The sequence below is a fragment of the Nymphalis io genome, chromosome 9 (genome assembly GCF_905147045.1).
Source record: "Nymphalis io chromosome 9, ilAglIoxx1.1, whole genome shotgun sequence".
NCBI lineage: Eukaryota > Metazoa > Arthropoda > Insecta > Lepidoptera > Nymphalidae > Nymphalis > Nymphalis io.
The window spans coordinates 5,847,240-6,320,187 of record NC_065896.1 but is presented as its reverse complement, the minus strand read 5'-3'; the positions used below and the strand labels follow the sequence as shown (position 1 = coordinate 6,320,187).

Below are 472,948 nucleotides of genomic sequence, written 5' to 3'. Positions count from 1 at the left end.
GAAGATGCGTTATATCGACACAATCCCGTAGACTCTCTGAACTGGTCTTGAAGCTTACACTGCGGTGAAAAAAAAGCGAACGGGTAAGTTTTTTTAAATAATTCAAAGTAGATATATAGTACATATCTAGACACGCGGTAGCGTGTCTAGCCAAGTTCAAGCTAACAGAACTGGCGAGCAGCACCGTGTTACACGAACCATTTGGAGCCACTTTTGACCCCCTCATAACTCAAAAACTATTTCTCATAAACATGTGAAATTTGGCTAATACATTGAGACTTGCGAGATATATGTGTGCTTTAAATTTCATAAACACACCTCATACGGTTATTTAAATATTAACGCTCAAAAATAGTCATTTTTATCACTGACTGACCTATAGATCAAATTCTAGCCCAGTTCCAGATGACTTAGAAAGTTCAAATTTGGCATCCAGATAAGTTGGGTTGGGTTTTTTTATAATTTTATTATAATTTTTCAGTTAGTTGATTCTATTAGAAACACTTTCTTATAGTGCCTAAGTAAGTCTTAACTAAGTCAGATGTTAGGCTTCAATATATTATCCTAAGTTATAAGAAGAAACGATATTTTAAGTTGTTATAAAATATTTAATGTTGTTTTAAATAAATTTTAGGACTGACTATTGAACTTGGCTATCATTTCACATTTATGTTTTTGATGGCATATTTTAATGATTCGTCTGCTTTCTTCTTTCAGTTAAAATTTTACTTAAGAACGATGTCAACGTGACACTAGAACATATGACATTAGAAATTCAACTAATGGCCTCTCATGTGCGTGAACATCTCATGATGAAAAATCGTGTCATAATAAATAATTTCATACTTTAAGCAATTTTACACAATAACACCGCTTGAGTAATACATACATATTATTAAATTTAATTGACATAATAACTTCAACACTTACTTAGAGAAATTCTTATTTAAATGAGATGATAATGATAAATAAGACTCATTAAAAATCGGAATATTCAAAAATATTGAGTAATATACACAAAACATATGTCTACACTACTTGTTTTCAACCTTTTTTTTTTCAAATTCCTATGAAACTACCCTTGAAAGAAAACCAATCGAATAAAAAAGGAGTTATCAAAATCCGTTTACAATTGGTGAAGCTAATGAGGAAAACATACAAATAAAAAATAAGGCCAAATTGATAACTTCTTTCCTTTCGCATTTAGCTAAAATACCTACTATAAAAATCAATATTTAAAATTCATATTATTAATTCAAATGAATGCGTATTTTTTGTCTACCGTGAAACAAGAGTTTTATGACGGTACAAAATTCAATGTAGATAATTGTTTATAATGAATATTTACTTTTTTATATACTCATAATAGTTTAATATGTTGGAAAAGTGTTATCCAAATAAACTTTACTCGATAAGGTTTCTTAGAATTCTGAACTCTGAAATATCTTTAGCTTATTTTGATCTTTAATATAATAATTATTTGATTTCTTATATATTATGGTAATGTAATGTAATGTTAGTAATGTATTTGCTTATAAATCTGTACGAATATTTTAAATGCGAAAGTAACTCTGTGTATCTGTCTGTTTCGTTTTCAGGGCAGGCATGGCTTCATCTGCAAAGCAAGCAGACGAAGCCATGAAAACTAGTAGCGAAAACGTGTAGATCGTGACAATTGGAGTGTTAAGGAGGGGACTATGTCCTGTAGTGGATTGATATGAGCTAAAATTATATACACACATAAAGCTATCGCGTGAAAATAGTCAAAGGGTATTAGTAGGATATATATTAGTCTATTTTTAAAGTACAAAATAATGAAGGTCATTTGTAAATTTATCCGGTGTCATAATAAAAAGTTTACTAATGACAACATTTGGAAATTATTCCTTCATCTGTGACGCTGTCATGGCCGAAAAGAAGAGGCGGCGGCGAGGCGTAAATATTCGCGTTAAAAATAAGATGTTAAATTGTGATAATGGAAATGGTTTGGTTACTCAACTTATACATAAGTTTATATAAACAATCTGTAACAACATATTTGCTTAGGTTTGGTAAAGTTAAAACTTGGCACGATAAATAAGCTGGCTTAATTGGTCTCTAGCTTTAATCTATCTAGGTAACTTCCATCAAACGCTTAAGTCGAAGCTTAACATTAGATTTTTTTTTTATATTCGCCGGGAGGTCAAATGACTCTACTCCATCTGATGGTAAGTGGTAGTAGAGTCCAAACGCGACGACGGCCAGTACAGACGGGAAAAACGTTCTGCACTAGCCGCCTTCGACTTGCCGGCACGCAAGATGCCTCTTCACGCCTCGTTTGAAGGAACCCGGGTTGTAAGAGGAGGGGAACACGTGAGCTGGTAAGGAATTCCATTTATTGGAAGTGCGACAAAGAAAGGAGTTGCCAAATTTCTTTGTTCGCGATGGAATTGATATCACAGTTAGCACACAGGGAAGCAGGAATTAGAGAGAATAATTCCTCAGAGCACTCGCCGTGATACAGTCGATATAAAGCGCTCAGTGCTGCTATCTCACGACGCAATTGTAAAGGTTCAACCAAGGGTGTTTGTGACCTTTACGTCGCCAATAATGCGTGCAGAGGCACGTCGCTGCAACCGCTCCAAGGCCTCCTGTAGGTACTTAGCGGAGCCATCCCAAAGGTGCGAGCAATATTCTACGCAAGACCGTACCTGTGTTTTGTACAGCAGGCACAGTTGTTGTGGCGTGAAAAAATGCCGCACCTTGTTCAGAACTCCGAGTTTCCGTGAAGATGTTTTTATAACAGCCTCGATGTAATCCCTTGGACTAAGGTCGCAGCGAACGTCAATCCCCAGCATGGCGATTTTGCTTTGTATCACCAGCGGAGTACCACAGAGGGAGGGAGGGAAGAGAGGAAAATGCTGACTTTTTCGCTGTGAGAGCGCATACCTGTGTTTTCTTGGCATTAAACTCAACAAGATTATCATTAAGATAACAAGTTTATTATTAGATTATTATATATTAAATAATGCATACGTACAATAAGTACGGTTTTAAGTTCGTAAACATTAAAGTTTCTTTTATTAAACGTAACTATATCTTTTTGTATGCATATATATGAATACAAAATTAATACAGCAATCTTTTTTTAAATTTTGTCATGTAGCAAATGATAAAAAGTTAACATATTATTATTATTCTTATATTTATATAATACATGTTCTGGCGCCTAACATATACGGCTGGCGATCCCAAGGTCCTACGTACGTACGGCTCTACCCGGGATTTGAACGTAGACCTTGGGATCGCCAGCCATATATGTTATGTTGTGTGTATGTATAACATCTTAGTTCCCAAGATTGGTGGTGCATTGGTGATGTATGTGATGGGTAACATTTCTTACAATGCCAATGTCTATGGGCGTTATTAACCACTTATCATCAGGAGGCCCATATGCTCGTCCGCCTTCCTATTCTATAAAAAAAAACGTACATGTGTGCACTATAATCTCCTGCACAGGTACCTAGTCTCCGTCGAAAATGGCTACCATGGCCGGTTAGAAGGACATCATCATCATTAAAAGCAGCATTTAAGTTAATATTCTATTCTAACATCTTTACATTTGTTTCAATAATTGTTCATTTCAAACTTTACGGTTATTTTACTTTTCAACGAGTTGAAATACGATCCACATTAAGTTTGTCCTCTTGTTATTCTGTAATAATATAAATAATACTGTCTTAAATATGTTATATCTGCTAAAATTTAAGAATAAAAAATTATAACGTAAGTATAGTATAATAAGTATTCTCTAAGAAAAGATTGCAATCGTATTACTGTTAATTTATAAAAAATTCATTCGTAAGGCTCGAAGAGATCACGATTATTTTTATTTATTGTATAACATGCTTATAGGCTGAAATATTTGGCGAGGTGCCAAGACAGTGACTTTGATGGTGGGAGAAAAACCGTGTCTGTCTGTCCACCCGAGGCTTCTCTACGCTTGAACCGTATTGACCTACAGAATAACTGTAGGTCAATATTACTCAAGCACAAAGCCTACCATGAAATATTTTAAAAATGTTTATGTTGACTCTTGTAGTAAAAACAGTAATAAGGACCCTTATGTATATTAAAACGTATACATACTATATATATGTAAAAAAGTATAATTTAAATGTTAAAATAATATTTTATTTTCAGTAGCGTGATGTAATAAAGTAATAAATTTGACTTGAATTGGTCAATCTTTAGGTGAGCACATTTAAACAAGCAAACAAACAAAATCTACAGCTTTATAATTTTAGTCTAGTTTATAATCACTTATATCTAATTTGATAATTGTTTAGGTATTTTTTAAATTCATTTATTTGTAAAAACCATTTATAAATGTTTATTTTGATTCTTGACATCCATAAGCCTTGTCAGCTTGTTTGGGTGTAGCTTAAACATAGACAAACTAACTTAATATATAATGAAAACAAACACACATCAAAAATAATAAAAAAAAGTAAAACACTGACATACTCTCACTAAACAAAGCAAAACAAAGCTTGTTTAATATTATAAATATGTATGAACGTACATACTTACAATATTAAATATTATTAATATTTTTGACGAGCCGTTTGGCGTGGTTGGTAGATACTTGCTTTTCACGCCGAAGGTTATGGGTTCGATTGCCACCCAGTAAAGACATTTGTGTGCATGAACATGTCTGTTTGTCCTGAGTCTGGGTGTAATTATCTATATAAGTATGTATTTACAAAAGAAAAGTAGTATATGTAGTATATCAGTTGTCTGGTTTCCATAGCACAAGCTTTGTATAAGCTTAATTTGGGATCAGATGGCCGTGTGTGAAAAATGTCCCTGGTATTATTATATTATTAATATTATCATAATATATTAGGTATTAAGATTATACTGATACCTAGTATAGTTTTATATATGTTATATCGAGAAATAGTTTTTTTAAATGATTTGATAAGAACGTATTTCATTTTTACAAAAGTCATTGTTAGTATAATCTTTTTTTTTTGTTTTTCGCCGTTTCTCGTTAAAGTATTTATACCGATAAATATTAATGTAATATTGTTTTTAAGGCTCTTGAAAACCCTTTTTTTATTTTATTTTTAAATTAATCTATATTTTGCATTTATATAAATGTATGTGTGTGTTAACATAATATACGGATAGGTATTAATGTGTTCGAACGAGACAATACACCTTGCAGAGGCGTGTTTGTTTCGTTTTAAGAGATTAAGACTTTAATTAAAAGAGACTCAGGAATTTTCTAAGTAGTATTATACGACATCTAAGAAAGATTAATTTACAAAATTGTAATAAATAATATACATATATTTACTCTAATCTTTTATATTCCTGTCTGTTTTTTGATTTTAAAGTAATTTTTTTGTTAACTGCCTAGAGTTGATTCAATTTAACAAAAAACAAATAATTGCTTGGTTTTAAACACTAAAGTTGTCTTTTATTTTATTTGGAATAAATAAATTATAATATGTATATGCTTTAAAAGAGAATCAGATTAAACAATAGACGTCACACAACTCTGTTACCTGGATGCAAGAATCTAGAATCGTTGACATTATTATAGGAGGCAAAGAAAATATTCTTACTGTGCGTATACATATAATATTATCAGGCTTTATAGCGAAACTACTTATACATTAAACTTTAATTCACATAAGACACAACGTAGCTACTGATGTAAACAAGATTAAGACTTACGCGCAAACAGAAACTATGCGTACGAAGCTGGTATCAAAAGCTAGTTAAAAAGAATCATGAATAATTCTTGTAGGGTGGGTTCTTATATCGTTGTTTGTCAACGTTATTTTGCCTAAGGTTGTGCTCATATTGCCAATACTTGCTGACGATGTTTTAATATAATTATAGAGCAATATATATTTTAATCTTTTAAGTGAAAACTAGACCTGTAAACATGTTTTAACTTTAAGTTGAACTCTATTACTTTAACATTAATCATCTAGTGCTCAGTGATTAAAAAATATCACGAGAAAAGTTGCATGTATTGGACGACGCATGTTTATAAGTTTATCTATTACATGTTTATTTACTAACATGCACTGGAACCGTTCGATGGAATAAACACCAAACCTCCATAAATACCTTACCCAGCCGGTTAGAATCTATAGCGTGTTATTTTTTTTCTATATTTAACAAATTTTTGGAGCAACCTTTTAAGATCTAAATATATTGAGATATTGGATTTTTGCAGGCTAGTTTTTTGACTAAGTGTGTTGATAAAATTCAACGAATTCAACTGCTGTTTACTCGTAACTACACCGGGTTTAACGCAAACATATGTTATTTTTACTTGTACTAACGAAATCTGGCACATTGAAACCTACTTTTTATTGAAGCTGTAAGCCGGTCTTTGAATTTTAAGTCATAAACCTATGAACATATATCGCTTTTAATTTTGCTACTTGTTGAGAACTTTTTTTAATGTACGGTTGGAAAATTAAAGGGAGAGTTTTGCGTTTTGAAGGCATGTTGATTGCATTTTCAAACTTCACTTTCAATGACACTCCATTCGTCGGACTTTGCCGGAATATATTTCACCTAAAATTCCTACATAGAAAACAACCTATTTTTTTCTTTTAATTATGAATTTGATTAAATTACTGCTTAGTGTATGTACGTTAAGATTATGCACGTCTTCTTGGTTTCACAAAGTACTTAATGAATAATAAAAAATAATAAATGAAAAAAAAAACTGCTTTTTGGGTTAATTGAATAAAAGTGTTTTAATTAAGAAGAAAGATAATTTCTCTACAGAGATTGTATTCATGGACTAATTAACCCGTCAAATATTTAATCTCCAATATTGAAATAGCTCTAGTTGAATAAAGCAATGTTGCAAGTAAAAGTATAAAATCGTCAAAAATTACGAACGTTTTCAATAATACCTAATATAATGATTCGTGAACGAGGTGATTGAGTTCGAGGCTGTGTTAGAAATAAATAAATAAATTTAAACTAATATTATTTTTTATTAAATTAGTCTATAAATAGTTAAAACTATTGACTTGGTCGTAGGTGCAAACCCGTCTGGTTCTGGAATATGTATATTCTACCGACAAACAGTAATACTTAGTATTTTTCTGTTCCGGTTTGAACGGTGAGTGAGCCAGTGAGACTACAGGCACAATTGACATAACATTTTAGTTCCTAAGGTTGGTGGCGCATTGGCAATGTAATGTATAGTAATATGTCAACCAGTGGCAATGTCTATTAGTGGTGATAACTATTTACCGTCTGGTGGACCATTCTCAGTTTGTCGACCTATTATAAACAAAAGAAAACTTAAACGATTTGCGAATATCAAAGAAGTTAATTAAATATTTTTTTACTGGTCGAATTCTAAAATACGAGTAAATCCTATTTTATTGAATAAAAAAAATATTTTTTGTTAATTGCTTACAGAAAATTCATTTAGAACTGGGTTTGATACATCGCTGCATTATTACTAAGCGACTAAACTTTTACTATATGTTCTGTCACCAATCGTTGGGATATTAAGGGTAGGAAAATATAAAAAGCACTGTTTTTAACTAAGCCGAGGTAGTACAGTGGTTAGAGCACTTGAATTTTACCCGAAAAATGCGGATTTACGCCAATAGAAGTAATACTGAGATTTTATTGATTATAATTTTTTTTTATATAATCGGAAGGACGAGCATATAGGCCACCTGATGGTAATTGGTCACCAACGCCCATAGACATTGGCATTGTAAGAAATGTTAACCATCGCTTACATCGCCAATGCGCCACCAACCTTGGGAACTAAGATGATATGTCCCTTGTCAACAAACTTGTCCGTAATTACACTGACTCACTCACCCTTCAAACCGGAATACAACAATACCAAGTATTGCTGTTTTGCGGTATAATATCTGATAAGTGGGTGGTACCTACCCAGACGAGCTTGCACAAAGCTCAACCACCAGTTAAAATTTATTTCATGCTCAGCTATGAAGGAAACATCGTGAGGGTAACTGCAGGTATCGGGTAAAATTCTGCCACATATTCTGGATATATACTAAACCAATAATTGAGCAGCGTGGTGAAATAAGCTCCAAACGGAGACCTTAGATCAGCAGTGTAACACTAAAAAGATACCCCTTTTTTACTCTATATAACATCAATTATTGGCACAAACTTTAATTCCTCTTAAGACTAATGTTATAAATGTAAAAGTGATTAACAATAATTCATATCAAATATATCTTATCATTTTATAGACTAGAATACTTTTTCTGTGCGATGCCCTGGAATACCTAGGTTCAAGGCTTTGGGAGCTGTTCAACGAATGTCTGCGCAGCGGGCAGTTTCCGAAGCCTTAGAAGCAAGGGAAGTTGGTGCTTTTGCCAAAGGAGGGGCGGGCACCAAGCTCCTCTTCGGCATATAGGCCGATAGTGCTGCTGAACGAGACGGGCAAATTGTTTGAGAAGATTCTCGCAGCTCGTCTCGTTCAACACCTCGACGAGGCCGGTCCGGGTCTCTCGAAGGCTCAGTTCGGGTTCAGGGCGGGCCGTTCAACGATCGACGCCTTGAACGCCCTGAAGACCACGGAAACAGTGGCCCAGGGGCAAGTGGTCCTGGCGGTGTCGTTAGACGTTGCAAACGCCTTTAACAATCTCCCATTCGAGACGATCAGGGAGGCACTCCGATACCAAGGGGTGCCGATCTATCTGAGGAGACTGTTGGAGGCGTACCTCCAGGACAGGGAGGTCGTATGGGCAGGAGGCGACGGGCAGTTGGTCCGGCGTCGGGTAGGCTGCGGCGTTCCACAGGGGTTGGTCCTCGACCCAATTCTGTGGAACGTCGGTTTTGATTGGCTTCTGAAGGCACCCGTCCTTCCCGGTATGGAGGTGTTCTGTTACGCGGACGATACCCTCATTACCGCGACGGGGCGGGACTTTGGGGAGGCGGCCCGCCTGGCCGAAGTTGGAACAACTTTGACCGTGGACCGAATGGAAATGCTGGGCCTGAGAGTCTCCATATCCAAAATGGAGGCTCTCCTCTTCCACGGTCCACGGAGAGGCCCCCCTCCGGGGGGGCGAGTATCACCGTCCACGGGACGGTAATCAAGGTGCAGGCCCAGATGAAGTATCTGGGCTTGATCCTGGACGGGCGATGGAGCTTCAGACAGCACTTCGTGCAATTCGAAGCTCATCAACAAAGCTGCCGCCTTGGGTCACCTCCTACCCAACGTGGGAGGACCGGGATCGCTATGTCGGCACCTCTATGCTGGCGTAGTGAGGTCGATGGCACTGTATGGTGCCCCGATATGGGTCGATGGGCTCACTGCTCACAACCGGGCTCTCCTGCGGACGCCGCAGAGGGTCATAGCGGTAAGAGCGATAAGAGGGTATCGTACGGTGTCTTGGACAGCGGTGACGCTCCTCGCGGGCGATCCGCCCTGGGAACTCCAGGCGGAGGTGCTCGCAGAGGTGTACCGCTTCCGGGTCGAGGCGAGAGACCGCGGCGACCGTCCAGGGTCGGCGGATGTCTATTTATTTATTTATTTATTTATTTAAGATTCACCAGTGGTAAATACACCAACACGTACAAAGGTATACAAATTTAATACAACTTAAAACTAAATGCATTACCTATTAAGGTGAATACCACTTGCAATGTCGGGCGGATCAGGGCTCTAGCCCAGCAAGCCCTGATAGCCCGATGGGAGGAAGATCTGAGGTCAACCACAGCGGGCCTGGCGACAGTGGAGGCGGTACGTCCCCACTTAAGTCGCTGGGTCAAAAGAAAACGAGGCACGCTCTCGTTTAGGTTAACGCAGGTACTTACCGGACACGGCTGCTTCGGTAAGTACCTGCACAAGATAGCACGGCGGGTAATATCACCTTCCTGCCAGTGTGGTGCGCCAACCGACACGGCGCAACACACCCTGACGGAGTGTGCCGCGTGGGGGCCCCAGAGGCTTTCTCTGGCGGCAGTTATCGGCGGAGACCTCTCCTTGCCGAGCATCATCAACGCGATGCTCGGAAGCGATGAGTGTTAGTCGGAAATGGTCTCCTTCTGTGAAAATGTAATGTCGCAGAAGGAGGCCACGGAAAGAAAGCGGGAAGAGGACGCCGCTGCAAACCTGCTCCGCCGAAGAAAACTGGGGAGAAGAATGAGGCGCTATGCGCACCTTCTCCCTCTGCCGCAATAGGCGTCGCTCGGACTAGGGGGTTCTCAGTACCCTGCTAATACCCATAGAGAATGGAGGCCTGCATACGCAGGTGACCCGTCAGAGCGTCGCGGTAGCATGCGCAAGCGATCCCGTGGCGCTCCTCGTTATGACGGAAAGGGTACCGCTGGTTTTTTAGTGGGTATTCCGTTGTTCGGGGTGCACTCGGCGGCTCGGACATCGGCGAGCCCCACATACCCCCCCACTGTTCCCGTGGGGAAAACGCGTAATGCGTATTTGAAGCGTAAAAAAAAAGACTAGAATACTTTGAATATATTGTTCTATATTAATTCTTTTGCAAAAATGACGCTGGTGCGTATTTATTATTTTATTTAAGATCGGATAGATTTTATTTTAATATACATTAAACATAAGATATAAAAAAAATGTATATATTTTAAAAACATTTATCTAATTAAAGTAAATGTAAAGTAAATAAATACTCTGAACATTATATATAATATAATATAATATAATATAATATAATATAATATAATATAATATAATATAATATAATATAATATAATATAATATAATATAATATAATATAATATAATATAATATAATATAATATAATAGATTTGGTCACCATCAAAAGCTGTAACGGTATAGACTATAGTGCTTAGAATACGTCAATCTTAACCAAAGATTAGCGGCTTAAACACGGGCAAGCACAACTGAAATTTCATGTGCATAATTCATCTCGTGTATCAGATCACAATCCGTTACATGTGTCACCAATCAGAAATGGAGCAGCGTGGTGGAAAAAGGAAATGAATAATAATTAATTTCACCCCACAAGGAGAGAACATTGCATACATTTACAGGTTGTTGCTTTACCTTTTTTTATTGTAATCTATAATACGTGCGGTATAGAAACAGTTAAAGTTAATTAGTAAGGATGTTATTCACCATTCGTAAAATCAGTCAAGTTTGACCACAATTATATTACCAGCCGTTGAACGACTTGGCACAGATCCCAGCCGGGTGTAACTTTATTGTCGGGATTGGAACTTTGACTGTCTGGTCCTCGAGGCAATTTTCAACTAGCTGTGGTTCAAAAGCGCAGTCGTTGTACAAAAGTCATATAAGAAAATTGTTACATAATGTACCTTAATTTTTTAATTTTGTTTTAAGTGTATAGGCTACATTTTTGTTTGTTATTTCTTTAATCTACGAGGCTTTACGCGATTCGTCTTAGACTAACAAAGAAACCCATATGCTTAATATATATATATATATATAATTTTATAACTTTTTTAATGCTTGTCAGGCACTATTTATAGTTATTAAAATAATAATTATTGTACTTATTATGCATTTAAGTGTTCTCATAACGCAAGTGTTATCATATTGATTCTATTTATTTTAAATTCAAATACCTTATTTATTAGATTTTTAATTTAAATTTTTACGGTGTTTAAGAACAAAGTATGATTTTAAACCATAGTAATAAGAAATGCCGACGGTAACAGAGCGTCTCGTGGAAGATAATTAGCGAACTCTGAACGAGCCGCGCCGCTCCATCATTCTGGCAATCCTCATTAAAGCAGTTTGAACTAAATAGTCTACTACTACTTTAACTCCTAAATTTTAATTAATATTGTTGTTCACATGTCGGTACATTAATTGATTGTTCTATTTAATTAAATTCCAGCCTAACAAAATAAGTGAAATACACAAAGAATAAAACTACACAAAAAATATACAATACATCAATGTTTTATTAAAATTTAATGGTAACAATTTTGTTAAATGTAAAAAAAATATTTCTGTTAAAAAAATTTTTGAATAAAAACATTTGTATAGTTTTTATTTTCATAGAAATTAATTTCAGTCATTGAATCTATATATTTTTTTTGTTCCGAAATACATGAATAAATTCAAAATTTCACCAAAGATAAACATAAATCTCTCATTAATATATATATATTAATATATGTACATATATATATATATATTACATTAATGAGAGATTTATATATATATACAACCCTCTCTCTCATTAATGGAATATAATGAATAAAAAGATGTAACAGCGAATCAGGTCAGAAATTGTAAGGGCTTATTGTATCGAGAAACATTCCATTTGTATTGTCGTTATTTCTCGTCTGTATCAACTCGTATCTCCGAGAGATAATAAATAATATTCAAGGTTTTCATTTGATAATCGACGATGTAAAAGTTACGTTGCGTAACATCGATTTTAATGGAAGTTCTAAGATAAGCTGAAAAAAACAATATTTTACATTTCGATGAATTTTACATTTAACATTTTTCACTGATATTTAATATTTTTATGAATACAGTACTCTTTAATTTATGATTATAATAATATAATTTACATAAAAAAATTAATATTTTTTTGGTTGCTTTTAAATTTATTATTGGTAAACTAATACATTATTATAGAGGATTTAATATAAGAGGAACTAAAACGACAAGCGTATATATATGCACGTAACTTCCCGTGATTTTGTTACTAGATATTTTACTTTTAACTTGAAACTTAGACGGCGTATTTAAACAATAGCTTGCCTAAGCACCCTAGTCTAAGTTTCAAATAAGAAATCAACTAGTTATTCGGCCCCTCAATGAGTATTAGGGGTCTAATTAACGCCCTGAATATTTTATCGTTACTGGCGAGAAAAGCTCTCTCCCTTTAGTCGTTAAATAAGGCAGTGCGCTAGATATTACGCTCACTGGCGCCTGAATGCATGTTACATGAATACAGAACTTATATATTATTAAATGATATAAAACGCTGCAATTAAATTATCAGGTTCACAATATATGAGAGAAAAATACTATATACGTACCGTACGACTTTCTTTTTTTCAAATACGATAATATTGACGAGCCGGTTGGCGTGGGTTGGTAGATACTTGCCTTTCACGTCGAAGGTTGTGGGTTCGATTCCCACCCAGGACAGACATTGCATGAACATGTCTGTTTGTGCCGAGTCTGGGTGTAATTATCTATAAAAGTATATATTTACAAACAAAAGTAGTATATGTAATATATCAGTTGTCTGGTTTCCATAGCACAGACTCTGCTTAATTTGGGATTCGATGGCCGTGTGTGAATAATGTCCCAAGATATTATTATTATATCAATTAATTATTTAGATAAAAATATAGTATCAAAATTGATTTCAATTACTGATAATAAGTGCAAATACATAATTAGTAAGCTTTAATAATATTTATATATATTTTAGAAAGACGCTCTTAGAAATGGGCAACCACGCATCAGCATAGACGCTGAGTGCAAGAAGACCCATTATTTACACCGTCAATGCTCTGCCAATTATAGAATTTAAGATGCTATATCATTATTGGTCTTGTAATAACGCTTGCTCACGCACCCTTTAAACGAACATATCAAGAAACAGAAAAATATACGTTATGGATGTTTGGAGATAGAATTAATCCCAGCCAGGTCTAAAAAAAGCCTTGAAATGTATTCCTTAGATATTTAACATATTTATTATTTCGTACATAATACTACTATTTAAATTTGTAACTACACTTGCTTAAAATTTCCATTGCTTATTGATTTGACACAACCACTCTGATACTGATACGTACACAGTCAAGTTGCAATAACAAAAACTATCCGAAATCTACATTTATTTGTGGAATAGATAGATTTGCAACTTCTTACTCAATAAAGAAGTTTGTAGATAAGGAGATTCAAACAATCCTGTCGATCTCTCTCGTTCCATTCGTTTCGTTTCGTTCAATAAAGTTGTCCTACTAAAACCACGAAATCATAAAAAATGTCTTCACTTTCAGAAAACACTATTTTTAGTTGAACAAATTTATTTAACGCGGTATATGTGAAATATTTTACTTTAGAAAAAAATTCTATTTATTACAATTTTAGCTATACAAATACGCGTTATATACATTTATTTATTTAAAGTAATATGATATACGGTATTATATTTATGAATCTATGATCTTTGATTGCACCTACGTGCCATTTTTAATTGAATCTAACCAGTTATAGTGCAAAAATGTGTGGATAAATACACGTCCACTTTCTATTCCCTCACTCTCATAATCCAAAACGACGGTAATCTGACACGACTGGCTAGACTTCAGTCCAACAGCTTTAAGTACCTTCCGAAGCACGAGCCATTTTTTATTAATATTGTAAAAGTTAAACCAGCAAAATGTCGCCTAGAATGATAAAGTGTTCATACGTACAATGGATATTCCGTAAAATCATTGAGATACATACTACTCGTCTTTAAAGCTAAGTTTTTGTATATGTATAATTATTCCAACATCAAAATAGCCACACCAACCATTTTCTCTCCGTCTTTGACAACAGCAAATATTTAAGTATAGTAAAGTAAACATAAAAGTTAAAACAACTTTAGTTTTTATGTCTATCTAGTTAAAGAGATAATAAAACTTGTAATCAAATTGTAAGTTAAATACATTATCTTTATTTTCTAAAATTAAAATAATTTTATTCTTTAAGCTATTTTAGTCAAAATATATGTATAAGTATAGTTTTACTTTAAAAGCGTTATAAACATAAATATATGATTTTGTAATAATTAATAAATACATGAATATATTAAAACAATTTTATAAGCTAACATTAAATAGTAATAACAAGGTTCAATCAAGATCGCTGACGTATGTATTGTATAAATAAAAAGGAACAGAACTGCTTTTGATTTTCATACTGTTGTCTTTTGATACGGTAATATATTCTCTGCCTCTGATTTGGAAATATAAACAACCATTCAATATTTCACATCTTACAAGAACGCGCTTAGGTTTGTGTGATGATGAATTAATAATTTATTACATGGATAAAGATTATGAGGAGGATAACATTGATTATTATGTTCGATATAAGTGAAGATTAATTTAATTCAGTTGAAGGAATCAGTTTTCTTTGGCAGATGTCTTGCGTGTATAATATACCAATCGTAATGGTGTTCGGTTGAATAGTATAATTATAGATTATGGGAAACATTGCCGTCTAATGTTGAATAACTACAAAGTGGCTAGTACAAAAATCTACTCAATAATTAAATACATGTGTGTGCCAATTTTTTTCATAATCGGTCAAACGGTGTCGCGTCTGTTAATTTCAAACAAAAACCAATATCATATCTTCAAATTTTAATATATCATACCACAATTTTTACCATACAAATTGAATGTATTCAACTCTAGTACATAATCTCATTATTGTCGTGTCATCCATCTAAGCACGACCTTATTTATATTATCAATCGTTGAATAGCCGACAGCGTTGGGCATGATTCCAACGGCGGCTAAATTATCGTTGTCAAAACAGGAACTCAGACAGTATTTTTCACGAGATCTTTTGTGGCTCTATATGATTCAAACGCATTCACTATGATGAACTATCCAGCGAGCAGCCACACCACATGTCATGTTTGATGAAGCCTATACTAACTATTCAACATTACATTTCAGTACATTAAGCAGCTGTAAAATATCTGCTTGTTATTATTTGAATACACTTCTAATTTTTTTTATGTTATGTTATATAATGAACGCGTTGTATATAAAATATTTTTAATAACTTAGTTTGAAACGGTGTTTTAGGAATGAATTGCAACAGACAGTTTCATATTATTTATTAATAACTTTTATTTACTACCCCTTTAGGAATCAAGTCTCGTACCTTTAAAATATTTAAAGGCTGGATTTACTATGTCTCTGACTAATAAGAGTTAGTAAGTTTTAAAAAAATACAAAATGTTTTTGATTTTAAACTAAAATAATCTAGATTAAAGAAGTGGCGAAGTAATAAATATATTTATACTTCGCCACTAAACTTTATCCAATATTTCACCCTCAAACTCTACTACTTACTCTACTCTATTTAAAAGACACAGTGCTGCCACCAAAATAAAAATATAATTAGACAGAAAATATGTCCTTGACTATATAATCCGTAGCCCGGGCTTACTTTTTTAGGCTCTTAAAACATAGAATTTTAATTTACATGACAAATTGTATCTATCTTGGGTTATTTCTTTAACTTCAATTGACAAACATATTTTTGTATTCCGAATGATTTATTTTCGTATTTAATTAACTGGAACTAATTTAAAATAACAATGTCTCCATCTAGATTTATTGAAAAAATTGAAAATATCACACGACATGTTAAAGGAAAATTATATACGTTTAACAACATAATTAATTACAATTAATCATTGGTTGACAGAGCCGAGAGGTACAATGCGCGTCATGACGCTTTTATTGGGCGCAATTTTAATTAGAGTATTAACGAAACGTGCAGACAGAGTGCAAGAGGGTACAAACGGGGTGCGTCGGGAGCGGAGGCGGCGGCGGCGCGAGCGAGCGGTGTGGGGGCGCGCGGGTGCAGGTGCACCTGGGCGGCGGCCGGCGCCCGGCAGCCCACGTGCCCGGGCCGGCAGCGCTCCAGCCTCCGCTCAGCCTCAGTCGCTCGCGAGCCGTCGCCAAAGAGCTGCTCTCGGCCGCGCCTCCGCAAGCCGCCAGCTGCCCGCCGCACCAAACGCGACAGGTGGCGCACAGCGGCGCCGACGCCCGTCGCCTGCGCGCTCAGCTCGCTCCGGCCCAGTCTATACGCCCGGCTCTTGCATGAAAGTTTAATACTGGGTTTGTTTAGAAATTACCGTGCAGTGACACATTTGTTTCGAGTTCCATTTTACTATAATTAAGAGTTTATGAGTGCATGTTGCTGGTTGGTTCAATTTGAAAATGGTACCGTACATTTAAAGGATTTGAAAATATTACGTCCGATTTAATTCTGTAAGTATTCAAGTTAATTCATTTTATTTCTACAGAAATGTGTGTTCATTAAAATTCACGAACACTTTAAAGGAGCGTCCTGTCCGGTTTAGCTAGCTCTACTTTATTTACAGGACTTTAAATGTAAAGCGAATGGATGAATACTCATTACTTTTATCATTTTATTTTATTTATATAATAATTTGGAAATATACAGTACTATAGAAAATATAAGTTATTTAAAATAAAAGCTTTTAAATATCTTAAACTTAAGCCAAATCAGTTCTCCGTTATAAATTAAATATTTCACAGGGTATAACTTATATGAACACTGAATTATTATAGTAGTTACGCAATTAATTAAAATTATGGTTCTACAATAGAAAGGTAAAACACAAACTTAAAAGTAAGAAACCTCTTTGTTAGTAAATGCTTAACAAGACGTGTTATAATTGAATATTAAATACATTAAAATTGAATATTAAATACAAACAAAATATTAAATATTACATATTAAACGAAAACAAAATAAACGTAATTTAAATATTAAATGACAATAATTTGAATACATTTATAAAATAGAGTAATGTAATAGGACGGAATTATACTAGTATATGAAATTATAAGCTGGCATGTATAAAATAGATTTCATTATGATAGACGCTTATAATAAAATATTTCTATTGTAATTATTTCACTACAAACACTTAATACTCATAGTTTGTAGTATAACGTCTTTGATCTATAAATATGTTGCAAGGTGTAAGTATTAAGATTCACGAAGCTTGAATAATGTATGTTTAAGAATACAAAAAAGATAACATAATGATTTATTTCTCTGAAGCATATACATAAGTTCAAATATTACAAGTCATGCAATTTTCATTTCTCTTACTTCGGTTGTAAGCGATCTTTATTCTCGGATTCTTAAAGAGTATATAAGGATATTTCTATATTCTAAAGTAATAAAATATAATTGACATGTCAAACACTTGTCTCGTTTTTTCTTATTATATATATATTTAAAAATTGTATAATATCTCTATGTTATTATTTTATTTAAAGATACATTTGGAATTCACTGAAAACTTGCTGTATTTGCGCGTATTCAACTTAACTTTGATTACAGAAAAAACAAAAAATAAAGTAACTAGAACAACTGATTGTTACTCTACTCGAACGTATAATAAAAATACAAAAAACATGCATCGAACCAAATGATTTATTCTACATACATAACGGAATTGTACAATAGATGTCATTAGCGATTCATAATCTTAGCCAAAGATAAAATATAAGAGCGAACATCGTCCTCATTTTGTTCTTGAAACCCTAACATCATTAGTTCGCGAAATAAATTAACGCAATTAATAATCTAAATGTGCAGCCATTTTTAAAGGACTTATACATTCCAACAATTTTCTCTCATATTTTTCGTTTTTCATTTGATTAAATTGTGCGGCCTCGTTAAGTGACGCACCATCATCATCATCTACATTCCAACAAAATGAACGTTGTGCTCATTTTTTGCATATTATTTTGATTTTCAACGCTTTTTATCATTTCAGTATGATAAAAACATGAAATCGCCTAAGGCATGTGGTGTTCATAGTTTTGTTCGGAAGAGGATTTTCATGTGAAATGAGAGAACTTTAAATACTGAAATATTTTTATAAATACTTTTTTTTCACATTTAATAAAATATTAACATTTTGATACAATTATATACAGTAGATTATTTAAAAAATGTAAATAATTATTATTGACCATATTTTTTTTTATTAATTTGTTACCTATGCTACCATGCCTAGCTATATGTAATAGTCCTGCCATTATAATACTTATATATCACTAAACTAAATATATCACCAATAACTGCCTTTTATTTTAAAGACAACATAATTTTCAGTGGTCGTACTTTAATTTGGAATTCAACATTTTTTAACCTGTTGAGGTGCGAAAACCAGATGAAATTTGTTTAACATATTGTTACACATAAAAAAAAATATAACAATCTTATTTCTTTCAGAGTTCAAGAACCAGAGTTGTTTTCGAGCTTTGTAAAGTAGTTTTAGGAACATGAAATATAAATAACATTTGCATATTAAATTACTGAATTAATGTTCATAAATAATCATTTTGTAATATGAAGAGCATATACGACAATCAAGATTTCCTCTCACGTCATGGTCTTATCTCTATCAAATGGATCTTCAAGTCTATTATGTAGTCGATTATTTTCTCTAGGGCTTTGATAGTACGATAAAGTTTTCAATAGTATAATATAACTTCACTGCATTTATATATATATATATATATATATATATATATATATATATATATATAAAAACTATTCAATCTTAACCTCAATTCAAGTTTAAAATGATAATTTTAATTTAAAATCGTATATTTTTATTTATAGCTTTATTTTACCCGTACAAAGCCACTAAGGGTTTCCTGGCTTTGGACGAGTAAAATAAAGCTACATAAATCGCTAATATTGAACGACTTGGAAATTTCTTGGGCGTAGGCGGCACATCTCACTATAGTTTCATTACAATTACACACTTTCATGAACATATAAGCATTCATTTTTTTTGATATAGATGTATACTCCTCGCTATTATCTTCGTCATTACGGTTATTCAATAAGTAATTCGTTTTCCTTACGAATGGTAGAATTGTCTACGAGGCGTATAACAAAAACGAATCGTAAGTTTTGAAAATCGCATGTTTATTATTCATAGGACGACTTTAACGTTTCGTTACTCATAAGCATATCTCAAAAACTATCGGTTACTGATGTACGTTAACCGTTCGTTAACTATGGCAACCTAGTATTCATTATGCTTATCATACGTATGTGTAAGACTACTTACGAAGACTTTGTAATATATATTAACTTGGGATGGGACTTTGTGCAAACTTCTCGGGTTCGGTACAAACCATTTATCAGTTATTCTACTGTTAAAGTATAAGTACTATATATTGCTTTTCGCGATGAAGGGTGAGTGAGTCGATTTTATTAATATTAGACACAGCGAAGTATCTTTATAATATGAATTATTTATAAATATGTCAAAAGTGACCATTAGATTAGGCTTAATTTTACGGTTACGTCTGTCTTCTTTCAAAAAAGATTAAAATGGATACGATATAAATATCTCTAATATTTTGTATTCATTATAAATACGTTTTTACATGAAAAATATTGCAACATGATATATTCATTTTCAAATCTGATATTAACAAAAAAATGTGTTTAGCTCAAGCAATACTTAATCTGAGTAAACAAACAGTTTTGAAGATAAAACGAATAAAAATAAAACACTTTTATTTTTGCGTATATATTTTTACCGTACCATTTTAAAAAGCATTTCAAAGGCAGCTTGAAAATAAATTAAACTTCAAATACGTTTTTACTATGGAATAACATATTTCTATCATTGGCTGTCTGCCCATCGCTGCGACGAACATGACCAAACATTTGTGCCCGGAAACTTACCATGATGATGCGGAACATGGTGTAAAGCTTTTGTTGTGGAAGTATTTTTGGCACTGTCGATTTTACTATATGAAGAAATTTATTATAGCTGTTTTATAGTTAGATATTGTATACAGTATTACTTCGTATAAGGAAAATATTTAATTTAGTAGCAAAGGTATTTTAATGGTACAGTTTTGGTACATGTCACTAAAAATATTTTACACCTAATATTTGTCTATTTATGAGAAAGGGATACTTACATTTACCGATGGGATTGCAATAAGCCACAACCACAGATAGATCAGGCGCAGGCTTAATGTGCTTTTCATGGCTCGGAAAATGCTAATATATTTTAATTAACTAGCTGCGGGATCAACCTCAAGATCAACAACTTTAGTTATTAGACCACGGTGGCGTTTGAGTTTTTCGCCATTGACTGCCTATATATATTTTATTAAGTTCTGTCTTTGGAGATGTGTTATTATAAAAGTATCATTACAAGCATTGAATATGATGCTAAACAACTTTACTAAAGTTAATCATATAATCTCGCATGCAGCAAAGCATGTTTTAAGTAAATCATAAATGTTTATGAGAAAATGCAGTCGAGCGTAGCATCTTTCCGAGATAATTATAAAAAAAGCATAAAAACTACCGAGTTAGTTTGCGCGTTTTGTAATAAGCCACAATTTCCCCATTGTTTTATCATGAAGCCAGTATTAAAGAGTTTCAAAACACTCCAAAGTCCTTGTGTTTTATCATTTTTATCTTGTTCAGTCAAATTAGAAATCAAAAATGAAAACACGAATACTACAAATTGGATATTAAATTATTAATTAAAATAACTTCTCGTTTATATGAAAATGTCTTTCTGTCAAAACAAAATCATCAACATTTTAACCAACAACATATATAAACATAAGATAATTTTATTGTATTTGAGATCTAATTTACTACGAAAACGTTGAATAATTAATAAGTTTAGAAACAGTTAATGAAAACAAACGACTCTTCAGAAGTGGATCTAGGAACGTCATCATGATGTTTAAAACAATCAACTAAAACATGTCTTTTAATTCAATAGTTTTTGATATTGTGTTAATTTCCTTATTAATAATTTGTCACTCAACTATTTTTTTATCTATATTTTTTTATTAATTTTTGCCTTCAGATAATAAAGAAACCTTTTTCATAAGACATTAGTCATCCGCCTATACTAACGTTCATCTCATGTACAATCTATCTTCTCAAAAGGAGAGAAAGCCTTGGGCTAGTATGTACAGGCTATTATTAACTACTATCCTGTTTATTTAGGAAGTATCTTTATATACTTAGTCCTAATAAGTCCCTTCTAGACTTATCAAATTGAAACTTCCCACAGTTGTAATCTGCCCTTAGGACAGAATCTACATTTTCATTTGTCTACAACAAATGTAAATTAATGAAAAATATCCTTCAAAAAAATGTTACTTAAATAAAGGATGAGAAATTTATTCGACCGCAGTCCTATTTTCTGTTTTTCGGGCGTACGCAAATTTGGTATTTTATACTCATACGAGTTATCAGAGAGAGTTTTGTTAGTTAAACAAAAATTAATTACAGATTTAATATAAATTCATTGTATTTGATTTGAAGTAACGAATTTATTACAAATATAATAATTTGATTATTATTTTAATTGTAAATTTAGGCATAACATAATGAAATTTAGAAGGCAATAGTTTTGCCTATTACTTCTAAATTTTATTTACGTGGTTTGAGTTATTCACTTTTTGTGTATTTAAATACACAGTTTGTTTTTCCTTTTTGTTAGATTCTCTTTCTGTTACTTTTTCGTTTAATTATGAGAGTATTACTCACAGATGTATTTGGTTTTTTTTCGTTTGTATCGCCTATTTCGCCGACTTTTTGCTGATTGCCACGCTGTGCTGATAATAATTATTCGCATTTTGGGTTATAATTGTAAGGTCTATGACATCAATTGTCATTTGTATGCTACGGTAATCATAGGATGGAAAGATATACGGTCTTGATTACATTTGCAGGATGGAAATCATTGCAATATGACATTTGTACTAAATTGTATAAATTAGTAACGAGCATACTATAATTTTATGACGTAACCAAGTAAATATTTAAAATCAAAACCAACTAAAGTAACTTAACTGCAAATCCTAGAGACAACGATGTTTATCAGTGCGCTAAGCATTAGATTAATGAAGAAGTCATCAGACACAACGACACAGAAATCGTAAAGTTCTGAGGTATTTAGATTTATTACTTCACTTTCCTTTTTTCTTTAAACGAATGTCTGTATTTTTTTTAAATTGCAGTAGCATCTTCTAAATTAGTTCCGTATAGCGAGGCAGATCTAAACAGAACAATGTTGAGTAGAGTTGCATTTGCTCCGTCGATTGTGTTGCAACAGGGCGTACTGTTGACAAAACACACCACACAATGGGTCACGATTCTCGACGAAATAATATATTCCAAGCTCTCGAGTCCGGCTCAAGATCTGCTGTTTCATTCATCATGCACGCCTAAATATTCAGTTTACTCGTATCCCTGAAGAAACTTTTTAAATTCCTACATCTGTAAGCTTCGCATACAACCAGCATCTCTTGAAAGTTTTCGCGAAATGTTTCTTTTTATTTAGTTGCACTGATTCACTTCTATGCTAATACATTTATTTTTATTTAATTCACTTGAAGCATTTTAACTTCTATAAAAGGCTTTATTTTATTACGTAAACTCGGTTGTTAAGTCATCAAACCATAAAAACTTTAAACCATTGTTATTTTTTATGCGTTTACTTCATAGCGTGTTATAGCCGTTATTCAATAATATAATTTGGAAGTACGGCCTTAATTAAACATTGTTTAGCGGCTGTTTTGTTAAACAATGATTTATTTCTTTCTGTCATTATTGGTTTGACATTTAAAAGAAGAGGCCACAGCGTTGCTTAGCTAACTATTGCTAATAAGTAAGGCTATCACATTTTAGTAGATACCGATTTAAGCAGTATACTTGTGCATAGAAAACCTTTTAAATAAAACTACATAGACGACCTATATAAATAGGATACAAATTGAATCCTCGTTGGTCTAGTGACGTAAATTCGTTGGTCCTGCGCATGAACACTGTCCGGTCGTGTCGGCTGCCGGCCTATCAGATTATGAGCGTGAGGGAATAGACAGAATCTATATTCTGCATCTGTGTTTGCGCACACAATTAAGTACTGTAATATATACTGCGCACTTGGCTAATCTCTTTTCTTCTCTATTTTCTCTTACACATCTATAATATTAAGTGTGCTTATGTAATTTTTACATTGCACATGGTCGGAGCTTATTGACTAATATAATAATAATATATCTACTATATAACTAGTATGAATATAATCTACTAATCGAATATCACTATTCCAATTTCCAAATTAAAATTATAATTGTTAATAATCTATTTATTTATTTAGTCCAACTATAATTATAGTAAACTCGATACAACACTGAATATTTTTTGAATATCTCTGTTCGTTTTTGAAAGCACGCTAATGCGAAAGAAGTGTTTTTTATGGATTTCGCAATATTACTTTAAATATATATGATTAAAATAAACAAAACTTTTAAGCCCGGAAAAGCATTCGAAAGAATATGAACAATATTACAAATGAAAATGATACTGTTTTTTTAAGCTTGGTGTTTGTTTTATATCTTTTTTAATTATAATCAGCTGGATTATTATTATTCGTCACACTTAATATAATACCTGAGAATATTTTAATTTTGAATCAATTTACATTATATAAAGTAAAACAGTAAATAGGCTCTCAAGTGGCAGAGAGCAATTTGTTCTTGTGAAAACCTAATGAAAGGAAATTGAGAGGCGAACAATGGTGGAAAGCGCATACAATATTTAAGACCTAATAAATATAAAACATCGCCTACAAAAGCTTGTACTTTTGCAGTTTTACCAAAATAGAACAAGCAAGTTTAACTGCATATATCTATAACATAAATCAAAGAACTATATCAAAAATTTCGATTAAACTAAACAAGTGTAAAAACGAAGTGTATAAACTAAAACAAGAACTTTTCTACTTTTACGGCATTTATGAAATTTTTAAGGTACCGATAGTGAATGTTACTATTGGCTAAGATCCTAAGTATTATGAAAATCAACAGTCTTAACGCATCGTTTCGAAGCGTTACTTTTTTATACATTAAGCTCATAAAGTATGATGGAGATTTTATGGATCACACTATGTTGGTACAATGTATATGTTTTATTTGTTACTAATCCCTCGTGGAGAAGCATTATAGAAAAGCTCCAAAGGGGATTTTGTCCACACAATAAAATCTTATTGTTGTGAGGGATATTTTCATTAGATACCATTTAATTAATTATTCGGCAATGTCTTACTGACTTTACCTTTATATAATGTTTATATTTGTTTTTTGTTATAATATCATTTCAAGTAGTCAAAAAGTTTAAGAGATTATGTAATTAATGACGATTTATTTATTTTATTGTGAACAAGCGACCTATTTTTTCCAGGTCTCATTATAAATAATTCAAAGCATCGTAATATACTCAAATTGAATATGATCTAGCTACGCTGTTTTACATTTAGATTTTTCTTATTTAAATATAATAAAACAGTACGCAACAGTTTATGGTTGAGATGTGTTCAAAGCATAATTATGAAAAAAATAATAAAGACACGCTTTCAATATTATGGTATATTTATTTACATCGTTTTGACTGCCTTTTTAGTCCGGTGGCAAGATATAAAACCGCAGACCCGGAGGTCCTGGGTTCAAATTCCAAGTCAGGCCTATGAAAAGTTATGGTTTTTCTGTCGAAAGTTCTCAGTAGTAGCCTATATTTTAGAATTTCGAAGAGTGGACACTCTCGTGCCTCGGAAAACAAGTTAAGCCGTTGGTCCTGTACCTGAACTCTTTGCGGTCGTGTCGGATTGCCATCCCTACGGATTTTGAGAGTTAGGAATAGTAATAGTAATAGTTTGAACATAGAGTGCAGCTGTGTTTGCGCACACACTAGTTGTTACGAGAATCAAGTAACAGAGAAAAAGGAAATTGAACTATTCAATATGCACATTAATAAAATATGTTTCTTGATAAAAAAATCCACCATATTGTTTATTGCCTTGCATTTAAGTAAGTTACAAATTGATTTTACTCTATGACTTACATATTTACTTTTACAGTAATGTATAGAAAAATATATGCGATAAATTTTGATACAATTGATCAAAATAGAATTAAAATTCTCATACCGAAATTCACAATTCACATTTTACAGTAAAATCTCAGAATATAAAAGTATCATTCCAATCATTTATTTTAAAATCTTTTTGACAAAAATATCACGGTCGCTCAGACATATAGTTGGAATAGTTCGCTTCACTTCGAAATAAAAATTGTTCCAGAAAATCATAAAACAAAAAACTTATACAAAATCCGTTGAGTACTTTTTCAGGTCAAGAGTAGAGTGTCATTAGTATTGAAAAGCTTTATTGAACTACAACAAAAAAAAATTACGTAAAATCAAAAATAGATAGGTTTATTAAGTTTACTGTGTATTTGAAATAGAAACTTTTTACGCAGATTTATTTTTCCATGTTACTCTATGAAACTGTTTGTTCTATAACTACTGTTTATTTATCTCTTGGGATTGTGAATATGTCGTCTATAAATTGGAGTCAATGGTTATGAGGTAGTGAGAGCGTGACATCTATTGTTACTTTCTACCCTCGGCTATTCATCATAACGTCGCGATGTTTCTTATTCTTGTGTTTTATTCGTTTTTATCGCAAAACAAAAGCAGCTCATCACACAATCACCTTCAATGTAGACGTCATTATGCTAATGTTGATTAACGACGCTCTAATGTTATTTGTCGTTGCTATAACGATGTCTGGTTAAATGGCAATCACGATCGAGGGCCTGATTTATACTCAGTATCTTTTAATGTGACTTCGTAAAAGGTACGACTTTATTGTAACTCATTTCTGCTCTTCCTGAGAAAATGATTGTTTTTATGAATATAATTTCTTAAAACGTGTCTAGAATTCTTAAAAATGCACCACTTAATAACCATTATCACACGTTTCTTTAAGCTAATATTTATATTTTTACTTCAATCAATATATAAATACAATATAATTAATAAAGTTAACATTTGTAAAAAAGTACATTATCAATAAATATAGCAATTCTTTTGTTTGTTACAAGAAAAATAAATTTTGACTAAATAAAAAAAGCTGTATCATGTATCAAATGAACGGAAATAAATTATTATAACTATTACTATTTCTTTCCTTATGATAAAAAAAAAACAGGAAATATTTGCTTAATCTAAATGTTAAAGGATATTTTGAAACATTGATTAATTTTCGCGATTTCATCTCAATCGAAATAGAAAGCCACTAAATCATAATATATGTAGGTATGTAAACGTGACCCTTATCACTAATCCTTTGCTATTCTATACTCCAACGCCTTACATTCCTCGGGAGCCATCTCACATAGACAGTTCAACTGTTCAGTAACGATCATTAAATATGGACCACCTGTTATGCTTTGTTTTCCAGGCACTATTTTCATTAGGCGTGTGCTTATAAATGAAATAAACAAAACTTTGCCGGTGGCAATTTTCAATGTTGAAATAAATTTACACGTACCTTAAGTTCGTATTATTAAGTTTGCATTTCAATAATTTGTCATAATTTCACGAAGGACTTTAAATTATTTAATATTTCAAAAATAATTTTTAAATAATTATTATATAATATGCTACTGAGACTTTATTGAAATTAAAAACACAATGATTTTTAATAGCCCAACCCGGGTTTGTGTGGTTCATGTCCCACGGACCGAATAAACAAAGCACTTCAGCAATTACAAATGTACTAATTTATCATCTAGAGTTAATAATATTTATGGACTCAAATCTAATTCCTACTCCACTTACAAGCATTCATACCAATGTACAATTGTGGTCACTAATCAATTAGAGAAAACCACATTCATTACATATATATATATATAATTGAGCTAACCAAACATATCGTCTAATATGTATTATGTATTCTTATGCCAAATACCAATAGCACATTGCTTGCATTTATAAATCACAATATAATTTTTAGTTTAATAGGAAAATAACATAAGCTTAGAGGAAGGTTACGAGTGCCATGTAAAAAAATTAATAAAAAGTAATTAAGAACTATAATATTTGAAGTATTCAAATATTTTAAAAATAGCTTTTACTTAAAAATAACATAAAATACCTAATAATAACTTTCTATTTGAATTTAAATGGAATCAATCCTAATTTCTTTTTAATAATATAAGTCATGAAAATCAGTTCAAACTCGATAACAACAAAAATATACAATAAACAAAACAAATGTCAAAGCTCAAGTGTATTTGTAAAAAAAAGGCCGAATTGATAACCTTTTTTTTTAGATTGACTAAAAATATAATCATGTAACCTTTAATACCCTTATTTCTACCTTTTCCTATAAAAGGGAGGGGAGGCTTTAGCCCACTGTCACTGTGGGACATTCACAGACTGTTACTAAAACTTCATGATGTTAAATTATAATATAATAATAATAAGTGGAATTCAGCTTGTGACGAAAATCCCTCAAATCTGCCATTTTAATGTACATAATGTGTATTTAAATAATAACACAAAGTATTTAAAAAAAAAAAGTATTTATAAAGTTACCTAATATAAAAAAAAAACTAAAATAAAAAAAATGGTTTTGGTAACTAGCAAATAGTATTATACTTATTAACCGTTACTTATTACCGTATTAACTTAAAAAGAGGCAGTTATTTTGAACATATCAATGTATTAATAATTATGTGATTAATCCAAAGCTTGTTGGAGCTCAACTATAAAAGCACGAACTAAAGCTCATCTCATTTGTTTAATCCCTGAAATGTATTTCATCTTAATTTCAAAATAATGAGCAATAAATTCCAGATTAACTTCGCAAACATATTCAAAATACACGTACATACATTAGCAATATTTTTAACTTGGCTTGTGATTGACTAAGTCCAGATAAGCGTGCTAGTAATAAAAAAAAGTGACCGTCACGTGACACGCGGTACAATTGAATCAGTTAAAATGATAAAAAAAATAGTCAACCGTTGGTCACCTTACGTTCGGGGCATTACGGCCAGTGTTGCAAAAAAACGAGGCGCACCATTGTCTTTCCGACAAGTGCAAATAATATAGATCTCTGGAAGATCTCAGGTAGAGAGCGGTCCGCAACGTATCATGAATGTGGTGCAAACGAACATACAGCGATGTACACCTTGCAAGTGTGCCCCGCTTGGGGGGGAGCATGACAGATGCTAGACGCAGCTGTAGGCTCAGACTTATCTTTGCCAGCCATGGTAAAATCCATGGTCAGCAACGAAAAATCAAGGAAGGCGATGCGACTTCTGCGAGATCGTGGTTAAGCAGAAGGAAGTAGCAAATCGAGAAAGAACAACGATCTGGTATCTTCAATGCGCCGCAGGGCGCAGATGGCGCCGACGACGATGACGGGCTAACTATCTGCCCCCATAAATTTAGACTTTTGGGCAAGGGATGCAGGTAAACCGTTGCCAGGAAAAAAAAGCCCCGAGGTAGGACAGCATGCCGAGTGTTCCTGGCATGTAATCTGAGGAGTACGTTAAAAATTAGAAAGGGCTTAAGATACGAAATAGAGACGAAGTGGATACCGCTTGTTTTTTTTAGTTTGTATTCTAGCCTTTCATCGCCGGTGAGTCCCACATACCCCCTCACCTCATGTGGGGGAAACGCGTAAAAGCGTTAAATTCTTACCATTCTGTATTCGGCTAAACGAAACCTCTACATCGAAATCGAATACCTTGTGTAAATTAAAGCAAATTGCTGGACTATCAACATGATGAATCCATGTTTTTTAGTAAAAGGGCTTTAGACTGAAAGCTACTCATTCAATTAATGTAAATAAATACTACCCTATAGCTGTATAAGAAATATAGTGTTTTCAGAAATGTAATGTTTAAATAAATTTGATGTACTTAAAAGATATTTAATTAGATGTAGAATTAAATAAATAAATCGATAGCAAGTCGAATTAAATGTGTTTTTAATTAACTAAAGTTATATCAATCAGGTAAAACCATTAATAAAATTAATAACACATGGAATAAAAAGTAGAAATATATTATAAAATTGTATCTATGACATTATATTTAATGTATATATTTCATTAGTATATTAAAAATAAATAATGATAGCCATTGAATATAAAAAAACAAGGACTCTTTATACATCACATAACTAAATCTATGCATGAATAATCATTTAGCTGCAATCTCTCCATCAAATGCATGTTTTATCTCGATGCTTTGCCGTCAGCCTCTTTGAATCAAGGTTTCAATCCAATGAGAACCCCAAACTGTAGAAGCAATACCATTACGTAAAAGTAAGACGCAAATTAATGAAAGGCTTTAATTAATTTAAATTAATCTTCTGACAATAATATTAATTAACAAAATTTTGCACAATCGATATAGATAATGAAATTGTAAAGTGATATAATGTTTTAGCATCGAATGACAGATATATTCAGATATGGGAAGAGAGATCACTTGACAAGTTGCGGACTGTTACAATATATATAAACCTTATCTATACCCATTTGAATGTCAAGTCGAGACGCTAATAAAATATCAGGTTTAACCTTAAGTTACCGTTTTGTCTTACTTTGATATGAAATATAATAGCTATAATATTTGCCGAGAATAGTCATCAGATATACCAGATATATCAGATAGACCAATAAATGAAACGCGACAGGTACCTTACCTGTCGCGTTTCATTTATTGGTATTAATTATCAAAAGCATAAATGGTATTATTTATCAAAAGTAAATTTATGTAGGGTGCTCGGGGAAAAAGGTAAATAATAATCTATACATATAATGTATGTGTGTATTACTGTTAGGGGTACTAACAACAGTAAGAGCTGTCATTTCTCCGTCCATCTGATTGTCTGTCTATCTATCTTTATACAAATATTAATATTTTAATACTAATAATAATTATTTTAACATTTGATACTTAAATATAATATTATATATATGATATAATATAATATTATATAATGTTTATTTTGAATAAAGCTATAATTTTCAGTAACACGTCAGTCTAATTCGAAACCGACAAGATTTGCGCTTTATGATTTTTTTTATTTTATGTTTATGTTGTTTGAAGAGACTTGAAGGACTTTGTATTTTGATTTTAATTTTAATATATCTTTTATATATCTTAAATACAACTTGTATGCGGTATTACATTTATATATTTTAAGCATATTGAAATTTGTTTACATCCTTTAAAAGTGCATTTAAACCAGTACAGAGTAACTCAGCAGAGTATTTGGTTTGGCTTACATTAAACTGAGTAAAACTTCGTTACTCTGTATAATTGTTCACAATAATTCAATAGTTCATATCAGTAGTGCATATAGGTTATCTGTACAAAAAGAGGTTAACAATATTTGCCACCAGTATTGGTAATACTTAAGTAAAAGCTTCTGATTATGTGAGTGAATTAGAGTTATCAATTATGTGAAATGTAACATGGAGCAAATTAAGCAAAGTTAATCAATATAATAATTACTTCAAAATGGTAATATACTTTTTGGTTTCAGTCAAAATGCGCCTCTCAGACGTCCAATGTAACGTAAAGAAAATAATTATTGAATGTGAACAAAGGTGGGTTAATAAGAAGGATCTTTGGGCAATAAATTCGGGGAGTCCATTGCTTAGATATCGTAGGGTCTTCGAGATTAAACCGCGTGTCATTTGTCCCACGTAGTCATAAAAAAAATGCAGCATGCGCAGAGTTCATTACAAATGAATAACCGCCAGCGGGGTCGCGGATGAATGTGAAAACGTCCCCACCACTTGCGGCGCGAAGGAACCCTGTGGTGGATTTAGCCGGTAGGAGTTCGACATAACCTTCCATCATATCCGCGATGGAAAGTATCCATGAGGATATCCAAAAAAAAGATACACAGTAACTTTATTATACATTTAATATTTTTTTATAAAAACAATCTGATTATAATAAATATTTCAGTCTGGTTACTAAAATTGTAAGAAAATTATATTAAAGATGTCTTTATGTCCGATTTCGGCCAATCTAAAGAAAGATTAGCCAAAGAAAGATGTGTTAGTGTGTGCGCAAACGCCTGTATTCCCTCACTCCCTCATAATCTGATGGGACGACAATTCGACACGACCGTGAGAGTTCAAGCGCACCACTAACGGCTTTAACACTTTCAACTTCAGACTCCGGGCTACTACTGACAATTTTCAATAGAAAAACCAAATAACTTGTTGCTCGACCTGGGGTTTGAACCCAGGAACTCGAGTTCTGCGGTCTTATATCTAGCCATTGGACCAACGAGACATTGAATTACATTACAATATTAAAATATGGTAACGTTTGTTTTTTTATACTTGTTGTAGGTCGCGGTAGCAAGGATTCATCAGGTGTGGGGTCTGCGGCATGTGGCGGCGATGACGCGGCGTGCAGCGCGCGGCATGCCCTGCTGACATGGCACCCAGCCGCTCCGCCCTCCTTACGCTGGCAGCTCTCACAGCACTCGCCGGTACCGAATAGATTTTTGTAATTAACCTTTTCAAATTACATGAAAAGGATATTTTAGTATAGCAGGCAGGCAGTATGTGGGTTTGCAATAACGTTGCAACACGCATTGTCATAAAACAAGCCGTTCCATGCAAATGACTCTGGCAGCTTTTCGCCACGTTTACCACAGTATGTTTTATAGGCTAGTGTTTGTATTAGCTTTAACAAACAATAGTTGACTTCTAACTAATAACGTATCATGTCATATTGGAAAATAAAATAGAAACGAGAGAAGTAATTAATAATAATATACTACATCATCTTAGAGATATATCTTTACATTTTAACTCGTGTTTTCAATTAACAAGCGTCTGTTCGTCTTTATTAAAAATATTTTAGTAATTAAGAGTTTCGTAGCGTTATTTGTATACATTTTATTAGGAATTTTGGCACCTATTTTATCTTTAAAATTTTTAATATATCCGAATATAAAATTACTAAAATAAAACGAAATAATGTATCCCTTACAGACTAATTTTTGTATGTGGTATGTGATTTGATTTTTTATTTGTTTAAATTATTCCAAGCTTATTGAATTCAAATTGGGCGGAATTCTGATTTAAATTGCATTTTTCTCCAAATCATTACTCAATTAATTCAGTACCGACCTAACGAATTATTGAACGAATCCGGCCACTGTTTTAAGCTTGCTCTTCGATTTTTGCGCTTTCAGCATAAAAAACCGACAGCCTTCACTTGAAAAATTGGCAGTAATTTATCAATCAGTTTCTTTCCCTATCAGATATTTGACAATCCGCTTACCCTACCAATCCAAGTACCTTTGGTTCGTTTACAAATACTGTGTAAAAAAATAATGAGCTTGTTGTAATAAAATTATGAATTTATATGTCAAATAATAATCAATAATATAAGTATATGGTTAGCATAAACACATGAAGGACACTTCTAAGTGAAATGATCTAAACAGTAATTTATGTGCAAAATCTTTATCGTAAAAGAAGATATAGAAGTACCATCAAGTCGTAGCATAAATGCGTATAAGATTAACTGACTGCAACTGCACACATTTTAAAACAAACTAGCTCATAATAATAGTTACATACTTACATAAATATACTACGAACCGAGCAAAGATGTGCTTCACTGGATTGGGTCATTCGTGTGCAGATATTATTTTAAAGCGACTGCGCTCTCATAAAACTCAGAAAATCTTGTTGAATATATAAGGATAAGTAAATATTTGTTCATCATAGTCTCAAGCGTAGTAGCTACGACAAATGTTCGAACCAGATAAAAATGAAAATAAGACTAGAATTAATTTGTCTGCTTATTACAGACACGTTGATACTTTAAAATACCATATAATTTATTCTTATAAATTCATATACAACTTACAAATATAAGCTTTTGTCACCCGTTTAACTAGATGTAAATAATATTATGAATATAAATATTTTTTTTTGCTAATAATTAATACCATTTATCCCATGTTCTAATCTATGATATAACAAATTATTTTACAAATTTTATTAACATCCTACACGAGGTTGGTTAGGACAGTCTTTAACAAACATCCAAACACAAGCGTTCCGTGTAGTACAAAAACATTCAAGCAATATCATGGACTACGGCAAACTGATATCATGTTACTGCTACCATTCAACCTCGGACCTACTGTTAATTTCTAATTATTGCATTAAAATTAATGTCTACTATAAATATATAATAGTATGTATCGGCAGTTGATGTCATACTTTATATATATATACATTTTTAAGCTTATCACGCCTCAGACTTATACCTATATTCACCAAAATCACCCTATTTCTTTTAACGTCTGAAAAAATCCAGACGGTAAAAAAGCATACGAGTACTATTACCGCCAGCTCGTAGGTGGCTAATATTTTACATGGAAGGCAGAAGTAAATATAGACTAAAAGCTTTAAATTATAATATTTTATCGTATCCTATTAAGAAAATGATGACGACTCTCAATATCGTACGTTTGATTCGTTCATTTTAAATTTTGTTTTTTTTTTTTGTACTCAAGGTGATGTCGCATTTATTTTGGTCTGTCACGGAGTCTTGTTTTTCATATACATAGTTTTCTTAAAATAATTATTAAAGCTTTGTTCATGGCAAATATAAACAAAATTAATATATTAGAGAAGAAATATTTACCTTTACATACTATAAATATATTCAATTAAAAACAACTTTTATACAAATAATGGTCACGTCGAAAGGTTTCAAGAATGCTCGTAGCGTTACTCCTCTAAATCGCAATTTTTATTCTCACAGCGAATAATAAACCAACCCTCCTGTCTCCAGTGGTAGCAATAAAACAGGGTGTTAAATATTTTACAATTTTATTTTCACTACACAAGGTTCGTTTATTGCTAGCTACACAATCTGCCTGCAGTCTGATTACCTAGATTTTACTAAGCAATGACATAGAAAGAAGTATTACATCTGTAACATGCCAAGTGATCTCATCTCTCCGTCCGTACTTTAAGCCCGTAAGCACGCTTAGCGCTTTTTTAGGTATTATCTCAAATATCTTTTTATATTTCCAGGGTGATAATCCAAGCTGCTTAAAATAAACGGAAATTTGTTTTTACGAAAAAATGTTTAAAATGACTACGTCATTTATTATAATAACAATAATTATAGCAAAAAGCTAAAGAAGCTCAAGATACAATTTATTACTACTGTGACGTAATTTGTAAAGACATTCTAAACATCTACAAATCTTACGTTCCAAGTTTTCTTATATCTGTTATAATTTGCCTGCGATTTTCACAGACGCGACGGGTTAGATAATTTTCTCTATGACTACTACGTAACATGAACATATTAAATTATATATTTGTAGCTTATACCTGACCTGAAACTATAAGTTATCGTAATGTGAAAGTTCCTTATTAGTCGAATTAGTACTTTTTACGTCGATTCAGTATGATAAACAAACAATCAAAAAAAGCATGTACATCGAATAATAAAGAATATTTTTATTTTATTTTGGTCCAATCCATATAATTGAAACAGTGGATCCAGACGACCCATCATCATCGACTCGGCTCATTTATTATACAAATTAATACATAGTAGAGAGAAAACATCGTAAACTTAAAAACTAGAATAATAAAGTGACGATTAATTACAGTAAGAATAAGATCATACTTATTTGAAAAATAGCTTTTTTATTAATTGGCTTCAAAGATAATACAATTTAGGTATATAATATCCTGGTATCAACAAAAAACAACAGTTTTTGTAAATTCGTAATATTTATTACATTACAATAATTATTTACAAATCATAATTATTATTATTTTATTTATAATATATATAACCTACATAATATTTCATTCGTATAGCTTAATGTATATTCATGAAGATGAGGCTTGGAAGCAAAATAACATTAATTAAAAAATTCCGACTTGATTCTTAGGTCCTGAATTTAAGCCGAGGGTCAGGCCAATATAATATTTGGTTTTTCTGACACAAAATTCTCAGTAGAAACACGAGATTTGGAGGTTCGCATTATTAACAATTCCGTACCTCAAAAAGCTCCTAAATCCGTTATTCCGCATATCCGGATATAAAATATTAGGATTGGCTGCCGTGACCGAAATCGCTCATCTTTATATATATATATTTTTAATTGTAATCGTTTCAAGATAAGAATACGTTCAAGTTAAATATAATTTGTTTGTTAATAAACCAATTGAGATACAGATATATAAGATAACTACTGGTTTTATTAGACAGAATTTGTTATTATATGAATGAATTGACGATAAGACTGGAGCAAAAAGATATTAAGAATAGATCCAAAATAAAAGAGTATCATCTCAGTCGATGTCCACAAACATACATTTCATTATGAAAATGTATAAAATAACATCGTTTTCATTCTACTGTACTACCTACGTTTAAAATTGAAGATGCAGTACACAATGTATGAACGTAAACGTTGTACATACTGACGACTCGAAGTCCAAAATCAATATGATTTTATGAAAGAAAATCTGCCTCATTGCAGAAATATTGAACGTAGAGCTATTTTATTAAGACTTAAATGTCGCTTGCGAACCAATATCGATGGTTAGATTTGATTGCATTCCATTTACATAAGCGACAAACGATGTACCTACCGTACAAATAGCCTAGGCCACTTCAGAAACTAACGAAGCATTGGATATTACCAACTGGATTCTGTAAATTGTCACCGAAAACTAACATTCGAAATTAATGGATATTGGAAATGACGAACCGATTTGCAATTTACCTCCAATCGATTTGGTTTGATTTTTATTATTAACCAATGTGATTTACCCGCAAAACATTTCAAATTAAAAATAATTTTATAAAAAAAATGTAATTGGGATATAAAAGTTTACATGCTAATTGCCGCTTAATGTTTTGCGAAGTTCTAATGAGGAAACTTTTTTAATAGCGTTCATAAAGTACAATTTAAAAAATATATATTTTTATAAACACCGTTTCAAATAAAATAAACACAAATTATTACTTACGAATCAGGTAATTATAGAGTAGTTTAATATACATATATTCCTAGTAGACCTTTCTTTATATAGCTAGAATTGATTGTAACAAATGGATTATATAAACAATCTAATAAAAAAGAATTAAGTATTATGTAATACGGATAATGATTCAATAATTTGGGTCATCATTATACACTGCAACTTCTCAATAGCTAGTAAGTTCCTGGAGTTTCTACTATATTGGTGATTTTACGATTACCACTTACTTAGAATTAGAATATTTATGCTACAATTTCAATATATTTTACATGTAACAATTGACATATACAAAGTTCATGTTAAATGAATATTAATAATTAAAGCATGTTTTCACGAAGGATATATAAATGTAGAAAATTGTTACGCTTGATATGACTTATGAAAACGTAACTACTCTACTACTTATCGTCAGTTACTTGTCGGTTCTTTTTGGTGAAACCTACATGCCGAACTCATGGTAGTTTTGAATTTAATTTACTTTTAAATGATAGTTAAACAGTGCTCGTAAGAATATCTTCGCATAAAGTATATTTTTTATTTTATTATTAACATATATAAACAGGAAAATCTTATATTATTGAAGGATTACATTCTAGTAGGTACATTCAGCACAACACAAAGGTGATCATATTACTCGGTTTCAGAAATCAGCGACTCTCGTTTAATCTGCGGCGACAAGATTGCTTTGGAAATTTGTGCTTTGTTCCGTTCTCGGAACCGGAAGTTTTTTAATTTACACATTTCCATCGTTAAGATATTTTTATGATGTGTACACATATTATATGTTTAAATTAGTAAAACTATATAAAATATAATATCATAGTAAAACATGTAAGTATACAATATATATATTTTAAAAAAGTTTTTAATTTTTCTAATAAAATTCGAACCGAAAAATAGAATTTTTATCTTACCTACTTAACCTTATTAATGTTAGTCGATTAATTTCGTTGTTTCTATTCCATAAAATAAAGGCTTGAACCTACAATTGTAGTCCTATTTTTCAAATGATTTTTTGCAAATATAAACAATATATATAAATCTAAAGAACGTTCAAGAATTGAGATGACAGGCAAATGTCATAATATGAAATATTATGCCTTATTCCGTCTTTGGTCAACATCTGTTTTAAAATTTAAATTGTTCAGTATGAATAAAAGTAAAGTGGTTGTCTAAAGCGTCGAAGTAGTCAAGAGGTGGGAAGCGCAGTGGCTGACCCTCCCATCGTTTTGTTTCAAACCATGCACTAAAATCCGAAAGCTTTAAAGTGCTGAATTTTACAAACGCTTTTAAGAGAAAAGTTAAAAGTTTGAAAATTAAAAAATACAAACTATTTTTTTTTCCTTATCCTTCCTTAAAAAGAATATTATTAGTTAATTAAGATTTAAATTCGAATCGACAATGAATAATCACGGGACCACATTTAGTTTCTTTTAAAATATGAACACCAACCTCAATTGAATATTCAGCGACACAAAACAACCAAATTATAACGATAGCGTTCATATACATGTCTAACTCTTGCCTTCCATACAATATTTTGTAACGATGGCCCCAACTATATTGTAAATGCAAAAGTAACACACTTTTTGTTAGTTTTTTTTATTTTTACTTGATAAACTCTTCTTTTTCTTTTACACAACAACAGAAGAACTGATAGATAAGACGTGAGTTTTTGTATTGAATTGTAAAGAGATTATGGACCAGAAAGTGATATGTCACTTTGGTAATTTCTATTGCCGTAAAATGCCAGGATTTGAGGAATAATTCTATAAATGTTTTCTTTATTTGCTACTAAATGATTTCAATAAAATTCGTTACAAAGTTTCTAAGATTCACATAACTGATGGGATGCTTTTTATCGTGCATTTCCTAGAAAATAGATAGCTATTTAGCATAATACTGTTAGATTCACTTCACAATGAATGGTGGATGGTGAAAATTGTGATTGAGTGATATAATTAGTGCTTTGTTTATGTATATGTTGTTTGCCCATCTAGGTAGGTACCAATCACTCGTACCATATTCTACCTCCAAACAACAATACTTGGTATTGTTGTGTTTCAGTTTGAGCTAGTGTTAATCCGGGGACAAGTGACATAACGTCTTAGTTTCCAAGGTTAATTAGGTGGTGGTGACCAATTACCAACAAGTGCCCATTTACCAAAAGAACATGCACACTTCAATGCTGTAGAAGTTCAAGTTAAATTATTTTTAACTTTGAAACCCTTATACTGTTTAGTTGATAATTTAAATTTCCACTTCTCTCATGTTTTTTGTTTTATTATTATTAGTTTGTTCTGTTCTAATTATGTTTTACTTATAAGTGAAAACATAATTGATATGTGTGCTAACATTAATATCATAGTTTTAAGAATTAATGTACTATGTATGTATGTTTCCCAAAGAAATAAAAAAAAATAATAATAATAATCCACTTTTTGACAGATGGTGCCAGTAAGAGTGGTAACGCAATATTTCGTTTATCGATTCAATTATTGTCCCAGCACTGTGTGCAATGTAACAATATTCATTACACGAGTTGATAATATTTATCTTCTTTGGTTTTGTAAAATCTGATACATTTACGGTATTGTAAAAGTCATGAATAAGGTAATAAAATATGATAAGGCAATTTACATATTTCTTTTATTATTTTTAAAATTAACATTTACGTTATGTGGAATAGTGACTTTCTGAGTTAAATGTCAAAAACCGACTAACCTGCTGTTAAGAGTACATAGTAGTTAATTTCTGTAAAATGTGCTCGGAATTTAATAAGTCATAACTCACGGGTACGCGCGGCGGAAACGCGCAGGTTGACTAATAATAATAATAATATACTAGAAATACTTGTAACATATATTGCTTTAAACTTTTCTCCATCGACTATTTATCCCTTATATATTGGACATCTTTTTATCAATTACAAACTGTTGTGACGATTCATTTCATGAATTTAATAACGGTGAAAATATAGGTAGATACAACTTTATATTAAATAGGAAATATATGCTTTTATGAGTTTAACAGCGCACTTTATCCGATAGGAAAATGCAGACAGCATTTTTATTTCAAATGTTCCAGAAATTAATTAATGGTAAAATGTTTTATTTCATAAATAAATATTTATTTTATTCAACATTTTTGTTCGTATAAAGTTATATGAAAAACGATTGAACATCTGCACAAACATTTTCTAGCATACTACATAATCCAATGCAACAAAGCTTTGTCGACGCAGTAGATTTCCTCGTCCTATTTTTACAGTAAAGAAATCGCCTCTCTTAAAAATTCGTTTAATTTCGTTCATGTCATAAAAGCAACAAATACCGCCAACGTCAAAGCCAGCGTGTAAGGGATGAAATTTTTAGCTTAATTAACTTTCCCGAGAAATAGTGAGGGATTTTTTATGCTTTGAGTAATAGCTATTCAAGTATAAAAACAATTAAGGTACCTATTTAGCGGCTTAATGCTTCAAATGAAATGTAATTTAATATCATGCTATGTAATACCCGTCAAAGATGTTCTATATTACTTTTCAGAGAAATTTTACTACCATTTTGTGATTTAATCATTGTTTTGTTATTATATATTAGCAAATAAGGTTTCATTGATAAAATTATAATCTTATTACAATATTTCTATACCTAATAAAGTTAATAGAAATGTGGCTATAAAGTTTTGTTGAAAAAACTAGTCTGTTGAAATACAAACTAACAATTCGTCACAGAATAAACATCGACATAGTAAAAAATATTTATGAGGCAGTTTTATTGTGGGGCCGCAGGGTGTTGTGTGTGCGCGCCGCAAGGCAGCGTGCAGGGCGGCGCGCAGGTGCCGGCCGTGTCGCACTCCACCGCGCCGCCCGCCGGCGTTGGCGGCGTCCGCAGGTACGCTCACCACCAACACTCACCCTCTGTGTGTACACCGCACAAATAGAATCCTTCCAAGAACTTGAGGATGTGTTTCCGCTATGTTACAACGTACGTCTGGTACAGAGTATAGACGTTGTTAACCATAGTACTGTTTCCGAAGTAGTTTATATCCCCTGAGATTGCAACTTGAAAAATAATAGGGAGCGACCAAACTCCGATACCATATTAACTTCATATTAGCTATATTAATGGAATATGGTATCGGAGTTTGTAGATCAGTAATAATGAAATATTAGCAATTATTTATATATAGCAATTTACTTTTATTTCTAATCTCATAAAGGATCAAAATCGACCATTCTAATGATGGAATTATATATCAGATGAATTACAACTATAAAATCAACCTAAAACATTTTTTTACTTAATATATTATTACAACGTAGCATAATGTCCACTATAATCCATATAAATTACTTAGGGAGCTGAGAATTTATGGGGTAAGCTAAAGGAGGTTTCTATAATATAGCTCTATTTAATGACTGGCTTACAACCGACACTCGCGGGAGAATAATAAGTATTATGTTAAATATAACAAAATGAAACAATGTTATTTGAAGTTATGTTATAAAATATTACTAAAGAGACTTTAAGAGTTATTTACCCTTAGGTAAATAACTCTTAAAATATTATTTAGATGAAAAAGCGTGGACTTAGTTAGTATTTGTTGATTTTCATGTACGATAAATAATAATAAGATAATTGTATATTATTAATAATCTATAACCTATTCCAACCACAAAGATCTCGAATAATCTATTATATTAATAATGGATTAATGAAAAAAGGAGTTATGAAGTCGGCTAAGTTGCTATCAAAACCATGAAAGTTAAATTAATGTGGATATAAGTAGTTAAATGGAATAGTGTAGTATTAATAAATAAGGATATATTAATTAAGAATTGTTTGTTTGTTCAGTTTGTAATACAGCAGAGATATTAGCAAATCTCATGGAATACGCAAATTTAAGGTTTATCTTCACCCTTTCTTCGATTAGAATATTAAATGTATATGTAACTTTGTGAAAAGATAAACTACAGAGTTTCTTGCCGGTTCTTCTACGTTGAATCTACATTTCAAAGCGGAAGCTTTACATTTCACTTTGATTTTGAATACTTAATTAAAAATTATGATAACGGAAACACTTTCTCAGACGTTCCAGTCCTCTTATCAATAACTCTAAGTAATGTGTGTTTTCTGTCTAGTTAACTGTGTGTCGATTCAGAGTGACGTAAGTTAGTGTTATTATGAGTACAAATAAAGTCTAACTCTATTAATTTTAATCAAAACATTAGATTACATTTTTGACGATTTTTTTTTTTTTGAAATTTCACAGAATAAGCAAAACAAAGTCACAATAAACTTTTTGTTGCACATCACTCCTAGTGAGTTAAAACATTAAAAGTTCATTGTGGATGTAAATATGTAAGTTATGTTTTATATTATATGTTATCATCCGCAACGAAACGGCTCCGACGAGATAATGTAAGTAATTTATTACATTGACCAATACATTTACCATAATCTCTGTAATAATGAGTACCAGAATGCAGATAAGAGTTCTAGAAGAATTCTTGTAAATCATCGATTGTTACCGATGGTTGATGTAAGCATAGATCCACTGCATGGTAACAACATACGTAACTGCACGTTTGATTTGTAGTTTAACGCAAGTAGGTATGAGGCAGTCAGTGCATACTACATACATACAGAATTACTTAAATATATTTACTTGTATATCAAACTTAAGGCGCCCCATGACTTCAATAGTATTTAGTATTACAACTTCAATTGATAAATTGTAAGAAACACTTTTTAAGAAGTGGAAATTAAAATTTTAAGTCCTGCGAAATTGAATTGTTTGTTTAACTTTATTTGTAATATAATATCGAAACTATGTTTGTATATACTCGTAAAAATATTTTATTGAACTAAACTGCATTTTATTCTATTCCTTTAATGAAGCTTGTATATGATTCCAAATGTTTCGCGCATTAATTTAAAGTAACAGAAAGTTAGCTTTAGATATTCGCAAAGTTCACGGTAGTTTATAGCATTCGCATGAACACATGTTTACATACGCTAGGCATCCTGCACGAATCGCAATTGAAATATCCTTAAAAACGGGAATGCTAACAATTCAATTTCGCTTTTTTTTGCTTCTATCAGTAAAAACTCCAATTTGTATGGTCTGATAGCTTCACCGGTGAAGTATTTGGCTTTACTCCAGCCGCCAAAGGCTGGCAGTTTTATTGTGTAATTACCAAAGATTATTGCGAATTCGTCACACGTACCATACAGATTAAAGTTTAATACAGATAAAGATCACTTGATGCGATATCTTTATATGTTCCATTACGTTTGAGTATATGTGCTTGAATATATATGTATTTGTACGCAGATTCAGTCAGTATTCCAGAGGGCGAGGCTATCGCGACTGGCGCACCCGAGGCGATCCCACGCTCATCAATTCACTCTGGCGCAGCCGGCAACCATTAGGCATTCGGAAGCAGCTCGGTATGGCTTAAGGCAATATTTGTCTTATACACAAAACTTTATTTCAATACCACGTACAATTTATCAAGTACTTTTGTATATATATATATATATATATATATATATTAACAAAAGTATAAAATACATATATATATATATCCGTATTATATATATATATGTATTTTATTGTTGCTAATTACCGTCATGTTCAGTCCTCCTTCTGCATCTGCTCTATTTTAAACCTGATGTTTTGTTAGTCATCCATATAAGAAAAACATACACATACAAGTTTTGAGCACAAAAGAAGTTGGACTCAAATTTGTTGACTATTTGGTGATGACGGTTAAGATGCAACAAAACAATAGTTAGACCGTATGATACAATCAATGTTTACACGGCTACTTTATTCACTTACATATGATAGTTAAAGTGCTTTTAGTTTATGAAATCTATAACTACATTTATTAACACGTTAATTTACTAAGCATTTTGTGCCTTATTTATGCTTTCATCGTACAGGAAACGCGGAGGTATACATAGTACTAGCGTTGCTGATAGGAGTGGTGACAGTTGTGGTAGGGTGTTGGCTATCGGACAACTGCTGGTCACCGGAGCCGGAAGACGTGCTGGCGGGCGGCTGACCCGTAGCGGCGGGCGCTTGCACGCACGTGTAGCGCCCGCCTTCCGCGGCGGACCGCGAGAGCCCGTCCGGTGCGGGATCGCTGTCGCCGGTGCTGCCACCGCCAGCGCCGCCCGCCGCGCGGGCTCCCGCCTTCTTGCACGCCGCGCGACACCTCTGCCGCGGCGCCTGTTTGCGTCTACCCTGTGACACAAGGCGGCCACCTCCCTTTTGACCGCATCCTTCACGTAGCTCTTGCCGGCATGAAAAAATTAATGGGAATCATATTCCAACTATAGCAAACGGCAGAGTGTGCTACATTGAGTAAGCGCTACGGACGTTTAAATACAATTATTACACGTGTGAAGATTTTTCTGGGTACAGAATATTGACAAGGTGCGAATTAACTTTCGATGAACCATATGAGCTTCGTTTAATATTTCGATATATTCATATTGTGTACGTAACTACGTAGGTAGCCACGTGTGTTTAAAAGTGTATTAGCATGCAAAGATAAATAAGATTAGCGAGGAATGGTGAATTTAACATATTCTTGTGTCATTGTGGATCTCATGACAGATCTCTCTCGTCGTAGATTACGCTTCTAGCGGTCGCTCTGATTTTAATCACTAAACGTTTACCACTTTACTATTACTTCTAAATGGATGTGCCTTGAAATGCTTTCCACGATTCGACTTGTAGTATAGAACGTTTTTGAACCCTTTAGAAGGAATTTCTTCTCTCTGTTTGTATGGAAGTTCCCGTATGATAAGTGCAATACACATCATTACCGTGCCTTTACCGTTCTATAGACTTTGTAAGGGACGTAATTAACAATAGGTTTAAAATATGCATTCTCAAAAGGAAGGCCATACCATCCCAATTTTATTTTCATATATTTGAATATCCTTCTTTATTAGTTCGTATAACATTAAGACGCAATTATAATTTCCTCGTAGTAAGAAGAAAGTGAGTTAGGACCAAAGTCTTTCTCAAATGAGCGTCAATTGGTTAAAATTTTATAAATAAATCATCGTAATAGTATAGTATTAAAATTGTGAGACAACGACATGGTTACAATTAATATAGAATTTTGATAAATTTTTGGCTGTTTGTAAATACCTACCTTTACAAAGGAATTGTAAACATGCATTGTAAAATCCGTATTACGATTTAAATAATACCATCAGTTTGAGAACATTTGATGGATTTGATATAGTAAAAGCGATTGAAAAGATCGAATGTGTAGTTTACCTTTATTTTTCTCGGTAATAATAAAAATAAAATATATACTATTATTTATTTGAAAGTTGATATAACAAGGCTAGCTCAATGCAGTTGAAATGATTACAGCTTTTAACAAAACTTTTATTTTATTCTCAGTTTTTCATGCAGCTAAACTTATCAAATTAATTTTTGTTTATGTTTAATTTATAATAATCATTGAATAATTGACTGCTTCTCTGTCAGAAATTTTAGATTAAACTAAAAAGAAAGACAAAATATAATTATGATAATTTGGTAGTCTATCCCAGTTTTAAATCGTACAAAATAACACTTTGCTTATTCTCTTAGCTCCACTGTGTCTTTTTCGAGTACCTGTGATTTTTATCATATAATATGATGTTTTAATAATCAATCCCGTACAATTGTTTTATAACGAAGTTGTCGTTTATCTTTCTTACTAGACAAAAGAGAGGTCATGCACTAACACAGTATCCCTTATTTCATTCATGTCTTTATTTTTATTTAATCACAGCAACACTTCATGAATATTTTTTCAGTTCTTAAAAACAGGCACAGAAAACACAAAATCTTAGTTGGCAACGAATTGACAGTTTAAGTAATAATTCATATTTCGTACAGTGCCAATATTTATAGACAGACAAGACCATTTACCATTAGGTAGGCGATTTTAACTTCTGCCTTCATGTGATATATATATTATGTACGTGTATATAAGTTCTAACATACTATCTCAGTCACTTATTTAATATATTTTATGATGATAGTTCAAATAGTAACAAAAAGTAAATACTATTTGGTTTATATATTATTAAAATCTTCTAAAAATATATAATTCTTGTAAAAAATGTCAGAAATTTAACTCTGTTCTGCGCTGATAGAGGTACTCTGCAAGCTGCAAAATGATATAGGGCTGAGACATAATTAATGGTATTAGCAGACTAGTGATGTCAAAAACTAGTTCCTAGTTAAACCTAATACACTATAAAAATTATCATATGGATATACAAGTATAAGATATATAAACTTTATTGTGAATGTAACATGCATTATATTGAAGTTACTTTCACGTCTCATGCATTAGTGCTAATTGTTATATTATATTATATTTTCTATTTCATTCTACAATTGCATAATTTTATATTTAGATTATGTTCCAGAATAAAAACAAAAAGCTGTAGTTATTTTTTTCTTTAAAAAATAATTTAAATACCTACTACATCAATGTCTTTCGTAATGTCTATATGAATAGTCAGTTTTGATTTTATACATCATACTCCCGGAATCAGAAAAATAGTTTTCTCCTATCGTTCTTACTGTTTCTGATTATTTGAATACACATCATAAAAATAAATAAGTGTTCTGAACTAGGTCTACACATAACAATAAAATATTGTATGTAAGTATGAATTCAGTTCAAAATAACATAACATTGTATTGATTTACTCTTAATGTATGTATGTAATGTATCAAATAGATTACTTTCTAATGTTCAATAAAATTTAAGCTACATATTTAAAGATTTTATTGGATGATAATTTATGTAAAAAATAGTTAAGCATCTCTGAATAAACCATCGCCATAATGATTCGGTTACATTTACCTATTCGCAGCGCAAATACGGGAAATGTAAACCGCTTGCTCTATAGTGATGCGAATGTGCACACCTGCCGTTATAAAGTGTATGTTCCTAGACAATAATCCAATGCTGATGGTAGTTGAGATAGTTTCAAAGCGAAGCTTACGAGTTATGACAATCATTACAGTTCAAGGAGTACTAAACGGCGAAAGTTACATAAAAAAAAACGATTTTATGAATGTTTTTTGAAATCTTTTTTTAATGTTTTATATGATATAACAAAATATGCGTTGCTTTACAATTCTAGATGTTTAATATAAGTTTTATTATGCCTTTTGATATAAATCAGATGACCATATTTATATATTTTAATATATAGTATTGTAATAACCATACAATTTAGACGAGTACCTTTGTAAAAATAATTTGTTTCGTAATTTTTATTATTATTTAATTCTAAGATTGTAAACATAACCAATTTTATCTGTACGTAGAAATATTGTTTATTATGCTTCTAAAGTTATGACTATCACCCTCAGTTATGACCACGCCAAACATGCTATTTGGATACTATATTTATTGTTAATTTTTCTCTTTAAGGTTTTAAACCGATTAATTAAATTCTTTAATAAACCATAATTACACTTAAACGATATTAGGACATAATAGAAAATCAAGTTTATTTTTTATTTAATCCTTAAGTGAGTAATTAAAAACAGAGATTTTATTAAATATTAATGAAAACAGTTATGTTTATTTATTCAGTATATTTTTTTAACATTTTAGTCATTTGGGCGACCGACTATGAACGACTCACCTGCACATCGCGCACGGGTAGCTTACACTTGGAAGGCAGATGGTAAAACTTCTCAACGAAGAGCATTACTACAAAATAGATCATTAATAATGCAAACCATCTTTGTTTTTTAGCCTTCACAAGTGTTATCACTAAACTACCCAATAAATTGAATTAGAGAGAGAGAGATAGAACTATTAATCACATAAAAATCCATAACATATTTAGTACTTTAAATTAATATTGGGTGTCCACGTTTGTCAGTATGTTTGACGTTGTATGTCGAATATTCGTGTAGTACGTAAGAAAACCGACTGAATAGTCAACATTTTTTATGAATTGTATAGATAAGTTAGGCAGTAGATAATTGTATCTTTAGGAAAGCAATTTACTCGTCGATTAGTGATTTAAGATTAATATTTTATTGTCTGTGCCTGCTCATTACACTCTATTTGGTTTATAGATTTAGTATATAGTCAAAATTATTCACATCTTGTATGTATTAACATAAATTATTTCAATGTATTGTTTATATTTAAGGTTTAGGAAGCGAATTTAAGATTCGATAAATACATTTATTTTAAAGAACTGAATGAATGTAGTAATTTTAAGCATTTCTTTTACATAATTATATGCATTTGTTCTCTTTGATTCATTATCAGAAGTTTAAATAATAGAATAATGTGTATGTATTTGATAATCGTCTATGTTATAATATGTATGAATATGTGGTGCACTGTAACAAGATACGATCGTGTTGTGTGAATATTGTAAATATTTGATGAACCACTTCCAGCGTGTTTGTTCATGTCTGGCGATTGGCTAGCTTGCCTGAATTAGGAATTGAGAGAATTAAGCTCAAGATAATACTTAATGTACATGACGTAACGTTATTGATTAATATTATGTCATTTGTCACAAATAATTCGAATAAATGTAATACTTTAAAATGAGTGTATTTACTTTTCATTTGCTAACAAATGGGTTCCTATGAAAAGCTGAATGGGACTTCAGAAAGTAAACTGTTGCTATAGAAAGAAATAGGCCGTGGTGCGCTCCGCTGTGGAAAGGTGACACAGAAAGGCTTTCCATTTGACTCGTGTATACCTACATAATAGATTTTCTATACTCAACTGCATTTAATAAAGGCTCGCCGCATAGCTGAAAACAATGAAGCTTTATTGTTATGACATAAATGTACAGACATAAATGCGACCTTAAATATAATGTAATATGCTTGTATATCGTCAATTAAAAATTAATACTAGAAAAAAAGCCGCATATTCTAGTGGATAGTGCACGTGCATCTTACTCACTCACTGGTTCAAATTTGAGTAAGCTCCACTCAGTTTTTATGCTTTGCTAATTTGTGTTTTTGATTTATCTTGTGTTCGGTGGTGAAGGAGACTTCTTAATAAGTATATGCAAGCTGCATGTATTGATAATTCTGCTACAGATATATTGACTAATTCGACTGAAACAGCGTGGTAGAATAAGGTCTAAACTTTCTCCTTAAAATAGAGGAGGCTTTTGCATTGTTGTGAGTCGACATTTATAAAGTGTGATTTTACCTACCTACTATTTGACTTCATATCATAAAAAGAAAATAAATAAAGACAGAAAAATCTATAATATTTTTGAAACATCCTCATAATAAGATTTTTTTATACTTAGCACCAAAAATATAAAAGTTGTGACTAGTAAGTGTCCAATCATATCTCCAATATTATATGCAAATCGAAATCACTGTTAGCTGTTTTTTTAGGGTTCCATTCCTTTAAAGGAAAAAAGGAACCCTTGCAATATCACTTCGTTGCCCTTCTGTCTATCTGTCTGTCCGTCAAGACACTATTTCTCAGGAACACGTAGAGGAATACTAAGGCCAAATACTGAGGTCTGCGGTGCCTTGAAACTGTGAAAAAATCAAAACTACGCAATTAAAAGATATAACGGTTTATGTCACATTGCCCATAAACTCGCAAAAGGAACCAAAACCTAGAGGGTACTTCCCGTTGACCTAGAATTACGAAATTTGACAAGAAGCAAATCTTATCTTTAAAAATCCGAATATCGTAAATTTTGTTGCTTAAAAAGATATGTTAAAAATAATTAAGGAATTTAATTTTTACGAAAAAAATAAAGAAAACCTATGATAAGACTAAATCCTAAAATAACTTGTCTATCTTTCAGTATGGTGCTACGGAACCCTCAGTGCGCGAGTCCGACTCGCACTTGCCCGGTTTTTTTAGCTAAAAACAATGTCAAAAGGTCTTCGTAAACCGTTGAAGAACGTGCCATTTTCGAAGGCTTGTTGTTCAAAAACTCATTAATTTTGATATCAAAGCTTTGGTAGCCCTCCGACAAACGTAGGCCATCAAGGAGCCAAACTCCTCGACGTTGAGATGTTGCTCTTTATTTTACTTTGTGTTGTGGTACAATTCTCATAAGTTGCAATTATAAATATAAATGTTCTTTGTCGCCGCAAAACACGTTACAAATATTGTATAAATACGTATCATTGTATTCGATAAAAAGTTAACTCTAAAAAATTTAAACTGGTAATAAAAAAATCTTATTTACATCATTACTTATAACAATTAAGTTAAAATATATATTAAATGAGTTCATTAATAAAAAAATATGTGTATAGAATGAATACATAAATGATATATCTAGAGAGTACTAACCTCTATATATATATATATTTTTATTATACGAACACGTCTTTTACTCAATTTAGTTAAATAAATAAAATTAACTACAGATATTTTAATACATACTGCGTTTGGTCAACCGATTTATTTATGGAGCCTAAAGCTTAAAAGGAGAGTTAAGTAAACACCTTCTCATTAGCAGGACAATCTTGTCATATAAAAGGACAGCATAAACATAGAAACAACACACCAGAAATAAACGAGCGCTTTCAAAAGCCAAGCTTGTGCCCTAATTGGATATAAAAAACACTTGACGGGCTTGACATTTTTCGAATGACTTCAATATGGAGTTATTGAAATATTAATTACTGTTATGTTATGACGTCGGAATTCCACACTTAAACCAATACTCAAACAATTTATATAAAAACAAACAAAAAGCCACTTTGTCCACGTCGAATAAGTCATTTTTGGAACTCGTGAATCTTAATCAAAGTTTATGGGTTCAAACCCAGGCTAGCATCGAGCACTGAGCTATCATATCCTCGATTTGTGCTTAAAAACTTGTACTCATCAATGAAGGATATTATTGTGAAGATATCGAATTGATTGAATTTGAGAATTGGAAGAATGCAATTCTCCCCACAATGATAAAATTTTGCTTCATGTGTATCCACCAATCCGTAGGAAAGCAACATGGTGGAATAAGCTGCAAGCCTTCTCCTCAAGTGGAGAGAATGCCTTTGACCAACGGTTAATATGCTGTTACTGCGCCTTTATGACTGTAAAACATAAAATATTAGCTTATTATATTCGTCATCGATAATGTATAATATTATAGATAGAAATTTAGACGGATACTCTATGATATAAAATGTTAAAATGTAGAATAAAAAAAATGGCAAAAAAAATTTTCTTACTTCAATATTTCTGTATATTCTTAAATAGATATCATTATGTATCTATTTTTTTTTAAACTAATCGGACTAACCAAATCTTAGAAACTACATTATTTAATAAAAATATTAAAAATTGTATAGATAATATATTTTAATACAATTAAGCCACCATTTTTGATGCGTGCCCAACACGATAACAAAAATAACGTTCCATTCACTACTATCAAAGGTAAAAGGGCTGACACGAAGGTCTACTCTAGACCGTAGCGACTCAATATAAAGACCTGAACCGATGAGCTATAAACATGATAGAGCCTTTTATAACTTGAACTGAATGTCACGTAGCATTTGTTCCCACAAAGGAAAACTGATAGATATTATTAAAAGTTTATTACTAAAGCTACAAGCTCACTAACATACGCACTGACGATTATACATATACATGAATAATAATATTTAGGTATTTATTACCTAAGGAACCGAACTTCGCTTGGCTCTAGTAATTATTTATATATATTTGGCTCTAATAATTAAATATTATATATAAAATTATATTAAATATTTAAATAATATAATTTTTTTTGGAAAATAAATGCCTTTAATCAGCAAAAAAAATATGAGAATCGCTTATTTAATATTATAAGATAATAACTAAAAACCATTAACTACTTAAATATTATTTCTAAGCAAATCTTGTGACGATATTTTTAACGACAACATATAAAACGCATAATAATAAATAGATATGAGTAATTACTTGTCTAAATGTGCTAAAAAGTGAAAAATAACACAATTGGGCTTTTTATGAAAAGGCAGGTTAAGGTTATTTGTATAAACTGAAGTCGATTAACACTTAAATAATTTTAAACTTTAGTCTAAATTATAAAATACAACTGTTTTAATTTTTGAAAATGCTAAAAATGAATATGTTATTAACTTTCAAAAGGATTAATGCTGTGTCGCTATTGATTTGAAATAAAGTTATAAGGAAATCGGCTCCATTACTACACAAAGCTTGATAAATAAACATATCGAAATTAGTAATCAGATACGTGAGTTAAAATAGTATCACTTCTTTAATTTTTACTTGTTAGGTTCAAACGTTAGGCTTAAAAATTTCATGATATAAATAAATAATTTTAATTTTATTGACGCATTATTTGAACACTATACATAACGTACTACGTATCACCTATATTTATATATTCTTATATAACATCGATTTCAAAATACAGACAAAATATTCAAAATGGCATATCTTTACTGCTTATTAAATTAGTAAGGTTGCTTTTTACCAGTAGACCCTGGCACAGCAAGAAGTTTAAGCTTCCCCTTACACCGACAGTCCGCCGCAAATCTTGAGATCTAAGATAAGAAAGGACATAATTCATTGCGTACAGCTCACATATCAAACTAAAACACAGCAAAATTGATGTATGACAGGAAAACGCCTAGTTGTTGGTAAAAACCCTATACCGGTATAAACTACTACAGATTTTATTGCATCGGAAACCTCTGGCAAAAACCTGATTGGCACACAAACAACCACTACATAAGCTTTTTTTATATAGAATAGGAAGGCGGACGAGCATATGGGCCACCTGATGGTAAGTGGTCACCAACACCCATAGAAATTGGCATTGTAAGAAATGTTTACCATCGCTCACATCACCAATGCGCCACCAACCTTGAGAACTAAGATGTTATGTCCCTTGTGCCTGTAATTACTCACCTTTCAAACTTTCATTTGCTCACTCACCCTTCAAACCGGAACACAACAATACCAAGTACTGCTGTTTTGCGGTAGAATATTTGATGAATGGGTGGTACCTACGCAGACGACCTTGCACAAAGCTGTTCAATCTGATGCTATATTTTTGATAAGTGGTTTTATTTTTGTTTTTAATAATAAAAATAAAGATTTATTGTATATATAGAACAAATAAATAACATTTTAATATACGTAAAGAAATAATATTATGACAAAATTTCTTCGATTAACAATACTACAGCAGTATTGTAGTAGTAACATTTTTAATAAATATCAATGAAATGTCTTAGTACGTTTCCTCGGAAAATCTTACATTGTAAATATTTCGGTTATTCGATCACTGCATAATTATTTTAAATAAAAAAAAGGATAGTTGCCAGTCAAAGACTAATGAATTAACATATACTGTTGCGTATAATTTCATCACGGTAAAACACATAATATTTCCTTCGGGAATATCCATTGCGTTACTTCTCGCGCTATTGCGAACTTTCGACTATAGATCAATATGATAGTTATTCAACACCAAACAAACAATGTCTCTTAGCAATAAAAATAGTTGTCATATAGAATTTGGAGTTTTATAAAAAAAAAGAATGCATTTATACGCAAGACAAAATCAAACATAATCTAATACAGTAAACATTAATAAATATTGCTTCCGTACAGTTTATGTATTAGCATCTAGTCTGTTACACACTGAAAATCATCACACATAAAATTTAAATTAAAGAATGTGTTATGAAGAAAGATCTAGTAGACTAAAATACCTGTCGATCCTTTTATCTGTAAACAAAAAACAAAGAATAGAACAAATGTTAAAAATCACTGAAATCGAGTAAGTTTGCGGGCTGGGTACATTTATTATACAGTGGAAATGCTTGTGGAATACATCGTCTGACCGATGAGGTGAAACGCAACTTGCTACGAAGCACTTTGTCGTTTTAAGCTTGGTTATAAATACTTTGTCTTTCGTTTAGATCCATAGCTTAATAGCAGTTAAACTTATTATTCACAAAATGTAATGAGAAATATATGTACAAATATTTTGTCTCTTAATCGTGAAGCACATTATTATCAACCGAGTAAAAGTACTGTATTTAAATTAAAATACATTAGTAGCACAAACATATTTTGAAGAATAAATACATTCTAAATATTTGTAGCGTTACCCCGAGTAGAGCAGTATAATAAAAGTAAGTAATCGAGCAATATTAATCTTACATTACGAATAAATGCGTGAGTATCTTTTCATATAAGTTGGTAAATAAAATTTCGCTTTAGCTTTGAATTTAAAGTATTCCAAAATACAATAGCATCATAAAGATCATTTATCATCAGACAAAATTATATATTAAATAGAGATTATGTGAACCTTGGCATAACATAGCTACGAAACTTTGTGATATTTTATTCCAAACAAGACGGTTATACTCAATAAAACTGAATATAAATTATTTATCTAATAAATAATCAAGCATATCAATCAGCAATTTTAGACAACAATTAACTTTTAAAAAATTATTAGCAGTAACCTAATTTAGATCGAACTTGCAACGTTGCAAAATAAAGTGATTCTTCTAATGCGAAGAAAATCTAATCGTTATTTTAGTTAAGCACTAAATTGTAAGTTTTCCTGGGCTCGAATTTTGTGCAAATACCGGCAAATGAGTATTAATGAAACGTTCATAGAAATTAAACCTAGTTTGAGATTAAAACTTTGGCTTCTCCATTTGTCTTTATTTCAAGTTAAAGCTGAAATGTATGAAAGTACTTAAAACATTGATCATGTTAAATTGGCTGACGGTTATTAGTGAATTATAATAATGAATCTTTATATAATAAGATATATGAATAAGAATAATACATAAGATAAGAAAACAGAAAATAAATCGCCTAAAATTTTGTAGAAAAACATTCTGCGCTATTTAAGTATCATTTACGTATCTAATCCCCATATGGGGTTACATAAAGTGTAGATCTTTAAGAGATTAAAATTGTTTTCAAAAGCCTTTGCTTTCCGTATTTTATTTTACAGTGTGATATTTTCGATGTTTTTATTTGTTTTTTTAACTGTTCACTAAATACTTAAAAATGTACAAATAACTAACAAGCCGAGATGGCCCTGTGGTAAGAACGCGTGAATCTTAACCAATGATCGTGGGTTCAAACCCGGGCAAGCACCACTGAATTTTCATGTGCTTAATTTGTGATTATAATTCATCTCGTTTTTACGGTGAAGGAAAACATCGTAAGGAAACCTGCATGTGTCTAATTTCACTGAAATTCTGCCACAAGTGAATTCTACCAACCCGCATTGGAGCAGCGTGGTGGAATAAGCTCCAAACCTTCTCCTCAAAAAGAGGAGAGGAGGCCTTTAGCCCAGCAGTGGGACATTCACAGGCTGTTACGGATTACGGTACAAATAACTTACACGTAGAATAACTAACCAAGTGATTTATAAAAACTTTCGAAATAAATTAAAAAATAATATTAGGTCCTTACATATGAAACTGGCATTTTATACTCGAGGAATATAAAGTATTTTTTTGTAAAATATATTTAATTAATTAAATTATGCACCGTTGTTATCTATTTACTTTTGCCATCTCGTCGGTAGTTCATTGATCTCTTTACTAAAAAAACCATGGGGGCGAGAACCAATAAACTCTTTGAAGGCGGTTTGGACTGCCGCATCGGAGTTGATTTTTTTTCCTTGTAAGAAGTTGTCCAAATTCCGGAAAAAATGGTAATCTGTTGGAGCAAGGTCCGGGGAACACGGTGGATGTCGCAGACATTCCAACTGTAGCTCATCTAACTTAGTGGTTGTTTGTTGTACAGTGTGTCTTGCGTTGTCGTGAAGCAGCAGTGGCCTAAAGCGATTGACCAATCTCGGTTGTTTAGCAGCTAGTTCTTCCTTCATGATTTGCAGTTGCTGACAAAAGATATCTGCCGTAATCGTTTGGCCAGATTTTAGAAAGCTGTATTCACTACAGCTTTCTAAAGGACCTAATATTTTTACATTACTTTAAATGATAGATGTCTACTACTTAGACAACACTATCATTTAATTATAAAATTATAATAGTTCATTGGTATGACCATTTACAACATAATTTCTATAATAGAAACAAATGAAAAGAAAACGTAATATTAAAATTATACTCAGTTATTATTATTATTATTTGATCCTGACATTTATCAGATATTTAACAATGTTTGACAAAATGATAAAAGTTTATTTAGCCTTTGATGTAAAGTAAGAGTAATTGCTGATACAAAATCCCTTGAAAGGCTCGCCGTCGCTTCAAGCAAATTACGAAAATCTCCGTACATTACACACATATTTCAGTTTTGTAACGTTATAAAAATAAAATTTCGCTATCATTATGACCGAAATATCCATTTTTTCGCTTATCTTGCATATTTCTTGCCTAGCCTACCTAAAGTTCCTGATACGGCCTCCTCGTGACTTCTCAGAAAACAATAAATATTCATGCGTCCTGATTCTTTAGTAGCAAGCAACTCACTTGATATTTACAAAAGTCACTAAGAATAAAAAAGTTGCTTAAAATTTGTTTGTCTCGTTTAAATCTTGTTAATCTATTTAAAGAAGGATTACTACATTATTAGGGTGTTTTGGACATAGACTAGATAGATAAGACCTCGTCTATATAGGGTTAACTTTATAGAGTTTTTCTGAACAGAAATCCAGAAACGCGGTTAAATGCAGAAATGGTTAAATGATGCAAATATTTATTTTACTAGGAAGGCCGTTTAAAAAATTATTTCTTCTTATATTTAAAAATTAGCTACTTCTAGCAAACTATCTCAGCTTCGCATGGATAGAATAAGAGTCTACATATAACGTTTATTTTGAAGAACAAACAGAAAAAAAGCGAGGATTCGGGTACCCTGGCTTTGGGTTAACGTGAAACCTGAAAACAGACTATGAATGTGAATACATAATGTGTACCTTGAATATTGGATGATAATTTTGTTTGTCATGAGACTTGTTTTTTTTATTTTAAGAAGGCTAAATTCTTATCGATATGAAAATTTTCTACAATTTTGCCATGATTCCAAGTGATCGTGACTTTACAATAATAGTTTTATTATTGATCTGTATACTTTATTTAATTTGATTACATTGAGAATATTTTTAAAATGCAAATATTATTTTTGATCGATTTTTTTAGTTTTACTCGTTTTGAAGATCAATAGTGACATCGCATGTACTTAAATTTACGTTCGCACATGTATATACATGCCATAACTAACTTATTCATTGAAATTATATATACAATAGTTATTTTCAATTTTAATTAACTGATTTAATTTAATATAATATAAAAAAAAGATTAAAAATATTCACTCTTTTTCTTTTTCAAGTTTTTGAAAAATTTCATACTCCTATAATCTTTAGCACAAAATGATATATATTTTTAAACACTAAATCTATTTACTAATTATTCTATTGCCAAATATCAATATCGCATTGCTTTCTAATATGAAGGGTGACTGAGCCAGTATAATTATAGGCACAAGGGACATAACAACAGATCTCATGGTTAGCAGCGCATTAGTAATTTATGGTATAGCTTATGCCTTTCGCAGTCCCAATACATTTGTGTATATGAGATGACCTCTTATTGCCAGGTAGTCCAGTTGCTGTCTTATATATAAGGAAAAACACGTAAGTAGTAACTTTATTTCTATTACAAATTTTTACTTATTAAAATTACAAAATGACAAATTCATTGCCGCTGCTATCTTAGTATAACATAGTAAAATTGCTACGTATATTTTAAAGCTACAGTAACCCTACCTTGAAAAGAATTTATTTAATTCCTTAAAGGTAGTAAAGTTCCTTCTACGTAAATATGTAAAACCACGCCACTAAATTTAAAAGGGTTCCTCATAAATCGTCGTTTTTTACGTTAATTCATTTTTGAGTATGTGTATAATATATATTTAAATAATTGTTATTTTGTGTTAAAATATTTTATGATGCAACATATAGAAAACATACTATATGTAACATTATTTAGGCTTCACGTATTACTTAAATTATCATTAATCCAAAATATAAATTTATACACTGTTTTTTCGTACACAAAATTAACGTAAGCTTTTAGAGCAAAGTGATAACGAGGATCACGTATCCGTCTCTACTTTAATAAATTTTCATGTGACACGAAATGTTTTACTAAGTGACCTAGTTTTTATTCTCGTCTCATAAAATTCCCATAGATATGGACTCGAAGTTGCAGTTATGAATATTCATATTTAAGAAAATTAGACACGTACATTCTCTATTATATTATCTTTCTCTAAGTTATTGCCTCGACTTTACACGTCTGTATAAACAACAGATTCTACCCTAAATCATTTTATTATTTATTATTGTACTTGCTTCTTACAATAATAATTATTAAGCAATTAGCTTTAAATAACTTTTAACTAAATCCTTTGCATAAGGATTAATTCTAGATCTTTATTTATTTTTTATATACATTAATGATCTCCTTTTTTATGTTAACAGTATTTGTGGTAAAGTATTGTTTGCGCATATATCATTACTTTTTAGAGATAACACCAAAATAATTAATTATGACGATGTTAAAAATAAATTATCGTCGATACATAAATAGGCTAATATCAATTAATTTATTTTTAAACGCCAAAAAGTATTTTTAACTTTACTTACTAAAAGACTTTAGATGCAATTCTCAATGGTAATATCTTAGTGTCATCTTCAGTTTCAGACTCAGCTCCGTTGAATACTTGTTTTAGGAAGGATAGACAAAAAACTGACATTGATACTGCTTGAATCGAATTTCGGTATGGTCATTGTTTTATGTCTTAGCGTATATTACTAAAACTATATTCATTTTATTATTAATTATTTGACTTCTTCAAAATTCTATTCGGCCTATCATAATTATTAGGCGTATTTTTAGGCGTCACAAAATATTAATAAACATTTTGTTTAACCACGATAATGCTGATTATTTTGTTAGAAAAAGTTAAACTATAATTGAATAGTGAAAATAATCTATTTATACTATATTTCTAATTTGCATGAAGCAAATATCCGACTTCCAAAGCCAATCCTTTCGAGGATAGCTATTCTATTCCTTAGTAAAATCTTGTTGATACTTTTCATTTATAAATGAATAAATCTAAAGCCTATGTCCAATTTTATGTATATATTTAATACTGAAACCGATATTGCCCAGTGGTCAGAAGACACACACACACCAGAAGTTTCAATCTGGACAAGCCCTGCAGTAGTCCTTTTACAGGCTGTCAATTATAATTAAATACTATTATGGTATGATATTGTATGGTATTAAATACTATTATGGTACTATTATAGTTAATGGTAAAATAATACAAATCAAAAAATAATATAATATCGTTTTTATTATCTATAATATATAATCTTATTGAAAATTATAATTTATTATATTTATTATTTAGATTTTGTAACTTAAGATTTAAAAATACCTTCAGAATTTTATCGTAGAATAATAAAGATTACTTGAATTCAATGCTCTACAACAGGTTAATGAGAAAAGAAGGAACTTAAAACAGTTAAGATCTGAAAATATCAAGTTTATTTCATTTGAATATACACTTGCACCCCAATCAATTAACACAGCAAGAGTTTTATAGATTAACTTTTCACACATACCTTAAAACACCTTTTGTTCCACCTCTATACAATAGCAAGTATAAGCCACTTAATAAAACTCGGCGGAAATCTTTTAGCTAAAATTCATAAAGCTGTGGGTGCCTATTGCCGGCTCACGGTGTAAGTAACGTCTGGCTGGAAAGATGCCAAGATTTGCAAGAGAGACGGAAAAAGTGCAAATTCTTTATTCAGTTTGAGGTCTCGGTAAGTAAGTATTGGTTTTGTATTAAAAATCTATGTCATGTTTTTTTTAATTGAATTACAATTTCTGTTTTATACAAAGACTGAAAACAAAAAGTATTAGATAGGAAGGAATTTTCATACAGAGCTAAAGTTGCATATTTATGACAATATTATATATTAAAGTGGTCATTTTTTATGTTGTGTTTATGACATTATAGTATTGCGACCAAAAATAATGTAAAAAAAGTATGTTTATTATTTGTTGTTTGTTGCAAAAGTTAAAAATGGATTTATTTACGAATAACAAACTGTCGGAAACCTAATACTGTTTTGTCTTGCCAAATTTTCTGTCCGCACGCAATGTTGACATTTCTTTGTTTTGGTCCCATTGAAAAATATAATAGGACTTTGCGCTTCTCATTACTGAGATATCTTCTCTCATTTCGTTCCAACACACCTGCAGGTTTATTTTTCCCTCGAGCTCACTGTAAACGATAAATATTTAAGCGCCCTGATTCTTTGCGCGAAACACACTACGCGAGTACGGGTACAAAATCGAGAGTTGTTTTAAATTTAATATATTCAAAGGTAAAACATTTATGAACTTCCTTACCCACATTTTAAACTTCTAAGGAAACGTAGCTAGAAAACTAAAGATTATTTTTAATAGTTTAAGTCTCATAGATCGATCCTCTACTATATAATTTAATATAAATGGTTCCTCAACTTTGCTGACTAGGTATATAAGATGTCAACAATAATTTAAAGCAAACCATTATACAAACTTTTTTAAATTGACCTTTTTGATAAATATTTTTTTTAAATAATTCACAAAAATTAAAATAAGATGATTAATTCATTTGCCTGTTAGTAATACGACCTACAAATAATTTATTAAATGTCTTTCTTTAGATTAAGCCGTCGAATAAATTATTAGATTATGTATGTATGTTTTTTTAACTTCAATTTAAAAAAATATTCATATTAAATAAATGTCCTAAAAGCAAAAAATATATGAATATTTGCAATTACTAAGACTTCAAACAAAAATCGTCATCTAAAAAAAAATTATCTTAAAAAATTTGTAAATTGAATGGGATCCAGCGAGTAACAGGAATATATATATATATATATATATATATATATATATATTAACCGAATTTCATATTCATATAATTAATTTATTATTTCTTATATTAATTATATTTTAATCTATAATTTACAATAAACAATAGTTCACTCGATCAGTAATTATTTTTTACATTAAAAAAATATCAAACATACGGAGTTTAGATGCTAGACGTTAAATTGAGACAAGCCAGGTATCAACATTTCCAATCGATCAGAATTGGGCTGTCGTCCCTATCAGCGAGTGACTGATCGCTGACAGTTAAGTGAGCAAGCGCAGACAGCTTAAAAACTCTAGACATTTTAAGTAGTGTTGTGTAATCAATCAAATTGTAAAAAATTATTTATATTGTTATTTTTTTCAATGGCGTGTATCTGAAGTGTCGTTATTACTAAGTAATTAAAATTCGAAATTAATAAATATATAAAATGCTCAGGTCAATTTATTTTCTACTGGCCAGTTTGATTTTATACAGAAAACAATTTATTTTATTCTAAAAAATATAGTAACGACTTTTTAAACAGCTTCTGATGTATTCAGTTTGGTCCTTTGGGGCCATATAGCAAACGTCCAAGACACACGCACGCCCGGAGCATTCTAAAGGCCAATATATGGCAATATAGAATGCTGATTACATCAAGAGACCTAGCCGTGCCAGCAACTGTGTTGTTTCTACGTAGCGTGCAATTCGTACGATGATAATAAAAAATATATTACACATTCGATAAATAAAAATTTATAACTAACATTACAAAGATAATCAAAGTGACCTATTTCGCGAGTCCTATCATAATAAAAATATTATTATATTTATACATTTTGAAATTAGCACCGTTTCCATAGCATAGCGGAGCTTGAAACGGGAAACAAGTACTTTAAATCTCAATAAGGAACAGAAACAAATAACTTAAAGTTTTCTGGAAATTGCCACTTGTCTTGCTAACTGTAAGTATGTTAATGTCAATCGATTTATCTTCTAAATTCATGACGAGTCTTTTACGGTTATTTTCATGTAGCTATAACCGTTAAGGCATCCTTGCTGTGCCATCTCAAATTTCCTGTATTTATGGAAATTTTAACTACTACTACTACTATCTTCAAGAGCCGTTCCGTCCGTGAGGTCACCAACCCAAGTGTCAGATAACGGTAAAAGTCTTCATAAATAAAGGGCTCCAGACCCTTCAAGGTATAATTCAATTCAATAATAATAATAATGTCCTCCAGACCAATTTCGAGAGATCTCAATCTTAAGAGAGATTAGCCAACTGTGCTGAATATATTATAGTGCACAAGTGTGTTTGCAAACACAGGTGCACTCTATTCCCTAGCCATCTATTCCTAACCTGTAGAGACGGCAATCCGACACGACCGGAAAGAGTTCAGAAGCAGGACCAATGACTTTACGTGCTTTTCGAAACACGGGAGTGTACACACTTCCAAATTCCAGACTCGAGCTGCTACTGCGAATTTTCTGACAGAAACTCCCAATAACTTTTTATTGGCCCGACCTAGGAATTGAACCCAGGACCTCCGGGTCTGCGGCCTTCCATCTACCAACCACTGAACCAACGAGGCAGTCAGAGCAAATAAAAATACATTTCAATAATCATCATTTATAGCTTAGGCCGTATTTTATGATTCACGGGACTTTTTACAGTCCAAACATTGCAATACATCAGGTGTGGTGAACATCATAAATTAATTTATGGATAAGCTTTCTCATATTACTATTTTAAGTTATATTTTAATTTTGTGAGAAGTTTTAAGTAAAAGTCTCCTCCGCTCAAAATTTTTATAACTCTGTTTCTAATCAATACGTATTTCTGATTGCATTTGCTATGTTATTCTAAGACCATTAAAATAATAAGGATAAAAGTACATTAAATTTATTTAAAGATATAAAGGAGCGACCATCTGCTCACCTGGTGGTAGGATGCTAACATCCGCCTGGCTTGTTACCACCGTACGCATGGTGAAAAACTCGTGAAGTGGCTTGCAGCCGCGTTTCGAGGTCAGCCAGCGTACAGCCAGAGCCCGAGCGAGTATTGCCGCGATGGGTGTTGGTCCGGTTGGAGACGGCTGTTGAACCAATGCCGGGGGAAACTGTATTGACCTGCCGGTCAGGGAGACCCGAAGAAACGGCTGTTCCGCTGGCCGCCCGTGGCATAGTACAGGGGCCCGAGCGTGCCTAACCAGCTCGTGAGGCTGCCCCACCAGGCCACGCATAATCTCGGGGTGGACCGTCGTGCCGGTTGGTGACCGGTAGGTGGGGTCCCGGCGGCCACTTCCGGGGGGGTTCGGGGGCCCTTCCGTCCGGCGGGTCAGTGTATTTTTCCTTTTGGCAACCACTTGGGGAAACACGCCTCCACACTTTGCCCATCCCTATCGTGGCAATACATCGCTCGCTTCACGTCTCTTTTCCATTTAATTTCTCCCAAATGGCGCAACAAAAAAGAAATAACGGTCGTACAGCGGTGCTCACCCCCACCATACCCTCGCTGTTTGAGGTCGAGTTCTCTAACATCCGAGGACTCCACACTAACCTCAACGCTGTCCACCACCATCTTGAGACAGCACGGCCAGCAATGTTGTTTCTCACGGAGACACAAATACTCCGTCCTGCCGATACCAGCTACCTTAATTATCCCGGCTACACGCTTGAAGAATCCTTCAAAGCGAAAGCCGGAGTATGCTTGTTCGTCAGGACGGATGTTTGCTGTCACCGACTGCGCTGCTTGGAGGACCCCTCCTTCTCCATGTTGGTGGTACGTGTGGACCTGGTTCGTCAGAGCCGAGTCTACGTGTGCCTCTACAGATCCCACAATGGTGACTTGGAGACAAGCCGACTATTTGACCATCTTAGTCGGGTGGCAGATGCTGCGCAAGAGCAATTTCCTAACGCGGAATTGGTGTTTTTGGGGGACTTTAATGCTCACCACGAATCCTGGTTGAAATCCCTCAAAACTGACCATGCTGGAAGGACTGCTCATGCTTTTGCTCTCACACATGACTTGACCCAACTGGTTGATCAGCCCACCAGGATCCCAGACATTGATGGGCAAGCACCTTCTCTACTGGACCTTCTGCTGACTTCTCACCCGGTGGAATATCAGGTTGTGGTTCAGGCTCCTCTTGGCTCTTCGGATCACAGCCTTATTTCTACCAGAGTGCCACAGGCCAAGCTGCCGCCACTAGCGGTATGCAAACGTCGCGTTTGGCACTATAAGTCGGCGGATTGGGACGGTATGCGCGATTACTATGCGTCGGTCCCTTGGAAGGAACGTTGCTTCAGTGGGAATGACCCGACAGCTAGTGCCGCTGCTGTTGCTGGCGAGATCATGCTGGGAATGGAATACTACATTCCTAGCTCAGATCTCGTCAGTAGGAGTACGCGTAACCGTTGGTTCACTCGTGAATGTGCCGATGCTGTATCAGCTAAGCAGGCGGCATATCGCAAGTGGATCAACGGCTGCATTAGCGGGGCATCTAACATTGACTCACTGAAAGCAAACTATAATAAAAATTCCAAGTCCTGTAGAAAGGCATACACGAGAGCGGATGCACAGCGCATTGTACAGATTGGTCATGACCTTGTTTCGCATCCTAGGGGCTCCCGTAGCTTCTGGCGTCTGACCAAGTCTGTGCAAAACAATTTCTGCCAACCTTCGCTGCCACCGCTCAGAAATCCGGACGGATCGCTAGCTCACAGTCCGCAAGAGCAAGCTGATCTCCTGGCTAAACTCTTTGCCGACAATTCCGTCATCGATGATTGTAGTGCACTGCCACCTACAATACCTGCATGTGGCCATACGATGCCTGACATTAAAATCAGGCAACGTGATGTGCGTGCGGAGCTGCAATCACTTGATGTACGGAAAGCTAGCGGTCCCGATGGAATACCAGCCATAGTGCTGAAGAAGTGCGCAGCGGAGCTGTCTCCTGTGTTAACGCGCCTGTTCCAACTTTCTCTCTCTTCGGGAAGTGTGCCGGAGGCTTGGAGAAGAGCTAATGTGCAAGCGGTTCCCAAAAAAGGGGATCGGTCTGACCCGGCAAATTATCGGCCAATAGCTATCACCTCAGTACTTTGTAAGGTGATGGAACGGATTTTAAACAACCAACTGATCCATTACCTAGAAGATCACTGTCTAATTAATGATCGTCAGTACGGTTTTCGACCAAAACGGTCCACAGGTGATCTTCTAGCGTACGTAACACACCTCTGGGGTGAAGCTATCGACAAGCATGGAGAATCGTTGGCTGTCAGCCTCGATATCTCCAAGGCTTTCGACATGGTCTGGCACAGAAGTCTTCTCTCCAAGCTACCGGCATATGGTCTGCCTGCTCAGCTATGCACCTGGATTGCCAGCTTCCTACACAAGCGTAGCCTTCGTGTTTTAGTAGATGGTTGCGCTTCACAATTCTATGTAGTGAATGCTGGGGTCCCCCAGGGATCTGTGCTATCTCCCACACTCTTTCTTTTGCATATCAATGATATGCTCTCCCTTGGGAACATACATTGCTATGCAGATGATAGTACAGTGCATGGTGGATACCACGGACGCGCAGTGGCTGGGCGGGCGGAAACTGAGGAGAGGCGGGAGAATCTTGTCATTGAACTCGATAGGACGTTAGATCTCATCGCCAAATGGGGCTCTGATAATCTTGTTGAGTTTAATGCCAAGAAAACACAGGTATGCGCTCTCACGGCGAAAAAGTCAACATTTTCCCCTCTTCCCTCCCTCTGTGGTACTCCGCTGGTGATGCAAAGCAAAATCGCCATGCTGGGGATTGACGTTCGCTGCGACCTTAGTCCAAGGGATTACATCGAGGCTGTTATAAAAACAGCTTCACGGAAACTCGGAGTTCTGAACAAGGTGCGGCGCTTTTTCACGCTACAACAACTGTGCCTGCTGTACAAAACACAGGTACGGTCTTGCGTGGAATATTGCTCGCACCTTTGGGATGGCTCCGCTAAGTACCTACTTGAGGCCTTGGACCGGTTGCAGCGACGTGCCGTACGCATTATTGGCGACGTAAAGGTCACAAACACCCTTGAACCTTTACAATTGCGTCGTGAGATAGCAGCACTGAGCGCTTTCTATCGACTGTATCACGGCGAGTGCTCTGAGGAATTATTCTCTCTAATTCCTGCTTCCCCCTTCCTTCTTAAGTCCACGCGGGCTGGTTCTCGATGTCACCGCCTAACTGTGACATCAATTCCATCGCGAACAAAGAAATTTGGCAACTCCTTTCTTTGTCGCACTTCCAAAAAATGGAATTCCTTACCAGCTCACGTATTCCCCTCCTCTTACAACCCGGGTTCCTTCAAACGAGGCGTGAAGAGGCATCTTGCGGGCCGGCAAGGCGAAGGCAGCTAGTGCAGAACGTTTTTCCCGTCTGTACTGGCCGTCGTCGCGTTTGGACTCTACTACCACTTACCATCAGGTGGAGTAGAGTCATTTGCCCTCCCGGCGATATAAAAAAAAAAAAAAAAAAAAAAAAGGATGAATTTTAAACTAAGGTGTAGGTACCTGTTGGAATAGTTAATATTATTTACTCGATTTGTATCGGATTGCCGTCCCATCGGATTATTAGAGTAATAGGATAGAACATAACAGAACAGAATATTCATTTGCGAATAAGCGTTGTAATAATTTTAGTTCCATAATTACTATAAATTTCCTGATACTAATTATAACAATATATTTAGGTACTTAATTTTAAATAACGTTATTAAAAATATCTATAAGTTTAAAATTTTCAAGAGAGTTTCGAAACTCGTACTGAGTTACCTCGTATTAAGAGTGCCTTAATCGAGTGTGACCTGTTTACGCACTCAATGGGGCACTTAACATTACAATATCTTCTGTGAAATTTCAAATTGCAAAATCAATATACAGTTACGATCTCTATTTTAAATCTTTTTAAATTAGATAAATTTATCAGTAATTTTTGTTCAACAAAGACGGTTATGTTGCAATAATATATTATAATCACAATTGCTTACTATTGAATCAAATAAAAAATAAAAATTTTAATGATATTGAAAATTATTCTTGATGTACTCTATCAAATTTATATTAAAGGGAGGTCACAACCACAATTCCGAACAAAAAATTTTCTTTTGTCTAAAAGGTTTTTAGTGAGGCCTTTTTCAAGACATCCTTTTATTAAAATCACATTTTTATATTTACAAATTACTGCTTTAAAAAAGAATAATTAATTACTTCAACTATCATAAAAAATGTTGGATCTATTAAATTAGTTCAAATGAAATTCCATACAATTATGTCGTCAGTTCATATCACGTTTGTGCATAAACCATTCTTTGTACGACTGGATAAAACAATGGAAGTCAGGTGCTTTAAATGATACACAGCGCCCTCAAAGATGCATATAAAGCTGAATTCATTTATTTGCGAATGCAGTTTTGTAAGGGCGGATGACTACAGAGCATAGAGCTATAAGTAAACGACTTTTAACGTGCAATTAAAGCATTGAGTAGATTTATAAAATTTTATTTTAATTTTACGACAATGAGATTATAGTCCTGTCAAATACTATTACCTCATCACGACTAAGACACAAATGATCGTAAGCATATAAACTACGGGTTCTAAATAAATAGAATGTAAGAATTTATAAATATACTCTATGATATTTAGCTTGATTGGTTCAGTATACTATTTTCTATAAGTCCCAAAAACTGACGTCATAATATCATTTCAAAAGTGTCATGATTGTACCCATGTCGAGTTGATACTATTTTTCTCGTAATAACAATAAAACGCAAGCGTTTTATTTCAGGCGGGTCAGTGTATTTTTCCTTTTGGCAACCACTTGGGGAAACACGCCTCCACACTTTGCCCATCCCTATCGTGGCAATACATCGCTCGCTTCACGTCTCTTTTCCATTTAATTTCTCCCAAATGGCGCAACAAAAAAGAAATAACGGTCGTACAGCGGTGCTCACCCCCACCATACCCTCGCTGTTTGAGGTCGAGTTCTCTAACATCCGAGGACTCCACACTAACCTCAACGCTGTCCACCACCATCTTGAGACAGCACGGCCAGCAATGTTGTTTCTCACGGAGACACAAATACTCCGTCCTGCCGATACCAGCTACCTTAATTATCCCGGCTACACGCTTGAAGAATCCTTCAAAGCGAAAGCCGGAGTATGCTTGTTCGTCAGGACGGATGTTTGCTGTCACCGACTGCGCTGCTTGGAGGACCCCTCCTTCTCCATGTTGGTGGTACGTGTGGACCTGGTTCGTCAGAGCCGAGTCTACGTGTGCCTCTACAGATCCCACAATGGTGACTTGGAGACAAGCCGACTATTTGACCATCTTAGTCGGGTGGCAGATGCTGCGCAAGAGCAATTTCCTAACGCGGAATTGGTGTTTTTGGGGGACTTTAATGCTCACCACGAATCCTGGTTGAAATCCCTCAAAACTGACCATGCTGGAAGGACTGCTCATGCTTTTGCTCTCACACATGACTTGACCCAACTGGTTGATCAGCCCACCAGGATCCCAGACATTGATGGGCAAGCACCTTCTCTACTGGACCTTCTGCTGACTTCTCACCCGGTGGAATATCAGGTTGTGGTTCAGGCTCCTCTTGGCTCTTCGGATCACAGCCTTATTTCTACCAGAGTGCCACAGGCCAAGCTGCCGCCACTAGCGGTATGCAAACGTCGCGTTTGGCACTATAAGTCGGCGGATTGGGACGGTATGCGCGATTACTATGCGTCGGTCCCTTGGAAGGAACGTTGCTTCAGTGGGAATGACCCGACAGCTAGTGCCGCTGCTGTTGCTGGCGAGATCATGCTGGGAATGGAATACTACATTCCTAGCTCAGATCTCGTCAGTAGGAGTACGCGTAACCGTTGGTTCACTCGTGAATGTGCCGATGCTGTATCAGCTAAGCAGGCGGCATATCGCAAGTGGATCAACGGCTGCATTAGCGGGGCATCTAACATTGACTCACTGAAAGCAAACTATAATAAAAATTCCAAGTCCTGTAGAAAGGCATACACGAGAGCGGATGCACAGCGCATTGTACAGATTGGTCATGACCTTGTTTCGCATCCTAGGGGCTCCCGTAGCTTCTGGCGTCTGACCAAGTCTGTGCAAAACAATTTCTGCCAACCTTCGCTGCCACCGCTCAGAAATCCGGACGGATCGCTAGCTCACAGTCCGCAAGAGCAAGCTGATCTCCTGGCTAAACTCTTTGCCGACAATTCCGTCATCGATGATTGTAGTGCACTGCCACCTACAATACCTGCATGTGGCCATACGATGCCTGACATTAAAATCAGGCAACGTGATGTGCGTGCGGAGCTGCAATCACTTGATGTACGGAAAGCTAGCGGTCCCGATGGAATACCAGCCATAGTGCTGAAGAAGTGCGCAGCGGAGCTGTCTCCTGTGTTAACGCGCCTGTTCCAACTTTCTCTCTCTTCGGGAAGTGTGCCGGAGGCTTGGAGAAGAGCTAATGTGCAAGCGGTTCCCAAAAAAGGGGATCGGTCTGACCCGGCAAATTATCGGCCAATAGCTATCACCTCAGTACTTTGTAAGGTGATGGAACGGATTTTAAACAACCAACTGATCCATTACCTAGAAGATCACTGTCTAATTAATGATCGTCAGTACGGTTTTCGACCAAAACGGTCCACAGGTGATCTTCTAGCGTACGTAACACACCTCTGGGGTGAAGCTATCGACAAGCATGGAGAATCGTTGGCTGTCAGCCTCGATATCTCCAAGGCTTTCGACATGGTCTGGCACAGAAGTCTTCTCTCCAAGCTACCGGCATATGGTCTGCCTGCTCAGCTATGCACCTGGATTGCCAGCTTCCTACACAAGCGTAGCCTTCGTGTTTTAGTAGATGGTTGCGCTTCACAATTCTATGTAGTGAATGCTGGGGTCCCCCAGGGATCTGTGCTATCTCCCACACTCTTTCTTTTGCATATCAATGATATGCTCTCCCTTGGGAACATACATTGCTATGCAGATGATAGTACAGTGCATGGTGGATACCACGGACGCGCAGTGGCTGGGCGGGCGGAAACTGAGGAGAGGCGGGAGAATCTTGTCATTGAACTCGATAGGACGTTAGATCTCATCGCCAAATGGGGCTCTGATAATCTTGTTGAGTTTAATGCCAAGAAAACACAGGTATGCGCTCTCACGGCGAAAAAGTCAACATTTTCCCCTCTTCCCTCCCTCTGTGGTACTCCGCTGGTGATGCAAAGCAAAATCGCCATGCTGGGGATTGACGTTCGCTGCGACCTTAGTCCAAGGGATTACATCGAGGCTGTTATAAAAACAGCTTCACGGAAACTCGGAGTTCTGAACAAGGTGCGGCGCTTTTTCACGCTACAACAACTGTGCCTGCTGTACAAAACACAGGTACGGTCTTGCGTGGAATATTGCTCGCACCTTTGGGATGGCTCCGCTAAGTACCTACTTGAGGCCTTGGACCGGTTGCAGCGACGTGCCGTACGCATTATTGGCGACGTAAAGGTCACAAACACCCTTGAACCTTTACAATTGCGTCGTGAGATAGCAGCACTGAGCGCTTTCTATCGACTGTATCACGGCGAGTGCTCTGAGGAATTATTCTCTCTAATTCCTGCTTCCCCCTTCCTTCTTAAGTCCACGCGGGCTGGTTCTCGATGTCACCGCCTAACTGTGACATCAATTCCATCGCGAACAAAGAAATTTGGCAACTCCTTTCTTTGTCGCACTTCCAAAAAATGGAATTCCTTACCAGCTCACGTATTCCCCTCCTCTTACAACCCGGGTTCCTTCAAACGAGGCGTGAAGAGGCATCTTGCGGGCCGGCAAGGCGAAGGCAGCTAGTGCAGAACGTTTTTCCCGTCTGTACTGGCCGTCGTCGCGTTTGGACTCTACTACCACTTACCATCAGGTGGAGTAGAGTCATTTGCCCTCCCGGCGATATAAAAAATAAAAAAAAAAAAAAAAAAAAAAAAAAGGATGAATTTTAAACTAAGGTGTAGGTACCTGTTGGAATAGTTAATATTATTTACTCGATTTGTATCGGATTGCCGTCCCATCGGATTATTAGAGTAATAGGATAGAACATAACAGAACAGAATATTCATTTGCGAATAAGCGTTGTAATAATTTTAGTTCCATAATTACTATAAATTTCCTGATACTAATTATAACAATATATTTAGGTACTTAATTTTAAATAACGTTATTAAAAATATCTATAAGTTTAAAATTTTCAAGAGAGTTTCGAAACTCGTACTGAGTTACCTCGTATTAAGAGTGCCTTAATCGAGTGTGACCTGTTTACGCACTCAATGGGGCACTTAACATTACAATATCTTCTGTGAAATTTCAAATTGCAAAATCAATATACAGTTACGATCTCTATTTTAAATCTTTTTAAATTAGATAAATTTATCAGTAATTTTTGTTCAACAAAGACGGTTATGTTGCAATAATATATTATAATCACAATTGCTTACTATTGAATCAAATAAAAAATAAAAATTTTAATGATATTGAAAATTATTCTTGATGTACTCTATCAAATTTATATTAAAGGGAGGTCACAACCACAATTCCGAACAAAAAATTTTCTTTTGTCTAAAAGGTTTTTAGTGAGGCCTTTTTCAAGACATCCTTTTATTAAAATCACATTTTTATATTTACAAATTACTGCTTTAAAAAAGAATAATTAATTACTTCAACTATCATAAAAAATGTTGGATCTATTAAATTAGTTCAAATGAAATTCCATACAATTATGTCGTCAGTTCATATCACGTTTGTGCATAAACCATTCTTTGTACGACTGGATAAAACAATGGAAGTCAGGTGCTTTAAATGATACACAGCGCCCTCAAAGATGCATATAAAGCTGAATTCATTTATTTGCGAATGCAGTTTTGTAAGGGCGGATGACTACAGAGCATAGAGCTATAAGTAAACGACTTTTAACGTGCAATTAAAGCATTGAGTAGATTTATAAAATTTTATTTTAATTTTACGACAATGAGATTATAGTCCTGTCAAATACTATTACCTCATCACGACTAAGACACAAATGATCGTAAGCATATAAACTACGGGTTCTAAATAAATAGAATGTAAGAATTTATAAATATACTCTATGATATTTAGCTTGATTGGTTCAGTATACTATTTTCTATAAGTCCCAAAAACTGACGTCATAATATCATTTCAAAAGTGTCATGATTGTACCCATGTCGAGTTGATACTATTTTTCTCGTAATAACAATAAAACGCAAGCGTTTTCCAAAAAAAAAACTTAGAGCAGCACTAGATTATTTGTAAATATAATTAATTATCCAGATTTTATCTCAATAACCTATAATATTAAAAATTAATAAAAAAATGTAAAGATTAGAAAACTTTTCGCGATTTTTTTTCTATAGAGAAAATGTTATTCTTCGGAAATATTACTTCAAATAAAAGATTAACAATTTTACTCTATACTCCAAATAAATCCTTAACAAATCCTTAGATCGCGATAAAAAAATAACAATGTATATGAATAGAAATTCTAAGAAATGTATTTCTACCAATCTACAGTCGCACAACGGACTTGTATTTATCTCATTCGACCTAAAAAAGGTTTTCAAGCTTTGAAATATTTACGAGCTTGTACTTACTATTAATTTAGCCATGATGAAAGGTAAAAGATCTAAATCGGTATATCCTAAGCCATATCAGGCTATAAAAATGAAATAAATCGATAAGCTATAAATATACTGACCGAGGGAACCTTTTATAGCAGCAAAAGAATGTCACGTAACACTCATTCGGAAACTTCCAACACTATTAAAAGTTCATCTAGCTGTTATAAGCACTATCGTAAAAGTTTAAATAGATCAAGCAAAACTTATTAAAATAAATAAGATTATTAATATGAAACTAGTAATAAACCATTTCAATATTTACCTTAACTTTTGTTTTTCAAAATATAATAAACTCAAAAAAAAGACTTCTCGTGTGACTCTCTTTTAATAATCCTTTCCAGTATTCGATACTCCGCATGTAAAGTTTTAAATACAACCTCGCTAAGATCGTGGTAGTTTTCAGGTTAGCTAAATTCATTATTCAGTACAGTACAGTAGTAGTAGCAAGTAAAATTCATCGCTCGGTCGACGGCGCGCTACACTGCGCTTGCGGTAGAGACATTACAGCCTATGTGATTCATGGCTCACCTCACTCGTACATATGAACTGCTACAGACTATTAAATATTTAAACGAAACAACAACTTTTATTTCACACTTCAATCTTTTTTAACATCCAAACAAAAAGTATAAATATTGATTGAGCTCTTTCGGGCTAAAATCCATATAGAAGATTACCTTATATAGTCACATACAAACAAAATGGTATACGATGAACTGGAATACCGCCAAGAATTTTAAGGAGGATAACAAAATGAAGATTCTATTATACAGAACAAATTTAGTAATCACCACTTCTAATATTTTATTAACATTAATGTATGATATTTTACTAAGTGGCTTTGTGCAAGCCCGTCTGGGTGCATATGAGTGGGTGGCACTCATCAAATATTCTACCACTAAACAACATTATTTAGTATTATTACGTTCCGATATAAATGATGAGTGAGCCAGTGTAATTATAGGTATAAGGGACATAACATATTCGTTCCCAAGGTTGGTGGCGCAATGGCAATGTAAGGAGTGGGTGTTAATGTTTCTTACATCACCAATGTCTGTAGGTGGTGCCGACCACTTTACATCAGGTGGCTCATTTCTATCCACCTATATATAACACTAAAAAAATATTATTATTTTATTTATATATAATTTCATATTGAATTTGAAACAAAATTTTCAACGTCTGTAATGGTAAATTAGCTGTACTCTTTTTTACATCAAATATTGATGCTTTTTTTACTGCGGAATTATTTGCATTATATAAAATATATACAAAGAAAAATTATTGTACAAATCGTGACCGCATGGAATGGTGGCAAGAATGCTAGCAGCATTTCTCCTATGAATCGCAATTCCGATCCTCTGAGCGAAAAATGAACCAGCCCTCCTGCCACCCGTAGAGGCAATAAGACGAGGTGTTTTATTTATAGTGAAAGGTTTTGCACTAATACTAAATGATTCAAGCGTTTCAACTGTAAATAAAACAAAAATATAATTTCGAATAAGAGGCAAATATTTGCAAAGTTTGTTCGCTTCAACTTTTTCCGCAGCGGCTCCAGCTTTTTAAATTGTTGCCCTGATATAAGACGGAGTAAATACGTAAACACATGTTGCGTTCCAGGGGGACTGTCTTCATTCCCTGGGAACCAGTGTCAGTCTATCACAGAGCTCAATAAGAGCAGGATCGTCAATGGTGACAAGTCCGTTTTCGAAAATTTCGATTTGAAATTCTATTATTTATCGAATATAACTATACTATTTCTATCAATAGTATCTAAACATTATATACAACACATAGCGACATATCAACAATGTACTAAAATGTAACTGGATGGCGTCATGCCAAATAGATGATTAATAAGCAATTTGCCTTAAACTCGCTTTATCGGTTTTCGTCACATTTCTAATTACCGTTTTACCAGATATAGGTAGTTTTTTTTTAAAATAATAATGGATATGATCTATTTAGTAAATCAAACATATAACTCAATTAATTTTTACGTTCAATTATTAATTATGCTCATTACTCACGTAATATAATTAAGGTAGTTTTCACCACCACAATAAAATGTATAGTATACTGGCCATTGATTACGGTAAGACAAGAATAAGAGCAGCTACTACTCGTTTACAACGCCACAAATAATTATATATATTATAAAACACAACTCAACAAATAACTATTGAAAATTGATTACCTCGTTGGTCTAGTGGCTACATGTAAGGCCGCAGACACGAAGGTCATGGGTTTAAAACCCAGGTCGGACGAATACAAATTATTGAGTTTTTCTGACAAAAATTGGTAGCAGCCCGAAGTCTGGAAGTTAGAAGTGTGTACACTCCCGTGTCTCGGAAAGCACAAAAAGCCGTTGAGCTTGCGCCTGAATTCTTTCCGGTTGTGTCGTATTACCATCCCATCACATTATGAGAGTAAGTGAATAGAAAGTCTAGCTGAGTTTGCGCACGCACTTGTGCACAAACGCAGTTTGCTTATCTCCCTTGAGATTGGCCGCCGTGGCCGACTTCGGTCTGGAGGACATCATTAGTATTATCATTAATTATTTAAACACAAATAACTAATGTACATTATCAACAATATTATTTTGTAATAAAGCAATTAAATGCAATCACAAGATAAAAAATAAGTTGGAGCCTTAACTTATATACAGTCATATTAGATTAAAAAATAATCCTATTTTGTAATTGGAGTTCAATTCAAGCAATAATGGTCAACGGCTTATAATAACAGATAACGGAAAATATTTTTTTTTATTTGAATAATCAATCTCATACAAAATAAACCCTTAACTCATTTGTTACTAAATAATAACAAATATAAACGCTTGTATGTAAATCTTAAAAAAAAATCTACTTAACTTATAACTTGCAACAATGCTATAGATAAATATAGATTTTGCAATAAATGATTAATTTTCCTAAGATGTAGGGTACGCGAATCCCTCGAAACTTCCGCTCGAACTGTTAGTGCGTGTAATGTTTCTTATACTTAAATATGTATAAACCTAGCTTTAATATTTGAAAGGGTTAGGTATTCATAAATGAGTAATATTTTCTCACAATTTTAAGTGATTTATATTGACGTATACGGGTACGGCTACCCTTATAACGCAGATCCAGTATGAAGTAACTGCCTCGTTGGCTTGATGTAAAGCCGCAGACGCGGAGGGCTTGGGTTCAATTCCCAGGTCGGACCAATAAAAAAAAATTATTGGGTTTTCTGTCAGAAAATTCTCAGTAGCAGCCCGGAATCTGGAAGTAGATGAAAAAAATAAAAAATAAATAAATGTAAGAGTCAATCAATGTCCCACTGCCGAGCGTGGGTCTCCTCTCCTCTTGAGGTTTTAAGGTTATTCTACCACGCTGCTACAATGTGCGTAAATACACATGTGGTATCATTTCATCTAACACATGCAGGTTTTTCCACAATATTTTCCTTTACCACCGAGCTATCTTAACCGCAGCCGCGTTGGCTCAGTGGCTAGAACACGAAAAACGGACAAACATCAATAAGTTTTCACTTGCTCTATAAACAAACTCATGTACCTTATAATAACTTCTTCTCAGTTGACTAGTTCTTTAAAATTCGCTTAAGAGGACATTATTATACTTACAATAACAGCCTGTTAATGTCCCACTGCTGGGCTGAGGCCTCCTCTCCCTTTTGAGGAGAAGGTTTAGAGCTTAATCCATCATGCTGCTCCAATGCGGGTTGGTAGAATACGCAAGTGACATAATTTCAATGAAATTAGACACATGCAGGTTTCCTCACGATGTTTTCCTTCACCGTCAAGCACGAGATGAATTATAATCACAAATGTGATTATTATACTTAAATGTAATTAATTCAACGTTTATTTTATCTACTTTATTTTTTAGTTATTGTTTTTATACTTTGATTTCTTAAAACCTATTAATTGTTTAGAAATTGTCTATGTTTAAATTATTTTATGTGAATATTTTTATGTATATAATTTAACCGTTTTTTTTGCGGCTTCGTCCGCGTATTGGGGGATTGGCAGTTGTGAGGTATATAAAGCCTATGTCCTTTCGTGAGGCTTAAATTTTATCAAAACGGGTTTAATAGTTTAGACTAAAATGCGCAATAGACAGACAGACAAGTGTTACTTTTGTTTTTATATTAGTACATATCGTATTTATAGTAAATGCAATTTAAACTTTAAGTATATTAAGTAATAAACATTTTCTTTGTCGATTCAAATAAATAAAGTAAGGTATAGCTTGACGAAGTGTTTAATTGTGAATAAAGCAAATATAAATCAGGAACATATTATTCAGCCTGTATATGCAAAAAAAGTCGAAAACCAAGCGTGATTGCAAATCTTTTAAATCCTTCTTGACACCGTTATCCCTACACTGTTCTGAACCGAAATAAATCCCTTTTTTTACGTAAGCCGTATACTCATTCGATAAACGATTTAGGCTGTATTACAGATTACTTGGATTTGAAAGTAAAATTGCGTCCTACAATCGTGGAAATCTTAGAGAAATGTTTGATTACTAATAAAGGGTTATAAAAAATATTTATTGATCATTCAATTCAAAAATCAATGAACGTTACAGGATAATAATTTCGATGTTATATCTATAGAATAAATTGAAGTAGATGGAGCTTGTCCAGTGAATGTCGACAAACGGAATAATTAATCTGTCATGAGGTGTCGGCGCTCACTGCAGCGGCTCGCACTTACTCGTATCCAACACTGAGAGCCTCGTGTCATTATCATTTACCGTACTTAAACCAAAATTCTTAATTAAAACGAACCAAATATGTTTATTTTTGACAAATATTTGTCAGTAACCGGTGTCGAGACAGAAAGAAATATGTATGTAGTATTAAACTTAAAATAAAAAAATAATCTTTATCTTCCTATTTTAGTTAGATTTTAGAAACATTTCATAAACAATGAATTAAAATAGTGGAATGACATACATTTTAAACAGCCTGTTTCATACAGTTTTCCATGTCGTACGTTTATCGTCACTGCTGTTTAGGTAGCGTAAAGTTACTTAGCCCGTAATATTCCTCAATAAGTGGGCTATCACAAAAAAAGTTTTAAAACAGACTAGTTCTTTCAAATTCAACCATACACACTCTCCGGTTTTATTATATCCACATAATCAGACATAAATTAATAATGAAATAAAGTCGTCAATACTAGTTGTATTATTGATAAATTAATTTAAATATCAGTATTCTAATTTTAAAAGAGGCGACGCATACTCAAGAATAGAATGGCGCTAACGCAATTTGGCTCAATTAAATGCAAGCCTTTGCACAAAACACAAAGCTAGTTAAGAAAAAGCTCGTACTGCGACTACATTTTTAGACTTGCATTATCTAAAATCAAAAATATACTCTATTCAAGAAGGCTATTAGAATCACTTTCGAAAGCAGTTCGGAATTTCGATTCTACCAAGAAAAACCGCTACATATTTTCATCAGTCATATAAATGTAATAATCATACACAATAAAATGTATATATCCGGTATGGAATGAGACGTTTTTTATATAAATTAGGATGGTGGGTAAGTGATCATCACCACCCTTAGACATTTCTGCTGTAAGAAATATTAATCATTTCTTACATAGTTAATCAAATTTTCATTATAGAATCCAACGTAAATACCATTAACAATAATTATATAGTAAAATCTAGAATAAACTAGACCATATTTAATTAATATAATACATACTTATATTCTTAGTAATTGTTATTAACTAACAATATAATCATTTAGTTGACATGTACATATACAAAACCATAATATAGAAGACGTCATATCTGTTTTTTGGTGACGTCATGAATATTATACACTCGGAACACTCCTACGAGTATGCATATATACTGCTCACATATACAAACAATATGCAAACTTTGTAAGTATATAAGGCGGTTTGACGTTATTATCTATGTGTACATGGTTAAAGATACGGTTTATTTTTATTTATCTCATTGCCTTGCAGTTTCTTTTTGATATCATTTTATCCGGTAAACGTGGTATGAATAGTATGCCGAGAGATTTAATTATTTTTTATGAAGCAAATATTTTTAAATAGTTCCTCTACATATCACTGTATGCAAATAATTAATACCAACATGGTACAAGTGAAGTGCCGCCATTAGTTTCCTTCATTTCTAAGCTAGGGCGTAGTCAGATAAAATATTTGTAAGCACATGATATAAGCATATTCATAAGCATATCTATGGATATTAGTATGTATTTTTGACTTTCTTTAGAAAACCAAAATTATTTCATCTGATGGGCAATTTTATACTGGACATTGGACAATAGAATTGTAATGAAACATAAATTTTCGTATAGATATAAGCGTGAATTTATAGTTAATATACCTATTATGCTAAAACTACTAAACTAAGACGAAAGTTATATATATCCTTACGTATTCTGAAAATAAATGTGAAAATAATTACACTTAGATCAGGCCAAACGGAAGAAGTGATGATTTACATACCTAATTTTTCTCACGCTACATTCATTAAAAACCACAATATCTTTTGACCCGACAAGGGGATTGAAGAAAGAACGTCGGGATCTGCAGCCGCTACGCCTATAACTATAATAATATAAAAATTATGTGAGCGCAACGGTACTCACGAGAATCGATGTGTGAATAACAAATCTTACGCAGACGTTATCTGACGCTTGAAATCTTACAGTTACTCATCTGACGCTCGAAGTCTCAGTTTGCCCCTATCGTGTACCGTGCGCTAAGATGTTAACATATCAATAATCAACTTACTTATAATGCACATATAGTGCCTATTGCTTGTTGAAAACATAGTAAATCAATTATCTAGTATATATTCAAAATTAAATTCATAACATTTCGAATAATTTTACAGTATCAATAAGAGGTTCGCTTTGTTATGCTAATGAAGTACTACGTCAGAGACGTAACTTCCATAATAAAGTAAAAATCAGATAACAGCACCACTCTATGGAGGGTTGCCAATACTTCAATATTTTTCTGAGATAAGCAGATTTTCAATCACTAACGTGTTTCATAACGAAAGTGTAGTATGTAAGTTTAAAGCGCATATGTATCTATTACTTTGAACATGTACTATATTATGAAAATATATATCTAATTAATCATATAATCATAATATATATTAGTCCATGTGAATTATACTTACTGTTGTCATTATATCAATTTGCATAATTATATTGTTAATTTGATAAGTCTTTAGTACTTTATAAAAATATGATAAGAAAAGTAAATTTATGATTAAAAAAAAGCGCAAATACCTTTACATTTTATCAAAGCAGTATTTATGTTTAATATAATCTTAAATAATTAGCAAATATGTAAGTATAATAATTTTTACTATTTTTTTCAATTTATGTCAATATTCGGTATCTATGTTGCAACGCCACGCATAATAATAAATGAATAATAATTATCTTTGTAATATTGATCAAAATATCAATAATTGTAACTAACCACAAAAAATATATGTTATATGAATAATAACATTTTATAATTATATATATTTTATAACGTAATTCATTATAGTAGGTCATTCTCTGAAGACGCTCATGATCTGAGCGCTAAATGAGTAACGCCAATCAATTGATACATGTATATATACCATTAACTTAATGCAAATCGTGGCACAATATTTTTGCTCTTTTTTTCGCACAAATTGTGAGCTATTTTAATTTTTATTTCTTGCCGTCGGAATAGATCCCAAATACTGATAAAATACATCAGTAATTTTTTGTTACTAGATTTAAGACTGATAACTTTATAAAGTCCTAAGAATTGAAGACCCAATTTATTACTTGACCATTGAATATCTCTAAATAACTTAAAATCGAATTATATGTGCTGTTCTTGTATTAACTAGATTTGTAATTTTTATAGCTCAATCTTTTATGTGTCGTAGGTATATTTTGGTTTCGTCTTCTTTTCTAGTGAGTTGTTAAATAACCCGTGTGAGCATTTTTCCCAAAAAGCAGTTGACGAGGAGAATGATCGGGGCTTTAGAGGTAACTCTATTAAAACATAGTTGCAATTTACCCTATTTATGGTAACTTGACTCTAACTCAATTACCTATCATAATTTTGGTATATGTTAGGAATATGAGAAGCCGAGATGGCCTAGTGGTAAGAACGCGTGAATCTTAACCGATGATCGTGGGTTCAAACCCGGGCAAGCACCACTGAATTTTCATATGCTTAATTTGTGTTTATAATTCATCTCGTGCTTAACGGTGAAGGAAAACATCGTGAGGAAACCTGCATGTGTCTAATTTCATTGAAATTCTGCCACATGTGTATTCTACCAACCCTCATTGGAGCAGCGTGGTGGAATAAGCTCCAAACCTTCTCCTCAAAAGGGAGAGGAGGCCTTAGCCCAGCAGTGGGACATTAACAGGCTGTTACTGTTGTTGTACTGTAGGAATATGTGAAACATTAAAAAGTATAAAATTTCTATGGTTTCATATTAATATTTTTGATTAGTTAGTAGTAACGCCACAAGTCTTCGTGTGAGTAGGGTCTACGCTGGATACCTCGTTCGTAATTAACACGTGAATAGTGAATTTATAAGATTTATTAATGTATAAGACAAAAAACATATCGTTATATATTGTTATATTACATCAAATGTTGCTTAACTGAAACCAGTCGAAAACCTTTTCCAATTTAAATATTGATAACAAAACTGAGACTTACTCGTTTTGATATGTTCTTGAACCAAAATATAATTATTTTTACAAAATTTGCTCTTAACTATCATGCCTCATGCATGCATGTTTAATTAGGTATAGATTAAATTACGTATGTGTACGTGTGGCTCAACTGCACGAGTTATTATTTTGTATTGAAGTCATAAATATATTCACGATTTTTTTAAATTAAAATCTGTAGATATGCCACCAACATTGATGGTGTTGAACGAATAGATTTCAATGTAATTTTTTTTTTTTTATAGAATAGGAAGGCGGACGAGCATATGGGCCACCTGATGCTAAGTGGTCACCAACGCTCTTAGACATTAGCATTGTAAGAAATGTCAACCATCGCTTACATATCCAATGCGCCACCAACCTTGGGAACTAAGATTTTATGTCCCTTGTGCCTGTAATTAAACTGGCTCACTCACCCTTCAAACCGGAACACAACAATACCAAGTATTGCTGTTTAGCGGTAGAATATCTGATGAGTGGGTGGTACCTACCCAGACGAGCTTGCACAAAGCCCTACCACCAGTAGTAATCAATGTATACGATTGTTTCAGATATTATAATTATTAGATATATTTTATATACTGATAGGAATGAAATGATAAATATTCATTTTTGTCATTCGTATACTAAACTAGCTGACAAATTAAAGTCTTACGGACTTAAATTGAATTAATAATATGGAATAATGCTATGGAGCCATTATCAGGATTAAATATGCTCAATTATCTCCTCTTTAATGATGACAAATCCAGTTCTTGAAATCGCACAGTAGTGTCAAGATACGAGAGGAATAAGAAATAAAGCTACGAAAGTCCGACGGCTAGACTATCAAGTTGACGTACATACTTAACGTAGTTAGGAGGGTTCGATTTTACAGTGATACTATATAGAGTAGTTTAACCTCACCGTTCTTAATAATATTACCAAGATATTCTATAGACCGTTTGAGTAATTTACACTTCGAAACTATTAATGAAAAGCCAGCGTCAGTTAGACTTTCAAGTACTAATTTCAGCCGCGTAAGACCTTCTTGTTCAGTTGCGGATGGATTAAGCGCATCATCAATATAAACTAGAACTGGTTTTTCTTTTAATCAATTTGTCACCAAGAGCTTTTTTCAATGTTCGTTGATTACATAAAACAAAGGGTATAATCTCATATCTCGTAGAGCCAAGTTCGTTTTATTGGTCATAGGATCTTTGAAGTATCTGTTTTTAACTTAAACGTAACAGCGTAATGATTTACTTTGCATTTAATTCTATTGATATTTTGTCGGCCAACCGTCTGGGTGATACATTACTGTGACACATACCCCGTAACACACTTCATGTCGGTATTTTTCCAGCGAGAAAATATCAGAAAATCGAGTAATATTTGCATATTATTTGATACTATTACATAAGAATCTCTTATATATAATATCAGAGAACTCTCCACTTCTATGTTTTTTGACTTATTTTCATTACTTCATATTCAAGTTTAAGCAATATTTTTTTTATTTACGCGTGTTTTTACAAACGTCATTTAAAAGAAATATTTTACCTACGCTATGTAACTCGGAGTTTAATGTTTGAAAGCTGTTTGTTTGTTAGGTTTTCTTAATAAAAAAGAAACCCTTACATTGTTGTTCACATCTGCTATTCTTTTCATTTCCACAATTTAAAGTGAATTTGCGTAAAAAAATATAAGTAGATAATGCTTTTAAAAGGGTTTTATTTATTTTTTTCAACTCGTAAAATATGTGTTTTTAATTCGACTCTCATGCAAAATAAAATTACTAAAAAAGTATGACGATTTGCTTAAATCGTAATATGTATATTGACTGCCTCGTTGGTCTAGTGGCTTGATGTAAGGCCGCAGACCCGGAGGTCCTGGCTTCAATTCCCAGGTCGGGCCAAAAGTTATTGGGTTTTTCTATCAGAAAATTCTCAATAGCAGCCGGAGTCTGGAAGTTGGAAGTGTATACACTCCCGTGCCTCGGAAAGCACGTAAAGCCGCTGGTCCTGCGCTTGAACTCTTTCCAGTCGTGTCTGATTGTCGTCCCATCGGATTATGAGAGATAGGGAATAGAGAGTGCACCTGTGTGTTTGCGCACAAACTTGTGCACTATAATATCTCCTGCGTAGTACTCTCTAGAGATTGGCCGCCAAGGCCGAAATCGGTCTGGAAAAAAAGACCAGTAAAAGGAAAGTATATAAAAAATGAGTTTATGGGGTACAATTTTTTTTATTTCGTCTTCGATTAAGGAATCATCTGAATATGACACAAACATGCTTTAAGTACTTTTTTATAATCAATAATGAGGTACAATATTAATATACTTGTATATTTTTATAATATATAATTATAGTAGTTTCAATACAAAAATAAAAGTATAACTACTATTCACATCAGAGAGAACTAAATAAAAAAATAAAATAGCAGTATAACAAAACAAAGATAATGAATGAAAAGTACGATCTACTTTTGGTCGGAAACCGACGCGACGTGTCCAACGTTCCGTTTTTAGCGCACTTTGTTTGTAAAATGTTAAGCGAATCGCTAAATGAAAGATAGTTTTTGTTATGTTTAATTTGAAATCCGTCGACAAGAAATATCTCAATAATAAATATTAAATAATAATCAGGCTAACTTATAATGTGGTACATACATATAAGTTTTCACCTACAAAGAAACAGCAACGATTGTTGGTAACAAAGTCAATACCTATACAGGTTTAGACAAAAGATTGATATTTATTTTCGTAACGTTGTTATTATCAGATTTTAAGATTACATCTTAATCATTTTTATTTGATTAAATGTTGAGATAAAAAAACCTTGACATTACAGGTTCTAGTAGTAGTAGTAGTAGTTCTAGACACTTGTGTCGTCTACATGTACATAACATGTAACGTGTACATGTTTTAGAACTTATTTTTATGTAGATTATTACAGTTACATTTGTATGTAAGTGAAGTTATTTGCATAAAGAGTTTAAAGATCCAGTAAGCTACTGAAACTCAAAAACAATATTATTTTATGCAATGAAAATATTTGCATTGAGATTCTGTGTTATAATTAAAATTCTTTGCTACAAACTTACAATTTACCAAAGAATAGTTTACGTAGTTTTGTTATTAACAATGGAGAAACTAAACCAAATCAGAATTATAATTCAACGTATAAATAGCATTAATTAATGTATACCTATATCTATAAAATTTATCGAAAAGTAAAACTATAAACGGTAGCTAATGCACAAGAGACCTGTAGTTTCTTATTAAGACGTTGGGTTGCAACTTGTAGCTACTTGATAAGTACGTGACTGAAGTTATATTAACACAGACGAAGTGATATCTTTTGTCATTTCACATTTGCGTTCCCTTGCACAGATTAATTTTTTTGACCATCTGTATGCGTTATATCTATAACTAATACATATACAGTATTCATTTTGAGACAATCTTGTCTTTAATTTTTGAGTATTAACTAAAAACTTTTTTTTCACGCAGTAGAAACTGTAAAAAAGGTACCCTCCCTTGGGGGGGACCGGGTTATGTGGAATTCTTACCCACTAAAACCACTGCGATGGCCATCCTCGGCATGGATCGGAGAGACTGCGGGATCGAGTTGATACAACGACCCCCCCTGTGCTGTGCTCCGCTCGTGACTTGGTGGTGCTCTCCTTAGGGCGCGAAGGTGGTTTCGCCCCCCCCCCCACACTCCTTGCTAGTGCGAACGGCATGGTGAGGCCATCACGGCTACCGTCCTCTTCAGGGTCGCTTGAAATAAAGCATGCAAGGCCCCAGTTACACACCACCCTAGGGGTTACACCCCATCTTTTAAGACGACGCTGACATCGTCTTCACCGAGCAGGATCGGCCCTTTCCCGTTCCCGCTCCACCGTCTCCTTCTGAACCATGACAGGCTCACAGAAGGAGACTACGACCCTTAACGACAATTCTCCGCGTACCATCGCTGACACGATTACTCGCAGAAGAGAGGTCTTGTCCAACATCACGGACCTCCCTTTCCGCACTCCACGCGGGGCACACCTCCAACGTATGCTGAGCGGTGTCCCGGTTTACGCCACACTGGTGGCACATTGCCGTCGATTCGCGTCCGATCTTACAGGTATTCTCCAAAACAGCCGTGACCGGTTATTACCTGCGTAAATCGGAAGGGGACTCGTCGCTTTCGTCTTATCCAGGCTTCGAGGGCTGGCAGGATCACTCCAACGGCACGTTGCAGAGACGGTCATGCCACGTCGCAAGAGCCCTCCAGTGTTCCTGCCGCTTCCACGCCACGAGCGCGCGCGGAAGGGGCGCGCTTTCACTGATCTAACGGAGGATGCGGATCTGTTGATAGACCCTCGCGTCCACATCCACCAGAATGCTCAAGGGCGGAAAGCGAGCTAGGACGGTTGCCGCCTCATTAACCTAAAACCTAACCTAACCTATGTTGACATTTCTATTAATATTTATAAGTTGGATAAACTATTTTATCTAGTACTGTACAGTGAATATAGAGATACATTTTCAAGACAGCCTTATTGTGTTCTGCCGAAGAAACACGCAAAATCAGTTATCCTAACTTATTTAAAAAATTGCAACACTCCACATATGGTATTAGTATATCAACTTTTTCAATTAAACTAATTAATCCTATAGGTCACATATAACCTCACTACATTTTTATTACCCCAAACCCGCATGCTCTACGATTATTTATTTTTATTTCTGTATTTGAGTTTATTTCTCCATTCTATTTTCATTAATTATCTTATATTATTAAATAATGTTTATTATTTTGTCTAAACCTAAAGTGATAATAATAAAGTTAGGCTTTGTTTTTTTAGAAACAATTTAATATAAAAAATTACGATATTGAGTGTCATTTTATTAAATAGGCCTTACACTCCGTTTAAGAATTACACAACCTAAAATGTTTGTAGATCTCATCTTTTAAGTTCACGCTTACGTATTAAGTATAATCAATAAACAACTATCTTCTAACGAAATCATATGTAAATATATTCTACGCTACGTAGATCAATGAAGAAGGTGTAGGTCTAAATACGCTAAGAAAATCTTAAGATTGCAATTTATACTCTGTTCTAACAAACAATGTTTTATTCAAAAGAGTAGACTTGCCTTTGTAAACAAGTCCAAATAACAAATAAATTATTGTACGGATAAGGTAATCGGAGCGAACTTATATATTAGGTACATACCCACATATACTGCAGGTACGTATATTTTATTCAATAGTACATTGCACAAAAACCATAGAATTTTATTAGATTATAAATATTACATTGAATAGATGTATCTACTTGAACAGCACTTATAACATGCTAAACCTTTGAAAATAAATCGGCTTTGAACTCTGAAATAATATATAGAATTTTTAACAGGTTTTATTTTTTTAGACTTCGATTTCACACAGATTGAGCGGCGCAATGCATGTAGGCATTTGTAACGCTTTCATAATTTGTCTACAGTACTTCAAAGCGTTATAGTTATATTTTATAAGCAACAACTACAGTTTTTTTAGTTATTTTAATTGCTATACATGCCAAAGATGAAATTATCGAACATAAAATATAAAATTGCGTCAAGATTTTGAAGTAATAAAACGTTCGTATAATATGAATATGGCTGTAGACATCTATTCGTAAGTAATATTCACTGGATGCATTTGCGTTTTTTACTCGTAGCAATACCTTTGTTATATAATTCTCTGGGATTTCCGCTTTATTCTGCTAAGATAATTACTTTAAACAAAGAAACCTTTTAACATCGAACGTATATTATAAATACATATATGTATATGAATATACATTAATAAACCAACAATTATGCGAGCCATACCTGTAAATTATTGTTTTCCAGTTGTGAATCTAATACTTATCTAATTATATGTTGACATAGACCGTTATGTTTCATCAAGTAATTAAATGTATATTTATTTATACAGTGCAGTTTATTTTTTGTATTTCTATATTAAAATATTCAGCTCATAAGTGCAAAACCGGAAAAGGCTCCACTAAAAGTTGCGGCTCTACGTTGTACTAAATTTATTCCGGCTGAATTTAACTACAAAGCGTCGAGTTGGTTAAATGCCAGACTTTCAAAACTTGGGTTTTAATGTTAAACGCATAACATTATTATCTTTAACACTTTAAGATATGCAATAATCGGAAACTTCACTTATTACTCACAAAAAAGATAGTTTTGCTTCATGAATGCACACTGACTCGATTTGTGTTTAAAAATATAATATTTAGTATGTTTTTTAAAGAATCGTCACAACGAGGGATACCTACCCTAATTTATGCTGTAAATAAAACTAACCAGTTATCCTTACTTACTTACTTATATACCAATTATAATTAACAGATGTTCCAGGTGCTGGTCTTGGCCACATGTTTACCACATTCTACATACTAACATTGATATAGTAAAAATTACTAGGAGGAATGCCAATTTTATTATTTAGAATATAGAGTTTTTCACGAAATATTTTGGGCGCAATACATCTGAGCAAAACCCATAAAGTTTATAGGCGCATGTAAACTTACATTTTATTATTTTATGTCACATATGATCAACAACTAGAACCGAAATGGTATCAAGCGTAATTTAACCAAATAGTCTCTTAAATGGTCTGAGCGTTCTGACAAAAAAACTGTTAACTGGAAAAAAGTACATGATTTCTCTTTATACGAATTCTCTTTATAATTCGATACGAATTCTCTTTATAAGAATATTCGAATCGAGTTGTCATAGAAACCTTCAAGAAAGAAGCGTACTCATTCCCTAAAGACCAGCAACGCATCTGCAAGCCCTCGGGTGTTGCAGGTGTCCATGGGCGGTGGTAGTCACTTTCTATCAGCCTTCTGCACGTTTGCCCCTCTTACATAAAAAAAATGTACGATTAGCCGTTACGGTGTATCTAACGGCTGACCAAATTAGTCTTTGTTTAATATAGAAGCGTTAAACTAACTTATTAATTGTCATAAATCTACCGCCGGTTCGGAAATAAACACCTCAGACCTGAGAAGAACCGGCGAAAGAAACTCAGCGGGTTCTATTTCATTGCGTACTGAGATTTAGACAATGCTATTAATGTATGTATGATACTGTGTTATGTACAACAACTGAAGAAAGTTTTCCATAGCACAGTGGGTTTAGGTTGTTTGCTGTGCTGGGAAAAGTTTTACCCGAGACCGTTTCTCCCGCGGGTTGTTTTCGGCTTCATGTACTCGTACGTAGGACGATCAGCAACTGATGGGAGGAATGTAGAATTTATAATACTTTCACAAACACACATCCAATTAAGACATTTAAAAATACAGATTATCTATCTGTTTATTGCAGTTTCAACTGTTACACCATCGTACAATGTACACAATTTTGTTAAATTTTAAATATAATTAAATTATCAAGTATGTTGTTTATGTTATTCATAATTGCATAAAAAAATTTTTATGTTAAATGTATACAGAATACAGACATTGTCATGTAAGTGATATCACTACTATAATAACACATATAAAATTACACAACCCGTTAAATTTATTTTTCAAGTAGAGGCGTAGGTACCTACACATTATTCCCTATGTCTTTTAGGGCAACATAAAATAAGGATATCGTTTCACTGAGTAAAAGCCATACGTTGTTCTATAGCTAGTTATATACGTTAAATAAATTAAATACGTTAATGCAGAATGAAAAATATTAATCTTATTTTTATGTATCTTACAATCTATTCATATTAAATTTACAATAAATTTATACATACAGAACTCTAACTAGAACACTTTATGTTAAGATTTTAAAACTAATAAAAATATGATTATTACTTTTAGGATATACAAATAAATAATATGTTATTTATTATCTAGTAATAATCATCAATCAATCCGTTAGTTTTTCATGATATTATTACCTATCTATTATAATTGGTCGATTTGTTGTTCTTAAACATAGATTACTAGATACTGGTTGATTATACATTATTATACTGGTTACGTCTATCTAATATATGTATATCTAATTAGTGCAGTGATACTTGCGAAGCAGGGTGCGTCGCTATCGGTGGTGGCAGACGCGTTCTTTAATGTTTCTCATGACAATATAGAAAGAATGAAAATTACAGAAATTATTATCATTAATTATTATACATTAAACACTATTAACAAAGTCTGCCATATAAGCAATTAAAATAGAAACCACCTTTTAAAAAAGAAAAAACAGCTTAGCTACTTCCTCTCTTCTGTTTGTCAACCGATTTAATTTTTATTTGCTTGTTAGCTATAGAAGAACATTAGAGTATTAAAAAAATGGAAATAAGAGGAGAAAAAATGTTAGAATCACGCAATTTCATATATATTTTCCTCAAATTTTCAATGCCGAAATGGCCGACACTACTAGTTTATACACAAACTAGTTATGAATTACTTTATTTTACTAATTTTAGGCTATCTTGAACGCTACGGTAACCAAATTGGTGTGTCAATGTCACTTTCAAATTTTTTTGTAATTGACATTTACAACCACATTTTGTATAATTTACAACTTACTGTTCTGTTTTTTGTGACATAACCTTATTACATTGGATTTTAAACAAATAACTTATAATTTTTGAAAGGTAGTAAGGTTTTTGATACAATGAAAAGCAACACAGTAATTGCCATTAAGGCTCGGCAAAAGAAAATCACTCCAATTAAAACCGAAAAATTAAAATCTAAAAGCAGTAAAAAAAATTTAAAACAAAAAGTTTCTAAATCGCCAAGTAAGGTGACTACAACACCTAAAACTGCAGTGAAGAAGAAAATCAAATACATGGTACCATCTAAAGTAGTTACAGAAGGTCTCGTTACAGCATGCTTGAATGCCTTGGAAAAATTAACCACACTTGGTAATAAAAAAAACACAATTTTTGGCGATGAAACTCAAATATTTATGGAAATTCGGTGTATCAAAATATTAAAGTCTAAAGGCAATGTGAAATTGTGAGTATTTGCATTTTAATTGATGTGAATAAAATAAATAAACAGTGTAAACTACTTGTAACGCCACTCAATTTAACGACTAAATCCCTAAAAAGTCTGAATCAATTGGCTTTGTTTAGCCGATTAGCTTATTTTCCATACATTGATACAATCTATGTATGTAATAGATACATATATAATACAATAAAATATAATATAAAGACAACAATACATCACTATTAAGCAGTAAACAGTACTTTCTAGGATGCCCATAATAAACTCAACTCAAAAAACATTGTTATCTGGTTTAAAATTAATGTTTGTTGTTTGTAAATATTATACTTGATCAGTGATATTAAAATACATAGTAAAATAATATAGATTTTTTTTCTACAAAATGCACAGCCCCATCAGTGTTGTTATATAGAGCTTACACTGTATATAATAAAATATATATAGTTATTATATATTTTTTCTTTTCTTACTTATCAATTACAAAAATTAGTATGAAATATTGCATAACTTGAATCCTGATGTGAAGCATTTCACTTGTTTAAATTGTTAACATGATATTTTTAGCATACTACCTAATAGCACAGTGGCATCTACTGGTGAAGTATGTTTGATAACACCGGACATGAAGAAAGGAAAGAAAGTAGACCATGAACCTACCGTTGATCACTGGGAAGAAATTTTAAGGGAGGCTGGGGTAACAGCTGTAAGTAGGACTCTCAGTAATCCATTTGTTGCCCTACTTACTATATCCTATTTCAATCAATGAATGAGTACTGTTCTTGATTAATTTACCTATATTTATAATACAACACTATTCCACCTAAATACTTATGACCACATTAAGTTTCGATTACAACTTTTCAAAATGCAGTTATTATATTAATGCCCTTAGAGAGATTATGAAAGATTACTCAAGATCTCAAAGAATGATATTATCATATCAATTTTCTGTCAATTGCTTATTTGTTTTTACTCCTGTTGTGGTTGGAAGGCTATTGAAGATTGTTTTTAAAATATTTAAATTGATATTAATATACTAACACATCTTTACTGATTTCTCTTGAACAAAGAAAAGATGAAAATATTACCCAGCATTTTAGTTTCATTGAGATTTTTCACTTATGTTTTAACTTGAAAAATAATTATCTATATTCAGTATTTTTTTTATCATTTTTTAACTTTATATCAAAAATCCATGTCTCAATTTTTGTTTTCAGATTAAAACTGTATTACCTATGAGGCAATTGCGAGTTGAATATGACCAATATGAGTTAAAGAGAAGACTATTAACACAGCATGACTTTATAATGGTTGATACCAGAGTACTTAATCATGTGTCACATGTCCTTGGAAAGATGTTTTTTAAGAAACATAACATGTTAATACCTGTCAAAATAAATGAAAAAAAAGATATTAAAAAAAACATTGATGTTGGACTACGAACTGTTATGTTAAGATTGAATGAAGGGCAAACATCAACAATCCTGGTAGGAAACACTGCAATGCAACAAAGTCTCATTAATGAGAACATATTGGCAATAACCAGACAATTAAAAGACAAGTTTCCTGGAGGCGAAAATAACATAAGATCCTTATCAATAAAATTACCACTATCCTTATCAGTTCCACTATATCTTACCTTAAGTAAGTTTTGTCCCAATATTTATTACATAACACAGTTTTTTAAGTAAATCATGTATTATATATTTGAATTTTATAAATTATAGGACCTTCAGGTTCAGTCAAAACCATTAAAATCAAACGAACAAAACCGAAGAATTATAAGGACTATGAGGATGAACTAACGACCCACATAGGATGTACTGTACGAGTAGCACCAGATGGAACTGTACACTTAAAAAGAAAATTAAATGAAACAGAAGTCAGGTATACCCAATAAATGTTAAAATATCTGATATAAAAGTTTATTCATATTTTACTTAAAGTATAGAAACAGTAAACTAAATTTATATTATGGTTATTCGTGTAGTTTATGCATTTAGTACCGCTTTTGTGTATTTCTGATTAGCTATAGATTGACTGAAGCTTTTTGGTGAGGTAATATCTTACTGGCTGCCTTTAATACCAACAACAATGTTGATCAATATATTTTTAATTAACTTAAAAATATGTTTATCTATTATATACTTACTAAATGCTTATGTTTTACAGTGACATTGAAGAGCAAGAAAACAGTGAAAATGAAGACATAGATGGTGAAGACAAAAATGATTAACAATAATATTGTAAAATATATTTGTTCATTTATTAAATATATTATGTGAAATTAACTTTGCTCTTGATTTACATTTGAAACATTATACCAATTTTATATGAAAAAAGCAATAAATCCATAATGGAATTTACAACAAAAATGTTTAATTATTGTTTCTAATCTATTGTATAGAAATATCTTAAGCTGATGTGGAAACAACAGTCACTTGCATTTTTGTAGGCCAAACCTTTTTAAATCTCTTGAAATTTTTCAATCCATTCTCTGTTGATTGTACCTGAATAGGTTCTCGTTTAACAATCAAATCCTTTATTACTATAAGACTTGTGGAACCTAAATCAATGTTACCAAATTTGTCATCTAATTCTGTTACCAATTCTTTTTTTATATATTTATAACATGGAGTATTAGAACTGATCAGCATTAGTTCCTTTAGCTTTGATCCTCTTAAAGCAGATATATCAAATCTATCATCAATACTTTTTGGAGTCTTAGATATAGTTGTATGAGTATGTGAAGTATCTTGGACAGGATCAGAATCACTATTGGAGGGTTTATCTAAAGCAGTTTTTTTGTTTTCTTTATTAACAAAATTGAAAATATCCTCTTCTTCATTATCAGTACTATGTTTTCTTTTCATAGGTTTCGACAAGTTCAGCTTCTTTTTCAAACTGTTTTCACCTATGTTCTTGACATTATCATTTTTAACAAAATTAAACACATCATCTTCATCAGTAATATTTGCAATAGCAATTTTCTTAGATGGATTTTCCAAATCTTTAAATTCATTTTGTCTTTTCTTAGAATTGCTAAGACTTAATTTACTAAAGTTATCTGTTGCCAACTTTTTAGGAAGATTTCTTGTACTAGTGCTATTATCGTCTTCACTCAACTTTCTTTTAGAACTATTATTAGTGTTATCACTATTAAATGCTAAAGAATGATTATTGATAGGTGTTAAACTTTCATCAATTAACAAATTTTCTTTCTTGCACATATTATCAGAAGAGTCCTGTGATTCTGGAGCAAGTATGTTGCTGTTATTTTTATGACAAGGCACTTGTTTTATAACTTCTGAGGAGAAATTAAAACTTGGATTACAGTATTTACTTGTTGAACAATATAATATAGCAAGACCTATTTCAGCATCAGCCACAACCCTCTTCCCTTTGCTTTTAAGATATTCAATAATATCATTTATTTGATCTCTTTGAGCCTGAGTATCTTGGCTCTGAGAAGAAAAAGTATACTGAATAACAATAACACCTTCATCACATAGAGCAGATTTTGTCATTTTTGATTCACTTAACAATAAGGCATTTGCAGAACTTTTTGTTAGCACTAATTTGTATAATTCCAACTGTCTTCTTGAGAAGAAAATTACTTTCTTACCAGCAAATAATGATCTTCTCTCGTTATTTGGAAGAAAAGATACATTTTCTTTATTGAGAGTAGATTCTAATATTTGAGGTATGAAATTACTTGGTATCGGTAATGGGGTATTATTATTGACTGCATCAACACACTTATTCCAGTAATCAATAGTTACTATGTGTGAGTTTTGCACTAATGCCAAAACCACCTTTATTGTCAATGTTATTGCAGGCATTGTTAAATATTCACAAGTTTCGTCCCACTCATTTTTAACGATTCCACCTACTGAAGCAAGAATGTTTTTAAGACTTTGAAGATTTTCTCCTTTCAGTGTTGATGTACATGTTATAAAGTTAATCTGTTGAACCTTCCAAACACAACTCATTTTACCAAATTTAATAACATCGTTACAATTTAATTTTATCATCTTGTTATGTTCAATTTTGTCAGAGTTATTAACAAAAGTACCATATTTTGAGCCCAAGTCCTTTAAATACAAAACGCCTTCAGAAATCAAAATTGTTGCATGTTTTCTACTAATAGAAGGGTCGTCTGTTATTGCAAAATTACAGTTTTGTCCATCAAGGCTTCTGCCTACTGTAACATTTTTTCCCGATAATACAAATATTATTCTTTTATCATTCTCTGAGGTTAAATGCCACATTTTTGAACCACTGATATAAAACACAAACTAACACTTAATTTAAAGAACAATATAGGTATTCATTTGACACATACTTCTGATATAAATATAATTTGTAAATCCACTAATTAGTAATTAGTGGAATTTGGACTGTTAATGTTATTCAAAACAATTTTTTGCCCAATATTTGGCTATTCCAAAGAGCCAAAGATTACTAATCCCTCTCTTTTTCTATTATTATAATCGTAGACAGAGAAACAAATAGATCAAGGGGCCGTGAAACCGCGATTGAGACAGAGATAGTTTGTATGTGAGTATAATGTTGCCATAGCCATGCCATACATATGTATAATGTATTTAATGTTTTCAACATTATATAAATCTATTAAAAAGATCCAACTGTGATAGTTGTACGTATTTGTTACTATCATTAATTGTAATATTGAACACAAATTAAATGAATTTAAATATAATTATAAGAAAATAGATTTTTCGATAGGAACATATTTTTTATCACTAGTTTTGTAGCAATATGGAGTTAAGTAACAGATTGAATTTTGCCATTTTGTAACAATAAATTTCTGCTCAATTTTTTGTTTATTAAACATAGACTAGTCTTTTCATTTTTTTTTTATAACATTATGAAGATACCAAATTAAAAATGTCGGTGCTGACGATTGGATTGTTTCTTATAGAAATAATTGCCATTTAAGATTGTAAGTATCAAAACCGATATTTTTTCAATAGCAACATCGACCATGTAGTCAAAAACGTTACTATGACAACGATAAAAATAAACAAATTATAATATGAAGATGTTTGTGAATTGAACTAGATATTTTATTTTTAATTTACAAAATATAATTACTATACATATAACATTGCAATCTTAATAATTTGTGTGTATAGCAGAAAAAATACATAAGCTATAGTAATAAATGAAAAAAATAAATTATATATAAGTAAGATCTAGAAACCAAGTGAAATTTAATAAAGATGACATTGTATATAGACACAAAACTAAACTTTACCGATAGTAATGTAGTAACTACATTAAGTTCTTGGCATCCTTCTCTATCATTATTGGCTGTTGGATCTTACAACCAAGAAAAAGGAGGAGTTGCAACAATTTTTAATGATAATGTAAGTTATACAATATATTAAGTAATTATTCTGGACAAAAAAGTTAAATTAATAAATGAACATAATTTACAGGGACTTGCTTTAGAAGGTTGTGATTGGCCAGTACTTTTTTCAAATCAAGTAACTGCCTTAGCTTGGCATCCTATCAGAAAACTATTAGTAGTAGGTTGGGATGGAGGAGAACTGTATATCTGGCTAGAATACTCTTGGGCTCGATTAGAAGCTCCTCATAATGCTGCATTAACTGCCGTTAGATTCAGTTCTGGCGGTGGCAGATTACTTGCATCAGATGCAGCTGGCTCCCTTTCAGGATGGCAATCTGGTTCAGGTGCTCCTTTAACAGCTTTCCACCATCAGCTTGGAGATGTCATTACACATGTCAAATTTTGTACACCTAATCAAACTTCTGAATCCTCAATAAGAGGTTTAGCACGAGCAGCTGTTGCAGGAGATGAAAATGCTTTAGATGCTCTCGCTGCCTGGAGGCCTCGTACCACGGCTAAGATAAGAGAAGGCTTGCAACCTGACAATCATGCCTGTTATGCAGCTCAAGATAATGGAGTCATTTTATTTATTGACCATGCAGGAGCATGTTCGGAAGTCTTAAATGCCCCAGGTGTCATTGTGTTTATAGATATAATAAACGGCATTTATCTTCTCATTGCTTGGGAGACAGGTGGTGCTCTTAGTTTGTCCAGATTTATAATATCCAATGATGGATCACTGACCACAGATACTCATGTACGAATGACTGCAAGAAATGGTCAATGCATAGTACTAGCTGGTAATTTTTGTGTTGCTGTAATCACTGGTGATAATTTAATTAGAGTATGGGATAGTGAAACTGGAGATAATGATGTCTTACCCAATGAAGGTGATGAAACTCAAGCAGGAGATATATTCACCAGCATCAGTTACTGTAGTCTAAGTGACACATTATGTTGTGGCACATCTCAAGGAAATATTTATCTCTGGAGACGGGATCACAGAAACAAGTGGAAGTTAATAAGTAGTACCTCAGTTAAGGGTACAGTAAAAGAAGTAACATGGGGCTCGGAAGGACTGATGAATCCATTGTTATATGTAAACTGTATAACAAATGCATTTATTCTTCGTGAGCAACATGTATGCTGGGGCTATACCAACAACATTTGGATGGTACAGAAGTCTGCTCATGAAATAGCTGTTACTGAAAGTTCAAACATAACAAGTATTAATACATCAATAACAATAAAAGCATTTGCATTTAGGGACAACTATGTAGTGTTAGGTGATGGGAATGATGTACAAGTATGTGTAAAATTATTTTTACTTTTATTTAATTATGTTTTTAATAAATTATCGTTATTAATTTATTCCATATATTAAAGGTATGGATGCGCAGTAAGGATAAAGAGAAAGGGATGTTTACATTAATTCGAACATTTGCATGGAAAACAGATATTTTAATACTTTTCAATGAAATAATAGTTGGTGTTGTAAGGTCACACATTGAGTGCTACAGTGTTTCTGGTACTAAGATTGGAATTCTTCCTTGTACTGAAAGCGAGGGTGAACCTATTGTGGTAACAAATACTAATAAATTTATAATAATTGCTACAATGGATGGAACATTAAAATTGGCTGAAATTACTAAGAAGGGCTTTAGAATGCCTTATCCATCGAAAAACTGTTATCAGGTGATTGAAGATTTTGGGGAAATTATGAGATCTTCAGTGAATGCTTCCGGTCATTATATTTGCTTAAGTATAGCTAATGCTGGCTTAGCACCTGATCCAAAAATTTATTTGTGGGATGTTGCAAATGATGTTATAACAACAACACTTCTAGCTGATTCAAAATCAACTCCATATCAAAGTGTGCCTATCGCGATATTATGGGATAATAATGACCCCAGACTCGTCGCTGTTCATATGCGTTCTTCAGAATTTGATCACATACATCTATTTTTTTGTCATGAAAGTAAATTGTTTGAATATAAAAATTGGTGTTCACGCCCGGAAGAATACTTTGCTATGGATTTTATAATGTGTTCTGTATTTTCGCCTTATGTAGTAATCTTAACACAGCAAAATATTAAGAGATTATTAATGCATGAATTCGAAGAAGCTCCTGACTTGGAACCCAATAATATAAAACAAGTCCTTAATTTTCTTTTTTACATGACTACTGAGCATTTAGAAAAGGCTGTTGTAATTGGGGCCAATATTTCGGGAAACAAAAATTCAGTAGTTTGGGAAAGCTTAGCTAAGGTTTGTGTATCTCTTAAACGAGCAGATGTTGGTGCGGTTTGTTTAAGCAAAATGGATAATATAAAAGGAGCTTTAATGATGCGCAAAGCGTTGAACGACGATACTATGGATAATACTTCAAAAGTAGGAGTATTAGCTGTTAACTTGGGTATGATTGAAGAAGCCGAACATTTTTTCCGTGAATCGCAGAGACCAGACCTTGTCACGCGTTTGAAATCGGCGAAAGAAGGAGGATTTAATGAAATTATTAATGGAGAAACAGAGAGTGAAAATGTCCTTCTTGTAAAAAGTGCACAACATAAACTTGCTAAAGTGTTGTGGGCGAATGGTGAAACCGGGCCATCGCTGAAACTATTTGAGAGTGCAGGGACGTTGGTGCCTCACGTCCCGAGGATGCTTATCGCACAGGGTCAGGCTTCGGTACTTGCGCAGTATGTTGTCAATTCAAACGACTCTGATTTGATAACATGGTGGGGTCATTATCTCGAAAGTATTGGTGATCTTGATGGAGCGCTAGACGCATATGCACGGGCAAATGATTTTGGCGAACAAACTAGATTATTGTGTCATATGGATAGAATAGATGAAGCGGAAAAAATATGTCAAAAAAACTCCTCATCTTTGTATCAAATGGCACGTTATTTAGAGATGAAAGCTAATGAAACAGAAAGTGCTGTTAAGGTAATATTTTCTTTAAAAGTTTCGTTGTATGTATTTTTAATATTTAATATTTTATTCTTATTAAATAATACTTAGATAAGAGAATATATAACTATACCCGAAACACAAACCCCACCCAAAACACACATTAATCACAATTTTAATGATACTTGCGCCGCACGATTGCGCGAACAAGCAATAGTTTTTAAAACTTCTATATGATTGATCAAATTTGTAATTTCAATATATGTAAATTATCCACATTATAGTGATTCTATTTACTTGTATCAAATTTGCAGTTGTACATAAAATGTGGCGCTATATCGTCTGCCATACGAGTAGCAACCGAAGCAAGCGCGTGGAACCTTGTATGGCGGGCGGGCAACTCATCACCTAGACATGCTCTCTATGCCGCTTCTATTCTAGAAAATGCTGGTCAAAACGAACAGGCTATAACTTTGTACCAAAAAGCAGGTTGTTCAATTTAATTTTTGTTTATGTAATTTTATCATTAAATATTGTATTAAATATTTGTTTGATCAATATCAGGTTATTTATCATTTGAATCTGCGAGATATTTGTTTTTAATTTTATACAGAGACTAACCTCCTCGACCTTTTTGGTGTAATCTTAATTATAATAATTAATGACGTTAGCGACATATTTCCACTCAGAGAAACCTTACATGGCCTTAAAGTTGGCTTTAAGTTGCGGGGACACAAACGCAATGGTAGCCGCCGTGGAGTCGATAGGAGATCGAGTAGATCCGGAATTGGCTCACACTCTCGCAGCACATCTACGAGAAGCTGATCATCATTCACACGCCGCAGCTTTACTCGCTACAGCGGGAAAGGTAAACCTTCTAGTGTCGTTACCTAAGTTTCAGTGATTACGACCATTCTTTTGTACTGCAGATAATTTTATCTCAAGACATATATGTAATTGGTATATGTAGAATCCAATTGTATGCATATAGTTTATTTACATTCAATACTTTCTGCTGGTGGTAGATAGTGGATGCCTTTTGGGGAAACTATTTGTATAAAAGTTACCTTAATTTTGTATTTTTTTCATTGTTACCTTGTAACCATTATTTCCATTTAGCGGTAGAATCACAATAAAGGACTACTCTAAATTCGATTTTTCTCTTGTGTGTTTGTGTTATGTTTTCCTATAAGATAACTTTATAAATATAACTTATTTCTAATATCATTAAAACAAATATTTTCATATATTTGCTAAAGCAGACGACGTAACTTCCCCAGTACGAAGAAGCGTTGGACATAGTGGAGCAGTCATCGACGCCGCTGTCTGCAGAGCTAGGTGCGCGGCTAGCGGCGCCAGCCGGCACGCGCGGGCGGGATGCGCTGCTGCGGAGACTGGCCGACGTGCTCGGCACGCGCGGCCTCTACCACCAGGCCGCCAAGCGCCTCGCGCAGATAGGGGACAAGGTGGCGGGCTCTATACCAAGCCTCGACTGTTTCCACCTTATAGTGTGATGTTTTATATTGCCTACTCGTTCACGTTAAAATATAAAACATTTCATACTATACTCGGTGCGCTAAAATTTCACAGTCGTAAGAAATTTCCGATGTAATTAAGTGAAGACATAATTAAGTGCTTGCTTCACTAATATAAAGGAGGTTTTCACTTCTTTGTCTATCAAGTTAAACTTAAAGAATAAACTTTTTGTCTTAAAACTCCGAAATGTACAGTCAAAAATATAATTCATATACGTCAATTAATGCTTAGGTATTTCAAACAAGACAACGACGCTAAGGCAACATCTCAAAAAGTACATAGTTCTAACGCCTAATCGAACTATTAGAAAATTCCATTCCGGAGCCGCTCGCGGGAGACTAACGGCTGAGAGGCGTGTGGCAGGCGGGCGCGCTGCGCTGGCTGCTGCGCGCGGGCGACGCGGAGCGCATCGCGACGTTCGCGGCGGCGTCGCGCGACCGCGCCACGCAGCTCACGGCGGCCGACTTCCTGCGGCGCCGCGCGCCCTGGCGCTCGCGCCCCGACCTCGCGCGCCACGTGCTGCACTTCTACACGCGCGCCCGGGCCTACGGGAAACTGGCCGCTTTTTATGCGGAGTGCGCCAAGATGGAAATCGACGATTACGAGGTTCGTGCTATACTTTTCCAGTGACCGATCCCCGGTTTGTGACGTTGTGAGTCGACGACTTCAGATTACTTTTTACATTTTCAGAACTATGAAAAAGCGTTAGAAGCTTTAAAGGAGGCGACGCGATGTATTGCAAAATCTTCAGATCCAGAAATGGGTATGACTTTAATAAATTATGACATTTAATGCACAAGAAAGTCGCATACGAGTATATTTTATTGATATAATTATATATTTTTCAGGCACTCAAATGGTAGCAATTCAAGAACAAAGTACATTTGTTAAACGTTTCATTGAAATAAGGAACTCACTAGGAAGTGGAGATATAAATACAGGTGCTCACGTATAAACTATTTTAAATGATTATTTTGAATCTAAACTTATATAATTAAAGTAGTAGCTGGGCTATGCTACTTACTATATTAGCTAAAACCGGAATTTCCAAAATACTAGACTTTGGCAGTGTATTCTATAAATTAATATAAGTGCTCCACGGCTTATAACACAACAGTAGAGTCGGTATTGATATTCAACAGTATTTTTTTTATTATGATGGTAAGTGGTCACCAACGCCCATAGACATTGGCATTGTAAGAAATTTTAACCATTGCTTACATCGCCAATGCGCAGGTAGTAAGGTACGTAGTAACGGCGTATGTTCTGCCTTACAAAAGATTAATGAGAGTTTAATTTGGCATGCTTGCAGTAGAGATAGATGAGTATCTTTTCGCCATCTTCGAAATGGTATCAAAAAATCAATTTTTCGACTTTGCGCTGGGTGGGGCCGAGAATCTCCTTTTAGCCACAAGCAATTTGTGCTCTTCTTTTTATTTTAACGTCCAGGCTTCGTAGTCTTATTAATTATCATTATATAATAAAATAAATAATTTTTAAAGTTAATTCTATTTATTTTCTAATAATATTATTATCAGTATTCATATGTACATTTGTTTTTCCGACTCTACACATATCGAAAAAAAAAATACCAATACCGAATAACAAGGTTTCAAACGGTGCTTTCGTAACCGTATTTTAAAATAAAGATAGTAAAATAATTTATCAATAATACGACAAATCATTTTGGAAAATCCAGCTAATCATTTATATTAATTATTATTAATAATTCTAGGTATAACTAATGGACAAAATTTGATACGCGATATAAGTGGACGTCCAGGACTCATAACAGAAGAAAGTATTCTTAAATTACTTTTGCAACATTCCGCCGATCATCCAGACGCAGAGAGTAAGACGGCTTATTGTTTCATTTTATCCGATAACTTACCACTAGTTTTTTTATTTTTTTCATTGATTTCTTTTTTATATTTACACTGCATTGAAATAAATAAAAATGTTCAAAAGTATAAATGTATTTCAGGATTAGAAATGCAACTGAAGTCTTTGCAAAAACCATTACAGGAAGATAATCCTTCAAACGATTCGCCTGACCAGAGTGTCGAAGAAGTAATTTAAACATGGCAATAAAATTGTATATTTTAAGCCTGCGCAGCAATTATAAAGTGAACACAAATAAGTCGTTAATAGTTTTATTTGTACTTATCAAATATTCATAATAAATGTTGCCAAGCAACATTATGTTAGCAAAATGTAAGATTATTATACGACATTAAAAGATTTTTTTTTAAATAAAGTCTACAGACCTTATTAGTTGTAGATTACTTCAATATAAATAATTAAACAATATAAATATTACTAACTAACATATTGTCTCTCTAACCCCATCCTATTTAAAGAAATACTTCTTTATTTTAATTTTTAATATGATGATTTCGGCCATATTCCCCCTATTCCCTCACTCTCATAATCCGATGGAACGGCAATCCGACACGGCCGATAAGACTTCAGATACAGGACCAATGGCTTTACGTGCTTTCCGAGGCATGGGAGGATGGCGAGGTATGGTACTTATACACACTTCCACTCCAGGCTGCTACTGAAAATCTTTGACAGTAAAGCTCTATAACTTTTGCATATATAATAACTATACTCTATAAAAATAAATACAATTGAAGTGTCTGTCCGTGATATTAAAATAACTGCCTTTTTAAAGTTAATATGGCTTTTTGCGAGATAACAAAAACATATATCATATACATTGAAATTACTGAATTATATCGTAAAATCGGTTCAGTCTATTAATAGTTAAAGTTCACGTACGTATATTTGTTGTTATAATATATGTTGCGGCCATAAGTCCATAGATGGCGGTGTGCTAAATACGTCAATTTCTGAATCGTGGTGTCCAAATTTCCGAAGTAGAGTGACCATCTGCCATATTAGGATTCGGGTTAATTTGCGTTATCTTTGTTTTATCGTCGTTTCGCGTAGACAGAGCTATTTTATTTATATATTATATTATTTTTATTTTATTAGTTTCTCTGTCTACGTCGTTTCGTATGATTGTTTTAAGTTTTTCATTAATTTCATTATTGCATTGATAATATTGAATACTTTGAACTTTGTGTTTTTGCTTAAGGCTGCAATTATTAACTCGGTTCGGTTGCATTTTTTTTTTATAATTTAGTTTATAGATTATTACTTTTTTATTTTTATGGTTACCAATTCCTTAGTTGTAGGGTTTAGTAAGTTTTGCATTAAATTGCTTAATTTTATTCTTATTTATAGTTTAATCAGAGAAAAGAAGGTTTTGTTATTTTTTCTAAAACTTTTGAGTACATCTTTTATTTTTATCATTAGTTATAAGGTAATCTTTTAATTTTATGTCTTCATTTATAGATAACTTTTATAAATTATCGTAGACAGAAATATAAAAATTATTATTTGTATTAAAATAACATTAGTTTCTCTGTCTACGTAAATTACGGATTTTTAAAGTTAGCATTAAATTGTGTAATTTTAACCTTCTTTATAGTGTTACTATATTAGAAGGGTTGTGAATTTTTTCTATTACTTGCTGCTGCTTTACCCATGGCAACAACATGTAGCATGTTCACGTGTAAATCACGCCAATTATATCGTTGTCCTAGCAAATAGAAATACTACAACTAATATAGTATATAAGGAGACATTACAGTAATTCAGTAAATTCATTTATTTTAATTACTAGATTAATAACAATCACACTCATATCATAAATACGAAATGTTGTGTATTATGAATATTTGTTGCTTACTCACGCTTTATCACAGGTATATGACATAATTTGGCCATTTTATTTCGTTTTAACTGGATTTCTGATTATGACGTGGGTGAAGCTAGTGAATTGCTAGTATTATAATAATATGCTTCCATTAATAATATAAAGCTTGCATATAATTATAGTATATTTCTTATTTTAAATATACATCTATTTCGATATTAGGAGGTTCTTATTTCTGACCTATTTTTTAAATACAATTAAAGTTATCCTCAAAAAGACGAACCCACCTCTCTTGTACATCCAAAGCTCTCTGTTGCATTTTTTTATTTTCAGAAAGTATGTATTTAATTATTTTTTCAACAATTCTAATTTTTCAATAAATTAAAAAAAATACATGAGCGTTGTCAATAATAGTTTTTATTGAAATTATTTAAACAAACTTATATGAGACTTACCAACTTTTAAAGACATATTTACAACAACACTGAGCAAAGACCCATACATTCCAAATAACACCCAGAAATTCTAGGCATTGTTAAACAAATTGACAGTCCATGCTTCACAATATCCTTAAATCAGACTTTGGTAAATTGGGCAATTACAATATGTAATCATCAATCACATCTGATTTGAACAGATTTGAGAGTCATCACACTGTTAGTTATTATGTACTCTGTGCACTCAGCAGCCACATGTATTTAAGTCAAACATCATTTGTCAATGTTGATAATTGATATTGACATTCCTAAATCTTATTTCGTTGAGGTTATAATCGAGATCTTATTACACATGTGTTTTTAAATATTTTTAAGAAAATGGTGCGACATAATAATCAGTTACCTAACAATCTTACGCAACTACAGAATTTGATAAAAAGAGATCCTGATTCTTACAAAGATGAATTTCGACAACAACTTGCACACTTTGAAACAACACTTGAGATATTTAACTTGAATCCAACTCAGTATAACAAAAAATTAGATGAACAAGCTATGTTTTTAGCGCAAGTGACGCAGTGTTATCAAGCTGAGATGAAAACTTTTCCTCAAAAAATCGTAGACATCCTAAAAACGCATAATACAGTAATGCATAGTGACATGAGATTATCATTGTGCAAATGCTTGATATTGATTAGAAATAAGAATTTTATTTCAGCTTTCGATTTGCTAGAATTGTTTTTTTCATTAATTAAATGTCAAGACAAACATTTAAGAGAATACCTAAAGACACATATAATAACTGACATCAAGAATATGAATATGAAACATAAAGATATGAAGTTGAATTCAACTCTTCAAAATTTTATTTTTTCAATGTTGCGTGAGTCGAATGCAAAAATGTCAAAACTAGCTATTGATATATTGATAGAACTTTATCATAAGAATATCTGGAATGACCATAAAACTGTAAACATTATTGCTGATGTAGGATGTTTTACTAAAGTCACTAAGGTAATGGTTGCTTCCTTAAAATTTTTCTTGAGCCGAGAGGAAGAAGAAAAACCTGAATCGGATAGTGATGATGAAGTGGATCCTCGAGATACAATGATTGCGAACAAGTTTAACAAGAAAACAAGGAAAAGAGATAAAATGGTAGATAAAGTTAAGAAAATAGCTAAGAAAATAAAAAAAAGAAAAGAAAAGGCACCAATATTTAATTTCTCTGCCCTCCACCTTATCAACAATCCACAGGGTTTTGCTGAAAAATTATTTAAGCAAATAGAGTCTTCCAATGAGAGGTTTGAAGTTAAACTAATGACTTTAGATGTGATATCAAGGTTAATTGGCTTGCACAATCTTTTTTTGTTCAATTACTATCCGTTTATTGCAAGATTATTAATGCCACATCAAAGAGAAGTTACCCGAATTTTACAATTTGCAGCTCAATCTGCACATGAATTAGTTCCACCAGAGGTAATCGAACCCATTATGAAAGCAATTGCTAATAACTTTATTACAGAAAGAAATTCAACCGATGTAATGGCAGTTGGATTGAATGCTGTCAGAGAAATTTGTGCTCGTTGTCCCTTAGCTATTGGAGAAGATCTTTTAAGGGATCTGGTTCAATATAAGACTTATAAAGAAAAATCTGTTATGATGGCTGCTAGATCTCTGATTCAATTATATAGGCAATCTATGCCTGGCCTTTTACACAAAAGAGATAGAGGTAGACCATCAGAGGCTTCAATAGAACTAAAAACAAAAAAATATGGAGAGGTAGAAATAAAAGATTATATACCGGGATCTGAAGTCTTATTAGAGAAAGAAGAAATAAAGGAAAAGAAAGGTAGAAAGAAGACTAAAAATAAAACAGAAGACTCTGATGATGATTGGATTGATGTTGCATCATCAGACTCAGAAATAAATATAACAACAGATAGTGAAGATGAAAACTTTGAAGATGAAGAAATAGAAGAAGAAGAAGAAAGTGATGAAGAGAATAATGAAGCTGAGGATGAAAAACAACAGACTGAAACTGATAACACAAACGAAAATGACAGTCAAATTACAAATGAAAGTATTAAATCCAGAAAAACCTTGAAAGCAAAAAAGAGTTCTTCTAAACCCAACGTAGAAGATAAAATTAAAGTTGCCAGAGAAGTTGCCATGGACAAAATTTTCACTGACGAAGATTTTAAAAGAATTGAGACGGCCCAGCTTAAAAAATGTGTCAGTGGTGTTAAGCGTAACCGAAGCATTGTGGAAGAAGAAGATGAATCAACAGAGTTAGTTCAGCTTTCTGCAATTGAAAATATACACAAAAAAAGAAAGCATGATAAAAACGCAAGGCTAGAATCAGTTTTAAAAGGAAGAGAAGAGAGAGAAAAATATGGTTATAGAGACCGCAGAAAGAATGCAAACTGCTCAAAAACTAACAGAGAAAAGAAGAAGACAAAATCTTATCAAATGGTCAAACACAAGGCAAGAGGAAAAATTAAGAGGTCATTTAAAGAAAAACAAATAGCATTCAGGAATTATTTAATCAAACAAAAAAAAATGCGTTAAGAAAATATAAATTTATATTTTATTTAATTATCTTTATATTGAAAAAAAATTGTAAACTTCAAAAAGATCATAAAAGAAAATTAAAACATTACTAATGTGTTCTGTTGCATGTCATAAAGCCAAAATGTTAGCAAACATGTTTCCACCTTTCACATACATCTAATATGAGAATTTTTAAACATTAAATATAGGTTTAATTTATCATCATTTTCCTTAATGAGAAATGCCTATAAATACTTAATATTTTTTAACTAAGTTAACAAATTTTTTATAGTTAATTTTTTAAACTAAAGCATCTAAGATTAAAGTTTTTAAATACTTCATTTGAATAAAATATTAGATAGTTTTTATTATTTTAAACATGTGTAAAAGAATAATATACCATATTATAATCGAAATTCGTTATGTTTACGTACAATGCTATATACTTGCTTTCAATTTATCTAAAGACAGTTAAAAATAAAATTACCAAAAACTAGGTTGCATGTAAGAACAGCCTTTTCCAAGAGGAAGACTTATTCATTTTAAAAAATATACATGTCAAATTGGTAATGACATTGTGAGTTGTGCTTGTGACATATGCCATACTGCGATCAGCCATTGTATCAAATGAATAAGTGATCGTAATTATTTTGTAACAAACAATTATTTGTATCACCAAATATAGTCTTATTATATTTCGTCCAAAATGTTAAAACCAAAAGCATTAACTCAAGTATTGAGCCAGGCAAATACGGGGGGCGTCGAAAATACATTGTAAATATTATACTTTTTATTACAATACGAATTCTAACAATATAAAAATATGTGATTGTGATTCAACTTTCAGATTATTAAATCATCAGGGTGCATTATTAGCCTATTCTGGATACAATGATAAAGATGCAAGGGTTACCGCTGCTATTGCTAGTAATGTTTGGTCTGCGTATGAAAAACATGGTAGAAATGTCTTCAAAGAAGACAAGTTACATTTGATTTTAGTTGATTGCTTAAATGGTAAAATAGCAGTAACGCAAGTTGCTAACCTGCTTTTATGTCTATATGCCAAAGAATCTGTAGGTTTTGGTATTTTAAAAGAGAAAATAAATGCAATTGCTCAATATTTGGAAGGACCTTTAAAGCAAGTTGCTAGTTCACAATAATAAAATGTTATATATTCTTCTGTTTTTCTATACTGAAAAAGAAACATTTTTAAGCAAATTTAAATAAGACCTTGAAAATTGTATTTAAAACTAAGAGCCATCAGATTTTACTAAAAGATTGTATATATTGTCATTAAACATCTTAAGTATGTATTGGGCTTTGCAAATATAAGCATTAATTTTAAGTCTTGTATTATGTATTGTTACTAAGTGTCTAGATCTTTATTAAAATATTCTTAATTAAATTATATTGAAAGTAAGATTTTCTCCTGAATCCTCATAAATTAACCCTTTCATCCATAATTTTATGATAATAGAATATTGTGCAAAAAAGAAAATATTGTTTTAAAAATGTTATATATTATTTGGTACAACTGTTTAACTTGTAGATGTACATTTAGATTTTTTTATAACATTTTTTATATTAAAGTGATATGCCACACGGTAGGAGATTTAAGTTAGATTTGTCCTGCATATTTACTAATGTAGCATCATTCTTGATTTATGTAATTTTTTTCTGATGTTTCATATTCAATATTAACAAAGAAAGTATTTTTAATCCCAACACAAAAAGAGGGGTATCATAAGTTGTTATGTATATTTCTGGCTTCGCAGCTCTTAAAAAGATGAATCACTTAATTTAGAATGTTCTTAATTGTCATTAAAGAAAACCAGTTCCAGCCACCAGCCCAAGCTGGTAGTAAACACAAAATGTATGTAATGTCAAGTAAATCTTACTGTCACGAGTCAAATATAAGGTGGCTTTACTTGGCGGTAGGGTTTTGTGCTCGACTGGATAGATATCACTCTCATCAAATATTCTTCTGCCAAACATAAATATTGATTAGCAATTGAGCAGTATGGTTTAAAAGATGAGTGAGCTAGTACACACAAGGGACGACGTCTTAATTCCCAAGGTTAGTGGTAGTTCTAACGGTGCCAATGTATATAAGCCACTGTGGTAACCACTTATCAGGTCATTTTATAAAAGTAATAAAAATTTAGTCTAAGTGAGAATCGCATTCACGATATTATTTTTGCTGGCGATGGGATTATTTTCGACACAATGTGCAATACACATTGTACTTACTTCTTTTAATGACTTATTTTATTCTTGATTAAAATATTATTGTTTATAAAGAAATATGTGCCTTTGTTTATCTATTAATGATCCGATTATATAGTTTGTACACTTGCATGAAAGTTTTATAGTACCCTGTGGCCATCAAATGCCAACAGGTGGCGCGCTAGTCGCATCGAATAATTTATAGTTAACAAAGAGTCGTCTGACTGAATCAAGTTTCCGTTTAAAAGTGTTGTGAGGCCAATTTTTCGAAGTACAAATGTTGAATTTGATCGCACATTTTTTTAATTTTTTTTTTCTTCATTGTAAGCAACTAATTATGAAATAGTGTAAAAAATTTGTAAGTGTTATGTGATTGTAATTCCATTATTAATACTAAAATAAGACTTCGCTCACCTTGATTTTACAATTTGTGGTAAATTAACTAACTTGGTAATTACAACTGAAATTTAATACGTATGCTTATACATATTGGTAATATGTTAATCCACTATTATTGTAGTTACTTACGTCCAACTAGTTCTTCATAGAAACGGTGCCGCTTTAGTTATATCCATCTATATATACGCCTGGGGCGACCAATTGTCATCGTCTATTAACTTTAGATATTTTTTTCCTAAGGATTATAATAAAGCAATATGGTTTTAATTTTGAATAGGTGAGGTCTGTTCCTTTTATTATCTTTTTAGTATTACAAAATATTATCCATTATTTTTCTTGCAGTATAGGGTTAAAAATAAAGACCTTTAAAATAAACGAAATTAAACAAATATAGGATTATATTCAGAGAAACATTCAAAATCCAACATAACAAACTTTGGAATAATCTCCAATAGTTTGTGTACAAGCTGTGTAATCGCCTTACATGGGGTTCTAGATGGATAATAATCAGTAATCAACTAAGTCTATAATCCCATTTGTTCTAATTTATTACGTTCGGCACGTAATCTAAACCACTATGATTCTATGTTCGTCTCAAAATACCTCAAAACCTTGTTAATAAATTAGCGCAACTGACACACATTGTTAAAATAAAAATGAAGCATTTTTGTAACGACGCAGAATATCAAAAGAATTCGTATCACACAAACCATGTCTTACATAATGTGAAATAAGTTACTTTAAGTTGTAAAAGAAAATTAAAAAGGGTATAAATTAATTGGTATCATCGCAAATCACTAAAATCTTAAAATGTCTAAGGCATCTTTACGAAAACTTACTGTATTTTTCTTAATTTATTACATCATATATATACATAATTTCGACATAATCATTTATTGATAACGTAACATTTCTGGTCAAGTAAAAAAATTAAATAGTAACATACAAGTTCCGATGATAGGGCTTTTAGCCAGAATTAACAATATGGGCTAATGTTACATCTATTATGTGCATGAATATGTACATTCAAAGACAACACCGCCAACTTATTATCTATTCCGTTTTGTTATTAATTGATGTCTCCTTGAATGTACATGATTTGGTGATTCGGCAACAATTTATAAACATTTTTAGATTACATTATTATATAGACTTCAAATTTGATAAAAAGCGTAAATCTACACATGATTTTAATTTCTAAGCGGTAAGTTCCGCTATTTACAAGCTTTCCTAAAATATCATTTGTTGATACAAACTTGAAACAGTGAGTTAATTAGTATGTTACTCGTAACTCAATAACTTAAAAGGAAAGGTGATGTATTAGAAATTTATGAAATGATACAACAAATAAAACTGTTAATAATTTGATAAAAAGTACTTATAATAATCATTACATACATATTTATTATTAAATTATCTATGATTTTTGAAAGAATCAGAAAATTAAGATTATAAAATTATTCAAGTACAGACTTGAAAGAAGCTACAAAGAGATTATAATAAGATCGATAGTAGTATTATTTTATTGAATTGTGTCACTGTGACAGATTTAGAAATTATTTATTTTTCAATTGTGGCATATGTGTTATCTTTAAAATTCCGTTCAATCATATATATCATTCCATTTTTTATTTGTTAGGATTCCCATACAAAGCGTAACACAGTCACATTAAAATTTTATATAAAAATCTATTGAACCACGTCACGTAATCTTATTAGTCTAAGTAATAATATTTTATATTTATTAAAAATGTTAAACTTTGCCGAACACCAATTGTTAAAATAGCGGCATTTGCAATGAAACAGTTGGCACAGCCAGCAGGCAGCTTACTATGTTATATAAGTAAAACCAGCCAGTTGCACACTAAATTTATATAAAAATTTAATAATCAGGACTAACTAAACATTGAGAATTCCAACAAACACTTTCTCAACACTGGATATGCTCAGAAATTATAATAAATTACGAAATATAACACACTCCCATTTTTTGTCTACAAGCAATCTTTTTATTTTCATAAACGGTAATTGTGAATACCATAGTTGAAAATGCTTTGCATAATGCAATGTATGTGAATAAAATAAATATAATAACTAGTACTAAGCTTTAATAGTTTTGCTAGCAGGACTATTGCGTGACCATATTATTATCATTACTATAAAATGGTTTCAACCATTAATCAATATGTAGAAAGCTGTAAAAGAAGTCAAATATTGGTGTTATGATGTAGATAGGTATATAAGGCTATTTATTTCAAGTATCCACCCAATAGTAAAATACACTTTTATATACTTTTTGCCCATATGATAAATACATTATTTCTTCTATTTTTAATAAATATAATATTAGCTCTGTCACTTGTAACCCCGCAACTTGTATCATATTAAATTATGTATAAATTATATTTTTCATAAACAAAACGGCACTTCCGTATAAAAATATAATATATGTTCACAATTCCCACTGGACTGTGAGATTTATGAATTTAGGCTAATATACTATTGCATATTTAAATTATGAACGAAAATTAATACTTCGCCTACAACCTTCATATTTTTAATGTATTTTATTACACAAAATGTGAGAAGCATGTTTAAAAATATCGTTTTGTCCCAAGTCCAGTGTTTGATGGCAACAAATTAGTCCAGAGCTCGTACCGCGGCAAGTAGCAAATCGTAGAGCGTAATACTATAAATTGTATTTTACTGGGTGCGCGTGTATGGCTGGCGGGAATAAGGCTCAGTTGTATATCTTGATGGCCTTTTCGAGGTAGTTGACGCGCGAGCGCTTCGGTGTCTTGTTGATATGCTCGAGGCCGAGCCACGGCCGTCCTGTCGCATCTGGAAGAGATAGATCTTTATTAAATTATAGCGCGAGTTCCAATATCAAGGAATTTCATTCATTATCACATATTTTTTCTTTTTGAATTTTGTAGGATTTTGTTTAAAAAAAATACTTACTTGCATTGCTGTTTGGTCTGAAATCGAATATGTTAATCGTCGCTGCTTCACTTATATAGTTAGGTCTGCCATTTGTTACTATAGCGAAATTGTACTGAAATAAATAAAACATAATTTAGCATTTTCCACTTGATGGTCTTGAAGGAAAAATTACAAGCTAGTTATTACTAGTATCGCGCATGTTCGAACACCGACCATTTTTTGACGATCTAAGTTTTTTTTCTGTTCGCTTTTATCATATCAAGCAAAAAATAAGCTCTAGAAACATACAGTGATTTTTTATGCTTATTTATTAGTAATTTCAACTGGTTCTTATTAAACTAAAGTATGGGTTCATGTTAAGTGGGTCCAATAGAATGTTAGTTTTTTTTTTCAAAACATTCTTAACAGCAGCAGAAATTGGATCGACGCATCGTGTCTGCGCGCATACTTTTACACTTAATATCTCCCGAATAGAAATTCGAGTTAGAGTTTTGCTTATAATTAATTAAAATATAGATAGACGCAACAATCCTAACCTTTTCCCACTCCTTATCTGGTATGTCGAGCTTATTCTGGAGACGATCTTTGAGCGCTTGGAAAGGCTCGTGGTGCTTGACGCGGGTGTAGAATGGGATACCGAATGTCGCGTAAACTTGCTTATGAAAGTGTGCGCAAGGCACTAATATCTCATCCTCCTGAAAAATAAATACTTTTTTTAAATATTTATGATTGGTAAATACATTGGGACCTTTGCGAACTAAGATGTTATCTTTTGAGCCTTTAGTTATACTGGCTCACCTACCAAACCTTTAAAAACCTTGGTTCACTTTTGAAGATTGTATAAAATGGAAAATTAGGGCTTTTAAAGAAAATATTTATAAAACCTAATCAAATACAGTGCATACCTGTAGATTGACCTCATCCCGCGGAATTTCTTCTATTCTATACAATCTGGGTGGTGATATGGTCACCTGGTCCAACGTCAACTCCGGGTCTGGACCAGGTAATACTTTGTGACATGAAACTTCCACAATTCGTAATCTGGAATTATTTTAATACTTTAAATGAACATGAACCTACATTTTCGTCCTTTTAGAAAAATCCTACTGAGTTTATATAAACCAATTTTTTTTTTAAGTAGATAGGAAGGTGGTCATGTGCACCACCCAATGGTAAGTGGTCACTACAGTCCGTAAACAATGGTGCTATAAATAAATAATTAAACCATTACATAGGTCGCTAATGCGCCACCTACTTTGATAACAAAAATGTTGTCCCTTGTGCCAGTAATTAATTACACAGGCTCACTTACCTTTTGTATTGATGCATTATTAGATACATTTAGTACAAGTTTAATTTTACAATATATTCCATTTTTTACTATTAAAAAGTATTCTGCAAAAATATATAAAACAAAATACCTTCCAGAACCCTCTGGAGACATTTCTACAACTTTAGCTGCCTCTTCTAAAATGTCTGCTACTTTTCCACCTTTGTTAGGATATAAAATTAATTCTTTATCTTCTTTGTAATTTGGACCAACCTAAAATTTTAATAAAAAATATTTATTCTACACATTTAAAATAACAAATTCCATTTACTCAATTAAGCATTCAAATTGTAATAAACCTTCAAAATTAAATCTATTTATTTAAAAAAGTAAATTTCACTGATATAAAACAATTTCGAATACAGTAATATTCATTATTTATACAAAATGTCAAATAATAACTTACCCATAAACATTTAAACTGTTTCTTGTTGTCTAATTCATTAACTTTAATAGATAAAATCTGGTAAAATAATTTCTTAGGGCACTTTGGTTTACAGTACACTAGCAAATCCTTAAGTATTCCATCATAAGAGTATCTGAGAGGCAGTCCTGGAGTATCTTTGTAACTGCAACAAGTAAAGACAAATAATTTTATTCATAATGCTAGTGTTCAAAGTAATTAATGAAATAGTTAAAGACTTAAGTATTTACTTTTGACATTTAAAGAACTGTATTAAGAAGGGATCCACATTAAGACGTTGCCCGACTGCCCGCGCCATTTGGTCGTAACGCATTTGCATTGACAGTTCCATTGTAAATCTGTAAATATTGTAAAACACGTTAATATTGCTATTATATCGAAGATATTTTTGTAGATAATATTTTTATAATTAATTATTATTGGTTTCTCAAACGGACAAGGTCGGCACTACCTTGCGAAGTGCAATGAAATAAATAATCCGTAATCCGTAACAGCCTGTGAATGTCCCACTGCTGGGCTAAAGGCCTCCTCTCCTCTTTTTGAGGAGAAGGTTTGGAGCTTATTCCACCACGCTGCTCCAATGCGGGTTGGTGGAATACACATGTGGCAGAATTTCAGTGAAATTAGACACATGCAGGTTTCCTCACGATGTTTTCCTTCACCGTAAAGCACGAGATGAATTATAATCGCAAATTAAGCACATGAAAATTCATTGGTGCTTGCCCGGGTTTGAACCCACGATCATCGGTTAGGATTCCCGCGTTCTTACCACTGGGCCATCTCGGCTGTTAGACTGAAATAATAATCTAAATACATATTTCAAAGATCACAAAAAAAGACAAATGCCCAAAAGTAGCGCACAGGAACGTGAAGTTCGCGGAGTGCTACGCAGATAATTTAATATGCAGTATCCAGAGTAAGCGGGACCTTGCGCTGCTCGACTTTACTAGAGTTTAAAATCATAACATCGAAGTTTAATTTTCAAGACAGACAGTTATGTATAATGCAGACTAACCCGGGATCGTTGGGGACCGACTTGTCGACGAATTGAACCTCGACCTTGTAGAAGATGTACTTGAAGTAGTCTTGGCACGTAGGCAGCTCCAGCTCTTCGTGCCGATTATCGGCGCGTTCGAATACAATGATGTCGCCGTCCATCAGCTCGTCCAATACCTGGCCGCGTGCACACGACTCAACCCGAGCGACGGCCGCGCGGTGCGTACGACCACCGCGCGGGCACACGCACGTGACCACGAGATGTGTGCGACCACCGCTCGGGCACGCGTGTGACCGCGAGGTGCGTGCGACCGCCACTCGGGTACGTGACCGCGCCGGAGAGTACGGCAGGGTCACGTGTTTAACATTTACACGGTACCAGAAAAGTATAAATAGAAAAAATAAAATGCTTTTATCCTCTGGCTACCAAGACATAACAATCAAACTTGGATACTATAAATTATGATCTTCTTTACTAAATTTAAAAATTATTTACTAACTTAATTGTAAATAAGTATTCTTGATGGTATGAACCCACCCAAAGTTGTTTAAAATTACTCTGATAATTATTTTATTCCAATTATTATGGTATAAATGATTCAGGAGATTAAGTCAAATTAAATCAGTACTTACTAGTACTATTTGTTATAACAAATAAGTTAATTTCTAAACAAACAAATTGCACATTTTAAGAACAAGACTTAATGCTGCACAAAAATTTAACATTTCTGTTTACACATAATGTAAAAATAAATGTATTGATTTTTATCAACAATTCAATTTTATTACATTCAATTTCATTTCAACGAAATGAATGCAAGTTATGTCCATTGTACCATAATAGTTGAAACAAAATGTTGATTTGAAATCAGTATTTTAACTAATGCTAAATTTGAACTTGAGATAAGAGTTTTCAAATATTTACCATACCTCCAGCATCTGGTTTGGCATGCTAAAATAAATTAATTCTAACAACAATTAATATAAGCTAATACAAAATGTTGCCATTTTAAACTAAAAATTATCAATGGAATTATAACCTTTAATTTATATGGCGATTTAATACTCAAGATATTTATTGCAAAATTTACATTTACTTTGTAAATTATTTATCAATGATGAAATAAGTATTTGCAACTGTTACAGAAATATATATAAATGTATATTTTAACTAATATTATTTAACAATATTAATATTACCAAAATATCATTGAATCTAAATATCTACATATTATGTAATGAATAAATCCTTAAAACTAGTAAAGTTTGCCAGAGTAAAACTGATAAATAATACCTTTTCGAGAGGGTCATTGTAATTATTAATCTTCTCTACGAAGTCTGGTTTGATTTCTTCATAGAGAACGAGAGGCGTGTCGGGTGGGAAGCCTATTAAAATATAAATAAAAATTGAGTACACAAATACACATTTTATACACTTATTTTTAGCATTTCATTAGAATAATCAAATATCATTAAATAATAAATTGCTTATCGATATTTATAAAATTTTCGTCTTAAACCATTAAACAACCAATGTTGTGATTCGTTATTACAAAACATTTTATTATTTTAATATTAGAAAATATCATTTATGATATATTTACCAGCACGTTTATTGAGTATTGGTATGAGGTCGGCCGGCTTGCTCGCTATGGGTAAATAGTGGTGACCGCAGTAATGTATACGCTTTTGCTTAGGATCGTAGAACTTGAAAAAGAGGACCACGTCGTTCTCTTTATCGAAGGGCGGGAGAGCACTGAAGCCAGAGTCAGGGGGTAACATTTCCAAGAAAATGTTCCATGGATTCATATTTTCGGATATATCTGCTATAGACTTGCTTTGGTCATTGACTAGGTCAAGACATGTTGGTCTACAAGTCTGAAAGGTAATTAACATTACATATATTAAGTAAAAGATTAATTTAAACTTATTTCAAATTAACATAAAGTACCGAGTTGAAAGTTGTACATATGTAAGTCTCTTCAAATTTTGATTTTCATCCATACATAAATTATATTATTAGTATTAAAAATTACCTGGTTAGAACGAGCACTAAATGGCCAGGGACGTAAATGTTTCAATGGATAACGGAAGTTTTCAGCTAACGTCTCCATAAGTTCGGCGACGGTCGCCTGTTTCCGTACTCTGAACACGCGGTAATGCGCACGTTCGGGATCGTACAGGTCGTTGCCCTGGTGGCCGTCGAACGCCTCTTCGAGTACGACGTTCACGTTCATGTAAAGATGCGCCTCGTTGCGCTCCTTGCGACGTATCTATGGAGTTTAAATTATATTTAATTAAAAAATTCCCTAAATTAAAAGTTCAATTTTATTTCTATTACTTAGTATCTGGTTACATACAGTTTCAATTCTTTTTTCCTCTGCAAGTCGTTCACTGAGTTCTGTCGGTATATCAGCTTGGGTTACTTCTTGTAGAACAGTCTTTAACTGAGAATCTCTGGAATAATAAAGTAAAATTAAATATCTCCATTTGTAATACATTTTTAGAATTAAAAGATGCATTAATAACATGGTGCACTTTAACTGTAGATCTATTGAGTATGAAAATTAAAAACATCAAAACAAAACAATGCAAAGCATATACAAGCTAATCTCATGTTAGTGTACACTACCATTTTACCATGAAAATTTTTAGGTAAAGGTAGAAGATAAAACACACAAATTGATACCTAATCCTACGTTTATATTCTAATAGTGAATTTTCTGTGAAAAGGTTAGAAGAATCATTGCATGCTTTAATTCAATGTATATACTATTTAACAGCATATTGTTAGTGAGTCATTCTTTACTAAAATCTATATTGTGTTTTACATACATACATATTACTTAATGATTAGTATTGAAATTACAATACAGATAAACACCATAGTGTCAGTTTAAAAACATTTTTATAAGCAAAACAGTTAATAATTGCCATTTAGCAAATAATATATCCATAGATTTTATAACTCACAAATACACATTTCATTAATGTGCACAAATTAGGACAACATCACATATTACTTATAGGTAGCATAGTTCGTAGCTCACCTAATATAAACCAACATGTAAGCATTGGTGCAGTGGCGGACGGTAAGAGCCATGTCCTCGTCGTGGCCGCCGTAGTTGTACTCGATGGCCTCCTGCTTCGTGCAGCGCGACACTACGTCGTCGTCGAACTTGCACCACTGTAACGCAACAATTCCTGTTCTTAATGTTTTCATGACGTGTATTCTATTTTTTATCAACTATTACTCTTTAGTTTTGTTTATAAAACAATTCAATATTTACGTGATAATAATGACTGGTATCCAACATAGATCATACTATTCAATGATATTAAGATGAAACCATAGACAATGTACTACTTTTTAAAGATTTGACATATTCCTAGGATATATATTCATTACGCTTTTACGCCGTGTTCGTACGTATATATAGCACTTGGAGGCGAATAAACTATATGCAGACTGTAATATCTTCATCTATTATCTCATTAATGGCATTTTGGATTGTCCAAAACTACTGAATGAACTACAGAATGCTTACGCTTGAACAGGCGTAAATTGTTTAAAACTAAAGCTTCAAAATCGAACCTAGGACATAGTTCAACTATAAATAGAATTATAAAGACTTATAATTGCGTAGACATGGACAAGAGTGTAAACATCTTTACCAACAATATACTTAAATTTAAAAGGTCCATAATGCCATTAAAAAGTAATACTTAATTATCCATATTAGTTATCATTATTATTTTCATTTTAGTTTATTAATTTTTTATTCATTGTTTTTTTTTTTTTTTGTAACTTAAAATTTTGATTTGTCTTTTATTTGTTTTTTTTTTGTGCTGTAATGTATATGTTGCCTTATTGTTCATGCAGTTATCACCTGTAATTGAGATACCACTTCTTTTATTTTTTATTTTATGAACTATTTGCTATCATGTATCTGTGTGTACTTTGTTGGTGATCTAATAAATAAATAAATAAATATTTGTAAAAAGAGCAGATGGTTCGGAAAAATACCACCATTTTAAACTTTTTTACTTGTAATTAATAAACGGTGCTTATCTAAAAAAAATATTATTTTATAAAATAAGGTAAATAAAATTTTTAGTTTTGTATATTAGTATATACGTATTTATAGTTTTTAACAAACGAGAATAGCAAAATTTTGCAATATTATGAATGCTTATATGCACATGTTAATATTTATTGTATAGAAACAGAGTCGGTGTTTTACAAAATATCTCCCAAAGATATATATTTTTTTTTATAGATTAGGAAGGCGGACGAGCATATTTGCCACCAGATAGTAAAAGGTCACCAACGGCCATAGACAAGGCATTGTAAGAAATGTTAACCATCGCTTACATCACCAATACGCCACCAACCATGGGAACTAAGATATTATGTCCCTTGTCCCTGTAATTACACTGGCTCACTCACCCTTCAAACCGGAACACAACAATACCAAGTACTGCTGTTTTGCGATAGAACATCTGATGAGTGGGTGGTACCTACCCGGACGAGCTTGCACAAAGCTCTACCACCAGATTTTTTTTCTAATTTTCATAGTGGGTGGACCTTACCTTTCCGTCCCCCTTGGGGTTGATGAACACAACGTAGTGCCCGCCGTGGTTGTCGCCCGAGTGTACGAGCACGGCGTGCAGCGTGTAGTCGGCCGGTGTCTCCGGCTTCTCCTGCAGGTATGCGTCCAGGTTGATGTGCTCGTAGAATTCGAACCTGGAGATATATGGTTTATATTTCTACACTCATTTTAACACATTCAATATGTCACATGCTTTTTTATCCCGTGTAATACTTTTTATTTACTGACGAATATACGTAGTGTGCGCAGTGTAATTGAATATTATTTGTTTACAATATTGTTTGTACTGTATGCGGTTGTATTATTGTATTATTATTTAGTGCCCTAGTACCAAAGTTGTATGCTAATAAGTTGTATTCATGTGTTATGGAATTTTTAAATCTTTTTGTTGTACAATAAAATTCTTTAATATATTCTAGCTATCTTCTATGCTTTGTTAAATATTATTTAAGTTATCACTTGTGTCCTATCATCAAAATCTCGTTTGAAATTTAATAATTATTATTTAGTAAATCTAACCAGAAATGGGTTAGGCACCAATGGCTTAAGGTGATTTTCGAGGCTAACTTCGAAACTCTTCTGAATTTCGTATTATAAGCTTTATGACCTCTGTTCAAAAAGGCAACTTAAACGAGTTAAGTCACCAGGTGTAATTATTCAATTAATTATTATTTAACATACCTATCATTAAATTTGACGGAGCTGTCAGTGATGGGATCGTACTGGAAGCGCATGAGGTGCAGGTGTAGCACGGGTGGGAACGACGCGAATATTACTCCCTTTTCCGCTTCTTGCAAGCCATGCTCGCCGGCGTCGTATTTGTTCTCGCCGTCCAACGTCTCCGTGCTTATATAGTCTTTGAACGATTCGTCGACTGGTGAGGTAAAATTACACATGTATTGCTCATGCACGCAGACAGTAACACAACAAAACACACTCTTTGTTTTGAGCTATAATTCCAAGGAGTTGTAAGTTTCTTAAAAAATGAATAAATACAGAAGTTCAAAATTAAAGAAAAGGAAAGGCTTATTCTTCTTATAATTCTAATAACTAGAGAATATAATATAACAAAATATAATAACTCCTCCAACCGATATATTTTTCTGATCACACATTTAGTGATTGGAAAATGAATTAAAAGGAAAATGGTTCATGAATAAGAATATCTTCTAGCTTCATAGTTTAATAATTCAAATATATGAAATAGTAAAATAATATAAATACTTAATTTTCATACTCACTGTTCTTCTTTCCCTTTATATTAAGTTGAATGTCATAGAACGTTTCGACTCTCGTACTAGACACATTGACATTTTTGCACTTGATGTAAGAAGTCATTTTACCTTCAAACAGACGCGGCACGGTGCCTTCAACACACGTACCTTTCATCTTACTCTCAAGTTTATCTAAAAGAACCTGATAAATAAACGACAAAACCGTTATTACATTGTACATGTTAATTTTCGACTAAAATTAAACATTAATTATTTTTTAATATTTACCCTTAAAAATTCTTGGACATCATGTTGCATAAATGAATCTAGGGTCTCCCATCCAAAACTCTTTGTAAGTTTCTTTGTGCCTACAGGTTTATCAGAGAACTGTAACTCGTAGAATACTCTCTGCAGAGCCAATGCGACAGATCTGAATAATACAAAATATATATAGATATATATATTACAGCATAATCTATTAATAGTTAAGATATAAAATAAAAAATATATGCTGTAGCTGCACCTAAGGATAACTGGCAACAATTATCCAAAATGTATAAATATTGCGAAAGATTGCATAAACAGAATTGCCAAACATTCTAGTGAAAACCATTATATTTACATAAAATTTATTATTATTAACTCCTGAGAAATTCCATCATTGACCAATGGATAACCTTCTTAATGGATATTAGCAAACCGCACATGAGATACTATACTGCACAAACACAGGTATACTCATGATTTCTTCACTCTTTATCAAATGAGATGGCAATCCCATTTGACAGAACAGAGAGTGTAAACACTGCTAACTTCCAAACTTAAGGTTGCTAATATAATTTCTTAAAGATAAACATTAACAATCTATTGACCCAACTCAGAATTTTTACATTAACCCTAATAAACTAACAACTAAGTCATCTTTTATTATATAAATGCTCTTTATATACCTGGTACTATCATCTGATTCTGTGGGCATTTTGTAGACAGCCTTTCTCAACTGGTTTGTAAAGTACAGGGTTTGTAACAAAGAATTCATATAACAAGTTGCACCTTGGTTTTTCAAACCTGAAATATAAAAATTTATATAAATTACCTCTCATTTATTAAGTACTTTTATTTTATATGATAATCAACTGAATATTTCTTCACTTCATTTCTATAACTTTGCTTCTTCATAATACATGGCTTGATTAGCATCAATTCAACATTGTATGTAGTACTTAAACAAATATTAAACTTGGATCTACTTTCAGGTGTGACTATGACATCACCACTCTTTGTATAAACTAATAATAAAACTTTTATGCTAAAAAGCCTTTGTTAGCCCACTGATGTACTCATTAATCAAATATTAGAATAATTATAATATTTTGTTGACTTCAAATACAGCAATACATTGCAATACTGCATTTCGGTTTGAAGGTTGAGTTATCCAGTGTAATTATCACACACTTCAGACCCAAAGGCTATAATGTTAGGTCCATACATATGAAAGTGGCGTATTGTACGGGAGGAACTGACTGACTGACTTTATAAGTCAATTTTTTTTTGTAAAATATATTTAATTTATCAAAGTATGCAACGTATCTATGCACTTTTGCCATCTCATAGGTAATTCATTGATGCCTTTACTAAAAAAACCGTAGGGGCGAGAATCAATAAACTCTTTGAAGGCGGTTTGGACTGCCGCATCGGAGTTGAATTTATTTCCTTGTAAGAAGTTGTCCAAATTCCGGAAAAAATGGTAATCTGTTGGAGCAAGATCCGGGGAGCATGGTGGATGTCGCAGACATTCTAATTGTAGCTCATCTAACTTAGTGGTTGTTTGTTGTGCAGTGTGTGGTCTTGCGTTGTCGTGAAGCAGCAGTGACCTAGAGCCGATTGAACAACTCAGTTGTTTAGCAGCTAGTTCTTCCTATGGTAGTATGGTTTGCAGCTGCTGACAATAGATATCTGCCGTAATCGTTTGGCTAGATTTTAGAAAGCTGTAGTGAACGACACCGGCGCTAGTCCACCAAACACTCATAAGTAACTTTTTCTAAGTCAATTTTCACAAACTGCGACGAGCGCTTCCAATTATTGTACAGTACCCCTTTTCATCACAAGTAATGATTCGATTTAAAATCCCTTCTGTGTCGGTTGAGCGAAGTAATTCAGCAGTCGACGCGTATTTGCAAGTTCGATTCACTCAATTCATGAGGTACAAAATGTTCAAGTTTTTTCACTTTCCCGATTTGCTTCAAGTGGATTAATACAGTTTTATCACTTACCCCAAAGCCTGCAGCTATCTCTGAAGTGCTTTGTGATGGATCCCCTTCCACATTAGCCTTTAATTTTAAAGTCCACGGGGTTGGTCGAAATTTCCAGAACGAAAACGTTGAAACCAAAAACGTACCGTGCTTTCTTTTGCGACACCAGCGCCGTACACATCCTTAATCCTTCGAGCTGTTTCTGCAGCACTGGTGCCACGGTAGAACTCGTACTTGTAAATATACCGATATTTCATGTTTTCCATTGTGCGGTAATAAGCGACGCCAAAGAAAAAAATAACGAGAAAAAAACAAATGAATGACTGTTTTCAAAACTCAAATGTACCAGCTAAATGAATTTATAAATTTGAATTTGGAATTCTTAACCAAAGAGGAGATATTTCAGATCAAAGTGGTCAGTACGCCAAAACGCTAATTTCATATGTAAGGACCTAATATATTAGTTCCAATTGTTTGTGTTATGAACTAATTTCCTTCCCTTAAAAAAACGTATATTTCATTTATAAATGAAATGTTATATACAAATTACATGATACCTACCAACATAACCCGTGTGCTTCTTAGAATCCCATGAAACTCCATGGGGTGCCTCCGCAGTGACATGAACTTCTAAAGTAACTGAATCATCTTTGACATAGCCTTTTTCAGGGTCTAACACATCACTCCAGGACATAAAGTGAGAGAACCCCCAGTCATTTTCCTTACTGTAAAAGTATGTAAATATTTATCAATTGTTTTAAATTTTCAACAATCATAAATAAACTAACTTTCTTACAAACCTATAAAACAAATGCTGAATTTTTCTATAAAATGGTTCAGCTTCTGGTTTATGAGAGATGAGTCTAAGCTCAGCCATAGCATAGCAAGACCAGCTTGATGACTCACTTTCCCCATTGCATTGTAGAAAGAAGCCCAGTGACTTCTGTGTTTGACGGTCAGGAGAGGGTGCTTGACGTGGCATAACCATGATCTTCCATGGTAGGTTGCGAACATAACATGGTGGAGATAGTACAGAGTCCTTGAGGTTTCTGAAGTTAGGGACTGTGAATCGGAAAGTAGCTTCTGATCTTGCTTCATCATCCTCCATCTCAGCGTCTAAACACGCCAACTGTACATATAAATAAAGAACATTTTTAAAATCATAATTAATCTTTAGTAACTTATTTGAATATCAAAAAGTTAATATAAAATACAAGCTTAACTTAACTTAAAAACAATTGTTTTTTTTTTAATTAAATTGACTTTACAATGTTTTTAAAAAAATTTCTTTTAGATCACAGCAATGATCATTAAGCTAAATGGTAAACGATAAACTCACAGGCATGTCAGATGATGAAGTTTCTTGATTCTTCATAACATCATTCATCTCTACACCTCCATTGGGTCCTTTCATTAAATCTTTTAACCAAATCTTATCTTCAGTAGCATCTACAGTTTCAACTGAAACAATTTTCCTCTCCATTCATTTATTGTTCTAATTCAATTTATTCTTAAAATATGGTATCTTGGTAATTGAAAAAAAAGTTAGTTGGATTTTTTTATATTTTTTCAAATAGAAGAAGGATTACTAGATAATGCATCTATTGTTTCAATGACAGTAATTTTGAAATTTTCAGACAAATTGACAACTGCTGTCATTATCTCCTTTTTAAAAGGCTGGCACTTTTTATAACTAAAATGATGAAGTTGTTAATGGTAAAATTAGTGTATAATTTAATATTTTACACATATTTTTGCTTTAAATATGATGACTCTTAATGCAAAAATTGAAACAACAATTTTCAAATATAATAATTGTAAAGAAATACAGTCTGATTAAACATTTTCATTCACATATTATTCAAATAATATAATAATCAAAACATATCTTACAAGATTCTAAATTGCTATGGATTACCATTTTACTAATTTATTAATAATAACTTTCCCTATAATGTTGTTCAGAAGATGAAATGCTGTTTCTTGTTTATCCAAATGTCAAATCAATAATAACATAAAAAGAGATATCTAGTTGTTGTATTTATTCCTATTTAATATAAACTTATTTGTCTAGTATTAATAAATTTATTTATTAGAGAATATAACAACTTGTATATAAAATAATTACATTACATATTATTTTACTCTTACTAAAATATAATAAGGGCCCAATATTATATTCTTATTAAAAATGAAACACTAATCATTAATATAAACAAAAAAGATAGACATAAACATGTGACTAATGATACCATTTCATTATCAAGGTTTTATTATCTATATAGTACTCAAGTATAATGTAAGAATAAAAGTTCTTTAAAAAATTATATTACTTTATTTTTGAGGGTATCTTCAATCTTTATGTCTACGCTAATTATTTATTTATATAATGAATGAATCCCTAGAATAAATTTAAAATTGATAATATGTTTTATTACATCCAGAAAGTAATCGGCATTATATATTTTATGTAATTTGTTAATGGGAATAACAATTATTTAACTACTTCAGACAGAGGGCTAAAATATTGATGTCTTATGTGAAGAACACTTTTTATAGCAATGTTTGATGTAATATATATATAAATGTTTTCAGTATTCATATTTGCCGAACCATATATAAACTGGTTTGATGATGTTAAAACCAGTTATGATTACTGTAAGTTTTGTTTGTAAAATATATAAGTGGTATACTTATTGAAGACACCAGATATGTAGAAAAAGTTTGAACTAATATATATTATTTTTAGTTTTTGAATAATGTCAATATTATTTGTTTCACATTATTAATGAAGTCAAATGTAGTTGGTATCATTGTGGTTTTTTTAAAGATATTTAACATTTTTAATATATCTTGTCCATCTTATAAACAAGTAAATGGCAAAACAAAGCATTCTAAAATTAGAATTGAACAACTTGCACTTTTTGGACAAAGAACCACTTTAAACTTATTCTAAAACATATGACAGCCTTGCATCTTGTAGAATACTTATATAATTATTGTAACACTTCTAAAATCAAAATTAAGCACAAAGAAATAAGATACATAATGAATTAAAATTGAGGTTAAGCACTTAAATATCAAAATGAGAAATTATGATATACACCTAATGAAACTAAATACTTGATGACACCATGTCATAACAAATAAGCCAATTAGGAAGAGTTTCATGTCAAAGAATACAACATTACCTATCATTGAAGTGTAGTAAGTATTTGAAGGTTTATATTAACTAACAATTCGATTTTCTTGAAATGCCATTAAACACCTTACCTTCTTGTGTTTCCATCTCTTCGACTTGGTTCACATTAGGGTCGTGCTGCTGCCTGTCAGGTGCAGGCGTGTGATTCATGTTAGCCGGGCGCGCCACCGGGGACTGTCGCCCACAACTTTTTGAGATTTCCTAAATCAATTGCTCATTTAAGCAAATAATTACTTGCACGAATCATATATCCATCTAGTGCACTTTACCTACCTTTAATGCTTGGGGATTACTCCCTTTGGGCTTACTAAATATTCGCTGAACGAATTTCAACGGACCTTTCTCATCGACTCGAACACCCTGCGCACTCGGGCTTTTATTTTTCTTAGAAGATAAGATGTTAATTTTCAAAGAGTGTTTACTAGCGGCGCGGCCGATGTCTGCGAATTTCAACACAAGAGCTCGACAGCAGTGAACGCTAATAGCACATTCCTAATCTTACAATCATTGCCAGAATTACGTTATCAACGTGATATTGCGGCGAAGTACAAAAACCTACTATCGTTTCCGACTTATTATATATTTTCGCAAAAATAAACAAAATGGTGGATGTCTAATTTAATTTCTGGCTTCGAATGTGTGGCCCGGTTTGATCGACGAATGCACCATTTTATCATTCTCTCACATTCACTGTAGTGATGCCCACAAAAAGTTACGATTTTAGAAAACCGATTTATTATAGATAGATAGAAAATATTAGAGACTGCAACCAAATATTAGTAAAAAAGAGTAAATAATCAACAATAAATAAATGTGTTTAAAATATATTTGGTTTGATATTTAATGATAAATTATGTGAAACGCATTAATTAAATTTATTTTTAGATAGTGTCCTTAATTTGCTTTACGTGTATTGATTTCTAGAACAATAAATACATTTATTGTTACTTATTAATGAGAAGTATACCGTTAACAATATTTATTGATGTAGGTAATAAAATTACGTCATTCGTCTCCCTCCTTTTAAAAAAATTATATAGATACCAAGAGTGTAAAATACTACATTTCTGTTTACCTTATATTTTAGTGACAGATTCCTTAAGCCGCATTTACACATTCGCGCCTGTGACAAGACAAATATCTAAACGATTCGTTTGTCAATCGCCTTGTTTTTCATTTCACCGCTCGTGACGTTCGTTCGTTCGCTCGTACGTTGCGTTTTTTTGGACTCAAGTCAATAGCGTGGAGACTAGTGAGGAAAACTACTGTTTACACATGCGCTTTCTCGTTAATTTCGTAATAACAAAATGGAGTGGACCAAAATTAAAGTTGATATTGATCTTTTTAGAATCATTTGGAATCCAAAGCATGCTCATAATAATAATAATAAACAGAAAGTTTTCGATGCTTGGACCAGTATTTCAGAATTAATAATAGATAACAAAGCATTATGGCAATGATCTACGTAGTCTATTTTACTTCTGGGTAATGTAGCTTTCTAACAGTGAAAAAAATATTTAAATCGGTAAAATGATAACAAGATAATAATTGTTGTCCACCATTGTTGGTGGCAACACTTTCTTTCAATATTTTTTGTAGCATCGCTAAATAATTATTATAATGATTTTGCCAATGAAATGCTAAAGCCGCTAATGACATGGTCCATTTTGTTAAGTTAAAATAGAAATTAATACACGCGAATGTGTAAGCGGTCATTCCCGTCAGCAATCGGCATAAAGCCACATGAATCTGTTCTTCATACATTGTCTGGTGGCGAGATGAATCATGATGTGTAAATGCATATTATAATTTTTATGATATTTTAAAAAGCGTGAATATTTTTACTATTATTCTGATGTAATAAATACTTATTACATTATAACAATTAAATGAATTTATTTAATTTTTTATTATATGATAGTACAATTTAATTATTGTTTTCATTGCCATTTCATTCGACCATCATGCAAAAGAACACCTGATTAAGTTTTGAAATAATGCGATTCAGGATTTTTTTGTTTTATTGATAATATTTTTTTCACAGATCATCATTTATGTGAAGTTTAAAAAATGGGGAGACCTATAATCCTGCCCTGCAAAAGATAAAAGTTTATGGTAACATATAGTATAAAATCTAAATGTAAATCGTTTAATTTTTGCAAAAAGTGTGTGCTGAAGATTGTGCTTAGTTACTACTATCACTAAATACACTTAAAAGCATTAACAATAACTCTATTATTATAATGGTTATTGACTATTAAATTTTTATTAAAACCCTTAAATGAAAATGTAATAGTCAATAACCATTTTAATTTCTTAAAATTGTTATGGACACTGTAAATGTTGCGTTTTTTAGGAAGCCTTTGTTTTTGTACACACATTTTCATATGTGTCACAAATTGTGATAGTATGATGTCACTGTCGATATTAGTGCGATGTCACAATTCTTATTTCGAAGCAGAGTGTAAGCAGCCAAGTCACTAAAAAAATTGTCAAGTTTTATATTATAATGTCATTTGCTCAGCTAGCGTAGATACAAATAATGAAAGAAAAAAAAATGTCATTTGTCAAATTCAAATGTTTTTGTTATATTTGTAATTTTGTAGATGAAAATTGTAGGGAATCGGGAATGTATTAAGTAATTAATTGAATATATTAAGGAATAGAAGTTTTTAATTTATAGTACTTTCATATTATAATATTTCTAACATTAAATTGTGTACAACTGGTACTTTTATATTATAAGGCATGAAACCTAGAATTTGAATGTATTGAATTAATACTAAATAAAATGTTTCCTACTAATCATAAAACAATATTTGTATTAGACCATACACCTTATTTTGGGATATCATCTGACAATCCAATTGACTTTGATGTTGCTAAAAGCAGAGGTCCTGGATATGTCCCACTTCCACCAGTTTGTAAATCTTTATGGACATGTAGTGTCGAGGCGGCTGTGGAATATTGTCGCATTGTCTGGGATCTTTTTCCTGAAGGAAAACTGGTACTATTGATACAGTAATTAACTTTAAACTTAAAAGCAAGAAAAATAAACATAAATAGTTTATTTAAAATTTAAATGTATTTTAAATTTTAAGCTATAATTCACTTTGTTATTATTCCAGGTGAGATTTGTTGTAAGTGACACCTCTGCTCATATTTTAAATACATGGGTCACCACACAACAAAATATAACACATGTAAGTTAATAATATTAATATAATTTCATAAATTATAATTACAAAAATTCATGTCTATAATATTTTACAATTCAAAAGTTTCAGATTATTACTAAAAAAAGGATTTTTCTTACGTTCAGAAATATATGATAGTGTTTTTTGAAATATAAATAACATTATACATAATTTCCAAAATTATATATGAGTAAATAAGATAAAAGAGGTAATATATATAATTGTAATTTAACATGTTTTGTTAGATTCTCAATGGACTATGCCTTGTGGGTCCAGTACGTCGTGGAGCTGGTGGTGATGTTGTTGGATTGTGTGCAGCTATTGAAGGCTTGGCCGAACCATCCCCAACACAAGCTACTCGTCCTCCTCCGGAAAGGCATTTTCAGAATCGGTAAATTCTTAAAAAACCAATTTTCTAATAATAAATTTCTGAAAATTTCTACTTTATTTGTAAATGAAAATAAAATCTTTATACAATATATTATATTAAATGATAAATTATAAATGAATGAAATGTTACCAACATTCAACATCTAGTTCATTTTAAAAAGTTGTGCAATCACCCTTATATTATTTCATTTTCATGTATAGTTATGTATAATTGTAACAACTGCTGATGCAAAATAAATAAATTAATTAATCAATCATCATGTTTATTGCAGTGGTCGAATTATATGTATAACAAGTGCAAGAGATGATAGTTCACTCAGAAGTCTTGCAGAAATTGCTCTTAATACACTAGTACAACAAAACAAAAAGGCTTCAACTTCACAGCCTCCAACTACAGCAGATGCATCAACAGGCAGTCAGTATGTATGTTTTATATACTTTATGTAAATGTGATATTTATTATATAAATATAAGATCCTTCAGACCGATTTCGACCACGGCAATATATTCTTTTAAATTTATTTTCAGTTCTTTAACTTTATTCTCAAGATACATCTTTCTTTTATTGTTTACAGAAATTTAGTTGTACACTATTGCCATTTAGTAATAATCAATGTTACTCCTGAAAAAGCAGACACAATGGTCAATAATCAGCCAGCAACTGAGGTAAGTTTTAAAATTATCTTTTGAATAATTATAATTTCTTAATATATTTTTATACTACTGACGATTTCAGATGGGAGGTGGTCTAATGAGTGTTGAAGTGATCGTTTGTCGTGCAAGTGCCTTAGCAAATTTATTAGGACGACTGGTTCTTCCACACTACAAACTAGCAATAACAACTGTCACTGGCATCCCTATGAAGGTAATATTATTTTTGTAAATTACAAGAGTAACTTGAATTAAACTTTTATTCTTATATTTTTAATAATACATAAATCATTACATAAGAACTATTTACATTGAGGATTTAAATATGTATGTGTATACAAATCATAATTAAAAGTATCTATTGTAATATTAATCTTGTAATACTACTTCTGCATAAATCCATACAATCCATGTCAACAATACTTAATAACTATTACAATAATATATTTTATATAAAAGCTTGCAATAATTGTCTTTAATGACCAATATTATTATTTATTACTATTATTAAATTTAAATTATTAATTTCTTCTTTTTTTTTTAAATCTTGTAATTGATTTAATTAATAACTAATTGTGTTATTAGTTACTTAATTTTAAATAGCTGACTTGTTTCGAAGGATATAAAAATCTCTTTGATCTAATTTGAAATATTACAGGAGGAACAAAATGCAAGTTCTAGTGCCAATTACGACGTAGAAATTATTCACTCGGCTGAGGCCCATGCAGGCTTAAGAGCAACACAGACGGCACAGGAGGCTACTGAGTCTGTATGTTCTTAGCTCAAATAATATTTCATTGAATCCCTACATTTATAGAGGAATTTATTAACGTTGCAATTATTAACGCACCAAACACTTTCGTTATATACAGTCATGGCCAGCTGATTAGGGGCAATAGTTCTATGTGAGTAAATATTTACTTTAAGTCTATATTACGAGTGTATCTGTAGAGCTTTGATGCTTATTTTGATACCTAAATGAAAGCACAATTAACCCTGAATAAAGCTGGAAATGAAAACAAGGCGTTGTCAACAAGATAGCTTTTTTTTCAAGGGTTAACAAAAACTTTAAATTAAATACTATTTGAAATCATGGACAGCTAATTTATTAAATCACCAATTTATCTTTATTGTAAATGAGAATTTAATTAAACTATACTCTAAGATCATTTTAGTAACCCGTGTGGTTACCTCTGTTGGATATAACCATTTGGCATCGACGGGCCATGGATGCTATTAAATTCCTGCAAGTATATGCAGAAATGTTGTTTCCAGCCTCTTGAAACTTGTTGTAGAGCTGGTGTATTGTTCCGGAACGTTAAGTTGCAACATTTTTCTTTACTTCAAACCATATGCTTTATGGGGTTTAAATCTGGGCTTTTTGCGGACAACTCAAGTACCGTCACAAACACTTTCATAAAAAATGCTTTGTTAGTTATACTGGTCTTAGGTCCAATTTCCAAATTTCTTAGCGAATGCTAATCTCTAGTAGTCTAGCAAAAATGCTATTACCTGGATCTGTCCCAAAAACTTTGCTTCATATCAAAACGGAACCCTTAAACGTTTTTTTCTTGACCATTAAGACTACGATCTTCTTGAGGTGTTTTTTTTCTTGACCTTTTCTTTCTAGGAAAACTTTCGAGTCGTATTACGCGTCTTGAAGTATTGAACTGCATTATAAACCATAGTCTGAATAATAAAGATGATATGATGATCTTCCGATACGGCCATTTACTTTCATTTCGTATAGTAGCATGGCAGCTTTTGCTTTTACCTATTTTAAGTCAAGAAATAATTCAAGACAAAAAATTCAAGAATGATGCCAAAATGAAGTAGCACGAGAAGAAAAAAGTTATTATTATTAAAAATTTTGAATTTATTATGCAAATGTGATAATGTCCTTAATAAGATGGCCAGAAAAAAAAACGCAGTACGTAAGCAGCAAAAAGTTAATCCTTGTTTAAATGGGTTAACTGGAATTTATTTTGTAAACATTTTCTATTAATACAAGGGAACTTAATAATAAGCATAAAAGTAAAGTAAGCATGTTCAAAGCTTTACGGATATACTTGAAATGTAGACTTAAAGAAAATATTTACTCACATAGAACTATTGTCCCTAATTAGTTGGCCACAACTGTATATGAATGAATTTTATTTGCATAAATTATATGTTAAAATTATTATTCTTTTATATCCTTAATAAATATTTACTAATACAATTCAAAGATTGTGTATCTGTATGCTAATTTTATTTACTTGCTTTACTTTAGTTTTAGATATTCATTACGTTTGTAGGTAATTAATATCTAACCTCTAATCTAAACATACTTAATCCCTATCTAATTCAGTGTATTATAACAGAAATCTAGCAAAAAATATTATAATAGATAAAAATTCTTCTACTAATTAAACAATGGCTGAGCAATGTTCTTACATTGCTCAGCCATTGTTTGCGCATTAATGGATGAGTGAACTTGTAGGTAGTGCTGCGCTGGTGGACGCCGCGGGGCGCGGAGGGCGGCGCGGGCGGCTGCAACGGGCCGCTGTGGCGCGTCACGCCGGCAGACGTCGCGTCCCGCCCCTCCGCCTGCCTCGTCAACTTTTTGCTCAACGGACGCTCCGTCACACTCGAAGTGCCCAGGTGAGACACGTGGGCCACTCCAGTATACAACATTAAATGATGGAAATTACCTGCGCAGGAGATGTAATAGAGCAAGTGTGTGTGCGCAAACAGAGCACAAAAGTCGAGTGTTAATATTTACATATTGATAGGGGAACCCTGAGTTTTCAGCATTGGTATCTGCATCAATTTAGGATATAATTAACTTTTTTTTAGTCACATAAAAAATAATAGCAGATTGTAGCAAACAAATATAATTGTATCGGAGGTAGCATATTCCAATTACAGAAGTATTTACAAATTCCAAGCTCTGCTGTATTATGCACTACAAACAGTAAGAAATGTTTATGCTGAGTAATATATTTTTATTTACCTATAATACTTAATTTAATTTTACTTTCAAAGTTCCCATAACAACTTCACCGACACAGAGCGCCCTTTTACACGAAGCTCTAATGTATACCATAGTTTATTTTTGATCTCGACCATGATGTCATGTCTCTTCCTGCCGTTAGAATAGGTTACAAGAGGGTGGTATACATTTTAAATTCAAAGCTTATATTTCGGATGTGTATCTATGTAGCTAATATGAAGCGTGTGTGTCCAGGAAGGGCGGCGGGCGGTCGGCGTCGCACGTGCTGGCGGCGCAGGGCGGCGAGCTGTGGATCGGCGCGCTGGGCGGCCGCACGCCCTACGACGACCCGCCCGCGCTGTCCGAGGGCGCCGGCGGCCGCGTCACCGACTACAGGTGACGCCTTTGCCCATATGCATAAAATCTTACTTTAACCGACTACGCAGGGTATAATCCGCCCGAGATCAGCGATTTGCGACCTTTTGTTGACAATCTCTGCTGGTTGTTAATGGTTTGTCTTACTGCATTATTATAGAAATTTATGATTGTGCGTTTTTTTTAATGATTAGACTAATTATGAGTGAGAACTGTCATTTTCGATACATACTGACAAAGTTCCATCCCATTCTGATAGCGCGTCCATTATAAATGTTTTAGCAAACTTTGTATGTTCAACTGATCGCGCATATTTTAGAAGCGTCTTGATCGTCCGCTGTTTATCGGCTATGACATCGAACTAAATTTAATATCTTCACCTTGTTCAAGAAGTGCATGTGGCGTGCGACCGTCTCGTCGGATCGTATTTTCTGAACATCACATCATCACATAAAATAGAAATATTTATTTATATATTTTTTTTATTTTCCTCAAAACAGCCAGGTAGACTGTCATTGGGTAATCTGATGATATGCGGTAACCACTGCCCAAAACCAACCTCACTGTAAGAAATATTTATTATCCCTTACATCGCCAATGGGCCAACAAAATGGAGACAGCTATGGCGTAGCTATCGTAGGGGCCCTATAACCTCAGCTTTGAAAAGAAAAAAAGAAAGCAGGCGTGAGCACAACAACACAGAACTCCTGATTTAAGATTTTTAGCACATGCGCCAAGAGTCCTCGATAAGCATGTGTGGTTTTTTATAGTTATTTCAGTTATTTGGTAGTTTGGATGAGTCCTGGGTTCAATTCCCAGGTCGGGCCAATAAAAAGTTATTGGGTTTTTCTGTCAGAAAATTGTCAGTAGCAGCCCGGAGTCTGGAAGTTTGTACACTCCCGTGCCTCGGAAAGGACGTAATACGCGCCTGAACTTTTCCGGTCATATCAGACTGCCGTCCCATCGGATTATGAGAGTTAGGGAATAGAGAGTACACTTGTTTGCGCATACACTTGTGCACTATAATAACTCCTGCGTAGTTGGCTAATCTCCCTTGAGATTGGTCGTCGTGGCCGAAATCGGTCTGGAGGACATTATCTTATTATGAATTAATATTGATTTTATAACAATATTAGTATATGATTACCAACGAACTTTACTCTCTACTGCGTCATTACCAAACAAGCTGTATTGTGGTTGTTGACCTTCCTGTAATCTTTACTAAACATTGACAAGCAATGTAGGAAAATCTCAGTAAGTCTTCCGAATTTCCAAAATTGTTTTTTTCTCTTTATTGATCTCATCTGTATAATAAATATTCTTTATTGTCATGTGCGCCGTTGTTTATTTATTCTCATTTTCTTCTATTAAACACATAGAGATCCTACCCCTCATAGAGACGAGGTATGGATTTAGCCTACTAGGGATAAGTTGAACTCACTGTTTCCTATTCTTGTTCCTATCTATAATTTTGAAGGCCAATATAAGTTCAAGCTACGCGGAAAGAGAGGATAAGGGCCCGATTCTTTTTTTATGCACCGGGGCCTTTGTCCACCTAGCTACGCCACTGTATGGAGAACTGAGATGTTATGGCCTTTGTGCCTGCAGGTACACTTCTAATTGGGACAGATCAATAATAAGTATCGCTGTTTGGTGGTGAAAAAAAGCTGAGATGGCCTAGTGATTAGAACGCGTGAATCTTAACCGATGATCGTGGGTTCAAACCCGGGCAAGCACCACTGAATTTTCATGTGCTTAATTTGTGCTTATAATTCATCTTGTGCCTACTATTAAAATACTTCTAGCTGTCTACGTCTTATTAAATAATAAATAATTTAATAGTAGAAATTTGGCCAAAAATATTTTCTTGTTTCGTACGTGTCACATCACAATTATTCCGGTTTTACTTTTCAAACTTAAATCTAAGTTTTTTTGTGCATCCAATAAATTAAGCAATTCAAGAGAATAAAACGGGCTATTCGTAATAAATATTTTTCATAGTACGTATACACAAACTGTTATTTCATTTCAGAATTAAAGAGTTCGGAGCATTAATGCAACAGAACAAATTACACCCATTGCGTGGTGCAGGCGCCAATGCCCGATCGCGTGCCCGACTTCAACGGCATACTACGTATTGGCCGCTAACAATATCGTCTACGCTTATATTCAATTTGGGTTCTGTGAGTTATTTTATTTGTATAAAATTACATACTGACTACTCAATAACAGTAACTGTGTAATCTTTAATATTTACCTAGGTAATGGAACCATTGACGCGTTTGGTAGTCCAGGAATCGCTTACCGAAGACGAAGTAGACTCATGCCGTGGGGTACTACTCTCCCTTCTCGGTATGGAGTCGCGTCACGAGTTCCCATCCGCTCAACTACCTTCTAACTTAAGGTAAATTATTAGGTTTTCATTTGTTATATAACCGTCTGATTTTTTAATATATGCTAGCCATTTACAGAATATTAAAATTTTGTAAAAAGAAAAGTGTTTGTATTATAATCAAAACTTTGTTGACGGGATATATTTTGTCGCGGCAGAGGAAAGTCGTCGGGTCGTCGCGAGGAGCAATGGCGTCAAGTGTGGGGTGAACTCGAAGCTCTGATCCGCGCGCATTCCGCCTCCCCCGCACACCGCGCCCTGTTGCGCACCCTGCTGGAATGCCGGTCGCACAACAACCATGGCGCGGAAGGTAAGTTCCAGTTGTCATAACTATAATTATTATCGAGTCAAATAAAACAGTAGACTCAATTGTTGGGACATTTAAAACCACTTATACTCTTGCGCTTCATCATATCTCGTAAAATTATTTCTATATAGATTCTATAGAATCAACTGTTTTTGTCAAATGATGATGGTCAGGTCTGTTCGTGCATAGTGAAGAGTAAATATGTATCTTCAAGGCAAAGACACTCTCTCTCTCTCACTTAGACTGCATCGCTGTGATTGTAGTTAAGTAAGCCAATTCTAATATAAAATCATTATGCTAAGGGTTTCTATTTCTCGTATAAATGTGCGTAATTAATGTAATAAAAATCATGTACCATATCCTAAGTACAACATAAACCATTGTTCAGTTTCTTACTGCACCGTTTCGAATGTCTTTGTATTGTTAACAATTGCAAATTACTTCATTTCATTGTATCAACATATTTCTTAATTACAAATAAAATTTGTGTAATAATGTATTAATACACAAATTATTTACATTACAATATAACTATATTTATTAAGAATAATTAGTTACTATATTATAATATAAGGATTAATTAGTTGCGTCAAACTTCTAAATAAGAAGAATAATTGTATTTTTTTTTTATATGCCCCGGGATGGCAAATGACTCTACTCCACCTGATGGTAAGTGGTAGTAGAGTCCAAACGCGACGACGGCCAGTAAAGTCGGTTTATTTTAATTTAATTTTTTATTCATTTTATTTTAATTAGGCGCGGCGCTTGTGTTTCTGTAACGTCGATTGACTTAAGCGGTCAAACGGTTAAAATACACTAAATATCTTTAAAATATTTTTACTGAACTAGCCAGATAAATAGATCATATACGATAAAAACAAGCATGATTTTTTATGAAGCTAAGGGTAAATGTAACAATAAAATTGTTAGTGTATTTTTTGTCCATTTATTTTTAATTAATTGTCTCAATAATAATTATTATTGAATAATTTTGTCGTAATTCCCTATTCATATCTCATACCTTGTGATCTTTTATGGTCAAATTGCCAAAATTTCTGTTTGTGAACCAATTATTTGTTCTGTCATTATTTTATAATTTATAAGGAAATTTTTAATTATTTTTTTATAAAACTATACAAATATGTAATAAGTTATGAATATTAATTATTATTTATTAGAACAACATATGTGTAAGTGATATTCATTTTATTCTTTATAATGTTAGATGTAACATTGAATTATCATATATCTTCTGTAAATTTTTAGGCGATTCATCTCGAGCAACAGTTATAAGGGCCACGACAGATTCGCCGCTGTCGCCAGTAGGCGCTGGTAACGGAAATGGCAGTAGCGATGTGTGGGCGCCACGGAATGTTCTTGATGCACTACTCGGGGCACCGCGCCCACCGCGACGACCGGACTTTGCCGGTCGTATGGCAGCTGGCAATCGGGTTGCCACGCTTTATCCACATTTGCAGCAAGATGTGGAAGCGCCACATTGATTTTAAAAGAATTTCAAATTATTACAAACAATTAGTGCTACTCACTAAAATGTCATTTGTGTGATGTTTTAAGTTGCATGATTGACATGCAGTGTCATCAATTGACTGTTATAATGTGTAAAAGAAAGTATCTTTTTTAATAACAATAAAAAAAAATTACAAGAAGTGTTTTATTATGTGTTTTTGTCTTATCATTAAATATTTACAATCGAGTTAAGGGAAGAAATTAAAAAGGCAACATTATAAAATTAATATTTTATATTTGTTCAATAAAAACTACATTGTGGGCCCGTGTGCCCGGCGCCCGGGTAACACGACCTTTGTATTATCTTGTTGCATATAAACTCTGCGGGCAGACTGTGTCATAAGGCAATGGAGTGAGTGTGACGGCCTGTCGGCGTCGTCAAGGCATCTGGTCCGGATCCTGCGGCGACGATCCCGGCTCCCTCCCGGCCCTCGCCGCCCTACTCGTTACGATTATTGGAATGTCACGCGGGATGCGTACTTTCGAACGTTAATATTCTTACAAACGAAACCTAACACTAGGCCTCGTCGCCAGTCGCTCCGAAAATACACTCACATCATATTGTACAATCTCACTCTCTAGGAGCGCCCGGTGCGAGCCCGTCTAAACGCATCCGAAACTTCAATACCCTATAAAACTTACAAAATCGACCGGTACTCTTAAAACTTAACGCTAATTTAAAAATTAAACGGAATTCAAAAATAAATTACCTAGGTACAATATTTTAGTCTAAAAGCTATTTATAGGCGCGCGAGGGTCGCTCGGTGGGGTTGCGCGGGTGTCAGTGCGTAGCTTCCCGCAGCTTCTTGGCGACTGGTGGCACCGCGTCTAACGAATCGCCCAGAGAGTTCTCTTCCGCTGAACTCGCCTCTTCTATTTGTCTGTAGTAACAAAATAGTATGAAACTGCTATTCATTATTGTACTTCTTGATTATGTAATACTAATCAAAGACATATTAAGAAAGTGTGGCGTGAGAACTGACATTTATGATTTTGAAAGTTATTATTATTTAATTAATATTTGTAACAAATAAATCCAACAATATTATTTAGGGATACATGATATGTTTATCCTAAATATTTCATTTTGCCAATAGGTTGATAATTTATGATAGTATATTTTCTAAAAAATGGATACCATACCTTTTCGCTCGGGGCGTACTGAGTGCGGAGTCAGAGTTATCGGAAGGCGAGGCAGGAGTGGCGGGTGACGCTCCTTTTGCGTCCAAAGAGTCTTCTGTGCATGACGTTGTGTCGTCGTTCACTGATTCTCCGCCTAGTTTGCCTGCATATACGAAAGTTTTTTTTAAATATCACAAGCGTTATGCATTACAATTGAACATACCATTCAACAATAACAAGTAATATTTATATGTCTCTAAAACATACGTTGTTAATACAATGTTCAAGTATGCCAAAGGCATACATATTTTATGATTACAACAGAATTTATTAAGCGTATTTAGTTTGCACTTATTTTGTGTTGATATTTTTTATATATTGAGTTGTTTAAAATATATATTCTGATATGCGCTTCTAAGTTTGAAATATATTGGTCAATAATATTTATTTTGTAAATTAAACAATCAGTTACTAATTCTGAAGGCAATTAATAAATAATACTTTACTCACCATTACCATTTGTGGATGGTGCTTCAAGATTACTTTCATCACTGGGTAGTGGTGATTCTCCATTTGTGGGTACAGTGAGATTGGGCTTCTTACCCAGTAACTCGGGTTGCAGATCCGAAACTATGTTGTGTGTCCATAATGCAAGTTCAACCATATGTGGGGACCACTTTTTTCCGCAGCCATTTTGTTCCTGAAAATTATTACTTTTATGTCTTATTTTTTTGGTAATATTGATTAATCTGATTTTATACTTGAATCTATTTTTACATTTGAGTTCCTATATTATAATTTAGAAATTATAAAAAGCACATGAGCAATTTTATATAAAAAAAAAAAAACAAAATAACTTAATAAACTTACCTTATTTAATCTATCACAGACATTTCTAATATGTTTAACAAAATTGAGGTATTCCTTGGCAGTGTAATCGCTCCCTTCCATTTCTGGAATTGCTTGTATACATTCGTCAGCCATGAATGGTGCAATTTCTGGGCTTGCCGCCGCGAGGAGTGCAGATGCTGTTGCTGTACCCACTCCCTTGAGATTACTGAGGGCTGTCATTGCTGATTCAATGTTTGGCAGTTTTCGAAAAGCTTTCTTTGTCTCTTGCATCACCGCTCTTGGCGTATTTACTTTTATCAGATATGATAATTGTGGGTAAAATCTTCCTCTCTAAAAATTAATAATTTGAGAAATTTAATGTATAGAAATAAAAAATAAATAAAAGAAGTTAATATACCATAATTGCTCTTTACTTATATATAAAACATGGTGAAATTGGTTTTATTATTGCGTAAAAGAAAATATCAATATTTTAGGAAGCAGAGTTCTTAAATCGTATTTGTGAAAAATTTAGTTTTTTATTTTAAATTAGATAAAAAGATAAAAGCTGATAATACTTACGGCTTGCTTCCATTTCATGAGTTGCACCAGCTCCTCGTGCAACATATGCGCTTCTTTGCCTCTCGACTTGATTTTCTTTGGTAATTCATTCTGGTACCTTTAAATTAAAAAAACCTTTTAATTCTAAAACAAATAATTTTTACTAAACAAGTATAACAACTCCAAAATTATTTAAAATAAAAACAAAACCCTAAATGTCACTTGTACTATTAAACATCTGTTAATATTTTAGATATAACATAATATTTTTCTAATGTGTGATATATATTCTAAATTTTATTCATTATGAAAATATGAGACCAAATACTTTGAAAGTCTATGTTTATTAAAGTTTAGCTTAGAAGTTGAAATGTTTTGTTCCTTTAACAGCTACACAAAAAACGAACAGTTAAAGAATTTATTTATCAGTGGTTATTTTCGTCTATTTTTGAAAAAAAAAATTAGGGTACGTAAGCCTTATAAAGGTTCAATGGTTTAAAATTTTTTTGGGAATCCGGAAAATATGCCATGAATAAATATACTGTTACTTGAAAAAAATGTTGGGTTAAGTAGCAACATGATGACTCATTTCACTTAAAATCAAGGATTTTTAAGATAAAAGTAAATGTTACAAAGATACATGTATAATCTAAATACTCTGGCTTCATTTTTGACTACGACAGTAGCCTAATATAGTTAAAATTGTTGACTAAATATTATTACGAAGTTAAATGGCAAGTCACCATTTTGAACGGATGTGAGTTGTATTCAACAAAGCATTGTATTACTTAGGTAGTTAAAAATACAATAACGTTGTATGTGCATTATTAAGCTTTTTATTTAATAAAGTAATCTCAGGAATAAGTGAGTGAACGCTGTTAAGCAAGTACATAATAAATGCATTTTTACGAGCGATGATACGTAAAGGACAGCCACCATTTTATAACGCTTAAGCGCGCCGATATTTTCCCCCACACTGGCTTCAGGAAAAACGATAGTGTCAATTTGACATCGATCCCACGTGACGCAGTGATTTTAATGAGCCGTCCGCGGACTAGAGATGCAGTCCGCGAGGGAGGTAGCTATCAAATCAGTTTGCACGGATACACACACAATACAAGTTCATTGACACGCCACGGCCGCATTTTCTCCTCTGAAAGACGTTCGCACTTACCAATTGTCCAATTTTATGAGTTCTTCAGGTTTCTTCGTTTTCTGTTCTGCTTTCAATTTAATAGCTTGAGGGTATAACTTTAAAACACTGTCAAATTGTTTCGCATCTGCCTCCAGAAAGAAAGTAGACGTGTCTTTCGCGGTAGCCATTGTGAACGTTCTAAATGTACAACACTCTGCTCTGCGTACCTATTTAGTTAACTATAGCGCCGAACTCGACGCGGCGGCAGCACCTGGCCAACTGGGCGCCCTCTCCCCACTCGCCGCCATCTTGTTGACTGAACCTCGTTGTGACGTTCGATATTATTACTAACTACTATGTATGTTGATTACTGCCCTATTTTTATAAAACCAAGTTTTGTAGACATATTTATCATAATATATATTTCAATAATATTCAATTTACGACGACTTATCTACTTTATTATAAAGATTTTCTTTGTTTGAGTGAAATAAAAAAAATATACTTACTCATCATAGCAAGGTTATATCGGACACACTTTACAACATGGCGTTGTATCGAAATTAGGTCTTCGTGGAAAAGATCGTAATGCAGAAACTTAGATTTCATTTAGGAGACACACAATAAGATTGATTTTATAAAGCGAATGTTACAAATTTTCACAAAATAAACACCAAAGTTCACAATAATGTTAGTCACGTCGACCTCGGCGCACTATCAATTTCCTTAAACGTGACGCAACACACGACACCGTTCTACCGAAACGACTTTGGTAAACACGCATATTTTCCGTTGCAATGCAGTACACACTGAGCTCGGAGTAGTCATGAAGTAGTAACTAGCCGTGTACATAAGGCATTTAGGTAGTACGACGTACATATCACCGGGGTGGAACGTCACCACACCAATCGGCTTTGTTGTTTTGATAGATCGCCACGTGTTTTGCTCCCTCTTTTTAATTTTTGTTTAGGTATATATGTTTTATCGAGATTAACTGCTAAGCGACCGTAAAACGTAGTTGCTATATTTATTACCATTACATACCTATTGCGACACGCTTCTTAATGTTCTATTTTACATTAAATAAATACTTGTCAAAAAAAATGTTCTTGCTGTAGTTCATTATGTTAATATATTTTACTTCAAATTATATGAAAAACACAGTCCTGATTTGTCTAGTCTTACCTACGCCTACCTTTCCTGGATTTTCGTAAAATTATTATGTTTTGAAATAAATCCGTGTTTTCCAAAAATATATTTGAATATGATATAGTATTCGTCACAGTAAAATATTATTCTTTTATGCATTAACGAATGTCACAACAAATTTTATGTTTGTGATATCAAAAATATAAATATTACATTCATAATCTATATAACTATAGAACTTACATCACTGAATTTTATTTTCAAAGTGATTTATTAATGATATTATATCGTGTAATATTAGTCAGAAGTATAGTCATAGTCCGTATTTGTCGCTCTGGTAGGCTCAGTTTAGAAGCTTATTCCACCACGCTATTCAAGGCCGGGATGGTGGATATACCCACGACCTTTTTTAATACCCTTACCTGCCTAAAACATATAGGTACATATATAAAAAACCATAAGAACCGCTATATATTTTGATGCTTTAAGCTTATTATATAAAAAGAAATATGAAATACCGTTGTTTAAATTAGTTAATTAGGAGTTTTTTTTTATGATTTATAAATATCTTAGATTCCTCCATATCGAATCGTCGGTCGTATAAAAAATAATTAAGAACGATTCATGTGCTTATAAACGAAAACGGTTCGAAGCAACCCCTGCTGGCCCTTTACGATTAACGAAGTGTCAGTTCCATAGGTAGGTAAGGGGTGCGCAACTGCGCGCTAACGGACAAAGATACTACGATACAAAAACAGATGCCAACAGAAATATAGTATCGAGGGTTGATGCAAAAAGTACGAAGGGTCGAATGGTTCGAGCGGTTGCTCGGGTATGGTGTTGAATTTTTTTGTATGGATTCCTTCGATCTGCAACAAATATTTTAGTTGTTTTGAGTTTAAATATCGTTATATACGATTTTCTTTCGTTCTTATTTTTATCCAAACAGCTGTGAATTAATTTAAATCAAATATCCCATATATTATATGGGTTAAGGTATTTTAACAAACAATACATTTACAGTATATTTTTTTTTTATATAGGTTAAATATATAATAATATTTATTAACCATACTACTAAAACAAACTAATATACTTTATAACACTTTTAAACTAATGTTACTAAGGAGTGTAGCTAACTGTAGATTAGTTTTAGTAATCCTTATTATGATAAATAATATATTAATTTTAAACGTTTTTTGTTGATAAATATTGCCTTTTACACTTTGTATTTGACTCAGTAGTTTGAGAAATATTACGAGATATTTAAAATAAAACGCGTAAAAAAATACGCGGAGCGTATTGTACGTAACCTTAGCATTTAGCACAGTCCTAATATGTACGTCGGTTAGCAAATGTTTATATCTTTGCTAAAAAATAATATAAAAAATAATATAGTAAATTCCCTTTTTTGGGATTAAATAGTTATATTTCGTAAATTTAATTATAATTTTTTGCGTTAATCGTAATAAAAAAATAAAGATACTTCTATTTCTCTCCTGTACGTAAAATGAAAATTCTTTAACAATCTGGCCATCATAGAAGATTTAGTTTTTTAAATTAATCACATTTTTTTATAATTTATTGTTATGTGAAAGACTGTTGGCTAATTATTTGAAAAAAATATATATATTGTCGCATTAGATATTCTATTTTTTAGATTTAAGGTTGGCACCACCCACCACAGGTTGGTATTTTAATGGTAAGAGATAGTATAATTACAAACACAATAGGACATAACATCTTAGCTTAGAGCCGAGGTGGTCCAATGGCGTAAGCCCGGACAAACACCTATTTATGTAATAGAATCTATGTAATGTGCTTAATTTGTATTTATAATTCCTCACGTTCTAGGCGGTGAAGAAAAATATCACTAGGAATCCTGCATTTGTCCGAAATCTTTCACGTGTATATCTGCCAACACAATGTGGGTTTGGTGCAGCATGGTGGAGTAAGCTCCAATGCTTTTTCCAGAAAGTTATACCTCCTATATCTTAGTTTCATTGGTTGGTGTAAGAAATGATATAATATTTTTTTATGCCAGCTCTAAAATTACGGCGCGAAAGTCCGTGAAAGCCGTGAAATTGATGGATTCGCGTTAGTGCTTCGCGGCGTTCTCCGGTCGGGTGTCGATTTTCTAGTCTCATGACAAAAGGGTTCGCTCTGCATTCAACGTGCCATCTGCACGAAAAATATAGCATTTTACACCAGGAGCGAATCGCGGCCACGATTCATGGGCGAGTACCATTGTAGGAACGTAGGTGACCACTTATTATTTGCTTAAAAATATTGACATAAAAAGTAGATATCTCTGCAGGGCGGCCAATAGGAAGTTGATAATGTGGGCAGACCAAACCGCATTCGCATACGCATGTTTTTTAATCGAAAATATTCCTTTTTATAGTTGGTACCTATCTATAATCCAAATGGAATATTAAGTTATCCGAATGGTTTTCGCCTTATTAATATTCGCTTAGTAATAAAAACATCGCATTGGGAATTAAAATTGTTTCCACTTTTTGCTCCAAGGTCAGTGAGTCGACTCGCAAATATTACTTAACTATAAAGTATAAGCACACTGTAACAAGAAGCTTGTGAATATGACAAACATAACTTTAGGATTTTTTTAAAGTCAATCTTTTCTCGTTTACGTAAAAGCTAAAATACAATGACATATAATTTTTGATCGTTAGCAAGCCCGCCTGGAGTTTCGCTCAGTATACAAAATAAAAGATATTTTAGGATTCCCGTACGTTCAGGTAATTTATATAGAATCCCTTGAAGTGTGATTTTGGCTTCAGTCCATCCGTTTGTTTGTATTTGTCTCATTGTTTGCGAGCCTTGTTATAAAGAAAAAACATTCTTAGTAATTATATGTATATTTTTATATGTACAAAGTACCTACTTAAAAACAATTGCATTGTTTAATTTTTCGTCCTTTTCTTCAGGGACTTTTATTTATTTCTTTGTCTCTACTATAAAATAGAAAAAAAGTAGTAATAATAATAAAATCTAGATCGATTTCGGACACGGCGGCCTATCTCAAGAGAGATTAGCCAACTGCGGTCTTAGGCGATATTATAGAGAACAAGTGTGTGCGGATAAACACAGCTGCACTCTCTATTCCAACTAACTCTCATAATCCGATGGGACGGCAATCCGACACGACCGGAAAGAGGTCAGGCGCAGGACCAACGGCTTTACGTGCTTTCCGAGGCACGGGAATTCCAGACTCCGGGTTGCTATAAAGAATTTGCCAGAAAATCCCAATAACGTTTTATTGTCCCGACTTTGGAATTGAACCCAGGACTTCCGGGTTTGTGGCATTACTAGCCACTGGACCAACGAGGTAGTCTATGAAAAAAGTCAGATAAAATAATATGTATTTTAAAGATATTTTAGACGAATTGGGAGGAGGAAAGACAGGGTCGTTGCGTCATAAACAGTTTTATGTTTTTCAACGATTTGGCTGTAAGTGTAAAGCTATATATACTTTGAACATGACGGTAAACATTTTATTGTCACTCTTTTACCTTGGGATGTCAGTTCCTATAAGAAAGATTAGTTTTTTTTTTAATGAGAACTTGTTATGCGTGACAATAACCTATCCATCGATTTGACGGCTAAAAGAAACTTTTTGTACCTTTGTTTTTAAATTTTATTGTTCATTGTTATAAATAATATTTGTAATAAAATATTTCCTAATTTTGGAATTAAATATTTTTTTTATAGTTACAAATTTATTCAGTTTCTAAGAAATTTTTGAGTGGAACAAAATTTACGTAAAGGTAAATAATGGTTTGGCAATTCAATTTAATTGTTTAGACACAGAGTTAAGATAGATCTTTCAATTAGCAAATATTTAATATGCTATCGGTCAACGGTGCTTTATTTATTTTTTTAAGAATAGGAAGGCGGATGAGCACAAGTGTATGGTAGTAGATGGTAAGTGGTTACCAACACCCATAGACATTGGCATTGTAAGAAATGTTAACCATCGCTTACATCACCAATGCGCCGCCAACCTTGGTAGCAAAGATTTTTTTTTTATATTCGCCGGGAGGGCAAATGACTCTACTCCACCTGATGGTAAGTGGTAGTAGAGTCCAAACAGGATGGCCACGGCGACGACGGTCAGTACAGACGGGAAAAACGTTCTGCACTAGCCGCCTTCGCCTTGCCGGCCCGCAAGATGCCTCTTCACGCCTCGTTTGAAGGAACCCGGGTTGTAAGAGGAGGGGAACACGTGAGCTGGTAAGGAATTCCATTTTTTGGAAGTGCGACAAAGAAAGATGTTATATCCCTTGTGCCTATAATTATACTGGCTCACTTACCCTTCAAACCGGAACACAATAATACCAAGTACTTGGGTGGTATCTACCCAGACGAGCTCACAAAGCTCTACCACCAGTAAAATTTAGTATGCTCATATAAATATTACAGTTGTTACTTTTTTATCGATTATTTACCAATATTCAATTAACGCTATTAACTCAGAATGCATGTCAATGTAATCTAACCTTAAGTGAGGGTGAGGGCGTCGGACCATATTTAATAAGCAAGTGGACTTACTAGATAATTTATGTTTATCTCATATACTAGCCAAATAGTGTAACATTTGTGCGTCTAATCAAAATGTAATCATTTGTATGCACATCAGGATCATGGATGTCTCTCGGCTATTTTAAAAGTTAATTCTCGGTATTGTAACATGGTACGGAATCCTCGGTGAGCAATTTTAATTCGCATTAATCAGACGGTCGGTTTTAATTTTAAAGGCTAGCAACTTGATCATCTATTATACCAAGCTCGTACCTAACTAATCGTAAGTCTGTTAAGTAGATAAAATTTTCGACGGCTTAAACCGAGTTGTATTTATAACAGTTTGGGCAAAATCATGTTTTTATTGAAATTGCTTCAGCAGTTACTTTGTTATAATAATATATTCTAATATATAAAAATCTTGTACACGGTGTTTGTGGTCGAACTCCTCCGAAACGGTTTGACAAATTTTTATAAAATTTGTTATGTATATTTTCGCGGTATGAGAATAGGTCGTAAAGTATATTTTATACCGCTAGCTGATAAGGGTGTCCCAATCCAGATTTTTTATTTCTATTTTTTAGTAATTTTTTTATTTATATTTTATTTTGATTTAGCATCAAAAAATATATATAACCTCAAATTTTCACCCTCCTAGCTTATCCCATTCTGTAATCACGATTTTAGATTTTTCACTTTATATGAACAATTTTATTTATTTAATTTTATAATTACCTTCAGTGAACCTCATCGAACTTTCGTCTACATCATTCAAGAGAAGCGGCGCGTCATTTTGACATTTAAAAATTTGCAAACTATTTAACGATTTATATAATTGATAAGAAATATAAACGTGTTTTATGATATTGAAAAGGTTGGTAAAATACTAAAAGATCAAATACATTATCGGTATACCGTTTTTATCAGTAAATACAACAATTTGGTCTATTTGTGTGTGTTACAGTGAAAAATGCTAGCAAGACGCAAGTGGGTCAATTTGGGCCGTCTAACTACTAAAGTATCAAGCATGCGTAATAATAGAGTAGAAAGAATAGACGAACAAATCCATCAAAAAAACGAAAATATAAGTGTGAGCATGCCACCATTGAACGATTTGCTAATCGGCACGTATCCAGTAGCAAGGCTGTTTTCGCACACGAAAAAATATCATAAAGGACTTCGTTCCTCCTCGGCTCTCTTCTTCCCTAACCGTATTTTTTTTGTTATTGTTTTAATTTACACGGGACTTATTGTGTCTAAAAATATATTACTTTTTTCACTGTACATTTAACTTTTAATCAAACAATTAATATGTCCATTACATTAATGAAATACATTGAATTGAGAAAATAAATGGTTGGTGTTTTTTTGTTTTTATCGGCGGTTATCGACTACAGCGCTTCTTTTCTGTCATAGATCCCATCCCCACACACTTACAATAAATTCGTTACTTTTTATTAAAAATTCAAAATATTCAGTATATAAAATTTATATGGCAGAACAACGTTTTCCGGGTCAGGCAGTTATATTATAAATGTTTACATAATTGCTCAGTTACATATGTTGGCCTACTTCCTGATGAGTTTAGATCAAATTAGTTTACATTGTATCTATATCAAAATGAATAACATATCAATATCAAATGTTTATTCAGATAAAATTTCACTTTACAATTTGGATTAGTAATTTCAAACCGTAGACAGAGAAACTAATAGACGCAATGACGATTTCCTTCTCACTTACACAAGAAAGAGAACGAAAACTACGTTACAAATGGTTTAGACAGAGATAGAATTATAAAATCTTTTGTCCCTTATCGCGTAACCAATTTTGGTGTTTGTTTCGCTACTTAAGTGTTTGTTTCGCTACTTAAGTAGCGAAACAAACTTGACAGTTGGTGCATTCATTGTGTTTTTTGTTCAATTTTCGCTTATTTTTATATTGGAAAACGATTCTAATTCAGTGAAAAGGCCGAGAAACAATCCTTACATAATATCGAAGGTTATACAATGGTGCATTGTCGTATTATTTTATGTAAGTACGACGCGTAAGTACGACTATTTTATCCCTAAATATAGTTTTTCGGTGATGTTTATTTATGCTATAGCATTTCTAATTTTTATCATTCATAACCTATAATTATTTATCAAGTAAGTGCTGTCAGCGTCAGCTAAAAAAATGTCCCGATTTTCGATAAAAAATATTGACTCGTCGACAATGTAAACACACACACATATGTATGTTGACGAGTCAATATTTTTTATCGAATATCGGGACATTTTTTTAGCTGACGCTGGCAGCACTTAATATATATATATATATATATATATATATATATATATAAGATAAATATGATACATGTTCAAACTTACATTAATTCAATATGGTATTATTTTATTTTTTATTTAGTTTTTAAGATATTGGATAGCCTTGAAAATGAATGTTGTATCATTAATAAAAAAGTATAATATAGAATTAAAATAATTAGGGATTAAAAAAAAACCAAAATAGAGACGGAGGCTACCATTTATTCAAATTTTCAGATGTTTGATAGAGTTCTGTCGCAAAGATAAGATTCCAATAGATCTAAAAGTCACGAATAATGACGATATAATTTATTGATGCGGACATTTCTGTGAACATTTTAAGAACTACGATTTAGTAATCCATTCATTTGATATACCGCTAAATACATGTCATCGCCTTGCCTACAGAACATCTACTTTCTCTGTCATTTATATTATAGGCTAGACTAGAACAACAAGGCAATAAATAACTGAGGTTTCCAGCTAATTATATCAAGAGAAATATAATACTATATTATTAACACTAAAATATATAAGTTGTTCTCATTTCGGGCTTTACTGATTTTAGTACTGATGGCATTGCGGCTACGGTAAAGCTACAGGTATGAAGTGTGTTGTATATTTAGTGCAGTAGTGCACTGTATTTTATTTTAAAATGCTTTTATTTACAGATATATCTTATTAAATATTCAATCAAATAGTACGGTCGTCTTTATATATGTGCTCGTACATTGGCGTTGTAAGAAGCATAATAATTGTTAGAACACTGCTTGCAAGGTCCCTAAGGCATTCAGATGTTCGGTCGATTGTATCGACTTACCTGCTTTTCAAATTTGAACATAGCTTTTGACTGAATTCAGGTACTTTGATTAATATGATGTTTGGTAGAATAACTGAGTGAGTCAGTGGGTGGTACCTACCTGCAGAAGTTTGTTCAAAGTTCCTGTCTAGTTAGTCGATATTTGATAGCAATGAATTATTATACAGATTAAGTTTCGTTCCACCATTTCTCTTTATTGTTTGCTGAAAGCAATGACGAAAAGTTCCACAAAATGCTTGAAAAGGATATGGCGAAAGCTGTATGAAACTATTATCATTTTTTTAAGGTATCTATCCTACCACACCTAGAAATCAAAACGCGACTTTCTTCTTCTATTGCTACTATAATAATAATAAGTAATAATAAAAATACTATAATAATTTCTATATCCTATTATAATAATTATTATTTATCCTGAATGGAAATCAACGAATGTTAAATTTTTTGCGAGTGCTCATTTTGATAAGCAGCAGACTAAAGTTTTTTTTTTTTTTTTTATAGAATAGGAAGGTGGACGAGCATATGGGCCACCTAATGGTAAGTGGTCACCAAACGCCCATAGACATTGGCATTCTAAGACATGTCAACCATCGCTTATAGCCAATGCGCCACCAACCTTGGGAACTAAGATTTTATGTTCCTTGTGTCTGTAATTACACTGGCTCACTCACCCTTCAAACCGGAACACAACAATATCAAGTATTGCTGTTTTGCGGTAGAATATCTGATGAGTGGGTGGTACCTACCCAGACGAGCTTGCACAAAGCCCTACCACCAGTTAAGGGTCTCGGACTTCGAGCGATTTCAATAACAAAAACTGAGAGGCTAAACCACTGGCATCACATTCTCTAGAAACGAAATGAAATTAAGAAAATTTTTTACTAGGAACATTGTGTTATTGCACTTATGAAAATGCCAATCGTATAAAAATGTGTTCTCCAAATCACATATTAAAAAAAATGACGAGACGTTATCACGCTCGGCTTTCGGTGCGACAGTAGATACTAATGGTAATAAGAAAATGAGTTTTAATTACTTAACTCAATAAAACACATACTATGTCATACAAGAAATCCATCCAAATTGATATTATTGAAATTCCTAGTATCTATTCCCTTAGCATTTAATTCGAAATACTAATAATTTAGTCGTTATTTCAACATGGGTTGGAATTAATTAAACGTATAAAACATTTTTACACGTCACACCATAAAAATGCGTTGTCAACGAAACTGAATCTACGCGCTAAATTTCAACTTCGAAATAATGCAAGTTTATTGAAAGCTCGTAAAAATAATATTCATTGTATATGAATTTATAAATGGTATACATATATTTTCATTGAACTGACCACGTTAAAGATGAAACTCTGATCCGTTAGTAATGTGATCGTCATTTGTTGATCATAATTATGAAGATGATAATAATATAGGTACTTATATGTAAATGGTTATTTTATTTAATAATTATGTCTTACATGCTATGAACAAAAAAATGTCAAACTTGTAATTTTGACTTTTCTGAAGAAATAATAATATTTGTTGTATGTTTTATATTTTAATGAAACTCCTAATTTTTTTTTATGAAGGCAGACGATCATATATTTATATTGGTAAGTGGTTGTCTACGCCAGTATACAATGGGACTATAAGAGATTAGGAATAAAAATCGTTTCTAATACCGTCAATACGTCACTAATGTTAGCGACTCACTCGCTGTTTAAAACGGAACAAAACAATACACAAAGTACAAAATATTGACAGACGGGCCTAAACACACCGATAACTGTATGAATAACGTTAAAATTGTATGTATGGAATACGTACAAAACAAAGCGAAATAAAAAACTCTTGGTTGAGATTTGATATGCATTTAATAACGTCTTCGATGCTTCTTTATTATTCGTTATTACAATAATTGGTATTATCATTATTGTATTCAAGAAATGATGATGAAAAAATTATGTATGCATATGAATTTACATACGCACACATGTTAATCGTTAATATAAAAGTAAAGATATTTAACCAAAATTAAAATAAATTTTAGGATATCAAGAATTTACTAAGATAGGTAATTGTCGTGTAGTTTAATAAATTCAAAGTAAAGTAAATATTCTACTGCTGGCCTCCTTACAATTTTAGAGGAAAAGCTTTGGAGCTTATTTCACCATTCTGCTCTTATGAGGTTTCGCTTATAAAAATTAAAGTTGTTTGACCCTAAATTGTATTTTCCATTACTGAAATATATCTAGAGCTTTTTACCGCTGGGGAATTGTATTTTTTTGTTTAAATGTTCAGTCTACATGATGCATACAGTGCAAGTGACGCGCCCCATCTGGCGATATTATAAAAGCCCTATTGGCTATATACTTGTAAACAAGTTAATATATCGTAGTTGTGTATGCAAAAGGTAAAACAATACAAATATAGTATTGTTACGACATCCTTAGCAGTTAAAAGAGCAGGAAGAATAACGAGCAAGCTTATTGTTGAGGGCCTTATTGAGATCGATTTTTTGTTTTGTTATCTGTTTTATATATAAATTACGTTGACTATAGTCATACTTATCGTAACGACTGCTTTTTGTTCTTGTTGCTATATGTATTAAGTCATTGTTTATTCAACTCTACATTATTTACGTATTAATTGTCACTAAGTTAAGTGTCATAGACCCAACTCACGCGTAGTCTTATCTTGACTTTCATAAGTATTGATAGGTCATACTTATGAAAGTTATTGGCATCAGATCATAGACTATTTACTACTTTTTAAAGATTTGACATATTCCTATTAGCTTTTAGTTTATTACATTACCTTTTAGTTTTCGTTATTTAGTTTGCTGAAATGACGATCAATAGAAAGAAGTCCTGTTCAAATACTTATATGTAACATTCGTAAATATAAAAAATAAGTATATGACGATCCTAAGAATTAATGAATGAATATAAAATAAAATTACTTATATAAAAATTTCGTTAACATCACACTAGCACACGATTTGTTGACTTGAACGATATCAATGAAAGTTTTACGGGAGTTCTCTTCAATGAAATGACGTCAACGAATTGTAGGCGGTTGTACTATATAGTACAATTGTACATATAGATAATTGAGGTCTTTCTTTTGGCGTCGGATATTCTACGGTGCTTGAATAGAATAGTCACAAGTCGGTAGCGATGTGAGTCGGACGCCAGCTGCTGTCCGCTTCTTGTCTTCGCGCTCTTTCGCGCCGCGAGCGGCTGACGACTGCGAATTTGGGACAAGCACGAGTACCTTGCACCCTTTCTGACTCGCTCGTAATCGTATCAGCCATCCTCTTCAGAATTTTCACTCTAATCGTGATATAATAATATAGCTGTCATTGATGTAATCAGTTCAATGTTTACATTGCGCCTGTATCAAGCTATGAAAATTCATAACGTTCTCATAAATCTGTCGTTACGGTGATTGAGTTAGTGTTTTACAAAGGTAGGTAACTAACAATCAATTTTATACAATATATAAATTGACCAAGAACACTTATCTACATTTTTATTTGCATTTTTTTAAATTTTTTGTTTTTGTTGTTAAGTTTTTAGGCTGTCAATTTTTAATTAATTTGAAAATTTATTGTCTGTATATTTTATAGATTGGAATATTATGAGAATTTTTTCAAATGATATCGTAAGTTAGCACACAATTTGAGCGTTGTTATAGACCAACTTATTTGTAACTTTATTATTACAAAGTTATGAAATCAAGTATAACAAGCTGATTTCAAAGGGTCAATAAACGTTTTACGAACCGTAATGCGGCATTTGTCGATAGACATTGACCGCCGGCATAAATATCATAATATTATAGTAGGATGTTTTCGATTCGATTCCAGACCAAATATGCGATTTTTTTTACAACTTCCTGTTCCTTACATATGTATTAAAATGCATACTCATGAATTATTTATAAAAGAGAACTGTGTCAAAATGATAAGTTAGACAGAAAGATATCTTTAAACTCTTAACAAATATCTTGGAAATATTTTAATAAAGTTGGCTTATTTCGCTGAAAATATTTGTATTCTAAGTAAATAAGTCGAAGCTAGGAAAAGAAGTAGTTCAGGATAAACAATGTACTTAGGTATATTAGGTATATTAGGTATAAAAAATTAATTGTTCGTATTTTATGCGTTCGTGCATCGTTCGTCCGGTTCAGTTGAAAATGTATGCAGTTGTTGGCTCGTGCATGAAGGTTAAGTACCATCTCAACATGGTGGTCTTTCCAGAGGCACGTAAATTGATGGTGCTCTCAATGTAGAGCACCAAATAAGGATATGGCGATTTTTTAATTCTATAGGAGTTGTTGGACTTTCGCAATGGTTAACCTTGCCTGACATGTAATTCTTTTCAGGACAACACACGACATACCATTATCTGACACTGGTTTTTTTAATGGATTACGTGATCGACAATTCGTATGTCCTTAAAGTTTAATATTATCCAGCTCGCCAAGAATTATTATCATTTAAGTTTAGACGAAAGTAAAAATAAGTTCCGATTGACTCGATATTTAAAAATCAATATGTTGACAAACTTTACGTCGCTCATCACGAAATTATGGGCTATTCAACGGTATCACAAGTTGTAATAATAATTGGCTATAACGGTCAATATTATTATAATGCTTATATAATGTGATTATGCATTTCTGTTTCGAAGAATGCATTTATTCGAAAGAGTTTGTTTAACCAAGTGTATTAATAGACACAATAAACAGCCTCCAAAAACAGAACAAATAACGTTATGCCGAGTTTTATTCTTGAATTAATATTTATATATTAATTCCAACGATCTATATCATATTATTATGAGTTACACAACAATATGTAAAATAGTAAAAACACATCGACCATAATTGCATGCACCAACTACATGTAGGTACATACTAAATATACAACAGTCTAATACTATAGTTTTTAACAAATTAGAATAAATAAAATTAAAACTCTCGCAATTTACTATTTGTATAGCACAATTTCGCTATTTTAAATTGAAAAGTATTTTTAGTACGTTCAATTAGCGATAATTTAGAATGGGTACATAGTACAATAAAATACGCGCGCATCGTCATTTTTATTCGTCGCGTCCATGTACAAACATTACTTGCAATTCTTACAAAATTCATTTTCGGAATTTAAAATATAACGAAGTGAATTCATATAAAATAAATAGTGGTTTTTTTTTCTAATTCATCAATGTTGGTATGTCAACAATGTTATTTTTAATTATTTATTTATAGTTGCTATTTATTGAACAACTTAATAGATGATTATCATCTTTATGATTACAAAGTTTTGACTGTATGAAAAACGATTTCCTTGAAGACGAATTAATTCGCGGTTAACCAATATGGCGGTAAAGATAAATAAATAAAAATTTCGTTTTTATTTCACTTGCCAAAATTATCCTTGTTTAACTAAAAGTATTTGATCTCAAAGAAATTTATTTTCTATAAAGTTTGTAATTTATAAAATAAATATTTTCGATACAATTTTTGTCTATATTTAATATATTTTTTTAGAGATTATTTTCGGATACAATACTTGATCGAGGCACTAACGTACAATTGTTATAATATCTAAAATAAAGATATAAAAGAATTTACGAGTAACAAAGATAAGACAAATTCAAATTAACACACAACCTACTCATATGCCGATATGACGAAATAATGTAACGATGTTGATAAAAAAATATTAACCTAGTTGCTACTATTCCAATTTTCTCCTCTTCTAATACGGTCGTAATATTAACATGTCTCAGCTACCTCGAGTCGGAGTAATATTCAAAATTTGGCATTCTTCCAGAATATTCAGGGTTTAAGATATTATAGGAGCGGGCCAAATCTCTGAATATATTTTTTATCGGGTCCCAGTTATAAATCGTCAATAATTATTTTATACTTGCTTTAGTAACGTTTTCTTAACATAATTGCCTTTATATTTTTTATCTCACCTAAATAATTAACAGTTTATGCTCAACAAGAAAACCTTTTGCTATTTTAATATAGCCACATAAATGCACGCATAAATAATATCTTATAACAAGTTATTTTATCTAAATCCTCCAATTAAACTACTTGAATCAAATTTATCATAGTTGGACTCGGTAAGTGATGTTAAAAGCTTATATACTAAAGTGACATGTTATAAGCCTTAAACAATGAGATAATAAAACTATTTTTTCTTTTAATTTAATGGTAAATGTAAACTATTCAAATGTATAAAACTATTAAAAACAATTTAATTAATTGTCAGATCATAATGTTATTTATGAACTTAAAACGCATAATTAAATATTGTCTTGCCTCATTTAAAAGTAACGGAGGGTGTACGGGATGGCTCGAAGAATGGAATTATTACTATTGATCGACAGATTTTGCCAATGCACTTAACATGATAAATCATGCTATCGATTGTCTCCAACTTAATTCAATACTGCTGGATTGCTTTTTTATAATCGCGGTTGACACACATAAACAATATAGAGATTAAGTTTACTGGTGGTAGGGCTTTGTGCAAGCTCGTCTGGGTAGGTACCACCCACTCATCAGATATTCTACCGCAAAACAGCAATACTTGATATTGTTGTGTTCCGGTTTGAAGGGTGAGTGAGCCAGTGTAATTACAGGCACAAGGGACATAAAATCTTAGTTCCCAAGGTTGGTGGCGCATTGGATATGTAAGTGATGGTTGACATTTCTTACAATGCCAATGTCTAAGAGCGTTGGTGACCACTTACCATCAGGTGGCCCATATGCTCGTCCGCCTTCCTATTCTATAAAAAAAAAAAAAAATGTTTTTATATATACTTAGAAAATATATACCTAATCTATACTAATACTATATAATGAATATGGGTATTACTTATATATTTTATGATACTCATAAAATTAATTGTTATTGTTTTTTTAAAACGGTTTATATAAATCATGATATTATAAATCTAATATGCTTGTTGATTTTTATTAAATATACAACGAAATTTGTTTTAAATATCCAAGCAATAATTACTATAATTATTTTTATGACGTACCTATTTACCGTTTACTCATAATATGTATATAATTAGATGAGATTTCGAATATTGGGAATAAGCCCATGGTTTTATAAATTACAGGAAATATTGTGAAATATATTCTTAATTTCCATAAAAAAGTTAAAACTTTAAAAATATGTTAACGTGTTTTATAAAACACATTACACATTCTACCATTAGATATTGAATCGGTTCCAATATACTGATAAAATATATCAACGCAATGCATTCTTTATCGGTGACTACTTCTAATCAATAGTTGATTCTCAAAGTATTATATATTGATGTTAAGCGTGGTAACGATTCATGGACATTGGACTCGGTCGACTGTGGACTTTGAAAGAGCATTATTATGCGAAGACATTTATTTACCGCGAACGAATTGTTACGACGGTAATAATAATATAGTCTTCTATGTTGTAGTGTCAAAGTAGTAAATAATTTACTAAAGAAACTGACTAAAATATTAACTAATAATTTACTAAAAAAAAAAAGAAAAAAAAAAAAAGCCGAGATGGCCTAGTGGTAAGAACGCGTGAATCTTAACCGATGATCGTGGGTTCAAACCCGGGCAAGCACCACTGAATTTTCATGTGCTTAATTTGTGTTTATAATTCATCTCGTGCTTAACGGTGAAGGAAAACATCGTGAGGAAACCTGCATGTGTTTAATTTCATTGAAATTCTGCCACATGTGTATTCTACCAACCTGCATTGGAGCAGGGTGGTGGAATAAGCTCCAAACCTTCTCCTCAAAAGGGAGAGGAGGCCTTAGCCCAGCAGTGGGACATTAACAGGCTGTTACTGTAAAGAAACTGAGTCGGCTTCTTTAGACCATGTATTGTTCGGTATACCTCATTTTTTATAAACTTTAAAATAACTTATCTACCTAAGGATTGTAACTACTTAATCGCTATTACGTCATAAAATGTTAACAGGAAATGTGGATATTGTGGTAGAGCACAGATACTTGGAAAAATTGCAGGTGTTTGCGTTTAATGGAGTATTGACAACATGTTGTACCTATGTGTGGAAATTGATCAAGCAACCTTAGTTTTAGCTCACAGCTAGGATATGGATATTGCTTGTTTTATTCAATTGTATTTATTGACATTAAGTAATGCTCTTAAAAATAGCGAATTATTTATCACTTAAAAGACGCACCTATATCAATTTAAAGCAACTATGCTGTTTACGTTATGCTTAATTTATTAAGCCGCACTCCGCAGTAATTAATTGTAATCGCATTGAATGTTATAATAGGATTTGGAACGGATACTATCAACTCCATTATTTACTAAAGCACTAAACATGCTACTACAATGCAACTAGTTACTGCATTAGCATGAAATGTTCCCGTAGAATGGAAGCCATTGTTAAAGAAATTGTATAGAAGAAAACGTCAGCGTTTTCTCAGTTTAATTGTTTGCTCATGAGCTATTTTCGTATATGACAGAAGTTTTTAACAAACAAAATTATTTTTTGTATTTACATTACATTATTTTCATATTAAAAATGTATTTAAACAAACATAGCTTACCATAGTTTGAAAGTAATTGAATGTCTGTCTGTTGAAGAGAGGGGTTATAGGGTTATCGATGAAGTCGCCTTGACTTTTACTTATCAATACATATGTGATGGTTCATATATGTATGTTACGCAACTCGAATCAATATATCCGATCATGCAAACCATCAGTATTAAATAGAGTTTCGAATAATGTATACACCTTTTTTTTACTTTTACTTCGTTGAAGATAAGAAACTGCTTATCTTCGCATATATGAATGTATAGTTTTAAATGTAGGTTTTCTTTGTACAAACATTTATGCTCTTTTTATCAAACCTGGTTTGCTGGAGGTCGTAGCAAGTACAACCATTTGGTTATTCTGTAAGAACAAACTCGAAATGTACCGTAGTAAACGGTCCTGAAATGCCAGAAAGTGATGTGCGAGATTGACCACAATAATTAAAATATTTCAATAAAACACGCAACAAAATAGTATATCGCCATAAGTTGGTTGTAAAGATTTTACGGGTGAGTAATGAAGTCATTTCTTACAGAATAGCACTGCCAAGTATTAAGCAATACAAATAATATAATGAGTTAAATATTTCCTAATCTCTACGTTTTAACATGGTTTTGAGCAAAACTATTTTTTTTGTTGATTGTTATTATGAAATGAAAGCGATGATGGTGATGATGATGTCTTTGTGTTAAAAATAAAGACCTTTTTTATTTATAGGTATTATGGATACTGGAGAGGTTGTAGTAAGGTGATAAATAATCAAAATGCCCGTGCTTCGTAACGCTGATCACCCCGCCTCTCAAACTACAGACTCCATAGCAGCTCGCTATGGTGTTGCTGTGCTTGGGGCATGGGCCGCGGAGACAGGTTAGGAAAAACTAATTTATACATGATTTGTTTGTTAATCTTATGTATGTATAAATATAATAACACAGTATTTCTCTTTATTGTTTTGACGTTTTGGTAATTTGATTTATTTATATTATTTGTTATAATATGTACAGGATGGTATCTCAAATGTACATCATTAAAATATGTTTCTTAGTACTCTTTTTTAAAAATGTAATATAAATAGTATACATACTATATTTCAACGTTCTTAAACTTATCTTTAGGAGAGTAGGACTTAGGGGCTCTTGAATGTTACCAGGCAACTAAGCCAGGTACATATTCCAAACAAGTTAATACCTTCTTTAAAATAAGTAAGTAGTTCTCACACTTGGCTTTAAGTCTTTACCGTTGTCCACATTTAATCCGACGCTCTCAGATGTGCTTAAGACCGTCTTTCATAAGTTGTCAGTATTTTTTTAGCTTTAATTGTAATTAAATTATAACAGCGTTAAGAAAGAACATAGTTAATACTTTAACTTATAATTATTAAGTATACTTCGGACATTATCTTAGTAATATTACATATTATTTATAATAAAAAGTTTTAAAAAGAACTGATAATACACAAATGGTAATTTATTGTAATAACGCATTTAATCAATTTAACGTAATTTATTTATTACTTTTTTAGCTACATATCCGTTCGACTTAACCAAGACAAGGTTACAAATACAGTCCGAGGTAGCCGCAGCCAAGCATGGATACACGGTAAACAATATAATTAACTTTTTTTTTTTTTATTGATAGACTTTTAATTGACTTTTGTCACGTTTCTATCAACAAAGAGATTATTATTATGTTGAAATAGGTGTTCGTTACCAATTAAAAGTTGCCAAAGATATATTTTTTAATAATTGATAATCTATCATCATGTAATATCATATAATCTTTATATCATATGGTATAGTTGATCTCACTAATCTCAGAAACTAGTTTTATTAAAATAAAAATCTTTGCGTTAGTTAGTTATAGGTTTCTGACCGATTTCGGTAATTCGGTGTTCTTAAACTGAGGCGTACTCTTTATTCCTTCACTTTCGTAATCCGACAGGACGGCTATCCTACACTACCTGAGAGATTTAAGGCGCAGGAATAACGCAATTTAAATATTTCTGATTTTATTGACTGAAAAACCCATTAATTTTTAATTGGCACGACCTGGATTTTGATCTTAAAACCTTGGAATCATCATAAGCTAGCTACTAGACCAACGAGTGCGGAAGGTTATAGGCTATATAATGTTACACTATGACCTTTAGGAGCGGAGGGGTAATTATAAACATCAACTTATCTAGAAAACTCGTTAATAAAGCGATTGAAATTATATGTTCATCAATTTCAATCGTTAATTAATTATATTAATAAATAGTTCATTTAAATATTCGTAAACTGTAATTGTCTGTGGAACGGATTAAAATATATAGTTACTATTTCGTTAAATAAATTAAGCGGATTAAAGCTAATATAATGAATTTACAAACATTTAAAATGCCTATCATAGTTGGAGAATCACGGAATGATAAAAACAGCTGTTGGCATTGCGAAGCAGGAAGGTATTTCAAAACTATGGAGTGGGCTCATGCCAATGTTCCAACGTCACGCAATTTACTCAGGCAGTCGGTTGATTATTTACGAACACTTCCGCAATGCATTTAAAGACACCAATGGGAAGGTCTCCCTGGGAGCTGCTTCAATGGGTAAGTGAAAATAATATAAGAGTACATAAATATTAACCAAGATGGTAAGAACCTGCGAATCTAATCTGAAGATTGCGGTTAATCCAACCAAGCGTCACAGAATAGTCATGTACTTCATTCATGTTTATAATTCACTTCGTGCGCAGCGGTAAAAGAAAAAATCGCGAGGAAGGCTGCATGTGTCGATTGACAATCTGTCACGTTCACGAATTCGCATTGAAGCAGCATGGTGGAGTAAGCTTCAAAACCTTCTCCTCAAAACGAGAAGGCTAAGCCTAGCTGAGGGACATTTTAAAGCTGTTACTTTTTTCCTTTTACATAAACATTAATGGTAAAGTATCACGTCCTTTTATTTATTTTCGTTACGACGCATTTGTGTTTATACTTTACATATTTAACAGTTTTAAATATTGTTGTTACATATTTATAAAGTAACTTGTAGATTACTTTGTTGTTTGGTTGTACTACTTTATAAAATGTAAAGTCGACGATATGATAATTTTAAACTAATATTTATTTTTAACAGTTTTGAACTGTTTCTAAGCGTTTATCTTTAAAAATATAACTAAAACTATATTTAAAATAATAAAATGCATAAAAACGAAAGTATTAGTAGTAGTAAAGTAGGTATTTAAATTCTTATCATTATTAGATAAGATGTACAGTCTGTTGACCCGATTTCGCGAAGGACGTTCTAATATATTATCTATGCACGTGGAACGTCTAGTCATCTAGACTAGTGACTATTGACTGCAATGAATCATTATTCCTAAAAATAATTCCTCGAAAAAAAAAAACGTAAACAAGTTTAAGTTTAATATTAAACTAAGTAGTGTATAAAATCCATTCATGTTTTAAAAACATCACTTATTGATGTTTTTTTTAAATAACTGATACATTTTTATCACATCTACACTTGAATTTTTTTGGGGCATCAACAACACTTCTTCCAATTATAAAATTAGATAGTGAAGTGGTAGTCACAAGTTCGCCAAACATTCAACAGCTTATAGCTTTAATTGACAACTAGAACTATACATTGGACTGTCACATTAAAGGGCCCATAATGTCATCACTGATAGTTTTTTAAATATATTTTTTCCGAAACAGGGAATCATTTACTAATAATTCAGTTTTAGTCGTACCTTATTGAGTGTGATGTATAAGTAATGTGACTGAAGTTCTGCAGGCGGTCTGGTGGCAGGATCTCTGGCACAATTGATAGCATCACCAACGGATCTGGTGAAAGTGCAAATGCAAGCGGAAGGTCGTCGGGTACTGCAAGGAAAGCCGCGGCGTTTCGCCAATTGTAGGCAGGCTTATACGATGCTGTATTCAGAGGCTGGCATTTTGGGTTTTTGGAGAGGTTAGTTGCTCGATAGTTATTAAAACTATTTTCCTGCACATCTTAAGGCTGAAATTTTTAAGTGAGATAATGGACGCACAGGAAATGGAATATTATTATGCAACAACTTACACTAATTTCTATGTACCTACATATTAAATAGGCTAATAACGTAATAAATGTATTATTATTATTTCAAAATCTTAAATCAGGCTTTTCTCATGTGTCACTTGAAAATTGAAGTCAAAATAAAATCAATAGTTGTAGGAAACACAATATTTATCCAAGTGAACATATTTAAAAACAGGTGCAATACCGAACGTGCAACGCGCTGCACTTGTGAATATGGGTGACTTGGTCGCTTACGACTACAGCAAGCAGTTTCTAATACGTGAGTTCGGAATGGCGGACAACGCACTCGTGCACGCCGCAGCCGCCTTCGCCGCTGGCTTCGTGGCCGCCGTGATGGGCACACCCGCCGACGTGCTTAAAACACGTCTTATGAACCAGCCGGTGGGACCGGATGGAAGGTATTTCTAGTACATCTGCCTTTTTGTAAAGAATTCAAATGGGTTAATATTATATAACTACACAATTTAAAGAACATTTTATTTTAGAAGGTTATTACTATTTTTGATATTATATCTATAAATCTTAGAGGTCGTGACTAATTTTGGGACGTACATATATATGTATATTGATTTATGAGGATTTTTAGGAAAAAGTTAAATTATTGATTGTTTTTAAGAATCGAAAATTATGGTATCGTAAATTGTGCATTTATTTAATATAAATAACAACTTAAAAAATTGTCCAAAGAGGAAGGGAACGTGGACAAAAGATAATCATAGTGAAAAGTCGACTTAACTTTTATAATCATTATAGCTTCTTTTTCTAATATTTCTTCATTAATCAAGTGAAACCCCATTGTTTTTTGATTTTAGTATGGTTTCACACAAGTCTAAGTACCACCCAACGAACGCATACTTACATTTTATCTAGCCGTAGATCGGGCGACCTACATTTATGAAATCGATATTCATGTGAGCTTCGACTCTATTAATTTATCACCCATGGTAAAATCGCGCGCATATGGTATTTATATATGTTTTGGTCAATATTTACTTTATTTAGAACGATTCTACATATTTAGTAGGTTATATAAGTATGAAAACATTGTTGTGAATTATATGTATTTATTTCAAAGAAAATAATTGCTAATTAAATCCAGTTATCTTCTATATGTAGTTTTTTAAAGTATATAACGTGTCTAATATTTAAAAATCATTGTAACAATACAATATTGAATTTTTACTCTAAAAAAAGCCGAGATGGCCTAGTGCTTAGAACGCGTGAATCTTAACCGACGATCGTGGGTTCAAACCCGGGCAAGCACCACTGAATTTTCATGTGCTTAATTTGTGATTATAATTCAATTCGTACTTGACGGTGAAGGAAAACATTGTGAGGAAACCTGCATATGTCTAATTTCATTGAAATTATGCCACATGTGTATTCTACCAACCAGCATTGGAGCAGCGTGGTGGAATAAGCTCCAAACCTTCTACTCAAAAGGGAGAGGAGGTCTTAGCCCAGCAGTGGGACATTAACAGGCTGTTACTGTACTGTACTCTTTTTACACATTTCGTATCCTTATTACTTCGCGTTCTAAGACGCGTGAATCTTAACCGACGATCGTGGGTTCAAACCCGGGCAAGCACCACTGAATTTTCATGTGCTTAATTTGTGATTATAATTCAATTCGTACTTGACGGTGAAGGAAAACATTGTGAGGAAACCTGCATATGTCTAATTTCATTGAAATTATGCCACATGTGTATTCTACCAACCAGCATTGGAGCAGCGTGGTGGAATAAGCTCCAAACCTTCTACTCAAAAGGGAGAGGAGGTCTTAGCCCAGCAGTGGGACATTAACAGGCTGTTACTGTACTGTACTCTTTTTACACATTTCGTATCCTTATTACTTATTTTGCAAATTGGCAATTTGATTTCGCTTATTGGTTGACACAGAATTTCAAGAAACCCTTCAATATTTAAAGCCTTTTTTTGTTTTAACTTTGTAAAAACAAAAAAGAAATCAACTTCAACGAAATATTACAATAAAAAACTTAATTAAGTACTTGATGTTAGACGTAGATAAATCATATAACTTATATAGATATAAGGTATTTGTTTGCAACAAAAAAGTCTGGTCAGAAAGCTACGTAATGACGACAGTATTATATATATAATAATAGATATTTAAAAAAATATATATCTGTTGCGCTAATTATCTGGAAATAGATAACGCAGGCAGATGAAAGATTCTCGCAAGTTGAGATGTTAGGTTAATCTGTCGCATTTCTTTAAATGCAAGTCATTTACGTAAATACTTTATCAAATTGGTAACAAAAAATGGTATTGTAAACAATAAAGATAAGGCCCTATAGACACGATAAAATTTCTTGATATCTCATTCAATAATTACCTAACCGAAATGAGACTCGACTTATTAACAGCCTTCGGAATGAACGTAGTTGACATAAAACAATATAATTGTAAAAAGAAAACATGAGAGAAAATGCATGATTATGGTACAAACACTTCCTAGTACAAACCAAAAACAACGACTGGAAAGCTACTACGAAAATAAACCTTTTTTTAAATGTCAGCTGTCATTCTAAAGAGTTGCTCTGCGCGAGGGCATTAAATGTGGCTATAAGTTTTGTCGACTCCCTTGGGATCCCTTTTATTATACATTGGGAACCCTTCTATTATTAAAAAAATATTGTTGTGAGAATAATCTCCGCATGAACGAGTACTTTCTGATAATATAATTGTTTTTTTTTTTATGATGTACAATTTTTTATTATACTCGTAAACTATACTTTTATAATGAAATCGTATTCTTTCGCCGATTTTGTGCAACCGCTAGCAAAATATTATAAGTACATATGTAATGTGAATAATAAACCAATAAATGTAACTAAAAAATATTCAACGGCATACTTATATTAGATCAGTCATTTCTATTAAAAAAAAAAAACCTACTTCGAATTTTTATACCAAAATGAATCCTTTTTCCAAATAGCGCAGATACACGCCAGAAAAGAAAAATAGATTCGTTCGAACTTTGTAATAACAGTTGGCACAGTATATTGCGGAAACAAGAAAACGGTGTAGGGTGTGCGATATATAATATATTCTATTGATTAGGTATCAAAGGAAATATGATTGTGATGATATAATACTATTTGTGTACGCTACAATATTTTTAAAAATCACAATATTGTAATTCATATTATATTTTTCATCTGTTTCGCAATATCAATAATTATTAGTGCAATATTTTCATTTATTACAAAAATGCAAAGAATTGGTCATATAAAAGAAATAGATAATAGTCCGACGTATTTTGACGTAACTTTAATCGGTACGTACCAATGCAGTAAGTAGGTTGGTGCGTTCAAAGCGCGGTCGAGGTCAAACAACGGGGTCAAAGTCGGGACCCGCGCACGCTCAATGTAACTCCTTTCCCTTTCGTTTCAAATATTCCTGATCTACCGTATCATCATCACCGTACAAACGATTTCGGATAAAATATATAATAACATACGATAAATGTTACTACGACTGTGAGTAGCAATTACTCATATAAATTATACATAGGTTCAAAGAACGGTGTTTTAAATACATGAAATATATTAATATATCAAGAAGTACGTTAAGTCAGACTGCGATTTTATAATTGTGTGTGAATACTATGAGAATTTCAACAAAGGTTTTCCTTGTAGTCTCAAACATAATACGGACTTGCTTATGCTTTAACGCCACATCTGTCTGACAGGCGCGGATTCAGAGTGAGGTCATTATTGTCGTGTATAATTATATTCATATATTTTTAAATAGTTTATGAGCGTATATTATGGGTTATAGGAATAGAGACAATTAATTAATAAACGTAATAATTATCTATGTGATTATCTTAGATGATATATTTGACACAACGCCAGAGGGCTAAAATATCGTTCACAATACCATTTAGTGGAGTATCACAAACGTTTAAGATATAAGCGAAGTCCTTTCATTCTCTTAAAAGTAATCATGAAATATCGTAACATAACATATAATAGTTCTTAATATTGTGTAAACAATTTATCGAAACCGAATATAAGCTTCCAGACTGCCTAGTGCAAATTTATTCTCCCAGGTCGCTTGTGTAGTGTTGAGAAATTATAATATTAAATAATATATATAATTATTTATTTATCGAAATTCAAAAGCGTCCGTAAATACTCAAATCCTCACAATTTATCTCTCTAGACAGAAAGTATTTGTTTTTGATATAAATGTTACATATTGTTAGTAATAACATTAAACAAAGCTTTATCACTCAAGAGATGTTTACCCTTTTGCTTTGAAACACTCAATGGGTTATTATATGTATAATATAAAAGTTCATCTAATTAAATAGTTAATATATGATACAATAGAGTGCAAATTCATTTATCAGAATTTGTGTTGCATTAGTTTTTAGTTTAGTTTACTTTTAAAATCACCAATGGAGCCAAAAGTAAGTTTTGCTCTAGCTCGGTAAACTATTTTTGTCTAAATTATAGTCTTAAATAATTATTATGCGTTATTCTTACCTACTTTTCATTTTATTTCAGAGGCACACTTTATCGTGGGATGATTGATTGTCTACAGCAGTCTGTGAAAAATGAAGGAATATTCTCACTGTACAAAGGTTTTCTTCCGCTTTGGATGCGGCTCGGTCCTTGGGCTTTAATCAACTGGGTAGCGTTTGAAAACATCATGCTTGCAATCGGAGGCCATACGTTTTAAATACCAAAAATTGTAAAGCTTGAATTTATATGGGGTTTGTGTAATTGTTACCAATTAGGAAGCTACGATGCTTATAAATGCAAATAATATTTAAAAAAAACATTTATAAATTGTTAATTTATTTTTAAAATAAAATTATAACCAATTAAAAAAGACAGTTATTTTAGGTGTTAGGTAAATTTTAATTTTTGTTCTTAAAGGTATCAAGTTACTTATTTATTTAGAAACATTTTTGGCGGAATATTTGACTACAACAATTATTCAATGACGACTCGAAAAATGAATCTTCTATAAAACGGGGACCAGACATGCGATACCAAATGTAACTGTCACTTTAAGCATCCGCATTCCGCGTATAGTTAAGGCGGGCCTTACTTTCTTAACTTTTCTTCATGTATCGTTATTTCAAAAAGCAAAGTAATATTAACTATAATAAAAAGGTAATAATATAAAGCAGAAAATAAAGCGCATTGTGTTCTTATGGCATCGAATATTACACATAGGTAATATTTTATAATATTTAACTTGCTTGACGTGCAAATATTTCATATTCTTATGTGTTTAAAAATTAAGTAAATGTTTGTCCCTACACACAAGGAAAGTATATATCACAGTGGCACATCGGCGATATATTATATACTACGAACAAGACTTAATTAAATATAAAAATAATAAAAAACAATATTTCACAAATTTACTGTAATTTATCATAAAAATAATTTGTAATAAAAATGTTTGTTTAAATAACATAATGGCCAATGTATTTTTTTAATTACAATTTTATGTATGGCAAGTTATATAGCAATATATTATGTAATGTGTTGCATTATCCAAATTATCCATAAAAAAATAATATATTACATTATATTAAAACGTGTGTACCTGGTTTAATGTTATTGTTATAAAGATCTGCACAACGCGAATGATAAATATTTCTTGACATAGTACAAGTTTTGTACGGGAAAAGCTTATACAAATGAGTATAAGAATGTAGTTAAATTGTTGGTTGCTATAATATGTAATAAAAATGTGATGTTATTCGTAGTATTTCATAGAAATATTAAATTATTTATTGTTAAAAAAAAAAAAAACTGTTTTATTTTTTTCGAACTGGGTTATTCAAACATATATTAAAATAAATGTATTGTAAATATGTTTCTCATATTGTTATTTTCTTACAATTTTGAGAGACAATGTTTTTGTATCACCTTAAGTGAAAACTTCGAGATATCTACAAGTGGGCTACATAAACGTGCATGTGATTGCCAATTGATTTGATTGATTGAAGCCAATTAATTGCTGGTTCAAAACAGCTATTGACGTCATCTTCAAATGATTAATTTGTATTAAATTTACATATCTCAATGTTGAATAAAAATTGTAAAAAAATATTAAAACAAAGTGACATGTGCTACTTTAAAAAAAAATTTGTCACTATCGAACCTGCGACTTTTACGGTGGACCGTTAACAATTGCGCTATAGACGCTTTTTAAATTCCAATACAAACTTCATTTATTATAAATTTCATAAACAAATTTAACTTATGATTACCAAAAAAGAATATGCGTCTTGAAAAGTTACTCAATATTGGGAAGATTAATTAATTAAATAAAAAAAGGGAAATTTAAGGGAAGTAAAACTCGGAATGTACAATATTAAATTTATTAGTAAAAAATATTATACATCTTCCACAATATTGGAGAATCATAACTTAACTATTTTAAATATTTGATTATTATAGATTAGCACTTCCATTTCAATATTAAGACATGCCTTCATACTCTACGTCACGGCGAGAAGCACAGTGATCGTGAACTTCACATGTGCGTTGCGATAAAAAACTTATTCTATAATACACACAGTTAAATGCTTCGCTCAAAGTTACATTCCGTTAAAATTTATCAATATTAGGGATATTGCGTCATATCGTCGATGAATTACGTCACGATTATAAGTAAAAAATTTTTATTAGGTTTCGATAAATATAGCAATTTTTCGGTTACAATAACAAAAATAAATATCTAAATTGAATTAACGAGCACTCGAGTTTAATTTCAAATTCTTGACTATATCGTTAAACGCTAACTAAGTACACTGAGACGCGCGCCTCGGCGGAGGTGCGGGCTGCGTGTCGACACGTGCGACGTGTGACGAACGAACGCCGTCGACCGCTATCAGTGTCTGTAGCCTTACAACTACACCGTCCTTACAATATTTTAGATTAAACGTATTGAATTATACGCATAACTTTTTACGAATTAATTTGTAAAACACTAAAACGGGTAACGAATTCCATTCAAATAAACACATCAAAAGCATTTTGTTATAAGCACAATTTAATATTTAAAAAATACATGGATAGTATATATTGATCTAAAACACCTCGCTGTACATTCGTCCAATCAACCAAATATCGTCAATATAAAAACGATTACAGGCACACTATACGCGTTCACCGTTTTGTGCGCAACACAAATCCGAGCCTACTTCTAGGAGCACTAAGCTTTAGAGGACGCTACCATTTATATGGATATCTTATAATATGTCTACCGTACCAGATTATATACTTGTATTGGTTACGAAATTATAAAAAACCAAACAAACTTAAAACTATGACTTAACTAACAAATAAAATGGTAAATATTTAAAAAATGAGCATTATAACTAACAAGGGATAAATAATGTTCATACTTTAAAAATCACATTAATTTGAAATCTATTATAAGGGAATATTAGCGATAGCGATGTCGATATCAGATTTGATCCCTTAATATATTTATTACTAAGCATATATTAAAAAAAAAACATCTAAAATAACATTCTGGCACGTTCAATCGGACGAAACACACGTTCATCCGGCAATTTGTCACGATTAGTAAAGGAAATAAATTCGTCACAATAATGAGGGAACAATGGGAAAGTAACGGGGAAGTTTTGTACTGGTAAAACAAAGTTCGCGATCGAGCCGCGAGCGGTCCGAGCCGAATAACGTGTTTATTCAAACCGTAATATCAAAATAGCTGTATGACAAAAAGCACCATAAAACACTCGAAACTTAGACCCATTGTGTCGGCAACTCGACAGCGTGCCTCGGTTCCTGGCGCAGGAGAATGGTTCACCTGCTGTGGGTTCGTGCGGGGGTTGGTGGAGCGTGAGGGGGAGTGCGAGTGGGGTGCGCGGGGGGCGAGGGGTCGCAGGAGGGATGGCTCGCGTCGGTCGAGCGGAGGCAAGCTGGCGGGCACTATGAGTGATAGGCGGTCACGTACGACGCCGGGAACAGCCCACGACGGTGTGCTATCTCACCCTGGAACATTGAACAAAATTATATAATTTATATATTATAGAGGCGAGAGCACGCGCACACACATAATAGTTTTCTATCCTTAAAGAACAAGATCTGATTATGCATTACATTTATACTGTACAGTGTTCGCTCAATCGACGAAAATTTGACGAAAAAAATATATGTATTATGACTAAGAATGTTTCAAAATATTACAACACATCAATAGTAACCACAAACAGAGGAGAAAAAGTTAATGAACTGTTTTGTATTTCCCTATTCATACATAGATAATCCATACATACATACATACATACATAGATATAGAATAGGAAGGCGGACGAGCATATGGGCCACCTGATGGTAAGTGGTCACCAAACGCCCTTAGACATTGGCATTGTAAGAAATGTCAACCATCGCTTACATAGCCAATGCGCCACCAACCTTGGGAACTAAGATTTTATATCCCTTGTGCCTGTAATTACACTGGCTCACTCACCCTTCAAACCGGAACACAACAATATCAAGTACTGCTGTTTTGCGGTAGAATATCTGATGAGTGGGTGGTACCTACCCAGACGAGCTTGCACAAAGCCCTACCACCAGTATAGATAATACCTAATTAAGGTATAATGAAACACGTTACGGCTCATCACGGCGCCGTCTAGTGACAAAATACCTAACGCGCCATTCAATTAATATATTTCCAGGCAATCCGAGTGTCATCGTGTTTCATTTGACCTTTCACAAAAACAAACGTTATGTATATATATGGAGATCTTAATTAAATTGTTTTGTTGACATTGATTCATTTGTTGGCATAGGCGTAGGCGGACGAGCATATGGGCCACCTGATGGTAAATGGTCACCAAACGCCCTTAGACATTGGCATTGTAAGAAATGTCATACATATTTACTTACAGATATTTTAGGTATAGGTAAGTAAATATAATAACTAAAAACTATTTTCAGGGTTTGAAATTCTCTCGGGATATTGTAAGTGTTGTCTTGCTTCCAACAATATTGTTAAGTTTTAAGAGTTTTTAATATTCCATGTTACTTGTAAACCCTTCTGGGTAGGTAACGGCCACTCAACAGATATTCTACCGCAAAACAGCAGTACTTAAGAGTGTTCCGATTTGAAGGGTGAGTGAGCCAGTGTAAATACAGGCACGAGACACATAACATCTTAGTTTCCAAGGTTGGTGCTGCATTGGCAATGAAAGGGATGATGATATTTTTTACAATCTCAAGTCTATGAGCGGTGATGAACACTTACTTACCATGAGGTAGGTGGCCCTATTCTATAAAAAAAAATACGAATTGCAACGCGGCTAAAACCATGGAGAACTGCTACCACTTAATAAAACGGCAACCATTTTTACTTCAAACAGAGGTCACTAGAAACTACCAAGATACAATTCATAGAATTATATATTTTCAGATTATACTTTATCTATTGAATTAATTTTCTTTATTAGTAGTAATACATGATGAATATTAACACACCTGCCACCAGTGCTGGTCGGAGCGGTCAGTGACCGTGATGACGTCACCGCGCCTGAACTCCAGCTCGCCCGCCTCTTGTGGAGTGAAGTCGTACAGAGCTTGGACCAGCATCTGTAAATGTTAAACGTACAATCTTAATTAATATTACCTTAAATGTCTTTTTCAATATTTTAATATCAATGTTGGTATATTAAAAAAAAATACAAAAGATTATTTTTCTTTTTTTTTTCTATTTATGATCGTTTATATATTTTTTATATTATTTATATTATTTGTTTGCAAAATAAATAATTTTCGCATTTGAAATAACGAAATAACACAGATAATAAATACTCTTGAAAAGAATTTGTAATTTATTAAAAGGACACCTTACAAATGATATTAAAATTTAATTTTGATGAAATTGAATTAAATAACTACCTTATATAATAAAAGCAATCATATTATGGGTTATAAAAGTAACTGTTATTATAATAAAGATAATTAAAGAAAATAATATAATTTATATATTTTGTTAACACTTTTATTTGAATATTAAGTTAGTCTATGATTGGTATATACTATGTAACACTATTTTTACTCATTATGAAAATGCATTTCTTAGTATATAACGTTGAACTTCCTAATAAATAAATAATAGTCCTTATTTGAATAATTCTCATGAAATCGTAGAAACGATTAAGTGTTTACATTTTACTTATTAATTTAATCATTTATAGCACCTTTGCGTTGCGTATAATTACATCCTCGGTAAATAATAGAATAAATTGGTAATTCAAACTATCATTAATGTCTCACCGTGATTTGTCATAGCTACAAAGTAAATAAGACATTACCGGCCTTACTTAAAAACGTTGTTAAACGGTTTTTTTTAAACACTTTTCTCTCTTTCTGTCATGATTGATTTGACATTCGAGGGAAGAATACAGAATTGTTTTACTAATAAGTAAATGTTTAGGAAAAACAACATTTATACATAAAACCGTAAGTATTTTGAGCATGTAACACACGTTAATAATTCGATTCACTTGTGTTACATTAAGCGAGATTGAATCGGAGTTAAAATTTTAGCTATGCGTAAATTTTAAAAATCGAACTCGTACTATAAAATACTTTCTCCATTATTTAATTTATATTCTTAGTATTTAAATTTTCGAATAAAATATATAACGATAACCGTTACGTTTTAAATTTAGAACTTTATAACATATAATTAATGATATATAAAAAAAATAATGCATCATCTCGGAAACCGCGAGACTACGTGATCTCTGCAACAATTGCTATAAATAGAGACACACATGATCGGACAATTTGTATTCGATCGCCGCTGTTCTTGGTTTACTACGACTATTGCTCAGTAACTAGTAGATTATAGATATACATGCCTACACTCTGACCGAGTTATTTTTGTTTCTTTATCAGGGTCATGCCACAATATTTACACGCTCCGTTATCACGCTAATGTATTGAACCAGGGAAAATCGACCGCCAAGTCCTTTTCAGAATTTTTAGAATTAACACATCGCTGGCTGTTTTGTAATGAGGTATAGCATTTTTGTATCTTCACATTAAAATATAACTTATAAATGTGTTTTAATAACAATTAAAATTAAATTAGTGTCAACTGTACTATATTCAATTTAGTATATTCCTACAACTTCGCTGTGTTAAGTTTTGCATGTTCATATAGAAGTAGCGATGCGACTCGCTTTCATTTAATTCGAATATTGTTTAATATAATATTTAAATATTTGTTTCGATCTTAGTAGTATTAATACTTCACAGTATTAAAAATGGCTTCATATGTAATATACTCCAATAGATAGAACACTTTGTGTAAATAATATAGATGAATTATATTATAGAACGTTTTATATAAACGGACGGGACATATAATTTTAGTTGATTGTCCATTAAAAGACTAATGGAATTAGTCCGGCGGTTCTTGAAGAGCACATGGTCTCATAGAATTTTAGACTAGAGCTAAAATTGTAATTGTTTGTCGCATTTTAGATTAGGTTAGCGCCCAGCGGGTAGGTGTGGCTGACATAATGAATCAACTATTCCGATTGAACATAATTAAGCTAGGACGGCGAATATCACCCGTGAGCTTCAAGGAAACACTTATAACATGTTAGAAAGAGATAATCACAAATTTCTCGATATTATCTTAAGAATGTCTAAACTATTGATTTTTAAACATTTTTAAATAAATTTCGTAATATAACTTTATCCAATAATGCCAATCCAGTAAACCTATTCATAGAAATATATAAACCTTAAATTCATAATTTTTAAAATAAAAGATGTCATTTCATTGGACAATGGATTTTATAACAAAGTCACTAAATAATTAACAAAATTTTTACAGAATGCGACAGATAAACAAAAACCACTTTTATATATATATAAAGCTAGTAGTGTTGTATATTGCAGTTATTTTAAGTTCAGTGTTTACGGTGTCGATCCGCTTCGAGCATTTTTTCTCACAACCGTCATAAGACAATATACGGAAATTCCGATTAATAAACATCCTACCAGACTATAATATTATAGAGGTATATTCATTATAAATTCACGTAATAAATACTAATTCGATTGATAAGAAACTTTTACGTCATTACTGCTTGGTCATAGACAAGAACGTATACATTTTTATAATGTATATTATAATTGTATTACTACTTCGCCAACCACTAACTCAAAGTTAGCGACATCCGACTCGCTCGCTAGCTTCTCTCGTTTTCCTAAATGAAGTAAGAAAACAAGAAAATATTTCGAAGACAAGACAAATCTCCCTCTAATATATCTATTAAACGCATAGTTCAAATTGTTATTTTTTCACAAACCCACGTGTTAGTGTAGTAGGTAAGTATAGCTGTAATAAATTAAAATGAATTACATTCATTCATTCATCATTGTAAATATGTCTCTTATATAACCAGGGAATTGTGAAATTATGGAAAAGTCTAAGGGTATTGTGAAAGATTCATTATAAACTTAGTTTATCACTTGCTAACATTAAAATAAGTTTTTCATTTTTGGAATTAAAACTACTACAAACGTAGTCAAAAATTTATTTCAAGTAAAAAGATAACCTCTCAACGCCTAGAACGTTTTAGCTTCGCAAATTTTAGTATAGATATTCTTCAGATAATAATTTAAAGATAGTAATTTATTTTACTTGATAAAAAATATACCTAGTGGTATTTTTAAAATTCTTTGACAAATATAATAACCCGTTTTATTACATACATTATTGGACCGTATTTTATTAAATAATATTATTATTAACATTTAGTTTCTGCTTTGACATAAATATAGACGTCAAAATGACAATATTATCGTTTATTTATTTAGTTAAGTATTTAGTATATTATTGATATCAATCATTGTAGTTTTATTTTATTTTATTTGAAATGATAATAGTTTATATATATATATATACTGACGTATACTTAAATCAACATGACCACACTTTTGAACACAAAAAATTAATATTTCTTACTGAAAAAAATCGATTTTATGAAAACTTCGCGCTCCTAACCCACGCGGCGGAAATCGTAAATACAATAAATTATAGCTCACCTCTTCAGGCACAACATCTCGAAGTTTAACATCTTGAAGGCGGCTGACGGATGCCGTACGATGATAATCGACCAGTTCGTTCAACGAGTTAAATTTCACCACCCATAGAAAAAACTTGCTAGATGCGTCACGCAGAACCTTGAAATGTTGCACTCCGTCCGGACATCTGTGGAGGGGTAATATGTTAGTTTAAAAGAATTGTTTTTATAACCATTGATACAAAATTTAAAAACTTATCAAAATGTATTATTTATGATCATAGATTAAATAAAAATAAATATTTTTTATTCAATATTTAGTTTTATGCAGACCTTTATTGTACCCGTGCAAAGCCTGGTCGGGTAGCTAGTCGTAGATAAATATTAAACGACAAGTCTTTCTAACGAGATATATTTTAGAAATTGTGTTCAATATAGAAATATTTATATATAATTTATGTAAATCATATAATCGTATAATCATGAATATTCAGTTCCTTTTATTAAACAAGTTAATTACAATATAAAATATTTTTCGAACGGTCTTATATGTTTATTCATATTAACACAAATATTTTAATTTTTTTTAGCTAACATAGTTCATTGTAAGGTTGCAAATAAAAACGGTCTAAACCACAGTATTCTTAACTGTAGATACGAACGACAGACCGATGAGCGAAAATAGATTATCCAGCTTGATTTGTTAGAATGCAGATCTAAAATAATAACGTTAAAACGTCGCTTTGTACTCGGCAACACCCACAAGAGTTATTGGAATGCCTTGTACATAGAGTATGTTACGAAGTACCTAAAGATAAATTCTTATCGTCTAATTTTTCTTCGTACGCTATTATATCAAAACCTTACTATTATTATGAACACGAATATTTGAACTGCGATTTGGTCGGTATCTTGCTTTCGGATCGATGTCAATTTTTCCATAGTTATAATTCATAGACAGGAGAAGGAGAGTCGGTCTCTTTTTATGCCAAAACAATAAAATGAACCCACATAAAAGCAAGTTCTTGATAGAAGAGCACTAAGTGTGTGAATCTTATTTAAACGATTTATGTGTTTTACGGTAAATTACAAGTAAGCTGTATACCACATGGTTTCCCTAGATTGTGGGCAGTTGTCCTCGACGTGATGTATTCATTGCTATATTCAAATAAACCAACTTTATCATTTATTTTCTGACGCATAATTTGGTGTACAATGTAAGAAACGATTAATATTTCCTACATCGCCAATGTCTATAAACGGTGGTGATCACTTCCCATCAGGTAGCCCATTTGGTGGCCCAAAAAGGTTAATAAAGTTCCCGTGTTTTTTTTTATTTACTCAAACATAAAACAAGTGTGGCCACCTCAATGTTAAACAAAGCATGAACATGGCAGGTGAAAGTATTTTTTGACATCTGTCCTCGTATCTATTGAACGTTTTTTTTTTATATAAAAAAATAGAAGGCCTCAATATAAATCGAGCAAAATTACGTATGAATCAGCAATAGACGAAAACTGGTTTCAGCTCTCACGTAGGTTGATTCACGCAGCGCGATACAGAACGGGTTAATGGTGTACCGAGAAAATTGTATGAAAATATTCACTAGAGAAATAATATAATAGAGAATGCCATATAATATAATCTCACATTATATTTCTACATATATATTTCTTGGCTGAGAGTTTCTTGGAGAAATTCTTGGACCACGTATCAGTTACGTCAAAGAGTCAAATATATAAAAAAAAAAACTACTAATAAAATATGATAATGTTTTTAGGAGAAAGGCATTTAAAGTAGGCAGAAGATTTAAATTTTTTCGAGAGTATGTATAATATTTCTTTGTATTGAAAATAACGTAAACGCATCTTCGATCGATCAAATATCAGGAAATTATATGGAATGTTTTTGTTTTTTTTCATATAAAATATATAACAAACCATGAAACCACTGATCCAGATTACCGTTTCAAAATAACTTAATTGATTTTAATTAATTAAAACAGGTCATCACAAAATTGGATTATTCATGATTGGGATATAACATTGTCCTCCTCCTATGCGAAATTAGTCACGTTAATTTGAAATGGTTCGTTGTTATTATTCGCAAACTAATAATGTATTATTATATAATTTTTAACTTCAATCGATTATTTCGTTTATAAGATTTATACCTACATACAACCACATTTGGGGTTCAATCCTTCAGCATTTCATTACTAATCTTTAAAATTGATCTAATTGTAAGCTAAATTTGCATCTCTAACGACTTCCGAATTTAATAATGATTTATGTCTATGAAATGTTAAATTTTCAATTTAAAAAAATTTATGTCATAATATTGTCTCGTTTTATAATTTCAATGATTAAATTGTTATACATGTTCTACATATTATCTATTTCTTTAGATGAAACATTATTAAATACCCGTCAGTAATATTATAGTGACTCAAATATATATTAATTAACTGTCGCGTCCAGACTTGACGAAACACGGTTTGTGCCATAAAAAGGTTTAGGTTTCTACTAGCGTTATGTTACTATATATACTTTATAACTAGGAGTTATGAATTTGGCAGTGTTGTACTCCCTTGCTTTGGAAAGCGAGCCAGCAATAATACCGGAGTTGATCCTCCTGATCCCTCTCCGAAAGTGTCAGGTTGTAGTCTCATAAGACTATGCAATTGGTTAGTCTTCATTGATAGGCCGTCGTGGTGCAATTCAGTCATCAAGGCTTCAAAGCCAAACTTATTGAGCATCAAAATAATAAACGCAACTCTCTTTTTTAAAAAGCAAACAAAACACTAAGTAAAAGTAATTCACTTTCAATTAAATCTCTTCCTAAACAAGAACAATTTGCTCAATCCCTGCTAATCTGGCTTTCGCCCTGGACATAGTACGGTTACTGCCCTTATAAAAGTTACTGATGACATTCGATGGGGTATGGACAATATGCAACTCACCATTATGACTTTGTTGCATTTCAGCAATGCTTTTAATAGTGTTGATTTTGATGTCCTATTTAGTCTGCTGCGTTCTCTTAACGTATCTCCTGCAGTCATTGACTTGTTTAACAGTTACTTTCGTGGTCGTCGGCAGCGTATTCGCACTGATGATACTTACTCATCATGGCGCGATATTTCTGCTGGCGTACCGCAGGGCGGCGTGTTGTCTCCGTTACTCTTCTCTATTTTCATCAATTCGATTACTCATAACCTATCCTCTCTCTACCACATGTATGCAGACGATGTCCAGATTTACACCCAGTCGACTTTGAAGAATCTTCCGTTGGCTATCGCAAGGATGAATAACGACCTCAATACCATTCTTGAGTGGAGTAAATCTTTTGGTCTTAATGTTAATCCTAGCAAATCTCAAGCCATAATAATTGGCAGCCGGAAACAATTATCAAAAGTTGACTGGTCTTCCTTGCCATTAATAATGTTTGACAATATTGTCATCCCTTATTGCGATTGTGTTAAAAACTTGGGAGTTTTCCTTGATAACACTCTTAGCTGGACTCGCCATGTAAATGAGATCACCAGGAAGGTGTTTGTTGCGCTGAGGTCTTTTCGTCGTCTCCGACATTTTCTTCCAATTCCTACTAAAATTATGCTCGCACAGACTCTACTCCTTCCTATCCTTGATTATGCTGACGCAAGCTTTGTTGACTTAATCGAAGACGAATTAACTAAGCTTGAGAGACTTCAAAATACATTTATTCGGTTTATATTTGGATTACGCAAATATGACCACATTTCACAATTTCGTTCTCGTGTTAATTGGTCACCCATTCGACTTCGCCGGAATATGCACATCCTGTCTATTCTGTACTGCGTGTTGTTTCACCCTTATACTCCCCCTTACTTGAAGGAGAAATTTTTACTTTTAGGAAATCCTGGAGAAGTAGTTCGTTCTGTGAAGAGATGGATTTTAAAAGTGCCCGAACATAAATCATCATTTTATAGTAATTCTTTTACAATTCAAGCTATTAAACTCTGGAACGATCTTCCTATAAATATTCGGGAGGCCAAATCTATAAATATTTTTAAAAAACTTGTGAAGATCACTTTTTGTCTCATATGCCTTATCATTAGTCATCTGCTTTTCTTTTTTCTTTTTTGTTATGTTTGAGGACTTATCGTTTTATTCGTTGTTGCTGTATATAGTATGTATTTATATTATATACTTATAATTTTGTATGTACTGATAATATAATGTATTTTATATTTACATTTAATAATTGGTTTTGTTTTAATTAAATATTAATATTATTTTATTCATACCACCACCTACCCCATATCCTATCTGTAATTACTTACACTCGGTTACCTGGAAGAGATCGCTATGTAGCGATAAGGTCGCCATAATTGTACATTTATTTAGGCAATATACATGTTTTGTATTTATCTCTTTGTGGTGTGATGTACAATAAAAGTATTAAAGTAAGTAAGTAAAAAGCATTATTAGGAAATAAATTGCAATAAATAAGTGTGAGTCACGTATTGAAGAACGAGTGTAATTTTTTTATTAAGTAATTTAACCGCCAATAGAATTGTTGAGTGAGACAGCGAACTGCAGGAGAAAGATAAGGTTGATCACCCTATTTCTAAATTAATAGTCACAACGATATACAAGATTTTCTTTATTATAATTGTTTATATGAACGTAGTTTATACATATATTATAAAACTGCAATAGGTCAGTGTTTTTTATGTGATTTTTATTTACAAAAAGCAAGTATTAGTACGAATATCCTTTTTTTTTAAAATACGATGCTTTTCGGGTAAGCAAAAACCATTCAATGAATTCTAATAAAAGTCGGTAAGGTAGCTTAGACGTTGGGTCAACATATAAAACACTCATAATCTGGGAATTGAATAGGTTCCCGAGGGAGGTTATACCGTATTCCCAAATCCTTTATCCATAAAAACGTGTGCAAATAAGTATCGAGCAGAGTAAAAGTACACCTTATTAATTTTAAATAAAACGCTATATAATTAACAACTACGATTTAATATATGTGAAAAGTCAACAACTGAACTACATGACTGTATTTTCGAAAGTTTACTTTTAATTATTTTAGGATTGTACAAATTTGTATGAGTTGAAAAGTAATGTTATCCTAACTAATATCATAAATGCGAAAGTCAGTTTGATGTTTGTTAGACTTGCACATCTTAACTACTCAACCTACCATCATAATATTTTCATTGCATAAACAATGTCAGTGGTATAGAAGACAAACACCTGCCGCCACTATTCGAAAATAGTGGATTATATAAGGTTCAAAGGTTTACAACATTACCGCAGATATAATTTCAGGCAAATAGGAGGATAGCATCTTACTAAGTTATTAATTTGTACATATAATAAAAATGATGATGAATCATCACAATATGTGATTTTTATAAATATAAATTGTGGGTACATCGTTTCGCCACACAAAACAGGCAATCAGTTTATTCATCCATCATATGGAAACAACATGATCGATTTTAATGAAATTGTCAAAAATATTCAACAACTTTTCAACTGTTTACATACATATATTAAAACAGGAATTTAGTCTCAGATTGTATATTCATACAAATCATAACAATTTATTCATATGTAAAATGTACAGTACAGTAACAGCCTGTTAATGTCCCACTGCTGGGCTAAGTCCTCCTGTCCCTTTTTGAGGAGTAGGTAAATTTAAAATTTAAAGTTATAAACTGATATCTAATACTTTTAATTTAAAAATATTATTTCCTTCATAAGTTAAAATTATAGTAAATATTAAACTACAACACATACGAGTAATACATAGAACTGGCATAATATTTACAGTTCCTATAATATTAATTGTATTTACTGACACAATGGGCATAATTACTAATAACATAATAAGCAGATTATTGAGAAAAAATTCTCTAAATATCTATTTTAATGGACAGTGACTACTTTTCATTAGCATGGAGCTAACTTTATCATTTATTTGCTTGAGTTTTTCTACTAATACATATACTTCAGTAATTGATGACCTCTTGACCAATTTCAGCCATGGTGGGCATTTTCAAGAGACATTAACCAACTGCTCAGGACATATCAGACATATACATAGCACAAGTTTGACTTGACTTCATTCTCTGAATCTGATAGGACCTTTGGATCTACTGCCTTATAGGCTAGACCAATGAGGTAGTTAAGTAAAATATGTATCATATATATATATATAGAATCTCTTTACTTTACTTTCTTTAGAATTAGATATACGATCACAAACTTAAGTATATAATTGTTACACACTGCTATGATATATATCATTTGTTATTGTGCTACAATTATACTATTAACAGTTCTAGGAAATCTTTACATTGTTTTATATTACACACACTATTGATGACTGAATATGAACACAGTGATAAAAATATTGTAGAAAAAATGATATGATAAAATATGTTTATATCTAAATAATTGATGTAAAAATAAAATAAATCTACATGAATATTAAGAGTGGACTTTATTTTCTATATTAAAATCAAACAAATTTAATTTTTGTTTAAATTTGCTAACCCAATTTTTATTTATTTTTTTCTACTTTTATATTATACTTGTATAAAAATTCTATGACATGAGTACATTAAAATTTCTAAATTAATTTTACTGCAAAACAGATCATCATGGCTAAAGTTTAATAGAAAATATTCTGATATTATACATAATTTTAAAGAACAAATGTCTTAGAATTTTGTCAAATTGTTTTCATAAGAATTACAATTAAATTAAAGTATTCATAATAAGTAAAACTTACTTCACTGATAAGGAGAAGTCACCAGGGCTAGATTCACTGATCCTTATGAGAAAACCACCTTCTGGTTTATTTGCTAACAGTTTTTCGGCATCTGCTCTTGTGATTCTACCATAATACCAACTGTAATAGAATAATTAATGCTGATATCTATCATAGTTATGATATATGGTTACACTTTTATTAAAATTAAGTATATATCTAGCAATTTGATTTTAAATTTAAGCATATCATGACTTTCATGTTCTTTTAAGTATTTTATTTGCATTTGATAAAGTTAATTTAAAATAATGTAAACTAATGACACAGTTTTACAATTTGTGAAAATTACATTAAAAACAGGAAAATATGTTTTTAAACTAAATGGTAACCTGAACTGACATTTGTTACAATTTTCGTTCTTTAAATACTTGAACTCTAATAACGTGTATAAAATTAAGGCTTACCTATGACTTTTCATTTGAATATAGTTACTAGGTATAAGACCTTCTTTGCCATCCAATTCAGCCCTATACCAATTCATATCGTCCTCCATGTTAAGTATCTGCAATAACAAAAATTCTAGAAGGAACCTGTCACCAATGAGAATAAAATTTGTTCAAATTGGAATCGGCTAACCAGACACTTACTTTAAGGACTTGGTTCTTCTTAAAACTGAGTTCATCATCAGCAGTTGCAGTGAAATCGTGTTTTGCTACAGCCTCCATGTTCAAATTAGGCACTTCACTCTAATGTCACTGATCACCGAAATAACTCACAAAGTATGCAAATTTATAATAGCACTTATGGTCAAGAAAGTAAAGTAATCATAATGCATGTATTGTTTATTAAAAAAGTATAAAAACTATTTTTAGTACGTGCAAATAAGTGAAACTATTTTATCCGTACTCGAGCTACACATAAGTCATTCACAATTTCACACACATTTCTATGCATATAATTTCTGGTGCTGCCAATGTCAACAAATATATGTATTTTTTTTTAAATAAAATTGATTGTAACTTTTAAATAAATTATTGCTAAATATTATTGTTAGTTTAAAGTGAGGACTATAATTTTGGTCAAAATATTTATCCTAAGATAAATGAAAAAAAAAACTAGGCTTAAATTACAAGAGTTCAATTTTAATAGTAGATAGCCGTAGACAATATACCGCCTTTGAAAGAACTAAAATTTGGTGTTGTTAGTAGTTATATTAGAAGGTGTAATAATGTAGCGCATTTAAAAATATTGTTCATATTGATAAAAAATAATGCAAAAATAATGCTCAATTTTTATTAAGCTTCAATATTGATTATTTAAAAAGTATAAATATATATGCAGCTCATCTCGACTTAACATAGATTAAATAAGATTTTTAAGCTATGTTTTTTTTTTAAATAATGATTTAGTAATATTGTAATACAATAAAAATCAAGCCAAACGCCTTTACTTCTGTGTTAATAGATGTTATTGTATACCTTTAGTATTTTTCATGTACATAAATAACTTGCTATATTATATCTTAAAGTGTTGGTATAAATTAAAATTATAATGTGTATACGGATATTATCGTTTATTTCTCAATTTTTTTTAGGGATTTTTTAAGGATCATTAGTTAGAACTGTTAGGTGGTCAATTGGATTAAATACATATTATATAAAGCTGATACTGTACAATACTCGGATTGAATGTTATTATCACTTTTACTTTACCCAGAGATCCCGTTATCAAAGGAGCTATTTGAAAAAAATAATGAAGAAGCGTAAAATTATTTTATAATACTTAACGATATTGTTATTATTAGTAAGATGATCCGAAAAAAACTTAAGCGTTTCGAGCTGGCAGCACTGAAAGCTTAGTTCGGGTTCTGTCAAATTTGACAGGTCTTTTATGTCCAATTGACTCCCAGTGGCATTACACGCGTAAGTTGTAATTTTTAATTTCGATGTATTATTATAATCATTCATGTTTATTGTTAAAGTAAAGAACTAATGAAAAGCTCTTCACAAGTTCTAGTGAAAATGTAATAAATTTTTAAATTTACTGTCGTAACTAAATATCGTCGAAACTGCGGCTTCGTACAAGTTTCAATGTTATCACTTATTTTACAGGTTTAGTCGTTACTCTAATAAACGCAACGATGTCGGGAGGATTAGACGTGTTGGCCCTCAACGAGGAAGATGTCACCAAAATGTTGGCGGCAACCACCCATCTTGGGTCTGAGAATGTCAACTTTCAGGTTAGTTTACATTTCTTTTGGTAGGTACACAATAAATTCAACATCATATTAAATATACTGTGATGATAATAGAATCCGTTCCATTTTATTACTGAACATTATGTTGAACTATTCTCCCAACTGACGCATTAATACTGTTTATCTGTTTAGACATCCAAACTTCGATTAGTGAAACTTCTATTATGTTTTTAGATGGAAACTTACGTGTACAAGCGTCGAGCTGATGGTACTCACGTGATCAACTTGCGTCGCACCTGGGAGAAGCTCGTCTTAGCTGCACGTGCTGTTGTTGCTATTGAGAACCCAGCTGACGTGTTCGTTATCTCTTCACGTCCTTTTGGTCAACGTGCCGTGCTTAAATTCGCCGCACACACAGGCGCTACTCCTATCGCTGGAAGATTCACACCTGGTGCATTCACTAACCAGGTCAGTAATTATTAAATAAGTTATCATTGTCGTCAATAGGCAATTTTCTATAAGCCGCCTAGTGATGTAAAGGCCACAGGTTTGTGACTATTGTCTCCACTCCTAATGCAAGCTTTATGCTTAGTTGGAGGAGTAAATAGGAAATAGGAATGGGATTATTAGTAATTTCTTACAAATGGGCATTGCTGGTGATTTAAATGAATATTCAAACAAAATTAGGCATTTCAAATAATTTAAATATAATGATGATAAATTTAACTAAGGAACCACTGACTGCATTACAATGCAGTTTGATTATATTCATTTCTGATTAATTGAAAAACTTAAAATAACAAAATTTCGTGTTTGTTAAATAGTATATAAATGAGAAGGACTTTTTCAGATTCAAGCTGCATTCAGAGAGCCACGTCTCTTGATTGTTCTGGACCCTGCACAAGATCACCAACCCATCACTGAGGCTTCCTATGTCAACATTCCAGTAATTGCTCTCTGCAATACTGATTCACCACTCAGATTTGTTGACATTGCTATTCCATGCAACACCAAGGTAATTAATCATATCATATATCTATCATATATATAAATTCATTTATGTTAAGAAAAATTAGAAGCAATTAAATTTGTTTTTATGTTTCCTTAACAGTTTATTTTGTATTATATTGAACAAAACATACAGCTATAAGAGAATTGTAAAAAAAATTATAATGTTTCAGTCCTCTCATTCCATTGGGCTTATGTGGTGGTTACTTGCACGTGAAGTTCTCCGCCTGAGAGGTGTTCTTGCACGTGATCAGCGTTGGGATGTTGTAGTTGACCTGTTCTTCTACAGAGATCCCGAAGAAAGTGAGAAGGAAGAGCAACAAGCCAAAGAACAGGTAACAGGTTTTAGATTTACGTACATTATTACTATTTGGTGTATATATACATAATAAGAAACAGGTAAAAGTTACTTAAATTTGATTGCAGTTTTTTTGTCTTTATAGAAAATAGACCTATATTAAATGTAAATCATTATTTGATATGTAATACTACTAATACTAATTATATTGTTTATTTTAATAAAAAACGCCTGGCTTATCAGAGAATTTTTTACAAATTTATGTCAATTTCAGGCTGTTGTTGCTACCAAGCCTGATGTGCCTGCTCCTGTACACGAGGAATGGAATGAGCCAGAAGTTCCAGTCCCATCTTGGACCGAAGATGCCGCACCAGCTGCCACTGCCGCTGCAGCTACTACAGCGGCTGCTGCTGCTGCTACTACCTTCGGTGCCCCTGCTGCTCAGGAAGATTGGGCTACTCAGGTATATTGATTACTCTTTATCATCACAAGTCAAGATATGTAAGAGACTTTGTTTAATCTTTTTTTTTCAGAGATGGAAATAAGTTGAAAAAAAATTAACTTAATACTATTTGTGTTTTAAAAACAATTTAAAATACTTTCCAACATAAAATGAATTTTTTTTTAAACTAAGCAATTATTAATTAATACTGGATGATATTTGCTAAAATGTTTCAATTTTTTACTGTATTAATAAATATGTATTTTTAGGTCCAAGAAGAGTGGGGAACAACTGTGGCTGCACCTGTTCCTACCGCAACCCCATCGTGGGGAGGTTCCTCTCAAGACTGGAGCGCTACATAAACAGTGGGCTTCAAATGATCATTCAATTATATACTTCAAAATCTGATAATCTAGTATTATTTTTCACATTCTCTGGTGTCTTATACAAACCCTATCTGCATCAACTTTATAATAATGCATAATATGTGGTTTTATCTTGGTTTTATATGATTATTGTGTTTTAAGTTGATATTTTTATCGCCTTTTTTAAACAAAGAATTTTTAAGAAACAATTATACAGGAAATGCTTTCTTTAATAGTTGGATATTTCTTTCGATGAACTTTATCGATAGCAGCGAGTAGATATGGACATCTTTTGTGAAAATGCTTTTTTTGCAAAAATAAGCTTATATTAACCTTATCTACAAGTCTATTAAAGATATTTTTTTTTTAAGTAATTAAAATTATCTGGTACGTAAATAAAAATATCTACACGCATTTTAAAAAACGCCGCAGTAGAAACACATTTGAATTTCTCCGCCTTTATTCGGAATATGCATAGATTATTAAAACGCAAAGACATCAGTCACTTGCGCGTACGGCTTCGCTGGTATGGCGGGTACGCGGTTAATTTATCGCAATTTTTGTTAAAATTATATTGTTTTTAGCATTACATTTATGTATCCTTAAAATGTTAGCTTCTGTCAAGGTACCTAACATAATTTTTACAAAAATATTAAACAGTAGCGTAGGAGAATCAATAACAGTTGACGACGCAAAATTCAAAGAATAACTTATTCGTACTTCATCGTTAACGTGTTGATCTCTTTTTTGACTATAAAAAGTATCTTAAAAGTGATAATAATTGTTGAGTAATAAGATTTTTTGAATAGCCCATTTATCAAAAAAGGTATAACCTTTTTTTATAAATGCTATTAACCATAATGCTACAACCAATAGGAGCTAAGCATCAATAAAAAATGTTTATGCATCAAAAGAAACAGAGAAAATGTATTCTTTTTGAAATATTTGCCTAAACGGTTAAAGTTAAGCAATAATAACGTATGCCAGAATTGTTTTTCTTAAAAAGTTAAAAAAGCGTCCACGATATATGTGTATGATACACAAGGAATGTTATATTATATGTGATTTTGCTAAATTTATATGAAGTGGTTTTTTAAATAGTTAGTTAATCATAAGTACTTATTTTTTAAATACAAATTTACCTTTCTGTTTTAAAAGGATACAATTTCTTGTGAATGTATCGTTTGTAGTCATTATAAATAAAGTCATTATAAATGTCTGTCTCTGTAGACATTAAAAATATGTAGGAATAGATTTAAGGGAAATCTGTTTTTCTCATGGCCAATTATATGTTGTTCTGTCTGAAAACCAATAAAAACTAATATCCCACGAAAATAAAACTAAAAATGTTTTTATTACTGAAATACTATAAGTTCGCTTTTAGTGATTTCTTTAAGTTATATGTGGGGAACCGCGGGCACAGCTCCTTCCCAATAAAATATTTAACCGAGTGATTAAAAATAGCCTCTTATTCTGTAAATTTCAAAGCTGATTATAAGATATTATTTCTTCTGAAATTATTTTTTTATTTGTGTGTTAGCATTATAGTAAAAAAATGATATTCTTTGATAGTTGATCTAGTATAATTTACTTAAAAATAGATTTGATTATTATATATGCATTATTATTAAAACAAAACATTGGCGTGGCTTAGGAAATGAAATGAGTTTAACTGAGAGACGTAGATGAAGTTATGTGAAATGTTATATGAAAAGTCATTTACTTTTCATAGACGGCTACAAAATTTAGTCTATAAATTTGGAATACTGTTTTTATGTCGCTTATATTACTTTAAATATCTTTAAAAAATAATGCTGGAGGTTATTACCTTAATTTATTAAATATTTTAATTAGAATGAGCGCTACTTTGATTACAACTGATAAACGGATGTCAGGCAGATGTCTTATTTCAAGAAAAAATGCTGCATATACCAATTTTATTGGTATTTTGCAGCAACTGAGAAAAATATAATTTTATTTATTTTATCAAAATATTCAGTACTCTGTATTTAGTACGAATTATCGGTTAACAATCGGCGAGGATATCGAGTGGGTAATAATATACATATAGAAAAGTCACATGCACTGTTCATATCTTGTTCTGAGGGTTATATATTTTTTTAAATCGGCTTCTGACCGAATTGTCTTAGCATTCTTTTTGTGGTTCGCTAAAAAGAGTCATCTCAACAGATATTCTGCAAAACAGCAATACTTCGTATTGTTGTGTTCCGGTTTGAAGGATGAGTAAGCCAGTGTAATTACAGGCACATAGGACATAACATCTTAGTTCCCAAGGTTGGTGCCGCATTGGAGATTTAAGCGATGGTAAACATTTCTTACAACGTCAATGTCTGTGGGCATTCGTGACCACTTACCATCAGGTAGCCCATATGCTCGTCCGCCTATCTATACTATAAAAAAAAGCGGGAGTCGTGTGGGTAGTACTGGCGGATAGCTCGATACTGATTGTAGTATCCATTTATCATCTCAAATCTTAATTTTAACGAATCGACTTCAGTCTTTGTCATCGTCGTGCTGTCTATTCCGACTTCTCACGGGCATGGCTTAAAATATGTGAAACCCAGCAATAGTGTTATATTTTTTTAGTTACTATATAGATGATTATGTTCTGAAGTGATCATGTCATGAACGATTAACCTGACAGCAGCAACAATCCGACACGATCGGGGAGAGTTCAGGTATAGGATCAACAGCTGTCCCTGCAGTCTGTAGCACTTTAGTATAAGTCCTGCGATCTTCATCAAAATCCAATAATTTTAATTGGCTCCACTCATGATTTGTGTACTTGATTGTTTGCCAGCAATTTAACGAAATGATTAAAATCAATTTGAAACTTGTTAAAAATAATAACACGAAATAATATTAATTTACATAAAAGTTGTTTAAAGGATCATAATAAGTCAGTTTTTTTCAAGGAATTTGAAACTAGACTAGCAAATAATTTCTTTCTAAACTTTGCTTTATTAAATGCACATTTTGAAAAATTGAGCAATTTATAAATAATAATTACTATATAATTATAAATAATCAGTGTTTTACCAACAAGTTACAATCATTTAACTCATCATTAGATCATATTAAGTTCGTTACAAAAGGTGGCCGAATCCGTAACCGAAGTCGGACATTACTAGCTCGGTAATATTGTAATTGCTATAAGTAATTATTAAGTGAAGGTTAATTTTTCATATGTCATTATAGTTTTTTACTAACTTTAAAGCAAATATATAAAGGTTTTTTGAATATTTTCCTAAATGCTATTTCACTTCAAACTCCGTTAAAGAAGCAAATCTCTATTAGGTACCGCAATTCCGAATTTTCTTTTGAATTGGTTCAAAGGTCTGTTACAACTTATAACCTATACAAAATAAATAGGTTTAAATTTTTATTTTCATATAAAAGAAACAAATTTATTTCCTCTTTAAATAGCTTTATTTTTAAATAGTTTACTACTCATAAAGGCGGATTCTGTATATACAAGTATATTTCATATTTCCTTGGTTAGACAAAACCCTGAAAACAATCTGTTGAAACGGAACGTTTCTATTGTTTAAATTAAAGTATTGTTTTGCCGGTTTATTGTATTCGTAGATTCCGTAAGCTGCTTTCATCCACGTACCGTCACCTAAAATGCCCTGAAAATACGAGGCTTATGGATTTCAGATAGTCTCTTAATGATTAAAGTTATAATTAGTAGTAGTAATATAATGAAAGCAATTCACTTCACTCACAAAAACTATAAAATGTTTCGGTGCACTTAGAGCAGTATCCGGCCGAATGTGTTCAACGCTCAATTTATTAATCGCCAAACTTTTCGGCATTTCTATTATGATTTCGCCATAAGATCCTCTAAAAAGATATATAAAAAAATTTACACACATATAAAAATTTTGTATCTTACAAACATGGCACAATTCATACAAGCATATGAAAAATGACTATATTTAAAATTAATTTAATGATAGTATAGTCAGTTAAACAATTTTAATTTTAAACAAGTTATTAAAACATCCCTTATTAAAGTAGCGAAGTCTTTAAGTTACAATATTACTGTCCGTCTCATCCAATGCCATCGGCAGCGATAATGTGAGTCGTACTATGATCATTCCTCTTCTTGATATTATCGCTCCCGTGATCACACATATTCTAAATGAATTGTCTCTTGCTGTATATTTCCTGAAGCTTGGAAGAGCGCTAATGTTATACCTCTTCCAAAGAAAGCTAATCCTGTTTCCTTTTCTGATTTTCGTCCTATCTCTATTTTACCTTTCCTTTCGAAAGTTCTTGAAAAACTAATTCACTTTCAATTAAATATCTTCCTAAACAAGAACAATTTGCTCAATCCCTGCCAATCTGGCTTTCGCCCTGGACATAGTACGCTTACTGCCCTTATAAAAGTTACTGAAGACATTCGATGGGGTATGGACAATAAGCAACTTACCATTATGACTTTGTTGGATTTCAGCAATGCTTTTAATAGTGTTGATTTTGATGTCCTACTTAGTCTGCTGCGTTCTCTTAACGTATCTCCTGCAGTCATTGACTTGTTTAACAGTTACTTTCGTGGTCGTCGGCAGCGTATTCGCACTGATGATACTTACTCATCATGGCGCGATATTTCTGCTGGCGTACCGCAGGGCGGCGTGTTGTCTCCGTTACTCTTCTCTATTTTCATCAATTCGATTACTCATAACCTATCCTCTCTCTACCACATGTATGCAGACGATGTCCAGATTTACACCCAGTCGACTTTGGAGAATCTTCCGTTGGCTATCGCAAGGATGAATAACGACCTCAATACCATTCTTGAGTGGAGTAAATCTTTTGGTATAATGTTAATCCTAGCAAATCTCAAGCCATAATAATTGGCAACCGGAAACAATTATCAAAAGTTGACTGGTCTTCCTTGCCATTAATAATGTTTGACAATATTGTCATCCCTTATTGCGATTGTGTTAAAAACTTGGGAGTTTTCCTTGAAAATACTCTTAGCTGGACTCGCCATGTAAATGAGATCAGCAGGAAGGTGTTTGTTGCGCTGAGGTCTTTGCGTCATCTTCGACATTTTCTTCCAATTATTACTAAAATTATGCTCGCACAGACTCTACTCCTTCCTATCCTTGATTATGCTGACGCAAGCTTTGTTGACTTAATCGAAGACGAATTAACTAAGCTTGAGAGACTTCAAAATACATTGATTCGGTTTATATTTGGATTACGCAAATATGACCACATTTCACAATTTCGTTCTCGTCTTAATTGGTCACCCATTCGACTTCGCCGGAATATGCACATCCTGTCTATTCTGTACTGCGTGTTGTTTCACCCTTATACTCCCCCTTACTTGAAGGAGAAATTTTTATTTTTAGGAAATCCTGGAGAAGTAGTTCGTTCTGTGAAGAGATGGATTTTAAAGGTGCCCGAACATAAATCATCATTTTATAATAATTCTTTTACAATTCAGGCTATTAAACTCTGGAACGATCTTCCTATAAATATTCGGGAGGCCAAATCTATAAATATTTTTAAAAAACTTGTGAAGATCACTTTTTGTCTCATATGCCTTATCACCAATAATTTCTTTTATTTTAGTATTTCATGTATTAGTCATCTGCTTTTTTTTTTCTTCTTTATTGTTTGAGGACTTATCGTTTTATTCGTTGTTGCTGTATATACTATGTATTTATATCATATACTTATAATTTTGTATGTACTGTATATAATGTATTTTATATTTACATTTAATAATTGGTTTTGTTTTAATTAAATATTAATATTATTTTATTCATACCACCACCTACCCCATATCCTATCTGTAATTACTTACACTCGGTTACCTGGAAGAGATCGCTGTGTAGCGATAAGGTCGCCGTAATTGTACATTTATTTAGGCAATATACATGTTTTGTATTTTTCTCTTTGTGGTGTGATGTACAATAAAGTATGAAAAAAAAAATATTACACAATACACCATTCATTCACCTAAAGGGCCAACAGTCTGAAGGTGTCGGTCTTTGACGTTTCAATACAGTATCCGGTGGTGGAGCAGTACGCCATATTGGCAGGATACCCCATAGGGCTATATTTCCACCCCATTCCGTCGTGTTTTCACCAGCCATCGCGAAGGTGCATTCTAAGTGTCCTGCTTCTGTTTGTTCTTGTACAAATTCTGTAATCAGGTTCGATTGGTGTTATAGTTGAGATACTTATTAAGTTTAGTAATTGAATACATTGGTAATTTATAATTGGTCATGTTTGATTATATACTTCTTTTAAAATCCTTGAAAGTGGAGTACAATGAATTCTTATTGATGTCTCTAACTTTATTTATTTGTACTGCTTTATTAAAAAAAGTAATATAATAAAATATAATTAAATTATCTCGATAGACTTGGATAAGTAAACAGTTAGGTACCTACGTATTATTTTAATACCATCTGTGTATTTTACGACCACTTATGAAAGTTATTTCAGTAAAACTACTACAGCTCGGAAAAATTTATTCCAGACAACATTACTATAATATAATTTATAATTGTTCTGTATTTGATTTTCGTTGATATATATTTGTTGATTGTAAACATTTACCTATACCAAATAGTAATAACGTTGAACATTAATATAATATGGACGGGAATAAATAAAAAATACAAGATTGTTTTATGTACCTACGCGTCTTGTTTATAGATGGGTTGGCATATAAATGTAACTTAAATAAGTCCTTATATAAATAATAAATAAGATGTCTAGTGTATCTAAGAGGGATGAACACTTTATAAATAATTGTATTCTTTGAATTTCTCACACTTTTCTATTTCGACAAATGATTGACAGTGTGTTTTAATTAAAATGGAAGTGTAAATACAAACCCGTATTTATATTCCTTATGCTTAAAGTTGTTTCTCGATGCCGTAGAGCCCTGTAAAAGTATATATACTAAAAGTTTTTTATAATTTAAGTTTCAATTGTTTATTTGAAAATGAAGTCTATCATACTTGTATTTATATATTTGTACTTATACTTGTATTTATTGTTATTCACCATTTTGAACACCAAAAGTCATCGAAAAAAAGATGAGATAGGCCTAAGTTTTAAAAAGGACAATAAATGATTCAGAAGAAAATATAATTTGAAAAAAGGGTTTATAAATTACAGGAAATTCCTTAAAAACTGAAAAAATCATTCTGGTAAATAAATAAACGGTAGCTTGGACATGTGGGGGAGACATTTAAAGCCAAATATATTGTACATATATATTATACTATACATTATTTTTAAATGTTTGTGGTGTAGGACTTTGTGCAAAAAAAAGGACTTTGTTCAAGCTCGTTTTAGGTACCACTCATTCGTCAGATATTCTACCGCTAAATAGCAATACATACAGTTGGTATTATTCTGTGCACGTTTGATGTGTGAGAAGGCCGGTGTTACTACAGGCACAAGGTACATAACAAGTTTACAAGGTTAGTGGCACATTGGGCCATGAACTAATTAGTGCTTGCTCGGATTAGAATCAAATTTTTTGGTTAAGATTTATCTTTTCTTAATACTAAGCTATTTGGGTTTAAAAATATTTTTCATTTCCATCCAAATTCCACGAACCAATGACGTTATACTACATACGATTTAAATATAACTATGAACTACACTAAAAATATATATCTGATTGTGTAGATGGTAGAAATAACGATGAGATTATTTATAGGGGTGGTCAGGTATTAAAGTTATTCTAAACAAAACAATAGAGCGCTGTTTACGATTATTTCCAGTGAATACCTCAATGCCTGCTCAGCTCGCTTTAATGCCAGAGCTAAATGCTTCATTCTATGACAGCACTCTTCGGTCACTGGTGTTGAATCCATGCCCACTGAGTAATATATTATGATATTAATTTATACGCTTTATCAACTTGGGTAATGAGGATAAGAGAAGCAACAGTGCGTTTGTATACAGAGAAGAAATCAATTATTAGCGTTCGTATAATATTGATTTATACCTACTCTTGATTATCCAGCTTGATCGTGAGTCTAATTCGGCATTTAAAAAAAGTGTACAAATTTATGCGACTATATTAACACTTACGGCCTTATTTATAAACGTTGTTTAGTGGGTTAACTATGATATGTCTTTCTAATGCCACATCAATAATGTCAGAATGATCAAAGTTATTCTTTAACTAATGAGATACATTTATAAGTTAGGCATTTAATTGTTAATTTTAGACGATTAAATTATATATTATACTTTTAAAATGACGATCTACATAAGCTGGTCTTATCTACACTTGAATTTTTAAGCTCTTGTATTATTGTACAGGTTATGCTTGAATAAAGTTAGGAACTCTTATGAACATTTTTGAAATAATATTGAAAACTTTCAAATGGTTTTCACAGAGTTTAAATTTGTGGAAGGCTAAGAAAGCATCGGTAATTTCATAACATTCTTAAAATCGTTATGAACTCGGATTTTTGAGAAATACCTACTCTTAATATAAGAACGTTAAAAATATTCAACATTCTTACACATTCGAATATAAATTATATTCGAATCTAATAAAAAAACATGTCGGCTTCAGAACAAAGATTGTGCAAGTTTTTTTTTGAATTTTTTTTGTTTCTTTAATAGTATTCTAACCAAAATATTTTTTTAACATGATATGATGATATGATAAGTTGGACTTTAGTTAAGAAAAATAATTTAGTCGGTCTTTATTTATGTTTTCAAGGCTACACCATTTTTTATTTAAGAATATAATGTGATAAATTATTAGAAAAACATTAATTATCACAAGTACAATTAATTGCACAATTTTCACATTTTGTATGAATGTGGAATGTATTGTTGTATCATACCGCCTATGTATTATACATACATATGTAATAAGTTATTGTTAAAAATAAATTTAAAAAAGATGAAGTTGTAATTTTAAGCTATATATAAGTAACGCTTACGATAACAGATAGATCTAGTTGCCGGTAGATTCTTTATTATTAAATCCATCTTAGCCAACATTTCGTTAGGCTTCAAGTATTGACCTAAAATCACAATTATTATTATTTTCTTTGAATACTTTTTCTTACTGAATATAATATTTGCTACGACATATTATTTACTTTTAGGTGATTATTATCTACTTTCTAGCAGAGAGTATTACTGCAGAAAGTGAATCAATGTTGTTTATACTTTGCTTCACTCGAGTCTGAACTATTTCCGCTCGTATCGGACTGCTGTCACGTCAGATTATAAGAGTTAGGGAATAGAGTGCATCTGTGTTTGCGCACACACATAAGTACAATAGCGTAGTTGACTAGTCTCTTAACTGATCGGGAGAATTGTCTCCGTGATGAAAAGCTTTTAAGAAATACTTATAAGCTAAAGAATCTTAATGTTTCAAGGGCGGGTCAATTAAAAATACTCACTAATAATACTTATAATGACTAAAAACAAAAGAAGTAAGATAGTTCTGCTTTTGGAGCGTTTGGCTGCAATCTTTTTATTTTTCAATGTTTTACTTTTAGCTTCATCGGTACCGATATTTCCAACATTTTCATCATTCAGATATTCCCAGATGTTATCACGTGCGGTATAGAAAGATTTTATATTGTGAGCAGGAATAACTTTCCGCGGTTTTCGCCTTTCGTAAACTTTTCCTGTGAAAATTTTGGCAAATGGACTATGGTTACCTGAGAGCTGTAATTTACTTAGCGTCCGAGGGATTTTGCTTAATTAATGCCCCAAAGTTATAACTTCGTTCCAGTTATTTAGCACGTACTACCTCAAAGACACACATTGTATTTAGCTGGTAGACAAGTGGATTATCAAATGAAATTATAACATTCAGTTTTGTAAGAATATAATCATATTTTATTATTATTATAGGCTTCGTTAACAATCATTTAATGATACTAGAATGTCTAATATTTACATCAATCATAAAATTTATGAAACGATATAATTATTAAACTTATTGCATACTTTTCCAACTCACATTTGAGTGGCGTGGTGGAATAAGCTCCAAATATTCATCTCAAAAGGAAGTCTTTGCCCGGGAAAGTTTTAGAACATAGTAATGAAAATATAATTTTTATTATACAAAAATGATGAATATCTGAATTCTTCCATTGCCTATTAAGACCTATTCTACTATATTCTATATATATAACTAAGATAAGTATATAAATTGTAAAGAAAGTAACAACATATTCGCAAAATCAAAAGTGCTGCGTTTTCGCCTATTTAGCTATTTCTATCTGGCAGCATGATTTAATTAGTTGTATTTCACGTAGTTGCAGTTCCACGACAGCAATGAGGCTTCGGGCTCATTTAATATTTTGTACTCTCTCGTCATTGCAGGTGGCAGTACGCTCCAATTGCATTATGCAAGCTATTTGGTTTTTAGGTCGCTCAAATTAGGGACGGACATAGTCATAACAACCGTGAAATATATTTATATCAATTAAAACCGAATGAGCTGTATTTTTTTAAAGCGCCTTAAATGTTTTTTTTTTAGTTTTTACTATTTTGGAATTATTGGGAACGTGTGCTCAATACTATAAATACTATTCACTATTCAAGCAGGCTTACAAGAGGTAGTTGCAATAATATAATATAACAACAATTAATTGTATTATATTTAAATAAACGGAAAAAATATTCATAAATGCTTGTTTGCAAAAAAAAAAAAAAAATGTTTGCTCGATAACTAATTTAATAACTAAGTATTAATAATATAACATGAAACTAAGAGTCCGCTAATGTACTGCATGGCTAAGGCCTTTTCGAAATAAATTATAAAAACAAATTAAGTTCGTGAAAATTCAGCGATGGTAAGTTCTTGCCCGGGCTTGAACCCATAATTTTTGATTAAGATTAACGTATTGTTAACCTTCCTTTTTAGAGTATATTTATAAAACAAATGCGTTTCCTAACGATATTTTCTTCAACTCCAGCTGAAAATGAACTATATTATATATAAATAGAAGTTAAGCATTTGAAAAGTCAGTGATGCTTACTCATAATTGAACCCGCGATCATCATATAAGACTGTTATATCCACTTGTTCGTTTTAGTTCTGTATTTCTGTATTTTAATAAAGTTTTCGTCGGTATAAACAGATACATTTTAATAAAATTTATGCCTAAACTGAGATATGACATACCCATATCTCTCTTTAAATAACTAAGGACGAAGTTACGAGTAGTAATTCAAAAAACATTTATTAAAGTTTGTAATTTAAAAGGGCGATTATGTTCCATTTTAGAATTTTTATTGAGGCTTTAAAATCTCTGCTTAAAATTTAAAGTAGAAGTACTTTAAAGCGCTAATTATAAAATACATAAGCGATTCCATCGTATTAAGATGTGAACATTCTAGTAAATACCTATTATTCGAATAAGAATGTTTTTGTACCAAAATACATTTAATATTTTGTTGAATATACGCATGACGCATACACTGCTGAATTATGTATTATACAAGGCATAAAGTATGGACGAATACTAGTTTAGCAGTCGAACAACTCATGAAATATTCTTAGCCTTAGGTTGTTTATTTAGTGGAATTGCAAATAAGTTACTGGGTCACCGTGATGCTGACCAGGCACTACTTTGCTTCTAAATAATTTGTAGGTCAATGTGATGTCATATTCAAAAGATATATTTTATTACGTACCTAGAATAACATTTTATTTGAAATAGCTGCTTAAAATGTTTACTCTTTATTGATATGGAATCGCTAATTTTAGCTTAATTTAACGTTTAATAATTTTATATTACATGGATGTAACTATGATCTTATATAATAGGAAAAACTAACCTGAAGAACACCATGGCGGCACAACGTTTTTTTCGGATGTATAACTACTATAACTATCTTGGCATTTTTTATAATAACATTTCGTATCCAAAACCATTTGTAACCTGCCCAATATAGTAAGCAAATATTCGATATAGTTTAATTACTAAAAAATATTTTTCCCGCGTATATGTATTTCTTAAACGGGCATAGACCAAACATCTCTGTTTTTTTATTTTTCTGCACCAGCACACATATATAATTCCTTATATAAAATTAATATTTATTACTTAATTAAAAATAACAATTGGGTATCAATAATAATACCCATTTTATTTCTTCTAAGTTAAAAATAAATTGTTGTTTAGCGTAATTTAACATTAGACAATAATATGCAAAATGGCCGATAATTTTATGTTCTAAATTCAAATTTTGCAGTAAAACATTACTTTATTTGGCATGTGTTGGGAAATTCTATTTAAAACGAAAATTAGACTGTAACTGTTATACCGTGTTTTCATTTATTGGGTCATGATCTCAAAACCAATAAACCGATTGATTCATACCGTTATATAAATTACACGGGCGTAGTTTTTAGTTGTACTTCATCAAACAATGAAATTTCAATTTTAAGTCGAACGTTTTAAATGAGATGAAGTGTCCGAACCGGAACAGTTTATTTCGTCATGTTCGCAGTTGTTGTTCTTTTTTATGCTGTGACAAAGACAGCTGCTCATGATCAAGCTTTGAGCACAGTGACACCACAGTCACCACCCATACCATTTTTAGATTTATTTACAAGTGCCTCAAATTACTATACGGAACCAATTCGAAAAACTTATTCCGATTCTGGCTACCATACGTCATGTCCAAAGTCAGATACGCTAGCATCATTCGCTAGTATTTTAGGTAGTGCGGCAAAAATAATGTTATCAGCGGCTGTTATTGCTCTAATGAAATTACTAGCAGGCAAACTATTCCTATTTCCTCTGACACTGATGGTGCTCGCAAAAATGGGTTTGAAAGCCTTGTTACTATGGCCTGTGATATCGAAAATGATGAAATATTTAAAAAGGAAAAAGAAGAAAAATAAATCTCGAATGATCATGGACTGCTCGGAGAGACTAGCGTGTGTAATACAAAGATCATCAAATAGCGGCTGGGGCAGTAATTTCGGTGCGGCTGTGACGTTCTCTATAATCGATGACGTAGACGAGGACGGTTTCATCGCTAAAACACTTTTAAGCATTCTCGCTGGGGACAAGGTCGCGGAATGTATGTCAATGGACTGCAACTCTGGAGGCGACATAAGCTGACGTAGCGCAGTGATTATTAACTAAGGCTGACACGCTACTTGCTTTAGACATTTTTAATTTATATATTGCAAGTATGTTTGACAGCTCAACAGTTCTGTTTAACATTGTAATGACGGTATTTTTTAGGACATTAAATTTAACTAGATTCTTTAATTATTTACATTACAATTATAAACTTAAGAAACATAAAACGGTAAAAGAAGTCCTATTTTCCATTAAATAAATGCTTTGATATTAACTTAAAACCCTAAAATTTTACTATGATATATAATTATACAAATATAATAATACAAAGATAAAGTAAAGTGTTGAAGCATTTTTAAATTAAACCTTCAAAGTTATTTCAATATATATATTTTATAGTTATGTAGGTCATATTAATTTGTCATAGGTATGTTTGAATTTATTTCGCATTTATTTCACGACTTTCATTAAATAATACAATACAGAGCTAAATTGTTCTTTAGATAATAATTAATATTGAAATGTGTTTGTTAGAAGTTGTCGTGATGTACTGTTATTTGTGTTCATACTCCACTACAGGAGAGTCGGTGATGTCCTACTCGCCTTTTGAATTCCGAAGTGTGCCAAACGATATCAGAGCCAATACATTATCGTTTCCAAATTCAAATATTTCACCGCATTCGAATCATGTGACTCGGCAACAGATAATTCACACCAGCCCGATGCAATCACAGCCAGTGCCAAATGTACAAAAAACCCAAACGAAAAATTCAGATTTCTCTTTTAACGACTTTTTCTATGCGATGAATGGATTACCGGAACAACATAATTTACAACCAAAGTATGGAGCTTCTGTAAATCAACAAAATATTACTTCTCTTAACGATCATCCGAGACGAAAGCATCATTTTTGGATAACTAAGCCGTTTCAAGAACCAGCGTCGATAAATGTGACGCCTACGACGATTGAACCTCAGCCAACAAACAAGGCTTCATCTAAATTAAATCTGATGGAGTCGGTAACAACGAAGATGTCAAGTAAAATGAGCGGTCTAATGGAATTAGTGTTCGCTTTACTCGGGTCTGGTTCAAATAATTTAATTATGAAAGGATTCAAAGATGTCGTTATAAATGGTATCGTAAAACCTCTGATTGTAGCGAAGGGTGGAATTAAAACACTTGTAAGTAAAATGTCGGTTCCGTTCATATCATTATTATTGATAAATTTTGAAATTTTAGCCACTGTTTGGTGGTTATGGGATGACTGCTCTGACATGCAGCCTTCACAACCTTCGCAGCAGTATTCGTCACTACCAAATAGTTATAATAAGAATTCGACGTTAAGATGATTGATTATTATAATCTTAATTTTCGCCCAGTTTTCTAGATTATTGTATTATATTATAATATTAATGAATTAGATAATAATATCTTACGATTTATGTTTAAAAATTTATTTAGCGGTATAGTAAGTATTTAATTAAATTTAAAATTATTCTTATAAGGTGATAACATGAATAGAGCAAATAAGTGTTAATATTTTAATAAAAAATGAGTTTTTAATATATTTTTTTTATTCCTAACATTTTTTTAATTATAAACATTATAACACTTTATAGCTGTCGTCACCTCACCCATGACCCATGTTGTCACAAAGTACATAAATAAAAATCTTAATATTTATAACGTTAACAATTAAATACTATACTAATAAAAGTCATATTTTAATTCATACTTATAACAGCTTAATTAAATTTTCTTAACATTTTAATTAAGTGACAGGCACTTTCATTTGTTATAATGTTTTCTTCAGCTCTGTATTTTTCCATCACATGGGAGTGAGAGTTTTCATTATATTAACAAAAAAAAAATGTATTGCGAGACGTTTGTTTTTTTTATGTTGTTTTCTATATAATATTACAGTTTCGCTTCAAAGCGAAGGAAATAAAGTGTGAACTGACGTAAGTTATGTCTCAATGAGATAAAGCCAAATTGAGCCAACTGAGGGAAAATCCTTTATTAGAAGAATGAGCAAAGAAAATGGATAAAGCGAAAACGTTGTGTGAAATTGATATCAAATTTAAGCAGACTAGCTATAGTAAAATATCACCAAATATATAGAATATTTTTATTTATGTGTTAAATAAATATTTAATTATAACTTTTCTATTATAAAGATAACTTATTGGTTATTTTTGTTGTTATATTTATTCGAGGCATGCAAAATTTACTAACTAATATGCAATTTTAGCAATATAAAATGTTTACTGGAATATGAACGAAACAAACATAAATAAAATATTTGCAAACTATTAAATTTGATTAAAATCCCAGTTAGAACTTACGAGAAAAAAAATAGTGTTGCTGAACGTTTAAAACATCAACAGAGGTTTTAGTTGTTTTATTCAATTAAATTGAGTTGTTGAATACGACATGAGCTCAATTATATCTATTCTTGCTTTAAATCAACCTATCAATTTATAACAATTTTATTAATATCAAACCAAAAAAGCATGATTTTTAAAACAAAATAAAAGTTACGAAAATCCTTTTATAAATTATTTGTGTAATTCCCCACTATCGTGTTACACACACGGTTCTCGAAGCTTCTGCCTCATAAATAGCGGTGAATCTCAAAGGAGACTGGCCTATAAGATAAGATATGTCTTATATATCATGGCATACAAATACAGGTACATTCTCTGTTCCCTCACTCTCTTAATCTAACGGGACGGTTATTTATTTTATTAAATACTTTATTGCACAACATTTAAATAACAAATGACATAATAAAAAATAAAACAATTAATCAAACAACAAATGGTGGGAAAATGTGGTTTTATCGTTTACAGCTTTCATACACAGGCTATTCGATAAGATTGAAGAGAGTTTAGGTCTAGAAAACTTAACTTAACATGCTTACAATACGCTAATATAAATGCTTTGAATGCGTTAATGCTTGTTATATCCACTGTATATGATAAACTATATCAATTTAATAAATCTATTCTTCAGCTGTTTGGTTGGCGTTCATCCTAACAATCTTTACCTATACTAATCTAGTAGAAGCATACTATATCAATGGGATAGGTGCTAATGGTATTTAGATATTGTAATAAAACAAACGTCGAAAACAATTTGTAACAAAAAATCAGAGGTGGGCATCAGAATAATTGATTAGTTTAGGTTTAATTAACGTAAGAAAAATAAAATTGTTTTATTTAAAAAATAAGTCCTTAGTGCAACAACGTACGTTTATTACGTTTTAAACACTTTTTTCGCAAAGTTTCGAAATAAGACAAGAAGAACATTTATATAAAGCATTAAATTAGAACAAATAAATGTTGGAGTATATGAATAAGAATTTTTGAATTGTGTAAAAAATATATATTTTTTAACGCATTACTAATCTTTCTACAAAAACTTCTATTTTATAGTTCCCACAGTAACGTTGGTTAAAAGTATAGCTATAAATATAGCTATAAAGTTTAGCTATAGTACCAAATTTAACATAAAAATAATACAAAATTCACGGTCCATTTACAGAATTATGAATTAATTATAATATATATTATAACAAGATGGTCTAGTGGTTAGAACGCTTGAATCATAAAGTATGATCGTGGGTTCAAAACTGGGCAAGCACCACTGAATTTTCATGTGCTTAATTTGTATTTATAATTCATCTCGTGCTTGACGGTGAAGGAAAACATCGTAAGGAAATCTGCATGTGTTTAATTTCATTGAAATTATGCCACATGTGTATTCTACCAACACGCATTGGAGCAGCGTGGTGGAATAAGCTCCAAACCTTCTCCTCAAAAGGGAGAGGAGGCCTTAGCCCAGCAGTAGGACATTAACAGGCTGTTACTTTATATATTATAGACTCATTAACCGTCAGTATAGAAAGGTTGTTAAATAAACTAAACTTATCATGGTGACGTTTCGTTTCACACCTTTGTGTATACTTAAAATACAATTCAATAGTAAAATATAAATGTCGCGTGTATATGACGTATATCATCGTATACACATATTACATCCGCCATTATTCGCATATTCCTTATAGCAATGGCTTCCATTTTCATTCTTTGGAGTGACAAAGGAAGCTTATCTTTATTCTGTTCTTTTCTTTTTAACCTGAAGGAGAGAGGCTAAATTTTCTTTTTCTTTAGTACCTTATTACATTTTTTTCTACCCTTTCTCGAGTTAAAAAAAAAAAATTGTTAATTATCTAATTTATGCTTCATTACTGTTTTTCATTTGTATGATGTCATATTTTAAAATAAAATATTGTTTTATAATAAAACAAAGAGGTTTTACTATATTATACAATCTGTAAATTAAGAAAAAAACCGTATTGCAAGAAGAGATCTAACCATAACATTCTATACTACAGATTTATTATTAATATATAATAATAGACTTTGCTGACAATAGAGGGAACATAATGAGATTGGAAGACAGGTGTCTACATTCGTTTGAATGTGCTCTATTATACTAATTGGGTAATAGTCTTGAAGATTAGTATCATGTGTGGTATCAATTTAATTCCTAAGAGTGAGATAAATATTACTCAAAATATATAAACGAAGTTGTTTTCATTTTCTATTATAAAATTATTTACGACATAAATGATTAAACAAAAATTTATAGTTATATAATAATTATTTGATTATAAATTGAATAATGAATAATATTTGTGTATACTTTTAGTCTTTTTTTTTAAATAAAGGCAACCTCAATGTCAAATTGGGGCTCTCTCGAAATGAAATCGTTTAAAAAAAGAAAAACCTGGAGAACGTTCATTAATCGTATTTATATTTCATTAAGTTATACAAGTTTTGTATCAAGTTGAAGAACGAGAAAAAAATGGGAAGGCGCTGGATTCTGAGCGTTAAAAGTTGACCCCTTTAAAGAATAAAAATCACATTTCGAATGTAACTCTGTCTATCTGTTACGCCTTGATGGCTATACCACTGAACTGATTTGATGAAATTTGGTATGAAACAAGTTTGAGCCCCAAGGAAGGAAAAAGTTACTTTAAATAATACTTAATACTAGGTAACTCACGATGTTTTCTTTCACCGCCGCCCAAACGCAAATTAAGTATATAAAATCTCAGTGATGCTTGCTTGGGTTAGAACCCGTGATCATCATAATGAAAACGTTCTAACGACTAGAACATCTCGGCTCTTTGTATATAAAGTTAAAATATATTACATGTACGAATAAACTGACTTAATATATTACATAAATACGAGAAAAAGAAGGACACTTATTACAAACAAATAATTATACAATAAATAAAGCCTCTGCTTTATTTATTTTATATTATAAGACAAAAAAAATGTTACTTTACTTAACCCTCGTACTTCGTTAATTATTATGTGTGCGGTTTTTGGCGTATGCCTTTATGTCGGTGAAAGTCTTCAACATCTCTATGAAACGCTTTTTTTCCAGGAATACTTTCCTTTACTTGAATATTAAATAAATGACATTATTTTACTACTGTTTCATCTATTAAATTATAAATCTAATATTTACATAATGATTTAGAAGTCACTCACCTCTTGAGGAGGAGGTTTGGTACTTATTCCATCACGCTGCTCCAGTGCACGATGGATATGTCAAAATTTTCGAATTCATCATATGTAGATTTTCAAATAATGTTTTTCCTTCACCCATGATTTAGATATAGATGAATTATTAAAATTCCAGTGCTAACTCATTCTGTGGTTAAGATTCACGTGTTCGAGCCACTGGGACATACAAAAGAAAAATGTTTATTTTAAATGGTTCCTAAAAAATTAGTAGTATTTATTTGCATAAGAATTATTTCAATTGTTAACTTTTAAATAAGTATATAGAAATCAATTTACAAATCATGTTTCCGTCGAATGAATGCAGACAGCATTTTTCCATTGCATTTTTTAAGATAGATAACGTATAAAGTCCTTGTTTTAATCGAGTAAAAATTGTGAGCGAGATAACTGGTTCACATATTACGTTCATTAACTCTTATTTAATTGTCCTATTCCGGCTGCAGCGCCCGAGCCGAACGTCATTGTTTGATAACTTTATGTAAAATTAGATTGTCCACAGGAGATAAAAAGGAATTTAACACTGAACCGTACCAAAAGGCAAGCTGTCTATATATGGATAGTGTTTGAATTTATATGATCTGACTTATATGTAAATTATTGGTAGATCATATGAATTCTTCTAATATATAGTATATAACTAGCGCAAATTCACGACCTATAAATATAAGATGACTTTCTATAAATACATGTGAAACTCTATAACATAATACATGTTGTCCACCAATCTGCATTGGAGCAGCGTGGTGAAATAATTACCTAAACCTTTTCCTCAAAGGGGGAATAGGTCTCAGCCCAGCTGTGGGATATTCACAGGTTTATAAATAAATAAATAACAAGCACCATCCGCATTTATAACCACATAAATTATTTTTATAATAAATATATTTGTGCACTGAGAATCTTTTAATGTTCTTTGTCAGCTAAGGTCGTAGTAAATCTTGCAAATGGGGTTTCTCCATTCAATTGGGGTAAATTTCAGTATAATAACACGAGTAGGTACTAGGAGCGTGCGTGATTGAACCAAACCCTGTTAGGGTTTTACAAGCCTCGGGGGATGTTCCATTTGGCATTGATTCTCTACCAAAAATGTATCATTATAAGAAGGATTATACCTAAGCCGACCTAATATTTTACCCTTTCTTTTTTGTATATTAATTATTATTGTATATAATATATCTAACGAAAATTATTTTATCAAATAATTGACAAACCTTAAACAGTTTTAGTGTTTTTTAAAATGCTTAAAAACGTCAAACGACGACGGCGTTTAATTAGGCGTTCGATGGAGAAATATAATTAGGAAAAAAAATTCAATAACATTTTTAAATTAAATTATTAACTGTCTATTGTCGTTACGGAATACGGAGAAGCATCTGCAAGAAACGCTTTCTATCGATTATTATACGTTATTATACGTATAACTTTTAAAAAAACAACGAACTAATTCCGCGTGTTTTTTATTTTTTTATCAATTAAATTTTTTGTATATAGCAAAAATGGCAAAATTAAATATTGCTTTGCATCTTTCGAAAACATTAAAGTTTTGAGTTGTTTAGTTAACGCACGACGATGCATATAAATTTTTAGGTTTACATGGGGTTAAATGAGTTTGAATATTTTTTTTATTGATTTGACTGATTGATAGGACTTACATTAAAAACCTATTGTACTTGGCTAAAGTTTTTAAGTATACAAATAATTAATTTTGTGCAATTCTACACAAGATTTTGCAAAGTCGAAACATTTGTGTGCACAATATATATATTTTTATCCATTTTCTTGATTCTTAGCATAAACTGCAATACAAATAATTACACGTGTAATTCAACATTTTCTTAAATTCTTAAATATTTTCCAAAAGAAAACTGTAATAAGTCTAAAAAATTGTTATTTTTAAAATCCAGTTTTATTCAGCGTAATTTGTATTCTTCATCACATTTTAAGGTCGAATTTGAAAGTATCAGTATTTGTACGCCCTAGCCCATTTTTACCTGAAAGCGGATGCCATCAGCGGATATGTATCAGGGTAGTCACCCTTTTAATAAATCTAATGTTGGACTTCCATTACAAGTAGAGGCAAGAACTTAAAGCCGACATTTTGTGCAGACCTATCAGTACACAGAACTGGTGATTTTAACAATCGCTTAAAAGAGATACATACATACAGTCAATCTACATTATCTCTGACTGAATGTTAAGCTATTATCACTTCTGAATGAAGATTCTACTGATAAGTACTTACGGGAAATTCAATAGCTCCTCTTTTTATAAGATGTATTCAATATTATAAGCTGAGATGGCCCAGTGGTAAGAACGCGTGAATCTTAACCGATGATCGTGGTTTCTAACCCGGGCAAGCACCACTGAATTTTCGTGTACTTAATTTAGGATTATAATTCTTCGCGTGCTTGACGGTGAAGGAAAACATCGTGAGGAAACCTGCATGTGTCTAATTTCACTGAAATTCTGCCACATGTGTATTTCACCAACCCGCATTGGAGTAGCGTGGTGGAATAAGCTCCAAAACCTTCTCCTTAAAAAGGGAGAGGAGGCCTTAGCCCAGCAGTGGGACATTCACAAACTGTTACTGGTACTGGTACTGATTCAATGGCAAAACTATGGCTTTCTGTTAATCACAATTATACGTAGGTACTGATACAGTCTGAAATACCATGAGCGTGCTTAGAAGATGAATGTTCTCTTTTGCCTTGAAGATACCTGGATTATAATGAGGAATACCCGAAAGCTGAAAAATATTTCATACCTTGGCTGTGCGCATATCGAATCAGGAAGCAAACCGCTTCGTTCGAATGACTGGAAGGTCATGAGGTACGGATGTATGTGTCTACTCGGCACCGGTTATTCGATGGTAGATAGGTAAAATTCGTACTAAGTCATGTACCTCTTAAAAAAAATCCGTAGAAGACTGTCAGGCATGGTACAACGAATCGATGTTTTAAGCAGTGTTTCAACCTAAAGTTTGGCTGAGCCATCCCACAGGTGACTGCAGTACTCCATGTGTGAACGGACCCGAGTTTGATTTAAAGTGCAAAGCTGTTCAGGTGTGAAGTACCGCTTTACTTTATTTAGAATGAAATACGTTTTTAAATCGATTTCAAATATTTTGTTAGATTGATTTTTTCATTTTTTTTTATTTTTACTACAAATCAGCTGAACGATTTTGCTGATTATTTTTTCAGTTCTTAATTATGTAATTACGTTTTTTTATAGAATAGGGTAAAACGCGTCTACGTGTCGAATGAGCCCAGTCAATGTCATGCTAATATAATTCTTGGTTCGCGAAATAATCGAGGCGAAACATAATTCCGGACGTACATACGATCATACGTACATACACACTGACAGACAACTCCATAAAAAAGTTAGATTTGGATTTTGTTGATCTTGAACCGAGAAGATAGGCACATATTGGGTATTCACAAGCCTCAGTACTTCAAATTCCTCTGCGAAGTTAATAACAAAGTGTTTTAGATAATTATATTTTAATTACATTAAAAAAAACAAGTGATAACTAAATAAGTATTTTACTTTTCCACAGAACCTATATAGTAATTTTTGTATTGCAAACGAACATCCTTACAAATATGAGTTAAGCTATCAATAAGATCAGATTAATAAGTCTTATAAAATTTCTTATTTTATAGTTTAAATGCGCAAATTTCAAGTTCAAGTAACGAAGAATGTTTTTTTTTTTTTTATAGAATAGGAAGGTGGACGAGCATATGGGTCACCTGATGGTAAGTGGTCACCAAACGCCCTTAGACATTGGCATTGTAAGAAATGTCAACCATCGCTTATAGCCAATGCGCCACCAACCTTGGGAACTAAGATTTTATGTCCCTTGTGCCTGTAATTACACTGGCTCACTCACCCTTCAAACCGGAACACAACAATATCAAGTATTGCTGTTTTGCGGTAGAATATCTGATGAGTGGGTGGTACCTACCCAGACGAGCTTGCACAAAGCCCTACCACCAGTAGTTTAACAATAATAAATATTTAAATTCACATTGTTATTGAACAAAACAAAATGGAGCAATATTGTTTTTGTGAGTAATTATTCAAAAAATTTAAATAATTATGTTTTACACCCATTCAACGCTCTTTGAAAATTAGTTTTTGAAAGTCAACTTTTTTGTGGATGTCTACAAAGCATACCAAGTCACAGACTTCATAAATTTCGAGTCTGCAGTGTTTATACGTTACCAAACTTTGAATTGCTTTGACTTTTTGGGCTCCATATTTAGAAATTATTTTTCATGATAAATTTATTTTGGAAATATTTTAAACACTTTAAAGATTATACTAAAGGATGATTCAGTGAGGTTTATGTAATTTTTCTGTTTATATGAAATTGAATTTTTGTCCTTTGATACTTCAGCAAATTATTTCAACAGTCGAATTTAGAAAAACTAAAATCAACATATTTAAAGGAATTTTTGTTTTTAGAAGGATCCTGAACATTAACGTCAGAAACCTGTGCAAATTATGTTATTAATAAAGTGGGGGTACTTTTATTTACAAATGAAAAGCGCTGTCAATTAACAAAACAGCGTTACCTTGGTGGCAGACGCAATCTTTATTGTTTCTTAGAGCACAATTTTATTACTTTTAATAATAATATCTGCCTTGCTAAGTAAAAGAAATGCTGTACAATAACTGATGAATTTGTATAACTCAGGCTTGAACAAAGCGCTACAAGTACGTAAAGTACTTCCATCTTTTGTTTTCATTTTAGGGTTGAAATTTGACCGTTCATGATTGACCATTCAAAAAGGCATTTACACATTACGGTATGTACTAATAAGCTTTTTGTAATAATATTAAGATTAATAATAAATATTATTATTATTAAAAATTATATATCCTGGGACATTATTCACGCATGGCCTTCTGATCCCAAACTAAACAGAGCCTGTACTATGGAAAGCAGACAACTGATATACTACATATGCTACTTTTCTTTTGTAAAAACATATTTATATAGATAATTACACCCAGACTCAAGACAAACAGACATGTTCATGCACACAAATGTCTGTCCTGGGTGGGAATCGTACCTACAACCTTCGGCGTGAAAGGCAAGTATCTACCACCCACTTCTACCGGGCCCGCCTTTTACAAATTTACAAAAACAATTTTCTACTAGAGAGTGGCCTTCAAATGCCTAAATGTTACTTGTAGTACAAAAGTAACATATTTCAAAATTAAAATATTCTTTATTCAAGTTGACTGCTATAAGCAGTTTTGAATCGTCAGGTTACAGAATTAAATTAAATGTAAATTTCTAAGTTGGTAAGGATATACTCTTGACATCTGCTGTGGATGGGTTTTCATATTGAAATCCTTAGAGGGTTTTCCTGTATTTTAATCCTAGAGTTTTTATCTTTGGCACCCTTCTAGGGATAGCTCCTGTAAAATGAACTCGATAAATATTAAATTAATATTGAAAGCGTAGCGAAATAGGATAGTGAATTTTATGTAAAACAAATACTAAAAACAAAAACTTGGAACACAACATTGTAAAATTAAGAACCATTGTATTAAGTAAGAATAGCTAGAGCTAAATAGTAAAATAATTCAAATGAATTTGATGTGGACATCACCCGGGATTAAAAAGTACATTAAATCTGATAAACTTTACGAATTTTAGTATTGTATATGTTTAGCCTACATGAAATCATACTTTAATACATAGGTACTATAAAAATGACGTGGTTATATAAAATCAACAGCCACTTTGTTGCTAAAAGAAAGACTAACATTTTTAATAATAGTATCATAGGAACTCCATAAAAAATACTGCGTGCACGCATTATGCTGTTGACAATATTAATCCAATTAGGTTTTTTAAAGATGTTTAGTTTATACCTGTTTACTTGATTTTCATATGTTGTCTCCATTATCGAGGTTTCATTAGAGAGTGAGATGGTATGGATATGTGAATCTGAACTTATCTGCACATGTACGTAACGTACGTAAACCATAGCTTTTAGGCAAGTTTATAATGTAGAGATCAGTTTTATTAAGGGACATGATACTTACAAATTGCTATAAAAGTAATTGCTTAAACATGATCGAGACATATACATATGTATATCTCAATATGATAATATATCATATAGGCATTATTGAGATACATACTAACATATTTCGTTTTTCTAATGGTGAACAGTGAAGACAGACGCGAGTTGGCGGCACGGCGCAGTTCGCGCAGCCGCGGCGTCAATACGCGCACCGGTCTGACGTCGCCGCGGGCTGTGGACACGCGCACTCGCGTCCTTGCTGCTGTCGTTCGGTCACAGAGCGCTTCGGGACGCATGTTCCTCGTCCTCTTAGTGACATTACTGACGACCTCTATATCTGTGACGTGATATCTTGATTAATCGTTTTGTCTTTTGTGAAATGGACATATATCAATAAACAGTTTTGTGTTTAAAAGGAGTTCCAAATGTAAATCTAGTGAAAACAAACATCGTAAAGTGACATTAGCGCAGGCGCGCTTCTCGCGGACATGACGAAAGCGGCCATCTTGCTCGAGGACGCAGTTTCGCCTCGCCCAAGTGTACGAGTCTAAACGAAACCTCGCAAACAGGATATTTAGGAAAGGAAGATGCGTCGCGGCATCGCCTTAGCGGTGGGAGCTTCCTGAGGCTGCACCGCTTCGCCGCTATTGATCCGGCGGGGCGCGATGGCGATCTCGGAGTGAATGCGGATATCGGGTCTGTGTCGCAGTTTCTGCGTGCTAGTGGAGCGCCAGTTAAGTGAGCGTGCTAAACAGGTCACCCGGTATGTGAAACATCGCGATATCTACAGAAGGGCGCGCGGGCGGCGGCGGGTCCGGTTGACCGCGCGCCATGGGCGAGGAGTACGCGCGCTCCCCTTGCGAGCGCTTCCCGGCTGTGGGCGCGTTCAGCGTGGCGCCGCCGGAAAGGCTCAGCCCGCCGCCGCCCGCGCCAATACCGGATCGGTTTTCGGCGTCGCCGCGGCGGGTGCGTCGGAGTGCAGAAGTCGAGCGTGCACGAAGACCTCGATATGTGCCGCCTGCGGCTCACGTACCCGTCGAACGGTACGTGCCGCGACCTCCGGTCCCAGTGCGTCCACCACCACCTGTGTACTGTGGATTGGCGTGCAGGCCTCCTCCACCAGCAACACGCAAATGTTGCGGTCCCACATGCCGCGAGGACATAGCTGGGTCGCCACCTCCTCGTTACGTGGATTATGTAGGAGCCGCGGCCGCACGCCGTCTAGCTTGCACGCCACCGCCTCCTCCTCCTCCAGCTCTCCAGCTTCCTTGCGAGCAACAAGAACCACCGTGTTGTGTGCAAGCTCGTCGCCGGCCTCAGCCTCCACATGATTGGTAAGTGATATTTTAACCTTATAAAATTAATAATACGGTAAATCTAAAGGCTACACTCAAATCAACTTCAAATTGTAGTGAACATCGAATCAAAACATCATCTCTTCTAAAAATTTCAGTGTTTAATGAAAACATGTTGTTGCCTTGAAATGGTTGAGATAAAAGGGTTTAACGACGTGATGCCTGCCAAAAGGCGAGTATTGTAATTGCCTAATATTTTGTGGGTGGAATTGATAACGTTTGATTGATGACGGCATGGTCGTTGGGTTAACGATGGCTACGTCGTAGTCGGATTTCAAAAATCTTTTAGTATGAATATTTGTTGTTAGACAAACATGAAGAACGTACTGATATATGTAATTCATAATTGAGATCATAAATGAAAGGTTGTAAACCTTAAGCGAAACCGAAATGTACGTACAGATTCTATAAAACATTATTTTTAATCGATAGTATTGATAGAATATATTTTAAAAATATCAGAATATCAGAATTGGTCATTGAACAGAACTCTTAATTAATGCATGAATTAAGAAATTCGTCAAGCTGAATCATAATGATAATTATCATTTATCAATATAACTATAGCATGTTATATTATTATACATATATGGTTATTTATTTCTTATATAAGTATATGTATATATATGCATGTTTTTATGTGTTTGTATGTTGGTTTGTTACATATTTTTATTAAGTTTATAAGTATTCAATAAATTTTAAATATAAGTTGTTCGCACACTATGCCCGATTAATGTTTCTAGCTAAGAAAACAAAAAATATATTTCTTTTTATAGAGGTTGCCTGGAAGAGATCACTGTAAGTGATAAGGCCACCTTTGTATACTATATGTACCTACTTCTTGTTCTTTTATATGTTTGTAGATTGTGTACAATAGAGGATAAATAAATAATAAAACATTAATAAAGCATTTATGGATTAAACAAGCTCCATTAATGTACCTTTTACCATAAAAATGCAGTAAAAATAGTGAAAATAATAAAAGTGAAGTGCTTTGTGTTTTTTTCTAGTGATTGGTAAGATACGCTTCGCGTTCGAAGAATGTATCAGTATTTTAATTAAATTAAAAAGGTAAATAAACTATTTTTGTATTAAACACTAAAAAATACATTTTATAACAAACAATAATATATTTTAAATGGTATCATGTGTCATAATATTGTGACTTTTAACGTTTTAGTTTTTTGGATAAGTATTTCTTGTATGTTTACGACGTTATCGAATATAGAATTGATGGTTGATTATAAAATATGCAAATATAAATAACATTATTACGTATTAGACAGGAAGAAAATGTAGATTATCAATCATATTATGGTCGTTGGTAACGATTATTACTGTTAGATGTTGAATTTTTTATCACTAACCATCGCTCTTATCACACGTATTATTAAACGAAGATAAGCGTTGGGTGTGTCAGTTATGTTTTGAGTGTAACAAATGTAGTTTTATGAATTTAAAAATGTTAAAAATTTACTATAGTTAATGATGATCATATTACGTGTAACTTTCAAATAGATGTGATTGATAGAAACTAAAATAAACAAGTGATGCGCGTTTCTGTCTTCAGTGCGAGTATATTCATGAAATAGGTTATGTCTGAAAAGTGAGTTGATACTTTGTTTATATTTTAAATGTATTTAACATGAGCTAAAATAGGTACAATAGGCATATAATTATAATCGTTAGATTAAATATAATTACTAGTATATACTCTTTTTTATATTATGAGACAAATAGAATAATCGTATGTGTATTAATTCAATATGACACTCTTCTCAAGAAATGTTGTCAAAATATTATTTTCATAAAACTTTAAAATGTTAAAGTTGTGAGACAGTTTAGAAGTTTTATTTTAACTTTGAATAAGTTATTTTAAAAGTTGCAAGATGGAATAATTTATAAAGAGTTTATATACATTCTCAGTGGTTGTCAGTTTAACTTTCCGAAAAAAAAATATTTTAGTGAAAATCTTTTATTATAACATATAATGATAAGTTTTTTAGAGCAATATATCCATTCTAAAACATTTTATTGCAATAGTGGTACTATAAAGTTCCAATTGCAAGATAATGCTTACATTTTATGTAATTAATTAATTTATTTGTATTTATAATATTAAATTATAATAATTTCTTTAATAACTTATACATTAAAAAAACACAGGAACAACTAAGTAATTACTATTAAAAGGTATTTAATACAAACATCGCTGATTATTTGATGATTTAATACAAACATCGCTGATTATTGATCGCTGTATTTTCCCAATTATATATAAAATTTACGATTTTTTTTTATGAAGTTGAACTTACATTGAACCAGCGAGAAATACTTTTGAAGAAAGTCCACATACAACTTAATCAATTAATTCACCTTAATTAATGCTTACATTATGTAGAATTTTTACCTATAGAGGTTTAAACAATTTATTTTATATGGCGGTATATTATTTTGTTAATTTCTATAAACATATATTATTACTTAATAATATTTATGTATATAAAGTATTTTATGGTATTTGTAAAATAATTTTACTTTTATCGATCATCACCTATTTATATATAGATTTTATATTTTAATTACAAGTTGAAAATTATGGTTATGTTTTTCGCGAATGTTCCATTGACCACGTGACTATTATTATAGAATGCGTAGAATATTTTACAATAATCAAGGGCTATTAAAATTGTTTATGTTGTATATAATACTTTCTTGCACTAACCAAACCATAAATAATATAATATATAAATAGCGATAAAATATTATAAAAAAAATATTTTTAGGTAACGTTATTTGAAGGTGTTTATATATGTTGGGGTTTCTAATAGATTATTCATAAAAAAGTTTTATAACAATTCGATAAAATTCTCACTAACTACTTCCAAGTCTGACTAATGACTGACTTTTGACGAGTTAATTTAGAAATTAAGTGACAATCATTATATTAATGATTTTGTTTTATTTTGATTAGATAAGGACAAAATAAAAGAGAGTGCGGGAAAAAGAAATAATATGTAAACAGAAATATAGTTACTATTCGTATTTTCGTATTTAATACAAGTTAGTTACGAAATTTGCTACAACGTGTTGCGTGGAGGAATTGTAAACGTAACGACTTTAACTTTTTAACAAACTGTTTCTCAATAATTGTTTCCTAAAAAATTAGAATATAACAAAAACTACATTTTTATATAGAGCTATTGTATACAAGTTATTTAATATGCAAGCTCTATATAAAAAAAAGTAGCCACGATTGGCTAGTCGTAAAATGTAAGAGAAATAACTCTAAGTAAGGAAGCAAGGTGCGTGATTTATTGATAGCGTTAGTGAAAAAGTAGCTGAAGCAAAACAAGCGAATAAGGAAGATAAATGAATTACTTTCATAAAGCCTATTGTACGATGTCTAGGTATTAAGGCGCCTTTTAGTTTCGGTCAATTACCTTAAAGGTTGGTTCGCGAAATATTTCAGTAAAAACTGACTGAGATTACATAATGTAATGTGAGCTTAGTGCTGTTTTGTTTCAAATAATCATCATCTACGAATTAATTTCATTCACGGTGGCTAATCTAAACGGACACTCGCCAGTTGCGCAGGAGAAGGTTAGCCAACATACCCGGAGAGAGTTCAGGTACAGGACGCTTTTACGTGCTTTCTGAGGCATGGGAGTGTAAATTCTACAAACTATCAAATTTCGGGCTGCTACTGAGACAGAATAATCAAGTCACCTTTTATTAGTCAGTATCAGGATTTAAAACCACGATCTCTGGGTCATCAGCTCTAACTAAGCCAACAAGGCAAACAAATAATTATTGTTTATTGCCATCATTGGTGACTGTTTGTAGTAGTCAAAGCTATCTGGTTTGCTTCTGCTTGAGACAAATGTTTGAAATTGCTATACGGGTGTTTGTCGTCGCCTCGGTGTTTTTATTTGAGTTGCGTGTTTCTGACATCTGGCATAGTCTGTACTAATGAAGTCTCGTTGACTGTGATGTCTAACTATTTATAATGTGTAACGTAACCACATACATACATAATATCATACATATTCTATCTCTGAACGAGTGATAGTGTCAAAAACGAATATTGTTTTGATTCTTTTTTTTTAATAGTATTATTTGTTTTATAAGCTATCGTCGTTATAAATTTGTAGAACACGAGCCATTTGTTTTTTAATATGGCGTTAAAGACGTGCAACGACGACGCTATATGGCTTTAGTCATGTCACTGACATGACTAAATGACAATGACATGACATTTTAATTTTTTATTATCGCAATATTTGCAAAATTATTCGACAAATGGTATGGTTATCGCACGCACGCTTGAAAACGTAATTGATTTTATGAAACTCGGCAAGTAATTGTTCAATTAATCTTAGTAAGAATGTTTCAATTATAGGCAGACATATTTTACGTCACTACAATAACGTTTCAAATACCATTTACTTCTCGATTTAATGTTTCTCAATATTATTATTCAAATGACTTGTGTGTAATAATATTCTATAATGTAAATAAATGAACAACTTCTTAGTATTAATAATTGCCTAAAATGCGGTTGGATACGCAAGAATGGATTCAATCAAAATTTAGATAAAAAATAATTTAAGTTACACATGTATAAAATAATTTCTGCAACTCTAATTAAACCGCTATCCGTAAGAAGTTGATTCTATTGATACCTTTGTATTGTATCTTAATTATTTATGTAATAAAAGGAATCTACTTGTGATATTTCTAGTTCTTAAGACTTGTAATTCCAGAGGGAAAGCAACCTACTCAAAAACTCATTACACATCCGTTCAGTGTCGAAAGTCGTGTACTCAAAATATACGTTCATAATAGACGCTTATATAGCATGAGAAATGTATTTCTAAAGTTTTAAACATATGGACTATGATGACTATTATGCTAAAACATATGGACTCTCTAGTCCTGTACTTTCATTTTACAATTACATAGATTAGGTTGCAATCATCGTTCGTTGCATTAGATGCGTAAGGTGGGGGCCTCGCGTGTCTTATTTCAGACGCCCCAGAGATGGACGGCAGCCGGGATGGCCTCGCGCTGCCGTACGCACTAGCACTACAGTGCGGGGGGGGGCGAAATTACCTTCGCCTCCTGAGGAGAGCTCCGCCAAGCTACGATCGGAGCAAAGCACGGGAGAGGCTGCGGATGCGTTATATCAACACGATCCCATAGCCTCTTCTATCCGTGCCGAGGACGGCTATCGCAGTGGTTTTAGTGGGCAAGAATCCCACATAACCCAGATCCTCCCCCCCATAGGAGCTAGGTACCTTCCTGAAGGTTTCTATTGCGTGAAAAAAAAGGTGCAATCACCTAATTCATATGACTTTCGAAATACACGGTTACATACGTTACATTCATATATGTAACTTGTCATTATACAGGAATTGATTAATCTTAATTAATTTTAATTTTTAATTGTTCTTTAAAGTGTCAATAGCGCAATGGTCCGCCTAGCGATATAAATGTCGCAGGTTTGATCCTAACCCTCGGGCTATTGTCCTCCCCATTCCTTACATAAGCTTTACGCTTAATTGGAGGGGTAAATAGGAATGTTAGTTATTTACTTACAAACAGAATTCCTACTATTCTTTTTTTTTAAAGTGACTTGGAAATATTGCTAGACATGTTTAAATATGGTTGTTGTATTTTAAACCGAGAATTAGTTATTATTTTGTTAAAACTGGCTTATACTGGGTATTTTATTACCTTCATAATTATCCGATATCTTTTGGATGCCACGTATTGTACTTTGATGATGGTTCTACATCAGAAAACTCCAACAACTGTACAAATTTTCAACATAATTGGAATTACAATGCGTGGACGCATAGAATACGGACAAAAAGTATTGATTTTTATAAACAAGGCTACTCGTCCTTCGTACGGGAAAAATTTGGGTTTTCCTATTCGTAGAACATTTAACTCAAAACTAAAATAATAAAAAAGCAAACAAAAGATAACTTATTAGTACAATATGTTTTAAATTTTTGAGCGTGTTAATATCGAAAAAGTTTGATTAAATTATTATATTTGATTTAATAAGCTGCCGGACGATATGAAACGTGAAATATAACCTATATAATTAAATGTACTCATTGAACTACTGCTACTTTTAAAATTTAGTTAACATATCTGTTATTTTAATACTTAATATTTTATATTTAATACTTAATATAGTATTTGTCTTTAATTGAGGTAATTTATATTGATTTAAATGACTCGAGCAATAATAATGTTTACTTTAAGTTGTAGAACCCTCGGGACGAGGTGCAGGTCACTTCTACGAGTGTACTTAGAGATTAATTGAATGAGATTAAGAGAGATTAGGACCTCGAAATTGAACAAAGGTCGTTGCTTAGCGACATAATTTGAACAAGCTTAAGTTTATTTTCAATGTAGCTGTTGCCTTGGGTTTTGTTTAGCTTTATTATTTGATAGATAATAAAAATAATTATGACAACTGCATATGATATATGCCGCTGCAGTAGCGGCATTTATATCTTATTTTTTAATTTAGATTTCGTATTATATAATAATAATATGACAATTTATAATTGTATTGTACTTTGAAGATGGTTCAACATCAGAAATTTCCAACAAGTGTACAAATTTTCAACAAGCAATTAATAATAATTTTCACAGCATCGATTGCTGCTGATAAAATAAACGCAAAAAATATATTTAAATACCTATTATATTTGACTTTTGCAAACAAAACTACTTACATTTTTTTTGTCATGGGAAGTTCTACAACAAATTTTAAATTAGGCTCTTTTTGTATTGATAAAAAAAAGAGTAAACTATGCATCATCTAAAAATAAATAAAAAAGTTAATTGGAAAAGTGTATGCGACATAACTAGGTTAATGTAAATCAGCATTGTGAAATAGTGAAGGTTTAAAAAAAATACAATAATAAATACTTGAAAGAAAACTTTAATTAGTGTTCTTTTGGGATCGTCCTCTGTCAGCGAACATTAGAAAAGGTCAAAAGGGTTGAACGAGGCCTCTTCGTTCATTTTATAAGGAAAAGTGATGCAGACAAAAATTGTTTCTTTATCATTTTAATTAGATATTAGATACAATTTATTATTAAATTGAGTCAAACTCAAAGATCCCATGCATATTAAAAAAGTTTAAGATAGCAAGTATCAAAAAAAATTATTTTACTCAATAGCCTATTATGTAATTAATGCAATAAAATCGATAAGTCTCATTTTTAGAGGTACACAGTACAAAAGCTATGTTATCATAAAAGCATGAAAGTTAGAAATCTTGCCAGAGGCAAACACGCTCAATGCACTGCAGTATCTAGGTAGCTTCATTAGTATGCAGTAGGCATCATTATATTGCACTCTAATTTTGCTGACCATTGCTGCGTTCCTCTGCAAAGTTGCTCCGAGGTTTTCGAGTTTGAAAAGTTCAACTATATGCCATAAATAGTATAATTTAAATTCAATCGTATATCCAATTCTTATAGGTACTAGTTACATCTATCAATAATACCCCATTATATACAGGATGGCGTTCAAAGCAAATTGTAATCCTGAAATTTTGCTTGAGATGCTGTTCGGATATATATATAGTCCTCCTCATCGATTTCGATGACGGCGACCCTAGAAATTAATTGTTATTTCTGGCATGAGCCCTAATGTGGCTCGCTAGACCAAATTTGGTTTTAAAAACCCTACGACACGTGTTACAATACAGTTGACCCGCAGAGTTGTATGTATATGTGCAGGATGGCTTATGTCTCTCTTTTCTTAACTGCATGCCGGCACATTAAACTAAAAAAACTCTGGCAAATTATAAAAAGATACACCAATGGCACGGAAAATCCCTCTATGGAGATTAGAAAGATTAAATAAATAAACAAAGTATGTAGTATCTTACTACCATTGTTTTATTTCTCATTACATCTCGTAATCTCTGATGTTATCTGAAACCTTTGACTCAGAGATTTAAAATTATTATTGTTTTCACTGATGGATTCTAATATAGTATCGGAGTGATATTTTGACAAAAAAAAAAAAACCATAATATAATGACAATTTTTCGATATGCAGGTCTAGGAACTCTAAATATAATTTAACATAAATTGTCAATTTTCTATTTCACAGCTGACATGAGTGGAGTAAAAAAGACTTTAAAATTTCGTAAAAATTGTTGATGAATATTTCTTATTAAAACAGAATTCATTGTGTCATTCAGAAATATATTTCAGTACGTATATTGGTTGTATTTACATTCCAGGCTATTATTTATTGTTATATATAAATATAAAATCTATAAGGTAATAAAAGTGATTGCTTTGTTTGTTTTCATCAGATTAATAAATCAATTTCGATACTTCGTTTGAAATGTACTCGTATGTTTAACTTCCTTGTGAAATGTATTTTATTACGAAAGATATTAAATTTGTATTCCACTTACTACTAGTGTAGTTAGTATAACTTTTTTCATTCGAAAAATTCCAAGTATGATCAATCTAGTGGTTTGAACAGTTGGTTCGTTGAACAATTATGTATTTATATAATAATTGGCACAATTATTTAAAAGTATTTACTGAATTTACAATCTTTGGTCGATTTCAAACTAAATTAGTTTCCTCTGGAGCAACTTTCAATTTACACGATGAGTATACAGAATTAAGAATCTTATAATGATTATAAATGTATGCATAAATAAGGTATATTATATAGATTTTCATACAGGAAACATGAATTTAAATTTTATGATCACTATATGTATATGATTTATGGAAAATGGCAACAACTGAGTTCCTTGCCGCTTCTTCTGGGAAGACTTTACGTTCTGAACTGATGGCAGGTTTACATGAAAGTTAACCTTGATAAATGGCGATTCGAAAGTGCTCGAATAAAGTATTATTATAATATTGTTTTTGATTTTGCGTGTAAGATATTCTTTATGTAGGCCCGTTTTTCCATATCTAGAAAAAGAAAATTACTATAGTTACTGATTTCATTTGGTGGTAGGGATTTGTGGAAGCAAATTTGGGTAGGTACCACCCGTAAATCATATATTGTACCGCCAAGCAGCAATATATAGTATCGCTGTATTCCAGTTTGAAGGCTACCAAGGTTAGTGACGCATTCGCGATACAACTGGTTTATGTCAATAGGCAGTGGTGACCACCTAACATCAAGTGGCCGCCCATTAGCCTGTCTGGCTACCAACTAAAACATTAAAAAAAAGTTTTAAAGGTTACTCTTGGAAGGTCGAAAGTTGTTACAGTCTTTGAGAGTTAAACTACTTTAATATAATGTTTTATTTATTTATTTAAATGAGGTACATATGCTGTTATTCTAATTCTATGGATATATTTTAATACATTTTAGTAATGCCGTATTGAGTTATTTATTGTAGTTGTGTTGTATAAAAGGAGATTTAATTACAGAAAGGGGTTTTTTAACGGCGAGACTAATATATGCTTTGACCATTAACATTAAATTGCCTTTATTTTATTTATTTGTGCGCAGTATGTAATTTGCATGAGAAAAGGATTCGGTAGACTTAAACGATCTTTTTTTATAATTATGCTCAATAAAGAGTATACTTTAGCGCTGGTCTGTGATTAGGATAGCGGGTACGATAGTACGATAGTACGATAGCGGGTAGAATACGAGATAGTTTTTTAGTCCAACATAGGGTAAAAAATACATTTGTATTTTTTACCTTTCTGTTTGATGAGGTAATGGATGGATGGACCCTGGATGTCTGTAGTTAATCGCCATTACAGTATTCAAAAATGCATAATATCGGCTGATCTTGGACGGGGCGAGGTTTAGATATAAATCACACTAGCTGATATGTTAGTAACATTGTTCGAACGTTAACATGTTCTTAACGAAAGTGTCATTATAATCTTAAGTAGAGTTAAAATACTTTTCTTATATTTTAATTTACGAACTGCACAAAAAAGTCTTTAAGCTGCTAAAGAGCAAAGAAGCAATGCTAACACTGACTTTGATGTCTGTGTTCGACATTTGTTCGGATTAAAAATTAGTATAAAATAACAGCCCACTTTTTCTGAGAAAGCATACTTTGTAACTAGAGTACGAAAAATGTTCTTATTTTTCTTCAGTATTAGTTTCAGTTCTTTTGCCAGATTCTTGCCAGTCGTAACTTTTTAATTTATGTATTTTTTTATTTAAATCCATATTTTTTATGTAAGGCGTTTAATGTTGAGGAAGATACACATCCACGAAAGATATAGAAGCGTTTGAAATAAAATTTGGAAATGTGTTGCCGTTATGGGATAAATGATTAAGGCTCGGTAGTGCTTTTCACAGAAATTTATTTACTCAATAACTACTGAAAGTACGGTATCAAGCAACGCAATATAGGAATACTGAAAAAAAAGCAATGATAAATAAGTTTGACGTATTATTTTTTCAAGTTTTTCAGTGTTATCAGAAATCGATACTTAATATTCAATCATTTATTGCATTATACAAAAATGTACATAAGTAGTAAGGTTATAATAATAAGATCATTATGGACCATGTCGTTTTAGGCAAATATATTGAAAATTCATCGTGGTGTTACCCGTGCTAAGCGTTACTGTTTTGTCGGCGTTGGTTGTAACATGATGTTATATATATACATAGTCTATGACCATTCTGAATATATGAGGTACGTATTTGTGAATACGCCAAATATTCTGTTAAACAACTCAGCTTAGCGTGTTGCTAACAAGTTATTGCCATTACATATGTTAACAAAAAATTAATGATTGCAAATAAGAACTAAAACCCTTTTGCTCATTTATGATAAGAGCCATCCAGTAGACATATTATTAAACTATCGGTTTCATAAATATTGAAAGTTATTATGTATTTAGAAAAGCAGCGATACTTAACTAACGTTTATTTTATTGTATCACTAGTTAGTGACAATTTAATGGAACGGAGCTGTATAGCAATAAAAATGACAGTAATTTTTGTACAATCAGTGTGTATTTTCTAAATTATTTATATCTGTTTTATCGTATTAACTATTAAATTACATTTTGAAAATTACGCCCAGTATTAAATTTTTACATTTATATATATGTATATATATAATTTATATGAAGTTAATTTCTTTACCAACGCTCCTTAACATTTCTCGTAATCAACGTTTACCTAGAACGGGATATCGGTTCGAATAAAAAAGGTCGTTCAATTGATTAATTTTCCACTTCAGAAACTTGAACAATTCAGTTTTAATTGTGATTTCATTTGGATTCGTTCATGTTTTTTTATTCGATTCGATTGAGATTTTTTTTATTGTCTAGGGAGCAATATAACTATAATTCACTGGTGGTAGAGCTTTGTGCAAGCTCGTCTGGGTAGATACCACCCACTCATCAGATATTCTACCGCAAAACAGCAGTACTTGGTATTGTTGTGTTCCGGTTTGAAGAGTAAGTGAGCCAGTGTAATTACAGGCACAAGGGACATAACATCTTAGTTCCCACGGTTGGTGGTGCATTGCTGATGTAAGCGATGGTTAACATTGCTTGCAATGCCAATGTCTATGGGCGTTGGTGACCACTTATGCTCGTCCGCCTTCCTATTCTATATAAAAAAAAAATTGCTAAAAATTCCGATATTATTATTCTTTAAGAAATAGTGTAAATTTAATGAGTCAATTCTCCTGGGAAAATTACATACTACTCCTGGGAAAGTGAACTGCACAGGAAATATTATAGGACACAAATTCATTTCATATTTCGATGGGACATCTATCCATCACGATCGGAGATCAGGTGTTGGCCAATGGCTTTGCATGCTTTTTGAGGTACGTCAATGTATCAATGCCGGTTTCCTATCTACTGGTTATAACATTTTATTAGCCGAATCTGAGATTTGATCACAAGGTTTTGGGATTCACAGTCGTACAACTTAGCTACTAGAACATTGAGGCGGATTATATAAGTTAAATGTCGTTCACCCTCTCATTTCACTTAAAATATAAAATAAAAGATATAGCTTAATTATTCATAAAATATGCGAGGAATATAAAAAAAATATGGCTGAGACGGGACTAATGGCAGAAGTGAAACATCGAAATTGTTGTAGTTATTGAATAAATTCTTATTAAATAAAACACATAAATAAATCTGTCTGTAAATAAATATATATGCTTTGGTGACCATTTGTCATCAAGAGGCTTATTATAAAATAAATAAGAGCATAAAATCTGCCATATGAGCGAAATATATAGAAATTTTCTTCAATTTATATGTATAATATCATTGAAAATTATATATTATTATATTAATCAGTAATTATTAGAATAAATATTTTACTTACATGTCACTACGGAAGTAATAAATAAATACATGAGTTTTATCTTTTAAAAATGTTTTTAAAATGAATTTAAAATGTACTCGTATTATTTCTATCTCAAAAATTCTGCTAATGCAGTATATACCGTAAAATTGTCTTACTTTATGTCACTTGTCAATACGTAGGTTAGTACTTTGTCAATGGTTGGGATGGCGTGTAAAAATTTATAGGAATGGACATTAAAATTTTTGCGCATGCGTAGAACGGGGCAAATGAATACACCGAATTTCTTTCCTTTTGAACATCATCCTTATAAGAAATAATAATGTTTTACTTTAGATGGCCAATTAGAAAAATATTTTTACAACTCAACTCTTATCTGAATACCTTGTCTAGTTGGCTTTAAGAAAAAACTAAATATTTCTTTAGATTTTAATTTGGACTTAAGTTTTTTGTTACAATACTTCTATCACACATACTTTGCACATAATATTATTTACACATATACTTTTATTAGTTATTATTAAAAAAATAACTAATACAAACTGACTTACGTATTGACAACTTAAGCATAGTTTCTTTTGCTATAAACATTGTACTAAATAATATGAAATATATTTATAGTTGTGTATCGAAGATAAATGTAGTAAACAAAACATGGTGAATGGGAAATAGGCGGTCCCAATTTGGTTAGCGGTTGATTCATTTCAATTTGTATTTATTGTTCCCATTATATATAGCGGCGACACAATTCGTATTCGGTTGCATAAATTATATTTGCGTTCTATCAGCCAAAATGACAATTAAAGGCTTATATATAGCTTATATATTAAAAACGAGTAATTGGGTTTATGTACCGTAAGTGGTGTCCTCCTGACCAATTTCGGACACGGCAGCCCATTTCAAGAGAGAGTGCAACTACGTAAGACATAGTATAGTGCACACGTGAGTGCGGCAAACACACTCTATTTTTTCATTTTCATAAATCGACGGGACAGCAATCCGACGCGAGCGGAAAGAGTTCAGGCGCAGGGCCAACGGCTTTACGTTCTTTCCGTGTTTTCCGTGGCACGGGAGTGTACTAACTACTAACTTCTAAACTCCGACATGCTACTGAGAGTTTTCGACGGAAGAATCTAATAACTTTTTATTGATTACGACCTGGGGTTTGAACCCGGGACCTTGGGATCTACAGCTTCATATTTTGCCACTAGAGCAACATGGCAGTAAATTGTATGGTATTTTTAAAAGATATTTTATTTGAAGTTTATTCTTAATAGCATAGTTAATAATAGTAATATCCTTATATAGTCCCTGGGTTCATTATTTCATTGAGCTTTTTGCTTTTAAATCATTATTAATGATTTATCATATCATGTTTTTATGACGTTTTGTTACTCATTTTATTAACGATACAAAAATAATAGTTATATCTTCTAATGACCGTTGCATAACATGAGAATACTTATATTATACGGATTTTTCATCATCAATAATTTTTTCACTCGAAACAAAAAAAAAGCAAACAAGCGTTTATTATTGAGGTAGGTAAATATGTAACAAACTGATATGACGTATTAAATTAAGAAACAACTTAAATGAGTGTAAGTATTACAGAAATACGTGGTAAAAAAAAATTTGTTTAAATGATAAATTTACACACTCGTCACTATAAAAAAAGTATTGCTTTTCTGTTGCGTTGTGGGTGGGTAGGTTATTGTGAAATAATTTGACTTCTTGCTGTTTTACAATTCATTCGTGTTCTACGATAAAAAAAAAATATCATGTAAAAATTTAATATTTCTGTGGAAATTCTGACACAAATGTAGATTTACCAACCCGCAACGCATTGAACTGCGAATTTTTTATATGAAAAGGCAATTGGGACGTCCAAAGTGAGAGTAACATATTAAAAAAAAGATGGTTAAGTTAAGTTTAAAAATCGTGAATATTATACATCCATTTGGAATCGTAAACAACAGGCTGGAAACGATAAGAAGCGCAGTTCCAGTAATGCAACACTAATGACGTTAGGAGCGAGTTCTAATGACCTGTACGAACATTCTTTAATAATATGTTTTCCTCTTAAATGCTTTAAAATATCGTCTAAGTCTCATTGTAGCTAAATACGCACGTATTATTCTTGCTATCGTTGTGAATATTGAAATACATAGCGGAAGTTTGAAGACAAACTAAGAACACTGAATAATAAGAACCTGTGCTTACTGAAACTAAAGCGATTATATTAAGTAAAATACTATCTTCAAAGTTCGTTGCATTAATATGGAATTTTCGCCTCATACTGCTTAATATAACTGTTGAACTTTATGTATGTGTTTGTTGTACTACTGTATAACACTACAAAACAACTATTCTACTATTACAAATTTACATTAAGCATTAATAATAAATCGAGAATCTGTGATACAACATCTGTAATGTAATGATTTCGTTTAATTTTCACTTGTTTTTTTTTAAATTATATTTACACGTCAGTTATAAATGAAGATACATGTTTGGTCTTTAAATTTGACATCATAAGTGTACAATGTTTTCAATTCATTCTTACCACCTTTCCATGATTTTTTATATAAATGTTTTTATTTTATGATATACTTATTGGAGTCCTCAATTTAAATAGTTGCTTAAATGATAATTCCTTTAAAAAACAATAGAGCATAATCAGTACTCGTAAAAAAAATCTTTTTTACTTATACAATGATTAAAAGACACAAATAATAAAATAAGACTGTCAAAAATATTATTTTAAAAAGGAATTGAAATGGTTTCCAAATACATTTAAGAAAATGGAATCAACTTTCATTATTTCATTTAAGCGTAACGTTAATTTAATTAAATGAACTATTAAGATATCCTTTTATATTTAAACTTTTTACAGATTTAAAAAGACGTATTAATAAAAGACGAAATAAATAGTTCATTCACAGACGTTTCTTTGCTTTGTAATTTTAAGATTGTAACTATTGCTTTTCTGCAATTCTGCATCGATTTCGTCGAAATGAATGAACGTCGAACTTTTAAAAACATGAGAATTTTTGATATAATGAACTTTCTTTTGAAGGGAATAAGAATTAATAAATTTTCTACTCTGTGAGTACTGGGGTACGAATTGAGAACGCCAGTCGACCCAGTTGCCCGCTGCAACCTCAATGTGCCGTTACAACCTATCTTATTTAATCAGGATATTGACGCAATAATCTAAAGTTCAAGAATGAAAGAAGTGTATTTTTGCCTGTATATATTTTTTTTAAATGTTAGGAAAATTTGATTCCTGAGGATCATGGCAGTCAAAGGATCTTAGATGTTTTTCCTCATGCACATTAGTCAATACAATTACGTACTTATACTAGCTCACACGCCTTTTAAGCGGGAACACAGGAACAAAAATATTTCCGCTTGGCGCTAGCTTAATTGGTGAGTGGTTATCCAATAAAACGAGCCTAATGCCAAAACAAAAAGACCTATTTCACTACTCTACCATCGTGGACGAGTCATTTGTGCTATGAAAGATTTGAAATAATTCACTTGTGTATAAATGCATTATCCAAGATAAAAAATGCGAATTTTTAAAATAATTAAATTAATAAAATAAACATTTTTTTCTTCATTATCAATAACCTTGTTTTAGCAAACAGATAATAATTGATCTAATTAAATTAATGTGATGCGCTTTAATTAAATAGTTATTTAGATTGCATATAATGTAACAGTTCATTTAGTTTGGTCGAATTAGGATTAAAATTATAATATATTTAAGGGTGAAGGGGCGGAGCTTATTTTTTTTTTTTTTTTATATGTCCGGGATGGCAAATGACTCTACTCCACCTGATGGTAAGTGGTAGTAGAGTCCAAACGCGACGACGGCCAGTACAGTCGGGAAGAATGTTCTGTACTAGCCGTCACCGCCTTGCCGGCCCGCAAGATGCCTCTTCACGCCTCGTTTGAAGGAACCCGGGTTGTAAGAGGAAGTTGGAATTCCTTACCAGCTCACGTGTTCCCCACACGTGAGCTGGTAAGGAATTCCATTTTTTGGTAGTGCGACAAAGAAAGGAGTTGCCAAATTTCTTTGTGCGCGATGGAATTGATGTCACAGTTAGGCTGTGACATCGAGAACCAGCTCGCGTGGACTTAAGAAGGAAGGGGGAAGCAGGAATTAGAGAGAATAATTCCTCAGAGCACTCGCCGTGATACAGTCGATAGAAAGGTTCAAGGGTGTTTGTGACCTTTACGTCGCCAATAATGCGTACTGCACGTCGCTGCAACCGGTCCAAGGCCTCCAGTAGGTACTTAGCAGAGCCATCCCAAAGGTGCGAGCAATATTCAACGCAAGACCGTACCTGTGTTTTGTATAACAGGCACAGTTGTTGTGGCGTGAAAAAACGCCGCACCTTGTTCAGAAATCCGAGTTTTCGTGAAGCTGTTTTTATAATAGCCTCGATGTAATCCCTTGGACTAAGGTCGCAGCGAACGTCCATCCCCAGCATGGCAATTTTGCTTTGTATCATCAGCGGTATGCCACAGAGGGAGGGATGAGGGTAAAATGGTAACTTTTTCGCTGTGAGAGCGCATACCTGTGTTTTCTTGGCATTAAACTCAACAACAGCACAGATCCCTGGGGGACCCTAGCATTCACTACATAGAATTGTGAAGCGCAACCATCTACTAAAACACGAAGGCTACGCTTGTGTAGGAAGCTGGCAATCCAGGTGCATAGCTGAGCAGGCAGACCATATGCCGGTAGCTTGGAGAGAAGACTTCTGTGCCAGACCCTATCGAAAGCCTTGGAGATATCGAGGCTGACAGCCAACGATTCTCCATACTTGTCGATAGCTTCACCCCAGAGGTGTGTTACGTACGCTAGAAGATCACCTGTGGACCGTTTTGGTCGAAACCCGTACTGACGATCATTTATTAGACAGTGATCTTCTAGGTAATGGATCAGTTAGTTGTTTAGAATCCGTTCCGTCACCTTACAAAGTACTGAGGTGATAGCTACTGGTCGATAATTTGCCGGGTCAAACCGATCCCCTTTTTTGGGAACCGCTTGCACATTAGCTCTTTTCCAAGCCTCCGGCACACATCCCGAAGAGAGAGAAAGTTGGAACAGGCGCGTTAACACAGGAGACAGCTCCGCCGCGCACTTTTTCAGCACAATGGCTGGTATTCCATCAGGACCACTAGCTTTCCGTATATCAAGTGATTGCAGCTCCGCACGCACATCACGTTGCCTGATTTTGATGTCAGGCATCGTGTGGCCACATGAAGGTATTGTTGGTGGCTGCGCACTACAATCATCGATCACAGAGTTGTCGGCAAAGAGTTTAGCCAGGAGGTCGGCTTTCTCCTGCGGACTGTGAGCTAGCGATCCGTCCGGATTTTTGAGCGGTGGCAGCGAAGGTTGGCAGAAATTGTTTTGCACAGACTTGGTCAGACGCCAGAAGCTACGGGAGCCCCTAGGATGCGAAATAAGGTCATGACCAATCTGTACAATGCGCTGTGCATCCGCTCTCGTGTATGCCTTCCTACAGGACTTGGAATTTTTATTATAGTTTGCTTTCAGTGAGTCAATGTTAGATGCCCCGCTAATGCAGCCGTTGATCCACGCGCGATATGCCGCCTGCTTAGATGATACAGCGTCCACTACACTGCTCTAATGCGGGTAGGCGAATACACATGTGGCAGTTTTCTTTTACCGTTGATAACGGAATGAATTATTACTAAAAAATGCATATTTCTAACCATCGCGACTCTATTAGACGACCGATCCGATTAAAATGTAATTTCTCTAAATTATAATGTTTCAATGAACAAATATACTTTATAATTATATTTTGAGATATAGTTAAGTATATAGATATAGGTGTGTCATAATAATTTATTTCTTCATTTGAATTACCAACAGAAATAATAATATATCATTAAATAGATAATCATAAAAAATATTATTAAATGAACGAGTAATAAAAGAGGCTATAATTTATAACTGTGGAGATTTATACATTACTAGTGTTTGACCGCGGCTTCGCCCGCATTTTAGATAGGCGGGGAGATGTTGACGTTGGGGGTAGCGGTTGTTACAAAAAAGTACCCTATGTCCTTCATCGAAGTTCAAGCTTGCTTCATACCAAATTTCGTCAAAACTCACTTGTTTCAGTGTTCTAGACGTGAATGCGTAACAGCCAGAAAGAGGTACTTTCATATACATCAGAGTTGCATTTATAAGATTAATAAATATAGATGTAACGTTAGGGGAGATAGATAGTTATTTATATATTTAATGCCAGGTTTACTTGGTGGTAAAGCTTAGTGCAGGCCCAAGTTGGTACCACCCACTTGTCAGATATTCTGCCGTTAAGCAGCAATACTTAGTATTGTTGCGTTCTGGTTTGAAGGGTGAATGAGCCAGTGTAACTACAGGCACCATTGGTGGTGCATTGGCTATGTAAGGAATGGTTATTATTTCTTATCTCGACAATTACTATGGGCGGCGATGACCACTTACCATCAGATGGGCCTACTTTTTTTTTGCTTTTCCGCCAACCTATAACATAATAAAAGGTATTGAAATAACTTTTAAAGTAATCGCTATTTTAGAATGAAAGTTTATTCTTAAAGATTGAATACTTTTTGCATTTAAGGGGTTTTAAAGGCTATCTCCACCTCAATCGTGATAGGAACCGTTTAGCGAAGTCTTGTCTTGGCGTGCGCTCAACCAACTTGGCAAAGAAATTCGTTTCGAATTAAATACTTTTTTAAATCATTTATTCTCTTTAAAATTTAAAGTATAAAGGGATGTTTTTAACGTTTTCTCTTTTTAAAAAGGATCTGTCCAGAGTCCGGACATACGTAGCAGTATAAATGCCAAGATTTTAATGCTTTTGTACGATTTTATTCGATCCGGCTTCACACGACCACCATTACGGTTTTGACGGTATAATGTTGTTCTAATGTGTATGTTATAAGTCATTTGTATCTCCAGTATTTGTTGGGCGAGTTAATGAAATGTCTTCTGTCAATCGCTTGTTTGAGTTGTCATTGCTTCGTTGCATTTGTAGTTGTTATCATTACAATAAAATATACTAAGGAATTTTTTAGATATATTTTCTTATAGTATTTTAAAGAGGTACAAGTAATGTGTTTATAGAATACGTTCCATAACATATGAGATTTCAAACTAAAAAAAAAAAAACTCAAGATGTACGTTGAGAAATTAAAAAGTCTTCTCGAATAATATTTTCACTCATAAAATTGAAATTTTCACACTAGGAAAACCAATAGTTTGCAGATTGCTATTTTTATTGGCTGTTTGAATTACTATTGATGTATTATAATTTAAAATGTATAATTTACGATATATGTAGCGTGAATCATGAATTATCAATGTAATACTATTAAAAAAAAGATTAACCGAAAATAATTTGGCCGTCACAGCACGCCCAGCAGAAACTATATAGTTATTGTAATCATTTATAAAAGTTACAGAGATCAACTTTTTTAATTGACTTTTTTTATTTATTATATATAATAATGAAATATTTGCTGCGTTTGCAATACTTATACTCAGACGCAGGAGCAACTAAGTATATGTTTATAAAATATATACACCAGGTACATGCCTCCCGCGGAGATAGCGTATAAGCGTGCACGGCAAACACCATTGGTCCTACAACCAATAACCACCCAGTACCACCACCACCAGTAGATGTTTCACATCAATAAAGTCAAAAGTATTGGATTAATTAGATCCAAGCATATGCTTGGATCTAATTAGCATTATATTATTACTATATAGTAATAATATAATGCTAATGGGTAAAGATTTTCGCAAGCAGGAATCTACAAGGCTTTTGAAATTTAAAAAAAAGAACTGATTAGGTAATCATTGCACATTTGTATCTGGTTACGGCTTTGAGTAATGCGACCAAACTCTTTGTTAATGGCAAGACCATCCTGATTTCAAACAGAATGTTACATAACTGTCCCAACAGAAAACTTAATACGCTTTATATAAAGCTATACAGATGCACGCTCTACTAATCACGCAAGAATATTTCATGTTGTAACTAAGAAATGCTCACTACCCGTATGCGATGCTGTGCCTGAACTAAAACGAGTGCCCCACTTTGAACTGAAAGAAACCAGATCACGTAAGATATGAGACATGAACTCTAAGATTGCTTAGCACGAGATTACTTTAATCGTTAAAAATCTACAGATTAATACGTGAATCGGAAATCGCAGTATATTTCATTCTTTTTTTAAAATTAAATACTGTTTAATTTTGTATAAAATGTATGGTATGGTATGATATCTATTTGCGTTAAATAGTTCATTTATTAAGAAATGTCATAATAGACTATATACTATTCTAGACTATAGATGGAGCAGCTAACTTATTATAAAAGGACAGGCATGAAATTAGGATCAATTTAAACCTCCTTTACCATATAGGTTTGCGTTAAAAATGTTTGATTTTCGATTCCATGACAAAACAGTATACACAGAACTACTAAGAACTCAACTTAAGTCGTGACTGATAAATAAATCATATTGGGTCGTATTCGTGTTTAGAGAGTGATCTTGGAATTAAACCAAGTCGCTAACTTTGGGCATAACAATTAAGTATCTACATTTGTTTATGACTATCGGTAGCGTCAACGTACAATACAAAGTACAAACAATGTTAAATATTCAGTGTAGTGTTCATCAATAATTTCACATAAGTGAAAATTGTATTAACAATAATTTTATATAATTCGCGGTTCTGAAACGCGTGTTAATGTTTCTGTGACAGTTGCTATATACAAAATCAACTACTTCCATAATGTAGATGACATTTTCAAACTATGCTGTTACGACGTTTGAAATTTTCTCGATACAGATATTATTAAAAAAATAATTAATTATTAGATATGTTATTCAACTCGCTTAGGTTTAACACATAAAATTTAATCTGAAGTAGAATAATTGTTAGAAGGGGTACACTTTATTTTCTATTGATTTTAACTCATTGACCTAATTAATGAGAATAGTTGCGTTAACTATTTAACCAGAGATATGTCGATCAAACTCGCTCGTGTTTCATCATGACAAACTATGTAGCTTGTTTTATGAATATAATATAGAGTATTTATAATCTGCGGTAGTATTGAGTTTAGTTATCGTATAATTGGTTTCTAATAATTTACATATTAACATTATCAATATATATTAATTATTTGATGTACGTTACTTGAAAAATATTATAATATTAAATTATTAATTAATATATAATTATAATAATATGAATTGCATTCGTGATTTAAAAACGTCGCTAGAACATCGATTTATCAGAATCTTTGATATATTTACATTAAGAACCATTTTTCTTTATCAAAGAGTATTAGAAGGAGGATAGAATTGGAAATGAAACCGGTAACTAATCTCGCTAATGTATTGTCTCAGGTTTCTAATTCTTCGGAACCCTTCGTTCGTTCTGATAATTAAAAACTGAACAAAATCAATTTTAAAAAGGCTTAAAACCCAATTTTATAAAGGGTTATTTATTAAATTCTACCTTAAAACACTTACGCTAAATATTTAAAAAGTGTTACCGATTATAAAGATGTGTAGCTCCGTTTCAATTTGTTCTATTTATAAATAAAATTACTTAAAACGTTTATTGACATTTACTTGGAAACAGTTTTATCTGCGAGAGGTATAAAACAAAATACACAATGAGTTTTGCCTTCACTTAAAGTCGCGCTCGATTTTCGATCACGTACAACTAAAATCGAGTTCGTCTAAACCTCTTCGTAGTTTGATCTTGTAGTTTTAGATGAATTGCTTCGGGACATTACGCTCTGTCTCTTGAATTTCTTTCTCTGCTTTTGAGCACGACGCTGAAAGGATGTCTAAAATGTTCCAAGTAGAATCTGCCTTTTAAATCATAAATTATATAATACATATTATTATACAAGTAGTTTTTATAGCACTTATATCTTTTTATCGGTTAAAATGTAACGTACATAATTTCAAATATAATACAGGGAAGTCTACATTAGAATTAATGCGCATATATAAGGATATGTAAGTATATTGGTGTATTTCGTTGTAATTTGTTTAAATTTTATATTAATAAATTAAAGCCTTTGAGCTATAATGTTGTAGATAATATAGTTATGACAGCAAAGATAAGAAACATCCATGCACTTCTCAAACAAGCCTCGCGCTTCAATCACAAGCCGGTAACCGCATTACGACGCCGCTAATTGTGATCCCGTTCCGAAGGAGGGTATCGGCATCTTCGCTATCGATCGTTCTCATTTCCTCTGAATCCGTCTCAATCGTTTCTTACCACCCGTTTTTACATTGAAGTGTGAGTTCTCTCACTTGTCGCCTTTAAGCCTACAAAGGCCGCATTCGCTCGGGTGCAAGAGATTTCCGTCGTAGGGTTGAAAGGGACAAAAGTAGGTCGAATAGCGATACAAATAACTCCCCCATGTCGCTTTCACTTCGTCCACTGTTCGGGATAAACTCTAATTTTATTGCGTTTCGTTCGAAGAGTCTTTTTCTTATGATTGGTCCCTTGATACGATTGAACCAAGTAGTTTTATTTAATTATTTACTATTGTTGTTTTTATAAAAGGTTTCCGTCCGTTTGATTCACCAGAAATTATGTTTGTCTGACTGTAATTTATCAGAAATTCATCAGATATAGTTTTTGGGTGCGATCACATATTACTCAATATGATTGTGAGGTTTTCCTTTTGTCTTCTCATTAGAATTTACACTCGTAAACTAATTCAGATTTAAATTTAATTTTAACATATAAGATGTTACGAATTAACTTTTTTAGATTGTTATACTTAGAATACCTCACGCTTTACTTATGTTTTAATTGTAAGAAGAATTGATACTTTAAATTTTTATTTTAGGCTTAAATTGAGAAATGGTTTAAATTGGCCTGAAATTTAACAAAACGAAACCATTTTGTGTGCAAATTGTATTTAGTGCTTATTCCATCTCGCTGTTCCAATGCGAACACCCATACACACAATACACATTTGGAAAATTTTGTCTGACATATATTTCTCACAACGCTTTACGTACGACTTACGTACGACGTAAATGTATATGAATATATGTTTCACTATTATATGTGTATATAATGTTGCATACAACTGGGCCACGTTTTAGTTTAAAAAAAAAGAGATATTGACAAAAAAGAGGAAATTTAGCATATCGAAGCTGACTTTTTGCGTTGCACATGTAATGTCACGCCGTAAAAATGAAATATGTTTCCTTTTCATAACTGTAGATGCTATTAAATTTATACGAGTGACTATGACTATTCCGATGGTCCATATAACACTGTAACGACTTCCTTTAATGTGTCCACTCACATTTGCTACATTGTAATTTAACGTAAAACATAAAAGCAATTGAACAAATGTTGCGTGAAAGAACTGGTGTACCTTTTATTAAATTACTTCTTTCCTGTTTATATGGATAATTTTATTTAAAATCAAAATGTAGTTTAGTCAAGTATTTGTGATTCTATATGTTTAAAAGGGAAACTATCGGTTCAAGAGAGAAGTTTTTTACGGCAAAATTGACAGGGAAATAAGTTGTTACTCTTTTTTACTAAATATTTATTTAATTTAGTTGATATATACGAGAAAATTGGCTGTTTGATTGAAAGTGGTCATCATCGCCCATAGACACTAGCAATATAAGAAATATAAGCGACTATATACATCATCATGTCGCCACCAGCTTTGAGAATGTAAAATGATATATCCTTTGTGCCTATAATTTGGCGTAATAGTCATGGACTTACCATTCAAATAGTTGAGCGTTACAATCAGTGTGTTACATATATTATTTATATTATCACACTTTAATAATTAACTAATAAATATTAATACATTTACTTTTGGTAATTATTCTATTAGGTGCTATTAAATATAAAATTGTCATTATACGTATTAGTATCTGATTCCGTGAAAATAAAATCTTATATTTATAGCAAATAATGAAATATCTTAACTTCTGATACACAAAATAATGATAAATTGCATCGTGAGCATGTGATTTGTAGTATTCAACTTCATAATTTTGTTTTAATTAGTATTACATAGATACTTATAACTTGTAGCAAAAAAATGGTTTCAAGAGATACATTAATCGGTCACAAATCCACGGCTGACATTTTAATAGACGTCACTCGAATCATTTGACGCATAATTATTTTCATTTCGTAACCCAGTTTCAGAACGTGACCGAGGACCATTCTATGTAGATTTTTGTCGCGCCCGAAATTGATATTTTGTGATAATTAATTTTCTTGTCTCTCCTTATCTTAAATAATTTATATTCTTTGCTGCGGAGCATTTTGTGATTATTTTTTCTTCTTACTTAAAGGTCAACAATCGTTGATGTTAATAGGATTGCTGTTTAATTTCTTTAGATCACGACAGGAATACCGTCTGGATCGAGATGGTTCAGTGGATAAACACGGATTGTAACAAAAAAATTAAGTTTAGGTTTGTACAACTCTTTCTGGATTTTTCAAGTAGACACTAAATGCTTTTCATATCTCGTATTGAATTATCTTTTGATATAGGAGATATTAGAAGTGGTCCAAATTGCAAAATTACCTCAAGTTTCCGATCCCACGAAGCATAAAAAAACATCCAAATTTTATTCAAGTCAATACGTTCAAATCTTAAGCTGAAACAAACTATTTACATAAATATAAATATTGCTGAAATAAAATATAATAAGGCATATTGCTCAATACAAGATCATATAAATGATAAAAAGCATAGAATCAGGATTTCTTCAAGCAAGATATCGAAAACTAGACAAACACTTGGATTTTTTTAAATTTAATTTTACAAAACCTATGACATAGATTACTATATCGATCATGAAACCACCTAAAATATAAAAGATTCTTGACACTTAAATTCAATTATTAGTAATTTAAAAGATATTCAAATTTTATAGCATATAGTTTTATATAGTAGTTATTTGATATCCATTTTCGTGCAAGAAACGAATATTTTTTATATTCTTTTTAGGTTGTATTTTATACATCCGGATGAAACAGATACGCCGTTCAGCTTTAACATACCATTGACTTCGTTCAAAGAGATTTACTATCTCTTTAGAGCTCACAAAAAAAAACGTGCTGAAAATTCAATGAACAATGCACAAGCGTAATGACATATGCAAGGTACGGGGGGAGGAAATAGGGCGTTAGTTCTTGTACCGACAATGCAAAGTAATGTATGTGTTTGTGCCAACTCGGAAAGACATATTCTATTCATTTTATTGTTTTTATTTTTTATTGCACCGTTGTCTAGATGGAAATATAAATTATACTGAAAAGAACATAAGAAGGGATAGAGAGTCTGCTTTGCTTATCATTGGTAACGCATTGTAACAATGCTTTTTTTAAATTATCTAACATAACATACTTCTAAAAAAGTATAGATTTATAAAGAGAAATTTAATCTTTCTTTGACTATCGTGTCGGCTATTATGTACCAATGTATATTCGAGTATATGTATGCTTGTATATAATAAAAATCTCAGTTCACGTTTATTTATTTAAAACCATTGAATAAATGTTAAAAGTTATTTACGTGAAAAACATTTAATACGAAAAATAATATATCTATTAGTTTATTTTTGAAATTATTTCTTTTTTAAATATAGAAAGGCAGATAATCAAATTTAAACCTTTGGTTACCTTTACCTTATGCGGTAATTATACTGGGTTACTCAATTTTTATACACAGCGATACAGATAATAAATTTTTGACGGTAGAATATTTGCTACGTAGGGGTACCCCACCCAGATATACCTACCATCCAATAAATATCATATGTATAGTATATTAATGTCATAATAAAAAGTGTAGAAAAAACTTATACTCTTCTATAATAATTGTTGGAAATTTATTCATTAGAACATAAGTTTTAAGCGAACAAAACAAAGAATCGGACAATTGTAACGAGCGATATCGCATTCATTAAATAAAATTAATTTTTAAATTATTGATAAAACATGTAGAAGAGGCAACAAGTGGATTGCATTGTAATAATTGGTCACTTTTGTCCATATTAGTATGTAAGGAAGCATAATTAATACATTACATATGAAAAGTTATAATGGATTCCTAGCTATTTTATTTTTATTATAGCATAAGTCATACTTGATGGTTAGTATCATTACCTTCATACAGGCATTATTAAAAAATATTTATTTATATTATATATATCGGAGAATCGTTATTCTTTAGGTCATTTCTTGTGGACAACAGCAGGGATCCTAGTAAATATATAATGGCATGGGCAATTATGAGCCGGTAGATGTTGTTTTCTTTGGAAAATAATGATCCGGAAGAGAAATTAACTTTTCAACATAGAGATTTTACTTCAACCCAGAAATGTCAAGGAATGTCAATGTAAGGAACACACGGTCGTCTTACCTTAGGTAAGCAAATTAATAAGCCTTTGTTATAGGTAACAACCGATTGATATATTTTTTTATAGATGATACACCCAGACTCGGGGCGGGAATCGAACCCTGAACCCCGGAACGGAAGGCAGGGTTACTGCCAACGGGCCAGTCAGTCATTACAAGAAGATTATTACATGTTTTGGTTGATTCGTATCTTTATTATTACTGAATCGCTCAACCTTCATAGCTAATACAAGGAAATTTAAATCATAATAATTGGTTATTTTTGTTAAATACTAATTGAATCAATTATCTACATAGACTTTTTTAAGCTCTACGATATAATCTCATATAATTGAAATGTATACATCGCTATTATTAGTACAAATGCGAATGCAACGTCAGTTTTTGCATATAGATAATAATTTGTTGTTCGTTTATGGAGTCGCGGGTAAAAACGCGTATAGAAGATTTTAGGTTTTAGGTACTTAACTTTAATACGCTGCTGTGTCGTCTGGTGCTAAGTTTTATAACGAGGTCAAGTTGTTTCTTACAGTTTTTATATAACACTGCTATCTAAGACGCAGTTTTAAGTTTTACTTCAGTCTCGAGCTTGTTACGAAACGGTTTAAAATACGTTTTATATAATTCTGTAACATAAGATAAGCTTATGCTTAAGCTAGGTTGAAGTTGTTCGTAAACAAACATACTATATAAATAATAGTAATGACGCATAAGAATAATAAATACGTGTATTAATTTATTGTATTTGGTAATTTACTGAGTGGTAGGGCTTTGTGCAAGCCTTTCTGGGTAAGTACCACCAACTTATCACATATTTTATTGTAATTGCACTGGTGGTAGGGCTTTGTGCAAGCTCGTCTGGGTAGGTACCACCCACTCATCAGATATTCTACCGCAAAACAGCAGTACTTGATATTGTTGTGTTCCGGTTTAAAGAGTGAGTGAGCCAGTGTAATTACAGGCACAAGGGACATAAAATCTTAGTTCCCAAGGGTGGCGTATTGGCTATGTAAGCGATGTTGACATCCAACATGCCTATCTCTAAAGGCGTTTGGTGACCCCTTACCATCAGGTGGCCCATATGCTCGTCCGCCTTCCTATTTTATAAAAAAAAAAACTTGGTATTGTTGTGTTCCAGTTTGTAGTGTAAGTTAGTTAGTATTGGCGATGGAATGGTTGATATTTCATACGGCGTCAATATCTATGGGCTGTGGTAGACCACATGCCTGCCCACCTGCCAAGGTTATATAAAAAAAAATAACAGTAATTCAATGTAACCGGTACTGTAATCACTTTAGATTCAAAACTTCAGAGGAATTCTCATTTATCACCCTTAACCTGGCTTAAAGGCTTAGCTCTGCAACATACGTGGTTAGAACGGTTTTCTATCTAACTGATATTGATATTGCTCGATTATTAGTTTACTAATATTATATCTTTTAACACAGCACCTCGGGACCAACAAGATAGTTGTTCATAAACTTGTAACACCAAGTTTTCGAATTCGCAAAGTCTATACAGCCTTCCTGGGCCTTCGATCCTTCATGGTATTGGTACATGGATTCTATGGTAAAATTCAGAGACTTGACAAGTAATTCATATAGAATTAATATTAATTATTGTAATAAAAAATACTTCAAAAATTTGTCCGCATTCTACTGAAATAAATAAAAACTGATTTGAATTATATAATAATAATAATAGTTTTTATTTACACCCAAAAGAATCATGTACACAATTTGTTTGCAGTATTATCTAAATGTAATAAGTACTTTTGCTTAGATGTGCATTTATACGGCACTACTGTTAACAGGCAAAAAGAGTTCCTTTCTGACTGGACTATGAATTGTACATGTAGATTGTCTAAAATAATTCCTTTAAAAAATATACTGCATATAAATTACATAAGAATTATTTACATTAAAGACGTATAGTGGCAAGAATGTATTTCCCAGTTGAATCGCAATTTCAATTATCTTGGCGAAAAACGAACCAGTCATCCTATTACTAGGGAAGACAATAAGACAGGATGCTATATTTTATTTTTATTTTATTTTTATTATATTTGGGAAACACACAGTATACACCACATACATCACACAACAAATTAACTCGTTCACACACCAATCAAGTTTCCACTTAAAACTAATTCATGTATGACAGTAAACAAGCAATTTTGTAAATTATAAATTTACAAAATAATATATATGCTATATTTTTAATAACTCGATTTTTGAAAGAAATAGTTGCTGCTTTTTACCGGTTGTAACTTACGTGAAATTAAATCATGTTGTTGATTCTAAATTGCTTCTAAAAGTCATCTGTCAAGGTGAAAAATACAGATAGTATTTTTTATTTTAATAAAATGATCTTTATACTCAATCGAGTTAAATCTTTTTATTATAAAAAAATCGAATTAATGAATACGATGCCTTCGTTATTAAATGGTTTTCAGAATAAATTATATATAATTACTTTATTTAAACGTACGACATTTAATCTCAATTAATAAAAGTGAGTTATTACAAAATAACACCCAGACGAAACTTTTCCATTACTGTTACCCATTCAGTTATTTACTGAATCAATTAAAAAAATCCATATAGTTTTTACATTAATATTCTATAATATATTTTAATTGTGAAATGAATAATTTACGTATCTTATATTCTATGATTTTATTATTACTTATAACTACGCTTTAGGGTGAAAACGGACTCATACTTTGTTTCAGTTTATTTTCCTCTCTTCAATGTTGCATTATTTATGTTACTTCACGTAATTTGAAACAAGGCTGATATGGCTCAGTGCTGGAAATGAGTTCAAATTCGGGCAAGCACTACTTAATCCTAATTGGTATTTCAATGCTTAGTGATGTTTGTATGTATAAGAAACTTTACTTGTATATCTAATCAACCTGTATCAAAACAGTTTGTTTGAGTAAGCCTTTACAGAGTACAGCAGTGCAAAATTTATCAAGCTTGAAGTATTTATCTTGAGCAGAACAAAATAAGTATTATCAAATATCTAGTTGTCTTATTAGAAGCGTGTAGTTGTTTTTCAAAGGGTCTCCTCGGGACGGTAGGGTGTGAGGGCGTCGACCTCGACGAGGGGGATTATACTTGAATACGAAAGTGCTCTCGCGAAACTCTATTGCTGGCAAATATGAAGATGCGATGAAAATGTAGATAGTAATTGGGTTCTCTTGCAATTAGTGTTGCGTGTGCTTTGTAAACATTATAATATTATGTATGTATGTGTGTAAATTGTGTAAGATAAGGCTGCGTTTAATTGGTTTTAATATCGTTTTTTATAACTCAATATACTTAAGGCCTTAATAATAATTATTATGAAAATTTGATTTCATTATGATAAGAACAATAACTTTAACAGTTTGTAATAAGTGTGACTTTTAGCAGAAATTAAACAAACAATTGGTGGCTCAAATCAAATTTGTGATTTTAAATTTTTCTAAAGATAACTTTGTGGAGTAATTTTAGGTGTTGAATTGAGTAAATGTTAATAACAATTTATTAAAAATATATTATATTCATTATTTGTATAAATGTTAGATAACCCATTTTTTGTTAAAGGTAAACTATAATTAAAATAAACGCTGAAACCCAAGAGGGTAGAGCAGTAACGTTCGGTACTTGATGGTACTGAATAAATCTCCAAAACATTTTTATACCTTTTTTTGTATTTCTTTTTTTCATAGAATAGGTATGCGGACGAGCATATGGACCACCTGATGGTAAGTGGTCACCAACGCCCATAGACATTGGCATTGTAAACTTGGTAATTAAGATGTTCTGTCCCTTGGCCTGTAATTAGTAAAAAGTGTTTGTTTGTAAAAATTTTTAAGAAAAAGTTTTTTTAAATATTCCAAAGATATATCGAGAAATTTTATAATTATTAATATTTTAAAAAATTTTGGTCAGTTTGTAGTTGCACTAATAATTTTTCATTCATTTTAAGACATCGTGTTGTACTTTAAAATTTGCCAATCGATCTTTTCGGTCATACAGTAGTAGTAAAACATACAACACGCCCTGCGAATTTTCATGTGTTTTTTTAAATATCTTGCATTGAAAAGCGTAATAAATATTTATCTACATAAGACGCTTAAAATTAATATGTTACTTATTTTACTAGAGTTGCCGTTATTTTTTCCACTTTCTTTAAAAATGATAATAAAATCGTATTAGTTGTATATAGAATGAATGTTAGTATGATTTCAGTATATAACTTTACCTCTCACTGATGAATTATTTCGGTTAGGATTATTTAAGGGAAAATATACAACAATTACATTTTTGATAAAAGTATGATATGAATATATCACATAAAAATTTATATATAAGGTATTCATGTATTTCAGTATAAGTACATACGTTTATTTAAGTTTGTTTAGGATATTATTTTAGTAAATAGTAGTTGGTTTAGTCAACGAAGGCTCGAAAAGGGTCTGAACGGAAATGTTTTGACTTCAGGGTCATGTTTGGAGTAGATAGGAACAAACACGCGTGAGAAAGATAAGATCCGAAAGTTTTAATCTGAAAGAAAAAAAACACGATTATATAAGGTTTGATATTTTTCCCATAAAAAAAAAACCCAATGTGGGAATTGATCAATTTTTGGACAAAATCCGATCTATTTTGTAAACATCATATAGATGTTTATGATGATGTGATAGATCCATCAATATCTACATTTGTATATATTATAACAAATACGACATTATATAAAAATAGCCGTCGAGTGTACAATTTAAATTATAATACTTAAAATAAAAGCATAATAAATGTCAATGTTTATTTTAATTTACGTTATTATCTAATAAATTATACAAGACATATTTTATTATATATATTAATATACAATTCGACAAATTAAATCTGAATCCAAATAAATAAAGAGTAGTAACGTAATAACAAACAAAAGTTAAACTGGTTTTGGTTACAGGCGAAAGCTATTTCAAATTCGGCACGAATCGTTTTATATTATATTCGGTACAATCGTACCGAAATCACAACAACTAAAATACTAATACAATATATCATATTCAAGCTACACGATTATCATCTGAGATGGCCCAGTGGCTATAACACGTGAATCTAAACCGAAGATTCTGTGGTGATTTCCCGGTTTTGAACCGGGAAATCACCACAATTGTCATATGTTTATTTTGTTTTTCAATGATATATATAGCGTTTGGGGACGAAGGAAAACATCGTGGGGAAACCTTGATTCAGCGTGGTAGAATAATCTCCAAACTTTCGCCTCAAGAGGAGAGGAGGCCACTGCCCAGAGTTGAACATTTATCGTATACAAGTTTTTGTTACAACTGTATAAATATATAACATGCGACTCTTAATTGTTGGAAGATTCCTATTTATATCCTATTTATGTAGTCTCGCTATTAATTCATTTTTTTAATAATAATAGCAATGCCCTTTAATTAGGAATAACTAATATTCCTATTTACTCCTCCAACTAAGCTTGCGTTAGGAGTGGGGACAATAGCCCAAGAGTTCGGGATCGACCCTGCGACTATTGCATAGTTAGACGGCCCGTACATCATTTCGCTGTCGACGCTTCAATTCTGTTTCGTTGCAACACGCATTATTCTTCTACTGAAATAAACATTTAACACAAACAACCATTTTTAAATATTTCCTACATTATAATATGAATAATAAAAAGAATTGTTTATTTATTTAATCTTAGGAAGATAAACAGTTCCGACAAACACAAAAATATATTATCACATAATAAAAAATATATATCAATCAAGTCTTCACAAATAATTAAATCAAAAATACAAAGCAGAAAATAACAAATAAAAATTAAAATTAAAGATTAATTAAAATTTTATGGAGTATTATAGATTTCTACAATATGTGTAAAAGAGTAGTAAACTTATTGAAATAAATACTTACAAGAAATTTAATACACATAGTTTTTTCGTACAAAAAATGTTTTCACTAATACTGAAATAGGTTATCTAAAGTCCCTTTTGTGAAAATACAAGGTTTGGTGTTTTTTGATGAAGATTTATGATGGCATCGACTTAGGCCAAGGATCCTTCGCTTATCGCTGAAAGTATTGGTCCACAGTTTAGGTTTTTGACCGTAAAATGATATATGTGAAGGGTAAAACATTTTTGCAAGGCTTCCTAATTTATAAGGGCTTATTGGGGACAGGAAATCGGTACTTCATAAATCAATATGTTGTAACGAATATAAATATTGAAAAAATACATGAAAAAAACGTCCTACAGTTTCAGATATTCGATTTGAAGGTTTCATTTTTATTAATGCTTTTTCTTCATGCATAGAAAAGTGAATTATTTAGAAAGGTTTTTTAATAATAGCACATACAACTATGTGATTCCGTTACATTTACTTAATAATAAAATAATGCTGTAGTTTTGGCTTAGTGCTGACCCGTCTTAACTTAATCATCAACTATTTTACAGCGCAACATAAATACTGTTTCCATGTAGAGAAAGTGAAATAGTGTTATTACAAGCACGAGGGTCATAATTTCTTAGATCCCATTGTTGGTTTATTTACTGAGCCAGAAGTAAACAACTTCTACGTACTGCTTGCAGTCCCAGCGAATATGGGATTACGTCATCACATAAAAAAAAAATTTACAAAAAGAGCAAGCCTGAAAAGTTTAATGCTTGATTTTACATTTATTAAAAAGTAACTTTGTGTCTTAACAAATAGTGACACAATAGTGCACCTTAAAATCTGTTCAGTGTTCATTTTCAAATAAATATGACCTTTAAATTACAAAAAGAAAATTTTAAGCTTAGAAATGTCAGAGGTCGCCATTTTCTCTTTGAAAAGACAATACTGGAGCAGATATAAGGTTGAGGGTTTTCTTGTTTACTTCGTGCTATTGAGAATGCCATGTTGTTGTAAATAAACGAATTTGCACTACAGTTGAAATAAAATACATCGGTATTTGATATATTTTTTTTTATAGAATAGGAAGGTGGACGAGCATATGGGCCACCTGATGGTAAGTGGTCACCAAACGCCCTTAGACATTGGCATTGTAAGAAATGTCAACCATCGCTTATAGCCAATGCGCCACCAACCTTGGGAACTAAGATTTTATGTCCCTTGTGCCTGTAATTACACTGGCTCACTCACCCTTCAAACCGGAACACAACAATATCAAGTATTGCTGTTTTGCGGTAGAATATCTGATGAGTGGGTGGTACCTACCCAGACGAGCTTGCACAAAGCCCTACCACCAGTAAAAGTTAAAGTTAGTATTTAGTTTTATATTAGTTTAGTTTTATGTTAGTATTTAGTATATATTATATATATATATATATATATATATATATATATATATATATATATATATATATATATATATATATATATATATATATAATATATATATCGGTGTATAAGGATGGTTTGCTGAATTAGGAATATAGCGTGTACAGTTGACAAATAATAACGAAACTATGGAGTGAATGACAAAATAGTAGCTGGATAATTTAATTTCGAAATAACCCAGATGGAAAACGATTCATACGTAAAGATTTAATTGATTTCTAAAATGCTGTGATTTTGGATGACGTTATGTGGTGATTGTTTAGTTTTTCAGCAAAGAAAATAATTTAAGTGATTAATCGATTTGATTGTGTGTTGCGATTTGCATTTTGCATGTATATATATATATATATATATATATATATTTATATATATTAATTAAATGGGAATGTAGTCAAAAACAAACAGTTTATTTTAGAGTAATCAGTTACGTTAGGGCTAAGAAGCGATATAAGAAGCAACAGTCAGATAAAAGTTTTACTTATCACTTCAAAATATATACATTTATACACATATTATCTACGTGTATACTAAATCAATTGGAGAATATAATATACATAACGGTGTATAAAACTAAAGTGCTGTGGAACAAGTACGTACACTTATTTTAGATTGAGAGCAGATCTAAAGCAAATGTGCTTATCTTTCACTAGAAAAAATTTGCATAGGTAAAACAGTCTTAAGTCAAATATAAAATACCGTATGTATAATTACGTTATAATTTCAAGGGTTTAGTTAGATCGACTACATAAAACAATAAAATTTTCTCGATGCAATAAACTCACGAAATGTCTTCCAATTTTTAGATTTTATTTATTTATATTGATATGCTTCAGGTTATTGATACAAAAACTTTCGTTATTAGGCTTCCGTACCTATAAAGGAAAAAAGAACCCTTATAAAATCACTTCGTTTTCCGTCTGACTGTCTGTCAAGACCCTTTTTCTCAGGAACGCGTAAAGATATAAAGTTGAAGTTAATATCAAATACTGATTTCTGCAGTCCCTTGAATCTGTGAAAAAATCAAAGCTCTAAGTCTACGCAGTCAAAAGATATAAGCGTTTATGCATTTCCCATAAATTCACAAAAGGAATCAAAACCTATAGGTTACTTCTAGTTGACAGGAAAAAAACAAGAACAACCGAAAATTTGTTGTTTAAAAAAAAAATAAGAAAATTAATTTTTACGAACAAATTTAATGAAAATATATGAAGTCTAAATTTTTAAATAACCTGGTAAATCTTTCAGTATTGTGTGGTGGACCTCAGTGTTCAAGTCCGGCTCGCTTACCCGGATTTTATTTTTATAACGATAAAAACCTCCTGTCGCATATCACCGTTACATATTTTTGTTTCTAAAATCAGTTGCTGCAGCGCTGTTGAGATGGGAGAAGTACGGAAACGAAATTGATAGCCTTTTGTATTTATTATGATATTGTTTTTAAAATAACTATATTATATTTTTTTGGAATAATTTGTAAATAATAGGCAACAAGATAGTTAATAAAAGTATGACTTATTGATCTTGATCTTGACTCTTAGAAACCAGATATTAAAATGAAAAAAAAAATATATGCAAGTATTTTCTATAATACAACGCAAATTATATGACGGGCGGTTGGCGGTATGGCGGGCGGGCATAGGCTAGTTTATAATATTTGTAGAATACTATAGAAATTCTTAAATAGATTAATATTAACATATATTGATAACAGTCGTTAAACCATTTCTACTATCTTAAACCTATCCTAAGTGGTAATTCAGGTTACAAATTATCTATCTGTATGCCAAATTACATTCGATTCCATTTAATATTTGTTTGATTAACAAATATCGAAACTTTCACATTTATAATTATATTAGTGGGATAAGAATAAATATTAAATGTTTTTTCTAAGATAAGAACATTCTAGAACGTGATTTTAACATAAAATTTTAGCTATTATCATAGACGACGTTTTTTTATTTCCTTTTTCGTCTGTGGGTCAAAGACCAAGCAAAAATAGCATGTATTGTGAAACTATTTGTGCTTATTAATTAACTTATTTTATATTAAATGTAAAAGTATAATTAAAGTTATATAATATTGTCCCAAGTACATTTATATTTAAGGGAATATTTTTTTTATTCATTTACCGAAATATGATGCCACTAAAAGTGATATAGCCGTTTCCTATGAAACTTGGACGTGGACTAAAACTCTAAACAACTTGAATAATGTAAAAGCCTTGCAAAAAATGCTTTAATGATGCTTCGGGTTTTAAAACAACCTTTGAGGAAAACTTTGTGTCGTTGGGCTCAATTTGACAACTTTTATATAACTCGGGCTTATGAATTTCTTATTTAAAAAAAATAACTGTATTATTGCATTGCAGGGTTTTATAATTTCATAATATAATATTCATCTTTTTTTATATTTTAACTTGTTTTTAGTCTACTGAATAACTTTTAAGGCTTAAGATTTTTAAGGCTTGATTGAAGGTTAGCTACTGTTCTCCAGCATTTAATTCCATCTTCGAGGTAACGAATAGTCAAATATTCAAAAGTACTAATAATAAAAGACTTTTTGAATAAAAATATTTCTATTGTGATTGTTTCTATGTAGATGCAGTGTATATATAAAAAGTTTAATGGTGTTGTAATTAGTTGTGCTTTCGGCATTTTTAAGATTCCGTAGACAAACTACGAAATTGACAGTTGACAAATGAATTGACAATATTGTTTTATATTTTCACACTTTCATTGGTTATAGTTTTAAATCTATTTATACATAAACTAAGTCAGTGTTTATTTAAGATATACCTACTTCGATATTTGATAATATCTAAAGCTTGAAGCTAGGCTTCTTTATTACTTTTATATAGCTACTTTCGAATAATAGGATTTCAACGATACTAACAATATACTTCGCTTCTATTTTTTTAACATGATTTACAAATCTTAAAAATTTGAGATGTTTTTGAAAAAGTTTGAAATATATAAAGTTCATAGATTTCTTATTCATTATTCAAAATATCTATCCATTGAATGCATGATCAACTTTTTTTAAATAATTCTAAAAAACCTGCGTATTTACTTATATGCTCGACTTGCAAGCTATGAATATTTAAATTCAAAGGTCATTCTCCACTTTGTACGGATTCAATAGAAATTTAATCCCAAGATGAAATATGTACCTATTCTTTATTTAAATTTATATGTTATTTGAAACTTTATGCTATCATAATAACGTCCTCGAGACCGATTTCGGCAACGGTCGGCCGATCTCAAGAGAGATTAGCGTATGCGTAGTGACGCAGGAGATATTTTAATGCACAAGTGTGTGCGCAAGCACAGTTGCACTCTCTATTCCCTAACTCTCATAATCCGATGGGACGGCAATCCGATACGACCGGGACGAGTTCAGGCGCAGGGCCAACGGCTTTACGTGCTTTCCGCGGCATGGGAGTTTACACACTTCCTGACTCCGGGCTGCTACTGAGAATTTTCTGACATAAAAACCCAATAACTTTTTATTGGCCCGACCTGGGAATTGAACCCAGGACCTCCTGGTCTGTGGCCTTACATCAAGCCACTAGACCAACGAGGCAGTCTAAGCTATCATAATGTGAATGTTTAATGTCAACCGGTGCTTAATATACGAAAAAAAACTTTCATTCCATAATATTAATATAACTATATACCTTTGTAAGATATACAATATGGTGCTCCGCGTGGTTTCCGCCTATATGTATTTTCTAATAATAATTTTAAATTCCGATACCGATTCGATCTTTGTCTATACCTTTAGGGATTGATAAATCATTTACAATTAATGTCTTTAGTGCTATTCTCTAGGAATTCATTTCGCAATTCACTCATACTATGTTGAAAACCAAATAACACTATGACGCGAGTTTTGTGTCTTTTTTATGGAAAAGCTCCATTTATTTATTACATGTAACATGTATTTAAAACAGTGTATTTAATATACGAGTATAAGTTTACTAATAAGAATATTATGCTTATTGTTTCAGGTATGTATTGAATTGCCTTCTGTTGGGTATGTAAAAGCAATTTTAATTTCAACATCTAAAACGATTTGATTCAAAATATTATTTTGCATAGTAATTAAGTATCTCATATAACGGAGTATGAAGCTGCGTCCATTGTTGGAAGTCTACATGATACTCTTCTTGGTCCTATGTTATTGAAAACCAGTATTCATTGAATCTATACATTGTTTAAAATTCAAAGTTAATTATTTTTAAGTCGATTGAAGTGTAGTAATACTTATCAGCGAGAACTCACTTTATTACTCATCCGTGAAATGTTGACAATAGTAGTGATATACTATTTTGATGCGTGTATTCTTAAAATATTATAATAATTATGGTCAATGTCGCATATGTCACTATCTGACATTTCACAACCGATTTCTGCGGTGAGTTTAAAGTTTGTTTATACAGAATATTCCGACAGTAGAATCTGAACACGAAATGTGTGTTTTGTTTTAAACTACGGCTGTTAACAGTCCTTTATTCACGGAAAATTTGTTAGTTTTTAGGGTCTACTACGCCCTAGATAAGTTTTAAGAAGCATACTCAGTTTTATAGCGTCCTCAGAAAGACACACCCTTAAAAGAAGTTTTAAAATTTTCCTTATTTTTTACATTGAGATATCACGCGTCTCGTTTCACTGAAACTTTAAAACTTATAAACTTATTTGCAATACTTTTATCTTTAAAGTTATTTATATCATGAAATGAATCACGAGTATGTAGAGATTTTAATTAGTAATTCAGATAAATATATAACTTAATATTTATAAATAAGATAGCGTACATATTAAATTTATTATTTACGGTTGCTTAAGTCTAATACTAGTATTTTTAAACAATAGAATAGAATTGTGTAAAATATTTTTTATTGATTTTACTAAAAATAATGCGAGGATGCTCAATATATCAGATAATTCTAACATTTTTACAGTCGATGTAACAATGTTTTAGGGTCACTAATGAGTAGATCTCTAAAATATTCTTCTGCTTAGCCTGCTGCTTATAGACTTCCTTGCCTGTTAGAGATAAGGGACGACAGGTAGCTTATGTTACTTAATTATTATCGGAACTTCTGAGCGTAACAGCAGCAGAAGTACTGCCAATGCCTTACTAGCTTTTGAGTTCTTTTGAGTTATCTGTTTACCCATTGAGACATCCATGAATATAAAAGGTGTCGGCCAGCTTATCGTTTGATTTACGTTATTCTGTAAATGTAGAACGACACAAGTTTTCTTGTATTGCATAGACAACGCCCAGAAAGCCGGTAATAATAATCAGTTGGGAATGTAACATTCCATATCCATTATACTCCAGAATAGCGTTGGAAACACGGCCTTGACACAGATGTTGCATTAGGTATTTTAAATACAAAACTGCTATGGGTTAATTTAACGCCATCTATTCTTTTACAAGCCAATTATAATGATTAACGGCATATGTTTTAGTAAAATACATTTTTTTGCTTAGTTTAAAGACTCGAAACTTAAAGGAACCTCGCATGAAGTTAGCTTCGTTAGTTTCAGCAGTTGCCGTCAAATTAAATACTGGTAATTCCCCATTTGACATGCTACTCAGTGTGGAATTAGTCTATTTAGACGGCTTTTCACACGGAATGTTACATGCCCAACTGATTAATACCGACACGAGAACTTTCTCAAAAGTTATGTTACTTGGTACCAATTATTATATATGTATATATGTATTTAGTATTCTACCGTGCTAAGCTGGAACTTATTAATATAATATATTAATAAATGAAGATATCATCTTAACATCAGGGTCGAAAATCTTACTTTCAATAGAAAGATGGAATTTTCTAACCATTTTTGTAATAAATAATTAGATATTATATGATAAACACATATTTATAACTTACTATGTATAATATAGTTTATAATTATCTTATGTATTTCAGTACAGAATTTATGCAATATTAGTTATGTTTGTAATTGTACTTTAAGATGTACATGTATAGCGAGTGTGAGACGAAATGATGAATGGAGAAGTAAAGAGCACTACTCTACTTCTTCATTCTTTGGTGTTACTTTTATAGTTACGTACCATAAAATTAGTTTATTATAAACTGCATAATCGCATACGACTTTCAGAAATATATTACGTTTTATAGCAACTATATATCATTTTGTAAAATTAATAAACTGATTGTTCATTAATTTCAGTAAAAATGTTTAAAAACATGATATGGCGAAGGCTTCTTGTGATATATTTTGATAAAAGGTGTTGGTTGAACGGAATGTTAAACAGATGCTTACATTTCGATGGAAATGAATATTTTATATATCATTTCGCAGTCCAGAGAGTTCAACTCGCTTCAAAGATTTATACCTAGCGAAATTTGCAGTTACGTTTTTGCACTTAAATTATTATGATATTTTAATGTAAATTTTTTAATTTTTATGTTAAGAATGTAAAATTCGATAAAAATGGTTTGTTAAATTCTAAAACAACTTTCCATGTGACATAGCCTACTCAATTTCAAATATATTCATTATTTTAAATAGTATTTTGCATCTTTATATTCCATTTGATTAATTTTGTACGAATATTTTATTTTTACCGTATAGCAGAATAAGTAGGTACTATAGCTGTGCAGATTATAAATACTTTGAACTGTTAACATAACACTCATAGCTTACATATAAATATCACACCAAATATAACGTATTATATTAAAAATAAAGAATTTGCTTAATAATATTTAATCCAAAACACAAAACCCTTATTTAAAGATAATTCTTAATATGTATATATATATATAAAATATGAAATGTAACTCAATCAATCAATGCATTGCTAGACAAAGTCCTGTCTAAAAACCAAAGGGTGCCTCGAATCAATGCCTTCCGCATCTACTAGTTAGGTCCCGCCGTCTTCTTTAGGTAATAAGGAATGCGAGTGTTTTGGTTATGAGTAGAAGTGTAAACAATCAAACGAAATTTTTCGTGGTAGGGCTTCGTTCAGGCTCGTCTGGGAAGGTACCTATACCTATTCATTAGATATTCTACCCAAAATAGCTATACTTAGTAATGTTTTGTTTAGGTTTGAAGGGTGAATGAACTAGTGTAACTACAGGCACGAGAGACAACAATCTTTATTCATAAGATTGGTGGCGCATTGGCGATGTAAGGATTGGTTAATATTTCTTACATCGTCAATGTCTGTTGGCAGTGATGACCACTTATTGTCGGATGACCTATTTGCCAGTCCGATTGCCAATTCTGAAAAAAAAACTTTTCTCCTTTATAAAATTAATTTGATAAACTTTATATCAAATCTGATAAATATTTAGGTATATACCATTTTTACGTTTTCATTTGTATTTATATTTATTAAATATTACATAATATGTTAATATTTTTTTAATCAATAAGTATAAATTTATTAACATATCAAAAAATAATTATGACAATAATGAAATCCGTAATTCTATGCAGAAATATATCTTTATATATATATTATTTAAAATAACTTTGTTCAATAATATTTCTAATAGATATTATGTATTACATTTTCATGTTATAAAATTTCGCTTCTGGAAACTGAAGTTGTTTCTGGAAGCTGTTATTCGAGTACTTCAGCTTTTGTTTGTTAAAAATTTAAAAAATGCTTCATGAATTATTTTATGGTACTTGTGATATTTATGTGCCATATTAAAAAATATATATATTTATAAATTATTCAATGTTTTTGAATTTGGTAATAGATTGGTAGACTTATAAACTGTCTTTCTGATTGTAAGTACTAAGAACTATTAACAACCTTGGTAACTAAGATGTTATGTCCTTGTGCCTGTAACTCACTGGCTCACTCACCAATGACTTATGTCAAATCGAACTAAATATTGCTGATTGGCGGTAAAATATCTGATGAGAGGGTAGTACCTACCCAGGCGGCACATAAAGTAATTTTCTCAAGATATTTAATTGAATACAAATTAGATTACAAGCATATTATTTTAGAAGTGGTTTATATCGTTATTCTGTAAAATCAAATAAACTAAATATTATTTTTATATAACACTAATTGATTTTATATAAATAGTTGAATTTAAATCTTATGAACATTCAACACCGTAAAATATACTTGTTTGTATCTTATAAACGAGCAATTTCTAGTTATGTTTATATAAAGTGTTTGATCATTTGAGTTAGTAGTTTAATATTATTAGTTTTTTTGTTTGTAAATAAATATCTTTTGAATTATTATTTTGAATTATATATCTTGATTATTTATTACATAACGTGTAATTTGCAAATACCAATTCAAAATCCCATGATTTTCTCTCTTATGACAGTCACTTCAACACACAGAGTTGGAATAACGATGCCATTAACATTATTATTTTAACACGTATATAGACCGTCCTAGATTCCGTGCGTTAACGTAACATAATTACAAATACGCTCAGTAATCGCGTATCTTGTAAATAAACTTTTATTTAAACTATAATGTTGGAAAATTGTCTTTAATGTTATAAAAGATTGTATAAAGGTTTAAGGCAAATAAAAAGTATCGAAGCTTATATTTTGTCTCGGAGGTACGTCACTCAGGCATTTGCACAGTTCTGCGGCGCTGGCAACGCTATCGATTTTCCGCAGTCGGGTCGCGGCGGGTTGTGGGGGAGGCGGCACTCAGCTGGGCGCCGCTCCCCCTGTAAACATAAACACAGACTCCGCTCTTCACAGGATCGGCAGTCGAGGTGAAATAACGACGCTGAATATTTATGAAACCCTCGTATCATGGATTAAGATTCGACTTTTCTAGGGCATCAGATTGAGTGGCATGTGTCGACTGAGCCGGCCTTGATGATTATTTATTTGATGTCTAGTTAAACTAGGGTGACGCGTTTAAAAAAAAAACCTCCATTTTACGTAGCCTACAAATTCGCTATTACTCTATTTTAATACTAAATTTTTTATTGGAACTCGTATTTTTAATATACATAAAATTATTACTCTCACTAATTTAATTAATCAAAATATTAATTGTATTAGCCTGATATTTTAATTAAGTTATTTAGTGTAAAAGCGTCGCGCTTACAAAATATATTTTAATAATGATATCAGAGTCATACTGATATTATTATTTCTGTAAATTTAAAACGTGAATTTTCATATTAAATTAGGTCAAGGCAATATCACAAACTGGGATCTTATGACTCACTTTTATTATATTATTTTGAAAATTTATATATATACAATCTTTTGCTGTCGATTTCTTTAGCGTACTAATAATATTATAAATGTGAAAGTGTTTTTATTTCTTTGTCCTTTTTTTCGGAGAAACAGAGCTCTATGTTGACGTCATTTTTTGTTTACAGATAATATTTGGGTCGGAGAATGATATAGGGTACATTTTTTTACCTATCTCCGAGTAAAGCTTAGATAATATAATGTATTTTAAGTAAGCATTTAAGTTTTAGATTGTCTTCTGACAAAAACCGCATAGATATCCGAATCGGGGCAATCATATTAGTGATAACTTCCATATTTGAAAATATTTTTTTTTACTTATAATAATATTAAATATAATATATTCTAAGCAAGAACATATCTAAAGTAATACGATCTTTTAAAGTTAAGTTAAGTTCTTTGCAATTAATTCTTTAATTTTATAATTTCACAAATTAAACAAAAACTATATTTTTTTTATAACATGTTAGAATTCGTTTATTAATTTTGTACTAGAAGTAGTTTACATTTCACGGTAACGTTCATTGGATTATGCCTTTTTTTATTTAATGTGATATTTACGTTTAAAATAAACTTGAGATCTGTATGCTAAATCTACCCATATAATAAATAATTATACACAATTATAACCAATTATATACCGAGACGAGAAGACATGGTCCAGTGGTTAGAACGCGTGAATCTTAATCGATTATCGCGGGTTCAAACCCAGTCAATCAATCAATCAAAAGCCAATCGTTGTCCACTGCTGAACATAGGCCTCTCCCAAGGTGCGCCAAACCTCCTGTCCTCCGCCTTCCGCATCCAGTTGGTGCCCGCCACCTTCTTAAGGTCGTCGGTCCACGTCTGGCTGGAGGGCGCCCTACGCTGCGCTTGCCGATTCGCGGTCTCCACTCTAGGACTCGTATGCTCCAACGGCCATCGGTCCTACGACATACGTGACCAGCCCACTGCCACTTCAGCCTGCTAATTTTGCAAACTATGTTGGTGACTCCGGTTCCTTTCCGGATAATCTCATTTCTGATCTTATCCTTCAAAGATACTCCGAGCATAGCTCGCTCCATAGCACGCTGAGCGACTTTGAATTCGTGGACTATTCCCGCAGTTAGTGTCCACGTTTCGGCACCGTATGTCATGGCAGGTAAGACGCATTGGTTGAAGACTTTCGTCTTCAAACATTGCGGTATAGACGACTTGAGGACTTGATGAAGGTTGCCAAATGCTGCCCATCCCAAGCGAATTCTTCGATCGGCTTCCTTCTCGAAGTTGTTCCTACCAACTTGTATTATCTGTCCTAGGTAGGTATATTCACTAACAACTTCGAGAGGTTTCCCCTCGACGTATATCGGTCCCGGCACGACATGCCTATTGAACATGACCTTGGTCTTGTCCAAGTTTATACCGAGACCGACACACCGGGAAGACTCGCCTAGGCTACGCAGCATTTCGGTGAGTTGTTCCAGCGACTCCGCTATGATGACGATATCGTCGGCAAATCGAAGGTGTGAGATGTACTCGCCGTTTGCATTGACACCATACCCAGTCCAATCCACCGTCTTGAAAACGTCTTCCAACGCGTTGGTGAACAGTTTCGGGGATATTACTTCCCCCTGTCTCACCCCTCTGCGCAGTTGGATCGCCTTCGTCTTACAGTCCTGGATGTGGACAGTCATTGTAGCGGCGTTGTACAGACATCTCAGTACCTCGATATATCTATCTCCAATCGATATGACATCTCTGCAATGAGTCGAGCACTGCCCAGGTTTCGATGGAGTCGAAGGCTTTCTCGTAGTCCACAAATGCCATACACAGCGGCTGATTGTACTCTTCGGTCTTCTGCACAATCTGCCGAACAGTATGGATGTGGTCCACGGTGCTGTAGCCTGATCGAAAGCCGGCTTGCTCTGGGGGCTGGAACTCGTCAAGTCGTCTGGCGAGACGGTTCGTGACGACTCTTGAGAACAGCTTATACACGTGACTCAGGAGGGAGATTGGTCTGTAATTTTTCAAGAGGGTTTCATCACCTTTCTTGAAAAACAGTACCACCTCACTCCCGCTCCACGTTTCCGGGGTCTTGCCATGTTGGATGACGGAATTAAAGAGGCTTGCTAGCTCTTTCAGGACCAGAGTCCCGCCTGCCTTAAGCAACTCTGTTGTGATTCCGTCATCTCCCGGAGCTTTGTTGTTTTTAAGCTGTTCTAGAGCCGCCCTAATCTCGCCTTGGTCAACGACCGGGAGCTCCTCGGAGTAATGGCGCGTAAGAGGGGCGCGCTGGTCATCAATACTGATTCCCACGGGTTTATCCGATCTTGAAGAGAACAACTGCCCATAAAATCAACTGCCCAGTCAAGCACCGCGGATTTGTCATGTGTTTAATTTGTGTTTATAATTCATCTTGAGTTGGGCGGAAGGAAAACATCGAAGGAAACCACCATGTGTCTAGTTTCACTAAAATTTTAACTAAGCCGCATTGGAGTAGCGTGGTGGAATAAGCTCCAGCTAGCAGTGAGATATTCACAGGCTGTTATTTTGTACATTAGGTAACCGGTAAACAAAAGCTAATTCTATATTAATACTTTTGATCGAAACAATATTAAAATGTTCAACCGAAATTCAGGGAAAATTGTTAGTATGTGTACTTTCGAAATTAATAAAGCTTAAGCCATGCCAGAATTACCGTGGCGTCGTAAATTAAACGTATTATGATGTTATTAACGTGCACGCCTATAGCCGTTATTGTTTTCGCTACGAGATGTACATATAAAATAAATTAAGTCCTTTAATACATCGCGAATAGTACCAACATTAACACGTTTAATACGAGTTGAAGATTACATAAGATTATTTCTCTCGTCTGTTTTAATAACGAGATCGCGTCAGTTTTAAAATGCTTGTAATGATTAATAGCTATATATACGATTATATATATATATATATATGATTACTATTTATTGACGTGCCATGAGTGATAATATTCTATTTAATTATTATATAGAATGTAAGAAATTCATTTTTGTAGTAAGCAAATATTTACTATTTTATATGTCTTTGTTAGTTCTGGTTTTTCTTGTTTATTATCTCAGAAAAATGCTTTTCATATAAATGAAACGTGTGTTCGGTTAGTAGCCGAAATTCGCCATGATCATTATTAAAAATTTGAGTAAAATATATATTTTCATGTTTTGAACATTTTGTATTCTACAATTATTTCTATTTTGAATAAATGGTAACCCTAAAGCTTGTCAATAGCTACCAAACATAAAAGAAAAAAGAAAAAACGATTAACAAACAGAGGCGAAAAAGGCGAATTCAACTGTTTCGTTTTGCCTATTTATACGAGTTTTTATATTCTCGTTAATGGTGAATATTATCTTGTTTCTCAAATGAATATGTTTTATTAATACAATTGCAAATAAATTCTGGTATTTCACCCTTTTGTAGTTGAAACATTATTGTATACGGAGAAGAATATAAAAATATATAATTTTTGTGAACCAAAAGTGTGTGAAATGGAAATCGAAACAAGCTAGCGTTAACACTCTTCAAGTTAAATTTTTTAGTACTTTTACGTCTATTATGCATTCTTATCAAATGACATAACAAGTTATTCCATTTGGTTGTCACTTTATATTTTGTACGTTTTTTTTAAGTTATTGTTAGGAGGACGGCCAAATGGGCCACCTGATGATAAGTGGTCACCACCTTCCGTAGACATTGGCGATGTAAAAAATATTAAATATTGTCAATGCGCCATTAACCTTAGGAACAAAGATATTATGTCCCTTGTGTCTGTAGTTACGCTGGCTCACTCACACATCAAACCAGAACGCAACAATACTAAGTTTTGCTGTTTAGCGGTAGAATATCTGATCGTACCTACTCAGATGGGTTTGCACAAAGCCCTACCAGCTAGAAACATTTCGATAACGGTTCTTAATACGCCTTACGAGATTTAGTACCCATCAAATTAATAAAAGAAAAAGTAATGAATTTGTGCTTTACAAGTAATTTTACTATGTGGCGACGAGACGATATTCAATTGTTAAAAAGATAATCCTGCAATATCGAAGTAAGAGTCTATTTAATTGGTTTTGGTACAGGTAGCAGATGCTAACTGTTGCTCAATTAATTTAGAAAGTTGTACAAGCGGAACTTGAAGCGTAGCGAAGTGTTCCCGAAATTAAAGTAAATGTTAATATTCCTCCACTAGTCTAAAGCCTCATCATTTTGAGGAAGGCTTGGAACTTACTTTCCTCACTATAAAGAGTTTTAGTCCACTGAACGCGAGGTGAATTATAAACAAAAATGAAGCACAAGAAAATTCAATTGTTTGATTGAATTGTGGGTTTGAACCCGAAATCTTTGGTTAAGATTGACGAGTTCTATGTACTTGACCAGCGTTTCTTAGTTATTCATAAACAAGTAACCCAATAACTCAGAAAAAAATCAGATCAATATATTACTTTATTTTTAAATATAATTTAAAAAAAATGATAAAGTATGTTATATATATAATTGGATTCGAAATTATGTCGGTCAGTGTTTTGTATCCAGCTTGTAATGTTTTGTCTAATGATTATGTTAACATTGACTGATAAATTAGCAATCTATATATTGAACAAGGTGGTCGGACCATGTTACCAACCTCACTGGTCTCCAAGTGACCACAGCCCCGAGGAAAGCTGAGGACTGGAAGGGCTGGAGAAAATTCACAGAGATCGTGACCCAGACCCTAGATCAGAGTGGACACGACCTTCAGCAATAAAGTAAACGACCGAGAAGAATATTGAACATAAAAACGTAAATTAAAATAGTTTAATATATATAAGTTTAAAGATACTTTTGATGTTAGGGGCAGTATACATGACATTGTTGTCATTAAATTAATAAAGCTTAACCATATTGGAAACCAATAACAATATATGAAAAAAAATTAATGTTCTCAAAATGTTGTTATTAACCGCAGTGAAATAATTATATTCATTCTCATAAGCTTTTAGTTTTTTTTTTCATTTTTGACTAATCATCCGTGCCCTGTTGAACGTTATAAAAAATTAAGTAACAATACTAAGAACATTGATAGTATTAACTATAATTGCCTATATGAATGCAGCACCTCTACTTGGAGAGCTTCATTGTGCAAATTCGTTCCTCTCGGTTCCAGATAGTGGTTCAGTTGGTTGATGACGTAATACTTATCTCATTTGCTTTGGCTGACATCTCCTTTTTAATGAACACAACAAACTTTATCCACATATTTTGTACTACTATTTGTGTGACACTGTTTAGTAACTCTCCGTAAATCGCGTGGATTTGCAAGTAAAAAATTGAAATAAATATCACACTTTATAAATTAATAAAATAGAATTTATAAAAAGTAACGTAATAAATTAAAAGCGATAATAATGGTATGCTATGCACTAACAATTATTTATATACACAATATATATATATATATAATAAACAATAAAAGTTTTAGTATAAATGTTTCTTTTAGTAATATGTATTGTAATATACTATTTCGAAGCGTGTGTTCTTGAAATGTTATAATTATTATGATCAGTGTCGCATATCATTTTTTGATGTTTATGCGCGTTTTTTACGGTAACTTTCGAGTTTGTTCTTGCAGAATATACCAGTCTACTAACTATAGTAAAGCAAAGCTATACATTTTTAAGATAAAACTCGAATCTAACCGCAAAATGTCAGATAGTGATAGGCAATATTAGTTTATATTATATAAGTCGATTTACGAGTGGAATACGAAGTGTGTTTTTACAGAATAACGCTGCAGGAGATGCAGTGTTGTGTTGAGTTGCTGTACTTGTGCTGGTACTATCGAAAGTCACTGAACTAGTGAGGCTTAGAAGCCTCGATTGCAATCAATGATCAAAGGAATTGCACCTTCGCGTCAAACGTGTTAGAATTCAGTTACAATTTACACTAGTGTTGTAAGAGTTTGAAGAAGATATAGTTATATTGAATTGTAGAAAAATTTAGCAAAAACAAAAAATTACATATAGTAAGGTTATTACTTAATTTGTTCTACATATGTTTTTTATTTTTCATTAAGAAAAAACAACATTGAATCATTATATAAATGTAATTCTATTTGAATTTAATTTTAATCTAAGCTATTTGTACATATACTACTGTACTGGTGGTAGGGCTTTGTGCAAGCTCGTCTGGGTAGGTACCACCCACTCATCAGATATTCTACCGCAAAACAGCAATACTTGATATTGTTGTGTTCCGGTTTGAAGGGTGAGTGAGCCAGTGTAATTACAGGCACAAGGGACATAAAATCTTAGTTCCCAAGGTTGGTGGCGCATTGGCTATAAGCGATGGTTGACATTTCTTACAATGCCAATGTCTAAGGGCGTTTGGTGACCACTTACCATCAGGTGGCCCATATGCTCGTCCACCTTCCTATTCTATAAAAAAAAAAAAATAAAGTAAAGAATAAAATTTGAATCCATTTTTTTATAAAAAACAATGTAGTATTATGTATCCGCGATTTTCGGGTGTTATTTATTATATTTATGCGAACGACACAAAAAGAATTACTAATATGTAATATTACCAGTGTTGCCAGTCATGAAGATCGGTTGAACCGTCGAGGCGTGAAAGTGGGATAAACAAACAAACCCGCTTTTCCATTTATAATATCAGTAAGGTAAAGATAAGGTAAAAAGGTAAAAACTTTACTAAATGTATATTTTATTTCTTCATTACTGAACATCTAATGTCAAATAATGGAGATGAAACCTAAGCATTGTTGGCAATTTTCAAGGTTACATTACAAAGACGCTAACTAAATCTATTATTAATTATTACGACAGTTATAAATCGTATTTCAGCCAAACAATTATCTGTAAAGTTAAACATTAAAAATAATGCAACAATGAAATAAATTAAATTTAAATCTTGAAAAATATATCGAAGATGCTATATCAATTCGAAAATAAAAAATAAAATCGTTTAATAAAATACAATTTAAAACTATAACATTAATGTTTAATGTAATTCGATTAGGAGTTTTCTCGTAAATGTATAGAAACAAACCGAAACTAAGAAAGCTGATATACGTAAATTAGTTACACGATTAGTATGAGTACACAGTTCTCAAAGCAATCCACTAACAACATGGATGCCATTAATCATTTGAGCGTTCATAGCGCCTCACGAGGTGCGAAACTCGACATTACCATACGGTTAGGCATTTGATTAGTCCGAATCACTAAAAGCGATTGAATCGTAATCAGTGTTTAATGTCTAACGGTCTATACAGGCAGTATTGATGTCGATTCGTGCCTTGTTACTGTCACTATACAAGTTTCCCGCGTTATTAATTGATCCTCGATAAATATTTCTTTATAAGGACTATAAGCTCAATATTATGTATTCTTTAAATGAAATCTGTACTAATAAATGAGTTGACGTTTTTTTTTAATGTCTACTTGAAAATACTTCTACATCAATACACATAAAACTTATACCAGAAGATGCAACGCGTTTCGAAGAAGATTTTAGTATATAATTATTTTATACATTAGCTCCGCTTCGCAGGTTCATTCGCTTTTAGCTTATTGACGTGACAAGTATGAATTTAATCTTCTTTTTAAATATAATTAATAGAAAAAAAGTTTGATTTATTATAATTAGTTATTTAAATTATATTTTCGGGCTAGTTTTAACACTAAATTAAGATACGTAAATATACGTAATAGGTATATAATTATCGTCGACTACGGTGCAGTAAAGAGGTATAGAATAGATTACGAGCTGTCGTGGCTGTAAAGTGAACACTGAAGTGTATAATGACGTCATTTCATAGCATAAAAACCTCTATAAGTAGTTTTGTTTGAAACAGCCAAGCTGTAAACTATGTCCATAAAAACCTTTTTTGTCCCACAAACCTTTTAAAATGCCTTAACACTTTTATATGTTTGACGTATTAAATGTGATTTAAAAGGTTACTGAAACATTTGCTTCGAAAAACTTTAAGATCCTTAGTTTTTATAACAACGATCGTAACTGCTGTATTGTTACTTTAGAAAGTCATGAATGTTATAGTTACGCTTTTACATTATTCTTTAACTGTAAAATATACATTAGTGGAATAGTACTAATAAAAGTTTTCTATATTATAAACAGGAAAGATTTGTTTGTTTGTAATAGACTAAACTTTGAAACCAATGAATCGTTTTAATAATACTTTCCCCATTAGAAAGATTATTTATCCAGAAGTAACTAAATTTTATTTAAAAAAAAATGTAACGATTAATGTAAATTACAAGCATTGACTATAATTATGTATATATATATATCTTTTTTTATATGCCGGGAAAGTAGATGACTCTCCACTTCACCTGATGGTAAGGTAGTAGAGTCCAAACGCGACGACGGCCAGTAAAGTTGGGAAGAACGATCTTCACTAGCCGCCCCTGCCTTGTCTATCCACAAAATGCCTCTTCAAGCCTTGTTTGAAGAAATCTGATAATAGATACGTCACCGTTATGTAGGGAGCTTAGCTGACAAATTCGCTCCAGCCAGCTCGGTATAATTTCTGATCTCGAATTTCGTGGCTGTCTTCGCTTTTTAGATGAAAAGAACGCGATCTACATTATCCGTAGAATGTATCATAATAATGTGTAGAATTTACAACTATTATTTAAATTGTTTGTTAAAGGAATTGAATTGTTCCAAGCGTATTTTTATTGAGAGCAATAAGGCAGAGCGAATGGAGCCGTCGGTATTAAGTTGTTACTTTCGCTCACACTTACGACCGAAGTTGTTACTTGTCTCTGTAATTGCACTCACTCCTCGAAACGGGACACAGCAAAGCAAATACAAGTGTTCCTCGGTAAATAACTAAATTAGTGTATGTAGGTAGCAACGAGTGTGTATTCCGGGTTACCGCAAGTGTAGAAATGTTAATTATTAAACTAATGTTATTTAAAATAATTAATTTTCTCCAAATATAAAGTACGAGAAACACATAGTAACATTAATATAATACCTTATCGTTGGCATTTACTTGGTGGGAGGCAAGTATTTACTTGATATGCGCAAGCCCATCTGAGTAGGCACCACTTACTCATTAGATTTTTGGATATAAACCAAAGAGCGTTAATTAGTATTATTATATTCCTTTGAGTAAGTGACCTAGTGTCTCACGATTTAATGGATGGTATAACATTTTTTACAGTGCTAATGTCTATGGGCAGTAACGACATAACATCAGGTCCATTTGCTAGCTTGCCTATTTTAAACAAAATAAATATGTTAATATGACGTCATAATAGTTCTGTCATATTTTTATAAGTAATGCCATAATTTACTAATTATAATTTACTAATTATGCCATAATCGTCATAGACGTCATATTAACATATTTATTATGTTTGTTTAGCTTACTAGCTTGTTAAAAAAACCTTAACATAATAATTGTCTTGAGGCTTACAATATAAATACAGTATATATGTATTTTAGCTCATGTCTATAGTGGTTTGGATATCGCATATAGAGAGTGAACATCAACTCGAGCGCTTTTGTGGTGAGCGCCGGCTTAACTTTGTACAAGGGATTTGAGAGACTCAAAAATGTCTTCAGAAAATTTCGTAACATGTATTATATGTAAATAAATCATAGTTATCATTTTGAATTATAAAATGTGGTGAAATATCTATTTTATCTACATGATATTTTATCATCTTATTTGTAAAATTATTTAAGGTATCATTTTATCGTTATATTTCGAGAGTTTTGTTTAAAACGTCCTTTACTCGAAGTATTTGAAATTGGAATAAGACGAATGGTTTTCCGATGAAAGCAATTATCGAAATAATGGCGATACAAATTGATACAGTATTCGGAGCGGAATGTGCAGCGATAGAGTCAATGTTCTTGTTGCCTAATGTTTTTCTTTTGGTACGTGAAATTGAAATTCTCTTTCTTTATGTTAGTCATGGTCTAGACACGTGTAATTATTTCCATTCTTGCTTATAATTTATTATTGGGGAACCATTAATAAAATGCATTGAAAAAAATTATTTATAGCGCATGCTGTTAAGCTATATGATTTCTATACGTGCATCGATAAAAGAAAAAAATCTGATTTTCAATTAAGAACAACTTAAATGAGAACATTTATAGATAAACCTTATATTAATCTAATTTGTTTTGTTAGAGATCGTACAGTGATTAGTATCATACACATATCTCGTTATTTTATCGTCATGTTACTTGTTTGTAGAAAATAGATATTATAAAATAGATGTTATAACAAATAGATATTTGATATACATACTTATGTATGTATGTCCGGTTTCTAACGTACTTTAATCGACGGTATATTTATTTGTTAGTGCTATCCGTCCAACAACTATTCAAGTGTGATTCCGAGTAACGCAGTGTAAGATAATCCCCGCTTAAACTTCAAGTTAATTTAATTATAGAGCTAAATAAAGAGTATAACAATTAATCATTTAACGGATACGCGCAATAAAATGGCGTATTAACCATAAGTTTTGGGCACAAAAGAGCATTTATTGTTTCCAAAACTCAATTGAAATATCTGGTTTTATTATTAGAAGGAAATAAAAAAAGGATGCAGGCAGCTAAGTCTGATCATTAAAAATTCGAAAACACTGAAAATAACAGAGTTCCACAAAGAGACCTCACTTTGAAGAGTTCCAGTTTTAACAAGGTGAGTTTATACTCAGTAGATCATCTTGTAAAATATTTAATTATTTATAACAATGATTCTTTCGCGAATAAGAAATATAAAAAATAGTGAATATAATCTAAATAGCAAATGCAAGTGTGTCCAACGCTAAAATTATGCTACTTCTTTATCTTAATCAAATTAGCTATTATTCATAATAGTTTAGAAAAGTACTTTAAACATTTCAAACCATGATATAAAATATGTATTTAACTATTTAACATATTTTGTAAGATACGAAACGATGAATATTTTTATGTGTTTAAAGTCCCGTTTTTCTGTTCAATGGTCACTGCAGTAGAGCTTTGTATATACTGTTAGGTTAGATTACGTCCACGAAAAATATTTTACGAGACATACAGGTGACGGGTGTGTGTTGTATAGTTTGTTCCTGTTTTCGATGTCATCATCAATCCGACACATGTCAGTTGAGCCTGAGAAGTTATTTTTGCTACGAGATATATTTGCTATGTTGCCTCAGCATTCATTCTCATTGGGTTTTGTTTAATTCTTGGTGATGATGATTATTGTATATATTTATTTATACATATATTATAAAGAGATAAAATTTGATAGGTAATAAAGTTTGTACTAGATAAACTCAAAAACTACTAAATTGATTTAAAAAATCATTCACCTAAAGAAAGCTAAATTATCAGCGAGTAACATGATTATTTTATTTTCAAAAAATTAGAGACCCCTACGAATATTGAATAATGTGTATGGTATCATGTGCTGCGAAAACTATTGCCGATACTTAAAATAATATATTACATATCTACAATACATTACATAACCCATAAAAAAGTCCGTGAGGCTGTATATGCAACTATTATAGTTAAATCACAATATCAAATTTTTGTTATAATTTGTCAACAAAGTAAGTAGTAGTATATGTGAAACTTATCCCACCACACTGCACCAATGTGGGTTGGTGGATACACATTTGATATCTGCAGGTTACCTCACGATGTTTTCCTTTATCGCTAAGCATGAGATGAATTCTGGCACAAATTAAGCACATGAAAATTTAGTGGTACTAGCTTTAGCTTAGTGATATTAGCTCTGGTTTGAACTCGCAATCTTCTGTTAAGATTAACGTGACTACTTGGCCATGTAGAGTTATACGTATTAAAGTATTTTACAAGTAGGTATATTCGTTGTAGGTATGTAAAAATTTAAGTATAAAGTACATCTAATTACTTAGGGTAGTAATCCTTTCACCTTAGTGAATTCTAAATTTAAACTTGTATGGCTTAAATGATTAAATTACGACCCTTTAAAGAGATGTTCTTATAAGTCATCTATACATATAGCAGTAACATAATCATTTCTGTTTATAAAATATGTTTTTGAAAAGATAACTTACGAAGGTTTCCTCTTTGATGTAGGATTTTAAAAGTACTATCATTGAATGTTTGTAGCTGACATCTGAATAAACATGCAACACCTTTTGCCTTATACTTTAAATAGAGATAAATTGATTTAGCACTTTCGAGAAAATGAAGTGTTAACTTTATTTCTCAAAATCTGCCACTTTATAAATAATGTTACAATTTTATACTATATTCGCTCTTATTTGAGCGAATTTACATTTGATTTTATAAACGATTTTAAGTTTATTTTTTATTTAGTAGAGTAATATTAATATTCATTATTCTACTAAACCTTGATATAAATGTAGTATGGTCCTTTGAAAGCGCTATTGATTTACAATTCTAAAGCTACAAAGATCAAGTTTACAGGCAGGGATTATTATGTATACTATTATGTAAAGCTTGTTTGGACGTGCTAATCTTAGAACCTACAGGTCTGATATGAATAAAATATTTTTGCGATAGATAGCCGATTTATTGAGAAAGCTTTTATATAACATTACGCTACGACTTACGGAGCAGTGAAGCAACTATGGGCTGACAAGTGGGTCACCTGAAGTGGCCAACATAGGCGGTGTTGGTCACTTACCATCGACATGGGCATAGACATGGGCTGTATGAAATATTAACCAATTTTTACATCGCCAATACGCAAACAACCGTGGGAACTATATTTATAAACCAGAACCAAATGTAGGGAATTTTTAAAGAATATTAAGTGGTCGGAACGTTTTAAAAATAAAATAAAATATATAATCATATAAAAGATATTGTATTGCAAATGTTTTAAATTTTAAATAAAGTTTTAGTTCGTTTAAGATACTATATTTCATGAAATGTTTCAATGTTTAAATATAATATAATAAAATAAAAATTTCTAGAGGTAGATATTTTATTAAAAGTTGTTTGTATTATATATGTATATATTTAAATGAAAAAAAAACTTCTATTTTCCATGAAAAATGTAATATCAGTTAAAATGTACATACTGTAATGGCAGTTAAAGTTAAAGCATTCACAATATTTTGGATAAAGCAACAGTTACGTTTAAATGATTACACGTCGAGCTCGACTCGGAGAAATGTGTAGGTGGAATTCACATTTGTACCGACTTCTACGATGCATTATTCCTTGACTCGTATGTAATCGGACTAAAAGCTGGCACATCTACGTCCCAGGTTTCGTACGAACTACAATTTGTATGTTAATTCTCTTGCAGAGCGCCATTATGGCTTAGAAAAAGACCGGGATAACTGTTATGTGAAACTTCCTTCATGAATGAGGGGATTGTTTTGCGCGACAAATTCTTTTATCTTTAATGGTGCAAAAAGGTTCTATAAAAATTTATGGGTCTTTTTTAACCTTTTTGCTTGAACTTAATTGAAAGTGAGTAATAAATTTAATAAATAGAGCGTTGTTATATAGGCTAGACAATGACTTGTAAAAAATCGATATTTCAAGAAGTGTCTAGGAGAGGATCGTAACTACATTACCGATAATTTAGTCTGAAATATTAAAGTGTTTCATATTGCCTTATACATATAATCAACATTTTTAAATTGATAACTATTAGTAGCGTAATTTTCAAGAAATAAAATATATGTCATTAAATAATATAAGTGTACTTAGCATACTGTAGTGTTACTGTAGCCCTTTTTTCTAATAGCCATTACTTTTGTGTAAAATAGGTTATGTACCATTGCTGCCAACACACAATATCTGTGTATGTGTAGTAATATTGTCTATATTTTCTACGATATTTAAAGAATAATGTTTGTAAATCTAGAAGCCTCTTATTGTCAACTTCATCTATATAACATAAAGAGCGTTTTAATTTTACTAGACTATAATAATGTAATGGTATATTAGAATATCTCTATGTTAATGATCATACTAAGCTACAAAAATATTATTAAAATTTTGTTTATACCCTGACGTTGAGTTCACCAATATTCTATATTACTCGCAGCATAATACGTGTAAATTTTTCCGGGATTAGAAGTGGCTTATGTCAGACTCCGGCTCAAATCACCAACACGTTAACAAATTCTAATGTCCTTCTGAATGATTCTGTTTACGATATTTATTCTGCTCGGACACTAGCTACTGTGAAAGTGCACAAGTATTTGCGCTTTCCCTAACTTTAATTCCTAACAATCATAATAGGATCGGAAGGCAATTCGACACGATCAGAGAGAGTCAGGGCGCTTGATCGGCCTTCCGTGCACGGGAATCATATAACAGCTACACTTGAGTGACATCTAGTGCGGTTTCATTCAATATTGACCTACCGTTTATATGAATATAATTAAAATGGGTGCTCATCTTATCTTGGTCATAAAAAAATGTGGTTTTATTGTTTTACCTTCGGGTCTTAACATCGTAGCGAAAAACATATACATTTTCTAATTATATTCAGAAACTTTTTAGCGCTGTAAGTTTAATTAAAACCGTACGAGTAGTTGTTGCGTTATACTCGAACATACAGATAATTTACAGGTTCACAGTAGTGATTTATAATGTACATAATTTATAGCATTACACGACCTAATTTGAGTGTATTAATTTTATTGAGTTAACCTTTAATTGCGTCGCAATATATGTTGCGTTATAATAAAGTGATTGCAATTTAACTCGCGTTAACCGTAAACTAGTTATACATTAGGTTAATTGACTTGTTACTATTAAGCGTGTTCACGTTTAATCACATGACTGCAATCATAATCGAGGCCAATGATTTAGGGGCAGTTCGAAACCACAAGGAGCATGGCTAATTAACCCTCCCATCTTTGTATTAAAGACTCTTAGATATAGACTGAAAAATATAATTAGCTTCTATGATGTAAATTAATAAAAAAATACGACGAAACGCTTCTAGAATAGGTAGATAGTGCCCTGCACTTCCGTTGTCTCGTCTTGGCGGAGGCACTTCCGTGCCCCCAGATTATTTATACAAACAAATATTTATTTCATAAATTAATATAGCAATGTCTGTTATTATTAGAATTTTTAATATTTATAATGTATTCGATATTCAAAATAATTTATCATATGATGTTCCTAATAACACAATCAGTGCTTTGCAAAATAATATTAAATTGATACAATAAACAGAAACAGAAATATACACACTCAATAATATCATAAAGTTGTGCTACAAAAGGTTGATGATTAAGATAAATAGACTATCTGGCTTCTGTTTATACGGGTTTAATATTTGTTTGTTATTGAACGTATAAGACGTTTGCGAGTTATCCCAAGATACATATATTGGCTTTCCTTTGACATAAACGAACAGACGACGCTGTTTGTTCACTTCCGCAACATGAATATCATAACCAAGTACGAAGTAGTCGAGTCAATTGCACGGAATTAATTTAACAAAGTAATCCGGAAAGTTTTGTGATGCTAAAACAAGTCGCAAGAATGAACTATTGTATAATATAAACAAGACAGACTTTCAGGACGCGGCTTATGACAGTCATATAAATGGAAATTGTTGCGATTTAAGTTTTCCAAGCTTCTCATATTGCGAACTGGTTTCGGAAATGATATTGAATTGATATAGTGGTCGAGACAATTGTTTACACGCTTTCGGTGAAACGTGTTGTTAAGTTACTTAGAGTTATTTTGTAAATAAAACACTTGTGAATGAATGTGATTACGGTTAAAATATATATATTTCGGATTATATATTCTGGACTTAAGGTGCGTTGATATAGTTCAGTGTTTCCCAACGTGGGGTCCACGCCCCACAGGGTGGCCCCCTGTGGGGCGTGGTATTTGATAGTTAAGGGGGGCAATTTAAAAATGGACTTGACACGACTTTAACCCCTTTGCTTTGGGTTATTTAAATGCAATGCTAGATATCGGTGACCAATTTAACAAAAAAGGCAAATCTTAAAAAAATGCTGTAAATAATTATTAGTTATAATTTCGTTTGACGTTACCAAAATATCAACTGGTTAATTGGAGTCGTTAAGTAAACTTCGTCGGGGATTCACCATAATTTCATAGCGATTCCTTCCTAAAACTTATCATTTATATTTACTAAGGGAACAAAACAATTTCTAAAGGTTAAAAATTTTGTATGGGGGCATTAAAATTTTAGAAATGTTAAGGTGGGGCATGGCCTAAAAAAGTTTGGAGAACACTGATATAGTTCGTTTATTGTATTCTAAGAATATTTTATATTTGCGTGTTCAAAATGTTTACTAAAGGTATAATATCCTGAACGAATTTCTATCGAGGCGGCACTGAATAGATACCAGTCGCAGTAGATATTACAGTGCACAATAATGTGAACAAACAGGTGCATCCTCTGTTACCTCAAGCTCACAGTTCAATGGTAATCCGACACGACCGGAGAAAGATCATTCGCTGGACTAAAAGCTTGCTTGCTTACCGATGCAAGTATTACACCACTAACGTCTGTATTGATGGTTGAGAATTTGTTGACAGAAAAATCCAATATTATCATAATCCATAATTATTAAATATGTTATATTTTGTCATTGTCCCATACAGATAAAAAAATAAAATAAGCCAACTTCAAAAATGTCGGAAAATGCAACTAAGAAACAGCGAAAACAACAGGTTTAAAAATTTTATAGATTAGATTAGAAAGCATGCCAATTCATGTATGATTGCAAATGTTCAATAATAATTATTACTAGTATATATAAATATACATTTACACAATAGACATATATCTTAAGTAAGACCTTAGTATAAATCTTGTCCTCTTCACCTTGATATAATTCATAGCGAGTTTCAAAGTGCTATTGTTTGATTTATGGATAATCGTTCTTACGGTAAAAATATTATTATTATGACTATTTTAATTTTTTAATTTATATTAATCGCCAATACTAACTTCTGAGATAATGACGTATACAGTCCTAATTAGGTTACCTAACTCTCTTCGAATATAAATTTCCACTTTTTATGTCCATTAGATTTAGAAAATATAGACCATTGCAAACGGGTAGACAAATACCGAAAGTCATTAAGGTTATTAGGGTTAATTTTTTTTATTAAAAATAGGTTGGCTATTGATGGCCACCAACCACGCTCATATTAGCACTGTAAGAAATATTAACCATCCCATAAGTCGTTAAAAGACTAATAAAACAACAGTAACTGTGTTTTTGTCAAAAACTTACCAAATTCTTCACGTAAATAAACAATGCAACCGTCGCTAACAAAAGTCGGATGCGAATGATGAATTCACGTTGCGCGATGAACTTAAATTTCTGGAAGCGTTCTTGCATTATTTATAACAATTTCGGACTCGCACCAGTCATGAAACTAGAAAATGGAGAAAATTATGTACAGAATAGCAGGGTTTATTGCCTGCCAACTTGTGCATCTCCCGGCTATGAATGGCGTCGTATGTCACCTACTTCGAAATTTGCTTATATTTATTAAATGAACGTGAAATTTTGTGACTTGTACTTACTTAATATCTTGTTTGTATTTTCGAATTTATGTTTGAAGTTGATGTATATATGAAGTAATTTTACAAATAATAAATTGTTAGATAAGAATACTTGCATAGTTTTAGTAATAAAATATATCGTTGCTATTTTACATCTAAGATTGCGTAGCGGAGGGCGTCAACATCGTTTGATTTTGAAAAGTTGCTACCAAATTCGATCTAAACTTTCTTCACGCCCAAATTTCCAAAGTTTCACCATTAATATGCGTTTCATTAATCAAATCAGTAGTAATTTCATGAAGCCGAGATGGCCCAGTGGAAGCCGAGATGGCCCAGTGGTAATGGTAAGAACGCGTAAATCTTAACCGATGATCGTGGATTCAAGCCCGGGCAAGTACCACTGATTTTCATGTACTTAATTTGTGATTATAATTCATCTCATGCTTTACGGTGAAGGAGAACATCGTGAGGAAACCTGCAGGTGTATAATTTCACTGAAATCCTGCCACATGTGTATTCCACCAACCCGCATTGGAGCAGCGTGGTGAAATAAGCTCCAAACCTTCTCCTCAAAAAGGGGGACGAGGCCTTTAGCCCAGCAGTGGGTCATTCACAGGCTTTTACGGAGTAATTTCATGGTGCTATTTTTTTAAATATCTCTAATAGATTAATTTTCGACATCTTATCTGCTATGGTTTGTATTTTAATCTAAGAAGCATTGTATGTAGTGATTCATGTTAATGTGTACTGAATTTTTAAATGTAAAATATTCTTTACGCGAGTCACATTGCGATCGTATCTTATTTTTGACATTTTTATTTTAAACTTACATCCGACGTGGTTCGCAAGTTACGTAACTATAAAGTTACGTCATAAAATAACTTTGTTGTATATTTTTGAACGACTTATAAGGAATTTTAGAATTACATTTTAATATTCAGTCGAGTGATGTTTAAAAATTGATGATGATAAAAATATAATTATTATTAAAAAATAAATCAGCGGCTGGCAAATGAGTCACCTGATGGTAAGTGGTCACCAACATCTTCTCCCCTTACGTAGTCAATGCAACCAACCACTGGACCACTCACTATTCAAACTGTATTGCGTATTTAAAGAATGAGTGGTGGTACCTAGCCAGAAGGGCTTGAAACGAACTATAGAAATTTGATTATTATAATGAAGTGATATAAATATATAAATACCGATGCCATTAAAAAGGATGCGGGCACCAACAGGATGCGGAAGGCGGAGGACAGGGAGCTTTGGCGCACCTTGGGAGAGGCCTATGTTCAGCAGTGGACAATGATTGGCTGTTGATTGATTGATTTGATTGATATAAATATGTAAAAATATATGTACTGTCGTTTGACTTAAACATGAGATTAATAAAATTGGTAGGCATGATTCTTTTTAAGATGAAGGGCAAGAGGAAACTAGAGTTTCTACGAGGGTTGAAGATAAATTTCAAGAACTCATTTACATCGAAAATCGCTTATGTTCGTTGACCGTAGCCAGATATTCCCACGAGTACCTATTTGCATGTTATACAAATTACTTTTTACAAGTCCACTAATTTTGTCCTTTTAAAGTAAATTAAGATTATTTTGTTCTAAACAACTAAGAAAATGTCATGTTTTTATTTTGTGAATATATGATAGTTTTTTTTATCAAAATGTATTAAATAATAATACAAATATAATTAAAAAGCATTAATTCATTTTTTTCGTACTACATGACTTTTAATTATTTTTCTCTCTCAGGTATGATGTATGTTTATTTTATTTTATTAAATTTTGAAATTGTAAATCTACGTCCACATTTCAGGTCATCTTAATAGTTCCCTCTTATAAGTAGTATTTATTCAAATTTTTATTTTTTTTAAATCGTTAAATTTTTACCTGGACGAATGATCGCTTTGCTCCAATTTATTTGATTTTGTTTTTTTTTTTTTGTATAAAACATCTATTTACATAAATATTTATTAATAGCAAAATCTTATTTAAATACAAAACTGGAGTCATATCGTTAAAGTCAAGATATATTAAATTAATTTATATACAAGAATTGCTTATTTAATAATATAAAATGTATATCGCTTACTATGATAAAGTTTAGTGTTTATTTTATCGACTGTATTAATTGTGTGTTAACAAAATAATGCTTATTTTGGGTAATTTCTTAGCTTCATTTTGTCTTAAAGATAACAGTAAGTTATTTATATAAGATAAAGAAATATATCCTTTTTGTACGTTCTTGTTGATATATGAGATCAACGAGTCTCAAGTTCTGGTGTATTTGTAACAATTTTCTCAGAATTTACCACGTAAGCTACATATGATACTGGTGGTAGGGCTTTGTGCAAGCTCGTCTGGGTAGGTACCACCCACTCATCAGATATTCTACCGCAAAACAGCAATACTTGATATTGTTGTGTTCCGGTTTGAAGGGTGAGTGAGCCAGTGTAATTACAGGCACAAGGGACATAAAATCTTAGTTCCCAAGGTTGGTGGCGCATTGGATATGTAAGCGATGGTTGACATTTCTTACAATGCCAATGTCTAAGAGCGTTGGTGACCACTTACCATCAGGTGGCCCATATGCTCGTCCGCCTTCCTATTCTATAAAAAAAAAAAAAAATATGAGTATTAACTTCGACCAATTTCTACATTTATGGAAGCTGTATGTGTTTATTTGTTTATCGAGCAATAAATAAACACATACAGCTTCAGAACATAAAATCATTCATCCGGTTGAAATAAACCTTTGCTACCGTTATTATAGAAGCCGAGATGGTGCAGTGGTAAGAACGCGTGAATCTTAACCGATGATCGTGGATTCAAACCCGGGCAAGAGCCACTGAATTGTCATGTGCTTAATTTGTGAAGGAAAACATCGTGAGGAAACCTGCATGTGTCTAATTTCATTGAAATTCTGCCACATGTGTATTCTACCAACCCGCATTGGAGCAGCATGGTGGAATAAGCTCCAAGCCTTCTCCTCAAAAAGGGAGAGGAGGCCTTTAGCTCAACAGTGGGACATTCACAGGCTGTTACGTTTACGGTACGGTTATTATTGTTATTGATACTCACGTGAAGGTTTCTGGTGGCGTGTCAGTAGAATAATTATTAAAAATAATTAAATTAAAGATTAATTGCAATGCATTTCTCGAAAGTAGCTAGTTTGGTATAAATTTGTGATATGTAAAAAAACTAGAAGAAGATGTAAAAATAATATACATAACATACATATATTATATATAGTTTTGTGTAATCATATTTATTCAACGATATTAAGAAGCGAACAAACAAGTGAACGTCATTTGATCTATGTATTTTATTTTTGTTAAAATCTCTTAAGACATAAACTCTCTTCATTTTTCTTTGAAATTATCCGAAATATGTAATATAAATATTATTATTCAGTAATCAGGTTCAAAGACATTTAATTCGGTCCTGTTTTATTGGGTCGTTGACTTTTCCGACCGCTTTATAGTTCACTTTATCTTTGCTCTCAATAACAAGTTATCTATCAGACCCAACTCATTATAGGCACAGGCATTTAAGCTTTAGGACTATAATTCAGTCGTAAAATGTGATTTATTTGAATAATTGTGCAAAAAAAAATTGTTTATTTGAAAAATATAGAAAACAAATACAGTTTTTTGTGATTCGAACATAATTTGCGTTTTTACATAATTTTTTTCGAAAACGAGTCATATTATATTCACGTTTTTGTGTTATTGTATAACGACTATTCCGCTATTATTATATTTGATAGACTGCCTCGTTGGTATAATGGCTACATATAAGGCCGCAGACCCGGAGGTCCTAGGTTCTAATCACAGGTCGGACGAATAAAAAGGCAGAAAAACTCAGTTAAGTTTTTGTGCCGAAAATTCTCAGTAGCAGCCCGGAGTCTGGAAGTTGGAAGTGTGTAAACTCCCGTGCCTCGGAAAGCATGTAAAGCCGTTGGTGGTGGTGCGCCTGAACTCTCTCCGGTCGTGTCGGATTGCCGTCACATCGGTATCTGTAGGACATTATTATTATATTTTATATTTATAATAGTACAAGTATATACGTACTTTATACAATAAGTATTGTTTATTATTTTTGCTAGAAAATTTATTGTTGTACGAATGTCATGTTTAATTTTTAATTTGGTAATAGAGTATGTTTTAAGGGAATTAATTTAATGATATGTAAAAATGCAACTGACCTCATTATATTACTAAATTATCCTATTCTCCGTGACGTTTTTGCTAATTTATAAAACATTAAGGTGGAGGTAGGGCTGTGCGCAAGCCCGAGGTGCCAGTATAAATACAGGCACAAGGGACATAATATTTTAGTTCAAAGTTATGTAGCATTATCGATGAAAGGAGTGGTTAATCCTATCTTACATCGCCAATGTCTATGTGCACACCATCTACCGATCCAGTCCATTTGCGAGTCCGCTTACCCATTTTATAAAAAACAGTTATTCGAATTTTAAAATCATGCTTAATATCTATCTATCACCATTTTCGTCTTTCTTTTGAAATATATTTTTATTGCCATTATTAAATATATACTTCTTTAAGTACAAGAAAATCTTGAATAATACTCCTGCGAATAAACTTATGTAAGTAAAATTCAGGGTAAACTGTAGTTACGAATGGTTTTTATATCTGTCAAAGTGCTTTTATCTGCTTTTCGCGTTTAGAGAGAGTTTTAATGGCGCTAAACTACTGTTTTCTGTATCATAAAGTATTATAAGCCGTGGCGGATTTCGTGTAGCTTTATTTTGCTTTATAAGTTTTTTAATACTTTATGAGTTTTATTTATTTCAAATAAATGTTCCATTTTGCAGTTGTTAAAAGTTATATTACAATAAAGATTACAAATCTATTAAAAACAATCATCTAAAATATATATTTTAAAATACAATTCGTTTTTTATTTATTGATTAACGAATCAATTTAATATCATAGGTTAAATAATATTGCAGTAATGATATTATAGATAACTAGTTTTCTCCCGAGGCTTCTCAGATAATATTTTAGTAAGAATAACATTTATCTACATAACATTTTATCTCGAGACAGGTACTTACAAAAATGGCATCATTTCCAATATTTAAAATAATATACTTTTTATACGAGAGAGATAGATTTTCTTTTCAAAGTATGTAAATAATATTAGTAAAAAGAAACACATGTATGTTTTACAATGCACCCTTGCAAAGATCGTCGCTCGTCTTGACTTAATTTTAAAGCGGCGGTCACCTGTACAAAGCTTTAATTTATATTATACATGACTATTGCTTACGCAAGATTTTTACACAACTCAATATAATGATGTTTTCCTGACCGATTTCAGCCACGGCGGCCAATCTCAAGAGAGATTAGCCAACTGCGCAGGACATATTTATAGTGCACAAGTGTGTGTGCAAACACAGATGCACTCTCTATTACCTCACTCTCATAATCTGCTGGAGCGGCAAACCGTTACGACCGGAAAGAATTCAGGTGCAGAGCCAACGGTCTTACGTGGGCTTTTACTACTTTACACAATTCCAGCTTCCAGACTCCAGGCTACTACTGACAGAGAAACTCGAAAAAAAGCTTGAACCCAGGACCTCGAGATTTGCGGCCTTATATCTAGCCACTAGATTCAACGCGGCACTCCAGCCAAATATATTTCTTTAACCAAAACAGCCATCATCAACAACCATTACAGCTTGCCAGAAATGTCGGTTCAAGTTTTTGGTTAAGTTCATGGTTATGGGTCGCTTTTTAGGGTCTTTGCAATAGTTATCTTAACTTTTTGAGAGAGGTCTATCGTTAACATATATTTTTAATAAGACTAGTAGTTTATGACATAACATCGAACAAACTAACATTTTACTGCTACAAATATAGAGTATGATAAAATATAAGATGAACAGTAATAAAATAACATTGGTTAATTCATACTCAAATATTGCGTTTGTTCCTAATTTGAATGACAGTTTTTCTAATATTGTTTTATTGAGAAAAGCGTAGCTCAGAAGATTCTAATTACTTCAGAGCATCCATTTTATTCTCGAAAATTCGTTAGTAACATTAAACGTAGAAAAAACTTAAAGATAATCTTTACCTAATAGGTGAAGTAGTTGACCCGGTGATACCCTACTTTTTAATTTAAATGGGTCGCGGAGGTCAAATTGTAATAGCTATGTAAAAACTACCAACTGGTTATTAAGCGTTAAATATATGCAAAGCCGCAGAAGTTTTATGACGTGAAAGAAATTTTATTAAAACCAAGCAAATACGAATACACATTTTTTAATCAAATTAATTTAGTTGGTAATTTATTACCAACCGATTATGCTCTTTTTTACACATTCATGTTTCAATAAAAACGTGTAAGTAACGTGTAATGAAATTAATTATACATGTATATATATATATAAATATTATATAAAAAGTCCTTTCACCCGTGTCTTTGGTGTATTTTTTTCAATAATTTAATTTTACGTTATTATGTTATTATATATATATCAATATATTTTATTTTCAGGCAGCATCGAATTCTAAATCTTACGATTATTATATATTTTTCAATCCCTTATTTTTAAAATAATAAATTTCCTATGCAGCTGTAGAAATAAGTGTTCTCAAGAAATGGTATGAAATTCTGTATTTATTCGTTCATTGCGAACTTTCTTTGATGAGGGTGACGTAGAAGATGAGGTCGGTGTTTGATAAAAGTTTTCGAGCACTTGAAGTTAAGATATATCTCATTTTATTTAGGTTAATGTGAGGAGAGCTAAATATTTTATTAGGCGTTGGAGTGTTAGCAGCAAACATTGATCTGTTTGTAAAAATGTGCTTCATTTCAACATCGAAAAGGAAAAAAAAGTTATACATAAATGTGAATTAGGTCATCCAATTATGTAATTAAAATGATAGCATAAATTATATTTGTTTCAAACGTAGTGACGTAGCAGTTGCGTGTACGATAATTAGATAAAACCAAAATACATCACATCGCCAGGTTATATTGTCCAAATGTCATCGTTGATGGTTGCGGTTTAAGTGACAAACGTTATTGTTTGTCGATTGATTTAACAATAATAAGCTGTCCTGAATATCTGACACAAATGTAACGTAACTATGTACGTAACGTATCAATTACTAAACAAACGTTATTGTAGTTTAACAAACGTTTTCTGAGATTTCCGGTTATACTACGTTATAGTCTGTTTTGAGGAATTTTCAATGCAAATCAATCAATCCTTTGTAATGCAACCGTGTTTGAATTGGTATGTATATTGTGTGTACAATCGTGTCTAGTTTAAGTAATTGCTGTGTATGTAAAATTGTTTATCCTAGCTGTCTATCAATGCAGAGCCCAAACTATATACTGAGTCTAGAAATCTGGAATTTAGAATATAAGCTTATTTTATAACGTAGGCATCATCTAAGGATGTTTGCTAGTCAGAAGTTGGAAGTGGCAGAAAACTATGTATATATTTTTACATACGACATATTTGAATGTGGCATAAGGTCAAATATATAATAATATAATGCCAAATTGTACAATTATATATTTGACTTCATTTAAATTAGTAAATCAGCAAGGCTTACTATTAAACATCTCTTAAAAAGCGTTAAATTTTAAAATAGTGTGAAAAAATGCGCGGAAAATGAATAAATGATTTGTCAAGCGTCCTTTTTCCCTCGACACGTTTTTTAGGGTATTGTGAAGTGCCCTGGATAAGTGTTAGGAGGCGTCCTGGGTTTTGTATAATGGCATGGGTGTATTTTTTATTTTAAAATTCGCGTAAATTTTACTTTTTATTAGGTTGTGTTTTTTTCCGTTAGGTAAGAACCAAGAATTTTGTTATGAGTAAAGAAATAATTTTACTAAAACAAAATTATGGTACGTTATTACGTGATTGATTTTTTATCTAACACTATCGATCCGTTACTTATTAAATTAAAAACAAACAAAAGATTCTGACTGTAAACTAGTTGCAAATTATGTGTATGCATAAAATTGCTAAGTTAAATATAATGCATTTTTTATACATATCCATATTTAGTATTATATATAACGGAGAACCGGGAGCATTGGCGCACATTAAATTAAATTAAAAACAAACAAAAGATTCTGACTGTAAACTAGTTGCAAATTATGTGTATGCATAAAATTGCTAAGTTAAATATAATGCATTTTTTATACATATCCATATTTAGTATTATATATAACGGAGAACCGGGAGCATTGGCGCACATTACGATAAGTTCATATTCAACAGTGGATAATGAATGGATGTTGGTGTTGATTAATAAAAAAACTATCAATGAACTAAAGTTTATTATTAGTAATGGCGGTAATAGAGACTTTTTAAAACCATTTAAGCTATTAAGTGTCCTCTATCTAAACATACAAATATAAGAAAAGTAAAAAATAAAACACACTCCATAACTAAAAAACAAAAAAAATATTATCTACGAAAGATTCTAGTCTAACTAATTACGAATCAGACAAGACAGACAGCAAGTGAGATTGTCAGGTTATACTCGTGCCTATCGCACATAGATAAAAGAATATTTTTTAAAGTCTTTAAAAGCACTTATTGAAAAACTTGGCGTGGGTCGTCTCATGTTTCTGGGTCAACGGATCGTGCCCCAAGTTTTAAGACGAAGAACTTTGCCTCAGCAATTTAGATAAGCGTTTGTACACCCTTTTTGTTAATATAATAGCAATTACCTTTTTTTGAATATTCAATTATTATCTTAAAATCTGTAGAAAAAAATAGGATTTCAAAACGAACTAATTATTAATATTTATATTTTACCTAACATTAATTTCGAAGGAATATATTTTGTTGTTTTATAGGCAATTATAAATTGCTTAAAACATACTTATAATTAAAACAAATACTTTTGTAAATTATGCGAGAAGTAACGTATTAATATTCTATTTGCTTTTAAGACATATGTCTGTGTGTGCTACTTATATAAAGAAATGTCAAATTAGATACAACTTGAAAGAGTTCTACAGTAATGTCCAGCCTCATAAAAAACACTTAGTTGACGAAACGATCGATTATTCACATTTTCAATTAATGTAATTCAAAAATCGAATAAAGCAATTATAATATTTTCATTAAAGTTTAGTTTATATTTTCGTAGTAACAAAAAGGTTATCGTACACTAGCAATCTCATTTCCACTGAATAAAAGTAAAACCACTCTCTGTTCAAAGCGAGGTCAAGTTCGTAAATAAGGGAGGATTAGAGGGAAGGTTGCCACACAAAACAACTTTGTGAGTTAAATTAACCATAATACCTGGTGTCCTTTCAGCTTTAGTTCGTCAATGTTTTATATATCATTTAACAAATATATTTACAATATCGATACAAGTTGATTATTTAATGTAGGTATTTTTTTAAATGCCTTAGATTAATTTATGAAACCGTTGAAGTTATTTACTTTTAAATACATAATATAATTTTACAGGATATCTTCCAATTATTCAATGTATTTAATTTGAAACATTTTGACTTTGTTTGTAAAAAATATTATTTATCAAAAAAATATTCGATAATATTTATAGTCGTACAAATTATATCGAGTAAGTACTCTGTAAGAACGTATTATGTAAGGAAATATATAAGTATTCTGTAAGAACTTTTCCAGTTTTTCAGAATAGTTTCTAGTATAGTTTTTACAGATGGATTTATTTCTTAAAATTGTACCTTCAATGTAAAAGTCTATTTAATTCAATTTAAAACATTATGATTTCTTGTCTTACAGTAAAAGCCTGTGAATGTCCCACTGCTGGGTTAAGGCCTCCTCTCCCTTTTTGAGGAAAAGGTTTGGAGCTTATTCCACCACGCTGCTCCAATGCGGTTCGGTGGAATATACTTGTGGCAGAATTTCAGTGAAATTCGACACAAGCAGGTTTCCTCACGATGTTTTTCTTCACCGTCAGGCACGCGATAAATTATAATAACAAATTAAGCACATAAAAATTCAGTGGTGCTTGCCCGGGTTTGAACCCCCGATCATCGCTTAAGAATCTCGCTTTCTTACCACTGGGTCATTTCGGCCTTTTTTTCCTGTCTTACTTATTTTTATTTTTTTAATGTATACATAAAGATAGAACACTTTTAATTGATTTTAAATTATCCGATAGATTTGAAAATGTCATTATTCAGAACTGTCTTACTTTCTAACTATTATAAAATTGCAATATTAATTGGGGATTCTTTTTCCATCTCTTTGAATAGCTTTAAGTGTTTTCGTCGTCTTTTTATTGTTGAAATGAATTTATTCTTTGCATTTTGCATGAACGTATCTCTACAATTACTGAACCATAATTTCGTATATAAATGAGTATAGATAAAGCGCTTTTCTCGAAAGATCTGAAAATCAAGCGCTTCAAAGCGATCAAGCGATCGACTGGACGTATTATTTTTAGTATACGAAACTTTATGCATGTAACGTAACAATGCGAAAATAAAACAGGAAAACAGAGAGTTGTAAAATGAAGTAACGTTCTCTAAGAGACGAAAGACACGAGTCCCCGGGTCACGTTTAATAAAGACCGGTAATTTATTTTTATGATTTCCCCTGTACTTGCCGAGTTTTAACACGCTACGTCACTATAATGTTCTTTATCTTCAACGTTCGAGGATAGAATAAGGTCCTTGGACAACTTTACAGTTATAATTTTAACATTAAAAATACGAGTCATATATTTTTAAATAATACATGGAATGTATGATTGATGTTACATATTTTTAAGATTTCGTATAATAAATGTAAAAACGAAACGGATTTTACTCTCATTTACATACGAATAATAATTAAATTAAATAAATCTGCATAAATTCAACGAATATTAACTTAACGGTTTTTAACTTTTATATAATCATAAATATAAAGTAACAGTAAAAAAACCTTATTTTTTTAATTAATAGATATATGAAGATTCATCTTTAAAAATATACTAATTTAAATTATATGATGAAGCAATTTAAATTTGCCAATATAAGTAAGTATCATTACATAAACAGCGCTTTGGTATTTAACTATAGTTGACACATTTTCCGTCAGTTGACGTCACGCTACCAACAACCACTGAAACAAATGATCGACTTGATTTATGTTCACGATCAAACACAGAAATCAACTGCTTTAGTCAAGTGAATGATGTATGTCAAACATCAAACTAATATTCCGTATTTTTAAAGCAACATTCATGATTGACGGATGGGCAGTTTTTTTTCGACTATTTGTGTAAATCTGTTATCGGAATTTACAAATATGTCACCCAGTTTGTGTAATAAACGATCATCAATTTACAGAAGGCGTAGCTTTTTATTTAAATTATTATTTTCATAGTTTTGCTAATAAACATATTTATCTTATTTTATTTTACATAATTTATAAATTATTCATAGTATAATTGTGTGATCAGTGATACTATTGCTTAATGTTATTATATAAACAGATCTATAGCATGTAACAAAAATATATAATGTTTATTAACCCTTATATTATCCTACTTTCAATATTAGCTTAAGGCTAAAACAATTACAGACACATATACATGCCTAAATTACTCTTATTATGAATTTAGATAAGCGACATGTAATATTTATTTCATGTGCTATGTATATATGTTGACAAACAATAGAGTTTGGGATTTTATTCATTAGTAAATTGATATAAAAAAAATTATGTTCAAATTCTTGGTGTTAGCTTGTTTTAAATGTAAGTAATTAAAGTTGATTTTGAAAGGAAACGAATACAATGGTCACGGCTATCTTCTTTTTTCGTCTTTCCTTCATTGTGATGAAGATTAATATTACAATTTGTCTCGTTTCTAATTTCATATAACGTTAGGTCATTTTTAAGCCGGGTAGATAGAACACATTTTGAACAGGCTTTGATTAAAGGTAGGCCGGATTAAAGGTATCAGGTTCAAGCCTTGATAAGCACCACAGTTTACGTGCTGTGATTTCTTTTATTTTTAATATATTAACATTAAATTAAAGAGGTCAAATTAATTTGTACGCAAATAAAAATATTTTTAATAAGAAATATTTAAAGTAACATAACAATTTTCATTTTATGACAATCGAATAAAAACGTAATCGTTGACGTTTAACCGTCTACCACGGAATAGAATTGGGAACGGATCGTTACCCTTATAAATTAGTAAAACTTTTCCGAAGTGGATTCTGAAGTACATCGGTAATTATTACTTAAATAAGTTTTTCAACGAATTTTTGCTAGCACTGGACGCAAGTGTTAGTTCATAAAGATATGTATTCGTAGTATATTTCATAAAATAAGTCGAGTATATTTCGTAAAATAAATGCTTAAATTTAGTTTTAGATAATGTTGCATTATATTAAAATGTGGAAGTATTAGTCGGTACAAGATGAAAATGTAGTGACCTTTATTTTTTAGGGGATAATTTTGCTAAAGTCTTACAAATTATTTACGTAAATTCTGTCATAATTGACGTACTCATGCTTGACTTCAATAGATTTTTTATCAAAGTCTAAGTTAAGCAATTTAAAAAAAGAATTCTTAAACTAGTCATTCCCAATGATTCCATCTTTTTTTTTTATATATTCTGGGAAAGCAAATGACTCCACTACACCTGATGGTAAGTTGTAGTGGAGTCCAAACGCGACGACGGCTAGTACAGTCGAGAATGTTCTGCACTAGCCGCCCCCGCCGTGCCGGCCCGCAAGATGCGTCTTCATGCCTCATTTGAAGGAACCCATTAGGTTATAAGAGGAGGGGAACACGTGGTAAAGAATTCCATTTTTAGTGGTGCGACAAAGAAAAGAGTTGCCAAATTTCTTTGTGCGCGATGGAATTGATGTCAGAGTAAGGCGGTGACATCTAGAGCCAGCACGCGTAGATTTGTTTTACAACAAATTATACATTTACCATTGTCTATTACTTAAAAAAAAAATGTAAAACTTCTAAATTTGGTATATAAAACGATTGCACTTTAAATTCGGTTCGTGAATATCATCCACTATTTATGTAATAATTTTGTTCTTTTCAATTACTCTGAAAAAGTAGGTGGTTAAAAATGAAATTTATTTTGCATGTAAGTTGAATGAATTTATTTGCAAGATTAAATCTCCTGAGGCGTCCAAGGTGTGATTGTGAGAACCCAGTTTTTTCCTATATAATAATAAGCTCGACGGCGAAGCGACTGCAGAGGATAGATTGAATATCTTATTTCATATTGAATGTGAAAATTCGAATATTTGTTACGTTATCAAAACAACTGGAAGTGTTTAAATAAAATGTTATTATAATAATATAAATAGAGACGTTGATTTCTGATTTTTACTACCTAATAAAATTTACTTAATTATTAAATATAATAACAAGCTTCTATATAAGAATATTTCATTCGACTGTCGTAGCTAAGAGTTATAAGTGATGTAGTTTATAATTACTATAATATTTTTAATTAATTCTTTATTTATTTATCTTTTTATAGAATATGGGCCACCTGATGGTAAGTGGTCCCCAACGCCCTTAGACATTGGCATTGTAAGAAATGTCAACCATCGCTTACATAGCCAATGCGCCACCGACCTTGGGAACTAAGATTTTATGTCCCTTGTGCCTGTAATTACACTGGCTCACTCACCCTTCAAACCGGAACACAACAATTTCAAGTACTGCTGTTTTGCGGTAGAATATCTGATGAGTGGGTGGTACCTACCCAGACGAGCTTGCACAAAGCTCTACCACCAGTAAAAAAAATTAAGTTAAATTTTTTAAGTATACTAAAAATAAGAATGGTTAAAAATAATAATAAAAAAAATTATAAAAAAAATCATCAGACTTCTATTTTAGAATGTGATAAAAAAACTTACATAGCTTTTATCTTAATAATTATGTACTATTTATGGTGTCGTCATATATGTCAGGAATATTTTTGATGTATGAAGGTACAATTAATGAGACCGTAGCAAGTGTAAGGTAAGCTTTAAAATTTTAATTTTCTCGGCATATCCAAATCAAAAACACGTAGAGGGTTCTAATGATTTATTATGAAAGAATATCATGTTAGACTCATTATGAAGTGGAATAATATTTACCTACATCTTTATTTATGTTTATATTTATTTCATAGGAAATGTTATTTGTTAATTAAAGATTTATTTTAAAACAAATAACTATTTTATTTTGTTATACAAAATCTACATACATATGCTTGTGTTTTAATTTAAAATTTATTTTAATCTTTTATTTATTTCAAAACTTTTTCTATCAACAGAATTTTGTAGTAGAAACAAAAAGCAGACTAAATACTTGAAGGCTTTCTCTACCTGTCAACCTTAAGGCAAAACAAAAGTTTATGAAGCCGGTCAAAATTTAAATAGATAGAAATTTTTAATTATATTTAGAAATAAATTATCTAACCTTCATAAATAAACCGTAACAATTAAAAAAAACATTTCAAATTTTGTAAAGTAAAAATCTCGTTATTATACAACTTTTCAACTGAAGTTATTTTGATTACTACACACACTAAAAGTTTTATCATTTCGATGCGTTTCTAATTGTAGTAAAGAACAATAATATATTTAACTGGTTTGTCAAATATTTATATTAATTTGTACAAATACATATAAATGTTGCAAATAAGAAACGTAAAATTAATAGTATTAGTTCGGTCAAACTGAATTTGAGCCCTGTGAAGCTTTGATTTTTATTTACGTATGTACTTTTTCATTTGAATACTTATTTACATATTCGTGTAATATAAATTCCGCTTGATTGTTATGCAAATATTAAATTTATTATAAAATGCGTTTTCATGATTTTCAATAAATAAAAAATATTTTTCTTTCAACACTCAGCGTCTTTTGTTAATATTTTATTTCATTCTAATCTAGATAAAAAATATTATGTATATATTAAAATATTATGTGATAAAAATGGATGGAATGGCCCAGTGCATAGAATATGTGTTCTTATTTTACTTATATACGTTATATATTAACGTTTCCAGAGTGAAAAGAAAAAAAGGCGTACGGTCATTTGGGTCACCTGATGGTAAGTGGTAAAACCGCCTATTGACATGGATGGTGTAAGAAATAATAACCGTTCCTTATTGCGTCAATTCGCCACTTACCTTGGAAACTAAGATGTCCTTTCTGCCTCTAGTTACACTGGGTCACTCACCCTTCAAACCGCAACACAACAATACTAATTATTATTGCTGTTTGGAGTTAAATATCTGATAAGTGGAAGTTACCTACCCAGAAGGGATTGCACAAAGCCCTACCAACAAGTAGATCAGATGTTCCGAGAAGAACCAGCAAGAAACTTAGTATTTGATCTTTTTAACCATTTTAATTACAGAGTCAATCAAATACAAATGGGTTATCGACCTTACAAAGATAAATAAATACGTAACACGCTGACACGTGATTGAAAGTGGTGGATCAAACGCGAACAAGAGATCGTGTTTGAAAACTAAAATTTAATTATCGTTTGATGATTGAAATATTAGAATTCATTCATCTATGCTTTTAAAATTGTTTTGACTAGATAACTGCACAGCCAAAACTGAGTAGTTTATTGAGTTGAAATTTGGTACATAGGATAACTTATAACGTAAGCATTCAATAAGGAAGGTTTATTGAAAAAATCAACTTTCAGATTTTGAATGATATCAATATCATTAAATTTATAAGCCAAATATCATAACTTTGTAGAGCTGTAAAAGCTTTATATATTTTATTAATTAGGAAGCTAACGTCACATATTAAGAAATACATTTTCTTATTATAGCTTAGCTTAGCTTATATAAAAAATAGTGTAAGAAAATATATACCAATTATAAACTAATTTAACATTCAAATAAAAATATCATTTAAAACGTTTAAGGGTGAGGGAGTGTAATTGCATATACAAAGATAATAATGATATGCAGAAAGTATAGAGAAGCAAAGGCTAGAATTCCCTTGTAAATGTGTTTGGTTTTAAGAAACTTTTTGTTTATATGCATATTTATAAGGTATATTATTCATACATTAAGCTGAGCTCTATTTTGTCGTTGTCGAACTCATCATCGAAGTGACTTCGTTATTTGTTTCAAGTATGATTATTATTACAGAATACAGCTTCGAATAACTGTTTCAGTGCAGTAGCTAAGTGTTTCATAACGTTCCAGAACTTTAATGAAATTATTCGTTAATTATTCAAGCTTATTATGTATGTAATTTAAAGGTTATTTCTATTTAACTAATTGAAAATATTTTTATTGAATAATATGAATTGGTTATTAAATACTAAGCTTTATATTTTATAATATTAAATCACGTTTGAACTTAATGTATTATTATGCAGATAACCAGCCCATTATTATAAATATAACCAGCCTCTATTTGGTCTCATTTCGTTAATTGTCTAATAACGTTCTAGAAGTGTTAGTTAATTATTATTAAGGCTTACTTTGTATCTAAATATCATTAAACATAGATTTAATGTATAAAAGAATCTAAGCTTTACAATGACAATATTTCTATAATTTAAAAATAATTTTCTTTTTATTAACTTGTTTTGGAACATTTAGACCAGAAAATAGAACTAACTATAATTTCTCGAGATGATTATACAATACTATCTAATTTACTTCGTAGTATATGAATCTAATGAATAAAAAAAACTAATAGGTGGACAAATGTTTTTTCTACTAAAACTATTACGGAAGTATTCCCATAGGCATGAAATTTCTAATGTTTATTCTAATATAATATATAAATAAATACTTTATTCTTATCATTATATAATAATATTATTAGATATTATATTAATATATTGTAATTACAAATAATATGTACATATAATCATAACCCGGGTTCCTTCAAACGAGGCGTGAAGAGGCATCTTGCGGGCCGGCAAGGCGAAGGCGGCTAGTGCAGAACGTTTTTCCCGTCTGTACTGGCCGTCGTCGCGTTTGGACTCTACTACCACTTACCATCAGGTGGAGTAGAGTCATTTGCCCTCCCGGTGAATATATAAAAAAAATGATCATTACATAGGATTTGATTTAAATTTACATTATTAATTTTTATTATTTTAGTCAAATTTTAAAATAGTCCCTCCCGATTCCCACCCGACGCAAAGCTGCCCATAATGCCGGCCGCATTTCCGCGTTGTATGGCAATGGACAACCTTTGTGCCAAGTGGGACCCGGAGCGACTGTCAAATCCCCTCTCTCTAAGGCGACAGCCAATTTTCCTTATTAAACTGAGGGCATCCGACCCCCAACATCCCGACGTCTTAAACGCTAGTGGCACAAATAAATAATTTTTAAATAACCCCTTATTACATACTTCTCCCGTTTCCTCGCTGCTGCACTCTCAGCAGCCGCCCCAGCCGTCCGTGTTGTGTGGGCCAGGTGAGAGGCCGCGAAGGTAACTTGTTTTTGAATATATATTATACTAGCGAAGATAAAAGAAAAAAGAAAGAGGCAGTTATTTTGAAATCACAGATATACGCTTCTATTTTATTTTTTTATAGATATATTATTTTAAGAATTTTGGGAAGGTTTTTCCAAAGGAAATGGTTAATTTCTGGGTATTGTAGCTTAGTCTTATAAGTGTAGCTATGTCGTAAAAGTGTTTAATAATTCAGTTGCCTTGTTGGAGACTTCGTTAGAGGAATTTATTCCTCATTACCTTACTTAAGAACAAAGTAAGTAGAAAATTCTTACATGAAATATTATAATTATACCGTCTTTAATAACAGTCGTTAATTACAGAAGGTTTTAATTATAAAATTTATATCGTATAAATTATTTGTATCAGGAATTCGTTTTTTGCTTTGAACAGTCTTTTGAATGCTTAAAGTTGTTATTTATAAGAAATTTGTATGAAGGTATTAAGGTATAAGGGGTTAGGTTTTCAATTTTTTTTATTAGTAATTACTAAAGCCATATTAGTTCGCTGAGGTACAATACAAAATTTATTTGTGATATAATCTATATATAAATTAAGCAGAGACAAAATATTTCAGTACATTCTCCACATATACATTTTCCACATTGTTTTATATATTTTTTTTTTATTATTGTATAGGTAGACAGATGAGCATAAAAACATTTGTTATTTATTCTTTTTACGATATGGTATACCATCTTCAAAATTCAAAGGTCCAATTTAAGTGAATTTGAATAAAGATATTGTGCTACTATTTATTTTAGTTATATTAACTTTATATAGATGGAACTAAATATATTGATAAAATAAATGAGACGTAATAAATAAGCCGAGATGGCCCAGTGGTAAGAATGCGTGAATCTTAACCGATGATCGTGGGTTCAAACCCGGGCAAGCACCACTGAATTTTCATGTGCTTAATTTGTGATTATAATTCATCTCGTGCTTTACGGTGAAGGAAAACATCGTGAGGAAACCTGCATTTGTCTAATTTCACTGAAATTCTGCCACATGTGAATTCTACCAACCCGCATTGGAGCAGCGTGGTGGAATAAGCTCCAAACCTTCTCCTCAAAAAGAGGAGAGGAGGCCTTTAGCCCAGCAGTGGAACATTTACAGGCTGTTACGGTACGGTAAATGAGACGTATATAAAAAAGATGACGTGTGTAGGCTGTCGACATTCATTATTTTTGACATTCATCCTCTGTTATCCACAGATGATTATTTTTATGAACTTCAAAAAAAAACCATATGAATGGTTCATAATGTTACGGTTTAATAGTTTTGCAATCATTCGATTGTGTAACACCCGTTTTAAAGTAAAGTAGCAGATTGAGTAAGCTACAACATACTCTTTAAAAGGAGAAGAGGCCTTAGCCAAGCAGTGGAACATTACTTTATTTTTACTTTACTAACAGTCCTTATATTATTACCAGTGGATAAAACATGTAGATTTTAACTGAAGATCGCAAATTTAAAGCAAAAGTAAATGCTTGACGAAAATTTATATTTCATTATGTGCTTGCTGTAAAACTATAACGAGGAAACCTACTTGTTTAATTATATACAATAGCATTACGAGTTTTACTTTATTTTAAAAATGTAAATATTTTACTGTGAAAACACCGTGAAACATCTATTGGAACGACAAAATGCAAAGTGAAAATATCAAAAGTCCAAACAAACCGAAGTGAACGCATCGAGTGTTGGATCTAATCAAACGCGTCCAATGGTCGTGGGAAATCGTATTTACTTTGCTTTTATTTGGTCTCCTTTTTATTTATTTCGAACAGGTTACACTTAGAATATATAACATTGAGCACACCTCTAAATATATATATATATATATATACATATATATATATTTTAATAATGTATTTGGAATTGTATATAAAAAACAGTACATTCAGCAATTTTGACGTAACGTAGGACGATGCTAATGGAAAACAAAAAAATATATTTTAATTTGAAACATTATTATATTTATATATAATAATGTTTCAAATTAAAATATATTTTATTCTTAATTATTTTTTCATTTTCATTACTCTCAATATATTTAACTTTAATATAGAGCTGAGACAGTTCACTAATTAGAGCAAGTAAATATTAACAGAAGATTTCGGGTTCAAACCCGTTCAAATCAATGATTCATTTCTTGGTAAATGGTGAAGTGAAACCAACTCCCTTTGTAGCTTTAGCCAAACCTCAAGATAGGCGGTCTTTTTTCAAATGTGGAACATTTACAGGCTGTTAGTTTACTTTTAAATTTTATACTTGACTTCAAATTAAACTTAAAATTAAATCAAAAGGTAATGTACTTCAATAAACCAGCTTATTTACAATCGTTCAATATATTTATATGAAAGGTATATAATATAACCGCAAATGATAAAGAGGAATAACAGCTTACTCGATTAATAAATTTAAATGCATTGATATATTATTTGAATGAACAATGTAAATAAAAATATTTTATTATATATGCAAATGAAAGGTTTATATTCCTTTGGCAATTTTGAGTACAGATACATATGCTAATTAATAGACTGAGCATATGGAACAATATGCATTTAATACGGCGTAGTCAGCGGCGCATTGTGTATGGAGTTTAATGAAATAAGTCATAATTATTAAAATGGGTGTTCGCCTAGACTTGGCACGGAGCCCGAGCGAAATCGTAGTCGCAATCTTAAAGTAATTGTTCGAGTTCGGCCTCTTACTGTTAATTAATTTATAATTTGTTCGCCAACTCTCAACTTTCTAGCTAACGTTTTATTTTCTGTTTTTAAAATTTCAAATGAACTCTCGGCAAGCGAATTCGGAAATAGTATTTATTGTTCTCCTTTATTCAAACCTTCATTTGCGAAATTAAATCGTAACTTCGGGTTTTGTAATCGTTTTTAGAAGTAGCGACCAGTATTATGTAAGCGGAATTAAAATGTTCTCACAAACATATTTTTTTAAATATAGTATATATTAAATATTTATATAGTTCAATAAATTATCTTATCGTATATAATTATAATATGAATAATTTCTTTATAATATATTGAGAATTTTTTTTTTAAATTAAACTAAATTAAAAAAAATAATTAATCGACTGTCATTTAACTGAATGTTGTCATCAAAAAGCTTTGCATTAACAGTCGCTTGTAAAGCGAGAACTAGAAATAATAGAAAATAAAAATATATAATAATATATTCTTTTGGAATTGTGAAATATCCGAAGTGCTTTTTATTTTATATTTTATTATTTGTTAGTGGATTTTAACATTACCTTAAAAATGAAAAAAAAATCTTATATGTATATAATTTTATTAAATTCGGTTCAGTAATTAGGACGTGATGAGTTAAACAAACATTCTATATAACATATTAATTCTATTAGTCCAATGATATTTTACCCTGAAAAAAAGTTAATCAAATTTATATGGAGGAAATCTATCTCACTTATTGGTCTTTTATAATTCGAAACGACGTTTTTATTTAATATCAGAAATCACATTATTTCACACCCATTCGCTATAAATCCAGTCTCATCGGTAATTGCTTCTGATAAAAATTTAGATGGAGGTATTACGGAAATGATGACGAGGAATGGAAATCAAAATTGCCCATTTCGGTATGTAATTTTGCCTCAACGATTCCGCAATGTGCTTTTAAATATAATTTAATGAAAATAGATTAACGTAATATTTGTAATTTCAGCTAAAGATTAAGCACGTTAGGCGATGAAATGGTTTTCAATAATAATAGCTGTATTGTTTTAACACTAAAAACGATTGCTCTTTTTCAAAAACATATATACATATGTATATTTATCACTTTATTGGATAACACAAAATACGTAATTATACAAAAGGCAGGCTCAAAGCTAAAAGCAACGGATTGAACTTCGGCGTCATGAGGAAAACAAATGAAAATCACTCATATATATATAGTAACAGTGACAGCCTGTTGGAGGAGAAGAATATATATATATATATATATATATATATATATATATATTACTATTATATACGCCATTATTTTCGTATATATATACGAAAATAATGGAGTGTCGAAAGTGATGTCGTAGGGAATTAGTTTTAATTATTATTTGCTTTTGTTTATACTCGTAACGATACTACTTATTTTTTTTTTTTATAATTAGGTTAATATTATATAACATACTTAATATAATATTACTTTCACGAAATTATTAATATTACGAGAACGACGAACTACATGCATAATATTTTCCTTAAAATTGTAAACATTTCTCATGTAAGTGACTGTATTGTATTTTTAGAGGAATAAATGTCTATAAACTTTAATTAAATAAATAAATTGTTTAACTTGACATTTAAATTTGTCACGTGAAGCAGCGTTATATTTAAAAATTTACTTTTAAAATGGCCTGCGTTGTAGTCGCTGTTCTGTATTTTCAGATGTTTGATAAGCATTAATAATTCAATTTTAAAAAACATGCAATTCAAACTGTTTAAATTTAAAATATATATATATATATATATTTATTTAAATTTCAAACGCTTAGCTTATGAATGAAAATTAATTTAAAAGCTTCTAGTTTTCCCATTTTTGTTTGTTAACAAAATGAACTGTTTTCACATGAAACGAGTGGGCGAAGTTTATAGGACTTTTTAGTTTTATGGTGCTTGAAATACAAACACAGCGTTATTATGCTCCAGCTTGGCTGAGGTCTGCGGCTGAACATAAAAACTTGGATAATACCACAAACGGATGCTACCACACATTACTTCCGTTTCTGCGTTTCTCGAGAAAATAAGAATTAATTCTTATTTAAAAAGATTGCTCTAAAATAAATATTATACAGTATGTATTTTTATATTATCGTTAATATCGATATCAAATACAATTTGTATTTATTATAAAAGTTAACAATAGTAAAAATAAAAGTCAAGAATAGTAGTAAAGATGTATTAAGTAACATCCTGTAAATGTCCTACTATTGGACTAAAGCCTTCTCTCCTTTTAGAGGCGATGGTTTGAAGCTCCACCACGCTGCTTCAATACGGGTTGATGGTTGCACATGGCGGATCGTGAACAACATGAGGATTTATTGACGATGTTTTCCTTCACCTTCAATTACGAAACGAATTAAAAACTTAAAAATTATCGATTAAGATTCTTGTTTTCTAACCACCGGACCATCATGGCCAAAGATATCTTATAAAGTAAAAATATATTTTCCATACATAAATCAGCGTATCAATAGAGACATTAGGTAAATCAATCTTATGTTATAATTCAAAGGTAATTAAAATAACGGCGATCTGTGATCCGACGATGAGGTTCAACCACAAGATGGCTGTCCGTTTCTTTTTTTTTATATTCGCCGGGAGGGCAAATGACTCTACTCCACCTGATGGTAAGTGGTAGTAGAGTCCAAATGCGACAAAGGCCAGTACGACGGGAGAAACGTTCTGCACTAGCCGCCTTCGCCTTGCCGGCCCGCAGGATGCCTCTTCACGCCTCGTTTGAAGGAGCCCGGGTTGTAAGAGGAGGGGAACACGTTCCGCCAGAGTAACATAACAAAAGAAAGTATGCTATCACTCTCACCTAAAATTTAATAGTTATATATAAAAGCATTAAATAATAGCATGAACATATTTATAATAAACTAGCTGACCCGTGTCCATTTCGTTCAGTGGTAAACTTTTTTACTTGTGATGGATTTGCCGAACATTAATAAAATTGTTCAAAAAACAAACCGTAAAAAATAAATTTTATCTAAATAAAATTGCCTTGGTAATTAAGCAATTTATTTTTAAATAGATTGACGTGTTGAATACAAAAAAAACCATCTAATAGAAATATCACTTAATAGATACACGGTCGCGGTTCCATACGACAACCAATCCAAATTATATGCAGTAAAAGGGAAAAAAGAGTAAAGAAAAGTCTTTTGTTTTAAGCACTTGAAATAAATTTATTTATATTGATAAGAATTCATAATTGTTGATAATTTGTCAATAAATATAACCTAACCATTTAAATTATTCTTTTATTATAAAAAAAACTACTTTTTGTGACTTAAATATAAAAGTTCGACATATGCTGTCGCTGACTTTTTTGTAGGCATTATCAAGATCTACAACTTTTCTCTTGAACTTAATCATATATCTCTCATCGTTAAGGCAGCGTTCGTATGAAACATTTTCGCTCGAACGTTTTTTTCCGACTTACTTTGCAAATCCCACTATCACGAAAAAGTATTTTAATTTTTCGGTTAATATATAAAATATGACACTCACAAATGATATATGGCTTTCTATCGGTAAAAGAATTTTCTCAAATAAAAAATAAAATATTTTTTTCAAAATCGGTTCAGTAGATCTAGAGATTACTCCCTACAACCTCACAAACTTTACCTCTTTATAATATTAGTATAGAAAAATTATGCAAGTTTTTATATTATATTAACATTTGCTTATTACTTTATCAATTTTATTTTCTTCAACACTAACTCTATAACATTCTAATAAGTATTAAAAAGTAAATGCAGTTTCTATATTGATTTAAATTAGTTAAAGTTTGTCTGTTTAATCACCATTCACTTCTTTAGTTAAATCGGTCAAACCGGAAATCAAAAATATTAAGTATTGTTGTTTGGCGGTAAAAAAAGTGATGAGTGACTACCGAGATCATCCTCGAAGCCCTAAGACTAAATGTCACCAAGTAGGAACGTAACGTTAATGTTTGCAGATAATAAAAATAAATTTATTAATATAACAGACGATTATTTATCAACGAAAATTTGCGAATTGCTCCATTTAACGACTTGCTTGTTTAATCAAGTTACTGTTAACTGGTTGAAACACGGTCCAGGCTTGTGCTATTTCACTTAGTGGCTGTAAAATTGCGAAAACAAAAAACAGTGCATTCCGGACTGCGAATTTTACACGAGTCAAAGTTTGAGTTTGGCCTCAATTACAAGTATGCATTGATATTTAAAGTGTATAATTTACAAATGCAACGTACTATCTATTTGATTTTTGATTATAAATTTCAACGCCTTAATTAAATACAATTCACAAGATATAATTACAGATTTTTTATTAATTAAATACCATTATTTGTATGTACAAGTACTACGAGTCTATGATGTTTTTTTTAATTAATATTTTATACTTCTGATATATTAAACAGTGTCTTAAAGGTCATATGTAAACATTAAGTGGTTATAAGCATCTTAATATCATATTTATATTTTTCACTCTATTATTTCAATGGCAATTAATGTATAATGCAACCATTAACATACAAATGTTTGCACTGAAAGTGGCGATTTGCGAATATTATGGAAGGGTTATGAAGGGGGATCTGTTGGTACATAGGGTTTGTCCATTTTTTTTACTTCTGACAAAATTTCATGATAATCTATTGAATTGTTAATACCTGAAAGTGTAACAAACAAATAAACAAACTCACTTTCGCACTTATAAAATATGTAAGGATTACACACATATATTTTAAAATTGTCTACTGCTCAAAGGTGGCCTGGAATAGATTGTTGCATTGCGTTTTTACATGAAACGTGATATTACATTATATACCATCTGATAATTATTTATATACCTACATTGTGTTGTGCTTCTATCAATACTAATACTATAATTAAACTTAAATATGATTGTAATGCATAGCTTAGACAGTTGCAAACCGTTGTTTAAAAGAAACAATATTCTGACATTGCCGAGTTTAATATATATGACGCATTAGTTTTAAGATATAGTAACAGCCTGTGAATGCCCCACTGCTGGGCCTCCTCTCCTTTTTGATGAGAAGGTTTGGAGCTTATTCCATCACGCAGCTCCAATGCGGATTGGTGAAATATACATGTGGCAGAATTTCAGTGTAATTAGGCACACACACACACACAAGCACAGGTGATTCCTCGTGATGTTTTTTTTCACCATCAAGCGTGAGATGAATTATTAACACAAATTAAGCACATGAAAATCAGTGGTACTTGCCCGGGATTGAACCCACGAAAAAGAAAATAAAAGACATAACATGACAGGTGGGTCGTATCCACCACATAATCTGAACCAATAATAAGACTAGCAATCCTAAAAAAAACCTCATATTCAAAGTCCAATAGCTATACTAAGCACACAGCTACATATCTAATGGGAAAAAACTGATGGGCAAAACATTTACTATATACTGATGATATACTTAGTGTCAAAACATTGGCCGCGACGGAACTGTCGTTAGCAGTCCAGGGGCACGTCAGTGATGTAATTCGGGTTGGACAGCACTCAACTTCAGAGTCAGTTTCCATTATAATCGGACGTGTATTTTAACTTCCATACCCATGAAACTTTATGGAAAATTTTAAAGCTGACATAACAACTAAATTGTCTTTCACTTTGTAAACCTTTGTTTATTTTATTGATATTACTGAGATAAATAGAATTAGAGATTAATTAAAGAATATCTCAATATATTGTAGTTATTTGATATATATTTAATTTATACAAGATACAGTAAATAAAATTTTATCGCAAGTTTATTAATTAAAAATAATAAATAATAGTAATGGTTTTTTCTTGTATAGTTTTTTTTTTAAATTTCAGTTCACTTTAGAAACACAGAAAGCGAATGGGTTCCATTTGCTGTTGATGTTATGGTACTTGGTCATTTTCATCCAAAGACATTAGTATTGCTAGATACATACTTCGCTTCTTACATTTTCAATGCGCTAATAACGACAAGGTTAAGTCCCTTAAGTTCCCTGTGTTAAGTCCCTTATGCTCACTCACTCTTGAAAGCGAAACACAGCTATACAAAATAATATCAATATAATATATGGTGAGTGGGTGGGTGGTAACCCTGAGGGGCTGCACAAGGTTGAACTTGATGAACTAAACTTCCGATTGTTTTATCGGATTAAGGATAAAAAGTGATGAATGGAATGGAAAACATTGGAAGGAAGTAGACTTGCCCAATGTCAATCTATTTAAACGATTATTATTTTCCGTAATTAATTCCTCAAGCTTTCAATCGTATTATTTCAGGCTTCTAGGTTAAACTCATTGATTCAAAAGAAAAATTTGCGTTAAGAAATTTTGTTTTAACGAATAAAAATAAGTACTATATTCCTAAATATATGAGCATAACAAAATATCAAAACTATAGTCAAGTCCGTGCCTCGGAAATACAACTTTGATAAGTTATGTTGCCGTTAGTTTAGCCCTGGTCGCTCCAGTGTTCATTGGGCTATGCGAGTGAGAGAGTAGAGTGCAACGATGTTTGCGCACACACTAATGCACTGTTATATCTTCTCAATAAAATTGTTATACAACTTATAGAAAAGCATGGAGTTAGTATTCGTTAATTTTCGTGCAGGATAAACAATAACTTAATTGTAATTAAATTAGCATATCTCTATAATTTTACCGGTGAGAAAGAATTACTGAGGTTTTGCCGAAAAGAATTTTCGGTAGAGTCTATATGCCGTCCCTGTAATAATCCTTAATTTAATGTATAATAACGAGTCAAACTACTCTATTTAAATAAAGTAAATTTTGATTTTGAGTTGGTTAGTCTCCGTTGGGAATTGTTGCCGAAAATTGTTCAAGAATACATCATCATATTAAGGACTCGTACGGAACTTACTCGCGAGCTACATACGTACATATCTCAGTCTACCTATAATAATAATACTAGTGACCTAATTCGTGGGATCACCTCGTAAATTCTTAAGTAACGACACTATACCGCATTAGTACCCACCCATAATTCCCCATTTACAGCCACCGTAATTATAAAGCATGATGTTACTGTAATTATTATCAGTAAAATAAATGTTAGTTAAATTTTAATTACAGATCAAAAGTCCCGTCACGATAATAATGAAGTTAACTATGGTATTCAAGCTATTATTGTAATTTGAGTGTTTTTGTATTGTATATTTCCAATATTTGCTATTTATATTTCACTAGGTGCTCGTCCTGGGTACTTCGCACTGGTAGAATAAGGGTCTACATTTTATATTGATATTGAAGGATAAATATGCAAAGGAAAAGTCTCGTTTCTTTTGAGCCTTTGCTGGCGTACATAGATCACCACATAGATATTTCAGTGGTTTATAAATACTTACACAAACATAAATTTTTTTATTAAGTAGATGAAGATTACTCATTTTGTTTACTTATTATTATATATATAATTAGTTCATCATAATTATTAAACAACAGAAAGGAATTCCTTCGATAACTTTGTACTCATTAATTTATTCATTGGTAGTTATTATTTTAAAATTCTATACATAATTAGGTATACTTACTAATATTATAAATGCGAAAGTGACTTTGTTTGTTTGGTGGTTACGCCTCTACGGCTTAACTATTCAACTGATCATCATCAAATTTTGTTCACATGGTCTCAGGGGTACAGAAATGGGCATAAGGTACATCTAAAATCTTATATCCCCAGTCCCTTACGCGCGGATGAATGCGCAGCAGGAATTTAATTATATTATATTTAAAAAAATACTTAAATATTGACATATCAAAAGAAACTAAAAGTTTTCATCAGTTATATTATTCCTTTTTACTAAATATGAACTCACAAACTTAAAAGTCCAAAGTCATAATAGTGAATTTGTAAATAAGTTGCCTCACACATTACGTGGCTTAGTCTAAGTTAATATTATTTACTCTTTTGGGGTTGAACACACCAACTTTTTGCATAATTTTATATTAAACATACATACGTGCCATTAACTAAATTACTCGTAAGTTTTCAGTTCGTAATTTAATATTTTTTGTTAAATAAAAAGAAGTCTAAGAAACAATTTTTATCGTATTATAATTTTTATATGTATTACTTTAATTTTAATAAATAACGTTTCGGGTAAGACCGTGATCAAATGGATGTATTTTTAAAGCGGATAGAATCAACGATAAAAATACTGTCGTTTATTTGCTCTATTAACTTAATACAATAACAAATGTTATAAATTTTCTCTACATCTAATTATAAATAATATATTTTTTCTATTTTCAATTTGTGCAGTAACAAGGTTATGTCAACTATTTATTATTGTACCGTATCACTTGTCATGACCAACTGAGAGACAACAGTAAGGCGGCCGGACGTTAGATATTGCTTAAGACATTATATATTATTTGTTTTTTTGAAATGTAAAAAACGTGTAAGTTCTCAAAAAATATAGACAGCTGCGACAAATACGTTTTTTTTATTAAGTAAAGTTAGAAGTTGTTAAATTCTAATGCTAGGTATGCGCGGAATTGTCAAAAAGATAACAGAAATAGTCCCGAAGGAAATTTTTCCTTTTGAACATTCCAATTACATCACATAGCATCGACGATATTGGAAGAGATTTGGATTCATCTCGTATATTAATTTATGTTTTTGTTATGTGTTTTTTGCTTTGTTATGGGCAACAGTCAACCATAAAAAACGATTTAAATTTTTACTTCTGTTTTTTAATTTGTAGAGTACTTACAGTTTTTAATTTGTTTTATATGGTATTAATTTATTGCATTTTATACGCGAAATGTATGCTATGTAAATCAATGTAAAATATAATTTTATTATAACAATTAAATAAGGGTTTAATACAAAGTGAGTCAACTGTTTATACTATCATTATTATTATTTAATGTTCTGATTATATTAACATTATTTATCGAGGAATATTCAATATGTTTTCGTCTTGTGGGCGTTTTTTCCTTCGTCATGAATTAATATGGAACTACAGTAATAATAATGATTATTTTTTCGTCGGTGGATTTGTATTACAAATTAATTTGAACGTTTACAAACTTATTAATTTCGTGAACGTATGTGAATACTGAAAAATACACACTGTTTTTTGTCTTTCTATCATCAGTACTTGGACATTCAAAAGACAAAAAAAGACAAAGCGTTGTGTAATTGTACACTATTCATAAAGACATTACAAAATACCCAAGGTAACTAACTATAAATGAACGAGTTAATAAACGAGTATTAGTATTAGATGCCTAATTTAAATCTAATATGTGCTTAAAACATAAAAAATATACATACATATAATAATAAAAATCGTCTCGTAACAATTTTTCCGTGGTCTTTCGGAAAAAAATGTATCGGATAACTTTTATTTAATAAAAAAATTGCTATTGAATACGTGACCGTACTAAAAACGTTTCTATATTAATAGGCGTAGAGCGAGTAAAGGGAATTTATTACATTTAGGTCTATATATTGAGCTGCATGAGTATTATTATTTACAATAATAAATGAGAACTATATCGGTATCGTTTTGAAGCAATAATTACGAAATAGATAATGATGATGTTAAAGTATGTCCCACTGCTGGGAGAAGGCCTCCTTTTGTATGGAGTTTATTCAATCACGCTGCCACAATGGGCGCATGATTTTCTATCAAAAAGTTTCTTATATTTTAAATATATTCAATTCCACACAACCTGAATATGAAACCGCCTTTACTACAGCAAGTCCCATTATACACAATTGTATGGAAGAGATCGCTTTTCAGCGATAAGACCGCCTTCGTATGTCTTCCCCTGTCTATTTGCAGGTAATTGTAACAAATGGTGTATAAGAAAGAGTATTTATGTCTATCGTGTTAGCCTTTCAAGTTCATTATTTTATGTTTTGTAAACCTTTTCTAAGCCTATTTAGGTTAGTTTGGCCTACGAGAAACAATTTATTAGTCGATAGAGAACGCACATCGAGTACGGAACCTTCTAGATCCCATATCATTTTATAATCCGTCAATATTAACGCCGATTACAGGGCGTACTTATTGTCGACCAAATTTTTGTTGGCCAATTCCTACCGCCTTTCCTTGCAATGTCTTATTTGGTACCGCCTTTAGATTATAGCATTAATTTTATCATTGTGAAATAAAATTTTTTATCAATTGATTTTGCAAAACAATGCATATGTAATGTATTTATCGTACACAAAGCAACCAATATTAGATTGGAAATGTGAAAAATACAAAACAATGCAATTATTTAACATCAAAACAAGATAAGGCTATCATATATTGCCCTTACAATGTATGACTAGTAGTAGTATTAAATAAGAGAAACGTGTCCACACGAAGCCGTAGAATACGTCTTTACCTGCTGAATTATTTATGTACTCTCAGAGTAGAATGATATTTCTTGACAGCGGCATGTTCGATGCAAAAGTGAATAACACTTTATAAACTTAAATAAATTTGTGTGAGAAAATTCTTTAATACATAAATTTATAATGAGTAAATCAGAAAGTAGTTCCTATTACAAACAAAAATGATGGGTGCTAATATAGCCCAGAATTATGGACCGGCAGATGTAAAACATCAAATTGATAATGAAATAATTTATAACGAAAGATAAGCAATAAATATATACGTAGAAAAATAATAATATAGTTTCGTAAACAAACTAATTAAATTTTTATAATAATAATAATATAGCAACGAATTGAAATTGATATGTGATAATTAAAGAAAACCAATGAGAAATATGCGTTTCATAATTAAATATAAGATTTTTATTATTGTTATACATAGCAATGAAATATATAGCACACACTATGCACACCCGAGGGTGTACAGAGAACCGAAGACGAATGGGTATTTCACATAAAAACTAATTTCGGGTCAAACTGAAAATGAAACAAAAAAAATTGTTTTACTTAGTCTACTGATGTTCATATTAAGATAGTATTCCTTTGAGAGAATCTGAAAGAGATTGTTAGTCTTTGACACGTATTCATTATCCTGTGAAGACATTCTGTATCATGCTCACACTCATGCAACTGTGTAATGTTTTAGTTTAACATGGCGTCGTCGACACTCGGTGCTCTAGTAAACATACTGTTTCATTTCAGATATGTCTCACTTAAACAAGTTTAGATAGCACTATTTTAGAGTACATACGTAATTAATATAAGCTTAACTTAGAACTTTACTAACTCGCATTGAAGCACTGTGGTGGAATAAGGTCACAAGGACAAGCACTTTTTATGTGCTTAATTTGTATTTATAATTCATTCCATTTGTGAAGGTGAACGAAAATATCGTGAGGACACACGCATTGTAGTTTTTGTATGAAAATCTGCCATATGTGTTCACCAAACCGCATAGGAAAAGCGTGGTGCTATAAGCGCCAAACCTTCTCCTCAAAGAAGAGGAGGCTCTAGCCCAGCTATGGGACATTTATTTCCTATTGATTTAACGCAATCTACAACCTTTAAATTTTATTTTTTACTGGAGGTTTTCTTACTATCCTCTTTGTTGTAAGTCGCTACTGGCTAGCACTGCATCAACTTCCATAACATTCTACTTATCATCATGACTATTGGTACATACAATACAGTACATAGGCGTGACAATGATTGTATAAGCACACTCGATTATATAATACCATGATTTATATCACATTTACTCTCATTTCGGAATAACGTATAAATTCCGCATTACCGATCAAATCCGTTGTTCATAAAATTTCTCACTAGTAGCGCAATATTATATAATCATGAATCAGTTGAGGATCGTCACAATCGGTCAAAAAGGTGTTAGTAATAACGCGATTAAAATGGAGCAAAAGAACATTCATAAACCCACATCAATCTTATCATACTGATGATAAGAAGAGATAGGTTTTATGAGAGATTTTGGTTTCGGAATAAATCAAATATCTGTATGATTATTATACGTAAGTATATAAAAAAGGGGAATATTTTTCAAAAGATTTAGAATGTATCTGTCAAATATATCTGGTAGTTTAAAAATTATATCAACGTTGTAAGAGAGAAAATTGTCGGTCGGAGCTCTATTCAGGCAAACATTGGCAAAACTATGTTACATATAGAGAAACTTCATATCAAAGTTTCAAAGTTTTGTAGATCTTCAAACTGTGTTCATAAAAGTTTGCAAAAACAAATATCTATCTTTCAAAAAAGCATCAGTAATATTAGTTCAATTAGTCACGTAGCATTTATTTTTATCAAATTAAAGAACAAAGTATATTTAGGCATTCTCCGTAAATAACATTGGTAGATGTTTCTAAAAACCAAAAAGAGAAATATTGTGCCCGGATATGTATCAGCATCGAATAGTGGGTAGGTCGTCTAGGTTATGGACACTTGCAGTGAGAGCTTGGCTTTATGCAGATTTGCATGATATATTTTTGATCATCATTGTCAAGCTAATCATATTCCACTGCAAGTTCAGTAAAAGCGTTCAGTTTTTCGCGTTGCGCATTCATTGGGGCCAGCTACTTTTTGTTCAGGTCTACCTGGACGGATTTGCCGATCCACAGCTTTCTCTCTAGGATTAACCTCTCTAGGATTTACTTCTAGTGGTATCAGTTTTCGACAAATGTGACTAGTATACTCATATATTGCAATTTTGCAACCTATGCTACTCCGGTTTTCCTCCGGATAATATCATATCTGATTTTATATTTCAAAGAAACTCTGAGCGTACGAGTAACTCTCTCCACAGGACGCTAAGCTAGATTACTTAAATCACTATATTTAAAACAATATATCATAGAATAAAATCTTGATCGTAAATATATCAAATGTGCTTTGGATCTTAAATCTTTAAAGCCTTTAAGTAGTAGGCATACTTGTGAAACTATGCGTGTAATAAATCTTGACTCAAATAGGGGCTGATCGAAAAGTTTTAACTTGAAAATTTCTGTTAACAAAAACGGTAGCTGCCTCATTTTCCGTCGCGGAAGCGATGATATCGATACTGGAGACCGTCTATAATATTACCCTGAAACACGCCAATAGAAGCGGAATATCCTTGGCATTTAAAAAATAAATAAATACAAGGGCGCATAGTGGGCGTCAATGTATAAACAAAATTTTAGTCGTTTGTTAATTGATTAATTATTATGTGGTAGCTTATTTATTGTTATGTAATTATTTGTACCGATTTATTTTTAATTGAGTAATTTTTCATATGGAACTATTTATTAATATAATCAATGTAATTTCAATTAAATACAACTTGGAGGTTGAATTTTTTAGTCGCAATGACGTGAGGCTTTATTAAAATTATTGTTGTTTAAGTGTAAAGTTTTTGTAAATTCCAGTATATGATATTTAATTTATAAATCTAAAAGAAGTAGTACTTTAGAATTTTTCGTAATGTCGGCTACTACCACGATATATATAATTATCCTGTTCTCGTCCACTGCTGGACATAGGCCTCTCACATATACAATATTTATAATATTTCATATAATTTTTTTTTTAATATTTACATATCTACTTAATTTTTAAAAATATTTTAATATGTGGTTAATTAAAATATTAGGATAATTAATAACACCAATATTTAATAATATCTATGAAATATGCTTTCCTGTTTCGTAAAAAATATATAATATGTCTAGAATAATTGAGACAACATGTGCATTTAATACACTTCAAATCCGTAATTATCACTAATTAAATTATACATGTAACATAATAAAAATCGTCATTTCACAATAAATGTCGGAAAAATAGGATATTTTATAAGCATTTAAAAATCAATTGTATTATTGAACTAAAATTGAATTACATAAACATTATTTTTGTAACGAGAACATGTAAATACAAATAATAATAATGTCCTCCAGGCCGATTTCGGTCGCGGCAGCCAATCTCAAGAGAGATCGGCCAACTACGCAGGGTATTTTATAGTGCACAAGTGTGTGCGCAAACACAGGTGCATTCTCTATTCCCTTACTCTCATAATCCGATGGGACGGAAATCCGACACGACCGGAAAGTATTCAGGGGCAGGACAAACAGCTTTACGTGCTTTCCGAGGCACGGGAGTGTACACACTTCCAATTTCCAGACTCCGGTCTGTTACTGAGAATTTTCTGACAGCAAAACCCAATAACTTTTTATTGGCCCGACCTGGGAATTGACCCCAGGACCTCCGAGTGTATGGCCTTATATATAACTACTAGACCAACGAGGCATGTAAATACAAAATCCATTATATGTTCATTATTCTGACAGTATTATATTGAGAAAAATATTACCCTACAGAATATATCCGTCAATAGCAGGAAGCTTTCTACATGTTTCTTAATATACCGTTAACAAATGTTTCTGCAGCATTTTAGTGTCCGACTCAAGTTATTAAGTTCGTGTTATACATTTTAAAGCTCTTCGCCGCTTTTAAATTGTTTCGAGAATATTTTCAGGAACCATTTGTTCTTTATTTAAATCATTGTTATTTTCACTGTATTTTACGTGAATTTGCGCGGATCATCTATGATATTCCTAATTATTCATATTATTGAATGTATATAATATATTTAGCGTTAGAATTAGTTACAATGACAAAAATCAGCAAAGTAAAATTAAATTAAATTTACAATCTATTATATATCGGGCGAGAAAAATAACAAAGATCTTTAATATTAAACACATGTTCACAACTTTTAAGAAATATATTTACTTGTAAAAGTAAAATTCGTCAAGATTGATGCACGAAGAAAATTCGCCTAATTTTCAAAAACACGCTCAAATGCTGATTTTGTGAATAAAATTTATTACGGTATTACGTCAAAGTAACTTATCATCACCATAGATTTGCAATAATAAAGATTGTTTAGGCTTCTTATTGCAATTATAAATAAAACTAACCATTAAGAATTAGATGATAACAAATATGTTTACAGTTGCCTATCTTTTTATGATTGGTAAAAAAATATTATTTTTATTGTTTTTCATAAAGTAAGGTATATTATTTCTTAAAATTCGAAAGAATATTATCATAAATAACATGAACAGAGCTGGACCAGTGGTTTGTACGAGTGAACTGATGCTATGATCAAGTGTGAGTTCAAGTCCAGGCACTGTATTTTCATGCGATTAATTTGTATTTATAATTCATCACATGCTCGGCGTTGAAGGAAAACACCGTGAGGAAATCTTCATGTGTCTATTTCACTGAAATTCTACCACATATGTATACACCATTGCAACAGCATGGTGGAATAAGCTCTGAAGCTTCTACTCAAAAAGAAAGGAGCTCTTAGCCCAGCAGTGGGTCATTCATAGCCTGTTTAATTTTTTGACTACTATCAAAATAGTTGAAGGTAAATTTAATCTTTTAAAAATATTGAACTCGAATGTAATGAACGTGTCAGTCGTAACAAGATGACCTTAAAATACATTTCAGCCTCATAATATAATATATATAATATTATTCACGATGAATGCACTATACCAATAAAAGTAATTATCCGATAATACCTATCTAGTTCACTCGAATATCACGTAGTTGGAAACTAGGTTAATATCGATAGAATTGATTAAAGTCCTGTTTCAAGTCGATTCGTTAACAGTTCTAGTGTCCTACGAATAGTGTTACCACGTGTTTTTATTTTTTATTTTAGGTTTTAGTTTGTTTTTTTTATTTAATTGCTTTTGTAGTCGTTTGTAATTTACATTTATATTATAAAGCTTGTATATTTGCATTGTTGCCGCTTTTCTTGTTTTAAATTATAAATAGTTCAGACGTAACTATTTTGATTAAACATCTACTATGTTCGATGGTAACGATATAAATGCATTTATTTTTATCTTATATATACAAAGGTATTAGGTAATTTTATTTATTTATGTAATATACTTTACATAACAAAACATATAGACAATTTAATTTATTTTATGTTAACCAAACTTTTAAAACTTTTTAAGAACTGTAGAGTAAGATTCTTTATTTGAAAAAATGGAATATACTTGTTATGTAGTAGAATAAAAGATTTGCTATTTTAATTTCGAGATGAAATGCTACTTGTATATAGCAGGCGCAAAATTTGACACATTGTTGCAGAGAGCAAAATTGATTAGTAATATTGTATTGAAGAGCAACAAATCAAGTTGATAGTGGGAGTAACCGAAATGGCTAACATTTATCTCATCTTAATTTTTTCCATGACTATTGGCCACCCTGTCTACGAACATTCCAATAGCGGTTGGTATTAACAGCGCGCTAAGAATAGCAATAAGCTAGTTATTGGACTTTGACTATAACCCGGTTTTTCCGATTCGTGCTATGAGCAGCCTTTTAAAACCTTAAGACTTTTAAAATGGTTTTTATTATAAAGAGTTATAAGCACTCGTTCATATAATAAATTAAAAGTAGAGTATAATTACGCTTTTAACGATTATAATTTATTGTTTATATCGAGTATTTTATTTTTGATATACAATTTTGGAATTATAGGGAAATATTTGGACTGCTTTTATAATCTATTCATAACATTAAATATTCAGAGGAGACGAAGACATAACATCTAACTAATTAGTTTCTCTTCAATGTTTATAGATAAATTCGTAAATGGTTTTACTTCTTTTACGTTTGTATTTGTTGAATTGCGCATCCTTTTATTTTTACTAAGGCTTGAGTCATCGTTTTCAGTGCTGTTGTAGTATTTATTATTGTATGTCTAAAGATTTTGTGTCCGCACCATTTTTAAATATATATTTTTTTCGTCTTGCCTTTTTATATAACGTCTAGAATTCACATATTATATTATTCACATATATATATTTTACTTATAACATTGCTTCCATGTGTGACAGTCGTGGACACGCTGATAAGTGTTATGCTTTTATAAATTCTCTACAACATCGTTTTTCTCTATTCAGAACTCAAATATTTTTATCAACTATTCTGTTCCGGTTTTATTACGAACCGAACATTTGTGAATCTTCGGTTTAAATAATTTATGAACGAATCTAAAATTCATTTTGAACAAGTTCTACAAATATATAGAATGACAAACTATTTTGTGATTAATAATTTACTTTTATTTGTACTAAAAATAGAATTTGCTTTTTTTTTTTTAGTTGTCAACTTAGTGTCACAAGTTTTCAAGGAACAAAAGCGTGGGTGAAGCTTGTGATAAATTAAATTAAATATATAGATATTGCTAGGTTTTATGCTAAGGTTAACCGTTAATAATTGTTGTTTTTATATGTTAGCGAAGTGTTTTTATATGTTAGCGAAGCGAGTGTCTTGAAGACCAAATTTGCTGTTACTTCGAGTAAAAGTGTTTTTTATCTAAGAAAGTTATGATCGTTAACACTATAGAATATCACTAGTGAGATAAAATAATTACCTAATAATAATATTTTAAGGATATCTTTAGTAATTAAAGAAAAATATAATTGATATAAGGACTACAGTCGAGATCACTATTACTATATAACACGGTGGAGATGAAGATGATTACATTTAAGTTCTTCCAAGTCCATTCAAGCTCCATTTAAGTCACCGCCGCTCATAGACATTGGCGATGTAAGAAATATTCCCCATGTGTTCATCGCCAATGCACCACCAACCTTGGAAACTAAGATGTGATGTCTCTTTCGCCTGTAATAATAATAATAATAATAAATAACTTTATTCACCAAAAAGAAACAAAGACAAAAAAAATTAAGGTACAAAACCATAAAAAAAGAGTTAACAATATGATATTTGATAATTTGGTGAAAAGGTCGTAGTCTCAGCTAGGTTGCTTTTCAGTCTACGCCTTGTAGTCTTGCCTGTAGTTACACTGTAAATGTAACTACAGGCAAGTGAAATGTGTAAATACTAAATATTTCTATTTGGTGGTAGAATATCTTATGAGTGGGTGGTGCGTACATAGACGAGCTAGTACAAAGACTTACCATCAAGTTCAAGTAAAGAAGGAGATTTTCTTTTTTTTTAAGCACAACTCAATTAAAATTACTTAAATTATAGTTCATACAATTATTGCATCATCATTTTTGTATAAATAATAAATAAAAATATTTGTATATATAACTTTAATAAGTATATATCACTAACCTCTCAACAGATACGCAATATATACAAGAGTATATTATATAAATGTACTAAAAGATTTAACGCTTTAGACCATCACTACACAGTTTGATTTCGATTCCAATCGCAATATTGCGGTTTGAAATTTATATGTATATACTATACTAAGTTCCTGAGAAAAGTAATACTTTTAGATCACAAGTATTGTATTCTTATTGAAAATATGATGCATCATCGTCTTTTGTCACTTGACTTGAGTAGCTTTTACGCTTTTTCATAATACAGTAGAGCAATTCTAAGCGTTATTTCAGATCAAATGGAGACTGACATTTGAATTTCTCTATTTTTTATTTTGTTCCTTTTTTGTTTCGAATACATTTGAGGGAGAAGAGCGAAAGAACCTCGCCTTTGTGGTTTTAGAATCTATGGGTAATAAACGATTATATAATCATAATCTGAGTTCAGATTTTCAGTGACATGTGCTACGTACATCATGCTATAAATATATAAGGAATGATACCATTTTCATTGTGCTATATAATTAAAAAAATACATTAATCAAATTAATAATGTGGTTAAAATTGTATACAATAAATGATAACAGATCATGAAGTAAGTATTGGTTAATTGTTATACAGGATATATGATCAATTGTGTATAATTATAACATGTATATAACTTAAGTAAATGTTAAAAATCTTTATTCAATACAGAATTGTTACACTCGCTTTTTGATTGTCCAAATCATCGGTTCGGAAATAAACACATCTGTTGAAAAAGAATAATTACTGTGTTTCTTGCCGTCATCTAGGTTTGATTGGTAGGCTCTGATTGGTTATATCTAAGATCAATTTCAATGCAGAATTTGTAAGATATAATATTAATATCAATCTTTGCGCCATAAACAATTTCGACGACACAGACGCCATCACATCTCACTTTATTTCTTTATATTTTTTCGTGTCAATAGAAAAGCAAGTTAAACATAAATATAGAAACGGTTTTCGTTGGATATAGTGAGGCTTCATACCTGTGAGTCACTCAAGAAACTGACGATAAAATTTATTACGATGTAGATTTTTTTCATTTATTTAAATATAAAACTATAAATGAGGATGATAAAATTGTACCAAGAGAAATGAAAATGACGAAAGGATAACTAAACCAGACTTACACTATTGTACACCCAAAAACATATACAAATGCATACAAACACACACATAAAATTATATATTTGAAATGAAGTAGAAATTAATTATTTTTATTTTTACAATTAATAATCTAGCGTTTAACCGTTGACTTGCCTGATGTTAAGCATAGACCCGGTCTAGGATGTAGCACGCTTGCCTATAAGAAACCTGTTCACTCTGGATTTAAAGGCACCAACATTGTACCTATCAGGAAATACAGACTCAGGCAAAGCATTCCACAGTTTCGCAGTGCGAATGATGAATGTAGATTCAAAGCGCTTCATATGTAGGCGGGGAATTTCCACTGTGTATCTATGGTGCTTTGGTCGCGTTTGCCTGGCCGTTCGATAGTAAAAGGGTGCGGGAGCAATTAATTCGTGTAAATCCTGAGCACATTCTCCGAAATGTATCCGATAGAAGACTGAGAGTGATGCAACCACACGTCGATATTCGAGATTTTGGAGCCTAGACTCGACCGATGTGTCGTCTCCTATCAGTCTCCTGGCACGAGTCTCAATCAAAATCAGTTTTAGTCTGAAGGTGGTACTTAGCAGAGCCATCCCAAAGGTGAGAGCAGTACTCCATACATGACCTCACTTGTGCTTTATATAAGCTTAGCAGTTGTTCTGGAGTAAAGTAGCGTCTCACTTTGGAGAGGATAAACAAGCTTTCGAGCGGCTATTTGGGCTTTGGACTCAATAAAAGAGCCTTTAAATGTTATTAAATCAAGATTTACCCTTTCAACCAAAAATATTAGGGTTATAATTATGTGTAAATTTATCTACACATACATAAAATTAACGTATACTGATAATATTTAAGAAATATCTTCAATTTTATTATATAACAAAATAACAATTCAATATTCAATACATATTCATAAAATATTTTAACAAATACATGACGCCTATAAGCCGTGATACAATATTTTGGATAACGTGAGGAAACTGCGAATCAACGTAATAATCCCATCGATCCATTTGTCAACATTGTGCCATATGGCGCACGTACAACATTGTTGATATTTCCTCAACGTAAGCCTCGCCTTATCAAATTATCTACTAAGATAGCTAGCAGACAGTTTTCTTACATGTTACAATATAATAGATATAATTGAAATATTATCTCAAGTTTTCCGGACTAGTGAAATATCAAAACAAAGATAAACAAACGATTTATTAAACGATAAAAGAAATAAACTAAACAGTTTTTTTTTCTTTTAACAAACAGTAATGTATTTTGAATCATTGGGTAAAAGTATGTAGTAGTTACTTTATGTTTATATATTATAGAATTTGTTAATACATAATAATAATCTTTACTGTAACATCACGTATCGGATCTTATAATAGTTAAGTCGTTGAAAATCTATTTGCTCTAACAAACGCAGCAATGAATCGTTATATACATATACAGATTTATAAGCCAAAAGTAATAAATAGTGAATATTTTGATGTCAGTTTGTTTTACGTGATATTAAGCTCAAAATACCGAGTTCACAGGCCGTACTAAGATGCCGATATGTAGGGCGCAAAGAAAACTCGCCGGGTCAAGGTTGGAACTGTTTCATCTCATGGATGAGAAAATCGTGAAAATTTCCGAAAGAATTAATGAGGGATCGCGTAAAATAGACATTCCCTTAGATGAGGAATTAATGCGTACTTTCGAATAAAATATCACCCGAACGACATTTAACCTGTCTTAAACATCGTGAAATTTGATTTAATACCTCGGTAAAGTATCTGAACATTTGCATACATGAAGGTATTTATGAGTAAAAGCGTAATCCATTATTCAAGCGGAGCGTCACTTTTACGGCACAATAATAAGGAATATTTATCAGAGGCAATGCTTGCCTGCTAGTTATGTCTTGATTTACGTTGATCGTTTGGTGCTACGTGCGAATTAGTGTCAGTATTCTGACACACCTTGCCTTGAATAATACACTATTCTATTGTACATACTTATTGTATATTAACTAATAATCAGCGATTAGTCTTAATTTCGCTTATAAATATTACGTCTTTACGCTCATAAATATATATTTAAAAAAATATATAATCAGTTTTTAATTTGATAAGCCCGGCTACTTAAGAAATGATTCGTTTGCTTTCAGTTAGTTGAATTGTCTACGAAGCGTAAATCAGAAGCGTCCTTATTATTAATAATACTTACTTCGTTTCGTAAGTTTGCATGTATATCACGTAGTAACTCATAGGAACGATTTTGTTGGCTCATTACTTGTGACTCAGAAATAATCAGTAACTGATGTATAATAAAAATTTGTTAAATGAAACTGAGCATTATACATATACATATGAGGATAACAGAATAGGCTTTTATACTTGCCCTGATATCTCAGGTGTATGTTATAAGTTTTTTAACGTTATAAACTCGAGCCTGTATTCAGTACTCGTACATTTTGCCACAGGCTCCGATGAAGACATTATTTTATGCGTTATTTAAGTATACTTATACTAATTTGATCTTGTCTCTCTTTTCGTCATAAATGTAGGAAATTTAAATTACGATTTTTACTTGAGAAATAGTTCTACATATTATAATTCATACTTCTAAGAAAGGACTATCACATCGAACCGTTGTCAAGTGAAAAAAAAAACTACCCACAAATACACTTTCGCATTTATAGTGGAGATATCTTTATAAAGGATATTTTCTTTAGACATTTGACGTATCAGCTCTGAAAATAATTAATCCCGAGTGCGAGTTGTATGTACTTCAGGGCCATATGAATTATCGCTGAAGGCAGAGTGCCTTTGAGAATGTCTTGAAAAATAATAGCGTTCACTGACTGACCGGGAGCTGAACCAAGGACCCCTAGACTTCCATCTGCATAAAGTGCTACTAGACCTTTTAGACTATCTCAAAAAATATACAATATGATATAACCTATATGTCTATTTTAAAACTACAAGCAATCATTATGTGAAAGCTTAATGTGATTCGTAGTCCAAATGATAATTTATTTTTCTGCGATATTTTAGAATTTAGCGGTTGCATTAATAGAATTGATTGCGTACATTTTGATAGAAAAATGTTAAACAATTTATCCTGTAAAGTCTTTTATATATTTTATTAGGTATTGTATTAAATTTTTCAATAAACTTATACACTAAATGCTGAAACCTAAGTATATTTTATATTATAAAGAAAATCTAGTCGCAAATTAATCGGAACTGTGTTATTCAATTAGGGTCATATATTACGTCTACCGAGATTGCCATAAATAGTGATATGGAGTTATGGCAAATAGACGCATAAATATAAATACTAAAGCTACATTTAATTACGCAATATGATCCTAATATCTGCATATAATATTCTGGTTAACATTATGAATAAAACAGTTTATTATCGATTTATTTTATAGAGTTTATAAGGTGTTATAGAATAATAATTAAATTCAATATTAAAAATTGCTTTATAAAAATTAATGGCTATTAATGTTCGTATTTTATGATTTAATTCATCGTTCACTCGATCGGGCTGAATCATTTAAAAGTTATTATACGTTAGTTATATTATTTATACGTTAGTCAGTAGTTATTGTTTACGTACATAACATCGTATATATGTTCCAAAAAGGAATTTAAAATCGTCAATGGTAAACCACTTAGTTTTTGAAGTAGTTGCCATCAAATGTTCATCGCTGGACATATGCGTCTTTAGAAAAACAACTTTGCTAAAAATGAGTTTCGATTCCACTACGCTGTTCTATTGCAGTATAGCGAAAAACTGTTCAGATTTGCTTCACCACAGAACACCGGGCTGCTTATTAATACGTAAACAGTAAACTTTAAAAAAAAATACAAGAATATCAACGCTACAGCAGGGACGTTGGCATGTGTATTATTGATATAAATATACTCGTATTTATAATGTTTGTATTTTACACATAATATTTCCATATTAAATTATAAAATCCAAGGACTATTAACCCACTCTGTACTAAGGTTGTCTGAATGATATCCCTTTTTGGAATTCTGCCTTTAATTAAAAATAACATAAATAACATCTTTCCTTTTATGAGTATTTCTAATGTTTTATGTACAATTAATGTAATACACAAAAATTAAGATAAAAATGTATGTTAATAAGGTGTAAGATATTGTGTATATATTTATTGCTTAAGTTTATTGAGTACATTTTTCTTAAATCCTTACAAAAGGCGAGTTTATTATTATAGTCTTACAATATGAACTAGCAATGTGTTATTTAAGTATCTGTACTGCATCTATCTGTAGTTTACAAATATAAAGAAAAACAACAATATTTCTACTAAGTTCTTTATATTTAATTATTTGAAACAAATAAAACACTCGTGGCGAACAGTGAGCCCATAATTTAGTTATATCTTAGATTCGTGTGATCAGATTCAATTATCGACTTCCAATTATGGTAAATTGATTTTGCGACGGAAATGCAGTCGGAAATACCAAATCAATTCGGACAATTTAACGATGACGCTTCGGCCGGAATAACGAACACGGTACAAATTGAATACCTATGTAGATAAAGAACTATAGTAAGTTACGTTCCCTAAGTACTCGCATTATAGACCTTATGATATATGATATAAGAATCAATTGTGTTTGAACTTCATGTGAAAGTGTTTGTTTTCTTATTGCCTCGTTTACAGCATAAAATACCTTAATGGATCTATTGCATGTTCATTCTCAGTGTTCAAGCTCGTTCAGGTTAGTGCTTGAAAAACAAAAGTGCTTTAGTTATATCAGTATTATATCAACTACTTTCTAATGACAATTATAAAATTAATTCTTTTGAAAACGAAAATTAAAGTTTTACGAAATGAAAATATTTTTTTATCGTTTTGACTTTGCATATATTAAAAAGAGATACAAAAGGCGGTCTTAGTAACTTGTTGAAAGTTGAAATTGCTGTGCATTAGTAATTGTTGAATTAATTTATACCCACACACAGACGTTTGGCTATATAACAATACAAATATACTTTACACGCCTATCCATACCTATTAATAAAAGCAAATGTTTGTTTGTTTGACCTTTATGCATTTCTAAGCTATTCATCCGATTGTGATGAATTTTTTATGAGTTTTACTGCGTACGTCCAAGATGGTTCCTGGCCCAAAAAACAAGAATTTTTGTTTTCAATGTTTCTCCTTCAATATAACGTTTTTAGTAATCAATCAAAAAAGTTCAAGCAGCTGTACCTATACATGTTGTTTAGACGGTAATTAGTTGATGATGATAGAAAGATATAAAGCATTGTTTAATAAAACACCCGCTAAAAATATTTATAAGTTAATGCAATTAATAAATTTACATTATTAATTGTGTGTAATGCACAAGAAGTAAGAAATTACTTCATTTTATTTCAGTACTCATGTTTTGTTTTTCGTTGTTTCAGGCGTTCAAGCGCGGGGCTTCTTGCTTCTCAGCTTACCTGCCAGAGCTCGCCAGGTCCAGCAGCAACAGCACCTCCCCTCCCTCCGCCATCTTCACCTCCCCGTATCGTATCAGCACCCGTTCCACAACCACTACCCGAGCCTATACCCCAACCAGCCCATGATGACGGTGTGAGATTACGCCGCGCTCATACGGTTGCAGTTCGAGATTACCTTAAACGAGAAACTCAAACGTTTTTTGGTGTTCAGAGAGATAATGAAACAGAGCAGAGGCGGTTATGGTACGAGAGGAGGAGACGGCACGCGGCGCGTGCGCTCGGTGACCTCAGGCTCGACTTACCACCCGATCACCATCCAGATGTCGACGATATTAGGTAAGTTTATATTTTTGACGTTAGAAATCTCACTGCAGTAAAGTACATATTGAATAAACCGTCTGATCATTTGTTTTCACTTTTACTGTAGACAACGACATCTCTGGTGTGTTGCTATATTTAAATACACTAGCTCACATTATCTGTTGAGAACAATATTCTTGCGAAGTATAAGTATGTTACAGGTGAGATAAAAAAATAAAAACATTAGTTGCTATATAAATTACGTGGCACGATTTTTTTATTTCTCATGTAGCAAGACACTTGATGGCAGGTCAATTTTGTCAATATTGGCATTATAAAAAGTAGAATCTATTTACTGATTGTAAATGAGTCGCTAACATTGGGACTGCCAACAAACCTTTGTATAAAGTTAAAGAGACTGCATCTTAGTTCATTATGATAAGTACACTGGCTTACTCATCCGACAAACTGGAACACGACATAGAATGTATATATATGTAAGTACTTTATTATAATAGCTGCTCCGCGCGGTAGAATAATTTTCGAATATAATCTATTATACATACAGATTATACATACTTATCTAATATCATATTATAAAAAATATATCTATAAAACAAAACTTATACTGCAAATTAATACAATATCTCTATCAAATTTTTAATCCTGAAACGTAGACGTGATGCTGTCTGATGATAAATAGCAGGCACATTGAAATAAGATTAAAATAAATTAATAATAAGATACACCAAAGTCACGGTCAATACTTCTGTGGAAATACAAATATAATAAATAAAAATATATACAAACAGTCCGTAATAAAAAATAAGGTCGTCATGGGACTAGCTGATGTTAAAGATTGAAATGAATGAGAGATAATTAAAGAAAACCAGTGAATAAATATGAAGTAAAATGAAAATAAAAGCCGAGTTTCATAAATAACATACACATAAGTTTCTTATTATTATTATAATATATATCGTCGAAGTATATAGTATACGCGCTACGCACACATAAGCGAGTAAAAAGCGGCAGCCGAGACGGAGGTCGTTGTATGAAAGAGTCATGCCGTTTCTAGTCACGGCATACAAGTCAGTTTTACCCCCAAGGAGTGCTAATACCTATTTCACTTTATAAATATCATTACTAACTCGAATTTAATGCTTGCGTCAGACTTTTGTTGGAGCTCAAGACAATTTTTTTCGAAGAGATTTTTTTACTTGCATCTCAGACTAAAAAAAACGAGTTTTTGTAAAATCTATTACGTAACTGTTAAATATTCAAAATTTTAAAAATACATTTCAAATGAAATACAGGATGTGAGACATGTCCATACTGAAACCAGATGCTTTACAGTTAATATCTTATTTTGTATTCTGTATGTAGAGTTCTAACATTTATATTCTGTCAACGTACCTAGTATAGTAAATATTTCAGACGATCTTCATATTATTATCCTAAAACTTTTGGAAGTTCGAAATTTAAGCGGTTCTGTTTATTATTATAATTTTAAAATAAGAAAAGCAATTTCAGTTCACTTACTTTAGTTTTTTTAATGGTTTATTTCAAATTAAATAAACTTAAAATTTAAAGGAAATTAAATTGAATCGGTCTAATAAAAGTTTAATATTCGCGTTCCATTTGCAGGCGTGATTCGTTAGAAAGAATCTTGCTTAGGTATTTTTAAGGGGTACGCTATATGCCATCCACCTATATAAGTGAAGATAATAACATAACTAGTTGATTTTTATTTATTTCAATGGCCAACATACTATATCTCAGTTTTTAAGAAAAAAATAATATATTTTTTAGTTCTTGACAAATAACCGAATTGAGCGTTTACGTTTACTTTTATATATATATATATATTAATAACTTTTATTATTAATTACATTAAATTACTGAAGAATTATTTGTATTAAATACAAAGAAAAATTTAAAAATATTTACTGTATAGAATGGTACGGATCATGACCGCGTTTAATGGTGGCAAAGAATACTAGCAGCATTTCCTCGTTGAATCGTAATTCCGATTTTCTGAGCGAAAAATAGTAGAGGCAATGAGACAGGATGTTGTATCTTTTAGAAATGTTTTTCACTAACACTGCAAGGTCCATATGGTAAAACACAACTGCGAACGGTAAAACATTATTTGAAATAAGAATCAAATGAAAATAAAAACTTATTTAATACTGTGCTAAGTAGTTTTTTCTTGATGGCAGAACTAAAGATAACTACTTTGTTACATATATATATATCATCATATAATATTTAATAGATGTATATAACATATATATACATCTATTAAAAGTAATTCAGTTTTTTGTAACATATTATAAACGATTTCAAAGCAAAATGGACTATGTTCAACTCAAAGATAAAAATAGACTATAAAAAATATGTATATGACATATATCAATAGATACATAGATAGTCCTCGAAATTACTTACATGACAACACAGATATGTGTACACTGTCAACAACCTTATTCAAATATATTCTTAGCTTATCATATACTTATATATATACTCGTATAAATAGATACTTGTTATATACGAGGACGACAACCTTACCATTCTGTACGAATTCACTTGTGTAATAATAAAAAACCGACGTATGGCGATATGCCTTTTTCTATGAGTATAATAAATATGTACCTTTTAAATGATAATTATAATAAATGTTGTATTTCTCGTACTTTTCGACGTTACACGATCGTGTTTTGATGACGAATAAAAATATACATATTAAAATATAATATATATATATTAGAGATTAAATTGTACCATTAGAGGATTGATTAGTATTACCGTAGATACTTCACGATCTCCAGCGTTTCAGCGATGCAGATTTGATTTTTATAAGCAAAATCAAATTGTACTTTATAATGTTGATATTCTGCGGATTGGTCTTCAAATTATGAATGTTTAATAATTAAATATCTGATTGTTACCTTATCATGGCTCAATTAGTAAGCTAATCGTAATTTTTGTCATACAAGTATTTGGATAAGGAATGGCATACAAATGACGGGATTTACTTGACACTACGGAAACAACTATTTACGGTTACTAACATTTTATATATATATTTAAATAAAACATGTAGGTATATTCTGTATAATATGATAATGTCCAAATATTGGAAGAAATCTTCTCATCTCTAATGGAGAAGTTTTGGATTTTCAACCCGCTGTGCCCCTGCGGATTGATAAATATACATCGGGTAGAATTATAGTTGACATAGGCAGGTGTCGTAGAGACGTTTTCTTTTATCATAAATTATGAATACAAATAAACACGTATAATATTAGTAGTACTTGTCCGGATTTAAACCGCGGCGTTCGGTTAATATTTATGTATTCTAGCCACTGAGCTATCCCCTATTATATATATTATAAATTGCCTACAATTAACACAGACATACGATTATATTATTTGAAATTTACATATTTTTGTACAAATCCCGTGTTAGTATTTTTTACGTGTCTCTATGGCATTAGGCTCAGTGAGTGCTAAATATTTAATAACGACCTGACCTGTATTTTAGACGATCGAAAATAAGGTCGTCCGAATTACAGGACAGGGATGGAAGAAATATTTAGAAATTAATATTTACAAGTCGCTTAAAAAGTATTCACATTTGATCTAGTACCGAAGTGTTTGAGCTTTTACATAAAACAAAACAAAACGGTTTCATGTAATGATACAACACTCGTACGTACAAAAGCATTTGTAGTACTCGTAAAAAATCATGTACAGAGGTATAATAAATAATAATAAATAATGTGTAGCAAAATGATTGCAGAAAACTTTTAATTAAATCTATTTAGTTGAATAAGGTTAATAAATTGCCTAATAAACAATTTTTTTTTTAAATATGCATTTCTTCCAAGCGAAACCAAATCTATCTATGACATCTGAAAAATAAATGATTGGCGGTTAAACCTTTTTGCGCGGTAGATTTAAATTTGCCTTTTGTTTGTGGGTTTCGTGTAACGTGTGTGAGTTGAGATAACTCGATGTTTTTGAAACCAAATGTCAGATAACCGATAAAGAAATAGTTTGTTCGTTTTCGTTCTACAAACTTAATTAAATTATTTCACAATAAATAACCTAGCAGATCTCGGTAACGTTACATTTTGATATTAACGATGTGATTAGCTTGAATATAGCAATATTAAATGCTATTCCAAACAGCCATTCCACACAGGTGAACACGCGAAACATAGCATGCTATTAACTTAATACTAATCACAAATGAAATTGACCAATAATTATAATAGCTTACGAATATATTTAAAAAACTAAAACAAAGCTTTTATTAAATCCATGAACTTAATTGAAAAAAGTATACTGAATTGTTTTGTCACCAGTACTAACAGTATGTGGAAAATTTCAGCTCGATCGGTTGGGATTGGGAACTGGTTTAAAATTTTTTTGGAAGAACTGAATATATGTATATTTTAATAACAACTTGTAAAAGGTATTAAAGAGCAAAATAACTAGAAGAGATAATATAAAAGAAAAAAAAAACAATAAAAAAGAAATGAAAACTTATATCTATATTAAAACACTTTCCTCGTTAAAAACACTAATCTGTCAGATTTACTAATCCGATTAAATACTAAACGCTTATTGGTCGCTTATTGCATTGTCTACTGCCGTTGTCTACCAATTAGTATTCAAATTAAAGTTTAATTACTTTATAATATGATTTTGATTAGCGTTTCATAATGCAAGTTAATATGTAAATTCATCAATGATTGACTAATCTCTGCTTACTTTTATTTAGTTGAAAATCAATTTGAAATTGTCTTTGTTATTTGCGAGATATTAATACACCTAACATATAACTACGTATTTTAAAAATGATTGCTGTACAAATCGTAATCAGAAAATCATATTAACATTTAACCAATACTATGTCAAGGAAACTAACAAGGAAGACAGTAACAGTAACAGCCTGTTAATGTCCCACTGCTGGGTTAAGGCCTCCTCTCCCTTTTGAGGAGAAGGTTTGGAGCTTATTCCACCACGCTGCTCCAATGCGGGTTGGTAGAATACACATGTGGTAGGATTTCAATGAAATTAGACACATGCAGGTTTCCTCACGATGTTTTCCTTCACCGTCAAGCACGAGATGAATTATAAACACAAATTAAGCACATGAAAATTCAGTGGTGCTTGCCCGGGTTTGAACCCACGATCATCGGTTAAGATTCACGCGTTCGAACCACTGGGCCATCTCGGCTCGGCAACAGAGAAGAAAATTTCATAAAAAAAATATTAATGATTTTGTCAAAAATACTAGCAATCAATTGGTACATAAAATACATAGGTATTTGGGTATTTTATTTGTATTCGTGTGGTTTCAAGCGAAAAGAAAACTTTTTTTTACATATTTAATGTAAATTTTTTGGTTCCTAATTCTTTAAACGATTCGATAGTGAAATAATTCCAACTTCGCTACTATCGTAGACTTCAGAGTAGCGAACCGCATACGAATTCCAACTGCCACGCTTGGAAAATGTGAATGCTCGACGTTCCATTCGGAAAGCGTTATCAAAATGTTAGACGACTTTTCTATTCTGCAGGTGCAGCCGAGAGGAAACCTATTACAATTTCTGCATACATTCGTAGATGTCAACTGTTATACCGTTATATAGTTTTGTAAGATAAAATAATTACCAAGAAACGTTGCATTAATAATTGTTAGCTTTGATATTAAAACAATTATGCTTATGCTTAGAATTGTTGTGTTCCAGCTTAAAGTGTGAGTAAGCCAGTGTAACTACCTCACAAGAGATATAATATCTACGGGCGGTAGTCACAATTTACCATCAGGTGGCTCATTTGCTAGTCTGCCTATTTATTTGAAATATAAAAAAAACTTAATTCAATTACATTGGAATTGTAAAATGTGTAATTTTATTGTTATAAAAATGTTATTAAGTTTTTGAAATTATTTTATTGCTATCCTTTATTTATATAAATAACAATTGTTTTTCCTTTTAGTATGTATGGAGCGTCCGGGGCGGCACCGAGAGAGGCGCGGGGGCAAACTCGAGAGCGGCCCGATGTTCTACCTGCGCCGGCGCCGCTCGAGCCTCCCACGTCTGTCCCTTCACGCCTCGGGAAGGACAGCGTGGCAAGGCTCACTCTTACCGGACTCTCTTATGTTGTTACTGTAAGCATTTAATCTTAACTTACTTGAATAACTTTCATCCATTTTAATTTATCTATATTATATTTATTAAAATATCTTGTCTCATTCAATTATAAAAGTTCGACAGAATTAGAGAAAGATGTTGCTCTGTGTAAATTCAGTGGTTTAAACGTAAATCAAATATGTGTATTTATTTATGCCACGATGGAGTTCAGTAATATTTATTTGAAATGCTTAAATATTTGTTTTAAGAAATATATAATAAATATGAAACAAAGATAAACTAGCACTTTCATAAATTGAGATAGCCGTTGTATTAAAATTAAATATTAATCTTTATACAATATATTCTCCTTTCAGATACAAACATTATTACATTTTATTTTTGTGTCTCGATTATTCTCGGATATAATATATTTACTTCTAAAACAGTATAGTAATTACTTTTCTATAACTTAAATTATGTCGCTTTAGCGATGTTTGTTGTGGTAACAGGTGCTTAAGTTCTGAAGTCACTTCTTGGAGGTTAAACATTAAAAGTTAGTTAACATCTAAGAAGTTGCAGTAAAGGGTTAAAAGGACTAAAAGCGCTTTAATGCTTAATGCATGACAGAATGTTTACTTAGTAAAATATACGGTTATATAAGTATAACTTACTTATAGCTACTACACTAGCACTAACTTAGTTTATATTTTGTATTTTAATCAATTTTTGTGGTCCAAATATCCCTGTTGTGTGTTATGTTTTGCTAGATATTCGACCTAGCTTCTTCTATCATCTACGAGAAATGTTATACTAATGATGAAAATATATTTTTTTAAATCGTTATCTGTATCATTGCATTTTATGCCCAAGTTATTCTGTCAATTTAGTATAACGATGTTTTAGTATAATACGTAGGTAGCCCAAAGCGTGTACATTTGTGGTATAATAAAAACAATTATCTAACACATACACATTTTAATTTTATATGTATGTATTTAACATGTATCAGTTACTATAAATCTAAAAACAAACTTACAAAAAAGATTATGGAAAAAATTAAAAAACTAATAATAATTTTTGATCCGTTTTGCCCCAAGGGGGCTCTAAAGCTTTTTGGGCAAAGCGGGTATATACTATATATATAGCGACCAGCAAATTTATTACGCTAATAAGCCTTTTTAGACACATTTAAATCAACATACCTTCCTATACGTAAAGAAAACCGTTGAATAGAGTAACTAACATTTTATCCGTTTGTGATATAGAATTCATAAGTAACTTTTGAAATCAAAATATATATTCAAATACGTGTACGTGAGTTAAGAGAGTAAATATCGTTTCGTGCGCTTTGATTGCAATCGCTGGTAGAATATATGTATATAGAGGTTTAAGAGTTTTATAAAAATGTTTATAAGAGATTTATTGAACTCTAACACGGAATTCTAGGACAGAAAATTGATATATTTTTAAATAAGTTAAGTAGCAATAAGCTGAAGCATTAATGCAATTTAACTATAATACTTTAACTATGATTTTCATTAGATATCCTTCTTTCTGCATCTTATTTTAAATAATTTTATCCACACCTTTAATTGTTTATAATTATTTTTTCTAGTTTGGTTAATATGACGTGATTTCTAAAATACGATGTCATTCTAATCTGCTAGTGAGTTAAAGTACTTTTATGTTTTTGCATGCCGTGTTTGCATCTTGTAGGATACAATTCATTCTTTTATATTTTATTTATTGTGGTCATATAAATACCACCTGATTTATTGTATCCAGTTTTGCAAATGAAATAAATAAATTGTATATTTATTTATTATCAGATATTTATCAATAAAGGTGCAGAAATACATTTATTTACAAATATTACATGTTTGTATATAATATTTCAAAATAAATTCTAAAACGTGATTAAGGACCAATAAGCTGGGTCCACTTTGCTCGTACAAACTATTCGCTTTCACGAATGATATTATGATGTTTCAGAACGCTGGAATCCTAATTCCGATAATGTATTTTTATGGCGCAACTCCATTATTCTCGAATATTCTTATTCTCTTAAATGTTTAAATTGTTTTTTTTTTTGATAATTTTAAATGGATTTTAAGTTCCATGGTTATATTTAAAAGGTCTCGCATCAAATTAGAATGATTTGAATATTAAATAGCATTACTTATAATAATCTTTTACGTAACCACTTAAGTTATTCTATCAACAAACATTTGTTGTTTGTGTTGTTGTGTTTTTGTAGCAAGGGCCAATGGACTTAAAGAACGTAATACATAATGACATTTAAAGTATTATTTATTCAAGTATGAACACGTAGATTAGTAAAATCTTTTGTTATTTTCACACAAAATGGGTAAAAAAAGAATATGAAAAAAATGAGCAATTTTTTTGTAAGTTTTATTGTTTGAATTTAATAAAAATTAGATTTATTAAAATTAATTATTTCGTATGATATATATACAGTTACGTTTTGCTAGGTAAATAATATTAAACATGCTTCATACCTAACTTTAAATTCATCTAGAAAACTGGGATTTCGTATTCCATAATAATTTATGTGTTGAATTGTAGAAACTTTAGGTAAACAAATGGTGAATTTCGCGCACGTTACCCCTCGGTGTAAATATACATGCCTCCAATAATTTCTCATTTTAGTGGCATCCAAAATATGCGACAGACGAATTAGGCTACCATATTTCTGTGCAATAAATTATAAAAGCGATGTCTTTAGGGATCGAGTCGAGCTTTATAGCATCGTAAATAACATAGTCGCTGGTCGTAGCAATACCCCGAAAGGAACTCTCAAGATACATAATATAGGCGCTTCTCTTAAAAGCACTATGCCTTAAAAATGGATTTATGGAGTGTAGCATGCAAATGTAGCGTTTTTATTTATAATTCTTATTTTCGTGTGCGGAAATGGACGTGATAAATGAGCAGCGTTGAGGTTGCTGCTTTTGACGATTATGGGGCATACTTATCATCTCTGCAAGAATAACCCGAGGGAAAGCTATTTGTTATAGCTTTTTTGTTTTTTTGTTATTGTATATTTTATAAATTAAACGGGTATATGTGTTTAAAATTAATAAACATCGACAAATTTTAGCTGATCACCATGAAAAGATTCCATGGAAAAGCTTTTTATAAAATTTCGTCATAACTCTCCACTAGACAGCGCTGTAAAATATCTTCTGTTACTTTTATACCGTTTAAACAATATATATGACTATTGTGACAAAATATCAATCACTTTGTAATGTCGAGCATTTGCCTCTATTTTATATCGACGATAATATTCTAAATTGTATTCTTCTTTCAAACAGGCGGTTACAAGACGCTCGCGCCAATCAACGTCAGCGCAATGGTCGCGCTCGTTTCGTGGCAGCGCGAGCAGTCCGCACGATGACGTCGACGTAGATGACGTTTTCTTTACCCCTCAAGTCCAGACTTCACCACTAAATCAACATCATCACGACGAAGATAATGTTGATGGAACCAAAAGGTAGGTTTCTATAAACGTCATTATTATTAATACTTTGTATTTCTTTTGTTTGAAGGATGACTGAAGCCTGCCAATGATCAGCAATTATTGGTTATTAATACATAAGTTAATCTGACTTTTCGAAGTATTATAAAACTGAAGGACTATGTAAAGATTTATGTATGTATATGTATATATAAATTTAACCCAAAAAGTAAAGTCAACGAAATAATATTTTAGGTTTTATTGCTTTGAAAACTTGGACAAATTTATTGCTACCGGGTCCGTTGTCGTGGAAGAACTATCGAAAAGTGGATAGGTTTATTGGATCACGGATAGGATTAGCATTGAGCCAACAAATAACTCTAAGGTCTTTTACTGGTAATATTCTGCAATAAAGAAATCGAAATAGCGTATTACCTGATAATATTAAAATGTAATTATTAAAAAAAAACAACATGATACACAATCTGTTGATCAATAATGAAAAGCAATAACTGAATTAAACTTAATTATATTTTCTTACGAAGATATACTTATACTAATTATACTTTAATATGTGTGATATTGAGTGACAGTTATTAATTGCAATCGTGTTATCCTACGCGACAAATAAATGATAATATAAAAATATATTATAAATATGCATTTTTACTAATAATGGCTGATTGCTATACTCAAGAAATGAATTGTTCAGCTTACTTGATTACGGATAAATTGCGTTACGTAGTCTAATTGTCTACGTAACGTAATTTACTAGCTACCATTGCCTTGCTATTTACAGATCAGAGTACTGCGAATAACGAAAAGTAGGGTAAATATATGAAAATTTCAGATATATAATAAATTATTCAAGTCATTTAAGCACTTCTGCTATCCGTCGGCTAAATGAATCGATTTTTTTTTCATATAGTAGCGGGCCGTAAATAAGCCTAGAGAGCCTAAGGACTCATTTTTTTTATGCGACCTGCACTAACGTAATTTTCTAGAAGTTATCCGTATTTTTAAAAGACTACGGTCCCCAAAATCAAATAGCGCACGTATCTAATTCACGTCACCAATTGGAATCTGAAATACATTGAGCACTGATCGATGAAATATAAGATAAGATTCAATGGGATAACGAATAATAATACGTATTTTTGTTAAAGAAACTCAACCATTTTTATATTAAGTAACGAAGAGTATTAACAATTTTGATTAAGCTAAAGCTGGCTGATCTAATATTTAGCACACTAAATTCACTTTACCCGTTAGAAATCTGAAACGAAGTTTTAGTTAATAATCGTACTCGGCTCTCAAGCCCGCGTCGTATTATTACATCATATTGCGCTAACTTGACAGATTAATTAAGTTCAAATTATGATTATACACTCGTGTACATTCATAGTAAAAGTTTTAGAATAAACAGTTATCAACTAGGTAAACATTTTACATACAATGCTTATTATAGTTTGAAGAACTAAAAATTACGCTTTTGTCAAGCATTAAGGCACCTGTCAGCTGCCAAAAACTGAGTTGGATGCTATTTTGAGATAGCACTTAATAAAAAGTCACACTGATTCACATCGAAATTAAAATGTATTTTTTATGTTCTAAATAAAAATGTGAAGGTGTTGAAGACACTAAAGTTCTGGAAATACAGAATCATTTAAAACGTAGATGTTACTGTATAGCCTGTATAGAAGAATGATATTTAATATTAAAGCTTCTGAAAAAAAATCAATTCCTACAGATTTATTTAAGAAATTGTTCCAGGAGAGGTAGTTTTCATTCCAAGAATACTATCCATGAAAATATCATAATATCATTCGAATTTCAAAGTATATAGTAACCTCTTAAAGTGTGCTTCCCCATGACAATTAAAATCCCATTGCTTGTCGTTGAAATTGGTTGGCATTGATTTTAGTGAGAACTGTTATCACATGGACAGTTTTTATGTTGCATGCTCCAGAGTGAGCTCTGCGAGTTATTTAGAAATTTTTGCCCCGAAAGGAAAAACCGCAAACGTCGTATTTTATATTATAGGTAGGCGGACGAGCAAATGGGCCACGTGATGAAAGTGATCACCATCGCATCAACATTGGTGATGTAAGAAAAAAAATTAGGAAAAGTGGAAATGAAGATGTTATGTCCCTTGTGTCTGTAGTTAAACTCATTCACTCATCCATCAAACGAGAACGCAACCCTACTAAGTATTGCTGTTTAGCGGTAGAATATCTGATGAGTGGATGGTACCTACCTATACGAGCTTACACAAAGCCCTACCACCGTTTACAAAGAGGTACTCCGATAATTAATTATAAATAAAGTTTTTAGTGAGTTGAATATTTTTGTTTAACCTGCATTTGATAGAATAAAAAAAAATAAGCGCCAGCGAAGCCGCGGGCAACATCTAGTATGTGAATAAGTTTGTGTTTGACAGTTAAATTATTGACTATCTAAATTGCTATTTATAAAACTCAAAAGGTACAATTATATTGTTGATTAGTCTAGATTTACCCGTAAAAAAAGTTTATTCGGGAAATTCTTGAGTGCCAATTAACCCGAATCAGTGTCAATATCAGTAAAGGGTCGATAACGACAATTATTTACTTTTAAAAAAGAAATTGGAATTGGGTTGTTTCTATTTATATAACTACGTTCCAATTAAAAAAGTATTATTTAAGAAGAGGTAACTTTTGTTTGATTGAACAAGATTACATTTGTATATTGAATTTGTGAGTTTAAGGTTCTTAGTTTTCCTCTTGACTATCATAGCTAAACATTTTTATTATCTGTTATCTTGTTTCTTAATATATTTAACTGTGGGGAATATATATTAAAACATGTTGACTTTCGAATAATGATTATTTATTTGCACGCATATGGCATTAATAAAAACTAATTAGTTATAAAAATATTGAGATATATACTAACAAAAGGTTCTGCGAGTAAATTTATTATGTCATGAACTGATTTTCTGTAATAAGTCACTTTGTATTTCACTTGTGAAATTTTGAAAACCGATTTACTGAGATAATCTATTCTGATGCGTGCATTCTTTATTATTATTATAATCAATGTCGAATATCACTTTCTGATATTTCACAATTGAGTTCTAGGGTGTTTCGAGCTTGCATTTTTAGAATAGCCTACCAAGTTTAGTAATTGATGATAGTTTGAATATTAGGGCAACGCTTAAAAATATTGAAGTTTTATTTTAATGACGACAGTTCATTTCAAAATTTCATTCCGATACACTTAGTATTATTTAACAACTGTTTTTGCTGTCGGTCCAAAGAAATATTTATTTATTTATTTAACACTTTTTGCACAACATATACATAAAATGAGAGAATTAGGAAACAATCAAAGAAAAAGAAAATAAAAAAATGGTGCGCAAAGGCGGTCTTTTCGCTTATAGCGATCTCTAACAGACAACCTTTGGTGAAAGAATTTTGTAAGAGAACAGGTAAGTGCATTTACATATAAAAAGGTGATACTAAATATTTAATAAACAACACATATCTACATCCCACTAACCACATATAATAATACATACATACATACACATACATACACATATACATACATACAAATATATATATAATTATTATATAACATATACATATTATATATAATTATAGAGTATAAAATTATATATAGATAAATTATAAACCACATACTATTTCATACATACATACATATTTAAAAATACTCAATGAATTCGACTTCCGAATATCTGTAGGTAGTGCATTCCAAAGTTTGATGGTTTTTGCAGTAAAAGAGTTACTGTAGGTTTGTGTCCGGCTGCAGGGGGTAACTAGTTTATTATCATCCGAAGAACGCAGGTTGTGTGCGCTATCGCAACCAAGAAATTTAAAGCGTTCTTTAAGGTAAGATGGTGTGTGATCGATATAAAGAATAGAGTAGAGAAGAGATAAGGCGTGTAGATTTCTTCGTAGTCTGATTGGCAGCCACTTTAACTGAGACCGATACTCAGAGACATGATCAAACTTTCGCAGACCAAAAATAAATCTTATGGCTATATTTTGCAGCCGTTCTAATTTGTTTAGGAGGTCTTCAGTTAAATCCATGTAGCAGACATCAGCATAGTCCAGTATTGGTAAGAGGAACGTATTAGCTAAGCTGATCTTTGCCTTGATAGGCAATAGGTTTTTCCATCGCCTTAAAAAACCAATGATAGCGAAAATCTTACGACTCATTTCAGCGATTTGAGGTACCCAGGAAAAGGAAGCATCAAGAAGTAGTCCAAGATTTCTAACAGTCTCTTGTATGTGTAATATTTGGCCCTCAAATAAGATTGGAGGTAGATGTTTATCTTGGACCCTCGTCAGAAGCTTATGACTGCCAAATATAGCCACTTGCGACTTGCTCGGGTTCACTTTGAGACCGTAAGATTTACACCATTCAGATATCTTTGCCAAATCATGATTCAAGGTTGCAGCTGCCTCATCGATACTGTCTAAAGGAGCGGTAACGTAAATTTGTAGATCATCAGCATATAGATGATAAGAGGAGGAAATAAGTGAAGAGAGAGTATTAATGAATACAGAAAAGAGAAGAGGAGAGAGCACACCACCTTGCGGGACACCGGAAGAAATATCTAGATAGGATGAATATTTATTATTAGCCATTATGCATTGCTGTCGGTTACACAGATAAGAGCGGAACCATTCAATGACAGTAGAATCTATGCTTAGCGATCTTAGGATTGCCAAGCATATGTCATAGTCGATGTTATTAAAGGCATTTGAAAAGTCAAGGAGAGCTAGTACAGTCACGGATTTGTTATCAATACCCTGGCGAATGTCGTCACATACCTTAACAAGAGTTGTAACTGTACTATGGCCTAATCTAAACCCAGATTGAAAAGGGCACGGGATTTTATTAATAGTGAGGAATTGGTTTAGTTGAGAGTGAACAACACGCTCTAACACCTTTGAAAGAAATGGAAGAACAGAAATAGGTCTAAAATGAGAAGGAAGCAAAGGATTGGAAACTTTGGGAATAGGAATCACGAGAGCTTTACGCCATACAGAAGGGAAGGTACCATGTTATAAAGAATAGTTAAATATATGGCATAAAGTAGGCAATAAACTGTTAAGGGTAAGAAGTATAAGTTTTCGACTAATTCCGTCACAACCGATTGCATCAGATTTGATGCATAGGATGTGTTTTTTTAATTCTCCCATGGTAACAGGACTGAATTGGAAAGGAGGCTAGCTAGGGATTGGCAAGGAATGGAGATAGTTGAGTGTGATGGATTTGTACTGATTGTTTAGAGAGGAAGAGGAAATAAAATGTTTATTAAGATCATCTAGATTGAAATTGGCAGGAAACGTTTCCCGCTGACGCCCTATCCCCAATGATCTCAAAAACTGCCATATCCTAGATGTTCCGCTTTTTTCGATAGCATTAGTAATAAACTTACGCTGAGCATCACGACAAAGCATACTGCAACGATTTCGCAGCTGCTTATATTTTAAAAGGTTATTGTTTGTCGCATTTCTTTTGTATCTAGCTTTCGCAGCATTACGCTTTGCCATGAGTGCTTTAATGTCCTGAGTTAGCCAAGGAGCCGGTAGGTGCTTAAGCTTGATAGGTCTCAAAGGGGCATGTACATCCAATAGATCATTTAATAGGGAATTAAATATACTCATTTTATCGTCTATTGAGCTGGCATTATATATTGCGGTCTAGTCGATATTGTTTAGATCAGCCATAAAATTGGGAGTATTCAAATTCTGGTAATTTCGCCCCATGACTATGGTGGGCTTAGCCCGCGGAGGCCGTATCCTATAGGATAAATAAATTAAGTCATGGTAAGAAAAGGCTTCAGCGGGAAGCTGACCATGCTCATCAACATGACTAGGCGAGGAAACAACCATTAAGTCCAACAGCGATGGCAAAGAATTCGGAAAAAAATGAGTTGCGTTTGTATGAAGTACATTAAGGTTACAGCTATTAATTATATTTTTAAAACGTTTGGCGCGTTGATCATCTTTAATTAAACAAGTATTAAAATCTCCCATAATGATTGTGTGATCAACAGACGCACTAAATAGTTCCAACAAATTTTCAAAATTATCAAAATAATTAATAGTAAGGGATGGACTATAAAAAACACCCAGTAGTAGTTTGAGATGGCCGAATTAGACTTCAATAAAAATATGTTCAGATGACTCACAGTATTGTGTAGGAGATTTATTTAAAATAGTAAAGGGGATATGACTACGGAGATATATTGCCACTCCACCACCACCTTTACCGGTCCGATCATTCCGGATCAGATGAAAGCCAGGCAAACAGTAAGAAGTTGAAGGTAAGCAGGGTTTCAGAAAAGATTCGGATACTAGGACGGCATGAATATTTTTACTATCGAAGGAAGACAGGAAATCGGGGTAATGAGAAGGTATACTCTGTGCATTTATATGCACTACATTAAAATTTCTAGTGAAACCGGAGAAAGTTGAATCTAAAAGAGAGTTTAGAGGAAGAGAAGCACTATGAAAACTATCATCACTAGAGGGCACTGCGTCACTAAGATACTCACTATTGTCATTCGAGTCGCTTAAACTGAGAGTGTTTGAAATCATGCTGGTTATATTAACAACCAACTATTATATGTATGTATAAAATACTAAAAATAATAATAATTAAATATATATATATATATATATATATAAGTTCTAACCAAAGCATATTCTCTAACCCGCCAGCAGTATGTGAGATAGCATTTTAAAATTAATATTGAAAATACCAATCATAATAAACAATAGGAGTGGATACAATTTTAAAGATTTAAGTGACACGGTAAAGAAAACAATAAAAAAAAAAACTAAAACATACATCAGTATTATGAATAATTACACAACAAGTATCCATAAACTATAGAACTATTATAACAAGCTATTAAACTAACCCAAAAAAACAAGAAACATTTAAATAATAAAAGGGATATTAAAAAAAAAAGACGTACTAATTAAAGTAATACAAAAATAAGTGTAAGATATTGAATTACTACAGTTATTTAAAAAAAAAAAATTGTCTCTTAATTTTGTAGTTTATGTTATAAATTTAGTCATAATCTAAACTATTTAATGATATATTGATATCAATAGGTAACAGTTGTTCAAACTTCGTACTGGATGATCGCATAAATTTGTTTTATACAATTAACGTGGTTACCAAAACATACATTTCTCGCGAATTAATTATATTGACATTTAATTTATTACTATAGTAAATAAACCCCTTAACGAGGGCATAAGCAATTATACAAACTTACTTATAAACTTTATTTACAATTGCGTTGAAATTGATAAGGCCTTTTCGATCATTAAAATATTACATTTGATATTACGTTTGAGTTATTGAAATATGCGTTTTATCCTACTTGTAATAATTTAAATATAATATAGTGCTAAGATGTGTTTTGTTTTTATGTGTCTCAAGGGAGTCTTTCACAAAGTGAAGGCCATTCTTTTAGCAAAAAAACTCCGTTATGAATGTTATTAGAATCTCGGATATTTTACATTATTAATTTTGGTAGCAAGTTTTTTTAATGTTTGTAATACCTGTTTAATGTATTTCAATTACAATAAAGATAAATGAAAACAACTATAATTGATATGTAACAAAATTCAATTTCCTGTGTAAGTAACAATTTTGATACCATCAAAAGATGATAATGACGTAGATACACGTTACGTCTTCGTTAAAAATAATTATTAAGTAATTAGCCTATTTAATAATATATTATGTATATAAAATAATTGTTTGTTTTATATAGTCAATGATTTAAAGTATACAGCCATAAAATTAATATTTATTAACGAATACTAACTACTTTAAAAATATGTTAAAATACTTGAATCGCATAAAATATAATAAGATGAAAGATGAGGCGAAAACGTTGATGCTGATTTTGATTTAAATCTGTGTATATATAGCGACTCTGTCAGATATATCAGTTTACCCAAATCTCTGTGACAAGGGTCTTTGAATAGGAGATTAAATCATTGGACCAACTAATATTATATGCATAATGTCAAAAACTACTCCGCCTTGAATCTTTAATATATGTAACATATGTACATACTTTACACATATCCAATATACGAGCGAAGTATTTGTTTTTGTCTTTTATTGATTTATTCGATGACCAAAGTAACTTTTTTCATGCTAATTTAAACTATAACATACAAATTAAAATATACAATCGAGTAAGCTCTTACGAGCAGTATTGAAATGAATTTAACAGATGACTTAAAGATAAATCTACCACTTCCAGCAAAAAAGAATAGTAAATAATAGAGTCACTTAAATTCTCTCCTAAAACTCTACTTTTCGAGAAGCGTTTCTTGAGCAGACTCTCTCCAGCGTCTTATTTGCTTTCTTTGTTTCAACCAATCGTCATGAAAGCTTACATATACGTTGTTAGAGGTATAGAGAAGTGGTAGCACGTGGGCACGTGGCACGTTAGCGGAAATAAGTTTTCAATAATTTTGCTATATTGCATTATAAAAGTAACGGCTAATATGGAGAAGCTTTGAGCTTATTATATCACTGTTTTAGTGAGTTGATGGAACGTGCAGATTTTGACTGCCTCGTTGGTGTAGTTGCTAAATATATGGCCATATATCCAGCGATCCTGGGTTCGGACCTCAGGTCGAACCGATAAAAGTTATTGGAATTTTCTTTCGAAAAAGCCCAGAGTCTAGAAGTTGGAAGTGCACTCGCGTGCCTTGAAATACAAGCAAAGCCTAAACTTTTCGTCGCTCCTAAACTTATCTCGGTCGTTTCGGATTTGATTTTGAGATTTGATCGATTATGAGAGTGGGCGAATAGAGAGTGCACCTGTGTTTGTGACATTACATTTGTGAACTATAATATGTCCTGCGTAGTTGGTTAGCCTCCCTTGAGTGTAGTCGCCATGGCATTACTATTTCCAACGCTTGTAAAATTTAATTATACATTAAATTAAGAATTATAATGACGAAAGATACTTCAGTATTCTTTATCAATGATTTGATATCTTATTAATAAGGGTCACAATGAAACAAGTATGTCCAATTGATCACAACTCTTTTAAAAAACAAAAAATATTAGTATTGTTTGTAAAATACTATTTGAAGTAAATAAAAATAAAAAATCGTCGCTTTTATTTGTTAGAAGCGTTTTAATAACAGCAAAGTTTTAAAAAAACTCAAGGTCAAAAAGGTCAGTTTTATAATTCAGTGCATTTTAAGTATTTTCAAGTCAAATCAAATCTAGTTTGTTGCTCCCTTGTTATATAATAGAAGTTTTTTAATATACGTTAATATATTTTAGACGAACAAAATAACGTGACTTCGCAGATTTGGTATAAATCGTATTACATATTATTTATGACTTTTACTATGCTATCCAACCTTATTTTATTCGAATTCTTAAAGCGCGATCTAAGTTGTCAGTAGAAATAAGACATGCGTGGCTGCGCAAATGTAGTTTTTAGGATCAAAAGCGGCTCGACTTTGATCGAGTGGTTCTTAGTTTAGGCTAGCGATTCCAAAACGCATAAGCCTATAAGCTTTTTATAAGCCTTCAGACATGCCGTATAATAATATAATATAATAGGTAATATTAATGTATAATGTATTGTATATACATTATACATTTATATTACCAGTACCTATTATAATAAACCTATATAGTGTAAATTTCTTAAGAACCTGCAGTTTCGTCCGTATGGATTTCGTTATATGACTAAATCCCTCGTTCAGTTATTTTTATTATGGATTAAGTAACTTTAAAAAGTTTAAATATAATTTAAACATACTTTGTAACTTTTTTCAGAAGCTTACATACTTACATAGATATTTGTATATTTTTAACTTAAAAAAGAATCTGATGACAAGTTCATATTTTCATCTTTTAGTTTTCTTACTAGTAAAATTAATATGATAACGAAAAAATTTCCATCTAACTATATTATCAAGAATCTCTTTAAAATATGATTTACTTTAACATTAATTTATGATTTACAGTGCCCGTTCTCCAATCCGGTCGTCAAGCGTGGAATACAGAAGGCCAGAGAGGAGTGTACAGTGGGGTGCGGGTGGCGTTCGCATCCATACCCCCATGCTTGAACCCTTGGCAGACAATTCAAATAGAAGGCAGTTTGGGATGGGCGTTGTTGGCAGATTTTTCCGGTACGTCTGTTAATTTATTAAACTTCATTGTGCAGCATTATCACTACTTTATGAAATTGCTTCGATTACATTTTGCGGATAAAGTTGATTTACACGAATTTGTGAAGCCAGTACTTTGTTGATGGTTAATATATTACTAATTTAGTAAATAATATATAAATACTTACCTTACTTATGAGCATTGCTTGACACATGATTAGTTAAACGATGCTTCTTATTTCGAATGTCAATATGTGACAGAATGAGCGAAATCAGTGTTAACTGAACAATGCTTAACTGAACAGCCTCTAAGCAACGTTTATAAGCAAGGCCGATAGATTCCAAAAACATTTACTTATAATTTGAATAATTTCTTCGTTTAATAATACTTTAATGTAATAAGTATTGTGTCTTGTGTCATTAGTTACCTAGCTGTTTTGTTAAACACAGACTTATATTTCTGACATTTGAAATAAGAAGACACAATATAATTACCTAAACATCCCCTTAAACAAAATTAATTGGTCTTTACCAATATGTCTACGGCTTTCCGTAGATGTAATATATTGCTTTAAAAATATACAATACTTATTACTTTATATATTTTTATTACAAAATATTAATATATATATGATACAGTACACAGTAACAGCCTGTTAATGTCCCACTGCTGGGCTAAGGCCTCCTCTCCCTTTTGAGGAGAAGGTTTGGAGCTTATTCCACCACGCTGCTCCAATGCGGGTTGGTAGAATACACATGTGGCAGAATTTCAATGAAATTAGACACATGCAGGTTTCCTCACGATGTTTTCCTTCACCGTTAAGCACGAGATGAATTATAAACACAAATTAAGCACATGAAAATTCAGTGGTGCTTGCCCAGGTTTGAACCCACGATCATCGCTTAAGATTCACGCGTTCTTACCACTAGGCCATCGCGGCTTATATATGATAAGCTTATATATGATAAGCAAACTGAAAATACAGCACTAGTATTGATTTTTAAGACTGAATTATTAATGGATATATGTAGGACATTACGGATTCTACTTTGTTGTAAGCGACTAAGTGACTATGATTACATGATTCAAATGCAGCTCAGTGCACTCCATGTTTCTGAGTGCTACCGTAATCAGTTTTAATATTAAATTGTTGTAGCACATTGTAAATGCCTGGATAGACCAGTGGACGGGTATACGTAAATATAAACAGAAGTTGACAGGTTCAAATGCAAGGACAAAAGCCATTCACTTTTAATTATATAATTTTTAAATTGATTAATATATATTGATTTGCGATAAAAGAAATTAGTGAATGAAATTCAGTCAAGTGTGACCATCAATCTACAGTGGAGCAGTGTGGTAGAATAAGTTCCTAAACTCTCTTCATATAAGAGATTACTTATCATATCTATGTACAGTTTATATAACGATGCTATTTAAAAAAATATATTAAATACTTATACATCGTTCCTGTTCTTAGTGCCGTATTTAATCACTATATATGATATTGAAAAAAAATATATACATAAATGGATATTTATATTATTCCAATAAATTTTTGCTTCATCCATCATATTCAATCAACTATCGGTTTTTGTTTAATCTGTCTATTTATCTGACACGATACTATTATTTCAATGTAGTTTTGTTCGTTATGTTATTTCCTCATGTTGACCCATTTTTTATCTTTATGCGAAAATAATGAATATCATAGACAGTTGATTTATTTATTTATTCTTAGTACCTTCAGAAATTCTGATTATACCTTTATTTACAAATCAAAATGTACATTATTCGAATAGATTCTCACGATGCTGCTGAATCGACACCGCTGTTGAATTAAGATAAAATTAAATTAAAAGCTACCATTGATTGTGGAGTCGATCATATTGTTAGTGAACGTAGAAAGTACAATACTATTGTACTCACCAATTGTATTCTCAGTACTCAGTCTTATAAAATTTTTAGTGCATTTTCTGTGATTTTCAAAATTGTTTGAAAGTTTTTTTTTCGTTTATATATACAAGCTAATCTAGTTGTGGTCTGAGAAAACTGTTTTACATTTAGTCAATAATGTAATATTAGTATAATGCAAGATTATTATCACAATTTAAGTAAGCTTTTAGTTAAAGTTTTGTAACTTATGTATGCTACTTTTAGTAGAAAGTTTTAATTCGACTAAAAACCGCCACTCTGCGAAAGTACTCGTCGTAGAATAAGCATATGAAATGTTTAAAGTGACATAAAGTAACATGCGACAATAATTATTATGCTTAAAGAGTGTTTAAGAATAGAAATTAAAATACCATATAACCTTACGTTGGTTATCAACATAATATAACGGTCTGGTCAAGCATCGAGATAAAATAAAACCAATGCAGTTCTAGTATTATGCTTTGGTTTTCGATTAAAATAGCTAATTCTGTATTCTGTTTTTTACGGTATCTGATTTTTAAATTTTATTCTTTCTCTCATATACATTTGCCCATTTAGTGTTGTTGAAAACTCTCTGTAAATAAAAACTAGAGTTCATTGTTCATCTGAAAACTACCTTTTATACAAATAAAAAAGAACGCTGTCTGCGGTTGGGGGCGAATCATTTTCAGGATTACTCGTTGGATAGAGACTCGTTGAGCTATCGATCCACGTCATAATTATTAAAGAGCTCCGCAAAGAGCTTAGCCGTCTATGAAGCTCACCTGATGTTTGCATAATATTTATTTTTTCATATTTTGCACGAAACGTATTTAGTTTAATGCTATACTAATCAAAATGGAAATAAATTTTATGCATTGCATTCAAACGAATACGTTTTGATTATACATTGAAATTATATAGAGGTTATTAATTTCAGCATCGATTTTATTTATTATGAGCTTGTAGTTGTGACTAATGATTTGGATGATAAATGTAAAGATTTAAAGCTTTACATAAAAACGTTGCTTGGCGGTATAGCTAAAAACTGATTACTGCTAAACAACATTTATAACCTAAGGCCGTTAATTCTTATTTATTATCTAGGTAGGTTGTTTTGCTTGGACAAATTTAAGTACTTTAACTATATTATATCCTTCTAATGTATATCGGCCAGCCATACTCTAGGGAGACTAACCAATTACGCAGGTGTGCAGTGCACTAGTGTGTGCGCAAGCACAATTGCATTATCATTTCGCTGAGATAGAAGATCTTAGTAACTTTTTATCGAGCTGCGTTTTGAACCTAAGAATCTGCGGTTTTAGAAGTTTGCCGCTAACCCAACGAGGCTGTCTCAATATATAATGTATTTATTAATATTTAGAAATAACGGATCAGCCTTTTAAAATTAAGCTAACGGTTCCGACGTAATTTATTTCAAAGAGGGACAATAAGAAATTATATGTTTTACTTTTCCCAAAATAAAATATGTTATTACGAAGATATATATGTTTATCAAGAAAATAAATCCTCGTATAGTGTTATTTAATGTTAATATAGTTAAAGTATTTACAAATTTTACCCTTTTAAATAATATATTAAGCAAAACAAGTTCTTAATACGAATTAAAAATTTGAACAAAAAGTTTTTTATGAAAAAATGGACCATCTAATGGTAAGTGGTCCATTGTCCATAGACATTGCATCGCAATAAGAAATATCCACTTCTTACATTGTCGATCTAAGATGGCGTGTCCATGGTCAGGCACAATTAATTACATTGTCTCACTCACTCAACTCATAGTATTACGAATTGCTATTTGGTGATCAATAATAAGAATAAACAGTGAGTGGTAAAATATAATTATGTATTAAGGTAAATTTAATAAACGAAATTACGCTTGAGATGTTCGTATTGCAATACTAAGTACTTTAAGGATTTCACAAAATGAAAATCTACTTTTAATTTCATAACTTGCTTCATTTTCTTTAACCGCATAGAAGTTATTACGTATTCTTTGAACACGAACAAGTTTCTGTTGTTTGTTAGTTTTATAAATAATGAAAAGTTTGGGACTTGAACAGCGTGAAGCTTATTAGCTTTGTTGTGGATAGTAGCTGAGAAACGAGATACAAAATATCCTTTTTGACTTTTGATATTTCAAAACGTAATAAGATGGTTGCATTTTCAAATCCTTTAAGTCGATTCAAATGAAATTTTTACACATGAATACTATAACGAATATTTCCATATTAATACTATATCATCATCAATTAGTAATTTTTAAATGTAGATTGCGTTGCTGCTTGGTAATTAAAACATGTAAGCACGTGTAAAAGGTGTGTGGAAATATAATACATATAAAAAAATCCTTGTAGCAAAAAGTTTTAATACTAAAATGCATACAAAAACTTCACGTTTATTATGCTAGGTAGATATGTTTTGCTCAAAATATAAAATAGTGACAAGCCCATATATAACAAATTCTAAAGCTGTTTAAAAATATGCGTTAGGAAGCTTTCAAATTCGTAGCAGGTAACCCGCAATTCTGCAATGGAACAACGTCGTAGAAACCAGCAGTATAATATCATTTATATATTTGTGAATCTAAACCAGATGTAAAAGTATAATTAAACATCTATATCGATAACAAAACATATTCAATGTGATATATTTAAAGGGAAATTGTATAATTAACTTACATAGAAACGAGTGGTTGGTTCTTGTCATAATTCACCTGTGGCCTCAATATATTTCCCTGCTTACCAGAAACTCCCATTTTAACTTTATGTAATGGATTTTTAAATTAATACCTCGTGGACATGGCATTGGGTGTTATTTATGAGATGGTATTTCGCGATTTTCTCTCTTTCGATCTCAGCGGTATTACTTATATAAAATATTTAATTGTAGCTACTTTAAAATGGAATGCTTATTTTATTTATGATACCTACGGATTATGTTTTAAGTGTTAACTATTATAAAAAGTTTTTAGCTACAATATTTAAGCATTTTGTTGTATCTTATAATTATTTATTGGACTAACTGCTGTGAGTTTCACGTACGTTAAATATGTTACTGTCCCGCCCCGTACATTGTAGTGTGATGTTATATAGCATTTCTTTTCAAGTTGAACTGGTGGATTTTTTATTTAGCGCATATAAACCATCAAAAAAAATCTTATCTTTATATGTATAGATTAGTCATGGAATAAATATATTTGTTTTTGGTAATTAGTAAATTAAACACATAGAAACTTAATGGTGCTTTGGTTTGAACCGGCAATATCTGGGATTATTTGATGATACACAATTATTTACTTTAGCTCCTAGTCTTTTATAGTGTTTGATGTATTAAACACTACGTTGCTATCGTATATGTAAAGTTATATATATATATATATGAGAATGTTACTGTTACCGTTACTGTATAATTGTATTAATTTTTTGGAAATATATTGACATAACACAATCAAAAATCTAATAATTTAAATCAATGTTATTCACAGTCGATCCCTTCGCAAATCTGTGACGCATCAGGAAGAGATTGTTCAGCAATTAGACGAACTAACGGACTACAGGCCATATTTTACGTGGTGGGTTAGTACGGTACAGACGCTGGTGTTGCTTCTTTCACTTCTATGCTACGGGTTCGGTCCAGTCGGCTTCGGAAGACACACACATTCAGGACAAGTCCTAGTGAAGAGCCTCAGTTTACAACAGGTAAAGTTTTTAGACGTCATTTTATAAATAAAGAATAACAATATTTATTTCTATAACATTTGCTAACACAACAGTAAGTAACTAGTTAAAGTTTTTATTTTGTTATTCAGTATTCAAAAAAGAAATTAAAGTAAACATTTTGTTTTATTACGCTGAAAATATGTTAAAATATAAAAACTAAAAAAAAATTTAATCATTAATTTATAATATAGAATCTGTATCTGTAATGTGAAATGTACTATTGCGCATTGCATACTCATTAGTACTGACAATTATTTAGCTTCGAATATTTGTTCAAAAGTTTTTGTGGATTACCATTTAAGTTTAAGTTCTTCTTTTCTCGAATTTAATAAAAACATAACATTGCAATTTTGGTATTAAAAAAGTGCTTGTTATATAAGAGATACATAAGGTTCAAGATTGTAAGAGAACTTTAGGAAAGGAATAGACATCTCTAGGGAGAAATGAAACCGCTATTTAGAAGTTATTTCTTCGTATAGTTTTAAATAGCTCACGTTAACAACGCAAAGCTTTTAGACAAAACACATTACCTTAGGTTTAATGCAAACAGAATAAGTAGGGCAACTCAACTCGTTCTATTCGTTAAACATATTTCCAGACGGTTTGGCAAGACTAGCTGATCTCTGATATGCTATGTAAAAAATATATTAAATAATAAACGTAAAGAAATTACGAATTTAATTACGTATTTTAATTTAAAAAATCAACTTTGAAAAAAAATCTGTATGTTCAAAATAATATTTTAATATTTAAAATATCTACTAAGCCAATGCTCACATCTGAATAGAATTGTCGTGATTTGCAAACTCCAACTTGAAGATTGTATTATATAGTTTTGTATGTTATTTACCAAATTTATAATATCTCCAATAGTTAAAAGCATTGTTAGCAACAGATTTTTGGAAAGTATACAAAATATGCTATACACTAAAAGGTTAATTTACTGAGGTCTTTATTTTGGTTACACGAATTTGTTAACTAATGTGTATGGACAATACAAGTCTAATGCTTCTTTATTGAATAAAGATTAAAAAAAACTAATTAAAAAAAATTGGAACGGCTTAACGATTTTCTTTGTCTTGACAACTATCAACTTTATATATGGAATATTTATATGAAATAATTGCAGTAATAATCCAATGTTATTTTTTATTGATTATTATCAGCATATGGCTGATATAAGAAGCGTGTTTTCGAAACTTAAATAAAATTAAAAACTATATCTATTTTATTACATCATAGTCACATTTAGTGTATTAATCGTATTTATGAAACATTGAACATACAGTTTTATACGAGTTCAGTAATCGCTTTATAACGTATTTTAAAGTCAAGGAATTCAATAAGTTTCCTTTAATACAATAATATTTTAAGATCCGTAATAAATATTTTTTTAAGGTATATAACTAAATAATATTCTTTTTTATTTTGGTGTTATTAGTTGATTATGGTATTGCTTACTCATCTTCTTTTCTCATTTAAAATAAAAAAAACTTTCCTCACTATAAATTTCTCAAAAAATTTTATTATGAAAGTATTAGCAGTCATTCAGAATTTTAAAAATCACTTTAATTTTCGAAGCTTCAATGGACTTCTCATTTATCATCTTTAACGGAAAATCTCAGCTATACTAGAACTAACTAATTAGAAAATTTAGACAGCCAAAAAATACTGTGTGATTTGTATTTTAGTTATTTATATAGTATTATGTCTTACAAAATATAACTTTGGGTAACTATACTGGTGGTAGGGCTTTGTGCAAGCTCGTCTGGGTAGGTACCACCCACTCATCAGATATTCTACCGCAAAACAGCAATACTTGATATTGTTGTGTTTCGGTTTGAAGGTTGAGTGAGCCAGTGTAATTACAGGTACAAGAGTTCCCAAGATTGGTGGCGCATTGGCTATAAGCGATGGTTGACATTTCTTACAATGCCAATGTCTAAGGGTGTTTGGTGACCACTTACCATCAGGTGGCCCATATGCTCGTCCACCTTCCTATTCTATAAAAAAAAAGACAATATCAAACTACAAAAAAAAAGAGTTGTTTTGGCTTTTGTTTGGGCCTTGGAGCGGAACTTCTCTTGTGATATTTTTTATCGAAGCCGTATTTACGGTTTCGTAACTTTGTATTTACATATTATTATGTATTAAAATAATATTTCGGTATTTTGATGATTTGATTCTGCTAAGTACATACCATCCTGGGGTATTGGGTATATGGAGTAAACGATTATATCACATGATGCTAAATACATTTTTACATTTGCACATTAATAAGTTGATATCCAACTTATTTAGTTCATTTTTTTTGGATAAACGGGATATATGTTTAAAAAAAAAATTAAAAAAAGGCAGGAATTATTGCCTCTAAGCAGGATTTAATTATAAATATTGAATGCACTTAACAATAACTGACAACAAACTCAATATCTTCAGTAGATCTACATTCTAAACCAGTTATAGCTTTACATTAAATTAATTTTGTGAAATGACAAATCAGAAGCTTTTTTACAAATCTTCTCGAATAAAGAATTTGGTGTGAGACGTTGTTGTTTGGTTGAAACGATAAGTTTATTATATAAAGCTGTAATAAAAGTGTAGGTAATAGATGTCAGTGTAGTTGCATGTAAAAATTAGTAGTCGAATAAAAACTATTCGTGTCGTATAATAATGAGCAATTAACAAATACAAAGCTTTCACTGCGGTAGGTGGAAGGTCGTCACGACAAAGTAAGAGTATTAACGAGTGAGTGGGATCTAGGTCACATAGGCTTTGTATGCAACCCTTTGTCTAGGTTTTTTTCAGCTAACCTAGTGATACCATCTTTAAACATGAATGACCGCACTTTATTAATTTAATTTACTTTAAAGTAACAAAAACTTTATCCGAACCAGTTTTTAATTAAAAAGTGGTAATTAATTAATGACAATGGACTGAGTATGAATAATAAGTAAAGTTCCTAATTATTACCTTTTATAAAATTTATCAAACGGTTTTATTCTGCTTAAATTAATAAATTACTATTACTTATATGTTTTTAATTTGCTTAATCTTTCTTCATCAGGTTGAATGGGAAGAACCAGCTTCATTTTGGCTTGGACCTCGAGCAGCAGATCTTATACATTTAGGAGCAAAATTCGCACCGTGTATGAGAAGGGATGCTAGGATCGCGCGTGCAATAGCTGCTTCAGCTAGACGGGAGCGGGATACGGCATGTTGCATACGAAATGACGACTCAGGTTGTGTGCAATCTTCCAAGGCCGATTGTTCGGTGAGTCACATTGTATGCTTACATTTTATACGTCTTTCAACGAGCTAAAAATGTTTTTTAAAACAAACATGGCGTAAGGTGGCCTCGATTTTTGTTTGAACTGTTAATTGTTATTACTTGAAATTTAAATACTTTACTTATTTAATGTTTAATTACTCGCACGCACTCAGATTAGAGGATTAGTGTCCAAGGTAAGTTTTAAATTTTCTTGTTATTTTAACCTAATTTCTTTATGTTGTTTTAACCTGATTTCTTAATTTATGTTACTTGTTATAATTTTTAAATTTACATTTTATATTTTGGTCATATTTTCCAGAATACAATATCTACGTGGAAAAAGTGGTCTTCAGGAGAATCAGGGCCAGGTGGTCGAATATCCGGTTCAGTTTGTGGATTAGATCCTAAGTAAGTTGATTAGATATCAATAATCATAAACGAACTTGTTTGAAATAGAGTGTTTGTCTCTATTGAATGTATTAAAATCATTGAAAAGATGTCAAAAAAAATTTAATTTCAATACACTTATACACTATGTATTGGTTGTTTTCAGGTTTTGTGAAGCACCGCGATCAATAGCTCCCCACGAGTGGCCAGATGATATAACAAAATGGCCAATTTGCCGCAAGTCTGTTTTGGATGGTTCAGCTGCTGCCGGTCGTGCTGGTCACGCGGCAGAGCATATGGCATGCGAAGTAATCGGCCACCCCTGCTGTATAGGTGTACACGGCCAGTGCGTCATCACTACGAGAGAGCACTGCGATTTTGTTAAGGGTTATTTTCACGAAGAAGCTTCGTTGTGTTCACAAGTAAGTTTACTAAACTAACGATGATTTATTTGAAAATATTTTGTTTCATTGGCTAAAAAATTTTGATATTTTTAACATTAACAACAACTTATTAATGTGCCCGATATTACGCAAAGCCTCAAAGAAAGAAACAAAGGGATTCATGTCAAGAAGAATGCTTTTTTGATTTTTTAAGAATCTGTTCCATTATGGGCTGGTTCGTATTTGGCCACCCCTAAAAATATACCAATGAGAAATAAAATGGAAGAGATCTGATAATTTCTCGTCTTCAATCCTTATCTATTGATTTATAATTGTCATTTTCAGGTGTCTTGTTTAGATGACGTCTGCGGTATGTTACCATTTATGCGGAGACGTCGTCCTGACCAGTTGTACCGTGCATGGACTTCATTGTTTGTACACGCTGGTTTGTTACATTTAGCAGCCACGCTTGCACTGCAGTGGCTTTTCATGAGAGACTTGGAGAAGATGGCAGGTCCAGTCAGATTAGCAGTAATTTATCTTGGGAGTGGCGTTGCTGGTAATATGGCGTCAGCTATTTTTGAGCCGTATAGAGCTGAGGTAAGTTTTATATCTATGCTTATCATACATATTATAAGAAATAAACATAAAATTTAAAGAAAAGAACGGTTGTCATAATTCGTCGATAGCAACTATTCCTTCGGAAAATTTAAAGTAATGTCTAAGGTCTAAGGTGGTTCGCGGCAAGTTGGTATGGGACTATGTTTTTATAATATAAAAAAAAAATCTCGGGAAAAATCTTGTTTGTATTAATGCTTATTAAGCTTCCGTTTCTAAATAACTTTTCGAAATACATATATAACGTAATATGAATTATGGAATTTTAAGTTTTAGAAAATAACCATCATTTAAATAATATTTGTGATGTTAAATTATCATATTTGTTTCAAATTACAGGTGGGTCCAGCAGGTTCGCATTTTGGTCTACTTGCGTGCTTGATAGTGGAAGTCATTGGCGCATGGCCACTTCTAAAACATCCTCGACGTGCTCTCTTGAAGCTTGTGGGGATCGCGTTAGCTCTCTTTCTTCTAGGCCTTTTGCCTTGGATTGACAATTTTGCCCATGTGTTCGGTTTCGTATTTGGTTTTCTGCTCTCGTACGCACTGCTGCCTTTTATAACGTTCGGGCCTTACGAGAGACGGAGGAAGATAGTGCTGGTGTGGGTGTGTCTAGTATCGGCGGCGGCGATGCTGTGTGCGCTAATAGCGTTGTTTTACGCCGCACCGGCATACGAGTGCGCGGCATGTGCGTATTTCACATGTTTGCCGTTTGCGCCGGACATGTGTGCATCGCAGGATGTGCGGGTGCGGCAGCTGGATGGCGTATGACGGCGCGCGGCCCGGGCGCCCCCGCCGCCGCCGCCCCCCCATCCCGCGCTTCACGCGCGCCCCGTGTCTTTCAAGGCCTGCCGTCGCATCGCACAAGCATAAGTCACTGACGCGATCAGTTTTGTCCAACATTGATAATAGTAACGCGTAAGCGTTTTGCGCTTTTGTTTTTACTTATAAGGAAAAAAAGTTGTCATACGTCCTATAAAGAAAAAACAGTTAAAGCTGATTTAAGCAAAAATCAAGTGCATAATTATAATCTCATGACATTATTGTCGAGTTATATTTTATTTTTCAAAGTGTGTACAAATTCACTAAAATTATTTTAAATTTTATCTCATTGAGGATGTTGATGAAGGCGCTATTTTATTATTATATTATTATTTTATGATCTGTAAACGTGTAACGATTGTAAATTATATCATGTTTTAATGAATTATTTCCATTATCATTATCATAATTTTGTTATAATATCATTAATTGTACAATATATATTTTTAAATTGATTAAAATAATCTAAAATGTTAATAATGTAATGTATGTTTGTTCTATCACTAAGTTTTGTCTGTACAAAGGCACAAAACATTTTTTTCTTGATAGTCGATAATTTCAATGACAAAATTCTTAACGGCAAATTTTGTATACAATTTTTTACGATTGTCAGTAATTGTGGTCAAAACTGATCGTATGTAGTGATAACGTGCTTTCACTGCCATTTCCACCCTGTGACGTCACAGTATTATAACGCTCAGTATGCGATGCTCAACACACGTTCGACTGCAATAAATTGAATGTAAAAAACGTTACGAATGATTTATATTTTCACAAATATCGTACGTAGCACAATCATTATACGATAAATATTTTTTTTAATCAATTGACTATCCGTTATCGTTTTATTGTATTGCATTATATTGTGAAGCTACAAATATTATAAACTTCACGTACGGTGGATAAAGTTTAACTAGAAGCACTTTTAATTGTTTTTTTCCATATTACTTGTTCTAGTGTTGTCAGTGCTTCTAGATGAACAAGGCTTACCAACTTAAATGTGATAAATTACCCATGGGTTAGTACTCTATGGTACTTTGATGAGTATATTATTAATTTACTTGTATATAATCTGTAAAATATACATCAATACGAATCCTATTTAAGCTGTATTTATATTAAGAATAAAATTACTTTTTGTCTGGCTTGCCTTTTACGGGAATAAAATTTAACGTCATTTTTAAACATTTTTACGGCAAACTTATTTCATTGTTTTTTTTACTTAATAAGTTATGACATAAAAATGGTAAGAAATATAATTGTTTAAAATTTTGCACATATTTAATGAATCCAAAAATTTTTTTATTGAAACTATAATAATGTCATGTAAGGTTTGCTTGATGAAATAAGGTGTTTTTTTTTCGCTTATGTATGTTTTCTTTTGACGAATGACCCAATTCAACTCTGGGTGTGTCTGATATTGAGTCTTATTCCTGTAATTAGGCGTATTATATAAAATTTAGTATATTACTAAATAATGTAAATATAGTAAGCGAATATTTGTTACATGTATTTGCTATTATTTCCAGTGATTGAAATTCCATTCTAATCATTAAGTATCACATATGAATTTTAGTTACGTCAATTTATATAGTTATTATATAAAGTCTGCGTAGGATTAAACGTTAATTTTTAAAGTATGCTAGTACATATTTATAACTAATATCTGTTTGAAGACATTTTGTACAGCTGTAAACAAATAGACGTCAAAGTAGACATATTTTTAAAAGTTGGTCAGTTTTCATTTTCTGATAAAATTTTTATAATGTAGTTTTGATTTTTTAAATTTTAAATACATGCTGTACAAATGTAATTGAAACGGAACATACATATATATCTTTAGGATCAATTTTATTTACGAACTACGAACAGGCTAAGAAAGATTTATGAAAGTGTCAAGCGTTAGTCAATGTATAGTCGACGATTTGTAACGAATTTATAAATAAACTAGTCAGGCACTTTTATTTATTACTAGATTTAGTATCTGCATATGTTATCCCGAAATAATTTCACGAATATGCACAAAGTTGTAATAAATGAATTTTTTTTATTGTAATTTATGGCGTTGTAGATATTTTCAGTTCTGTAAATATGAAAAAAGCGTAACAAGGGAACTGTAGATAATATTTTCGAAATTGATTATTTTGTTGATTACTTTATTTGTATAACTTTTGAAAAACAGTACTCGGTAAAATTTTATATAGTTTTGTGCGTATTTTTATTTACAATCATCGCACAAATTGATATAAAACAAGTAGTTGGCTAGATTTCGTTTAATTATTTGTGAAAAAAAAAACAAATTTGTACAATATATGGGGTACATATTCGTTAGAAATCCAAGCTTCTGTTTGAGTTACTAAGGCTATTATTTAAAATATTTTTGTCTATGTTTGTAATAATAACAATAAATCTTATTTTCTTAATACAAATCAAATTTAATTTTAAATATTTTATACACAGTGTAACCCGAACTAAAAAATAGGATCACTGACAAAAAATAATGTTATCAAATTAGTATCAATATTTCGCTAAACTGTATTATCAATATATTTTTCGATTTATTACTAGCAACATTAATATCATGTTATGATATGTTTGTTACAATTTAATTTAATGAAATGCGAATCATTATACTTTAGCCAAACGTATTTTTTATTGTATGAAAAATTTTAATTCTCACAAATGGAAAATATTTTAAAAATGAGTTCGAATCAACTGTTATCCCTTGAATTTGTATACTTAATTAACCTTTACCATTTTGTTAAAAAAAATATATTTCAAATGTGTATCATTTGAATAAATGTAATGATAAGCCACAATTCTAATTCCAAACTTAGTAGTACTAACCTAATTATCATTGTACGATGCCTTTATATGAAAATTTAATAAAATACTTGAATTATTGTTAAAATAAATCACGAGTACCTAATCAGAAAGTTGCGGTTTCACTGATGTTGTAAATGTGCGTATTTTTATACTAAAAAATAAATGTGACGTGTTTGAGTGTGTGTTTATCAAATGCGATTCGTTCAATGTTATTTCATTTCGATATAGTTTCAGCGATGTTATCTCAAAGTGCCCTTGCGGCCGGCGGCCCGGCGGACTGTTTTCAGAATTTAACTTTAAGAAAAACCTTACATATTGTACATTGTGAACATACAAGTAATTAATATTCTAATATATAAGGAAATGGTAAAGTAATCTTATTGTAAACTAGCATTAATCGAACAAAAAACCTTATTATCATAATATTGTTGTGTTTCATTTCATATGTTATCTGTTAGAGCTGTTGGGGTTTTGTATGCACGGATGTATTTACGTGGTAATAGGGCCTTTAGCATATGATTTGGTTCCACTCACGCATCAAATATTCTACCCCAAACAGTGGGCTTTAGTAGTGCGATTTCTGGTTTGGTGAGTGAACTAGTGTAACAGGCACAAGGGATATAACATCTTAGTTCTCATGGTTCGTGACGCACTAGCGGTCTAAATGTTGTTTAATATTTATTACAAAGCCAATGGGCGGTGGTGACCAATTACTATCAGGTGACCAATTTGCCAACCTGCCTATTTTAAAGAAAAATAAAATAAGTATATCTCACTAAAGTCATATTTTCAGAAAAAAGTTATATTTTTTTTAGAGCAAATATGGGCTATGTATTTTGATTATTGTATATATTTTTGGTACTAATGCACTCGGAGAGAAAATTATTAAGCTTCGAATTGCTGCTAAAATATTACCCTATAATACGAAAAAGTTGCACATTTTTAAAAATATCTTCATAATAAAACAATTTTATTATATATCCTTCATACATAAACTTTAAAAAATAGTTTTAATGATACAAAAATGGGAAAATTCTTATGAAATTGATAAGAATGTATATTTGTTAGACAGAATCAATCTGTACCGGCGATTAGGTCTCTTAGCTCGATAGAGATCACAATATTTTGTTGTTGATGTCTGTGCTTTATTAAAAATAAAGTCATATACTAAAATTTCAGTTTCCCAGTTAGTCGGGACGTGTAACGAGGTAATTACATAAATACGAGTATATGGCTGAATTTTAACTAACGGCTGATGACAACGTTTAAATTATTATTTAGGGATCGCTTTATTTGTGCTTATAATTAATGTCATGCTCGTTAGTAAAGCAAACATTTTGACTAAACTAGAATATTGTGGCTTAAATTCTGTCATCAACAATGTGTGAGGATTTAAGGCCTGTTGTAGTTTCTTTAGACCTATAATAGTCTAGAATTTCGAACACTAATCATAATCGAAGATTGTGGGTTCAAATTTGATCAAGCATAATTGAATTTTCATGTGCTTAAATAATGCTTATAATATATATCGCTGAGAAGGAAAATATCGCGAGAAATCCTTCATAATATGTCAGATGAAAATTTGCAAGACGATGAAGCGACGAGGTGGAATGCGCTCTAAACCTTCTCCAGTAAAAATATAAAAAAATGTCACCCAGGTTTTAATCGGCAATCTTCGATCTTATATGATCTTGGATCTAATATTTGCTTCAAATTTTAACCAACAGATTTATTAAACGTATGTAATGTCATGTAACAGATACAATTCACTCATCTATTTGTCGTCCATTCTGCCGCAAAACAGCATATTTTTATAGCTGCGTTTCAGTTTGAAGGGTAAAGCCAGTGACGGTACAGGCACTAGGAATAGAACATATTTTTTTCATTTATTTTCTTTACGATGGATGTCGCAATGGCGGTGAATGGAATGATTAATATTTTTTGTACTGGCAACATCTATCGGCAGGCGAGATGGGCTTCTATATATTCCTAAATATATAAAGATCTTTTGAAGGCGGATTTTATGTCCAGTAGTATTATTACTCGTAGTAGTAGTAATAGCAAGTACACAATGTTCCACAGCTGGTGTAAGCTTCCTCTCCCTTTGAGGTGGAGGTTCAAAACTTATTCCACCATGCTTAAATGCAGATTAGTAGATACACATGTGGCAGGGACATATGCAGGTTTCCTCACGATATTTGCCTTCATGGCCAAGAACGAGATGAATTATTATCACAAATTAAGCACATGAAATAATATAATATTAATTGTTTCAATGACTTACGGCAATTATGATGATGTTAATAGTTGTGGAACTGCTCTTTTGCAGGCTGATGGTGAACCAAAGATTTGAATCCAAATTGACTGCAACCTTTTTAAAATTTATTATTATTATTCTTTATCGCCTAAATAGTTTCTTGGAGCTAAGTTTAAGTGATATTGATAAAGTTTTATGATTATTGCTATCTTCCTTATATGGCAAACATTTATGACATAAGCATACTATCTAAAATGACTTTGTGCGTCATTTACATAATTCAGGTATCTTGAAGATAATATATATCATAAATTGGAGATAAATTGGAGTTCCCGTTCCGTAATCATCCTACCTACATATATATTACTTTAAATAATTCTGTTTGGCAGTTCTTTGGCTTTACAATCCTTGACTATATAATATTTATACCTTATTATTATTATTAATATTTATTATTATGCGCGTCGAATATAAACTAATAAATGTTTTAACCAGAAATTACCAACCAAATTTTTCATGGATATATTATTATTATTATTATTAAGTGAAAACAAACAATATGAAAAAAGATTATCTATATTTAAACATTAAATGTAGCTTATCGAAACTACACAAGACAGGTAAACTTTGCTTTTCTTGGAACTTGATGGTGGGAAATCAAGCCAAAATTTTTCTGTAAGTAATGCCATTCCTCGTCTTCATGTTAAATAGTGGGGAACTGGTACGGCTAATGTTGTACCTATTTATAGTTTTACATGTAGCCCTATAATTTAAGATATTCCAATTCAATACCCATCTATCTACCCAAGGTCTAGACGGGTCCATGCACGCGTACACATTTTTTTCATCCTCTATATAATATTGCCATTGATATATAAAAAAACCAGTATATATAATATGTCGTTATACTCTGGAGTTTAATCATTTGGAGATATACAAGACAAAAAGTAGCTATGTTCTTTCATACAAATCATGCCAATTCAACGCTTTTACAATTTAATTTACTAAATATATACAAGATTAGTAATCATAATAAAATATTAATGTAAAAATTATGGATATATATTTTTTATTGTGAGGATGTAATGGTCATCATTACTTACAGTTATATTGTCGAACTATTTGTGTGTAATTAAGAAATGCATTTTTACTGTATTTAATTTTATAATTGAATATTTATATTGTCTTTTCTAGGTTCCAGGTATTCCCATATCAAATTGTACCCAAACAGTTCAGCCCTTTCGCCCTTATAATAAAATACAAATATTGATGTTAAAAATAAATTATGTTTAAACTTTTTACATTCTAGTATTTCTTGAATCCTTATTTAACTTTTGATCCGATTTCTTACAGGATCGAATGGCATTACAAAATATCAATGACATCATTAAAAAAAATTGCCTAATCATATCACTCTAAAATTCATCAACGTTTTCTTGTAGCTATTACGATAAATTTCCACAATTTTTAATATATTTAAAATTACCAATCATCATAAATTATAATAGATATGTAACATAAGTAGCCTTTTATTGTTGCTAGGATATTACCTAAACACGGAAAATGATAATAAAAAGGTAAACGTACTTAAAGATTAGAAGATACATTTAATATCCTAGACTGTATCTGTTTTCTTTCTGATTTTATCTATACTGAATTGTTGTACTCATAAATACAAACATGTACTATATATATTTGTTATTGTGTATGAAAATAATCTTGCTATTATTATTATTATTATTGCTATCGGAATGGTGTGTGCCACTACCGGAAAAAAGCCTATCTACTTTCATTCCACAATTCCCTATTTCTTTCTATATAAAACTAATCTTTCAGAAGTAATCTAGTAATTTTTATAAATAACAATTGTATTCCTAAACTCCGCGATAATGAACATAAACGATGGAAGGGTTAGTCCTTTAATTTGAAATAGATTTTCTCTAAAACTGTATTAAACATATCAAGGAAAAAAATATTTTTCTTTAACCTTATTGAAAACATTTTATTTACTTTACATTTTATTTATATTTATTATTACATTTTATGATTATTATTTTATATTTTTACATTTCATTTATTGTATTGCCATGAAAGAAGTGCGATAAAATATCTCATAAAGATTATACTGTTCACGATCTATTTTGCAGGAACCAAGTTCACTTAGATATTTAGATATGTCATTGTTTTATTTTATTATTTTAGGTAGTTAGTGTGTAAATCGGAGGTATATTATGAAAGCCGTGATATTACAATGGCAATAAAACCAGGCCGTTAAATTGTAAGAAATGTAGTCCATTGACTATCTACCGTTTTATTAAAATATCACTAGTGAAGTGGTAATATCACGGCTTTAACGATATCCCTGCGACATTTATAACGATTAGACATTAAGAGTGGCACCAACCTTATAATCTTTGAAGATTGCTTTTTTTAATGATACTCTTATCCTTACCCTTACTTTTCAAAAATTCGAAAGTGTTTTTTATTTATAAATAATATTGATTTTTAATATCATATAATACTAATAAACGGAAGTTAATAATGATACTTATTAAAATTCTGTATTGGTGAAGTAGCTCGTAGTTGCATTCGTTTAAATTTCAAATTAAAAAAACAATATTTCAACACTACAAAACATATATCAAAGGACAATTCAATTTATTTTTAAGCATTTTAACACTAGGTGTGAGCAAGACTGTAAAACTGTGGTACTTAAAATAAAAGTCATCATATCATCATCATATCAGCCGAAAGACGTCCACTGCTGGACAAAGGCCTCCCCCAAGGATTTCCACGTTGGCCGATCTTGCGCTGCCCGCATCCAACGGCTTCCCGCGACTCGTTCTAAGTCGCCGGTCCACCTTGTAGGGGGGCTGATCACGCTGCGTCTTCCGGTTCGTGGTCGCCACTCGAGAACCTTTCTGCCCCAGCGGCCGTCGGTTCTGCGAGCAATGTGCCCCGCCCACTGCCACTTCAATTTAGCAATTCTTCGGGCTATGTCAGTTACTTTGGTTCACCTGCGGATTTCATCATTTCTGATTCGATCTCGCAGAGAAACTCCGAGCATAGCCCTCTCCATTGCCCTTTGAGTGACCTTGAGCCTTCTTATGAGGCCCATTGTGTGCGACCACGTCTCTGGTCCATAAGTCATCACTGGCAACACACACTAGTCGAAGACTTTCGATTTGAGACACTGCGGTATTTGGGATGAGAAGATATCGTGTAGCTTCCCGAACGCTGCCCAGCCGAATTGAATTCGACGATTGACTTCTTTCTCGAAGTTGGACCTACCTAGTTGGATGGTCTGACCTAGGTAGACATAGTTGTCTACAACTTCGAGTGCAGAATTTTCAACCTTGCTTGAGTGGGTGCAACATGGATGTTCGACATGATTTTCGTATTGTACATGTTCATTTTTAGACCCACTTGTTGGGAAACCCTGCTGAGGTCATCGAGCATAGTGCCGAGGTCTTCCAAGGTCTCAGCCATAATTACAATGTCATCGGCAAATCGAAGATGAGTGATGTACTCGCCGTTGATATTGATGCCAAGTCCGTTCCAGTCCAGAAGCTTGAAAACGTCTTCCAATGCAGCGGTAAGCAGTTTCGGAGATATCACGTCTCCCTGTCTTATACCTCTCTGCAGTTGAATAGGTTTTGAGTTCTGATCCTGGAGTCGGATCGACATGGTAACGTTCTCGTACAAGGCCTTTAATACCCTGACATACCGATAATCAATTTGGCACCTTTGAAGATAATTCTTTTTTTTTATATTTGCCGGGAGGGCAAATGACTCTACTCACCTGATGGTAAGTGGTAGTAGAGTCCAAACGCGACGACGGCCAGTATAGATGGGAAAAACGTTCTGTACTAGCCGCCTTCGCCTTGCCGGCCCGCAAGATGCGTCTTCACGCCTCGTTTGAAGGAACCCGGGTTGTAAGAGGAGGGGAATACGTGAGATGGTAAGGAATTCCATTTTTTGGAAGTGCGACAAAGAAAGGAGTTGCCAAATTTCTTTGTTCGCGATGGAATTGATGTCACAGTTAGGCGGTGACATCGAGAACCAGCTCGCGTGGACTTAAGAAGGAAGGGGGAAGCAGGAATTAGAGAGAATAATTCCTCAGAGCACTCGCCGTGATACAGTCGATAGAAAGCGCTCAGTGCTGCTATCTCACGACGCAATTGTACAGGTTCAAGGGTGTTTGTGACCTTTACGTCGCCAATAATACGTACGGCACGTCGCTGCAGCCGGTCCAAGGCCTCAAGTAGGTACTTAGCGGAGCCATCCCAAAGGTGCGAGCAATATTCCACGCAAGACCGTACCTGTGTTTTGCACAGCAGGCACAGTTGTTGTGGCGTGAAAAAACGCAGCACCTTGTTCAGAACTCCGAGTTTCCGTGAAGCTGTTTTTATAACAGCCTAGATGTAATCCCTTGGACTAAGGTCACAGCGAACGTCGATCCCCAGCATGGCGATTTTGTTTTGCATCACCAGCGGAGTACCACAGAGGGAGGGAAGAGGGGAAAATGTTGACTTTTTCGCCGTGAGAGCGCATACCTGTGTTTTCTTGGCATTAAACTCAACAAGATTATCAGAGCCCCGTTTGGCGATGAGCTCTAATGTCCTATCGAGTTCAATGACAAGATCCTTCCGCCTCTCCTCAATTTCCGCCCGCCCAGCCACTGCGCGTCCGTGGTATCCACCATGCACTGTACTATCGTCTGCATTGCAATGTATGTTCCCAAGAGAGAGCATATCATTGATATGCAAAAGAAAGAGTGCCGGAGATAGCACAGATCCCTGGGGGACCCCAGCATTCACTAAATAGAATTGTGAAGCGCAACCATCAACTAAAACACGAAGGCTACGCTTGTGTAGGAAGCTGGCAATCCAGGTGCATAGCTGAGCAGGCAGACCATATGCCGGCAGCTTGGAGAGTAGACTTCTGTGCCAGACCCTGTCGAAAGCCTTGGAGATATCGAGGCTGACAGCCAACGATTCTCCACGCTTGTCGATAGCTTCACCCCAGAGGTGTGTTACGTACGCTAGAAGATCACTTGTGGACCGTTTTGGTCGAAACCCGTACTGACGATCATTAATTAAACAGTGATCTTCTAGGTAATGGATCAGTTGGTAGTTTAAAATCCGTTCCATCACCTTACAAAGTACTGAGGTGATAGCTATTGGCCGATAATTTGCCGGGTCAGACCGATCCCCTTTTTTGGGAACCGCTTGGACATTAGCTCTTCTCCAAGCTTCCGGCACACATCCCGAAGAGAGAGAAAGTTGGAACAGGCGCGTTAACACAGGAGACAGCTCCGCTGCGCACTTCTTCAGCACTATGGCTGGTATTCCATCGGGACCGTTAGCTTTCCGTACATCATGTGATTGCAGCTTGCCGCACGCACATCACGTTGCCTGATTTTGATGTCAGGCATCGTATGGCCACATGAAGGTATTGTAGGTGGCAGCGCACTACAATCATCGATGACGGAATTATCGGCAAAGAGTTTAGCCAGGAGATCAGCTTGCTCTTGCGGACTGTGAGCTAGCGATCTGTCCGGATTTCTGAGCGGTGGCAGCGAAGGTTGGCAGAAATTGTTTTGCACAGACTTGGTCAGACGCCAGAAGCTACGGGAGCCCCTAGGATGCGAAACAAGATCATGACCAATCTGTACAATGCGCTGTGCATCCGCTCTCATGTATGCCTTTCTACAGGACTTGGAATTTTTATTGAAGTTTGCTTTCAGTGAGTCAATGTTAGATGCCCCGCTAATGCAGCCGTTGATCCACTCGCGATATGCCGCCTGCTTAGATGATACAGCATCGGTACATTCACGAGTGAACCAACGGTTACGCGTACCCCTACTGACGAGATCTGAGCTAGGAATGTAGTATTCCATTCCCAACATGATCTCGTCAGCAACAGCAGCGGCACTAGCTGTCGGGTCATTCCCACTGAAGCAACGTTTCTTCCAAGGGACCGACGCATAGTAATCGCGCATACCGTCCCAATCTGCCGACTTATAGTGCCAAACGCGACGTTTGCATACCGCTAGTGGCGGCAGCTTGGCCTGTGGCACTCTGGTAGATATAAGGCCGTGATCCGAAGAGCCAAGAGGAGCCTGAACTACAACCTGATATTCCACCGGGTGAGAAATCAGCAGAAGGTCCAGTAGAGAAGGTGCTTGCCCATCAATGTCTGGGATCCTGATGGGCTGATCAACCAGTTGGGTCAAGTCATGTGTGAGAGCAAACGCATGAGCAGTCCTTCCAGCATGGTCAGTTTTGAAGGATTTCAACCATGATTCGTGGTGAGCATTAAAATCCCCCAAAACACCAATTCCGCGTTAGGAAATTGCTCTTGCGCAGCATCTGCCACCCGACTAAGATGGTCAAATAATCGGCTTGTCTCCAAGTCACCATTGTGGGATCTGTAGAGGCACACGTAGACTCGGCTCTGACGAACCAGGTCCACACGTACCACCAACATGGAGAAGGAGGGGTCCTCCAAGCAGCGCAGTCGGTGACAGCAAACATCCGTCCTGACGAACAAGCATACTCCGGCTTTCGCTTTGAAAGATTCTTCAAGCGTGTAGCCGGGATAATTAAGGTAGCTGGTTTCGGCAGGACGGAGTATTTGTGTCTCCGTGAGAAACAACATTGTTGGCCGTGCTGTCTCGAGATGGTGGTGGACAGCGTTGAGGTTAGCGTGGAGTCCACGGATGTTAGAGAACTCGACCTCAAACAGCGAGGGTATGGTGGGGGTGTGCACCACTGTACGACCGTTATTTCTGCTTTGTTGCGCTGCCATTTGGGAAAAAAAAAAGGAAAAGAGACGTGAAGCGAGCGACGTATTGCCACGATAGGGTGCAAATTAATAAAAAATTTATTGCAAAGTGCGGAGGCATGTTTCCCCAAGTGGTTGCCAAAAGGAAAAATACACTGACCCGCCGGACGGAAGGGCCTCCGAACCCCCCCGGAAGTAGCCGGCGGGACCCCACCTTCCGGTCACCAACCGGCACGACGGTCCACCCCGAGATTATGCGTGGCCTGGTGGGGCAGCCTCGCGAGCTGGTTAGGCACGCTCGGGCCCTTATACTATGCCACGGGCGGCCAGCGGAACAGCCGTTTCTTCGGGTCTCCCTGTCCGGCAGGTCAATACAGTTTCCCCGGCATTGGTTCAACAGCCGTCTCCATTGGACCAACACCCATCGCGGCAATATTCGCTCGGGCACTGGCTGTACGCTGGCTGACCTCGAAACGCGGCTGCAAGCCACTTCACGAGTTTTTCACCATGCGTACGGTGGTAACAAGCCAGGCGGATGTTTAACATCCTACCACCAGATGAGCAGATGGCCGCTCAGATATCCCTTAGTCGCCTCTTACGACACCCATGGGAACGAGAGGGGCAGTGAAATTTATTCTTTCTCCGTCACTGCACGGATGAAGCACGGCCCAGGTTTCGATCGAATCAAAGGCTTTCTCATAGTCCACAAACGCTAAGCAAAGTGGCTGGTTATACTCCTCACTCTTCTGTATAACTTGCCGCAACGTATGCATGCGGTCTATGGTGCTAACGCCTTTCCGGAATCCGGCTTGTTCGGGTGGCTAGAAGTCGTCAAGCCTTTGCTCGAGACGATTCGTAATGACTCTCGAAAACAACTTGTAAGCATGGCTCAGCAGTGAGATAGGCCTGTAATTCTTCAGAATGGTTTTATCACCCTTCTTAAAGAAAAGTACCACCACCCTTTTGTGCCATGCCTTTGGCGTTTGACCTTAGGCTATGACGGAGTTAAAAAGCCTCTGAAGAGCCCTGAGGATCGGTGTACCACCCGCCTTCAGAAGCGCGGCTGTAATACCATCATCACCAGGTGCCTTGTTGTTTTTGAGTTGTTCGAGAGCCATTCTAATCTCGAAAAGACTGACGTCCTGAAAATCTTCAGTGTAGTGTCGGGTTAGTCTTATCATATAAGTATGTAATAATTATGTTATAATAAAAGTATAGTAGTAAATTATGTTATTATATAAGTATATTATAATAAAAGTAAATATAATTAATTATTTTAAATTGGTATTTTATCTTAACGATCTTATTCTACTAAATGTGGAACGCTAAAAATAATTCTCACATTCTGTTATTAGTGATTTGACTTTCTAAAGAAGAAGACAAAAGCATTATGTAGTTATAGAAGCGATATACATACAATGCAACATGTACGTCGACTAAATACAAGGACAGTAAAAAAAATTCTCCTCAAAAAAATAATATCGTCAAGAGGAAATATTGAGTAATAATAATTTAATAAAAATAATGTTTACATCCCAATGATGCTGATAACGTCGATCAAGATGATAGTTGATACGAAGGTGCGAAACAACGCAAAAATATCAGTTAGTAGTTGGTTGGTTTTCTCAACGGTTTCAGAAGCTACAAGCGACTATAATATATAGTCGAAAGGGTATTATTAAGGTCAGTGTTATAAAATAATATTAATATATTACATAATATTTGCTGTATGCGTATGAAGATCTTTTATCGCAATTACAAACTTCACGCATCAATCATTATAATTGATTTATTTGTGCATGTTTTGCTTTCCTAATTGTTTTACGTAGATATTATTATTTTATATTGAAAAAGTGTCTAATATTTTAATTATGTTCACATTTAACACTTTCTTTATCGAAACAAAAGTTATCTTTAGTTTAAAAATTATAAAATATTAAAAACATATAATGGTAAATAATAACTTGGCTTACAGAATTATTTACATTAAAACATTAAATATATACAAATTAAAATTAAAAAAAGGTACTGTACAAACTGTGATCGTACGGCGTGGTGGCAAAAATGCTAGCAGCATTTCCCCTTTGAATCGCAATTCCAATCCTCTGGGCGAAAAATGAACCAACCCTATTGTCACTAGTGTATATCAGATAAGGTCATTTAAAATAATATAATAGCATGCTTAAAAATAGAACTATTAACAAATAAAAAAACAACAAAAGTGTAACTATATGTATGTGACAAAACAATTGGTATTGACTTAACGTGCCCTTTAAATAAATATAGCTCTGATAAGATTATAACGATTTTATTAAAGGTAAATATTTAATGTAGAACTATTGTTGTTTATACTATGCATATACATAAATATGGTAACTTTTTGTATATTAGCTAGTTTCCAAAGCGACTAAATTTCAAATATCTGTGTTTTATAAATCGAATTGTATATAATTATGATCAATTTTGTAGTTTTTAAATTTAAATTTTTCTATTTAAAATAGAACTTTCTCTACTTGGTGTTAAGGCCTACCTGGGTTTCGCTAAATAGCATAACTTAGTATTGATATGTTCGAGTTTGAAGAGTGAAATGTCTATATCCGGTGGCCCATTTACTCATCCGCCTACCTTTTGTATAAAATATATTATATTTCAATAAAACGGTAAATAAAATAGCCTGATCCCAGTAGATCTGGTAAAACAAATTCAGTGGGATTATTATTTCATTTTGTAATTGCTAAGAAATATCTAGGATTTCTAAGAAATATCTACGTTTATTTCTCAGACTCGGAGATCAAAAACATGTGTTTTTATGAACAGCATTCTAAGTACTATTAGAACAACAAAGATGAAAAAAATACCTAAGCTCTTTTGTTTTTTTTTTAAATTTAATATCTAAGATTGGTATAACAATCCGTATAAAAATTCAAATAATAATTTCATCATAATTAATTATTTTCGATTCGTAGCAATCTAAGCTTCTGATCATTAGAAAAATGAGAATAATTCCAGGTTTTGACTGTTAAGTCGTAAATCAGATTTCTTACTAGATAGTATATTTTTTATAAACACAGAAATAAAATACATACAATAAAATTACAAAATAGATTTAAGTTTAAGAGGCACAATTAAGAAGGAAAAATAATTTAGATAGATAAATATGAAATAGACATACAGACAATGCTCAATTCTAATATTTAATATTTTGTGTATATCGGAAACAGCTCTAACAATTTTGCTCAAATATTGTATTTAGATAAGATTTTGCTTTTAAGTTAATCTAGAATAGTGTATTCACTGATTTTGTTTTATTTTTCACAAAAAAATAAATAAATCTAATTATTTATTATGCCGGGGTCGGTCGGTTACTTTTATTTTTAAAGGAATGAATATTTCGTGCTCGCAAAGAATCGAAACAATTAATTTTAATATGTAAGATAATATTATTTAAATGTTATTTAAATACGAGATAAATGTTCGAAAGTCGTTTTTTTTTATATTATCTGTATTTGTTTTTGGTATAATGACTATTAAATAATAACGAAAATTTTGTGACTAAGTAAATAAGTAAAGCGGTAAAAAAGTTCTATATAGATGTGTAATGGCGTATGTGCTAAATATATTTTTCAATATAAGACTTACACCCGAATTAAACATGAATTCCTCGGCCCCGGTGATTGCAGTATGAAAAAATGTTATGTAAAAAGTCTGTACGCAAACCGGTCTCAGACAAACATAAAACTCTTCTGTGTTACGATATTAGTATAGATATGATAAATATGATCGATTTATACAAAGACTGCTATCGTTCGAGAGCTAAGATTACTTCTCTTCTTCAGCCATTATGTCATCTCGGCTCACTAAGCAGTCTAAGAAGCAGTGTCAGTATCAATTATTAAAAAAAAAAAAAACTTCTATCAATCTATAGCACAGTCATCGATATTCATTAAATTAATTGATCCAATAACGTTAAATAAATAGGGAATTTCGTCCAATCGCCATGCTGGATAAGATAATATTTTAAAAGATCTTTTGACATAGCAAGTAAATATATAATATAAATACAACCAGGCATCGTTGTACTTACTCGTAAGTACTATGATTTTTTATATATTTTTGGAGAATTTTTAATACCAATTAGGTTATCTTTCAATGACAGAGTTATTGTAAAAACTCTTAAGTAAGTGTGTAACAAAAAAATAATTATACAAAGACTTACAGCTTGTAGTGCAATAAAAAAAACATTATTGCAAAGATAAACATTATAATTATGGAATATTTATGATAAAATATAAAAAAAAACTGAATCATTTAATTATATTACAAGTTCCATTGTTCTGTTGGTTATGATAGTTTTTACCAAAAACGGCTGTATGATCAAAAAACAATATCGAATACATTTTACCCTTTCTTTTTCAATCTGTTCTCTTTAAATTGGCCTAGAATTTAGAACCCGGTAGTGTTAATGAAGATTACGTGGATCGCTCTACGGTATTATTTACGCTGACTGCGTCCTTAAGGAAAAGCATGATTGACCATAATAGCGTATCCAATTTCGTTTTTTCGGATGTATAATTTGTCACCGGTTGTACAATCATTTGCAGTACCTTTTCCTGATTAGCTTTACTGTCAAGTAGTCGTATTAAAGAAACTGAACGTAGTGCCCGCGAATTACAAAATAAGTTGTGAATTTTGTTGACGAATATGGTGAATTATAAAGCTGAAATTATTGGTTCTAGGTTCAAATACGAAATGTTAACAGGATGGCGACTTGCTCTATCGAAATGTAAGTACTTTATAAAATCGTTATATATTTTTAACTATATTTTTAGGAATATTATTATTGATAAGTAAATATAACCTTAAAGCGGTAAATTTGAATTATTTCATTCTAAAGGCGAATGGAGAATATTTACTTATTAGGACGAAGCAATAGTTTACATTACAACGGCTTTTGTATATTCGTTTAATTTATGTATAGACTGATTTAAAAAAAATAAGAAACACTGCTTTACTATGTGTTTTATTAATACGATAAAAATTGTCTTATAGATATTGAACGTTTAAAAAAAACATCTGTTCTAAATGAATTGTGACTATAATTTATTATATACATTAAATATGTCATTAATATAAAATATATGTTAGTATAATATTATGTTTGCGGTTTAACGTATTATGTACATTTCTTATGGTCTATATACAGTCATATTACGTTGAAACGTGTCATTACACAAAGTACTTAATATTATTACAACCAGTATAAATAAAACTATAATATTATACTATTAAAGTGAACTAAACATTTCAAATATTTTTACGAAAGGCATCAATTGAAACATTTCTTTAATTTGAATGATATAATTAAAACAGATATCGATTTTATTTGTTATCTCATAAGTTAATAAGTAATTATGTTTCAGTATTTATAATACCGCAACGATATGTGTTCGCAATAATGGCCTTGCTAGCCGTAGCAAATGCGTACACAATGCGTGTTTGCTTAAATTTGGCGATCACGCAAATGGTGAAAAAGACCGTTGCCGTCGAAGGTGATGCAAATTTCGACCCTAATGCTTGCCCAGACTTATCATCGGTTAAAAACGTAACGACATTAGCGGATTATATTACTACGGTTCGCAGTGATGTGAGTACTTCATATTATCTTACCCTATTTGTTATAATTAAGTTTATTTATATAATACTTGATACATTGAATCGATTTAGATATATAGTTAGATCGAATTCTCTCTTAATAATAAACAAAGGAAACACTTCGTTTTATAAACTGCAAACAATAATAATTCATTGTACTATATTTCTTACAATAATAAAGTTAAACAACAAAATATTATAAATATCAATATCATACAATATCCAATCAATTTTTTTTTCTTTGTTTTTCTTTGTTTCTGTGTTTTTCATAATACTGAGATGCTCAGTATTATATGATTGCTCTTTCTATACTTAGATAAGTACAAAATATTACTCTAATGGACTTTGTTATATAAATTGGTTAATAGGTGTGACGCGTCAGTTAAAGTTGACTCACAATTTGCTATTTAAATAGTACATTACTTTGAATACGGGTATGTCACAAAAAAATCATAATTCACCTTTCTAGTGAGTTTAAATAAAATACATCATTCGTATTTTTTATGCATATAAATTATATGTTTTGCTTAGTGATAGAAAATTTGCCTTCTGCTCTCGGTCGCTATGTTTCTGTTCCGCTCGACAAAAACATTTGCCTTACGAGCATTTTATTTTGCCCGGAGTAATATTCATATTTCGGAAAAAAGTATTCAACATCAAGTCTTGTGATTATTGTTGCTTTATTATTCTAAGTATATTTTAATTTTATGCATACAATGTATCGCTAGCTAAATTAGTCTTTTCACCTATCATCTTGCAAAGTTGCTGATCATTGATTACTATATCTTGTAGACAAAAATAGCTTATAATAAAAAAAAAATAATCTTTTTCCTATTTTATAAGTAAAAAGCTGCAGTAAACTGTTTTTGGTTGTACTGTTTATCAATCTGTCTGTAAATAAACTAATATAAAAAATCTTGAATTTTTGAATGAATACTTAAAAGACTTATTTCTCGACCCTATATTTTATTGACAGATCACAATGCTAGGTACAAGAATAAGCAATATTGTAAACGCATTTATCGATTAATATTTAATAAAATGGTATGTTGTCGAGATGTAAGTTATTTGCATTAGGGCCTTAAGTATATATACAAATAAAATAACTACAGTTCTACTATAACTATTCTTCTATTAATAAGTAGTAAGTACTAGTATTATTAATACAATTAATATAACATTACCGAGTCGGTCGAATCTTAATCAAATTGTATTAATGAAAACAATAAAATGTTTTCTTTTTAAATATTCACTTAAATAAACTTATCTACACGCGTTGATTGTGCAAATGCTACATAATATAAAATAATTTCATAGATATCAACTATTTTATCTAAATCTTCTTTATGACTTCCATTATGACAAGTAGCTTTATTGGATTACGTAGCCCAGATTGCAGGCTGTTAGTTGTAAAAAAATAAATGAAACTATTGTATTTAATTAGTAAATTTACAGTCAGTACAGGATAGAAAGTCAAAAAAGGACGCGATTTTGTCAAATGATTTTAAAAAATCTCTTAGGTTTATACGTCTGTTATTTTTAGAAATATGTCTTTTTGGTGTTTAAATATTCAATTGCATTTCATTTAATATTAGTAACTGTTTCTTAAAAATTATGAATGATTTCGATTCCTGACAAACTTAATATGACGGGTTATGATTAAGGGATCTTTTTTCACTGTATTCGATAGTTTTATTTTTTTTAATAAAATAACTTAATATTATCTGCAGCGACTAGACCAATAAGGCACAAAGATTCATTTTTCAATTGTTAAAAATAATGCGTAAATTTTATGCATGAAGTCTTCTCGACAATATAGAATGTATGAGTATGTATTGACCTTGGATATATGTAACTACAATTGTAGCACAGTTTCAGTTCATTTGAATATGATAATATAATAATTAACTAAAACGTCTTTGTTATTCAAGACAATCGTAAGTAGCGTATATAAGTAAACGTAAGCATAAAAACTGTTAAGAGACTAAATATCGCCGATTTTATTCAAGGTAAATTTTATATATTGATTGATCGATCATCTAGTAGATTAAACGGATGAAAATGGCTAAACTATTTACCTCCATTTATGCTTGTATATAATTACTAAATGAATGTGTATTTACTGGGACTAGGGACTTTACATTTTACATTCGTTATTAATTGATGGTGTAAGATAAAGTTTACATTTCTTGTACTGCCAGTTATTGACGAAGAGGACCGCTAACCACAAAGAGGCCTATTTACTTGTCTGTTTTCAAATTAACTATTTGAGATAATAAATAAGTGAAGGATTAATAAGTCACATTTTGTAATAACTGATTTAATTTTCAGTCTGATCTCTTTGAGTGGAGTGAAGCTACCCAAGGTCTTATACTCAGTTCGTTTTACTATGGTTACGTGCTCACCCACATACCTGGTGGTATGTTGGCTGAACGTTATGGTGGTAAATGGGTATTGGGAACGGGATTGCTATCTACGGCTATTTGTACGTTCATCACTCCCATCGCTGTAAAAAGTGGAGGAGCTACTGCTTTGTTTATACTTCGTGTAGTCGAAGGATTTGGTGAAGTAAATATATTTTTCAATATACATTAAATAATGTTTTTAATAATACTAGCAATGAAAAACAAATGATTATTTATAGTAGATGTTAAAACACGTTTATCCGTTTACGTTATATATTTTAATTTTGTGCGTATTATGTTTAGGGTCCAACTATGCCTGCATTGATGGCAATGATATCAAAATGGGCACCAAAGGCTGAAAGGGCTCGTTTTGGAGCTATTGTTTTTGGAGGTGCTCAAATTGGTAATATAGCAGGATCGTACTTCTCAGGCCTCATCATGTACGATGGATCTTGGGAAAATGTCTTTTATATGTTTGGTGGCATCGGTCTCGGATGGTTCGTGATATGGGTATGTAGTGTTAATTACTTAAGGATTATTTCCAATTAATTTTTTTTAATGTGTATGAACGCACGAATTTGTGGCTAGAATGCTAGCAATATTTCTTCCATAAAACCGTAACCATAACAGCCTGTGAATGTCCCACTGCTGGGCTAAAGGCCTCCTCTCCTCTTTTTGAGGAGAAGGTATTGGAGCTTATTCCACCACGCTATTCCAATGTGGAATACACATATTTAATATTTCTTCGTTGAATCGCAATTCCAATTCTCCGGATGCATCAGCCCGTCTTACAAAACGGGTGTTATTTCTTTGAGAAATTATTGTTAATGTAATTACTGTTAATTATTATTACATTAAGCTTTTTTAATTTCTTAAATTGATTCGATATATTCTAAAAGCTTCTTACATACAAAATATAATGGTTTTCAGTGTTTCATTTGCTACAGTACTCCAAATACGCATCCTTTTATATCCGATAAAGAGAAGAAATTTCTAAATGAAAATGTTCAAGCCTTAATTCACAGTGAAAAACAAATATTAGATCCGGTGCCATGGAAAGCCTTGCTCAGATCTATTCCTCTCTGGTCTCTTATTATTGCCGGTGTAAGTGTTTTTTTTAAATAATTGGTTATAAAAAGTTATTCCATATCACTTTTATTTTTGGTAATATTATTTAATTCTCTTATAACATTTAAATTTAGGCGACAAAGTCATTTTAATATTACATTAAGTTTTCCATATTTACTTTAAAATATCTTAGTTTCTTAAATCATATCAATTTATGTGCGAATTATAATAACAATGTCTTTTTTATCAGATTGGCCACGATTGGGGCTACTTCACAATGGTCACAGATTTACCTAAGTATATGACAGATGTTTTGAAATTCAATATCAAATCTGCTGGATTACTCTCCGCTTTGCCTTACGTTGCAATGTGGATTGCCTCATTCTTCTTTGGACTGATCTGCGATTTCTGCATCAAGAAAAATATTCATAGCATAAAAAATGCCAGAAAAATTTATACAACTATTGGTAAGACCGAAAATTAACATATTTAAAATATCAGCGCGTATTTAATATTGACTTGATAAAATCAAACTTACTTACTGTTTAAAAAATACTTGATTTTATTTCTAAATTAAACAATTCATTACATTTTACGTGTACAGTAAATTATTGAGCTTATATAGAATGTACACGTCAACAAAATGTGTGGAATTAGAAAATATTAAGCTAATAAGTTATATTTTAGAGATTTATATATTCGAATTTTAAGTGATGCTTTTTTTGACTGTTAAGAATATTTTTTAACAATTCACTATTTATCCACAATCTACAAAAACTAATAAAAGTAGACTTAAGCATATACAATGCTAGTTAAGTAATTTGTAAAGTTAATAAAAAATATTTCTTGATATAATTAGTTATTCATGTAAGTTGAAATTAAATTTACTTATTTCTAAACAAACTTGTTTAACATTTTTTTTCCTCAGCGGCCACCGGTCCAGGTATATGTATAATCCTCGCCTCGTATTCTGGTTGTGATACAACTCTCGCAGTATTTTGGTTCATCGCCGCCATGACACTAATGGGTGCTTACTACAGTGGAATGAAAATAAACGCTCTTGATATTACCCCTAACTATGCCGGTACGACTACTGCAATGGTGAATGGTATTGCTGCTATATCTGGAATCATCACACCGTATCTAATTGGGCTACTAACTCCAAACGTAAGAAACTTTACAATGACCAATGCATTTACGTACCGTTGGATTATTATATATTTCTCATCTATTTCTTACCTATTTTTTATTCAAACAGCTGAATAAGAATTTCACTGAGATATTGTGATGCATTATTATCTCAAAAAATTCTTAAATTTTTTTTCCGTCTTGGTGGTAATCAAATAAGTCTCGTAAATACCCATATCTTAATACTTGAGTGCTTCAATGTCATTTATTTCTTTTCCTCTTAACGTTTGATGTTATCGTTTCTCTTTAACGGATATGGGACGTCATTGATTATATCACAATCATCTTAAAGATGTCACCTCGTTTTTGTTTATTTTAAAATATTGTATTTGATAACATTCAATAAGAAAAAAAATATTTAAATTTAAAATTAATAAATAGTAGTCGCCATTTAATACAATTTTATTACAATATTTTTTATTCATTTACAGTCCACGCTCAAGGAATGGAGAATCGCGTTTTGGGTATGTCTTGGCGTCTTGGTAATTACAAACATCGTATATTTAATTTTCGCCAAAGGTGAGCAACTTTGGTGGGATGATGTTAAGAAACATGGGTACCCGAAGAATTGGAAACATGGCCCTCTATCTCTAAGGAAGAATGATTCAGAAAATGCTCATACAGAAAAAACCAGTGATGAAAAGAAATGACCTCATTATAGCTGCTAGTTAAAATTAAATTATTTATGTTTTTAATTTATTAAAAGAAAAATTTAAATTAATATAAAAATCTTTTCTTATTATATTATTAAACTTTTGCATTCTTACAGTAACGTTTTTGCGGGAAAAAAAAACATTTAGTATCAAATTGATAATCTTTCGATCAAATTAATATTTTAAATTTTTACTAGAAAAAGTTTATGGATTTAACGATTATTGTTGCTAAGCATCTGCTTAAAATATTTATGATACAAATCAGTTTTACGTAGTTCTATACTTAATATTACGCATGTTATATATTTTACAGTTTTTCTTACTATTTTTTCGCTTTTACTTCTATCAATCTATTCAACCGTTCGTATGTATATATATATATATATATATATATATATCATATCATCATATCATTCAAAATATTATATTACAACTTATTTTGTAGCTTTAAATATATACAAATAAAAAATAAAAATAGTTACTGTACCTACTAATTGTGACCGCTTGGAATGGCAGCAAGACTGCTAGCAACATTTCCCCTGTGAATCGCAATTCTCCTATACCCAGTAAAGCCAATAAGACGGGGTGTAATGTTTTTTGTGAAAGTTTTTGCACTATTACTCCAAGGTCCAAGCGTTTCAACTGCAAGCGAAACAAAAATATAATTTGAATAAGAGACGAATATTTGTAACGTTTGTTCGCTTTAGCTTTTTCCGCTCGGCTTTTAACATTATTTCCCTAATCTCATATCAGGGAAACAATAGGTGTGTCAACACATTGTGATATTACCGATCGTTATGATATTTTGCATACACGTTATCGGGGTACAAAATGGACATATATTACCTAACAACTCACTATACACGCGTTGAAGGGGCGGGTGGAAGCTATTATCGCAATAAATGAACTGTCTAATGCAAAAATTAGACGAGCCGGTAGGCGTGGTCGGTAGGTACTTGCCTTTTCACGCCGAAGGTTGTGGGTTCGATTCCCACCCAGGACAGACATTTGTGTGCATGAACATGTCTGTTTGTCCAGAGTCTGGGTGTAATTATCTATATAAGTATGTATTTACAAAAGAAAAGTAGTATATGTAGTATATCAGTTGTCTGGTTTCCATAGCACAAGCTCTGTACAAGCTTAATTTGGGATCAGATGGCCGTGTGTGTGGAAAAAAAAATGTCCCAGGATATATAAAAAAAAAGTTTTTTTTCTTCAATTTAAGTTAAAAATTGGGCTCTAGATTTGCGTTTGGAAATAAATAAACAAACACTTCAGCTGATGTTGTCTTCCCGGCTGATTTTGACTATTTTCAAAGGAGACTAGGCACTTATGTAAGACAAACTGTAAGAAAAAAGCACAAGTGAATTCGCTGTTCCATCATTCTTATACACTTCTCAATAAATCTGACGAGCCCGGACAGATGCAGGACCAACGGCTTTACGCGCTTTACAAGGTACGTGGGTGTAAACTTCCAGTCTCGGAGTTATTAAGAATTTCTCGATAATAAAACCCCGGAATGTTTCATCCTCTGGGCCTCGAGGTCTTCGGCTTTATAAGCTAGCAACAAGAATAACGACGCAGTCACCTTTATAATGAGATTTAAGTTAATCAATTGTTAAATACCTTTGTTACAAAGTTACTTACTTTATCTTGGTATGGACATTATTATAGTCCATCTTTTTATTCTTCCATTTCCTAAGAACTCACTACATATTAATTTTGTATGTACGTATGAAGTGAATTTTGGTGCTTGTTATAATATTTAAACAGTTAAATAAAAATTAAACTGTTTAAATATTATACTCAATCACGCATATCAAAAGTAAAATATGTAGTATATCAGTTGTCTAGCAATGTGTGAATAATGTCTCAGGATATTATTATTATTATTAAAGAATTGAAAAGAATACATATCGGTGGAGTTACCGCCAATACGTACTGAATATTGAGAAATATGTATCTACTGATTATTATATAAATACTTTCGATAGTTACGATACAGGTAAATATATAACAAAGATGTGAAAACATAAATAAGTTTATTAAAATGAGAATTACTCTTTTGCTTGCTTAACATAATAAAATAATCTCATCCGCATTTGCTCTCCTGGTCCTTATTAGCATCAATATCGGTAATAGTATAGAGTATTTAAAAATACAAAAAAAATCAAAATAAAGTTAAGCGACATATTGTATTATAATAGATATAAATAGAATACAAAGTGATTTCATAACACTAAATTATACTTAAAAAGAAAAAAGAGATGTATATAATTAATTAATTAATTAATTTATGAGTTTTCTACTTCAAAAATACAATACTATTTCTTGTATTAAAATATAAACATCGTATAATAAATACAAAAGTCGAAATGTATATTGTTTAAATAATTTGATAAACGAATAATGATAAAAACAACAACAAAAAAAAACATTAATTTAATTTTCTTCGATACCGATATTTCAGCAATGTAATTCGTTTTAATGCCATCCTGTTACGAATTGTATTATAACTAAGTCATTTACTCAAGTATACAGTTTGTAGTTTTCAGTATGAACTAAATCGCAGAAGTGTTGATTTCATTTTAGAGCTATTTTGGCACTGCTGATGAGTTTTCAGTAAATAAAATTAATAGAGAAATATTAACTGTTGTAACACATAAATGTAATATATAACATTTTGCGCTGCAAGACTTTTAAAGCGAAAATCTAAAAGCCGTTGTGTAACACCCGCTGTGTTTACTTAAGCACTGATTTCTTTCTGTCTTTCATCATTAATTTGATATTCGAAAGAAAAAAAAACAGCGTCTTTTAACAACATTTATAAGTCGAGCCGTATAAATGTAAGTTTTAACTGATTATTTAAAAATATTTCAATTATTACAAAAATTGTGTCTTACAATGTTCCTAGACGAGAAAATTCCCTGTACAGTGACATATATTATCTACAATAATATAAACAAAACTCACCTTTGCATTGATAATATTAGTTAGAATATGAATATTTAATAAATGAATAATTTATTGGGCAGATCATGTGTGAAATAGAATTGGAAAAAGACCTTTAAAATACTGTTTTTTTTATATTATTAATATTAATAATAAAAAAAAACATATGCCAGCGTTTGACCGTTGACTTGCCTGATGTTAAGCCAATGCCTGGTAAACGATCTAGTCGATTAAGTGAAAAAGTATCTATCGAGCACAGCTAAGCAACGTTACATTCTTAGACTAATGTAAGTAAATTCTTCTTAAGCATAATATACACATACAATATTAAAAATACTGACAAAAATTTTGTTACATTACTATCTGTTTCCTGTTAATTTTCACACCGAGCGATGACTGATGTGACAATAACCTAGTTAAATGTTAAGTAGTTTAAATGTACTCACGAAATTATTATTTCGAGGAACGCAAATAAAAAAAAGTTTTTCTTCATTGAATTCAATTGCACTTGCTATCATTATTAAACTAAACTTAACTTACACTGAATAATGAAATTTACCTTCAAACTTTTCTGATTTTTACACGTAATGCTCTGCATAATTGAGACAAAAACACGATAATTAATTATATTTAAAAATAATCTAGGTCGGATTTTTTTGTAAAACTCTATCGTCTTTATTTTTATAAAGCTTTTGACGGTTACTGTCTTTTCCTTATACAAAAAATCACATCTTTTTTTTATAGAATAGAAAGGCAAATGAGCATATGGGCCACCTGCTGGTAAGTGGTAATCAACGTCCATAAACATTGGCATTGTAAGAAATGTTAATTAATGCGCCACCAACCTTGGGGACTAAGATGTTATGTTCCTTGTGCCTGCGATCAAAATTTTATAATACGACAAAGTAAATATCTGGCCTGACATTTATTTCTCAAAAAAGAATACAATTCACTTAATATGAGAAATACACATTAATCATATAAGTAAATACAAAAATTATGGAACGGGTGGGTATTAGTAAATCCTTAAACTAGTTTGTTATAATTTAACTTAATGTAAGATTTAATATTGATATAGTTGACGTTAGTAAACTATTTACTGACTACGTAATGATCTTTTTGGAACGAAGTTCTTTTACGCGGCTTACAGTAGAGTGAGATGGAAGAAAATGTTTCGTGACGAAAAAGCATTATGCCTACTCTAGGCGATTTCTCTTTCTCTTTGTATCTGTCTCTTTCTATTTTATACGGTTGATGTGTGAACTAATGTTATAATGACACGATATTTCTTAATAACTATATATTAAGATGGCAATAATAGTGATCTTTTTTTTTTGTATTTTGGTACTTTGCAGAAATTCAAAGTGTTTTTATATGATAAATAGCTTTTACTTATAAATTTAATATCTAATAATAACCGATTCAAAACGACCTTCCATTATCACCAACTATCAATTTCTTATGTTATATAATAGACAAATCGAACTACTGCAAAATATTTTTTGACATATAGTTTAATATTTAAAGTAAATATTTAATACAATTCTACATAACTCGAAATGATTTATTTTATACAAATTATACAAAGAAATAATAGAAACAAACAATATTAAAATATAGTCTGTTTACAGGTGACGCTGCTAGTGGAATTCAAATGGAATAAGGTTTTACTTATTGCATAAAATCATTGAATTTGATTCAGAATAACGATATAAATTATAACAGATTTTATTTGGAACTGGCTGTGCCCACGGTTTTACCCACGTATAACTCAAAGAAATCACTTAGAGCACTTATAATATTTAAATATAAACAACGTTTTTAGTTTTATTTTTGTGGGATATTAGTGGTGTTTTTTTTGGTTTTTGCCGCACCCGAATTAAAAGAAGGCCAACATACTGGTGGTAAGAGTGCTTTGTGCAAGCTCGTCTGGGTAGGTACCACCCACTCATCAGATATTCTACCGCAACACAGCAGTACTTGGTATTGTTGTGTTCCGGTTTGAAGGGTGAGTGAGCCAGTGTAATTACAGGCACAAGGGACATAACATCTTAGTTCCCAAGGTTGGTGGCGCATTGGTGATGTAAGCGATGGTTCTTAATGGTTGGATGGTTCTAACATTTCTTACAATGCCAATGTCTATGGGCGTTGGTGACCACTTACAATCAGGTGGCCCATATGCTCGTCCGCCTTTTTATTCTATAAAAAAAACATGACCATGAGGAAAACGGCATTCCCTGAAATCTACTCGGACATACTTGAATGTCTTTCCCTGTGCTTTATTTATTGTGTCTGCAAACAATACATTCACAGGAAATGTGTCCTCTTAAATCTGAAAGGTAAACCTGTGTATTTAAAAAATAAGTACTTATTATCAACTAACCGACTAAGTATAAAATTAACAAAACAATGAGATAAAAATATATGCGTTGACGAAACTAAATACCTACCTTACCTTTAAACTTTAACTTACAGAGTTATTTACAAACCGAAAGTAAATAGTTAAGTATGAGTATTTTCAAACAACCTATTTAACTACCCGTTGAAATATGTCAAAACTATAAAAAGTACTAAAAACTGTAAAAAAAGTAAACTGTCTATAATTTTATCTCGATATCTTTTAAGAATAAGATCGTGTATAAAATAGACTTCGCAAATAATGCATTATTATAGAACAAATAAAATAAATTTTGGTTCAATCTATTTAAGTCACTATAAAATATAATACAAAGTCAAACTACGGGCATCATTGTAAGTTCATTGATGAAAAAAACGCCGTAATATAACTTTTTCTAACCAGAATAACATTTCACGCTACTTACTTTATAATCACAGTCTTCGATAGAACTCTTTATCCTTTACCTATACTTTGGGATGGCTCCGCTAAGTACCTACTTGAGGCCTTGGACCGGTTGCAGCGACGTGCCGTACGCATTATTGGCGACGTAAAGGTCACAAACACCCTTGAACCTTTACAATTGCGTCGTGAGATAGCAGCACTGAGCGCTTTCTATCGACTGTATCACGGCGAGTGCTCTGAGGAATTATTCTCTCTAATTCCTGCTTCCCCCTTCCTTCTTAAGTCCACGCGAGCTGGTTCTCGATGTCACCGCCTAACTGTGACATCAATTCCATCGCGAACAAAGAAATTTGGCAACTCCTTTCTTTGTCGCACTTCCAAAAAATGGAATTCCTTACCAGCTCACGTGTTCCCCTCCTCTTACAACCCGGGTTCCTTCAAACGAGGCGTGAAGAGGCATCTTGCGGGCCGGCAAGGCGAAGGCGGCTAGTGGAGAACGTTTTTCCCGTCTGTACTGGCCGTCGTCGCGTTTGGACTCTACTACCACTTACCATCAGGTGGAGTAGAGTCATTTGCCCTCCCGGCGAATATATAAAAAAAAAAAAAAAACTTACGCGCGAGCGAAGCCGAGCAAATGCTATTTAAATAATATATAACTAAAAAAAAAAAACAAAAGAAATGTATATTACATATATTTTTACGATTTTTTTTTAATCCGTAATATGTACAGTTTTTTTAATAAAAAGAATACAGACAGAGTTTATCAAGACCGTGTTACCAGGGAGCGTCGTGCGTCTCTGACATACGTGCGATCGCTTCAAATAACTCAATGCTATAGGCGACAGCACGGTAATCGGCACACTTCACATATACGCGTGGGCGTGTTAACTCACGGAGTTCAGCATAAACTGAACCCTACTCAATATGATTGATCATATAGAACTGAGCTCAACTTACATTGGAGAGTCTAAATCTCTGAAACTGTATATTTTTAAACTTTGTTTTGTTCCTATATCCTTTCAATCATCATCATTTTACAGACTATCATTTAAAGGTAGCTAAAGATTCAGCCAATTCAATCAAACAGCTATTATATAGTATTTTAATCGAATAAATGTTCGACTTTATTCTTTAAATTGTCATTTTTTTAATTAATATACCTATTGAAATAAACCAAACACTAAATTTTAAGTGAAGCTTGTCATAATACATTAGTGATAACCACACTCAAATCAGTTAAACCGTTTCTTAGGTTATGTGCACAAGAACACAGACAAACAGTATCAACAAACAAAAATTCTAACAAACATTGTTTTGGCTTCTATTGCGTTAATAAAGGCCCCCGATAATAGTTTTACTCAAATATCTTCCATGTAAAGACAGCGATCAGATACATTTTTTTTATATGTAGGTATAGATGTTTTCACAGTAAATTAAGCATTTTAATAATAATTTAAGTAAATGTCATTTAAAGTTTCAAACAATCAAAACAGAGTCTACTATAAATAAATAATGGTCTTTCGTGTGTTTAAGACATTTATAAAAATAAAATATAATCATTTAAACAACAAATAAACGACGAAATAATTAAAACAAAAAGATCAATATTTGACTGCTATTGGCAAATGGCGATATGCGGTAATATGTACGGTCAAAGATGTAACCACAATGCTATGCACGAAATATCATTTAAACTCTTATTTTTTTGGTTACTTTTTGATTAACTCGGGACTTATTTCATGTCTTCATTACATATTTATAGAAAGATAGAAAGTCGAGAAACTGAAACTGTAGCAAGTGTAAATAATGAAATTATGGAAAAGTAAGGTAATAAATCATATTACTTACTACAAACTTTTAAGAACACGCTTAAGTTGAAAATTTTCGCAAAAAATTTCGATTCTGACGGGGATTCCCCGACCACACAGTTTTTTTATGTTTATATGTCCATGAGTAATAAAGATTTATATTTGAAATGGTACATATTATTATTACAAAGATCAGATACTCATAATCATCTCTTAAAAATAAAATTATATAAAAATATACTTTTTAAATTATTCATTAGAGTAATTATTCGGTACTAAAAGATTCTAAAAATTAAGAGACTGTTTCTAATTGAAAAAAGATAGTTTATATCCAAAATATTTTTCAGAAAGGACTTAAATTATTATGTTCTCTTTTCACACTCATTCACAAAAATATGGTCTTCTCCTCAACACACTAGGCGAAACAACTACGGTCACTTTTAATTTAATTCTTTGCAAAATTCCATTTGTTAAATCGTTTTATCAATACTGTGTCGTTTTATCTGGGTTTTTTTTAGACTACTGTATATATTGTGCTGGATCATTGATAGTTTGATAATGTCATCTCGTTACTATTGCGCATTTTAGCACACTTCAATTTCTACCTTGTGATTCAGATAATATAACAAATACGTGGATTATGACAAAACACATAAAGTTATCTCACTTATTCAAGATATTTACAATAGGATAAGAACATTTTTTGTTGGTACATACTGTTTTTTATTTTATAAGTTCAGTAATGTGCGAGTGTTCAGTTTAAGTGCGTTGATGTTTTGAAAATATAGTTTGATACAACAACGATAATAATAAAAGGTGACATGACGCTTAAAGGATGGCGCTTAATATTAAACAAAGGTAGGCTATGTAAAAGTAAATTTTGGGCATCGTCACCTGTTTTATGTGAAGGTTTTGGGACTTATGCTGCCATCACGCTTACATACATGTTCATTACTCTTATTTACTGGTTGCAGCACTTTACTCAGTCCCGTTTGGGTGGGTGGGTACTCGTACTTTTCTATCTATTTTTTTTTTTTGTAGAATAGGTAGTCGGACGAGCACATGGGCCACCTGATGGTAAGTGGTCACCAACGCCTAGACATTGTTACTGTTAGAAATATTAACCATCGTTTACATCGCCAATGCGCCACCAACCTTGCAAACCAATATGTTATGTCCCTTGTGCCTATAATTACACTGGCTCACTCACCCTTCAAACCGGAACACAACAGTACCAAGTATTGCTGATACGTGTTGCTGATACGTATTGCTGATACGTACGGAATGGTTAATATTTTGTACATCGCAAATGTCTATGGGCGGTGGTGAGCACTTACTGACAGGTGGCCCATTTGACCGACCGCCTACCTTCTCACACACACACACACAATAAAAAAGTGATTTTACTTTATCAGGCTCTTTCAATATATTTCCACGTGTATTCATTTATGAATTTATTAAGGGTATCATTAGAATTTCAAATAATTATAAACGTAGCACTAATTGACTAAGACTCAATCAACTCAACTCTTAGAGAATTGTCATGATTAGTGATATAATGACGTTTGTTTTTGTGAATCTGTTTCAGTATTATTTATACCACAGCGATATGTTTTCGGTTTGCTCGGCCTGTTTGCACTGGCAAATTCATTTACAATGAGAGTATGTTTGAGTGTAGCCATCGTTAAGATGGTCAAACAAGTGTCATCAGAAGGTCATATTGTTGGAGAAACCTGCCCAGATACAACAATTTATAATACAACGGATTCAGAGCTGACAACTAATCCATCAGATCTTTATACGGTAAGAAGATATACACATATATACTTATAATTATTTACTAACCCTAATTCTACTTATTTTGGGCACATTTCTTCTTTTTCATTCATATCTATCCCATCTTATTTCAGCGTATCATCAGTGTTTCCCTTCTTGCACATGTCATCCTTCTCACAATCCATTTACTTTTTTTGCATTTCAAAGAGTCTGTCCATAATACCAATTTTATATGAAAAGTATATTATAAGAACTTCATATCTAAATTGATATTTTTATTTAAATAACAAAAGTCTAGTGAGAGCGTTATTGTAATATGTATTATGAGTAAGCACTTTTCTTATCGTAAACGAAAAATGAACCTGAAGATACAAATTTAGTTGATTTGCTTGTGACTAGCAGACTATAAATGTGAACCCTCTTATTAAGTAATCTCCGAAGAAAGAAGTAGCATGTGGACAAACTTTGGGATCTAGGAGACCATGATAAACGTGGCTCCGTCTTAACTAATACTTCTGACCCTGTATGCTTAACAGGTTTCATTAACAGTTGTTGTGTTCCTCCTGAAACAATTGTAAGCAGATAACACTTTGTACAATGGACCATGGCTCCTTGTTTAATAGTTGATATTGATACACAATAATTTCAATTCAAATTCATTATTCAACATAGAAACATTACATTCTCATATTGATTGTCAAAAACTACCATATAATTCGAAAAGGAACACATGAGACATTGGAATAACTGTTATTTTTACAATGATAATTTTTTTGTATTAAAATCGGCCTGGAGGGGATCGCTTCATTCCCAAAACGTGTTATCTATACTAATATTATAAATTCGAAAGTAACTAGAGTTCAGTAGTTTAACCATCAAATCGTAACACAGATCTATCTGTATCTGTATCTGAAGCGATTTTCATGAAATTTGGTATGAAGCACGCTTGAACCCCAAGAAATATATGCTACTTTTTATACCTAACACGTGTCCCTTCCCAAGTACGCGGACGAAGCCGTCTATAAAGACGTTAATTTTATAATCACTTTTATCACACAAACGTGCTGCGAAACCTTTGAACCTCACTATTGAAACATTTTAAATGTTTTCTGGGATTATTTTGTGAAAGGCTTTAGCAAAAGAATTACTATCCTTGTGTAGTCGGATAACTGGAGTAACAATTGTATATTTGTACCTTGTATTAAAAACGTGCACATGAGGATTTCTAGAAAATTCATTAGTTTTTACGAACATATTATTGCTATATATGCTACTAGCATTCTTGCTACCATTCCACGCGGTCACGATTTATACGGTGACTCTTTTTTTATTTGTAGGTAATTATAGTTTTAATGTAAATAATTCTATGAAATATATATTGAGAAGCGACAGTTAATACTTTAATTTCCTTAAATATACAACTTAGTAAAGCTTTGTGTACCAGGTATGTATTTTGCGTAAGTAGCCATCATAAAATATTAAATACATCCTTGAAATAAACAAAACACATGTTTTCATACAATTGTTAGCATGTTAGGTGTTAACATGGAAAATAACAAATAAGACTCATGAAGTTATGTAATAATAATATTATTAAAATTAAAAATAAATAAGTATTTTAATTTTTGCAAAAATATTCTTTATAGGTAGCCTATCAATATTGTCATATTTCAACAATGTTATGGTATATGGATATTATACATATAAAATGGAGGTGATGTGATTTCGCAATACAATAATGCAAAATCATAAATGCAAGTTACACTGTTGAGACTAAGTAACGTGAAATAGCCAAAAAAATATATCCGTGATGTTGTACTTTCCACTTCACTTCGTATCTCAAGCATTTTTATCTTATATCAAGGGTATTTTATAAAGAGGTAAATTGACAGATTATTCAATCATTACAGTGCAATTTTCTTGCGACAAGTTGCGGTTGGAAAATAAAAAAAACCTTCATCCTTAGAATAAAAAAAGTACTGGCAATAAATATAAGTTTGTGGTTTTTGTTATTTATGGAACATGACTATTACTTTGATATATTCTGCCATTAAGAAACCTTACGATATGTATTATATATATTACAAATAAAATGAATATAACAATGCATTAGATATGAACCTTCAATAATTGGTGAATCACAACAATTTTAATCTGAAGTAACTTTACTAACATTGTTTTTTAATGTTAAGAGAAAATAATTTTAATTTAAATTTAATTTTAAAAATATAATTAAAATTTTAAAAGAAATTATGCACCAAATATGTACATTCGTTTTTTAATATATACAGAACGTTCAAGTGCGTTATGTTCGCGAAAAAACTATCAAGAAATTATTGGCTCATAAGCTTGTTTCCGTCGGTTCATACATAAGTTTTTGCTATTTAGCAAGATCGATGATTGTAGCCTAATATTGCCGTCTAAAACTGTGCTCGATAAAAATATGCAGGCAAAATATACGCCATATTAAAAAATAACGACAGTGTCGCCTATTCCTTTACGGTTATCCCCTTAAACTCATTGTTTATTTATTTCCAGCAAAGAACACTAGTATATTGTAGTAATTCCTTTTCGAGATTGAATGTAAAAACCAGTAATGAACATTATTTTTTATTTATAATCTCAAAATTATTGAATATATTTTTAAGCAAATTAATTTATCCATTACAAAATAATAATTATTATTGATACAATCGAATACATCAGTTTTTCAAGCATTTTCACTTTTATAATTAAATTAATAAATAATAGAAATAATGAATTAAAATGATTCTTGTTATATGCAAATTGTATATAAGCTATTAAAAATACTTTCAGGGTCGAGATCGATATGACTGGGATGAAAAGACCCAAGGTTTACTACTAAGTGCCTTTTATTATGGATATGTTGTGACTCACTTACCTGGTGGACTTTTGGCGGAAAAATTCGGAGGAAAATGGACTATAGGACTTAGTTTGCTAACCACTTCAATATCTACGTTTTTGACGCCTGTAATAGTTGGAATGTGGGGCGCTGTTGGATTGTTCATAATGAGAGTTATCAGTGGATTAGGAGAGGTACGTGTGATTGTGAAACGACATATATCATACATAAGGTTTCTATAAACCCTTCAGATTACTATACAAACCAATTATTGTACCGCCAAACAGAAAAATACTTCTGTATTTTAGTTTGAATAGAATCTGAGCCAGTGTAATTATAAGCACAAGAGATATTATATACACAGGGGGTTGACAGTACAGTAATTGTGGTAGTATTATTTATATTGTTCTATATTTCTTACAATATGAGCAGAAATGATTTTCAAAGGTGGTCCTTTGCTCAACTGAATTTCCACAATAAAATATTTATTATAATAACATGTTATTTGTCTTAATTCAATAAAATTTTATTAACGTAATACAAGAATTCCGATTTTAAAACTTTCCATTCAGTCTTCAGTGAAGTTTTCGTAGATGTACAATTGAACAATATTCACGAAACTTTCCAATTGCCGTAGTTCGGGTTTATTTATAGAGAATTTATCAAATGCTTAAAATCAGATTGTTATATATATCTTATATTTAAAGGCTTTTAGAATACATATATCATTATAAATGTATTTATATATGAATTGTATCTCAAAAAATGTAATTAATATAATAAATAACAAAGCTCAATGCTGGTATTTTTCTGGTATCAATTTTAAGGCAGATAGAGGTACGTGTAATTTATATCACTCAAAGAGCGAAATAATTGTCGTTAGAAACAGATGCATCTTTACTCGTATTTCATAATACCTCCAAAAAAATTGATCAGCTAACTATATATATATATATTATAAAAAGAATGATACGTGTAACATATCTTTTACTGCCTTATTTATTCGATACTACTACTTATAAAGAACGATTGTGTTCATCATACATTATATAAGCTTTTTTGTACATGAAGAAGTATTATATAGTATTTTACCCATAATATTTTGAAGAATATTAATAATAAGGTAAAAACCTTTTTATAACAACTTAGGTTTTATATTTTTAACCACTTCGATCAATAATAATTGGCGCAAGTTATTCTCAACTGAGTCGTTCCATAACGTTTAGTTAAAAGGAAAACCACAAGTAAATTATTTCTATTAGATTATTGTATTTTTTAAATTATATTAGAAAATATATTAGTGGAGTAATTTTAACACACTTACAAAAATGGATATAAAAATAAGGTATAACAATTATTTGCTTGGAATATAACAGTCGAGTGATTGTTTTATCTATTAATAATTTTTCTAGCAAAAACTTTAATTAAAATTATTATAAATAACAATAACAGCCTGTGAATGTCCAACTGCTGGGCTAAGGCCTCCTCTCCCTTTTTGAGGACAAGGTTTGGGGCTTATTCCACCACGCTGCTCCAATGCGGGTTGGTAGAATGCACATGTGGTACAATTTCAGTGAAATTTGACACATGCTGGTTTTCTCACAATGTTTTCCTTGACTGTCAAACACGAGATGAATTATAAATACAAATTAAGCACATAAAAATTTAGTGGTGCTTGGCCGGGTTCAAAGACACGATCATCGGTTAAGATTCACGCGTTCTAACCACTAGGCCATCTCGAATTAATTATAATTATTAAGTATAATATTAATAAGTAAATTTAATAGGTATAATTAAATATTTATAGTATATACTAGTAAATATAAATGGCATTGTTTCAGGGTCCGGTGACTCCAGGATTCGTGCTATTAATGGCTCGTTGGGTGCCGCCGGCGGAGCGGTCTCGTTTTGGGGCAATGATCTTTGGAGGGGCCCAAATCGGTAATATTGCGGGTCCCTATATTTCAGGATTGCTCTTGGCAAATAACGGCGACTGGGCCAATGTCTTTTATGTGTTTGGTGGATTCGGCATCATTTGGTTTATATTTTTCGTAAGTTGCCTATTATTATACGAATATATAAAATTAAAATGAAAAATAATTAATTATAAAATAATAACTTCAACAAGTTTTTAGTTGAACCGTTGATGAACATTATGTTATTGTATGTGGGTACTTAGCATTTAACAGTGTATGTATATTTAAGTTGTTTCGGTTTTTACATTCTGACGTTTAGAATATTTAAAAAAAGAATAAAATTAGAATATCTACCGCTATATAAATAGAAATTATTGTTGCCGTTTTATTATATTGTAATTAGTGTATCAACGATATATTAGATATCTATCTATACGGAGAAATGAAATGTTTAATTGATATTGTAAAAAAATATATTTAATATTCAACATTTACGTCTACGAAATTGCGTGCACGATGTGTATGTTACTGCGTATATTTGGAATTTGTTTTTCGTACGTTTTGATTTTTCCAAAATCGTATTTGTCAATTGAAGAAGCCTTTGAATCTTGCCTTTTTGAAGAAAAAAGCCGAGATGGCCCTGTGGTAAGAATGCGTGAATCTTAACCGATGATCGTGGGTTCAAACCCGGGCAAGCACCACTGAATTTTCATGTGCTTAATTTGTGATTATAATTCATCTCGTGCTTTACGGTGAAGGAAAACATCGTGAGGAAACCTGCATGTGTCTAATTTCACTGAAATTCTGCCACATGTGAATTCTACCAACCCGCATTGGAGCAGCGTGGTGGAATAAGCTCCAAACCTTCTCCTCAAAAAAGAGGAGAGGAGGCCTTTAGCCCAGCAGTGGGACATTCACAGGCTGTTACGGTACGGTAATTGAAGAAGATATTGATAAATCTCCGTTTAAGGATTTAAGGAGTTAGATATTTCAAAAAAAAAATTTTATTGTTATAGTCTTTGCTATGCTATAGCACCCCAAATTCGCATCCATTCATATCGGAAGAGGAGAAACTTTACTTAAACACTAATGTGGTTGCTTCCGGATTGCATAAGAAGCTGGATCCTGTACCGTTCAAAGCTATTTTCAGATCAGCGCCTATCTGGTCTCTGGTGATAGCTGCTGTAAGTTTTATTTTACTTTTTATTGAATTTCATTTCAAGGAATTTCATAAAAAAGACAAGCGTGATTCTCATACTTGTCTATAATGCTATTTGTTGCATTAATTTATTATTGGAATCTAGTTTTTTTTTATAGGAATAGTAAGGCGGACGAGCATATACCCGATGGTAAGTCGTCACCAACGCCCATAGACATTGGTATTGTAAGAAATGTTAACCATCGTTTACATCACCAATGCGTCACTAACCTTGGGAACTAAGATGTTATGTCCCTCGTGCCTGTAATTACACTGGCTCACTTCCCTTCAAACCGGAACACAACAATATCAAGTACTGCTGTTTTGCGGTAGAATATTTGATGAGTGGGTGGTACCTACCCAGACGAGCTTGCACAAAGCACTACCACCAATAAAATTTTGTCTATTTCAAATCGATTATCTAAGCAGATAGATGTTGCATTTGAAATATAAGATGCATTTGAGAGAAGTCATATTTATTATAAACGGGTTTTTTCCTCAAGAGGAATCAAGATTGTAAAATGACAGTGAATATTTGTTAGATTTAAATTAAGTTACGATTCGTAGTTATACTATTAACTGTATGGAAGTAATTTACTATAACGAATTTCGAAAGAATGTTCAATATATTTTACCGTAACTTTGAAAAGTACAAATTCCTGAACGAATATCCATACATTAATTTGATATTTCTGTATATTTAAATGAAATCGATGCGTAAAATATAAATTAACATCCGATTAATTTTTTCTCATATTAAAAAGTGTAGACAGTAGATGTATTTATAAAGATATAAAGATATTATCACATTTCAAATTGATTATTTAGGCAGACTAATGCGTACATTAATTTTTTCGAATTTGTAAGTAAAACGTCTCGATAAAGGTATTTTTCCGTGAAGATCGAAATACATCCGGCAACTACCTAAATATTGACTTGATAATATAAACACGAATACCTTTATGTACCTGGGAGTGACGTCATGTCAATTATTACGTCAGTAAATAACAGCTGCAGGAAATTAAAATAATTGTTTAAGTCTCATTGTGTACACTTCCCTACTTTGCAGATTGGTCACGATTGGGGCTATTTCACAATGATAACTGATTTGCCGAAGTATTTCTCTGATGTCTTAAAGTTTGATATTAAGGAAACTGGACTGATGTCTGCTCTGCCTTATGTCGCTATGTACATTTGTTCATTTATATTCGCCAGTTTTTGCGATTTTTGCGTTCGAAACAAATGGCACAGCATAGCTACTGGAAGGAAAATTTATACTACTGTATGTAAGTATAAATTATTTGCTATCGAGGCTTTTAAAACAAATAATCATTTTAATTCTGCAAAAAGCGCGCTTAGAGCTAGAAAAATTACACCCGTACAAAATACACGTCTCTCTCAACACGCGATCTCATTTCATGCTTTTTCTGTCTAGAACGACCAGTGGTATTGTATATACTTATAACTAGGCGGCGGTGACTACTTAACATCAGGTGGCCCATTTGCCCCACCACCTATGTATCATATAAAAAAAGATAATAATAGAAAGCGCTGTCAAAATTTTTCCGTAGTCTCTCATCCTAACAGCGGCGCAGCGACTAATTTAATAAAAAAATTGTATTTGTTTAAAAAATTCGTTAGGAGATGCTGTTTTTCGAGAATAGAAAATGTTGTAAGCGCCAAAAGCTTTATTATTATAAAAATAAAACGAAAGACTAGAGGCCATTTCGTGAGTTTTTTTCTATTAAGAAAAAAATATTCTCTTATGTTTCTGATCTGACTCCACGCTTAAAAATACACATTCAATATTTTATTCTTAACTTTGAACTGGATTTACCCATGTAGAATCATAAAAGTTTAACAAATTTTTCTTTAGACTCCCTTTTAAGAGAGCAATGGTTTCACAAATGTTTGAATCGATGTTTTTCTTTTAATTTTTTAATTGAAATCCTATTTTTCGTAATTTATATTTATTTGTCTCTAATAGGCTCTTATAGCTACAATATAGTATTCTACGAAAATGTGTAATAACTTCTGATTCTGAGCTTAGAAAAGCGAAAGGAGCATTCCGATTTCTCTATTTATAAAAAGTAATTTAATTTCATATTTATTTTTATAAACTCTTGGATAGATTGAAATATTCATAACTTCGTAACCATGAATTATTATTTTAGACTGAACAATTAACAATTTCATACTAAGCATTTGACTGGTAACACCTTTAACAGTAATTATATGCACATAAAGCGTTAATTAAGTTTTCGAACCAACGTTGGTTGATTACGTTAATTAGTTTATGTAAATCGAATCATTATTTCCTAAAGAGATTTTGAAATTCACTAATTACTGCGTTGAAACTGTATATACTTAGATAAAATTGCTATTATAATCCGTTGTTAAATGAGAAACGTTTCTTTAAATTAATGAAGTAAGTCCTGAATTAAAGAATTAGAATTAATTTAAAGCCAGTGTTGCTCGGGATGGTATAAGGTGGAAGACATATACATACACGTACTCGAAACCTGAAATCATTACACTCCTTTTTTGGGTAGTCGTGTAAAAAGTTCAATGATCTCAACTTTCAAATGTTCTAGCCCAAAGTTTGTCCGGAAGTAATCGCTATTAAGCGATATTGCCACCTTTTGTGCTGCTATATTTTGATTTTAAATCAAGGCCTGTTATAACAACTAAACATGCGATCAACATATTCCACTTAAATGCCTCAATGGTTTCGAGATATTCTTAAAAGCAAGTTTGAGTAGGGTAAAAGCCAGCGTATAATCCGTGACTTGAGTAGCAAGTAATGGTGGCCCTGAGACTGATCTGATGCTGTTGTGTCGGATTTTTTTTTTATAGAATAGGAAGGCAGACCAGCATATGAGCCACCTTATGGTAAGTGATCACCAACGACATTGGCATTGTAAGAAATGTTAACCATCGCTTACATAACCAATGCGCCACCGACCTTGGGGACTAAGATGCTATGTCCCTTGTGCCTGTAATTACACTGGCTCACTCATCCTTCAAACCGGAACACAACAATACTGTATGCGGTAGAATATCTGATGAGTGGGTGGAACCTACCCAAACGAGCTCGCACAAAGTTCTACCACCAGTAAAATTGCTGTTCCTTCGAATTAGAAAGTATGCAAATAATCTTCGCCATCGGGCCCAATCTTTCATAACCTTAAAAAAATATGTTTTTTTTTGTGTGATTTAGAAATGTCGTTGAGTATGTTAGATAATCTTCTTAAATTTCTTATTGTTAATCTGCATTTACATACTTTATCTTTTAAGGAAACATAATACATATCAATCAGTCTAGAAAAAAATTATTCTGTCACATATTTTAGATTTTTCAGAAAGATTTATGTCGTCATTGATCTATCTAATGTATATTGATTGACTATCGAAAGAAAAATACTAATCACCCTAGGTATAATAAAATAAATACTTATTAAAAATGTTTAAATATACATAAGTATGTATACAAATATGTATAAAAATATTATTTTAAAAAAAAACTAATATTACACCACAAATTTACTTTTTTTCCTTAAGTATTATTATCATTATTAAAAAAATGCAAAGATTCATTTTTTTAATCGGAAACAATAAACATTTTTCCTCACAATGTCATTCATTTTCACGACTTACTGCATTAGTAAAATATGTCCCTGAATTCATCACGCTTACGGAAGATTATTTTTTTCCTCAGCCTCGACAGTGCCTGCCATATTTATTATTCTGGCTTCGTACTCGGGCTGTGACCGTATTAAGGCTGTTGGATTTTTCGTGGCATCCATGGCTTTTATGGCAGGTTTCTATAGCAGTGTAAAGATCAATGTCATGGACATTGCCCCCAATTACGCTGGGACCTGCTCCGCAATTGTTAATGGTTTGGCTGCTGTATCAGGAATGATAACTCCATATATGATTGGTCTATTGACACCTGATGTAAGTATAAATAGTATCTATCCAACTTAAGGTGATGTAATAAATTTCAATTACTTTCATCCTTTATCAACTCGCTTTGTTCAATGTCTGTAAAGGTGGAATTTTGTAATATATTTTTCACTAATTTTCTGATAAGTTTGGGACTTAAAATTTTTAAAACATATAGCTCAGGACTGACAATACAAAAAAACTAAAAGAAAAATGGTATTTTTTGTACTGTAATTATAAAATTTTAAACATTTATTATTTTGTAAAGTTACTATACTACTGATAATCTTTAATGCTCTACAATTTGACCAAAAAGAATACAGAAAAACTAGGCATTATTGTGTTTTTGTTGTAGTTAAGGTAGAGGCCAAAAATTCATGCTCGGATGAATTTTGTTTGGTTAAAGGTGAAAATGAAATAAATCAACCGTTGAATTGAGTCAATTTCCTTTAGTCGGGTTTTTATTAACGAAAAAACATAAAATCTTACATCCTATTAGCTTTCCTGCTATTTATATTTGTATTATATACTAGCGAATGGCCGACATACGTTGAAATATTTATTATTATTTTATTTTCATTTTGCGACTCGCGCGTTATCTATTGCACTCATATGGTACTGCGCCAGAAACTTTCATATAACTAGCAGCACAAAGTTTATTTTCAAGTTACTTTTGAAGTTATTATCAAAAGCAAGGCGAGGCGAGTCTGTGAAGGTAGACTGCAAAAGCAACTGAAGTATAATTAAAAAATTATTAAGTGCTTAGTTCAAAACACGCAGGTGAATTTTCAAGTCGTATTTTGTTATTATTAATAAATTTTTTTCTATTATAAATAACATCGATCATTGATAAAACGTGAAGTTATTTTATTTTTTTTATTTATTGATTATTATTTAATACCATTATATTTATAGATTTTAATATGAAAAAGTTAAATAGTAAAAGTAACTATTACGATAATTAATAAATAAATAAAAATAATAAGGTACACAATGATATTTATTAAGAAATAGTGTATTACACTGTACCAGCATACAATTATTATTATAATATAAATAAATAAAATATGACTAAAATTTAATTTCAGCAAACTATTCAGCAATGGCGCCTCGCATTCTGGACGATATTTGTTGTACTTATCGGAACAAACATCGTATATTTGATATGGGGATCTGGCGAGCCACAATGGTGGGACGACGTTGACAAGTATGGCTATCCACCAAATTGGAAACATGGACCTCTGAAGAAGAGATCTAAAGATATGGAGAAAAACGTAGTGTATCCAAAACACGACCATTCACCCATTGCTAAAGATTAAAATATACAGAAATGGACAAGTTTGTTTTCTTCTTTCATATTAGATGATATTTAAAATTTTAATCAATAATTTAAATATGTGTCAATTAAGGCTTCATTTAACCATAATTATATGGATGGAAAAAAGATAGATATTTAATACTGCCTTAAAGTATAAAAAAAATTAAGTATGATATGCCCCTGACTAAAAGTAAGAGCAAAAATACCTGAATCTGTCTGTAAATGAACTGTTGAAATAAAATAAAATCAGGAGCATAAATAATATTAATACGATTTTAAAAATAATCAGCACTTTTTTAATCATACAGAAACATTTTTAAAACACGCAGAAGTCTTATTTAAAAGTTCTCTTTTGTGATTTTTTTATATCATTTTATTTTCGGTAACAATTCCATGTAAATTATATATACTTAATATGCTCAAAAACATTAACGGCTAGAAAAGAATATAATGGAAATGAAAAATCTAATAAAATTATTCGTCACTATTACCGATAAAATTATTTATTAACGGACCTGATGTATGCTGAATAAGATGCCATAAAATATAGGGAGCCTTAGATTTACATTATATACAATTTTAATTTTGTTAAAATGTTTAAATAACTCAGTAGATATAATGAGATATGCAACATCAATATTTTATATTGTTATGTTCCGGTTTGAAGGGTGAGCGAGTCAGTGTAACTACAGGCACAACTTTATTAATATCTTAGTTCCTATTATTGGTGGCGCAATGGCGATCTAAGGAATGGTTAATATTTCTTGCAGCGCTTATGTCTATAGGTGGTGGTGACAACTTACCATCAGGCCAAGGCAAAACCAGAAAATTTAGAATTTTATTATCAACTTCGGCCAAAGTAAGAAATATTCTCTATCTGGCTGACATACGTGTAGAAAATATTATACATATGTAACTTAAGAGCATATTATATCAAAATCAAAGTTTTTGGAAACTTGATAAGTAGATTTCATTTATTAATTTTTACTTTCATATATAAGAGACCTTTTAAGCGAACTACAATTAAATGGCCAATAAAGTTTATTAAATAAATAAATGAAATTGATTTTTTATAGCAAATATTCACTAAGTTGCTATTTCCTTTGACCTAGATTACATTTTAATTGTGTTTGATGTTCATTACTGGGGTGAGCAACAAGGTAATTGACTAAAGAACAGCCGTCTTGGCTACATCATATTAAGACTATATATACTTAAATACCGATTTATTACATTGCAATCGAATGAGTGGGCAAACTGACCACACGAGGACTCATAAATACAGTATTTAACGATTAATCTTTTTTACAATGCAGTTCAAAGTAATTCTTAAATTATTTATTTTATAATGAATTTTAGTATTTGAATATATTTATGCTATACTAGCTACCCGTCCCGAAATCGCACAGTAGAATAAGGGTTTTTATTAATTTAACATTAAATGTTTCCATATATCGTAATATATATAACTCTATGCTTATTTTTAAACGGCACACGCCAGTACAGCTCCCAGTTGGCAATTTTTTGTTCCAACATCTTCAGCAACGTCGTCATATTTCAGCCAATTTACACAAAACCTTAATAAATTACATACCTAAACTTTTCTGTAAAAACCATATTGAAAATCAGTAATTTTTGGGCTTTACACGTTCAGACATACAAATAGAGAGATGTGACGGGAAGATTTTGTTTTATAATATGTAGTTATAATAGCCAAGATGTAGTGGACGGATTACAAGTGGCTAGAGCCCGAGAAATATAAGCTAAGTAAGGTTCAGGTTTGGCAACCATCATGGATTTTTTATGTGCTTATTTTGCGTTTACAAGCACGAATTGCTTGGTGGTGAAGGAAAACATCGTGAGGAAACGCACGGACCGCATCGGAACAGCATTATGGAATATGCTCCTAATCTTTTTCTTCAAAGGAGGGGAAATCTTGGGACATTTAAAGGCTGTTACTATTTATAATTTTGTCAAACTAAATACATAATAGTTACTATATATATACAATAAACAACCTATATTATTGTCCTAGTTAATAATGTTGCTAATAAAGGAATTGTCAAGACAAGACTAAAATCTAGGACTTCATTTTAAGATATATTTTATTATAAACTAAAAAATAAGATCTTATATTTTATTATAAACAATAATTGACTAGTATTAGTATTTTTCTATTATTCTCTTAATTTGAATATTAAAGCAACAATACATTATTTGTCTGTCGCGCAAAATAAATGGATGCATTGTGTTTAAAACAAATTAGTCAATGTGTGTTCTATAAGTTCGTTTACACTATTTTTATAAAAAGATAAAGGCAATTGTTCGTTGTATAATTTACCTATAGAATATAAGTTTTGGTTTCTTCATTCAAACTGAGTTTTTAATGATTAATATAGAATTCTCTAAACAGAACGCAGATTATATACGAATTCAATTTGATTATAATGATGAAGTTCATGATTTACTTCCTTTTATATATTGCTATACTTTCAAAATGTCATCTGTACCTAAAAAGCTTAGTATGTCGATATTTTTTTCATGACTGCCACTATAGTCGTACGGCAAAGTTAAAATTATTTAAATCCCAAGAACGGATTCATGCCATGGTTCGGGTTAATGAGTTGTTGGATTCAGTAGCAGCCCTATAGTCTGCATGTTGGCTGTATTTCTATTCTAGCGGTGGTTATCATCATTAGTATCGTTTTCTCATAGAAAGCATAGCTGAATTATGGTAATTCAACCTTCTGTACATTATTTTTTTGTGTTTTTTTAATCAAAATATTTTTAACAATTAACTCTGAGAAATAAAATACAAATGCCGCAGTTTACTAAAAACATAATTATTATATTACATTCATAGTTAAATTAGTATTTTTGTTTTTGTTACAGCGCGTATCTTGTTTGCCACTTTAGATATTATATAAAAACACAGCCTATATTCTTACGATCCTAAGACGAAGTTTTATTAATCAAAGTATAGCTTAGAACTTAGAAAACATGGGAACAGATGAATATAAAAACATACATAGACCGCTTAAATCAAAACCCGTTTTGTTTCCCATAGTCGAGTTTTAAATTAATAACGTTTTACGATTATACGTTCTTTACGAATACGCAATTCATGCGGAGCGTATGTAAAGTGTTTACTTTAACAGATTAATTTTATCATTAGTATTAGAGTAATGTATGATAGCGGTCTTTCGAAAATTAGTAAACAATACTTAGGATTTATAGAACCGCTCATGTTATTATTTGTTCCCGTATCTATGGAATTTCAACGACATTTTCAAATGATATAAAAACAACACAATAAAATTATAAAATATTATATGTATTATATTTACAACTTTCTTTTTGACAGCAGACATATTAGAACTATTGGGTTGCCTCATTTATGTATAGGTCTTTAACCCACGCGCCGAGTCTCATCCGAGTATATAGACATCGGATTATGAAAGTGCATCAGTGTTTGCACGCACAGACTTGAATACTATAGTATGTTCTGCGTAGATAGCTTCGATGTTGGACAGGAGAACATAATCATCATCATATATTTTCCATTGACAACTTAATGGCAGAAAAATAAATAAAATAATCCTTAGCAGAAAATATAAATTGCTTTAATCAGATTTAATCCTTTTATGTTAAGAACAAATAAGATACGAGATACAGGAATGATAAAGTTTATAACACAACATACTCGAACAGTATGCACTACTATATCTACCTTATATGTATATATATATATATATATATATATACATTTTTTTTATATATAATAGGAAGGCGGACGAGCATATGGGCCACCTGATGGTAAGTGGTCATCAAACGCCCTTAGACATTGGCATTGTAAGAAATGTCAACCATCGCTTACATAGCCAATGCGCCACCAACCTTGGGAACTAAGATTTTATGTCCCTTGTGCCTGTAATTACACTGGTTCACTCATCCTTCAAACCGGAACACAACAATAACAAGTACTGCTGTTTTGCGGTAGAATATCTGATGAGTGGGTGGTACCTACCCAGACGAGCTTGCACAAAGCTCTACCACCAGTACATATAAGGAGAATGTGAGAAAATCTTAAGTGTTTCTATAAGTTTTTTGTAATCACAATTATCATATAAATTGATTGTTATCGAACTGGAAAATTAAATCCGGTACATTTTGTTTTTCTTAAATTCATTATAAATAGTCAATAACAGTCCTTAAATATCTAATGCCTTTACAAAAAAAGGCTTCAGATTTTCCAACCCGCTGCTATGATACGAGTTGGGGAATACATATGTGGCATACATTACATACGACGCATGAATGAAATGAATTTCAAACACAAATTAGTCTGGGTTTGAACCCGCAATCTGCATTTATATATATATACATATATATATATATAAATATATATATATATATATATATATATATATTGTTTTATATGTATATATAATAAATCAAATCAAATGTATTTATTCAACTACACGTTATAAAGAGTTTTTGAATCGTCAATATTGAAATTCTACCACCGTTTCAAGAGCAATGAACTTGCTTAATTCTCCTTTTAAAAATGAATCAGATTTACAATGTCCTAAGTATAAGCAATTATTGTTCTCGGTCAGTCCTACGTTGCAATTCGTCCTTAAATTCAAACATTGCTTAGAATATCCAAGGTTTAGACTTGAGACGTGTAGTTTACAAGATGACATTACAAAATTTACAAAAAAAAAAACATTTTCTTAACTGTAACAAAAATATTTATAATATAAAAATATACATACTTATATAATAATAATAATAATAATATCCTGAAACATTATTCACACACGGCCATCTGATCCCAAATTAAGCAGAGCTTGTGCTATGGAAACCAGACAACTGATATACTACATATACTACTTTTCATTTGTAAATAAATACTTATATAGATAATTGCACCCAGACTCAGGACAAACAGACATGTTCATGCACACAAATGTCTGTCCTGGGTGCAAATCGAGCCCACAACCTTCGGCGTGAAAGGCATCTACCAAAATATAATATATATAAATATACAAATATTAAAATTTAGTGAACAAACATCTTTATCTAAAAAGTAATATTTTCATGCCTAATAAAACTTAATATATTTTTTTAATTTGTTAAATGGTAAATTAATTATATAACACAATATATCATATATATATGTATATAACGTTCTGGCGTCCAGGAGTGATTTTAATACATCTTACAAACAATTATCCCGTACACTTCAGTATCCAAATGGGTTGATGTTACTTTATCTGAAACTTATTAATAGCAATAGTAAAAACTGTACAAAGTTTCACCTCAATCGAATAAATGGTATAAGAACTTGTTCAAGACTAGAAGCATTATTTTTATATATTATATTTATCATATAAATATACTATATAGTCTTTACAAAACGTTTAATGTGATAAAAGACTGGTCACTTATACTTCTAATATTACAAGACAAGTAAAAAAAACCTCTTACCTCGCTAAGCAAATAATAATACACAAATTAAAATATACATTAAAAAAAAAACTATCATATCAATAGCAAAAGACACGTGTTATTTGATCTTGCACAATTCTTGCTCTTTATAATTAAACATCTGTACGCGGTATCCGTCTCAGATCTAGAATGAATAATACGTCCTATAAATTACAAAATGAATCTTAGTTCATTGGTATAAATACTATTTTCGTATGAAAATCTTGCATTGGACGTATCTTTTTATGAATCTAATAAATGAGAAGTAAACGATTCACGTGACCCACTTTTAATAATGACAATGTGAGAAAATCTTAAGTGTTTCTATAAGTTTTTTGTAATCACAATTATCATATAAATTGATTGTTATCAAACCGGAAAATTAAATCCGGTACATTTTGTTTTTCTTAAATTCATTATAAGTAGTCAATAACAGTCTTTATATATCTAATGCCCTTACAAGAAAAGGAAGAATACATATGCTGCAGAACATCTACATTACATCCGACGCATGAATGAAATGAATATCTGCATTTTAGATTCACTTTTTGGTCATATTGGCCATATTTAATGTAGGAAAAAAAATGTGAATGTAGGAAAAATTTTGAGGATAAATATTTTAGTGCAATGGTATTACCCGTGCAGAGGTTACGAAATTGAAAACTTGTTCTTATTTAATCTGGCTAGCGACTACGCCCGCTTGCAGTTAATAATAATAGAGTTTACGTCCAGTGAACTGATTAGAGATCTTATTATAGGTTTGTCTATTTCAAATCCAATTAGTTATTTTGTTACCAAATCGCGACCGCTAAAACAGCAATCTATTTTTCGTTAGAAAGTGTGACCATGCACGTAAAAACACAAAATATACAATAACATTAATTACATCCTTGATTGCGCTTTTAGAGCAACTTAAAAAACGGATGAATTCCAACGTTTGACACGTAAGCGCTTTACTTAAACTTTTTTTATACATTTAAATACTAAGTTAGTCTATTCGTTAGCTTCATTATTTAATAATACAATTTGTATGTATTTTATTCGACGATTTTATAATTATGTGTAAGTATAAAGTTTGTCTATCTTTACTCCTATTTCGATAGGGTATACAATGTTTAAGTTTTAGGCACGCTCACTTGTACTACATTCGTTTATGAAGATGTATTGCAGTTTCCACTGAGATACGGATACTCCTGGCCGATTTTTGTTGTTGCAATTTGCGAGTTGCAAGTGTAAAGCGCACAAGCACGTGCACTCTATGTTTCGTCTCTCTAATAATACGCAGAACCAACAGCTTTATCTGTGTTTTGAGGCTTGCGAGTAATATCACTACCAACTTCGAAACTGGTCTGCTACTGCGAATTTCTTGACAGGAATCTCAATATTTTTTTATTTATTTGCTTGACCCTTGACTGACACTCAGGACAACGAAATTTAAAGCGTCACAAGCTAGCTACTATTCCACATATGTATGTGTGTTTCATTTAAATATCATAAAAATGGGCTTATGTTGTTTTTGGGTTTACCTTAATATAATGATATGTACAAAACAAATTGTGTCTAAATTTATCTGCTGATGTTATTTATAAATGTATAATTGTCTTTAAATAAGTTGTATATTTTTATTATAATAAAGGACGTATTCACACCGAAAAAATGTTGTAATTAGTTTTTGTGTAATTAAGACTATTTTAAGGATTGTATAAAATATAGCGTAACGTTCGCTTGAGATCAAGAAGAGCGTATTAAGAGTTTTTTTTACGGCAAGCAATTAAATACATCCAATTAAATTTAAGGATCTGTTATAAAAATAATTCGATTTTTAAATTAAAAATCGGTCTAGGTACGATAAATTCAAGCCATATTGTCATTATCATACAACAATAGATACAATACTTATATATATATATATATATATATATATAATTATTATTATATTATTATATTTATTTATTTATAAGTATATCTTTTATGTAGTTTGCACACTTCAATCGCGAAATAGTTGAGTGTGCTCTACACTCGCTTCGATTTAATTGACGTCAAATCTTCTCCATGCGTTTTGTAAAACACTCCAGCTATACAAATGTGAATTCCAGCTATACAATTTTATAGAAAATTTATTAATCATTATATTTAATATAATATTAGGTAATATAATAATTTTAATGTTTTAAAATAAAATTATTTAATCCAATGCTATATAATACTTATAAATAATACAAATAAATACTTTGCATTATAACAATACTTTGCATTATAAAGTAAGATAAAGTTAATTTTTTAATATAATCTGTTTTTTAAATTTAAGAATCTTAATCGTAAAAGAAAGTTTTTAAAAAAGAAATTTGACTGGATTGCAAAACATTTCATTACTATTTTCAATTTAAATATAAATATATTGAAGCTTCCGGATAAATTATCTAAATAACTAAAATCGCTGCTAAATCCAATGTCCAGTCTAAGAACTATCAAATCAAATCAAATCAACAGCCAATCGTTGTCCACTGCTGAACATAGGCCTCTCCCAAGGTGCGCCAAAGCTCCCTGTCCTCCGCCTTCCGCATCCAGTTGGTGCCCGCCACCTTCTTAAGGTCGTCGGTCCACCTGGCTGGAGGGCGCCCTACGCTGCGCTTGCCGATTCGCGGTCTCCACTCTAGGACTCGTCTGCTCCAACGGCCATCGGTCCTACGACATACGTGACCAGCCCACTGCCACTTCAACCTGCTAATTTTGCAAGCTATGTCGGTGACTCCGGTTCTTTTCCGGATAATCTCATTTCTGATCTTATCCTTCAAAGATACTCCGAGCATAGCTCGCTCCATAGCACGCTGAGCGACTTTGAATTTGTGGACTAGTCCCGCAGTTAGTGTCCACGTTTCGGCACCGTATGTCATGGCAGGTAAGACGCATTGGTTGAAGACTTTCGTCTTCAAACATTGCGGTATAGACGACTTGAGGACTTGACGAAGGTTGCCAAATGCTGCCCATCCCAAGCGAATTCTTCGATCGGCTTCCTTCTCGAAGTTGTTCCTACCGACTTGTATTATCTGTCCTAGGTAGGTATATTCACTAACAACTTCGAGAGGTTTCCCCTCGACGTATATCGGTCCCGGCACGACATGCCTATTGAACATGACCTTGGTCTTGTCCAAGTTCATACCGAGACCGACACACCGGGAAGACTCGCCTAGGCTACGCAGCATTTCGGTGAGTTGTTCCAGCGACTCTGCTATGATGACGATATCGTCGGCAAATCGAAGGTGTGAGATGTACTCGCCGTTTACATTGACTCCATACATAGTCCAATCCAGCGTTTTGAAAACGTCTTCCAACGCGTTGGTGAACAGTTTCGGGGATATTACATCCCCCTGTCTCACCCCTCTGCGCAGTTGGATCGCCTTCGTCTTACAGTCCTGGATGTGGACAGTCATTGTAGCGGCGTTGTACAGACATCTCAGTACCTCGATATATCTCCAATCGATATGACATCTCTGCAATGAGTCGAGCACTGCCCAGGTTTCGATGGAGTCGAAGGCTTTCTCGTAGTCCACGAATGCCATACACAGCGGCTGATTGTACTCTTCGGTCTTCTGCACAATCTGCCGAACAGTATGGATGTGGTCCACGGTGCTGTAGCCTGATCGAAAGCCGGCTTGCTCTGGGGGCTGGAACTCGTCAAGTCGTCTGGCGAGACGGTTCGTGACGACTCTTGAGAACAGCTTATACACGTGACTCAGGAGGGAGATTGGTCTGTAGTTTTTCAAGAGGGTTTTATCACCTTTCTTGAAAAACAGTACCACCTCACTCCCGCTCCACGTTTCCGGGGTCTTGCCATGTTGGATGACGGAATTAAAGAGGCTTGCTAGCTCTTTCAGGACCGGAGTCCCGCCTGCCTTAAGCAACTCTGTTGTGATTCCGTCATCTCCCGGAGCTTTGTTGTTTTTAAGCTGTTCTAGAGCCGCCCTAATCTCTCCTTGGTCAACGACCGGGAGCTCCTCAGAGTAATGGCGCATAAGAGGGGCGCGCTGGTCATCAATACTGATTCCCACGGGTTTATCCGATCTTGAAGAGAACAACTGCCCATAAAACCTCTCTACTTCTCCGACAATCTCAGGCCTAGAGGTAACGACCCCACCATTTTCAGTTTTAAGTTTTGTCAGACGCGGCCTCCCAAACTTGCGAGCGAACACTTTCGATCCCCGATTTTGCTCAATCGCAGCCTTGATGGCACGGGTATTGGAGCGTCGGAGATCGCGTCGCGTCAGCGTTTTTATTGTTCGGTTTAAGGCCTTATCTGACAAAAACGATGGTAGTTCTCGTCGTTTTCTCATGAGCTCGAGTGTCTCAGCAGAGAGTTTTGGTGCGTTGTCTCTTCTCTGTGGCGGAAAACACTTGCGGGATGTGTTTTGCAGTATTTTGACCAGCGTGTCGGTTCTCTCATCAATGCTGCTTATGGTTTCCAACGCGGTGAATTGATTTTGAAGTTCCATTTGGAACTTTTCGGAACCTTGTGCAGCTTGGAGCATGGTAGGTCGGAGAGTAGACCTCATCATTCTCGATCTTTCGGCTTTTAAGTTGATATTTAGAGTGCCTCGAACCAAGCGGTGATCACTTCCGGTATTAAACCTGTTGATCACTGAAACATCTCTAAATATGTGCCTTTTATTCGAAATGATAAAGTCTATCTCGTTCCTTGTCACGTTATCGGGGCTTCGCCAGGTCCACCTCCTCTGAGGCTTTTTTTGAAAGAAAGAATTCATCAAAAAAAGCCCCTGCGCTTCGAGAAAGTTTACCAGCATTTGCCCCCTGTGATTTCTGCAGCCCAAGCCGTAAGGTCCGACTTTCGATTCACCGCTATCTTGTACTCCCACTTTAGCATTAAAGTCTCCCATAACAACATTGTAGTGGGCCCTCGAGGTGTCGTTGAGGGCCTTTGCGATGTCCTCGTACATCGCTTCGACCACATCATCAGAGTATGTCGAAGTTGGCGCATATACCTGTACAACCTTCAGGGAGTACCTGTCGGAAAGTTTTAGGACAAGGTACGCTACCCGGTTCGACACACTACTGATTTCCACAATGCTGCTAATGAGATCCTTTTTGACTAGAAAACCGACACCACCCTGGGAGAGGTTATCACCTTCGCGGAAGTAGAGTAAGTTACCGGACTCTAGAGTTATCGTGTCCTCCCCCTGTCTTCGGACTTCAGATAACCCCAGTATATGCCAGTTTATATGACTTAACTCTACTTCTAATTTGCCGTGGAGTACCGGCTTAGAATAGTACTCCCCCAATGACATCCCGTGGGTGTCGTAAGAGGCGACTGAGGGACGGGGAAAAGGGGGGATGGGCAGCAGCGTCCCCCCTCCCATAAACATCTTACCCCCTACTGCGCTCGCCAACACGCCTGCCCAGCGCGGCGAGTATGGGCAAACCCCTCCCTTAATGGCAGATGCGCCCAAAAAAAGGCCCCCAGTTACCGGCAAGCCCGCTAGGCCCGACCAAGGTAGCGGTCGCGGTATCGGCAGGGCAGGGGGTGCTAAGAATCACCGGTTCACGGCAGGCTACCGTATAAAACGACTGAAAATGGCAACGTATAATGGACGCTCGATGAGGCTGGACCATCTAAGAACTATATTGTATGGCAATTTGTGGACACAAAAACTAGTTTTTTACAATTTATATATTTAGGTTGTTTTAAGTATTAAGTTTGAAGATTTAAGTAGCTTAGTTTTCCTGTACCAACAAAGTTTATTAAATTAAAAAATGTGTTATGTTCATTTTTTTATGTGCCATTATATTGATTTGAGCTCTTTTGGGGATTTCCTTATTTTTTTAAAAAATTATGATTTATATTTCGAAATTATCCTTAAACCTTTGTAAAGATTATATTTTATATTGTGTAAACTATCATTTTGTTTTTATTATCTTTCTTTTTACAAATTACGTAGTTAGCAAAACGTATTTTACAATAGTCGAAGTGCATTTATTTTATTCAAAATTCATATTTTGTCTCTTTGACATTTTGCAGTTATTGATTTAAATAAGCTTTTAAGTATAATAATTATGAAAAAAAATACATTCATGCTCTAAGTTATTTACTTAATGTATAAAAAATAACTATTAAATCGAAAACTGACAGTACTTTTATATTCTTTTTTTTTTTTACTTTTTTTTTATTCTATGAAAGGTTATGTGTGGAAATCTATTTTCATAAATTGGGTTGACAGTCACCATAAAATTAAATAAATTAGTACAAATAAAAATGATAGTACGGATAACATCACTATGTATATTTATATTTCATAAAATTAAGTATTATAAAAACAAGATAAAATAATGAAATATATAGCATTTAGGACTAAGAAATGCAATAATGATTAAAAATTAAAATATCGTGCTATAAAGTCAATGGAATTTGCTTCAATACCAAGCACGTTTGATGTGTAAAGGTGTGCACACGTCAGTTTGATGAGTTACCGCGGGAATTAATCTGACACTGCGCATAAGTCGAGCCGCGCAGTCGCATGGCCGTCTCTCAATCGTGGCTACTCGTGCTTATTTTGTGTTTAATTAGTGAATAATAATTCTATTGGATAAGGAGTGGCTTTAAATTGGTAAGCATTTCTTAAAATTATTCGCTATAAATATTTATTAATTTTAATGCAAAATCAATTAGTTTTACAGAATTTGCATTTGTGTCAACGTTTTTTCTACATTTTTTTTTGTATTCTATCAACTCTTAGATTATTATTTAGTTACTATCAATACAAACAATAGTCATTATTTATCAACGAGTCATTTTGACGGAATTTGCAATAATGGTTTGCAGGTAATCATTAAATTTAATAAAACAGCTGAGGCTGAGTCTGCTCATGAAATATTTCTCGATAACAGAATAATTATGATCGTTATTAGCGGTGAAAAAGTAGACGAAAGTAGCATTGTTTTTAAAAAACAAACTATATTTTACAGCTTATATTTGTATAAGTATAACAAGGAATCACTGGGATTACGGATCAATTAACTGATGACTGAAAGCACTTAGTTTGTCCAGAATTAAGACTTTACGGACAGTACCCTAGATGGAATAGCGAAGTAAGACGTTTATTATAGTCAAGACGTATATAGATGTTTACTGTCTCACCAAGTCTTAACATCCTGAGGTAAATAGACGATTAATTACTGTAATTGCAATAGTATACTCCTGTCATAATTATAAGCAAATGAATTTCCAGACAAAACGCGAGATATTGAAAAATTTTTTGTTTAACTTTGATGTAACATAAACAGAGGTGGAGTTTTATGACGTTTTATTATGAGTGCATAATGATGAGTGTTTTTTTTAAATTACATATTATAATAAAAACGTAGAGGATAATAACAAATTTCTTCATAGCTTCGTAGTTTTAAAGTAATTATTTGTTTATAAACTATATTCGCGTTGCAAAAAACCTTTCATATCCTCATATATTTCTCAGAATTATATAATAAATTTTGAATTGTAGGTGTATTCGTGTATTAAAGCTTGTTTTATAAACTAGTTTTGGAAATCATACAACTACACTATATGGCTATGACCAATCGCTAACATTAATGCGTGTAAAGGGACCCACGACACGGCTCTTAATCGCGTTCTGATTAAAATTTATTTATGAGCAAACTTAGCCTTTAACCAAAGAACCAATGACTCTCAAAATGATGATTGTTTTACAAAAATATTCAAATTATTTGTTATCTACTAATAAAAGCAGTTAATATTGAATAAATATTGAAACCTGCCATTCACGATAAGAATTACGATAAAATAATTACATTAAAGCTTATAAATTTGTGTTTAAAAATCATATAAGACATGAAAGCGTAAGAAACAAATAAACAAACAAACGAACTCACTTTCACATTTATAATATTAGTAAATACTATAATATTTATACTATGTGTGAAAATCAACACACACACATTCACACACTTTATTTTTTATCAAAACTTTCTGCAATTATTTGAATACTAAATTCGATGCGTTTTTTTTTCGTGTCAATATCATCATGTTCTTAATACATGCCGGGCAAAAAAACATTTTCGATTATGGACATGCATTCTTCTTAAATCGATCTCAATGCGTGACTTTTGACTGATTCGGACCCACATAATGATTTTCACCACATAATTGAAAGTTTACATATGTAATTATAGGTCTAGAGCACATTTGGCGAAGCGTGTTGTAGCGGTTTTTTTATTGCCAAACAATTAACAGCATTGCGTGCATTGAAATAGAATATAAAATTAATAACTGAACCTATGGTTCCGACGACTTAGAACGAGTCGCGGGAAGCCGTTGGATGCGGGCAGCGCAAGATCGGCCAACGTGGAAATCCTTGGGGGAGGCCTTTGTCAAGCAGTGGACGTCTTTCGGCTGATATGATGATGATGATGATAATCCTCATCAAAAATGAGAAGCGCGCAAGAACGCGTACGTATGAATGGGATCGAGCATGCGATTAGTGTTCTCTACTCGTAACTCAAGGTCTAGGATGCTCTACGCTGCGATTAGCGAAGTCATCATTTACGTACGCTCATATTAAAAGCAGTAAAAGAAAATAACGTATTTAAAATGAATGGTTCCTAAAAAGTACTATTGCTTTTATATGAGAACGAATTTTGTAGCTCAAGGTTGCTTATAAAAGTATTTTATTATGCTATGTAATTATGGAGAGTGAAGATAAATGTCGCATTATATTTTCCATGTTGATTGCAGGTGTCCTCAAATAGTTTTCCTTTCCGCGAAGCATGATATGAATTATAACAAACTTAGCATCAACTTCTATCAACTCCACAATTAGGGCTCTAATAAAATTTGTTTTTCATGTAGAGTATAAATACAGTAAGTTGACAGTCACATTACATACGTCTACGTATAATTAATTATATTGATCTGTTTGTTTTTGTGATTGTAAGTCAAAATATTTTTTTTAATATAAAATTATTATGACAAATAAATAAGGATATGTTATTATGGCGCAGTTTCAATCGAAGAGTTGCCAAATTTCGGCGTTTGCGATTTTTGTAATTCTTCTAAATGTCACCAACGGTCCTTGACACTGCATTAATTTTTTTTTGTAGACATATACATTATATATGTGTATGATTGTTATCTCCTTATTCGGAAGCATTTTGTAATGCATTTCATTTATGAAAAGTTTTGACACATCGCTAAGTTAAAGACTTAAAATTTTAAGATTTTAGAAGAATCGTTGTATATTATGCCAGTGTTTTTACAAATATATACATGTATGCAAATACGTGTTTGTATATAGATACGTTTCTTTTGCCTCACATTTCAATTTCAATATTAATAATAGTTTTAGCCAATTTCAGGTGTCGGATCAGCATAACGAGCATTTAATTAAGTTTTCATAAAATACAATTCAATCGTTCAAACGAGTCGATCACATGATGAATCGATTTTAACCGTCTGAAGTTTGAGCACTTGCAATCAGATTGGAGCAACAAAAATCATTTGATGATTAAGTTTTTGTGAACTCATTTCAAAATATAGTTTTTTAATTGCTTTATTTTTTTTTATTAAGTCTTAAGATTATTTAATAAGAAATAGTACCGCGTGAACGCTGTAAGAAGTTAATAGGTCTGACCAAATCACACAAACCAATTTATTTTTACGCGTTAATTCCCTATCTGTTCAATTTTTTTTTATAATATAGGTAGGTGGACGGGCAAATAGACCACCTGGTGGTTAGTAGTTACCGCCACCCATATACATTGGCACCGTAAGAAATATTTTTATTTTTTTTATATTATATTAATAATTCCTTACATCACTAATACGCCACTAAACTTGGGAACTAATATGTTACCTAAAGCTTTACTGGCTCATTTATCCTTCCAACCGGAAGACAACAATACTGTGCGGTACCTAGACGGCTTTGCCTAAAAGCCTTCCATTAATTTGATCGTGTCTTATATATATACCTATCTCAAAGAACATTTTTCTTTTAGTGACGTTCAATCTCTTCTTCATTGTAAATTCGCTGAGAAATGGATGGTAAAATCCAATTCTTTGCCTTTTAATGTCATTTTTATAATTGAGTGCAATAACATTTATCTATCTTTCTATTTTATTTTATTATTAATATTATTCGCTTTACTGAGAGTTATATTGCTTCTGACGTGTATAAAGTTTTGAAACTAGCTTCCACCATGATAGTTCAAGCTTTGTTCAATTGAATATTAAATTTTAGAGTAAAAATAAGTTTTTTTTTTTATAAAAAAAATATATATTTATGACCTCAGTTGCACAGTTTATTTCAAGAACACTGACCTTTGTTGATTTCGTTTCTATAGATCAATGGACTGAATGCACTTGTTGTTACTACAATATATATGGTACAGTACTCACCAAGGTCTTAGCAATAGAACTGTATAAATGTACTTTAATATATGATCTATTTGAATATAAATTAATGTAAGAATCGCATAGCCTTCTGTGTATCGTCAGTGTCAAACTTTCATAACGGTTAATAATTATAATATAATAGGTACATAATAAGTATGTGTGAAGAAAAAGGTTCTTCGTGTATTTTTATGTATACATCCTTGCAATTTACCTTCTATTATATATACATGATACACTGATATAATCATATAAGGCTTAAACTTTTTTTTGTTTTATGGAATAGGTAGGCGGACGAGCATATGGGCCACCTGATGGTCAGTGGTCACGTACGCTTATAGACATTATCACTGTAAGAAATGTTAACAATCGCTTACATCGCCAATACGCCACCAACCTTGGGACCAAAGATGTTATGTCCCTTGTTCCTGTAACTACACTGGCTCACCTTACCACCACTACACAGCCTTCAAACCGAAATTTAACAATACTAAATACTACTGTTTTGCGAGAAAATATCTGAATATCTGATGGGTGGTACCTACCCAGACGGGCTTGCACAAAGCCCTTTCACCAAGTAAAGCTCTTTGTTTATTTTTGTATGTATTCATTTTATGACAATGTAATTTTCTTTATTACTTTTCTATTAAATTCATGTAAAATTAATCTATTTTGAGGAGAAAACTTAAGCAATGCAAAGTAGAGCATTTGATATACTCGTATAAAAAGTTTATGTAGCGTAAAGCAAAAACTTTTTTTCCCACGTTATGCTCATAAAATAGATATTCACAGCCATAAAATCGCTACTATTTTTATTAGTTTTATTTATATAATAATCTATGTAAGTAATTAAAATATTATATATACACAATATTAGAACTTCTAATATAATACAAAAAAATTACGGGTAATAGGACTGAAATATAATTATTTATATCAAAACATAATAAAATAGTTGTGTATTTTGTAATTAAAAAATATGTTTCCATTTTTATTAAATATTTCTATTTTGAATGAATTAAAGAATTAAAAATATTAAGTACATTTACGAGCAATTTTTAAGCGGCATTTTATATATAAGGCTGTAAATGTCCCAGTGCTGGGCAAAGATCTCTCTCTTCTCTTCTCTTGAAGAGAAAATTTAAAGTTCCGATGCTGGTTAAATACAAATATTTTATCTGACAAGTTATGAATTTTTCCTTATTCCTCACGAGGTTTTCCGCCGAGCATGCGATGAATTATAAAGAGAAATTAAGCACATGAAAACTAATGAGTTTTCATGACATGAACATGAATGACAAACACCAATGGGTGTTTGTCCAGATTTGAACCTCCAATCTTCGTTTAAGATTCACGTTTTCTAACTATGCGTCTCGGCCAATACATTTAATATAATAACACAACATTAATACAGGAGCCGTTAAAATGTGTTAGTTACGGCTATTATACGTAAATAAGCCGTTTACTTTAACATATTTTTGTTGAAATCGTTTTTAAATTAAATATTTAATAATACTTTTAGTGGCTATACTGAGAATCCGTTTATGTAAACTTATGTTAATCACGCATTCACATCTTTATGCTTATTTAAGTCGATGACAGTGTTATGAAAACAAACTATATTTTTGCAATATTTATAATATGTAAACTTTGTAATATTTGTTAAATATATGAAACACAATATGTGAAAATAAAAAAAAACTGATTTTGTCCTATATGCACTCAGAAATTAACGATCCGATCGTGATGAAAATTTCGAGAGTTCGTCGTCGTTCGAGTTTTGTTTCCGAATTCCAGTGAACACAAGATACATTACATATTAATTCCCAAGGTTGGTGGCGCTTTGACGATTTAAGCGATGGTTAATATTTTTAACGGCGCCAATGTTTGTGGGCGGTGGGGAACACGTACCGTCAGTCGGCCCATTTGCCCCTTCGCCTACTCACCACTACATATTATAAAACAACAGGGGACAGCGGCGTCGCGCCTGTCAATCTGTCTGCCTGAACGCGATAAGCTCAAACTACCGAACAGATTTTCATACGGTTTCTACGAAAGGACGGATTGTTTCACGAGTAGGTGTTTAATTTATAAAGGTTTTGTGAATATTGATTGAAATATGATGATAAATATTGAATACAGCGGAAAAATATATTATAATATGTATTACGATATAAACGTTATACTAATACTAGGGCTTATGTTATATAAATAAAAGTAGAAAATACAAATACGTGAATGAATAACCAATTAGTCTACTTGTTACCCGTCCTCCTCACTCGAGGTAAAAATATATTTTCATAATCGACTTTTATGCAATAGTTTTTTTAGAATCCGTCTTGGTAGCAGATGAGCAACAAATCTAATCATTCAATCGTGTTTATAATATAATAATATATCACATTTATTATATAATATATTCAGTTTTCTTGCTTTTCTATTCAAATAATATCAGAACAGGAAGAAAGTCGTTACGTTTTCTATCCTCACTGACAAATGGTTTTCCAATATACCATTTTAAAAATATATTCCGAGCCATTTTATATCACTTATTTTAATAGCTTTGACTTTAGAGAATTCCGGCTTAATGAATACTGAAAAACGAACTTCAGGTTTTAACGAGTGAAGTTGTTACTTCCGTTTTGATTAACAAAAACTACAGTTCCGTTTTACTCTCGTCAAAGTATCAATTTAATCCTCGTTATTTAACGAGTCAGAGTTAATTGAATTAAAGACTCGCTACGTCCTGCCTATAATACCTACGTATAATAATAAATACGTAAGTGAAATTTAACTGCAACGTATATATCGAATATTGATATTAACGTTGTGGGAGATAAAATGTTTGGCCGTTACAGGAGGCCCGGAAGATGTGAAAATAATTAGTTCATGGTAAAAGTTTCTTTAATAAAATAAATATGTTTTTCTTATTAATGCTCTCCATGCATCTTTCAATCGTTTGCCGTGACGGCATACGAGTCGGTCTACCCCCAAGGCGCGCCAATCAAAGATATTTTACACCAGAATTATTAGATTTTAATGTATTTTTTCAATTAATTCGTGTATTATAATATTTTGTTTATTTTATATCAGACAGGCATATTTATTTTGTATTTTTATTTATGTAAGTTTAATATAAGTAATGTTTATTAGGTTTTCATTTACATTATAGAATGGTTGAAAAGACTAATTACTGAGTATCTTGGCGGTTCTTCTCCGTAAAATTTATATTCTAAACCGGTGTAACTTTAATACTGTAATATGACAATTCAAAAGTACTTTCAATTATTGCATATTTAAATATTATTTATTCTATTTATGAACCTACTTGAAAAAATAATACTTTGATTTTATCGATGTCTATAATGAGGTACACTGTATACACTGTATACAAGTCCAATGTTAAGATAGATATTATAAAGTGGGATTGAATTATCTTCGCCTTCGCCTTTTGTTATTTAAAAAGTATGTACGCTTTTTAAAGAACAAAAGGCGAAGTTTTCAATTATTCCATATATCTTTACAGAAAGGAAAATATTTATAATAATGTATCTTTTTCTGAAAAGAAAAAAAAACCAATACAATTCGAGCCTTATGTTATAAACAATACAGCTTATTTTTGAATAAAACTTTATTTTAAGCTTATCGTATCTTATTTTGCTATGAATTTGAGTAGATAATTCACGCTCATTATAATTCTTACAGGATAATAACTCTGTATTTTTATTTAGTTCTAATCGAATGTCATATTTTCAGTTACCTTTGTGATGAGCTATTGTTTTATTGTTTCAGTTTTAATTTGCATTTAAGACAATAACAACAATTTAATCGGTTTTCGTCGTACAATAAATAAAACACAAATATGCTTAATTCAAATAGCCTTTTATATATTATACACTTTTAGAATGTTATGTTACGAAATCCAATTGAATTTATATAAAGCATTATATGATTACCTGTATATATATTCTTAACAATCTTCGACCGAATGCGTCAGTTCCTAGTGCCGGAATATATATATATATTCTTTTTAAAAAAATAATTTTCACTTCTGGTTTGTGAGAATATTTTTTGAAATCGTTTTTAAATTTCATTTGTATAAACAAATCAAGCACACGAAATGTCGTGGGTTGATCATTTTTTTTTTAAATAGTCACGCATAATGCGTGAATGTGTCATTTTATGTCAAAACCATTGACCATAGGCATTGTAAATGCAAGAAATGTCAATGTAAGATCGTCAATGTGTTACCAACCTTGGGAACCAAGATAATTTTGAGAAAGTTAAAAAAAGTAAAAGAAATTATCTGGTGTAGTATCAACTAAGTCAATATACACGTGATGACGTAGTCTCATATTTTTTTTAACGATTTGACAAATATTTTTATTTTCATTAATTCGTACTCACGATGCTTAAGTTACATTTACTTAATATTTGAAAAAACCTTTGAGGTTAAATTACTTTAGGTGGTGCTTGGTTCTTGTTTGTGTGTCTAATCTCTAATAGAAACAAAAAAATGTTTTGTCAATTTATGTTGCTTCAATTTGATGAGTCTTTTCAGACAATTCGAAACGTATAAACGCTCGTGTGTTAACGATTTAGTTCAATTTTCGAACCTCACGGAACCTATAAGTGTTTCGTCATACTCACTATTGATGCCTAATTCTTGAGGTATTTTATAATAGTAAGTAATTCAACCGTAAACACAATCGTGCGACTGACCTCGATGTCCGACCACTCGACTGAAGGCTGTTTCGTAGTTATTAAAAATCTCATTATACATATTTTGTTAAATAAAGTTTAAATTACTTTAAAGGGGTTCAATGAAATTGAATTAACTCGTTTCGATTGTGTTTAATTTAAAAGATATTGCGTGTAAACTATTCATAAGCCAAAGATAGCAGCTACACTTGTAATCACATTTACGAGCGTTAGCAAGGCTATTTCCTTGTATAATTTATATTTGTGATAGTAAAATGTATTAGTTATATCAGTATACACATGCAATGCTATATATTTTCATTACTCAGTGTTTACTTCAGTTATTGCAGTAAGGTTTGCTAGTGATAAAAAATCTTAAAGAGATTTAATTGATAAAATAATAATTATATATAATACTATACTATACTAAGATATTATACGATGCCAGAATAAACTGTATTTTACATTTTGAATAACAATATATGTCAAAACATCTAAATAAAGTTATTGATTTTTATGTAGAGAGATATAATTTTATCGACTATTTATATTTAAGCTCTGCCCGCTTAGCCTAGTTTTTATTAGCAGGACGGCATTTTAAAATTTAATTTAATTAAACCACTATTATGAAGTTTCAAATCTACAATAACAGACTTCTGTTAAACATCATTATCTTAAAAATTTTATTTATTTTCAAGATTATTTTATATTTATTATATCATAATTATTTTGTCATACAACTATTATTATAAGATATTAAAATACAATAAGAATAGTTTTGTTAATTTAATAATATTATTTAAATACTAAGAGTAAGTGATTTTTTTTTACCAGTAACAGCCTGTGAATTCCCACAGCTGGGCTAAGACCTCCTCTCCCTTTTTGAGGAGAAGGTTTTGGAGCTTATTCCACCACGCTGCTCCAATGCGAGTTGGTGGAATACACATGTGGCTGAATTTCAGTGAAATTAGACGCATGCAGGTTTTACTCACGATTCTTCATGATTTCCTTCACCATCAAGCACGAGATAAATTATACTCACGAATTAAGCACATGAAAATTCAGTGATGCTTGCCTGGGTTTATTATTTACCACTGGGCCATCTCGGCTTAATTTTTTTTTAATTTAATAACAAATATACCTCTTATTGAAACATTTGAAGATATAAGCTATATAAATGGCTGTATGTATTAATGACCAATAAGTTTCAAAAAAATTAAACGCGACATATCCAAGAAATACATAAGTAAAAATCGTATTAACATATTATATTTTTTAAAGTGACGTGTGGTTGCCTGAATTACGCTATCGATATTTTCTGCAACATAGTTAAGTTGTCCTCTAGCGCGTTACGCTGCTCCGATGTGACAAATGTTCCCCAAACATTTAATATTCAAATAGATAACTAGTTTCCGCCTGCGGAAAGTCAAAAGGAGAGGGGAAAATTTTAAGTTCTCTCTGTCCTTTACTTTCAACGTGTATGAGGATAATCATGAGGATGTTGAGTGAAATAAATACGTGAAAGCGTAACAAACAAACAAACAGATAAACAAACTCATTTTGATATTTGTAATATAATATTACTTAGAACATATTATAACGTATCTGACGAATAAACCTAAACAATATATGTGCTAGTAAATGAATCAGGACGTTGGTACATTTTGTTCTTTGTATTCTCTCAAACTAATATTATAAAATAGTAGTATATTGTAGTAGATATTAAAATGAACACGTGAAAAAATACGTGTGTTTTGGCATTTCCCAGTGCGGAGCGATGGATCGGTCGTTAAATGTTTATATCTAGCTGTTGAATAAAGATCTCGGAAAAAAATCCTTATTTCACCCGTATGAAGCTGGGTCGGACAGCCAATGTTTTATAATTTCACTGCTGAACCCTACAAAGTAATAAACTCATACAACGTTGATAATCCTTTACTATTTACTTGCTGGCTTTGTAGAAGTATTTTTATTTTCAAACTGTTGCTGGAAGCTAAAACACTATTTATTTTACCGATAAATTTGTGCTAAAAATTATATCACTTAAAACCTATCATAAAACTAGCGTCATATTTATGAAATTACGTGTATTCTAGTGTCTCGATGACGTCAGAGCGTCAGGTTGCCAGTTGTCTGCATAATTTAGTGTCTAGTGCAATATAAATAATGGCAAAAGGAAAAAGATCGCTAGATAATGGAGTTACCCAATTTCAGAACAAGTAAGTTGGTGAACGGATTTATATTACGTGTGTAATTTTTTCAATGCCATTCATTACAAATTATGATTCGGCGTCGTCTAATAAAGAACGATTTCTTGTGTTAATATAGTACCTAATCTAAATATACAAACTGTCCAGTTTTATATTTTACGAAATCTCTCTCTTGATGATAATCTGTTGGAGATCATTTCACCAGGCCACTACAAAAGTGCGGTTTGGTTACATATGGATGCATGTAGCAGTTCATCAGATACCTGAAAGCTTTCTGTTAATGTTTTCATTCAGCGGAGTACAAAAAAGAATATATTCTCAGAATAAGCAGATTAAAACACTAGCTGCTTATCCAGATTTAAGCTCTGATATATTAAGATTTCTAATTCCATTTGGTTGTTGTCGTGGATTTAAACAATGCCCTATTAAAAAACATATAAATAGTTTTTTTTCTATAAGTTCTTTTCTATAACTCTACTAGTTTATTAAGGACCTGTCATTCTACGGTTCTCCATTATCTTTTGTTGTATTTCCACAATTTTTGTTAGTTTTCGGATAGATTCATTATTATTATGCTATAATTTATTTGACTGCATTTCGAATTTATAAGTGGATATAAAATTTTGTCAAGTTTCATAGTACTTACAAATGAGAACTAACATTTAATTACAGTTGATATGACTATATAAAGCGCTATTTAATTTTCTTTTTTATAAATATTTACGATGATATAAAGTAGCAAACAAAAATATAATTTTTATGCTTTATTAAAAATTAGAAAAATATATATTAAGTGAGGCACAATTTATTCAAAGTTAGTTGACATTGGAGTGTTATTGTTCAGCCTTAATGTTTTTCGTGATAAGAGTAGGAATTTCATAATTATGCATACCTTTTCTTCTGGCTCCATTTTACTTTATGAACAAAATTAATGAAAAAAAAAAATTACACTAAACTTAATCTATTTATGGTGTTTTCTTTATTTAATATAATTATAGGATATATTTTAATTCTGATATAATTATTTTTAAATAATAAGTTTTTAATAACTCAAAAATTTAAAATTTTTGTCCAGCAAATCGGACAAGACGAAGTAAATTGCTTGTCGCAAGTATCCATGTATGTACATATATGTGATTATATACAAGATATATGAGTATTGTCAATGACCATGACCAGAAGATTGTTTAACAAGAGGTCTATTAATTGCTTATTCTTCTTAGATACAATATTTTTTAATTAAGTTTAATATCAACGGAGTATTAGGTTGTAACTAAGTCGATCATTTTGTTTTTTTTTATTTTAACAATTTTTTATATTATTACATAGAATCATTTAATTTATACACAAAATTCACCAATCATTCAAACCGTGCATTTTTGGCAGATAGACATATTCTGAAAAAGAGTAATTAAAAGTAAGGCTTTATTAATAAGATTATTTAAAAAAAAACTCATTGAAGCCTGCTTAGCTGCAGCTCAAGTATAGACTTATTTTATTGAAAATTCGTATACGCAATGTATAACGATAAAACGATTTATTCAATCTATTGAGACGGAAGCTTAGGATTTTCATTTTATTTTTATTTCTACAATGTTTTTGTATACGAATAAATATTGTCACGTACATAAAAATAATGAAAACAATATTTGCCATCTACTATGATACAACTGTAATAATAATATTCTCTTATGTATTTCTTATCTATTTTTTTATTATTCTTAATATTATCTGAAGGTAGCTCCGGTCTTTATATTATTTATCATCTGTACGGCTCTTTTTGAAGAAAAAGAATCGTTCAATAGCAGCAGCTTTACCTGAAAGAAAGATGGCCTTATGTTACGATATGATGAAAATAACTGACATAAACGATTTTGGAAATTTAAGTATCAGTCAACTGTCTAGCTTTCCTTATAGCATAAACCGTGATGCTGAGCCTATCAACTGGAGATGATAACTGAGGGCTCCTGCGTTTTCGGGGGTGCGTTCCGCGTTGACCTTCTCTCATAATCAATTGCTTTAATTTCAACGAGAGAAGTGCACAGTAGATGTATTCGCAATAACAGGCCTTACTGACCTGGCTTCATCGAGCTTGGGGTGACTACTAGACTTAACCTCTGTGAGTCATTGGGAGCTCCGAATGTCAAAAGTCATGTCTTCTATGAGATTGAATGACGACTCGGGACGTAATCGATAGGGTGGATAGCACTTGCGTAAGTAATCGCACGTACGTTACTCACGTTTATTTGTCATCACGTGCGTTGCTGGGACGTCACAAGCCGTGTTCGATGTTACCGCTGATGGAAACGGTGTAGATGTGAACATGTGAAATTTTATTCACATTATAAGCCAGCCGCTAGGCTTACAAAACGGTAAATGTTCATCTGATTAAAAATTTGTACAATTGTTACTTTTTCGTAAGTGTGAACTAACGAGAAGTTTTTTTTACCATCGTAGTATCATCTTCTACATACTATTAATGTCGAACTAATCGTGTCTAATATTTTTATTTTAATCGAAGCAATACAATGCATACCGGTCGTAGCGTAATATGATATAGAAAATACAATTATATTATGACTAAAATGTTGTTATTTTAATAAATAATGTCATATATTTTTTGTCAATTTTGAACTATGATTATTACCTATTTAAAACAAATATTCTTGCCAAAGTTAGCACAAGTATAATTTTATTTATTATTTATTAAGATGTAATTTTTTTGTGATTATCGTATATAGTATCTGCAGCACCTTTTATTTTTTAGTCTATAATATTATATATCAGCAATTCTTTTATTGAAAGCTTAATTTCATTAATTCTTTTATTGAAAGCTTAATTTCAACCCATTCGAGGTTACCTGTGAGAGATCACTTTTAGCGATTAAGGCCAACATTGCACCAAATATATAAATATATTATATCCAATTTTATTTATATTTAAAACTAGCTATTTTGTGAAATTTAATGCAATAAAGTTTTTATCTATCTACCGATCTGGTATCGAAAGTTCTAAAATTAAACATGATTTGCACCGATTAAATTTTTAAGTTCCAAATATTGAATTAAGGTGATTAGCGATTTTTTAATAATTTTTGTATAAATGAAACAAACATATAGTACACATTCCTTTGTTCAGAATTCAGCGCTTGTACATTTGTGAGGTGAATTTGGGTTTTGTATCGTAAACGCACACTGGTGGAAAGTAGTCGACCTCAGAGCTTATCGATCGGCTCGAGTTGTTTGTCGGTTGCTCAACACCTTCCGAATATAAAATCGCTTTTTGCTCTTTTTTTATTTACTCGGATCGTTAAATATCATATTTCTTTTAGTTTAAAGGATTGCAAACTATGTTTTCATGACGTCATGAATACGCAAATTTATTACAATTAACACTAGTATAGTAGGAGCCTGTTAATATTTCATAGATGCATTTTCTTCTGTTAAGAAGATTGTTTGGAGACATTTCAATAATGGTGCCTCATTGTCGGTTGGTGGATATGTACGAATTTTTTATCCGAAGACGAAATAAATACAAAAGCACCGAAGCCCTTAAAAGTCAGCAGTGCTTGCTTGGATTTCAATTCGCGCTTTTTAGATAAAATTACTTAGTTAGGGTAAGGGTTTTTTTCATCTTGAATTCTACCACTAAGCTGCAACAGTTAGGTGGTTGTTTAAGCTGCAACAGTTAGGTCATTGTCTATCTATAAAAAAAATCACGTGTAACATCCAGTGCGTCATGTGAGGTTTCCTTTAACATATTCTGTTTTTAATATTAAATGAAAACATGGGTTATCGCAAAGGGCATTTATTATTTGCTCGAAATTTTGCATACTGGTATTAACTCTGGTCCCTTGATATCACCACAAAACGACATGCATATACTTCTAAACACAGATTTACTATATATATAAATACAGTAATAAAACTATATTATCTGATATTTATTAATACAATAAGTATAAAACGTTAGTTATATTTCGTTTTGTTTTTATTAGTTCGTTAGTTAGTGTTGTGTTATTCAGGCTATACAGAGTTATATACACCATATTGTATATAACATATAGATATTTTGGTTATTTTAACTCTCGACACCATAGAAAAGTAAATAAATGTTATAACGTCTATAGGCGTTCACTATCCCAGAATGTTGATATTAAAATATTTGTTTGATGTAATGATTTTATAATCTGTTTATATCTTTATTAGTAAATTAATTAAATTTGTATATATATAAAACATGCAAATAAAAAGTATGTTAATGTTTACATTAGGTTAAAATAACGTAATTCATAAAAAACATTCTCAATTATCAACAAAAAAAAATCTATTTTTACGTGTCTATAAAATTTTAATTGAATCTTTATGTACTTTTTACTTTTCTTTATCAGGATTAGTATTCCATCTGTATATCTGTAAATATAGGCAGCATGACAAACTTCAAGATATAGTTTTGATCTCTGTAGCGGTAATAATGTTTACAAAAATGTACGTTTTATGCGGCGTCGCTATATTCTTAGTATTCATTGAATAACTATTGGAAATAATAAAATATATTATATAATGTCCTACTAAACGAATTTAAGTCTAACTGAATAATATTAATGGCTAGTCATAGGTATGGTTACTGAATAAATTTTAATGTCAATAATAAAATAATAAGATTAGGCTTATAAACAAATCCACCCGTTAGTTTGCTATTGCATATTTTCAAAGATACTTAAAATAAATGTAACCTAAGTAACTTACAAATAATTCTGAAATCAATCCTCAAACTGAATTAAGCTAATAAAATAAAATTGACGATTATATTATTAAATAAAATTATTTAACTTGAAAACAGAAAAAAAACATTCATAAAATCAAAGCTTACGTAAATATAAGAAGTTCGTAATTTCAAATTTGACATTACAAGCAATATATAGTATAGTAAGCAGTATTTATTAAAGGATTATATACAAGTGATGTTTAATATTTCACCGCGTAATAAAAAATAACAACGAACAACAGCTCCTCTCTGTAATTACATCGAAGTTGCAAAATCATTATCCAAGTACGGAAGATTAAAAATATATTCGTACGATGTCTTAAAAACCCCTATAAGGCTGTGACATGTATCACTGACATGATTATTTCATATTAATATTCTGTCCTTATAAACCGGTCGCAGTGGTTTAGGGCATCAACGAATTGCTCTTTTGAAACGATCCAGGGTCTCTAAAGGCTGATTGAAAACAAAGTTATGTAAATAGCCTTTGTTTAGTAGCTGGCCTATAAGACTGTAGATCCTTAAGTCCACGGTTCGTATTTTTGTATTTCAAACAAGAAATTTTAGTAACAACCAAAAGTTAATAAATCAGTTATAAGGTAGTTATTTTATTTATTGGTATATAGTAAATATATTCTCGTGGTTCGGTAAACATGTAAAGCTGGTCCTGCCCATGATCTCATTCCTGTCGTATCAGATTATCCTCGATTATGAAACAGTGAAAATAAACAATACACTTCAGGTTGTGGAGAAACGAAACCTGTGGTTGATATTGAACTTCTTCGCAGATGGTTAGTCCTCGAGATTGACCACTACAGTCAACATTTGGTCAAGAAACAACATTACTACTACTACTACTACCATTACTGTTAGTACAAGGTAGTATGTTAACATTGTGTTCTTTACATCGGAGCAAAAACAAACTATTTTTTTTTTATATTTTACTATTTGGGGACCGCGACTTCGGCTACGTGCAAGTCAGTTTATTACGCTATATATTATAAAATGCATTCTCGTATTCTGTTACTCTTATGAAAATGTACGCCTACATTTTTTTTTGATAAAGTTCTTTAATGTATATTCAACAGAAACGTGGTTTAAACTGCTTTATTATATGAAAAGAAGGCTTTAAGACATTTAAAATTATCTTAAATGCCGATAACTATTCTCGCTGTCAGCCGATTTTGGTGAAACAAAGCCTAAACGATGCCCCAAGTTGACCTGTAAAAACCGCAAGAAAATTGGTTTAGTATTATGGGAGATAAGCGAGTAAGACAGACAAAAAAATTCATATTCAAGTTTTGTTACTATCCACGGTAAAATATTGATATATACTCTTCATATTAAACCTTCGACAGCATTAAACTCATAAATAAAAATTAACTACGATATATTTTTTTTATTACTTTAACGTAAGACTTTTTGCAATTATTATTATATAAATAAATATCGTTTTTACATAGAACAAATTTTTAACTTCAATAATTCCAGAAACTTCTAGAATATTTACTACAATTCCACTACACGGTAATCACTAAATATTTATTCAAAATTTATTATTTGTATAAATATTTATCACCTACATATTCTATGACTTGATGCTTCCTTAAATACCAACGCTAAAGGCAAAGTTTAGATTGGGTATATATTTGTATACATGCACAAAAAAATCTTACATACATTTATCGGCTTGGAAGCAACATTGTCTTCTACGAATGCAATATTTTTGTAATAATTAAATGACATAAAATATCATTTGCTAACAATATCGGTCACTTCATGATGAATACAAACACTCAAAACCCCGTTTATAGGTTATAATAATAATTGCCCAGTAGCAGAACACTTGAATCTTAACCAAGACAACACCGGGACAAACCCGAGCAGGCACCACTGAATTTTCATGTGCTTTGGTAAGTGGTCATCAACGCTCAGAGGCCTTGGCATTGTAAGAAATGTTAACCATCGCTTACATCGCCAATGCGTCACAAACCTTGGGAACAACCTTGGGAACAATGTTATGTCCCTTGTATCTGTAATTACATTGGCTCACTCACCCTTCAAACCGGAAAACAACAATACCAAGTACTGTTGTTTTGCGGTAGAATATCTGATACCTACCCAGACGAGTTTGCACAAAGCCCTACCACCAGTAATTCATCTCGTGCTCAGCGGTTAAGAAAAACATCGTCAGGAAACCTGCATGTATCTTATTTTATAACATGTTGAAACGAAATCACAACAAAAAAAAATATTCTCAAAGTCGGGAGCGTCGTGAAAATAATATTTATCTTCGCTTAAAAATTTAACTTTTTATACAAATATTTAATTTAGCAATTTGTACATGACGTCAGTTGAATAAATTTTTCGCATTGAATAGTTTAAATAAAGTTGTGTTTACTTTTAATAAAAAGGCTCACTTTGATTAATTACAAATTATTAACCATTTCTTACATCGCTAATGCCTCATTATCCTTGAGAACTAAAATTTCTCTTGTGCCTGTAATTACACTGGTTCACTCATCCTTCAATAGGAACACAACATTTTTTACTAAGATTTGCTGTTACCCATCTAATAATATCTACTGAATTATATAAATATTTCTACAAAATTCAAATTATATATTAAACATAATAAATTACCAGACCGATTTCGGCCACGGCGACCAATCTCAAGAGGGATTAGCCAACTGCACAGGACATTTTACAGTACTCAAGCGCATTTTCTGACAGTAAAACCCCAAAACTTTTTATTGGCCCGAACTGGGAATTTTACCCAGGACCTCTGGGTCTGCGGCCTTACATCTAGTCACTAAATCAACGAGGCAGTCAGAAATTATCTATTATATATTGCAGATTTAAGTACTCAGTTCTGTTAATAAAAAACATGAATATTTTATATATTTTTATCGGTGATGGTGACGGATCATTTTATTAGAGATTTTTCATTTCCAGCTTATTCTTTTTTAACCGTTAATTTTTTTAACATATCTGATGAGTGGGTTGCGCCCAGATCCCGAGATCTCAGACGGGCTTGCACAAAGCCCTACAACTGAGTCTTTAAATATGTGTGAGGTGTGTGTATTGGCTTAAATCTTTCTAATTTTGTGTAGATATGGATACAATTTCATTTTAATATATAAATATGTTAAAATTTCATACATTTTCATAAATCATTAAACTAAATAATATTGTTCACATATAACATTTGTCTTTACAAATATACTGAAAACTATTTTCATTTTTTCTTAGTAAGTATTATTTTTAAAAGGTGTTGTTCTTGTAAAATAAATATTTTAAAATATGATTGACAAATACAAGTAAATTTCATCAACATATTATTAATAATATTAAGAATTTTGTTTCGTTGTCTTTTACCAACTTCACGCAAAACTTATTTCTCTGAATTTTATCTTTCATATTTTGATTGTATATGGTTTTCAAATAGACATAGAATGTGTGATTTGTGTTTATATTACTTATTTTTTATGTCAACTAAGTTGATTTTTGATCATGTCGTTTTTCGAGTACATACTGGCGAACTTAATAGAAATATTTGTAGATCTCATATATAGTATACCTTAACAAATATTTTCCCTTTAAAAAAAATTATAATGTACAAAATATTAAGTATTTTCCGTTTTAATTTAGTTTAATTATAAAATACTATTAACATTTTGCAATTTGCACCGCTAACTTTAGAGATTTAACAAGATAATACACTTTAAACTTTCGCTTTGTAAAATAATGTCGTCCGGCTACGGCAGCCAATCTCAAGAGGGATTAGCCAACTGCGCAGGACATATTATCGTGCACAAGTGTGTGCACAAATACAGGTGCACTCTCTATTCCCTAACTCTCATAATCCGATGAGACGGCAATCCGACACAACCGGAAAGAGTTTAGGCGCGGGACCAACGGCTTAACGTGCTTTCCGAGGCACGGAAGTGTCTCGCACTTCCAACTTGCTACTAAGAATTTTTGACAGAAAAACTCAGCAACTTTTCAGACCTGGGATTTGAACTCAGAACCTCGGGGTCTGGGCCTTATATTTAGCCACTAGACCAACGAGGCAGTCAGTTTTATAATATATACATTTTATATATTCGTGTTTTTGTAGAGCTTTCTGCAGACCCCGTATCTAGTCGGTACAATATAAATAATAATTTAATTAGTTATTGTTGTGTTCCGGTTTGAAGGGTGAGTGAGCCAGTGTAGCTACAGGCACTAGGGACATATCATCTTATTTTCCAAGGTTGGTGGCGCATTGGTGATGTAAGCGATGAAACATTTCTTACAATGCCAATGTCCATGGGCGTTGGTGACCACTTACCATCAGGTGGCCCATATGCTCGTCCGCCTTCCTATTCTATAAAAAAAAAACAAAATATCGATTTCCCAACGTTTATGATTAACAACCACGTCACAACTAACTATATTCAAAGTCACGGTATTAATGTCTATCCTTTCACTATAAGCCTGCGATAAGGCCGTGGAAGTATTAATTACCAATTAGGTACACGATAAAACTAATCATATAATTTTATTGCACGCTTGAACAACGTTTACGTAACATCACATTTCTGTTGCATTTGAGAGACCTTTGTCAGCACAGAAGAGATATTATTCTGCATACTTAATTAGAATATTTCTTTATTTTGTAGCAATAAATGCATTTCAAAATGACAACATCTTTACGGTCTAAATTATAAATGTTGTTTAGAGGTTATTTAGTCAAACACTGCTTTTTCTCTTCCTTTCATCATAGATTTGACATTCGAGAGAATAAAACAGCAATATTTAATTAATCACGTCCTAAGCAACATTTATAGGTGTAGCTGTTTTCTTAAATCTAGTTTTTGTGACGTCATATCATATTCAACGAAGCTGCAAGCTTAGATAGCTCGTCAATTATGTATGGTCATTAGCTATAGATCTTCACGCTACGAGCATTACGGGCAGAGCAATAGGCATAAATATCTCCAATCGGGCATACTATACACAAATTTTCGACTCATATTTCTATGAAACAGTGTGTAATCCAAAATTAACGTTCATGTATCATCAACATCAACATTGGTTTACGGGCCCATTAGTGGTGTAAAAGTCACAGGTTCGATCCTGATCATTTGTGCTTGTTCTTTTTTTAAGTGTTAACAGTTTGGTCTTTCTGTTCGATTTCAAGTACTTGAGGAAATACCACAAATGTTGTAACTCATTATATCCTTAATATCATAATCCAAAATAACATATAGACCAGCAGTCCGAGATAACCAAAGATAATTCAAGTGCTGGACAATCGGCTTTATGCGCTTTTCGAGTCTAGTAAAGCTTAACACTTTAGTCTTCTGAGAATTTATGACATGAAAATCAATAGTTAATTTTTTGGCGCTGTTTGGAGTTTAAGCGAGTGCACAAATATGATTATAATCTGAATAAGATCTATTATATGAAACCTATCATTATACTATCTGTGAACTGTCGGTGATGCACACTCATGACAGTCATGCGCTAAGATGAAAATCGTGATTATAAATTATTTAATAGTTAGCTAGAATCATTAAAAATTTAAACGATTCATTTGTATAAAACGTTTTTATTGAGCATTTACATAATGCAAAATATATTATGTAAATATTTATAATAAATAAAAACAATAAGCAATTCTTCCGACTTATGAAGGTTCCTGATTCAAAAAATACAAGGATTTTTCTGTATTTGTTTGTCCGTCAAAATTGAATTTTTATACATGGAGTGGATTTATTGCACTATTTATATATAATGACACATATATAACAAAAATACTATCTGTATAATTGATATTTGATTTAATTATTTCATATATTTCTATAGTAACCTTTTGGTCCGTAATATACTAAAACTAAGTATTTTCATTAAACTCGAAAATAGAAGATGACAAATCCGCGAGTTTGTTAAATCAAGTGCAGCTCTTAATGTTGGACCCTTTTTCATATGTAGTGGTTAGTTATTCTGATTAAATTATTATATACTATAATAACATACATAATTAATAATAATATTCATATGATCATATGAATATACAAGTATTTTACACTATGAACACTAAATTTCAGCGACCATGAAATATATTATGAAGATTTCTTTAAAAAATCCAATTCGGGGCAAACAAAATCGCGAATGGCTGCTTTATTTGTTTATTAAATATTAAAAAATATTATAATAAAATAAAACCGATTGATGTGAAACATCGAAAATGATAGTCATTTATATAAGAGTAAAACCAATAAATAAATAAAAACATATTTGTAAAATAATTTATATTTCTTGTTATTATAATAACATAGTGCTTAATTTACGCCCAACGCACACAAGGGATTATGAGTAGCCATAAGGCAACATCGTTGTATTTGCCGCTACATACGATCAGTCTTGGCCCAAGGCGTGCCAACAGACGTTTCACATCAAAAATATTATAATACAATTAACTTATCTTGAATTTTTTCATTCAAATAACACTAAGATAAAACATATTCTTCTATTACGTCAACACATCTGTCTCTAACCACTCAATACTTTGATGGTTCAAAGGTTTATTCCAAGATTAAATCAGATAAATATGTCAAGCAATATTTGTTAAGATAAAACAACAGTAAGTCCATCTTATCTATCGCTGAAGTGATTGACATATTGTTCAATGATCACTTTACAATAAAGCGAACCAATATATTTATTATTATTGAAAAGGTATTTAAATTGTAAGCAGTCTAACATTTCCTCTGTCGCATAAATATAAAATAATTTCCAGTGTTTTCATTTTTAACTATATTGGAAATTTATATTGGATTATTTCATACTAATATGCGTGAGTAGAAATTTAACTATAATCAAGTTGTAATAAGTCTCATTTAATTAATATATTTGTCATTTTAGTTTTATATTAATTTAGGTTTAATTACTTAAAACTTTAAAGAAATCAAAATAGAAGTAGAGTTAGGTCAATAGGTAAAACATGGGTTGAATTCGAGAAACTTGTGACTATTTAATATATTTTTTAAAACCATAAAATTCACTTTGTGTAATCTCGATAGGTATTTTGGCACATGTCCAAACAGTATTAGATGAATTCGGTGGAATAAGTAAAAAAATCAGCATCTTTACAGGCCCTTGCCCAGCAAATGGGATATTTTATGGTCTCTTACTCTTACATTGTTTTTTTTTTACTCACGAAATAAATCCGTTTATATCGTTTGTTGGAATTTAAATAAAGGATGTGAAAATTCAGCCTTTTTTGATTTTATGTAACCGTGGACTACAGATATAAAATTAAAATAGAATTTTGTCTAAAATGTGCTGAATATCGCGAGAAATACTCGTTTTAAAACTTTTTTACATTTGCGTAATATATGTAGGGAATGTAAAAAGTCTAAGCGTGCATTCGCAATCACATTCCAGTCGAGTCAAGGCCCGTTGTTATAAATCATATTCCTTCGTCTAAAACTAAGAAAAAGTATCATTGGAATATAATTGCATCTCCTATATAAAATCATAATTATTACTTTACTGGATATATTGTGATGATTATATAATTTAAAAAGTATCACTAGATTAAAATGTCATATTTCCTTAGGAAATAGATCATGTATACAAATATATACATATTAATATTCTTCTTTTGAGAAACAAAGAGGGGAGGATTGGAGCTTCTTCTAACACGCAGTTTCCATATGTGTATATACCAACCCACATACACGTGTGGAAAATATACATATATGCGAAGCATGTGGTACTTGAAAATCATATTACATATATTATTATTTGTTGTACATTAATCGTTGTAAAGCGGAGTGATTAGTTAAACAATGCTGCGTCTTTTTCTTCTAAATATCAAATCAAAAATGGCAGAAAAGGAGAAATAAGTGTTAAGCAAAACATTCACTAAGCATCGTTTATAAGTAAGGCCATAAATATATAGTTTAACTTTGTTGAAAGCCTTGTATTACTTTGTTTCATTTTCGTTAAGCGAGCCATTGACCTCAATGATTATGAAACAATAAAGTGTGTTTGTATATTGTTATTATAATATTTTTTTATGATTTTGTTGATATCGAACAAATCTAGTTCTTCAAGGGCACATAGCAATAAACTAGCAATATTAAAAATATTTTAATAACTTTCAAATGAACAAATGTTTCTTAGTAATTGTTAATTAAAAATAATAAAAGTAACAATTTACATGTACAAGTATATCGTATGTAGGTCAATCAAATGTTTAACGTTAAAATTAAGCTACTTCAAGTGTAGTGATACTCTGTGTAGTATAGTAGTGCATGGAAAAGCTTAACATAATCCAATATGATTGATGATGATGAGATTAAAATAAAAAACTATATATATTTAAGACTAATCACGACCACAGTGATAAAAATGTTAGCTTCTCTTTCTTATTAAATAGTAATTTCGCGTTATTCAATAGTGAGGTTATACCAAGAGTCGAGCCATTTAGCCTGCTTTATCCATTTCGCCGTGACTTCGTCTTTAACTCCCGTTTTTTAGTTTCATTAAAAGAAACGCTATTTATAACAGATGAGTTCGATAAGTCTTCAAAACTATCTGTGTTTATTTTCAAATAAATCATACGCTAAGAATTATTATTAAAGGATAAATATATTGATTGAGTAATATAGTATTCAGCGCGGCGTGATTCTTCTAATGTCACCAGTTTGTTAAGATTAGATCGCTATATTGAGTAGATTGTAATGAAACCGTGTCAATGAAATATTGAAGGTCGTGTACTCAAAAATAATATCTTTATACAAACACTTCAGCTTCTAGTCACAATGTATTGAAATTATGAGCGATTTGATCAGCGGTAAAAAATATTAATTTTTTAAACAATAATGAAAACCATGAATACATTAGAAGTTTTTTTGTGTATAATTTTGTCCTTATTTGTAGACTTTTACAAATACACAAGCCAGAGCTCTTGGGTATGATTTGTTATAATTATAAAATTAATGAAATCCTTAATATAATGTCTCGTAAAATTATCTTTAAGTTGCCTTATTAATAATATAATGAGAAATCCATCGATCATAATTTTATCGCTTGGGAATACCCCATCCTGTTAATTTGCTAATTGCGGTTGCATTTTGTTTAGGTAGTGAAATATTAAATAAAATATGATAAAATGAATTTTGTTTTAACTTTTGTTTTTTTTTGTTTCAGGTCAAAATTAACGTTAGCTGCATTAATATTTGTATTTTACGTTGCAATGTTACAAGGATGGCGGTTAAGGGTGTCGAAGCGTAAGTATTTTCGTTGTCGTAAACATATTATTCTAAAGATAATCGTCTAATTGTACTAAGCATCCTTAAATGATTGTACTTATATCTCGGACTGCCTTAATAGTATTATAACGCTACAGATCTCGAGGTCCTATCCCCAGGTTCAATTCCCGGAGCAGGCCATTATCTTATTTGACTTTTTCTTCCTGGTCGTTCGCATTAGCAATCCCATCGGATAGAGTACAATTATGTTTGCTTTACTTGTGCAATATAATATGTGCTGCGTAGTGTGCTAATCTAGCTTATTTTTCAGACAATTTATTTGCATTTTTGCATACAAATGAAAAATACTATATAATAATTATTGATTACAAGAAAAAGTTGCTATAATTTTTTTTTATATTTTCAAAAACGAAATAACTTATAAATGAATTACTTTCAAAGATATAGTAAAATCGATTTAAGTGTTCTGTTGTTCTGTCATTTTATAAAGGAAACATTCTTATTTTGATAATATTACTTCCACTGCCATAATGAATAGCTAGCTTTATGAAAGTATTTCAAGTATTCCTTTATACGTTTTGTTGACTTCATGTGTGGGTTAACTTTTGCAACTGAATTTTAAATATACTTGTACGTAATAAAAATTCTATATAAGTAGGTAGGTTTTTTCGTTATGTTTACTTATTTAAAATAAATGTGCTAGAATCTATTATAATATTATAATATAGAATCTATTATTACTATGGACACTATGAAAAAATCGAAACAAGCTTATCAATAAGAGATTAGCTTAACTCAATAAAAAACATACGATACTATTCCAATGTAATTATTAATCTAGTGTAAAAAGTAAAAGCCTGTTGGTCCACTGCTGGGCTAATGTTTTCTCCTTTGTGGAGAAGATTTGAAGCTCCATCCATCAACTTCAAAGCTGGTTGGATACATATGTGGCAGATTTTCATACGACATATTCCGATTTCACGAGCACGAAATGAATTAAAAACTCAAATTTTGTCGAAAATTCAAAAGTGATTGCCCGGGCTTGAACTCCTGATCTCTTATTAAGTATCACATCAAAAAACTTAAGAGGCTCAATCTAATGTACTATTATATTATTAAATATATAATTTTTGGATGTTGATAATTATGTAAAATGAATTTCAAGACTACATGTAACAATTTTCTTTGCTCAGTGTTCATAATTCCCCAGCGGTATGTCCTCGGTATCATGGGACTGCTGGCTGTTTGCAACGCGTATACTATGCGCGTGTGTTTGAACCTCGCGGTGACCCAGATGGTAAATAACACCAAGAACGAGGATGCGCACTTTGATCCCGATGCTTGTCCTGATGACAGCGAATTATTAGTTAATGGAACAGTTGCGCTTAAACCTGTAAGTTGTTTATTTTTACCCATAATAATTATCTAAAAGACATAAATATGCGTTGAGCATTTTTTCATAAATAAATGTCAGTAAAGATTTAATTATATTTCAAAAAGACAGTCCAAATATTCGATTATGCCTTTTTCAAAAAATAATTCAAGATTTTTTTCTTAATGAAATCACATTTTTTTTATTTTAGCACGCCATCTTCGACTGGTCTGAGTCGACCCAAGGTCTTATACTTAGTGCGTTTTACTATGGATACGCCATTACTCACGTCCCTGGTGGGTACTTAGCGGAACGATACGGCGGCAAATGGACTCTTGGAATTGGTCTTTTGAGTACGGCCATATTTACTTTATTAACTCCTGTTGTTGTGAAGGCTGGAGGTGCAACATGGTTATTCATACTTCGTGTCTTACAAGGCATGGGCGAGGTAAGAAGTTTCGAATATAATATTGTACTCATTGACTGTTCTATAAATTCATTAGTGCATATTTCTTTCTTATGATTTGTAATATGATTGAATAGTAGTTTGTTTTATAATAGTTATCGTATTTGATAAAACTTATCATCGATACTATTATATAAAGCTGAAGACCATATTTGTTTGAACGCTCTTAGTTTCGTAGGTAATACCAAAGCGATTTGAAAAAATAATAATTGCGTTAGATAGATAGAGGAATAACGTTTAACGTGGGTGAAATGGCGCGGAATAGTTAGTTTATTCATATAATTAAATTTCAAAGCAGCCTATATTAATGATACAAAAAAAAGTATAAACTTTAACAATGTTATCATTTCAGGGTCCAACAATGCCAGCTTTGATGATTGTGCTCGCTCGATGGGTCCCACCGCATGAGAGGTCTCGACAAGGCGCTGTTGTGTTCGGTGGTGCTCAAATAGGCAATATCTTCGGTTCATTTATGTCAGGTTTTTTAATGGCGGGTGGCGGAGACTGGGCTAATGTTTTCTACTTCTTCGGATGTTTTGGAATTTTATGGTTTATTGCTTGGGTAAGTTGATACGACTTTCTATAACAATCGTTTTGTAAAATAATTTTATGAAGTTGTAAGTCTCGTTTCACGTGATGATGGTCACGATACTGACAGTGCAAGAAATATAAGCCACGCCATACACCAACAATGCGCTACTAACCCCTTGATCTATGATGGTATGACTCCTATATCTGTAAGTATACACTGGCTCATTCAAACGGGAACACGACAATACAAAGTTATTTGGCAATAGGACAAAGTACTCCGGTAAAGAGTGCTGTATAAAAATCATAATAATAATGAATTTGAGTTATTTATATTACAGAATCTTAATCGTAGCGATTAATAATAATAGAGTTAAGTTACTCTCAGGGTGCACTTATCCAATATTTACTATAAATAAAAATTATAATTTTCAGAGTATATTCTGCTACAGCACTCCAAATACACATCCGTTTATATCAGACGAGGAATTAAAATATTTAAATGAAACCGTGACTAGTGCAGAAAAGGCAAACATTAGGGATCCTGTACCATGGAAAGCCATCGTTCGATCGGTTCCGGTTTGGGCACTTTTATTCGCTGCGGTAAGATACTCAATTTAACTTTGTAAAATTAAATTCAAAAATTTTATCTATCATTTACTTCATTTTATTTATATGTAATAAAAAATTCAAAAATATTTTGTGATAAAAACAATAAGTGATTAATTTATCGTTACATTAAAAATTTCACATCACTCCTCGTAAAATTTAAGGGATATTTATTCATTTAGTCTTTAATTTTATGGATAATGAGCATCGATTTATAAAATATCCTATATAAATATCATCTCTTCGTAAAATTATTATTATTATAAATTTACATGAATTTGATATAATTTAAATTATTATACTTGATACCATTACAGGTTGGTCACGATTGGGGCTACTACACAATGGTAACAGACCTGCCCAAGTATATGACAGATGTCCTTAAATTCAACATCGCAACTACCGGAACATTAACATCCATTCCTTACCTTGCTATGTGGATCAGTGCTTTCATTTTCGGCTGGGCTTGTGACTTCTGTGTTAAACGAAAATGGCACTCAATTAAAACTGGAAGAATCATTCATACTACTATAGGTATGTATTACAGTAATAATCTTGATTAATGAATTGAATAACTACTTAATTTAATGGTATAAACTCAAAAATTAACACAAGCGTTACGTAAGCTTATAAATTATTAGCCTTTGAGTTGAATTTAAGTATGTGTGTATTATTTATGAAATAATTAAAGTCTAAAGTATTAATTACCCTAGAGAATAAATCATAAGATTAGGTTGTATACGCACACAGAGAAACTTAAGTTATATTTTCAAGTCGCTTGAAAAAAATAATATTTATGACAATGTTATTAATTTATTTTATATAAAGTTATTTGATATTATTTTTTATAAAAAGTTATATGTAAGTAAAAGCTTTAACAATATTTTTCGTGCAATTGCAAAGAAACGTATTATATGAAATACCAGACACTCGCATGGAAAGTATTTGAACAACGAAATTGTATTGCTCAAATATACATTGCGAAATTTTTACAGCTGCAACTGGTCCCGCCATCTGTATTATATTAGCTTCATACGCTGGATGTGATCGTTTTGCAGCTGTCGCGTACTTTATCGCATCGATGGCTTTAATGGGTGGCTTTTATAGCGGCATGAAGGTTTGATACATGTTATTTCTATTACATTTCATATTTCCTTAAACTTTTAAAGCGCTATATTTGTTTAGAGAGAATTTGCTAACATGAAAAGTTCAGTTTTTTATTAATAATTAATTTATTATTAATTATTTGGAGTTTCGTTTTCTATTAGCTATAACGAATTATTAAAAACGTTAAAATTTACATATTTAATAATAAAATATATGTTAAAATTTATTAACTTTATTTTCCATATTAACGTTATTACTTGATAATTAGTTAATAATTAAGGAATAAGTTATTTAAAAAAAAAGTATAATAATAATAAAGAAGTGTACAAGCAATAATATAAAATTATAAATAATATATAATTAATACAATAATTAAATTTTAGTTTGATATATAATTTACGTAAATAAAATTACAATATGAATTTATTAGTTTAATTACACCTAGAAATTTTACTCATCCGTGAAGCCTGAAAACAAGTTGAAGCCTTTAAGCTAACATCGCTTAAAAAACGGTGCTTATGAACGTAATTTTGTTTTTTAGGTAAATGCACTGGACTTGGCACCTAACTATGCTGGTTCATTGACTGCTATGATCAACGGAACGTCGACAATATCAGGCATTATCACTCCTTATCTCATAGGACTGTTAACTCCCGACGTAAGTATCTGAGAAGTTAACTAAATAATAATTATGTTTTATAATAATTTGAACGACATTTGTTCAAAGTACGCTCGTAAATTAGTAGCATTATAAGTCTTATTGTTCAAATATATTATTATATATATCATTATTATTAATAAAACAACCTCGTGATAACTTAAACATTTTACCCGCTACAATTTTATGCTTACGATTACATATAATTTTATACATAAGCGGAAATTAATAAATATAGAACATCCCTGTATTTGTTTGCATAACAACATAAACTTCTTAATTAACAACATCGATGTCTGTTTTAATTACCAATTAGCAGCTTACAAAATATTTCTATGTTGCGTTGCGGATTTATATTATAATAATGATTAGGCAAGTTACTAGTCAAATTTATGTTATTGTAATTTTATTTCTGTAATCCGTGTTTCAATCTGATATCATCAGCTAGATTTCGCTTTTAATTGCCTCAATGATGTACTGCCTTACTTATAGGTTCCTGTTACAAAGGTTCTGGATTCAAATTCCGAAAATGCCTAGAACTCTCAGTAACCGTTCGGATATAGAGAATTGGCAATTTTAAATTTCCGAAATTCGGAAAACATGCAAGCTAAGCAAAGCCGTTGGTTTTTAATTTTCTTCGGTGGAGTAGAATTACTGTACTGCTGCATTATTAAGCTAAAGGAATAGAGATTGTATGGAAGTTAGCACACCTGTGCACTATAATTGTACGGATATATATAGTCCTTAAGATTAGCTGTTATCTTACTCTTATCTGTGGCTCGCAGATAATATTTGAATCTGAGATGTTTGTTCAAAACTTCATTAAAGTGTAGATCAGTTCCAAAAAAGTTAACGGATATTGTTACATATAATATGTAATTTTGAATGTTACCAGCAATTTTTATTGCTGTCAGTTTGTTGCTTTTATAAAATATATATTATAGTCCAGTTTTATTTAGGATAAGACTTAGGATAAGGCGTAAGCTTACAGTCCACATAGTTGTCAGTTATTCTGCCAATACTTGTACTGTTTATTCTACCGCAAAGCAGCAATACTTGGTATTGTTGTTTTCTGGTTTGAAGGGTGAGTGAGCCAGTGTAATTACAGGCACAAGGGACATAACATCTTAGTTCCCAAGGTTGGTGGCACATTGGTGATGTAAGCGAAGGTTAAAATTTCTTACAATGCCAATGTCTATGGTTGGTGACCACTTATCATATGCTCATTTGCCTTCCTATTCTATAAGAAAAAAAACTGCTGTTCCTATGTAAAAATGGCGAGTGAGCGATATAAATAATTTCTGTCGGTTCGTAGAATAATTCATGTTTGCGGCTCAAGCAATAAAGGTTTTATTGGGATAAGTTAGCCTTTGCACACTTTAATTTTCTTGTACATTAGCTTACTGTTTGTATGTTCATATTTTGTATGTACAAAAAACAAAAACATGTCATGATTTCATGACATGACGTCTTTGTGATGGATTTTCTAACGTCAAAGTCTGCCTGGATTTTCTAATTGCTTATATACTTATAAGAAAGATAATAATCACGAAAGTACTTTGCAAAAGCGTTTAATAAATTAAATTATTAATTCCCCACTCTTAACATTTAAATGTGCTGATCACACAAAAGAAATTTTGCAAAACCGTTTCAGGCAGTAATTTAAACTGTAATGGTTATAAATGTGCTACTTTGTTTTTTCACGATCCATGTTTATCCATCCTTATTCGGCTGAAACCAATATTTATTGTCCAATTTCTGGAAAATAAATTTGGACGTTTTACTGTTTTGTCAATAGTATAGTATTTACCTATTCATTTTTTTTCAGTCAACATTAGTTCAATGGCGATTGGCATTCTGGGTATGCTTCGCGGTGCTCGTTGGAACCAACGTAATATACTGTATCTGGGCTGATGGGAAACAACAATGGTGGGACGATGTACGTCAATACGGTTACCCTGAAGGCTGGAAACATGGTCCACTCAAAACTGCTAATGAAGATAAGGAAAGCAGCAAAAAGAAGGAAGCAGAAGGGACAGCGTTATAGGAAAATATATTTTTGCGTACCAATATGAGGGTACTAAATACTAATGTATTAAATTTCCCCTTAAACATTGCATAGCAATTAGCTAGAATGTTTTTAAGAACTTAGGACAAGAATGGGCTGAAATTTTAATGTTTCGCACGTTTTTAACTAAAATGGGTTGTGTTAAACGGAAAACAAAGGACCCAAAAATATGTGGCGCTGTTATATTTATATTGTAAGTGTTAGTTTGATAGAAGTTTTAGAATGTACCTTCTTAAAAAATAGTTAATAAATGCAATGTGTACAATTCTCATAGTGCCATTTTGTGATAAACTAATTAATGGTGCTTTTAAGTTCATTTTAAAAGTACACAAAAATATAATAGACTTGTGAAAACAGTCTGTCTAATATTTATAAACACACCAAATTTTGATATTAAAATCTTAATGTTGTCTATAGTATTTTTTAAGGATTTTTGATTTTTGACAAAATGACTTTTAATAGGTAAAAAATCTAATAAATGATTATACCATTAGTTTCTCTAAATTCAGATTAATCTATAATTTATTCTTAACTTATATTATATTAAAAAAAAAATGTCTTCAGCAATATGCATTAGTTAAATAGCTAATTATAACTTTCTAAATAAATCTTATTGTATATAATGGACTTATCTTTAATTTTATTAGACAACATTTATATCAAAAATTTATTATCTATAAAAAATTCTCACCGAATTTATTAAAACTTTGTATAAAATCTTTATAATAATTAAAATAGTTCAGTTACCATACCTATTTTAATAGGCCTTTGAGTATTAAAATATTGTCATTCTTAATTTAAATTTACATTTGCTTAGAATAAGCCAAGACACTAGTGAGCAGAACATGTTAATCTAATCAAAGATAACAGGTTCAAATTTGGGCAAACAACACTGAGTTTCATCTCAATGTTGTATATGTTTCATGCTCACCTTTAAACTTTAGATATGGTCTCCCCGACCATTGCCAAGTTGTTGTATTTGAAATATAATATATTATCATAGTAATGTTTTGCAATAACGATGTTATAATAAGGGTTACCCAATTTCCAAATACTGTATACTTTAACTTAATGACAAATATTTTTTAAATTTATTAAAATGTGTTAAACGAAATATTCCTATAAACGTATTAAAGTTTGTGATAGATTTATTCTTCTAGAAAGTTTTTGTGATTGAAAGACAATAAAAAATAAAATAATAATGCTATGTTTTATATACCTTTTATACATTGCATAAATGTAATTTATTATAGTACCACTATATACTTATTATATATAGTTAACTTTAGTAGTCCTTTAGGTGTGTAAAGTACAGACACATATTGAATAAGAGACAGCACAAAAGCCCACATATCTAACGGATCGAACCGAATAGAATTTCATAAAGCACCAGTGACCCACTTAAACCTTTTCGTTTCTTTTTTAAATAAAAGCGGGCTTTAGGTAGAAAGCATTACCTTTCTGCGTTTGTATTTAAGTTTGCATTTTTAATTTTCTTTTAAAAATAAAGGAATTATTAGAAAAGGCAAAGTAAAAAAAATAAGACGTTATACTATATAAACGATAATACAATAAAAACGTAATTAATGTTAGCTAAGTTCTAAAATAAACATTGAAAGTAAAATTGAAGTGATAAAGGTTAGGTGGAATAGTGATATTATAAATAAAGGTGAAATTAACCAAGAATTGTTTATAGTGAATAATACGGCAGAGCTTTTAGCAAATCACAGGGATATGTAAATCTATGGTTTGTTTATCTTTACTCCTTTTTCGATTGGAATAGGGTTAACACATACATTTGTGAATATGAAGTACCATTAAGCAAAAAAAAAACAAAAGATGTGAGCGTAACATTAAATAATATCAAAATTTGGGAGTAACCCAGCCTCCACGCGGTGTTATGTGTCTTATGTTATTGTGGTGACATGGTTAGCAAAGAACAACAACAACAAGTGTAGTTTTCGTACATTTGATGATTAAACAAAGACAGGCAAAGATGGATTTGCCGGAATCGAGCATTTTTTAACCGAATTTTAAAAATAATTGCAAGCAGAAGAAGAAAAAATGTTACCGCTAATCACTTGAACTGTTACTGTGCACACATAACAAGGTGTACTTTAGATAAAACATTGATCGATACAGATAATAAGGCACTTCGCTTTTGCTAAGGGATAGGCATATATGACTCTCAGTAGACAGATCTGTAAATGGATTATTTATTTGTTTCTTGACTAATAATAAAGTTCTGTAAGTGTGTAAATCCTCACTTCTCCAAACCTCTTGAAAAATTAGAAAGATTAGGAGTATTTTTTTTTTTTTAATTTAATCCAATAATTTAACTCTATAAGCCAAAATAAAAACAAAACTAAATCCAATACTAAGTTAATTGTATAGTGGCACTACACAAACGTGAAAATAATTTTAATATAAAAATAATTTAAAAAACTAAAACCTGACTATGGAAGAAATAATAATCTTAAAACATCATTTACTCTTTAGGTTGAGCTACACACCTGTATTTCCGAATTCTTACACGAATTTGATAACTTTGTAGACAATGTAACTTTAACAATCATAGCTTACAAAAGTTAAATAATATTTTAAAATAGATTCGACGGAAATATCTCTTCAAAAATACAAAGTACAATTGAAATATATATTAATTTTAGACAAACTGCGAATATGAGGGAAAAAAATGGATTGGAATAAGAGCTATGAATAAAATGACATAGATAATGAGATGCAAAACAGCTAAGAGAGTACAAAATAAAATCTATTATATTTGGTGCTTTTCCACAATTGACTACCACATTCTGTTCATTCAGAGTGTAAATAATAATGTAAATATAAATTTGAGTAAATATTTAAATTCTATAGATTGACTGCGAATAGTGCAAAGACAAATGACTAGTATCAAGGAAGATGATTAAAGTACAGAAGGAATCCGTTATTATTCCAAAACAATAATTAAAATATTAGGTCTAATCTTGCTGATGGCGCTGGGTTTATATTTTTGAAAATGCCGCCTTCACAGTATTGATATACGATTAAAAAGAAATCCAGTATTTTTATCAATTTTTTCGATCCACTTGGTCTTTTAATTGCAAACATCACACACTAACAAATATGATACTACCTTTGTAATATGGCAACGTATAGCAGATTAGAATCAAACATTCAAGAACCAGAATTCTTAGTTATTTTTATTTTATTTTGATACATATGTAAAATACCAAGATGTAATTTTATTCATACTTTACAAAGTCCAGCAGAAAAATGTATGAAGATCATCATATTTTGCAACGCGAATTAAATAGCATTTGATGTATAGTGTATACTAGTAGCATATTGTGCTTTCATTGAACACGGGGGAGGGGTATCTTTGATAGCCAGTAAATCACGTTTGACACTATCTAGGCCAATAACAATGCAAACACTGGAACTCATGGCCGCCATACTTGCAGATAGATACCATTGTACCATAGATACCAACAGATAGTTACCATTATTGAAGATACATTGAACGTAACGAAGCGATAGTGTTGTACTGATCCTTCTACTATGTTTAATGCATAGCTGGAGAGACAAGAGATTATAAGACATTTGATTCCAATAGCTAAGGTTATCTGAAATAATTGGGTAGTAAGTAGATAACCATACTCACTTAAGATGATCAAGATATTTAAGATATAGAAAACTTAAATATTAATTAATGCTGGCTTGGAGGTTTTATTATCCTTCGGCTACCACAGAATTTAATAAAAACCTAATTATTTTTACGTCACAAACGACGCCTATATTTTAATGCTGCTTTTTAGCAGTGGTATTTAGGCTATACAAAGTCAGAGAGAAATTAATAATTCAGAGTTAGATCAGATAGAATCCAGCTTAAGCCAAAAAAAATATCGCTTATTAAAGTTAAATTCGTATTTTGATTCACGACTTCATTCGATTAACAGGAAGTCAACAAGAGTTACAGTTATCAAACCTAAAGAGAAGAACTCTCATAGTTCAGCCAATTTATACAAAATTTAGATTTAGATAGACGGACACAGAGACAGAATATTGATAAAAAAATTAAAAACTAACACCGGTTCCAAAAGAAAAACATCCAGACTTCAGATGAACTAACGAAAAAAACAGAGCGTTTCTTAATTATAAATAATGATTATCATATTATGTCGGCTTATGCACTTGTGACGATCGGCAATGAAATATTTACATACATACGTGTGGTGAATACGAATCTATGGATTAGTCTTATATCCACTTAATTATATATAATTGTACGTTATGTTAATGCATGCACGTCTGTCACCTATTATGCATTGTGTAAGTAGAGAGTAATTGATATAATGTTATTAATATCCGAATAATTAATTTACATAGTAGAAGGATAACTAAATATATTACTATATAATACTATAATATTTACCTGGTGGTAAGGCTTTGTGCAGTCCCCGTCTGGGTACGTACTCATCAGATATTCTGCCAATAAGCAGCAATACTTAAGTATTGTTGTGTTCCGGTTTGAAGGGCGAGTGAGCCAGTGTTACTACAGACATGAGAAACATAATTTATCTTCCCATGGTTGATGGCGCATTCGCGATGTAAGGAATGGTTATTATTTCTTACATCGTCAATGTCTATGGGCGGTGGTCACCAATTACCATCATGTGTCCTATTTGCTCGTCCGCCTACCTATAATATAAAACATACCTAGTACTAAAATATATATATTATTTTTTTATTAAAATCTTCTATGCTGCAAATTTCGAAACTTTATTAAACGTATCAAATTACATGCTGCCGCTTAATATGTCATAACTTTGAACTTGAACTATATTTATATCTATATAATCTTTGTATGGATGGTAATTAAATTAGATTTTAATAGGAATTCGAATACGCGATTATGATCATAGAGCTGTGGTATGTTTATATATCTATATACTTTAAAAAAATACAATCTTAGGTATTGTAAAACTCAATACATGAACTTCTATGCAGTATGTTGCGTAATCGTGTCGCGTAAGACGTGGCGCCGCTTAACGACTCATTGAAAATGCAGTCACTCAGTGCGATTGCATTTATGTACTATGTATACACCGTTTCTTTGCTTAGAATGTTTATCAGTTTTCTTAGAATTGATAGAATTCTATGTAACAGTTATATATATAATAAATTACAAACAAATACAACATTCTAGGAATGAAACATGAGATTAGATTCGGAATGACATCTCTTATTACAGTAACTCCTAGCCGATGGATATAGCATTTTGTTTTTATGGTTTATATTATAATATTCTTTTAAACAATAAAATATATATTATAGAAAATAACAAAAAGATATACCTCGATATTGTGACACTGACTAGAATTTATTTACCAAATTATATTTCTACTATAAACATAGTTTTCTTTGTTTCACCTCTATACATATTTATGAAAAATCAATTTGATATACATTCGAAAAATATTGACAATGTGATCATACAAGCTGAACGTATTATGAGTGAATATATTTCTTGCATTATGCATGTTGTATGAGTATTGCATTGGAAGGATTAACCTCATTTGATTTTCCATTAATCAGTCTGGTGTCTCGTATACTAACTATATGAAGTACTATATCGTAAAAAATTATATGAACTCACAGTCTGTATCGCATACATTGTATCTTATAACTAGTTATTTTGTACCGATCTGATAAAACTAAAGTGGTATTATTTTTATATCTACAGCTATCAGAAAGCAGAAATAAAGTATGTTTATAGTACCAGGATGTGAATGTCAAACTGCTGGGCTAAGGCCTCCTCTCCTTGAGGCGAAGGTATGGAGTTTATTCCACCACGTTGCTCAAATGCGGGTTGGTGGAATACACACGTGGCTGAATTTCAGTAAAATGAGACACGCGCAGGTTTCCTCACAATTTATTCCTTCACCGTCAAGCACGAGATGAATTAAAAACACAAATAAGGCACATGAAAACTCAGTGGTGCTTGCCCGGGTTTAAACCCACGATCATCGGTAATTTTTATTTTATTTTATATTATTATATATAAGAAAATAAAATAATCAGTTCAAGGTAAACACCAATAACATATAATATTTCAAAAAACATAAGCACCATTTTCATAGTATTACTCAGATTGCTCATTAAAATGTTACACAGTTGCAAAATGCTTCGTTGTACTTATATAATAATGTATTATATTGTATTAATTGTAAATAATGATTATATAACAGAAATAAAAACAAAGACATTTAGTTGTCTTCCCCGGGTTTTAACCCACTATCATCGATTAAGATTCACGCGTTGTACTGGGCCATCTCGGCTTAATATGTTTAAGTATTAATCATGCGCTTTTAAACACAGCAGTTTCATTAAAATTGTTCGTATAGAGTTTATACATGATAATTTAATTTTATACTTCAGTAGAATAAATATATTTAAAATAAATTAGCCTCGTTGCTCTAGAAACTAGTACAGATCCCAATATCTTGTATTCAAACCCCAAGATGGATTTTTAAGAAATTTAGTTCGATTTTAAATGTTGACAGCATATAAAGCCGTTAATCTTGCGCCTGAATTATCTCCGGTCGTGTCAGATTGTAGTTCCAACGGATTATGAAAATGTAAGAAAATAGTTTGTGAGCATACGCTTCTCTTCTATCTTCTGTAAAGATGGTTCAGTTTCCTTTGAGAATAGACATTGCCAGACCTTTAGCTGTTCCCTGATTCAACGATGAACTACAATTTTATTGACAATTAACAAATAGCAATAACTTATACCTTTTTAAGGTCGAGGTCTGAATACTAATACTAATATTTAATAATTACTTGTTTCTACACTGACATTGCGTCCGTATAATTTTTTTTATTTTTATTTCTCGTTTAATGTTATGTTATATTATACATTGTATTGAAAATTAAATTATTGTGTATATCTACATAGTATTAATTACTTTAAGTAATTTTACACATTTTCGTCTTTGTACCGTTTTGCAGCCTTTCTTTCCGCACCAACGATGATTACGCTAAGGAAGATGGAATTAAAAGACGCAACTCCTAAAACTGGCGTGTCTGTTGTTGGTACATTATACTTAGTAGATATTTTATTTATATTTTATTTATTCTTCGAGATATAGCTTTATCAAAGTAATCAGACACGACATTATTAAAATAAATAAGATAAATTCATTCAAAAATAAATCATTCAATCAATCAATCAATCAACAGCCAATCGTTGTCCACTACTGAACATAGGTCTCTCCCAAGGTGCGCCAAAGCTCCCTGTCCTCCGCCTTCCGCATCCAGTTGGTGCCCGTCACCTTTTTAAGGTCGTCGGTCCACCTGGCTGGAGGGCGCCCTACGCTGCGCTTGCCGATTCACGGTCTCCACTCTAGGACTCGTCTGCTCCAACGGCCATCGGTCCTACGACATACATGACCGGGCTGGTCATGTATGTCGTACTGCCACTTCAACCTGCTAATTTTGCAAGCTATGTCGGTGACTCCGGTTCTTTTCCGGATAATCTCATTTCTGATCTTATCCTTCAAAGATACTCCGAGCATAGCTAGCTCCATAGCACGCTGAGCGACTTTGAATTTGTGGACTAGTCCCGCAGTTAGTGTCCACGTCTCGGCACCGTATGTCATGTTAGGTAAGACGCATTGGTTGAAGACTTTCATCTTCAAACATTGCGGTATAGACGACTTGAGGACTTGACGAAGGTTGCCAAATGCTGCTCATCCCAAGCGAATTCTTCGATCGGCTTCCTTCTCGAACTTGTTCCTACCGACTTGTATTATCTGTCCTAGGTAGGCATATTCACTAACAACTTCGAGAGGTTTCCCCTCGACGTATATCGGTCCCGGCACGACATGCCTATTGAACATGACCTTAGTCTTGTCCAAGTTTATACCGAGATTGACACACCGGGAAGACTCACCTAGGCGATGCAGCATTTCGGTGAGTTTTTCCAGCGAATCTGCTATGATGACGATATCGTCGGCAAATCGAAGGTGTGAGATGTACTCGCCGTTTACATTGACTCCATACCCAGTCCAATCCAGCGTCTTGAAAACGTCTTCCAACGCGTTGGTGAACAGTTTCGGGGATATTACATCCCCCTGTCTCACCCCTCTGCGCAGTTGGATCGACTTTATTATACCTGACCTGTCATTATTATAATTAAAAAGATAAAGCTTTTTCAATATTAATAGAAAGGTTTCTAAAAGAAAAAATATGGTACAAAACGAGGGCTGAATATAAATAGCATTATCTACGATCAAACCTCTGGAAGTGCAGGAAGGTGCCAGTGCCGTTGAGCGCATAACGGCAGAAAAAACGTTTCGAAAACATTAAAAAAACATATATCTGCAATCTATGATAATGACTCTTGAGACAGATACATTTTGCGCAATCGATAGCTACGGAGTCAACGCAGATGTTGTAAACAAATACTTAAATACCTCCACGAAAATTAATCAGTCTAATTGAAGATTAATAAAAATTCAACATAATATTACATTTCTTATATACAATATGGCGGATGAAGATAATGGCACTTACGGTATCGCCACGATTCTTACGATTCTTCGTAAATCAAAGAGGTTTTATATAAATATAAATTGACAAATTATTTCACCTTTTTTGTCAAATAGACAGCTTCCAGTCCTAAAACGATTTAAAAGTCGATAAAGTGGGGTATTATCTAAGGTTCTGTGACATGGTACCTTTTTTATAGATAAAATAAAATCAGGCTACAAACTTCCCACCTGATGCTCATTCAAAATGAGAATGTCTTTTAAAACTTATAATAAGTTAGTTTTATTAAGGTGATTAAAATAAAATAAAATATTGAAAAAAAGAATAAGGTCTTTTACAAAAAAACTGGTCTTTTACAAAAAGACTGGAAATCATGTTAAAAAAGAGTACGAAATGTGAATAGGTTTGCATTATGAGTTAAGCTCAGCAAGGAAGCTAAGCTCGCTTTGAAAGGATTTTCGGAAAAGCTACTTTTAACTAGAATAGAGAAATTGGGATTATACAGAAGTCTGTCATATTTAAAATTAAAAACGGAAAAGTTGACAAGCTTGTAGTTAACATCATGAACGTTGAATGTTTGTAGACATTAAAGTGATGTAAGAATAATATATTATTATAACATTTGACTAGCAGTGTTAGGTCAATTGACATTAATTAACGGTATTTTTTCGCACGACAGTTATCATTTATAGCTATTGTACTCTTAAGAAATTCGTAAAGACTCGTTAATAGGTACTTGTATAAACGTTCGCAATTGTAAAATAAACACTGAATGATATTACGAAACATGCATACAGCATATTCAGTAGTTGTAGTCAGTAAAATCCTTGTTTTAAAGTTTGTATTTGGATTTCAACCTTATATAATTAAATTGCCTTTTAACCCTGGGTTTTGTTCGTGTAGATGTCTTATTCTTACAATTTTAAGATAAAAAAGTATTTATAAATAATAATTAGGTAAAAATAAGATGAACTATTGCGCTTTGCCAATGCAAAAAATAATATTTTCCATTAAGTATTAAGTAAAATTGGCGAGATTTTAGTAGATCACAGAATTATAAATCTTAATTACAAGTTTTAATCTTAAATGTACTGATTTCACCAAATTTTAAATTTGTATTATAATTCATAACGTGCTCTTTATCTACATAAAATCGATGTTTAATCCCGAAATATTAATGCGTCGGAAGTAGATATAAGAAACACATCTCTGAAATATACAGTAACAGTAACAGCCTGTTAATGTCCCACTGGGCCTCCTCTCCCTTTTTAAGGAGAAGGTTTGGATCTTTTCCACCACGCTGCTCCAATGCGGGTTGGTAGAATACACATGTGGCATGAAATTAGACACATGCAGGATTCCTCACGATGTTTTCCATCACCGTCAAGCACGAGCATATGCATATGAAATTTCAGTGGTGCTTGCCCGGGTTTAAACCCACGATCATCGGTTAAGATTTACGCGTTCAAACCACTAGGCTCGGCTCTGGAATATAGTTAAGAATTAAGATGGATTACTCCACTTTCAATAATATAATTTATTATATATAAAAGCACATATTTCAAAATACCTTTTATCGCAAGTGACCCCACTCTGGGTGTGACCCTACCAACACTTAGTCTGGCATAATGTATGTAACAATATCATAAATACAATTGTAAATAAATCTATTTGAAAACTGTTACAAAAATTGGTTGCACTTTTCTTGTAACAGTTACTTCTTGTAAAAGTAGTTCTTGTATTAGAAGATTATTGAAGTTAATAATTAAATAGTGATGGAGGAAAATATCTCTATGATGTATATTTATTACTTCGCGTATACTTTTACTACATTTTGTATATTTGCAAATGCGATATTATGTAATTAAATTTGTTAGATAACCTTTTACTTTTACGACTTCTTATTATTTTATGACGATACAACGAATGTAAGAACGTATTATCTCTTATGCTGTATTATCTACTTTAATATATAATTAGTTCAAATTATAACGTTTTGCTTTTAATAAAGTCCTCATAAATCAATATTACTGTTACAAAATTTTAATTGTTTATTGTTTTGTATTTTACTTTCGCGTTATTTTTTATAATAAATCTATTAATGTCCGGTTTTGATAATCACGAAACGAATCGTTTCGATTACTTAAATAGTAAAATTCTATCTGTGTGCTAGGCGTAATTCAAATTGTCTCGTAAGTTTCGGGCTCTCATGGGAATGACTTTGATAGCTCATTGTAAGCTTGGAACTTTAAAAAGGACAGTAAACGATGTACAATAAAGATTCGTGTAATATAGCAACTTGACATAGATTTTATCGGGTTAATAACATTTATCGTAGACTCAGACGGCGGACGCCTTGTCTGTCTTCAAAGTTAAATACAAGTATAATAGAACTTGTGTAAGTACGTTTTACATCAATCGTAAATAAATAATTTTATCTATTCTTTTGACGTTTGGTTATCGACAATGATCTTAAGATTATATAGAGCTAAATATAGCTTATTATTAATTCGAAATAAGGAGACTGACGTTATGTTAAGATTTAATAAGAAATAATTGATATAAATAAACTAAATATTAATATTTTTAAAAAATATATAAACGCTTCGCGGGGTTTCATCCGCGTTAAACGATCCTGCTCCGCCATCTTGGGCCGAAGCTTGATGTTAAATAGTTTAAAACAATACAGACTAGTAGCTCTAGAGATCGCGTCCAAACAAATTATTCAAAATTTTTTTTATTCAAAAAGAATTTATTATATTAGTACTTAATGATTATTTATAAAAAAATGTATTTGTTTAGATTTTTATTAAGCCGAATATAGCGTTGATTTGATTAAAAGTTTGTGTCCGAACAAATCTTAGTTGATTTTTTCAGTTGATCAACCAAAATCGATTGGTGTTACAATACTAGTAAATCGTTAGTTTCATGCATAAAAATCATATGGCAAACTGTTCTAGAAAGATCCACTTACCTCACTTAGATATTCTACAGCAAAACAACAGTACTTGTTATTGTTGTATTCCGGTTTGAAGGATGAGTGAGCTAGTGTAATTACAGGCACAAGGGACATAATATCTCATCATAGTTCTCAAGGTTGGTGGCGCATTAGTGTCCACTCAGGATCACCAACCAATAACTATTCAATAAAAAATAATAATAAAATAAAAATATTCTCCTACCATATCTATATATCTATAATATATCTGAGTACATGTCCCTGACTTGCCACTGTTTAAATACCTGTTTCAGGGTTATCGAATTGAGATTTAAAACTATTTTGATATGATTGACGGTTGTACAATGTAAATAGCTCCTAAATACTATTTTTCATACAAATATTTAAAATATTTGTAAGATAACGTTTAGAAAAAACTTGTAACAAGATACATAACATCTAAGTTATTTGATAGCTTAGTTTTTCCTGCCTCGTATCGTGTACCCCTAGATGTAGGTGTTGAGAGAATTGATTGCTAGAGCTAAAAAGTCCTGGATTCAAAAGGTCAAAAAATTCTCAAGCTAGTGTATATTAATTTTTATCCAATATATAGCTCATATATTATATTACTATTTTATTAGTGTTTTATCTGTATTTATGATTGTATCGATTAGCTGCAATGCAATACAGTAATAAAGTGATGAAAAATTAAAATTTTATTTTTATTACAGTTCGTAAGAACTTCTTAAATAAATAATTAAAATTTAATTAAAATTATCTCGATGCAAATTTAGTTGCAAGATTTTAGATGCAAGTTTAGTTAAATTATTTTGATTGAATATATCATTGTTTATTTTAAGTAATAATAACGGAGTCCCTTGATATCACTAGATACTCAGAACAGTTAAATAGAAGAGAAAAAAATTATTTCCCGTCATTTAAATTTCATTTCATTTAGTTTGTTTTATTGCAATGATATTACTGACGTTTCACCTTAAAGTAATAGTGCAAAAACTGTTTTAATAGTTATAATACTCCGTCTTATTGACCCCACAGTGGTCGGGACGCTTTGTTTGAAACTCGCCCAGACACCGGAATTGGGATACAATAGGGAATAGTTCGGGGAAATTGCCGCCATTCCACGTGGTCATAATTAGTACAGTAACTATTTAAATTTAAATATATATATATTCCTCAATGTAATTAAATATTTTACCGACATGTAATTTATATGCAAATATTATTCAAGCATATGTATATGGTGTATACCGGAGATGGCCTAGTGGTTAGAACACGTGAATCTTAACCGATGATCGTGGGTTCAAACCCGGGTAAGCACCACTGAATTTTGTTATTATAATTCATCTCGAGCTCGATTCACCGTCAAGGTGAAGGAAAACATCGTGAGGAAACCTGCATGTGTGTAATTTCATTGAAATTATGATACATGTGTATTCTACCAACCCGCATTGGAGCAGCGTGGTGGAATAAGCTCTAAACCTTCTCCTCAAAAAGGGAGAAGAGGCCTTAGCCCAGCAGTGGGACATTAATAGGCTGTTATTGTGCTGTACCATGTATATAATCTTGTACAGAATTATAAATCTTATTTATTAACATTGTTAAAACAAAGTTTATTATTATTTTTAATAACACGTCATGTAAATAGTTATTGTTCATTTGCACCTATTATGTATGTAAGTGGACGGATTTTTCCATTTACCATTTTCTTCCATTTACCTTTATATACATATCTTTAGATCTTTTCTTCATCTCTCACATATTCCAAATATCTGATTTCTTTCTCTTGCTTTATAGTTTTCTACCAAAACACTTCTTATAATATGCCACCACAAGCCATTTCTATACCATGTATATTAAAAATAATAATATAAATTAAAAACATTAGTTTAACATTAGATTTTTAACTGTGACTTATAATATTTTAGTTGACAATGAATATGACGAATAAAATGAAAAAATGTCTTTAAATCCAGAGTAAACAGGTTTCTTTTAGCGTGTTACATCCTATCGACGCTTAAAGTCAGGCAAGTCAACGGTCAAACGCTGGCCTATTAAGAGTAAAAAAAATTATAATGATTACGTTTAAGATACTTTTTTCCGATCACACAACTTAACCGTTCATGATAATCTTTTGAGTAGTGAAGGCGTAACAAGCAAACAAATTAACAAAATAACTCACTTTCGCATTTATAATATTAGTAAGGATTTACTTTGGCATTAAAATGTTTTCGAGTATAACAAGTTACAACGCCCTAATCATTCTGAATTCTTAAAACATGTGAAGGTCATTTCGGGCATTTGTTTAAATGTAATTTACATACGATATTGCTAGGTACTTAAAGCGATTTAAAATTAGGGTTACCAGCCGTCAAGCTGAACTGAGAAACATCCTGATAAAACAGCGTGTCTTGCTTAGTACCTAGATATTTTTAAACTATCATTCCCTTCTGGAAAAGACATTCGCTAAGATTCGATATTTGTAAATCGTGGATAATTTCTCTAAAAGTATTTATATAAAATTAAAAGGCTAATCCGGTACATGTCTTGGCTTTAAGTAACAACATTTGTGTTATTTTCCGCCTACTGTTTTGCATTGGCATATTCGTAGGAAGTTACTCTACTTTAAATACAAAAACAATAATAAAAATCTTGAAACATAAAATCATTAAAAAAACGGCTGAACAGAGAATTACAAATGACATCATCAGTCTTCAAATATGCTATGGACGTTACATTATAGTATACGACAATATATGAACGTTCTTTAGTTAAGTATTTTGTTGTTTTTATGACTTTTTTTTTTAATTTACAACGTTAAACCAAGGCCAGAGTTTGTGTTCTAATCGCTATTGATGCGTGTACTTTTATGGTTTTATCGTTTTACTGTGAGATTACTGTAATTAAACGTGATTTTTTACATGTTCAAAATATTTTGTTGATTTAAAAAATAATCTAAAAGTAAAATTAGTTTAATGTTTACAATCATTTTATATAAACTATTGAAATTCATGATTTCTATAATACTTTGCCAGGCTACATAAATATGATGCTTCGTTGATACATTGCTTGTATTCTATTACGAGTATTACCAAATTACCTACTACTGTACCATTGTTCGTTTTATAACTGAAATTTAATTAAAAAAACATTCTTCTTTTTTATAGAAATAAGTAGGAATATTAGTAATTCCTTGAAGACAGGCATTACTATTAGTAGCTATACATTAAACTTAATTATATAACATGACGATTCAAAAGCTTATAAGACCCTACCTGAATAAACTATAATATTTTAACTTTGATTAATTACAAAAACTATATTATAAAAAATAATAATTTGAAGTATTACTATGTTTTTACAACATAAGTATACATATAAGTATATAAGCATGTTTATTATATTTTATTAAGTATTAAGTAACTTTATGTTATTCGACCATGATGTGCAAATAATTTCCAATACTCAATTCAATATAATTAAAATTATGTGCATAACATTATATAACAAGGTATAATATATATTCCTCCCTCGCACAACCACTCTGTGGAACCAGCTTTCGCTGGCGAATTATCGGAACAGATTTACATAGAAACATTCAAAAAAAGTGCGTATTCACTCCTTAAAGGCCAGCAACGAAGCTGTAAGCCCTCCGGTGTTGCAGGTATCCATGGGCGTTGGTAGTCTATCAGGTTAGCCTCCTACCCGTGACCACCTGCATATAGGTATTGTACAAATATGTTAATGTTAGCATAAAATGTTTCTCTCTTTAAAACCTTAATAACTTTTATTACCGCTTATTTGGTTTGAAAAATTTCATTATTACACGAACCAACTAATTTTATTTAAATCCGTTGCATTAATCACCTATCATGTTATCTTGTATAGTCAAAATATACTTTTATTTATAAAACAAGTTTAATTTGTCCCATATACTATACCACAGTTACGAGTAGTTTTCCATGAACATGTGCTATAAAACTGCCTTTGTTTATTCGAATATTTTTATATATCTGTTTTTCCTTTGTATTTCCAAGTTTCAATTTCATCTACACATAGATTAAAAATGTTGAAATGTATTCGAATATTCCATGATATTTTTTTACACAACATGTCAGCGATATGTAATGAATCACTGATATTTTTCATCTGTTTTAACGATCTGTCTGTATGCCTAGCACTATTTTGTAATAACAAACTCTAAGCTCGACATAAAATACGATCGTTTAATGTTAGAAACTGATATGCGACATTAACTGTCTATATAGTAATAAAAAAAAAAGTTATTGAATTTTTCAGTCGAAAATATTCAATAGCAGTGCGGAGTCTAGAAGTTGGATGCGTGTACACTCCCGTGCCTCGGAAAGGACGAAAAGTCGTTGGTCCTGTGTCTGAACTCTTTCCGCTCGTAGCGGATTATGAGAGTTAGGGAATAGAGAGTGCGCTTTTGTTTGCGAACACACTTGTGCACTATAATATCTTCTGCGTGGTTGGCTAATCACTCTTGAGGTTGGCCACCGTGGCTAAAATCGATAAAATCGGTCTGGGGGACTATTATTATATAACAATAGGCATAGACAAAATAGTTCAGTACCTTGTTTTCCTCTGTTCAACTGATTTTTTTGCCTTAATGTTCATCATCATCATATGTGTATCAATAAAAAATATTAGTAAGGTTTTTATTTACGGTCGAATTTCGACCACAGAGCGATCGTAATAATTATAACGTTTAAAGGTCACAAAGTTTATAATATTATGAAGTAACTTAAGGAAATTAAGTGTTGCTAAAAATAGATGACGTATTTAGAACAAACATGTTTTACTTATTTTAAGTTCAATATTAAGCGTATATTTTGTGTGATATTCATACGTGCGTACTTCCTTAACAAATTATTTATATTTTTTGCAACTTCAAGAGCCGTATTATAGAGCAGATTTTGATCTCATCCGCCTACCAATACTATAAAAAAACATGATTGATAGTGTCGTAGTTTTATTGGTGGGAGTTTTTATGAATTTGTTAGGACGAGAAATATATTATAAGTTACTTTAAGAATAACAACTTCGAACTTAATTTATACAAACTATTATGAAACTAACTGATACATTGACAGAATATTCTCGTGATATGTTCATACAGATTTTCTCCTGCTGCTTCATCCCCGTATGCTATTACGTAACCTGTGTTCGCTTCTGTACCCTTTACAATGTGTTTCAAAATTTCATGATATACAGTTGAGTGAGGATGTGACACTGTAACAAACAAACTCATTTACGGATTTATCTTATTAGTAAGGATTAATTTCAATCTAATTAAAAAATCAATAGTAAAATTATATATTTTAATTATCCTTTTTATAGCCAAATTTATATGAGGTAAGAGCCATTTTGTATATCTATCTTTTTATGTTCATTCTTGGAACCAGTGTATCTATAATAAAATACACCATAAAAATAAATAAATGTTATAAATTATTTTCAGAAATTAAATTACTTTTTATGAGTCTCTGGGACTCGTAGGTTAACATTTGAAAGAAACGATTCATTAAATTTTCACTTCGATATGAATATATAAATTATTTGTTCAGTTTAATTAATAGAAAAAAGAAATCTACAATATTTCACACTACAATTATTTGAACGAAAATACAAAAGTGCATTTTATTAAGGTTGTTTTTTTGTTACAGTTCTCCCTTATTTACCAATTCCGGCTACTGCGGCCATTCGTAAGGGAGATGCAAATACAGTTGCAATTTATAATCCCGGACTCTCATAATCCGGAGCGTATTGCGACACGACCAAACAAAGTACAGGCTTTACGGGCTTACGAGTCGGAGTGGAAATACTACCTAACCTAAACTTCAAAACATCGAACTGCTGAAAAACTCAATAATTTTTATTGGCTCCATTTGGGATATGTGACAGAGACACTTTTTATGCCGTTAATGTAATACCACTAATCGTATCGGAGTATCGTATATTTTAACAAACATATCATGTCATTATACCAAATCTCCGAGCCGAGATGGCTCAGTTGTTAGAACACAAAAGCATTGGTTAAGATTAACCTTAACCAATGCTTTTTTTAAACTCAAAAGCCATAACAAACAGGTAGACTTTTATAAAAAATAAAAAGTCACCAACGCCCATAGACATTGGCATTGTAAGAAGTGTTAACCATCACTTACATCGCCAAAGCGCCACCAACCTTTGGAACCAATATGTTATGTCCCTTGTGTCTATAATTGGTTCACCTTCAATACGGAACACAACAATACCAAGTATTGCTGTTTTGCGGTAGAATAACTGATGAGTGAGTGGTACCTACTTAGACGAGCTTGCACAGAGCCCAACCAACAGTATTAATATAAATAATTAAAATACGTATTAGATATTCCTTTTTAAGTCCGCTTTTATATCAATTAAGTTACAGATGTTCCTATAAGTGAATAACTTCACACTCAAAACAAGTTATATCGCGTTGTGGTTTTATATTAAAACCAATGACTATGCAAATAAGTAAAATGTTGCGCAAAATTGATCTTTGACATTATTCAAATTGATAAAATACTTATATTATTTAACTTATAAATTACTCAACTATTTATAATCACGTTGCTAAGCTATTATAAATAGAATACTATTTAATTAAGAAATAAGTAATTTATAATATATGTTAAAATTATTGCAATATATTTAAGGAAAATGCAATATAATTTTCGACCTATAAATAATATAGTTATATACAACGTACATATATACAGTGCCTTGATAGGAAATCATTTATTACTTATAATTTCTATTTCCTATAGAACAATATCGTTATCAAGACCTCAGTGACCCGGTTTGTTAAGGCTCTGTATTTGTTGTGTTACGTAAATTTATTTATTAAAAATAAACGTTTATTAATAAATTACGTCACAAATAAATCGAGCACATATATCATATGTTTATTTGTTTCACATACATTTGTTTTTTTTATTAAACAAAATAAAAGACGTTCTTTTTTATATTTAAAATACAGTTATATTAATATTTTTGAAATCAAGCTGGTCAAAATCTTGGAAAATTTGTCAGTTTTGCTAACGTTCGGCAAATAGCTTTCTTTCGCCACCTAAATCATATATTTTCTCTCATAACATTGAAAGCTATAACAAAAAATTTGTACGAAATGTAAAAAATATTTAAAAATTATAAATTGGCATATTATTAAACTTTCGTATGTTTTCATTTCAGCATAGTTAGTATTATTGAGATAAAAAAAACGAGAAAAGATATAGCTTTATCAAATATATATAGCATTATATATGTATTTTTGTCTTTGTTTGCAACTTACACAAGATATAATAACAGCGATACATTAAACGTAACCATAGAAAGTAAAGAGAAAAATAAACAGTCAAAATAATTAACTAATTCTATCAAAATAAGGACACGATATTAAGCAAAAATATCTCATTCACATGTTTATGGCCTCATTTTATTATCACGTTATATAAGTATTGTTATTTTATTTACTAAAGAAAAATAACTTGTAATAAAAATCACATTTAAATGTTTTACTTAAATTAAACTTATAGATAATTTGTTGATCGTAAATTATATCACATTTATATTTGGTTAAATTAATTCACAACGTTAATTTGTTTAAAAACATTTAGAATAGTTTAAGCTTCATACTAACATTTTAAAGGACTTAGCTTTACATGTATCTTCGTTAACAAACGATTTTCGCATTGTTGATTCGAAATTCGAATGATTCAAAACGTATTCACAGGCCGCAATCATGTACCAGATTGTCGTATCATTTTCACTATTTGCTTATTATACTGTAACTGGTATCGGTTCTCGTACCGGGTAAACGATGGACTCGACTCAAGGCCGACAACCTATGAAGTCGGTTTTAGCGTGGGTAATCGGCCTAAGAGCTATGACAATATTCGCCATGTGCTCTAGCGATACGCGCGTACGCAAGCTTCGTTAGACATTGATAGAGATTGCGAACACATGACAGACTGTCATATACATTGTTCTCGTGACGTGAATGTGATGTGTTTTTGAATTAAAACCACAATGTAAATTAATGTTGATTAACAATTGTGTTCAATATTGAGGTAAATGAATAAATAATCTCGAACTAAAAGTGACAATTTCATTTAATATTATAATAATTTCTAAAGTTACTTAAAACTGCAATCGCTTCTTTTTATTTTCAATTAAATCATCAAATAACTTTTAATTTAATTTATTATTTTTTTAATAAAATTAAATGCGTCGTTCGTAATAAAATTATATAATGTAAATAAATTTAAATTTTTTATTAAGAACAAAAAAACAGTGAAGGTATGATTAAATTAATGTCTGTGTGTAAGTATATTAAAAAAAATAAGTGTATATGCTGAAGTTATAACTGCGTTTAAAATTATTGGCATATCATAATGAAACATATAAAGAAATATATATTTTGTATTAATTCATTAAAGCAATTAATAACATACCGCGTATGTGTTACAGTTATAAAAAATGCATTGACTGTTATTCTAAATGATAAAGTATACCAACAACTGAATAAAAAATACACAATGTAAATATGTGATTCGAACAAAACACGTCCATTTTAATTGATACATGTATGTTGTGGTTTTTCAGTGATAAATCGAATACGATATTAGGAAAAGTTTTCAAGGACATTTATTGAGTTTTTTTTTTTAAATAAAAAATATGGACGAGTTAAATCAAGTGCAGGCGCATAATTTGCTTGGCCTGAAAACTCAGACACCGAAGAGGAAAGACACTGCCCTAACACGAACACTACGATCATGTAAGTATATATTTACTTAAAGTAAATAATAAAACAAAATATGATCAACTTAAAGAGGTCACCTCTATTTTAAGTAACACTAGACGTGCCTTGCAATGTCATTGTGCAGCGAACCGCGGGATTTTAACTGTTATGTCTCTACAATTACACTGGCTCACTGACCTTTCACACGGGAATACGTTTCGAAGTACTAACACTTATTGTTTAATATTTAGAACTACATGATTCGGTAATAGAATTTTTGCAATTCAATTAAAAAGTTATCTCGTGTATTTAAACTGACTGTTACGAAATTTTCACAAACGATTCATCGATTGTAACTTAGGCGTGACAAATCGGTTCACCAGATATATCTCGTTTAAATCCACTCATAGCTGTAGTCTATTTAATCGTGATTAGCTTAAAACTAATAATGTTCTCTTATCAGTAAAATATATTATATTATAATAGTGAAATTATATTTGCAATTATTATATGTTATTTAGATGATATGTTAGTAAAATAAGTATATAAACGAGCGGTAGATATGTATATGGGCCAGCTGGTGGTAAGCGATGACAGTGACCTTGAATATGGTCATATGGTATCATAAAAAGAAGGTTTAGTCCCTACTAGAGTAAGGACTAACCATGTCAAAAACCCGGTATTTACCCGTATTTAAGATATCTTGCTAAGCATCTTACTTATGCTACCATACATATATATGTACGTACGCATACGTTTCTTATGTTGATTTCAAATAATTATTGATTTTGTACTATAATATAATAATAGAAAATCTAGCATTTACTAATTAAAATTTTATTTCAAGGTTGGATTTATTTTTTGAACTAAGTTTCTCTCTCATAAAGTCCTAAGCTATTCTAAATTGAGAAACGTATATCTGAATATGAATGATAAAGTAAGTTGTGTAAATAATGTGTTGTGATTGTAATGATCATTCTTTATTCTGTAAGAACAAACTCGAAACTCAAAGCAGATAACGATCGATATCAGAAAGTGATCGCATATCACATATTGACTGTTATAATAACATTTACAAAAAACAAAATAACGTATTCACCGTTTGTCAGATTCCAACAATTCACAAATACGATACGAAATGAAAGTTCTTAAGTTCTTACATATTCCTCTTTCGACGTTTTACACGTTTAATAAATATCTAATTAGGTTTTGACAACTTGACACTTTGACACTGTTTGTCGGTTCAAAGATCACGCAAAAACTACTGAACCGTTTTTGATGAAACTTTTTATGTTTGACATCCTATGATTGGAGTTTATTTTATCCCGCCACGATTATAATAAAATTGACAGGCTAGTAATATTTATATACTACCTGTTTTGTGTAATATGTAATAAAATTACTTAAATATTCATAATTATTTCTGAAACAAACTTATTGTTTCATAAAAAAAAAAACACTTGATCACATAATTGACTTGGCCGAGCGAAGCGTGTTGTATTATATTCATGATGAAATATTAAAGTAAATGTATTGATATCCATGTCATTTAATGTATATGATAATTGAGTTGTAAAAATTATGTATTTTTTATGATAAAGTTACTCGTTGTAGTCACTACAGGACTAACCTTTTCAGCGACTAAATTCGAATCCCGTTTCGGGCTAAAATATATAATATTATTGTTTGTATCTAGATATTTTTAGTAGTAACCTTGCAGTTTTACACTTTCGTCCCATAGAAATAACACTATTAAGTAAATCTATTCTCTGCTTGTATCGAACTGTTATCCCCGTGGAAAATAAAAGTAAGAGAATAGAGAGTGTACGCATATTTGTACAAACGCTAATGCAATATAATCTTAAATACGCAGATTGCTAATCTATGTTGAAAATGGCCGACATCAGGAGAATATCGTCCTCATAAAGTGTACGTAAAATGTCATAGTGTATTTACGAGTTCTATCTATTTTATTACATATCTTAAATAGGGCGAGCTCTCATCGTACTTTATCAGTAGTTCAAGGTTAAGGCTTACGAAGAAAATCACTGTCAATCAACTTCTTGTATATAAGGGCATTGGAGTAAAGATAAAAAACGTGTGAGTAACCACGCATAGAAATTTCTAGAATATTTAAGCATTATTTAATATTTCTACCGATTTAAACTATGAACGACTTTATTTAAAATATTAGTATATGCTCAGTAATATCAGAATCGACCAACCCGATTTAAAAAATAAGTGGATAGCACATTTAATGAAAAATTTTATAAGCGTCCTAATTTTTGAAACAATTACCAAACGTATTTATCCAAATTAAGCAGCTTAAACATGTAGATGGTAATAATTCGTCTTATATAAATAATAATGCGTACATGTTCAGTTTCAAATTAAATGATTATCTACCGAAACCCTGGCCTTTAACATTGGTGTTTAATTATTCAACTATTACAACGCGATATCTCTAAAATATAAAATTTATATTTATATATATAAAATATTACATATATATAAAATTTATAATACAATTCAATTCAATTTATTTATATAATTCTTTTGCATGTGTGCATGTCACTGAACTCCAAAACGGCTGAACCGATATTGATATTTTTTTTATGTTTTTAATGGTTTAGATTGGACCTTGGTGCTGCGATCGGGTGCCAGAACTTTTTTTAATAAAAAATAATAATGTTCTTATTAAACACCTAAGCTATCGTGATCGGTATTATATATATTTTTATAATTACTTAAGTGAAAAATTTGTTCAGAGTTCAATACTCGACACTTAGGCTGATAACAATAACAAGAATACAAATATAACTACCATATAATTATGTGGTATCTTGATCGCTTTTCCACTAAATAAGATATAATAAAGCTTCAATAGCGCAATGGTATATATGCGGCCAAAGGATGTAAAACTCGCAGGTTCGATTCCGACTACTATTGTCATTCCGCTCCAAATACAAGCTTTACTCTTAATTGGAGCAGTAAATAGGAATATTAGTAATTCCTTGAAATGGATATTATTAATATTCTTAAAAAATAATAAAATACGATTACTTACATAAAAGAATAAATAAGTTACAAATAATAATTATTTGTTTTTATTTAGATTAGTTTTTGTGGGTGATAACCTTCTATCTAGCTGTCGTAAAGTAGAGATAAAAATAAGTAGCTATAGTATACAATCCACTATTCGATATTGTTCCAGTTCCACAACCAGACATTTTTCATTGCCAATAAAACTGAAGTTACCTAGTTGAACTGATAAAACTTATCGATATTGTACAGCTCTTTTCATTGGCAATTCATTCAATTCAATGTATCTGGTTATACTGAACTGGAAATTTCAAAGTTATTTACAATAAATATAATTATAAAATGATTAATAAAAATTGTAAGTAAATGTAAAGTTCTTCTTAGAATTATATAATAAATACCAAAAAATCTGATATTAACATAAAACAAAGAAAAAAGATATTTTGATGTCTGAATCCAGACTAATAAAAAAGTTACTGACTTGACAGAAGGACATTATTATATAATATGTGTAATCCTCCCTATTACACTCTTAAAATTAAAATTTCCTAAAAGCTTTCTAGATTCAATCGTTTCGGCTGTGCGTTAAAAATGATACAGGTTTAACGATTTACGATAAGTATATGTATATATCATTGTTTACAGTAACAGTCTGTGAATGTCCCACTGCTGGGCTAAGCCTCCTCTCCCTTTTTAGGAGAAGGTTTGGTGCTTATTTCACCACGCTGCTCTAATGCGGATTGGTGGAATATACATGTGGCAAAGTTTCAGTGAAATTAGACTCACGCAGATTTCCTCACGATGTTTTCCTTCACCGTCAAACACGAGATAAATTATAATAACAAATTAAGCACATGAAAATTCAGTGGTGCTTGCCCGGGTCTAAACCCACGATCATCGGTTAAGATTCACCCGTTCTTACCACTAGGCCATCTCGCTTTCATCATATCATTGTTTGTTAGCTATTTATTTAAGTTTTGTAATATATTGTTTGGTTGCGAGATGAAAATGTGCCATGTTTGTATTGATATGATGTTTAGATAACGTGATATCAGTTGCAAACGGACGTTCGCGGTTCAAATCAAAGGCTTATCAATGTTGTAAATTATCTTATCAAGATCATAGTATATAAAGGAAGGATGTATTCTTACCTATATTATATATACATCACATTAACAATTATGTAATGAAACTGAATAAAATAGATTTGATTCTAATATATTTCATCGAGTATTTATGAAAAAAACAATTTAATAACTTTTACTTTTAATGTAATCTTTAAACACAAACATATTTTTATGTACATTAGAAATAAATATGACTAAATTTTAATGTACTTTTATAATTGAATGCGCAAATTGATCGTTAAATTCCTTACACACACACACTCATATAAACTAACATTATGCGAATTGTATGCGAGAGAATTAATGGCAAAAGCAAAATGTAAAATATATTTTTAATTAGAATGAGATAAAAAATGTTTTAAACAGTTATCTTAGTACTAAGATTCGACATAAAACCTAATATTTTTAATAAACTTACATATCAACACTCAATAAACAATAGTAATAAATAATTATATAATTCCAATGAAAATAACACACTCGTACCTACAGAATATAAACGATAAAGTCAATTCAACTAATCTGTATGCATGAATAGGCGAAAACAAAAACTAATTACCCGTAACATACGTATTTTGTTGCAATTTTCAGAGACAAAACTCTTATAGAATCTCGTGTATGTTTTATACTTTTGACAGCATTCGCTTGGAAAGCGTACGGTCAGACAGTTTTCTTTCCGACTAATCTATCGAACAATTTAGGATATAGAAGTATACAATTTTATATAAGTAAATTTAAAATTGATATAAAACAAATTGTATATCAATATAATTTCAAATCAATTGAATAAGTAGTTTTGCATCAATCCAAAAAAAATCACACAAACAAAACATACTTCTATGTGATATTAGTATATTTATTCACTTCATTTCAAAGTTACCATTTTTGAAAAAAAAAATGGTTATTCAAAATATATAAATAATTAATAAAAAACATATTACGAAATAATTTTCAGGTTGCATCATACCACAGCGTTATATTCTAGGAGTGATGGGACTCCTAGGTGTATGCAATGCCTATACAATGAGAGTTTGTCTTAATTTAGCCATAACACAGATGGTCAATAGAACGAAAAATGGAATGGAACACTTTGATCCAAATGCCTGTCCTAGTGACGAAGAAGTTGGCGGAAATGCAACAACTATTCTACGACCAGTAAGCGATAACTTTGTTTTAAATAAAGTAAATGGCCCTCTTAAAGAACTTTTTGGACTGTATTGTTTTTGAAACATACTATGAGGCAAATATTATAATGTAGATTATTTTTTTAAGCAAGTCAATACTTACTAAGTCAAAGCTTTATTTAAAATACTTATGGGCAAACTGTCTGCAAATTCCGATAAACGCTTAGAAATAAAACTGAAAATTTAATAAAAAGCAAGAAAATGTCAAACTGTTATTTATACCGCTTTTATATTGCTTTGCAGTACGCAACATTTGACTGGGATGAGAAAACACAAGGACTTATCCTGAGTGGGTTCTACTATGGCTACGCCGCTACTCAAGTACCCGGTGGTTATTTGGCAGAAAAATTTGGAGGTAAATGGACCTTGGGAATTGGTCTACTTAGCACTGCCCTCTTCACATTCCTAACGCCAATCGTCATTAGGGCAGGGGGTGCCACTTGGCTCTTCATTCTACGTGTTCTGCAAGGAATGGGAGAGGTAAATTTACTGTTTTAAATTTCAGATATTGATAATCAATCGTATTTTGTCAAAGAGAAAAGTTTAATTTGCTAAATTAAAATATAATTATTCTTTACAAAATAAATATTTACTTTTACAGGGTCCAACGATGCCGGCTCTCATGATAATGTTGGCAAGGTGGGTGCCACCACACGAAAGATCTTTTCAAGGGGCGTTAGTGTTTGGAGGAGCTCAAATAGGAAATATTTTCGGCTCTTTTATGTCTGGCGTTTTATTATCTGATGGTAGAGACTGGGCGTATGTATTTTATTTCTTTGGTGGGTTCGGCCTTCTATGGTTTACATTGTGGGTAAGTTTAACAAATGCGGTTTTCTGTGATTCAATATATACCTGAATAAATAATAAATCATTTATAATCAGTATATTATGTGGGTAATGTTTTATATATTTGATTACTGAGGAAATATGTTTAAATTTAAAAACATTGTAATGTTTAAAATTGAAAACAATTTAAAACATTCCTCTCATTCCTCTTATACCTCATTATTCTTGCGATATATTCCCTCGCTGCCAAATTCAACATGAACTCTAAGCACAAACTTACAACTTGCAGAACTCAGTGAATTATGGCTTGAACGAGCTTTATTTAAAATTTACTAACCTTTAGCCGCTGCCTTCATTCCTATATTAATAAATATTAGTACTTTATTCAGCGATATTAAAACTACAATATTAATTTTTTTTATAAAAGTCCTTTAGAAAAAAATATATAGCTTAATTATAAGTAGAAATTATTATTTATAAAAAATCAAAATATTTTTTAGAGTCTCCTGTGCTACAGTACACCAAACACCCATCCCTATATATCAAAGAAGGAACTGAATTATTTAAATAAAAACGTCACGACAGCAGAAAATATTACAACAAAGGATCCTGTACCTTGGAAAGGAATATTACGATCAGCTTCAGTATGGGCGCTCGTATGGGCCGCTGTAAGATATCTTATTCTATTTTTACATGAAATATTTTATTGCAAATATTTTCTTTTTTCTCTAACGCACTGATACCTAATTTTTTATTTAATATGACGCTTATTACACAACTATTTTATTAGTGTTTTTGTGGTCGTCTCTTTTATATAGAGTTCAGGTATTTATGGATTTCATTATGGTACACATGTAAACATAATACGGAGCAATAAGTCGTTATTCTTTTTTTAACTTCATCTGCCATAAATAAAATAAAAACTTCGTAATTTAATGTTTAATGAAACATTGTAATGCCAGTTGGATTACATTTGATGCCTAATATAACCATTCATAACAAAATAAACATAAAGTCTTCATCATCATCTTAGTAAATTCCTTCACATACGAATAGTTTAGAATGCAAAAGTGTTGTTATTTCCAATGAACAAACCATTTTGAATTCTAACTTAAAGCTTTTAAATATATTTTGCTTTGTTTAAAAATTAAACACGTACGTTTAAGGTGTGGTATAGGGATTTAATACGGCTGTATTTTGCTTAGGAATTACTTCTGTTATACAATATCCACGCTTGTACGTTTGTTTTAGTCTTTACCGAACTTTGCAATTCAAAAGTTTTGTATGCTCGAAGCTCGTTGAACTAAGCATTGTAATTTTCACATATTTCGCTTATTTGCTTGCGGTCATGTACAGTCGTGTTGACAGTTGTACGAGTAAGTACAGTCAATTGAAAACGAGTATGTTTATAGTATTTTTAGTGTATTGACATACATAAGTTTAACTCTATTTCGTTGTTTAATGTGTTATTAAGAAACCAAATTGAGAAGTAACCAAAAAGATATTGTGAATATTTAGTGTGTTAGTTATTTTATATAGTTTAATATTTAATATTTAATTTATTTTTTACGGACTTATCCTTAAAAGTGATCTTCATTCATTCAAACCGTAGAATACTGGGATTAATAGTTAAATTATTCTCTTTAAAACTTGACTGCCTCGCTGTTCTAGTGACTAGGTAATAAGGCTCGGTAGGCATACCTCTAGGTCCTGCATTCAAACCCTGGGTAGAGCCAGTAGAATATTGTTTTCAATACCATATCGAAATTTAAAAGTTGTCATTTTTAACATTCCATTGAGAAGCACTTAAAGGCTGTAGTTCTTCGCCTAAAATGAAATTTCATATATGTTCTAATTCATATATTATTTTAAAGCTAATAATTACAAGGGAAGTAAAAATAATTCAAGAGATCACTCCGCTAGATAGTCTTGAAATAGTGATTACCTATTTAAAACTATTTATTTATAGGGCCTCATTATATATTCTAAAAGCGTTTCACACACGGCTTTATATTCAGATACAAAGGTTTTATTTTGATGTTAATTCGCCAGCTTATTACGGGGATTACGTAATGATTTTTATAGCTTGACAGACCTTGGTTTGTATATTGTATGCACATTAGTTGCACGACGATATTTTAAGTGCCAAGGGTTTTGAAGTCACTATAATGTATACTGGTTTAATCTAGTCAGTATAATGTATACTGGTTAAATCCGGTTAAATGTTTTGTATATGTTTTTCGATTGTCATAATTTAGTATTGAAATAAAATTAAAAGCGTTAATAAAATTGTATTGTTGGATGTTGATTAACAATAAGAAAAAAATTCTCTAAAAAAAATTAGTTTTTATGTTATTATATTGTAAAAATGACGTAAGGTTACGTTACAAAAAATGATATCACCATAATATATTTCTATGAAAAATGGTTGGAAATAAATAAGTGACTAAAATAATATTATATGTACCACTATATTTTTTCGCAGTGTTCAATAAAACACAAAGCGAGCAAAAGAACGAAGCAATTTACATAATACACGCTTTGCTCGGTTTCGCAATATAGTATAAGCTAGCGGGTATTCACCTTGTCACAGAAGTATTTAGATTTATATAGAGATGAAAACTTTAATTAACTAGCCTTATATAGCTAGCTAAATTTATTAAAGGTCTTAAATGTCTTTATGGTTCTAATTTATAAGCCAGATTCCGATAATTAAAATCCCGGCACTTACAAATAAAGGTCACTGGATTAACAAAGAATTCTCCGTAGCTGCTTGAAGTTAAGAAGGTTGAAATAATACAGGGTCTCCTGTAAAGCCATTAGTTCTGCACCTGATCTCTCTCCGGTCAAGTTGTATTTTCGTCCCATTTAACTATTAGAGTAGTTCTAAAGTGAGTTAATAGATAGTACAGCTACGCTGTGCGCACACTTGTATACAATAATATGAGGATAGTCTGTAACAGTAGCTTTATTATTATTGTTTCATAAAGGTGTTATGTTTATCTTCTAAATATGAAGAATTAATAAATAAAATATTTATCGGATTTAATTTCGGGATTTTAATTATCGGAATCTGGCTTATAAAATAGAACCATCAAGAAAAACCTTTAAAAAATTTAGCTATTTATATAAGGGTAGCTAGTTTAAATTTCATGTTAATTTTTTTTAAATAAAATAAGTTTATTATACTGTCGACGATTATACAAATGACGGAAGAGCTTTGAGTTAGTATACGTTCAATTGTTATTTTGTTCGCTTACCCTTTTCCCAACATATTTAGGGTCGGCACAATTATATAATACTGTAAGGAAAATAATTTAGCAGACTTGATGCCATAGGGGTTGTTGAGCAGCTAATGCAGCAAATACTGGTGGTAGGGCTTTGTGTAAGCTCGTCTGGGTAGGTACCACCCACTCATCAGATATTCTACCGCAAAACAGCAATACTTGATATTGTTGTGTTCCGGTTTGAAGGGTGAGTGAGCCAGTGTAATTACAGGCACAAGGGACATAAAATCTTAGTTCCCAAGGTTGGTGGCGCATTGGATATGTAAGCGACGGTTGACATTTCTTACAATGCCAATGTCTAAGAGCGTTGGTGACCACTTACCATCAGGTGGCCCATATGCTCGTCCGCCTTCCTATTCTATAAAAAAAAAAAAAAATGCTGTAATGCTGTTATTATTAGATGATTGATTGATGCATGGCCTTAGGCCTCTATTATGGCATGCACGCGTTTAAATGGGCTAGCTCTATTCTATATTGCCGGAAACAACACGGCCAAATGCGAATAATTTCAATAAATATATCAACAGTTGTCGATATACATATGTATATCGAAACAATCAATTAAACATTAGCAAAACTGATAACTTAAGTGTTTGAAAAAAATATAATCTGTAAAGAAAAAATATAATATAGTAACTGTTTTTGTCTAATATACGTTATTGGTTTGAAATAAAGTGAGATAAAAATTCTAGTATTTTTCCCAGCGATATTGATGCTATCTGGAACATTTTGGCAGCCAAGTAATTGAAACCATAAATCAAAAATATCGAATTTACTTTCAACTAGATAGCTTCAATAAATTGTAGTCACATATAATAGATTTTATAACAGTATGAAAATAGTTTCGTAACCTTTCAAGTATTATTTTATTGAAAAATCTACCTAGTGAGTCGTTTCTATCTGGAAGGTATATTACACGATATAAAATCTTTTTGCAATGTCGACTGCTAAAAACAAGGCCAGTTGCTTATTTCACACTATTCCATAGGGAGCCGCAATTCTTTCTTTTACCTCTGGACACGAGATTAATTAAAAATATATATAGACGTGAAAACGAAGTGGCTCTTGCGCGAAATTAAACCCATTCAATCTTTGGATGATGGTTCTCCTGGCCACATAACACAATTAAAAATGTTAAAAAAAATTATTAACGTAATAAATCTATATTTTACATACATAAATAACTATAATGTCGTGTTTTCCGAAGATAAATTACATAGAACATTCAAAAAAATATAAATTATTCATTAACACAGCAGAGTGAAACTAATAAATTACACTCAAGTCAATAATAGAAATCGACTTGAGGTGTTCACGGTTGTAAAAGATAAATTTATATCACCTTCCATTTTTAAAAACTTCGTGGGTTCATTTGTTAAATTTATTAGTAATAAAATCATTTCAGGTTGGCCACGACTGGGGATACTACACAATGGTGACAGATTTACCGAAGTACTCTCATGATGTGCTCAAATTCAATATTGCAACAACAGGAACCCTTACTGCGTTACCTTATATAGCTATGTGGGTTTCCTCTTTCGTATTTGGCTTCGTTTGTGATTTTTGTATCAAGAAAGGCTGGCATACGATTAAAACTGGAAGAATCATTCACACTACTATAGGTTTGTTGCTTTAAATAACGTAATAACTTAAAGTTATATGGCTAAGTGACTTTATGTTTATGTGTGTGTGTGTGTGTGTGTGTGTGTGATTGTTTTTTATAATGCAAAATGTATTTAATGTGTTTATATGATTATTAAGGGCACTGATAGTAGGAATTTGTACAAGATTGTAATTTTTTTAGTTATCATACCGTCAAACGGCAATTATATTCCAATTATCCCAGGCAATAAATTGACGGGGTCTAGAATCTATTTCCATTACATTTAATTATTAAAGTCGCCTTCTACAACTTTTCGCGCCTATCTTAAAAACGTCTATGGGGAGATTGTATCTGTTTCACCAATAAACAAATTGGCTTACGGAGAAGGTTTAAAGTATACCCATAAATAATAAATATTTTGTTTTATTTTATTAAAAAGATAGGCGGATGGTCAAATAGACAACTAAAATTAATGTAATATATAATAACTTAATGTAATCGAAATTTAAATTTATAATTTCAGCCGCGACTGGACCCGCAATTTGTATTATTCTAGCATCCTACGCCGGATGTGACCGTGTCGCTGCAATGGTTTATTTCATTCTCTCTATGGCTCTCATGGGAGGATTTTACAGTGGAATGAAGGTAATAATGTATATATATATATGTATGTACAGATTGACCCAAAACTGTTTAATATGCATTGATCGATTCAATGCATATTGAACTGTCACTATAATGCCTACTGACTGCCTCTTTGGTCTAGTGACCAGATATGAGGCCGCAAATCCCGAGGTCCTAGGTTCAAATCCCCAGTCGGGTCGTTAAAAAAGTTATTGAGGTTTTGAGTCTTGAAGTTGGAAGTGTATACACTCCTGTACCTCGAAAGTACGTAATATCGTTCAGTTCCTGCGCCTAAACTCTTTCGGGTCATGCAATCCCATAGGATTGTATTACGACATGACGTTTACTAGTGTATACATTATTGATATATGATTGAGTTTATACAACATATGTTTTTATAGATTAATTCTCATCCATCATCCAACATCCCAGTAGGTCGGTCTTAGAAAGTTGGTAGTGTTAAAATTCCCTTCCCTCGAAAACACATGCACCTAATCTTTCTCCAGTCATGTCATGTGTAATTTTCGATCGATATGCACGAAATATAATAGCGCACATATGCACGAACTCATGTATTTACTATTTTATTCACAAATATGTTATATGATTAGTTAGTTATATTAACTTATAATGCTGACGTATAGTCAATCTATTTCAAACTCAGAATGTTTTACTTTAAGTAGTATTAGTTCAAACATTTCAAGTATTTCGCACCTATTTAGTTTGCTAAAACGAATTCTTTTATTTTTGTTTCGATACATTTTATAAATATCGGATATCACTATTCGTCAATTGCTTACCCTTTTTGCGGTCGACGTAATATATGTTAAAAGATTGCTAGAAAAATAATTTGGCAAACTTTTAATACCGGCCGCTTGCCAGACGCTAACCCTTAGGAATGCTTTTGTTTTTCCGTTGTATCCGCTGTCCGAAGACCAAACCGTGGCCGAATATACTCGTTTAAAACAAAAAGTTTCTCAAAGTCAACTTTTACAACACACACGGGTTAAAATGACGAGGCTCTATTCTACCCAGCCGGAAATTATATTGCTTCGGCAACAGGAAACTTTTATCCTAACTATATTACATCCTATTACAAATGTAAAAGTTTATTTAGTTCTTTGTTTATGTCTATTTAACTGATCATCATTAAATTTCGCATACACGTTCTCAGGGGTACACAAAAGGACACCTGACCCTCACACGCGGGCGACGCTAGTTAATAATATATGTAATATCTGCGTAGGTGAACGCGTTGGATCTCGCGCCGAATTATGCCGGTTCGCTCACATCGCTCGTCAATACAACATCTACCTTCGCGGGAATTGTGACACCGTACCTTATTGGGTTATTGACACCTGACGTAAGTATCACATCTATATTTAGATTGTATTTTAATAATAACGACGCTGGAACGTTTTATTCTTTTATTCTTTTAATTCTTGATTTGAACTTTCTTGTCTGTAAAATAAAAGCCTTACGAAATATTGTTTTTTAATTCTTATTTAAAGATTTCAGACTATGTAATAAGTTACTTGTGAACTGTGATAATTTTTTACATAATAAGAATATTATAAGGCCTGAAAGTAAAAAAAAATGGATGAAAACATTTTTACGCAAAACAAAACGTTAAAAAAATTAAATATTTTTGTCTTTTAATTATTGTTTTAATGACATAAGTTCTATAGTCTAACAAGTTGTGTGTATGTAATTTTTACAGTCAACTCTGGTACAATGGCGCGTGGCATTCTGGGTGTGCTTTGCGGTGCTAGTGGGAACCAACGTGGTTTACTGTATCTGGGCAGACGGTGAACAACAATGGTGGGATGATGTTCGCAAATTCGGTTACCCACCAGGCTGGAAACATGGACCCCTCATACCTGACGAGCCGGAACAACCCGAGTCAGTCAGATTATCTAGTAAAAAGGCATCAGACGACGCGTTTTAGACTTAAATATTTACTATATAAAACACGTGACATATCATAGTTACTTAATTATCAAATATTTTTAAGTACAACCATCCGAAGATGCTTCTCGTGTACGTTATTCACTTATTTCATTTGTTTTTCTGAAGATGGTAGGATCTAAGAAATTCTACACTTCAAAATTTTGGGAATAAAAAAATTACGTCAAATTAATTTTGTCGACAATACCACCGATGCTTTGAATAAAGAGTTATTTTTTTATATATTTAAACAATGAGCTGATACATATAAAAGCAGTACAAATATCAATTAAGGTTAAATAGTATTTGCTAGTCAGGATTTCATTGATGACAGTAAAGTGTTAAAACATTACGACCGGTTTTTGACAAATCAAACAGTATCACATTGTATTAACGCTGATCAACATTTTTAAGGCTACGTATTATAATCGTACAGTCATTTAAATCTTATACTTTTTTAGCTTAGTTTTACAATATTCGATTGACAATACATTAGGCAATGATACTCCAAGACATATTTAATATCTGATAGGGAATATAATTTAAATAAATAAATAAAATAACATAAATTTGCATTTCTTTTCCAATCCCAATATATAATACTAATCATAGTTCTTTTTTTTAATTAGATTAATCAAGAGTCAATATATTTAATGTCAGAAATTCTAAAAATATATGTATAAATATTAATTGTATATAATTTATGGAAATATAATTTAGTTACTACCTAATCTGTATCGAAATATATTTTGGATTTAATCAATAATTAATTTGTATTTTTAAGTTAAATGGCCTTTCAAAAACCGGTTACATGTCCAAGGTATAATGTCTTAAATACTCCTGGTGTAATGTAGATAATATCTGAATAATTATGTACATAATATTAAAGTGAGAGAGAATTTTAAAAAATAAAATATATGGAAGAAGAAATCGTTTTATTTATTGTTAAGATATGCTTCGATATGGATAAAATGAAAAATAATAAGTACATGTAATAGCACATGGTCTAGTGGTTAGAACGCGTGAATCTTAACCGATGATCGTCAGTTTTCACCACTGAATTTTCATGTGCTTAATTTGTGTTAATAATTCATCTCGTGCTTGACGGTGAAGGAAAATATCGTGAGGAAACCTGCATGTGCCTAATTTCATTGAAATTCTGCCACATGTGTATTCTACCAACCCGCATTGGAGCAGCGTGGTGGAATAAGCTCCAAACCTTCTCCT

At 31.8% G+C, this 472,948-nt stretch overlaps 20 protein-coding genes across 26 annotated transcripts; 15 read left to right on the top strand and 5 right to left on the bottom strand.

Moving 5' to 3' along the window:
- Positions 1-16,726: 16,726 nt before the first annotated feature.
- LOC126770747 (uncharacterized) lies at positions 16,727-45,258 on the top strand. 2 transcript variants are annotated; one of them, XM_050490282.1, is made up of 5 exons: positions 16,727-17,022; positions 32,040-32,182; positions 40,525-40,627; positions 43,092-43,189; positions 43,688-45,258. In XM_050490282.1, the coding sequence occupies exons 2-5, from the start codon at positions 32,128-32,130 to the stop codon at positions 43,807-43,809; spliced, it is 378 nt and encodes a 125-aa protein (XP_050346239.1). In that variant the 5' UTR covers positions 16,727-17,022; positions 32,040-32,127; the 3' UTR covers positions 43,810-45,258. The 2 variants fall into 2 exon arrangements, with proteins under 2 accessions (XP_050346239.1, XP_050346238.1); XM_050490281.1 differs by having other exon boundaries at positions 43,074-43,189.
- A 44,501-nt stretch (positions 45,259-89,759) lies between these two features.
- LOC126770746 (ribosomal L1 domain-containing protein CG13096) lies at positions 89,760-92,530 on the top strand. Its single transcript, XM_050490279.1, has 5 exons — positions 89,760-90,207; positions 90,766-90,904; positions 91,419-91,845; positions 91,929-92,088; positions 92,374-92,530. The coding sequence occupies exons 1-5, from the start codon at positions 89,864-89,866 to the stop codon at positions 92,435-92,437; spliced, it is 1,134 nt and encodes a 377-aa protein (XP_050346236.1). The 5' UTR covers positions 89,760-89,863; the 3' UTR covers positions 92,438-92,530.
- Positions 92,524-94,710, bottom strand: LOC126770745 (nibrin). The gene has a single exon (XM_050490278.1). The coding sequence runs from the start codon at positions 94,470-94,472 to the stop codon at positions 92,616-92,618; it is 1,857 nt and encodes a 618-aa protein (XP_050346235.1). The 5' UTR covers positions 94,473-94,710; the 3' UTR covers positions 92,524-92,615.
- A 619-nt stretch (positions 94,711-95,329) lies between these two features.
- Positions 95,330-102,159, top strand: LOC126770744 (intraflagellar transport protein 140 homolog). Its single transcript, XM_050490277.1, has 11 exons — positions 95,330-95,594; positions 95,667-96,884; positions 96,965-98,527; positions 98,806-98,980; positions 99,181-99,359; positions 99,772-99,957; positions 100,391-100,633; positions 100,718-100,790; positions 100,876-100,968; positions 101,763-101,879; positions 102,012-102,159. Exons 1-11 carry the CDS (start codon positions 95,448-95,450, stop codon positions 102,104-102,106), a joined length of 4,089 nt encoding a protein of 1,362 aa, XP_050346234.1. The 5' UTR covers positions 95,330-95,447; the 3' UTR covers positions 102,107-102,159.
- Positions 102,160-104,470: 2,311 nt separating this feature from the next.
- Positions 104,471-106,781, top strand: LOC126770918 (protein SDA1 homolog). The gene has a single exon (XM_050490528.1). It carries the CDS (start codon positions 104,570-104,572, stop codon positions 106,757-106,759), a length of 2,190 nt encoding a protein of 729 aa, XP_050346485.1. The 5' UTR covers positions 104,471-104,569; the 3' UTR covers positions 106,760-106,781.
- Positions 106,782-107,331: 550 nt separating this feature from the next.
- On the top strand, positions 107,332-109,640 carry LOC126770847 (ragulator complex protein LAMTOR2 homolog). The gene is made up of 2 exons (XM_050490448.1): positions 107,332-107,515; positions 107,589-109,640. The coding sequence occupies exons 1-2, from the start codon at positions 107,448-107,450 to the stop codon at positions 107,899-107,901; spliced, it is 381 nt and encodes a 126-aa protein (XP_050346405.1). The 5' UTR covers positions 107,332-107,447; the 3' UTR covers positions 107,902-109,640.
- A 106-nt stretch (positions 109,641-109,746) lies between these two features.
- Positions 109,747-127,016, bottom strand: LOC126770760 (ubiquitin carboxyl-terminal hydrolase 7). Of its 3 annotated transcripts, none has more exons than XM_050490303.1 (23): positions 126,614-127,016; positions 126,412-126,541; positions 124,478-124,599; positions 123,939-124,267; positions 123,700-123,863; positions 121,837-121,954; positions 121,175-121,316; positions 120,914-121,088; positions 120,354-120,546; positions 119,653-119,806; positions 118,110-118,246; positions 117,420-117,516; positions 117,096-117,332; positions 116,664-116,937; positions 116,354-116,445; positions 115,079-115,236; positions 114,294-114,401; positions 114,046-114,208; positions 113,731-113,852; positions 113,215-113,350; positions 112,846-113,004; positions 112,328-112,421; positions 109,747-112,222 (listed from the first exon to the last, which is right to left on the bottom strand). In XM_050490303.1, the coding sequence occupies exons 2-23, from the start codon at positions 126,488-126,490 to the stop codon at positions 112,107-112,109; spliced, it is 3,369 nt and encodes a 1,122-aa protein (XP_050346260.1). In that variant the 5' UTR covers positions 126,491-126,541; positions 126,614-127,016; the 3' UTR covers positions 109,747-112,106. The 3 variants fall into 3 exon arrangements, with proteins under 3 accessions (XP_050346260.1, XP_050346262.1, XP_050346261.1); XM_050490305.1 differs by having other exon boundaries at positions 109,747-112,207; XM_050490304.1 differs by having other exon boundaries at positions 115,079-115,224.
- A 1,865-nt stretch (positions 127,017-128,881) lies between these two features.
- On the top strand, positions 128,882-138,279 carry LOC126770777 (protein asunder). Its single transcript, XM_050490328.1, has 13 exons — positions 128,882-129,347; positions 129,469-129,543; positions 129,783-129,928; positions 130,200-130,346; positions 130,503-130,593; positions 130,664-130,792; positions 131,237-131,347; positions 133,061-133,221; positions 133,808-133,948; positions 135,960-136,110; positions 136,189-136,331; positions 136,478-136,629; positions 137,893-138,279. The coding sequence occupies exons 1-13, from the start codon at positions 129,132-129,134 to the stop codon at positions 138,126-138,128; spliced, it is 1,899 nt and encodes a 632-aa protein (XP_050346285.1). The 5' UTR covers positions 128,882-129,131; the 3' UTR covers positions 138,129-138,279.
- An 89-nt stretch (positions 138,280-138,368) lies between these two features.
- Positions 138,369-142,640, bottom strand: LOC126770821 (uncharacterized). The gene is made up of 7 exons (XM_050490406.1): positions 142,312-142,640; positions 141,842-142,124; positions 140,689-140,785; positions 140,146-140,457; positions 139,786-139,975; positions 139,297-139,438; positions 138,369-139,034 (listed from the first exon to the last, which is right to left on the bottom strand). The coding sequence occupies exons 2-7, from the start codon at positions 141,988-141,990 to the stop codon at positions 138,935-138,937; spliced, it is 990 nt and encodes a 329-aa protein (XP_050346363.1). The 5' UTR covers positions 141,991-142,124; positions 142,312-142,640; the 3' UTR covers positions 138,369-138,934.
- Positions 142,641-153,776: 11,136 nt separating this feature from the next.
- On the top strand, positions 153,777-168,055 carry LOC126770825 (mitochondrial uncoupling protein 4). Of its 2 annotated transcripts, none has more exons than XM_050490413.1 (7): positions 153,777-154,089; positions 159,939-160,088; positions 160,744-160,820; positions 161,613-161,808; positions 162,998-163,174; positions 163,461-163,683; positions 167,824-168,055. In XM_050490413.1, exons 2-7 carry the CDS (start codon positions 159,986-159,988, stop codon positions 167,996-167,998), a joined length of 951 nt encoding a protein of 316 aa, XP_050346370.1. In that variant the 5' UTR covers positions 153,777-154,089; positions 159,939-159,985; the 3' UTR covers positions 167,999-168,055. The 2 variants fall into 2 exon arrangements, with proteins under 2 accessions (XP_050346370.1, XP_050346371.1); XM_050490414.1 differs by lacking the exon at positions 153,777-154,089 and adding an exon at positions 159,429-159,730.
- A 1,592-nt stretch (positions 168,056-169,647) lies between these two features.
- Positions 169,648-184,077, bottom strand: LOC126770834 (growth factor receptor-bound protein 2). The gene is made up of 6 exons (XM_050490425.1): positions 183,782-184,077; positions 183,599-183,696; positions 183,156-183,275; positions 176,383-176,548; positions 172,792-172,902; positions 169,648-171,303 (listed from the first exon to the last, which is right to left on the bottom strand). Exons 1-6 carry the CDS (start codon positions 183,857-183,859, stop codon positions 171,241-171,243), a joined length of 636 nt encoding a protein of 211 aa, XP_050346382.1. The 5' UTR covers positions 183,860-184,077; the 3' UTR covers positions 169,648-171,240.
- A 900-nt stretch (positions 184,078-184,977) lies between these two features.
- On the top strand, positions 184,978-187,490 carry LOC126770826 (40S ribosomal protein SA). Its single transcript, XM_050490415.1, has 7 exons — positions 184,978-185,056; positions 185,246-185,373; positions 185,566-185,799; positions 186,182-186,346; positions 186,513-186,674; positions 186,912-187,100; positions 187,349-187,490. Exons 2-7 carry the CDS (start codon positions 185,275-185,277, stop codon positions 187,439-187,441), a joined length of 942 nt encoding a protein of 313 aa, XP_050346372.1. The 5' UTR covers positions 184,978-185,056; positions 185,246-185,274; the 3' UTR covers positions 187,442-187,490.
- A 3,421-nt stretch (positions 187,491-190,911) lies between these two features.
- Positions 190,912-195,324, bottom strand: LOC126770895 (sperm-associated antigen 4 protein-like). The gene is made up of 5 exons (XM_050490504.1): positions 195,239-195,324; positions 194,332-194,381; positions 193,445-193,631; positions 191,194-191,311; positions 190,912-191,097 (listed from the first exon to the last, which is right to left on the bottom strand). The coding sequence occupies exons 1-5, from the start codon at positions 195,322-195,324 to the stop codon at positions 190,912-190,914; spliced, it is 627 nt and encodes a 208-aa protein (XP_050346461.1).
- A 4,617-nt stretch (positions 195,325-199,941) lies between these two features.
- On the top strand, positions 199,942-200,571 carry LOC126770835 (uncharacterized). Its single transcript, XM_050490426.1, has one exon. The coding sequence runs from the start codon at positions 199,942-199,944 to the stop codon at positions 200,569-200,571; it is 630 nt and encodes a 209-aa protein (XP_050346383.1).
- Positions 200,572-201,056: 485 nt separating this feature from the next.
- LOC126770894 (uncharacterized) lies at positions 201,057-201,945 on the top strand. The gene has a single exon (XM_050490503.1). It carries the CDS (start codon positions 201,057-201,059, stop codon positions 201,882-201,884), a length of 828 nt encoding a protein of 275 aa, XP_050346460.1. The 3' UTR covers positions 201,885-201,945.
- A 10,525-nt stretch (positions 201,946-212,470) lies between these two features.
- On the top strand, positions 212,471-351,052 carry LOC126770762 (inactive rhomboid protein 1). 2 transcript variants are annotated; one of them, XM_050490308.1, is made up of 12 exons: positions 212,471-213,522; positions 319,448-319,819; positions 325,802-325,973; positions 329,277-329,455; positions 339,469-339,633; positions 345,036-345,249; positions 348,338-348,544; positions 348,715-348,735; positions 348,861-348,949; positions 349,095-349,350; positions 349,657-349,911; positions 350,269-351,052. In XM_050490308.1, exons 1-12 carry the CDS (start codon positions 213,020-213,022, stop codon positions 350,698-350,700), a joined length of 2,865 nt encoding a protein of 954 aa, XP_050346265.1. In that variant the 5' UTR covers positions 212,471-213,019; the 3' UTR covers positions 350,701-351,052. The 2 variants fall into 2 exon arrangements, with proteins under 2 accessions (XP_050346265.1, XP_050346266.1); XM_050490309.1 differs by lacking the exon at positions 348,715-348,735.
- A 12,926-nt stretch (positions 351,053-363,978) lies between these two features.
- LOC126770789 (putative inorganic phosphate cotransporter) lies at positions 363,979-373,651 on the top strand. 2 transcript variants are annotated; one of them, XM_050490350.1, is made up of 9 exons: positions 363,979-364,306; positions 367,360-367,406; positions 368,044-368,267; positions 370,607-370,843; positions 370,984-371,190; positions 371,611-371,784; positions 371,999-372,215; positions 372,677-372,915; positions 373,368-373,651. In XM_050490350.1, the coding sequence occupies exons 2-9, from the start codon at positions 367,373-367,375 to the stop codon at positions 373,584-373,586; spliced, it is 1,551 nt and encodes a 516-aa protein (XP_050346307.1). In that variant the 5' UTR covers positions 363,979-364,306; positions 367,360-367,372; the 3' UTR covers positions 373,587-373,651. The 2 variants fall into 2 exon arrangements, with proteins under 2 accessions (XP_050346307.1, XP_050346306.1); XM_050490349.1 differs by lacking the exon at positions 363,979-364,306 and having other exon boundaries at positions 367,271-367,406.
- An 8,233-nt stretch (positions 373,652-381,884) lies between these two features.
- Positions 381,885-394,166, top strand: LOC126770791 (putative inorganic phosphate cotransporter). Its single transcript, XM_050490354.1, has 8 exons — positions 381,885-382,007; positions 382,738-382,952; positions 385,743-385,982; positions 387,630-387,839; positions 388,721-388,888; positions 389,972-390,188; positions 392,621-392,859; positions 393,936-394,166. The coding sequence occupies exons 1-8, from the start codon at positions 381,971-381,973 to the stop codon at positions 394,164-394,166; spliced, it is 1,557 nt and encodes a 518-aa protein (XP_050346311.1). The 5' UTR covers positions 381,885-381,970.
- Positions 394,167-416,921: 22,755 nt separating this feature from the next.
- On the top strand, positions 416,922-439,005 carry LOC126770785 (putative inorganic phosphate cotransporter). The gene is made up of 10 exons (XM_050490346.1): positions 416,922-416,989; positions 430,955-431,034; positions 432,210-432,409; positions 432,600-432,836; positions 433,207-433,416; positions 433,818-433,985; positions 434,309-434,525; positions 434,987-435,108; positions 435,640-435,756; positions 437,585-439,005. Exons 1-10 carry the CDS (start codon positions 416,937-416,939, stop codon positions 437,801-437,803), a joined length of 1,623 nt encoding a protein of 540 aa, XP_050346303.1. The 5' UTR covers positions 416,922-416,936; the 3' UTR covers positions 437,804-439,005.
- An 18,291-nt stretch (positions 439,006-457,296) lies between these two features.
- On the top strand, positions 457,297-472,637 carry LOC126770787 (putative inorganic phosphate cotransporter). The gene is made up of 10 exons (XM_050490348.1): positions 457,297-457,450; positions 457,986-458,157; positions 463,246-463,445; positions 463,718-463,954; positions 464,076-464,285; positions 464,761-464,928; positions 468,953-469,169; positions 469,674-469,795; positions 471,021-471,137; positions 471,495-472,637. Exons 2-10 carry the CDS (start codon positions 458,058-458,060, stop codon positions 471,720-471,722), a joined length of 1,599 nt encoding a protein of 532 aa, XP_050346305.1. The 5' UTR covers positions 457,297-457,450; positions 457,986-458,057; the 3' UTR covers positions 471,723-472,637.
- Positions 472,638-472,948: the final 311 nt, after the last annotated feature.

Excerpts from the sequence above, each read along its gene's own strand:
- LOC126770745 (XM_050490278.1), bottom strand. The coding sequence starts at position 94,472 with ATGTGGCATTTAACCTCAGAGAATGATAAAAGAATAATATTTGTATTA.
- LOC126770762 (XM_050490308.1), top strand. The coding sequence starts at position 213,020 with ATGGGCGAGGAGTACGCGCGCTCCCCTTGCGAGCGCTTCCCGGCTGTG. Across the intron at positions 325,974-329,276 it reads GACTCTCTTATGTTGTTACT|GCGGTTACAAGACGCTCGCG; the intron begins GTAAGCATTTAA and ends TCTTTCAAACAG. Across the intron at positions 349,351-349,656 it reads AAGCTTCGTTGTGTTCACAA|GTGTCTTGTTTAGATGACGT; the intron begins GTAAGTTTACTA and ends TGTCATTTTCAG.
- LOC126770785 (XM_050490346.1), top strand. The coding sequence starts at position 416,937 with ATGGCAAAAGGAAAAAGATCGCTAGATAATGGAGTTACCCAATTTCAG. Across the intron at positions 431,035-432,209 it reads GCGGTTAAGGGTGTCGAAGC|TGTTCATAATTCCCCAGCGG; the intron begins GTAAGTATTTTC and ends TTCTTTGCTCAG. Across the intron at positions 433,417-433,817 it reads TTTTATGGTTTATTGCTTGG|AGTATATTCTGCTACAGCAC; the intron begins GTAAGTTGATAC and ends TATAATTTTCAG.
- LOC126770791 (XM_050490354.1), top strand. The coding sequence starts at position 381,971 with ATGACGCTTAAAGGATGGCGCTTAATATTAAACAAAG. Across the intron at positions 382,953-385,742 it reads ATCCATCAGATCTTTATACG|GGTCGAGATCGATATGACTG; the intron begins GTAAGAAGATAT and ends AAATACTTTCAG. Across the intron at positions 390,189-392,620 it reads GAAAATTTATACTACTGTAT|CCTCGACAGTGCCTGCCATA; the intron begins GTAAGTATAAAT and ends TTTTTTCCTCAG.
- LOC126770746 (XM_050490279.1), top strand. The coding sequence starts at position 89,864 with ATGAAAAGCAACACAGTAATTGCCATTAAGGCTCGGCAAAAGAAAATC. Across the intron at positions 91,846-91,928 it reads TCCACTATATCTTACCTTAA|GACCTTCAGGTTCAGTCAAA; the intron begins GTAAGTTTTGTC and ends TATAAATTATAG. Across the intron at positions 92,089-92,373 it reads TTAAATGAAACAGAAGTCAG|TGACATTGAAGAGCAAGAAA; the intron begins GTATACCCAATA and ends TATGTTTTACAG.
- LOC126770777 (XM_050490328.1), top strand. The coding sequence starts at position 129,132 with ATGTTTCCTACTAATCATAAAACAATATTTGTATTAGACCATACACCT. Across the intron at positions 130,793-131,236 it reads TCACTGGCATCCCTATGAAG|GAGGAACAAAATGCAAGTTC; the intron begins GTAATATTATTT and ends GAAATATTACAG. Across the intron at positions 133,949-135,959 it reads GGCCGCGTCACCGACTACAG|AATTAAAGAGTTCGGAGCAT; the intron begins GTGACGCCTTTG and ends ATTTCATTTCAG.
- LOC126770747 (XM_050490281.1), top strand. The coding sequence starts at position 32,128 with ATGGCACCCAGCCGCTCCGCCCTCCTTACGCTGGCAGCTCTCACAGCA. Across the intron at positions 32,183-40,524 it reads AGCTCTCACAGCACTCGCCG|GGTGTTGTGTGTGCGCGCCG; the intron begins GTACCGAATAGA and ends GTGGGGCCGCAG. Across the intron at positions 40,628-43,073 it reads GGCGTTGGCGGCGTCCGCAG|ATTCAGTCAGTATTCCAGAG; the intron begins GTACGCTCACCA and ends ATTTGTACGCAG.
- LOC126770825 (XM_050490413.1), top strand. The coding sequence starts at position 159,986 with ATGCCCGTGCTTCGTAACGCTGATCACCCCGCCTCTCAAACTACAGAC. Across the intron at positions 160,089-160,743 it reads GGCATGGGCCGCGGAGACAG|CTACATATCCGTTCGACTTA; the intron begins GTTAGGAAAAAC and ends TTACTTTTTTAG. Across the intron at positions 163,175-163,460 it reads CATTTTGGGTTTTTGGAGAG|GTGCAATACCGAACGTGCAA; the intron begins GTTAGTTGCTCG and ends ATTTAAAAACAG.
- LOC126770847 (XM_050490448.1), top strand. The coding sequence starts at position 107,448 with ATGTTAAAACCAAAAGCATTAACTCAAGTATTGAGCCAGGCAAATACG. Across the intron at positions 107,516-107,588 it reads GGGGGCGTCGAAAATACATT|ATTATTAAATCATCAGGGTG; the intron begins GTAAATATTATA and ends TTCAACTTTCAG.
- LOC126770787 (XM_050490348.1), top strand. The coding sequence starts at position 458,058 with ATGGACGAGTTAAATCAAGTGCAGGCGCATAATTTGCTTGGCCTGAAA. Across the intron at positions 463,446-463,717 it reads CAACAACTATTCTACGACCA|TACGCAACATTTGACTGGGA; the intron begins GTAAGCGATAAC and ends ATTGCTTTGCAG. Across the intron at positions 463,955-464,075 it reads TTCTGCAAGGAATGGGAGAG|GGTCCAACGATGCCGGCTCT; the intron begins GTAAATTTACTG and ends TTACTTTTACAG.
- LOC126770744 (XM_050490277.1), top strand. The coding sequence starts at position 95,448 with ATGACATTGTATATAGACACAAAACTAAACTTTACCGATAGTAATGTA. Across the intron at positions 98,981-99,180 it reads AACTTTGTACCAAAAAGCAG|AGAAACCTTACATGGCCTTA; the intron begins GTTGTTCAATTT and ends ATTTCCACTCAG. Across the intron at positions 99,360-99,771 it reads TACTCGCTACAGCGGGAAAG|TACGAAGAAGCGTTGGACAT; the intron begins GTAAACCTTCTA and ends TAACTTCCCCAG.
- LOC126770835 (XM_050490426.1), top strand. The coding sequence starts at position 199,942 with ATGTTCGCAGTTGTTGTTCTTTTTTATGCTGTGACAAAGACAGCTGCT.
- LOC126770789 (XM_050490349.1), top strand. The coding sequence starts at position 367,325 with ATGGTGAATTATAAAGCTGAAATTATTGGTTCTAGGTTCAAATACGAA. Across the intron at positions 371,191-371,610 it reads TCGGATGGTTCGTGATATGG|TGTTTCATTTGCTACAGTAC; the intron begins GTATGTAGTGTT and ends AATGGTTTTCAG. Across the intron at positions 372,216-372,676 it reads AAAAATTTATACAACTATTG|CGGCCACCGGTCCAGGTATA; the intron begins GTAAGACCGAAA and ends TTTTTTCCTCAG.
- LOC126770826 (XM_050490415.1), top strand. The coding sequence starts at position 185,275 with ATGTCGGGAGGATTAGACGTGTTGGCCCTCAACGAGGAAGATGTCACC. Across the intron at positions 185,800-186,181 it reads CTGGTGCATTCACTAACCAG|ATTCAAGCTGCATTCAGAGA; the intron begins GTCAGTAATTAT and ends GGACTTTTTCAG. Across the intron at positions 187,101-187,348 it reads AGGAAGATTGGGCTACTCAG|GTCCAAGAAGAGTGGGGAAC; the intron begins GTATATTGATTA and ends ATGTATTTTTAG.
- LOC126770760 (XM_050490303.1), bottom strand. The coding sequence starts at position 126,490 with ATGAATCACACGCCTGCACCTGACAGGCAGCAGCACGACCCTAATGTG. Across the intron at positions 117,517-118,109 it reads TACATGTTGGTTTATATTAG|AGATTCTCAGTTAAAGACTG; the intron begins GTGAGCTACGAA and ends TTATTATTCCAG. Across the intron at positions 117,333-117,419 it reads AGGAAAAAAGAATTGAAACT|ATACGTCGCAAGGAGCGCAA; the intron begins GTATGTAACCAG and ends TAAACTCCATAG.
- LOC126770918 (XM_050490528.1), top strand. The coding sequence starts at position 104,570 with ATGGTGCGACATAATAATCAGTTACCTAACAATCTTACGCAACTACAG.
- LOC126770895 (XM_050490504.1), bottom strand. The coding sequence starts at position 195,324 with ATGGATTCAACACCAGTGACCGAAGAGTGCTGTCATAGAATGAAGCAT. Across the intron at positions 194,382-195,238 it reads CGAGCTGAGCAGGCATTGAG|GGCTCTACGGCATCGAGAAA; the intron begins GTATTCACTGGA and ends ATACTTTTACAG. Across the intron at positions 191,098-191,193 it reads CGAAACATTTTATAGTTTTT|GGCATTTTAGGTGACGGTAC; the intron begins GTGAGTGAAGTG and ends TCGTATTTTCAG.
- LOC126770894 (XM_050490503.1), top strand. The coding sequence starts at position 201,057 with ATGTGTTTGTTAGAAGTTGTCGTGATGTACTGTTATTTGTGTTCATAC.
- LOC126770834 (XM_050490425.1), bottom strand. The coding sequence starts at position 183,859 with ATGGAGGCTGTAGCAAAACACGATTTCACTGCAACTGCTGATGATGAA. Across the intron at positions 183,697-183,781 it reads AGAAGAACCAAGTCCTTAAA|ATACTTAACATGGAGGACGA; the intron begins GTAAGTGTCTGG and ends TTGTTATTGCAG. Across the intron at positions 171,304-172,791 it reads CCGACCAGCACTGGTGGCAG|GGTGAGATAGCACACCGTCG; the intron begins GTGTGTTAATAT and ends TCAATGTTCCAG.
- LOC126770821 (XM_050490406.1), bottom strand. The coding sequence starts at position 141,990 with ATGGCTACCGCGAAAGACACGTCTACTTTCTTTCTGGAGGCAGATGCG. Across the intron at positions 140,458-140,688 it reads TCATGAAATGGAAGCAAGCC|AGAGGAAGATTTTACCCACA; the intron begins GTAAGTATTATC and ends ATTAATTTTTAG. Across the intron at positions 139,439-139,785 it reads ACCATCCACAAATGGTAATG|GCAAACTAGGCGGAGAATCA; the intron begins GTGAGTAAAGTA and ends TCGTATATGCAG.